The sequence below is a fragment of the Nyctereutes procyonoides genome, unplaced genomic scaffold (assembly GCF_905146905.1).
Source record: "Nyctereutes procyonoides isolate TBG_1078 unplaced genomic scaffold, NYPRO_anot_genome, whole genome shotgun sequence".
NCBI classification, from domain to species: Eukaryota; Metazoa; Chordata; class Mammalia; order Carnivora; family Canidae; genus Nyctereutes; species Nyctereutes procyonoides.
Window position 1 is genome coordinate 61619322 of NW_026575052.1, and position 558087 is coordinate 62177408.

The 558087-nt window shown below is 43.9% G+C and overlaps 1 protein-coding gene, 1 non-coding gene and 1 pseudogene across 4 annotated transcripts; 2 read left to right on the plus strand and 1 right to left on the minus strand.

The window, feature by feature from the left end:
* The first annotated feature begins 43795 nt into the window (after positions 1 to 43795).
* Positions 43796 to 477028, plus strand: CAMK1D (calcium/calmodulin dependent protein kinase ID). Of its 3 annotated transcripts, none has more exons than XM_055331921.1 (11): positions 43796 to 44106; positions 200975 to 201106; positions 304136 to 304210; positions 409579 to 409717; positions 416058 to 416184; positions 434672 to 434747; positions 456817 to 456929; positions 458300 to 458378; positions 468109 to 468196; positions 469715 to 469836; positions 471349 to 477028. In XM_055331921.1, exons 1-11 carry the CDS (start codon positions 44015 to 44017, stop codon positions 471371 to 471373), a joined length of 1068 nt encoding a protein of 355 aa, XP_055187896.1. In that variant the 5' UTR covers positions 43796 to 44014; the 3' UTR covers positions 471374 to 477028. The 3 variants fall into 3 exon arrangements, with proteins under 3 accessions (XP_055187896.1, XP_055187895.1, XP_055187897.1); XM_055331920.1 differs by having other exon boundaries at positions 43797 to 44106; positions 469715 to 469832; XM_055331922.1 differs by lacking the exons at positions 43796 to 44106; positions 200975 to 201106 and adding an exon at positions 233740 to 233935 and having other exon boundaries at positions 469715 to 469832.
* On the plus strand, positions 123564 to 123692 carry LOC129514334 (U6atac minor spliceosomal RNA). The gene has a single exon (XR_008665404.1). It is a non-coding gene; the product is annotated as a U6atac minor spliceosomal RNA (small nuclear RNA).
* A 27222-nt stretch (positions 477029 to 504250) lies between the features above and the next one.
* LOC129514124 (glyceraldehyde-3-phosphate dehydrogenase-like) lies at positions 504251 to 505285 on the minus strand (annotated as a pseudogene).
* Between the last annotated feature and the right edge of the window lie 52802 nt (positions 505286 to 558087).

Below are 558087 nucleotides of genomic sequence, written 5' to 3' on the forward strand. Positions count from 1 at the left end.
TTCTGTCCCCCATCAAGCCTCTCCACCCCTATTAACTTCTGCTTCTTGGGCAAAGCATTTCCTCATAACCAGAATGGGATAATAACTTTTGGTCAGAACTCCCTCTGAGAATGCATCCATCTCAAGAGGATTAAGCACTTATATTCAGGGTGAAAAGCCATTAATCTTCAGGGTTAGGAGCTACAAGTTGGGCCTTTTATGGAATTTGTGGCTCATCATTCAAGAGGCTAAAAGATTAATTTACTCCTGTTGGACTCCTAATTGCATTGGGCTGAATGCCAGCTATATGGTTAAAATCTAGCACCTAGACACCATTTTAACTAATCAGAGAACTACCTATTTCTGGCTGGGTGCCAGAGTACAGAATACCTGTTTGGTAATTGTCAACTTCCTGGTCTTAAAAACATCTGCAATGTTTGCTGAGTCACAGGGAGAGAGATAGTTAGGACACTTGGATGCCAGTATAAGGGACAGGAGTAACTGATGTTCTTAGGAAGAGGTGATAGCTGATTATAGTCCCTCAGCATAACTGATGATTGAGAAGTATAAGGTAACCCAAGGGAGAACTTAACTACCCTCTGAGCTGTCTATAAGTGAGCTGGACTACCTTGGGAATCTGTGAATCCCTCACCATAAGAATTAGTCTTAGTGGAGTTGTTATAAATCAGATCCAAGAACTTACTGGGTGGTTGGAACATGTGATCTTTAAGTTCTTTTCAACCATGAGAATTTATGTTTGTAGTACTTAGTGTGACTCCTGACACACAGTAGATGTTCAATATATGCTAAATAAAATGTTTGTGGACTTGATAACCAGGCAGCTGCCAAGTTGAATGGCATCACTGTTTTTGCTTGCTGTAATTCAAGTTTATACTAAGCAAGTTTTAGCTGCAACTACTATTAGCTACTTATATTGAAAAGTTAATAAAATAATCTTTTCCACAAACAGTAGCTGAGTTTGAATTGAGGACTAGAACTACTAAAAACTTGGTGTTGAATGGATATAACCCACACATAGGGGGCACGAAGCAGTTAAACAGCAAAGCCCTTCTTAATCATGTGGATTAGGCACAGACTGAAGGGTTTTTGAATAATAGGAAAGAAGCCAGGCAACACCAAACCTGGAAAATACAGCTTTTCTTGTCTGTGAAGGTTGAAGAAGGCAGAGTGTGGCCCATCTCCCACAGTTCCTTTGTCTACCTACTTGTGGAGTGAGATTAGGGACAGAATCTGTAAGGGTGGGGACAACAGAGATACAGTTGATGGTGCCCATTCATTCAGTTAGAAAGCTTGAAAAGATGGAGTCTGCCTCTCTCTCTCTCTCTCTCTCTCTCTCTCTCTCTCTCTCTTCCTGTAAAGGAAGGGATGCTCAGGGCTGGCCTGCCTTCCTTCCTTCCTTCCTTCCTTCCTTCCTTCCTTCCCTCCCTCCCTCCCTCCCTCCCTCCCTCCAAGATTTTTACTTATTTGAGAAAGAGAGAGCATGAGAGAAAGATCACAAGCAGGAGGGAGGGGTAGAAGGAGAAGCAGACTCTACTGAGAAGGGAGCCAGATGCAGGGCTCAATCCCAGGACCCCAGAATCATGATCTGAGCTGATGGCTCAACCAACTGAGCCACCCAAGATGCCCCAAGATGGAGCCTTGCAGATAGAATCCAGAGAAACTACACAAAAGAAGCACAAAAGTCAACACCAAGAAGTTCCTGCCCTGCTGGTCCAGGTGACAGGAAACAAGAAAAGAAGGGGTCTGGCGGTCCAGACAGCCCATCTTCACCTTGCTTTGTTTCTGAATCAAAAATCAGAATTTGTGGGCAGCCCCAGTGGCGCAGTGGTTTGGCGCCACCTGCAGCCTGGGGTGTGATCCTGGAGACCCAGGATCGAGTCCCACATCAGGCTCCCTGCATGGAGCCTGCTCCTCCCTGTGCCTGTGTCTCTGCCTCTCTCTGTGTCTATGAATAAATAAATAAAATCTTAAAAAAATCAATTTGTAATCTGATAGAGGGTGTATCCTGTTTTGTGAATTTATTTTCATATATGAAAATAATATTACAACGTTATAGGAAGATCCAAAAATACCTTCTGGGTTCAGATGTCATATATAGTTCATTAGAGATAGATGGGCTGTTACAATTGTTTTTTTTTTGGGGGGGGCTGTTACAATTGTAATGCCAATATAATGTTTGTAATTGGAATATTTTCCCCTGCTTAATATATGCATTTTGCTGGATACTTTCAACTCTTGTTCTCTGTTTCACACTTCTAGCTTCTTGTGGCTAAGTGGTATTTTCTTAAGGAGAAGAAATAATAACATCTAACATGTACTGTTTATATTATTGTCACCTTTCCGTGTTTATCTGATCTATTTCTTGCAGTTCTAGGATAGCAGCTCTTTTTTTTTTTTTTTTTTTCAGGCGAAGGACTGGTAACACAGCCCAGGAGTGGCAGAGCTGGTTGTGCCCAGGTCTGATTCCAGGCCCTGAGCATTTAAGCAGAGTGCTGATCATTTCCTTTCTAAGTGGACATTAAATTACTTTTTTTTTCCTTTTGTTATTATAACCAACCCTTCAAGGAATGTCTTTATCCATAGGCCATCTACTGTATAATGTTGTTGCTCTAAATAACAAAGTCAGACTGGGAATATTTTAATGACAGTTGATGTGTTGTGCCAAAATGACTTTTAAAATAATTATGCCCATTTGTAATATATAAATGACACATAAATATATATCACCTTCTTTGTCCATCCATCTATAAATTACATCCTGCTACCATTAGTTATGTTAGTTTAAAATTTCGAAACGAAAATGCAGTATTTTAGCATTTATAATTAGAACAATTAAACGATATGTTGTATATTTGTCCACTGGCTAGAGTTCTTTGTTTTTTTGTTTTTCTTTTCTTTTTTTTTTCTTTTTTGGCTAGCATTCTTTGAATTGTAGCTTTATGTCCTTTTCCCATTTATCCAGGAGACGTTTTAAAAAGTCGATTATAAGGACTTTCTCTTAGTAATAATGATATTAACCTTTTGTTAGAGTTGGTGCAAATCTCTCTCCTGGTCTGTTTGCATTTTAATTGTTTTTCTCATTTAATATATTTTCAAAAGTTCATGTAGTCAAATATAGCCATTTCAAACATTTTTTATTGAACATGCTGCTTCTAGACAAGATTATCTCTTCCAACTTCTCCAGATATTTCAAAAAGATCTTATTTTCCTGTAGTGTGTTTGGTTAAGCAATATTGCTTGGAATTTATATTGATTTTTGGTGTGACGTATATGCCTGACACGCTCAAGGCTGTTTCATAACAAACAAAAAAATCCTTAACCCCAACCTGCAACCACCCAGCTCCCTGCCCAGTGACTGCTCTTTCTTCACTTCCTCACCTCCCACTCACACTTCCACCCACTCCAGTTTGGATTCCATTTCAATCACACCAACAACATCTCTCTCTCTCTCAGCTCACAGTGACCTATGCTTTCATTTCTGTTGGGTAAATTGCTAGGAGTTGGCAGATCATATGGTAGTTATATGTTCAGTCTTATTAAAAAACTGCTAAGCTCTTATCCAAAGTAGTTGTACCATTTTAAAGTCCTACTAACACTAAGAAAATTCCAGTTGCTTCATTTCTTTGCCAGCATTTAATATTGTCAGTCTTTTAAGTTTTAGTTGATAATTGGGTGTTAAGTGGCATATCATGCTGGTTTTAATTTGCATTTCGATAATGACTACTGATTTTGAACACCTGCTCACTGGTGATTTTTGTATCATCTTTTGTGAAATGTCTGTTCAAGCCTTTTGTCCATTTAAGAATTGGGTTTGTTGGGGATCCCTGGGTGGCTCAGCAGTTTAGCACCTGCCTTTGGCCCAGGGTGTGATCCTGGAGTCCCGGGATCGAGTCCCACGTCAGGCTCCCTGCATGGAGCCTGCTTTTCCCTCTGCTCGTGTCTCTGCCTCTCTGTGTCTCTCAGGAATAAATAAATAAAATCTTAAAAAAAAATTGGATTTGTCTTTTGATTTTTGACTTGTAGAAATACCTTATATATTCTGGATGTAAGATCTCTGTCAGATATATGTATTATATATATATATTAGTGATATATATAATATATATTCATATATTATATATATATATATATATATATATATATATATATATATATATATATATATATATAATAGATTTCTCCCAGTCTGTGGCTTGCCTTTTCAATTTTCTTACTGGTGTTCTTTGAACAGAATTGTTTTAAATTTGATTATTTCCAGTTTATAAATCTTTTCTTTTATAGTTAGTACTGTCTGTGTTCTAGGAAATTGTTGCCCTCTCCAAGGTCATGAAGATACTCTCTTGTGTTTTCTTCTAGGAGCCTTACAGTTTTAGCTTTTACTTTTAGGCCTAACATCCATCCTAAATAAATATTTTGTGTGTGGTGTGAGGCAGGGGTCAAAAAACATAATTATTTCAGTATGGATATTCAATAGTTCCAGCATGATTTGGTGAAATGAATTTCTCCTCTGAAGTACCTTTGCATCTCTGTTGAAAATCAACTGATCACATTTTACACACACTCTCAAAATTTCTGGACTCCTTATTCTGTTCCATTGATCTCTTTGTCTTTGCACCAAATCCAGATTGATTTTATTTTTATAGTAAGCCTTGAAATCAGGTAATGTAAATCTTCCAATCTGGTACTCCTTTTTTCCAAGATTGTTTTGACTATTCTGTCTTCATATCTTAGAATCAGCCTGGTAATTTCTATAAAACCTGTTGGGACTTTGACTGGGATCATGTTGAATCTATAGTTCACTTTGAAGAGAACTAACATCTTAACAAATTGAGTCTTCCAACTCATGAATATGACATGTCTCTATTTGTTTAGGCATCTAAGAAGTTCTTCTCAACATTTTGCACCTTTTAGTGTAGAGATCTTACACATCTTTTATATATTCCCAAGTATGTCATAGTTTTGATGCTATTATAATAGTATAATAGCAAATAAAAATTTTTTATTTATTTTAATTCCAGTATAGTTAATACATGGTTATATTAGTTTCAGGTATATGATATAGCAATTTAAATTTGATTTATTGCTGGCATATAGAATTGATTTTTTGTATATTTACCTTATATTCTGTAATCTCTTACTAAAGTCATATATTAGTTCTTTTAGGGTTTTTGTTTTGTTTTGCTTTTCCAGATTCCTTGGCTTTTATATGGTATAGTAATGCCATCAGCAAATAATGACAGTTTTACTTCTTCATTTTCAAGCTCTATACCACTAATGAACTTATTGATGAATTAATTTTTGCCTTATGGCACAAGCAATGTTGAAGTAGTAAAAGCAGACATCCTCACCTCATTCTGTCTTAGAATACGTTCAATATTTCAACCTTAAGTATGATTTCTTTTACCGAATGGGTGTTGAAATTTGTCAGATGCTTTCTCTGCATCCAGAGAGATAGCCATGAGTTTTCTTATTTATTCTGTTAATGTGGTGAAATATATTCATTGATTTTCAAGTGATTCAAGTTGATTAAATCAACTTTGCATTCTTGGAATAAACCCCACTAGGTTATGATATATCATTGCATATATTGCTTTGCATTAGCAAGACATTAGTCTTGTTAACATTTGCATCTTTGTTCTTGAGGGATAGTGGTCTGTACCTTTCTTTTAATATCTAATACTCATTAGGCTATTTCACAGGATTTATTTTAGACTGTTGCAGTCCTACAGGTCACTGAGTCTCTGCTCATGTTTTCCAAGTTTCTTTTCTCTTTGTTGTTTAGCTTAGGATATTTCTGTTCATCTGTCTGGGTTTACTGATTCTTCTGCAGTGAACAATCTCCTATTAATCCCATGTGATGAATTTTATTTCAGATATTTTTTCTGTTGTGGGATTTCCATTTGACTTTTTAAGTTTCTAATTTGCTTTTAAATTCATCATTTCTTTCCCTCTTCATCTATCTTTTCCTTCATGATTTTTTTTTTACCTTATTACCATTCACTAATTCCAACAAACAGGTCATCTCTGGGTCTGCTTTTATTAGCTGTTTTTCACCTTTTGTCATTGGCTATATTTTTTCCTTGCATTTTTTACTGTCTGGTAACTTCTGAATTTATAATTGTTGTTGGCGTAAAGGTTGATAACAGCAAGTTACTGGTAGCAGAACTCTTCCTTCCCTTTCATTTGTACATTAAATAAGTCAAAGTGATTTTCAAAAGTTACAAAAGCTGGGTTCTAATCCCATTCTTGCTACTTGTCAGCTCTAAGATCTTGGATTACTTAACTTTTCTGAGCCTCATATTTCCTCATATTTAAAATAAGGGAATTTGAAGAGGTACCTAGTTCTAAGATTCTATGATTTTATAATTATGAGATGATGGTGCTAGGACTCAAGCACAGGTTTGGGAACCAAATTTTTAACTCATTCACCACAGAGAGTTCTGCTGACTGAATACCCTTTTTATTGCTGAACAGTTTTGCCTTGGTGATTTCTTTCAATAATATAGCCAGCCAACTACAAGTACCCCACTCAGAAAGCTTCACCTTTGAAGTCCTTTTTGCCCCTACATCTCTCTTCCAGGAGAAAGCTACCTTTGAACTGGAAAGAGCATCTGTGCACATAAGCATGGATGAAGAACATCAAATAGCAGAGAAATTTGCTGTTGCTAGAAATTCATCACCAGTGCAAAGTTTGGCTCCACCTTGAACATGTTGAATCAAAAACTCTGGGGGTGGAGCCCAGCACTGTGTGTTTAACAAACTCTCTAGATCTGGGTAATTATAAAGCACACTCCATATTGGTACAGGGGTCCTATGGGAAAACAGAGCAGGATCTTACAAAAGGGTCTTGGGGTGGAAGAAATGGATACAACAGTAAACCACATAAATATATATTTTGCTTTTATATATATATATATTTTGCTTTTGCTCTTAAAAATAGAATCCAGAGGGCATTTTGGTCTTTGGAAAGTGGTCACTCAAAAGAGTGGGTGGCATTTCTTTTGGTGATATTTAGGCTATTTCAAGAAGTAGAGGATTGAGGCAGAAACCCTATAACTTAGGAGACAGGGTAGGATTTTCCCAGGCTGTTTTACTTCAAACCAGGTAGCTGCTTTGGTCCTCTGAGGTCAGAAGCATCTCAGGAAGGTTTCCCAGCAATCACTCTAGCTCTTGTATGGTTGGAAGTTTGGTGTTGATTTTTCCCACGTAAGAGCTTAGGCTGTCCCCTTAGCCTCACATGGGGTTCCTGTGGTGACTTGGGCATGGTAACCTAGCCTCCAGGTGCATTCAGGTTAGTAGTCCTACAAGCAGTCTGGAGGACTTGGCTGACCTGGCTTGTGGCATACAGCTTGCTATCTTGGGAACACACCAGAGCCTATGATTTTGTTTCCAAACAGGGAAAGATGGACATATTTCTTTATCTGGAGGGACAAGGAAACCAAATTCTGTGAAGCAGTTGCAAATATGAGTTGATTCAAAAAACGAACAAGGGGCATTTATCTGGCTCAGTGGGTGGAACATGTGGCTCTTAATCTCGGGGTTATGGGTTCAAGCCCCACTTTTGGTGTAGAGATTACTTAAAAATAAAATATTAAAATATAACAAGAAGGAAACCTGGTTCATGATTGGGCTAAGAAAGAGTCTTTGTTTTAGATTATTTAAACCCACAGTAGATTTATTGAAACAAGTAATGTAGGTTTGTCCATGAGAGAGAACATACTCTCATATATTTGCTGGTTTTGTAGGATTACCATACTTAAAATCTTGTTAAGAAATTTCTGCTACCTGGCAGAGCATTACTTTCATCACATCACCCTCTTGCTCAAGACTTCACTCCTGCTGGCCATGTAAGGGCTGCCTTTGCTACAGGCTCAGCCTGAGGCTCTTTCCCAGACTTTTAACCTCCTTCATTAATTTGGTTCAATTCCACCTTTCTAATTTACCAATACCAACTGCTTCCTGCTCCCAGCAGTTTCTAGATGTCTCCTTCTTACATCACCTGCTTGCACACCACCTTTGCTCAGCCTGTTTGCCTTCCCCAAGCCAACTGACCATATTTCATGACCCAACACTCCCTCCTGATTATATCAACCCACATTAGACTCTATTTCCCTAACTCAACCACCAATCTAGTGCCTAAATATACACTGTCTTGCATTTTTAACTGATAGGCTCTCTAGCTGTCATTCTGTCATTCACAGAAGCAGGAAGCTTGAAGTCAACTTCCTTTGGATTCTCCATAAGGGCTAGGCACAGGGAAAATGAAAATACCTGGTCATTGGTAGAGTTCACTGTCCTGAGAGAGGTGTTGTGACAGGGTATTGCCCTGGAGATGTTGGTGTAAGATGTTGTAGAGCTGTGTGCAAATCAGTGTCTGATTTCTGTTTTTGTGCTCTGAAGACAAGCTTACTGGTAGGACAGGCTCTGGTCCTAATGAAGCTGTCTGCCATGTTTTGTGCACATCCCAGCCTCCCTCCTGGCAGCTATTTCACTTCCCTCTGGTCACTCTGCTCCTCACTTTCTTTATACTCAACACTTTACTGCTTTTGTATCCTTTGCCCCCTAATCAACCCTGCACTCAGGAAAGTGAAACCTGGTTCATGGTGTCAGTCATTCCCACCTGGATATGAATTTAAATCAATGAGCTCATTTCTTTTCTAGTTGTTTGCATTTAAAATTTATCCCCAATGGTACAAAAAAGCATAGTTCTTTTTTTTTTTTAAGTAGGCTCCATGCCCAATGTAGGACTTGAACTCATGACCCTGAGATCGAGTCACATGCTCCAATGACTGAGCCAGCCAGGTGCCCCTCCCCCAAAGCAAAGTTTTTAATGAAAGAAATGAATCAGCTAAAAGGTTTTTGTTGTTGTTTATTTGTCATAGCGACCCTTACAAGTCAACCACATGGAGCCTGTCTAAATAGAATTAAATGCACTTGACTACCTGGGGAATCACAACCTTCCACACAGACCATTACCTAAGTTGACACTGGGCTCGGGACAAAACAGAGTGTGTGGGGAGAAGAGGGAGTCTCTCTATCATGGGAATCAGGAAGGTGACTGCTCTCTGCGTTTGCGACTCATTCCTCTGTCAGCACTAGTGGTACACTGGTGAACCAGCTCTCTGAAGGGGGAAAATGAGCCTGATTTGTAGCATTTGCTGATTTCTGTGGGATAAATGCTCACATGTGGCAGACTTCAAGCTACCAACAGTTTAAACAGCTGGCTCACTATATTCCTGACTATTAAACAACACTCTCCATTGTCAAGCATACAAAAGAATCTTCTTTTGAGTCTGGTATTTAGGGACCACAGCTGTCTCTCACCTATTTGTTTTGATGGGCACATTGGAGGAATTGCTCATCACTATTCCATATATATTAGGTACCACAAGAAATCACTCTGTGATCATGGCAGCCGACTGCTAACACTTGTCTGAAATTTAGGGCTAAATGATCTCTTCTGTACATCATGGTGCCTGACACTGGGCTGTAACTAGATGCTCACGAGCACTTTTAGGTGGGCCCCTCATTCTTGGTTGAGAAAAACTTGGGTTCTGATGGCTGTGGGAACAGTGGCCTTTCTTTCAGAAAGAGAACATATGTCAGACCCCTTAATCTCCGTGACAGCCCATCCGTTTTTGCAGCTAGCCTCAGGTAGCTGAAGAACAGGAAATGCTTTCTATCCAGCAATGCAGACAACATGAAAGAAAATGCTTATGAGTCCACACACCAACATTCTTTTCTAGATCACAGTGTCTCAGAGCTTCATGGGCATCAGAATCACCCAGGAAGTTTTAAAACTAAGGACTTTCTAGCCCCCTCCTTCCAATATTCTGATTCAGTAGGTGGGGGTTGGTCTGAGAATCCACATTTTCTCAGCAGTTCAGCTGAAGGTGATGCAAATTCGGGGTGGGTTGTGATGGTGAGGAAGACACACTTGGAGAGGCCCTGCTCTTGCCTCTCCTGACTCTTCCCATTGTATTAAGGTTGGTCATCAGACATGATGGGCCTGTAGAATCCTCCTCCTTGCTTAGCTGTAAATCAGTATCTCATGTCCTTGGTTTTTAGCAAATGTCAATACAAGAGCCAGCCACACAGAGTAAAGGTACATTTTCATGCTTGTTTAGATTTAATAATAAATTCCTTTTAGAATTTAATTCAGGGGGAAAATGCTTTTTTATTATCTGAATAGGGATTCTATCTGAATAGGGATAGAAGATCACTTTTTTTTGCCCCCAAGATGCTCAGAATGAACTAAAATTTAGCGTTCAATAACAATACTTACCCGCTCCTGGTTCCTGGTAGAACGATGAGTGCCCTCTTCTCTGTAGTTCCTGATGCCTCAGTTTTTATTTTAAGGTGACGTAAATCCTTTTTGGAAGAATACACTGTGTCTGACTATACTTTCAATAGAGGCATCAACAATACTGTGAATTGAAAGTTCATGTCTGTCCTCTGCCCCCACCCCCAAATTCACATGTTGCAGCCCTAACTCCTAATGTGATGGTCCTTGGAGATAGGACCTTTGGGAGATAATAGATTAGGTCATGAAAGTGTGTTAGATTGGGTTAGATTAGGTCATGGAGGTGGGGCCCTCCTGAGAGGGAGAGGGGAGGACACCCCGAGTACACACGCTTAGGAAAGGTCATTGAGGTCACAGCAAGAAGGTGGCTGTCTCCCAACCAAGAACCTAAGTGGCCCACACCTTAACTTGGACTTCTGGCCTCCAGAACTGTGACTAAGAAGCTAAGCCATCCAGCCTGTGGTATTTTGTTATATGGCCACATGAGCTAGCTAAGGCAAACAGTATTTATGGGCAACCTGCTTTATACCCAGTATTCTGTTTTGGCTGCTTTTTCCCTGAAAAGGGGAAAGGTAAGACAGATTTCTAAAACTGGACAAGTCTAACCTTACATTTCCTTCCCCGAGGGACTGATCTCTGTGAATTTTTCTGATAAATACAACTCCCTGGATATTACAGCTGTCCCAGGAGGAAGTGCATTCCTACCTCTTGAGCTCTGCTCACCATCTGTGGAATCTCTCACGGTGCTGGGCCGGCACCTCTGGAGACCCCTAGCAGGCAATGTCCCTGAGCCAGGTGCTCTGTGGAGCGCTGCTCACCTCAGTGGCATGGCCAAGGATTGGAGCCATCACACAGGAAAGAGTCCTTTTCAACTTTGAGTCACCCAAGGTCCCTCCAGTGATTTGACCATAGGACCCATCCCTTTTAGTTTTTACTTTTTGAATAATGCCTACTAGAAATCAGCAAAGGGCTCTGCTTAAGAGCTGACTCCAGTGGGCACCAATTGCCCTCTCCTCTCTGGGATGGCTCAGTCTTATATGCAGATCTCCACATCAGCTCCCTTCAGGGTGCTCTGACAGAGAAAGCTTCACCGCTGAAGATATGTTTGTTGCTTTTAAAAAGTCAAACGGAGATGATTCTAGAACTTATAAGGCAATTTGAACAAGGCCAGCTACAATATCTAAAAAAAAAAAAAAAAAAAAAAAAGGCTAGAGTGGTCTACCAGTGGAAGATTCTGCGGAGGACAAAACGGTTGAAAGGAAATCACAAAGATCTAAAAGTCTGTGAAAGGGGAGAAGGGTGAGGGGGAGTTGTTTAATGGGTATAGATGAAAAAGTTCTGGAGATATGTTGTTCAGCAATTAGAACTCTACTGAGTTGTACAATTAAAATGGTTAAGATGGTAAATTTCATGTTATGTGTGTCTTTTTTTTTTTTTTTAACCACAATTACAAAAACACCATCTGAGAAAGGTAAGGGAGAAAGGGGGGTGGGGTAGAAGGACGCATATCTGGAGAGTGAATGCTTAAAATAAGTATTGTAATAGGTCCACCTAGATCCAGCATATAACTGGTAGCAAGAGCATAGCTCTCTCTCATTTGCAGAACCTGCTGGAGGACTAGACAAAACTAACATGGCCTGAGAGCAGAGAGGTCACAGGTCATTTTGGCCACCTCTTTCTCAGGAGACTGAAGACTGCTTGCTTTTCCCCCCTAGTCCTCAAGACATCTCAGATAGCTTAAGAATTCCTGATTCCTCCAGTGCTAAGTCACTGCTTCAGGCCCAAGGTTAATGGATGGGGGAAAGAATTAATTCATTGATTAATATGTGGGGTCAGAGCCAGGCCTTTGTTTATGCTGAATTGTGCTTTAGACTCAGAAGTTCTGCCAAAAAAAATAAATAAATAAAATAAACAGTCCTGTGACAGTGCTATCCAATGTGAGATTGGGACCATTAACTGGAAACGAGAAAAGCTTTTCTATAATGTTTCTGGATTCTAGCCATGAGCATGAGAATGGGCCCCTTCCTTCATAGGAAACTGAAAACACTGGGTGCTGATGAGATTAACCACAGGCAATAATGATTAATGGTCATAACTAACATTTCATATCATGTTTGACATTTTACAAGCCCTTCTACCTGAATCTTCTCGTGAGGTCCTGGCGAAAACCACTGGAGGTGGTCCTAGCTCCCCTTTGCGAAGTTCAGGAAGAGTAAGCAGTTCCCTAGAAGGCCATAGCTAGTAGACTGTCTAGAGTTACAGCAACAGGGATAGAGCTAGGATTTGAACACTGTGCCTTGCACAGCCCACCACCGGAGGTAGCTTGGTGGTCACAGATGCTGGGGCACATATTGGTAAAACCAAGGAAAATTTTACTTATGGAAGGGACCTACCTAGGAAACCCCTTTGAGTTCTGATTTCTTGTTCGACGTCACTGATCCATTATGCTCTACCCTTCTCAAGGCTCTAAGAAGCCATGTGGGCTACTGTATTCAACTCAGATGTGAGTATGGTTGAACTCCTAAGGACTTGAGGATGATTTCTGTAATTCTGATAAGCATTCGATCTTTTTCCCAGAATAAGAGCCAGCAGAGAGGGAGTGGCTCTCTTTGGTCCCAGCCTGCAAAGTCATGCAGACTGCACGCTGCCAGCTTTCCACCTAGATGGACTCCTGGGTCCCGAGGCAGAAGGCCAGTGATGTAGACAATGAGGATGGGCTTTAACCTGTGAAGTAGCTCAGCTACATGGGACCATTGCAAGAAGCAGCTGGGTTTCCAGGCCATTGTGTGTTGGAGCTGGGCTGGCTGTATGTGAATAAGAACCTCCCAAAGGCAGCTGTGTTCTTAGTCCCTAGTCCTTCTTAGAGCAAGGAGCAGGCTGCAGGGACAAGAGGCAACAAGGCAACTGATCACCAAAGACTTCAATCTCTTCCACCTCTGGGTATTTATTCTTTTCCTCTTCCTGCCCTAGCAGGAAGGAGAGAGGTAGATTGCTTCTTCAAGTCCTGTTCTTGTGAGAGCGACCTTGGGTGACAAGTATAATGACCATGAACCTCAGTTTCCCCATTTGTAACAGACATGTAATTCTTCCTTAGCATGACCTACGCAGTCTTTCGATCTGTCACCATGTTTGTTACTCTCCTCTCTTACAACATGCCCTGATGCACATTATACTGACTGAATGTGTTCCCCCAAGATTTGTATGTTGAAACCCTCAATGTGATGGTGTTAGGAGGGAGGGCCTTTGGGAGGTGACAAGGCACATCATGAGGGTGGAGCCCACATGAATGGGACTAGTACTCCCAGGAAGGAGACCCCAGAGAGCTCCCTCATGCCTTCCACCAGGTAATGACACAGGGAGAAGACAGCCACCTTTGAACCAGGAAGCGGGCCACCACTAGATCCCAGATTTGCTTGTTCCATGATCTTAGACTTCTAGCCTCCAGAACTATGAGAAGTTTCTCTGGTATTGTGTAAGAATAGCCTGAATGAACTAAGACACAGCAGATGTTGGGGTTTTCCCCCCCCAATATCACGTTCTTTCTCATTTTTGTTCTTTGCTCTTGATGTTCCCTGTGCCTAAAATATTGCAACCCCAACACCCACCGATAGAATTCTTACTTACCCTTTAAGATCTGTTCAGAAGGTAGCCACTCACTCCTTTGCACTCCCATGGAACTCGGCATGTAACTCACATCACAGAACCCATCAAAATATCACCTGATTATTTTCCCTTTTGTTCCCCCACTCCTTACTGGGGGCTCCATATCTGTCAACCCCCTAACACACTTCCTGCACATGGTAGCTCGTCAATACTATCAGCTTGTAGGGATGCCAGGTGGTTCAATGGTTTAACGCCTGCCTTCGGCCCAGGGCGTGATCCTGGGGTCCTAGAATCGAGTCCTGTGTCAGGCTCCCTGCATGGAGCCTGCTTCTGCCTCTCTCTCTCTCTCTTATCATGAATAAATAAATATATTTTATAAAAAATATATGAATAAATAAAATGAATAAATAAAAAAAATACTATCAGCTTGCAAGGAATTGGTTGATAGGCAGCTTAGAGCTTTGGATGAAAGCACCAATTGGAGAATGGTAGCAGAGAGGTCTCTTAAGGGAGGTGCTGTAATTTATCTGCACAGGCTCCAAACAGGAGCCATCTATTGCTGCTCTGCTCTTGAAGAATAGTAAGGAGTCACTTCACTTTTAGCAGAGGAATCTCATTAAGTTCAATGTGCTCTAGAATGTTCCTGTGCTAACAGATTGTAGTGACTAAGAAGACGACCACAGGGGTAGAAGGGCATCACTAGGTAGAAAGCACCAGACAAAACCAAGGCAGCCTACCATTTTCGTGGACTGCTTCTTCAGGATATTTCCATCCTCCCAAAGGAACAACATGAATTTCCTCTGTAGAAGGCTCCAGACAGCAAACTCAGTCTGCATCAAACTTCATCAAGTGGCATCTGGCCTTCAGAGAGGGATTTTGTTGAGCAGAAACATCAGGAGGGAACGTGCAGCTTTTAAAGGCAAAAGTAGGACCATCTCCTTTCAGTATGAAGAGGTTCAGTCAAAGAAACCTGGGGAAAACTGATAGAAAGAAAAAAGGCTCATACCTGTCTCATCTCAAACACCTTTCAGATTCACTGTTGACTCTAAGGTAGGGAGCAGAGAAACTATCCTAACATTGTTCTATTTACTCCTATTGTCACCCTCATTACAAAGAGGGCTGGCTGGCAAAGCCACCCATCAGAACAAGCCTTAAGATTAATTACTTGTTTACTGCTAAATTTTCCACACTTCGTGTGGTGCCTGACCCATAATAAACACTCAATAAATGTTGAGTAGATAAATGGATGAGTTATCTACTCAACAATTCAAACAAAATACCCGGTTTGGGCGATTGCTTGGAGGATCAAGTCAAATATAATTTTAAGCCAAGAAAGCCTCCTGTTTGTCTCATCAATATCAATGAGACTAATCCAAAAAGTATTTTTTTATTAAGGCACATATTATTTTACTGCATTCATTAGAATAGTTTGAGTTCCAATTATGGTATTTGGATCCTTGAGGGCAAGGATTACACCTTATTTTTGACTCCTCTTCACCAAAATGCTGACGGATGCTACTATAAGGTGATTTGATAGAGTAACCTTGACATGTCTAACATTTAAATACAGTTTTCTTTAACAAAAGATTTTCTCCACTGGGGCCCCTGGCTGGCTTAGTTGGTGGAGCATGCAACTCTGGATCTTGGGGTCATGAGTTCAAGCCTCACGTTTGGCAGGGAGATTACTTTTAAAAAGGGGAGGGGTAAGCATCAGAAAATATTTTCTCCATTAATTATATTACAATTATAATAGAATATTTTGTCAATAGAAATGATCTTAAATAAACTGAGTACCTATTTGATATGTTCTTTTTCCTAAACACCCCCCCTAAAACCCCCCCAAACTCAAAACTTTTGTTAGTATTATATAAAGGACTTCTGGTACACTTATGCTTGCAAACCAGTTGTATTTCTATAAAGTGTATCTAAGTATGAGAAATTCTTATTAAAGAAAAGAAACAGCCTGTAAGAGGTAGAGATTTCATTGTCCAACATATGGTAATCTGCCTCGAGAAAATTCTCCAGTTTATGAGGAGGAGTTTTGACTGAGTGCCAGGGCACTTTCCTGACAAATGTTCTTATAATATTAAGAGGAAAAAGTTTCCTGACTTGACTTTAATTTGATTCTCAAAGATTTAAAGATGTTTTCTTTGCAACCATGACAATGTACAAAACTGGAAACTATTAAAAGGCAAATTAAACCATGAGAAGAGTAATGATATATCTATTAGAAGCAAAATAACATATCCAGTTGTTAACATTTGAATCCCCTCTCCGTCTGTAGTTTTAAGACTTCAACCCCCACAGCAACATCGTCTTTGACTTTGGAGAAACTTTGACTAGAGAGGACAACCTCTTTGTCTCCAAGCAGAACTTGACTTTGAGATGAGTTGTTCTATCCAGTGAAGAAAATTCTGTCTCTCTCCCAGGGTGAAGACGTTTCAATGAATCACAATGTTTACAGCAAATGAACTCTTCCTAACACTCCGAGTACTGGGGTAGTAATAGGTGTTCAATAAATATTTGCTAACTCAGGTAAACCAGATGTCCGGAGTAACACCAAATCACTAGGAATTTTTCTTTCTTGAATTTTTAGATCCCAATGAGCTATTGATGCGTTTTAGCTACTGCTCTGTCCTTACCTTCCTTCTCTTCTTTGATCAGTGAGGTTCTTTCTAATACTAACCCCCCAAGGAGAGAAGAGAGACTTGTCCTTCTACTTCTCCTACAGATGAAGAGGTTTTTCTTCACATTCAGATGGTCTTGCCCATCTTATCACCCCAACTCCATTCAACTTTTCTTGGCTGCACTTTTGTTTTTAAAGATTTTATTTATTCATTTATTCATTTATTCATTTATTTTGAGCATGAGAGTAGGAGGAGAGGGAGAGGGAGAGGGAGAGAAAGAGAGAGAATTTCAAGCAGAATGCACTCTGCTTGGAGTCCAACATGGAGCTCCATCTCATGACTCCGAAATCAAGCCTTGGAAGCTTTACTGACTGAGCCACCCAGGCTCCCCTTGGCTGAACGTTCTAGTTTCTGATTGTTAAAAAAATCATGGTGAACACCCCTAGGAGCCTCTTTGCCCTTGTCTTCCTCCAGCATTTAGGAGGTTTATTCCTTATCTCTCTGTATAGTAATAATTGATGATCATTCCTCTGAAAACTCTCGTGAAATGAAAGCTTCTTCCTTCCTGAATTGTTGTCATAAGTAGAAGCAGACCCAATTTTCACAAACACTAGACATTTCAGTGCCAGTTTACCCTCTAACACTTACCTGTGCCCTTAGCATATTCCCACTGCATGTGGTACTGGAAATGGATCTAGGAACTAACAACACAGAGTAGGAGTATGCAAAGAAGGTTCTAGTGAAAAACAGGGCAAAATAGGCCTCTTCCCAGTATCTTTTGCCTAAATGCTCTAGGGAATAAACATTTCTTGGAGAGTGAGAGGGGATTATCACTGGGGGCTCATATTTACAGTTATTTTTTTTCCTTTGGTGGTGTGTGAAGGTTGTTGGTGGTTTTTTTTTTTTTTTTTTTTGGTGGTTTTTTTTTTTTTTCACATGGAAGTTACTGAGAAACATTCTGCTTACAAGGGCAGCTCTTATTTTCTGGGCAGGGACCTGAAGGCAGGCAGCTGAACATATGTCACTGGAGGAAAAAGACCAAAATCTGATGGTAAATGAGTCCATCTGCCATTTGGGGCTCTAGTTTTCTTGTGAACAAATGAGGTGATCGTGATCACTGTCATAAATCCGTTAAAGCTTTGTTTGGAGGAATAAGAGACGGTGCATGGGAAGCTCTCTGCACGCTGCCCAGGATGTACTAAGTGCTCAGTAAACAGCCACCTTGGGAGACTGGTTCCTCCAAACCCTTCCTCTTTGCCACAGGGTTCTTGTGCAATCCTCGCTCTCCTTGGAGGCTGAAACTCCCTGCTGTGGCCCTCCTGGAGACCCTAGTCTGTGACCTCATTGCCTTCACAAGAAACGACAGCTAATATTTATCATGTACCTGTGATGTGTCAGGCACTATCTAAATGCTTTATATGCATAGAAGTATTACTATTTCTAATTTATATGTGAGGAAACTGAGGCTCCAGAATGCTTTAATTTGCTGCCCAGCTGTTGCAGTTTAGAAAGCCACTAGCCCCAGGGATCAGGCTCAGGGCTACCCCTTCTGTGACACCTTTAACAGTGGAGTCTTTTGTGTACCTAACCAGAAAAAAAAAAATCTAACAACTATTTGTAACACCTTTGGGAGGAAAGTGTGTTATGAATTCTAAAAAACAGCATATTCATGAACTTCTGGAACTATGTTCCTTTGTCAAACCAGGGCTGATGGTAATGGGTGGGGAGTAGGGCTCCTGGTTGTAAGTTTGGGCTGAAACTGTGTTATAAAGTAGTCACCCCCACCCTCACACAGAACTGGGGCTTAAATTTTCATCTCCCACACGTCTGGGGTGTCATCCTTCTAAGTCAGTGGGTCTGGCAGGCTTCCAGCAATTACTTGGTGCTTTTGGATCCTCCACATGGACTGGCCTCATTTTCAATGGCTTCCTACACAAAACCCTCCAGAGACAGCTGTGCTGTTTCAAGTGTTGGCTCCCATGTGGGAGGTCTAATCTAGAGAATGGGTCTTGGGGTCATCGAATATTTTAACTATTAGTTGGTACTTGCGTGAAAGCATTTTCCATGCCTTTTTTTTTTTTTAACATATTAGCAGCAGGGAGATAGACCAGCCATGTTGTCTTTTCTGTCCCTTCTTGATGTAAGGGGGGTATTTGGTGACTGCTTCTAAGGAATTCTTTATCAGTGGTGGTTGAATAGCTATGATTTCATGAGTCTGGTCTGTGTCCTGGCCCAGCCCTTTATATGCATTCTCACCAATTTCACAGATGAGGAAATAGGGCTCCAAGGAGTTCAACCATAGGTAGAGCTTAAGCTGAAACCCAATTTGGTCCAGAGCCAAAGCCTGTTTTCCTAACCACCAGGCTGTCGTGCTCTGCCTGCCTTGTGGTCCTCTAGGGGGGAAGAGTGGGAACCTGTGGGGCTAATCCAAACAATAGGAAACTTAAAAATATTCCAATTTCCTTCTGGAATCCATTATTTATGGGATTTACTTGTTTTATTTAGGTTAATATTGAAATTAATTTGCATTTTGTGGGTTTACAGCAGCTTAGGGTATGGGAAGATATGAGACTGAAGTTGGGGAGCCTGGGAATCAAAGGCCCAAACCAGACTAAGGTTAAAAATTAGCCTAATAGAACCAACAATTGGTGGCTGTAGAAGTGGGTATCCAAAATTGGGCTATGTCTGCAAGTTTTGTGGTACATTATAAAATGACGAGTTTTATTTTATTTTATTTTATTATTTTTTATTTTTTTTAAATGACAAGTTTTAATCTGTAATGCGGTTTCATTAAGTTCAGACACTTTCTCTCTCTCTCTCTCTCTCTCTCTCTCTTTTTTAAAGATTTTATTTATTTATCTGACACACAGAGACCACAAGCAGGAGGAGGGGCAAGGGAGAGGGAAAAGCAGATTTCCCATGAGGGTCTCAGCCCGACACCCACCCCAGGATCATGACCTAAGCCGAAGGCAGATGCTTAACTGAGTCACCCAGGCACCCAAGTTCAGACACTTCTACTTTGGAATTCACGGCCACTGAACAGCAGCTGAGTTGAAATTTTCCTGTGTGTACTTAGCAAAACAATTTCTTTAAAGATTATACAAATGAATAAGGTAAACAAGGACTGGAACTGTTAAAGGTAAATAGTTTTTGGTGAGTTTTGATGCCTTAGATGGACTTCTTCCCAGATGACAGTAAATATTAGGTACATGTTCTATTCCCAGATTACCAAAGTGGCCCCCATAGCTACGTCTATGAAGGAACGTTATTCTCTTGATCAGACAGCCTTGTTAGCCAAGGATGTCCTACTTTTCTATAAAATTCTGGGATTAGTATTGTCTCAGCTTGTGAGCAGTCATTCCTTCTGATTTAATGAGCTGACTTGTCTCTTGAAATTTGCATTTCTGTACCCACAATACTTTAGCAATGGTCAGTGTCTGGTAGGCAGTGCTGTCATGTGCATACTCATCGTGCACACAGAGCAATGAGGAAATTGCTGTGCATGAAGGAAGACTCAGCTAATCCCAGGAAGAAGGGCATTGGTTCCACTGTGCAGACTCCATGTTTCCTCATGGCCATTTCTGCAAAAGGCAAGCTGTCCCAGATTCAAACAATTTCAGGGCTAGACAGGAGCTTAGACGTAACCAACTCCATCATTTTCAGACCTTCCTCAGGAACATCAATTTCCTTGAATCCAAAAGAAAATTTGAGGAAAATCAGATGCCTCATGGGTCTGTCTTCCTGAACCACAGTTTGTTTTTAATGGCGGCATCTGCATATTTGTTCGCATGCACAGGTCTCTCTTTCATCTGGTTATTACTCTCGTGAAAAAAAATGCAAGGCTGACTCTCAAGCTCCAAGAAGACTATACATTGTGATGCTGTTTATCACACATATCTTTTCTGATGTTCTTTTGGGGTTGTTCAAAATACAAAGATAAAAGGAATCACATACATATTCAGACCACGTAAAAATGTCCAAATTTGCTAAGATCGTGACAGTTTATTTAGTTCAATTCCCTAGTAACAGACTTTCTTTTGAATGTTGTAATTCATTCATTCATTCATTCATTCACGAATCATGTAGTGATTGTCAGATGCCTCTGTTTATAGAAGAACGGCAAATAAAGCACAGATCTCATCCTGCGAGAGCTCACAATCAGCATGTGAGGCAGACTGACTTTGCTCTGCCTAAGAGGGTGAACACCTTCATTATTTTCTAGTGATGGCAATAGGTTGTACTGACTTAGCTCACCCAGAATTTGCTTGTGAATCAAGGTACTGATTTCTGGAAGACCAGCTGAGTGAGAGGTACAGGGAAGACTCAGAGTAGGAAGGCTCAGTGACCACGGCCCCACGGGCACCATGTTCCCATCAAGTAAGCTGGCTGAACTCAGCTGTCACATGTCTTGCAATGATGGCAAAGGCTGCAGGTCAAAATGATTCACAATGTTTTATACCCAGATGAACCATGTATTCCCAAATCCTTGGCAGTTGATCCTATGTTGAGGGTGCTCTATAGGGTGTATGTACCCATCATTGCAGACCCTCTTTAGAGAAGAATCTGAGCCTTAGTAGACAAAGTTCAATGTAAAGCCGGTGATTCATGTGTCACTTCTAAAGAGCAGGACAGATGCACTCATTTTGGCTTCTACAGATTCTCTGCTCATCCCTAAAGGTTTCTATTTAGGAAAGGAAAGCTCAGAGGACTATAACTTTCCACCTCCAAGGCCTGGCTTCCTTTTTACAAGTTCAGGTTTCCCATTCTCAACTTAAAAAAAATATATCAAAGCAAGCATATTCAGATTTCACTCCTGTTTTGTTTTGATTTTTCCAACTCAGTAAGTGTTCCATTTTAATAACCAGACCATGCTTTTTATTTTATGGGTTTTTTTCCACCAAAGAAGAGACACAGAACTGCAAGACCCATTTTTAGGTTAAGTCCACACATCTGTAGCTCAAAACGTTTGTTTTCTACATGACTATTTGTCTTTTACATGAGTAATAGCAAAGAAATGAGAGGACTAGACAGTCTTTATTTTCAAGTAGAATTATTTATGAAAGCACATGCATAAAAGATCTATGAAACAGTAGAAGTATAGTGTATGTGTATTGAAGTAGACGTAGTAGAAGTAGAAGTAGTATATGTGTATTGAAGAAGACGGTAATTAAAGCAGTGTGCTAATGGCGTAATAGAACAGAGGAGATGGCCATGAAGCCAATCCCAGAGTATGGAATAGAGAGTATATGACAAAAGAACTTTACAAGTCATGTGCTAAAGGGATGAATTTATTTAATGAATTATTTAATGAATGTTGATGGGAAGACAGGCTATCTGGGAAGTATCAAGTTGTATTTACTTTTACCCTCAGAGGTAAAGACATGTCTAAATGAATTCCAGATGGTTAAGAGTGAAATGTGAAAATGAAACCATAAAAAAGCTGAGAGAAAATATAAGTGATCTCAGAGTAGAAAAGGACATTTTAATAAAAAAAGAAATCAGCGGAAGAAATATAAAAAGGAAAGATCCACAGATTGAACGATATCCAATGGAAAGCAGTTTTTGGTCAAGCAAAATTAAAACACACATAAAAAATGGCAATCAAATATTTAAGGGTTTTATTAGTTTTTTGGTAAGATTTTATTTATTTATTAGAGAGAGAGTGAGCACTTAAGTAGCTGGAGCAGCAGGCAGAGGAGAGGGAGAAGCAGGCTCCCCTCAGAGCAGAGAGCCCAATGCGGGGCTTCATCCCAGGACCCTGGGATCATGAGCTGAGCTCATGCTTAACCAACCATGCCACCTGGGCACCCCTATTAAGGGCTTTTAAAATGCAAAATGATAAACACTTTGTACCAATAAAAAATGAGTGGAAGCACAGATGATTTGCAGAAATACATATAGATGGAAAACATATGTAAAAAATGCAAACTCATGAGTAACAAAAATGATTATTTAGATGCGGTTTTGTAATTCCATTTCTCATTTATCAAATTAGCAAAGACTAGAAAAATAACACTTAATTCTAGGGTAGATCTGCATGAAACAAGCCCTTTCATGTACTCTGGTTAAATGTGTAAATTGGTAAAAATCTTTTCTTGAAAATAATTTAGCAATATCTATTAAGAGTTTTAAAAATATTTGTGCCCTTTGCTTTAATAATTGCATATCACCAGGCAATAAGAGAGGTGTGGACCAATATTTATATCCAGGGATATTCAGTATAGTATGATTTATAATAATGAAAAATAGGAAGCAACTTAAGCACTGATCAACACAGTGCAATTGATAGCATTAATGGTACCTCAAACAATGGAATATCAGTCAACCAGTAAACATCTTGTTTTCAAAGAATATTCAGTGACATGGGGAAAGTCTTACCCCTCCCCTACTTCCGTCCACCCCTACACCTGGGCGGCTGCGTCCCTCTCTCCATCCGTCCATCTTTTTTACTTTGGTACCTGAAAGGGAAATAAATTGAACTAAATTCAGGCGCGCTAACTGCTCACTGGGCGCAGTGAGGGTGGGGTGCACCCACCAATTGCCACTGTAGCCCCTAACCTGCCACCAGACCCAGCTTGTCCCTCTGCCCACTAACCCCTGCGCAGGACTCCCAGGACCCTTCATGTCACTGGGACCCGACTTGCTGGTGCTGCTCCTTATTCCCCACATACACTTCAAGAATTGACCCCCACAGAACCCCTGAGGGCCTGTTCACCCCTTTATCCCCATGTTTCTCCCCTCAGGAACCTTGCACCTTTACTTCCAGCTACATCCACCCTTCATTAACCGCATCGCCTCCAGCATGTGTGCCAATCTCTTAACTTTTTCCCTACTCTACTGACAACAAAAAATACTTGCTTCATCTACCCTCCTCTAACTGCCCAACCCACCCTACTCCACCCCAGCCACTGCTTCAGTGCTGCATCCTAGAGCTGTGGTCACTTCCAGTAACCATCCACACTATCCCAGCCTGTGCTAGCCTTTACTAGAAGCCCAGAAAGGCCTCCTAAGTTGCCTGAGCTGCTAGTGGCTTCCAGGAAGCATAACTGTTCTACCCCTATATATAAAAAAAAAAAAATTTAGTGAAAATAGATACACTCATCCTATTTTTGAAAAAAAAATTATCTTTGAAAATAAAACGAGAAGAAAATATGCCAAAATGTTAGTGGTTATTGCTGGTTGATAGAATTACAGTTTTCAATTTTTGCCATCTTCCACGTTTTCTACAAATACATGTATAATGCGGCATGTAAGAATCAAATGGGAATAAGTCACAATGCTTATTTTCAGGAAACTGAGAAGCACCACCTACATGCAGTTTTCTTATATTTATTTTATTTTTTTCTTAAAGATTTTATTTATTTATTTGACAGAGAGATAGGACCAGAGAGCACAAGTAAGGGGAGGGGCAGAATAATAGGGAAAGGAGAAGCAGACTCCTCACTGAGCAGGGACTCCGACGTGGGACTCCATCCCAGGACCCTGAGATCACCGCCTGATTTGAAGGCAGATGCTTAACCAACTGAACCACCTAGGCGCCCCCTTTATTATATTTCTTGTACTCCATCATGGAGTCACACAATTCAGACCTTTATCTTAAATTCACATCTCTTCCTGATAGGGTCCCTACCTACTTTTTATTTCTCTGTTCCCAGCCCATCCTCCAGCTCTCCAGACCCAGACCTCTTGGTCCCCCAAACCCTTCTCACCAGCTAGAATGTTCTCAGTGCTGCTCCTTGCATTTCCAAGGCCCCTGGGGTTCACCCCTGCTTCACGATCATCTTCCCAGTTAGGCCTCTGAATTCCTAAAACCTTTATTACATTTCCCTGTTATCTAACTTCTCTGGGGGTGTCCTTTTCTGAAACTAGATTGCAGGAATCCACAGGGAGCCACCATGCATGTGCTGTCTAGAACAATTCTTGGTGTATAAGAGGTAGAGTTAGTACACACTAGGCATTCAATAAATATTGCTGATTATCTCATTCCTGATGTAACTATGGCAGTACAGTCCACCGCCCATTGGGAAAACATTTTGTTGGCATGTTTCCCCTCCACCCGACCTCCAAAACAAAGTCATTTAGAGGCGATGGGCCATCTCAGTGAGCATCCCCAAGGGAACGGAAAATAGGCTGTAGACCGAGCCCCCGTTAGGACCCTCCCCTCCTTTTTGTTGCTGTTCTTAGATCTCTGTGCTGGTTAAGGAGTCACTTTCTGTATTAACTCTAGGCAGATACTTGGATGGTCCTCTCCTTCTAACCTTGCAAAGGTGAGGGAGTTGTAAAGCATAAAGACTTCTTTTTACTGCCTTTAAAAATAAATGAAGTCATCTTTCGTTTAATTACTGGAGTGTTAGGGATAGTGGGGCCTGCTTTACAGGGCTGTGTTTATACTGGAAACTGGGGCTGGAACCAGGAGTGGTGGCAGGAGCTGGTGACCACGATGTATATAGGCAAGAGGTCATGGACTCTGACACTTATGCAGGCCATGGGTGGGAGCCTGAGGGGGATTTACCTGGCAGCTCGTGGTATATAAGCTTCCTGACCCACCACTTACTCAGGCCCTGGGAGAGGCCCTAACAACTTTATAGTTATAATTTTGATTTATTTTTCTCAGAGAGGTAGCCCCAAATTACATAAGCTTCAGGCCCCACTGGCTCCAGTGTCTGGTGCAGCTCTGGTGACTGGGGTGCCCTGTCTAAACAAGTAGGACTATTCATCTCCAAGTGATGACAGCTAATCAAAAACACTGTTAGAGCTTCTGATTTTTCAAGAGCAGCAAGAAATACAGATTTTTGTATGAAATATCCTACACTTTAAATGTTGGCAACTTTTTTTTTTAATGCTGGCAACTTTTAAACAAAAACCAACAAAGCAAAACAAAAACCTCAAAACCCCAAACCCTCTTTGGCCCAAACGAGTCACATCTATAGGCTTGATTGAGCCCAGGGGCTGCCAGACAGTGATTTCTGGTATTTGAGCCCATAGCAGTGATAGAATTGTCAAATGCTAGGCATGCTCTATGGCAGGTACCCCTTGCCTTCCCTACCCTCCACCCATGAAGAACAGGTCTGGCCATATCTACATTAGGGAGCTTTGCTTTTCTCCAGAACTTCAGTCAGCGGCCAGACATTCTCCAAGTGTCTGCCACTGGCCACAAGGCAGGGAGCTGACAGAGGATGTGGATGGAAGAGATGGTGTAAATGTCCTCAAAACTAGCAAAGCCAACCGAAGCAGGTGGCCCATGGACAGTGATGTAACAACAAAGTTACCTGTGAACATCTGGGGACAGTGAAGGATGGCCATTACCCTTCCTGGGCACTCATCAGTCTTGAAGGTGGGGGAGTATGTGTTTTGTGCTCCCCCTTAGGTAGGGCTGCAATCAACAATTTCGGGAAAGATTTATATGACCGCTTCAATGGAAAGCAAGTCACTTCTCTGTAACCCCCCAGATCCTCCCCAGGCTATGCAGCCCAACATTTCATAACTGCAGGCTTGGCACAGTGTCGACACTCTTTAAAAGCCATAAAGGAACCCAAAAATTAAAGCAATTGCTTCTGGGTACCATTTCATGGGTAGAACATGAGGGCTTTTGTAAGGCTTCTGGTGTGACAGGGGACATCAGATGGAGAAACAGGCTGGAATTTGAGGCAGAACATGGCAGTAAGGGCTGTAGGAGAGAGTGGGTGATAGAACTGTTGGGAACAAGGGATGGCCAGTGACAACCCTGTGGGCGTCGCTCTGCTGTCAGCTCAGATTTGTGATAAAGCTGCTTCCAGTGGTTGCATTTTGATTGCTGATTAGCTTGTTGTGGGATCTGCTTTGCCACAGAATGGCTTTGGGGGCTGCAGCTTGGCTTCAAACTAATCCGTTGTGGTGACTAAGAGTGTCAAGTACAGGGCCAGAGCCAGAGGGGCCTGTTGTATGAACAACTGCTCCTGGTTCCGACGGAGGTGGAAGCAGGATACAGAGGGACTAGGGGACAATTGTAGAGCATTTATTCCTACTAGAGACGTTAGGGAACCATTTTCTTGTCTGGGAAAGGGCCTGTCAGAACTGCCTGGGGCTGTTTTTGAACCACACAGCTCATACTACCTAGAGATTTTGGCAGAACACACCCATCCCACTCACAGCTGCACCCCCCCCACCACCACTGCAAGCTCTTCTTGCCACTGAGATGCTGGGTCCCAGGCGAGCGAGTGACTTGCCTACAGGGCACAGGTATCCTCTTATCCTGGCTTCTGGCCTAGCGCTGTTTCAGCTATGTCATAGCCCTCCCTGAGCAGGATGGCAGGACTTGCACAGGTAGCTGGGGTCAAGAGCCAGAGACCCCAGGAAGGCGGTTTGGGTGTAAAATGGAATCTGCCAAAGCACTAGCACTATTTTAGGACCAGGGCCTTACGGTGCTGGTGCTTAGGGCTTTTAAAAGGACTCAATACACTGCCAAACCATATAAGTTCATTTTCACCCTAACTTCTAAAAATCTTCATATTTTTAGAAACTACAGCAGATAACGCGTGATAGGAGAAGATGACAGAAATGAGATGAGTTTTTCATTTCTCTAGGGAGTAGTCTGTGTGTCTGAAACCTTCCTGGTAATCAATATTCCTGATACGGGCTTGGTAGAGTTGCCTCACTCTGCCTACAAATTTGCTCACAAATTACTGTATGACTTCCTATTGTAATTCCAGGCCCCGATTCCGAGGCTGGGCCTATAGGATGGATGATAGACATCTTGCCCTGGTGATTAGAGCACCCATAAAGAATAGCATAAAAATGAAATCGTCCCCCTTCCCTCATCACCCACTGTCGACCCAGCCTTGAGTTCTTTATTTTAGTGACTGTGGGGTCATTGGATCACACAGGTGACTGGCCACTGAGAGAAGACTGGAATAGACTGGAATGTGCTCATCCCATTTCCATCTGATTCTTTTGCTTTTGTGTGAGCTAAAAATCCTTCTGGTTTGACAGGGGACATCAGATGGGGCCACAGGCTGGAGTTTGAGGCAGAACATGGCAGTAAGGGCCGTAGGGGAGAGACAGGCCAGTGGGAACAAGGGATGACCAGTGACAGCCTGCGGGTGTCCCTCTGCTGTCAGCTCAGATTCCTGATAAAGCCGCCTCCAGTGGTTGCATTTTGATCCCCTTTTTGTCCTGCTGGCTTTCAAGAGCATGTTTCATTCTTCTGATTACTACTAACTAGTTGTGGCAATTAGAAATGTTCTAGAAACCAGTGGCGTTTCTGCTTATGTGAAAAGAAGGCCATTTAGAAATTGATGCAGGTTGCCACTCACCCAGGGAGCATGGGGCCCACCCAAGTACAGTGAGGCTTCCATGGAAAAAGGCTTTGATGGGATGGGAAGAAAGCCAAACTCGGCCTCAGGTGATCTAGGTTCAAGATTGCTCTGGTTTGGGTTGCTTACAGTTTCTTTATGTTGTGTCTAGGTGTGGATCACAAAGAACAATTTCAGGTTGCTTGGGATTTGTTGGGGTCTTGAAACAGTTGAGGTCTGCTGTCAGTTCTGGAAAATCCTTGGTTATTATCTCTCCAAATATTCCCTTTGTTCCAATAGTTCCTTCTTTTCCACCTGCCAATTCAATGTATGTTCCATCTTTTGAATGTATCCTGGTTTTGTTTTTTTTTTTCATGTTTTCCCCTTTTTACCCCCCTTTTCAGATGAGTTCTGGGCAGTATCTCTGACCTATATTCTGGTTCACTAATCCTCACTTCAGCTGTGATAATCTGCTGTTAACCCAGCCATTGGTTTTATTTTATTTTATTTTTTTTGATTTTGGTAACTGCATTCCTCAGTTTGAGAGTTTCTATTTGGCTCTTTTAAAAATCTTGTACACTAATTTTCTAGTTTCCAGTTCCCTGTCAAAATTTTCAAGCATGGCATTCATGTTTCCGAATATAGTAAGTAGAGTTGTTTTGTGGTCTGTATTGAAGAATACCCATTTCTGAAGTCTTTGTGGGCCTGTTTGCTCTCTTGGCTGTTTCTACGGTTCTTACAATGTCCTGACATTGAAACAAGAATATATAAACAACAATATATAATTGTGGAATCTTCTACTGGAGAGGCTTTCCCTTGTGTCTGCCAGGCATTAGAGCACTTCCTGTCTGAAGCCACCTTAATCCAAGTGCAAAGCTTGAGATTCCCTTGACCCAATGAGTAAGGGACCCTGTCTGTGAGGCTGAGGGCTATATCCTTCCCTTTGTCCCTCACCCTGGCAATCCAGCTTAAAATGGTGAGGGTTCCTCTGAATCCCCAACTCTGGCAGTATCTGGGCTTCGGCCTTGTGAGGCTGTCAGAATGAGAGAGCTCCTTTTCAAAGGTGCTTTTTTTCCAGATTGACAAATGCCTTAGAATAAAAGCTTTGTGTGCTGGGCTAACCTCTCTGGGGTTTGTCCTCTCTAGTTTTTGGCAGGTGTTTCTTCACTACCTTATTATTGCTTTGATGCTTTTAAGAAAATTAAGCAAATATTTCATCCAGCTTTTTAAGTTGTCTTTGGGAGGAGGGTTGATCCGAATTACTTAGTCTGCAATTGCCAGAAGCGGAAGTACCAAATGACGTAGGGTTAAATCCGAGGTCTGACACTTATCAGCTAGCTTGATGTTGGCCAAGTTCCCACATTTATCACATGGGTTCATTAAACCCTAGCTACTTGACAGCATGGCCATAAAATGTGAACGTTTTTTGTCAGGTGGTATAACTAACATTTTTGCTTATCATCTGTGTCCCCCACTAGAATGGAAGTGCCATGAGGATGGCAAATTTATTTATTTTTTACTGCAGTTTCCTCAACAATACCTGACATATAGTAGATACTCGATAAACTTTGCATAGGAGAAAGGGTTACTGCATGTATTTTGAAATGAAAACGTATTGGAAAAGTGTACTTTTGGGAGTGCCAAGCTCAAATCTTCATAACAGCTTCTATTTATGAGATCCTATTATACTATATTAATAATCCTGGTTGTTAGAGCCATACAATCCCTCTTACTTTGTTTTAGTTTCTTCACTGGATATTATTTCGACTAGAATCTACACGTTAAGTGAAAGTATTATATTCCATTGCTTTGTGAAAACAGGGTCTCCACCTCTTGGACACTTGGACTGTTTGCAGTTCCCGCTATGATAGATAATGCTGGCTTCTTTGTTCTGATGACAGGGAAATGGATAAAATGTGTCCATTGTCAAATCTTGCTGAGGCTCATTTCAGAACCAGCATGTTTTTTAGTCCTTGAAGTCTGCCATCTTTTATAGTGTAAACAAAATTGACAAAAATTGATCTCTGACTCTCCCCAGAGTAAAGCTCAAGCTGCTTCCAAAGCAGATCAAGGAAGGAGGTCATGAAATATGGGATTCAGGTTCACCGTTGCATCCTGGTGATTAACTTGTGTATATCCTTGGACAAAAATTATTTTAATAAATGCTTTATCGTTTCCACAGGTGCCTTTTTTAAAAATTAAGATTTATTGATTTATTTTAGAGGGAGAGGGAGAGCAAGTGGTCATATGAGCAGGAGGAGGGGCTGAGGTAGAGGGAGAGGGAGAAAGAAGCAGACTCCAAGCTGAACTTGGAGCCTGATGTGGGGCTCGATCTCACAATCCTGAGATCATGACCTGAGCTGAAATCAAGAGCCAGAGACTTAACTGACTGAGTCACCCAGGCACTCCTACCTTTTTTTTTTTTTAAACCAGAGTGATTTAAAAACAATAATGATCTTTATCTTAAGCTATAGGAGTCCTTGACTCCCTCATTCCACACTCTCCTGCAGCTTTTTAGATAAACAATTAAAATAATTTAGTAATCAGAATGACTGAGTAACCCAACTATGCTTTTATTTAATGATCGAATGATTGGGTGACCAAGTCATGACAACAATAAGAACTACACTTTATTGACTGCCTTCGTGTGAGGTGCTTTATAGCTCCTCCTCAGTTAATTGGCTTGAAACCATTCAGCAAATTAGATACTACTGCTATGTCCATTGTCCAGATAAGGATGTCCAGATAAGGAAACAGATCGAGGTTATGGAACCCACCCAAGGCCACACAGCTACAGAGTGACTGAGGCAAATCAATGGTACCAGTGAAGAGCCACACTCTTTCCAATGCACTCCACTATCCTCTGACTTCTCATTTCTTCAGAAAGGAAACATGACATTTCCTACTGGGGAGAGCTGCAGAGAGCTCTTCATGCCACCCTGTTTGAGCATCCTCAGGCCCATGAGGTTTGGATGTTCATTAAATTCAGTAAGCATTTTTTTAGGACTAGCTGCATTTGCCCCAATGGGTGAGGTGACTTAAAAGGTGACAAGGGGTATAAGCCATGGCATCTGCCTTTGGGGGCTCAGTGAAGAGCTGAGGAATCTATGGCCACAGAAATAAGCAACTCCAGTGGCCAGTGGAGGTGATACCCTCAGTAATTATGACACGTTTCCAGATGTAGGCAGGGCGGGTGTGCTGGCCAAGGAGGGGAAGCTGGGACCAGCCGTCTCTCAGAAGATCAGGACACCAGGGTTTAACGGCTGTATTTCATAGACGTGAAAACTGAGATGAAAGGCTCTACTGTACATAAAGATATCAATTTGAATTATCATCCAAAGCTGACTGACGTATTTAGTTTTTTTCCGAGTACCCAGGAATAGTGTAAAGCTGGGATTTGAGGTTGAATAAAAAGGTATGAAGCTCTTGGCTAGCACCCATTTGCCCCCTTCTCCCTTGGCATTTTGGGGGAAGTTTGGGGGAGCAGTAGGATGAGGTGGTACATGGAGAAAGAGGCTCTGAAAGCCTCCTTCCTCCTCCTGGTTCACTTCTGAATTGAACTGGAGCTCAGGCCCTTCGTGAGCCTGTGAATATTCTGAATTTGGGGGGAACACGTAGCATGCAGAAGGTCAAATGAAAACTTCGGGCTTTCTGTAGGCACAGTGACAAAAAGTTCAAGTGTCTTGTCCAAGGATACACATCAAGCCAGAAATAGAAGTCGGATCCCTGGCCTGCCAGTCTGGGGCTGCCTCTAACGAAACGTTCCGCGTGAGTCAGATTCATCCAGTACACGATGGCAAGCCAGGGACTCAGCATCTTTTCATAACCCTCGGTAGCTGGGTTGAGGGAAAGAGAGAAGTTTTTGTTCGTGAGCTCATTCCAATCAGAATGTGTCCAGACGCCCAAATATTTGATTTGAGCCTGGTTGCTAAGAGACCTCCCACTGGGACCCAGCTGCCTGCGGGCAGGAGGGCGGTATTGGCATTGCTTCAGATTTCTGCCAATTTATTTTGAAACCAGAAAACCTGGAACCTCGGCCTCCTCGAGGCAGCACCAGGGAGAGGAGAGATCTGAGTCAGCCAAGCAACAGAGGAAAAACCCCCACTGACCTTCTGCCGGGGATCTGTAGGAGGGTTTAGGATGATAGAATTCTTACTTCGCGATTGTTTGCTTGCAGGGAAGCATGCTGGTATGGTAATGAAGAAGACCAAGCTTGTGCTTGGTCACGCAGCGGACAGCTCGAAGCAAATCCAGAGATCCAGAGCAAGGCTGGATTTCTGAGTTACAACTGGGCATTATGAAGGATTCAAAATCAGAGCCCCACACACCCAGCTTTATGGGTTCAAATTACTCAATGACTAAAAAAAAAAAAAAAAATAATAATGACTGACTCCCCACCCTCTTCCCTCTCCCCGCCAGGGAATGAATGTCCTGAGCAAATGTGTCATAGAGAAGTGTGAGGGGACACCGGGGAAATTCCACTTTCTCAACCCAAGGCAGACAGCTGAGCATAGCAGTACCAATCTCAGGGCCAGATAAAGATTGATAGAAGACCTTACATCTTTTCTAGGATATAGGTATCCCTGCTTTTTTGAAAGTTTTGGGGGGGGGGGGAGAAACAGTGGGAAACAAAAATGGCACTTAGCATTTGTTTGCAGCCAGGCATCACAGAGGCAGCATGCACCCTAGCAGTGAGTGGCCCCCACAAGCTCCTTTCTCAGGTGCTACACTCAGTGTCTCATCAACAAAGCGCTGTAGATTTAAACCACACCTGTGAGCACCGGTGCTTTATCCTGATTTATTTTGTGCATCTTTTAACAAGATATGTCCTAAGGTATCAAAAGCCTAATGGAGGTTGTTTTTTGGGTCTGGGAATGCTCAAAAAATTTCCATATAAATTAATGGTAATTGCTTCTTTGCTTTACATCATTTTGGCTTACAAAAGGTTTCATAGGAACACTCTGCTTTTGGATAGTGGAGGAGAACCTGTATTTTCTTTCTGAACTTGGCTTTCGTACTTATTGATAAATAAATGCACTGATGTGAGAAAACGTAGGATTTTCACTTGAGAGTTGGAATGTGAAATGTGAAGGTCATGGGTGGTTACTCCTCACTTTCCCCCGAAGCCTTCCTTCCATTAATTTTACACTCAGTGGCGATATAGACCCTAGTGGGTTTTCTTTCAGTTAGAACTTTGCTGTTGGTTCCATTTTCTTGTGTGTAGATGTGTGCCTTTGGGCAAGTTGGAAGACTCAGTTTCCTCATCTGTCAAAAGGCATCCTGAAAGAAATCTTTGCTGAGTTTGAGAAGAGTGGGTAGTAGTTTGGTGCTTGGAGAAGAACAACTGGGAATAGGAAAGAACTGGAAATGAGACATGGAAACAAGAGCAAAGGGACTGGGTCTGGGTTCAGCACAGTATTGGGCACCCGGTAACCCGGTTCTGTCATTCTGGATTTGCTCTGAGAGGCTCCAGTCAAATCTGCTTGACTAGAAAGGAAGGTGAGAAAGGAGATCTATGCCCAGTTCCATGAACGGAGGACTCTGAAAACCAAAAATAGTTTGAATGTAATGTAGAAGATAAAGGGGAGTCACAAGTGCATCCCACAACTGGGTCTCATGGTTTGAGAAGGCATCAAATCAGCAGCTAATATGATTTTCACCTTGCAGACCAGGGAAAAGGCTCCCTCCTGAAAGGAAATATACCCAAATCCAGAGGGAGGGCCCTTTTTTTAAAAATTTATTTTTTATTGGTGTTCAATTTGCCAACATATAGAATAACACCCAGTGCTCATCCCATCAAGTGCCCCCCTCAGTGCCCATCACCCAGCCACCCCCAACCCCCCACCCACCTCCCTTTCTACCACCCCTTGTTCGTTTGAGGGAGGGCCCTTTAATAAAGCAAGGTTTTGGCTGTTATGTCTGTGTGCTGAAGAAATCTGTGAGAGATTTCTCAATGTGCCTGCCCCTCCCCTTTGGTTAAAGACACCATGTCATCCAAGGTGCCAGTGATTTGTTGCCATGAAAGAAGCTACGATATCACAAGGGCTGCCTCACGATGTCATCACAGCATCCCTCAGGTGTCTGACCAAGAGAGAGGGCCTCTTGTTTCAAATACAAATATCCTTGCTAATGAGAAACTGGCAGGGAGGGGAAGGCCAATCCAAAAGGATAAGTGTGGCAGAGGGAGGGCCAACTCCCGCATGGAGATCTTGAATATTCCTCGGCATATTCAGCCAAAACCTGTCTCTTAGTTTTTCAGTAATGATAGATGACGAAGCCCAGGGTAAAAATAAACCCACTTCCAGTGTTGTTTCTGGCTAGTTCAGCGGGAAACAGCATTGTTAACCTTGAGAGGACAGAGGAGCTGTCTGAGACTTGGGAGGCCAGGCCTCTCTGGGGAGGCAGATGAGGGGGGAAGCTGGGTTGCTCCCCAGACTACTATCTGGGCCCAACTTCAAGCTTCCTCAGTTCCCATGTATGCTTCATTAGCAGAAAGACTCTTCTCAAGGCCCCTTGGCTGGTTAAACACTTTACCCAAGTGCATCCATTGAAGGACAGGGGTTGCATTTGGTAGAGCACCTACATTTTGTCACGGGTGTAGTTAACGCCCCGATAGTCCCACAGGCTGGCTTATGTCCGTTGGAGGTGTAAATTCCACGGACGCCTCCATCTGTGAACCCTGGAAAAAGCACTCGGACCAAGAATGCTGTGAAGCACTTAGCTGATTTTTTTTGCCCTGTCACTTTTGGCTGGATATTCCCCCTTTACCTTTCCTGTTTTCAGAAACACTTTGTCAGCTTGCAGGAGCATATCTTTTTTTTTTTTTTTTTAAATTAAGTTACAAGTCATTTGCTTTTATAAAAATATTCATCTCTGCTTGTAGGTTTAAATATAAAAACATACGTTTCTGATTACAGATTTTTTTAAAAAAGATTTTATTTATTCATGAGAGACACAGAGAGAGGCAGAGGCATAGGCAGAGGGAGAAGCAGGCCCCTCGTAGGGAGCCTGATGTGGGACTTGATCCTGGGACCCCGGGATCACGCCCTGGACTGAAGGCAGACGCTCAACCCTGAGTCACCCGGGTGTCCCTCCGGTTACAGATTTTTAAAGTCTTGGTTTTGAAGGATTAATGCCACAGTGCCCAAGACACTCTCAGGGAATAATGTATTGGCAGGATCTGGTGAATTGATAGGTTTCCTTCAGCTAGAAAATCCCTGAGGGAGATAAGAATCTTGTGACATGGCAAGATTATTTATGTCTAATATAAAATGCAACAATCTAGTGGAAGTCTTGTGGGTAGATGTGTTTTTGGTGGGGTATGTTTTCTTTTTAGCCATTCATTTAAAACCCAGGCCAAGGCAGCCCCGGTGGCGCAGCGGTTTGGTGCTGCCTGCAGCCTGGGGTGTGATCCTGGGGACCCAGGATTGAGTCCCTCGTCGGGCTCCCTGCATGGAGCCTGCTTCTGCCTCTGCCTGTGTTTCTCTGCCTCTTTCTCTCTGTGTCTATGAATAAATAAATAAAATCTTAAAAAAAAAAACCCAGGCCAAAAAACAAATTTAAAAGCCAGATGTGACAGTGATTAAGAGAAAAAGATGCATACTATGAATACCTTACGTTTATCTATTGCCTTTCTTCTGAGAAGTTCAAAGTGTTTTGCAGATGTTATCTCCTCCATCCCCATATGTCAGCCTCATTTGAAGAAAGGACTGGAAAGTGCCTGAAGTCAGGGAGTGTATTAGACATCAGACAAGACCCGCGTTCTTACATTTGGCACCACACCCCACACTGAATACTCTGTATTCAGTGCACCAATGCTGGAACATGAGCTAGATGCCTCTAACCCAAGTCTTGTTTTAGGAAACCCCTCATTGCCCCCACTGTGCTGCCTCCCTGTTGTCCTACACCAGAAAGACTGAACATGCAAACAGATCTCACCAGACCCACTGACCTACCCAGGTGCTTGTTGGCCTTGTTTCCTGCACTGGGCAGTTTGCAAAGTCACTTGCAAGGTGTATGCACGCAGTCACCAAGAACATAATTCTAGAGTCCCAGCTCTGTTGGAGTTAAGATTCAGTGAATTGCCCCTGACTAGCTCTGAGAATAACGCCTCCAGAGATGCCCCCAATAGGAGATTGCATTTTAGAATTCTGGCTAATTCGTCTATCTTTGGCATATCCTCAGCACTTTACCCAGACTTCAAGATTCCTTAATGACTAGAAATTGAAAGCTATTGCTAACATCAAAAGTAGGAATGTAGGAAGCAATACTGCAATTTTCTCTGGAGCTGTTGGTCCAAATTCCTTTGGAGGTGTGTGGGGTTCTCTTGTGGTTCAGGCTGTGCTTGTCCAGGATTAGAAAATCCACCACAAGCCCGTGTTCTTTCCGTGAGCGACAGAGCCATTACTGAAATGCAGGGTGGGATGTTGCTAGGTTTTCAACCCCGGTTGTCATACTTGTTGAAGCACTTAACATTTTTATTTTTGGGCTCAAAGGAAGAGCAAGTTAGGCCTTTCACGAATAGATCCTTTGATTTCCTCCAGCCTCATCTGTGTTCCCCTCTCTGCTTGCTGCACTGGAGCCCCAGAAGCACTTCACCAGTTCCTGAACGCAGAGCCTTCTGTGGTGCCTTCGTGGTGGCCATTAGTGCTTTTTGCCAAATCTTGTTTTGGCTTTCTGGGTTAAATAAGATTGTGCTTCCTGGCCCCCTTGTGGTCGGGAGAGACTGTGTCAATAGTTCTGGCCAATAACTTGAGTGGAAGCGATGTGCTGCTGGTGCAAGGTGCAAGATGTGGCTGGATGTCCTTCCATCCAAGGAACTAGGAACTTGCAACTAGCAAAGCTTAAGATGGCAGCTGCTCTGCAAATGGGTCCCCATCTGATTTATGACGGATGTGAGAAACAAACTTCTGTTTTTATGATTCTGGGATTGTCACCGGGCTATTCAGAGGGATACAACTTTCTTTGACTTTTGTACCTTTAAATATGCTTTTCCCTCTGCTTGAAATCTGCACCCTCCTTTCTCTGCTCGACAAATTCTTAACAGATCCTTCCAGGCCCAGTTCACAAGTTCCTTTCTGTGAAGACTCTTTTGACATCTTGGGGAAGGTAGACGCTCTCTCTTCTGAGCTTCCCCACCAGTCTCTGTGCAAACTTCCATGATGGCTTTAATCACATTTTATGCTTGCTGTCTGTTTACGTGTCTGTCTTTGTCGCTTAGATACTGAACACCTTGAGGGCAGGAACTGTGGTTTAGTTTATTTTTCTATCCAAGTTGTCCATTCCAAAGTACAGCTCAACAAATGTCTCACGGAGAAATTAAGACACTCTGAAGAGTTGATGGACATAATTAAAATCAACCAGTCACTGACTGGTGTTACAGTTCATCATCCCAATGCCCCCAGATATACCAGAACTGGTAATCTCTCAGATACTGGAAGACAATTTTAAAGGTTGATTTCTCTCCTTTTTCAATACTATTTAAGTGACTATCATATTTCAAAAATGCTTGTGGTTCAAATAGCTAAAAGGGAAGAAAACACTGTACAATCAGGCTCCCATCTTTTGACAATTACTCATGTTTACAGGAAATGGTTTTTAAAAGATGGGATTTTGGAGAAAATCAACCTTTTACGGGCAGTTATTTGAAGGCGTTGTAGTTATGTGTCTAGGTCTGGCTCTGCTTATATGAAACAGGTATTTATGGACTCAGTGCCCTCAATTTTGGTAAATGCATTTGTGTATATCATCAAACATACCTCCCTCAGTGGCTTGGAATGTACTATTAGTTCAAATATAAGCTGGGGAGATTCTATTTCAATGTCTGTTGTAGATTCCATTCCGGGTAGAAAATCAGGGGAGGTGCCATTCTTGTTTAGGCTGGTCCCCCATAGAAGAGGCAGCACATTTACTGTTTGCAGTATCCTTCACTTTATAAATTACCTGTGCGTATTGCCAAATGCACTTCAGTGAGTTAAGAATAGACTCTTAATTCTAACAGGAACTGACAAGATGGTGTCTCAATGTCACTTGTAGAAAAAGCAAAATTCAGGTCCAGGAGAATGTCAGGAAAAGTCTCACCCTTGTCCTGGGTCTAAGGTAGAAAGATAAAGGTTGTGTCCACTAGGTAAGATCCAGGGGGTGTGTTTGCTTAAGAGTCCCTTACGGTTTGAAAACAGTGAAACTAAACATGCAGGAAAAGATGCGTTTGTGGGTCTAGCAGCCATTTGATTATCCTATTTTGGTTTTGAACAACTATCAATTCTCTCTCTCTTTTTTTTTAATGAAAAAGAAGATTTTTTTAAAAAGATTATATTTATTCATGAGACAGAAAGAGAGGCAGAGACACAAGCAGAGGGAGAAGCAGACTTCATGCAGGGAGCCTGATGTGGGACTCGATCCCAGGACACCGGGATCACGCCCTGGGTGGAAGGCAGGTGCTAAACTGCTGAGCCACCCAGGAATCCCCCCAAAAAGAGTATTTTTACATGGTGGTGGACATCTCTCCTGTTTGCTTAACATCCATTCCTCCTTCTAGTAACAGCTTCTCAGTGTTCATCTGGGGCCTGTTATTTGAGAGTGCCATAGTTACTGGCAGGGCTCTGGAGCCAGGCTGTGTGTGTTTTATTTACTCATACTGTGTGATCTGGGGTATGTTATTCAACCTTTCTAATCCTGGTCCACTCCACTATGAAATGGGAAGACGGTTATTACCTACTTCTTAGAACTGACATGAGGACTCACAAATAAATATGGTAAAGCACTTAGAACAGGGCCGATGCATAATATGAATTATGCATTAACATTAATGTAGTAAATGTTAGCTATTATTAGGAAATTCTTACGCAACTTTTTCCTTAGGGACTTTGTAAACATGTCTTCTATCATTCCCCATGGCTATAGACGTAACAGGCTGATATATTTTTTTTTCTTCAACACATGTGACTTATTTGTCTTTGCAAATCAAAGAATTATTTCTTTAGAGATAAGTTTAACTAGGGTATGTCTTGATACTGATCATCCATATATTTTCTCGTATGTGATGTGCCCCTTTGGTCCATAGATTAAAGTCTTTCCTCATTTCTGAAAAGTTTTCTTGAGTAACATCTTTAAGTATTTTTTTGTTGCATTATTTCAGTTTCTTCAGAAGGGATGCCGTTTACGAATACATTGTACTTCCTTTGTTTCAAATAATTTTCTAGCTAATCATTGTTCCATTTTATTTTCTCACTATTCTTGATTTGTCCTCTAGATCACTTAAAAGGTTTTTAGCAATTTTCCTTGTGCCATTTCTGAGATAGTCTTTGTATCTATGGTGACTTCACTGTTTTCTGCTTCCTTCCTGTTGTCTTGCCCTGTCTTTCCTGACCAAATGCATCTTTGCTTGTTTTATAGTTTGTTGTTTTGTTTTTTTGTAAATTATGATGTATTTGAACACAAACTTTACTTCCTCTATAGCAATTTTTTTCTTGTGTTAAATCTCCTCTGCTCCTTGTTCTTCCTATCCCCCCAATTTTTTTTGTTTTTATTATTTTTTAATTTTTTAAAGACAGTTTTTTTTTTAAATTTAAGATTTTATTTATTTATGAGAGACACAGACAGAAAGAGAGAGAGAGAGGCAGAGACATAGGCAGAGGGAGAAGCAGGCTCCATGCAGGGAGCCAGATGTGGGACTCGATCCCAGGTCTCCAGGATCATGCCCCGGGCTGAAGGCACCACCCAGGGATCCCTTGTTTTGGTTTTAATTGAAGGAAATGTGTGAATATTTTGTGCTGGTTCCACCTTGACTTTTCATCACACGAACCAGATGAATTCCTCTATGAATGGCTATTAATATGTAAGAGGTTCATGTTAGGGAGTGGGCCTTAGACATTTTCCAGGCTAGCTAGAATTTTCCTTGGATCATGCTCAGTTTCTTTATGACCTAGGTTTGTGACTGAAGGTTCTTTTAGTCTCTACCTTTACCAGGAGAGATCTGAAATGACAATAGTAAGTCCCTCTTCTTGATTATGCCTCCCTGACAAGCTGCTTGGCACAGAGGTGGACCTTCTCTGTAACTCCTCATTTGGCTATGCTTTTCCTAGATGTTATTGTCCTGCAGACTGGCAACAACTTATGTTAATCATCAGTATATAAAAAATATGCTCTAGTAACTCTTTTACCTATTTCTAAGAATTAAGTACACAATTTAAGATGCTAAGAACTTTGTAGTATTTACAAGAGGCTCTAATATCAAAGTGGTGTCAAACAATCCTTTCGATGAAGAGGATAACACCCAACTTTTAAGAAGGAAATGCTTTTCTCTGCAATATTTCTTGTTGAGATTTAAGTTTTTCATGTAGACTGCATCTATAGGAGGTCACCTAATAAAATATTTTTGATCAATACATTTTTGGACCAAAGAGTTCTTAAGTTTTCAAAGATTAATGATATTCTTGATAAGCTTTTCATCAAATGAAAAAAAAAACATTGATTTGCAAGTCCTAAAAATTATCGAGTTTATGTATCATTCTTCCTTCTACAACCTGCATTTTATAGGTCCAAGGAGGTCAAGTGTTTAGTGACCTGGGCCCTAAATCTAGTTTTCTGGATTTCTAGTTCTTTCCACTGCCCTAGTTTGCCTTGCTGGCTTATCACTTTAGGTATGAACGACTGAATAGGGGTAATTTAGAATATTTCAGATTAAAAAATTTTTTTTTTGAAAATTTCAGATTTAATCTATTAATCTGCTCTAGACAGTATTTATTTCCCTTACACCATCTGCCCAGTTCTGAGCCAGGGCCACATAAGCCTAATCTATTGGCTGGAGGGTTGGTGGGAGAAAGGTTGATGAGCATAATATTAGTAGCTTCTTAATGATGCATTATTAAAAGTACCTCTGGGGTGGGTGCCTGGGTGGCTCAGTTGGTTAAGCATCTGGGTTTAGCTCAGGTCATGATCTCTAGGTCCTGGGATGGAGCCCCATATGGGTTTCCTGCTCAGTTGGAAGTCTCCTTCTCCCTCTGCCCCTCCTCCCTACTCAAGTTCTCTCTCTCAAATAAATAAATAAAATCCTTAAGAAAAAAAACCTCTTCTTTGGTCTCTTTAAGGAAAATTGTAAAAGTTTTAAGAAAATATAGGGGTGCTGGGGTGGCTTAGTCAGTTAACTGTCTGCCTTCGGCTCAAGTCACGATCCCAGGGTCCAAATCTAGGCCTGCATCAGGCTCCCTGCTGATGCAAGCCTCCCTGATTCTTTATCCATCTTCTCCCTCTCTCTCTGCCCCTTCTCCTCCTGCTTGTGCTTTTTCTCTTTCTCTGTCAAATAAATAAATATTTTTTTAAAAAAGAGCTTTAAAAAAATACCGATCTAACTTTAGTAACCCAAAATATGTGACAGAGCTTTCTAGAGTGGAATTGTTGGGGGGAACAGATAGCTTTTGATGGATACATAACAATTGATGGACAGGGGAGGTGGGATAGGATCGTGAGCCTGGCAACCACCACCCGTCCCTCTAGAAAAACATGGCAGGCTGGAGGAAATGGTCAGTTACTAGAAAACATAGTCCAAGTGCGGCCTTCAAGTGAACAGAATTAGGCAGCGTACAGTCTAAGGTGTAACCATTCTTAGGAAATGGTGGGTTCTGTTTTCCACTGCAATTTCTAGGATGAGGATATTTATTTTATTTACATGAAGTTCAGTAAGGGAGAAATGACCAAGTACAGCCACACAATTAGTTTTTGGCATTTCTACCTCCTGTGGGATGTGTTCTTTTGGGTCTGGCCTCTTCAGCTCTGCATTAAATGCTTGTGCCTTTTCTCTGGGACCTAGTCCAGCTGAGCATGACTTGATAATACTGAATGAACATCATTACAAAGTTTGGAAGAGAAAAAAAAGAGTCTCTATAGCCTCCCCATCAGTACAACAAATATCAAATAGTTGTCTTGATTCTATTTCATTTCTTTATCCTTCTTATGCCCATTCATCCATCAGTTACTCTGTGTGAGTTACCATGCTAGGTGCTGGGCATACAGTGGTGCAAAAGGCAATGTGTTCCTTGACCTCATGGACCTTACAGGCTGGTAAGAACCACAGGCCGCCCTTCCCTTCTCCCCCTTCCCTTTTGCTCCTTCTGGACAACTGTCTCTCTTTGATAGAGAGCAAAATCCTTTCCTTAGTTCTGGGGACAAAAGTTCAGACTGAGAGTTATTATCAGGAGCTCTGGAGCCTGATCCTTAGGCTGGAGCAAGGGTAAAATGGAGAGGAAAGAACTGAGTAAGAAGGAGAGTGGGAGGAACAGAAGGAGGGAAGAAGATGCTTAGAGTAGGGCGTGGAAGGGTGTCAACTAGCAACTTGGTTATGCCCAGTTCTAAGTCTTCATATCACTGAACCTTTGATTAAAAGATATTGTAGTTCCTCAAACCCAGTTCTTGTTGAAACTAGTGCTTGTTTGCCTCCCACTTTGGTGATGTGCCCCAACTTCTTGCCTCCCTAAAGTAATCTGTCCTGGAAGTTGCGCTTGTCCGGTTTAGTCTGCATTTCTAACAGCCAAATAATACCGAATTTGCTCTCCTTAGCCTGGAGAGCCTTAAGCTCACAATTCCTGAAAGACAGGAAACCAGTGCGAGGTGTGGAGGGATGGGCAGGCCAGGGTATCTTCTGACCTCCTGGGGGTCAGAGGAGGGGTGGAGGGCTGGCGGTGTTCTGTCAGACCCAGGAAGAAGATGCTGGATGAAGTTTCCTTTTCAGGGAGTAGATTTTTTTCCCCCTTTACAGTGAAATTGGAACAGTCCTGGGAAAATGGGGCAGGTGTCAACCAACAATCAAGAGACAAGGCTGTTTACCCAACTCAGCAGAGGGGCCAGGAGCCCTACGGAGCCGAGCTTTAATCTGGATACAAGAAAAACTATTTTTTTTTTTTTTTCCTGAATCAAGAGGTAGTCCCTTCAGGTCGGGGACGGGGATCTGCACGCGGGTCCCCCTCTGATAGGTGGACAAGGGGAGAAGGGTGGGCAAAGAGCATCTCCGAGATGGGAGGCCAGAGGGAACTCACTCTGGTTCCTTTCTCCAGCCAGTAGGGCAGGATGTTTTGAGGGGGTACCCCACTAAGTCCGCTGCGGGTAGGGCCACGGGGGGTGTGGGGGCAGATGCTCACTTTTCACCAAGTCTCTGGGTTCCTGCGGGAAGAGGGCGGGGGGGGGGAGGCCAGGGGGTGCCGCGCGGGAGCGAAGGCGGGGATCGGGGCAGCCCGAGGGGCGCGGTCCCCACATGCACCCGCTCCCAAAGGGAAGACGAGCACGTCCTGCGCGCCCCCGTCCCGAGGCCTCCAGGCGTCCTCCTCGCCACGAGGCCCCCTCCCCCGGCCAGAATTTGACGCGAGCGCCGATTTTGGTGCAATGCGAATTAGCTCCAGCCGCCCGGTCGGGAGGGACCGGCAGGCTCCGGGAGCTGCGGGAGCTCCGGCACCGCGGGGCCCGAGTCAACGCCCACCTCCGCCCGCATCCCCCCTCGCCGCCTCCCGTCGCCATAGCAACCGGCCCCCGCCCGCCCCGGGACGCCCCGGCCGCGGCCCCCGCCCCGCCCCCACCCTCGGAGGCCCGCGGCCTCGCGCCCCCGCCCCCACCGCGCGGCCGCCGAGCGCTACGCAGAGGCGCCCCCTCCCGCCGCCCGGGGGAAAGCCCTCGCGCCCCCGGGCCTCGAGCGCACAGCCAGCAAGGCTCCGCGGGGCTGGGGTCCTCCCGCCGCGCCCCGGGCGCCCCGCACCTGCCGGGCGCCCCGCACCTGCCCTCGCCTGGGCTCCGGGGCGCGCGCCGCGGCCGGTCCCCGCGGCCGGTCCCCGCGGCCGGTGCACGGCGCTCCCGGGGCGCAGGACATCCCCGAAGGCGGGAGGCGGCCGGGGCGCGCGGGGAGGGCGGGGAGCCCGCGGGAGGAGGGGGCGGAGGGGGCGGAGGCGGAGGAGGGGAGCGGGGCGGGCGGCGCGGAGGGAGGAGAAGGGAGGCAAGAAAGTAGCAGAAAGTGAGGCTGGCAGCCGGCGGCGGCGGAGCTGGGAGCGGCGGCGGCGGCGGCGGCAGGAAGTCTGTGCCCGAGACGAGCAGCCCCGAGCCGGGGAGGGACCGCGGCGGCGGCGGCGGCGGCGGCGGCGAGAGTGAAAGAGGAAACTGCAGAAGAGGAAGCCCCGGCCCCGGCCCCCGCCCGAGCATCCCCGCGCCCCGCGCCCCCGCCGCCCTCGTCGGCCATGGCCCGGGAGAACGGCGAGAGCAGCTCCTCCTGGAAAAAGCAAGCGGAAGACATCAAGAAGATCTTCGAGTTCAAGGAGACCCTCGGAACGTAAGTGGGCCCCGGGGGGGGCGGCCGTGCCCGCGGCCCCGCGGAGCCCCCCGCGCTCAGGGCTGCCTCGGACGCGGGTGGGCGCCGCTCCCGGCCGGGGCAGGGGAGCCGACTTCCCGCCCGCCCGGGCTCCGCCGCCCTCTGGACTCCTTCCCCCCCACGCGTGACTGTGGGCCGAGCACGGTGGATCCTCATGCCCCCGGCGGCGCGGTCTCGTCGCCGCGTGTCCGGGCGCACCGCGTGTGCGGGAGGGAGACGGCCGCGAGCAAGGGGGGCTCGGCCCCCCATCCCCGCCCTTCCATCGCGTAGGCTCAGCCCACACCTGCACGCGGGGCGCAGGCACGACGGTGGGTGCCAGCGACTCCTCGCAGTGTCGGGGGTCGCGTGCGGGCAGCTCCTTCCCGCCTGCCCTGAGCCGAGGCCGCGCGCTCCGGGGAGGGTCTGTGCCCCGAGCGGCCCCGCGCGGGCGGCTGCGGGCCGGCGGTCTCGGTCCAGCGCTGGCGGCAGCCTCCCTCCCGGGAAAGCTGGACGAGCGCACGGCCTGAGCTCCCAGCAGGTGCGGCGCGGCTCCCTCTCTGCCCCTGACTTGGTTTTGGTTTGTTTGTTGTTTCGATGCGCCCCCGATTAGGTAGGGAGGCTGACAGTGAGGGAGAGTCAGGTCTGCTGGGGGAGTCTGAAGTTCGAGTTATTATTACCCCCCCCCCCCCCCGTGATGGGCATCTGCTGGTGATCAGTATCTGTCGGTATATATATTCTCTGACACGCACACCTGTGCTCCATGAACTGAACGTTTTGCAGGGGTTCATGGAGGTGTTGATTAGGCTGGGAAGAGAAAGAGGAGGTGTTTGGTGAGATAAATCACTGTGTTTCTTCTTCTTCCCTTTCCTTTCCTTTTTTTTTTTTTTTTTTTTTGTGTGTGTGTGTGGTTGGTTTGCTTTCCCAGAACCACATTTTCAGATGGCAGGTTGGCTTCTGCCCCCAGGCTTGGGGTCCACCTGGCTCCTCAGTCTTTTATTTCCCCCTCAGCCCCACCCCCACATCTGCAGTGGATCCCCCAGAGCGAAGTTGTAGAGGCCACCTTTTCAGCCGCACTCCTGTTCCCAGCAAAACACCCATTGGCGAGGCTCAGAAGGGTCTCCCGGGTGTTGTGCGCTCCTCTTTGGGGGGGGGGGCACCTGTGGGTATAGACTTTCAGTCTTCGTTGGGATGAAAACAGAAAGGACTTAGCCTTTTTAATAAAGACGGGGTTGGGACGGCCTCTTTCAGCATGGCCAGTTAAGGGGTGAGTTTTGGTCAAAACTTTTGAGAATTACTACTGAGGTTTACTCGGATTTGGGGTTTTCATGCTGAGATGCTCTCAAGTTATGGAGAAACAAGAAGCATGCCCTTGCTTGTCATCCTGAGACCGGTTATGTGGCTGCAGATGAGGGCATGGGAGAGTGGAGCCTCAGCATGTGGGAGTTTGCATGGCGCTATCCCACCTGAGCCCTTCGCTCGGGTTCCCCTTGTCTGCGGCCTCCAGGTGGAAAGAAGCAGTCTCCCCCTCTTGCTTTTCAGGAGAGCCCTGCAGCGGTGCCTCTGCAGCAACCTGGCCCGCTGAAGCTCAGTGAGCTGTGGCTTTATTGAGTGGCTCCTGCTGTATGGCAGGCGCTGTTTGGGAGTGACTGCGGGGCAGCTTTCCCTTGGGGGACAGATGGGGATTTGCCTTCTGGTGCCAGAGAGACCGGTGGAGCTGTTGCAGAACAATCTCTTGGACTCTGGTCAGGTGCCCGGTGAACTTGGGCATGGGTCTCTGTTGGGGACCCAAAGCTTTGCCTTCCTCCTTGGAAATAATGCTTTGAAAAGAAGCTTCCCACTGAGGCCCTGTGGTGCTGGCATGGGTTCGAAAAGAGTCCAACACAAATAATTAAGTGATCAAAATGCTTTTACTCAATGACACAATCATAGTCATCATAGGTGACTTTCTTAAATGAATACCAAGTATCAGGCATTATTCTAAGTGCCTTACATGTATTTTATCTCCTAATAAGCTTAGGAGGTGGGTTTTACTATTATCCCCAATTGCAGATGGGAAAAGTAAGGCAGCAGAGAGACTAAGTGACTCTCTAAACGTGAGCTTGTTATTAAGTGGTAGAGCTGATACTCGAATCTAGGCAGAACAACTCATCAGGCTCTATCTGGGGTCGAGCCACTATGCTGTTACGTAACAGCAAATGTTTCTAATAATTTGATTTGACTTTAGTATTTGGAAAGCTAATTTTAATATTAGTGCAACGAAAACATAACTGTGGGGTGAGGGTGACCTGTTATCTAAATATGGCAACATTTCAAAGCTTTTGGATTATCAGCATTATTTGGTCTCCTTGGACTTTCTAGCAGTGGTCTGATGTTCAGGATGCCTGTTTTCACCCTGGGCCAACTCCAGTGACCTTGGCCTGAGTTCAAGTAGGGAGATCACTTCCAGTCCTGTCTGTGTAGACGTGGAGTCTGGACCCCTCTCCTGTTTGTAACAACCCCCCCCCCCCCCCCCCCCCCCCCCCGCGTAAGTCAAAGGCATCACTAATCGAGATTGGGATTCATTTCCAAGGTACTCAGCAGCTCCAAGTCATTTTGTTTGTCACACCTTCCCCATATGCCTTCAAGATCCGAAGGCAGGAAAGCCCTGCCAGGAGCCAGACTGTCATCTTACAGTGTTAAAATGCTTTTAAAATAAAGCATCGTAAGGGCCCGAGGAGCACACTTTGCCAAACTTTGTCATCCGATATCTGGCTGCCAATATCCCTGCAGGGCTAGAACACATACTGTTGAAGCCAAAGGGTCGAGTCCTATAGTTTGTGTGATCAGAGGGGCCTTGCTAGAGGGTGGGGGCCAAGTGGGCGAGAAGGCGGTCCCTGGAGGGTGGGAAGGAGATTAAGGAAGCCAGGGACAGCCTCCGAGCAAAGGATCTGGCTCTGGGCTTTGGGCCTGGGTTAGCTGATGTGCCTCTGAGTCAGGCCTCAGGGAAAACCTCCCAGCTGGGTGGGCTGCATGTAACTCCCTTTGAAAGAGAATTGCAGAACCTGACCACAGCTCTGAATTAGGTGGAAGGCCTAATTACTATTTATTAATTAACGACATGTTTTCAGATCCTTGGCATGTTGTGAGAGCACATAAACGTTGTGTAACAACAAATTAGGGGTAGTGAACGTTTCTGTCAGCGTATTTGCAGAGACACCTTCAGACCATCTCTTCCGGAGATACCTCTCAATGACTTCTGAAATTTAAAAAAAAAAAAGATAATATGCCATTCGGAGAAGAATAACAGATGGGAAGAGAGCTTGGGTGCGGCGTCCAGGGAGTCCCCCAGACTCCTGGAAATCACTTCTATAATTTCCATGCTACGAAAGCCATCTGAACAGAGAAGGTCTCAGTACCTGGCATGACACAGAATGATTGTCCCAATATACCTCCTTTCCTCTGGAGTATAGGAAATGGCATGTCCTAGAAAAGAGATCTTCATCTCTGCAGGGTGTGAATACATGCTTTTCTTATAGACGGAACATTTTACGGTGAAGTAATTGCTGTCTGTAGGGGGCTGAACTAGGCATCGTGGAGGATTTGGGCCTGGTTCTCAGGTCTGGCTCAGCCACTAATGGGTTGTGTGGCCTGTCTGGACAAATGACCACACCACTCTCTCCGGGTCACAGCTTCCTCATCAGGGGGGCAGGACAGACAAGATGGTTTTCAAGGACCCTTACAGCCCTGAGGTTTTATGGCTCACCTGAACAAGGAAGGTACCTGCTGTGGCTCTTTACGAGCGAGCCTTCTGTGTGTGGCGAGCAACATTTTAGGGCTCATGCTAGTAGCAAAGTGAAACAACTCAGGACAGGAAGTCTTATCCCACTTAATGTCAATAGCATAGTGGGTTCCCTTTTTCATTAAATGAGTGCCTGCTGGGTGCTGCTTTAGGAAGAGTATAAATAGAAATATCCGTGGGGCAAGTGCGGTCCTTTCCCACTAGTATCATACTTAAACTCCTTATTCTGAAATTGCTCAGTAAATACACCTGTTGAGGACACAGATGATTGATTTATCTGAAAGCCCTGGGGGAAAAAAATCAGTCCTTTTTTGGGGGGGGTATGTGTGTGTGGGGGGGGAGGAGGAGAACGCAAAGCTGCTTCAGGTGGTTGTATATTTGATCGGCTGATTTAATAGCATTTATTCTGGGATTGCTCAGAATTTTAGAGTCTGGGTGAAGCATTTGAAAGAATTTTACCAAGAGGAACTTAGGGGTGGAAGCCCCTAGATTTCTCCCTGAGGGTGTCCCAGCTGGGGTATTTGTCAGGAGTTTGTACTTCTCAGCTCTTTTTTTTTTTTTTTGGAAGGGGGCAGGATATAAATTCAGCCTCTCATACATTACAAGATAATCTATTGAACGTGTGATAGAGTCTAGGCACTGTGGGGGGTGGCGCACAGCTGCAAGCACACAACCAAAAATGCCTGCGCTCTTGGAGTTTACCTTCTGGAGGTAGGAGGACCAGGGGATGACAAAGGTAAGTAAATCGGATGGAGAGGATGGTGTTCCATATACACGTTAGGAGGAAAGCTAAGCAGGGCAGGGGGATTTTGTGGCGTGAGGTGGCGATGGCAGCCTGAGGCCAGGTGGTCATGGATGGCCTCCCTGGGAGGCTCATATCTGAATGCCATCGAAAGGAGCCATGGGATATCTGAAGGAACAGCAAGGGATGAGGGCTTGGTGGGAAGCTTGTCTGGCATTCAGAGAGGCTGGAAGTGGGCAGTCAGGGGAGGAAGGTAGGAGCCGAGAGAAGAGAGGCATGAGGGTCAGGAAGTGGGGGCAAGGCAGAGGGGACATCGGATTCATGGAGAACCTTTGGAGGCCGTAAACTTTGCCTTTGCTCTGACAGATGTGGGGGGCTGTTGGAGGGTTTTGGGCAGAGGAGGACCTTGATCTGACTTAAGTGTTCCCATCATCACCGTACTTGCTGTGTCGAGGATGGACTGGTGGGCTCCAGGGCAGACGTGGGGAGACCCTCTTGGAGGCTATTGTGATGATCCAGGTGTGGGGCAGGTGGCTCCGAAGTAGCCACAGAGGTAAGGAGGAGTGATTGGATTCTGGATATGTTTGGAAGGGACAGCAGAGAGGAACTGCTGTGGTTGGACGTGAGATTCTCCAAGGATTTGGGGTTGGAAGAAGGGTGCCATTGGATGGTCTGGGTCAGTTTTATTCAAGGATTTTCCAAGTGCCTGCTGCTTCTGCAGAGCAGGGCTGTCCACACTTGGGAAGGTTCTTGGAAACCGTTTTTTGGGTAAACTTACGCCCTTTGGGCTTTTAGGACCCCTCAGGAGGGGCGCCTGCTTTTCAAGGTGAATTTCCTTCCCTCTGAGTTTATTTCTGGGGTGGGGGTGGGGGGCTTTTGACGTGCCCCCTCCTCCTCGGTCACAGAGGGAAAGTGGTGATAGGCTGGACATTTCAGCAGCGGAAGAACTACTTAACTTTCTGTGAAAATGCTGGGTTTTGCCTTTAGAGTTCTCGACAGGAAGAGCTGGCTCCCCTTGACAGGTGGGCCTGTAACCTTTAATTCTCCCACTTAATTTGGTGACTTAAAGCCCAAACATATGCCATGACAAATAATAAACATGAACATTCTTACTGCTCCTTTCTTTGACAGGTTGTTCTCTATTTGAAGAAGAAAAGCCAAACATTTTTCTTGATTGGGAAAAAAGATAACGGACAACCAGTGTCCTTATTGATTAGTGCAGTGGGATTTGGGAGATTGCTCTTTTGGGTAGAGAGCTTGTTCCCAGAGGGGCTAATAAGGACGATGTTTCAAGCAGAAATTTCTGATTCAAACTTGGCCACTGCACGGACAGTAATTAGGCTTGGTAGGTAGGTAGACATTTGTGTCTCCTCAGGGGAGGATTTTAGGGGTTAATTTGTTGAGTTCTTCTTTGGCTGGGTCTCCATAAATCCCTTTAATCTTTCCTTTCCCCGAATAAATCTCCTTAAATCCCCTTCAATCTCTCTCCTTCTTCTCCTCTCTCCTCTGGGACAGCTTAGGCATTGGTCCAGTGGGGGACTGTCACATTACTGATCAACTTGCATCCACAGTGGTAGACCTTCAACCTCCTACTTCCCATCCTTACTAGATTTCCCAGGAATCATCAGGGAGTCCACAGCCCCCTGAGGACTCATATTTTTAATTGAAGAAGGAACTGCTTCTGGGTGGCCACCAGGAAGCCTGGTGTCCTAGGCAGTTGCCTTGAATTCCTTTTCTGGCATGGGCAATCCAATTCATACGTAGCTAAAAGCAGAAGGATATGTGGACTCTGGGGGAGATGCTGACCTAATCTTCTTTCTCAGTTCATGTTGGTTATGGCCTTGTCTTTCTTTGGGAAGGAAACCACTTTTCCCTTGGGCTGACTTTCATTAGGTCCTGCCTGACTTCTAAACAAAAATGTTTATTCAGTGTATGGATTATTTTGATTCTAGTCAGACCAAGGGTAACATCCAAATGGATGCCACAGGCCAGGGTCATTTGGTGACACACCGGATTCATTGCACATCTCCAGCAATCAGCTCTGTGTCTTGTGCTGTTTTTCCTAGTGATTTCAGAAGGATTAAGAAACCATCTATAGTTTAACTAACTATAGGATTCAGATTCTGTCTCTTGGGTAACACCACATCTTGAGGATAAGCCTTTGAAAATCCCCTATTTGCTGAGGCCAGATAGGAGAGGCATCAGGCGGCCATGACCCGTAATGGAAAGGTGGCTCCCATCCAACCACTCCAAGCTGTGTGCCTCTGGAGAGGTTCCTTAATCTTTCTGAGTTGAGATGGAGATGGAAGTTGTTGCCTTGTGGGATTCTTGTAAGGATCCAACGATGTCTATGAGGTGCCTGGCACATAATTGGGATTAAGTCAACAGTAGCTGTCATCAACTCCAGTTGCTTTCAAGCAGCTTTGGTTGAGGGGGACTGCCTATGGGAATTCAGGGCCAGTACCATGGAGAAGAACATGTCTGAATCTGTGGGAAATGGATTTTTGGAAGCTCTTGTTGCAAAAACGCAGAATGCTACATATTTCACCTCTCCTCACCTCCCACCCCACCCCCAAATTGATTTAAGAAACCATCAACAAGTCTTCAGTCAGCCAGGGAGGAACAATTGCTGGTTGTTTTACATAGCACAGTAGTGAGTGGCTCTGAGTAGTGAGTAGGCTCTGAGGTCACTAGGACACGAGTGCAAATCCTGGTCCGCTGCTTCTTAGAGTCTGGTTTTGGGCAAATTCTCTGGCCATGCAGCCTCATCTCCATAAAACAGGATAAGACTAGCACCTTATCTCAGGACTGTAGGGAGGATTAAATGAGAGCCCATGAAGACTACTTAGTACAATGCAGGGCCCATAAATATGTTCTCAGGAAATGCTCCTTCCCTCTCATTAGCCCCTGTGGTGCTGGAACACTGCTCCTCAGAGGCCATTTGCACGGATCTGGAGGGTCTGTGGAACCATTCAACATTTGCTCCCCACAGGAGGGTGATTAGTTCATAGAGTGCTAGCATTAACCAAGAGACTCAGCCTGAAACGTCCTCCGGGCCAGCTCGTGTGCTGGAGTGACCTAGTTTGCTGTGTTTCACAGGCTCATTCCTTCCTCTGGTTATCTCATCAGCTTTGTCTCTGCACCTCTCCCTGCACCCTGGGCTGGGTCTTTTGTTTTGTTTTGTTTTGTTTTAGCCTGTCCCTATCTGCGTCAGCTTGTGCAACAGTCTCTGCCTGTAGTTTCTATCTTCCCAGGCAGCAGCCAGGTCTCCCTACAGCTGTGGCCCTGCTTCAGGCTTACAGGTGCTTTTCTTTCTGAGAATTGCTACCGTGTGTCAGCTTTGTTTCTTATTGAATAGAAGGTTTTGATTTGAGCACTGAAGTAATTTATTTGCAGTATGACAAAACATCGTAGTTTAAGGTTGATATGTCCTGAATTGATTTTAGGGGGAGGGTATTTAAGAAGTGACAGCCTGTATGTGTGTTTACCACACGGACACACGTAACAGTTTCTTTAAAAATATCTTTATGGGGATTGTTGGAGGGGGTGTGGGACCAGATCTCAGAAGGGTCATTTCCCAGGTTTCAGGATATGACAGGTGTGACAGTTGGGGAGATGCCTGCGTTGGGCAGTATCCCTCGTCTGGGCCTCTCCATTTCAGCGCTTTTAATGGGCAAAGTCTGGGGGGAGGGTGCACAATTTATTGGGATCTCTAATGGGGTGAGCAGGGGAAGAAAAGTGCCTGACATTTCTACTTGATGGAGGACCTCTCTTTCTTTCATATCCACAACACACACCAGTGCAATTGCCTTTGTATGGAATTGGATTTGATGCTGTAACTGAAACCCTAAAGGTTTTCAGTACAACCTCCAAAGTCCCTGGTTTTCACATGGCCCCCCTGCCTTGCCTCCTCACACAACTGTGTCCTGTCTCATACTGAGGCCCACAGTATTGTGTGTGTGTGGGAAAACTGCAAAACAAAAAAACAAAGACCCCCAACCCCACAGCCCCAAATCCTTTGTAGCTTTAGAAAACTTGTGGGTGGAGGGAAGAGAATGGGTGCGGAGCGGGAGGTCTGGCGGAGGGGTGGAGGTGGCAGGCGTCCCCCAGGCCTGGTGCCCCCGGCCCCAGGTGTCCTTCCGTCTATAAGCTGCCACTTCTTTAACCTTTATAGGAATGGCCACTTGAAAGTTGCCTTGAAACATCAGAAGATAGGAACACCTTGAAATAGGTCGGGGCCCAGTCATTTATGATGTAAGCGATTTTAAAGGAAGTGCTTTTTCTCCAACACCTAAGAGAAGTCGTGTTTGAATGTAAGACAGGAGGGAGATAGGTAATTGTGGTCTTGGGACTTTGGGGGGACTGAGGAGGCTCAGATGGGTTGAAAACTGGGAAGTGGAGGACCCAGTGAGGCCTCCTGCAGAGCCATGACAAAGCTGGGTACTAGCTAGCTAGTGTGGGCTCCCGAAGACGGGGTGCCATGGGGTGGCCTCTGTGTCTCCCCTATCCCTCCTCCCAGGGCCAGGTGGGACTGTTAGCAATGTATCCAGCCATGTCAGTGCCCCCAGAGTTTTTTGAGGCTAGAGTACAGTCCTAGGTAGCCCTGAAAAATTTCATTTAAGGAAGTATGCCTTAAATAATAATAAAAAGCTTGTAGTGAACATTTAGAGCAAACCTTGCATAAAAGTTGGGGAAAACCTGTATCTGATAATATGTGCAAGAGTGATACTGCTTGTGGATTCTTTCTGCCTATATTAGCACGGTCAGCAAAGACGGGGTTTGTGGTCCTGGTAATGATAAAAAAGGAATGTGGGGGGGATCCCTGGGTGGCGCAGCGGTTTGGCGCCTGCCTTTGGCCCAGGGCGCGATCCTGGAGACCCGGGATCGAATCCCGCGTCGGGCTCCTGGTGCATGGAGCCTGCTTCTCCCTCTGCCTGTGTCTCTGCCTCTCTCTCTCTCTCTCTCTGTGACTATCATAAAAAAAAAGGAATGTGGGGTTTTGTGGCCCTTTTGGCTCCTTTCACAACTAGAATATAATAACAAGGCTTCATATTTGTGTGTGTGTGTGTGTGTATGTTTAATTTGGTAAAAAAATACCTAACAGAAAAGTTACCATCCTAAACCATTTTTATTTTTATTTTTTTAAAGATTTATTTATTTATTCATGGGGGGGGGCAGATACACAGGCAGAGGAAGAAGCAGGCTCCATGCAGGGAGCCCGATGCGGGACTCAATCCCAGATCCTGGGATCATGCCCTGAGCCAAGGGCAGACGTTCAACCACTGAGCCACCCAGGCATCCCTCTAAACCATTTTTAATTGTACAGGTCAGTGGCATTGAGTCCACTCGCAGTGCTGTGCAACTGTCACCACCGTCCATCTCCAGAACCCTTTCATCTTCTCAAACTGAGACTCCGTCCCCGTTATACTCCAACTCCCTAGTCCACCTTCTCTCCCAAACCCTTGATAATCACCATTCTGCTTCCTGTCTTTTGAATTTGACTGCTGTAGGTGCCTCACAGAAGTGAAATCACAAAACATTTGCTCTTTTGTGACTGGCTTGTTTTACTTAGGATAACGTCCTCAAGATTCATCCACATAGAAGCTTGTACTAGAACTTTCTTTTCTATGTCTCCCCCCCTTTTTAAAAAAGATTTTATTTATTTATTTGAGAGAGCACGCAAACAAGTAGGGCAAGTGGGAGAGGAAGAACCAGGCTCCCTGCTGAGCAGAGAGCCCAATGTGGGGCTCTATCCCAGGACCTCGGGGTCATGACCTGAGCCAAAGGCAGGCACTTAACTGACTGAACCATCTAGGTGCCCCTCCCTTGCTTTTTGAGGCATAATAATATTCCATGGTGTGTCTATAGCACATTGTGTTCATTCATGTTGGTACACACTTGGAGTTACTTCTGCCTTTTGGCTGTCATGAATAATGCTGCATGAACGTGGAGGTACACGTATGTCTTCAGGTTCCAGGTTTCAATTCACTTGAGTGTGTACACAGAAGTGTACCCAGTGTAACACGGCTGGATCATATGGTAATTCTCTGCTGACATTTCTGGAAGTGCCGCCATATTGTTTTTCACAGCCATGTGGTGTTGTGCAGTTTACAGAATGTTTTTACCTGCATGATTCAGTTATTAGCCCTCACTTTACAGATAAGGAAATGGAGGTTTAAAGAGGTCAAATGACTCATGGGAAAAGGTTGCTGAGTGGTAGATGGGGTAGATTTAAGTGTCTTCTGAGTCCCTACTTCAGTGCTCTTTCTCCTGGGTCACATGGCTTACAAGCTGGTTAGTGGGGTTGATGGAGATAGAGAATATTAAAGAATGAAGAAGAAACGCCTCCCCTTCTGTGGACGTATTATGGTATGGCAAGGAGATGGGCTCTGATCTGTAACAACTTCTGATTTCCATAGTGTAAATACCTCCACATGGAGCAAGTTTCAAGTGGCCTGTGGTTTAACAACCTACTGCAAAATTTTTGAATCAGGCTCTTCTGAGCAGGTGTGAGGTGACTCCAGCATACTTCTGAAGGACATAGAGGTCAGGAGATTGGAGTTGAGTCCTAGCTCTGTCACTTGAGAACTGTGGAATCATGATCTTATCCTCTCTACCTCTTGAATACCTTGTTTGTTAAATGGGATAATTACACCTGCTTACATTACAGATCTGTTGTAAGTCCCAAATGAGATAAGGCATGTGTAGTATGGCCTTATACAAATAGAAGGTATTATTATTTTATGGAAATTATAGCTTTAAAAATATTCTTTTCTTATGAGTGTTAGTATCATGTACACTCTCTGAAACCTAGCTATCATCTTATGGGCAGTGTTCCCATAGTAGTTGGGCTGTGGGTCAACCTTGACTCTGGAAGCATCAACAAAAACGAGTTTCATAGTATAGTTTAACTGGCTCTCTTCACATGCTTGTTGTTTTCATTCTTAGTGTTTATAAGTGATTGGTACCTTAGGAAAAACTTAAAAAAATCATAAAAGCCACATGTTATACTAGTAGAGAATTTGAAAAATCTAGAAGAGTGAAATAAGTAAGGCAATATGACTTGACTTGTTATCTGGATGGGTCCTGGGTAGTCAATCTCTCTAGAGGGTGGGGAGATCTCAGGAGAGGTCGCAGAGGTCAGCTGTTAGGGCTACGGTAAGGCTGTGGTTATCACTGATTGGTATGAAAATATTTCAGTATTTTACTAACTTGGCTGATGGAACCACTGTGCACAGATTGGTTATCTGCTCTGGAAATAGGGGTGGTGGTCTTCGCTGAGTGCTATGGGTTTCTGAGTACTTGTGTTAGGTTCATGGTGGTGGGGGTTGAGAGTGTTGTTGGAGTTATTGTCATGATCCCATCTTTACACTTATCAGCACCTCTAAAAATCTGCAGTGGGACAGACCTGGTGCCTACAGGAGACCCTGCTCAAGAGACCTCTGCTGGCTAGTTATACATGTGGGAAGAAAGAGGTAAAACTATATCCACATGTGGCTGACTCTACCTGGTTGGGGTGGGACACAAGACCCTGGCTTCAGGCACTTCACTTATAAAACAAATATTGTTGACTATAGACTGATTTTTTTGCCTCCACCACAATTCATAGTTGAAATCTAACCCCCCAGTGTGGTGTATTAGGAAGTGGTGCCATTGGGAGGTGATTAGGTCATGGAAGTGAAGCCCGATGATAGAATTAGTACCCTTTTGTAAAAGAGTGTACCCCATGGAGGTCTGGGGCCCTTCCATCATGTGAGGACACAGCAGGGAGGCGGTCCTCCAAGAACCAGGAAGTAGGCCCTCACCACACACCAAATCTGCCGGGCGGCCCTGTCTCGGACTTCTGGTCTCCAGGACTGTGAGAAGTAAGTTTCTATGGTTCATAAGCCACCCAGCCTATGGCATTCTGTTATGCTGGGAAGGGCTAGGCCTTTGCCGTCTGCCAAACCGTTCACACCCAAAACCTTCAAGCCAGCCCCTCTTTAGGACATAGTGTTCATAATCAACTCATTCTTGCAATTACAGGCTAAAGTCTTTCTAACTCAAATTGATACTGTCAGGCCAGCTCTCTCATCGCTAGGCTGCCTGAGGTCCCACAGGTAGCCTGGACCACATCCAGAGCGTGCGTGTCATGTTATCCCTGACGATGGTGACAGTGAACGTTCAGAGGCACCACCCATCACCATCAATGTCATGACAGCGACCAAGAAGAAGCCATCCATGTTAGAGATTTCTTATTTCAGCCATTGTTATGTTCCTGTATCCTCAGTAATTCATTTTGTAGGTGCAAAATGAGCTCCTGAGGATGCATTTGGCTCCAGAGAGAATTCAGAGCCATGAACAGAGAGTGAGTGCTGTTGCTACCTCTGCATGTTTCCCCCGGCCATGCTGTGGCTTCTAGGCCATGTGTCCCCAAGTCGGTGAGAAGGATCTGCATTCAGAAACCTGAGAGCAGAGAAGGGGCTTCCATGGTTCCTACAGGGTCTTGCTGCAGAGACCCATGTTAGGAGCCTGCGTGGAGGCTTTCCCACATGCTGACAGAACAGGCCTCCCAGGCAGCGACTGGCTCACATGGGACACCTACACGTTTCATCAATGTTGAGTAAATGAACGAGTAAGTGGAATAAAAGGAGCACTGGCTTTGATTAGATTAAGAAAGTTTAAGTCCTAACTGTGCCATTTATGAGTTATGAGACCTTGAGCAAATTAGATGATCTTTCTGAGCTTCTGTTTTCTCATATTTAAGTGTGGATAACAGTACCTACCTTTCCAACTTATTGTGGCATTTTGTTATTAAAAAAAAGGGTATAGACTTGAATTTTAAGCAAGTAGATGTTAGATCCTATCATGTGATTTAAACTTCATTGAGAAGGTCTCTACTTGATGCCTTCAGGAATGCCATTAGAGATTCATTCCTTTGGCTTAAAGCATTTTCTTAAGTATAAGAAATTAAATAATAATAATAACCACTTATAGGTCAGCGGAAGAGAGTTTATGTTTTGTTAGAATGAGTTTGGAGAAAGAGATAGGAAAGTGGTCTTGAAAACCACAGGGACTGAACTAGAATTAAGGGGTAGTAGTCATGTCAGTGATGCCAGAGATCAGAGGTGCTGAAGTCAGCCAGACTTATAGCATTCATTCAGCAAACAGTTGGTGAATGTTGGCCATGTGAGAAGTACTGTGACAGCCTGGTAGTTCTGTCTCTGTGGCCTGCGATGACCATATTCTTTGTGATCCTCATAGTCAGGTGGAAGCCCTGAGGAAGGGCAGTGTGGTTTGTTTTCTGGTTGGCGGCATCACCCTTGCAGCCACCTCTCTGTGGTTCACAGGGTGGGCAAGGGAGGGGCAATGCCTGTTGTTTGTGGAAGGCACAACCCTGGCTGGTTAGTCTCCCAGGCAGGGTCCTAACTGAGTGTGGATGTGACAGCCACTGAGTCTTAGGATCCAGTGACTTGTATCCCCCCCCGCCCCCAGGTGTTCCTGGTGGCCATCCTCTTATAGAATTTTTTGAATGTGTATCCCCCAGGTGTAACCTCATCCAGGGATTGTAGAAATGGTCCAGATAAAAAAATGCAGGGACCTCTAAAAATCCTGGTTAACCCTAAAGGTCCTAAGAGGTGGGTGTCCTTTGGAAGCTTTCCAGAAAGTTAGAGTTTGGGGTCTGCTCTGTAGCTCCCACCATGGCCTGTGGGGTATTGTCTAGACAGGTGCTAAACCTGCAGAAAACTGTGGGTTCATTGGATACTGGGTAAACGGCTTCTCTTTACAAACCCAGGAGTGAGGGATGCTGAAACTAATTCTGGTGTGCAAATTTGAATGGGTGTGTCTGGTCAAAGCCATCTGGAAGTGAGCCTTCATTTATTCCCCTTGGTCAGACTTCAGATAAAATTTTTGAGAATTGTAAGACTGATGCCACAGTTTTTTTTTTTTTTTTTTTTTTAAATTCATGGGATATTAGAGGTTGAGAGTCTAGTGCCAGGCACTGAGGAGGTGTTGGTAAACAAAATGTGGTTCTTGTCCCCAGGGAACGTTTTGGGAAGACAGACAAACATGTAATTGCAATTCAGTGTGATACTGCTTTTGCAGCAGGTATATGATATGGAAGTTGAGAAGAGGGGTATACCTTGCTGGCAATGGGGCTCAGAGACAGCTGGGATTCTAGAAAGTTCTAGAAGTCGGAAGGGAAAAAAAATCTAGCATTCCTCAGTAAGTATTTAGTGAGCTTCTGCTGTATGCCAAAGAGAAGACTGGCTTCTGCAAGACAAAGGGACATAGAGTTTTAATAATAATAATAATCGTATCAGACTTTACTGAGTACTCACTGCTGGACTCTGGGCCAGGTACAGTACTTTACATGAATTTTCACATTAAATCCACCCACCATGCAATAAAATAGATACTATTGTCACCATTTTGGAGGAAATTGAGGCCCAGAGAGGTTAAACAACTTGGCCAGAGTAACACAGATCTATCTGTATGGAAGAATTGAGATTTGAACCTAGGTTTACCTGTCTGGGGCCAAAGCCAGAGCTCTTAACCATCACCCCAAAGGGGCTCTCCTGTGCGGGTTGGTACATTTTGCTTCCCGAACTCTTAGAGAAAAAGGACATGCGCCCATATGCCCACAATGGAAAGCAGTGCATGGTGATATAAACAGGCTGCAAAGTGTTTTAAGAGTTCCAAGGGAAGGGAAGTAGTGGATAGGGACCAGTTGTAAGACCTGGTAATGGAATTGTTTTTCTTTTTTTTTAAAAAGAGCCCAGTGTGGGGTTCAATCCCAGGACCCTGAGATCAGGCCCTGAGCCAAAGGCAGATGCTAAACTGACTGAGCCACCCAGGGGCCCTGGGGATTGTTTTTCTAGTAGAGCTTCTCCAGTGACCCACTTCCCAGATGACTGTCATGTATTCATTTAACAAAAGACTGTTAAGCTCTGACACATGGAGACTCTTGCTGTACCAGTGGGAGGTGTGAGAGGTGGTCCGCCCGTGTCCTACAGGTACGCAGATGTATTCCAGTCTCCTTGCCCTGGCCCTGTGGTATTGTCTGCTTCCACCACCTGCCCCATCAGGTCTCCAGGGCTCTGCTTCAGTGTGATCCCTTCCATCAAGTGTCCACCTGAGGCTCCTCTCCCCGGTTCTTCAGTCTTAGACTCATACTGTTGAGGGTCAGTTGTTCCAAGTTTTTTCTCTTATGAGACTTTTCTCTGATGAAACAGGAAGCTCTTGAGAGCAAGGGCCACCTCTCACGCGGTGTCCCCTGAAGCACCCGCAGTACCTGGCACGCTGTGCAACAGATGGAGAGTTTTGTTTGGTTCAGTTTTAAAAATCCCGAGTCGTGAAGTTGTCTCCATAGCTGCTCAGGAAGCTTGCTTTTCTAAATGTTTTCATTACTGTTAAGCTCTTCAGAATGTTCTGTCCCTCTTTTCTTCTTCTGGATTTCGTCTCTCTAGATGGTCACCACATTTCCCCCCTGTGGATTACTCACTCGAGGGATTAGCTGGGGTGAACTTTTAATCTGTGGGGCTTTGCCTTGCTTCCTCCCTTAGCCTGTTGGTAGGCTCTTTCTGCTGGCTGCTATCAGGACTGCGCTCGGGGAAAGAAAACCTAGTTGTCAGGCTCCAAAAACAGAGTCTTCCTCAGTAGGACGGCCCCAAACTAAATATAAATGATGTTTGGATCATTATACCCTTCTGTCAGTTGGGTACCACAGTTGGCAGTGTCCTGCGGTGTCCCTCTAAATACTATTTTCTGTTACTTTCCTTCCTGAGATATCCCCCCTCAAACATGGCTTGTTGCGGTCTTGAGATTCCTCATGGAAGCAAGGCGTGCTTGGCCGTTTCATCATTTCCCCTGCAAATCTGGCCTTTAATAGCGTTGTGACTATTTTGTCTGCATGCCAGTGTGTGTCTGAAACCCAAGGATGATCCCTTGGCCACGGTTATCAGCTACATCATTTCTCTTCGAAGATGTGATGTCTGTAGAGCTGCAGATTGGATGAAAAATTTCTGGGCATGCGTAGTGGTGTTTCCTGGTGTTTTCTCCTCAGAATTTATCAAGCCCTCACCGTCCCAGATGTAGTCACTCTGAGGTAAAAGTTTTCCTTGTTCTTGGACCCTCAGCCAAACCTTCAGAGTGGAAAAAAAAAATATGCATTTTTTTCTTTCACCAACATCTATTTTCCGGATCTACTAGATTTTCTGAGAAGGTTGCCAAAACCGGTGTTAGTGCAAAGGTGTGGAGGTGGTTTGAAAAAGAATACTAATGGCTAATGTGTTTCAATATCTGCTAGTCATGGGGTACCTCACGAGACACTTGACTAGTTGATAGATCACTTAATTTGTCAATGACTTTGTGTGTTAAGTATCGCTTGACTGTTGAGGAGAGCTGACTGGCCCCAGGTGACGTGATTCGTAAGTCACAGTACAGGGATTGAACCCAGATCTGTCTGAAGAGGCTCTGGAAGGCTGTGCCTGGCTCACAACTGCCCTAGGGGTACTGACAGGGAGAACTTGTGTGCTTGTGTGTCATAACTGTTGTTGCTGGGTCTCCAGAGCTTCCCTCTCTCTTGCGGGTGCTTTGGAGGCCTTGCCTAAGTGCTTGATCTGGGAAGTTGTGTTATGCTCAGCGTGCAGGTGAGGTGCCTGGGACTTGGGTTCTACGCGTCAGAAACTTCTGTGCTGAGAGAGGATGGGGCCTAATGACTAGTTTACAGGTTAAGGATCCATTTGGTTATTGGGTTGCTATTTCTGTACCAGCAGAAATGAAGAAAATCATTTTTAGCACATCCAGAGAACCCCAAGATTTCAAATCAGACTATTGGCAAAAGAAAAGAGAGGGCTCGCCCTAGAGTTCTGGCAAACAGATTCTAGTGTTCCCTGGAACTATAAAATACATATCATTTATAGCTTAGGTATCTATTAACAAAAGGTCATGCACAGTTCAGGCAGATATCCAGGAATTCAGATCAAGCCTGGTTTATTCTCTGACATGGCTAGTCAAACGTGCACAGGAGTGTGACGTCTATCCTTATTCCTCCTGTTTGAGCCGGTATTGAGCTGGTTACTGAGTGGCTTGTCCAATGAGTAGGGGACAGATATTATTCCATTGTTGACTTCCAGCTCAGTGATCTTTTTTTCACTGAACTTTTAAAAAAATTGTCTTTGTTCCAATCACACGAAAATAAGTATTTTCCTTTTCTCGTAACAAAGTATTATAGGTGCTTTTCAAAAGTTTGTTAGCTCAGATTGACTTTTTCTTGGGGCTTGGCAATTAAACAAAAGCATTATTAGCTGTGCAATAAAGGCCCCATCATATATTATGGGCCTCATGCAGTTTCTCTGTATTTTTGCTCATTAGAAAATACCAGGAAAGAGCCAATAGAAACACAAAAAGTTCTGAACACCTGCTCTGTTAAGGAAGACATGCCAGCGTGATAGATGACGGTATTTATTGTTTCTCTTCAGGATGTGTTTCGAAATCTGTTTCTCTAATGATGTGTGTGCAGGATGACCTTTTCCCACTATTGCAGGCGACACCTTCGCATAAAGAAGCAGCTGAAGCCGTATGTGTGTTGAGTTCACATCCAGAGATATCTGGAGCCAAGCTGTTTCATGTTCCAGTTTGAGGTCCTGACTGCCTGGGTTTTATTCTGGAGAAAGCATCTGACACATGGAGCTGAGCTCACAGGCCATCAGGCCTCATTCTTTTGGACTCCAGAGTAACCACTAGGGTCCTGGACACAAGTGCCCTCTGAGGCCAGCTTCTGGGTGTGGGGGCTTTACAGTGACACAGGGCCTGGTGTTCCTCTAATGGATTTCTCCCTCTGTTTTGAAATTCTTAATATTTTTTGAACAAGGATTCCCTCCTCCCCCACCCCGCCCCCATTTTTCTCTGGGTCCTGTAAGTTATTACATAGCTGGTCTGATCCCTTTTAATTATAAAACCTTCCTCTCCACCCTTCCAGCCTGATGTCGAAGGGATTTTACTGATTGATTAAACTTTTCTTAGGGTTAGTGGTTAGAATTTGTTGAATACTGAAAGTATTGGATACTTGGGGAAGTCTTGTATTGTGATATCCTGTGTGGTAAACATTACCCAGGCATGGGCATACATTTTTGGGTATATTTAAAAAGAAATATCTGAGGTTCTAGTCTGCAAAAACTTGAGGTGTTCCCTGGATGCTGTGGCCTACAGGCTTTCTTGGTATTATAATGAATTAAAAAAAGATAACTTTATTTATAGTTGTAAACTTAAACACAGAGCATCTTGGGTTCTGAATCTATGAGACTTCCAAGGTCCCTTGATCAAAGAGGGCAGCAGCAGGCAGAGAAGCCAACACAAGGGCCAATCCAGATTATTTTACTCACGAGCCTCATCCAGAGCAAGGCAAGGCCTGATCACTTTTGGATCTGGATCTCCTCTCCCTACACTGAGAGATTGCTATTTCTCAAACGGGTGGTTTGGGCTTAATATTGGGGTCTCTGGGAGCATTCTCAATCTTTCGTATCACAAAAAATCTGTCAGTGATTATTTTTTTCCCCAAATGCTACGTGCTCCCCATCCAGCCAATCACATTTAGAGCAGGTGATGAAGAACTGCCTGCCATTTGTACTGGGCCCACTGAAGTAGGCCTGGAGCTGAGCTGAATGTCTAAGTTTAAAACTTTCACCTGCAAATGCCCCCCCCCCCCCCCAGTAAATACTGGCAACTCTAGTACCATCTCCATTAACAAAATCCCCACTCTGAATCATGAAGCCCATTATGACCCTGTGGCAGGTGCTCTGTAGCCTGTTGGAACCCTATCTTTCCTATAACTAAAAAGGAGACTTAGAATGATGACAGGTCGTCATAGGCCTTTCCGGCTAACTACACACTCGAGACAAGGGACTCTCCTGAATTCTCCAGTGTAGAACTGCCTACAATTCTTGGTCATCTTAGGCACAACGTCTGCAAAGAGCTTGATCTTCATGCGGCCAACTTCCTGGCTGCCAATGCTGACATCAAAGCACAGTGGCTCTTATAAGTAGGTCATGGTCTGTGCATGGGGGTACAGCCCTCTGTAGGCCTGACTCTTGGCTCTCCTACTCACCCGCCATATGTGTGTGGAGTGCTGAGCCTCTGTCATTCATAAAATGGGAATAACAATGACATACACTAAGATTGCTAAGAGGTTTTGGTGAGATAAAGTGTGCAAGGTTGTGCTTTTTCTGTTATTTTGTTTTTATTTTTACATAATGCCTGGCATATATTAAATGCTCAATAAATCTTAACTGAAATCACTTCATTTCGGGCCCGTTTTTGTCACACTGCTTCATGGTCAAATATGACACCTTTAACTCCCAGTTTGATAGCTTTCAAAAATGTGTCACAAAGTGAATGGATCAGCATAAATCCTTAGGAGAACTTTAAAAAAAGGAAAAAAAAAAAAGGAGGGGATGTGTTTTTGAGATGTTGTCCTTGCATACGAAGGGCAGGGATCGCTTAGTTTCCTGGTAATTGGTAAATCAAAGTGTAGCCAGAAATAATATTTGGAGTGTCAAACTGAAAAGAGGTAAGACTGCAGTTCATCACAGGAACATGCACATACACACACACCCACCTCTGGTATATTATAGGCCCTATGGTCACAAGAATGAAAAGGTCACAACCGCTCCTTTCCTCAAGGAGTTCTTAGGAGGTACCCTTTCATGATATTTGCTACATGGTCCCGCAGAGCTGGAAAAAGGGAGGCATTTGCTCATGTGGTTTCTTCTCTGATGTTGCGGGTCACGGGCCATGCACCTGCCGTGTCTTAGGGCTGGCATCGCAAGGAATGAAGGGGTGCAAAAGAGAACAAGTGAGCCTTTGGCCTGGGTGACCATGAGTGGGGGTGGGCTGGGAGCAGGGTAGAGAGGAGTCAGATCTGATTTCAGATCACATGAAACCCTTCTCTCCACAGCCCTGAAAGCAGCAGAGCCTTTATTGTAATACTGTTCCAGCTGCCAGTTGAGCGGATACATGGTTTCAAGAACGAGAGGAAGGTTTGTAAGGCTGCAAGGTTTCAATCACTTGTGGCCCATTCTATGTCATAATTATCCAGTTTGACAATAGAAAGGAGGCTGAATAGTCCTTCCTTTTATGAAGCAGATAACGTAATGGCACTTCTGCTTTTTGTGTGATTATGGCTTTTATAAAATGGATTGATTTCCATCATGGTGCCTGCCCCCAAATCAACCTATTTTTAAAGAGCGCTCCTGAACTCATGTAAGGTCTCACAAATTGAATAATGATATAATCGGCTGGCCGGTCATTTGCCCATCTCTTTTTGGCTTCACGTGAGTGGCTTGAGGTTGAGAGGAAAACGATGAAAAGTATATACCTGTGTGAAAGTAGCAGGTGCATTTTATGAATTTCTTCCATTTTGATTTAGGCGAAGGCCTTCGTCTTTTCTTTAGACTTAGGGAAATAAAAAGGGGGACGGAAGTGCAAAGAACTAGCTGTACCTTCAAAATAATTGTAGAAGGAGGTAACTTTTGTACATCGGGCACCAACAATGGGCCAGGCGCCCCGGAAAGCCACAGTATTAATGCTGCCCCCTTTCCCATGTGCTTGCAGCCAAAGACTTGGATGAAGGTGATAAAAAATCTAAGCGAAATCCTAGGTAGCACTTCTTTTTTAAAAATTTAATTAATTTATTTTTTAAGATTTTATTTATTTATTCATGAGAGACATGCAGAGAGAGAGGCAGAGACACAGGCAGAGGGAGAAGCAGGGTCCATGCAGGGAGCCCAGTGTGGGACTCGATCCAGGGACCTGGGGATCACACCCTGAGCTGAAGGCAGACGCTCAACTGCTGAGCCACCCAGGCATCCCATGGATAGCGCTTCTTAAATGGGAAGCAGGAAGAACGTGAAAAACACGCCGCTTTATTGTGAAACATGTCATCTCTCAGGTTCCTCTGGTAACCGGGCTCAGCCTGGGGTTTGTATCGCAGGGTCCTCACGTGGCTTTGAGCAGATGCAGGAACATCATGGATTTGGAAGCCTCGAGAAAGTGGACTCTGTAAAGGGTCTTGCCAACATCTTGTTCTTTGATTGGGTTGAGACAACAGAGGCCTGGGATGGTTGGGGGCCTTGCACAGGACCCCACAGCGGAAGGTGGCAGATTTGGTGTAAACAGTTGGAACTTTTGTGTGCAGGGCTCTTTCTGAGATGGCACTGGGATTAGAAATGCTGACTTTTTAGGGGACACAAAGGCATGTAGGTTCTCCTTCCAGATGAATAGACATGTTGAATGTGCCTTCTTCACCTGTTTGTGATTCCTTCTCCAATTCTCAGGGAGGTTGGGGGAGTGGTAATGGGGAGCCCCTGTCTCAGCTGTCTCGAGAATTCAGTGAACTGACAGAGGTAGAGCTCTTGTCACAGCCCTGCCTCGGAGTGAGCACTCAATCACCATGAGCCCTTGCTGTCAGGGGCTGTGCGCCCTGGGTGAGCGCAGGTGGCTGTGGAGCTGGCCTCGTTTTCTGTGCTTTATTACCGTGTGGCCTTCGTCCTTCAGTGCCAGCAGCTTGTCTCTCCTCCCTCCAGGAGGCCAAGTAGAGGAGGCCCCATCTGCTAAATTATTGTTGGATTTATTTCTGTCATTGTTTGATGATTTTTAGTTGTTGATGAATGGTTTTCTGTGGCTGACATTGCTAATTAGGAGACAGCCCTGTGCGTGTGTGCGAGTGTGCGTGTGCATGCTTTCTGCATATGATAGATATTTGATACTGCTTAATTAAGTTTTGTGTTGTTCGGGAAGGCCAGGGGCTCAGCTGAGCCAAGCCCCAGGGTCCTGGGAGGCATCCAGCCTTGACTCTGGAAGGAGTGTCCCCTGACCTTCCTGAGCCAGTCCCCCTCCCAGCAACTGCTCTGCTGCAGGCAGGTCTCCGCTCCCTTGGTTTCTTTCCCTGCTTGTCAGTGGGGTGCTGGCCTTCCTGAGATAGGAACTTGTGTCAGGTGCATACAGTTTTCATAGCTAGGAAAATGTATTGTTCTTAAGACTCGTTCTTAAGCTTTCAAGGAGGACAGAGACCTCTCAGGACTGATCAGAATCACAGACTGAGTTTGCGGAAGGCAGTGGTGTGGCACACATACAGAAGCGGCCCGGGTTCACCTTCACAGCACTGGGCAGTTCTCATCATCTTGTTAATTGGACGATTTCAGATGTGCCAATTAGCCTGTGTCAGGAGCATGCTAAAATGGGAGAGATGAGGAGTTTGGCCGTTGCTGATTAGTTTTCAGAGTGCAGACGTGGCTTTTCCGGGGAGATTGGGGATATAAGGTAAAGCTTTCCATTCATTGGCCTTTTTCCTGTGCTACCCTTTGGAGGAAAACAGCTAACACCCATTACATTGGCTCAGTTTTGGAATTTATTAGTGAGGGACGCTCGGGTTGCTCAGCGGTTGAGCATCTGCCTGCGGCCCAGGTCATGATCCTGGAGCCCTGGGATCAAGTCCTGTATTGGGCTCCCTGCGTGGAACCTGCTTCTCACTCTGCCTGTGTCTCTGCCTCCCTCCCTCCCTCCCTCCCTCCTCCCTCCCTCTCTCCCTCTCTGTGTGTGTGTGTCTCTCATGAATAAATAAATAAAATCTTTTTAAAAAAAAAAAGGAATTTATCAGTGAAAACCATGGTTGAGAATGTGTGCCGAGTCCCTGCTTGCATAGTTAGCTCAAACTCCTGCACTTGCTGTCCCTAAAATACTGTGTAATGGTAACTCACATAAAGTCCTACTGCACGTGTTGCACTTATTCTAGGTTATAAAGTACTTGTGGAAGAGCCGGACACACCTCTTGGTAACTTGCATGGGATCTTACACATGAACTACTTAGGAATGAGATGGAAGACGTAGCTGTCTACCATAAAACAGATGCAGAAACTAAGATTGTTTTGGAGGATTTTCAGCCACAGGAGTTTGAAAACTAGAAATTACAGTGGATCAAACTACTCCATTTCCTGAACACTTTAGCTAAGAATTATTTTTGCTGTTAGTAATAAAAGCACCTACTATGTTCCAGGCACTTTATGAATAGCATGTCATGTGATCTTCACAACATCCCTACAAGGCAAGAGTTTTTATTCTTTTTTTTATTCTTTTTTTTAAAAGATCTTATTTATTTATTCATGAGAGACAGAGAGAGAGAGAGGGGCAGAGACACAGGCAGAGGGAGAAGCAGGCTCCATGCAGGGAGCCTGACGTGGGACAAGTTCCCAGGACTCCAGGATCACGCCCTGGGCTGAAGGCAGGTGCTAAACCACTGGACCACCCAGGCTGCCCCAGGAGTTTTTATTCTTGAAAAATTTTTAACAGTTGACACAGAAAGGATGACGCCCAAAGACGTACAGCTATGAACAGAAGGACCTCGAATTTGAAGCCATGTCTTTTCAAGTCCAGATTTTTCCCCTTGTACCTCTAACTATATAACTCAGCTAACCAAGATGTTGCTCTAATATAATTTGTTTAGGGGTCAAACCAGATAATCCGTATTTCAGAGTATAGTTTTTGATCTGAGGTATTTGGGGTGATTAAATAATCAAATTAAGTAACTGTCAAATCCCTCTTTGTTCTAGGATTTGCATATTTAAATACAATTAGAATAGATTTTCTGAAAAAAAAATTTTTTTTGGTACTGGGAGCTGCTTTTTGTGGAAGAACTAATTTTGGTGGGAAGGAGAATGAGAACTCAGGGAACATTCTAGCAGGAAAACTGACACAGAATTTCAGAACAGGCTCAGAATGAAGTCTTCCTTTTAGCAGTGAATTGAGTGACAAGCTCAGGGAAATGTCAAATTGACTTTCACTTAATGCCCACTGCTTGGGCTTTATATTAGCAGGTGTTTATATCATCAGACACAGGCTTTGGATTTCAAAATTCCATCCATTTCAAGACTTCTTGAACTTTGCAACTACCTGAGATTTCCTTTTGATACGTCACTATCCCTTTCCAACCTATTATAAGTACAAAGGATGTTGAAATTGTGTTAGAGAAATAAATATTGAGGAAACTGTGCATTGGGAAATGGGCACATTTAGGACTTTCATGAATGGGTAAAACACTAAAATGACCTTTTTATCTTCCCACAAAAATTCCAACAGTTAAGAATTTGGGAGTAATCCCAGAGCTAACATCATACTTAATGGTGAAAGAATGAATGTTTTCTCCTCAGATCAAGGAGGTGGCAAGATATCTGCTCTTGCCACTTCTATTCAACATTGCATTGGAGGTCCTAGACTGGATAGTTGGGCAAAAAACAAAACAACAAAACAATGAAATAAAAGGCATCCAGATTATAAAATAATAAGTTTCTATTTGCTGTCTCTACTTACAGATGACATGGTCTTATAGAGAGAAAATGCTAAACTCCACTAAAATCTCCATTAAAAATCTATTTAGTCTTAATATGAGTTCATCAAAGTCTGTAGGATACAAAATCAATATATAATGTACAGTATACAAAATCAATTATATATATATTCTGGCAATAAACCATTTGAAAACAAAATTAATAAAACAATTTCATTTGTAATGGAATAAAAAAAGAATAAGTTTACCAAAGAAGTACAAGAGTTATACCCTGCAAACTAAATGGAAATGGACTTGTAACTGCAAACTAAATGCAAAATAAATGGAAAGACATCCTGTATTAGTGGATTAGAAGACTTAATAGGGTCAACATAGCAAAAGTCCCTAAATTTATCCACAGAGTCAACATAATATCTATGAAAACCCCAGCTGCCCTTTTTGCAAAAGTTGACAAGGTGATCCTGAAGTTCATATGGAAATGCAGAGGACCCCAAAACAGTCTTGAAAAAGAACAGAGTGGAGAAATGACATGCATTTTTTTTTAAAGACTTAATTTATTCATGAGAGACACAGTGAGAGAGGCAGAGACACAGGCAGAGGGAGGAGCAGGCTCCTGGCAGGGAGCCTGGCATGGGACTCGATTCCAGGACCCTGGGATCACGACCTGAGCTGAAGGCAGACGCTCAACCACTGAGCCACCCAGGCTTCCCAAAATGACATGTCTTGATTTCAAAACTTATTAAAAAGCTACAATAATCAAGATAGTGTGACACTGGCTTACAGACATATATAGATCAATAGACAGAATTGAGAGTCTTGAAATACAACTTTACGTTTATGATCTATTGATTTTTGACAAGAGTACTCGGATAATTTAATGGGGGAAAGAATAGTCTTTTCAACAAATAGTACTGGGACAACTGGATCTCCGTAAAAGAATGAACTCAGATCATTACCTCACACCATATACAAAAATTAACTCAGAATGGATCTGTGATCTATATCCCAGAGCTAAAACTATAAAACACGTAAAAGAAAACAGGTGTAAGTCTGCATGATTTGGAGTAAGCAGTGTTTCTTAGGTAGGACACCAAAAGCACAAATAACAAAAGAAAAAATAGATACTACTTCATCCAAACTGACAACTTCTGTACTTGGACACCTGGTCAAGACAGTAAAAAGATGACCCACATAATGGGAAAAATTTTTTTGCAAATCTGGTAAGGAGCTATTACCTAAAATATAAAACACAACTCAGTAATTAAAATACAACCCAATGGAAAATGGACAAGGAATCCAAGTACACATTTCTGCAAAGAAATATACACATGACCAGTAGGTCACATGGAAAGATGATCAACATTGTTAGCCAACATGGAAGTGCAAATCAAAACCACAGAGAGAGATCACTTCATACCCAGTGGGATGAATATAATAAAAAGATGGGGAATAATAAGTGTCGGTGAAGATGGAGAGAACTTGGAACCCTCACACACTACTGATGGCAATGTAAAATGGTGCAGCTGCTTTGAAAAACAGTCTGGCAGTTGCTTAAAAGGTTAAAATACGTTACTATATGAGCTGACAATTCTGCTCCTAGATATATCCCTAAGAGAACTGCTAGTATGTGTCCACACAAAAACTTGCATGTGGATGTTGAGGGCCTTATTCATACTAGCCCAAAAGAGGAAACAACCTAAATGTTCGTCAGCTGGTCAATGCATAAACAACATGTAGTATATCCATACAAAGTATAATATTTAGCCATAAGAAGACATGAGACACTGATACATGCTACAGTATGATTGAACCTTTGAAAACATTAGGTTACATGAAAGAAGCCAGTCACCAAAAAGCAATAATTGTGTTATTCCATTTATGAGAGATGTCCAGAATAGACAAATCTGTGGAGATGGAAAGCAGATTAGTTGGTTGCCTAGGACTAGGGGTGGAAGGGCTTTGAGGGAATGTGGAGGATGACTGCTAAAAATGTGCCAGGTTTTTTGGGCGGGATGATGAACATGTCCCAAAATTGATTATGGCAATCATTGCGCATACTATGAATATACTGAAACCACTAAATTGTCTACTTTAAATTGGTGAATTGCAAATTATATATCCATAAAGCTTTAAAAAATTTTTATTTATTCACGAGAGACGCAGAGAGGCAGAGACATAAGCAGAGGGAGAGGCAGGCTCCCCATGGGGAGCCCAATGTGGGACTTGATCCTGGGATCAAGGATTATGTCCTGAGCCGAAGGCAAGACACTCAACCACTGAGCCACCCAGCTGTCCCTCTCCATAAAGCTTTTATGGAAAAAAGGAAATCTGTTTATCTCTCTATCCATCCACTGGTATTTCCTATAGTAATTGACAGTTGGAAACAACTCATTTAATAATATTTATAAAATATTATAAAACATTAGCACCTCAGTAGAATGTGACACTCTGCAGGCTTTAATTCATGATGCAGAATATGATTTTAGGGCACAAGTAAGTGACACACCATTTAATGTGAAAAACATAAGTTATCAAATAACATGCTCCCAATTTTGTGGAAAAGCATAATTATATGCATAGGGAGAGGTCTGGAAGTATGTACATCAACTATAGTGATCGTAATCCCCTCTTGGGGTGTTGAAATAACAGAAAGCTTAAATTTTCTCCTTTTTGCCTTGCTGTATTTCCTAGAGTTTTAAAAAATTCTAATCATCCATTAGTTATCAGAAAAGACATTTTATGTACAATTTACACACAAGAGACTGGTTTTAATACTTCACTGAAATCATAAGGACCTAAAAGAAGATAACCTTCTCATCGCTTATTCTCTTTTACAATTATTACTGTTCTCAGTAATAGTGACATTTTTCCATGTTTTGACACGCACACACTATATGCAGCATATAAAACAGTTAACTTTCACTGAGAGCTTAAGAAGATGTAATATGTATATTAGACATTGTAAGCTCTTACTATAAATTGTAGGTGTGTATTTTAACCAGGTGATAATAATTGCAAAATCAATGTTCCGGAATGTTAGTTCTGAAATATAATATTCATCTCTAAAAATTGGGCGGTAGTAACACCTCTTTCACCTGCCTCCCGTCCCTTCCAGTAGCACGTTGCTTTCATGAGTGAACAGCGTGGAAATGGAGCCTCTAGGGGCAGGGAAGAACCTCAGATGTTTCTTTCCTGGGCTTCACGTCCTCTTCTGCAGGCACCTGCCACTTAGCATCTCTTATGCAGCTCATGTTTTGTGTGCGGCCCCAGGCGGTACCTGGAGCGGTGATTCTCAGGAGATGTCCACTCTCCAGTGATGTCTGTATCCTGTGGCTCCTTGAGCGATATTTTGGGAGACTGTTTTGGGGCACTGGGTTGTTTTCCCCTATGCTTTGGGAGGATACCTCTTTTTAAAAATTTTTTTATTTATTTGATGGAGAGAGAGAGAGCGCACAAGGAGGGGGAGCAGCAGAGGGAGAGGGAGAAGCAGACTCCCTGCTGAGCAGGGAGCCCAAGGTGGGCCTCAATCCCAGGACCCTGGGATCATGACCTGAGCCAGTGGCAGATGCCCAACTGACTGAGCCACCCAGGAACCCTGATGAGGAAGAGACTTCTAAGCCCTTGTTACTGTAGAATTTTACCTGAGTCAGCCCTGAACTTAATAGTTTTCTCATATTCAACTTTTTTTTTTTCACATTCAACTTTTTCCCTCAGACGTGGCTTCTAGGTCCTGTGTCTGCAGATAGACAGTGTCAGGTAAAAGCAGAGGAGAAGAAAGCCCTGGAATGTGCTGGTGTGCCTGCTTTTGCAGGAAATACTTTGGCGCTGTCAGTGTTTGTGTCTCTGTTGTGTGATGTTAAGAGGCTCAAGGAGAGCTTCAGATCCGATCGGCTAATTGCAGAGGTTAAAAGCAAAAGCAAGAGCACATCTCATCTAACGTGCCTCTTAAATTAATAAGTTGTGAAAGATGCACAGTGGCAAGCTCTCTGAGGTATCCTTAAGCAGCTCTGTGATCGCCTGGGGCTAGAGGCTCCGACAATGTTTTTGGATACACTGTGCCAACGTGGAGGTCTGTCTGCTGTGAAAAGAAAAACGTCACAGCCCGAGGAAGTCGTGAGATGTGGCACGAACGTGAGTGCATTACAAAGCTCCCCGAGTTGCATCATGTTCTCCTAAAAACTCTGCTGTTGGAGGAAATGCTTTATGAGCCTTGGAGAAAAGGTGAGGCTTGCGATTCCACTGGTGAAGATTTTCATCAAATCTGCATGATGATTTCCATCCCAGGGAGCTGCCCGAGATGCACCTGTGCTCATGGAAGATGCTTCCAGTCCATGTGGTGCAGGGCCTGGAAGGCGCAAGAGAAGGGGCTTGTCACCCAGGTTAATGACCAGCTCCTGAGTTAAAGGACTGTGTGTGGTTGTGGTGTGAGTTGAAGGGTTTGGGTGGACGGTTGCAGTGTGTCCCAGGTGTCTTTCATGCTGTCACGCTTTCACACAACCCTGGATGTGTGCTAGAGCACTGCTCGTGGAACAGGCTCTCTAGAATGTCATGTACTCTGGAAGCCTCCTGCCTCAGCTTCCCGTGGCGGGGCCTGTGTGGCCAGGGGCACCTTCCAGTGGCTTCCTGAGAGATGCTGAGCACAGAGCAGGAGTGGGACCCGCTCCTGCAGCAGGCAGGCCCGAGTGGGACCGTGACCTAGTTATGTGCCTCCCAGCACGTTGGCACAATAACCAGACCTTCCTCCTCTCCTCACAGCAAGAATAATTCTGCTGAGCCTTTCGGAGGCCGGAGGGCCAGTTTTAGTAACGTGCCCTTTCCTGGCTGGCTCTTGTCCATTTATTTTGGGTGAGTGTTAATGGCCGTGAGTTTGAAAGTTTTATTTATAAGGAAACTGTCTCTTCTTGACCCTGGTGTCCTTGTCAGACTGCTAAGCTGTCTGAAGCCCCTTCTTGGGGGAAAAGGCTGGGGACAGAGTGGTCACAAAATCTGTGCCATTGGATTGTCACCTGTGGTTTTCTCTTTTTTCCAATGTCTTCCATGTGGATTTAGGCAGGGTCGGGTGGGGGTGTTGAATTCACTGTACAGACCTGTAGTGGCTCTCCGGGAGCCCCAGTGAAAAGGTCACTTTCCCTGTAGGTCATTTTTGTGCTGCCATGGGATGTACCACCTCTCTCCCCCCCCCACCCTGGTCCCATGGTGCAGGGTGACTAACTTTGAGGGATGACTGGTGGTCTTGGATGGAATTTCCTTTTGAGTCATGGGTATGACCAATCGACTGCTCTGACTTCTCTGCAGGAACGAATACGTAATGTTTATCCTATACTTGACCTCTTATAATGCACTTGCTCGCAAGGTCTGTTCATTTTCAAAGCCGATGCAGAATTTTTGCATTCCTTTTGTCGGTGATGTGCACCAAGGGACTGAAAAACTATAAAGTGGTTCAGTCTCTGTTTTAGTCCCGAGTGGAAGGGATTTCTCTGACAGGTAGGATTCTAGAGCTAGAAGAGGCTGTGTATATATACAGCTTATCTTTGTGTTTTACAGAGGAAAAAAAAACAAACAAACACCACCACCAAAACCTGGCACAGAATGGTTCGGCATGTTCAGGCCCACACAACTAGTTAGGGACAGAATAGAATAGAATGTAAGAGCAAAACCCAAATAAGAGAGCAAGGCCAGGGCACAGAATGGCCCCTAGGGACGCTTCTGAAACTCTGTGTCCAGGCTCTCAGCCCCCATGCTCGTGTTGCATGAGAGCAGGAGCATCCAGTCACATGTGTAAATGACACAGGAAGAAGCAGAAGTCCAGAGGGGCGGAGGGCCTCACACCTAGTGAGCTGCTGATCCTGGTCTGAAATGCAGGTGCAGCTGTCCCCACCAGGTGGTCTTTCTGGCCCACCACATTCCAAATGGACCTAGTTAGTTAGGTTCAGTGTGCATGAAGTGGAATGCTGCTTGTACGTTATCCTGACTTGATGAGTCAGATGGATGGGATTCAGTTTGGGGTCGCTAATGGGCTCAAAGCCTGCCATTGAATGGGGGTGGGGGTGGGGGGGTTCGAGCCCTTTCCAGCTGGCTCTAGAGCTGACGTGTTGAGCCACCACCCTCTTCTGCCCAGGGTGAGGAAACCCTTTTCTTGGGTCATGGAATAGGTAGGGATTATATCCTAGTCCCTATACCTATTATTATCTATAGGGAGAAGATTTAACTTCCGTTTTAAGTCAGATTTCTGCCTGGATTCTTGTTATTCTCAATACAAAATCAAATGCTTTAAAGACTGTTGGGACCCTGGGGACAAGTTGTAGGTGTGCTTTCTTTGGATTAAGTGGGAATCATTATGTAAATGAGCTTTCCAGAGTACTGTTTTTGGGAATTCCTAAAGCAGTCTTAGGGTTGGTATCACATGTAATTATGACGGCAACTTCACCTCAGCTGGGATCACCGGGTGCCTTTTGCATTCTTAAATCTTTTGCCAATTTTCCAGATGCTTTTGGAAATTCATGCTGACCGTTTTTTTTTTTTTCATTCCATTTTGAGTACTGAATATTTTCCTGTCACTACTTAAACTGGCATGAATAAAATATTCCTTTTCAGGATGATGTTTTTCAAAAAATTTTTTTTTTTTTTTTTTTTTTTTTTTTTTTTTAAGAAAAACAAGGGACGCCTGTGTGGGTCAGTGGTTGAGCGTCTGCCTTGGGCTCAGGGTGTGATCCTAGGGTCCTGGGATCGAGTCCCGCATCAGGCTCCTGCAGGGAGCCTGCTTTTCCCTCTGCCTGTGTCTCTACCTCCCTCCATGTGTTTCTCATGAATAAATAAATAAAAGTTTTAAAAAGAAAGAAAGAAAAACAAAACATACCAGTTGGTTAAATTTGTGAGGCCTGTTAGAATGTCCTTACAATGCCAGTGGGTGAATTTGGGAATAGGCATTGTCTTTCTGTAGGCCACATAGCGTCAAGTACAGGGTTTCCTGGTAGTAGGATACATGAAGGAGCTAGGAGAAAATAGATAACTTTGAATGAATGGAATTGAATCATTCAAGACTTAGAATAGAGTTTTCCCCTCAGAACCATCTGGATATCTGTACTGTCATTAACAACAACTTGGGTGAAAATGAGGAATGATTAAAAATAATACAGAGTTCGGGAACCTGAGTGGCTCAGTCGATTAAGGGTTCACCTCTTGGTTTTGGCTCAGGTTGTGATCTCAGGGTCATGGAATGGAGCCCTGCATCGGGCTCTGCGCTGGTCATGGACCCTGGTTGGGATTTTTTTCTCCCCTTCCCCCTCTGCTCCTCCCCCACCCCCCTCTCTGAAAAAAAAATAGTAATAAAGAGTAAGTATAAAATATCCCATTGATCTCTTCCTTCATTTGATAAATTGTTTCGCTGTTACAAAGTGTAAGGCCTTGTGCTGGGTCCTTTGAGAAACACTGAAATACGCACTCAAGGAACTTCGAGTGTCAGTAGGAAGAAAACTTATAAGCCTAATAGCTATAATAAAATTTAGAGAAGTAATAAATTCCACAAGAGAGGGCAGGTGAAGAGAACTTAAACCAAGCATTTTGCATATATTATCCCCATTTCTCCTCTCAGCCACAGTGAGATGGGTTCAGAGATCTTAATTTTCTGACCCAGAGACATTCAGCTAGTAAGCGGCAGAGCTGGGACTCCCAACTCCCGACAAGACTCTCCTCTGCCTTCCCTAAGCAGGGATGAACGCCCTGCGAGCTGGAAGGGGAGGCAGTAATTCTGCTGGCTGGGAGATGTGATGGAAGCCAATCCTTGAAGCCTGGCAGGGGGGGTGTCCAGCTTTGGAGGCAGGAGCCACAGCCAGGTGAACAGGCCAGGTTGGAGGTATCACCATGGGGGACGGTGGGTGGGTGTGAAAGGTGGGGCTCAGGTCACTGGTCGAGAAGGAAATGAGTAGGACGTACAGTTATAAAGTAGGTACAGGGTCAAATCATGAGTTTTGAAGTTGAGGCAATATTGTGTTTAATTTTAGCTGATGATATAAGCTATTAGAATATAATATTCTTTTTTTTTTTTTTTTAGATTTTATTTATTTATTCATGAGAGGCAGAGAGGCAGAGACACAGGCAGAGGGAGAAGCAGACTCCATGCAGGGAGCTCGATGCAGGACTCGATCCCAGGACCCCCGAGATCATGACCTGAGCCGAAGGCAGACGCTCAACGGCTGAGCCACCCAGGCGTCCCAGAATATAATATTCTAAAGTTAGAATGTTAGAAACTGACCTTGGTGTTTGGGGTATGGGGACTGGGCTGGGAGGGCCTGCAGGCCCACAGGAGAGCTGGGGGTTGGCATGGTGGTTCCAGTGCGGGGGGGCGCTGATCTGGTGTGGTCCGGAGAGCAGAGGAGGGGAGCAGGAAGGAGAGCTACTGTACGGGGTTTGGGCCTTGTTGGGGTCTAGTGGCCATCTCACCTGGGAGCTGGGCTTCTTATTCACTGCAGCACGGTGTCCCTCCAGCCTGACTTGGGTGTAATTTGTAGTTGCTTCTTGATGGTAGATAAAATGGTTATATAGTTTTATTTGAACACATATTGCTTTATGTCGCATTTTGTTCCAAGTGCTTTATGACTCACTCATTTACCCTTCATGACTACTCCGCAAGGCAGGCTGTGATTGTTATTCCCATTTTACAGATGAGACAATGAAGGCTGGCTCCAGGGTCTGTACTCTTAACTATCACTGTGGTGTAAACAGTACATTTGACATTCACATTTTAGCATATTTCCTTGAATCCTGACTCTCTTCCCTTCCTAAAATAAAACGATCATAAGTATCCTTTGGATCCATAATCTATGCAGTAGAAGCCTCCCGAAATGAGATTTGTCATGAGGGTCATTACAGGATATTGGATGGGAATGGCCAAGCCAGGAGAACAAGAGCTTGTTGGAGTGAGGAGGACCACATAAGAGATGATCTACTCTCGAAATTTGGGCCCCGCCTCCTCAGCACCCAGGTAGGGAGAGAGATGCAGGGAGGGCAGGTGGTTGGTGGGGGCCATCAGGACAGGGCCTGGTGTCTGGGGCGGTCGGGAACGTTCTGTTGCCTTTGGGCAATGCTAGTTTTTCAGCACCAGGGAGCCCATGTCTTGGGCTTCTCAGACGGAGGCCCCAGTGGACTTTGGGGAGTGATGCAGGAGGCCACAGCCCAGTCCCAGGGGCTCCTCCTCACACTGCTGCTGTCCCCTCTTTTGTGTGTCTTCATTGTCTCCCTTTGCTCCTCTTGCCGATTTAAGAACTTTGGCAACTGTTGCACAAATTGTCATTTTTCTGGTGAGTGCTACAGAGAATTTTTCAATACTAAAGCTTACATCCAACAACAGCGTGTTCAAATTCCGGATCCCCAAACCAGAATTTCCATAACTTAACTCCTACGTAATCTCCTTCTTGCTGCCAGTGGCAGGGGGTGGGGAGATTAGAGCAGTTCTCCTTCGGAGAGAACTCCCTTTCCTAGCAGCTCCCTGTGGGGTCAGGGCTCTGTGGACAGTGTCACCCCATTGTTCTGGATTCTTTCCTCTTCCTTCCTTCCTTCCTTCCTTCCTTCCTTCCTTCCTTCCTTCCTTCCTTCCTTCGATTTTATTTATTTATTATGAGAGAGGCAGAGGGAGAAGCAGGCTCCCCATGGGGAGCCCGATGCGGGACTCGATCCCAGGACCCCAGGATCATGCCCTGAGCCAAAGGCAGATGCTCAACCACTGAGCCACCCGGTGCCCCACTCTTCTGGTTTCTTATCTCTGCCTCTCATCGAGGCCTTTCCTGGGCAGATCCTTGACATTGTTTTAAACAAGCACTTAAAATCTTGCTTGAGTTTAGAGTGACAGTTGTATTCTTTGCTCCCATAGCTGGTCCCTCTGGGCTGTGGCTGTCCTTCTGCAGCTGTTGCGGCTCAGAAGTTCAAGGCCCCAGAGGTCCCCTGCTGGCACTGCCCACAGGGCGGACTGCATGCCTGGCGCATTGGAGTCCTGCTGCATGCTGTTCCTGAGATTTGGGTTTTTGACTCAAGCGTCATCCCCAGGAATTGGAATTATAGGGCCTAGGAAGAAGCAGGTTTTATGCAACATCTTCGCGTTTGGCCTGCAGCTGTGTTTGTGTGATCTTAAAACAATTTCTCTCTCCATCTCCACTGTGCCCTATCGGCTGCCCCAGCTCATCTGCCACCATCGGTAATCTCAGTTTTAATTAATCTTTCAAAGAAACAGATTAAGTTGATTGCTTTACAGGCTGAGTTTTGGTGTACGTACCTTTCAGCTGCCTTCCAGAAGTGATTAAAGGAAGAATTTTTATATGAGCTTTTATGCCCAGTTAAGATTATTTTTGGATCTTGTCTCAATGGTTTATTTCCATCATGTGCCTGTTTTTAACAGAGGAACTGAAAATGAGGAGCGGGGCTGGGTTTTGTCTCACTGTGGGTGTTCTTTGCATTCAGATATCCTGCTATGTTCTTTGCTTCTGTCTGCCTGGTTGGCCATCTTCCAAGGAGCCTTCCCCAGGTAACGTTGCTTAGTCACCAGCGCTGAAGTCACATCTTGTGCTAGTTGTTCAGGATGCTTCTACTCCTGCCTTGTCTTCCCCCACTAAGCTTTCACAAATAAACCATTTATTCCTAAACCCACTCAAGCCAAGGTCCCATGGCCACTGTACCGGGATCTAACTGGCACTGACTTTAACAGCTGGTATTGCAAAAGGTTATCTATCTTCCTTGAGGGCACTTTTGTATTTCTGCTGTCCCTGGGTCCTGGAACACTAGGAGGTGTTCAGTGAGGGTTTTTTGAATGAGTGGCTCTCCTATCAGCATATGGAAAAGTTGACAGAAGATGGTAACTATTGCTCAGAGTCAAGGTAGAAAAAATGTTGGCCTCCAGACGTGTTTCATTTGGCCTGCACACTGTTTAAAAAATTTCTGAACCAACATATTACAAAAATAGGTAAACTGTACATAGAAAATCCAGATTTCCAGCTTCTCTTGCAAAATGTTAAGACCCATACTAGGCTGGAACTACCTTGGAGGGGCCAGTGTTCTGGCTTTTGCTCACGTAATCCCTAAAATAGTTTTTTTTTTTTTTTAAGATTTTATTTATTTATTCATGAGAGACACAGAGAAGGAGAAAGAGAGAGAGGTAGAGATACAGGCAGAGGGAGAAGCAGGCTCCATGCAGCGAGCCCGACGTGGGACTGATCCCGGGATTCCAGGATCACGACCTGGGCCGAAGGCAGCGCTAAACCTTTGAGCCACCCAGGGATCCCCCCCGCTAAAATAGTTTTGTAAAGAAAGCCATCTATCCCCTCACACACTTTGTGTTGATAGCTAACATTTTTCATCATAATTTAAGAGTTGCAAAGGATGTTATTTCTAGCTTATTGTAAATATGACATCTTTAAATAAAACTTTACATCATTCTTTTAAATATAACCAGTGGAAACTGAATACCACAGAGACTTGATACCGATCATCACCCATTTAAAAAGTACTTGAATTGAGCCTTCTGTAACCATTGGAATTTCTACCTCATTCTCCCTTTTCCTCTGAATTCATATTCTATTCCCACAGACTCTTGTCCTTGGGAATTATATTTATCCTTGCAAAAATCTGTACATACATTTAAATTTCCTATGACTGTAAGGGTCTAAGTATTAAAAAGCTCTGGTATTTACTTATTGTGGTTGATTATTGTTATGCATTTGGACAAAGCATAAATCTATTACAAATGTAGCTAAATATATTAACTGGAGAATACAAAATTTGCTTGGAAACACACCTCCTAATAAAATGCATAGAGCCCTCTGTGTTTTCGCAATTGTTTACTGTATCCATGGATGAATATCACTTATTGCTGAGTAAGAAAGTTCAACACCAGTTCATTCCTGTTTTTGTGGTTTAACACAGATGAAAGCACAAAGAAACCATATAAAACCAAATAAGTATATGGGACCAGGAGTTGTAATAGCAGTCCTGTAGTCCCTGGAACTGTGTCTGAGTTATATGCCGTGTTGTTACTGCATCCATGGTCAGTTGCTGCTCTTAGTTCCTTTTCAGAAGCTTGGGAGCATGGCCCTCAGGGCGGTGCATTGGCATCGGCATGGGGGTTGCGTAGGGTGCTGTTCAACTATGCATGTGTCTCTCCCAGACTCACTGGCACTGCATCCTCAGAACATTCTGGAGGATTAATGATGAGGGTCATCGCTAGACTGTAGCTCCATAAGAATGAGAACCACACCTGTTGAGCTCCCCCACAACACCCAACCTGGTCTGGGTTATGTCTGGGTTAGTCTTTCTTTCTTTTCTTTCTTTTGACTTTAAGAGAGAAAGAATGAGAAAGAGAGAACGAGTGGTGGGGAGGGGCAGAGGGAGAGGGAGAAGCAGACTCCCCACTGATCAGGGAGCCCGATGCGGGGCATCCCAGGACCCCAGGATCATGACCTGAGCCAAAGGTAGACACTTAACCCACTGAGCCATCCAGGTGTCCTGGGTCATGTTTCCAATGTAACATGAACTACAGTCAGTCCTCAGTATTCCCAGATTCTGTATTTTCAAATTCATCTACTCACTAAAATGTGTTTGCTACCCCAAAACAATGGTTGAGATGCTTTTTGTGGTCCTTCCTTGTGCCAAGAGCAGAGTGGTGAACAATCTGTCCCTGAGTGCACGTGTTCCCAGCTGAGGTTGACCAAGGCCATGTGCTGCCTTCTCTTTTCAGCTCTCGCACTGGAAACAAGTGTCCTTCCCATGGTCTGTTTAGTGCCATGTTTTTCACATTTTTGCGCTGTTAGTGATGTCACTGCTAAAAACGGCCCCGACGCAGATGCCGAAGTGCTGTGTGGTGGTCCTGATGAAAGAAGGCTGAGATGTGCAAACACATGTGCCAGACAAGCTTGTTCAGGCATGAGTTATGGTGCCGTTGGCCGTGTTTCATGTTAATGAACCAGAAATATATATTAAATAAGGTGTCTTTAAACAGAAACTCCCATAAAACAAGCTCTGTGTGGATCAGTTGACCAAAAATGCTGTGACCAGAGGCCCAAAGGAGACTGATGCTGTGTTTCCCCTAGGAGCAGTGGTTCAGTATTTGTAATTTCACTGTGCACCATGATTTTACAGGACACAACTACTGTGAATCATGAGAATCACCTGAATGTGGGGGATCCCTGGGTGGCTCAGCGGTTTAGCACCTGCCTTCAGCTCAGGGCATGATCCCAGAGTCCCGGGATCGAGTCCCACATCAGGCTTCCTGCATGGAGCCTGCTTCTCCCTCTGCCTGTGTTTCTCATGAAATAAATAAAATCTTTAAAAAAAAAAAAAAAGAAATCACCTGAATGTACAGATAGTCCTCAACTCATGATTTTTCAGCTTTATGATGGTGCAAAAATGATATTCAGTAGAAACCATACTTAGAATTTTGAAGTTGGATCTTGTCCTGGGTTAGTGGGGTCAGGCCTGTCTCAATGAGCCGCAGCTCCCAGGCCGCCAGCGATCACGAGCGTGACTACCCATCCCGACACCCATACTGCACCCATCCCGCCGCTCTGGTCTTTACTTTCAGGACAGTCCTCAATTCACGCCGTGTGACCGTCAACCCCTGATTATCAAATAGGCTCGTGTGAGGTGTTTTTGCCCACCTGTCGGCTGATGGGAGTGTTGCGGTCATGTTTAACATAGGCGAGGCTAAGCCATGATGCTCAATTGGTGAGGTGTATTAAATGCGTTTTCGACTTACCATATTTCCAGCTTAGAATGAGTTTATTGGGATGTAAGCCCATCTATAAGTCCGGGAAGATCTGTAATTTGCACATGGCTATTACAGCTTTAGAAATTTAAGTACCAGGGAACCCTGGGTGGTGCAGCAGTTTAGCGCCTTCCTTTGGCCAAGGGCGCGGTCCTGGAGACCCGGGATCGAGTCCCACGTCGGGCTCCCGGTGCATGGAGCCTGCTTCTCCCTCTGCCTATGTCTCTGCCTCTCTCTCTCTCTCTCTCTGTGTGACTATCATAAATAAATAAAAATATAAAAAAATTTAAAAAAAAAGAAATTTAAGTACCAAAAAAAAAAAAAAAAGAAAAATTTAAGTACCAATCTCAGGGTAATGTCTAGGTAGGCAGGCTTTTTACTCAGAAGATGAAGTGTTTTATTTTATTTTTTACAAGATAGTCTTTTAAAGCATTTCCCTAACAGGATGGCATTCGTTCGTGAGTCTTTAGGGTTCATCAAAAAGGGGTAATGTTCTAATGTTGGTGGATGCCTTTGCTACTTGGACTTGACTGTGAACTTGTGCTCATGGCACACTTGAAGTCTGAGAGTCAGACTGGGGGCTGAGTGAGAACAGCATCTGAGTTACTCTTTTATTATTCGACTGAAGCTTCTGTGCCTGGAAGATGAAAGAGCTCAGAGAAGCCCGGAGTTCGGAAGCCACATGGATCTCCTAGTTTACATTCAGAGCCATCATTTAGTCTCTGATTTCACATGACTTAAATGATTTTTTTTTTTTAAACAGCCGCTTGTCCCACAACCACTAATCCCAACTAAATAGTACATAAAGATGTAATTGTTGTGGTTTACAGAAATTTATATTCTGAGGAGCAGAGCGTATTTTAAGATGTGACTTCATCTTTCTGGAATCCCCGCCTGAGGGCTTTGCGTTTCAGTGGACGGGGACAACCTTCACCCAGGGTAGGACACCGGCATCCAGGAAGGATGTGCTCCTTATTGAATTCCCTTCTCCACTGGGACAAATCTCTGGTCCAAGAACACCTTTCCTCTCCTCACTTCTTCCCTTAAGGGGATGTTTTATAAGCTCAAATCAGATTCCAAGACTGGTTCTCACCTCAATAAATTATAAAGCCAGTGGTTTTCCTCCCTTCCCATGTATGTGGTTTTATTCATGTGTATTTAATAAGTAGATATTACAGAGCCCCTACTTTGTGTCTGGGTCTGTGCCAGGTGCTGGGGTGATAAAGAGAGCCAGCCCTCATCCCAGGGAAGAGGAGCCCCCTTTCTGTTGAGAAGAATCTGTGTTGTAGTGTGGAGAGGCTGGCAGGCGAGGGTCCTTGAGACGAACCTCAGAAGGGTATGGTTGGGGTGTCCCAGAGGGAGAGTCAAGGAAGGCTTCATAGATGAGGTGGTATAGGGTCTGAGGCTTGAGGGATGGGTTGGAGTTGATGTAAGCAGAGCAAGGGAGAGAGGACGTCCTAGTAGTAGACGGTCCCACTCTAGTACTGTACTCCAGAGCATGAAAGAGCACAGTCTGTTTGGGTGTTCAGGCCACAATAGGGGAGTGGTGAGAGAAGAAGCTGGAAATGGAGTTGTGGTTTCAATGACTTTTTATGCCACATTTAGTAATGTGGAATTTATCCTGAAGGTGAGGGAATTGAAGAGGAACCATGATGAGCCTGTCTGTGCATCTGGAAGCCCACCTTGGAGCTGTAGTTGGGAAGTTTCAGACAGTGTCAAGGGGATTGCTCTAGATTGCTCTTAGATTCATGGAAGGGTTCTGGGGTAGAGGTGAAGGGTACGGGGACCGGAAGATGGGACGGACAAACGGCATGCTGAAGTAGGTCAAGTTCAGTTCTTTGGGATCATTTTAGATTTGGGACCATCCCAGAAGGAAGGACTAAGAGGGTTCATGCTTAGGCAGCTGGGTAAAAGATGATGCCCTCTCCTGAGAGGACACGCAGGAGCGGGTCTAGGGGAGAAAGGTAAGGCGTTCTGAATGCAGAGAATTGCCTTGCAGCCTCAGAGTGGAGTTACCCAGTCACAGGTGAATAGATTCATCATTATGGCATAAAGACCCAGGGTTGCATCCCCGAGGCAGGGTTTGGTTTCGTTTTGTCTTATTTGTGTGTTTTGGCCTGCATTATCCATGTAATTTATGGTGATCTGTTTGTTGGCGGAAAAAGAGCGTGGAGCAAAATGTGTCAAAGTACCTGGGAAGAAAGAAAAATCTCTGACGATATGGTCTGCACACCAGTGTGGGCACACGAAACCAGATGCACTAAAAGGCTGTGGGCTGGTTTTCAGGTGACTTAGAACAATTTGTCCCCTTCTTGCCATCCTGTGTCCACACCCACCCTGTGGAATTGCCAGAGGCTAAGGACACCAACTCTGGGTGCAGGTGGACCTAGTTTATCCCGTCATGGGCGGATTCACATCCCCCTTGTGCAAATCCCTGCTCTGTGTCTAAATATCTTTCTTGCATAGTGATGATAATAGAATCCACTTTATTTGTGAGGATTAAACGAGATAATTGATGCTATTTCTTAGCCCAGTTCCTGGCATAGTGAGCTCTCAAAAAGATTACATCTCAAAATAATTACACGAACAGTTCTTATATAATGACTCTAAATTCACAACCAAACATAAAACTGAAACTCAGGTTTGGTTTTCTAAGAGATTCGTTTCTCGTTTTAAGCAGGGATGCACCGCAGAGTCCCTGTAGAAGATCTTCGTACATTTAAAACTATTTGACCTGCAATAGTTCTGTACGTTTTACCATCGTAGTCCATTATCAATAATAATAATAATAATAATAATAATAATAATAATAATAAGATGATTTATTACAAAATTCACTTACAAAATGAAAATCAACTATATTTTATAACGCATTGATCTCTGAAGTTTCTCCCCCCTACATCCTCTCACCTGCTTCTCTGGTAGAGGCTTCACAGTCAAGCTGGCCTCGCTGCCCTGATGTTACTGGTGATGATGCCAAGGCCAGGGAGCTTCAGGGACATCACCACCTAAAAGAACCTTTCCTGTGCTTTGGAAAGAAAAGAGAAAAGAGAGGAATATCTAGTTGCTTGAGCTTTTTTTTTTTTTTTTTTTAAGATTTTATTTATTTATTCGAGAGAGAGAGAGAGAGAGAGAGAGAGAGAGAGAGAGAGAGAGAGAGAGAAAGAGGCAGAGATACAGGCAGAGGGAGAAGCAGGCTCCACGCAGGGAGCCTGATGTGGGACTCGATCCCGGGTCTCCAGGATCACGCCCCAGACTGAAGGTGGTGCTAAACCGCTGAGCCACCCAGGGATCCCTTGAGCTTTTTGAAGAGGTAGAAATTGAGGAAGAACCTGCTAACTGAGCAAATCCAGGCCATCCATTCCTTACTATATCTTCAGAGAACATACAGTGGCAGCTAATTCTTTTTGGAAATCTGGCACCCCTTATAAATAAACTCTCCTTCAATTAGTTGAAAAGCTATCAACAAGTGTAGGGAAGCCAAGAGAGAAAGCTACTTGTTACTGTTAATTATGTATTAAGGTTACCCTAAGAATGGGTTATTCTTGGTATGAATAACTTCCTGTGAAAGAATCCTAGAACTTTAGAATACGAGGGATTTTAAAGATCACCTTTTAATCACAAGGAACAAGGAAAGTGTATTTTTGAAGTGCTAATCCATTTCCTTTATAGTTTTATTAATAAAGGACAGACCTCGCTGCTAGCGAGGGCTCCTCCTCCGTGAGCTGTCACCACGGCCACTGCCCGTTGAGTTGACATAATTCTAGGCCAAAGTAAATACACGTTAGCCTGTGCCATCGTATTGTGGGTGAATGTGTGGTTAGTGTTGGGCCTTTCAAAATACTGGAAGTAGCTGGTGCTCCCACTGCTCCCTCCGGGGACATCCACAGCCACCTGCAGTCCAGGCACCTCATTTTGTAGACTTCAGGAGTTGAAATCACTTGCCCAGGTCAGAATCATAGGGCCTTTGTAGGGTAATGCGTTATATGCAGGACAGAGCTTGAGGGAACTGTGGGGCCAACCCCTGATGTCTCTGTAAAAAATCGTGGCCAGAGAGCAATAATACTACATGCCATTTTCATGTTCAATAGAAAGGCCAGCAGAGAACTGGCTCTGCACCTCCACTGTCTGCTTCGAGCACCTCTGTATTGACTCGCATGCCCACTGCCCTGAGCAGCTCTCTGCAAAAATTAGTCAGTCTGTCAGATAGGAACATAGGACAATTAACACCTGCAGTTGTCTGGCCCTAGAACCCTGGCATGTTAGAACCCCCAGGGAAACCTCATTTATAGAGACCTCCCTACCTTTGGAGTGCCAAGCAAAACTCCACAGGGGTAGGCTGGAGTTTGTTCAAACCAGGATCTACGAAAAAGGAGTTTGCTAAGCAAATGAATTGTATTAACACGGACGCACTCATGTTGTTTAACCACTTAGCTTTAATATTTGCACGTGTAGTTAAGTGTTTGTTACAAGTAATTCTTATCAGGAGCAGTGAGACTCCTGCTTAGCAATGCTTGGCTGGTATTTAAAAGTTGTTATGAATTTCGAAGCATTTAGATTGCATTTCTCCATGCATGTTTTAAGATCAGTGGGGAAAGGGCATGCATTAGTGTCTCTCTTGTGTGCGTAGTGCCAGCAAGAGGACCTGTCTCGGAGGGGGCGCCCTGTGCTTCCTTGTCAAATGTATAACTGAAGGTGTGAATAAATACAATGACACTGGGATTGTGGTCTAACTAGTTAGAAAAAAGTAATATATTGTGTTTTCCAATGGCAGGTGCTATTGGTACTGTGGCCAAGGTGGTTCTTTCGGCTTAACGCTGCCTGGTGCATCTCCGGACACTCAGTATCCTTGACTTCCATCCACTAAAGGGCAGTAGTGCCCACCCCACTGAGATGGACCACCAAGCCCTATTTGCTTCCAGATACCCCCTGGGGGAGCAGTGCAGTCGCTAGTTGGGGACCACCACTTCCCCTGCAAATGCCAAAATAAATTACAGATATTAGAAAATTAAATGTAGAAAAGAGATAATAAAAAAACAAAAATAAAAAAATAGGGCAGCCCGGGTGGCTTGGCGGTTTAGTGCTGCCTTCAGCCCAGGGTGTGATCCTGGGGACCCGGGATCGAGTCCCACGTCGGGCTCCCTGCATGGAGCCTACTTCTTCCTCTGCCTGTGTCTCTGCCTCTCTCTCTCTCTCTCTCTGTGTCTCATGAATAAATAAATAAAATCTTTAAAAAAATAAAAAATAAAAAAAGCACACAAAAAATAAAAAAAGATAATAAAATAGAAGGAAATATAAGTTAGTCTCTGAGAAAAAGATTAGAAGAATTTAAATTGTTGGGTTCTCTGCAAAATCAGGCTTTCTAATTCTACCTGGGTCCTCTGCTGTTTTTAACCTCAAACTGCCTGTTAGATTTTCTCATGGGCTGTTCCAGCCCTTTCTCAGTGTTCTCTGCCTCTTTACAGGGGACTGAGGCCAACCAGAGTGACTTGTGGTGTCATCTCTCCAAACCTCAGAAGGCCTCAGATTGCTTCCTTCCTTCTCGCTGGAGCCTTGCTGCCCTGGCTTGCTGTTCTTAGGCTACGCCTCCCATCTCTAGCATTTTCCATTTTGTCTTCTCTCTTTCCACACTGCATGTAAACCTTCTCAGATATCCTGAAATTCTAAAATAAATCTTTAACGTCCACATTCCTGTACCATCATCTACTGGCCTACCTTGGTCCTCACGTTCATGTCTAAACCCCTGCATACATTCTCCTTCGCCTGGTGGAAAGGGCACAGGTCCTGCAATGGGCAGCCTCAGAGCAGATTCTGGCCTGCTTGGCCTCTCCCAGCCTGATGAGTTAAATGGGGATTGTAATGCCCACCATGGAAGGAAAGGTCACCATGAGTGCTGGATCTAAAATGCAGGTAGGGGGACACCCGGGTGGCTCAGTGGTTGAGCATCTGCCTTTGGCTCAGAGCATGATCCCGGGGTCCTGGGATTGAGTTCCGCATCAGGCTCCCCGCAGGGAGCCTGCTTCTCCCTCTGCCTCTTTCTCTGTGTCTCTCATAAATAAATAAAATCTTTAAAAATAATAAAATAGAGCGCAGTTAGGGTCATGTCACACCCCAGCTTAGAATCCTTCAAGAGCTTGCCATTGCCAGTGGGCGAGAATCTCAGCCAATCATACAAGGCCTTGCTTCTTTTGCATGTGTTCTTTTTCTCAGCATTCCCTCCTTCCAGCTTCAGATTTCAATCCCATTCAACTGTTGATGGCACCATCATCATCCCTGTCTGCTTTGCTATTGCCTGTCTGGGTCTTTTCTGATTGGCTGTCTGCATCCAGTTCCCTTCTTCCTCTGCCATGGTTGATTCCTGCTTGTTATTTTGCAGTAAGCCCTCCTTCGGAAGTTTCCTGGAGACCCCACCTCCCAATCTATCACTGTACCCCTACATTATATTACAGGGGTGGTATCAGGCTCCTCCTGCTACACTGTGAGTGGCCTTAATGGCAAGGAGGAAGCTGTCTCAGGAGATATCAAGGGGTTAGTGCAGGAATATTTGGTTGGATGAATATCCAGTCTGGGAGGAGATTTGACCCATCAGTTCCAGCTGTGTTAGAAGTTGACAAACATCATGCAAATAGGTGATTTTCTTGAGCACTTTACAGCAGTCATGGTCTAAGTGCTTTTCCCAGGGACACGGTTTGCCGACTGTCTCATTTTCTCATGCCCTATCTAAAACACCAGAGCCATGATTCCAGGTATGCGTGTGGCACAGTTGACTTCCTTTGCTTATGAAAAAGTTTGGACCACAGATAGGTACCCTGTCAGATGTTTTTCCTGAGAATTGTTCATATCCAGTGTAGACGGGGGCGGGGGGGTGGGCGCCGGCTTGCGGTGACCTGGGAAAGCTTGGGTGACTCAGGAGCTGAGACATGTGAGGGGCTCTCTTTCTTGACTCACATGTCACACGCAGTATGTGTTCCAGTGGTGTACTTGGCCACTGGTTTTCTCCTGTGTTCATTCTTTTTAGGAAATACAGGCGTTTTTCTCTTTTATAGTTTTTGTCCCTTTCTTGCCTTTTCCATTCCTTATTTACTCACTTTTTTTTTTAACTCATTTATAAATGAATATTCAACACCTTTCGTGGGCAGACTCAGGGAAGACAAATGTGTAAGACACCCTGGGCCCTGCCTCTGTGTATTGGGTCCTTACACTTAAGGGTAGGAGAGGAAATGAGATGTAGGCTAGGAATGTATGCACAAAGAAATAAAACAGTTCCACTCATGATGAATGCTGTGATAGGGAATGAGGGGAGATGACGGAATGTTATTTTATGTAGGGTGATAGGAAGCTCTCTTGCACCACTTGATTTTTTTTTTTTTTTTTAAAGCCAATCCTGGGACACATGGGTGGCTCAGTGATTGAGCATCTGCCTTCAGCTCAGGGTGTGATCTCAGGTCCGGGGATCCAGTCCCACGTTGGGCTCCCTGTGGGGAGCCTGCTTCTCTCTGTCTGTGCCTCTGCCTCTCTCTCTGTGTCTCTAATGTATGAATAAATTAAAAAAAATTTTTAAAAAAACCCAATCCTTTTGAGGTATAAATACAAATCAGAGGCCATAGAATTCATCCATTTAAAGGGTTTTTTTCAGTGTTTTTTAGTATATATATATATAAATATATATATTACTATATTATTTTCTGTAAATTGTGGATACATATATAGATCTCAAAGTTGGCCATTTTAACCAATTTTAAGTGTACAATTCAGTGGCATTAATTACATTCACAATGTCCTGCAACCATCACGGCTGTTTCCAAAACTTTTTCATCATCTCAAACAGAAACTCTAACTATAAAGCAGTAACTCCCCAAACCCCCTCCTCCCCACCAAGCTCTCATCTGCTTAATGCCTCAAGGAATTTGCCTATTCAGTGTACTTCCCGTTAGTGGACGCAGACAGCATTTGTCCTTTTGTGTCTGACTTATTTCACTCAGCATGATGTCATCGAGTTTCATCCATGTGGTAGCAGGTGTCAGAACTTTTCCTTCTTATGGCTTCATCATATTCTTTTGTAAGTATATACCACGTTTCTTTTTTTTTTTTTTCTACGTTTCATTTACCCGTGTCATTTGAAATCTTGATGCATGCTTTGTATTTTCTTAGGGCTTCCCCAGAATTCTCAACAGATTAATTTGCCTGCCATCTGGCTGGTAAATATTTCATGATTGCTTTGACTAACAATTTCCAACAAGGTGATGGTAGTGACAAGTCAGAAATGCCATTTCCTGGTGTGCATGTATGTAACTATGTGCTTTTTTTTTTTTAAACTATGGCATTTTCTTGAATGTGTGTATTTCTGGGACCCTCATAAGTGAGGTCATCCAGTTGATAAACCTGTCTGGGGAAGATAATATGAGGGGTCAGGGTGGCATTGCAAGGCCTTGGGATAATTCACCCTCCTCCTTGCTCCAGAGGTATTTAAAAGAAAAGCCAGTTCTTGTGATGCTTAATATCATCCCAATTTGCTCTTGCAGTCTGCTCCAAACAGATTTATATCTGTCTCCTTATAATAAATGTGTCTCATGGGGCTGAAGAAACACAGGGACAAAATGTACTTCTTTGGTGGGCTGCTCCCCAGGGAAAGTGAATTGATAAATCTTTTTTTGTCATTGGTTTCACAAATCAAAGGAGGACACATCCAGTACTGTAAGGCAGTGGGGCAAATATATAATGTGTTTGATGACAGACATTAGTTCTCTCGACTGGAGAGGCACACATTTAATGGGTGGCCTGAGGTAAAGTGATTCTAGACCTCGGGACCGCCTGGGGTCTAGGCCTTTGCTGAATCTCAGTTTCACCTTGGAAGATATTCCTCCCTCTGCCCTTTGGTATAGACTGTTTTTAACCCATTTTGCAGATCTCCTTCGTGCTTTTGCTCTTCTTGGGTTTGTACTCATTACCAAAGGTGTCAGGGCATAATGGCTTGCGATAGTGGCCAATGTCTGTGACATTTCTAGAATGCTCGTGGTGAACCGTTGCTCTTCCCTTCCTCATCTGTGAGATACATGCTAAAAAATCCAGTGTGTTCATTCATTACTAAGCTTTGAGCTTTCCTCATGGGGTCCCCTGACACCATCTCACTGAGCACTGACTCATAGAGTATTTATTTGGGCCAGTCTGGGTGCTGAGTAACCATCTCTGGGACAGGATAACCTCGGCTAGCCCTCTGTCTCTTGTTTTCTTATTCCCTGGGCATACCTAAGCCTTGACTTACACACTGCAGGCTCCTGAGTAGGGAAATATTGTAAATGCATTCTAATTTGTAGTGGTAGTCTAACTCGGCCTCTTATGCTCATTGTTGACAATAGCTACCAAGGCAGGAATCAACATAATGATTCCAAAACAAAGGCTGGAAGGTCTGCTGGTGTCTTTTGATCGGTCTTGTTTGAGGTTTGAGTCCATCAGAGTGGCTGGCATCTCCGGTGACATTTGTTGAGAGAAACAAAGTAGGAGACCGAGCCCAGGGTTCCTTCCCACCTGTTTACAACACAACATGTTGTAAATGATCCTCATCTCCTGTTATTTCCTGGGGCTTCACCTGTGGGATGAGCTTGTGGCACCAGTGGCTCTGGATGCGATGACCAGAGGGGAAGCAGGCTGCCCCCCCCCCCCCATTCCTGAGCTTACTTTGACACTCTGACACCTAACACATTCTCTGCTCCTTTTCACAGCCACTAAAGAAAGAAAAGTCAAATGGTGTCTATTAAAAATGAAACCAATCGTAAGCTATAGCAGATGCCTGGGTTGAGTGTAACAGAAACAGGCCAGGGTAAAGTGGGGGTGTTCAGTACTAAATTTTCCAGGCTTTTTTTTTTTTTAAATCTTTCCCTTAGATGAATCACTTGCTCATCTGTATTTGGCCCCCCTGGGTTCTTTCTGTCCCTGGAAAGCATTCATGAATGCACGAACATCTTCTCACTGTCCTTTTCTACTCGACTCACATCAGGTCCTTGTCCACTCTGGGTCGTGTTGCAGGGTGGTGGGTTCTGTCCACAGTGGAGTGACACACAGCCCCTGTACCCCCCTTGCAGCTTCTTTCGTGGGAGTTGGGCCGCTTCTCCTCTCTGAGGGACCTTGTGGTCTCGCTGCTCCAGAGCAATGCCCATATCTCTTGGCAGGTGAGAGGTTTGTTCAGAGCTTTGGGAGAAGTGGCCCACCTGTTTGGCAGAGGGGAGGGCTGGCCTTGCGGGGGTGCAAGGGGACCCAAAGAAAGGAAGGTCCCAGGGATCCATGACAGGTCACCCGGGTGTGCCCAGGTTGCGCTGGAGACCTTCTGGGGACGTGCCAGGGACTTCTGTGGTGTTCTGTGTGTGCCATATATCATGACAACACTCTCAGCCCACTTGGGAAGTGATGAATTTGGGGATTGTACTGTGGTAAGCAGTCTTCTCGTGCTGGCTTGCAAGGGAAAGAAGGGAAGTTCGCTACTTTAAAAACAACAAAAAACTGTCAAGAGCAATGATGATGAGATAGATGCTCAAGGCGGCTCACTTGCCCTTGGCCAAGCCTCTGGATTCATATCTGCCAAATGGGATGTTGGTATCTGTCACTACAACAGCTTCACAGGGTTGCTGGGTCGTTCAAAATAAAAGTGAAATCATGAATTTGAATGTTATCCTAACTTGTTATGTGGTGTAAGTGTCATATGAAGTTAGTCCTGGTGATGATGATGGTGACAATGATGAGTCAATCCGGAAGGCCACGGAGCCATGTGTTTGAGGAAGTTGCTGGTCATTTGCTGATTTTTTTTTTTTAAGATTTTATTTATTTTTTCATGAGACACAGAGAGAGAGAGAGAGGCAGAGACATAGGCAGAGGAAGAAGCAGGCTCTCTGCAGGGAGCCTGATGTAGAACTCAATCCCAGGACCCTGGGATCATGCCCTGAACCAAAGGCAGGTGCTCAACCACTGAGCCACCCAGGTGCCCCCATTTGCTGATGTTTTGGATCTCTGCATGTGGGGTAGATATTTCAGATATTCTGTTCAATTGTCATACCATGTATTTCAGATCAAAATTGTGCCATTGTTTGCTTGGAAAAAAAATACTGTTTTCAGAGTTTAGAGATGAGAAACCCAGGTCTGCCAGCCTTGAATCAGGTTCCTTGGACTTCCTTCCCAGTTCTGAAATGCATATGCTTTGGATTATATCATTGGTCTTTAAACTTTAGCAGGCACCAGGATCACCAGGAGGGCTTGTTAGGTACTAGGCTTTACCTTAGAGTTGCTTGGAGTTAGAGAATTTGCATTTCTGACAAGTTCCCAGATGATGCCACTGCTGCTGGTCCGAAGCCCACACTTAGAGAACCACTGCTCTGTACCACATGGACCACTTTGTCTCAACACGGGCAAAAATGCACCGGGTTTTCAGAAATCCAGAGGCATCAAGTGGAAAAGATAAGCCTCCTTTTCCTTGAAATCTTATTTTTCTGTTTTCTGATGTTCAGTATCCTGCCTTTCATGATATGATGGTACTATGTGGGTAGTTTGGATGTACGTACCTTAGTGGAAATTCACAGCTGGTGCTCTAATGCTGTTCCTTGATTTTTGGGCTCTCTGAAAGCCAAAAGTCTGAGGACCATTTGCTTCAACATGGATAGAACTGGAGGGTATTATGCTGAGTGAAGTAAGTCAATCGGAGAAGGACAAACATTATATGGTTTCATTCAGGGAATATAAAAAATAGTGAAAGGGATTAAAGGGGAAAGGAGAGAAAATGAGTGGGAAATATCAGAGAGGGTGACAGCACATGGGAGACTCCTGACTCTGGGAAACGAACAAGGGGTAGCGGAAGGGGAGGTGGGTGGGGGGATGGGGTGACTGGGTGACGGGCACTGAGGGGGGCAGTTGACAGGGTGAGCACTGGGTGTAATGCTCTATGTTGGCAAATTGAACTCCAATAAAAAATATGCAAAAAAAAAAATCAAAGGAGCAAATACCATATTACAGTTTTCAAGATTAGGCCCTATGCAGAGTATTGGATTCAGGTCTGGACAGCATATTTAAAATCTGTTTTTTTTTAAATAATAAATTTATTTTTTATTGGTGTTCAGTTTGCCAACATACAGAATAATACCCAGTGCTCATCCTGTCAAGTGTCCCCCTCAGTGCCCATCACCCATTCACCCCCACCCCCTGCCCTCTAAAATCTGTTTTATGCATCCTGATTGATGAAGTATCTGAAAACTTTGATATTAAGAAAAAGAAGAAGAAAAGAAAAAAAATAAGTAAAAAGAAGCAGGAAAAAGATTTGAAAGAACTGAAGACATTTACTGTGGGGGAAAAAAAGGACTTTAGAAGAAAATATTGCCTTCCTTCATTGCCTAGGGGATAGTGACGTTTTTGTGATATATGTGTGTGTGTGCCTGATTCCCTAGGAATGATAAATGAATGGTTGGAACTATAAGGGGCTGTTTTAGGTTAATTTGTGTAAATATTTTCAAAACAATAAGGTGTGAAAATGTACTCCCTAACACTAAAGGAAAATACTGTGTCCTGAGCATGGAGGAAACAGAATTATTTTGATATAAGTGATATTTTAGAACTTAAATCACTGATAATCTCTATTGTTAGCTTTAAAAACATTTATTTTTGTGTTTATGTAGACAGTGATCATTGTATTACATTTCTTCTTTTTTTTTTTTTTTTTTTACATTTTCTCATCCATAGAATTGGACCTGTATGCCCACTTTTCATTAAAATAGAACAGTGCTGAACTATTTATACATAGCCAAAATTACATTGTGAGTACTAGAAAGAAATTAACTCAAAAGATTCTAAAATGCACTCAGTTTTTTCTGTAAATCCAAAATTAAAAGTTGTTTACTAATCTAAAATTGGTTAAGAAATTGCTACATATACTTGTCATTATTAAGTAAAATGTGTTTATTTCCCAGCCTATTAAAATAATGTGGCAAAATAAAAACAACAACAACAACAACAACAAAAAACCCCAGAAGTCTGAGGACCATCATCTAATAAATGTGCGGTTTATTTCCTTAATTGGAAAATTATCTGCTTTTACACAGGAGGTAGGATAATGGAGCAGGTGAAGTAAGAGACACTGTTTCTTTGTTTGGCCAAGTCTTCAACTGTGTTATTTTCTGATGATAATAAATGTGGTAAACTTTATCCGTTTTGCAAAAACTCTGGAAGCAAGCTCACTGTACAAAGAAGACAGCAGCCTGGGTACAGTTGTGACATGTTTTATCTGAAATCATCTCTTTCCCTCTGTGGTTTCAGAAATGGCTGGAGAGAGTGACAGCTACACGGATCCTGGCTAGAGTTTTTTTTTTTTTTTTTCTTTTAATCTGGTATTTTATCTGTTGTGCCTCATTGTCTCATAGTTGGTGGGAGATGTTAAATTTTGTACAAACAGCTTGCATTAAAAAAAATGGATAGCTTTCTTAAGCCTCACTGTTTGAAAAAAATCTAACACTGATGCCCACTTGTAGACCTCTTTCTGGATGTGTTTTGATGAGCTCTCACCATTATTTTTGGAGTATTTTAGGCAAAGTGTGGAAGACAACTTAGCAACCTTCCCCCATTAATTTGAATTTGGTCACAGTATCCCAGCATTTTGTGTCAATTGGTTGGATGCTTGATTACCTTCATTCTCTACTTGGCTTTGCCTGTGTAGATATACACTTAGTTGAGGCTTATCAGATCTTGCTTGATGGCCAAATTCTGTTCTCATTCAGGAGGTAAATTAGGGAGAATCAGTATATTTTTTTGTGCTCAAAATATTTCCCTAAACATTCATTTTGGATTTCTATTGGAAAAAGAAATCTAGTTGACTCTCTTTGATTTTTCCCTTGTAAATCTGTCTTGTTTCCCTGTTGGATCATATTACCTTCCCAGTTTATCGATATTTCCTCTTTCATGCTCATCGGTCTCATGATAACCTGAGGACCTCCTTCCTTAGCTTATTAACTTCCCTTTTCTTGAAGAATCGTGCTGCATGCTGCTCAAGCTTATCTGGTCTGTTAATATCATTTGCAATATGTGTGATTTTTCCTTTCAAAAATAAAGTTACTTACTAAGTCAGCCAGTCACTTATTTTAGTATCCAGAGTGTATGTTAGTGATACACATTTATTCTGTATTGAGTTTTTCTAAAAATTATTTCTTCTGAGCATTACTGTGACTGCTTATCAAGGTCTGATGGACTTCTGCACATTTTGCTTCATTATTCTAAACTCAGTGCTGAGAAACAACTTCCTTGTTTGAACAGACTGAAGTCATGGTTATTTTGTCTTCTTTGAAAAAGATAGGCATTTGACTGTGGGACAAAAGCATTTATTAATATATGATTGTGGCTATTCTTGTGCCAAGAGTGGTGCTCTGTAGAGCAGAATAAAAGACAGTTTTACAATTCAGCTTTAAAATTATTTGTTGGTCTTTAGTGTCTTCATAGTTTTTTCCTTAGGAAATACAAAATAGTCCCTTTAAAAAAAGAAAGTCAGTATTAAACATATTAACGGAGAGGTCTCTGCAAATGTCATTTAAAATTGAAACATTTAGTTTGGATTTAACTTTTTATGGAATTATTCATGTAATGCCATTTACATTTGCTGAGATTTTGTATTATTAATAGAATAGACAAATCAGCAGTTTGCGGTGTATGTAAGACTTTGCTTGTTTTTCCTGTCTTGATTGCTGGTTGCACATAAAATTCAGAGAAGGAAAAATTATGTAGCACAGAGAGGAAGGGTGTTGGTAGAATGACTCAAGGCTGCCAAGTCCTGTTTCTCCTTCTGCTACAGCCCCCTGGCTGGAGGGCTTCGTTTTGGATGGGGTTTGATAATCCCAGCCCAGGACTCCCAGTGGCCCTGCCAATAATCCCAAAACTGCGCTGGGGAGATGGTAAAGGTGGGAATGCTTCACGTGCTGGCAGGAGTTGCTATGAGGCAGGGATTTCTCTGGGCACCCGAGGGGGAGGTTCTGACTAGAACTTGGTGGTGGAAAGAGCTAGAAACCATGGCCACAGTCAGTGTCACGGTTTTTCCGGGGTGAGTGGGATTCTCCCTGCCCGTGCGCTCTGCTGCCCTCGTGGTCCTGTTCCTTCCTTGCTCTTCCCTCCTTATTCCTCCAGGCTCCCAGCTTTCCAGCCATGTTCTACCAGAAATGGGCCTCATCGTGGGGGTGCCCATGTGGTCTGCCTGGCGGGCCCCCTAAGGGCCTTCCAGCATGGAGATGCTGAGCCCCTGGACTTCGGTGTGACTGTGACCTTGTTGGGGCTCCATAGCCACACTGCTGGGGTGTGGGTCCTAGTTCAGTTGCATGATGTTGGCTGGGTGCTTAAGCTCTTGAAGCTCTGTTTGCTCATCTGTGCAATGGGGGTAGTTAGGGCGCTTGTCTCGCAGGACAGCCCATGGAAAGAGCCTATGAGCCCAGAGCTGGCCTAGAATAAGTTTTCAAAAAAACGTAGTAGCTATTATTATCGCCCAAACAGGATGATGGACCATGACCTTGTGAATTTTTTCCCGTTCTGTGTGTATGTGTGTGTATGTGTGTATGGGAGGGAAAGACAAAGACAGGGACAATAGCATAGCCACTCTGTGGACTGTGGGGGATGTTTCAGTGTCATCCCTTTGAAAAGAGCCAGGAATTTGCGAGTGCCACCATGCCAGAGAAAACAGGTTCCAGAGAAGGAAAACAGAGGTGGGATCTCTCGCAGAGCAGGAGGTGGCCACAAGTTATTTAGGGTGGCATCCAGCCAGGGGGATTGCTCAGAAGGTGGCCCTGGGCCCCAGGCTGGGGCGGAGGAAGCATTGGCTGGGGTTTTGGGGAAGGGGTGTGGGGGCAGTTGGCCTGGGAACCCAGGTTAAGCCACAGTGAAGTGCAAACCTTCTGGGGTTTCCTGCCTCATGGGTCCTGCAGAAATGAGGCCTGGGCAGGCCCACCACGGGCTACTCCTGGTGAGCACGAGACAGAGTTGCCCAGAGATCTCTGACGTAGGGGCCTCACTCCAACACTAACCAAATGGTCACTGGGCTTCTGTGTTTTCTTTCAAAGAAACTTCTTCCAGCCAACCGAGCACTCCATGCTAACTGGCACATAGCAAGATGAACACAAATGACCGAGCATCCCCAGGGTGTCCAAAGCAATGTTTAAACCAGTCCCTGCCTGCAGAGAGCTGTTAGTGTAGTGGGTCAAGGGAGGTAGAGATAGGTCATCAAAAGAAGCCTGTGGTTACAATACTGGGGCACCATATGGAGGATAAAACATTGGCCAGCTGTTGACAGATTAGAGACGCAGATGAGCCCACTTTAGCAGTAGAGAAGGACTTGCTTTCTTACGGATTCCTCCTAAATTATTATTATTATTATGCTCATTAAATTGCATTTATCTAAGTTGCTATCACATTTACTATATAACTTTCAACCTGAATTTTTTTATTCCATTATTACATCTGGAAAAATGTATCTTGAATTATATGGTTGTTTGCAAATAGGCTTTTCAGTGACTTTTTAATATCTCCTTGTCTGGCTATGTCCTCTTTTATTTATCCAGTCTCCTGTTGTTCAACATTTGGCTTATTTCCTTTTTTTTTTTTTTTTACTGTTATAAATAACATGCAGGGAACATCCTGTCCATACATTTTTCTGCACAATCCTGATTATATTCTTTTTTTATCTCCTGGTTTTGATATAATTTTTTTTTCAGTGTTCACTTTGGCAGCACATATACTAACATCGATATTTTTTTTCGGCTTTATTGATGACAAAGTGGGAAGATATTTAAAATGCATATTGTGATGATTCAATGTGTGTGTACATTGTGAAAAGCTGCTGCCATCCAGTTAATTATCACATCTATCACGTTTATATTTTTTTGTGTGTGTGAGAACATTTAAGTTTTATTCTCTCAGAAAACTTCAGTGATACAATACAGAGTTATCTACTATAGTCACGATGTTATACATTAGATCTTCAGATCTTATCATTCTTGTACCTGAAGTCTGTACTCTTTTATGAATCACTCTCTTTCACTCATTCTCCAGCCCCTGGCAAACATCATTCTACTCTCTGTATCTACGAGTTTGACTTTTTTTTTTTTTTTTAAGATTCCACATACAAGTGATATCATGTAGTATTTGTCTTCCTCTGTCTCTCTTATTTCCCGTAGCATAATGCCCTGACGGTCCATCTGTGCTGTCATAAATGGCAGGATTTCCTTTTTTCTCATGGCTGAATAATATTCCATTGAATGTACATACCCCGCATCTTATTTATCTCTTCATCCATTGACAGACACATAGGTTGTTTCTCTATCTTGGCCATTGTGAATCCTGCTGCTATGAACATGGGTCTTGAAACAGATTATGAGAAAGGAATTAAATATCTTTATTTTAAGGGCTTATGTGATGTCATCAAAGCTCTTAGAAAGATCTTTACTAATTTATACTCCTACTACTATTACTAATGAGCATGTCCATCATACCACATCCTTGAGAGTGATTACCATTGATTTTTATTTTTTGCTAATTTGAAAGTCCAAAATGAAACCTTTTAGGAAACTAATCAAGGTATTATAAGAAAACACTTGATGTTCAGTAGAGTGAAGATCCCAATTACTGCATTTGCCAGGAGTTTCAGACCTGTGTTTGGGTAGAAGATGGGGGGGTGATAGTCTGTCTTTGCTGAGAGATATCCATAGGTTTACTATAGATGGAGGACGTGAACTGAGGTTGGGATGTGGTTAACGCATTGCTCATATGAGACTTTTTTTTTTTTAAGATTTTATTTATTTATTCATGAGACACAGAGAGAGAGGCAGAGACACAGGCACAGAGGGAGAAGCAGCCTCCATGCAGGGAGCCCAATGTGGAAATCAATCCTGGGACTCCAGGATCACGTCCTGGGCCAAAGGCAGGCACTAAACCGCTGAGCCACCCAGGGATCCCCATATGAGACTTTAGAACAGTTGCCTGATGCTTTTTTGCTTGGCTTTTGTGAGTAAATGAACTTGTGTCTCTTTTTTATGTAAAATCAAGAAAAGTCCCTGAGAAGTCATGCATCTCCATTTCAGACCTCATCTCAAATAAATGGAAATCCATCCTACTTTTTAAAACCCTGGGGATGGGAGATCTCATAAGCATTATGATTTTTCATATATTTTCTTCAAAGGTTGGCAGACATAATCTCATCAATCGCTACCCTTCCATATGCCCTCCACTTCAAAAACAAAAAATTAGGCAAAATTGAGAAAATTCAGCCAGCGAGGTGAGATTGCTAGCTTGGAACTGAAGGTTCCAAGAATAGAACCAGATTATTTCGATACCCACTGGCTTTGGGCAGGAACATTTTCCAAGTTACCATGAAAAATGGGAAAATCCACTAGATAACCAGAGCCAAGTCCTGTTTCTTGACTTTTCCACAGGCTTTATTAACAACACACAGGGCACACATTAGAAATGAGTCAGACCCATGGTTTTCCTAGGGCATAAAGCACTGAGCACAAATAACTAGCTCCCCATTGGGCCTCAGTGGATTCTGAATGAAGCCAGAAAGTGATTCAGCCTTAGATCAAAAGAAAAAACACACACACAGACAACCAAAAAGCAAAAGAGTTCCCATTATTTCGAAGTTGCAAAAAAAACTAATATTGGAAAAACTCATTTTACGGCTTCTTAGGATTTCATTTTGTATATTGGGTTTTTACGTAAGATTTCCATCACAGCTCATCAAAGCTATTCATCTGGAGCATGACTCTGGATGGAACCTACTTTCATAATGACTTCAATAACTAAATTGAAGTTTAAAAAGTTTTTAGTAAGTGATAAAGAATTGGATATAATAGTTTTGTCCAGGTTTTGTGAAAAGATCGAATCTGTGCAACTTTTAAAAACATGGCGCTTTTGTGATAAAGTGGATGCATGATATAATAGTGCTTTCATTATTTTACATTGATGGACCATTTCTAATGAATGAACATGTGTAATTATGATTATTATATTTTTAAGATTTTAATTTTTTTAAAGTAATTTCTGCACCCAGCATGGGGCTCGAACTAATGGGGACCCAGCAGGGTCAAGATTCACATGCTCTACTGACCAGCTAGGTACCCCTAATCATTTTTATTATTTTATAAATTATAATATTTGTTTTTATAATTCCAACAAGGCCTTATTGGTAATGGATTTTCTGGATTAAGAAGATTTTCAGGTAACTTAGGCTCGCTCATTTAACCCTTTTTGGTGGAAATCTTAGTCAAATATATTCCTTTTTGAGTCTGCCTAGAAGAATGCACTATTCCAGACTCCTTGCAGTTTCTGGTTATTCTAAGAGCCTCTCTCTTGCAAAGGGCCATTGTGTAATCTAGGAAGACTGAAGATTTCAGGAGAAAACCAAGTGCATTACAGCAGCACTATTACCACCAATGCCTGCCTGAGAGTAATCCGGCTTTTATAAAATAAAGTGTCAGATGTAATTTTTTCCATTCCCAGAGGGCCATCATCTTTCCTCTGGGCTCCTCTGGGCTCACGTTGGTATCTGGGGGCAACTGAGGAGTCCAGTGCTCTGGCCATCAGACAAGGAGGAGGGTGGAAGTGTGCAGACGGGCTCCTGCATCACTTATAGGGTCTGTTCCATCTAAAAGACATATGCATGTTGCTTTTCTTTATGCCTGAAGAAGCCCCGCTTGCCAGTTTGATCTGCCCACTGGGTCCTTGCAGAGTTTATAATACTCTGTCCAGTTTTCCACCTCTCAGGAGGCAGGAGGCCCTGAAAACGAGGTCATGGTTTCCAGTGAACCCAAGCCTGGCCACTGGCCTCTCTGGGTAAGGAATTCCAAGACCAGGCAAGTAGAGGCTCCAGGTGTTTGGGCCTGCTGTCTTTCCCACTTACACATCCAAGTGTAGGAAGAACCTTTGCTCAAGTGTGAATCGGCCTGGGCTTTGCTCTGTGAGCTTAGCAAGAGGAATGAAATTCTCTTAATAAAGCACCTTTGCTTATTTGACTCATCCTGAGGGTCAGAGCTTTGTGGGCAGAGCTTTTCATCAAGATCAGGGGAGCTTACAAACCCGTGTGTCCTCCAGCCAACAGAATCACCAAGTATAACCAGTACAAGCCATTGACTTGTGCCTTGTGTCACTGGCCATGGTTTGGGCAGAGCCAACTTTGCCTGGATTCTGTTTGAATGGTTCCAATTATGCCCTTGTGGGTTTTTTTTTTTTAATGCCTTTGAAGCCAGGCGTTCAGGAATGATTTTTCCCTTTATATTTGGTGGTTACACCAATATGAAAATTCTCTCCTTGGTTCAAGCACTCACAGACACTGAAGGGCGAGTAAATCTGTTGTTGATCAATCTTTCAGTAAGGATTTTAGTTGTGTTTAACAAGAGGGGCAGAGTGTTTCCTTTCTCTGGTTCCTCTTGATTTTCAGCGTCTGTTGGTAATGGGATAATTACACAATGATCAAAAAATAACTCACCAGCTCTGATGAGCAGGTGCTCATGTCCACGAGCATTACTGCATAATAACAGGTATTACGAGAGGACGCAGCTCCGTGGATGTGAATAGCTGTGTACTTCAAGCTCCAGCATGCCATTGGAACGCCCAACCAAAATGGAAGGGAAGCTAGGAAATTAAAAAAAAAAAAAAAAAAAGACTTAACAGGTACATGGAAAACAGGGTTATGTTGTTCCAGTCTGAACTCTCTTTAGGAAATGTGTATATATGTAAGGATTTTTGTTTGTAAAAATTTACGCAGTATTCTCTATTTCTTTTGAGGGAGTGTTCCTTATGTAATGGAGCTCGGGCTTAGATCCAGTAGGGAAGGATGATTTCGTGGAACAGAGCAATGGAGGAAAGAGTGATTTCTGTCCCTTCCCTGTACTTCTAGGCACTAGAGAGACAGTTTCGTCTTGTACTACCCATGCACTTCATCTAATATTATGAGTGACCACTTAATTGTATTAAAAATAAAGGCCCTGAAATTTTACCTGTGACAGATTCTGTTACCTCTGACCACTGAGGGAGAGAGGCTCTGGAATTCCCTCTGTTTGTCTGAAGGTGTCAGTGATGGAAATTTAGTCTTCCTCTCGCCAGATTGAAGCCAGCTTGAAACGATAGCTTGAATGTCCCAGATTTGGATCTAAGGGACATTTCCCTTCAGGTTTGTTCATATATCCATGAATGTTTTATCCTGACTAATTTGGTGGTTTTAGGGGTTGACTTCTGTGGAACTGAAATGAAGCAAAAGATTCTGAATGGTGTGTATTTGAATTTAGAGGGACCTTTTGCCGTGACATCGTATCTGTTATGACATTCGTGTCTCAGTAGTCAGTACTTCCTTTTTTCTTTTTTTTTAAGATATTTAATTTATTTATTCATGAGAGTTACAGGGAGAGAGGCAGAGACACAGGCAGAGGGAGAAGCAGGCTCCCTGTGGGGAGCCCAATGTGGGACTCGATTCCAGGACTCCGGGATCACGCCCTGAGCCGAAGGCAGACGCTCCATCCCTGAGCCACCCAGCTGCCCCTAGTCAGTGCTTCCTGTTCAAAATCTTGCTGTCTTATTAGTGCCAATCAGATGACACCCTCTAAGGCCAAATGTCTTGTCAGATTTACTTCTTCATCCCTTCACTTCTGCGCTCACTGCAGCCTGTATCCCCCAGTCTTCCATGAGGACTTCTCAAGGTCACTGGCACCTGCTCCAGGGCCATTTGCATTGTCATGCATATGCTGCTAACTAAGTCCGAGTCCTGGTCCCGTTCCCCCCCACCCCCACCCCAGTCTCCTTCCTGAGCCCCTGCCCCTCTATCCAGTGGCTCCCTGGATGTCCCTAAATGATGTGGTCTGGCATGGCTCAAGTGTACTCCCCCTCCATCCCACTGCTCTCTCCCATGGGCTCCTCCATCTCCCATTTCCCAAGGGCCGACGTCCTTCACCTGCCCCCTCCGCCAAGGCATCTGGTTCAGATTTGGGCTCCCTCCTCCACCTCTCATATGTCCTCCCAGCCCCCATTTCCAGCCACTGCCCTGCATCATCTATTTCATTGTCAACCTCTTTAATTTCTCTGTGAACCATGACCCTTCCACCCGCCCCCTTCCCAAATGCAGGGAGCCCTTGTCTCTTTCCTGAACTTCTCCAGTAACATCTTCACTGCTCACTCTCTTGTTCTTCAGTCTTGGCTCCTCTCCAGATTATTGTCCATGGAGGACCCAGAGTGACTTTCCGATGGTGTTACTCCTCTGCTCTGGCCCATCAGGGACTTCCCATTGCCCACGAAGTGATATAAGCATAGTGACCGTGGTCTGCTGTGTCTCTTTTCCTAGGGCAGGTATGTCTCTCTTCATGTCCCCAGTTTGGATGATAAACCGTAGGGGCTCCCGACTTATAACGACTTTCGAGGGGTGCCACGCATCACCTGCACCTCACCTCTGCCCTCTGGTCACATTCTGCATCAGCTGTATGGGATGTTTCCTCTCCTCCCTCCAGCCTGTACACACGTGGGGCCAGCTGCCTGGAGCCTGACCCTCTGCCTCCTCTCTCAGCTGGCCCCTGTACTTCTCCTGGGTTCTGCTTAGATTGTATTTTCCAGGAAACCTCCGTGTAATCTCCTCCTCACTAGACAGGATGTCCCCTCCCGTGGGCTCCCCAAGCTCCTGTACTTGGTTAGCTCTGGGCGCTGCCTCTGGCCTTGTGTTTAATTGCACATGCTTCCTCCTCTCCTCAGCTAGATGCTCATCTCCTTCAGGGGCAAGGGCTGTGTGATGGTCACTGCTCTCTAAGGTTTGCTCAGTGCCCACCAAGTAGCAAAAAGTAGTGATTGATATTGTTTAACTGGGGAATAAAAGGTTAAGATTAAAGTAGGATTCCTCCCAACTGAGAAACTGTATCAGTTATCCCAACTCTTAGGTGCCAAGAGGAACCCTTTAAACCCCAGCCCTGGGAACCATTTCGATTGTGTTGCTGGAAACACTGGGAAGAGAGATCCAAAGATTCTCACCCTGCTGTTGAATAATTCAGGCCCGCGGTGATGGTGTGGGAGAACAGAGCATGCCAGGTGTATGTCACCTCTTCAGCTACATTAGCTGATCCTGGTATTATTTTACAATTTCCTCTGTAGCGCACCGCTCGTGATAAGCTGTTATTTTGAGCACTACAGTGATTCCTCTTTAATGAGACATTTGTGAGCTTTGGAATAGTTGGGCCAGATATGGAGTCAACCCGCTGATACTAGGAAGACACCTCCCATTGCTTGCTGGGCTCCAGAGGGTTCTCAGGACCACTGGGCACCCCTGGTTTTTTAGATGGTGTCCCAGCAGGAAAGGGAGCTCATTCCAGATGGTTCTGGTGAAGAGAATTTACTAGAGGGGCTAATGGCAGAGGTATAGGCAGGGTGAAGGAAGTCAGTGATAGCTGTTTGGGTGCCCAGAGCTTGTGCTGCCCCTGGGCACCAACCCAGGGAGCCATGGAGAATGGTGCCAGAGTGAATGGCTTGGGGACACAGCCATTGCTGGAACCTTGGACCAAGGCCTGGAGGGGATAGAGAGGAAATACCCTGATCTCTCTCCTCTTGGCCTCTCTGTCCTTCTGATGGGTCCCCCCCTGGCCAACCCAAAGCCAGAGGGCCTGGGTGATGCCATCAGCAGGTTGGCCTCTGGGACACAGAGCAGGACACAGGGTGGACAATAGACCCAAGAGGGCAGGGAATAACCAGTGGTCCTGGAGGCTGAAGCTGTTGCCCTTCTTTTGGTTTCATCCATTTTACTCCATGGGGAATGTCACAGGGCTGGAAATACTCTTCTAGCTTTATGGAGCTTATCCTTCCTTGACAGACAAGTGCTGGATCAGGCGTGACCTGCTGCAGGTACATACCTATTAAAGACGCAAGCCTCCTAGTTCCCTCTCATCAGGGTTTCTTTCTTTATCCTATTTTCAAAATCCTGCCTGGTGTCATTCCTTAGGGTGTCTACTTCCCTCCATGTCTACCTTCGCCCTTGATGGAGGCACCATCTCCCTCTCCTGGCAGATGAAGTGGTTTCCAGTGGCTTCCTCCCTCTTGTTTTGTCCCTCCTCAGTTTGGCCCCTCTCTGGGAGCCAGAGCAATCCTGAGAAAGGGCAGGCAGATCCAGGCACCCTGTGCCAACGTCACCTTCCTGCCGCAGCCAAGTGCACCCCAGCCTCCTTACCTGGGCTGAGAGGCCAGACTGGGGGGCTCTGTGTGCCTCTCACTTCCCTGCAGGCACCCTGCATCACTGCCCCTTCAGCTGCACTGGCATCCCTGAGCTCCCCAGCTCTCCAGGCCTTTCTCACCTTGCCCTGTGCCCGTGCTCCCCCTTAGCTGCCTCTACCTCCCCACCTTCTTCCTCTGCCAGGCCGGCTTCTTCTCATGCTTCACCTACCAGTTTATATGTTACCCCTCAGGGCCTTCTCTCCCGACTCCTGAAGGTCAAAATGGTCCTTTCCTGCCCCCTCATCTCTCCTGTAACACCTGTGACCCCGCTCGCCCATCTCGATGTGCCTGCACTTGGGACAGGAGCTGGTACACGTTGGCACCAGTTCGGATCTGAGGAAGGTGCGTGTGGGAGATCTGGGCAGAGGATGCACCTGCAGCCACACTCCTCCTGAGGCTTCACTTCTGGGGAGTCCCTGGGCTGTGTAGGTACAAATGCTTCCATGAATTTAATTTGCTGGTTTAGGATCTTATGGGCCACAGGACAGGGAGAAGGGAGCCCGTAGAAGTACAGGCCACCCCCTTCATCCCCCAAGTGTGGGTGTCTTTTAGGTGGTGGCCCTGGGTCAACCTCCCATCTATTTTGTCTCCCACATTCTACCCGGCTGGCTTTCTCCTCCTGTTTTTTCAGCCTCTTTCTGACCTTCTGGCCTCATTTTCATTGCCATACCCACATTTGCGCCCCCCCCCCCCCCCCGCCCCGTCTCTCTCGCTGCTGCTCTCCGGGACAGAAGTCAGCAGCCAGGATAGTCATTGAAAACCCTTATCATTTCAGATCCGCTCTTTGGGAATTTGCGAGTGCTTGGATGGTTAAGCTGATGTTGACCTCTGTACCCGCCACAAAAGAGGCTTTGCTCAGCGGAGCAATAGCAGCAATAGAAGCACCTGCGGGGAGCCCTCCTCTGAGAGAAGAAAGCATCTTGGGACACTTACCCCATTGGTGGGTGATTAATACCAGGGCTGCAGCTCTGAGCTCTTGTTTCTCACAAGGGTGAAAGGGATCAAGGACCTTCAGCTCCCCCTAAATCAAATTAGCCATTACCCCAGGTCATTTGAATTAACTATGCAACCTTCCCTGTGTCCTATGTGTGGCATGTGGGCCACATGCTGTAGTCTGAGAATGAGGCAATATGTGGTTTATTTTGCAAATGAAGAAACTGAGACCAGACACCTGCCCAGACTCTGAAGATCACAGAGTTCCTTAGGGACAGAGCTGGAGCTAGAGTCTTGAGCACTGGATCTCTCTATTGTTTCTCTCTCGGAGCTTTTATGCATCGATGTGATTAGTATTTTTCAATTTTTGTTGCTGTGTTTTGAATAACAAATCAGGAGATTTGCCTCATTTTCTTATTTTTTAAAAATAGAAGCTTTCTCCACCTTGCTCTTATTGCCTGGTTATTGTCGTAGAGAAAGGACAAAGCAAAATTAAAACAATAAACCAAAATGTTAAAGGCAGTTTCGTGGCAAAGTTGATCAAACCCATATTTCACCCACATTTGCCACTTGGAGGCAGGAGCTATTGTTCACAGCAGCAGCATAATCCCTGCTTGGTGAGGGCGGGAGTGGAAACCGAGACCAGCTCTGAGCTCACCCACACCGAATGCTAGAAGGTTCAGTTGTTAGAGGGAACCAGGGCAGTGGTTGGTCTGGAAGTATCCAAGGCTCTGATCACTGGGTCAGGGAGGGGGAGCAGCGAGAGAAATGGGAGATGGAGAGATTGAGTGGGTGCAGGGCTGGTTCTTGGACACCCCCAGGAAACCCAAGTAATCACATACTACCAAGAGGTGATAAATGACCCTCTCACTTCCCCAAGGAGTGATTTGTTTAAAAGATACTCTAATCTTCAAGAAAAACCAGTGTGGCTGTCCGGAGCACCAGCCTGGCTAGCAAGAAGCAAACCAAGTGGCTGTGGGTGGAATGAGAGTGTCCTGTCTTACCCCAGGGGGGGTGAGGTGGGGAGCTGGCCATGCTCTCCAGGACTCTCATCTTGCCTGCATGACCACTTCTGCTGATTCCCTCCAGGGATTAGCAAGGAAAGTTTGAAGTCATGGCTTTTATCCATTTCCCTATATGACATTTGAAGATTGACAAACCTCCTTGCTTCAGTTGAGGATTTGGAGACCTTCTTTGCAACTTCTTATAGCCCCTGACTTCTTTTCTTTTTTTTCTTTTCTTTTCTTTTCTTTTCTTTTCTTTTCTTTTCTTTTCTTTTCTTTTCTTTTCTTTTCTTTTCTTTTCTTTTCTTTTTTTTTCTTGAGAGTCTTATACAAGGGCCACAGAATTAAAGTAGTAAATACAAATGGTTTCGCAGTGATCTAGCAATCTCTGAACTGTGTCACCGAAGAGCTGCAGAGAACCACAGACTGCCCAGGTGCATGCTGCGCAGGGGGCAGATAGAGCATGAGTTACATCATCCTGCCAGGGAACAACGGACAGACCACACACCAGGTGCTAGGGCAGATTTCATCTCAGCCAACCTCAGAATGACCCTATTTATACTGTTTTCTTAGAGATTAGACAGGGGCATGGAGATGCCCGCCCCCCACCCCCATGCCAGTCTCCCAGATGAAAACCCTTTCTCAGCTCAGCCACTTTAATGCCTAACACTTTCCTGGAGATTCTCATCACTACCAAGTGCCCTTCTGCAAACCAAAGGATTTAATTACTAACAATTTCTAGTTTTCTTTTTGCCCTCATTTCCCTCTCCAGGTGTGTAGCTTTTTTTTTTTCTTTTTTCAGACAGGAAGGTTTGATTATTTATTTATTTATTTATTTATTTATTTATTTATTTATTTATTTATATATTTTTCACTTCTTTTTCTTTTCTTTTTTCAAATTTTAATTCCAGCATCATTAACGGAGCGTCAGGTTGGTTTCAGGTGTACAGTGTGGTGAATCTACAATTCTGTACGTTACTCAGTGCTCATCACAAGTGTGTTCTTCATCCCTTTCACCTGTTTTACTTGTTCCCCACCCACCCACCTCCCCTCTGGTGACCATCTCTTTGTTTTGTATAGTTAAGAGTGTTTTTGGTTTGTCTCTTTTTTCCCCTTTGTCCATTTGTTTTGTTTCTTAAATTCCACATATGAGTGAAATCGTACAGTATTTGTCTTACTTCTTGTGACTTACTTCACTTAGCATGACACCCTTTAGTTCCATTCACGTCATTGCAAATGGCAAGATTTCATACTTTTTGATGGCTAATATTCCATTGTATATATACATCACACCTTTATCCATTCATCTGTTGGTGGACATCTGGGCTCTTTCCATAGTTTGGCTATTGTGGATATTGCTGCTATGAACATTGGGGTGCAGGTGCCCCTTTGGATCACTGTGTTTGTATTCTTTGTATAAACACCTAGTAGTGCAATTGTTGGGTTGTAGGGTAGCTCCGTTTTTAACTTTCTGAGGAACCTCCATACTACTTTCCAGAGTGAAAAGTCTGTTTTCTAAGCACCGATTATTCCATGAGGAGAGGTCCCTGGGCATGTCTGTTCCTTGTGGGCGCATTACTGTCTGTCATGACCCCTTTTCACTCATCTTAGAGTTAAACATTTTAATGAAATTTGCCTAAGGCTACTAACCTCTCAGGGTGCTGAGTCTACATTTTTGATGTTTGCTAGGGATTATTAACCCTGAGATTTAAAATTCTCACAATCCCTTCTGAAGTTTTGAGGGATTGTGGTAGAGATGTGTTAGATTTGTTCTCTGTAACATAGAACAACATTTGTTCTCTCCTTCCTGTCTGGTTCCATTCTACCAAGTAGTGAATAGTTAATAGTTTGACTTTAGTTTAACAATAAAGTGGTTTAGACACCGAATACAAACCACACCCTTGGATAGCACTATATCTTTTTTTTTTTTTTTTAGAAAGACATACTACTTCTAATTAATGTTGACTTTTCACAATATTTTCCCAAGATTTCAGCCTTCTGCTGCAGGATTCTTTCCCATTTTCTGCTCCCAATTATTATAACGGAGCCATACACTCTTGGTGCGTGGGAGACCGTAGTCTGGGCAGGCCAGATGTCAGGCACTCCTGTCTGTGTCTACCAGGATCTATTATCCAGGCCCAGTGCCTGGCTGTCTGAGGACTATTGTTCTATGTAGCACAGGGTAAAATTATTTTTCTTTTCCACAACTCATTTTTGAAGTTATTATGACAGGTGCTTTCTGGGGTAAAAACACTGCGTGTGTCTCCGAGACCAGAATGGTTGTCTGTTCTGTTTTACTATTTGTTGAAAGTATTTGTCTAGTGCATTTATTGACTGGAGACCAGCTAGCAAGAGCCACACGTTTTCAAAATTATTCTGTGAATGCGCATCCCTTTATGTTTGCATTAAGCTTTATCACCTTTTAGTTGAGCTGTGGAGATTGGATTGATAGGACAGAAATATTGTGTGTTTTATTATTTGCCTGCATTTTCGGGCTTCATTGTGGTAACGACTGTGGATATTTCGTCCTCCCCTTTTCCATTAGCATGGTCAGTGTGAACATCTGCTAGGTGAGGCTGCAAAGCTGCACCCCTGAGTGGTTTGTACTTGAATCTGATGGTCCCACATTCCTGAGAGGGGGCAAGAAGTCGCTTCGTTTTTCTGCTGTGTCTGTCACTAAAGAGGCTGAGGAGATTTTTTTCCAAAAAAAAAAAAGGGGGGGGGGAAGAAATTTGGTGGCCTGATTTGTGTTGCTTTCTAGCAGGAGCACCTCTTTGTATCTGGGGACAGGTGGAGCTGGGGCTGCCCTGGCCTGGGGTTCAATGTCTTGTAATTCTTTAGAAGAGTTGCTTTTGGGTCACCTGGTATTTATGAGCTAGTATATCTGTTGCTTGATCTTTTTTTTTCCCCCTCCTGCCATTCATGTTATAATTAGCCCTTTTGGATACATTTATAATGTTTGATTGTTGTTGTTTGTTTAATTTGTGTGACAAAAGCCAAACTTTTTTTTTGACCCTCAGTCTAAACTTTATACATTCCTCTCAAAGATGGGGACTAACCCCCCCATAACCTGGGAAGAACTTGGTAAGAGTTCATCTCAGTAAAGTTTCCAGAACATAGAATGGATTAGAAATTGTATAAAATGAATTTTCTTGCCCAAAAAGGTGAAAAAAAATGGAAGTTCACAAGCTATTATTTTTTAAAGATTTTATTATTTATTCACCAGAGACATAGGGAGAGGCAGAGACACAGGCAGAGGGAGAAGCATGCTCCATGCGGGGAGCCTGATGTGGGACTCGATCCCAGAACCTCAGGATCATGACCTGAGCCAAAGGCAGATGCTTAACCACTGAGCCACCCAGGCCTCCCTTACAAGCTATTTTTAAATTTATGAAAGAGAATCTCTGGTGGCATACAAATGCGGCCAGTAATAATTCTTCAGGTCTTATTAATGATTTAGAATGGACTAAGGCTCCATAAAATTTAAACCAAAGGCTCAAAGAGTTATTACAGGAGTCTTAACTAGTTGTTTGGTTCCTGGGGTGCCTGGCTGGCTCAGCTGGAAGAGCATCCAATTCTTGATCTCAGAGTCGTGAGTTAGAGCTCCACATTGAGTGTAGAGATTACTTAAAAAAAATAAACAAAAAACCAACTTTGGTTCCTCTTAAATGTTATACAAAAATGGAACTTTGTTCTGCTAATAGTTAAATTCAGATGGACCTGCAAAGCCCTGCCGAGATTTGTCACCCTTGTAGCTGCCACCCCAGACCTTGAATGTTCACCTTCAGAGTTTTCATATGTGTGAAGTCTAATTATTCCGCTCTTTTCATTCATTCATTCATTCATTCATTCATTCATTCATTCATTTTAAAGATTTTAAGTAATCTCTAAACCCAATATGAGCTTGAACTCACAACCCGGAGATGGAGATTTGGGTCCTACATCAACAGAGCAAGTCAGGCACTCCCATTCTGTTCTTTTAGATAGAGGAAGGTTATATGTGGCATCCTTTTCTCTTCCTTTTTTTTTTTTTTTTGTAACAAGGAGAAGATCAAAAGGGAATGATCCGCCACTGTTAAGCATTTTGGGGGAAATGAAAACCTGCTTCCTCCACTTCATTTGCAAGGAGAAGCACCTTAGAATCAAGTATACTTGGAAGCATCCACAATGCTGTGGGGAGGAGGCGGTGATCGCAGATTCCAGGCAAACCTCTGAGGAAGGAGGAGAATGTCTTTGCCTCCTTTCCCACCTTATCTTTCCTCTCAATTCTTTACTCTTTCTTTTTCTCCCCACTATTTCTCTCCTTTTTTACTTCCATTCAATTTTGAGCCAGTTTCTTTTACTCCTTTTATGTATTATCTCACAGTAGTAGAGAAAACAGGGGCACCCCTGTCACAGAGATCTGCTTTGTTGAGGACTCTGGACGACAGAGCCAAAGACATTAACCCTTAATAAGGAAACTTTGGCTTTAATGGGAGGGACATTTATGAGCAGAAGTTCTTCTCAGGAATTGTCTGTTTATAAGATCTGTTCACTATTTATGGGACAGAGATGATGGATGCCCACTGTGTGCCAGGTGCTGCTGTCAAACATACAGGTGGATAAATGATGTCCCTCACATTTTGAGGACCCTGCAATGGCAGGGGAAGGGACAGACAACATAGAAATTAGTAGTTACCATATAGTATTGTAACTGCCTTCCTGGAGGCATGAACCACGTGTTGTGTTCACATAGTTAGATGTGAGAACAACCATGGAAACATCCATTCTCCCGGTCTAAGAGACTTGGAAGAGAAAACTGTGAAATGAGGCAACGTGAGAGTTCTGGAATGAAACCATCCTAGAGGTTTGAGCTCTTGAGGACTAGAGTTGAGTTAGACCTAGCTCTGGTTCTGCCATCTTTGTTTTGGCTTCCTTCAGCTTCCCTCCTCTTGGGATTCGACTGTCTTCTGTGTCAGTGTTGCTGTCCTGAGTGTGAGATGCAGAGCTCAAGAAATATGGCCCAGAAGGGGATAGACATGAATGGCTGCAGAGTAGACACATTCTCCTTTGGGTATTCTTTTTTTTTTTAAGTAGAACTACTTTTTTTTTTTCTTTTTTATTTATGTGAGTCACAGAGAGAGAGAGAGAGGCAGAGACACAGGCAGAGGGAGAAGCAGGCTCCATGCACCGGGAGCCCGACATGGGATTCGATCCCGGGCCTCCAGGATCGCGCCCTGGGCCAAAGGCAGGCGCCAAACCGCTGCGCCACCCAGGGATCCCCATCCTTTGGGTATTCAAAGTAGCATCACCTTACAATGTTAACACACAGTTTTATTTTTTTATTTATATTCTTTGTTGAAAATGTGTTTAAAATTTTGTGAACACAGATTCAGGTCTATAGAATAAAATGATATCTATATCTTAATATTCATGTATACATTCATATTTTATGGACAGGTCAATGACCTCCAAGTGAATATATATATATATATATAGTTAAATACAACTATATATAGTTAAATACATGTATACATTCATATTTTATAGACAGGTCAATGACCTCCAAGTGAATATATATATATATATATATATATATATATATATATATATAGTTAAATACAACTATATATAGTTAAATACATGTATACATTCATATTTTATGGACAGGTCAATGACCTCCAAGTGAATATATATATATATATATATATATATATATATATATATATATAGTTAAATACATGTATACATTCATATTTTATAGACAGGTCAATGACCTCCAAGTGAATATATATATATAGTTAAATACAACTATATATAGTTAAATACATGTATACATTCATATTTTATAGACAGGTCAATGACCTCCAAGTGAATATATATATATATATATATATATATATATATATATATATATATATAGTTAAATACAACCTGGAAGGGCAGCCTGGGTGGCTCAGCGGTTTAGTGTGGCCTTCAGTCCAGGGTGTGATTCTGGAGTCTCGGGATCAGGTCCCATGTCAGGCTTCCTGGATGGAACCCGTTTCTCCCTCTGCCTCCCTCTCCCTGTCTTTCATGAACAAATAAATAAAATCTTAAAAAAAAAATACAACCCGGATTACTCCATTCATTAAGAGAAAAATGCACCATGGGAACCGTGGGCCATTTTCATTTAAGTACCGTGTGCTAACCGATTGTGCCACTGGAGCTCCTTGGGCCATTTTCAAAAGAATTGTTAGAAGAGCCTTATTATATATAGACTTTGCACTTATGTTAGTTGATTTTGGGGGTGGGTTAAAATAAGCAGAATTTTACTCAGGGTGATGTATATCAGTAATCAGGTATACTTTTATGATTGGTAATTTCATCTCTAGATAGGTAATCCCAGAACAAAACTATAGCTATAGTCAATAAAAAAGCAGCAGTTGTCATACTGGCTTGGAGAAGGGGGATAGTCAAAATTTTGTGACTTGAATGATGTCTTTTTTGTTGTCTCTGTTCACATCTGATTACAGAGTAACACACAGTTTTAGACAGGAGATTGCTCCAAGATCTTTTTTTGACTTGCCTTTAGCCATTTATAATCACCACATCTGCTGTATCTACAGTAGTCGCAACAAGAAAAAAGTTTCCCAGTCTTTTTAATGTGAAAGTCATAAACCATGCCTGGACAATGCAGAAAATTTTATCACTACTTTATTTTTATTGTTAGCATAACTCTTAATTGCCTTCCTTATCTTTGTGCCTGCCTGTTGTTTTCCGGGACAAAGTTAACCGTGTTTGGAAAGTCAGTTCAGAGGTGAACTAATGATGTAGTCATAAGAGCAGATATAGGCATGTTGTTGGCATTTGGTGAATGTCAAATACTAGTTTTAATGATAATAAATTCTGGGGAGGAACGAGAAGTTCCTCTGTGGGAGAGACGCTTGTCCTTCAGCAATAGCAGTGTTCATTTCTATTGCAACAGGAAATATGGCTTCTTGGCCTTGATTATTAACTTTGTCATTCAGCCTGCTTATATTTGAGGAAGCTCAGCTTTTTCCAGTAGGGACAGTAGCCACAATACGAATCCTTTCTCTTCTTGTAATCAGGACCCTTTGTGGCAACCTCCATGCCAGTAATCACCAAATTTGGAGATTTTGGCCAAACTTCAGAGTTAGGCCACTCAGTTGGTGCTGATCTGGTTTTTAGGCTCCCCTTCCGTCTGTGCCTTCACATGCTACCTTTGCCGTATCTTCATTTGACTTTACTTCTGTTGAGAATTCTGACTTCTATGATGACATGAGCCACCCTTCATTTATTCCTGTTGGGATAATTGGGCTAATGGAGGGAGGAGCTCTGGAATAGAGCTGAACACCATCCCAAGGTGTTAGTTTCTCCAGTTTATCCTAAGACACCTCCCCTTTTCTAGGATTTGAATCTGATTTTGGGGGGCTTTTGTCTTATTTTAGCTTTGATGGCACAGCGTTAAAGAAGGAATTGAATCATTCAAAGTTATTGTCAGTACTGAGAGATAGTGCAGGTACTAGAAGGTTGACTGCATTGTCTTTTATTTCGTGTGTGTGTGTGTGTGTGTGTGTGTGAAGACTTTTCTACAGAAAGTCATCCAGAACCCTTCAAGGGAATGACTGGCTTCTTTCTATCACATCATGATGAGAGGCTGAATGGGCAGCCTAAGGCCTCTGTTGTCCACTGGGCAGCCTCCAGATAGTTTTCTAGAGGAGAAATTGCAGAGCTGCCTGGACTTCTTACTCATGTTTGTTTGAGGAAGAAAGTTAAACAGCATGTGAATAATTTGAATTTTTTATAAGGAAAACACAGTGAAATATTTTTATGAAATCAGACTATTTTTTTTGGCCTATGGGGCAGATTTTATTTTTCTCTTTTGGTTTTTAATCTGTAGGTTTTTTTAAAAAATATTTATTTATTTTAGAAAGATTGAGGGGGGTGGTGGGGAGGAGCAGAGGGAGAGGGGCAAGCAGACTCTGCTGAGTGCAGAGCCTGATGCAGGGCTCAATTCCATGACCCATGAGGTCATGACCTGAGCCGAAACCAAGAGTCAGATCCCTGATTGAGCCATTCAGGCGCCCCAATTCTTCGGTAGTATTTTTAAACACAACAATGAGAAAGAATTATCCCTGGACCATTTCTCCCAGTGAAAACATTAGGTGTGACTATGAAGAAATGGCATGTGGCCATGAGGAGAATGTATGGTAGAGTCATCCAAAATGCTGCCTCTGTCCCTCAGGGCTCTGTGGGCTTGGCAAGTTTCTTAAACTCTGTGTCCCACTCACTGCATCTACAGGATGGAGACAATAACCTCTTGGATGTTGTGGCGATTAACCAGGATCATTTTTGTCAAATGCTTAGAATATTCCTTGGTACACAGTAAGCAGTTCATGGTTATTATGTACGATTATAAACTAATTCTGTTAGGTCATGTTATTACATTATGAAAGAATTGAGTTTCTTGGTATGCTGATGTGGTCTTAGAAACTTTCAACAAATGTCCACCCATGCCAATGTTTAATGACTGTGTGGCCATTACTTGGTTATTTGGATGAGAGGAGAAAGCCAATCTAGCAACTTTTTGTCATCGAAACTCAATTTACCATGCTGATTGGGAGCCTGCAGGACCCCTCCAGAGCTGAATGGGCAGAGTCCAAATGGCCCTCTACATATTTGCAGTCACCTTGAGTAGCTGCTCTGGTGTAGAGGATATAAAACATCACAAATGGTGGTCTTTTGTAAAACATTAGAGGAAGGACACTGGACTGTTAACCAGCCCCACCACTAACCAGCTGTGTGAACTCTGGGTCAGGCCAGCTATTCATTCATTCATGCCCTCCATTTGTAAAAAATGCTAAAATATTTTAAAGTAAATTAAGACATCTTATTGCACAATTTAACAATAGCCAAGACATGGAAACCACCTAAGTGTCAACATATGATTGGATATATAAGATGCGGTTCAATGGAATATTATTCAGCCATGAGAAAGAAGGAAATCCTGCCGTATGTGACCACATGGATGGACCTCTAGGGCATTATGGTAAGTGAGATAAGTCAGAGAAAGACAAATAATGCATGATACAACTTATATGTGGAATCTAAAAAAGCAGACCTTGTGGAAGCAGAGTATAGAGTCAGGGTATATATAGGTTACCAGGGCCAGCAGGTGGGGGAATTGGGGAGATATTATTGGTCAAAGGATGCAAGCTTACAGTTAGAAGCTGAGTAACTTCTGGGGAATCCAATGCACAGCACGGTGATTAGAGTTAACATACTGTATTACATACTTGAAAGTTGCTGAGAAACTAGGTCATAAATATTCTCAGCACACAAAAAAGTGGTAACACCAGTGGAGGTGTTCGCTGACACTGGGATGGTACCACATCAACACATTGTGCACCTTTAATGTTCATTGTATGTCAGTTATATCTAAATTAAAAAAAGATATCTTGACATGCCACCCCTAATATAATATGGCTTTCTGTCCTCCCCCAGCCCCCCAAGAAAGGAAGGAAAGGAGGAAGGAAGAAATGAAATTTCCCAATGTACCCCAAATACCATTAACATAACTAACACAGTTAATAATAGGTCTTTAATATCCTCTCATATCCAGTTCATGTTCAGGCTTCCCTAGGTACGATCAGGTCATACACTGAATGTGCTTTATGTTAGTGCAGTTGCTTCGAATGGGGGATGAGGGGGTAGTACCGAGTAAATGGTCTCTAAGGCTCAGTGTTCATGTTTTTGTTTTTTCTTTTCAGTGTTCATGTTTTAATACCTTCAAGCAAGTGCTGCTCTGATTCTGTTCATTTCTCTCTTGTTCTTGGAGAAGGAGGATACAAAACTTAGAGATATTGACCATGGCTCTATAGCATGATGAGATGGAATGTGAAAATTATTTTGACTCATGGGATCAGTCGAGACAGGTGTGCGGGTGTCACACTGGGTTGGGCAGACCTGTGTTAGGTAGGTGGTGCACATGCCAGAGAGAAAGAGTTTGAGGCCCAAGGGTGATTTGCATTTTGTGCTCCATAAGTGTTGAGTGCCATTTACAGTTACAAGGAGGACTTGGACAGGCCTTCTGTTTTCATTTTGTTATCTGAGACTCTGGTATTTTCTTCAGAGAGACTAAATGTTGGGTCTCTCTCTCTGGTTGCCTGTCTAGGGAAAGTCCCATTATTCCAGAACAAAAGAGTGAAAAAGTCATATAGTAACAGCCTAGGGGATGTTAGGTGCTTCAGCCCCAGGGATCACCAGCCTGTTGGCACATTCTCTGCATTGGGTGGATGTCCCTATGAAGCCACTTCCCAGCATCTTAGCCTTCTCCTGACAAACACCTGCCTGGGGCCACCCTGTTATGTGTGTGAGGTATGCGGGCCAATTAGGAACATGCTCTTCCCATCTGTGCTCTGAATCATATGAGAAGTATGGTTGAGGGGTCAGGCAGGTGGAGGTCAAGGTAATAACTATTTCTGATCAAAGTTAAATTGGAGGCTGTAGTATGTGACAGTAGAGAAGCTTCTTAATTCGGAACCTCCAAATCTGGGGCACTGCCCACTACAGGCACCCTCCCCAGGCAGATCCTTCTAGCAGGCTCCTAAGGGAAAGAGGGAGAAGGGGCTAAGCATCCAGCCCTCCCATTCCTCTGGCCAGCCAGGCAAGTCTCTGCTGCTCCATGGAGGAGAAGGGGAGGGGGAAACCTTCCCCCTTACAGTTAACCTTCCTCTTGGGACCTGGCATTCCTCAGTGTCATGGGTGCCTTGTGGGCTCCTTCCCACTGTCTCAGCTTCGTAGACTACATTATTTGAGGAGAGAGAGAGAGAAATGAGATAAGTTCTGATAATAGTACTATTCAATAGATATTGTCATTCGTGTGATACATACTCCCTGAATAGATAAGTCTTAAAAAAAATTCAACTTCAAAATTTCCCCCAAAGTCTGAATATTTATTGCGTGAATGAATATACCAGTCACCTATTTGGATTTGAGGGGCAGAGACTCAGGATGGATGTGTGTGTGTGTGTGTGTGTGTGTATGTGTGTGTGTTGGGGCAGGAGCAGAGAGGAAGTGGGAGGAAGAGCCAAGGCTTTCTGAAATTACCTGGAGGAATTTCAGGCTGCTCTGAAGGGGTGCCCATGCCCTGAGTGTCCTGGAAGTCAGCTCCCTTAACTGACGGACCTTTTGCCCCTGCTTGCCAGGAACCAGGGCAGAGACATTGGGGACTTGATGTGGCACTTCTTTTGGGAGCACCCTCCTTTCACAAGTGACCAGCAGTCCTGTCACAGAGGAAGATGATCCATTTGGGTCCCAAGAAGTTGGTGTGACAGGGGAGGAGGAACAGGGGCTGGTCGAGCAGGCAGATTGGGTAGGCAGCATTTACTGACCTTACAACGTATGGACACCATACTTTGTTTTCAGGCATATTCTGAGATTTAAGCATAGAGCAGGACAACAAACTTTGTTCAGATTGATGGAGCCAAAGATTGCATGACATTTAACTGGTAGAACAGGGATGTCTTGGTGGCTCAGTTGGTTAAGCATCCGACCCTTGATTTTGGCTCAGGTCATGATCTCAGAGTCACAAGATTGAGCCCCAAGTTGGTGTGTGTGGGGGGGTCTTTGCTCAGTGGGGAGTCTGCTTGAGATTCTCTCCCTCTGTTCCTCCCTGTGCGCGCACGCTCTCTAAATAAACAAACAAATAAATAAATACAATCTTTTTTAAAAAACTGTGGTAAAACATATATAACATCAAAATTTACTATTTTAACAACTTTCTCAGGGATCCCTGGGTGGCGCAGCGGTTTGGCGCCTGCCTTTGGCCCAGGGTGCGATCCTGGAGGCCCGGGATCGAATCCCAAGTTGGGCTCCCGGTGCATGGAGCCTGCTTCTCTCTCTGCCTCTCTCTGTGACTATCATAAAAAAAAAAAAAGTTGACTGATTTAAAAAAAAAAAACAACCAACTTTCTCAGTGGCATAAATTCATTCACAGTGTGCCTCCCCTGTCCATCTCCAGGACATTTTCATCTTCCCTAATTGAAAATCTACCCACTAACCACCACCAGTAACCAGCCCCTAATAATCACCATTCTATTTTCTGTCTATGAATTAGACTAAATCTAGGGACCTCAAATAAGTAGCATCATACAGCATTTGGCTTTTTGTGTCTGGATTATTTGACTTAGCATAATGTCCCCAAGGTTCACCCACATTGTAGCAGGTGCCAGAATTTCCTTCCTTTTTAGGACTGAACGATATTCCACTGTATGGGGACATGCCCCATTTTGTTTCTCCATCTGTCAAGGGGCCCTTGGATTGCTTCCCCCTTTTGGCTTTTGTGAATAATGCTGATATGGACATTGATGTACAAATATCTGCGTTATATCTTTTCAAAGTAAACTTTCTTTTTGAAATGTAATATATGCATTACATTTTTGGTGACCATAGCATATTTCCAATTCACACTGAGCCTGAGCTTCTTATCCAAAACCCCTAAAGTTTTAAATGTCACAATTATAATGGATTTTGTCATTGATCTTTGCCCCTTTTGTCTTGAGTTGTTAATTTTTGTACACCTAACTGTATATTTAATCTTGTTAAATCTAGTTCACCGAATTGCCTGACAAGACCTTTTAGAATTCTGAGTCTTTCATCTTGTTTAATTTTGGGTCGTTCACAAATATGATCGTATCCTGTGTATCTCTGTGCAAGCCTCCAAGAGTTGTGGGTACTGCTGGAAACCTACCTCCCTGGTTGGCTTCTTTCTCTGGGTGTCACTGTGCTGTCCTATGCCCATTTATCCTGCTTTTCTCACCTCTGGTTCCATTCTTCATTTTGTTCATAAGGAAACATGTTACCCTCCAGCATGCATGTCTGCACATTTTCATGCTCTAACAGTCTCCAGACTTGACAATGGAAATTAGCCAGACTGGTCATACATGCTCTTAAGTGTTTTGAGGTAGGGGATGGTAACCACCAGAAAGTTGTAGTTGAATGGGGATTAGCTGTTCTCTTACAGCCTCATGACCAGCTTATAATGAAAGCAAATTTCAGAACAAATTCAGCATCAGGACGCTTCTTAAATGGGTATTAGTCAGCAGAATGTAGTTCATACGTTCTGTGCTGTATCCTGAAATCCCAGCTCTGTGTCCTCTTAGGTACTCCGACCACCACTTAGGATGAAAGCTTCCCTTTAAGCAAAGCTGCCAATATTCCAAAAGCAGGATTACATTTCCGTTAGGATAGGCATCAGGCAGCTAGAAATCCCTCAAACCAATGGATAGACCATTTTGGGATCAAGTCGAAGGGTACAGGTCCTGAGCCTTTTCCCTGCCTATTCAAGGATAGAGATTATCTAAAATATTTTTCCTCATTCTTAATGCTCATCATGCTAATTAACCACTGATTTCATCAAGAAAAAAAAATCATTCCTCACATTCATTTTGCTAGTTAGCAGAGGGGCTAATATGACTCAAATATAGATAACAGAAGGGGTTCTAGTTGGCTGCTTCTGGGGTAAGGACTTCTTGGCTGAGGATGCTAGCTGACTAGCTCAGGATGCTGAGATATACTTTACATATAGTAAAGATAACAAATCTCAGAATTTTTTAACCCATGTAAGGACCACCTAGATCAAGATGAAGAACATTTCCAGCACCCTCGAAGTCCTTCTGGTACCATTTTCCCCGTGAGAACAATGCCCTTCCTTCCCAAAGGTAATTACTGTTCTGACCTCTGTCACCGTAAATTAGTTTTGCCTATTTGAATTCCGTATAATGGGATCATATTTAAGTTTTGTGACATTCATTCATGTTGTATAATTGCTCATTTTTTCCCATTGCTGTGTAGTATTCCATTGTATGAGATTTAGATATCCATTCTACACTTGGTAGACATTTGATTATTTCCAGTTTGGGGCTATTGTGAATAAAACAGCTAAAAACATTCTGGTGCATGTCTTTGGTGGATGGACTATGAGTTACTGATTAAGGTGACTGTAAAATTGGTTTATATTCATCAACACAGAACATCATGTTGGCCATGACACATGTTTTTTTTAAGTATATTGAACAGATCATACAAAACTGTATCAAAGAAAGGGATACAGTCTGGTATGTTGGTATTTACCAAAGTATATGCTGGAACAAAAGGAAATCATTGCTTTTGTGTTCCTTGACTTTAATAAATATTCTAAGCCAGAGGGTGCGTTTCCTGAGAGCTGAGATTCTCATGTGAAAGTATGTTGTTTCCTCATGCCTTCTCTAGAATGGGTGGGAAAAGGACCTTTTCATTGATTCTGCAAATAGGCATCATTTTCTAATTTTAGATAGTCACTCTGAAAAAAAGTCATGAATTACTGAAAAACTCTGAGAATATCAACTACTTTTGGGGGTCCCCTGCATTGGAATGAATAGGGTTTTTAAATATTCATTTATGTTTTTCTTTCCATGTCATTTTGGGTATTGTGATGAAAAGAAAGCATTTGCTGCTGATTTAGAATCCCTGAATACTCTTATAAAAATTTAATTCCACCCATATTAACTAGGCTTTCAAGGCTTTTTTAGAGGGCCTGTTTTCCTCTAATAGGTTTCTAGAGGAAAAATCTGTCAGCCTAGAAAATTGATGGTTGGAAGTAGAATAGGGGAGCTGAACTCTGGCTACCATTGGGGGATGCTGCATCAATTTAAAATTTCAAAGGGTCTGTGTTGTATGAAAGTGAGGAATTCAGTTAGCACTCCCCTTGACAAGAGTGGAAAAAATTCTAGTGCCCTGTAGCACACATGTACATGGATGCTATCACCCCCTCTTTATAGCACCTAACAATATTTCTTAGCAACCCTATGGTGTAAACCAACATTACAAATGTCCTGTTCCGGGAATCTTTTCCTACATGCACACCTGCACCCATACTGAGGGGACACCGGTACAAGCTTTGTGTGTAACACCAGAGCACCAGAAGCCACCAGATGCACGGTGGTCTATGAGGGAGTGGTTGAAGGATGGCGTCTGTGGGCAGTGGATGCTGTGTAGTTGTTGATGAGAGTGATGATGTGTGTCGTGACATGGAATGGTGTCCAGATACACGGCCAAGTGAAGGAAACAAGCTGGGGACGAGTGTATAGACTATATTACCTTTATGCAAGGAAGGTGAGGATCTGGAAATATGTAGGGAAGTTTGTTTATATTTGCATAGAGAAGCCCTGGAAAGATAACAAGAAACGAAGGTAGATGTGGATAGGTAGCAGGCAGCGGTGAGCATAGGGACTGGCAGTAGGGTGGGAATGGCTCCGTCCACCTGTTTATATTGTGTTGACTTTTGGAATCACACAGTAGACAACCAACCAACAAAAGTGATTCTGTGCCCCTTGACATTGAACTAGACCAAGAGCAGGTGGCAGAGAGCGAAGCCGGTTGAATGCATCATGAAAGGGTGAGGTCATCCACTCCATATCCATTCTCAGAAGCTCTCAAATTCAGACATTCAGTAGCAGGTGCTTACTCAACCGGTCTGCCAATCTGATGTGCCAGGCACTGGCTTAGGTGCTGTCATTGGGGGCCTTAGGTCCAGGCTTTCATGGAGCTGCTTGAAGGGACGGACCACGAGGAAATGATGAGCAAGCAGGAGGCTTATTCTGCCAGGCCCCAGGGAAGGAGGTGAGAGCAGTCCTTGCTGAGGTCCAAAGGGAGGTTAACTGCTGAACTATATTCTGCATGTCGAGCCGAGTTTGTGAGCAATAAATTGGGGGTAAATTCTCACTTTTATTCTTTTCACCACTGCGCTCAGAATGTCATTTTTTTAAACCATAATCTCATTATCCCTTCAGTTAAGTTTCAAATAAAGAAATAAACACAGAATAGAGGTCACTGTACTCCAGTCTACTACTGTGTTGCCCAGAAGACCATAATTTAGGTGAATAAGTCAAAGTTGAGTTGACCATTACAGTTTTTTTCACAACAGTGGGGCTGTATTGGGGATTATATTATCTCTATGATTTGTGTGACTATAACCATAGGTTATTAAACAGACAAGATATTAGTCTGACAATCTGTTACTCCACTCTGGAAGCGGTTAAATGTAAATTGTCCCTTTACTGTGACATATTAGCTATAGAAAATTCAAACACGCGCTCTTCTCCCTCCCACTCCCCCAACCCAGGGCTCACATTCCTCGTATCATCAAGACAATTATTTTCTGAAAATACTATGGAGATGTTCTCACGGTAGATGGTGTAGACATTTGCAACATTTCTCCTCTGTTTATTTTTTTCTCATTCTGATCTTTTACTGGCAGATTTCTCCTTCACCGTTTCTGAATCAGATGAAATATTAATATGGTTATTTTTAAAAGTTTCTACGATGACATGATTTTTTAAAAAGGAGAGATATTTTTTTTTCCTCTGTTTCTTTCGATTCCATTAAGCTTCGGTGAAACTTGAGAAACAGATCAAAGGCCATAGGAGATTGTGACGGTCAGCATGCTTTTTCGCATCTCCACTTCTCCAGCCACTTAAGTCTTGCTCAGATTTGACGGAATAAAAAACACAGACTGGCAGCCAGAGTTGGGAGTCTGGAATCTTCCTGGCAACCAAAGCCCAAAATACAGATCTCTCTGGAGCCAGCATATTCATAAACGATCGGAGGTTTGTGACTTAGTTAAGAAAGCACCAGAAGTCAGATTTAAGTTAAAAAAGAAAAAAAGCAGAGTAATGCAGATCCTTATTTTATAATCACAACAAAGTGCTTTCTATGGAATAGTAAGAACCGCTCAGGGTCCCAGGGATCCTCTGTCATCCTAGGGGATGCTCAGAAAGGTGATGGCCGTGGAAGCTGGCCAGCGTGCTTACCTGTTGCTTACTTCTTGAGAGACTTGGGCCTCACAGGAAGGTGTGACATCCCTGGGCCTGGCGGTGGGAGTCACCGGAGCTGCCCCCTGATGGGGTGACTGTTCACAATGTCCATCACTAGCACAGCAAGGCAGCCTTGCAGAGAGTGAGGTGCATTAAGCAGTTCCACACATGCGTGGTGCCAGGCATTTGGGCACAGTGAGGGTGTATGTCCGGTGCTCACACTAGGTTGTGTTTTCTTTCCGAATGTCATTTCCAGAGAGGACAGTAGAACAACAGGGATGCAAAGGTGAGAAAGGGCAATGGAGCGAGTTCCCTGATGCCTTTTGCTGTTTGGGGGGACGTTTGTAGAGTTAGCATATCCAAAAGGGGTGCCTTGGCCTGTGAAATCTCTCATCATTTGGGGGTGTTCTACTTCTCTGTGGTCCCTTCATGCTTCTAGTAGTGGACCAGTCACACTGAGTGGAGACTGCGTTGCTTCGCCACAGCAACTTTGGAGGAAGAAGTTTATTGCTTGTTACAGAAACCAAAGGATTGCTTTTCTTGGAAGCAACTCCCTGGTTTCTAAACCACACAGTAAACTGTTCTCCGGTGTCCACTTTGGCCGAATATTCTCAGCCAACGCTTCTTCTATCTTCTGCACACAGCATGATCCTTGGCTCCTTGGTGAGTCAGGGAAAGAAGATGAATGTATGTTTGCAGTAGTTGTAATGTTCCTCCAAAGCCCAAATTCTGTTAATTTCATTAAAAGTTTTTCATATTTTACCGAATTAACAATTTGTGTATCTGGCCTGTTAAGAGTTTTTTTTAACTGCTGCTAGGCATTTGACCATATCTGTGGGAGCCTCAAAGCAGTCCAGCAGGTGTAAAATATAGTCATAAGGACAAAAAAAAAATAACTGGCATTTGTACAGTGCATTGGAGTTCATGACATGCAATTTCTGTGTCGTGTGTGTTACTCAACAGGAGATGGATCAGAGGACAGAGCCAACAGGCTCAACAGGCCAATTTGAGTCAAGGAGCTTTTATTTCTAACCAGTGGTGGTAATGGGGTCCTTTCATGTTGGTGAGAACTCAGAGGGCAGCACTTAACAGCAGCAGGGACAAGGGAACATTCTGAGTGGGCTGGAGGGAAGGGGTGCACATTACGCCAGAGAAGGTGCATCTCTTGGCAAGGTTCTGTTGAGCAAACAATGGCTGAAATTGGTGTCAGTAACAACCTATTTCCTGCCTGATTGGGTTAGGAAAAGAAAATAAACTCTAAGAGTTTTTTTTTTTTTTTTTTAAGATTTTCTTTATTTTCTTTGAGAGAGATGAGAGTGAGTGAGCGCAAGTGGAGGGAGAGGGAGAGGCGGAGGAAGAGGGAGAGGGAGAAGCAGACATCCCCCCTGAGCGCAGAGCCTGGCATCTAGCACAGGGCTCCATCTCAGGACCCCAAGATCACAAGCTGAGCCAAAGTCAAATACTTAACGACTAAGCCACCCAGAAGCCCCTCTAAGAGGTTTTTAGCAAAGTATTACATGTATATACACGTGTCACATGTTGGTGCTTATTAGTATTTATTAGTCGATTCACTCATATGTTTATATTCAGAAGTTGCCCTTTTTAAGTAAACAAAATCCTTAACCCGCTAGCGTATGTGTGTTTTTTTTAAAAAGATTTTATTTATTTATTCATGAGAGAGAGAGAGAGAGAGAGAGAGAGAGAGAGGCAGAGGGACAAGCAGGCTCCATGCAGGGAGCCTGACGTGGGACTTGATCCCGGGACCCCAGGATCACGCCCTGGGCCAAAGGCAGGCGCTTAACCGCTGAGCCACCCAGGTGTCCCCTGCTAGTGTATTTGTGTTTCTATCAACCAGTTTTCTCATGTCTGATTTTGTTGCCAATGTTTTCACTACCAAGTTCCTTGTGCCCCCTTTTTTTTCTTTTCACTTAGAGCCAGTGACTTGAAGGATTTGATATTAATGTTGAGCTGGACTCTGAAAGCCTAGTTAAAATGTATCTCAAAACAATAATAAAAGTCACTGGCTGTTCCCTTTCTTCTTCCCATGATTATTGAATGAGTAAGTGAGGAATTTAGATGATTAATGTGCAAACACCGAGCACTGGCCTTGGCAGATGAGTGTTCAGTAAATTAGTATTTTGCCTCACCCTCAATAGTGCTTTTCTTTCTTTTTTTCTCCTTCCCCCCTCCTCCCTTCCTTCCTTCCTTCCTTCCTTCCTTCCTTCCTTCCTTCCTTCCTTCCTTCCATCCATCCATCCATCCATCCATCTCCACACCCAATGTGGGGCTTGAACTCACAACCCTGAGATCAAGAGTTGCATGCTTTACAACCTGAGCCAGCCAGGCGCCCCTCAATAGTGCTTTTCATCCTTCTTCTGAGTACTCTCAAGTGCAGAGAGTGGTAGACGCATGAGCTTAGGTATCTCTGGGTGTCTCACGGACTCCCATTGAGGAACACTGATGTTCTTGGAAGATGGGCCCTTGTAACCTCGTGGCTCTCCCTACCCCTTGGCACACATACTATAATTTGAGAAGTTTGGTGTTAGCAGCTAATGTTGGAAAGACAGAAGGGAGTGGTCAGTGTATTCACCACAAATGTTTTGTCACGTTTGATATCCTTTGAAATTTGGTCACATTTGTGTGGTTTATAAGGCCATTCTCTTGGGACACGCTGGGTGGCTCAGTGGTTGAGCAACTGCCTTCAGCTCAGGGCATGATCCTAGGATCCTGGGATTGAGTCCTACATCGGGCTCCCTGCATGGAGCCTGCTTCTCCTTCTGCCTGTGTCTCTGCCTCTCTCTCTCTCTCTCTCTCTGTTTCTCATGAATAAATAAAATCTTTAGAAAAAAAAAGGCCATTCTCTTATATTAGAACAGCCCACCTGTTCCCCAGTCATTCTGGACATTGGGCAGGGAATCATTTTTCCTCAAATTTCCATTTGCTTGTACGGCTAAAATGTGGAAATCTGCTGAGAATACACTTGCACTTAGTGTCCTGTGGATTTTAGTTACATGCAGAGTTTTAATGGTGGGTTTCTTATTGGAGGGTAAGATAATAGGACAATATTTTTTTACTAACTCAGATACATGAAAATAAGAAAGAAATCCTTCTGATCATTTGGGCATTTCTGTAGCAGCTGCTAATTACAGATGATCCTCAATTGCCCATGAATTCAGGGATTCTTATAGATAATATGCATTCTTTGATAGTCAAAAAAAAATTTCACTTTGGTTGTTAGTTCTTATTTCCATCTTTTTTAAAAGTTATTATTTATTTGAGAGAGAGAAAGTGAGTGAGAAAGCATGAGCAGGGGGAAGGGCAGAGGGAGATGTGGGGCTTCAGTCCCAGGACCATGACCTGAGCCAAAGGCAGATGCTTAACCAACTGAGCGACCCAGGCGCCCCTGTTAGTTCTTGTTTCTTGTTTTTTTTCTTTTCTTTTCTTTTTTTTTTTTTTTAAGATTTTATTTATTTATCCATGAGAGACACGGAGAGAGAAGGCAGAGACACAGGCAGAGGGAGAAGCAGGCTCCATGGAGGGAGCCCGATGTGGGGCTCGATCCCAGATCTCCAGGATCACACCCTGGGCCGAAGGCAGGCGCTCAACCACTGAGCCACCCAGGTGTTCCTAGTTCTTGTTTCTATGGAACCAGTCTTATTTTGAAACCAACTTTTGACAGAAGACGTAACATTGTGAGCAATCACCACTTGTTCTATCTAGGTGTCTCATTTATTCATTGCTTTAATCCTGCAATGTGGGTGTTACTCCCCCCAGTGATGGATGAAGAGACAGAGGTTCAGGGAAGCTAATGCAGGACCACCCACTGAGTCATGGAGCTGGGCCCTAACCTCACCTCTCTGACTCAAGACTCATTATCTCTCTCTCAAACTACTGCCTCTCCACTGGTAGAAATATGGTAAAATGTCCTGTAAGATTGGAGGAGGCCCAAAAAAGGCTAACATAATCATGATTCATCAATTCCTGCGTAACCAAGAATTGACGAATATTTGGGAGAGTTAGCTTGGGTTTCTTCATACCAAAGTATTGACAAGCATTATAAGGAGCAAATGAGATAATGGATTAGAAATGCACTGGTCAGTACAACCAGCCCTATGCATACTAAGGAGGATTGTCAGTCCCTTAAACCTCTGCCCTTTGAGAAGAATTGGTGCCTGGGACGGTGCCTTCGGCCCCTCTGAGTTACAGGTTGGTCACTGTGATAGCTCGGCACGGCTATTTACACTAGTTGAGACCTACATCTGGTCTAGACAAATGAGAGCTGCCAAACAAAGCAACGCGTTGAACGAGGATTGTCATGGCCAGGAGCCCATTTTCTTGTTTAAGATCTCTGGAACTTTCCTGCTAAAAGGCAGACAAGGTTTGGATAACTCATTTGAAAGCAAACCAAGTACTATGTTCTCCCTCAGCCACTTGAGAAACTTGCTCAAAAATATATGCGGAGCAGAAGGAATGGAAAGACGCTGCCATGTTTAAGCGTGTAGCAAGCAGTGAGTCGGTGGTTGGGAACCCACCGTCATGGTGCCTTGACGGGTGAAACTCTTGTCACAGATGAATTGTTGCTTGAGCAATAGTCTTCACCCAGACAGTGCAGTTGCCTACTGTGTACCTAAACCTCTCACCTCTGTTGAGAATAATGAAATGGCCAGTTACACAAGGGCTTCCTCAATGACTTTTCTCTCATCCCTGTTCATCTTCTAAGAACATCAGTTGAGACAGACGTTGTAGTGCCTGGTACAGTAACTGGCACGTTGAGGGATGACATACATACTTCTTGAATACGTGTACTGCAGAAGCATCTCCTGGAAGTCAGGCTCAGTTTGAGCATCCGTGAGTAGGGTGACCTCTTGATTGGTCTTTATTCACATGAAGCTTATAAAATACATTCTTTAGGTTTCTTTAATTGAAATTTGATTGAGGTCAAATTTGATTGTAGATTTACATGAAGCTGTAAGGAATAATATAGAGAGATCCTGTGTACCTTTTATATAGTTTTCCCCAATGGGGGAAATTTTTCTGACAAAAACACAACACAATATCAAAATCAGGATGTTGGCATTGAGACAGTCCACCCATGTCGCTCATATGATCTGATTTTGTTCAAATGTATTTTTTTTAAAGATTTATTTATTTTTAGAGAGAGAGAGAGAGAACAGAGGGAGGGGCACGGGGAGAGGGAGAGAGAGAATCTTTTTTTTTTTTTTTTTTAGAGATTTTATTTATTCATGAGAAGAAGAGACACAGGCAGAGGGAAAGCAGACTCAATGCAGGGAGCCCAACGTGGGACTCGATCCTTGGGACTCCAGGATCACGCCCTGGGTGAAAGGCAGGCGCTAAACTGCGGAGCCACTCAGGGATCCCCAGGAGAGAGAGAATCTTAAGCAGACTCCATGCTGAGTGTGGAGCCTGTCACAGGGCTCGATCCCACGATCCTGAGATCACAACCTGAGACAAAACCAAGAGTCGGAAGCTCAACCAACTGAGCCACCCAGACTCCCCTGTTCAAATATTTTTTTAGTGTGCTTTTAAAATGGTGAAGTATGGGATCCCTGGGTGGCGCAGCGGTTTGGCGCCTGCCTTTGGCCCAGGGCGCAATCCTGGAGACCCGGGATCGAGTCCCACGTCGGGCTCCCGGTGCATGGAGCCTGCTTCTCCCTCTGCCTGTGTCTCTGCCTCTCTCTCTCTCTGTGACTATCATAAATAAATAAAAATTTAAAAAAAAAATGGTGAAGTATGCTTGGGGAGGGAAAAAAGCCAGACTGTAGGCTCCTGTGGCAAAGCTGGAACTAGAACTTTGTGAACGTATGTTGGGGCGAGGCTGGTTTCCAGTCCAGAGGAGAGCTGAGTGTGGGATGACTCAGGGGGTCCCCTGTGGGGGAGCAGAGGCTTCTCAGGGCAGTGAGCCTTGGGGCTGAGAGCAGTAGGCGTCTGTTTGGCAGCCCAGAGGAAAGGAGGGATCCTTGTCCTGCATTTTCCAGGGCTGAGGCTGCCGCCAGTGGGTGCCCTTCCCACCAGTGACCTCCTTGCTCCAGCCACGCGGCGGGAACACGTGCCATGGTTTGGGCTTACAGGGGCCCGAAGTCTGGTCTACACCCAAATCCCAGACCACACCCGCCCCTTCTGAACCAGAATTTCCAGAAGCCTTGAGAATTAGCCCCAGTCTCTGTCATTCTTTCCTTTCCTGTGGTTGTTTTTCTCATTGGATTCAGGCGAGCAAATAATGAGGTATTGGAGGGCTGGTGGTGCCTCTTTTTATTCATTATTTAGCAGTCTCTTAACCAAATCTCATCTGCCCTGTGCAGCCCGCACAGCATTGTGCTGGAAAGGTGGGTCATTAATGCTGATGGAAATGAAGTCAGCTTCTCCCTAGGGAGACATTTCCAGGGAACGAGGACCTGCAACTCCCCTGATGTGGAGGAGGTGGGGTGAGCAGAGGGTAGTGGTGCAGAGGGCAGGAGCCCATTATGTTTCTGGGACCCTTGAAGCCCAGGGTCCCACAGAGCTGAAGGAGCTTCTCTGAAGTGGGAACGTGGCCTTGTTTCTATTTAGGGAGAGAAAAACCACCCAGTATTTTTTTATGCTCCCGAATTGAATCCAGCCTTCTAGGTTAGAAGATAGAGGTCCCCCCTACCATCCCCTTTTCTGACTTAAAAGTGTCTGGGTTTCAGCCTGTGTGAGTAACTAACTCACAGTTAACTCTTGCGTCTGAGCCAGGCCTTCCCTTAGGGGTGGGCAGGCTGCTTGCTGGCTTTACCACCACTGCTTTTCCTGGGGCAGAGCCAAGGAAGGCAACATTTGCATAATATTCCCTTATTTGGCTGGCCACCTTCTGCCATAGATTTGGAAAATAAAAGACACACCTTTCCCAGGAATTACTAGTTGTCCAACAAATAACTACATAACAACTGCTTACTATGTGGGAACCCTGAAAACTTTTTCCAGGAAAAGCTAATATAATAAAATACTTTGGCAAATGTGCTTATAGTATAATATTATTTAATAAGGTTTTAAGAATCCGGTTTTTAAATTTGCAGCTTCTGGAGGAAATCACGTTTTATTTTACTTGGAGAACAATTTAGTTGAAATGACCCTTGCAAGGGATTTGGAAAATGCATGTGTTCAGTTATTCTTCTAAGCCTTTTTATATAACCTGTTCTCACAGAACCTTGTTATTCCTGGCAGATTTTTCCCCCCCTCTGTTCCCACTTTTTTGGTTTACCAGGTTATTCTTCTTTTTAAGTATTGAACATTTTCTTCGGAGCATATTCTGATATTTCAGTAAATGGATGAATACCAGAAAGAAAGGATGGTGAATTTCTGCTTCATTGCTTTGGATGTTTCTTTGGATCCAAAGATATGTCTCAATGATTCCAAATGTTCACATCTCAGTAAGCAACCAGATAATGAGTTTCTTCGAATTATTGCAGAATGTCCATTATTATATAGATGCAGCTAGCCTTGAGGGCTACATTTGCCTCCCGGATTTTATGACAACTTTCTGGAATGCTTTTGAAAACTTTAACTATATAGTACACATAGGCTCGCTTTGTAAATTAAAGAAAGAGTGCATCTGCACCCCCATCCCTTATATGATAACGACTTGGAGAAAAATATGAAAATTGGCTCTCATCCTCAGCCATAACCACTGTTAAATTACAAAAATGTATTTTTCCAGGCTTTTTCTATGCATAGTTAACGATTACTTTCCTTGTTGTGTATTGTTTCTTCCATTTATCATTAAATGACATATCCTGGGCATTTTCTCACATTGTAAATCTTTTCCCCAAATACTGTATATGCCGTTTGAATCCCAGGAAACCCAGGCCTAGCTTGAAGTGTGCACCATGGCCCGCTGCACCCCCACTTCTGTATTGACCAGGGCCCCAGGGTGTGTGTAAGGGAGGAGGGGGTCCTCTTGCCTTCCCGAAGTCAGAGTGCCATAAGCATCCTCTCATTTCTCTCCATTCCTTCTCCTCTTTGTCCCCATGTGCATTTTCCTATGCGTATTTTTAGTTCCTTCTCACTCGCCAGTATCAATCAGAAGCTGGGGGCCGAGTGGCGGTCCCCTGGCCACGGCTTCTCTGCCCACGGGCGTGCCCGCTGCAGGCTTGCTCCTCCTGGGAAGTGGGAGTTAGCCCCGGCCTGCATCCGAATTGTTCACTACACACGGGGGTGGCTGCCTTTATGATATTTGGTCACGTTTTCCTTCTGAACCCATGATCATTCATTCTCCTTGTTGACTTCTAACTGGAGACAGGCCCTCACTAAACATGGTGAACCCGTATTTTAGTGGCTGGTGCGGGGCTGGCTTTGCGTATCAGGTGACCCTGTGATACGTGGCCTGGCTCTTTGACTAGAGCTTAGCAACCCAAAGCCTGAGGATGCACAGGTCAGGAGCCAACCTGATTGCCAGGGTACAGACCAAGGGCCCCTTAACCTGTAAGTTCCTGAGAATCAGGAAAGGCAGGGCTGGAGCACTCCTCCCCACAGGCTCTCCACTCCTCTCTCCACCTGCCGGATGGGTGTCTGATTTTTTCCTTTATTGCTAGTGTAGAACGAGGACAGATACGTTGGAAAGGCATGGTTTGGAGCTTGACTGCAATTCCCCATTTAACATGAGAGGTCTCTGCCTTTCTTAGTCTCCCCTTTGTCAGGATGCAGCCACTCTGGACGTGTCACGCCCTTTACTGAGGCGCGAAGGCGTGTTGAGATACAGACAACATGCTGTCCGTGGGGTTCCCCACCATTGCTCTCTTTGGGTCTAAGTCTGTCATGTGCATTGATGGTGCAGGCCCTGGCAGGAGCTGGGAACCTTGGGAGCCTGTACACAGCATCCCTGGTTGCTTGGTCTCCTCTCTTTCCTGTGATTAAAAACCTTGCTTCTCCTGCTCCTCTTTCCTAAGTGCACCCCTCTTCCTCCATGGAGGCCTCATGCAACTCTATTCCGGCTGCCCCACCTGTCTCCTTCCTTCCTCCCTTCATTCCTGGGCTTAGTCTCACACTTCTGTTGCACGGCATTCATTCATTCATTCATTCACTCATTCATCTGTGATTGTGCCAGCCTGTAGCTTGAGTCTTAGTGCGTAATGATACGCAACACAGTTCCTGCCTCCACCGGAGCCTGCTGCTCATTACCTGGGGAGTCAGGTAAGCTGATGACTGTGCAAGGTAGGGGTCACAGGGTCCAGCAGAAAAACAAGAAAGTGGGCCTAAGTCTGTGCTGGAGTCAGGAAAGCCATCAGTGGTGAAGTGACACTCCTCAAAGGGTTTGTGAGGCCAATGTGGGGCAAAAGGAAGAGGACAGGCCGGCAGAAGGAATAACACATGTGGAGGTTGGAGGCATCGACAGTGTGGCACGTTCATGAAAATGAGCCATGCGGAAAGCCAGATTAGAAGTGACACTGGGAGAAAGGTTGTGGCCACATCACAAAGGCCCTTGTATATCGGAATGGTAGCAACCCAGTTAACGCTTCCATGGTCCTTATTATGGACAAGACACTGAGCATTTTATAGACATGGGTTCATGTATTCCTCGTACCAACTCTAAGAGGTAGCAACTGTTACTGTCTCCATTTTACAGATGAAAAAACTAATAAGACCAGAGAGACTGGGATGGACAGAAGGTTCTCCGGACAGCAGGGGTGGATCTGGGCTTTGGGCCAGGGAGTCTGCTGTGGGACTGCATGGCCCAGAGCTGGCTGTCCTCGTGGCCCAGTGGCCACATCTCACACTCCAGAGCTGGACTTCATCACATGGGCCTCGGGGAGCAACGGGAAGGGGTTAACTCGTGGGGAAACAGATCTGAAATTTGTTCAGATAGTTCTTTAGAGACAGATGGAGATTTGATCCAGGAAGGCTGCTTAGAAGTCCCTGCCGTTGTTGTGTGGGAATCTGGTGGAACGTCTTTTAGAATGGCTTTCTCAGAATTCTATATCCTGAAAAGGCAGCTCTGCAGCCTATTTTTAAACCAGTGCTAGTTTATAACGAAACATGCCCTATATGCTGATAGAATTTAATGTGTGAATTTGATAATCAATATGTTTATGTGATTTTAAATATTTTGCTGTACAATAAAAGGAACAATTTTTTTTATTAGGCACTTTTCTTAAAGACCCTTTGGATCTTCCTTCCACTTCTCGGTCTGATGGGAGGCTGGCAGTTTCATTAACAGTACCCCTGGGGAAGCAGCTGGCTCCTCTGTGACGGTGTCCCTAACTGGTACCTCTTCCAGGAGGTTTTTTTTTTTTTTTTAAACAGTTATTTATATTGTAGTATGGGGTGCCTGGTTGGCTCAGTTGGTTAAGCATCCGACTCTTGGTCTCGGCTCAGGTTATGTTCTGGAGGTCATGAGATCAAGCCCCGCATCGGGCTCCACGCTTAGCAGGGAATCTGCTTGACATTTTCTCTCCCTCTCCCTTTTCTTCTACCCCTCCCTCTGATTGTGCGCTCTCTCTCTCTCTCTCTCTCAAATAAATACATAAATAAATAAAATCTTAAAGGAAATTGTAGTAAAATATACATACCACACACTTTACCATTTTAACCATTTTTAAATGTACAGTTCAGTGGGATTAAATACATGTACCATGTTGTGCAAATATCACCACCATCCATCCCTATTCCTTTTGTCATCCAGAACTGACCAATGAAGCAACAACTCCCATACAACCTCACCCTCCAGCCCTTGGAACCCACATTCTACATTCTGTCTCAATGGATTTGACTCCCATAGGTACCTCAGGTAATTGACCATTTGTGTCTGGCTTGTTTCACTTATAATAATATCCTTGAGGTTCATCCATGTTGTAGCAGGTGTCAGAGTTTCCTTCCTTTCTAAGGCTGAATAATACTCCACTGTATGGATAGGCCACATTTTGTTTATCCATTTAACCATCAATGGGTGCTTGGACTGCCTCCATGTTTTGGCTGTTGTGCTCAATACTGCTGTGAACATAGGTCAGTATCTTCTGTTTAGGTCCCTGCTTTTAGTTCTTTTGGGTATTTCATGAGGTTTTGTTCCCTCCTAGGCCTCACCTTGGGAACTGTAACATAGCTGTGCTAATGGGGATAGACATTGCCTTCTTCTCTCTACTTTTGCTACCATGTCAAATGAATCATACTTAATATAGTAGTAGAGGTAGAGTCCAGGAATAGTATGTTTTAGAGTGGGTCCTCTTTCCCACTTTTATGGAACAGGAAGCCTAGTAGGCATTAAACAGGAAGCATTCCCTGACAAACCTCAAGTAGGAGGTGACTGCTCTCTGAGCTGTAGAAGATCAAGGGAAGGTGTGGAGTGAGGGAGGGACAGGGCTGAGGGGCAGTGCTGATTGGGGGCCCAGTCTAGGAAGTAGAATTTAGGGCATTCATGAGTTTGCATTTCATTGTAGGGCATGAGGAAGAGAGAAGAGTCTGGGGTGAACCCCATATTTCTAGTTTGGGTGGCTAAATGGTCCCCAGAACTAGGATGACTGGCAAAGGCAGGGGAGTCCTGGGAGATCATAGAGCATACATCTATTTTGGACTGCTACAAAATAGGGGAAGAAGCTTCATGGGCCTGCAGATGATGTGCAGGGTAAGGATCATTACAATGGGACTATATAGTGAAACTGGAAAAATATAGTGAAGTTACTATATAGTAAATTATTGTGAAATTATTATTAAATTATAGTAAATTAGTGTGAACTTATTTTTTTCCAGTTACATTGAAGATAATTGTTATAACCAACTGTGTAAGTTTAGGGCATAAGGTTTGATTTACATATATTGTGAAGTGATGACCACAGTAGGTTCAGTTAACATCCGTCTTCTCATATAGACATGATAAGAATTAAAGAAAAAAAAAAGGAAAAAAATGTTTTCCTTGTGATGAGAACTCTTAGGATTTGCTCTCTGAACAATTTCTCCATATGCCGTTATCTGTGTTCACTATGGTCTCCAGGCTGTACATCCATCCCTAGGACTTAGGTATTTTGTAACTGGAAGTTTGTATCTTTTGACCACTTTCCTCCTGTTCCCCCTCCCCACCCTCTGCTTCTGATAGTCACAGGTCTAATCTTTTTTTTTTTTTTTTTTAAGATTCCACATAGAAGTGAGAACATACAGTACCTTATTAATGTCTCACTTATTTCAATTTGTGTAATGCCTTCAGGTTCTATCCATGTTATAGCAAATGATAGGACTTCCTGTTTTTTAGGGCTGAATATTTCATTGTGTACATATACACCACAACTTCTTATTCAAAGATGGTTACATTTCTTTACAGAAATTCTCTTGTCAGGTCAGGACTTTTTATTTTGGGTGTCTGTCATGAAGGTTAGTATTTTCTTAATAAAGTCCTCATTCCTAACAGACCTGGCTCTTCATTTCCTTTGCTCCACAACCTGTTACTTTAGAATCGGAAGGGACCATGCAGGAGGAGGAATGGACTTAGGGGAAGGCTAATGGGTTCACTTTCAGGTGTCTTGATCTTGAGATGCTGGTGGACCATTTGGCAGAAGTATGTAGGTGGGTGGTGTTGAAGATCTGGTGCTCAGGATTGACCAGAAGCTGACATAGCTATGGACACCATCCTAGAGCCCAGGGGGATGAGATTGCCCGAGTTCAGAAAGAAGGCAGAGAGGGGAAGACCATCCTCTTCTTTGTCTACTCCTGTTCCATTTTGAGGGACAGAGTGAACAATAGGCCAAGTTTCAGAGGTGGCCTCCAGCCTGGAGCCATGTCCCATTCCTCTGTCTTCATGGGCACAGACTCCAGAGGGGAAGAGTAGGGTTTCAGGAGAAACGCTGGAGAGACTGGCTGAGGTGTGGCAGCCACACGGGTGGCAGGAGAGGAGCCTACAGAAGAGGCTGGGGTGGGGTGGGCCTGGGGTCGGACTGGTGATCCTAGGCACGTGGTGCGCTGGAAGCCAGAGGGAGGAGGTTGAGGGAGGTGGGAGGGACCACATGCTTGACAAGTGTCCACTTGGCTGTTAGGAGGCCCTTGTCATCTCTTCTAGAATTGTTTCAGGTCATGGTGGTTTACAATCCAAGATGGGATCCTTCCAATGTGCTCTCCCCTTAGGTCTTGAAGTCCAGAAGCTCTGTCAGCACATGATGTTTCTTATCACCGTTCCTTACCAAAAAATACCCTACCCTTCAGCAATTTAGAACATGTTCTAAACACTTCCGTTACATGTTTTAAATACCACCATTTGAACTCAGACACATCTAGTCCTCTCTGGAGGCAATTCCTCAAAACTCATACTATCCTTATTTTAACAATATAGTGGGGTACACTTTTATTCTCTGAGACTCCCAACCTGCAAGATGCTCGAGGAGCCGGAGTTTGTAGGGTCACAGGTGGCATGAGATGGTGACCCCAAGGCCCCTGGGAACCTGAGATAATGCGCAGTATTATCTGCTGGTTTTCTCCCACTTCTCTTATCCCACTGTCCTTTAAACCACATCCCTGGGCATCAGATCTGTCATGGATTCACGCTCACTCTAGCTGTTTCTGAATCTGTTCCACTGACTGTTGGTAATAACAGGTGCAGTGTACGGAGTGCCGACTATATTTGGGGCACTGTTCCAAGTGCTTGATGTATATCATCTCATTTAATTCTTGCACTACAGCCTGATGGACTATAGTGTTGTTAACCCCTTTTACTGAATGAGAAAACTATGACTCTGGAAAATAGAAGTAAGTTTCTTGAAGCCGGTGGTCCTCAAATTTGAGTGGCCGTTAGAATCTCCTGGAAGGTTTGTTAAAACACTGGCTGCTGGGCCCCATCCCCAGCGCTTTGGATTCAGGAGCTCCGTACGTGATGGAGCCAGAGAAGTTGCTTTTCTCACGAGTTCCCAGGTGCTGCGGCTATGGGCGTTAAGGACCACACTTTGCTGGATGCAGGACTGGATATAGGACGGGGATTCACACCAGGGCCGGGCTGACTGCAGGTGTGCTCTCCACTTTATGGGAAGTGCACTCTGGGAACCTGCAAGGAGGGAAGCCCTCTCACTGCCCGGGATGGACTAAGGGCATCCTAGAAGATTCAAGGGGAGGAGTTATTTCTCTTTCAGTGGAGCTGCTGGCCCGTGTAGGCAGGTGTCCTGAGGCAAAGGAATATTTGGCGGCAGGAGCTAAGGGAAGGCCTTGTCTCCCCAGGACTTAGAACAGTAGAAACATCAACTAAAAGTCGGTCTGCTTTAGTATCACCCTGTCCTGGCAATTCTAAGCAGTGCCTGCGATAAATACTCTTCTCCCCACTGCCTTGTATCCATTGCCTGGCAGCTAAAGGTAAAAACACCCGAACACCCTTCATTGTTGGGGCTCTGGGACCTGTCTTCCTATCCCTGTCTTCCACAGGACTGAGTCCTCAGGCCACGTCTGATTGGTCAATCCTTCCTTCACCTCGATTTTAAGGCCATGGTCAATCCTTCTTCCTTCACCTCGATTTTAAGGCCAATAACCTACTTGAAAATACTCCAGGAAGACAGAAAAGACAGGCAGAGCCGTGCCTTTGGTAGGCATGTTTCACAGCAGCGCCTCTGTAGCAGCCACCCCCTATCAGACAGTGGCCTGACCCCCAGACAAAGGTGAACCCTTTGAATTCTCACAATGACCTTGTGAGGTGGGCTCTGTCCTCGTCCCTGTGTCACGGGCGAGGACACGGAGGTGCACAGAGGTTAGCAAAGGGACTTGCCAAGGCCAGACAACTAGTGAGCGTGCACAGCCAGGATTCCCGCCAGGCAGCCCTGCGCCAGTGCCCCGTGGGCTTCACCACTGTGCCCTGGGGCTCCTTGGGCAGACAGTCTGTGCTTCATAAGTGCACAAGGGAGGGCCGCACGGGAGCAGGTGTGTTAGATGCCCATTGGGGTGGGGTGCTGCGAGGACCACTCACTCTCTAAGGTGGTTGATTCCTCTGGGTCCACTCAGGCTGGTGGAAAATCCTTCCACGGGGCATCACGTCGTTCTCACGGGCTCTGCAGTGCTCACCTCCACTGTAATGAAATGTGTTTTCCCTGGAGGGGGTGGTTACGGGTATTTATAGAGCGTCTTATAGCTGAAGAGCTCCAGAAGCAACAATTACCTCTGTAATCCTCTTAGCATCTCTGAAGGGAGGGAAGTGAACTGGCACAGCCTGCCCCAGGCTCCAGAAAGCTCTGCAGCGAGGTGGGAAGGGGAGGGGCCTTGGGAGGGAGGGAGTCATTTCTTGGAGTTCCCGGGGCCGAGCTGGGGAAAGCGGGGGGCCTCCTGGAGGAGGGCTCAGGGCAGCTCACCTGCATCCCACTTCCTTTGTACTGCCTGGTAGCTAAATGGAGAAATAACCTTCTTCCTGCTAAAGAAAGCTCACCAGCCCCTTTCACTATTCGCCTTCCGCTCAGGGAAAGAAAGTTTGAATAATAGAATTTTTTTTTTTTTCTTCTTCTCAAGCAGTGAATTCTTGTGTCTTGGCAGCTACAGTGTTCAAGACAAGCTATTCAGAGGAATAGCCGAGAAAATGAAAGGGGATGAGGTTCTGGGAAACTTCTTTTCAGTGTGAGTGGGTTTTTTCCATATGCGCATATATATTACACACAAGTATTTGCATCCTTGCCTGCTTGGAGCGGCAGCTTACTGGGCGTGCATGATAAACAGCCCGAGGTTGTGACTGTCTTTTGTTATGGGAATGTAATCGAATTGAGTGGCAGCACCTGAGGATATACTGTGAGGCCATCAGGCTTATTTTGATCACCTGACCTCATTGATGAGCTGCCCTGATGGTGATGGATGTGGAGGGGTCCCCCATTATACCAATATTTTCTGTTACTAAGGGTCGAATCAAGCGTGGATGAATAAGATCTGTTCTTGCTTGGTATTTGGGAGATTTTCAGACAGTATGATCTCCTGTTTCAGGGTTGTCAATAATCATTTCCCTGGCCAGATCACGGGGCTAGCTAAGTGTGCAAAAGAGGTAATGTAGTTAGAGAAATGTGTGCTCTTAGCTCTCTGTTCCTTTTACCTTGTGATCCTTCACGATCACATCTGGCTGGATCAGCTTCTCCTACGTGCCCTTAAGCATCTCTGCCCTGCCACTTCACGCGGCCTGGAGCTCCCAGATCCTGCACTTTGGGAGACTCCCATCTATCTTATTTGAGGGGACTCCCTAGGCTCCTGCTTTGTTGTAAAATTGTTTTTGTATTTTTAACAAGGTGGTTTCATACCTGGGGAACGTGTTGGCACCCAGCCAACAACCTGAAGCCAGAAGGAGGCAGGGCAGAGTTAGCATCCTGAATGCTTCCTTCTGTGCTCATCCATGTGCCTGTCACCCACGAGCTTGGCCATGGGAAAGACAACTGTCGCACCAGCTGTGTTCCGAGCTCTGGCTTACACACCCCCCCCCCCGCCCCGCCCCAAGACTCTGGCCTCCTCCCTGGTTTGGCCCCATTCCAGCCATCCCTTCACCTGTCCCCTCCTTGCCTGCCTTCTTTGCAGCCCGCAGTACCCACTGTGTCCCTTCGTGATACATCTCCAGGTGGAAGAACATGTGTAAAATGTGGGTTAGGAGAAAGGAAGGCCAATAAAGGGGATCCCAGGACAAAACAGGAAGAGGGATGCATGAATTAAGGCCTCTGAAATTGGTCCCACAGTCCTTCCACCTCCTTCCCTCCAGGAAGGCAAAGATCAGAGCCGGAGAGCTGTCATTATCCTCCACATAATTACAGGGGCCAGCCCAAGTTCTTGGAAACGCCAGGGAAGTCAGGGGGCTCTTCAAAGGCGGCCCAGGGAAGCCGGCGGGGACCTGAGCTTGGGGAGGATGATCTCCTGCGAGGGACCACTGTGCGGTGCCAACAGTCACCTCCCCAGGCCGCCACCGCACAAAACCGCTTCCAGGGCCTGGCTTGGGCTGTGCGGCTTCAGTGAGAGGCCACTCCGCAGCTGCTCTGGGCCCGTGCGTGTGCCCACGGCCGGCGGGTGTGCCAAGGCGCGGGCGGCTCCACCGTGTGTGCCCAGCCCAGTCCCTTGGTGGCTCCTTCCCTCCTTCCCCCTCCGATGCAGCCTTTTTTCTTTTGCATCACTCATTCCCACCCAGTGAGGAAATCACTAATTCCCCTTTGGATTTGCGTGCGGAGCAGAGCAGAGGCGCCGGGAACCTTCCCGAAGGAAAACCTACAGCGCCCTGCGTGTTTTCGCCGCCACCCATGCGAGTATTTCTAAGTAAGAATGCAAACAGGCCGGAAATAGAACGTATTAGTAAGCGTAACAGGGAGACAAAGTGTATTTTTAGCAAATACGGCTGAAGCTGAGGGGTGCGGTGAGAGATGGGTGCAAGGGAAGGGTGGGAGCTGGGCCCTATGCTCGGCTGCCTGGGGGTGGCCCCCTGCACTGGAAGACCAGTGGAGCCTGAGGATGTCGGGGCTCCTGGGGGGGGCGAGGCTTCTTGGGGGCACTGTGCTGGTTCTGGAGCCCCTCATGCTCCTGCTTCTGCCCATGGTGGCGGTGTGATCGTGGTGATCTCAGGGGAGGGGACCCGGGGGGACCAGCTTGGCAAGCCCACCAGGTGGGGGGAGGCTCGCCCACCCAGACTTGGCTGCCGCCAGCTGCCTCTCTTGGGGGAGGCCTGTGAAGGCCTGTGAGAGGAAGGCCAGAGAGCTGGAGGACGCCAAGTCTCTGGTTGGTGGGCTGTGAGCGCCGCAGGAATCCTAGGGGCTCAGGTTGTGAGGGCCACACCTCCCCAGACTCTAATTCAGTGGACAGGATGTTAATACATTCTCAGGGAGTCAGGAGTCCAAACAAGGTCACAGAGAAGGGAAGGTTAGAACTTTGAGCAGAAAATTGTTCGAAATGCCAAGATGTGACATAACTTGTTTCCCTGCAGATTAGCTAGGGTGTAACACCTGATAGCGACAGGAGTCTTACAAGGGCACTAATCACGGTAGAACAAAGTTAAACCCCAGGCGAGTCCTCCTGGAGTCCATCTGAAGTTCTGGGTACCGGATTGCCCCGACCGCCTGGTGCTAACGCAGTTGCCCACCCAGGGTTCCCATGGCTGGGCTCCATCTCTGTAGTCTGGTCTCTCTCTGTTGGCCGACTTCACTGGGATCCTCAGATTCATGGGGGTTCGGTTCACCTACTCCTGTGTTTCTCTTCAGAAGGTGGCCATCACCGTTGTCATGGTTAATTTTATGTGTCGGCTTGACTAGGCTGTTGGGTGCCCAGGCATTTGGTCAAACATTATTCTGGGTGTTTCTGTGAGGGTGTTTTTTGGATCAGGTTCACCTTTAAAAATCAGCGGACTGAGTAAAGCAGATTGCCCTGCCTCATGTGAGTACCAATCAGTTGGAGCCCAAGTAGATCAAAAGGCAGACCCTCCCCCAGCTTTCAAAGGGAAGTCCTCCTGCCTCTTGGCCTTTTAACTGGGACATTGGCCTTTTCCTGCTTTTGGATTCCAGTTGAAACATTGGCTCTTCTGGGGACTTGAACCTGCCAACCTTCAGACTGAACTACACCACCGGTTCTCGGGTCTTCAGCTTGCCGACTCACGCTGTAGATCTTGGGACTTGTCTGCCTCCATAATCATGTGCAGCAATTATAACTATAATAAACCTCTTTATTGGTTCTGTTTCTGGTTCTGTTGCTTTGGTTTCTCTGTAGAACCCCAACTAATACAACCATCTGCCAAATAAAAGCATGCTTTGTGGCCCATCCAAAACGCCCTCTTCTCAATGACAGGATTTCATGAAAAGGCAGGGAGTGAGCAGAAGAGTCAAACTTGAGTTCTTTCAGCATTTAGTCTTTGTGTAGCAGGCAGTGGGTCAAAGACTTAGAGCCATAGGGACCCTACTTTTTTAAAGTAATTTTAAAATTTAAATTCAGCTTAGTTAACATGTAGCGTATTACTAGTTTCAGGGGTAGAATTTAGTGATCCATCAGTTGCATACAACACCCAGTGCTCATTCTGTCACGTGCCCTCCTCCTTCATGCCCGTCACCCAGTTACCCCATCCCCCCCATCCATCTCCCCTCCAGCGACCCTCAGTTTGTTTCCTATAGTTAAGAGTCTCTTATGGTTTGTCTCCTTCCCTGTTTTTATCTTATTTTAGTTTCCTTCCCTTCCCCCTATGTTCATCTGTTTTGTTTCTTAAATTCCACATGAGTGAAATCGTATAGTATTTGTCTTTTTCCGACTGACTTCACTTAGCATAATACCCTCTAGTTCCATCCACGTTGTTGCACATAGCAAGATATCATTCTTTTTGATGGCTGAGTAATATTCCATTGTGCATAGACCACATCTTCTTTATCCATTCATCTGTCGATGGACATCTGGTTTCTTTCCATAGTTCGGCTATTGTGGACACTGCTGCTGTAAACATTGGGGTGCAGGTGCCCATTTGGATCACTATGCTTATATCCTTTGGATAAATACCTAGTAGTGCAATTGCTGGGTCATAGGGAAGTTCTATTTCTGACTTTTTGAGGAACCTCTAGACTGTTTTCCAGATTGGCTGCACCGGCTTGTGTTCCCACCGACAGTGCAAGAGGGTTCCCCTTTCTCCACATCCTCGCCAACATCTGTTGTTTCCGGTCTTGTTAATTTTAGCCATTCTGACCCATGTGAGGTGGTATCTCATTGTGGTTTTGATTTATATTTCCCTGGTACCAAGTGATGTGGAGCATTTTTTCATGTGTCTGTCAGCCATTTGTATGTCTTCTTTGGTGAAATGTCCATGTCTTCTGCCCATTTCTTGAGTGGATTTTTTGTTTTTTGGGGGTGTTGAGTTTGCTACGTTTTTTATAGATTTTGGATACTAGCCCTTTATCTGGATATGTCATTTGCAAATATCTTCTCCCATTCTGTAGGTTGCCTTTTAGTTTTGTTGATTGCTTCCTTTGCTGTGCAAAAAGCTTTTAATCTTGATGATGTCCCAGTAGTTCATTTTTGCTTTTGTTTCTCTTGCCTCTGGAGATGTGACTGGTGAGAAGTTGCTGCAGCCGAGGTCAGAGAGGTTTCTGCCTGTTCTCCTCTGGGATTTTGATGGATTCCTGTCTCATATTTAGCTCTTTCATCCATTTTGAGTTTATTTTTGTGTATAGTGTCAGAAAGTGATCTAGTTTCATTCTTCTGCATGTGGCTGTCACACGGGCCCCGCTTTCAAGAAACTCAATGCACAAAATTTAAACCTGTGCAAAAGGAGAAATTAGAGGCTAACTTTTCACATTGAAATAGGATTCTTCTGAGGTCCCTTTGATGAACAAGTTCTCTGTTTTATTTGGAAAATTCTGATTTGTGCATAGATTACCTCAAATGAACTACCCCTCTACTATCAGCATCTACTGCATAATATTGAGCAATCTTGTTGATCGATTCACAAGGTTTACATTTGATTTATCTCAGAGGCTGTTCTCCAGTGACTGGTGTGGCCTTGGGAGTGACCCTGTGACACAGCGAGCATTGGTTGATTTGTACTTCTTTTGTTTATTTGGGTTTGATTTCATTGGATTGACTTTAAGTCAATCCTTGAGTCCTTTGTAAACCTTCAATGCCTGCAGCAAGCCTCAGCTCAGCCCCATAATGACACAGATCCCAGAAGAAAGGCATCAGGTAACTGCAATCATTTCTGATAGGTCTTACTTACAAGGGACTCCTGTCATCAGAAAGATGGTATCAGGCTCTGAAGAATCATTGGGACTGAGATTTTTCTGTTCCTACAGCAGAACACTGTGTTCTACACAGACCCTCAGTGGTGTTTGGCAAATACTGAGATCTGAAATGGAGAATGTGAATTTGGGACAGTGTATTACCCATACTGTAAAAGTATTTATTAATGTGTGTAGAGCTTGTGGGTTCATGGCCCGTCCATTCTTGTTTTAACAATTTGGGGCATTGGGATGCCTGGGTGGCTCAGTGGTTGAGCATCTGCCTTCAGCTCAGGTTGTGATCCTGGGGTCCTGGGATCGAGTCCCGCATCGGGTTCCCCGCAGGGAGCCTGCTTCTCCCTCTGCCTCTCTCTCTGTGTCTCTCATGAATAAATAAATAAAATCTTTAAAAAACAAAACAAAAAACCAATCTGGGCATTTCGGGATCTCATCAGGGTGACTTCTGATGAGCACAAGCATGAGAAATACCCCCTTCTCTTTGCTAAGTCCCCTGCCTTCCCAGATGTGGTCTGCTCCCATTCTCACCCCATCATTCACTCTAAGGTAGGAGTATCAGGAGCCTAGTATCATGCTTTGTAGAGGAGCAGGTCTGAGGTGAGGTTTCCAAGGTTAAGCCTTTGAAGGGTGCTGATTGTTTTCTGAGGATGGAAAACTTCCAAGCTCCCTGAAACTACAGAAGTGGGTGCTCAAATCATGTAAGTGATGGTGGTGAGATACACCCGGTGATGCTTCCTGTGCCCTGGATCTGTATCCTACGGGGAAATGCCTTTACCTTCAGTGTCCCCTACCAAGCCCCACCCAAATGTAGGGTTGATGTATCAGGCCACATCAGTGAGCAATAGTGACCATATGATGCAGGTGCCAGAGTCCACTTTTAACTTGAGGAGGCCATCTACATGACCTAAATGAATGGATTGCTTTCCCACCATCCCCTCCCAGAGTACTTACTATAGGGGGGAGCTGTCTGCCTTCCTTGTATCCATTCGTGTTCCATTCTGTGCTTTTCCCTTGGGTTGCCTTGGCTTGACCACGTGCACCAGCGGCTGTTTACAGGCAAGGCCAGCCCGGGCAGAGAGCCATGTGTGGCCAGGACCTCGGCGCCCTTAGCACGAGGGGAACGTGTTGCTGGACACCACGATCCCTGCCCCAGATAGCAGGGGGCCGGTGTGAGGGGGCCGCCACCCTTGTAGGCGCCTCCCTCCAGGCACTAAAGGTGTTAGTGTCACGTGGCCAGGCCAGGGGAGGGGACAGGCTGGTGCCACTCTGGTGTGTCTCTAAGTTTGTCTGGGTGCAATCTCTTGTAGCCTCCTGCATGACAGCAGCACTCCTTGCACCACAGCCATTGCTGTGAAACCTTAATTGGCTCGGGAAACCACTTGAGGGGTTGTCCCCTCCCGCCTGGTGCACCAAAGCACAAGACTCGAGGGACATTGTTTTGAAATTAATTACAGTGTGATAAGTGTCGGGAAACAGCAATACTGCCCTTGGAACTGTCATCAAAGCCAGCTGCTTGCAGGGCGCTGGGACACACTTGACTTGCTAGATTCTTCTACCACCCGTGGCTGTTAGGTTCCTGTGGTATGGAAAGGGCCCCAGGGACCTGGCTCAGCTTAATCAGAAGACAGGGAAGTGGTGGTGGTGGTGGGGTAGCAGGGGCGGGGTAGAGGCTTTACAAATGGAGGGAAGAGACAGGATGGTGATGAAGAAGAATGTCAGGCTGCCAGCCCCACTGCCCCTCAGTTGGCGTGCTTAGGACGGAGGCAGGCCGGGCTCACCGGCTTCACTGGCCAGGTAATGAAAAGGAAAATGAGGCTGTGTGGCCCCTGGAGATTTGATGCATGTGCATTGGTTTGGGCACATCACATGTCCATGGCCCATTCCCTGGCCTTTACCAGAATCCTCCTGCCCCGTGCACATTTGGTTGTAACTGCGGGTCACTGGAGGTTGTGAGCGTGCGTGTCCCCCCAAGCATTGAAGGTTGAACCTAACCCCCAGTGTGATGGTGTCTGTAGATGGGGCTCTTAGGTCACAGGTGGAACCCTCATGATGGGGTTAGTGCCCTTCGGGAGGAGACCTCAGAGGCCTACTCTGAACCAGGAAGGGGGCTCTCAGCAGCCCTTGATCTTGGGTTTCGCACCTTCAGACTCCTGAGAAATGAGTACCTGTTGTTTAGAAGCCTGCCGGCTGGTATCTCCTTACTACAACACCCTGAACGGACCAAAGACCCAGTGCCAGGTGTCTCAAGCTTTGAAAGAAAATGTCTGGGAATGTCTGGGCTGCTCTGTGCTGCTGCGTAAGTGATGGTGGCTAATCACTCATTAGGCTGGACAAAGTAGTTGCCAGAGTTGGGGTGATGCTGCTTTTGTCAGGAATACTTCTATTTATCTTATTAACTTGTTTTCTGCTATAACATTCATCCACCCCCTTGGGCAAAGGTCATGTTAAATTTACTTTTTGAGCGGATGCAAGGATAAGGAGATTACATATATATATATATATTATATTATTTTTTTCTTTTTCTGTGTGAGGGTCAGGAGAAGAAATTCCTGTGTCTAAAAGAAAATCCTGCCAGAATAAAAGATCCCCAGATCCACCACGGGAGACTGGGTAGCAGGTGACGTCTGACTGCAAAGTGAGGCAGTCCTGGCTGGATCCTCTCTCTGTCGCTTACCAGCTCTGAGAACCAGGCAGGTCTTCATCCTCACCTGTGAAGCATGTCACAGGGTTAGCTGAGATAAAATAGTGGGAATTTTGTGACTGCAACCCCAGGGCCTGTGCTCCCTGCTCCAAGGCTCTTCTCCAAGGTTGGAGGTTCACAGCAGAGAGCCTAGAACACCTTGACCATGGATCTGATTCACTAGAGTGACAGGAATACACACACACAGGGGTGCCTGGGTGGCTCAGTTGGTTAAACAGCCGACTCTCGATTTCTGCTCAGTTCACTGACTGCCAGAAATGTACTTATGGACCATAGCTAAGGGACAGTCGAGCCAGATACTCTGGTTCACCCCCCATTCCTTGATTCACTGGTGAAAAGATTATGTCTAGACTTATTTCCCACCGCCTATCCGATTAGCGGCAAACCAGGCCCAAGAGCTCACAGAATGTGTCTAGACTCTTGATCCAGTGCTTTTTATAACCTATGATGCTTTCACCTTAACCTCTCTCCTTGACTGCTCTCAGTTACGTTCACACGAAAACGACTCATCTTCTTGCATCTCAGTGTAGACTGTTTATTTCAGTTGTTTTCCCAACCCAGCTAAGTAGAGGGGAGCCCTGTGTGTCTTGACTGTCTGCTTCCCCCTCCTCCCCACCACCCAACCTGAGAATTTACAGCTAGTTCTGGGAAGGAGAGTCTGTGACATCACTGCTGGCCATGGGGGCTTCTATCTCCCTTTACCCTATGCCCTCTTATTAAGCAGTAGTTTGGAATAGCGAATAGGATCATTTTAGATCAAAAGGTGTGCTAGTTTCTGGGATGGTTCAACCGGGGAACTTAACAGAAATGGATTATGTCAAAGTTCTGGGGGCTGCAAGGCTGACAGCGTGATTCTTTCGGGGCTGTGAGTGAGGGATCTCTTCCAGGCCTCTGTCTTTGGCTTCAGGTGGCCTTGTTTTCCCTGTGTCTCTTGATATCATCTCCCCTCTGTGTGTTGTCTGTCTGTCCAAGTTTTTCTTTTTTGAAAGGATGTGAGTCATGTAGAAAATTAGGGCCTACCCTACCTTGATCACCTCTATAAAGACCTTGTTTCCAAATAAGGTTGCATTTCTAAAACACTGAGGATTAAGACTTTAGCATATGAATTTTGAGGGGGCACAATTCACCTCATAATGGAAGGCATTTCCTGATTGGCAGGTCTTGGTAAGACACCTCAGTGGCCCAAGCTTGACCTCGTCCAACATGCTTTCCATTTCGCAATATATAGCGTCTGATTTATTGAGACTCCATTTACATACTTTTCCTGTAGAAAGTGACAAGACAGATCTTGGAAATGTTGGAGAAAACTCTTGATTTTACTGGCCCACTTGGCAAGTATGCTGACCACCTATCCTGCGTCAATAACACATTTGCTTGGAAGTCAGGGTGGAGGGAAATAAACACATTCATTGGGTGGTTATGATTTTCCTGCTGGAGCCAATGAGGTTGGGTTTGAATCTTGTATCTTGGTTTTCAAGAGTCTCACTGCTCAGACCTAATCCCCGTTGTGCGACGGTCATTGAGAATGAACTTACCATCGGAATGGTATTTTTATAAATGGTGTCGGTTGCATTTCTTTTCTTTTTTTTTTTTTTTTTGGTCGGTTGCATTTCTTTGGTAGTGGGGAAATCATACTCCCAGAGAATGAATGCAGAACCAGATTAAAGAAACCACCACCAACGTAAATCGATGAGGAGTTTATAAGTACATTCTAATCCACATGGAGGAAATATTAATTATGTGCTGTAGTCCAGAATAGTGTCCATGACCCCGACCTGTTTGTGTACCTGATTTAAGTTACTCAGTTTATATGGGATGGGTTCAAGTGGATTGAGGTTACACTTGTGTTTTTGGTAGAAACCCCTCTCTTCTTCTGAGCTGTTGAAGGAAAGTAGAAAATGCATGTTGTTTTAAAATGTGGGAGTTGCAATTTGGAGACAGTGAGGGGAAATGTGGTGAGGATAATTGAAGGGATATTATAGGGGATTTAGCCTTGGACCTGAGACCTGGGTTAAGGTAATAGACATCTCTTCAGCACAGAGCTTGTGGAGGGGGTAATACAGGCTTGCTGGTGGTCTCCAGGGGGAGCTAGGAAGTGCCCAGCAAGATGGGGGTATCTCAGGACTGGCAGGTGTCAAGTCAGTCCTGACAAGACAAATCTCAGCCATTTATAGTACAGTACATCAGATGTAGGTAAATACTAGAAGCAGCTTGCAGCTTAAATTCTGTTATAGAACCAGATTATCTAGGGTGGATTATCTATGGGGAATGTTGCATCCTGGGCTAGCTTCACTCTGTATATTTTTGGCATGCAGCTTATTTTTGAGCCATTTTTTTCTTCTTAGCTGGTTTGTGTTAGGGAATACATGCTAATTTCTAACATTAGAGCTTCTCTCTTTCACATATATTATATTCCAAAGTCATAGACAGGAAGGGAGATTTGCTGCCTCCTTGCCCTCCTCCCTTCCCCACCACTGTCACCTAGTATGTCACAAAGCCAGATATTTTTGCGTTCACTTTCGTATTCACCGTTGTCTTGAATTTTCCTGTCACTCTTCACCTTCACTGGTTTGGTTGGTGAAGAGCTGACAATCTCACTGTTCTCAGTTTGAGATCCAGCAATAAAACTGATTGTAAACATAAACTGGAAATCTGTCAGGTAAGAGTCACTCAGAGGTGGAATTTCTATTTCAGGGGAAAATCTTCTTATTTAGAATTAAAAGCACCACTGTCAAAATCCTTTAGAAGAAAAAAGTCAACTGTGAACTTTTGTGGATTGAAAAATTCAGATTCTGGTTACTTCCAAAGCAAGCACATTTTTTTCACTTTTGTGAATTTTGTGGCGCAAAATTCACTGGCCCAGTTACACCCATGACATTTATGAAAAAGGAAGATGCCTTTGACTTGTTTGTGGCCATAAAGTTCCCAGATGAGAACCAATAGTTGTTTCTTCTGCAACCTGTACGTAAGACCTTCTAATGATGCAGGACATCACAATGATGTCAATTTTAGTGACTGTGTAGAATGAGCTAAATGTTATCAAGGAATATTTCCAGTTGTTATTAAGGAATGTTCCAATTGGTTCAAACAATAATATTCCTTTTTCAATTTCCAAGGTACTTTTTTTAAGATTTATTTATTTATTTCAGAGGGGAGGGTGAGCAGGGAGGGGGCAAAGAGAGGGGGAGACAAGCAGACTCCCCACTGAGTGCAGAGTCCAGCTTGGGTCTCCATCCCATAACCCTGAGATCATGACCTGAGCTGAAATCAAGAGTCAGACACTCAACTGACTGAGCCACCCCCATGATGCCCAAGGTTCTCTCTTTTAATGGGTCCATTCTTCCCAATTAAAAAAAAAATTATCTTAATTTTAAGACTCAAAGACTTTTTTTTTTTGCCAGTTAAGGCAGCAAAAGATTTAGCTCTCTAAGAAATGCAGAATGCCAAAATGGTTCATCTGGGTATATTGCTCATTCAAGGTTTTATGTTCTTGGGAAAGTTGAGGAATAAACATTTACACAAAATTTACAGGAATTTTAAAAGGATGAAAACATTCCAATGTGTTAGGCTAGTAGAATGTTGGAAGAATGCACAAGGGGATTTATTGTATTATCTGTCAAGGATTTGATGATGTGAAATGTCGAAAAAATTGGAAATATATACATCTACTGTAGGAAAAACTTTTCTTTTTCTTCCTAAAACATTCTTTTAAACATATGTTTTATCAAATATCCCTTTGTTCTCTAAGGGATGTGGACAAGTGTCTTTGTAAATTATTTTGGTTGTTAATGTCTTTATGAAGTTCACGTCCAGTTTTACAACTTTCAATTCTTACTCTTTAATGATTGTATCAGTTGTGATTAGATTGGCTGCAAGTCATAGAAAGCTATAGATAACTGTAAGTCAAACAGAATAAGGGCTGTTTCTCTAGCACGAGTGTTGGTGGGTGGTGTAGGGCTGGCATGATTTTCTTGGTGTGAGAGACCCAGGCTCCTTCTGGCTTGTTGCTCTGCCTTGTGTGGCCTTAATCTCCAGATGTGAATTGGGGACAGCCTTGCTTCAGGCAGCAGAATGGAAGAAAGGACAGAGAGATAGTAGGGGCAAAGGGAACATGTGAACTATCCAGAGCTTAGACAGCTGGGCATGCCTGACTGCAAGGGAGGATGGGAAATAAATTGTCCATTTTGGGGTGTGTGGGTCAAGCTGGAAATCAGGGGCCTCCTCCCCATAGAAGAAAGAGAGCATAGCTAGTAGGGGATGGCTAGCCATCTCTGCTGCAGTAACAGACTTTAGCTGCATTACAGTGGAAACAATCTATTCATGACATTTGAAAACAAGTTGAATTTCTTTTTATGGTTGTTATGGGCTTACATTCTATTAGTTTTAAGATTTGGTTTGCCCTTGTGTATAAAGACCTGTGGTAAACATTATTTGTTTAAAATGGCAAAATGCACTTGTTCACACGTTAATACATTTTATTTAAATTTTTTATTACCTGTACCCCAAATGACTGGGGCTGAAAAGTACACAATAATTCACAAAAGCCTGGTTTGTGAAAATTGACTAAACTTAGGCCTACAAATTGGCTAGAGAGTATGAACTGCGTGATTAGAATGGAAAGTACTGAGGCCAGAAGCAAGCAATGAAGGATGTGGCAGGAACCTGTTTGTTTGAATGAGGGTGGGGAGGAACCGGAGGCAAGAGAGAAGTTGGGGTAAGAGGAGGCTGTGATAGAGGAAAGCCAGACAGATGTGATGATGGGGAACCTAGGCCTGAGTGCTGAGATAGCCCGAACCAGGCTGGAGGAACTGATGTGTCCCATGGCCAGATCTTAGAGTCTTGGCATTTGGTGCCAACAAGACAAACAAACAAACAAAAAAGAAAAAAAAAGACTTCCGAGTTATCCAGGTAGGGAAGACCTTATGTAGGCCAAAGTAGATGGGTTTGGGTAACAGAGTTCTCCAGGAGCTCCTTGGCTGAGATATGGCTAAACTCCAGAATCATTGATGTGCCCAACTTCCAACTGGTATAAAACCTGGATTCTGAAGCAAGGGACCATTTCCGGAAGCATTGAGTTAATTCCCATGTTTGGATGTCACCAAGAGAGGTTTGGTAACAGAAAAGAGACTCTGGCTTCTAGATTCGAGATGGTGAGGAACGAAGGGGGAAAGTGACCTTCGAGGTGGATGGGGATGATGGGAAACTGGCTGATCTTAAGACCCCACGCTGATCTTGGGTTTTAGAAAACATCAAAGTCGTTGTTGCCTGAACATACTTTCTCATGCTACTACCTGGTAGTGTGCCTTCAGTCCTGGGAAGTCCCACTTCAGGAAGTCTTGAAGAGGAACAATGCCGGTGTTGCCTGGACTTCTATGCTGTAGCTTTTCTTTCACAGAATGTCATCTAAGTTTTTTTTTTTTTTTTTTTTTTTTTTTAGATTTTATTTATTCATGAGAGACACAGATTGAGAGAGAGGCAGAGACACAGGCAGAGGAAAAGCAGGCTCCATGCAGGGAGCCCGATGTGGGACTCGATCCCAGGTCTCCAGGATCACACCCTGGGCTGAAGGCAGGCACCAAACCGCTAAGCCACCCAGGGATTCCCAAATGTCATCTAAGTTAAGAATTTCTGTCAGTTTTCTCAGTAGAATTTAGGTGGCAGATATTCACGCACACTTCTAGCAGTGGCTACGTTAAGACATCGATTGTGCATGACTTGCCTTGGGTCATACCTGAAATCTACTTTCTTGGCCTCTAGACTAGTGGGTTTTTTTGTTTTGTTTTGTTTGTTGCTTTTTTTTTTTTTTTACATCCATATCAAACTTAGTACTTTAATACCATTTATCTTATTGATTAAAGAGCCACAAGGGATAGAAAGGGTGTGGGGTAAGTAAAAGCTTCCTGGGTGGTTTTTCCTTATATTTTCTTTTTGATCAATCTCAGTCCTTAGAGCTGCCCTGATGAGGCCACTTAGGGTGACCAGTAACCTTGGGTAAGATGCGGATGGATGATTCTGGGTCTTGTTTCACTGCCAGGAGACTATATCTTTTTTCTCATTCTGATAAGAACTGTTCTGCTTTATCTTTGCTGCCCACAATCCATATCTGCATGCATATTTCATGATTTTCTTACCTTCCAGTTGCTTCTGAAGAAAAAAAATGAAAAAAGGACATGGGAGAGCAAAGGCAAAAATAAACACTTTCATGTAGCTGGCCCTGGGGCATTAGGATCAATTTTCCCCCCAAATCTGAATCTCTCACCAGGAGACTCTATCTAGGGGGTGGCACACATGGGGCTTTATGATAGGATTTGCCTAGAACAAAGCAAAGAAGGGCTATTTTTCTCCTGTTTTCAACAGATGGGCTTGAAATGGGGAGATTTTCACCTTAATGCAGACCAAGAAGAGCAGAGCATAGAATCACTGGGGGATTGTCTGCCACTTAGCTGTGAGGTTTTGAGAAGGCTCTTTTACAGGATGTTGATGGGAGTTAGCAGCCCCATTACTTAACGGGGCGTCTCTGTCATAGCCTGTGTAGAGTTCCAGAACCCCTAATAGATGCAATGGGACAGACTGACATTGTCCATGGTCCATTGGAGAGAAGGAATCCTAGGAAGAAGAACCCTCTGTCGGTCATTGGATGGGGCCGTGGCAGAGCCGGATGCCCAGAGAGGGTGTGATTTTGACTGTGCAGATGATTAGGAAGGAGAGGAAAGCTTTCCTCCTTCCTTGCCCTCCTGGGGCAGAATCATTCAGTGCCTGCACCTGTCCTGGGCTGGACTTTAGACCTCATGGAGGACAAAGGCATCATCCAGTGTGAATCTGCTCTGGAGGGGGTATAGGTAACCAGCAGCGGGAGCCTTTTTCTTGTAGGACTAGAGAAGCCTTTGCTGTCACTGCTATTGTTAGCGTGACCTGCCTTGCCTAGTGATCAAGAATATACCTAGGATAGAGGAGAAAAGACTGGATTTTGAAGCCTGATACTACTGTTTGCCTTGTGACTTTAGGCAAGTTATTTTACCTTTCTGGACCTCCATGCAGAGACAATTAGCTGTCAAAAGTGGCTTCGATATTCCACCACTTTGTCATCTAATCCATATTTCTTTTTCTTTTTTAAAGATTCTATTTATTTATTCATGAGAGAGACAGAGGCAGAGACATGGGCAGAGGGAGAAGCAGGTGCCCTGCAGGGAGCCCGATGTGGGACCCGATCCCAGGACCCTGGGATCACGACCTGAGCCAAAGGCAGATGCTTAACCACTGAGCCACCCAGGTGCCCTTTTAAGATTTATTTATGTATTTTATGGGGAAAGAGAGAATCTCCAAGCAGATGCCCCACAGAGTACGATGTCTGATGCAGGACTCAATCCCAGGACCCCAAGATCATGACCTGAGCCAGAGCCGAGAGTCAGATGCTCAACCGACTGAGCCACCCTCCTGGGTGGCCCACAATACACTTATTTCTCTAAATAAACCATGAGCCCTTGGAGAACAGGGTCCATGATATTTATTGATTTTTATTTCCTCCCCAGCACCAAGCACAGGGCTGTCCAATTCCTACTGGAATAAACAGACAAATGAATGACTATGTGAGTAGCCACAGAGCAGGGCAGTGGCTCGGGAAAGCATTTAGCACAGAGGAACCTATATCTCCAGGTAAACCAACGCCTGAACATACATGAGGCCCCCCATGCCCTTTACTATATCATAAACAAGAATGAGATTTTCTGAATCACTGCACCCTGTAGTCAATTCCAGCCAGGAGATAGTGCTTCGAATATAGCAGGACTCAATAAAAGTTTGAAGAATGAGTAACCTCCCCCCCACCTTCCCAGAGCACTATTTATAACAAAACTTATGAACTAAAATTAACAGGAAATTCTACTACCCAGGTAGAGTGGGACAAGCTTTTCCCATTTTCCCTATTTCCCTTCCTTGCTGTAGAAGCAGAATGGCTGTGAGCTGAGAAACCATGGCAGCATGTAGAGAAGGGCTTGGCAGGCAGGTGGGCACAGATCTGGACGCCAGATACATCCATTAGAAGCTCAGACGTTGCTGGCGAGCTGCCTCTGGGAGCTCCACTTTCCTCATCTGTAAAAGGAGAAATAGAACGCCAACCACAGAGGGTTACGTGAGGCTTAACGGAGGCAAGTGTGGGAAAGTCTTTCCATAGTAGGCTTTCCATAACAGTACAAATTCCTCTTCTTTGGGCCATCCAGAGAATTCGACAGTGTGATTTCTAATCAACCAGATGTTAGGTGCAGAGCACAGTGCTGTGCTTCATGATAAGCCCCTTCAGACCATGATTCTTCTAAAAGAAACATCCCATCGGGCGCCTTCTTCTCCCTCTGCCTGTATCTCTGCCTCTCTCTCTGTGTCTCTCATGAATAAACAAAATCTTAAAAAAAATAAATTAAAAAAAAAGAAGAGTCATTCTCAACTGGGAGAGATTTTGCACATCCCCCAGTGGGACATTTAGCACTGTCTGGAGACATTTGGGGGTTGCCCATGCTTCTCCTGGAATCTAGTGGGTAGAAACCAGGGACGCTGCTTAGCAGCCTACAGTGCACAGAAGGGCCCCCACAATGAGGAATGGTCCCACCAAATTGTCAGTGATGCTGAGATCAAGAAACCCTGGTGTCCTGAGGGTGCCTTCCCAGAGCCGTGTGGTGCTCTGGGGGCGGCCTGTGATGGTTGCTGAGGAGAGCGGTCCCTATCCGAGCCTGTGGCAGAGAGCCCCACTGCCCGGGAGCTGGGGTCGCATTTAGGCAGCTGGCAGAGGCTTAGTGCTAGGAGCGGGGTGCAGGTGGAGCGCGGGCCGGGCTGCCGCCCTGGTGGACAAGGGAGGCTTTTGGGGCGGTGGTAGGAGTGCCTTGTCTGAAGGAAGGAGTCTCCAGAAGGGAGAAAGGGGTGCCTGGCAGCAGATGGAGAAACAGATGGCACTATGCTCTGCAAGCCGGAGGGAACATGGGCCATAACCCAGCTGGTCCTCAGTTTCCCCTAAGAGAACCCGGGGCAGACAGATTCATGTCCTGGGTCCTCGGCTTAGCGAGGGCAAGGCAGGGGCTGCACCCCAGGAGGTGTGTGCTCCGGACCCCTCGGGAGCCGCACGCCCAGGGCACGGGGTGTACACAAGCGTGCAGCAGTAGTGCAGGGGGGGCCTTCGCAGCCTAGGCCTGGCTCTGCGCTGGCAGCCGGGCTTGGGGGGCCATGCACCTGGCCCTGGGGGGGCTAGAGGGGGGCGAGCATGCGGCCGGGCCTGCCTGGTACTTGCATGTCTGTGTGCGCCCCAGGTCCCCTGCCACCGTCGGCTTCCTCCCTTCCTCCTTGGAGCCCGTCTTTGGTGTGGGCCGGAGCAGCCTTGGCGGCCCTTCTAGCTTTCTCATGCGAGCGCCTCTGCCTTCGTGCCTGTGGCACAGGCTTCGTCAGTCCTGCACTGATGCTCATCCCATGTAGTAATGTGTGTGTGTGCGCGTGCCTGTTTGCATGTGAATGTGCACGTGTGGGTGTGCATGCATGTATGCATGTGTGTCTGCATACGTATGTGTGTGAGTGCACCTGTGCCTGTGCGAGTACGCATGTGTTATGTGTGCACATACATGTCCGCACACACACATGCCCATGCGTGTCTCTGTGTGTGCTGCACGTGTGTGCGTGCATGTGCTGCTGGGATCGCGGGAGGAGCTCTTGCTTCCTTGCCTGCCTGTGTAGCCAGGTGGCTGCATATAATATATTCAAATACATTCAATGAGATGCGTGAACCAAAAACAACTCCTGGGAGCCCGCTTACAGCAGAGTAGCAGGTCCCTCCCGGCGTGTGTCACCGCCGTCTGGCAGCCTGGGCTACTTTTAACAACGGAGGAGAGGGCGGGCCGGGGAGGGCGGTGGCTGGGCAGAAGGAGAAGAGAGAGGGGGAGTCAGTGGCGGGGGGTGGGGAGAGGGGACATTGGCAGCAGCGGGCTGATGGGGGGACGGGTGTGCGTGCATGTGCTCCGGTGTGTATGCGTGTGTGCATGTGTGTGTACCCATGTGTGTGCACATGCACGTGCATGGGCCTGCTTGTGAGTGGAGATCTTATTGTGAGATGGGAAGCTCAGGCGAGGCACCCCCTTCACCAGGCTGGCTCCACCTTTTGTGAGTAGATACGTTTGAGGGAGAATTAACTGAGAGAGATGACTTGCTCTGACATATGTATACATATTTTAAGCTTTTATTTAATTTTTCATGAGAGACACAGAGAGAGAGAGGCAGAGACACAGGCAGAGGGAGAAGCAGTTCCCCGATGTGGGACTCGATCCCAGGACCCCGAGATCACGACCTGAGCTGAAGGCAGGTGCTGAGCCACCCAGGTGCCATTTGCTCTGATATTTTTGTTTTGTGCTTCCTAATGGGTCCTATCTCCTTCCCCATGTTGTTAGGCCAGCCTTTGAGAGTTGGGTCTGCAGACTTCTGCAGGGTCATCTGCTGGGATGGAAGACCATATTAGAGTATCTTCTCTTAGGGTCCTGCTTTGTGGTGATGTTAAAGTCACCAGGTTTAAAAGCCCTGGTTCGTAGGCGGGCATGATACTGGCCTGTGGATAGTCATTGTTTCTCAAGGAGACTTGGACTTGCCGTCCGAGGGCATCTGGCTGGCACGGATATGGAAAAATATCCCACAAGTGTCCCTGGTTTCCTGTGTTAGCTGAAGCCTGTCTCCCTGGCAGAGACCTGGAGTGTGTCAGCCAGAGTCAGAAAGGCTGGCTTTGCAGTCCTCTGGGAACCAGTCCTGTCAAAGGCCCTGGTGGCCCCTGTGGCCCCTTCTTGGTTCCTCCCAGGAGGTGGCTGCTCTCCCAGCGTTGCCTCTGGGACCTTCTGTGCACAGCCTTGGGTTAGTGCGGACCCCGTCCTGAGGTATGGGCCCTGTTTCTTGGAGGCAGGGGAGCAGCTGCCCCAGGCAGGACCTTTCTGTCGAAGGCAGCAAGGCAGGGGTACGTGTGAGCCCAGGGTTTCACCTCCTTCTGCTTCTGACGGGCACCAGGGCAGCCACGGCCCCTTAGTCTCTGGGGTGTTGTTGTTACTGTGGACAGAAGTTTATTTTTGAGCTGTTTTACGATCATGCTTGCCTCTATCATGTCCAGATTGGTGCAGAAGCAGTGCTAGTGCAGCAAGTCCCAGTGGAAAGAGGTGTATGGTGGCAGTGGCGCTACAGGGAAACTTGACGGCAGTGCTGGCCACTTGCTGGGTGTCCCTCTGAGCCCGAGAGCAGGTGGCCTCCTGAGAGTCTTCAAGAACTGAACATGTTTGTGAGGAGAGAGCTTCTGAACCTCTTTTCTCTCACGGGTGCCAGGGAAACCCACATTCTTCTGCAAAACCCAGTGTGGCTCAGGCCTGCAGAGACCCTGAGGCCTGCTCTGGAATTTTAAAGGCAATAAAAGTGGGATGTAGAAAGCTTCTCAAAGGTGGATCAAAAGCTTCCAAATGTCATTACAATCCCAGTGAAGACTGGCCTCTGCTTTCTGGAGGGGACATTCCTGATGGAGTGGTCCTCCTGGCCGCTTCCCTTACATGGATGGCGTTTACGCTACCTTCTTCACAAGCCCTGTCTGTCCTTTATTGCTTATTCAGCACGATTGCACAACCAGGAATAAATAACAGTGAAAGCAAATGGGCCAGCATCAGTGTCTGGTTTACAAGAATTTAATTACGCCTCTCTTGGCAAAGTTGGATCTCTTCTTTGCCTTGTGGCTTTATCACTGTTTGGTCTTCATTAAGGCCAGCATTACATGCTCTGGCGTGTACCACATACTAACAGCACGGGCCCAAGAAGAGCTACTCGGATGGAACAAGTGATTTCAGACAGGTGCCTTTCTCCTCCCTGCTCCTCCTCCTCCTCCCCTGCTCCAGCCCCCATCCCTTTCCATGTATTTGAAAATCTGTCATTTCCTCCCAAAGCAGGGGCACCCCAGAATTCATTCTTTTGTATGAGAGTCATAAGTTAGAGGAATGGGGAACCTAGGAGGGCTCCAGGCTCTGTCACATACTAAATGTGCGAGGACTGACAAGTCACTCAACTCCCCAGATCTTTATTTTCTTATCTGTATAATGGGTGTAGTATGTCTGTCTGGCTTGTTTTTGGGGGCTCCTGTGAGCATCAGAAGAGATAATGTGTGAGTCAGTGTTGGGAAGCTTACGATTCTCTACGTACTGTGAAGGAGTAACTGGAGGGACTCAGGCTCTTTCTTTCTCTCATGTTCGCCCAGTGCTTGGTACCACTGAACCACTAGGGTGGGGACCCTCTGTCCTTGGGTCCCATTATATCCTTGGTTCCTAGCACAGTGCTCAAGAAATGTTTTGGGGGCAAGATAACGGTCTTTAATATTCCTTTTACAAAGGCAGAGCTGGGAACATTTTTCCAATGAACTGTTCTAATTACTAGAGGAGTTGATTTATTAGGTTGTTTGTTACAATGCCGAGCACCTCATTAAAAATTTTAAGGGTAGCAAAAGAATTGAAACTGGGATCTCAAAGAGCTAGCTGCACCCCATGTTCATGGCAGCGATAGTCATAATAGCCAAGATGTGGAAACAGTCCAGATGTCCATCAGCAGATGAACGGGTAAAGAAAATGTGGGATACGCACACAATGGAATATGGTTCAGCCTTACTGAAGAAGGAAATCCTGCCATTTGTGACAACATGGGTGAACCTAGAGGACATTGTGCTAAGCCAGCCCCAGACAGACAAAAACGGCATGAAATCCACTTTACATGCTGTATTCACAATAGTCAAACTCATGGAATTGGAGAATAAGATGGTGGCTGCGAGGGGCCTGGGGGGGAGGGGGAGGAGGGGATTGTTTTTCAGTGGGCATAGAGGTTGTGTTAGATGAAGAAGTGCTAGAGACCCACAGTACGCCTGAGTTCCTATAGTTAACCATATGGTATTGAATGTTTTCATTATATTAAGGGGATGGATCTCATGGGGAGTGTGCTTCCCAAACCAAACCAAAAAAACTCCACCCCAAAACACAAGGGGAGGAAAAGTCTTTCTCCATCATCAGACCAGTCTGACCCGAAAATGTGACAGTAAATATCCTGCTTGCATTACTTGTAGAGGATAAAAAAAATTGTTTAAAAGGAAAAACTGTTCTTGAGGATGGGTGAAGATGAATTTCTGAAGGATTTTGAAAACTTTACAGCTCCTGTTTGAATACACCTTGCTGTCTACAGGAAGGCTGCAACCTGGGTTTTCTCATTTCCCCATGACTCTTCCTTCCACTGGGTACTGTGTGTAATCCATCCCCAAAGCTGGCAAGCATAGTACTGGAAACAAAGAGGCTAAGAGAGCCCTGGAAGCCCTGGACCTACGGAAATAGAGTCTCCTGGATCAGCTTAGCGTGCATCTCTCTGCTACCGGTGATAGCTTTGAGGGTTCTGGCCTTAGAGACGGGGGACACCCAGCATCGGTGGGGTGTCTCTCTCTTCTCCTCTGAATTTCTGTTAAGTAGGTGGGGAGCACTTGAGCTGAGAGAAGAAGTATCTCCACTTCTGGGTTCCGTGGATAGAGTGACTTCCCACTGACGTCAGGACATCGTGTTCCATTTCTAGGAGTAATGGGGGAGCAGGGACAGTAGCCCCTCAGCTGCTTTGATTTCTGTAGCTTGCTGGCTGAGGGGTGCCTAGAGGAAAGGAAGCTTTTTCAAATTTGCACAGAGGTACTCCGTGCAGGTTAGTGACACCCCGAGAATCCACTTCCTAGGAGATGGCTGACCAGCTCCCCCTGACTCACATTGTTTACCCTCAGCTGGGCCCTTGTTGCCATTCCTGATTCTTTTTATACATCTCTTATTGATTCCCTACTGCATCGCCACATGACTAATTCATCTTTCCTGTCTCCGGTCATGGCTCATTTTGATCCTTCCTTCCTGTGAATGTAGATGCTTCTCAAGATTGTGTTCTAGAAGTGCACCACCCCTCTTTTTTTAAAAATTTTATTTATTTATTCATGAGAGACACACAGAGAGAGAGAGAGGCAGAGACATAGACAGAGGGAAAAGCAGGCTCCCTGTGGGGAGCCCGATGCTGGACTTGATTCCAGGACCCCTGGATCACACCCTAGCCAAAGGCAGATGCTCAACCATTAAAACCACCCAGGCGTCCTTGCACCGTCCCTCTTTATACAGTCTGGCTCTTCACCTCTTCTTCCCCCAGGGCTCAGCCATCATGTTTAGGCCAAATTGTTCTCAGACCTCAGTATCTCCTAGACAGCTTACAAAATGCAGAGTCCTGAGTCCTGTGTCTAGCCCATCTGATCCAGGAGGCCTGGGGTAGAATTGAGCCATTCGCACATTTAATGTGCATCCCAAGACACTGAGAAATAGCCCTCGGATGATGATTCTGAGACTCCGGTCTCTGGTTTTCTGCCTGCTGTCAGCGAGAAATCCTCATTTCCTGCTCTGTGCTGGCTATTTCCCTCTAAATTTCTTTGATAACTCAGACTAATCCTTCCAAAAAGTAAACACATCATTATTTGCGATAGCCATAAGGTGGAAACAACCCAGATGTCCCCCAACAGATGAATGGATGAGCAAAAAGGTGGTAATCCATACAGTGGGCTATTACTCAGTCTTAAAAAGGAAGGGAATTCTGATCCATGGTAGGGCATGGATGAACTTTGAGGACATAATGCTGAATGAAAGAAATCAGCCAGACATGGAAGGACAAATACTGTGTGATTCCGCTTATATAAGTATCTGGAGCCGTCAAATTCTCAGAGACAGGAAGTAGACTGGTGGGTGCCAGGGATGCAGGGAGGAGGGAAATAGGGACAGAGTGTCCCCATTAGTGTGTAATGCAGTTTGGGAGGATGAGAAAATCCTAGAGATGGATGGTAGTGACGGTTGCATAGCACTGTGGGTGGACCCAATGCCACTGACCTGTACACTTAAAAATGAATATGATGATAACTTTTATGTTATATGTATTTTATCACAGTGAAAAGAAAAAACAAATACATCAGTCCCTTCCTTCTACCTTCCCTACTAACGTCTCATCTTGAGGTCCATCTTGAGTTGATAGAACTTTAATAAAGCTTGGAGAACCCTCTGGAGTTAGTTTCTGCATTTAAGCCAAAGCAATAAAAAAGGAGTGTCCTCTGTCCTTAGATTCTCTTTAAGATTGTAAAGGAAATTTTTTTTAAATTTTACTCATTTATCCATGAGAGACACACACAGAGAGGGAGAGACACAGGCAGAGAGAAAAGCAGGCTCTATGCAGGGAGCCTGATATGGGACTCGATCCCGGGACTCCAGGATAATGCCCTGGGCCGAAGGCAGGTAGGTATCCAACCGCTGAGCCACCCAGGCATCCCGAAAATGGGTTTATATAGGCAAATCAAGACCTCTGGAAAATTACCTCCCTGACCTGGATGATGGGGCTGGCAAGTTCTGAGGATGTATGAAGTCATCTGCGAGAGAGGGATGTGGGGACACAGGCTGCTGTGACCATCACATCTTATTAAATTTTCTGAGATGCAGGAAGGCATCTCAGAAGAGGAAGCGGCACGTGCCAAAATTCAGTGGCTGGAGAGAGCCATCATTTGGATAATTGCATGTCTTTCCTTTTAGCAGCTGCTCGTGGGAAGGGCCGCAGGCCAGAGGCATCACTTGCCTTTCGTGGGTGTGTCCTGGCGACCCTGAGCTTGGGCACACCACAGCCGTTTCCTGCCCTGGAATCCTGCTCCAGGAGGAAAACTGAGTAGAGACCAGTATTTGACCAAACCAGTGTGAGTTCTCATCACATGCGTGAGCACGAATCCTCAGCTTCCCTTGGATGTGAATTTGCACATTTCGACGTGGGTGGGGCGATGGGTCTTTGAGAAAGTTGAGGTTTTAGAAGGTGAAGTCTCAGTGATCCTTGTTTGGAAACAGCTCTAGCAAAGGGCCTGCCATTGTGCTCAACACACAGTAGTTTTTCCTGTGTTCGCGTGGAGCGTTGGCAATGACTATGGTGCAGAAGTAGCCACGTGGCAGCAGGTGAATTCCGTCACGGCCTGGGTGTCGCAGCCAATTTCTAGGCTCCCCGGCTGGATGAGTATTTCCATTTTACGCGCTGGGATTGCAGATAATAACATTCTTTGCTGTTGCCTGCTTTCATTATTGTAGCTCTTAGATTTTCAAATGGATACCAGGATGTGGGCAAGTAAAAACCTGAATGTAAGGGTGCCTGCGTGGCTCAGTGGGTTAAGCGTCTGCCTTCAGCTCAGGTCATGATCTCAGGATCCTGGGATCAAGCTCTGCTATTGGGCTCCCTGCTCAGTGGGGAGCCTGCTTCTGCTTCTCTCTCTGCCATTTCCCCTGCTTATTATACTTGCTCTCTCTCTCTCTCTCTCTCTCTGTCAAATAAATAAATACAACCTCTAAAAAAATAAAAATAAAAAATACAAATCCAAATGTAAATTCAGACACTAGTCCTCAGCATCGGTGTGCCGTGGGGGGGGGGCTTTGCTCAAAGAGCTGTGCTACTCAGTTCTAGGTGGGTTGGAGAGCTGTGTTGGCTTTTTGAAACCTTTTCCCAAACTGTCTTAAGATCTCATGTAATCATTTCCTTTTTTTCCACCCCAAAATGTTCCTTCATTGACAAGCATGTCTGAGAATGGAATATTCTAAGGTGGCCACACACACGAGTACAGCAGAATTGGACCATTTTGCTGAGGGCAGTGTGGTCCTGGTCCTCATGCCAGCTCCCAGTCAGCCTCCCGGGCCACGCAGTAATTCAGCCCTTGCCCAGAGTCACCAAATGAAATTTCATTCTGGCCTGGCAGAAATTTCATTCTGGCCTCCCCTGAATGAATCCTAGGAGTGCCTTCTGCAGGATGCGGCGAGGACACAAATGTACAAGCGTGGCACTTTCTGGATTTCTATGCATCCATTCTGCAGGGAAGACAGTGGAAATGAATGCAAATGAATGCAGAGCGGCGGCCCCGAGGAGCGGAGAGAAGCCTTAATTCAGCAGCGTGTACATCATTGATTTCTCATTCTCGAAGGCGGTCCCTGCGCTCTGCTAAGAAATGGGGTGCGAAGGAGAGAAGGGCCCTGGCAGCTAGGCTTTGCAAAAGAGCTGGCTTCTGCTCCCCAAGCAGGATGGTTTGACCTTCACTTTTCATTTTTTTCCAGCACTTCTAGTGTGTGTGATTTTAGCGTGCAGTCGGTGGTCTGCTCTGTCACAAAGGGGCTCATGGTTTTCTTCACAGGTACCTGCCTTGTCTCCCGACTTCAGTGCCGGAGAGATTTTTGATTTTGGAATTGAACCTTGGTTCCGTTGGGTTTTAGGGATCATCGCTGCAATGCTGGAGGCAGCTCAGATATTTATTACTTAGTAGGACCTCAAGACTAGTGGTTTCCATCTGTAGATGAAAAGTAGATGCTCTGGGAGGAACTTTTTTAAAAAATTTTTTTAATTTATGATAGTCACACACACACACACACACAGAGAGAGAGAGAGAGAGAGAGAGAGAGAGAGAGAGGCAGAGACATAGGCAGAGGGAGAAGCAGGCTCCATGCACCGGGAGCCTGATGTGGGATTCGATCCTGGGTCTCCAGGATCGCGCCCTGGGCCAAAGGCAGGCGCTAAACCGCTGCGCCACCCAGGGATCCCTGGGAGGAACTTTAAAAGAAAGAAAATACACCTACCTGGGCCCTGTCCCAGTTCAGTTGGATCAGGATCTCTGGGTGGTGCCTAGGCATTGGTATTTTTAAAAAGCAACTTTTTGGCTGATGTGAATGTGTGACAGGATCCAGAACCCCAGGGCCCTACAGAAGGATGGACAACAAAGACTTGATCCAACACACAGATCATAAGAATGGACTGTCCATAGTTTCTCACCAGGCCAGCAGCATCTCTGAGCAGTCGGGGCAGCACGTGCAACCTACGGCCCTGGAGATTCTAGAGCCTGTGCTGTTAACAAGCTGCACGAGTTCACTCCCCGTGTATGTGTTTGTCTCAGTTTCCTCATCTGTGAGATGGGGATAATGATCCCTACTCTGGGATGTTAGAAAGAAGCTGATGAAATCGTTCAGGTATGGGAAAGCACACCCATGGAGGAATCTAGCAAAGCACTTTGCTAAAGGAAGCCTTCATTATTCCCTGGCATATTTCAGTGTAATGAAAAGCTCAATGCCCTGTAACCTTGTCTAAAGCCTTAGCATGTGGCTTGAGTGCAGAGAAGTATCAGTATGTGTCCCCTCATCAAAATGTTCATAACACTCTTTCTAACAGAGGCCCAGGGATGGGTGGAGCCAGACATCTCTGTGGTTCAGTTGGCGTCGGTCCAGACTCAAGAAGGCAATGCCTTAACCTGCTCTGTTTGCAGACCACCTGCTTCACCAAAAGCCCACTGTCTTGGCACCTGCCCATAGGGAGATCTGGGGCTGTGATGAAATAGAGCATGCCTTTATTTTCATAGCTACGCCTTCATTTTGGCTTTCAGGATTTAGACCCCTTGGTTGCCACTGGGGTATTGTCTTCGTCATTTCCAGTAGCCCCTTAGTCGATGTCTTGGAGTCTGGAAGTGGGTGTGATGCGGTGGACTGACTCTCGCTGTGTTTTGTTAAACCCAGGAGAAAGGTTGTGTTTATGAAAGCTCGCTAAAGCTCTTTTGGGCCTTTGCTTATTTCCGAAGGAAAGATTTTCGTGGTTCAGGTGAGTTCATTGTGTTCAAAGAGCGCAAGGGAAAAACAAGCAAACCATATGTGGCTGATGTTGACAATTCCCATAATAGAAGGACCAAGGCGAACACACTTGGTTTAACTGCTTCGGCTCTTTTCTTCTCCTGAACGGGATCGACAGCCCTGACCTCAGAGCATGCAGTCAGGATTGTGTTAACCCATCACGAATAGCAAAGGTTTGGATTTACTGCCCAGTCCAGCCCCAATGAGGAAATTCTGATGGGGACTCATGATCATCTGTTCCCCAGCTGAGTGTTTCTGGCTGCAGCTGTCTAGCTGGGGCTTTTGCTGGCTTCATTGACTGGCCTTTACTTTTTTTTTTTTTTTTTTTGCCTCTCCAAGGGTCTTTTTCCTGGCCTTTCTACAAGAGGTGTTAGGACAGCCAGTGGAATAATTGGACTCGGGCAGCCTCAGGGAAGTCATTATGTCAGGCTTTTGAGTTCTTGGGGTGGGACATACATAAATCATGTGAGCCTCTGCACATATTATAAATACGTGGGCTTTCTGGATTTCAGCACTAACCTGCTAGCTAATCGAGTCATTATAATGTGTAGCAGGCCCACTAAGGAAGGCCTGTTAGGGATATGTGAGCTTCTTAAAGGCAGGGCCTGGGACTTCTTCATAGAAAGTGCCTAATCGATATTTGGTGAGCTGATAATGCCTTATTCTCTATTTAAAGTGAAGTCTCAAAGTAGTGAAAGCCTAAGTGATGGATGGGGTCGTATCTCCACGTTTGTCTCTGTGTTTAAATCAAACATTTGTTCCCCTCTTAGTGTACGCGACTGCAGAGCTGGGCAGTGCTTGATTCTAATAGCGTTATAAATTACACCTTCCCCATGTAGGCGTTTGTCACTGTGCTGTGCTGGAAAGAACAGAGCTTCCCTGGCTTGCTGCAGTGGGGTAAGGACATTAATGGATCCCAGTGTGCTTTTTAGCTGGAGAGTGGTACAGAAATATTAAGATTTCATTAATGCTCATACTCATTAGTTGTTTGATCAGATTGGTCCCATTAGGAGACAAGAGGAGGATATGACACATTGTGGGTTATTAGCACGGGGTAACCCCCTCCCACACATATGTTGTTTATATTCAGCACCTTAATTCATGGTTAGGCAAATTTTGCAATAATTTAGGTCCACCTTGGACCACCGCTGCAGCATTTGCATCAGTAAACAAAAACTTACGAGAAAAAGAATAACCTCCCTTCGACTCTAGTCTGCCGTACGCTAGGTGCTGCACTGCAGGCTTCCACTATCTCATTTAATTCCCACACTGACACAGTAAGGTCAGGGTGCTGTTTCCTTTTTGCAGTTAAGAAAAATGAACCGACTTATCTCAAGTCATATAGGAAGCATGAGGGGCAGGCAGGATTTCAAGTCACAGGCCTGCCTTCCTTCCAGGTCTGTACTGTTTGTAATTAGGTTTTAATAATAATTTTGTTCAGTTGGCTCCCTAGCGTGGAATTAACAAAGAATACTGGTCCAAGCTGGGCTTTGGTCAAAGCAGGGCTGCCACTCGAGGGACGAAGCTTCATTATTTATTTTCCCCACCCAATAGGAGGAATAGGAGGTGCCTAAGACAGGGCCTGGGACACAGCCAGTGCCGTGTATTTATCGGTGTATATTTATATACCCTTTAAAAAAATGCTTTTTAATTTTATACTGTAAAAATTGCTGTTTTGGTGTAGCGTGCCATGAGTTCTGATACATGCAGAGAATCAGATCATTAGCATCACAATCAAGATACAGAACATTTCCATCACTCCCCCAGACTCCCTCATGTTGCCCCTTTGTAGTCGGATGTACCCCCTCTGGCCCTAATCCTTGGCAACCTAGTTCTCTATTTCTCTAATTGTTCTTTGCCAGAATGTAATATAAATGGGAGCCTACAGTGTGTAACCTTCTGCATCGGGCTTCTGTCAGCACAATTCATTTGAGAATCATCCACATTGTTGCATGTATCAGTAATTTGCTACTTTTTATTTCTGAGTATCAGGCTGTTGTACAGATATCCAACAGACCATTTGCACCATCCTCCAGTGGAAGGACTTTGGATTGTTTCCCGTTTCCACAATTATGAATATAGCTGTTATAAGCATTTGCATATAGGTTTTTGTGTCAATAGATTTTCATTTATCTTGTAAGTACTTGAGAGTGGATTACTGGGTGATAAGGTAAGTATATGTTCAACTTTGTCAGAAACTGCTAAGGTCTTCTCCAAAGTGTCTGTACCATTTTACAGTTCCCTTCGCAGCAGATGATGGTCCTAAAGTCCTCTGTGTTCTCGGTGTCTCTTGGTATTGTCAGGTTTTTAAGAAAATTAGCCATATTAATAGTTACATAGAGATATCTCACTGTAGTCTATAGTTCCCTAATAACTCATGATTTTGAGCATCATTTTGATGTGCTCGTTTACAATCTGTAGTGTTTAAATCTGGTTTTTCAAAAATTAGATTGTTTTTCTTATCAAGCTTTTAAGAGTTCTTTATACATTTTGGATACAATTTCTTTGTCGGTTTTATTTTCCAGTATTTTCTCTTGGTCTCTGGGTTTTCTTTTCACCCTCTTGAGAGCACAAATTTTTAATTCTGATGAAGTCCAATATTCCAGTTTTTTCTTTTCTGGGATTGTACTTCTGATGTCATAGTTAGGAACTCTTGGATTAAAACAACAATTTAATAGTTTTGTAGTTTACTTCAACGTGGACGATCCATTTTGGATTAATTTTTGTTTAAGGTAGGAGTTGTGTGTTGCCATTCTTCTTTCTACATAAGGATTGTCCTGTTAATATTTGTTCAAAAGACTATTCTTTCTGCCATGCACCTTTGTCAAAATTTGACCGTATTCGTGTGGGTCTATTGATAGACTAAGTACTCTGTGTCTCACTGACTTATGTGTTACTACCTCTGCCAGTACCACACTGTTTTGATTATTGTGGTTTCATACTAAATCTTGAAATCAGTTAGTGTGAGGCCTCCAATATTTTGCTTATTGTTCAGAAAGTTTATAGCTATTGTATTTCTTTTGCCTTTCTGTAAAGATTTTAGAATTATTTTGTCAATTTCCACAAAAACACAAAACTGGCATTTGAATTGGGATTGCATTGAATCTGTATATCAATTTGGGAAAAACTAATATCTGAACAATGTTAATCTTCCAATCCATGAACGTGATCTGCCTTTCTATTTAGATTTTCCTGATTTCTTTCTTCAGTGTTTTATATTTTTTGGTACATAGATCCTGTACATATTTTGTTGTCCTTATAGCCAAGTGTTTCATTTTGGGGGGCAGCTATTGTAAATGGCATTATTTTTAAAATCTTTATTGTCAATTTTTCATTGTTAAGATTTAGAAATATAGTTGGTTTTTAAATATTGATCTTGAATCCTTTAGATCTTCTAAATTCATTTAGTAGTTCTAGATGCTTTTTTGGTAATAGATTCTTTGGGATTTTCTACCTAAACAATTATGTCATCTACAAATGGAGGTAGATTACTTCTACTTTTTCAATCTGTGCCCCTTTGATTTCTTTGTGTTGCCTTATTGCACTTGCTTGAGTGTTCAGTATGATGTATAATGAGAGATAGGAGTGGTGAGATCTGACATCCTTGATTTGTTTCTGACCTGAGAGGAAAAACATTCAGACTTCTTTCCTTAAATGTGATTTTCTTGATTTCTTTTTTCAGTGTTTTATAGTCAAAGTTAAAATCCTTCCAAAAAAAAAGGAACTCAAGGTCCAGACAGTTTCACTGATGAATTCTACCAAATATCTAAGGAAGAAATAATACCAATCCTAAACAATCCTTTCCAGAAAAATGAAGGGAAGGAAACATTTTCCAACTCATTTTATGAGTCAAGGATTTCTCTGGTATCAAAGCCAGTTATACAGTGTTGGTGGGAATATAAAATGGTAAAAATAAATTTCATGAACATAGACACAAAAATCCTTAACAAACTATTAGCAAATTGAATCTAGCAATATATACTAAGCATAAGGTACCACCACCAATTTTCTTAATAGATATGGGTCTATGTTCGGGTTATCTGTTTTTCCTTGAGTGATAGTTTTTGTTTAAAGGAATTGGTCAATTCCATCTAAGCCAGTCATCAATAAGATAGGGCCCACAGGCCAGCCATTTATTCCTATAAATAAAGTTCTATTAGAGCACAGCCTATTTATTTACCTAATGTCCATGGCTACTTTGCACTGTAATAGCAGAGTAAAGTAATTGTGACAGAGACCATATGGCCAAGAAGCTTTAAATATTTACTGACTGTCCATTTACAAAAATGTTTGCTCACACTACTCTGAGTTGTCAAATACACAAGCTGACTTGTTTATAATATTTTTTATAGCCTTTTAATGTTTATAGGGTCTGTAGTGTTATTTCCTCATTCATTTTTGATATTAATAATTTGTATTCTCTCTTTTTTCCCTTTGGCCAGCCTGGCTAGAGGTTTATCAATTCTATAGATCTTTTTAAAGAACAAGCTTTGGTTCTATTGACTTTTCTCTTTTGTTTTTCTGTTTTCAATTTCATCAATTCTTGCTCTTATCCTTTTATGTTCCTTCCTTAATGCCAAATTTGGGTTTAATTTGCTCTTCTTTTTCCAGTTTCTTGAAGTGAAATCTTTGATTATTGACTTGAAATCTTTCTTATTTCTTTTTTAAAAATTTTAAAAAGATTTATTTATTTGCTTCAGAGAGAGAGCATGTGATCAGGGGGAGGGACAGGGGAAGAGGGAGCAAAAAGCCAGATGCAGGGCTTGATCCCAGGACCCTGAGACTGTGACCTGAGCAGAAACCACGAGTCAGACATCTAACTGACTGAGCCATTCAGGCGCCCTGAGATCTTTCTTTTTTCTACTACAAGTGTTTAATACTACATATTACTAATTTGTCACAAATTTTTGATTTGTTGCAGTTTTGTTTCAATCAATTTAGGACATTTTCTAATTTGTCTCTTTTGCCTCCTGGGTTATTTAGAAGCATGTTGTTTACTTTCCAAATATTTGGGAAATTTTCTAGATAATCTGATATTGGTTTCTGATTGAATTCCATTATAGTTAGTTAATATACTTTGTATGATTTCAGTTCTTTAAAAACTTTAAGGTTTGTTTCATGATTCACAATGTAGTCTATTTTGGTGAATAGTCCATATGCACTTGAGGTCACTAGCACATGCTTCTCTTGGTCACCCATGAGGCCCGAGCTCAGCTGTGTTTCACCATGTGCACTTGAAAAGACTGTGTGTTCTGTTGGTGGTGGGTACAGTGTTCTATAAATGTCAGGTCAAATTATTTGATAGTATTATTTAGGACTTCTAGATCCTTGCTGATTTTTTGTCTACTTGTTCTGTTGATTACTTAGGATTGTTGATGTACCTATCCTGGTATAACATCGATTTTGCTCTATTTTTCCTTTTAGTTTTATAAATTTTTGCTTCATATATTTTGAAGCCCTATTTTTAGATACATACACATTTAATATTGTTATTTATTCTTGGTAAGTTTATTCTTTTACCCTAATGTAACAATCCTATTTGTTCCTTATTGTCCTTGTTCTGGAGTTTATTTTGTCTAATGTTAATAAACAACTGTCTTTTGGTGTTTCCATAGTATATCTTTCTCAATCCCTTTAATTTTACTCCATCTATATCTTTATATTTTTAGATGTTTCTTGTAGACAGCCTATACTTAGGTTCTGGTTTTTTATACAATCTTACCATCTCTGTCTTTTAATTGGTTTGCTTGGATCATTTACATTTAATGTAAGTATTCATATAGTTGTATATAGGTCTACCACTTTATGATTTGCTCTCTGTCTTCTTTTGGTACCTCTCATTACCACTTCTTCCCCTTTGGGGGATTATTTGATATTTTGAAGAGTCCATTAAAATCTCTCACTTGGACTTTTGGTCATATATATACATATTGTGTGTGTGTGTGTGTGTTTGCTCTGGGGATTACAATATACATGTCTACTTTTTCATAATCTATTTTGAGGTGGTATTTTATTAATTGAATAAAGTTTAAAAGCTCTACAACCAAATAGATTTCTTTACTGTATCTTTGTTATAGTACAGTTGTCTACATACATTAAAAACTCAATTTTTGCTTTCAGCAATCATCCTAATTATAAAGAACTTAAGCAGAGACAAATAATCTATCATAATTACAGAGATCTTTACAATTTCTTTAGCTTTTCCTTTATTCTTAAAGTTTGAAGTTATTTTAGTATTATTTTCCTTCAGTTTGAAGAGCTTACTGTAGCACTTATTTTAGTCCACGTCTTTGGGTGATGGTTTTTCTCTTTTTTTTTTTTTAACTTCACTGAGAATGTCTTTGTTTTACTTTTATTCCTAAATGGTATTTTATTGGCTATTGACTTTCACTGGATATAGAATTTTAAAATCTTTAAAGATTTTTTCCATTGTCTTCTACCTTTTGTTATTTCTGATGAGATTACTGTTTTCTCTCTATATGATGATTTTCTTTCTTTTTTTTTATATGATGATTTTCTTTGATTGCTGTCAAGATTTTTTATTTTTGGGTTTTTTAGCAATTTGATTATTGAATGTGTATTCTTTTATTTGAATTTATTTTGTTTACAGTTTGACAGACTTTCTGAATCTGTAAATTTATGTCCTTTACCATATTTAATAAAGAATAATATTATTCTTTCTTCAAACATCCTTTTCTACACTAATCACTTTCTTTTCTCATTTTGGGATAGCAGTGACATCAATATTAGATCTTTTGATATTGCTCCACAAATCCCTAAGGCTCTGATAATTTTTTTTCTCAATTTGTTTTTTCCCCACCCTTAATTCAATAATTTTGATTGTTCTGTTTTCAAATTTGTTGACCCTTTCTTGCATCTATTATTTCATGCATCTAGTGAATTTTCAAAAGAATTCAATTATTGTACTTTTAAAGCCTAAAATTTCCATTCAGTTCTTTTCAATATTTGGGAACTGAAGGCTTCTATCTTTCCATTAGTTTCAACAGTATTCACACTTACTCCTAGAGCATAAGTATACTAAGTGCTTTAAAGTTTTTGTCTGATAACTCCAATATCTGGATCATCTTAGGGTTGGCATCTCTTGATTGTATTTTTCCTTTTTTTGGCATGTTGAATAATTTTAGATTGTATCCTGGATATTTTGAATATTGTGTTGTGAGACTCTGGGTCCTAATTAAAATCTGCTAGAAAATGGTTTTGTTTCTTTCTTTCGTTTTCTTCATCTTCATCTTCTTCTTTTTTTTTTTTTTTTCTTTTGTTTTAAGAGAGCCAACCAGATTAGGCTCAGATGACAAGTCTGTCTTACCTTTCATGGGTCGTGGCAACAATGTCCGTTTAGTTTGCTATGTTGTTTGCATGTGCTGTTCTGGATTAGTTTGGAATTTATGTAGTGCTTTATATCATAATTTACTTCTTGAGGCCATTGCTTCTTTGGGTGTGTTTCACACGTGCACAGCTCATTAGGAACTTGTTTTGATTCATATACAGTTTTTCAAGATTTCTTTCTCTGACTCTCCCCTCTCTGGGATTTTCTTCACACTCTCAGGGGCCCCTTTTCCCAGTTCTTATCAGACAGGTGGATATGTCTCAGAGTTTTATCCTTACACCACAAACACTTTTGTGTAGCTTTATGGACTGCTGATGCCCAGAGGGCAAAGCAGTGAGAGGAGAAAGAGAACAAAAATAACCAGCATCTCTTTCCACTCTTCAGACCACACAGGATTCCTCCTTTCCAGTCCTTTGGCCAGAGGCATGGGTTATTTCCTGGGGTCCTAGCTGCTCATGTTGGCCAGGACTGGCCTCAGATCAGGGCAGAGAGAAGAGGAAAAAATGCCAGGGATATCTCATCACACTCTTTGGTTTTCAAGGGCTCCTTTTCCCAGTTCTTTGGGCAGAAAGGGGAGATTTTTCTTGGAGTTCTCATGTTCTTCCTCCTGTACAGTTCCTTGATTTGACCCATTTTTGGATCAAAGTCAAGAATTAAAAGAGGGAAATTTAATACAGGAAATTTACCAATGTATATTTCTTCAAGTTTCAACTTCTCTCTCAATTTGTCTGGTATTATTTACTTTTTGGAGTCATCAGGAAGTTGATATTTGATTCTGTATAGACAATTCACTTGTAATCAGTGGGAGATGTAGGCTTTTATGGGGCTTGCTCCAGGTGGACCAGTCCTGTAAGTGTTACATCCTCCTTTTTTTTTTTTTTTTTTTTTTAATTTTTTAATTTTTTAATTTTTATTTATTTATGATAGTCACAGAGAGAGAGAGAGAGGCAGAGACACAGGCAGAGGGAGAAGCAGGCTCCATGCACCGGGAGCCCGATGTGGGACTCGATCCCGGGTCTCCAGGATCGCACCCTGGGCCAAAGGCAGGCGCCAAACCGCTGCGCCACCCAGGGATCCCTACATCCTCCTTTTAAAAAATAAACAGTGGCACAGTATTTGGTATACCATTTAACATATTGTTTAGTGCTTGCTTCTTTTTCTTTTACTTAATAATATATTTTGGAGATTTTGATAATGCTATTAACAGTGACAATAAAACAACAATTTTCAAATGCTTTAAGTTCTAGGCACTGTTCTAAGCACTATATGTATATTAACTCATGAGATCCTCGCAGCAATCCTATTAGTTAGATAGATAGTATTATTCCCATTTTACAGATAATGATACCTCATGAGAGAAATTAAGAAACTTGTCTAAGGTTGCATAGCTAGTCAGTGGAGGAGCTACCTAGGCAGTCTGGTTCCAGAGTCCATACATATAACAAAAATTATGTAATAATAATGGCAGTGATAATATCTAACATGTAACTAGCACATATTAGTATATGCTAGCCAGAGAATTACTATAGAAATGAGTGTACAAATAGTCTTTAGAATGAAGTGTATTTGTTAGCCCATCACGTGTATCATTCTCAGGGAGCAAGTATATTCATTCATTCTACATGTAGGAAATTTGAGAAAAGTCAGGTGACTAGCTGGAGAGAGGTCAGTAGGATTCTCTAGTGCAGATGAGAGGTCTTTTCAATGACTATTGCTGCCCCTCTGGACAGTACAGTACATTTCTAGCCAGTGTATTTTGGAGTAATAGTATCATAGGCGGTTAGAGTTGGAAGTGACACACAGGGTCTAAGTTTACCCCCAAATTTTATAAATCACATACCATGATGTATCGGAAAGTGCCTTGTAAAAGGTAAAGTGATATGTGACCATTAGTTATAGATAAGGAGACAGTTCTAAAAGAGCTAAAGTGATGAAATTCTCATCTTCATTACCATCTTCGTAGCTGCATTTATAGAACACAAATGTTCCAGGCACTCTGCAGGACACAGCTCTGATGTTTAAAATAACCGTCAAAATAGCTGTTATAATCCCCATGCCTTTCATAGGAGAAAATGGATGCTTGGAGATGATAGGTAGTAACTTGAAGGTAACTTACTCAAGCACAGTAGCATACTTGGGTCAAGAGTCATTCACACTTCTTTCCTGAGTACTTCCTACCTATGAGTATTTGCCATATACTCATCATCCTTGTACTTACCGTGTAATGTTTGGTTCCAGTTAGGGTCCTTTTTCTGGGGGGGAGGGTGAGTACTAGTAGTAATTATACTGGGACTGTCCTGGGCAAACTGAGACAGAGGGTCACCTTAGCTATGTACCTTTGTTTCTTGATTGCATCATTTCTATTTGCCTTAGTTTGTTTGATTTAGATGATATAAAATGTTCTAGGGGGCCAGTGTCCATAAGTATTTATTTTAATGGATCTGCCAGTCTGTTTTCCAGGTTTGTCAGAGATGAACCACACAGAGCTAGGTATTCCTTAATGTGTGGACAGAGGTCACTTAGAAATATTGCTCGTTGTTGCTGAGTGAGAAAGGACATCCTTTTAGCAAGTGCAGTTTTAAAATATGACTGCTGTGCAAAGTCATGAAGAAAGCCCTTAAACCAATATATATTTTATAGATTTTTTTTCTCTAGGGCTGAGTACTCATGAACCTTTCAGGATGAGTATAATTAAATATGAGTGAGAATAGATATGTTTCCCCCTCTATTAACACTGAGATGAAGGAAAATCCATTGTCTTGTGCTTCATGGAGGTAGGGCTTTGGAAATATGAATGACTTAAATATGAATTTTTTCTTACATACTTGTGAAAAAGATAGCTAACCAACTATCTGGTCATGATTTGTCAAGCTTGGTAATACCTCAGTATACATAAGCATATAATACTGATTGTAATTCCAAAGAAAGGAATGATCTCCCTATTTTGTATGGGGTAGGCAGTCGTTATCATGTGCATTTTGCCAAGGACTGTTTTGGGTATTACTTTCGGAGATCCTTTCCATCTTTCCATGTTGCCATTCCAAGCCTCCTTCCTTCTCTTGCATCGTTAGTCTGGAGGCCAATGTGATCTGAAGTCTAATTGTCCAGGATAAGCCAATTGGAGCACAGGCTTTCAAGGACTCTAAATGTGAGGCTTCCCCTGTGGCAAGTAAAATGGGTGGAAACTACATGAAGTTTACATTCAACGTCAGCATTCTTGCTTTTTGGACATTACTGGTGAGACCATCACGTTTCGATGATGAACTGCTGGTACTTGCTTGTGTTTCAGTTTCCAGAAGTATGTAGTATACTTAGGAACCCGGTCAGGCACAAAGCAAGTCTCTACCCAGAAACCTGCCCAGGGTGCCTTCATTCTCCCTTCTGCCTTGTGCTGAAATGAGATAATGGTTGCCAGGGACTCATGGAAATTACCAACATCAGAAGATTTCTCGTGCCCTGGCCCTTCCTAATCTGTATGCATCACATTTGCTTAAACATATTGTCTGCGGGCAAAGTCCAATTATTTGGAACCAAGTTACTAATGATAAACATAATGACTACAGTGTCTGTCATTGTACACTGCCATGGAGTGGGGTGGTGGCGGGGGCTACCAGGAATCGTCAGAATTGAAAAAAAACAAAACAAAACACGTCTGGCACAGAATAGCATGGTGGGGGGGCACTCGTTCAAGATTCATCTTCCATGCTGAAGTGATAAATTAGAGAATGCAGAGTAATTATAAATAAGAAACAAGACTCAAAATTGCTGTCACCTGACATTACATTCCCTTTCTTTGTTTCCTAGCAATAATTTTCTCATAATGTTCTATCTGGGTCTGTCACAAACTGAAAAATGACTTTTTACTGTTTTCCTCATGGGGTGGTTGATGCAGCAAATAACTGTTAAATGATGAATCTGGGTATTGTTACAGAGGCCGGGGAATTGCTAATAAAGGTGAAGATTTTCTGTCTCTAGTTACAAAGATTTATAATCTAGGAATCCGAGAACTCTCTCAGTTCAGTTCTAAAAGGGACCTAATCCAGCTCTTCCCAGTAAGGGATATTCCGAACACTACCCAGTGGAGACCTTTGGCCGGGCTAGCTGACCACTTACTTGACCACCCTCTCCCTGGGAAGGTTATTGAGCAATTAAATCATCCCTAGAATGGGAAAAAAAAATCTTCATGTTTTCCATTCGTAATTGGGTTTCCTTTTTTAATCTGATAGGGCACCTTGCCCTTTTTCTTCTTTGTTTTTTTTTAGGCTTTGAAAAAAAATACGTGTTGTCTCCATTCATTCATTCATTCTACAGCTGAAAATTGATCACTTGGTCCAAAGAGTCATGTTTAACTCTTCTCATTTTCATGACTGGTCTTTGAGAATGCATCACGTTCTGAACCATCTCCCTCTTGCATTGTTTGTCTGGTTGTGAGATAATTTGAATGGAAGGAAGTGTCTCATGCACTGCTCCATGTGCCATCTCCCGGTCATCATTCCATAATGGCATGCCATACTCCTTCATGGACTGACTAGTCATGGGTTTATCTTTTTAAAGCCTCATTTTCATGCCATAAACCACCAATTGTGCTTACACTGTGACCACCATGTACTTTTTTGTACTGTGCTTTCTGGATATGGTTTTCCATGCTTCTTCAGTCTGCGTTGTCATTATTTTAATGGCTCTGTATTATCACCACTATCGATCTTTCCTGCCGCTAACTCTTTGGTGTGACACAGAACCTCCACTCTAACTGGATAGATTTTATGGCCATTTTACTAGTAAGGAGGTGAGTTTGGCTGATAGTAAATGGAGTTCATATTAATATGGCATGAACAGGTTATGCATTTTTTATCTCAGGTAAAAGAATTTAAAAAATCAGGGATCCAGGGCTAACGTGGTTCTTGGAAGACACAAGGAACCTGGGTTCTTTCTGTTTTTCTATTCCATAACCACAAGTGAGGAACTTCTATCCTCATGGTCACAGCCTGACCACCGGAGACTCAGCCATCATGTCCTTGTTCTAGAAGAAAAGAAAAAGCAAGGGACAAATCAGTTCTCCTTTGAAAGAGTTCCTGCATAAGCCTCACATGGTGACTTTGGCCTCAATCTCATCGGCCACCTCTAGCTGAAAGGGCAGTTTGGAAATGTAACTTGGCAGATTGGCATAGGAGAGTGAGGTTAGCGATGGTAACAAATAGACCTCTGAATGTAGTGGCTTCACATGATAGGCCTTTATTTTTCTCTCATTGGAGAAAAAGTTGTCCATTGTTGCCAGTAGGCCTCCCACATGGGGGCTCCCTCTCAGGCTCCCTGCACCTGTGGCTATACCCTTCTCTAGGACCTGAATTTTTTCATTGAGTGGACACATGGTGAGCAAGAATGGAGAGTCATGAGTGGGAGGTGTTTCTGGGCCAACCTGCAAGGGCCCATATCATTGGCTTATGTTCCATTGGCCAGAGCTCAGTGACATGGCAGGCCACATATCCCTGAAAGGCTGATACTCAGCATCTAGCTCTGTGCCTCTGATGAGATGGAAATGGGCTTGCGGAATGGCCAGCCACCGGGCAAAGTGCTGCCCCAGTACTGCCAGGATTCTGTTCCTGGAAAAGACGTTCAGCACATTGAGACATGTGAAGTGAGGAACAGTCTCAGCTGCAGCTTCTGCTCATTTTTCCCATGGATCCTCCTTCTGTTCCTGGTTCCCCCAGGTCGGGCCTTATCCCTCCTGGGTCTATGTGGTGACACCAGCCCTCACTGTGTTCTCCATTCTCCAACTTCTTGTCCATACTGCCAACTTCAGCTCCTGATTCCATAGTGACTTATTTCTATTTGTTCAATGTTTCCTGGGTCTTGGGTTTTGCACCCTAGCCAGGTGAAAGCAGGGATTTTATTCTCTTCTTCCATTATCATTAACAGTTAACTATGCCCTAGTCAGCCATGTGTCCTTTTCATGAGAATGGCCAAGAAGTCCTCGATGAAATCTGTTCAAAGAGATAACGAGGCCAGGAGTTAAATAGTGACTGACACTGTTGGGCAACATCCAGAGGCCATTCGAAGGACCACCAGGCTTCTGTGGTTGCGTGCTAACTGTCCATTGTGTGACCTGAACCTGGACAGGGCCCTCTCTTTCCTAGGTTGAAGTTTACTATAGAAAATTCCTCCTCCTAAAAGGCTACTCATCTGCCTTTGCTTTGTGAAGGTTCAGTGCTCAGTTTTGGCCAGGCAGGTTTTGTTCTTTTTTCTGAGTTCTTACAATGTTTTGTGAATATCTCTGTTGTAGGGCCTATTTCCTCATCAAAATGATTAGTGTTTCCTGATCATACTATGGAGTGAGTATAATCTTTCTACTTAATCCTTACAACAGCCCCATGAAGTATATGGTCTCACTTACCCCCATGTACTAAAGAGGAAAAGAGGTTCAGCAAATGTGCCTTGTGAGCGAAAATCAGGTCTGTGATTTACCATGGTGTGTTGGCACGGGTAAAAACTGGCACTGTTCTAAGGAAAGCAGGATCCGGGGCCTCTCTCCTTACATGCCCCTAGCTCTGCAGTTTCCTGAAGGCACTGCTGGCTGTTCTGCCTTGGGTTAAATTAAAAAAAAATCATGAAATATTCAAATTTACCAAGAAGTACAGAAAAATAAATGAACAGATTACTATGTAACCACCACCCAGATTGAGCAAATGTTGAATAACATTTTGCCATATTTGCTTCAGATTCCTCTCTCAAAAATGTTATAGGATCCAGTTATGGATACACATCCCATTCTCTTCCTCCCCAGAGGCAATTTGTATCTGAAACTCCTGTGCATTCTTGTTATGTGTCTTTAGGCTTTTACCACATATGTCTGTACCGTATGTCCTAGCAATGTAGGGCCTTAGGATTATCGGTGCAAATGTGTGTGCATTTTATAGAGGGACCTAAGCGGAGTCAATCCTGTAGGTATCTCTTAGTAACCCGCTTTTGCTCACCTATTATGTTTTGGAGACTTATCCCTGTTGATTAATGATACATCTCATCATTTAACTGCTAAAGTATTCCACCGAATGGCTATAGCATAGCTTAGTTTTCTCATTTGGGGTATTTGCATCCCTCTAGATTAATTGGGATGTTACATCCCTTTAGATAAATACATGTAGCTCTAACTCTTTTCATTAGCCATATAGTATTCCATGATAGGGACTCACTATTCCACCATTCCTGGCCATTCATAGTGTTTTCATTATATTCCATTTCTTAGAGCTCTGCAATAAGCATTTTCACACATCCATCATTCTATCGTGTGTTTACTTCTATAGGTTAGATTTCCTAAGATGAAAGTTAACAGGAACAGCCAGATTAGTTTCCAAAAATGTTATAGCAGTTTCCAGGCAGTAACTTTCCCATGTAAATTGACCTTTTCCCAACCTGGTGGGAAGGAAGGCATCCTGTTGAGGTTTTGTTTGGCATTTCCTGGACCACTAGTAAGGTTGGGCATCAGTTAATATGTTCATTGGCCATCCTGTGAACTGTGTGATTGTATCCTTGCCCACATCGAATTGCCGGACTGGAGCATCTCTGCTGGGCATAGTATCTGTGAGCAGTGCCCTCCTGCAGGTGTGTGTGGCAGCCTCAGTGGGAAGCCCTTTTTGTCCCTGGGATATTAACTCTTGGTCCTACGGCTTGCAATTATTTCTCCACCCCTATCTGAGCCTGTTATTTTTTATACTTTGCTTACAGTATCTTTTACTATGCCCCAATTTCTTACTTGAAGGACTTGACTACTTTCTCTCTTCCAACATGATTCTTGGATTTTGTGTCTTTAACTTATGACATTTGTGTCTTTCACTTGTGACATTAACTTTTGCAGACCTTTTCATTCTTTCCTCCTAAAATGTTTCCAGCATTTTTGCTGTAGCTTTACTTGGAAACTTAAGTAACATCTTCAGAGAACCCAGGTTTTCTAGGTATTGTTATTACAGTGCAGCGAAGGCATCAGAACCCATTTACTAAATATCATTTGCCTGGGTGCTGTATCAAATGCTCTGCCAGGGAACAATGATGTGACATGTGTTCTCATCTTTTCCATTTAAAAATTTCCACTATGATCTTTCCTGTTCGAGTACTGTGGAGCTCACACAGGGAGAGGGTGGCCAGCTGGTGGCTCCGCGCACTTGGAAGGAAGACCTGGACTGGTATTTTTGTTTAAAAACCAAATAAAGAAACAAGGCCATTGTAATTGTCCCTGATATTTACCCTCAGGAAAGATGCCAGGACTGAAGCATCCTGGAAACTGGCAGATGATGTCTTCAGCTCCTGCCATTTACCAGGGTTGAGACAGTGATTTTTTTTTTCCCCCGTAGAGGAGAAGGCAGGCCACAGTGAGAAAGGGGTTCATTTTACTGCTGCTGCTGGTGAGGTAGATCTAATTTAATGGTGAAAACAATTTGTGGCTCCAGTTTCTATTTTTAAGCGTACTCTTCAGAAGCATTAAAGTGTGTGGCAAATGAAAAAAAAAAAGTTAAATCGTTTTAGTGTTATATTTGTGTGTGTGTGTGTGTGTGTGTGTGGTTTAGATAAATTTCCGTTGCCTCCTTTTGTCGGTAGGTATATGAAGCGCCTTTGGCCATGATGAGGATGAAGTGCCAGTTCCAGGAAGGTCCTGAGGAGGTGCAGACCAGTTGCAAGGCATCCAGCAGAATTATTATCCTCCATGCAGCCAGTGTGGAGCAGAAGACCCAGACTGAGGGTGGGAGGCGAACCCCTGGGGTTCAGGCCTCTGTTCACGGTGGGTGGGAAGGCGGGCCTGGCCTGCGCCTCTGCAGCTCTCCCTGGAGTGGAAGGCAGAGCACGGTCTCCCTTTTGCAGGTGGCAAAACAGAGGCCTAAAGAGGGCGAGTTTCAGCACCTACATGAGACCACTCAGGCTAGAACTGAGGGCCTTCCCAGCTTCTCAAGGAACTGGGGCTAAATCAGTATCAATTCCACTTTTTTAGGGAGCTTAAGAGTATTAGTTAATTTAGCTAAAATGATGGCATTTGTAAAGCCAGTGTGTGGCTTGAGTCTTTGTGCTTTCTATTTTTTATTTATTTATGTTAAGATTTTATTTGTTCATGAGACAGAGAGAGAGAGAGAGAGGCAGAGACACAGGCAGAGGGAGAAGCAGGCTCCCTGCAGGAAGCCCGACTCAGGACTCAATCCCGGTACTCCAGGATCACGCCCTGGGCCGAAGGCGGCGCCAAATCCCTCAGCCACCCGGGCTGCCCCTCTTTGTGTTTTTTTAAAAAGAGCTCACACAGGAGGCACCTGGGTGGCTCAGTGGTTGGGCATCTGCCTTTGGCTCAGGGCATGATCCCAGGGTCCTGGGATCGAGTCCCGCATCAGGCTCTCTGCATGGAGCCTGCATCTCCCTCTGCCTGTGTCTCTGCCTCTCTCTCTCTCTGTGCCTCTCATGAATAAATAAGTAAAACCTTAAAAAAAAATAAAGCTCTCACGCAGAAGAAAAATGTGTCCCATGACCGATGGATTGACATCTTTCAGGAAAAATACTCCACACCCCACCAAACCCTTGTCATGGTCCACAGGCGCTAACGCTGTTTCTGGATCTCATGATCCTGTCTCCTTCCTCCTTTTTGCAGCTGTGGCAGCCTGCTTGCTTTTTCTGCAACCTGGCGGGGCCCTTCATGTGTGCTTTGCCATCCTGGAAGTCTTCTAGATACGCTGTGATCTCCTCCTTGTGCTGTTCAGTTCTCAGCAAAGAGGCCTGTCCCAGGCACCCCATCCATCAAGGCCTACTCTTTCCCCTGCCTGCTTTGTCTTTGTTTCCAGCTCTAACCAACACCTGGCACGGATATGTTTACAGTCTCCCTCTCTCTCGCTGGCATGGGAGCTTCCTGGGGCAGAATGTGCTTTTCATTCCCCTCCATCTCCCCAGGGCCTGCCATGCGAGAGTGCTCACCACTTCTCTGGGGACGAGGTGGCCTGTGCTCTTTACTCCCTGCCCGCTCACGGATGTGTGACCTGCTCCCCGAGGCAGCCAGCAGGGTCAGGGGACATTGCCACTATGCCTCACCACCTGCAGAAAGCAGTGCAAGGCGACTGTGCCACATACGGTGGTTGGCACCAGCTTGTAATTCAGGTTTCTGTGAAAGTGGAGTCTGTCTTCCCAGGGCTGGAGCTAACTAAGTTTAAACTGTGGATTGTTAACTACTGCCAGTAGGGCTTGTTGCGAATGGGTGCTTGTGTGGCTCCCAGGAAACACACTTGGGCTTCAGGGGAGATGTCCATAGCTATGTCCCTTGACCCAGAGAATTGGCTCAAGCTCCTCAATGGGCCAATTTGGGGAGATATCTCTGAGCAAGCAAGCCTTTTGGAACCCCTCAAATTCACCTCCCTGGGGAATCTCATAAATCTCAGAGCAACCTGACCATCAGCTAGTGCACCATCAAGAAAGGAGAGCCAGGGAGTTTCTAATGGATGCCTTCTGCCTTACATGGTGAGAGAGATAGGTGTGCTGCTGGGCCATCATGTTTCTCTGTCCTAACGGAAGAAGCCAAGCAGCCTGTGCCTGGGGCTGGTGGCCTCTGCAGGGGTCAGAGCATTCTGGGCACCATTCTTACCATTTGAGAATTGCCAGGGCCAGTAGAGGTGGAGCAGCCTGTACATTATTTCCATCATCTCTGATGTGTTATAATTTCCATGACCCGGTCATGAGAAAAGCCCAAAGAACAATATCCCCATGTGTCTGCCTCCATTTTGTGTGCAGTGGTATCTCAGGGAGTGATCTTTTGTTTTTGTGGGTAGCCACTAGGCAGGCTTATTCTTACTTTCACCCAGAAGTAATGTAATCAGCACCTCACAACAAATTGATTGGTGGTTTGTGTTGTGCATGATTGAGTGGTGAATAAAGCTTTGCACCAAGTCACAAATGCCCATGGACATGCGAACTTTTCTTTCAGCTGGGACAATGTTCATGTGATCATATTTTGGGAAATGGGAGAACTTGTCCATTGTGCTTGGAGATTAAGTTCACTCTGGTAATCGAGACATGAATATCGAGATGCGTGGGCAGTTGAGAAAGAGAAATTAGCAGGTGGGTAAGTATAGGGGTCCATCTTGAGTCTACTGAATTTTTGTCTTTTTGAAAAGAATAAAAATTATTATGTAGAATTTTAAGACATAAAGGCAATAAGGAGGGGGCCTAATTTTAAAACAGCGAGGAGTAGATTAGGAACACAAACATAAAATTTCAAACTGAAAATTCTTCCACTCTCCTTTAATGGAGAGCGTGGGTACCTGGAAATCCGAGGCAAGAGAACCTTCTGTCTTCAGTCCTTGGGATTGACATGGGCAAACACTGTCAGAAACTTAGAAAGAAGCCAAAATTATTAGCCAGAGGGTTCTCTGGTTAAGAAAATTTCAGTGATTTTTACTCCTCAGAGCCCAGGTTGCTGTTGATGTAGCGTGGGTGAGAATTTCAACTTTCTTTTTTGGAGCAAAGTATAGCAAAAACCCCCTCTGCATCCTATGCACTCTTGTTAACTTTTTTTTTTTTAACTTTTTCTTAATTATGAAATTAACTCTACCTGAAGAGGTGGCATGGTTTAAAAATGAAGTAGCATGATTCTTGCAACAAGTCAGAGTTAGAAATCTGTTTTTTTTTTATCTCATTTGTAAAAATTTTAACCTTGTTGAACTTAGATTTCCTCAGGTGTTAAGTGGGGCCTAATGTTGGCATGCAAGGTTATTGGTGGAATTAGAAGATTATTGGCATATAGTTTTCAAAATAAGCTTCTAATATGGCTTAAATAAGCAGGATAGATGGTGGTGGTGGTGATGGTGGTAATGGTGGAGGTGATGGTGGTGGTAGTGGTGGTGGTGGTCATGGTGGTGGTGGTCATGGTAGTGGTGGTGATGGTGATGGCGGTAATGGTGGTGGTGATGATGGTGATGGTGGTGGTGATGATGGTGATGGTGGTAGTGGTGGTGATTCCCTAGATTTGGGAAGTTTCATTGTTTGCACAATAACCTATCTACCTGGCAAAGGGAATTGTTCCTCACAGTGAAACTCTACACACACAAGGAAAGCACAGAATAACTTACATCTTGACCAAGTTCAGACTACAGCCTTGTTTATGGAACGGCCCACAGTACAGCTCAGTTATGAAAAGATGAGCAGAGCATTTCATTGGTTAGTGTAGGGAGATTCAGCCAAATGTGGAGTAATCACTTACCAAAGCAAGAATAAAGAGAATAGAATTTTCAAGTTGAAAGTAAAGAAAGCATCTTTTATATTTTACTCAGTAGCATCACTGGGGAAAATGTTTGCCATAAATAAATTTCTCAGATGGCAAAACCATATCACCTTGCCAAGGAAGACACTTACCTGTTTCTGTTCAAATGATGTAAAAGAACACAATTGCCTACAACAAGTTTGGTCATATTGAGAATACCTTATATGAATCAGCTCTGTTCATTTCCTTCATTTGTCCAAAACCTCATGTCTTGTTACTGCCTGCTGCACCGAGTGATATTATCCATCTGATCTTTACAATGTCCATGGCGTCTCTCAAGCTACTTCTCCAGTGGCAGCATTCCATCAACCCCTCTCAACTGGGTTTGAGTTCTGGTACCGCCAGGCACTGGCTTCGAGATTTGGACAAGTCCTTGCACCTTGATGAGGTCAGTTTCCTCATCTATAAGATAGGGATACATGCCAGTCATACGGATGTAGATATAGCTTCTTATTGCTGCTGTGACAATTTGCCGCAGACTTTGTGGACTAAGACCACACACATTTATCTTACAGTTCCAGTCAGAAACCCAGAAGTGGGTCTTACAGGCTAAAATAAACATGTTGGCATGACTGTGTCCCTTCTAGGAGGTCTTGGGAGAACTTGTGCTTAGCCTTTTTAAGGTTCTAGAAATTTCCAGCATTCCTTAACTCACGTCGTCCTGCAACAGCGTCACTCTGAACCCTGCTTCCAGCATTCCGTCTCCTCTGATTCTGGTCTTCCTGCCTCCCTCTTATAAGGACTCTTGTGATTAAAATGGGCCACCTGGGTTATCCAGTGTAATAGCCCCATTTTAAGGCCCTTAATCTAATCACAGCTGCAGAGTCCCTTTTGCCATGTCAACTGCCATTCTTAGATCCCAGGGGTTAGAACATAGATATCTTTAAGGGGCCATTAGTCTGTCCGAGGGCTGTGTACATCAATGATATGTTTTATAGTTTTACACACTCATGCATACAGTTTGTTCTTAGCTATATGCTCTGCACAAAAAACCATGCTGTCTTCCCACAGTCCCCTCATGTGTTTATGATCTGCCCTATTGAGGGCGCTGGCTCTGGATTATGTTCTCCTTCTGTCAACCTGCCTTTCTTGACTTCCTTCCTTCTACCTTGATGTTTTTGTTGAAACAAACTCATCCTTCAGAGCCCATGTGAAGTTACATTTCCCCACGAATAAGTTCCCCGATGTCTTATATGAATGATCTCTATGAAGAAAAGTTCCTTGACCCCCTCTTAAAAAAATAGCTTCATTGGTGAAGGTGTCAAGGCTAAATGTGAACCAGGTATACAAGGCTGATTCATACCGGTGAATACCAGCCACATTTAGATATCCAGGTATCATAAAGGGTAAACTTCACTGTATAATGGGGCTGTTACTGACATTTCATATCAGTAGGGTATAGCAGTTGGACCTAGTAAGAGGCTTTAGTGAGCTAGATAGTCATTTTGTATAGATGATTATCAATTGCTTCCACTGCCTTTTCCTAAAATTTTCTGTACTTCATTAAATAACTTTTCATGAAAAAATAGTGCACATATGTGTACATAGTAAAATGGATAAAAAGTAACTCCTATCATTCTTAGGCCTCTTCCCAGAGGCAACAGTGTTCTTGTCTCTTTCCAGAGATTGTATGCGTGCGTGTGTGTGTGTGTGTGTGTGTGTGTGATGTGTGCACGTGTGTTATGCAAATAGGAACATAATGGACACTTTGCACCTTCACTTTCTGCACTTGACAGTATATCTTGGGGATAATTCTATATCAGCACACATAAATCTACTTGATTATTTTAAATGGCTGCCTAGTACTTCATTGTATTTTTAGATCCTAATTTACTTAACCAGTCCTCTATTATAGATATTTTGAATATTTACAGTGATTTGCTATTTTAAACTTTTGAATTTTTTTTTTTAAGTAACTTGTGCACCCAGCATGGAGCTGGATCTCATGACCCTGAGATCAAGAGTCTCACATTCCACCCAACTGAGCCAGGCAGGTGGCACTTAAGCTTTTGATTTTTTTTTTTACCAGATTATTGATAGATTTCCTGTTTTTTTTTTTAATGTAGATATAGCCAATGTCCCTTTAATGTAGTAATTGCTATTATTATTATTATTATTATTATTATTATTATTTTTTATGTAGGCTCCATGCCCAGGGTGGAGTCCAATGTGGGGCTTGAATTCATGACCCTGAGATCAAGACCTGAGCTGAAATCAGGAGTCAGACACTTAAGCAACAGAGCCACCCAGATGCCCCTAATGTAGTAATTATTATACTAATAAGGACTCTTTTTTTTTAATGTGAGGCCTTGAAAAACTAATTAGAAAGGATATTGATGTGTGAGTTTGGCTGGCATGGAACTTGAAAGATTTTTCCTACAAGTTACCTTTTGATCCATCTGCCCTTAACCAAAATTAAAATAGATTTTAAAAAGTGCTTAAAATCAGAGCTTTCCAGCAGGTCCCAAGGAGTAGGAAGCCTTGTGAGGGTGGGCCAGCTGGGATTATCTTAAAACAGCCACGCCAGCTTTGCTGTGAAGATGTTGCCCATCATTTATGATGATGTCCACCAGCCTCTATAAAGGAATATGCATTTGGCATTAGGAGGACCTTGAATCTTTGTAGCTGTCACAGGAGAAGGAGGACATGAGAGCCTTCTAGTTCTGGTCCCTTACCATAATGGAGAGTGAAAAAGAGGGCCACTCTGAAGAGCAACTTCTGTGGGGAGAATCTTTGTCAAACAGGAGATCTGTGTAGCCCACAACAAGATGTACCACCTGAGAAGTCTAGACAGTCAACAAAGAAAGATGGAATATATACTGGATGTTCCAGTTTCATCTGAGTCATTGCCTTGTCGAGGAGCAAGATTTCCTGTCCCCCCAGAAGTCCTTCTAGCTGGACAAAGAATCAGATTGACATGTGATAGATTAACAGGAGAGAATATTTTTTTTTCCACTGAGAAAATAAAATGTATTAGGCATACATACAGGGAATCCACATAGACATGGGAATTCCAAAGAGGCAAAATGAGGTGTGTATGTCATTCTGAACAAAGGAGAAGGGGGTAGGAGTCTGGGACTTCAGAGGAAAAGAATGAACTTCACAGGGTGATGAGAGGAACAGATATTTGGTAAGTCAATGGTTGCCCTGCCATATAGATGGGTCACTCAGATAAAATTTATCTCTTTTAGTAACCCTTATTTTGGGAAAGACCCCCAATTTAGATTTGTCCATGTGATTAAGGGAGGGACAGAAGTTTCTCTTGAGACTGCAGGGTGTCAAATGCCTTCAGCTCAAAATAATCCACATGTCAAAGTGGCCCATTTGGGGGGGGTGTAGGGCAGCTGTCCTGAACCCCTTCAACCTGTGTCATCCAAGTGAAATATGCCCTTGCAACAAATACCCATGTGGCCCACACAGACACTTTATGTGCCTTTCAGTGTTACGAGCCTTTTAGCTGTGGCTATAGGAGACTTTGTAGTCTCAGAAGAACCAAATCTTTTGTCTTGTCACTGCCTCTGTGAACCAGGCTTCCATTAATGCTCCCTGTTGGTGAGCTAAGGAAAAATGACTGACGTAGTCGGGCTCCATATCAACCTTTCACAAGTGACTGGAAAAATGGCAGAGATAAAATGTGAGGCCCTGTCAGAGAAGTGAGGGGGAAAAAGTTGTGGTATTAAATGAAGCTAGTGCCTTCAAATATGGCGGTGTGCATTCATTTGGAATTATTTGTCTTCTGCATTTGGATCAGTGAAGCAATTAACAGCAAAGATGTAGTGCCACAGAAAAACCTTAAGAACCCAGAGATGTCACATGCAATGACTATGCCGGCATTTTGATGCCTTCCCCTGTGACAGGCATTGTCACCACCCAAACTGCTCCAGTGGTTTTAGACACAGGGACATATTCAGAATAAGAATTGATCTGGGCAAAAATCAGGCTAATGGTATGAATATTTAAGAACATTCCGTCATGGTTCTTGAAGCTATTAGGGAAACTTGCTAGTCATTGTGGGATTTACCAAGTCGAAGAGGAAAATGGGATTTCGGAGTGAAAAAAAACTAGCTATTTTCAGTAGGAGCCTCCCTATTTGTATGCATAACTTACTAAGGTCAAGGATATGTCTCTAATTTGAACTGGTTGGTGAGGTGCGGGTACAAATTAATAAGGGTCTGACTTATAGATTATTTTTTTAAGAAATGGAATTTTGATACATTTAGCTCAAGCATTAACATAAACTCACATATGGCTTTCTATGTAATTGCCAAGCAGAGGTTTTAGAGGACACACTCTAATGAATAGATGTTCTGTCTAAATGGGATGCCAATTTTCGTGGGTGCATATTTATTCTTGAAGCATGTGATGGCAAAACTTTTCCTTTTGCTTTGTTTTCTTTGTCCGCCTGGGCATGGCTTTCTTTAGTTCAGTGGGCTGAATTAGCACGACACAATGTCATCAGGGGTGTGTGGATTAGTGGGGATTTTAGACCGAAGATCTGACCAGCAAGAGTTAATGCCACTTCTGAAAATTGTCTAATTTCTCTAATGTCTGCCTGGAGAGTTGCTTAGACCATCTGACTCCACTACTGTTTTTTATCTGTTTGGATCCTTTGGGGTCAGTAAGATTATTGTTAGAGTTAGCAGATAGGTGTTCTTATTTTAAGAATTGATTCTGGTCTGGAACAATAGGTCTAAAAAGCCACCTGTCTGTTTTTTTCGATGTTCTAAAGTGAAAGATCACCAACTTCATTTTTCCTGTGCAGTTTTCCCCCCACTTCTCCTCCCTTCAGCCGTTAATATTGTCCTGGTCTGACACTGAGGAAAATCGTATGCTTAGTGGAAAATACTATGCTTAGTGGAAAAGAACATTTTAATTTATAGCCTGAGGGCTGAGGGTAACGTCTGACAGCCCAGTCACATGGCACAGTGATGGTCATAGGCCAGAGATGATGGTGTTAATACAGTTAATAACACAATCAATCTGATTTGTATGTAGAATGATTAAAAAGAATGAGAAGGCAATGATCCAATAATAGCTGACTCTAAGCTAATAGGGCAGATCATTTCAGCACCATCTGATTATTTCTTGGTCTAATTTGGGATGGATATAATTTTACCGAGTGATTGGTTTAGTGAACTGTCGTGAATCAAAGAGGCAACTCTGGAATTCTGATTCTTGTTGAAAATCAGAGGCATCTTTTTCTAAGATGTCACCAGTTCAATTGGATGGACATTGGTGGAACATCTAAAATGTGCAAGTCACTATAGGTTGTTGGAGGCTACATGTGTGTTTTGTGATTAAATTGCTATTGTATGAGAAAAGAATTTGTTTTTAAACTATATGCACTTAAAGTAGCCAGCATATGCACTATCCTTTTTTTTATTATTAAAATCTTTTATTTATTTATTCATGAGAGACACACACAGAGAGAGAGAGGCAGAGACACAGGCAGAGGGAGAAGCAGATCCCATGCAGGGATCCCAATGTGGGACTCGATTCCAGGACTCCAGGACCAGGCCAAACCGCTGAGCCACCTAGGGATCCCTACTATCCTTTTTAAATACTATCTCATGTATGTTCTTAACAACCTCAGGTTAAAGATCATTAGAAATTGGGAAAGCAGAATTCATAGATTCTTGTTTTTGCTTTTTATGGCAATAATTGGTAGTGAGTAGGTGGGTTAGCCAGCATAGCTCTGGGCGTGGCTTAGCTCTGAGTTCTGGTCCCCTTTATCATGGGGGGCCCCCCAGTGCTGCCTGAAATCGCAGATAATACCAAATGCTGCACAACAATGTTTTTGCCTATATATGCATGCCTATGATAAAGTGTAATTTATAAGTTAGGCACAGTTAGAGATGAGTCAACAGTAACCATAAAATAGAACAATTGAAACAATAGACTGTAATGAAAGTTACAAGAGTATAGTCTTTCTCAAAATACCTTGTTGTGCTGTACTCATCCTTCTTGTGATGATGTGAGATGATAAAATGCATATGTGATGAGATGGAGTAGGTGAATGATGTAGGCATTGTGACAGAGCGTGAGGCTTAGAAGAGAACCATCTGCTTCCAGGGCTTGGTTGGCTGTGGGTCAATGAAACTGGGAGTGAACCCAGGGTTAGAGGGTCTACTGTCTACAGAAGCAGTTATGGAGGTGAGGTGACTTTTTTTGAATGTCTCTGTGACTTTTTTTTTTTTTTTTAAACAAAGGGCAGGTAAAGTCTATCTGTAGTTCACAAAACCATAACTGTTGCATTTTTAGGAAACTCAGGAATGTAAGGAATTCCCAGAGCCCAGCCTTATTTTCTGTGTCCTTCCATTGGTCCATTGGAAGGGAATCTTTTTCCCTCAGGGAGGACTGGGTACCTCCAGTAAAGTACTCAGGGGAGTACTTTATAGCATGCAGAGTCTAAGGCATGGATGGTCCATTAGGACAGTAGGATTCCATTCTCACAGCTGACTGGATAAAGCAAAAAGAAACAACCTTTTTCAGAGCCATAGTTTACGAAGTTAAAAGCAAAAGTAGGGATCCCTGGGTGGCGCAGCGGTTTGGCGCCTGCCTTTGGCCCAGGGCGGGATCCTGGAGACCCGGGATCGAATCCCACGTCGGGCTCCCGGTGCATGGAGCCTGCTTCTCCCTCTGCCTGTGTCTCTGCCTCTCTCTCTCTCTCTCTGTGACTATCATAAATAAATAAAATTAAAAAAAATAAAAATAATAAAAATAAAAAAAAAAGCAAAAGTAGCTGTTTAGAATTCTTTAGTCAGCGTAGAAAATGTGACATTTTCCCGAATCTTGGAAATTCAGCTAGGAAAACATCGTTTATTTCCTCCCCGGTGCCTGGCTTACAATCAGGGTAAGCTGCCTCTAGGTGATGAGATTTGATTTTCTTTGAAATGTGAAAGAGAAGGAGGAAGGATTCAACTCTTGTAATTTGTACAGTTTTATCTTCAGGAGCTGGAAATATGTAGCATTTCAAGAATAACTTTTTGTTTGACCTTTCAGTAATTTGTCACAGAGATTTAATTTAGATGGAAAATTGGTGTTTTGGTTTTGTAAATTTTAAATGGAAAGTTAGTGTTCTTTAAAAATCAAATAAATATGTTTTTACAAGTCAAAGAAATGCAATCTTTGAAACACCAAGATTTTTATTTCTCCTAGGCATATGCTTTTCCAAAGTCCTTCCAACCATCTAAAAATCTGCCCTCTCCTCTTTCCTACCAAATTTGACTTATTTAACCAGGATGAAGGTTTATGGGGGAGAGATCATCATATTACAATGTCACAAATTTAATATTTTCCCCAGGCAGGTCAAACAGTGATCTTGGGGTTCTTCAGCTGGAGAATATCTCTCAAGTGTTCAGGCATACAAATGCATGGTCTAAAATCTATCCAGAAAGCCTCAAAGAATTTTTATGCTTCAAGGGAAACCTTTGAGGTTCTTTCTGCACACACTTGCATAGAAATGTGGAGGAAAATGTTGTGAAGGAGGACCAGATTATTTTCCTCAACACGCAATGGAAGGTCATTAGCGGATGTCATTTATTTTGTGGGTCTACCACACAGGGAAGCTGTAGAAAGCCAGAGGGAAGTGATGAGGATCATCAGCACTGCCTTGGGCACCAGTTGGTGCCAGTATTGTTAGACCTGGAGACACAGAGAGTGGCTTAGGACGCCTGCTGTCACGGAGACAAGCACATCAAGGCCCACGGTGGAACGTGTAAGTGGGTAATGCAGGGATTGCCAGCCATAGGAGTCCCAGAAAGAGGTCCTCATTCTGTTTGGGTGGGAAGGCAATTGAGAAAACCTTCAAAGAGAGGCGAAGTAGACCAACTGGGTCCTTTAAAATACAAATGGAATTTTGCCAAGCAGAAAGAAAAAGGAATGGCGTTCAAAGGAAGTGGGGAGGTGGGCAGGACTCAAGCAAGGCCAGGGGTATGAAAGGGCGTGGGCGTGTTTGGGAAGCAGCCAGGTGACTGATGTGGTGGGTGGAGGCCCTGTGTGTATGGCGGGGGTGTGTTTGCACTGGGGAAGGTTGGCTCCAGAGCGGATGAGCCTGCAAAGCTGGGGTCAGCTTGAGGAGCACTTTGAGCGCCACAGATGCCTTGCAAAGGAGTTTCAACTTGATGTCGTAGACACGAAACCTCAGGGTTTTTTTTTTTTGGGGGGGGGTTGGGGGGCAGCAACATAACCAGATCTTGGCTTTAGAAAAGTATCACCGGTAGCAGGTAGGAACAAGCAGGTGGGAGGTGGGCTGGGGGGGCCAAGGGGCCAAGGGCGTCCTGAAAGAAGTGCAGGGTGAGATAACCAGACCCGGAGCCAGCGCAGTAGGGCTGGACAGAGGGCATCTGAGAGCTTTGGTGGGAGCCCGAGCATACTTGGTGATGGAGATGAGCCAGGGAGGAGCGAAGTAGACGGGTTCTGGGCTGCGCTATCGAATTGGTAGAAATTAGAGAACAGAGAAGGAACTTTGGGGATAAAGATACTTTCTTACTTTGTTTCTGGTGCTCTTCAGAGGCGGTCGGGACATTCAGCCAGGAGGCCCTTGAAAGCAGCTGGAGAGATGAGGTTGCACGTGAGTCAGGTTAAAATTCAAGTGAAGGTGAGGGGGCCACGAGGGGACAGGGGGCTGAAACTGGAAAGAAGAGATTTTCTAGGGGGCAGGTGTGTGGAGTGGGATGGAGGGAGAGCCAAGGATGCAGCCTGGAGGGGGGGCATTGCCGCTTTAGGGGAGGAAGAGGAACAGGTGGAGGTGGAGACACAATGGGACACAAGGGAGAAGGTGAAAACTGTGTGGTAGATCCAAGAAGAAGTGAGTTTTAGGAAGGGGCCCACACGAGAACCCAGGGGGATGAGCAGCAAGAAGCCATTGGATCTGAGCTGTTGGGAGGCCGCCCCTCCCCTGGGGCCCAGATCACCTGGTTCCAGGCAAGTGGTAGTGGGGGTGGGGGGTGGGGGGAGACTGCAGACAGCAGGGGGTCCTGGGGGCCCTGGGCCCCGCAGAAGCCGACTGCCATTTCAAGACACAGGTGCACTCAATCTGGCTGCAAGTCTCTTCTGTTTTGAAGGTGCAGCTGATGGAAGAACCTCCTATGATCTCTCCTTATTTTTATTTTATTTTATTTTATTTTATTTTTTTGATCTCTCCTTATTTTTATTATTATTTTAATTTTTATTTATTTTATGATAGTCACAGAGGGAGAGAGAGAGAGAGAGGCGCAGAGACATAGGCAGAGGGAGAAGCAGGCTCCATGCACCGGGAGCCCGATGTGGGATTTGATCCTGGGTCTCCAGGATCGCGCCCTGGGCCAAAGGCAGGCGCCAAACCGCTGCGCCACCCAGGGATCCCTCTCTCCTTATTTTTAAAGCTCCGTTACTCTCTGTCCCCTGCTTGTGTTCCTAGGAATTTGTTTCATTGGGTTGTCTGAAACCTTTAAGGACTTTCGGATCACTTTTCCTGCCGGCTTCCTTCCTGCCACCAGCTCCCTCCCCACCCGCCTCCCCTCCCTCCAACACCCCCACCCCCAGCCCAGACACACACATCACTTTGTTGTGCAATTACCTTGAAAGTGCCCAAACTCTTCATTCATGTGTTTCTGCTTCTGATGGTTTTAATTAGCTTTCCTGCAACGGGGGGGGGGGGGGGGGGGGGGGGGGGGGAAGAAGTGTCTTCAAGTGATTTCTATTTATTGCAGGAACAATAACAATTTATGCTAATCTTACATCCCCTAAAAGACCAGAGAGCTTTGTCTTTGAGAAGCTTGAAGAAAGTAAATGCACACTGCTTGCTTAAATGAGGAGACCGTGAGGTGGATTCGCACGCTTGGGGAGGGTTGGCAGGTCACGCAAAGAGGGGCAGGGTGACCCTCCATGGCTGTCACCCTCCGTGCTTGAGAGGCAGGCTTCTTGCCAGCAGTGCGCATCAGCCCAGCATAGTGTATGGAAAAGGACATCGGACGGGTTGGGAAACCTAAATTTTCTTTTCTGAACTTCCTGCCTGTGCGACTGGGGCCTCAGTTTTTTTCATCTGCAGAGTGGAGGTGGCAGTCACGCCCTGTACACTTCTTTTTTCTTTTTTTTAAAGATTTTATTTATTCATGAGAGACACAAGGAGAGAGGCAGAGACACAGGCAGAGGGAGAAGCAGGCTCCATGCAGGGGAGCCCGATGTGGCACTCGATCCCGGGACCCCAGGATCACATCCTGAGCCAAAGGCAGATGCTCAACCGCTGAGCCACCCAGACGTCCCACCCTGTACACTTCTTGAGGTTGCTGTGAGCATGGGACTCGTTGACATGTGCCAGGCGCTCTGGGAGTGTCAAGGGGGACACAGCCCCTGCTGTTATTTGTTTCTTTCTCCTTTAGGAAGGTAGTGAGAGAAAAGGGTTGTTGAATTTTTTCCGCACGTCCATCCCCAGGTGATTGCCTTGGATAGAACCAGGATGACTTTTAATTCTTTCTTACAGTAAAACATACATAAAATAAAATGTGTCACTCTAACCATTTTTTAAGAGTGAAGCGTAGTGGTGTTAAGTCAATTTGCACTGTTATATACCATCACCACCATCCATCTCAGATGTTTTTTATCTTCCCAAAGGGAAACCCTGTCTCCCTTAAACACGGACTCTCCATTCTCTGCTCCCCCAAATCTGGCAGCCGCTGTCTCTCTTTCTGCGTATGAATTTGACTACTCAGGGTCCTTTGTATAAGTGAGATCCTACAGTATTTGTCCTTTTGATTCTGGCCTAAACAGTATCATGTCTTCAGGGTTCATCCATGTTGCAGCAGGTACTAGAATTCCATCCTTTTTTATGGCTGAATAAGAGTCCATTGTGTGGGTAGACCGCATCTTGTTTATCCGTCCATCCACTAATGCATATCTGGGCTGTTTCCACCCCTTGGCTGCTGTTGTATAACGCGGCCACGAGCATGCGTGCACAGATATCTGTTTCCATCCCTGCTGTCGATTCTTTTGGTAGCTTGCCCAGGAATGGGATTGCAGACTGAGTTTCAGCCTGAGAGGATGGGACTGTGTAGCCTTGGCTGGGTGACTTTGCTGGGGAACTGTGGATGGAGACTCCTCGAGGCATGGCGGGCGTGCTTGGCCATTGGGGGCCTGCCTTGTGTCCTTTCATAGGTAACTTGGGGTCAAGCCCCAGCCTCTTCTGAAGCCCCTTAATGTATTTATGTCCCACCACCCTGTCCTCACCCAGGGTCGCAGATAGTCCATCCCTCCTGAAATCAGGGACAAAGGCAGAGAGCCCTTGATCCAGCAGCACTACTCACCTTGACCTCTGCTCCCTGCAGCAGCCCACCAGCCCTGGCTCCCATGGAGAACCAAGTCCCCTGCTTCTTCTGTTGTGGGTCCAGGGGTCAATTCACACAGAAGCTTCACTTCCCACTCTATTTTCCAGGCAGGGAATGATCCACAGGATAAAGGGGCATTTTCTCCCATAAGCTCTTGATAGCTACCACTAAGCAGAGTACCTCTTCTGCATTGACCATAGTCTGTTACTCTCCATGCAGATTCTGGAGAGGAAGGAGCATGGTGGGTGTGGAGGGGGCAGGGGGCAGCTGAGAGGTCTAGCAGGTCCCAGCCCAAACTCTGGCAGCTTGGTTACTGCTGCTAAAGAGCTTCTCTCCCTTCTGGAAAATGGGGATAGTAAACCCAACAGACTTAGAAACCACTGTGGTGTCATTAGCGTCAGGGACTCAGGTGGCAAATAGGGATGCTGGAAACAAATGCATGGAATCCCTGGCATAAAATCACCCATGGGGCTAGAATCCTGGTCTTGCCTCCCTGATTTTTCTTATCTCTTATTCTTATACTCTTCTTCTACCTCCTGGAGGGGAGCGAAAGGGAGCATATGCACAGGTGTCCCTGATTTTGTCCATCTCAGACCCCTTCCCGTGAAGTGATTCCATGTCAATCCATCCCAGAGATAGAGGTGAGGAGGAGAGAGAGCTGGGTTTGGGGGGATTCCTTCAAGTTGTCAAGAATTGGTTTCCTTGGGCGAAATCTGTTGGTGGTGATCAAGTGTCCCTGGGAATGTCTGAGTCTATTTATCCCTCTGTGATAAATCTATTGTGGGTTTTCTTTTTGTATTTATAGTTCATAATCATCATTCTGGTTGGTTCTAGAATATTACTGTCTATGTGAGGCATGTGATACTGTGAGGGAAAATCCTGCTCGACCCGTGATTTGTGGACTTGGGCAGAAGATCTTTGTTCCAGTAGTTTCCATTTGGTTCTTTGGTGGAATGCCTGTTTTCTGCCCCTCGGGTTTTATATAATTAGATACAGACATGGAGGTAGCTGAACTTCTTCTCTCGAGTTTATGTTCCAGAAGGAACGCTGTCTGAAGATTCATGGTTAATTCTACTAAGTAGAGTGAACTCCTCTCACTGGAAGAGATTTTGAAGAATATATGTATATTTATATGTTATTTGGTCTGTGATGGATACCTACCCTTGTCAGATGGGTAAGGAGAGGGAGACAAAAGTACATTTTCCTTGCTTAAGCATCTTTTTGATGTTGAAGAAAAGAGCCCGGAGGCTCTGGGATTGGAACGACCTTGGTCCTTCTAGTGGTTTCTTTTGATGCAGGAGGGTTTGTCTCTAATTATAACTGGGTAGAAGTCACGTGTGGTGTCTCTCTGAGGAAAGAATTGCTGCTCCTTGAAGTCTAGAGACAGGGAATGACTCAGTGGACCGTGGCTTTTCCTTGGCCTGCATACACAGAGCTCAAGTTACTGGGGCCCCGAGTGGGCAATGGAGAAGCCTACTTCCTTAGGGGAGTTCTGCACCCCCAGCCCGAGTGTGGCACCCAGGCACTGCCTGCTGGCAGAGAGAGGAGGTGACAGGACTGGGGGACATGGAGGTCCCTGAGGTGCTGGCTCTGGGGCTCACTGACCACAGTGGTCTTCTCTGGAGAAATGAACTCTCTGACCCCAAATGTCCTGGTCATATTTTCAGTTTGTGGCTCTGCCTTTGCAGAGTTCAGTTTACATTTTCAGGCAGAAAAGTCTCCCCAAATGAAGGCATCCTGATTTTGTTTGTTTGAAAAGACAACTTATTGAAAACTTGTGTGTCCCTACCAATTAATTAACCCCGTGTCAATACCAGGTGTCGCACCAACTCACACTTCAATCACATTCTTACGTATCTGTGAGAATTAATTAATGTTTGCTGCATGCTCCGAAATTTTCTTGGAGTGGAGGCGCCTGTGAGGAATCTAGAAATTTTAGCATCACTTTCTCATTTACTTGGGGTGGGGTACTGGCAACGGAGATGGACAGGTGCTTTCTTTTTAGGAACCATTCTGTTTGCTCCAAAATAATTGCCACTGCATTGGTCTGTAGGGTGGCAGGTGGCACTGGGAGCTGGCCTAACCCAGGGCGATATCCATGTGTCCCCTTGCATGAGGGCATCCTTGTGTGTGTGTACTTGTTTGCATAAAGAAGTCCAATGGGGAGTGATGTTGGCTAAAAACCTAATAGTAATGCTGGCGATTATTGTTATTTTTCCTTAAACCTTGGTAATGGGATTGGAGGAGCTACTGGGGAACCCCTAATTCCTGAATCTAAGCCGCCTCTTTTTCTCCCTCTTTGTTCACAGCGGGGCGTTTTCTGAAGTGGTCTTAGCCGAAGAGAAGGCAAGTGGAAGACTCTTTGCCGTCAAGTGCATCCCGAAGAAGGCGCTGAAGGGCAAGGAGAGCAGCATAGAGAACGAGATAGCGGTTCTGAGAAAGTAAGTGCCCCCGGGGGATGGCCCTCCCCGCCCCCCCCCCACCTGTCCCACCACCTTCCGATGTTTGGGTCTCCATCCAGGGGAAGGAGAGATTGCCAGGAGCTGGGCGCCTGGAGGTCAAAGAGGCCAATCCGAATGCTGGAGGGGGTGGGTGCTGTTACCTAATTGATGTTCTTCGGATGCATTCAGAGCATTTTGCATATATACGTATTTGTATATTTAAAATCTCACAACTTTGGTGGCAGTCATTGGAGTTACAATTTCCAAAGAACACAGCGGTCAGGGAGACTTGGCTTTGAACTCATTGTAGCTCGGTGACCTTGGGCTGGTCACTCAACTCAGGGCCTTCTCCATGAGCTGGAGTTAATAACTCTCCCTCACAGGGGTCCTCGGGAGTAAGGGAGGTGGTGCTTAACAAGTGTTTCTAGAGCGTTTTCAACAGGGTAGCTGGTGCCGTCCGGCCCTGCTGTTAGTACTATTTCTGTTTCCTTGTTGTTGTGACTTTATTTTACAAGAAGCGGATGAAGCTCAGAATAAAGTCACTTGTCCAATGCCTCGTGGCTCACGTGTGGCAGAGCCTGGAGTGCCAACACCACCGGAGTCACACTCTTTAATGGCTCTTCTACTTCCTGCCACACGCATGGCACCTGGCACCCAGCAAGTTCCACTGAGTTCCACTGTTCATGTGCTTCCCTTCTTCGTTGGGTCTTAATTTTGTTCCCCAGACCAAAATCTGGCCTCTAGCATAGTGGCACACACACAACCATTCTGATGCGGCTGGATCCACCCAAAAGATGATGTCTTATTGGTGTGCTGTCCAGCCTGTTCCCCACATCATCATGATCAAGCCATTTCTCCACGTCTCACAGATTTGGAGGAAGAAACCCTTATGCGGTACCTGCTTTTGCATGTTGGGAGAGCGTATCTGAGCCTTATGCTATGAGATTTTTAAGAGCTTCTATTAGTAAAGGATGTTAGAAATATCCTTGAAGTTTTGGGGGTTTGGAGTCAGCACACAGCAGGAATCTGTGTACAGATAAGCAAAGCAGAGTGGAAACAGGCCTTCTAGGGGCTCAAAACAAAATGTTACATGCTCACATTCTTTCTGAATAATCAGCATCTCCCTCTTGTCTCTCTGGGACCAGCGGTGGCTGCTGAACGATGCTGTGTTGCCATTGGTACAAACCCAAGGTCACCAAAGTGGTCAGGATGGTCTGTCCTGTTCTGCATTATATGTGATTGGTGTTCTGGAACAAATAGGTCTCGACAGCTTTTTAGCGGAAGGCTTTTCACTTATTTGTTTGGTTGTTCGGTTGGTTTCTAGGTTCTCTGGATTGTGTACTAGGGACCCAAAGAGTTTCAGATTGTCCTGGGGAGGATCGTATGAAATGATCCTACGGAAGAGAAATTGGGCAAACAAATTACTCTTAAGTACATTAGCATCAAGCAGGAAAACACTAGGTTAATGAAACATTTCTTTAAATTGCTCATTTTCCAATATGAAGTCAGCCCTTGGGGAAGAGGGTGTTTGCAGGGTATGGCAGCCACGTTGCAGGTACTTGACATTTCAGTTGGAATTTTGGGTGCGCCTAGAACCTTCCAAAGCTTTTACCTTGTTTGGGCACAGGGGCTGCCCACTGCTGAATTGGGAACGGCACCTTTATTTTTAGGTGACTCCCTCGTAGGCTTAGAAGAAGCCACAAAGCCAGGGAAGTCTGTTTTTATTCTCAGAGTTATTCTGTATCTGCATGGGCAGGGGTCACAGATAGAGATTTCCTAAGCCAGTCTCGCTTTAGGCCGTGCTCATTCTGCTTTAATTAGTGTCTCAACCCTGTGCCTGAGTCAATAATCACTTCCAGGGAGAGGGCTTTGAACTGGAGGGAGGGCCGGAATTTGGAATAACTCATTTGGTCATTCTCACCATCTGCTGTTGAAGGGCCTTGATGTGTGACCCTTATTTCAGGAATAAAGAACAAAGAAATAATTTCTCAAGGGATAAGAAGGTGATAAATCTCCTGTGCTGATTTATTTATTTATTTTTGGTCCCCCGCAAATGACTTCCAAGGGGGAATAAGAGACGGGCCCACGTCATAAGCAGCTGAAAGCAAAGTGTGTGAGTGGTAAAGAAAGCAGTTTTGGAACTGTTGGAATGCCACCATCGCAACATTCCAGCGATAAACATTCAGTGTAATAACCAATATTTATGAAACTCCTGTGTGTCAGGTGGCTGCTAGGCACCGAGGTTGGAAAGATAAGATGCAGTTCTTGCCTTCTGGGAGCTTACTGTTGTGTTAAAAATAAGGGTGATAATGATGTAGATGCCATGACAGGAGACTGACCAGGGGCTCAAGGTGTGGACTGCCCAGCTCTTCTTTTGGGGAGCGGTGTGAGCAAAGGTTTCATGGAGGAGGTGGGTCCATACAAGGAGTGTATTTTGCTTGGGAGGGGGGCAGAAAGAGGGATATTCCAACCAGAAGGGAGCCGCCCCCACAGAGGTAAGAGGATGGAAGGCAGGTTGGTGTGCTGGGAACTGCACGTAGTTCATGTGACTGAGGCAGAGGGTTCGAGGTGACACACGGAGGCCTGAGTTTGGAGAGGTTGGATTGGAGATTGGATCACATACCCCGCTTTGGACTTTGAACATCATTCCATAGACAGTGGGTGTAGCCACTGAAGGATTTTAATGGAAGAACGACGTGATCAGGATTGTTTCGTTAAGATTATTATGGTGGGGGGATCCCTGGGTGGCACAGCGATTTAGCGCCTGCCCTTGGCCCAGGGCCTGATTCTGGAGACCCAGGATCGAGTCCCGTGTCGGGTTCCCTGCACGGAGCCTGCTTCTCCCTCTGCCTGTGTCTTTGCCTCTCTCTGTCTCTCATGAATAAATAAATAAAATCTTAAAAAAAAAAGATTATTATGGTGGAGCATAGGATGGACTAGAGGTAGCAAGACTCCATGAAGGGGAGCAGTTGGGGGACGGTCGGAGGAGTCTGGAAAGCAACACATTGAAACAGGAGCTATGAGCCTGGAATGTCCAGGACTTAGGGATTTGGGAGGGGTGGGGAGAAGGTGGAGAGGAGATAGGGTTCTAGGGTAACTATCAGGTTTCTGACTGGCTGACTGGGGTGGATAGCACTTCCCTTAACTGAGATCAGAAATGCAAGCCCTGGAGGGCAGGTGGTGAATTCTGATTTAGGCACACTGAGTTTGAGGGTCTTGGGATGGCCAGGTAGGGATGGCCAGTTGACCAGCTAGGTCTGGAACATAGTCATGATCTGGGCTTGCTGGATGTTCAAGCTTTCTGAAACAACATAGAACAAAACACCTCTTGGCACTTTCCATAGCTAAATCATTGTAGACGGGGTCCCAAAGAGACCTGCTTTGTTCCAGATTGTGCCATATACTAGTCATTTGTGTATTTCGGTGTCATTTTTCATCCAAGCAGACCCATCAGAGGATGGCTTGTCCTCCCATGTGCAGAGCTTATTGTGGGGTGAGAGATTTATGTCTTTCATTGAACTGAAGGAATGTAGCTAATTTATCCTTAAGACTGTCTTCATACTTGCTCTGAAAATAGATCTAAAGTGAATTTTCTACTTGATAAGTAGATATTAAGCCAGGCTCAGAGGGAATAACAAGCGACAAGCATCAGAGTGGACAGTTACCATGTCGCAGAGAGCTGCTGGTCTGACTTTGGCGTTCAGGGGGCAGGACCTCTATGGTTCCATGTGAGTCTCTGCAGCAGAATGGAGTGTTTCGTGCCTTATGGAATATCATGTCATCAGTGTTACATCCCCTGATCGCATTATAGAGCTTCTAGATTTCGTGCTGTTATTTACTTAGAGGGCAGGCACTACCCAAATCTAATTTCAAGGCAACACATAAAGCATTTTTGGAGAAGCAGAAAGGCAAGCATTTAACCAGGCTGCATTTAAATGAGAGATGCAGAAAGAAGGAGAAGGAAAACAAATGTATCTAGAGGATCCCTTTTCCTAAGAGGGGGGAGACTGAGGCTCAGCTGGGATGCAGAGGCACCATCTGGATGAAGCAAGGTCCCAGGGTTCAAGATGTTGTTCCAATGCATGCTTTGTAGGCTACAGTGATTATCTTGCAGTGGATGTGGGGGTGGGGGTGGGCAGAGGGCAGGGATCTCAGTAGGAAAGGCCTTTAAAGTGGATGTCCTCCATCTGGGTACACTGGAGAGTCTCGGCTGACCGTCTGTCATTTTCTCCCTGAATCAGTGGTGCTCCACCCACATTAAAATCACCAGGGATGCTTTTTGGAACATCAGATGCACAGACTCCATCCTAGTCCCACTGTGTTGGAGATTATGATGGGCACTTCCCCTGCTCCCCACCTAGGGATGCAGACATGCAGCCAACTCAGTGTTGAGAAGAGCAGCTTAGGGCCCTTGCCTTCAAGTCTCACCGCCCAGGGGATGAAAGTGCTCTTCTGTGGCCAGCAGCATGGAAAGATGTGTCCACGCACAAACATGCCAGATGATGCTTCCTTTAGGTGAGCTGTTTCACTTAGAGGAGGGAACTCAAATATGGTCCATATTTGAGTTGGATTTCATTGTAAGCAAGGGGAATTGACAGGAGCCCATCATCCCATTAGTGGGGAGCAGGCCTCAGCTGCTGGCTGAGTTTGAGATGGGTAGTAACGACCAAGTAGGGGTAGTAGTGGTCATTGGTGGTCGGAAGAGCCTGGGGTCCAGGTTGGTCAAGTTAGCACGACTTGGTGACAGGTATGCTGTCAGAAGGGGATCAGGGCTGTGAAAGGTGGCAAATATCAAAGCCCAGGATTCCCTGTGGCCAGGGTCAGGATGGGCTGCAGGAAGCGTGGTGAGGCTGGGCCTTCCAGAGAGAAAGGGAATTGACACTTCACGAGGTACCAGCAGGACTCTAAGGGCCTGGGTGCTCCTTGCAGTAGCTTGGTTCTCTGGTTTTTTTAGGCCAGACCCATTTCTCTCAGTGCAGATTAACTAGAGGGAAGGCATCTTGAGCACCCAAAGGCAAGGACAGCTGGCTGGTTTTGTATTAAGCAATAGCCTTCAGAGAAAGGTTTCCCCATAGATTAACTCATTTAGATCTGGCTCGCTTCTGTTCCTGCAGCTTTGTTCTCATGGCAGGCTGGCCCTGTTCACTTGTTTAAATCACTGCCAAATGCCAGTTTATTGTGTGTGTTAGAGAAACATACGCTTCAATAGAAATTCATCGATTTGGGGTGAACAAAATCACTTTTCTAGCTACTGAAAATGGCTAAGCTAGTAAAGCTGATACTTGCGTTTCTCAGGTACCAGGATAGCTTTTTAAGGATCTAACTGATCTGTTTAGAAGATTATATTCTAACACAGAGACCTTTTCTTTGGAAGCGTAATTTTGGAATTAAGGACACAGGCAGGAAGTGTGGGAAGTAATGGCAAAGGCCATGTGATGAGCCCGTAGAGAAGGAGGTATATCTTTTAGGATCCTAGAACCCTTGAGGACTCTGGAAAACCCTTAGTGAAATTTCCTTGAGGTAGGAAAAAAACATGTCATTCAATGAAAACCAAGGCTGAGGGAGGTGGCTTGTGGTTTGGTCGCTGTTGTTGTTGTGTGATTGAAGACACCATTGTGCCAAGCTTGGAGCACACTTGTGTGGGTGTGTCTGCTGAATCACCCCATGCCTGCTGGGATGTGGATACAACCCAGTGGGGGATCCGGTCAAACCAGGCTCTGTGAAAGAGCAGACTCTCTTCCTTATGGCCTTGCCAGAGACCTGACCTCAGTCTTGCCTGATTCCGTGTGCTTCCCCTTCTTTTGCTCTAGGCCCAGGCTTCTCTATTTCTGAGAGTCCTGTGGGTCTGCCTCCTGAGTGAGGTGTCCGTCCCTGCCAGGCAGACAGCACACTCAGCTTTGGTCAGACCACCCTTTGGTAGTCATTGTTTCATTTCATCTTAGCATCATGTGTGTACGTAAGAAATAAAAATGGTCTGATGCCAACACAACTGTACAGCCAGAGAAGCTACATTTTGTACTTCCTAGTGGCCTTCCTCTGGTACTTTGTCCATAACAGATAATCCAGGAACATTTTGTATTTGATTTGAGATCCAGAATCACTGTATTCTTATTGTTATAGTGGTTTTATTATCAGTATATTTTATTGTATTATCAATTTCTTGGTGATTGCTTACAGAACTCAAAGGATGGATGCAGATAGGATTGGTGGGATCCCTTACTAGAAAACAGGGATGTTCAAACCAGCCTGAGCAGGCGTGTTGGTCTATCTGTCCAGTGACCATGAACCTCTGGAGCCTCTCCCTGCCTATGGTTTCTGCTTCCCAAATACTACCTTTAGTGTGGGTTACATGGACTAACTGGTCTTCTTTCCTCAGTGCTTGCTCCCATTGCACCGTGAAATGAGAGCTTAAATGCATGTCTGATGTTAATTCCACAAAGTCACCTGCATGATGGAATCCAAACTCCTTTGTGAACAAGCCCTTTGCTTTGTGATCTTGCTGCCTAGTGTGTACCTCCCTGCCCCAACACCCCATATCATAGTTTAGGCCCCCCAAAAGGAACAGATGATTCCTGAACAGACGATTCAGCCTCTACCTCTCCCTGCCTCTCTCCCTTGAAGATCACCCCTTGATTGTTCTTTCTCTCTGAGACGCTATGGCATCAATATTGACCCTCTGTCCCTCCTGCCTCTGCCTGTGAGGTCTGCTTCCTGAACCAAAGGCATGACTGTAAGGATGGAGGCCAGGGCTGGGTGGGAGATTCAAGAGATAGAAGGAGGTTAGAAGCCCTGAGCTTGGGTACTGAAGGGAAGAGGGACCAGGGTAAGCAAAGAATCTGTGCTGATTTACAGCCCTCTTTGGCTCTGTGACCCAAAGCATGACAGGTGCATCAGCCCACACAGGGATTCTAGAAGAGGAGGCAGGTTTGAGGGGAAGGTGATTTTCCTATGGCAACAGAGCAGACTTAAATCCAGTCTGGCTGTTCTTACCACCTTTTATACTATATATATGACTCCACAGATATTTAGAGTAGTTGAAGAAACAATGTGTTTTATCACACTTTAGAGGCAGTGTCAATTACTGGCAGGCTCGTTTCCATGCACTGCTTCCCTGCCACCTAATCTGGTGCTGGGGGAGTCAACCTTGCGTGGGCTGCTTGGTGGTTTAAATTCCTCTAATAATATATCTTGGCAAATGTTTTCCCCCCTTCTTTTGTGAATTGACTTAGCTAATGATTTATACAAATTTCACTTATATGGTTCCAAGAGAAACATATATAGATTTTGCAACCTAATATTCCTAAAAAGTCAGAATAGCTTAATAGTGGAGGATCACACAGCAGGAACAATTAGGTATGGGAGTCCTGAGATAGAGGAGGATGGCAAAGACAGAAAAAGAAATAAATATACACCTATGGTTTGCTGTTACTTTTCTGTTACACTTTATGCTTTGTAAATTCTGTTCTCTGCATGGTTTTGGCATATTTATATGGACAGAGAAATGATTTTAGTGAAGTTTTATTTATGATTGATCATCTAGTTAAACTATGCATGACTTGGTGAGTAAATTTTACTTTACATACCTGAAGTGCAAGGTTGAGTGGCTTAAACCGTCACCATTTTAAAGTTGCTGGACTGACTTCTTGAAGTCAAGCTTGAAACTGAGGTCTTAGGTGACTGGTCTGAAGTCTTTAGGAAGTATGTAACTAAAGAAATCATGTCTAAAACAGTAGTTGCATGGGATTTGATAAATGGGATTCAGTATCCCATTTTTGGCCATGTGCATTTTCTTTTAGAAATATTTTAAAAATAGTGTTGACTATAGGATTCAGACATGTGGTAGGTATCAGTGGGGAATCCAGAACATGTGCAAGGGTAATTGTGAACAAGTACTGTGGTATGATAGATGGGCTGTCTTCGTTGTTCCTGAAGGCTGCAGAACTAATGTGCTAAATGCGTGCATGAGTACGTGTCTCTTTGTGCATATATATACATATATAATATATATATATTCATACATGTGCATATACACATATACTCACACTTTAAATACATTTCAGTATTTTTATTTCTTTCTACTGAAGAGCAGAAAATTATTTTTGCTGAATTTAGCAAATACTTAATAAATAATAGTAAATTTAGTAAAATACCGAGACTGTTAAACATCTGCTGTCTAGGTACCTAAGTAAGGTAATAAGACATAGGAAAAGCATTTTGAAACTTTGAAATGTTTGGGTGTTAGGAATTACTACTCTCATCGTAATATGATAAGAGTTGGGAATATCTCTGTGGGAGAGGTGAGAGTGGAAACTATTGCATCCATTTCACGGAAGGAGAACCTGAGGTGCCCAGTATATAATTTGAGCAGGTGATGGAGCTGGGGAGGCGCCAGAGAGCTTCTCACTTGTGGGGCTGCCTTCCATGTTTTAAGGTAGCCAGTGTTAGGAAACTACCATTGGTGCTTTGGATGAAACAACTAGAAACAACTGGTAGGAATCTTAGTGCTTGTACTAAGATATAAATATCGATAGATTTCAATTGATGATAATGTAGTCAATAGATTAATTGAAATAGATGTGAATTAATTAAATTAAGAGACTGAGAACTCTAAAACCAGAATTCAGATTTTGTCTCATCCTAGTCCGCTGAAGTCTAGAGCAGTTTAGGGACACCTGGGTGGCTCAGGGGTTGAGCATCTGCCTTTGGCTTGGGGCATGATCCTGGGATCTGAGATTGAGTCTTACATCAGGCTCCTTGCAGGAAGCCTGTTTCTCCCTCTGCCTGTGTCTCTGCCTCTCTCTCTCTCTAGGTCTCTCATGAATAAATAAATAAAATATTTAAGGAAAAAAAAGTCTGGGGCAGCCCAGGTGGCTCAGTGGTTTAGCCCAGGACATGATCCTGGAGACCCAGCATTGAGTCCCATGTCGGGCTCCCTGCATGGAGCCTGCTTCTCCCTCTGCCTTCTCTCTCTCTGTCTCTCATGAATAAATAAATGAAATCTTTAAGAAAAAAAAGTCTGGAGAAATTTATACCTATCTTTTGAGTTTTTTTTTCTTTAGATTTTACTTAATTTATTTGAGAGAGAGAGAGAGAGTGTGAGTTGGAGAGAGAGAGAGAGATGAGCAGAGGGAGGGGCAGAGTGAGAGGGAGAAGCAGACTCCCCACTGAGCAGGGAGCCCAACATGGGGCTCCATCGCAGGACCCTGGGATCATGACCAGAACCAAAGGCAGATGCTTAACCAACTGAACCACCCAGGTGCCCCCCCTTTGAGATTTTAAATACAGATATTCTCAGGGTGCCTGGGTGGCTCAGTTGGTTAAGCGACTGACTCTTGATTTCAGCTCAGGTCATGATCTCAGGTCGTGAGATGGAGCGCTGTGTCTGGCTCTGTGTTCAGTGGGGAGTCTGCTTGAGACTCTCTCCCTCTGCTCCTCCTCCCACTTTCCCTGTCTCTCTCTAAAGTAAATAAAAATTTTAAATATGGATATTCTCAGTTTGTCATAACTTAGAAACTAGCCGGGACTTCTACGAGAACTATTTTAATGTAATCCTATAAGGTACATATTATTATCCACATCTTACAGATGAGGAATGGGTTCCTTATGAGAAATTTCCAGAGGCTATGTAAGTAGTAACAGGTAGAGCAGGAAATCAGACCCAAATCTGTCCTTCTTTCCCATTATGATTTGATCCATCTGGTGTCTCCATGTTGTCTCTTTAAGATAGGGCCATGTATTGTTTGTTGCTTTTTTAAGAGACAGACAGTGTAAGTGGGGATAGGGATAGAAGGAGAAGGAAAGAGAGAATCTCAAGCAGACTCCCCACCAAGTGCAGAGTCTGATGTGGGATTTGATGCAGGGCTCGATCCCACGACCCTAAGATCATGACCTGAGCCAGTCAAGAGTCAAATGACCAACTGACTGAGCCACCCAGGTGCCCCAAAACAAGGCCATATATTCTTGATGTAGGCAACACTGCATGTGGGGGTGCTCATCAATGGTGAAAGAATAAATCTCTAATTGTCTATTTTGTACTGTCATCAGAGGGGCAGTGCAAAATATTGGTGAAAGCCTGAGAACAAGCCTATCTAAGTTTTCACACAACTACAACTTAGAAGCTCTGTGACCTCAGGCAGATTATTTCAGCTCTGTGCCTCCATTGTTGGGAAAAGGAGAATAACATTAGTGTTTTCCTCACATAGTTGTTGTAGAGATTGAAGAATCAATGCACATAAGGCGCTTAGAACAGTGCCTGGCACATGGTATGGGCTCTCCAAATGCTTTCTGTGTATATTCTTATCACAGGTACAGGGGCCATCTTGCTAGACATTGGGAATAGTGGTGATAGGATGGTGGGAGTAGATGCCTTTCCAGAAGTTACATCACACAGGTCTGTAAGGTGCCCTGATGGAGCCCAAGGAAGCCCTGCTGGCAGAGGAAACAGCGCCAACGGCAGGAGGTGCCTGGATACCTGGTGTAGCTGCAGTGTTGCTGAGGCTCTGTCAGCTTTGCTGTTTTTTCTTGCAGAAAACAGGCATGAAAACTGCTGTTCTCCTTGTCTGTGTTCTGGTCTACTTCTGCTAACGTTAGTCAGAGGGCATTAGAACCAGAAAAGGAGCCTAGAGATCTGGGTCCAGTTCTGTTGACGTCCAAGTAAGGAGACAGGCCCAGTGAGGTTAAGTGACTGGGCCAAGGTCACCGAGCTAACTCGAGCAGGTGTGTGTTCAGAATGGTGGTTTCTGGCCTCCCAATTCAGAACCCTCTCCACATAACCCTGCTGGCTCCCTTGGAGAGCGTCCCTTAGGAGAATGAAAGAAGTAGCTCGCTTATTTATTAATTAATTATCTATCTATCTATCTATCTATCTATCTATCTATCTATCTATCTATCTATCTATCTTTCCTCATCTTTAAAAGCCCCTTGGTGGGGACACCTGGGTGGCTCTGCGGTTTAGCGCCGCCTTCAGCCCAGGGGATGACTCTGGAGACCTGGGATTGAGTCCCACATCGAGTTTCCTGCTTGGGGCCTGCTTCTCCCTCTGCCTGTGCCTCTGCCTCTCTGTGTGTGTGTGTGTGTGTGTGTGTCTCTCATGGATAAATAAGTAAAATCTTTAAAAAAAAAAAAAAAAGCCCCTTGGTGTATTTGGCACAGACTGAGGCCTCTGTCCAACCAGCCTGGCCTGATGCTAGTATGGGATATTGAATCTGGTTTCAGAAAGTCTCCTGGTGATTTCAATTCGATACGGCGTTCATTCCGCTTCCCCCTCTGTGGTGACGCAGCAGTGCTGTGGGCTGCTGTGATTGCTGTTGTGTCCTGCCCCACACTACCTCTGCTTCTCTGGAATTCACCATAAATGGGCTCAGGGCCCATGTGAAAGATGAAACATTGGACTGCTTTGCCCTTACTTCAGGTATATTTGATGACGTTGGGCCTCTGTGCCAGTTTCTTGTCCACAGAATGAAGATAGTACCTCTCAGAAGTGCAGTACGAGGAAGCCAGCTGCAGGATGGGGAAGAATTCAGAAATTGTGGGACAGTGCTACTGTGGGGGTGCAGTTGTAATCCAGAAAACCTTCTCCACTGTCCCCATCTGGCCACAGGCCAGGGAGGTGTGCTGAACACCTGAGCCCAGCTCCTATTCCTTCTTTGCTCTGTTTGATCCTTTCCAGCATGTTCTAGAAACAGAGAGAGGGAGCTGCCTTCTCACACAGTGTCCTGGACACCAGAGTGGGTGTGAGGGACACTGGGTCAGCTGAGGGCAGCCCAGTGTAGGTGGAGCAGGGCAGGGGAAGCTACTGAGCAGATCTGAGTCAAAAGGTACTCTTTGGGGGGTAAGTGTACCTGTTCCAGAAGCTGCAAAATTTTTCATTAGTGGTAAGTTTTTATACAACAGTATGTAACCTTTTCTAGGTCTAAAGGCAAACCTACAGGAAGAAGTTTTCACTTAAGCATGAGATGTTCTTTCTTGTGAGTCTCCTAGCTGGAGAGCAAAGGGATAATGCAGTTATTTCTTTGAAATGAAGGTTTCCCTGGGTTAAGTTGGTGGATCTGGACTGTATTTGCCCAATTCCAAACCCCGTTCCCTAGCTGGGAATGCCTGGTGTTGTTCTTGCCTTCATGCTTTGTTTAATCCCGATAGGGTGCCTCCAGGACAAAGGCACTGATCCGCCCCTGGAGACTCCTACACCTGCTACTACTCAGGTTTTCTTGAATGATGTCAATACAGTGGTTGAAATTTTGATGAATTTGTTCTTACGACCAGAGTTCATTCCTTCCTTCCTTGTTTGCCTTCCTCTGTCTTCCTCTCTCTCTCTCTCTTTCTTCCTTTCTTTCTTGAGTGCTTCATTTTTAAATACCTCATAGAGGATTGTAGGGATAGGAGAGTAAGCTAATACGCCTTGATCTGACCTACCAAAAGTATTCAGGAGTAAGTTGCTGATTGTCACTTATTCCATAGTAAAGCTGAAAAAAATAAAACCCGAAGTTGCTTATTGATATAATTTCCTGGGGGAATATAGCAAATGGTTTTTACTTTCCAAAACATAGTCATTTAATGAAGTGACAACAGTATTTTATTATGCAGGCTTCGGTGCTTTAGCTCATCTAGGCACTTTGGAGGCAATTGTTAGTAAGTTATTATGAAGTCCATTATTATTAACATTCAGTCAATATAACTTTTCCAAAAAGATAACATTCCTGCTTAAAAAACCAATTTAGAATGAATGTTTTTTCCTTTATAAATACAATAATGTCAAGCAGCACAGCACAAGCTTCTGAATGGAATTCTGTTCTGAAGAAACTACTTAAGCAAGAAATATGCCTGATATTTCCACACTGTTGTTGCTGAGTCAGATGACCAGATGGCAGTGAGACTTTGCAGAGAACGTATTTCAGACTCCCGGATTCTCTGTACTGAAGAGTTTTCTTAGTGTGGACAGTTTTTCATCTCCTTTTGCAATACTGACCTGCATTCACTTGTGTGCTTAAACCATAATTTTTTGGATGCCCTCACCCATACTATCAATATATCATATAGAATGTTTTTCATTGTGTCTCTTTCTGGATGGTGCTAGATGCTACATTTAGTATATAAAATCTTGTTATTTTGAATTTAGTTTATCAGGATACAGATCCGGTTGAAATTTGTCTTTTCTATTATAAAGGAAACCTACCTAGAGAAATAAATAGTTGTGTGTTCTTGAAACCAGTGTGCTAAACGTTGGTAATTACCTTTTCACTTAAAGTGATATGGCAGTGACCCTGGGTGGCCATAGGTTCAAGAGCCTACAAGTACTTGAAATAACTCTGTTCCCTTTAGCAATTTTTTATAGCTCAGACTTTTAAATTATTTAGATGTGTCTTCTAATTACTCTAGAGCTCTCAGATCTACTTAAGAAGGCCGGATCACCCTTCCAAGATTGCAGATAGTTTCCTACTTTCCAAATTCTTGTCTCCCTTCATTTACCTCTTTAATTAAGATAGAGAGAAAAGGGGTGGTTTGCTCTGGGGTCTCTCCTCCAGCTGGGCTGTTTTCACATCCCCTCTTCTGCTGGAATGCACTTCCTCCTCAGCACTGGGCTGGTCTGGTGCTTTGCTCCTCAAGAGTGTGGTCCAGGACCACCATCTGCAGCCCGGAGCTTCTTAGAGACGCAGACTCTTGGGCCCCCACCCTGGGCAGCATCTCTGAATCAGAATGTGCTTAGAATGTGTGGTGTAACCAGAAGCCCAAGTGATTTGTTTGCACATTTGTCTTTGAGATGCTCTGACAGAGGAAACTTCCCTGCAGAAAGCAAGATGACTTAGCTGCCCATTCTGTGAGATCCAGTCATGTCTGGATTCTTCTCCCTTGTACCCACTCACTACAATATAGAGTAATTAACCGTGTCCTTGTCTTTCTTTCCCCCTGCATTGAAAGCTCCTTGAAGACAGGGGTGATCTCTGAGATCCAAACATACTTCTAGTACCTTCCAGAGCTCCTGCGACATAGTAGGTGCTTTGTACGTTTTGTTGAATAAAATGATACCAGCTTTACATGAGGGAGGATTGAGGAAGATGATAACGTATTCCCTTCTCTCTAAAAAAAAAAATTCAAAGTGCTTTATTTCTTTGAGTGAATAGAATCTTCAGGCGCTTTGAAAAACGTAACCATGCGTATCTCAACAAAATGTTTGAGAGTGACAAATTTGTATTCTTTTCAAAGATGGAAACTGACACTAAAAAAAAAAAACAACAAAAAAAGCCCTGTTTCAATATAATACGTGAATCCCCATCAGAATTGGCATAGAATTTCTACTTTTGTTGTCAGTTCTTTTCAGATGGGACACATAATACTCTCTTTTAAAATGCAGGCTGAGGGAAATGTGTGAATGGCACACCAATGACATACCCCTACTGTTTAAAACAGTTCTGGTTGAGATTTGCCTCTCATGTTTGCAACTTTGTCCAGCATTTTAAATATGAAAGAAAACAAACTATATTCATGGCTCTAAAGTTCCAATGAGAAAATCACCTTCTGGAAAGAAATTGGCATTAATTTGTGCTGAATTCCTAGATTTCATTTCTTGAACCTTATTGATCCCTGGACACACTTTTTCACAAACAAGTGAAATGCAGTCAACATCTCAAGGAGCTGATGTGTTGAGACAGGCAGCCTTCCTGGAACAGCTGACAGGTGTGCATCGGGTGGCCCGAGCACACTGCAGAAGGGGCACAGGTGCTTGGCAGAGAGGTGCTGAAGAGGCATCTGGTTAGTATTGTAGTGACCTTGAAGGAGGGTAGGCTTTTCTGGGGTGGAGGCAGGGGGAAGGGAGATCTCAGTGGATGGAACAGCTGGGACGCTTACATAGGCAGAGACATATGCAATGTGTGGGCTGAGTCTGGAAGAGGCGCTGAAATGATGGAGAAGGTGCATGGGAGCAAGTGTGGGGAAGCCAGGTCAGAGCATGGAGATGCTCAAGGGTGAGGCTAGAGGGTTTGTACTTCCTCCATGGGCAGTGAGGTAGCCTCTGCAGTGTTTTTCATGGAAGGAGGTGACTGGGAGGGCATGCTGGGGAAATGAAGATGGCTCCTGAGGTGGTGGGAGGGATGAAGGCTGATCAGAGCCATGCAGCGGTTGGGTAGAGGCTGGAGATGACCTGGCATAGGATTGGGGGAAGTCCTGGCCAAGGCATGGGGCCACACAGACTTCACCTGGGACGTGAGATAGAAGGATCAATGGAGCTCTGCAAGCATAGGGAGGTAAGACATGAGGGAAGCGGGTCCTTAAGTCTGAGTGTTTGGGAATGTGCTGGGGCATGCACAGGAATAGAGGAGCCAAGCCAATGGCAGTACACAGCATGGGGCATTTTTCTCTCCTTCCAATAGGATGTCTGATGACAGAATTAATTACCATGACCCCATAGGCCTGAGAGAAATGAGGCCAGCACAGAAATCCATCAGGCTACAACCCTGCAGCCTACATAAGAACACAGTGCTTCAGGTGCTCCTGGGTGGCTCAGTTGGTTTAGAATCTGACTTTGGTTCAGGTCATGATCTCAAGGTCCTGGGATTGAGTCCTGTGTTGGGCTCCACACTCACTGTGAAGTCTGCTTGTTCTTCTTCCTCTGCTCCCCACCCCTACTCATTCTCTCTCTCTCTCTCAAATAAATACATAAAACCTTAAAAAAAAAACCACAGTGCTTGTTATAGTTGGCGACAGTTGGTAGAGGTGTGCTGTGATAGGCACGTCACGCAGTGTAGGAGAGAGGGGGCATGCTGGAAATGGAGCAGTCTCCCCCATATTCAGGACTGGTGTGCACAGACACAGATGAAGAAGAGGTTGTGTATCATGGTGGTGTATTACAGTTAGCACTGCCGAGATGCGTTATATTCATTAGGATGAACATTTAGGCCCATGAGGTAGGTCATGATTATAGCTTGGATTTTTAAGATGGACCAAATGGACCAAACACTTATTATTATTGGTAGTATAGAGTGGGAGGATTCATCTTCTGAAGTTCTGACTTACAGGTTAGTGGTTTTCATCACTGAAGATTTCAGAATCTTGTTTTCCCTTCCCTTCCCTTCCCTTCCCTTCCCTTCCCTTCCCTTCCCTTCCCTTCCCTTCCCTTCCCTTCCCTTCCCTTCCCTTCCCTTCCCTTCCCTTCCCTTCCCTTCCCTTCCCTTCCCTTCCCTTCCCTTCCCTTCCCTTCCCTTCCCTTCCCTTCCCTTCCCTTCCCTTCCCTTCCCTTCCCTTCCCTTCCCTTCCCTTCCCTTCCCTTCCCTTCCCTTCCCTTCCCTTCCTTCCTCTGGCCTTCATTCACTACCAAACTTCTTTAATATTTCTGCATCTACTGCTGTACGTCCTCACTCACCAGCTCAGTCACTAACCTCTTAAGACCTAGTTTCTGCCCAACCATGGCACTGCGATTGTTTCCTCAAAGATCACCAATAATTTTGAGTTGCCGAGCATCACAGCCCAAGTATAGATTCCTTTCAATTTTTCTGAAATGGTAGACCCTGTTGACCTATATTTGACCAGTGCTCTGTTCTTTAAACTCTAGATTGCTTAATTATGACATTGTTTAAGTACTCCTGCTTCCTATATTAGTATTTGGGCTTTGCTGTAACAGAAAAACAGAGGTTGGATACCTTATAAACAACAGAAACTTCTTTCTCATAGTTCCGGAAGCTGGGAAATCCAAGAACAAGGTACCACTTCCTGGTTCATGGATGACATGCTTTTGCAGTGTCCTCATGTGGCAGGAGTCTGGCTAGGGGACTCAGAGGTGGGGGGAGGGTCTCCTTTATAAGGGCACTAATCCCACATTCATGAAGGTTCTACCTTTGGGGGGTAAGCACCCTCCAAAGACCCCACCACCTAATACCTTGATACTGGGCGGTAGGACTTCCTGCCCTTCTCACTCGTGGCTGGCTCCAACACTTGGTTCTGCACATGGTGAGAGCGAGCCTTTGTAGATGACTCATGAGCAAGTGCAGAAAGGAAACCTGAGGGTTTGAAAGCACTGCCCTAGGGAAGATAAGTGGGAGGTTCTCAGCACCTAGCATGGCTCTGTGGGGTGGAGAGAACGCATACCATCATAGGAATTACCACCACACCCCCCAAGAGGAACAAGAAGTGTGGTGCCTCCATAGAAAAAATCTGAGAAAATCCCAGAATCTCTAGCCAGAATGACAGATGATGAAGGTATCTCTCTTATGGAGCCAGTCAGTAAGAACCAGAAAAAATGACTCTCTCTTCTAATGGGAAGACACACAGCAATGCAAGGCTTTGAAGGATGTGAAAAATCAAGGAAACCTGGTACCACCAAAGAAACATAATAATTTTCCAATAACCAACCCCAAAGAAATGGAGATCTAAGAATTACTGATCAAGGAATTTTGAATAATTGTTTTAGGACACTCAGAGAGGTATAAGAGCACACAGATGGAAAACTCAATGAAATCACAGAAATAATACATGAACAAAATGAGACGTTCAATAGATATCATAAAGAAGGGCAACCCGGGTGGTTTAGTTGTTCCCCGCCGCCTGGGGTGTGATCCTGGAGTCCTGGGATCGAGTCCCTCGTCAGGCTCCCTGCGTGGAGCCTGCTTCTCCCTCTGCCTGTGTCTCTGCTCCCCTCAACACCCATGAATAAATAAATAAAATCTTAAAAAAAAAAGAAATCATGAAGAAGAAACTAATTCTAGAGTTGTTGAAGGCAGTGAAGGAGATGACAGATGAAAGATGCAGCAGCGGACGCACATGTTCATGGACATCCTCCCCTTGGAAGAGGGAAGAAACAGCCAGAGTGATGGGACGAGCATGAACAGGGAACAGCCCTGGGGAAGCATGATGAGATGGAGACCTGCTCTCCTGTTTCCACCCCTGGGCTTGTGCTGATAAGCCCACTCTGATGTCTTTCTCTTCCTTTCTTTTCCTTCTTCTGCCTTCCTGTGCTGGGCTCCTGTTGCCTTAAACCGGGATGGTCGTGACAGCCTTTACTCTCTACCTCTTCTGATCTGTTGTGTGTCACGAAAGCCAACCAGTCTTACAGCACTGTTTCGTTATCTCACTCTCTCTCTCAATTAAAGAATGGCTCTTCAGTGGCCAAAGCATTTAATCTGGCATTCAGATACCCTCCATATTTGGGTGTCTGTCTGTTTCCTGCTGTGTCTTGCATGACTTGTCCCTCTCTTGCCACTGGGCAAACAAGAAGAATTCTTGTCTGCTCTCTCGATAGACTGTGCCCGATTGCCTATCTCCATGCCCTTGTCTTGGCAGTTCCATAATCCCCTTACCCTTTCTCTCTCTGCCCCTGACAAATCTTAGCCATCTTGAAGGCCATCTCCCAGGTTCAAATATAACGCCTGTCCTGACCATCTGGCCAGAATCCTCTCTCCCCTGTCAAAGGTGCTGTTGCCATCACCTTGGGCCGCCTCTTCTCTTGTCCTTGTTTACAATCTTTAAGGCAGCGTCTGGGTTCTGTTTTCCATATCCATCCACATCCTTCCCATCAAGGAAACCCAGAAATTCAGGGAGTGACTTTCAGTTTCAAAGGTGCCTGAAAACCTCCTTACTTAGGTGGAATCATTTAAAAAGGTGTGCACTCTAAGCTTTCTTTCTTGTGTGTCTCCTTGGGCATTTTCCCTTGAGCAGAGAACTCAGTGACCTGATGTCTTCTTTGGAGGGAAAGATTGCCTTGTGAGGCCTCATCGGGTCTTTGGACAGAGCCAGAATTCCCCAGTGACCAATATCCCAAAGATTTAGTTATCCAAACCTGGCTGTATGAGCTAGACCTCCCCCATCTCTAGATATTCCTGAAGGCTACAGTTTGCTTGTCAACATGATCTGTAAGCAATTTGATTAACAGATGCCTTTGAACTGGAAATCTAGGCTGTACCAACGTAGTCAGACTAAAATATATGCTTAAATATATAGATATATAATCTTTCTCTCTCTGTCTCTCTCTCTCTCTGAATCTGTATCTCTTCAATGGGAGATTGGAGCCTGCTGGGGCTGGCGGCTTGTCTCCTGGGCCATAGGACTTTGTGTTAAAGCTAGTGACTCTGAGAGTATTGAGTTAGCTACAGATTAACTCCTCTGAGACTCTGTTTCAGATGACAGTGAGAAATACACTTTGTATGCGCAACGTTACTGTTCAAACAGGGTTTGTTAACTCACTGAAATTCCACTTTGTATTTGAAAAATAGTACATAAATCCTAACTAAGTGATGTATCATTGAAGTCGCATTAGAGAGAAAAAAAGCAAGAGTCATGGGATACTGCATCCCGCTGTTCTGGAACCAGCCTAAGAATAGGAGAGCACTTTGAGAAGTTTCCATGAGGAGCCACAAGAATGGCCAAAGGTTGGAAATTACGTTCTGGGAGGAGAGCCAGAAGCAACTGGCATTTGTTAACCTGGAGAAGTATGGCAACTGGCATCATTTCACATATATTTATGATTGTATTTAAGTGGCCAGCATTCGGGGTGGGGGGTGGGGGGCACTATACTTTTTAAAAAAAAAATCCTTGAAGATTTAGAATCATAACATGTGGACATAATAATCCATCTCTTACTTCATTTTTTAAAAAGTTTGTAGATTTTATTTATTTTAGAGAGAGAGTGTGTACACATGAGTGAAAGAACACATTCTCACAAGAGCTGGGGGGAGAAATGGGGAGGGAGGGAGAATCTGAAGACTCTACATTGAGCATGGAGCCTGATGCAGGGCTCGATCCCATGACCCCAAGACCATGACCTGAGCCAAAACCAAGAGTCACACTCCTAACCGACTGAGCTCTCACAGTTGCCCACCCCCACCCACCCCCCGCCCAGCTCTTATTTTAGAGTAAGGATTATCCCAGAGAAATTAAACCACCACAGTTCACCATTTGTCATGGGCTGGGGGAGGGGCAGGATGTGGGACTTGAGGACACAAGTGTATGGGGCAGACTTCTTTACCCTTCTAGGGGACCTTTTAGGCTGGCCCTTGAATTGAATTGATATAAGATGGATCAATGGGAAAAAAGCATACCGATGCACTGATCACCAGTTTTGTGTGGTACAGAAACCTTTGTGATGAAGAGAGACTCAAAGACATGGGGAAACCAACTTGCTTTTGCCCTGGCTGCCACAAAGACAGGCTTGTGGATAAATGACTCAACTCCATGAGGGAGTTAAAGGTAAATAGGAATAATTTTAACAAGGTCCACTTGTTCAGAATTCTCCTGGTCTCAACTTGTTGTCCTTGCTGATAAGAGTGTTCCTTTTCTTTTGGTAGAGGAAGGAGATCTTTCACATGGGAATTTCCTCTTCTGCCTTTGAGAAAAAGAAGGAAAGTTAGCATGTTTTGCTCATTTTTGCCATTTTAAACTCAAAATACTCAATATGTCAGAATGGCAGATTTGGCGGGGGGCATGTTTTGAACTCCAGAAGTCCTAGATGAAATTGAGATTGCATAAAAACAATCTTCTGGGGATGCCTGGGTGGCTCAGTGGTTGAGTGTCTGCCTTTGGCTCAGGTCATGATCCCAGGATCCTGGGATCGAGTTCCGCATCAGGCACCCCGCAGGGAGCCTGCTTCTCCCCCTGCCTACTTCTCTGTGTCTCTCATGAATAAACAGCTAAAATCTTCAAACAAAACAAAAAGACCAGTCTTCTGTTGGAGAAGCTTATCTAATATTGAAATGGAGGAGACTATAGTATTTTATCTGGAGAATTTAAAAAGTGCAGTTTCTACAGGGACAGTTACAGTTCTGCCCAGAGGAGGAAAGAGGGAGCTGATTTCTCAGTGACTCTGTAGTATGAGGGCTCCAATTATAGGAGTTGGTTATTCTTTGGCACATATGTAAGAGAAATTATCCTGGCAAACATGTAGTTTGATACCTGACATTGTTAAAATAGCATTTTAAAAATGCTAATTCCAAGAGAGTTAACATACAGTGTTACCTTAGTTTCAGGTGTACAGTATAGTGATTCAGCAATTCTGTAGGTTACTCAGGGCTCATCGTGGCAAGTGTGCTCTTCATCCCCAGCGCCTATGTCATTCAAGCCCTGCCCCCTGCCCTCTCCTCTCTGGTGACCATCTGTTTGTTCTCTAGAGTTAAGAATCTATTGAAGAGTCTGGTTTTTGTTTGTTTGTCTATTTTTATGTTTGTTAAAGTGACATTTTTAATCTCCTATTTTCAGCCAGGTTTGCTTTAAGACAAACAACAGGATGACACTGTTTTCCATCAGGGTCCTTAGTTTTTATCTGATGTTGCCAATAGCTGAATCCGTTTGTGTATTCATGATGTATTCCAGGATTTAGGCTTTCTCATTTAGGTGGTGTTTCCACTTTGAGTTCTTATCTTTTCAAGGACTGCCCGAGTGTGATTGTACTAAGCAGATTTAGAGTAATCAGAACATTATGATGGCAAAGTGGCTGTCAGCACTCTGGCGCTGTTTTCAGTGGAAGCAATTTCTGCGCTCCTGGGGACATCTATTTTTCCTTTTGTCTTTGCATGCTTGGAGAGCAGAAAGCTGGACCTGAATCTCTCAGGTTTTGGTTAATGTGAGTATTGATTCGTGAAATGATGCCTGAACCCTAAGATTTATATAAGTAAGTAAATAAAATCTAACAAGGCTAAGGGGCTTGTACAGGTATATTACACTTATTTGGAAGAATGGCAATAAAATTTAAGTGTTAACTAAGGACGAGTAATGTGATTCTCCAGGGGGGAAAAAAGTAGACTTCCTTCTGCAAAACCAAGGAGGCCACTGTCCCAAGAAGTAAGACATAAATATGATTTGGTGGGAGAGAGATGATGATGATGAAGGTGAGGGTGCTGGCGCTGGTGCTGGTGGTGGTACTGGTGGTGGTGATAGCATCTCTGGTGTCGAGCACACGCATTATCGCGGGACCGTGTAACACCACCATAAGGCAGGTGTTGAAGCTCCATGTTACGGAGGAGGAAGCTCAGGGAGGTCAGTTGCTTGCCAAAACTGAGATGAAACTCTGTTTCTTAAATCTAAGCCTTGTGTGTGTGTGTGTGTGTGTGTGTGTGTGTGTGTGTGTGTGTAAGCCAACCAATTGGAATAAGGGAAATCACACAGAGCTCAGAAGGCTACCGGTAAAGTTTGTGGACCACCAGGTAGTGAGCTGGGAGCCATATTCAGACCACATGGGCTGCCCTTCCCTCCAAAGAAGTAAAGTTGAGGAGATACCTTGCTGAGGTATTTTTTACAACTTGGCCAGTCTTTAGTGGGATTAATTAGAGATTTAGGCTGGTGATTCTCCCAATTCAAGAGGTATGGGAATCACCTGAAGGGATGGTAACTATACCGATTGCGGGGCTCAGCCCGAGATTCTGGCCCGCGGTGCTGCATTTCTGCTACCCAGGGATGCTGATCCTGCTGGTGTGGAGACCACACTTTGAAAAGCACTCACTTGGCTGTCTCAGCCCAAGGTCTGCACTCTGATCCTGCAGTTGTTTCTCCAATGTGATGACCAAGCACAAGAGCCTGTGAGGGCCTTGGGGCTCAGCCTGGACAGCCAACGCTGGTCTTCAGTGACTTGCCAGCTGGCTCAATCTAGGGCCTGCTGGAGGCTTCAGGACAGCAACATCTGCCCTGTTCAAGAGAGCATCTCCCCCTTAGTACATGGAGCAATCTGAAGTATGCCTGGTACGAGTTATAACAGAGTCCGCTGTGGCAGGTAAGCCACTAATGCCATTGGCTTCTTCCAGCCTTTTGAAACAAGAGGCTTGCTAGAGACACTGCTCTGACAGGTGGTCTCTTGGATATGGCACCTCAGAACCTGAGTATTCATGAGTATTCGTAGCTTCTGGCACTTTGGAGGGCCCGCCGTGGATAACTAACACAATGGCTTTCTCCCACCAAACCTACATAAAGTCTTTCACAAGATTTTGAAAAAAGATTTTCAACGTATTTAATTGTTTCTGTTGTGTTTTTCAATACTAGCTGCCTAACATAGACCTATAGCATTTTTGTATTAGAGAAAACTGCTTCTGGTTAGCTCAAGTAAAAGCTGTTTATTAGCAGAATACTGGTTTATCTTAGCTAATTGAAGAGAAAAATGAACAACCAAGACCCTCCTGGAGGGCAATCAGGTCTGTTTCTGGAATGTCATTTTAGGAATTCACAGTCCTCTTCATAGGATATAACCACTGGTAAAACTCAACCTAATAATTCTCATCCTCCTCCCCTCCCCTCCCCTCCCCTCCCCTCCCCTCCCCTCCCCTCCCCTCCCCTCCCCTCCTCTTCTCTCCTCTCCTCTCCTCTCTTTTCTCCTCCTCCTCCTTCTTCTCCCTCTCCCTCTCTCCCCTTTCCCAAACCTCAGAATCCTGGGACAGCATAGACCTGTCTTGGTTTAAGAGTTATCCTTGGATCAGGCAGCTAAAGTGAGACTCATGTGGCATAACCGTGGCCCTTGGTGACTCCTCTTGGTATATTAGGAGCTATGGCCAGAAAAGAGTGGCATCTTGTCAACCCAGCACCCCACCCAGAGTTGTCCAAGGTGTTCGAACTTAAATGGCAGTCAGGGAATTAAAGAAGCTTAGTTGTATTCCTCTGAAGAGGAGCATCTCTAGGGCCATAAGAGAGGTGTGTGGAACTTGCCCCGCCTGCAATAAAATTCTGTCCTCACTGCTACTCTTACAGGGTGCCTTGTAAGGAGAGACTCAGCCTCCAGAGAGCTTCAGAGCATTCTGATAGTTGACTTTTAGCAAGAAAGATTTGCCTTCATTTCTGTTTTTAATGCTATGAAAGCTCAGATAGTTTTGAATCCAACTGAGTAAAATACACACATAAACATGTGACAGTCTCAAGGCCTGAACACTCTGGCACCGATGTTTCCTCCTGAAGCCTGCTGCTACCAGAGCTGTCTGGTGCCGTGGGTTGCAGGGGCTGAGCAAGGAGTTGGGGCTCCAGATGGCTCCCTTTCCGCCCTCCCGCAGAGCACTCACTTTCTAACCGGCTCCTAATTCCTCAAGAGCTAAGGACCTCCTTGAGCCCGGAGGCTGTGCTCAATTTGAGAAAGCCATTGTCTAGGTCTCTATGTTCCAAGGGAAGGAAACAGTGAGTCAGGGTCAGGGGAAGCTGGGAGTGCCCCTGACCATGTGCCATCTTCTGGGACTCCATGCGGTGGAGGGGAGAGCTCGAGATGATCCTAAAACAAGACCAACTATGCGTCTGAAAAGTCAGCATGTTTTGTACAGTAGCAATTGGAACGTACTAAAAAGGAAGGCAGCCAAGGTTCAGTTCAGTGGTTGGGTAGTCTGACTTCCTTTATGAAAAACAACACCTGTTCTTCGAAGCTGGTTCTGAGGGAAGACCCCACTAGAGAGAGAGCATGACCCGCAGCCTCCCCTGAGCCCAAGGTAATCTCAGTTTGGTGTTTCATGCCTGGGAGCGTGGCCACCCACTGCTGTCCCTTGACACGCGGGCTCAGACACAGGCAGACAGGCTTTCTCCAGTGTCTCTTCCTCTGGTTCCCGGTGGCACTTTGAATCATCACAGAGGCAAAATGAAACATGGCAAGTTCCATAAATCAAGGCACGGGGTAGATTTTGCTGTCTATTGCCCAGGGGTTCTCTCCATACATGTGGGTTTTGGAACATGTGGGTTCCATACATGTAGGTCAGGAATCTGCTTTCCTGGTTCCCAGGTTGTTTCTACAATCTCTCACCTGCCATCTGGAAGGAAAATGCTGGATTTACGGATCCCTTAACAACTCTGGGCCAAGAGAGAAGGTCCGGGTTCCCCTTCTGCTCTCGTTCCCTTTTATAACCTCACTTTCCTGTCTCTGGAGGGCCCCCTCGCATGCCCTGGGTGAGGGGCACCCATAATAACCCCACTTTTCTGGCGAGACCTTGCTGCCCATCTCCCCTAGACAGGCCCATATCAGAATGTAAAAGGAGAGCTAGGGCATTCAAACAAGAGGTAGTCCCCGAGAGTTTTGGAAGATGTGCCCTTCCCCTCAACCCCCCTTCACGACCACCCTGCCTGGTCCATTGATCCCATATAACCAACTGCAGCGCATCGTGGATGAAGCGAAGGCATCTGTCCTTCTCGAGACACCAATCAGTTGCTGGTTGCCAAAGAGCAACCTGTGCCCTTGTGGCTAAAATAAAAATGCACCCTGTGCCTCACCCGGGGCACAGTTACTTAGGGTGTACACGAGCTTTCTACTCCTCCCTTCGGTTGTTCAGGAGACATTTCTGGGGCTGCTACTTTGTATACACGCATCCACACCAACTGAATCTGCCCTGAGAGTCATTTCACAGAAGAACTTAAGGGTATTAAAAAAATACAGGAACGATGGACCCTCAGAACAAAGAACAATCTAATCTCTTAATGAAAAAATGAGAAAAATACCCCCAAACCGTCCTCTTGCTAAACCGGCTTTTCTGAGGCCATGACTGACAGGTAAGGGCTTGCCTGGCCCCGGCCCTGGGAGCAGCTTCGGAGAACTGTGCTGCTAAGGAACGTGAGCCACAGAGAGGCTGCTAGCTACCTACCTAGTGCGCAGAGCCCTACTCTTAAGCCTCATCTGCTGCAAGAAAATTTGGACCACCATCTACTTTACTTGGCTTCCTCTCACTTGGGGCAACTTCCCTTTAGCAGTTTTCATTTTATTTCTTCTTGGCTTCAGTTTCCTGCTTTGCAAATTGTCTAGGTACACATGATCTCGGAGTACCGTGCTCTGATTTTATAGTTTCCTTTCCTTTTAAAGGAAAATAGACTTCCCTACAGCATCGAGAGAGGTTCTCTGTGGTATAGTATCTAAAATTACTGAGTGATCACTCAAGAGGAGCCATCCCCCTCTCCGGTCCTAAAATGCACTTTGACCTCCAGCATAAGTGGGCACAGACAACAGTGTGTAGCCCCCCTAATGATATCCTGGATACAAAATTCGGAGAGATCCGGAGCTAGCAGCGTATTGACTTTCTAGTTGTCTACATTTGTTCAGGGTTAGGTGGTGGATTGCAGTGATTTATTGGCTTTGATTACAGCCTGTGGTTCTGGACTCTGGCTGCATGTTAAAATCACCCATTTCAGATCAATTAAATCAGAATCTCCGGGATTAGGGTCAGGACATGAGTATTTAAGAAAACAACAACAACAACAACAACAAAAAACCCCGGATGATTCTAATGTGGAATCAGGGTTGAGAACCCTTGGACCTGACTAATGCGGCCTGAAGGACCAGAGCAGAGAGGGTCCCCCAGGAATGTGCAGGTGGGATGATCCGGGGAGGCTGCCAAGGAATTTATTTTCTTCTTGTAAGAAAACAATTCATCTTTCCATATTTTGGGAAACTATTTCTCACCCCTACTCTTCTTTTTCAGGGCTTAAGAGAGAATATTTGGGTTTGCTTTTGCATCTCTCTGGATTGTTCTGTAGATGCATGAGCCTGTCATCAATAAACCCAAGAGAGAAATGAGGAATGGCTGGCTGGCTGGCTGTAAAAGGATGTACTGTTATCAAAGATTTTTGCCTTCAAGCTTTTGACAACAGTGACTTTCTTAATTGCTTTTTTATTTTGTATTTTTTAGGATATATTTACTTGGAGCTTTGCAGGAGAATATTAAGTAAAGGAATTAAAAAAAAAAAAGGAATTCACACCTATCTACTGATGAAATGAGTTAGTTTATTGCAAGTCAGTATAACATAAGTGAATATTCCAAAGAGGGCAAAACCAAGCAGCCAAACAAATACAAATCTGGGTAGTTCAGTACTTATAATTGGCAGGGCATTTGGGGATCTCCTTTTGTCTCTTTGCATGGGTTAGCCACCTGCAAGGCCCAGAGCTCGCCAGATGTATACACTAGTGACTGGGTGGGGAGAGTCCCCTAGCTGGTTTGGCCACAAGTAGCTGGTGAACTTGTTAAGAATAATGATTAGGCACTCTACAGATTTAGCATCATCCCCAAGGGCTTTTAGTCACAGAATTTAAATAGGCACACCCATGAGAGTTTGCAGGAAAACAAAGAGAAACCCTACTCTCAAAAAGCCACCCGCTAATTGTTTGGGGGGAATTTGTGAAGATATGCAAAACATCAGCAGGGACCTCCGAATCCCTTGCCAGATTTAGTAAATATTGAGTCAGTATTGGGGCGCTTGTTTTTACTAATTGACAAACCAGGAGCCCTTGGTCTCTGAGAACTTCCTGTTTCTTTCATGCGGGTCTCTCTCCTGGCCACAGTGCACCTGCTCAGCCTCCCTGTCACCCCGAAAAGGAAGTAATAGAGAAAGCAAGCCTCTCCACTGCTCTGGGCATCCCTGCCTCCCACCCCACACAGGACAATCAATTTGCCATTTGCCAAGGCTGCTCAAGAAGTAACTAATGCTCCGCATTAAAGGAGAGACGGTGCTATCGATTTAAGGTGCCTCTCGTGTGTCATTTTTGTCACAGGGAAGGGGGTGTGTTAAATGTGACCCAGAGCTGTTGTTTAAGAGACTTGTGCACTGTGACTGGAGGCCGGCTGAAGAGCATCCCTGCAGGGAGTGGCTGTGCCTCCTGGGCAGAGGGCACTTTGTATTTTGTGATTTGCATGTTTCTCTTAAATGGGAGAAAACTGAAGCATTTGGGGGCAGCAACAGGAGAGCTGCTGACATTAAAGTCTGGCTTGCCCAGGCAGGAAGGGGCAAGTGAAAAATCTCCCCTAACCCTCTCCTGCCAGTGGAAAAGAAATGAAAGGCATCCTGAGTGTTAGAGAGGTACTTTTTTTTTTTTAAACCCACCCCTCCCAACTGCAAGTAGCTTCAGATGGGGGTGGAGGGAAGCAGGAAATGGCAATTTTCAGCATTTACTGCTTCCGAGGAGGAACCAGAGACTTTAAGGAAAATCAGGCTCGTGGGAACATTTGTGCCCCTTCTTTGCAATTACTTAGTAATTTCTGAGACTGGGTTTTCTCTGGCCAGAACATCCTGTAAAATGTAGAGTTGCCAACCAATATTCTGGCATAAACCTTCTTTTAAAATGCCCTTTGCATAAATAAATAAATAAATAAATAAATAATAAATAAATAAATAAATAAATAAATAAATAAATAAATAAACAACAAAAGTAAGGTAAAATGCCCTTTTGCAATAGAGATCTGCTGTAGTACTCTGATGTGCCAAATCCCATAGCCAGGGGTGAGGGGAAGGCGGGGGGGGGGGGGGAGGGGAGGGGATGAGAAGCAATGGGAGCAAATGAAAATTCTTTGCAAATTATAATAGGCTAAAAAAATGCAATTACTCGCTGATTCTTTTTTTACCACCTTTAGTGAAGCCTCTCAGCTTGTACAGAGTATTTGTCATTTTCTGCAGCACTTTTTGTATCATATTAGGGCACTGAATACTTTGTTTCTTGCTTAGAGTTAATTATGTGCATACTTAACTTCTCAGCTACAGTCCTTTGGTGCTGGATCTTTTCTCTTTGTTTCTCCCATGGCACCAAGGAGAGTGCTTTATTCATAGTTATTGTTCCATTATTATTGTTGAATGAATGCACTTTTACAAAACATGGGTATGATTTGTTTTGTTTTTTTTCAAATTCAGCTCCTAATGAATTAATATATCTAGCTGGGCAGACATAAAGCTGCCATTTGTAGAATAAAAGAACTCTCCAAGTGACGAGAATCGCAGGACCGGAATATTTTGCAACCATAAAGGACCTGAGTGATTTTAATTCAGCCTATTTATCTTACAGTTGAGCAGCTATGGCTGATGGAGACCAAGTGCCTTGCCCAAGGTTGCAGAGCCAAGTAGTAGGCGAGTCAGCCCCTTGATCTACTTGGACGTTGATGGGTCTCCTATAAACTGACTTTGCTGGCGATTGTTTTAGCTACTCCTCTGGTGCACTTACATTTCTTTATGGCCCTGATTTCCTCGGGGAAGATATTTAATTGATTTTTAATTTTATCTCCTGTGAATTTGGGGCTAATGAATTGCATGTTTTCTTTGTCTACTTGGTCAACAGTCTTCATGCCACCTTCAAGGAAATCCCCCCCCACCCCACGGCAGTCTATTATTCTCCCCATATGAGACGCAGAAGGGTGGTGGATTAGGGACGTTATGCAGGTAGACAGTGGCCAGACCATAAGTGACTCTAGGACTCTGACCTCTAATCTGCAGCATCAGGCCAGGGAGCAAATCAAAAACCCCTGTGGCAGTTGGCCCTGAGTGGTCAAGACTTGATTAGTTATTAGCACTTCCCTAACTTTTGTCTTTGTACCCAGGGTAGGGCCAGCCTGAGACCTCAGCCTAATGTGCTCCCTAAACCAGCCACAGAGGATGCCCTGCTTCTAGTTAGGCCGACTACAGCCTCAACATGCCGGCAGCCTCCAACCCAGAGTGGAGCCTTCCACTCCTCTGCCTGCCTTTGAGTCTCTGCCAAACTCAACCGATGGTGGCTGAGTCTCTTGCTCTGGCAAGCTCTGAAAAAGTAGCCTCTGCTTTCCTCATTTGGGAGGGCTTCCCTCACCTGGAGAAAGATAGAGAAAGAACACCAGCCCTGCCAACTCCTCAGTGTTCTCTCTGGTTATGATTGGGGAACCAGTAATACATCTGCATAATAGGTTCTTTTTGTTTGTTTTGTTTTGTTTTTAAAGCCCATTTGTTTCTTTCTTTGCCCAAGGAATGGGTGTAAAAGCCTTGGTCGATCACGCTGTGTGGCATTCCTCTGACCTGTCAATGTGGTGACCCTGCCAAGATAGGAAAGGAGGTTGATGTGGCTCAGAGTCATTACCTCAAGGTTTTCTGGATGCTCCTAAAACTTCCATTTAATAATCTCTCTAGAATTTTCAAGGAGGATGATAACAGGCATCATTGATCCTTTTCTGGAATCCATCCTTTTCTCTTATTTTGGGAATCAGGACTTTTCTTATTCTCCATATTTCCCAGTATAGATTTAAAAGTCTGAAATCACAAATCAGGTTGACAGTTTACCAGCCAGGGGTCTCCTTCTTTTGAATGTCAATAATTAAAGAGAGAAAATTATCTTATTTTTCAGGACCATCTTGCGTGTCAGTTCCCTGTAAGTAGTGACATCGCGAAGGGGGTACTTGGCCAGGGTTGGGGGGACAGGAATCGGGCCTCCCAGGTGTCTGTCAGCCTAGTCCTACCCCCCCAGTCCTCTGCAGTGACCACTTGGCATTTTGTCAATGTTGCACGAAGTGTGCATGCGGTTGTCAGGCCCTCAGTTGTAAACATGTTGATGCCATGAGCCCCTGTAACAGGGATAGAGAGTTACCATGTGTAAGGTGCTTAGTGCATGGCCTGGTCCGTAGCCGTGGCTCAAGGTTTGCAGCTGCTACTGCTGTTATCAGTCGATGTCGGGGGGCTGGTACCGTCTCTAAGTCCAGTTTGCTTCGCCCCTTCCCTTCCTTGAACACACGGAGCTCTTTCCTGCCTCTGGCCTCCACTCACACAGTTCCCTCTGCTTGAGACCTCACTCTCTTCTTTCTGGCCGACTCATTCTCCTCTGTGTCTCAGATCTCTCTGAAATGCCACTTTCTGCAGGAAGCCTTCCTAAACCCCCGTCTAAGTTAGAGCCTCATTTTATTCCCTTAGACTGGGGGTCAGTAACTGTTTTCTGGAAAAAAAAAAAAAAAACCAGTAGTCAGTGTTCAGCCTTGCAGGCCATGCAGGCATCTGCTCAACTCTTCAGTTGTAAGGCAAGGGCTGCCATAGATAATATGTAAATGAGGAGGTGGGCTGAGTTCCAGTAAAACTTCATTTATAGAAACAAGTAGTAGATAGCTGGCCATCGTTTACCAACGCGTTTAAGAGCACTGTGTAATTTCTCTGCACAATAGGATCATGTGATTATTTGCTTATTATCTCTCTCCTCCCTGTGGACTGGAGCTTGTTAGATCCAAGTGCTGACTGATGTCCATTCTGCGCCTGTAGGACAAGCATAGTGCTGGGCACCCAGCAGGCACTTAATAAGCATTTGCTGAATGACTGATGCAGTAGACGTGCAGCAGGCGTTGAGGTGCGCCTTCTGCTTCCTATCTGTCAGCAATACACTACACTGTCCTGGGTCTGTCTGCCAACCCTTTCCTGTATCTCCCAGCTCTGAATATTTCTTCTGAATAAAATCCTCTGTGGTCTTTGGGCTTGATTCGCCTCCCCTCCAAGCCTAGATCCTTCCGGACTTATCTGTCTTCCCAAGCTCAAGCCACTCAATTGGTAATTACCTTTGGTCAGGCAGTTGTGGTGCCAGATGGGGGTTTGTGATCCCTTCTCTAATTAAAACCTGAGTGAAGTTATGTGTATGCCATCATGAGAGATGAGCTCATCTTAAGAGTCTTATGGCATCCACATACGGGGAGGAACGCTTGGCCGTGTCAGACTGTCATTAGTGTGATTTGGGGGGAGGGAGAAAGAAAAACAGCCACCAAGCATTTCGGGTCTACGCCAAGCATTCCAAGATGCAGCTATTTCTTTTCTACCAAACGAGTTTGTTTTGTTCAACCATGCGTAAGTCTATAGGTGTGATCCTTATTTTTATAGGCGACTAATTGCAAAGTGACATTTTTAGATGTGCTGATCTCAGTTGTATTTTTCTTGCTTTAAAAATGCCTTCAGTTGAGGCTGTCAATGCTTCTGAGTCTCCATAGAACCAAAAGTTGGAGGAACGTGGAACCACCCACCAGCAGAGCCAGTGAGGATGGACTTTCCCGATGGTAAATTTGCAGGGAGGCAGTGAACTCAGGCATTTCTCAATGTCTGAGATGTAGAAATGTTTCCTATGATCAGGAGGTCAAAGGCTACTTTTAGGTTATTAGCAGTTTGGGAAATGCATAGTTTTTCAGACACTCACTTTCCTGCTAAAAACAATTTCCAGGAGGTTGATCCTGTGATCCTCATCTGCACCAGCCTGCTCAGTGTTCATGGGGTTCCAGGAAGTGGCTGACTTAGGTGCCTAGGCAGCCTGATGTAGCCACGCCCAGGGGCCCGGGGCCCCAGGACTCTGGGAGGAGATTCTACTGGTTTCCACTGCAGAAAGCAGAAACTCCTGAATATGCACAGAGTGAGCACCACAGGGTGTCTTAGCTGGGGCTGCTGTCACAAAATACCACAGTCTGGGGGGGGGGGGGCTTAAGTAACAGACATTTATTTCTCATAGTTCTAGAGGCTGGAGGTCCAAGATCAAGGTTATCAGATTTGGTGTCTGGTGTCTAGGAGAGCTCTCTGGCTTGCAGACCTTCTTGCTGTGTCCTCACATGGCTGAGAGAGAGAGTGGAGGAGAGAGAGGAGAGAGAGAGAGAGAGAGGAGAGAAGGCAATCATACAAGAGAACATGTCTCTTCCTCTTCTTATAAGGGCCCTAGTCCCGTCATGAGGACCCTACCCTGATGCCCCCACCTATACCTACTTGCCTCTAAGCGGCGCCACCTCCAGTACCATCACATGGGGGGGGGGTCAGGGCTTCCGGATGTGAATGTGGGGGGCACAGCCAGCCTATACCAGAGAGGTTCAGGTACTGGCACAGTTGGAAGTGTTAGGGAAGCAGAACTGCCAGGAATGATTCTCGGAATGATTCCAGGGAGAGTCCCTGTTTGCCAAGGCCAGGAGGCGGGGAAGGATCAGGAACACAGAGAATGATCCAAATCTGGGGATTTCCTACGATGCTGAGGCTGTGGCATCAGCCCTGCTCCTTGCCTCATGAACTAGGGCCTGCTCCCCAGGACCTGCAGCTATGGTGGCCAGTACATCAAGGACCATTTTGAAATTTTTAAATCGCTTTCTGTTTGCGTTTGTGTTTTGTGAATCAAGTCCAGCCAGCATATGCCAGGGGCTTGGAGCCTCAGCTCACAGGGGTTCCCCTCTACCATCCGGCTGCCTCTCCAGGGTGAGTTCTGCTCTCTCCCATCACCCTCTGCAGCTCCCATCCCCACCCCACACCCTCGCCCCCCACACCCCTATGCTGGCTCAGGCATGGCTATGGGGAGGGGAGGGAGAATCAGGGCCTACAGTGGAGGTGGAAGGGGGTCACTGGCCTAGGATATTTATGACAATAAGAAGCAGATGACAAACACCATGGATGGCAGATTGAGAAAGAGACTGTGGAAACAAGGGGAAACTTTCCTCCCTGCTTTTTGCACAAGGGTCCCTGCTTTTTATTTTACACTGGTCTCTGCAAATTTCATGGCTGGCCCTGGATGAATGTCATACCTCGGTGACTGTGAGTAGTAGCCTCCACCTCACTTCATCCACCTTCCTTGTCCTCTAGGGTTCAGTACCTGTTGGGCAGAACCAGCCACGGGGGAGTCTGGGAAATGTAGTCTGGGTAGGGCTCCTCCTTGGCAGGCCTAAGACCACCTGTGCAGGATGGGGACGAGGGAGCCAGCAGTCCTAAAAAGGGAGATGACCCAGTAAGACCCCAGAAAGGGGGAGCAGGGAGCGGGGAGAGTGTGGAGAAATTTGGGGGCAGGGTTGAATTTATCCCCAAAACTTCCCTCTGTAGCCTGTAGATTAGTGTTGCTCAAACTTAAGAAGCAGTAGGGGAGAGTATCTAAAAATGAAGCTGTGTGGATCCTTACTCCTAAAAAGTGTGATGTTGAAATCCTGTGGTGCAGTTCAGAATTTAATTGGGGGTGGGGGGTGGAGGTGGGGGTTGTTTGGAAACCCTGTCTAAGGCATGATTCACGCCTATCACTAGTTCCCTGGACTCTGGGCCTCCAGGCCTCCTGTCCCACTCACCACTTGCATTTTTTTTTTTTTTTTGGTCCAGACCTGACTTTCTTTTTTCTTTTCTACATTTTTTTCTCGTGGCTATTGTCTTTGTCTTCATGAACTTCCTCCATGGTCAAGGAAAGCAGAGTATTTTCTTTCCTGGGAGTATTACAGCAAACTTAGCATGTTGAAAGATAAATGTTGAGAGGAGGCTGCGAAGCTATCCGTTGGGGTCGGGGGTTGAATGCATTCAACATTTATTGGGCCCCTACAATGTCCCAGTTAGTGGGGATGTTGAATTCTAAATACACACCTCGTGCTTTGCAACTTCGGGGGCGGTGGGGGGGAACCTTAGCACTGATCCCCTTGCTTGGTTCCAACAGTGGGGAGAACAGTATCTATTTGTACAAAAACAAACACTTCTGCAGATCACACTTGGGCTCTGTGGTGACTGCTCTTAATTTCCTGAATACAAGGGGTTGAGCTGAATCTGTAATAACGTCCATGGTTGGGGGAACATCTGTCACGCCCCTGCTCCCCTTGAGAACAGAATTCAGCTGTGATGTGATGTTCCAGCTGTTCCAGCTCAGGAGACTTCACTTTGAACTTCCAGGAATTGAGGCCAGGCCATTCTCCTGGTGGCATCCTGCAGTTCACAGCTCTGCTAACTCAAGGTCGTTGGCCTGTGGGGTTGAAAGTCTCCTCCCACAGAAGCATTTACCATCTGGAGGGAACAGGATTTCCCTTTCTGGGAGATACTTCAGTAAATGAGGGGGGTGGTTCAGAGTAACAGCCATAGAAGGGGGCAGCTGTGACCTACACTCTGAGCACAGACAGGTGTCCTTCTGGTGACAGAGAGGCATGTCTGTGACCCAGGTGTTCGCTAATTCACGGTGTGTGGAGAGAGCCAGCTGCTTGTAAATTGTAGCTATGCCAACTTTAGATCCTTGATTCCTTCATATCCTTGGCCAGTTCTGTACCAATTTGCCAGTTCTCCTGGGCTGCCATCGGTGGGTATTCACCATCTACTATCAGCTGTTCTCTCTCTCTCCAAAGAGAAAGGAAGCTTGCTATTTGCCGATATCTGTGCCCTAACCAGATCTCTGGGAGGTGTACAGGCAGACTGGAGACATTGCAGGTTCAGTTCCAGAGCACGACAATGAAGTGAATATTCCAGTAGAGTGAGACAAATGAATGTTTTGGTTTCCTAGTGCATAGAGAAGTGGAATTTATACTGTACTGTAGTCTATTAAATGTGCAATAGCATTATGTCTAAAAAAACAATATACAGGGGTGCCAGGGTGGCACAGTTCGACCAAGTGTCTGACTCTTGGTATTTTGGCTCAGGTCATGATGTCAGGGTCGTGAGATCAAGCCCCACATCAGGCTCTGCACTCAGCGAGGAGTCTGCTTAAGACTCTCTCTCTCTCTCTCTCTCTTCTGCCCCACCCACCCATGCTGTCTCTCTCTCTCAAATAAATAAATCTTAAAAAAACAATATACATACCTTAATTAAAAAGACTTTATTGCTGAAAAAGGCTAACCAACATCTGAGCATTCAATGAGCTGTAATCACAGATTGCAGATTCCCGTAACAGAATAACAGTGAAAAAGTGAAGTACTGTGAGAATTATTAAAATGTAACACAGAGACATGAAGTGAGCAAAAGCTTTTGGAAAAATGATGCCAGTGGACCTGCTTGCTCCGACGTTGCCACAAACCTTTAATTCATAAAATATGTGATATCTGCAAAGCATAATAAAGAGATGTGCAGTAAAATGAGGTATGCCTATATTCTATCAAAACACCTGGGGCAGTTACCTGGACATAAAATTGGTGCTGCCATCATTATTGAACAATAGCAACGGACATTTGCCAGCACCAAGTGCGTATGTTGCCATGCTAGACTCTGTAGAAGAGAAGCACGGGCACAGTCCAGTCTCTCAGGAGCTCACATCAACACTATAGACCACATGGATTGCAAGTTACACAAAGTCTTGCTATGCGAGCACTGCAGTCCCATTTCTTTGGTGAAGGATAATCGCTTATTAGCTCCAGAAGGACCTCATTCATGCTTGATTTTCAGTGTTGCCACATGAAAGCAATAGCTAAACCTGGGTCCCTGCTGTGAAAATGAAAATACTCGAGGATATTCGATTGCTTTTCCATTATTCATGTGCATCCGTGGTAGACCATCATGGTAGCGCATCTGCTCAAAGCATGTGATTATGTGTGGGCTCCCACTTCAGCTGAGATTGTTTCATTTCCTACAGCTGTTCTCCAGCATGATAAAATTTGAATGATGCAGACATTTTGCCCATAAAGAGCTCCCAAGATGCATCAATTTGTGCTTCATCCAAAGAGGGAACCGAAGGAAACAGATGACCTAGAGAACCTGAGGAATCTTAGCTAATATTTCTTGAGTACCTGCTATGTGCTGGGCACCCTTCTGTGTATCTCAGGAAGCAAACTTGTTTTCAGAAGAAAATGGAGTGTGTTTCAGGCTAGTCTACTTCCTGCAGATTTAGAACACCCCACTGAGAAGCCAAATCCCTGGATACTCTTTTTTGAGTTTGGCATAGTCTGATAAATGCTTATGTCATAGAGTAACACTGAAAGCAAATGATCTTTGGAATACTGTCTGGGTTGTAGGGATGAAGGCTAGATGGAAGGACTGACGGAGGAGAAAGATACTATAGTGTCAGGTTCCTGAAACTTTTCTTTGTCAACTGAACTTCTTGCTTTTGTCCAGGGGCAGAAGCAAGATTAGGCCAAGGCAGATTAATCTTTGAACGAGGGGCTTGTAAATGACAGACATACTATCTGCTCTATGTGCAGTAACTGGATATAGCAAATCCCTTTTCAGTAGGTCTACAAAGACCAAAATATCTCAATATATGTGATGTGATGTAATCTCTGTATTTGGGGTGGGAGGTGAGTAAGCAGAGTATAGGGAAGACAGCTACCTTGGGATCAGCAAAAGAATGTACCAGTATTCATAGGATTGAAAAAGGGGATGCAACCTCCCCGTAAATTAAAGAAGGCGATAGATGTGTCTGAGGATTCTCTGGGTCCACATGGTCCCATGGCTAATGATAAATGTTTATCATCATCATTTATTGAGAAATAGTGGTGACTTAGTATCTTTTTTGGATTAGTTGGGCAAATCATTCTGTTTTCTTGAGTTGTAAGATTATGGGTCAGGTTTTGGGTTAAAGTGTTGGAAATAGAAGGGCCTCCCTATCCTTTGCCCTATTTTAAGAGTTGATTAGGGAAGCTTCAGTCAGTTCAGGTAAGATGCTGCTGTTCCCTAGATCCTTGTTTAACAGTTGTGGTCTTGGGGCCCCTGGGTGGCTCAGTCAGTTGAGCATCTGCCTTCTGCTCAGGTCATGATCCCTGGGGTCCTGGGATTGAGCCCCACATTGGGCTCCCCGCTCAGCGGGGAATCTACTTGTCCCTCTGCCTCTGCCTGTTGCTCCACCTAGTCTCTCTCTCTGTCTCCCTCTGTCAAATAAATATATAAAATCTTAAAAAAACCAAAACAAAACAGTTGTGGTCTCCTAGAGCCCAGATGGGGTGGCATGGGGCTGCAGAGAAGACACAAGCATCTGGCTCACTGGATCCTGGGAGGTTGCATGACTTCATTGTACCCAACTGGCATCACAGGAGTAGGAGAAATCCTCTGACCAAGACATATACAAAGTAAGAAGAAAAGCCCCAACCTTTCACTCTGCAACTCTTCAGTGTTTCCTCCTTGTGGAGTCCCTTTCCCAACAAGCCCTTCCATGGTAAAGACAGGAACGGGATCAGGAGAGGTCGGGCAATGCCGCCACTTTGGCTTTGTCTCTCCAATTAGAGATGCTCACATTTGATGAGCACTTGTGAGCTCTTGCCTTTAATGATATAGCTCTCTGGGATCCCTGGGTGGCGCAGCGGTTTGGCGCCTGCCTTTGGCCCAGGGCGCGATCCTGGAGACCCAGGATCGAATCCCACATCGGGCTTCCGGTGCATGGAGCCTGCTTCTCCCTCTGCCTGTGTCTCTGCCTCTCTCTCTCTGTGACTATAATAAATAAATAAAAATTAAAAAAAAAGAAAAAAAATGATATAGCTCTCTGCCCAGAAATATTAACACAGTTTCCACATGGGCTCCAGGGAGAGGGCTGCAGTCCCTCCAGTAAGATCCCCCATGTCAGCCTCTGGAGAGGAGAAGAATGTCAAAATTGTATAAATTCCTTATTATCCACCAGAAGATGCTTGAATGCATGCATAAAGGCAAATGAGTGGCCTGATTTTGTAAGAAAATAGAGAACAATAGAAGGCTGTAAAAGCATTAGGTCTAGGGGAAAAAAAAAAAAAGGAGAATTACTAAAGTAGATTTGATTGTAGTTCCCACCTGCCGAATAAGCAGGAAGCTAGGAAGGTGCCCCCAAGTGAGTAAATGTTCCCTTTGTGATGAATTCAACTCAAAAAGAGACTTTCAAAACAATGGATCCTACATTTTCACTCAGATGCTTTATGTAACTCAAGGAAAACTTAGAAAGAGTCTCTGCAATGCATTCATATTCTGTTTTTAATTTAGTTTTTTTTTTTTTTTTAACAAAATATAGAGGGGTTGATGAACCTGTGTTTTGATTTGGAGGAAATTCCAAGCTCCTGTGTTTAGCAAATGCTGATCTAGTGAAATGTGGTAGCCTCTCCCTTTTAGCAACCACAGTGTCTGATAATGAAAGAATTTTCCCCGATTCCCTGAGCCATACAAGCTGTTTGCTCCAAAATCTTCAATTCCTTTATTAGTCTTTTCCGGCATGAACTTCTACCCACAAACATTCTATGTCCTGTAAATAGTAAATAGTGTGAACAAGTTTTTCTTTTATGACCCATCTTGTTCCATTTTGTTCTGGCTGATTCTTATCTGACAACACATGGGAATGCACAGGCTCTGGCGCTCCCTTGAGTCTCACGTGGTCCCTGACCTGGCAGGTATGTGGAGTGATGGGGCCTCTTCCATGGGGGTCTCCATTCAGTCCTTGAAGATACAGGTTGAAGTCTTGAAGTCTTAGAAGGGCTTTCTTCCCACAACCTCCTTAGGTCATTTCAGCCCAGCTGGTGTGCATCAGGCGCCTGTGGCCTGGGAACACAGCTCTTAGGAGAGAATAAGAAGTCCCCCTGCCCCTGGGCCCTGCCAGAGGAATGGGACTGCTCACAGGAGGTAGGACTTCAGAATCTTCCAGAACTAGGGAAATGCCTACCTATGATTTGAAGGACCTCTCCCAGGATCCTGTCTGCCTTTCCATACTTTTGTGAAACTCCTCTTTCATGTGACCAGTTCTTTATCTGAGCAAAGTCTGATAATAATAAAATAACTGGAAAGCTCATTATGAGCTCCCTTGTTATCATCATTCACAATCTCTTGTTTACTTCACTAGCAAAAGCAATCCAAGGTAACGGGAATCTCTTCAGCCAACTATTTTCCGAAGCCAGAAAAGGTGTGAAAACAACCCCAGTGACAGGAAGATCCCTGCATGACAGAAATTCTTTATGTTGTACAAGAGAGAGTGGCCTTCCGAACACAGGGTGGGTTCGTGGGGGACCCTTGGAGTTAGAGCTTCATCCTCCTGGATAGCAGGTCCATCTTATGTTGTGAATTCCTGGAACCCCAGAAACACCTCTATGTGAATGGAAGTCGGAATCAAAAGTTTGCCTATTTTTTGAGCACTTAGTAGACATTTCTTTGTGGGGCACCTGCATCATCTGTGTCCAGCTTGCTGATGGCTGGGTGGGTGCTGGGCCTGCACGGACGTGTGGAGGCTGTCCACTGCACACCCTCTGCCGTGCAGAGATTTGGAAGTTCAGGATGTCTGAATACAGACTCGTGCTGCAGCTCCAGCCCTGATTCTGCCTGTGAACTGTACCCATGCATTTCTCTCACTGCTGGCTTGGTATCCCCCAATATATGTCCTGCGATTACCTCAAGCTCAGCATGCCCAAATGCCTTATCCCCCACCCAGCCTTGGCTTTTCCTGCTGTGTGCAAGTCTCAGTTGTGGTGGTGGTGGGGTGATGCCACTTGCACAGTTGTCAAGGCCAGGAAAACCTGGGAATCACGTTTGGTGCTTCCAAGAGAAAAAGTCACAACTCTGCCCCTGCCCACTGGTGCAGCCATGGACATGATCCTTAGGGCACCTGGCTTCAGCCTTCGAAGTGTCTTAGGTTTGTCAGCTTTCTTTCCCCACCCAGCACCATCATCATCCCTGATGTGAACAATTGAAACAGGTCCCCTAGCTGCCTTGCCTTCCTTCTCCAACTCCTCCTTCACGTTTTCACCCATGTAGGACTTTCCCTGAGAGCCCAGCCAATGCGTGGGCTCCACCTCTCTGAACTCATTCTCCCGTCTTTTCTGTGTGAATATTCTCACACTCAGACCTGATTACGCCACCCCCTTCTGGACACAGTCTTCACGTGTTCCTCCTCCGTCTCTGGAATAAAGGCTGAACTCCTTACTTTTGCACGTCAAACCAGTCATAAAGTGGCCCCAAACTGCCTTTCTAGTCCTGTTGTTTAGCCCTGCCTGCCTTGGAATACACATTCTTGCTGTGGCTTACCGGCTGCACTTTCCATTCCCAAAATACCCTGTGCCTGGAGTCCCCCTGGGGCTTTGCATTACCTTGGTGCCTAGAGTGCTCCCACCTGCCCTCAGAGTCACTTTCTGCTTCACAACTCTCCTTACATGGCCTTTGGGACAGCTGGCCAAGTCTGCAGGCAGCACCGGTGAGACCTTCCCCTGTGCCCCTGGGAGTGTCCGTAAGTGCCTCTCATGGTGGCCTTTGCTCCAGTCACTTTCCATCATAAGGCATCACGAATCCCTTATCTACCCACCTGCCTGCCTTCTCAGGTGGGAGGTGTACCACGTGGGCTTGGGATCATTTCTCACGTTATGTTCAAATTCTTAGCACCCAACCAACCAAGCCAGTGTCTGGCGCAGGATCATTTCTCAGGGTGAACACATGCAGCAAGAGAGACAACACAAGGAGATGGGTGTGCGCAAACAAGTCAGGCAAAAATCCCGAGGCTGGTAGAAACTGGGCACGGGAAGCAGTACAAGTGCCAGCGTCTTTGAAGATGATGGATGGTAATAAATAATGAAATGAAACATATATGGTAAATCTTTGATGCATTAGCAAAAGTGCTTGTGTGGCAGCAGCACAAGGGAAACTGAATTTCTGTCTCCTCCAAGGTGTAATCAGTGTGCTTGGCTTCTCTGGGGAACTTTCTGGAAACTCTTATTTGATGCTATTCAAAGGATTTCAGGAATTTGAGGGTCAGTCTTAATTATCTCGAGTTGATTCATTCCTGAGAATAGAAATAATTTACCACCTGTTGCTTGCGAGTAGTACTTTGAGCATTCCTAGGGATTGCTTCAAACGTTTCCGGTTCCAGTGAAGTGTCAGGAGGCGCGTTGTTGATCTGTTGTGTATCTAGGGGTGCTGAAAATGTGCAGGGGGTGAGTCCTAGTTGCAATGGAAATATTTAAGAATGGGAGAGGGGTGTGCCTATGCTGCTAGTGCCAGGTGTTTCCAGACTTGGTTGATCCCAGAATCCTCTTCCCTGGACACTAGTGCACCACAAAACCACACTTTGGGAAACCCTGACCCAATGTGATATTTTCATTTTGCAGAGAAAACAGGTGGGGCCCAGACAGATGAAGGCCGTGAGACTAAGAAGTGATAGTGCTGGGACCTGAGCCCAGGTCTCCTGGCTCCTAGGTCTGGGTACCTCCCTGTGAACCGCACGGCTTCCCATGTAGGGTGAGAAGGTGGAGAGAAGTGTGTGTGTGTGTGTGTGTGTGTGTGTGTGTGTGTGTGTGTAAGAGAGAGGAGGGCAAAGACACACACACACTTTGGCCAGAGCTGGCCCTGGGCAGGAACTTACTCTGCCCACTTATCAATGGCATTTCACCCCCGGCTACCCATGCTTCCCAGCACCCGGTGATTTCAGGCCATCAGGGGTCCACTGTGACCCCCGTGGCTCTTCTCTCTCTCTTATTCTGTGACCCAAGCGGAGCTTCTACAGTCAAATTCCTGTTCACTGCCTTCCAAGGAATGATCCAAAAGAGAGATGCTGTCAGGAGTCAGCTGGTGAAGGTGGGCACAAGGGAGCGGCCGCCACTGGGGCAGATGTACCATGACCACGGTCCTCAGAGCCCACAGCCCGTGTGGCCTGTGCTTCTGCCTCAGGCCTTGGCTGCCCCTGGACATGGCTGTTTGTGGCCAACTCCCTCCCTCTCCAGTTGGCAGGGAGCTCTTGGAAACAGGAGTTATTGGGAAACCAGAGTAAACAGGCCGGCCTCTCCCCGAGGCCCTGGGCCTGGAGGGGCTGTGCGTGGATGCAGGTGCTGGGAGCCACAGGGCAGGATTGGGCCTTGCCTGGTAACCCCTGTCCTGACTGCCAGGGACCAACTGAGGTCAGAGAGAGAGACCCTCTGCTGGTTTCTCAGCCGTGTACCTCAAGGTGCGAAGCCACCAGACTAGCTCTTCCTCCAAGTGAAAGCAGCAGCTCCGTCCTCATTTCCACCTGAGCCTAGAGGGTGTGACTGACCAGTGTCCCGCAGGAGAGGGACCACTAGACCTCAGACCCCGGGCCCTCTGACCCACGTGTTGCCTTCTCTCTGCCCCAACCCCCCTACCCCCCAGAGCCCCATGGAGAGGCGGAGAATCCATGTCTCCGAGAGGCTGGGACCCCGGATGACTATGAACAGGCCAAGCTCTCCTCTGCATTTAGGCTCAGCTCAGCTTGCCCTGAGGTTCTCCAGACAGCAACCTCAGTAGATTTGGGCTTCACTCCCAGATCTGCTGGACAGTGGTGGGAACCCTGGGCTGTCCTCACAGGGCGGAGTTGCTAGTGGAAGGCAGGGTTTTTTCTTTTTCTTCCAGATTTTAATTTAAATTCTAGCTAGTTAACGTAGAGTACGATGTTGGTTTCAAGAGTAGAATTTAGTGATTCATCACTTCCATGCAACACCCAGTGCTCATCCTAATGAGGAAGGCAGGGATTTTAACTCTTGGCTCCCTGATAATTTTGAGTGCGGAAAACATCCTTTCCTGCCAGGTCTTCGTGCTACTCCTCGATTCAGGCCGGCTCAGAGGACTCACATTGTTCTATTTCATGACTGTGGTGTGCATGACCATGGCTTCCATTTACTGATTCCCTATGGGGTGTCAAGCACCACGCCAAGCACCTTGTGGATAAGAGCTTTTTAAACCACTGCAAGGATGCTGGGGGTTAGATGTTATCATACTCATTTCATGGAAGAAGAACCTGAGGCTCATCTTGCCAGTGGTCTGGCAAGGAAGGAATTAAAGAAATGGCAAATACTCAAGCCCAGTTGAGTTCCTGTAGCCCAGACTCATACCTACCTCCCCATAGAGCCAATACCCCTTAGAATGGACCAGTTCTTTTTTTTTTTTAAGATGTTATTTATTTATTCATGAGAGACAGAGAGAGAGAGGGGCAGAGACACAGGCAGAGGGAGAAGCAGGCTCCATGTAGGGAGCCCGATGTGGGACTCAATCCTGGGTCTCCAGGATCACAACCTGGGCTGAAGGTGGCGCTAAACTGCTGAGCCACTCGGGCTGGTCAGAATGAACCAGTTCTTTGTTCCTCCTAGCTTTATGGAAATATAAGTGACATGTAACAAGTTGAAGGTGTATGACATGATGGTTTAATACACGTATATATTGTGAAATGATCACCACAGTAAGACCAATACCTCTCTCACCTCCTATAATTACCATGTTGTGGCGGTGGTGGTCAGAACACTCAAGAATTAACTAACCCTCTAAGCAACTTTCAAGGATACGGTATTGTAAACGGTAGTCATCACGCTGTATGTTACATCCCCAGGACTTAGTCATCTTACGACCAGCAGCGTGTGTGCTCTGACCAGCATCTTTCCATTTCTCCCACCCTCCAGTCCCTGGCAATCACCACTCTACACTCTGTTTCTCTGGCTCTTTTAGATGCTTCATGTCAGTGAGATCATCCAGTATTTTGTTTTTCTCTGACTGACTTGTGTCACTTAGCATAATGACCTTGGGTTTCATCCATGTTGTTGCAATGGCAGCATTTCTTTATCTTTTTTTGGTGGCTGAATAATATTCCACTATACACATATACCACCATTTCTTTTACCCATTCATCCATGGATGGACACTTAGGTTGTTTCCATGTCTTGGCTATTGTGAATAATGCTGCAGTGAACACAAGACTACAGGTACTTTCTCAGGCTCCTGAGTTCATTTTCTCTTGTTATATATTTGGGAGTAGGATCACTGGATCATATGGTAGTTCTAGTTTAAATTTTTTGAGGAACCTCCATACTGTTTTCCATAATGGCCATCCAATTTACATTCCCATCAACAGTGCATGAGGGTTCCCTTTTTTCCACATCCTCACCAATGCTTGTTATCTCTTATCTTTTTTTATACTTACTAGCCATTCTTTCAGATGTGAGGCAATATCTCACTGTGGTTTTGATTTGCATTTCCCTGATGACCTGTGATGTCAAGCAGCATGTCATGTACCTGTTGGCTGGGCCAGTTCCTCCTTATCCATCTGACCACTGATGAAGGGGAGAAGAAATACCTGAAACTCAGCAATAACAGAGAGCCTTGCTGTCCACTGCTTGACTAGGAGAAATGAATTCACTTGTTTTCCTTTCCGTAAAGCAAAAGGGAGGGATGGTTGAGGGGGGACGTCGTCTTCCCCCTTGAAAGGCTGATGCAGTGCCCATTTTGCGGGGTCAGGCGATATGACATGGTGGTCAAAGAGAGGGTCTCAATCTGCCTGGATACATAAACTGAGGGATCAGTTTAGTTCTTCTCTCTGTGCTTCAGTTTCTCCATCTGTACAAGGAAACTAGTGCTTCTCTTGATGACTAGTGTGAGATTAAATGGATTGATACTCATGAAACACCAACAACAGTGCTTGCCTTGTGCATGCTCAATTAATGTTATCTACTTGCATTAGTTGGCATTTTCTACATATTATCCTTTGTTTTTTTTTTCTCCCATGTTTCTGTGCTCCAATACTTCTTTAAATAGTTCTAGAAAATCACTAGTTCTTCTGCTAATATCCTGTACCACTGGAACCAGCAAATGTGAAATCTTATGAGCTGATGATTTTTGGAGAGAGGGAGTTTATTTATTTTTTTTAGAAAGAAAGAGAAAGAGAGTGAGAATGCAAGTGGGGGAAGGGACAGAGAGAGAGTGAGAGAGAGAATTTTAAGCAGGCTCCATGCTCAGCAAGGAGTCCAGGACAGGGCTTGACCCTGAGATCATGACCTGAGCTGAAATCAAGAGTTTGGACACTTAACCAACTGAGCCACTCAGGCGCTCTATTCAGGGAGAGGGAGTTTAAAATGAGGAATCAAAAGCTCTGTGCTGTGATTGGACATGTGGGAGCTCTTGCACTATTTTGCATCCTTGACAACTCTAACCTCTGACCTCCGCAGCAGAGGATGTACCCAGAGGTCATAGCTATTTGCAATGGTTCCTAAGGTCAACAGAATCATTTTGCAAATGAAATCTTCCAAGACATCATCAGGGTTTGTATCTATCTTTGGAAGATGTGTGTTAAAGACATTATTGTAGTGACGAGGTCTGTGGGATTGATGAGAAAATAGTGCCCTGTTTAGTCTCTCCTGTCCATCCCTATGTGCAGTGCTTGGCCAAATCACTTGCCAACCAGGATGCCAATTGTGTGCTGACAGCACAAGCTGGCAGGGTTGGTGCTAATCCTGCTGTCCTTCCTCCCTGGGTGACCTTGGGCCCTGGTCCCCACCTTGCTGAGCCTCACTTTCTTGTCAGTAGTAATGTGGAGATCTGGGAGTCAGAGATGCAATCAAACTGACATGAGAACATCACTCAGAATAAAAATTGCATTCTCTTGGCCTCAGACTTCCAGGAGCTCATTCAGCAGAAGCTCCTCATTGGCCTCTCTCCACACTACTGCACAGTAGGGGGAGCAGCCATGCAGCAACAGAGGACCTGGGAGATGGATCTGAGCACACAGCTTAGCCCCAGATGGGGCTCTTGTTTCCTTGGCAAGTGCATTCTGATCCATCTGCAGCCAAGACCCGCAGCTGTCCTTCAGGGTTAGAGGTTGCAGATTGGGCTACAGAATTCAGGGATCAACCAAAAACTACTAGAACTGATAAATTAATTTAGTAAGATCGCAGGATTCAGAAGCCAATGTACAGAAATTTGTTGGATTTCTATACAGTGATAATGAAGGAGCAGAAAGAGAAATTAAGATAATAATCTCATTTACAATTGCACCGAAACGAATAAAATACCTAGGAGTAAACTTAACCAAGAGGGGAAAGACCTGTACTCTTAAAACTATAAAATACTGATGAGAGAAATTGAAGGGGACACAGAGAACTGGAAAGACATTCCATGCCCATGGATTAGAAGATCAAATATTTTTAAAATGTCTATCCTACGCAAAGTAATCTACACATTTAATGCAATCTCTGTCAAAATACTGACAGCATTTTTTATAGAGCTAGAACAAACAATCCTAAAATTTGTATGGAACCACAAAAGACCCTGAAGAGTCAAAGAAATCTTGAAAAAGAAAAAAGAAATCTTGAAAAAGAAAAACAAAGCTGGAGCTATCACAATTCTGATTTCAAGTTATACTACAAAGCTGTATAACCAAAACAGTATGATATTGCACAAAACAGATACACAGGTCAACAGAACAAAGAACCCAGAAATAAACCCCCAATTATATGATCAATTAATCTTCAGCAAAGGAGGCAAGAATATGCAATGGGAAAAGACAGTCTCCTCGACATATGATGCTGGGAAAACTGGACAACTACATACAAAAGAATGAAAGTGGACCACTTTCTTACACCATACACAAAAATAAACTTAAAATGGATTAAGGACCTAAATGTGATGGGACGCCTGGGTGGCTCAGGGGTTTAGCGCCTGCCTTCGGCCCAAGGCATGATCCCAGAGTCCGAAGATCGAGTCCCACATCGGGCTCCCTGCATGGAGCCTACTTCTCCCTCTGCCTGTGTCTCTGCCTGCCTCTCTCTCTCTCTTTCTCTGTCTCTCATGAATAAATAAATAAAATCTTAAAAAAGGACCTAAAAAAGGACCTAAATGTGAGACCTGAGGCCATAAAAATCCTAGAAGAGAACACAGGGCAAGTAACAACTTCTGTGGCATCAACCATAGCAACTTATTTTGAGATACGTCTCCTGAGGCAAGGGAAACAAAAGCAAAAATAAACTTGAGACTATATAAAAATAAAAAGCTTCTGCACAGCGAAGGAAACAATCAACAAAACTAACACACAACCTACTGAATGGGAGAAAATACTTGCAAATGATATATCTGATAAAGGGTCAGTATCCAAAATATATAAAGAACCTTATAGAACTTGACACCCCAAACCCAAATCGTCCAGTTATAAAATGGAGCAGACATTTCTCCAAAGCAGACATCCAGATGGCTAACAGAAACATGCTCCTCATCACTCAGCATCAGGGAAATGCAAATCAAAACCACAATGAGGTATCACTTCACACCTGTCAGAATGGCTAAAATCAGCAACACAGGAAACAACAGCTGTTGGCAAGGACATGGAGAAAAAGGAATCCTCTTGCGCTGTTGGTGGGAGTGTAAACTGGTGCAGCCACTGTGGGAAACAGTATGGACTTTCTCTCAAAAATTAAAAATAAAAAAAAATTACTACAATCCAGTAATTGCACTACTGGGTATTTACCCAAAGAATGTGCAAACACTGATTTGGGGATCCCTGGGTGGCGCAGCAGTTTGGCACCTGCCTTTGGTCCAGGGCGCGATCCTGGAGACCCGGGATCGAATCCCGCGTTGGGCTCCCGGTGCATGGAGCCTGCTTCTCCCTCTGCCTGTGTCTCTGCCTCTCTCTCTCTCTCTGTGTGTGTGACTATCATAAATAAATAAAAATTTAAAAAAAGAAAACACTGATTTGAAAGGATATATGCACCTCTGTATTTATTGCAGCGTTATTTATAAAAGCAGCCTGTGTCCATCAATAGACGAATAGATGAAGAAGAAGTGGTATATATACATAATGGAATATTACCATAAAAAAGAATTAAATCTTGGGGAACCTGGGTAGCACAATTGGTTAAGTGGCCAACTCTTGATTTCAGTTTAGGTCATGATCTCAGGGTCGCGAGATTGAGCCCTGCATTAGGCTCCACACTAAACATGGAGTCTGCATGAGACTCCCTCTCCCTTTGCCTCCGCCCATCCTCTCTCTTTCCCTCTCATTAAATAAATAAATAAATAAATAAATAAATAAATAAATAAATAAATAAATAAATCTTTAAAAGAATTAAATCTTGCTTTTTACAACAGCATGGATGGATTTAGAGAGCATAATGCTAAGTGAAATAACTCAGTTCAGAGAAAGACAAATGCCATATGATTTCACTTAGGGGGATTTTAAGAAACAAAACAAATGGACAGAGGGTAAAAAACGGAGAGTGAGAAACCAAGAAACAGACATTTAACTTTAGAGAACAAATTGATGATCACCAGAGGGCAGGTGGGGTGGGGGTGAAACAGGTGATGAGGATGAAGAGTATACTTACCTTGGTGAGCAATGAGTAATGTATGGAAGTGTTGAATCACTGTATTGTACACCTGAACCTAATATAACGCTGTATGTTAATTATACTGGAATTAAAACAAAAAACCAAAAATAAAAACAAAAGGAATATAGGGGTCCGTGTAACCCACTCAAAGGTGTAAAGCCAAGTTCCCTGGTTGACTTCTCAGGAACGAAGCTCACATTTTCATCTCCGTCCTCTGTGTGTAGCTTCTCTGACTCAATTTTCTATTGTTTCTAAACTCAGCAGGAGAGGAAAGGGACGTTTGTATGGGTGCCCCCAAGCCCAGGAACACTTAGGCAGCACTTGGCATACAGTGGTTGACATCCAAGATAGCAGTGGTGGCAGAGGACCGGACTTGGAATCATGGTGATGGTGCTTACAGCTGCCATCCGTACCAGGTGCATCCTCCCTCATATTTGTGACATGACACCCGAGGCCCAGTATTTCTCATCTGCTTTTGTCATTATCCCCAAGAGCTGGATCTTCCCAAATAGATGAGGGAACAAACTCTTAGTGATCATGCAGCCAAAGAATTGGCTCCACCCAGTGAGTGGTAGTGAGGGAGAAAATGTGTATGCAGTCATTCTACCCTTAAAAGAAGGGAATGGAGTCAAATCTCTGGTGAATTATACTTTGGGGGTCATATCAGGGCTCCCCATTCCTGGGCCCCCAACACCTGTTTGGCGTAGGAATGTCTTCAGACGGGGAAGAACAGGTTTCTAATGAACATTTCTTTTCTTGCATTTCTCTTTCTTTCCTTCTTTCCTCCCTCCCTGCCTCCCTCTTTTCCTTCTATCTTTCCTACTTCTCTTCCTTCCTTCTTTCCTTTCTTCCTTCCTTCTTCCTTTCTCCTTCTCTCCCTTCCTTTCTTCCCTGTCTCCTAGTCTCCTTCCTTCCTTCCTTCCTTCCTTCCTTCCTTCCTTCCTTCCTTCCTTCCTTCCTTCCTTCCTTCTTCCCTTCTCCTTCTTTCCCTTCCTTTCTTGCCTATCTCTGAGGCTTTCTCTCTTCCTTCCTTCTTTTCTTCCCACCCTCCCTCTCTCCCTTTCTTTCCTACTGGGCTTTAAAGCCAAGCACACATTTATCCCCCACATGTCCCATTCCCTCATCAGTGAGGATACCCCAAGGCTGACGGTACAAGAACCTTCTAATAAACTACCCAACACACTGTAAAGGGTAAGCTGCTCTTGAGAATTATGGGTTTTGCAATGAGAGGAATTCAGAAAACCTCCTAGGCCATTTAGTGATGTGTTAATTTTCCAGGAATATCTCCCCTGCACTGTTCACGTTCACTGAGCATCCCTGAGCATGTGCTGCCTCCACCACAGACACAAAAGCATAAACCTTCCAGCAAATGCCTGGCATGCTCTAATTACTCTGAGGATCCGGAGCAAGTCACAGCTTTGCAGATTGCTCAGATGTATCATGGCACTTTCCTACCCAAACACAAGGATACTTCTGCTTTTACAACTGACGGGAATGCAAACCCAGAGGACGCTTTGTATTTTATTTTTTGGGTAGGGGGGAACCTGAGATTTCATAGCAAAATGGAACAGATCTATGAGAGGTAATATACAGACACCGATAAATCCATGGAACCCATGGAACTAATAGCAGATTTACATAGTTTACAGCGTTTTGCTATTTGTGTGGAGAGATTTAAGATCATCAGGTTTTAAATAGTATTTTTTTCTTCTTCCATGCCTCATTAATATTTTCACTAAACTGGTAAGTTGTGTTTTACAACAAAAATCCAGCCCCTGGGCCTGAATGGCAGCTGTCAAGAACCAAGTAAATCAGAGTTAGGAATTATTCCATTTATTTAACAATGTCATAGACAAGATCTTGTGTTAAGATTGCAGAACATTTACTTATTCAAGATGTCCCTGCCTCTCCATTCCTTTCTTTTCCTCTTCAAACATAGGATAAATCAAGTTTTTGGGCTACGCCAACTGGAAAAGGCATCATGGAGCAATGATTACATCTGTTGGCTTCAGTGCCTGCCCTCTGGAGTTCATATCAGTGTGTAATCTTGGGCAAGTTATTTCAGCTCTGCTAGTGTCAAGTGTCTCATGGGAGAAATCACAGGGGTGGTGTAAAGAGTAAAATGCAATAATCTCTGCAAGGCGCTTGGGACAATGCCTGGAGTGCGTAAGTGCCAGTAGCAGCTGTTTATCATTATTGTTTTTATTATTGTTGCTTTACTTCCAAGTCCTGGTGTTCCAGGCCCTTGCCCTCTAGCCAAGGGAGCTCACCAGTAGACAGACATTTATTTGTGATGGAGATAAGGTCAGAAGTGTTCTAGAAATGGGCATGTCAGGGAAGACCAGACCAGAGGTATCTTAAAGGTTCAAGAGGGAGGAAATGATCGCCCGTCAGACGCTCTGGAGAGTTTGAGAAAAATTAAAACTAGACAGTGCCAGTTGAATTTAGGGACAGCAAAATCATCTGGTCCCCATATGAGCCATTTTAGTGAACGGGTGGGGACACAGCCCAGTGGTGTGCTGGTGAATGCCCAACAAGGGGCTCTCTTCTAGTATCTACCGACATCAAGGTGTAGACTCCCAGCATGGCTGATTGAAAGCTTGAGGTCGCTGGATCCAGACTGGAAAGAGATGTTCACAATCCTGACCTCAAGGTGGAGATGGGCAGCAGATGGCTTTCATTTTCAAGTTCATACGCTTTGTGTAGAATGGATATAAACGAGGCGGTGGTACGTATGCTGTGTCAGTGCTGCTGCCTTCACTGAGTCTGGGTACTGACATGTGGCCTTGATCCCTTCTCTCTGGGCACACCCCGGATTCTAGGAGGCTTCCCGTGTTCTCAGCAGACCTCCTTCTGTCATCCGCCGCTCAGAAAAACCTGCTGCCTCTCCCAAATCCTAAACATATCATTGCAAATGGAAGAGTTTGGGGATAAGAGCCGGTCCGTCTGTCTCTAACACATTTCAAGGCAGAGTGTGTCCCGATCCACCGACACCAGTCTTCGGGTCCACTTGGCAGGGATGATCGGCAGTGGAAAAATGACTCAGTCTTGCTTTGTGTGGCAGCCCGGAAGGATGATCCGACTTTGGACTCAGAAAGCAATCTTTTGATCTTAATGTGGCTTCTCAAGTACACTTCTGTTATGTGAATGAAAATATACTGTCCAACTGACCCCACTTTTTCTGTCTACGTGGTGGTTATAAGTCTCAATTCAAAATTATGCATAGACTTTCTGACTGATACATCAGTTTCCTGTCAGTTTGGTTAACAGGATTCAAGACCCGAAAACCCCAGGGGGAAATGAAAATAACAGCAAGTACTTACAAAGCACTTATAACATACAAGGCACTCCTATAAGTACTTTACGTGTCAATCTAAACAAGAACCCTCTAGGTCTCCATTTTATTGAACTGAGGCACAGAGATATTTAGTAATTTGTCCAGGGTCACGCAAGGATCAGAACCAGGATTTGAATATAGACCTTTGGTTCCCAGTGGTCTAACCACTACCATAGGCTGGTTCCTAACTGGTGAGTTCCAGAACTTAGAATGAGACCCTGAATTGTTGCAGAGAACCTGGAAGATTCCATTTATGCTGCAAAACACAAGATCTCTGCCTGTCCTGGAAAGGATGCAACAGAGGCCATCCCAGGACCATAAGAGCCTCCTTCCAACAGGAAGCTCTACTGCCTCTGCTTCTGCAGCTGTACTGCCTACATCTGGTTCTTTTGGTTTCTGGAGACTTACTCTGTGATCATTCTTGCCCCAGACCTCTGCTTCCTGGTGAGAAGGCTCAACCCTGGCCCTGGGATCACACGTCTGACTACCTGCCCAACTAATGGACCCTACCCTTCCTGTATCCCTAATTCCCTGGATACTTCAGGAGGATGCCGCCTGAGTTTCTCTTTGCCCCCACGTATCCTGATAATGCCTCATTGCCCCGCTTGGCTGGGCACTTTGTGTCTGAGGCTAGACCACTAAGAAGCTAATTAAAAGGGAACTGGGATGCAGTAGCTAAAAAGTTATTCCTCCTAAGACTCTCCTTGGCTCTTTAGTACCTTCTGAGAAGATGAGAGGCCTCTGCCTTCCCCATTCCCTCCTCCTTGGGCCTCCAGCAGATGCCCCTGCGAGCCGCTCTTTGAGAGCTTCAACACTCTGAGCTGGAGAAGAAATGACAAGTCACCTTCAAGGTTTACAAAGAGGCCTCACTGAAAAACAAAGTCTCAAGGCAGAGGGATGGAATGATGTCCCTTGGCATTTCCCTCTGTCTGTGGTCTGAGGTCTGGTTTTTATAATGTGGCTTTAAGGGTACCCTGGCTGTATCAGGAAGTTCTCTGGATCCGGGGAAAAGACAGCTGATTTTCCCCCAGTCGTCCTAAGTGGAGGAGGAGGACCTTTGCAGAGAGAGAAGGGGAGGTAGTGTGTCTCTCCTGGTACAGCTCCGGCAGGTCAGCGTCATTCTTTGAGCATTTGGTGTCGTTGCCTAGACAATGAAAGGCTGAAGCTCTGTGCTTCCAGGACACCAGTACACTTAGAATTTTCATGATTTTGTTGACAGTGGAAAGTTCTCATAGAGACTCTTATTGTGAGCATTGTTGTACTTAAAAAAAAAAATCTGATCAATGTAGTCATGGAACGTGACTCCTCCAAGGCAGATGTATGACAGCAGTTCATTTGGGAGATGGTATCTGTAGGGCCTCTGATTCCCTAATAGAATGCATGTCCCCACTTCCATCTCAAGAACTGACTAGATGGTGTGGCGTGGTGCCTCCATCCTTGGTGGCAGGAATCATGGTAGGTAAAGCTGGTGGTTGAACACCCACGTCCTCTCCTCCCGTTTATGCATAATTCATCCCAGCCTTCTCCAAGGACTCAGTTTTCAGCATCCTTAAGCCCTGCCTCTTGCAACCCCAAGGCTTTGGGAAACTAGCTAAAAGCTCTTTCCGCAGACAAGAGTTTGGGAATCTGTGTGCAGAAACGTGTCCCTTCCAAACTGGTCTCTGAGTGTAGCAGGTGGCTCCTGGACCTGGGCGGCTGGTGCTCCTGACAGCAGCCCACTTGGTGGGAATATCACAGCCATGGCCATCATACGAGATGATGGAAAGCCGTAAAGAACCCAGGACAGTGTTGATCGGAATCCTGATCTGCATTTCCATCATCTGTAATGTGTGAAGTGGCCGTGGAAACTATAAACTTTTTCTATTTTGAAACCTTAGAATCCCCTTCAGCACTTTAAACTGAATGGTTGTGGAGGGTCAAAGGCAATTTTTCCTTAATTTTTTTTATGATTTATTTTTTTATGAAAGAGAGAGAGTGCATGAGCAGGGGGTAGGGGCAGAGGGAGAGGGAGAGAGAAACTTAAGCAGGCTCCCTGCTAAATGGGGAGCCCAATGTGGGGCTTGATCCCAGGACCCTGAGATCATGAGCTGAGCCAAAACCAAGAGTCGGATGCTTAACTAATGTATCATCCAGGCATGATGACCACTTAGCTTTGTTAACTGTCTTTCTTATAAATCCACTGGCTATTCTTTTTTTTTTTTTTTAAGGGATACAAAGTCAAGTGAAAAGCCATTAGAAGCATGGTAAGATTTAAGGGCATTTACCTAAACTGAACTGAAGCTAAAGGCATAAACTTATTTTATTCCTCTGTTATTTCTGTTCTCGGTCTGGATATGTGACTCTACTTGTGATGTTGTGGAATCATTGGTTCATAAAAATGTCAGATGAGAAGTTCCTAGACCACCATCTGAGTAACACCCTCCAATGTTGGGATATTATCTGTTAAGTCACAGACAGGATAGCCCATAGTACAGAGGTTACTACCTTATAAGGCAGTGCCCTTTATTTTGGGACAATTTAACTATTAGGAAATGGATTCTTATGTTTGAATCTCTGGCTTTGTAGACTCCCCCTGTTGTTATTATGTAATAACGCTGACAGTGATGGATAATTTTATTGAGTCCTAACTATGGGTTGAGTACTCCACGTAGGACTTAATGTACCAGCTCATTTAATCTTTGTAAGGATTTTTCAAGGTAAGCCATAATATTCCTATTTTGCAGGGAAGAAGACCAACAGGTGAAAGGAAAATGTGACTCGCCCAGTAAGCACGGGAGGCTGAGTCCAGAATCTGTGCTGGAACTCTGGGTTCTTCTGCCCTCCTTTGGTTTCTCTCCCATCTTTCGCCCCCACTCCCTTCGTCCCTTCATTCCCCCATCAAATATATTATTCCACACCCCTGCCTGTCTCTTAAAGCTTTTGGTTTAGAAATATCACAGGAGTTGGCTCCCAGTAATTCAGATGCGAGCTGATCTTTCTAACAAACGTGCAGTGGGACCTCTCCTGGCCGTTTCTGGAGCAAGTGTTGACGTGGTCCAGGAATCACACTTTTGGGCGCAGCCACATCACATTTTTGCCTTACCTGAGTTTGTTTTCGACTGAAATCCACGGGATTTCCCCCGCCACCACCACACGTACAGTCTTTGCCAATGTACAGCTGCTAAGGGGGGCAGTCAGAGTAGGGCATGGTTAGGTGGCCGGACTGCTTTGGTCCTCAGACCACTTGGTAGCCCTGTCACCTTGAGCTGTGACTTGGCCTCTCTATGTCTCAGCTCCCTCATCTGTAAAGTGGCATCATAATAGTGCTTATTAGCTCACTGGGTTGTGAAAATTGAATTAATAACTTGTAGGCACTTAGCCCAGAGCATGGCAGGTAGCAAGTGTTCGGTAAATGTCATTGTTGTTATGCCCAAACTGTTGCTGTTGCTCTCAGATCAGTGATGAAAAAAAATTGAACTGTGGATTTATATTACATATACATTAAATTCGAGCAAATTCCATCAGCTGCATCTCTCTTTCATGTGATTAAAAATACTGTAAAGTGGGGTGCCTGGGTGGCTCAGTCAGTTAAGCGTCTGCCTTCGGCTCAAGTTACAATCCTCAGGGTCTTGGGATCGAGTCCCCACATTGGGCTCCCTGCTCAGCAGGTCAGTGGGGAGTCTGCTTCTCCCTCTCCCTTGGTGCCCCTGGACCCTACTCATTCTTTCTGTCTCAAATAAATAAAATCTTTAAAAAAATACTATAAAGTTATTTTTTGCACATAGTGAGTGCTCTATACTACACAATATCTAGAGTTTTTATATATTACTAAGCTCTAAATATGTAGTAGGTTATTAGGCTAAATGTTTAAAAATGTGTGCACCATACTTTCTGGGCAATGGAAGGAATTTCTAAGGGAAATTTTGATTACCATGTACATAATTTTTGCCTTTCTGGCTGATTTAGACTGCGTTTGAACTCAGCCTGCATAGGGAAGTCTGTGATAAACCACTGGAACCCCCATCCAGCCTTCCCGAAGTTAACTAGTTACCTACTAGTGTGCTCCTCCTGCCCCGTACAGCCCGTTCACCATGCAGAAACCAACAGAGAAGTGTTGCAGGGCTACAGGCTGTTAAAAATACAGAAAGATGGCTGTGTCTCATGTCCTCTGATTGTTTGAGTTCCAGCCAGACCACCATGTGTTAGAAACTGCTGACCAGCAGAGAGTCTCCAATCTTAAAGCCACGTGCCCTAATAATTACAACACAGTGTGGTGAGGGAAACGCATTCCTGACTAATCTTCCATGCCATGGGCACCCAAACCTGGGGATCCCCAGGGGAGGCAGCATTTGAGGTGAGTTTTTTTTTTTTTTTGAGGTGAGTTTTAAGGGTTGGTAGAAGCAGCTGAGAGGGAGGATGGAGAAAGAGTGGCCTATAGGAAGCCCAAGAGCGTGGAGGGGTATTTGGGGGTGAGCCAGGAGCCAGTGACTGGAGGGTGCAAGGGAGGAGGCCAAATGGGACCAGGCAAGATGTCCTCAGGTCACTGAGAGCCATTGATAGAAGAAGCTCAACTCCCTGCTTTTGACTCTTGATGGGGTTCTCAGATTCCATTTCAATCTAAATATGGAAATATATTTGAGTAATTCCATTAAGTATAGTTTCTAAAAGAGAATTGTTTCAGTTCTTTGCCCCTCTTTGGAAATGGAACTGAGGAAATGAATGTGTGTGTGTGTGTGTGTGTGTGTGTGTGTCTTTAATGTATAGTTAAAATTGATAAGGAAATACAAAGAAATTAGTTTCCATGTTGGGGAAGTAGGATTATGGGCAAACAGATACATTTCTTATATGATGTTTTAAAACTGAATGAATAACAGAACTTAATTATCTTGACAAGTAATTACAGAAGTTAACATTTAGTGATGCTTCTGGTTCTCTGAACTATTCTACATCTTTTCTACGCATAAGCTCCTTTAATTCTCATATGAGCCCCTCACATAGGTATTGTTTTTACCCACCCATCACAGAAAAACCTAAAAGACAGAGCAAATATCTTTGTCTTTTTTGTCAAGACTGAAGCTTGACAGTGAGGAAGTAGAGGAGCCAGTGTGGGGGACCCAGGCAAATATGCCTCCTGAGTTCACATTCTTAGCTGCTAAGTCCTAGGACACCCACTTCATGGTATTTTTAAAGTAAATTGACTGTGTGTTTTGGGGGTAAAGTAGGAAGAAGTGGTAGCAGGAGATTTAGCTGTGGGATTGCTTTCTCAGTGTTTGGCCATGTCCAGTCGCAGGAGCTCAAGACATCCTATGATAATCCAACACACTGTGATCATCTCATAAACAAGGTGAGTGGTAGGTTTTTTCCCTCAAGGACACACATGGCCAGTGGGTTTCAGAATAATCAGTCGTTGAAAATGCATTTATGCTTTGCAATACAGTTACCAGTGCACCAAAGGAAAATGATTTTTAAGCCTTCTAACTGATTAACTGGTGCTATTATTCCATTTTGAATTTTTTTTTTCTCACAGCGACCAAAGCAATGTGTGCTCATGGAAGATAAATTAGGAAAAGTGTCTAAGGAGAAAGATGAAAAACATTCAGAATCCCACATTCCAGAAATCCCCGCTGTTCACATCACATATACATTAGGGACTGCCAGTCACCCTAACCTCTCTCCACCCCAATATTTGAATCCGCATCAGCCTTTCCTTGGAGTGAGAGAAGGAGCCACTGTGTGTGTGGTAGGCAGGTAGGGCCAGAAAAGGAGGTGGCCCAGGGCATGGTGATTTGTATTTCCTGCTCGTGAGAGAGCGGTTCATTAAACTTCAAGGAAAAAAAGTAATTTTCTGTCCCACATGCATCTGGATTCTGACCTTGGGGACCAAACGCAAAGGACCGCGAGTGGTGCACACACCGTTCTTCAGCTTTTCCAGATGCTGAGATTCTTGCCGCATTATTTTCACTCCTCTGGGTTGTGTGTCTCTGATTCACTAGCGATAAAAATATTGAATGTTCAGGAGAGACAGAAATGAGAAGCTCATACCAGGGCGCTGAAATGCTGTTTCCACCAGCGACATTCTTGAAATCCTCACAGTGACTTTTCCAAAGAGAAGAAGAAGCAATAGGCGTTTTCAAAGCATTGATTTTGTTGCATAACATCCATAATTGGAATAGAGAAGTTTATATTTCTTTGAAATGACAATTCACAGTTGTCTCTTTAGCTCCTGCCTCTCTCCCACAAGGTCTGGGGTCCCACTGTCACCATTTACGTAATTACTTATTTTGTATGAATTCATATTTGTTTTGGATTCAGGTATATGATTGGAGTATGTCATCCAGTCTAGTTTGTCAGCAGCAGTGGATTCCAGGCTCTTCTGGATATTTTGCCTTTTTTTTTTTTTTTGATCTTTATCATCTTTGACCTCTGTCTTTCCTGTCACCTGGTATCTACCACAACGGATTCCATATATCTCCTGAAGACATGAGCATCCTCCTCAAATTGTCAATGACAAATTGTCATTTTGTGGTGTATGTGTGTGTGTGTGTGTGTGTGTGAGTGAATTTGTGTTTTTATTGTTTTATCTTTTTAAGTTTATTTTATATTCATTTTTTAGTCATCTCAACACCCAACATGGGGCTCGAACTCACGACCCCAAGATCAAAAGTCGCACGCTCTTCCGCCTGAGCCAGCCGGGTGTGCCGAGTTTGTGTTTTTATTTTCATGAGTGCTATTCTTAAATAAACTCCATTCTGTGGCTTACTATTTTTAATTCACACTGTTTCTAACATCTGGCCTTACAACTGTATTTCCCTCCAGTCTGTTGATTTTAGCTGCTTTTGCTCCATCCATTCTACTCTCCGTCTCCCCAGAGATAGATATGTGGGTTGCCAGGCTTTCCTGCCTCCATGAAGAGTATCATAATGCACGCCCTTGTGCAAGCCCCGTCTTAGGCTTATAGGGGAATTTTCTCAGGCCTTATAATCAGGAGAAGGCATACATGATTTCGTTAGGGATTGCCAGATTATTCTATTTTTTTAGTAAGTATTTGTGGAGTCCTTTATGTGTTTATTACATTATCTTTGGTGTCAAGATGGATTCCTGAGAAAAAAGCAGAGGACTATGTTCTCAAGAAGCTTAAAACTCAAGTGGGAAGAAGGTAACAATAAAGAGAGTACATAAGTAATCATAATAGTTATCCTTCCTTTTTTTTTAAGTAAGCTTCATGCCCAAGGTGGAGCCTAACACAGGGCTTGAACTCACAACCCTGAGATCAAGACCTGAGCTGAGATCAAGAGTCAGATGTTCAACTACCGAGCCACCCCGGCGCCTTACAGATAGTTACCATTTATTGATGATTTGCCACGTGGCAGGCATTTATATGCATCATTTCAGTCCTCCTAACCTTATGGGATGTGTGTGTATTATTCACTCCATTTTGCTGTTTAAGAGAAAGCAGTTCAGAGTGGTTAAGTTAGTTGTCCAAGGATGCACAGCAAGAATGGTGGTAGTGCTGGGGTTCTGAATCCAGGTCTCTTGCTTATCCCAAAATGAGATGCTTATTTTTATTTTTTAAAAAAGATTTTATTTATTTATTTATGAGAGATACAGAGTGAGGCAGAGACCTAAGCAGAGGGAAAAGCAGGCTCCCTGCGGGGAGCCCGATGTGGGACTCAATCCCAGGACCCAAGGATCACGACCTGAGCCGAAGGCAGATGCTCAACCACTGAGCCACCAGGCATCCTGAGATGCTGATTTTTAAAGAAATTACTGAGTCTTGGCCTATAGCAGGTGCTCAATAAATACTTCTGAATTACTGCTTGAAATAAGAGTGGCTAGTATTTTTTGAGTAATACCTGCTAAGCTCTGTTTAAATATTTAATGTGTAGTAAACCCTCCAATATCACAATAATTTTATGAGGTTGGTGTTATTACTATTATCTCTGTTTTACTCCCGAGGAGACTAAGGCACAGAGAGGCATAGAATAATTGACCAAATCTACACAGAGCTGAATTTCTTAAAAACTCCCAACATTTTATTTGAGAGGATTATAGATTAAATGCAATTGCAGGAAATAATACAGAGCAATCCCATAAACCTCTACCTGGTTTCTGCCATTGGTAACATCTTGCAAAACTGAAGTACAGTGTCATAACCAGGATATTGGCAAGGATACAGTCAAGATACAGAAGGTCCCAGCATCCCTCATGATGTCCTTTTGTAACACACCCAGTTTTCTCTGCTCCCACCCCCCTCCTTCACTCCTAGCAACCTGTAATCTGTTTTCCTGCTCCTTCCTTCCTTCCTTCCTTCCTTCCTTCCTTCCTTCCTTCCTTCCTTCCTTCCTTCCTTCCTTCCTTTTTTCTCTTCTCTTCTCTTCTCTTCTCTTCTCTTCTCTTCTCTTCTCTTCTCTTCTCTTCTCTTCTCTTCTTTTCTTTCTTTTCATTTTATTTATATCAGACACAGAGAGCACAAGCAGGGAAGATCATGACCTGAGCCAGAGGCAGACTATTAACCGACAGAGCCACCAGGCACCCCTGCTCTCTGTTTCTAGAGTTTTATTTTTAAAAATAATGTCATGAAAAAAAAATCATGAAATTATACATGTACTTAACATGTACTGTAAATTAACGTTATGATGTTATACATACAGATGTAAACCTGGGATTGTCTTTGTCACTCAGCCATCTCTGGAGGTTCTTCTAGGTTGTCACATCTATCAGTAGTTCATTCCATTTTATTGCTGAGAAGTATAATGTGGAGTTGGGTGGATCACAGTTTGTGTAACTACTCACCAGTTGAAGGACATCTGGCTTGTTTCCATTTTTTAAGCCATTAAAAATAAAACTATAAACTTCTGTGTACAGGTTTTTGAGTGAGCATAAATTTTTATTTCTCTGGGATAAATGCCCAGAAGTTCAATTGCTGGGTTATATAGTGGTCGCATGTTTGGTTTTTTAAGAAATTGCCAAACTGTTTCCCAGAGTTGGTGGACCCTTTTACATTCCCACCAGCAAAGTATGAGTGATCCGGTGCTGTCACTATTTTTTATTTTAGCCATGCTGATAGGCATGTAATGACATCTTTTTGTGGTTTTAATTTGTATTTCTCGAATGACCAACAGGGCCATCTGTTTACCTTCTCCGGTGAAATGTTGCTTTGTGCCCAGGTTCTATTTGGTTGCTTTTTTAGTGTTGAGTTTTGAAAATTATTTATATAGACCAAGTATATAGTATACAGTCTGAGTAGAGTCATCCTTTGTTGGATATGTGGTTTGCAAATAGTTTCTCCACTCTGTAGCTTGTCTTTCCATCCCCAAGCAGGATTTTTTTTTTAAGATTTTATTTATTTATCATGAGAGACACAGAGAGAGAGGCAGAGACACAGGCAGAGGGAGAAGCAGGCTCCATGCAGGAAGCCCAACACAGGACTCGATCCTGTGACTCCAGGATCACGCCCTGGGCTGAAGGCAGTACTAAATTGTTGAGTCACCGGGGCTGCCCCCCAAGCAGGATTTTTTTAAAGAAGCAAAAGTTTTTAATTTTTCCCTCTCTTTTATATTTTTTAAACATTTTATTTATTCATTTGAGAGAGAGAGAGAGTGAGAATGAGAGCATAAGCAGGGGAAGGAGCAGAGGAAGAGGGAGAAGTAGACTCCCTACTGATCAGGCAGCCTGATACAGGGCTTGATTCCAGGACCCTAAGACCATGACCTGAGCTGAAGGCAGCTGCTTCACTGACTGAGCCCCTCAGGCTTTCCCTTCCTTCCTTTTATACAGGAAGGAGGGCCCTTCTCATTTAGAAAAACAAATGCCTTGTTCCAGGTAAGACTATTCAGCTGGTAGTGATTTCTGCTGAAAGGTCAGAGTGACAGATACTTCCCATTTATCTGGAACCCTCTAAGCCTTAATTTCTTCATCATACTCTTTTTATCGTTGTTGTAAGAATTAAAGGACATAGCAGGCAAAGTATCCAGAACTATGCTACATGGGCACATGACTCTGGATGGAACCATCCTTCCCTTCCCCGGTACTCCCTGCATGCTGGCATATGCTCTGCTTCAGCTGTCTCTCACCTCCTGGAAATCTGTGAAGGGCTAGATTTCTGATTGCTTGGAGTCAGTATGTCAAATTATAGTAGACTCCATAGATGTCTTTGCTTGGTTTTAAACAATTTGCCAAGATTACATGTGGGCATATCTGGGATAAAATTTACGTTTCAGTAAGTCTGGACTTTTGGTAGAGTTTAGGCAGGGGTCCCATATTTTTATGATATTAGATCTGTAGGAATCTTAGAGATCATCCAGCTTAATCCTTTTTAGTCAATTTTTGCTGTTGTTGAGTTTGTTTTTTAAGATTTCATTTATTCATTCATGAGAGAGAGAGAGAGAGACAGAGAGAGAGGCAGAGACACAGGCAGAGGGAGAAGCAGGCTCCATGCAGGGAGCCCGACGCAGGACTTGATCACGGGTCTCCAGGATCATGCCCTGGGCCGAAGGCAGGCACCAAACCGCTGAGCCACCCAGGGATCCCCTGTTGTTGAGTATGTATGTATGTATGTATGTATGTATGTATTTATTTATTTATTTATTTATTTATTTTGTTGAGTTTTTAATAGCAAAACTAATATACACTTATTATAACACATAAATGACTCAGAAATGTATGTGGAAAAAGTCAATAATCTACTACACCACCTCTGTAATCTTTAATTCCTCCCCTCTGAGGTGGCTAATGGTAACTTTTTGTTGTTCACCATTCTTTACTTTATATTCAAAAATTCCTTTACCTCTATCGTTAGTTTTTGTTTTTAAGTGAAAGCTATATCATACTCATACCAAAATCATGTTTCTGCACTTAACAGTATGTCATGAATATTCTTGTAGGTCTTTACGTAATTTAAATTTTTTTTAAAGATTTATTTATTTATTCATAAGAGACACAGAGAGAGAGTCAGAGACATAGGCAGAGGGCGAAGCAGGCTCCTCACTCGAAGCCTGATGTGGGAATCGATCCCAGGACCCGGCGATCATGACCTGAGTCAACGGCAGATGTTCAACCACCGAGCCGCCCAGACGGCCCTACATTCTTTTAAAATTTAACTTTACTTTTGTCAAAGCAAGACCCTTGTATATTGTTTTAAAAGTCAATAGTAGCACTAGACGTCAACTGAATAATTGCGGCCACTTACCCCAGTCCTCCCTACTCTTGGATTCTCTCTTCCCAAAGAGACACGCTGTGAACTCCTTAAACTCTTTCTTTGGGTATTTACCTCCAAATTTCTAAACAATATGTTTCTACTATGGTTCCTCGATTCATCTGTTTTAGAACATCATCTGTTGATGTCATACCAACAAGGGGATTTAGCTTTTTTATCTAACCACACAAAACAGATATGTTCACACACACACACACACGTTTGTCTTAAACGATCAGTGCTTATGTCAAAGATCAGCGCTTATATTATGTGGCTATGTAAATAATATTCACAGCAAAATCATAAAAGTGTATTAGGATTACATTTCCTTTCTTATACTTATTTTGTTTCCCTTGGATTTACTAATTACCCTAATTACCTTGTTTATGTTTTTCATTTTAATGACCTCTATTGGAGTTTAATTTATATACAATAAAAAACATCCATTTAAAACACACAGTTCTATGAGTTTTTGGCTAGTGTATACATACATGCAGGTAATCGATCACCAGCCCGATCAATATAGAGAATATTTCCATAGCCTCAAGAAAATGCCCTGTGTCCCTTCCCTGTTAATCCCCTTCACCTTCTGTCTCAGGCAACCACTGATCTAAGATTATTTTTTCTATTTTTAATTTTTTTCACTATATACATTTATTTTTTAAGGTAGGCTCTATGCTCTTGGGGCGCCTGGGTAGCCCAGTCAGTTAAGCATCTGCCTTCATCAAGGTCATGATCCCGGGTCCTGGGATCGAGCACAGCATGGGGCTCCCTGCCCCATGGGGAATCTGCTTCTCTCTCTCTCTCTCTCTGCCCCTCCCCACTTGTGCTCTCTCTCGAATAAGTAAATAAAATCTTAAAAAAATAAAGTTGGCTCTACGCTCAACATGAGGCTTGTACTCACGAGCCTGAGATTAAGAGTCACAGGCTCTACCGACAGAGCCAGCCAGGCGCCCCTGCTATAAATTATTTTGCCTGTTCTAAAACTTCATGTAAATGAAATCATACATCATGTACGCCTTTGGTTTGGTCTCTTCCCCTCAGCATAATGTTATTGGGCTTCATTCATGCTACTGTATTTGTTCTTTACTGCTGGCTAGTATTCCACTGTATAAACATATCACACAGTGTTTACCCATTCACTTGTTGGTGAATACTTGGGTTCCTTCCAGTTTGGGGATCTTATACTAAAGCCGTAATAAACATTTGCATTCAAGTCTTTGTGTAGATGTGTTTTCACTTCTCTGGGGTAAATCTTGAGGAGGAGCACCACTGGGTAACTTGGTAGGTGGTGTGCTTGTTTTCCAAAGTGGTTGCACCATTTTCATTCCCTCTAGTAACGAAGAGAATTCTGATTGTGCATTAATAGTTGGTGCTGTCAGTATTTTTAATTTTAGCCATTTTAGTGCATATGTAGTTATGACTCATTGTGGGTTTTTTTAAATCAGTAGATTTTATTTGTTTGTTTAAGCAGTTTCCAGAAAAATTGAGTGCAAAATACAAAGAGCTTCTATAAACTGTCACCTCCAGTTTTCCCTATTTTTTAAAAAAATTTTGTTTGAGTACAGGTGACACACAATGTTACATTAGTTTCAGGTGACAGTGTCTCCTGTTATTAATAGGATTGTAGGATCAGAGGTGTGTATGTTTTACATTTTAATAGCTATCGTCTCACACTAGTGTGATACATTTATTACAATTGATTGTTAGCTAGACTCTAAAGTTTACATTAGGGTTAAATCTTCTTATTGTATTTTGTGGATTTTAACAAATGTGTGATGACATGTGTCTGCTGATACAATATCACATAGAATAGTTTCGCTGCCTTAAAATCCCCTGTCCTGCGCCTGTTCATTGTTCTCTTCCCCTTCTTCTCCTTCCCTCCCCCTCCCCTCAGTCCCTGACCTCTTTATTGCCTGCATAGTTTTGCCTCTTCCAGAAAGTCCTCTAGTTGGAATCACCCAGTATATAGCCTTTCCAGATGGGCTTCCCTCACTTAGCCTCCTCCATGTCTTTTTTGTGGCTTGATAGCTCGTTTCTTGTTAGTACTGAATAATGTTATATTGTCTGGAGGGACCACAGCTGGTTTTTCCATTTGCCTACTGAAGAACACCTTCGTTGCTTTCTGGGTTTGACAGTTACGAATGAAGCTGCTAGAAACATCCACTGGTCTTTTTTTTTTTTTTTCATCCACTGGTCTTTGGTGGACATGGAGGTCGGATGCCAGCATCTGGGAGCTGAGTGGGACAGGGACAGGACTCTTGTCCTCCTGGAGTGCTTCTGTCTCCCCCTCGGCCACTGAGCCTGTCTGAGTCAGCTTCCCTGGAGAGCGAGCCTCCTCCAGCTTTCTCCCTTGGCTTGCTTGAGGGTAAGAGAGACAATCTGGAATCGGAGAGGGTCTGTATGGTCCTTCTGAGGACCAATCCATCCCATTGTTTTTAAACCAACCTTCTGAGGTATCTGGTACCTTCAGCTCCTGAGTCTGCCAGGGCTCAGTGATGCAAACCGACCCTGGTTTGGTTTACTTCCCACGCTGCCCTCTCCGGCCCACCCTTGGCCTTCGATTTGGGTCTGCTGGTCCATCAAGTCAGTTGCAACTTGTCCATCTGCTTCTACTGCCATAATTTTGTTGACCAACCTTGATAAGACATTTCTTCCCCTCCTCTACCTTTTCTGTTGTGCTTAATGAAAACCCCCAACTCATTCTTCTTACAAAGATCCTTTTTGGATACTATAATATGAACATACCATCATTTATTCAGCCATATTGCTGTTGATGGGCTTTCAGTTTGGTTTCTGTATTTTTATTATTATTATTCTTGGCTCTACCCATAATGCTTGGATAAACATCCTCCCGCCCATATCCTTTCTCGCTGGGTTCTTTTAATTCTGTAGAAAGTCTCCTCTGCGTGGGATTATAGGATCAGAGGTGTGTATGTTTTACATTTTAATAGATATTGTCAGATTAATTTTCCAGAAGTTGGTTGCAATTTACACTCCCATCAGCACTGGATTCCGTTTCACTTTCCAAGTGAGAAAATTAGGGTCCCAAGAGGGCTGAGCATGCAGCAGCATTTTAAGCAGTGGACTTGAGATTAGCTGATTGCTTTTTTTTTCAATAGTAAGTTTTGATAAATGCTGCCAAATTATTTTTAAAGTGAAGGGGGTTAATGGGAATATAAGCGAAGGCTTCTCAGGTTGGCAAAGGAACATTCCCTGTGTGATATTCCACGTGGCGATGATGGCTTCAGTTGGACCTTGAATTGACAACCTCTATACTCCTCCTTGAGGAGGTCATTGTTTCCTTGGTGGCGGGCTGTGGCCATCCATGCACACCCTGCAGGAGTCCCAGCAGGGACACTGTTCACCGCATTGAAAAGGAGGGTGCGTGGTGTCTGGGTGGCTCAGTGGTTGAGCGTCTGCCTTTGGCTCAGGTCGTGATCCCAGGGTCCTGGGATCAAGTCCCGCATCAGGCTTCCTGCAGGGAGCCTGCTTCTCCCTCTGCCTATGTCTCTGCCTCTCTGTGTCTCTCATGAATAAATAAATAAATCTTAAAAAAAAAAAAAGGAGGAGGGCTGCGGGTGTTGCTCACCTGACTGATCTCAGATGTTTTTTTCTTTTAAGAACAAAGCATTCTGTTCTTGTGGCCCTTAGAGGCCCAAAGCATTTCTTCCTTCTCTGGGTCATGAAGAAAGGACCCAAACTGGTCTTTTTAGGCATTGTGACCCTTCCCATTGGCTTTTTCACGGTTCTGATTTTAACCTCCCTACAACTAATGAGTCTATGTATGTGGACAGTGGAAGCAGATGCCACACAATCCCAGGCCCCCTGCACAGGGTGTGCATGGGGACTGCTCCCAGGGACGGTGTGTCTCCCAGAGTTGGAAGCTCCAGGGAGGCATTGGAGGGGGACAGAGCATGGCAGCCTCATTAGCCTGCCAGGGGCAGAGCAGTAGCTCTGAGCTGAGCATTGGAAGGACCGGGTTCTAGGTGCAATGCAGAGTTTTCTGCATTGGCCCAGGGCATCCCAGCTTCTCAAGCATCAGATGGGTCATCCTTAGAGCAGTGATGACATCTCACCTGTCTTCTCCACCAGGCGGGAGGGAGGATGCCAGATGATGTCTGTAACAGTAAACCCACACACTGGCTTAGGGCCCTGTGCCAATCTCCCTGTGACTTTCCTCCCCGGCCCCTCCCCAGGTGTTACCTTTCTCACGGTGGTCAGTGGAGCGCCACTCGTGTCTCCACAGGCCAAAGGCTGCCCTTTGCTTACCACTGGCTCACTAGCACCTACACAGCATTGCCCAAGTGAATGAGTGAGTAAATAAAAACACAAGTAGCTAGCTCCCTGTCACCCTCTGTGACTTTTGAAAAACCACAGGAACACCTGACTTTCACCATCATCACAATGACCTCAGTGTTACAGACCCGTTCGCTCCCTGCCAGAAACCCTTCTAAGCACCTGACATTGCTATGTTACAGCCAACAATATATATATTGTGTTATTATTATATAATTTTATTATGCTACATAAATAATTAGGATTATTTATATATCATTTATGTGACCCTCATAGCAGCTCTGCAAGGCGTGTCCTAAAAGTGCCCCCATTTGACAAAGAACAGAAAGGGGTTAAGAACAGCCTGGCGCCCCTCAGCTGGGATTCAGACCCAGAGCCGAGCTCCTCACCTTCACGTCCGATGGCAACTTGCTCTCTTGGCAATGCTGCCCTCACATCCTTTCCCTCAGTGTCCCCTCATGAGGGCATCACAGTCTCCTGAGAGGCTTCTCCTGGGTCATGTATTAGGACAATGCCAGTTGATGTATGAATCCATTTAACAAACCAAATGCAGTTAAACAGACTCAGATTCCGCTGTATTACTGTGTCCCAGATGCTTCATCTGCACAAATCCCACTGGGCATCAGAGCAGCCCCGTGAGGTGGGCACTATGATCATCCCCATCTTATAGGTGAGAAGTCCAGGCACAGAGAGGGCAAGCCACCTGCCCGAGAGCCCACAGCTGGAATGTGGGGAGCTGCGATTCACATCCAGGCGGCCTGGCTCCAGAGTCCATCTCCTCATTCTTGTAGCAGCTTCTGCACCAGCAAAAGTCTTTGGTAGCGACATGCTTGTTAATTGAGAGGTGTTTGGATCCTTTGCCCTGGCCTACGGAACCCTTCAAAATCCTTCAGAATTGTTCTCCAGTTTACTTGCTCCTGCCTCATCTCCAGGAAACAGCTTCAGTCGCTGCCCCTTTAGCTCCTCGTCTATCTCGTCTACCTTACTACAGAGTCTGGGCTCCGGCACCTTGAAGTTCCTCCTGCGTGTTTGATTTAGGGCATGTGCAGTGGATTTTCCAGGACATACTGAGGACTGTCCTCACCACCTGCTATGGGAGAACTAGATTGAGGCACAGCCCTGTGCCACTTTAGTTGGAGGAAATGAACACATTGCAGCAAGGGTGGACTCATCTAGATCCTTATGGAAAGCCACTTACTGTACCAATCTCCTGTCTTCTTTCTCAGAGTCTGGGACCTTTCTGCCCTTTGGAGTAAACTGATAGAGATCTTCTGTTCAGAGAGGAGAGCTTCATGTACAGAAACCTATGCTGGTTTCTTTCCAGGAATACTAGAATGTTTTCCATATTTTGCATTTTCTTCATAGAGCTTATTAAAGGCTAAAATTCACAGTTAGAAAATAACTTCTTTGTCTTGAGGAATACTTTTTTTTTTTTTGATGAGGAATACTTCTTAACCGTAGGTGTAACTGAGGAAAACCTGTGGGCTCCCCTCCAGAGATTGACTCACGAAGCCTGGGGTGGAGTTCTGGAATTTGTCATTAGAAAAGCTCTCTCTGCTTGGTTCTGATGCATTCCCCCATCTGAGCATCCTGGTGTTAGGATACTGAAATGCACTTAGCCTTGGAAGAGGTGAAATGTTAAGCATCAGCTATTTGGGAATCCAACGTGCTTCCTTGGTCTCACGGTAATTCAGTTCCCCTAAAAGGTGTTAGGGAACAAGGATAAGGTAACAGGGCAAATAATGGTCTGTACTTGAAAGGGGATAGTTTTATTAGATGCTGAGTTCTTATTTGTTAACAAAAAGCCTACAGCATGTATTACCTTTCCATTTGATTTTACCAAGGGGTTGATTTCATTGTGATTTCAAAAGCTGTGACTTTATGCAATAAACTTTGCACTCCACCTGATGCCATGGAAACATCTTGTTCCAAGGCACTGAAAGCCCAGGATGATAACAAACAAACCAGCAAGGAAACAGAGCTAAAAGCTTGTCCTTTCTTCCCGAGCTCTTGTGTGTTGTTCCCACGTCGAGATTGTCAGAACATCACACGGAGCAAAGTTAGAGGCCTTCTGTGTGGCTCTCAAGTGAAGAGCTCATTGTGTGGGAAGATCTTGATTATAGTCATTACAGATGGGGACATGTTCTCTACCTCTGGTTTTGTTTCAACCTCCACACTAACTTGCAGAAAAGTGCCAAATGGTAACTCTTACAATATCCAAACAGTTGTTTTTGAAAATATTAGAGCTCTTGATTTTCTTGTGATGTTCCATTTCTCTGGGCTCGAACAAATGTTGCTGGGTAGCATCGTGCAAGTGAGGGGCTCCAGGTACTGAAGGAAGAGGACACTGAGATTGTTAGGAGCTCCATGGCATGGACCTAGAAGGAAGGTCACAGAGGCAGGGCTGATGACCTGGCCCTTGGTGAGCTCTGATGGACCTCAGGGCAGCTCCCAAAGTGGGCTTTTCTCTTCCTTCTGGGTATAGTTTGGACAAATGACCTCCAAAATCCTTTCTAACCCTGAAGATATAGGATTTGAACAATGAAGGCCAAATTCCTCACCTTGCTACTTGAAGCCATTTGTCACCTGGTGATCTGTTACAGAACTGTCATACTTCTTCCCCACATCTTTTCCTCGCTGGCAGGCTCACTTCTGCCTCTGGAACTTCCATCTTGCTTTTCCTTGTGAACCCTGCACCACTCCCTGCCCCCCCCCATCATGACCACAGGTAGGACCCCGCTTCTCTTCTTTCCTTATCAATGTTCTGCCCAGTGAGATTTCCTTTTTTCATCTTGCCAGTGAGCTTTCCCTCATGACTGAAGCATCCCTCCAAATTTCCCTTCTTTGAGACCTAATTGTAGCTACTTCCTGCGCAGCACGATCTCAAGCACATTATAAATGATGTTTTTAGGGCGAGAGTCGGTAGAGCCTTCAGGACTTAAGTGTAAAGATGGGTAGATGAGGAAGCAGGGTCCCCTCCACCCCATGTCTCCATGAACATTCCTTAGGAGAAGAAACTACACCTTATAATCTTCCGTCTTAGTACTTGATGATTCATTATTTTACAACACAAACAAAAAGGTAGAGGAGCTGTTTTGAGGTTGCAGTGAAGACTTTATCTCTTTTTAAAGATTTTATTTATTTATTTGAGAGACAGTGTACATGCACAAGGAGGGGGTAAAGGCAGAGGGAATCTCAAGTGGAATCCACGCTGAGCTCCCAGCTCAACATAGGAAAGGGTGGGTGGGGCAGGCTTGATCTCATGACCCTGAGACCGTAATCTGAGCTGAAATTGTGAGTCAAGTAACCAACTGAGCCACCCAGGCACCCCAAAACTTTATTTTGAAAGCGAGGAGCAATTTAAATCTCCAGAGGTCAGCACAGACCCTCTGAAGCTCTGTATTGCTGTTTTCACGGCAATTTTTGCAGGTGCAAAATTTTTGTTGGTAAAGGGTGGGTAGGTGCTTTAAGGGCAGTGGTGAATCTTAGTCAGAAGGGCTTCAATACATTGAACATGGACACAAAAAGTCAAGACATTGGCCATCATTGTTCAGGGGCCTTTGTTCAGAATAATAAATGATTCAGATCATGTGCTATGAAGAAAATACAAGCACGTGAAGGCAGAGAGTGGCTGGAGGATATGCATTTGCCCCTCTGGGAAAGCTTATCTAGTAGGATACAAATACCATGAGAGCAGAAACTCTGTCTCTATCCTGACCCTGGCATGCAGGAGGTGCCTATCATATATTTGTAAATATCGGTAAATATTTGTTGAATGAATGAGTAAATGAATAAAAACTCTAAAGCACTATGCCAAGGTTGGTTGTTGCCAATCCAGCAGAACTGATCTGTCTCTGGCTGGCTGATGATGATGGCCCTACCCCCTGGCTGATGGATGAGGTCTCTATTTGATTAAGGCCACACTGAACTCTATTTCAGGCTTCTCTGTGATTTACAGACTGTAGCTAAGATTCACCTCCCTCCTGAAAGAACCTGCCCCTGACCCCTTCCCCACTTCACATGTGACTATTTTGGATAGGGGATCAGAGAATGTCACGTTTTTGTGCAAAAACAGTAAGTGTGAGGAGCCAGCCATGGAGAATCTGAGGATGAGAATTCCGAGTGGGGAAATAAGAATGTGAAAGCCCGGAAGAGGGAGGGTGATCTTGGAGTGTTGACAGACAGCAGGAAGATCCACATGACTGGTGACAGTGCACTGAGTGGTCAGAAGGGCTTGTGGGCCATCCTGGGGAGACTGGATTGTATCCTAATTGCATGGGGAGGCTACCCTGGGCTAGTGCCTGACATAAGTGTCTCTATATGTATTTGAACCTCACAGCAGCCTGGAGTAAATCCATTAGATGCAGTTATTCCCATTGTAGAGATGAAGGAAATGGGACTCTGAGAAGTTCACAGGCTGGAACTCAGACCTTCGATGCCCCATAGGACTTCTCACTGTTTGCTGCCTCCTGCCTGGCCTGAAAGGTGCAGTGTCCCCCAGACTGTGAGCCTCCCCTTGGGAGGCCCCAAGAGGCTGAGCCACAGCAAGTCCATCGTGCCCCTGCTCTGATAGGGAAAAAGGCTGTGATGTATGTGTTGGTTGCTGAGCAGGAGCCGAGAGAAGCCACCCCTTTTTCTTGGTCCTATCCTTGCAGTGGCAGATTCAGTTTTGGCTGCCCCACTTTGGGAGAAGGTGGGGGAATGGGAGAGATGCCAGGAGGCAAAACTGAGATGCGGCAACAGTGGTCTCCAAGTGACTGAGGTTTCTGTCCAGTTATTTCCATCTGCACAGGAGATTAAACTAGAGAAGGTCAACTTCAAGTGTAGCCATACAGAGCGATGCGGCATAGTGAGCTTCCTAGCAATAAGCAACGTTGGATACCTACGCAGCCCACACAGGGCACTTCTAGAAACTTGGTTCCAAGGAAATCGCAGAGCTGTTCTTCTAGAAAGGTTAGCATGGGCTTTCGTCAGGGACGCTCTGACCTTTTACAATCACTTGACTCTTGGAGGCTGTGATCCCAGTAAGTGTGACATTCACACTGAAAGAAGAGTTTCCAGGTCTGGCACAACCTGCCCCTGGACAGAAGATCCCCTCCGGCCTCGCAGGGGCGCTGTGGGTGACGGGCAGTGAGGCTGAGGCCTACTGGGGAGAGTCTCCGTCACCACTCAGAGGAGCTGTTTTTTTGTTTGTTTGTTTTTGTTTTAAAGCTTTTATTTTTTTATTCATGAGAGACACAGAGAAAGAGGCAGAGACACAGGCAGAGGGAGAAGCAGGCTCCATGCAGGGAGCCCGATGGGGGACTCGATCCCGGGTCCCCAGGATCACACCCTGGGCTGAAGGCAGCGCTAAACCACTGAGCCACCCGGGCTGCCCAGCTGTTTGTTTTTTAAAGGCTGACTTTCAGCCTTGTCCTGGTTAAAAACAAGTGTTTTCCACGAGGCTGGAGCAATCCTTTGGCAGGTTCTTGTGTGGGAGCACCCACCCTCTTATCTGCACCTTCCTCTTCTCATGCTGTGCAGCATAGAATGTGCAATGATTCATTTGGAAAAGAAAGAATAAAACATAATAACGAAACCCCCCATCTGCTGTCAGGAGTCACCTCCAAACAGATGCCTTCTTGGACCCTTTTGGCAGGTGTTTTCAGCCATAAGTCAGCCCCCCAAGTGACCATCACGTTGTTCCACCAACTGTCCTCCAGGCCCTGATTCTATAGGGACAGATGGGGGAGAGGAATTTTGAGGCTCATCACATAACTGAGCGGCATGGGGGCCCAAGGAACTCTTGTTCCCTGTCCAGCTGGTGTAGCCAGCACAACCTTTTTTTCTTCTGTGTGCATTCTGTTCAACACTGTGCCCAGGCCTCGGGAGCTGCCTAATACCTTCCCTGCTGAGTCTCAGCATGATTCCTGACTTTTTTTGCGGTGCCGGTGTGCCATGTCCTTGCAGCTAGAGTCTGGTTCAACTGTTCTTCCTACCAGCCCATTCCCGGTCACTGTCATTGTCCCTTGCCATGGAGATGCAGCGTCCCAGGGTTCCCAGGGGAGGGAGGGAGCCTCATCATAAAACAAGCCGGGCATTGTGAGGTCGTGGTGGTGACCATGTTCAGTGGGGCTGGGGTGACAGCATAAGGAGAGGATTGGGATTTGTTTTGTTCAATCTTCTATTCGTTCATTCATTTGTTCCCTCATTCATTCAGCATGCGCCAGTACCAGGCTAGGAGATGGGATACAATAGTGATCAAGACAAAGTCTTAATTTTGATGGAGTTAATAGGGCAGGGGTAGGGATGGGGGAGGTAGACAGTAAACCAGATGATTTCAGAAGTTGACGTGCACAGGTGAGGGCATGAGCTAGGATGCTGTGGGGGTCAGTGGTGGAGAATGAGGGCTTGGGGGCCGGGAGGGCCCTGTGTGGAGCGTGCACGGGGAGCCCCACATCCCGACACCAGGCCTGTGCAGGCGGGGTCCGATCTGCTTGTGGCCACAGCAGTACAGAGAACTGCCCGCCCCTGTGACTCCCAGCCCAGCTGAAGTGTCTGCTTCCTCCCTTCCCTAGCAGCTCACCGACCCTCGCAGCTGTTGGTTTGTTCTAATGAATATAATCATGGAAACATCTGAACGAGTGCAAAACTGTCCAGACTTCACCATTTGGAGTAAGTTTAACGTTGTATTCACTCACTGGTTGCTTACCAAGTGCCCCGGAGCCCATGGCATCCTGCAGGAGCATGCAGGGGGTCCTGCCCACAGGAGCTCCAGTCTGGAGCTGGGTGGAGGGACAGACCACTGCTGAGAGACAGGAGGACCCAGGGGGCCTGCCCAGGGATGGAAGAGGCTGCCTACAATTCAGGGCTACACATTCACAGTCCTGCAAAGGTCCACAGTCAGGAGGAGTGAGGCCTACATATTTTAATGCAGCAAAACCGGTTTTATTTATAAATGTTAAACCCAAATTCAGAGCAGGGGCAATGATCTGGAGAACTAGCACTCTTTGTCTTCATTCTAATGACAATGGATTCTTTTCCTCCTCTCCTAAGATAGGTGATTCCTGATGAAAGCCAGCGTTTTCATTTTATAGTTCAGCGATGCTCCATTGAACATTTTATTAGTACCAATTCACTATTTAAAATGCATATTTCAGTAATGAGAAACAATCCATTAGGCTGGAAAGAAAACTAGCCTATTTAAAGTGGAAGAAATCTCCTGTGAGTTTCTCCATCCACACATTTTAAATACTTTCCAAATTGTCCTTGGTGGGGTTTTTTTTTTTTTAAAAGATTTTATTTATTTATTTGAGAGAGGGGGAGATAGTGAGAGAGAGCATGAGCCAGAGGGGAGAGGGAGAAGCAGGCTCCCCACTGAGCAGGGATTCCCAGGACCCTGAGCTCCATGACCTGAGCCAAAGACAGCCACTTAACTGACTGAGCCACCCAGGTGCACCCTTGGCATTTTTTTTTTAAATGTAGTACAATATACATAAAATTTACCATCTTCACTGTGCCTCAGTACAGTTCAGTGGCATGAAGTACATCGCGTTGCTGTGCACCCACCACCACCATCCATCCATAGACTCTTCGTCTTGTTCAAAGGCCTTGGAGTTTGTACAGCTTCCCTTGCTTATAGACATGTTTTATTTAGCCAAATCGCCAGGTTTTTACACATATTATCTGATGTAATTGTCACCGTAATCCCATACGGGGACATTCTACACCTATTTTCACCGTTGAGAAGCCAGGCCTAGGGGGTTAACCTGCCAGGAGACATGGGGATGGGAATTTGGACTCAGTTGCCTCCGAAGCCCTGTTTTTTTTTTTTTTTTTTTTTTTTTTTTCCCGGTGATTTTCAGCTTGAAATTTTGATTCTGGCATCTTGCCTTCTTTCCATCACTGTCTCCAGCGCAGACCAGAGCACGGTTTGCATCTTCTCAGAATGCTAGGCATCTTTCCTTTGTGTTCAGATTTTCCTGATCAATAAATGTGAGTGCCAACACAACAGGCATCTGCAAAAGCAGCTAAAAATTAAAACCATATTTTCTTGTTGAAGACGACGTGGAAACATACTCCTGCAGTGTGACGACCGGGTACCTCTGTTGAGAATATTCCCCCTCTAAAAACCCACGCCATTGGTGTTTCTTTCTTTCTTTCTTTCTTTCTTTCTTTCTTTCTTTCTTTCTTTCTTTCTTTCTTTCTTTCTTTCTTTCTTTCTAATGCAAGGCCATGAATGTTGTCACTGTTATATGTAATTTTCTACCCATTGACGGTGGCATCTGTGTCTTTCTTTTGTGAAAACACGTGGACCTACGACATAAATGTCCTTAATCTCATTACTGGCCAGGATGCCTGCAGAGATAGGTGGTGGAAATGTTAGTACCATAGAAGGTCCAGGGCACATCCCGGTGTTGGTGTTCCTGGACCTGCGAATGTATAGGTGCCCTCATTTTGATGTGGGGGAGGGGGCACGTGCAAGTCAGTTGCATAAAATCGTGCAAATGTTAGCAATCTTTTTTATTCTTGGAAGAAACAGTCTGTTAGAGAACATGGCTAGGAATTAGCAGTAAAGCATCCTTGGCTCCTTCCCCTTTATGAGGCTGCGGTGCTATATTAAGGCATATCACTCAGATGGTAACATCAAACATATGGTAAAAGAAGGAAAGAAACATGTTCTTTCTCTAGTTTGACATGCAAATAAGAGGGAAAACACTGCAAAGGCAGAAGCTGGCTTCTAATATTAGAGAGTAGGGGATGGCCACCCAACGCCCCAACCCGGGAACCCTATGACACCCCCTCCCCAAACCTCCCCACGGCGGCCCCTCCCACAGGCCGGTGCCTCCAGTGGCCACAGGCAGCAGAATGATGGGGGGAAGCTGGCAGGGCTCCTGAGATCCTTCTGGCAAGAAGGTCCTCAGGGAAAGGAAGGCAGTGGCACCTGCCATGTGTGTAGGAGCCCCCCACCCCCTGTCTCCCCACCCCTCATCTCTGCCTCCCTCCGCCCCCTCCTCTGACACACACTGCAGTGCCTCCCTCATTGAATGACCCAAAGGTCAATGTGAAGGGCTAGGGATTGACAGAGGCCAAACTCCCAGCTAATTTTTCAGTTTTTTTTTTCATTTGCAGATCTATAGTTTTTGTCATATGACCCTCCTCGGGTCGACTTTTAATGGCTCTGCATTGCCATCTGGATGAAATCCAAGCTCCTGGCCTGGCTGCTGTCCATGATCTAGCCCTTGTTCTTGGCTTCATCCTTGTGCCTCCACCAGCCTCCCCCCTCCCCACCCCCAGCCCTTTATAATCCAATCACTGCATGCTGTTGGCCATGAACTGTGCTCTCTCGCTGCCCCTGCCCCTTGCAAAGGCTCTTCTCTGCCTGGAGGCCTCTGTCTCCCTTACTCCCACCCTACCCCACTTTGCTGGAGTAAAGTCTACTGGTCTTTGATCTGTGCCCTTTATTCCCATCAGAAAGTCTGTTCCAAGCCCCTATAACTGGCTAGGCTCCCCTCCTGCATGATCCCACAAGCCCCAGTTGACGTGTTGACCCACAGCCACAGAGTAGGCTCCCCACTAGGGTCTCCTCAAGTCCCATCAGACAACCTGGCGGCGGGGTTGGGGTCAGCTCTGTCCTCAGATGCCTGAACGTCTGCGGAAGGAACAGGTGCATTTCCTCGGGCCCTGCCCATGCCTCATTTTGGATCATCAGATCTGTAAATGTGGAAGAGGACGGGAGGGGGAAGGTGAAATCCTCCCTTCCCGCCACCATGCTGGGGAAGCCTCTCAGAGACACATTGTGTGGCCACCCTCGTCTCCATGACTGTCCCTCTCGCCGCCACTTCCTTCCCAGTGCTTAGGTCCATGAGGAGCCATCTCAGCTGTCCGTTGTTCTCCTCCCGGGGTGGGAGCCTCATCCCTCAGCATCCTCCTGCAGCACACGAGCTGTTCAGTATCTTTGTGCTGAATTCATTAATTCAGATGGCAGCGAAGGAAGAAGGCCTCTTTCCCTTTATTTGCCTTCAAATATCGAAGAAAAATTTTTCAAGAGACGGGGTCAGAACCAGAAAGGGCTTTGGGGGTTAGTCCATCCAGCTCATCCTCCGCTCCCAGGAGCCCCCAGGAGAGTGTTCCTCTCCATTTGCTCCAGGACACGCTCATGTGAAACCTGTTTTAAAGGAGATGTAATGTTTATTTACTTTTTCATTAACATTTTGTTTTTCACTGTCCATCTGTTTATTATGTGTTTAGTTATATTGATTTGCATATTACTGCATTCATTACCGGATCATTTAAGCCCTTAGGTGTTTCTCATCCCAGGGCTCTGTGGGAAAGGGTTATATAACAATCTGATGACTTGTGGATATGCATTCCTTAATTGGAGATTCTCTCTGCAACCCTGGTGTTCAACTGGAGACTTCGATGCACCTGAAATTTTTATATGAAAACTCCCTCGGTAGATCTGCTGAAATCATTGATGATTTCTAATAGCACTAGTCCCTCAAACTCTGTGTGACTTTAATGAGAGGGAGGAAAAAAACTGTATTGGATGATAGAAACCGACAGATGTCCTTATTATTATTCCACAGAACAGCTCCTTTCTCTCACCGAGGAGAATCTGTGTTCCTAGACTCAACGGTTTCTGCTCCTCGAAAACTCTTTCCGTTCACTCTGCTCGTGAGAATGTTTCTCCTGCTTTGGGATTTTTGTTTGCTGTCAGCTTGCCTTCGTCCCATTCAATTAGGCCAGGCTTTGTGGAAGTTACAGGTTTTGCCAGTGGGGTGGGGGAAAGTAAAAGGATTTCAGATTCCGAAAACCTGGCACCCTGGCATTCAGCAGCCAGCCAGCCTCCCTGTTCCCAGGCCCCCTGGCTGTAGACATGGGGATCCTGCTGGCTGTCCTGCAGGTGGGGCCTGCACCTGCTAGCACACAGCTTTCCATGTCACTTCTCCGTGAACGAATGTCGTATCAGTGGCATTGAGCTTCATTTGGGGAGTTTATTAGGTGCAAACCAGTTGGACACATCAGCTACAAAATCCTAGCAGCAAAGGGTACTTTATTTTCTCTGTGGAAACCATGAGAATGTTAGAAATGGACCCCTAAAAATGTTTTTTGTTGTTGTTTCATGAGAGAAAAATCAGGCTATTTGCATCTCTCTGTAATTAGTAAAAAGAAGATTAAGCATGCTTTTTACATTCTCAGAGAATATTCCTGACCAAAACTCTCCTGTGTACTGGTCAGTGTGTCCTGCGACAACTGACTTTGCTGGGCGAGGTCTAGCTCTGTTTTTACTGCAGTGCTCTACAAATAAGGTCTCTTTTCAGCCTGGGGAAAAGAGGTGAAGAAGACGGGGAACCTCTTCCTAAACCACATTTTCTAGATAAATTCTTTCTTTTGAGTTGATTTTAAAGAATGCTTTATCAGGGGCACCTGGCTGACTCAGTTACTAGAGCATGTGACTCTTGATCTTGGGCGTGAGTTTGAGCCCCATGTAGAGAAGACTTCAAAATACAGTAAAAAAATAAATAAAATATTCTTTTAAAAAAAATTATCAGGGATCCCTAGGTGGCTTGGCAGTTTAGCGCCTGCCTTTGGCCCAGGGCGCAATCCTGGAGTCCCGGGATCGAGTCCCACATCAGGCTCCCTGCATGGAGCCTGCTTCTCCCTCTGCCTGTGTCTCTGCCTCTCTCTCTGTGTCTATCATGAATAAATAAAAAATAAAATAAAAAAATTATCAGTCATCATAGATATCCTTTGTCTTAAAATACAATTCTCATAAGCTACCTTGATGTAAAAATAAGTAAATATTTAAATAATAGAAACATTTAAATCTAGGACTCTAAGAAGTAAGTTGCTTCTGCATAGACTATAAAACACCTTATGGAAGAGATAGGTCGTGAGCACCATAAGAAAAAGAAGCTGAGATAGCTTTGAGCCAGCATTGAATCTTCCGTAAAATTTTGACCTAGATGAAATTTCATGTGCCAGAGATGTCATACCTGTCACCGTGTGTTGTAATTACTAACTGGCCCATCAACAGACAAGACTGTGATTTCTTGGAGGCCAGGGCTGAGAATCACTGAATGCAGCCCTTGTAGGGCCTGGAGCATTCTATGTTTCAATAAATGATTGTGAATGAATTAATGAATATCCTTCTAGGTGAGATAGAAAAAGCGTGAGCTACATAATATCACACTTAAATGGAGGGATGACTGGTTGAACTGTCATGTCCCAAAGCTGTTGATCACTGGGCAGTAGAACCTGAAAGGAAATTTCTAGGGATTTTCCTCAGGGCTGGCTCAGAACATATTTTTTTTCCAATACTGCAAAAAGGAAATAATTTAGAAGAAGGCATGGAAAGCATACTTATTAAATTTACATATGGCCAGAAGCTAGATTCAAAAATAATTCTACCAATAATAGATGACACAATAAATTACATTTACCCTTTTTTGAATGCTTTTTTATGCTTTTAATTTAATTTTCCACCCACTCTCTTTAGTTTATTTTAGGGTTTCTAGTGATGATTGGATTTTGACAATATGGAAGAAGATAGATGAATGCTCTGTAGTCATTTCCAGGGAGTGTAGGGGTATATTCTGTGAAGAAAACTTCGGAGTTTTTCCTAGTATATACGAGGTTTAGAAAAAAAAAAAAAAAACAAAAACCAACACGATGAGTCAAAAGTAGTCTTAGAAGAGTGAGTTACATAACTTTTCCTTTTCCAAATGACTATAAAAGCTCGGGATAACTTATTCTCCTTGGCAAATGACATGTTCGTTTCATGTGGTTGGTACGAGCCAGGCTTCTTGGGGGTGTAAGAGCCCCCTACCCAGGCCTCTCACCCACTTGCCTCTTGCGCTAGAGCTGCCTGAGTAAAACAGGACGGAGTTACCTCTTGGAATGTCTCAACAAAAATAAATGTCTCCTTTTCCATTAGTGTGAGTCAACAAAATAAAGACAAGCCAAACCCAAGGATTGTGCCAAGTGACTAAACATTTAACACCAAAATTCAATCCCTTTCATGTTTGTGACAAATCAGATAAGTCAACATCTTAATACACCATCAAATTTAATATTTCCTTACCTAAAGCTTTTGCCTCGTCACTGGAAGCCTCCATGACCCTTCTCAGAAGCTGGCTTGTCTTCTTTCCCTTCTTTCGAGATGTTGTTGCTCTCGCCTCAGTGCTTGGCTTACCTTCACTTTTCCCTGAGTTCCTGGCTCTTCTCAGCCACCTGGGCTTTGGAGCTTCCCCTGGAATTTCAGTAACCTCAAATGTAGAGCCTTTCTTCTGATTCTGAGCCCTTTCTGATTCCGAAAGGGCTCTAGGCCTTTCATACTAAATTATACATTTTCCTTACCGGCAGTGCAAGCTCTGATTCGTATCTTGTGTAACTTTCTCCATTATTTTTTCATAAGCCATTACAAGTTAATATTAATCTCCTGTTAACATTCCAAAAGGCTGTACTCAGTGGATCTTTTCCTTATCGCTGAAGAAAGCAGAAATATGTGTCAGATTGCTCACACAGAAGTTTTGCGTGTTAGGATTAGATTTCTGATATGCAGAAACCCAAGTGGGATTGTTTGAAGGTTAGACAATCTCCACAAATGGTTTAAATGCGCTTCTTTCTTCTGCAGAGCTGACTTTTCTTAGCATCTGACCTTTACCATGTGTCTCAGGTCTCTCAGAAATCATTCCAAAGTTCATATCCTCTTCTGTCTTGTTCTTTTCATGTGTTTAAGTGCCTGAACATTTTCTTGAAGTGTATGAGGAGCAGTTAAGAGCTTCCCACACTTTCTGTTTGACAGGGGCAACCATTTACTCCCCACTGTTTATGGCCAGGATCAATGGTAATGACATATTCATTATTGCACTAACACTATGGTTTCCAACTGGATTTCTTTCTTTTTTTTTTTTTTAAGATTTGTTTATTTGAGAGAGAGAGAGAGAAAGAGAGAGGAGAGAGACAGAGCATGAGTAGGATGAGGGGCAGAGGGAGAGAGAGAATCTCAAGCAGATTCCCTGCTGAGCATGGAGCCCAACATAGGGCTCTGTCTCAGAACCCTGAGTTCATGACTTAAGCCAAAATCAAGAGTCAGACACTTAACCAACTGGGCCACGCAGGTGCCCCTCAACTGGATTTCTAAACCTAGATATGAAATATACCTCTATTTTAGTTTGCATTTCTAGAACAACTTAGAAATATACAAACTCCTTTAGTTGTTGGTCTATCTGTATCAATTGGGATGCATTTGATTGTTAGCAACAGAAAACAAAGCTCAAGTTGGCATCTACCAACCATTGGTTGATGTGTCTGGTCCTTCAAAGACAGGATGGGTTGCATTTGGTTTGATTCAGTAAAACAATACTGAGATCAAGACCTTGGCTTCCACCCATTTCTTTGTTCTATTGTCCATAGCTCCATTCTAGAGTTTCTTCTTTGCTCACAAAGATGACTGCCAGCATCTTCTAGAACAATGGTGTCCTTGCTCCAGGCCTGAGCCAGATGCCCTGGATCTTACTGCCAGGAGTAGTAGAGGTCATTTTCCCCAAAGTACAAGTTGTGAGTCAGCAATGAGGACCCACTGAAAAATCAAGAACTTAACAAAGGAAAGGGTACGCGGCTAATGAGAGGCAACCTAGTATCCATATCCACCACAGCATCTGTGGGCAGTTCATCTAAAAATACTGCCTATTTGCCTGTGTTGCAAATAGGACTAAAGAAATGTTACAGTTAATCTGTCCATTTTCATTATGAGGCTATCTGACTTCATTTTGATTATTTTCATATTATTGGGAGAATTTCTGTAAATTCTCACACATGCTTAGTTTTTATTTTTAAGAACTTGAAACATCATAAATAGCTTCTGTTTAGAATCTTCCACTAAACAGAAAATAAATTTCTATGAAAAGAATTACTTACTCTTCTTTTTTATCCCGTTAAGTATTTTTATCCAGAAACTGGATAAAACCTTAAATCTTAGTATGAGAGGTGATTTCTGAAGTAAAGCATTCCTGTAATCGATTTTAAAATAGTTTTTTCAAGGATAGTAATTTCCTGAAATGTCAGTGAGGCTTTTTAATATTCTTTCATTTTAATAGTTCATAGCTGCTTCTTGTCTGGCTTGCGTAGCTTTCAAGAACCCTCTCTGACTACAGTTACAGATAGAGTAGAAACGTGAAAAAAATCTTGTTATGTAACTAATATAACTAATATTGTTATGCTGTTACAAAAATAGTAAAACGTGTTTCTCTGGAAAAAATTTTTTCCCCTTCTGGAAAAATGGACTTTTCTTAAAGAGACATGAAGAAATGCATCCACACATTCTTTGCAAAGGCAATTCCTGTAGTAGAAAGAAGTAAAACAGTCATGGTTTGGAATTCAGAATAAGCCACATAAGTGATCTCAGGCCGATTACTAACTGGAATCTCAGTTTTCTTCCTTGTAATATAGGGAATAATAGACCCCTCCCCAGGCTTTTTAATTGTTCCAATAAGATATTGAAATGAAGGGTGATTAACCCAGTGTCCTGCATGGGGAGAACTCTAAGCACATGATGGTGATTTCGAAAAATATGAGACTGAACAAGAAAACAAATGCCAGCCTCCGACTGAGTTGTAGAAAATTATTCTATAACCTAGAAACTTTAGAAATTCTCTATTCTTTGTCATATTGGATTCTTTTTCTTTAGAAACATAACAATTTCCTTCAAAACGTTCTGTATGCCAACACTTAGTAGAAAAGCTATTGACATAGAAACCTATATGCATAGCTGCATATGTGAGCGGGAAAGAGGCTGGCTTTCATCAGGGCAGGTTCTGTCTCCACAAGAGGCTCTGTCCTGGTCCCAGGCAAGAAGAAGAGCCCTGGTTCGTGGTCCCATCCAGCCCCATGCCAGCCATGCCCTTCTCCTGAGTGAGGTGTCTGCAGCATCAAGGACAGAGGGCCAAGGGCATGCTCCCGCCCAGTGTACGTACCCTCCACCTTGACCCCAGAGATCCTACCCATGCCACCAGCTTGAGAGGAATCTGAAAATCCAAAATTCAAACCTGGTAGGAGGTAGAACATGTTCCACTTAATACTTTGTTGTCTTGATTTATCACTTTATACAAAAAAAAATATATTCCTCCGTAGGATATAAAGAAATCATACACTGGGACATATTGTCATTATAACTGGGTCAGAGTTTATTGGATAGTCCCCTAATTTCTCCATCTGTAAATGGAGGGCTGGCTAGAACATGGGTTCCCAAAGTTGGGTAATCAGCACAATCACCGAGGACTTTAAAAAATATCCATAGTTCCCAGGTTCCACCGGCCTAGCAGTGGTATTTTAGTAGAGTTGAGTAAGTCCTGGAAATGTATGTATTTATATATTTCATGCAGGAGCTTGCTGATCAGTTGGCTCTCCCTGCCACTCTACTAGACAGACGTTAGGGTTATTCCGTTTACTTTATTTATTCTCCACTTCGAAGCTTCTTTTCCACCATATGTGGAGATCAGGGGCATGTGTTCATGGGGAGACACTGTCTTTTTGATATCTCTTAAGATCTGTGCGTTGCTTTGCCTGTTAGAACACACACCAATACAGAGAGGCAGCCGTGAGGTCCACGGCCTTGACTTGCAGTCTGTGTTTTTAGTAGGAACCAAGTTGGAGTGACAATTAAGAAGAAAAAAAGAAGATAGTCATACCTCTGAAAGGAGAGAGAGGCCAGACCAATAAATGGCCAGAGGCTGTGTGCTAGAAGCCCAAGGAACATTAGGTGGGTTTCTGGATTATCAGAAATTCCGTGTAGTAATTGGCATTTTCTCTATTCAAAGTGTTTGTGGTTGCCAAAAATAAAAAAAAAAAAGTCTTTCCAATATGTACAGTGTGTTTTCTGGGGACAATGAGTCAATGGCATTCCAGTTTTGGAGATGTAGGAAAACTCTGGAGAACGAGACCCAGATAATGACAGTTATGTTTTCTTTCTCACAGTCCCCTTTTCCTTTCGAGGGAAAAAAGAAACCAGTGCAAAGAGTCATGAACTTGACATTTTGCAAGATTCTAGTCTTTCCATCACTACATACTAAGAACTCCCGAATTAGCCTCCATCCCCAAAGAAATCGAGGCATTTACACTATGGTCCACTTGACTCCTTATACTTGTTTGTGACGAAAGAGAAACACGTATATGAACTTTCCACTTGGGAAATTAAAAGCAGAGTGGAGCAAAGTGAATTTCATGTTTAAAGTTACACCATTTGTAGGAGAGTTGGCGTAGGTCATCAAGCACGATTTCTTTTTTTTTTTTTTATGATAGTCACACAGAGAGAGAGAGAGAGAGAGAGAGAGAGGCAGAGACACAGGCAGAGGGAGAAGCAGGCTCCACGCACCGGGAGCCCGACGTGGGATTCGATCCCGGGTCTCCAGGATCGCGCCCTGGGCCAAAGGCAGGCGCCAAACCGCTGTGCCACCCAGGGATCCCTCAAGCACGATTTCTAAGGGACTCTAGCACGTTGCTCACGTTAAACATCCCTGCAAAAAAAACCACTCTATTTCCTTTTTCTCAGAACGGGTCTCAACACTTGCAAATTGCTTCTTAGTTCTCTTAGCATAAAACCCACACTGTTGAACTCGGCTCCAAAGCCCCTCATGATGTTCCCCGGTGCACACTCATCGACTCATCTCCCCTGACCCCCACCCACCTGAGGACTCTTATGTCCCAACACAGCACACCTCACCTCACTTTTCTGTGCCTTTGCACATGCTGTTCCTTCCCTCTGGTATGCTCTCTTCCTTGTCTTCCTTTACCCTACAAACTTGCCAACACTCAGAGTGCGTGTGGCCTGCCCAGAGTGCTCAGGCCCAGTAAGACAGGGCACAGGCCGTGTTTCCCCAGCTCATGGCCAGCTTCCTGGCAGGACATGGGGCGTCCTGTATCATAATGTTTATAAGTACATCTGTCTTCCCACACTGGCCTGGGAACTACTGGGTTTCAGGGACTGGGTTTTGTCTTTATGTCCCCACTGCTTAGCCTCATGTCTGGCTCTTGTAGGTACTCTCTTGATGTTTGATGAAGTCTAGTAGGTCTGTGAGTTTTCTGCAAGTTTTCTGCAAATCATGTGCCATGATGCTTCACCAAGGGATGCTGTGAGCATGGGAAAGGACCATGGCAATAGTGAGAGGTCGTGCCTCTCCCCTTCCTTGCCCTTCTCCCTGCACACACTTCAGCCCTCGTGCGATAGTGTTCATCGTGTGCAATGTGTCCCATCATGACACCGGATGGACCATCTTATCAAGCAGAACTTCTCCGTGTTTATTCACTATCAAACCATGTTAGGCCTCTAAATGCTACATCCACCACCAGCCCCGTTCCTCACCCCCCAAGAAAAAAGAAAAAACAAGAGAAAAGAGGAAAAGCCACCAGATGGTCCTTCTGACTCCACCTCCTTACTGCAAGATCCTAGAACTGCCAGTCTTCATTCCCTCAAGGAGAGCTTGCCTCCCCTAAAGGTCCTGGGATCTAGCAGCACGCATCCACGCCAGGCCTGCGGCTGCCTTCTGCTTTTACATCAGGAGACTGGGAAATAATCCTGACTCAGGCTTGTGTGTGCTTTTCAGAAGGCACACACTTTGCTCCTTCCTCCACACACACCCTCCTTTCTGTTTCTTTGCCCCTCAAATGTTCTTGGCACCCTTTCCCTGAGATAAATCAGTCTGCCAGGTTCTCTGCCTGCAGAGTGGATTACACAGTCCTGGTTGTTCCCCAGCCTCGGGTGAGGAACTCTAGTGCTGTGGACACAACACTGTGACTTGAGACTGGGCTTACAGACAGTGGCTTCCAAACTGTGTGCATGTATGTGTGTGTGCACGTGTGCCTGTATGTGAGTGTGCATGTATGTGAGTGTGCATGTACATGCACACATGTATGCATGTATGTGTGTGTGCACGTATGTGTATGTATTTCTTTCTTTACCACCCTGCCTGTCTCTACTGTGGCATTGTTAGTTTCTAACTAATTAAAAAAAAATGTAGGGACGCCTGGGTGGCTCAGTGGTTGAGCATCTGCCTTTGGCTTAGGTTGTGATCCTGGGGTCCTGGAATCCAGTCCCGCATCCGGCTCCCTGCAGGGAGCCTGCTTCTCCCTCTGCCTGTGTCTCTGCCTCTCTCTATCTCTGTCTCTCATAAATAAATTTTAAAAATCTTAAAAAAAAATTAAATTGTACTTATCTGCTCTTCACTGGTGAAGTACATGGTATGTAATTCATAGGGCACAAAAGAACAGACAGTTTCTTCCTGATTGTAGCCTAATTAAAAAAAAAAAGAGATCTAAAGAGGCCAAAGTTTGCAGAAAAAGAAATACATTAGCATCTCTGGGGATGCCTTTCTGAGCAGCAAGACTTCTCTTTGTATCTGAAGATAGATTAATATTGTCTTCTTCTAGGGAGGAAACTTTTTCCTTCACTTCTTCACTATTTACTGCACTGGTTTTGTGTCTCCTTCCCTTCCCCCCACCCCCATTTTATTGTTTTCTTTCCTTTATCATTGCTGAGTAGCAGAACCCTTTTTAAAAAGTAAATTTTGGGCAGCCTGGGTGGCTCAGCGGTTTAGCACCGCCTTCGGCCCGGGCCGTAATCCCAGGGTCCTGGGATCGGGTCCCACGTCAGGCTCCCTGCATGGAGCCTGCTTCTCCCTCTGCCTGTGTCTCTGCCTCCCTCTCTCTCTCTCTCTCTGTGTCTCAAATAAAATCTTAAAAAAAAAAAGTAAATTCTTACATAGAACCCCCAAACATACACAGGTCAGTATTTTATCAGTGTGAACTTTTACGTTTACTTTTATGATGTTATGATGAATCCTGTCAACAAGGACACCCGCGAACTTGCTGGCACTCTCTGCGGTGTGTTCACATCTGGTATCTGTTGCACTTGGGGCTGTGCAGTTGTATTTCATTGCACTTTCTAAAATATTTATTGAGAACCTGGAGTCTCTGGAGGAAACCAGATTGAAAAGCAGCGGCCAAAAGTGACCTCAGTGAAGTCTAGCCATTGGCCTAAAATGCTCTGATGCTTAGAGGAAAAATATCCCTATGCCTTGTTCGGAAAAAACAGCAGAATCACCTAAAATGCCCCTGATGGCCTGTGTATGACCTCAGCCTGGCCCAGCTGGCCCTGCTCTGTGGCTTTCGGACTGTGGCCACCACCTGGACATACCAGATGCTCTGCTTGGGCAGAGGAGGGCAGCCACTACTACCACCCACCCCCCTGTCTGGCTACCTTTGTGTGATCAGCAGGGCCAATCCACAAGGCTGAGTTTCTCCCATCCCTCATCCCTCAAGGTTGCAATTGCTGTCCTTAATTCCCTTGCAAACTTGGAAATGGAGAATTTGGGTGATCTGGCAACTGTTTATTCACGATTCTCAATTAGTACTAGCATTCTTGAGAATTTGCATGTAGCCCTGGAGCTCACCCTGGCAAGTTTCTTAAGAACCAACATCCCTTGGGTTATCATCATGTTTTATGAGCAGGACATAATAAAACTGTAAATCCTGAACTGCCTCATCATTTAACACCCATCTCCCATAAAACTGTGCATTGGAAAGGCAATGTGTGTATCACACACCTCAAAAAATCATCAACAAAGCAAAACATGCTGTTCTTTCTAATCAGGTCTCCAATCTCAGTTATGAAGAGACCGCCCTTGCTTTTCCGTGAGAAGAATACAGAGTTGCACTTAACTACACACATTCACAGAAATGATCTCTTGTGTTATTAAAATGCGTATATTGGGGCACTCGGCTGGCTCAGTCGGTTAAGCCTCTGACTCTTGGTATTGGCTCAGGTCATGACCTCACAGGTTGTGGGATCAAGCCCCACGTGGGGCTCTGCACTCAGCGGGGGGTCTGCTTGAAAATTCTCTCCCTTTGCCCCTTCCCATACTTGCGTGCACATACTCTCTCTCAAATAAAATAAATCTTTAAAAAAATAAAAAATAAAACAAGATGTATATATTATACACAACCAACCACAAACACCCTTTTGAATTCCCAACATGTGAGTCCTTGAAAAAAGTGGTGTTTTCTATTTGAATGCATCTGACTTGGTGAAGCCAGGGTCTGCCCTGAACACGTTATGTGACAGCATTAATTACTGATGTGTAAAAACTAAAGAACACTCAGTTCTGCACCATTATCTCTGAACCTGGGTACTTTCCTAGAACAGCAAGGAATGCTTTATGGTGTGTGGTCAACCCTCTGCAGCCTGAAAATGGATTGATATTAGATAGTTGTCCCAAACCACCTTCCTTCCTTTTCTGTTTTGCTGCTTACTCCTTTCCACCCCATCTTATTCTTTTACAATTTGCTTCTCACCGTATAAACAAATGGCATGCTATTCCAGCAGACTTAGTGAGATGCTCACCTGGCCTTTAATGCTTCATTATCAAAAAAAAAAAAAAAAAAAAAGCTTCATTATCCAGAGCAGACACAGGCCACAGCCCTTAGCCGCATCCCTGGGTCTCTGTGTCAGCGAGAAGGCTGTGTCTGAGCCTGCCAGTCAGGATACCTATTACCTCAGCATGGTTCTGGGTTCAAGTTGTGAAACCCAGCCTCACGGTCTGGGGATCAGCATGGGGAAAGCATGGGGCTTTCACGGGAGGAAAGAAAAAGGAAATGATGCCTTTCACCAAGATTCTAACACATTGTTTTGATCCCCTTTCCTTTTTGCTCACATAAATCCAAGTGTTCAGAGCTGGAAGCATCTAAGATGCTTCTTGAATTCCAGCCCAGAGTCTTCTGTCTGGGGCGCAGACTGTGTGTGATGAAGCTGCCGGGTGCAATCCAGGCGGTCAGAGCCTGCTTATGTATGTCAGCAGTATTTCATGTGGGCATGGCTTCTAAATTCGCATTATCATTCTCTGCAGTGACCCTGGAACACCTTTGCATGCTGTATTTGCATATCAGCAGAGCTAATAAATCAGAGTTACAAGGCCTCATCTCTGTTCTGAGACAGGCGAGCCCCTTGACAGCTTTAAGGCTCCAGACAGCTATTCTCATGTGGAAACATCCAGAAAATGTATATTACCCTTTGGCAAAAGGTTACCAAAAAATTAGGAGAAAGAAATGATAACATTCCCTTAAACGTCTTAGTGTTGTAAGGCCTGATTGAGAAATAATAGAAGCTAATGTGACCAGGTGACATTTCTTCATTTTTCATACCCTTTTCCAGAGAAAACTAAGGTATTGGACAAGTAGACTTGAAGCTTTGTCCTCAGGACACCTTACCTTTAAATCTGACCTACTGTGAAGTAAATGTACTCAGGTATCCGGCTTTTGAGTATCTTTGGCATGTAAGACTTTGGTAAGGCCAGAATTAGCTGTTCATTCATTTATTTGTTCTTCAGAACATTCACTGAATGCTGGTATGTGCCAAGCACTGGGCTTCGCCCACTGATTGGACCTAACTTATTTCTCTTTTGGACTAAAGACCACTAGGCCTTGGCTGGAGCTATTCTGGACATAAGCAAATTAGTTGGCCATTTCTTTGTCCGTCCATAGCATTGTCAAGGCTGGCTGCAAGAGAAGTAAAAGGAGGTTTTTTTCCGTGTAAATGGCTTCCTGTCTTAAGGAATTCTATTCCACGTCTAACTTGACAAAGTTACTGATGCAGAAGAGCCTGTTGACGCATGTGTTGTCATCCATGCTTCCATGCAGCAAGCTCTATCCTAGGGACCCCTGAATACTGGTTTAGGGTCAAGCTTTGGGGACCCATGTATACTTTAGTACACTCTGCCTCATTATAATTTTAAATTCATTGATTATTAGAGAGGGCCTCAGCGAGGATCCTGTTTGACAAGTTCATTTCTAGATGAGAAAACTGAGACCCTGGGAAGGGACATGACCAGCGAACCATCCCATAGAGACAGAGCCAGCCAAGTTGGTGCCCCTCCCAGGGTACCCTTACAGACCCCAGCCCTGCCTCCCTAGGGCCATCAGGGAATGCTGGCCAGGCGCCCCCTTGCCCCCCACCCTGTGCGTTCTACAGTGTGCTAAGGATGCCTGAGATGCTTTTTTTAAAAACAAAAACAAAAACATCATCAGCTGCGCACAAGGGTTTTAATTGTTATTTGTTTGTTTTTAAGAATTCAAAGCAAAACTTATTTCACAATGAGAGACTATCACATGTGGTACTTACTCCTTAACAACAACACTGCCTTGCATTTTTAAGATGTAGTTTATTTACTTACCAGTCTTTGCTCCTTAGTCTCCCATTGATTACAGCTCCATCTGCTGGCAGCAAACAGAGGTGATTGAAGATTTGGATTTTGAATTCTCGTCTTTCCCAAGGCGGCCTATATATTTTTATATTTTTTTTTCTCTCTTTCTTTCTTTCTTTCTTTCTTTCTTTCTTTCTTTCTTTCTTTCTTTCTTTCTTTCTTTCTTTCTTTCCTTCCTTCCTTCCTTCCTTCCTTCCTTCCTTCCTTCCTTTCTTGTCTTCCTTCCTTCCTTCCTTCCTTCCTTCCTTCCTTCCTTCCTTCCTTCCTTCCTTCCTCGTCTGCCTTCCTTCATTTCTTTCTCTCTTGTCTGTCTGCCTGCCTGCCTTTCCTTCCTTCCCCTCTTTCCCTCTTTCTTCTCCCTCTCGCTTTCCTTCCTTCTTTCTTTTTAAGATTTTGTTTATTTTATTTGAGAGAGAGAGAGAGAGAGCACACACAAGCGGGGGCAGGGGTGGAGGGAGAGAATCCCAAGCCGACTCCATGCTGAGCACAAAGCCCTATGCTGGGCTTGATCACACAACACCAGGATCATGGTTGGAGTCAAAATTAAGAGTGCCATTCAGCCGACTGAGCCATCCAGGTACCCCAGCCTATATTCTTATTAGACACGATCTCTCTATATATGTAATATGGTACATACATGTGTACACAAAGCATATTTTACCTCTACATGTGTGTATTTCTATTGATAGATGATGAGACCACATATTTTAATGTTCATTTAACAGATGAGGAATTCAGGTCAGAAAGTATTTAATGACCCATCTAAAATCCTGCAGCTAGATGTGTGAGAACTGAGACTCAACCTCATCTTTTGATGTCTTGAGCAGTTAGACTAATTAGTATGAATTTCTTTAGTCCAGCATTATGTATTTTGGTGAACCAAGCTTTAATGATTTTGATCAAGAACTTTTAAAAAAGCACTTCTTTGTAAAAATCTGGCAGTACAACAGTCTGACAACCTTTCTCTACTTGGGTTCAGTGAGAGAATGGAGCCCTAATGCCCTAAGGTGTTTGTTGTATGTTCTGAATTAACTTTCTCTCCTATGTAACTAGAAGGGTACTTTCCTTGGGAAAACTGAGAAAATAGTCACTCAAATAATTTTTCTTCTGTTTTTTGGCTCAGAGGAAGAATCTCAGTTCAGTAAAACTGCGAGATGAAAATCCTCTAGCACATGTTCTGAGGTATTTGTAACTGGTTTGATATGTATCCTTCTAGACTTTTTTCTCTGCATATAAAACCATCTAAATATGTACACACATATCCATGCAGACAGTGGATACAATGCAGTACAACAGCAAAGTGATAAAAGAATTGGGCTGGCCCAGAAGAGAGGATCCATCCTACAGGAGTTGAGGAATAGCAAAGGGTTCTCAGTGGATGATGTAGAATGAGTCTTGTATCATGTGTAGTTTGGTGAGAAGATACGAGAGGGATGAGCACACCTATGTGGCCGGAGAAGAAGGTGTGCACAGGTGTACGGGAGCTGCCCTGGGCCTAGGAAAGTTTCGGTGTGGGGCAATGGTGGAAGGTGGGAGGGGTAGGTAAGGACCAAGCGACAGGGTCCTTGTAAGTCATGTCAAGTCTTTTGGATCTTATCTTGGACTATGAGGAGCTATGGAAGGATTTCAAGCTAAGAAGTTTAGATACTTCTCTTTTGTGGAATGATGGCTCAGGAGACAGCATGGAGAGTAGTGAGACAGCAAGAGCGAGGGAGGGAGAACAATTACGTGATTATAAACTGGGGCTGATCATCTATAAAATAGGAATAATAATACCTACTTCATGGAACTGTTGTGAGAATGAAATGAAGAAACATCTGTGAATGTGCCTGTTAAGTTAAAAAAAGGAAAGGTATTATTTTTTAATACCATCTGGCAAATATTTCAACTCTACCACTTTCCCTTGTGACTGATGGTATCCTGATTTTTCTCAGCATTATTTCCTGTACTGCTTCTAATGGGAGGAGGGGTGGCGATAATCTGACCCAGGAAAGGAGGAAATGGTTTGCTTTATTTCCAAAAAGCATAGTGTTTACTTAGACAAAGAGTGTTTGCCAAGACATGAGAATATTCTTCGAATGTTTTTGAGGCAATTTGCCCGTGCCAGGGAACCATAGCATCTTTTTTGTGAATAACATTTAAATTTTCCAGACCATTTAGAAAAACGTCATGGTGGATAGTGAAAGGCCTAGTCCTTTACAATCTTTGTCTGAAAGAGGTGCTTGCTTTTCTCCTGAGAGGGGCGTTTTCCTGACTGGACAATTAATGCAAAAGTGTTGAGAGAGAAGGACAGGAAATCAGTCACAGCTCATTGTCATAACTTCTGTGTTGAGCCCCTGCTGGGGGATCTGGTCCTCCCATCCTCCCATCTCTCATCATTAATAATCACCTTGTCTCCTGTCCATCTCTTGCCCTCCAGCGACTCCTTTAATCTGAGTAGATAAGCGACCATTTCCAGTGACCACACAAGAGAAAGGTGTTTTGTTGCCTTTTCTTTCTTCTGATAATTTTCATTATACTCGTTATTGCTGCCACAATCTACACCCATCCAGCTCAATGAGCCATGATAGGATGAGAGAAACAATATGCTGAACTTTCCTTTCTCTCCTCTTCTGTGTTTTTCTAACATTCCTTGTTTTACATGAAGTTCAAAATTTGGGGATTCTTGAACTGTGAAGAATTAACTGGAGGGAGAAATGGTGTGGCTGTTTCAAAGAGGCATGTGTGTTCAATAGAGAGCCTGTTCTCTGGGTCTTGATGTTCCCTCCAGCTTGGGGGCTTTGGAACAGGGCCTGCTTGTGCATTTGGTACGATTTGTTGCATGAATTAACTTTTAAATGTTTTCCTGGCTCTTTCTGGGGATTTCTTGCTTGGCTGTCAGTTAAATGCACGCAGGCGTCTGCATCAATGTCCATATATGCTGTGATCCCATTCAGCTTCCCTCTCTCTCTCAGCCTGAGCCACTTCCCTCTATCCAGCTCATCTGTCTTTTATTGGGGATTATGGAGACTTTAGCATAGATTGCCATATAAACCATCTACATTCTGTACGTGGATGTACCAGCTAATGTTTAATTGGGGCCTGGTAAATACTAAGTGATTAAAATTAAGTGAGGTTATTTTCATACCTACAGTTGTTTTTCATGACATTGCTTCTTTGAAATATGAGCATTTTAGAAAGGTTTGTTGTTTGGGGATGAACATTCCTTATGCATGAAGGTCCTCTTGGTTGTATTTTAGAAAGACTGAGTGCTGATCTATAGGATTTAGCAACATAAGCTCTGCAAGGTTAATGGTACCTTGATTTTCCATTTGCTTATAGCTGACATCCCCGCCTCTTCTCTCTACTTTATTCTTATTTTCGATGACACTAGCCGATCTGGACTGATGAAAGGCCCTTTCTTTTTTTAAAAAGTATTTATTTATTTATGAGAGAGAGAAAGAGCACACGCGAGCTGGGGGAGGGGCAGAGGGGAGAATCCTCAAGCAGACTCCCCACTGAGTGCAGAGGCTGACACGGGGCTCAGTCCCACGACCCATGAGATCATGACCTGAACCAAAACTAAGAGTCCGTCACTCAATGACTGAGCCATCCAGGCGCCCCTAGGCCTTTTCTAATTATAATTATTTCTGGACTCCTAACTATTCCTTCTGCCTCTGAATATCTCTTCCTCTAGTTCACTTTGACCCCCTGGGATTTCATATGTGAGGATATTTATAACCAAATATCTTGAGAGCTTCCAGTAGTGTTCAGAATAGTTCCAATCTCCATACCTCCAGAAGTTGGATATTATATCCTTAGTAATGAAATTTAGGTGTTAGGATTTCATACAAATAACTGAATTTATATGAGCTCTTCCATATTCTCAGTATAACATAGTTACTGGAAAGTTATAAGTGCTTTAACATGGGCTCGGGAGTTAGACTCTTAGTGATTTCTATCCCCAGTTGTGTGACCTTGAAATATGTACTTAATATCTTGGAATCCTAGTGTTCCTCTTTTACAAATGAGGGGGATTAATAGACTAAATTAAGTTTTTCCATTTTACTCTCTCCTGTGTAGGGAAAACCCCAGGTCTTCCCCATTTTGTGATTCTTCTCTCTGTATCTTCCTTTATTACTTACACGGAACACTGCAAAGGTCTGCTTCTCGTTACTAAATGTGTGTGGGTTTCCCCCACATCAAGCAATTCTTGGACACCATCTGGGTGTCCTACAATTTAACTCCATTCTAACTGTGTCTTCCCAGAGGTTAGAGTCAGATCCCATAGGTCAAGGCGCAGTCCCACAGGAATGCCCCCAGCACACAAACACACACTGGTGCAAGCCCAGGTTGTTATTTTGTGTTTCTGACCAACCAGCTCTGGAGGACCAACCTCCAGAGTGGAGGTTCCAACAACCCCTTACTTGTATTCCATTAGTTTGCTAGAGTGGCTCACAGAGCTCAGGTCTATTTTTACCAGTTCATTAAAGGATATGGTAAAGGATACAGATGAACAGTCAGATGACGAGAGACACAGGGTGAGGTCTGGGAGAGTCCCAAGCATAGAACCTTCTGTCTCTATGGATTTGGGGTGTGTCATCCTCCCAGAATGCATGTGTTTGCCCACTTGGAAACTCTCTGAGGCCTATACTTTTGGGATATCATGGAAGTTTCATCATGTAGGTATGATGGATCATTAACTGTTTTCAGCCCTTCTCTCCTCTCCAGAGAAGAGGAGGATAGGGCTGAGTATTCCAGTCATGACCCTGGTTTTTCCAGTGACCAGCTCTGACCAAGGAGCCATCCAGGACCCCAGTTAGGTAGTTTCATTAGAGCAAAAGACACTCCTGTTACCCAGAAATTTACAAATTTTAGAATCCCTGTGTCGGGGTGCAGTGAAAGACCAAATATTAGAACAAAGCAATGCTCCTAATATTCTTATCACTTAGGAAATTACAAGGAGTTCAGGAGCTCTGTGCCAGCAACCAGGGGTAGAGACCAGTATTGTCTCACAGCTACCTGATAGGATTGGTATATTAAACACAATAATGAAAAATACTTAGTTATGGTCTTAATACCTATAGGCATACTTCATTTTTGTTTTTTTTAAATTAGGCTCCATATCCAGACTGGAGCCCAACATAGGCCTTGAACTCACAACATCAAGAGTGAGATGCTCAACCGACTGAGCTACTAAGTGCCCCAGGGCATAACTCATTTTATTACAGTTTGCATTTATTGTGTTTTCTGTTTGTTTTTTACTAACAAAACTGAAGACGTGTGGCAACCACGTGTGGAGAAAGTCTAACAGTACCATTTTTCCAACAGCATTTGCTTGCTTTGTGTCTCTGGGTCACTTTTTTGTAATTCCTGCAGTATTTCAATCTTTTCCATTATTGTTATATTTGTTACGGTGATCTGTGATCAGTGATCTTTGCTGTTACTATTGTAATTGTTTTGGGAGCACCACAAATCACGCCATACAAGACGGCAAGCTTGATCCTTAACGTCATGTGTGTCCTGACTGCTCCATCCTTGACTTGCCCTTCCCCCACCTCTCTGCTCCTCAGGCTGTCCTGTTCCATGAAACACAACAGTCCTGAAGTTAGGTCAATTAATAATCATGGAATGGCCTCTCAGTCTTCAAGTGAAAGGAAGAATTGCAGCTCTCTCACTGTAAATCACAAGCTAGAAATGATTAAACTTAGGGAGGCAGGCCGGAAGCTGAGAGAGTCTGAAAACGAGATCCCTCAGGCCAAACAATTAGCCAAGTTATAAATACAAAGGAAAAGTTCTTGAAGGTAATTAAAGGTGCTACTCCAGTGAACACACAAATGCTAAGAAAGCAAAAGAGCCTGATTTGCTGATGGGGAGAAAGTTTTAGTGGTTTGGAGAGAAGAATAAACCAGACACAACATTCCCTCAAGCCACAGCCTCACCCGGAGCCAGTTCCTTATGCTCTTCAATTCTGAAGGCTGAGAGGGATGAGGAACCTGCAGAATAAAAGTTTGAAGCTAGTAGAGATTGCATCATGGCATTTAAGGAAAGAAGCCATCTCCATGATAGCAAAGCATGAGGTGAGGCAGCAAGTGCTGATGTAGAAGCTGCAGCAAGTTATCCAGAAGATCCAACTGAGATAATGGATGAAGGTGGATGCATTAAACAAGAGTTTCAGTGTAGATGAAACAGGCTTCTATTGGAAGAATATGCCACCCAGGACTGTCATAGTTGGAGAGGAGAAATCAGTGCCTGGCTTCAAAGCTTCAAAGAATAGGCTGACTCCTTTGTTAGGGTATCATGCAGCTGGTGACTTTTACATGAAGCCCTTATCATTTCAAAAATCTGAGGCCTTTAAGAATTATCCTAAATATTCTCTGTGTCCTTCCTTCCTTCCTTTTTTTTTTTAAGTTTTATTTATTTATTCGTGAGAGGCACAGAGAGAGAGGCAGAGACACAGGCAGAGGGAGAAACAGGCTCCATGCAGGGAGCCCGATGCGGAACTCTATCCCAGGACCCCAGGATCCCGACCTGAGCCGAAGGCAGACGCTCAACCACTGAGCCACCTGGGCACCCCACCCTGTGTTCTTTCAATGGAACAACAAAGCCTGAATGACAGCACATTTGTTTACAACATAGTTATTGACTATATTAATCCTGCTGTTGAGACCTGACAAAAGGATTCCTTTCAAAATATGACTGCTCATTGGCAATGCACCTGGTCTCCCAAAAGCTCTGATGGAGATGTGCACTGTGAGATTAATGGTGTTTTCATGCCTGTTAATACAACATCGTTCTGTAGCCCATGGATCAAGGAGTCATTTTGACTTTCAAGTCTTATTATTTAAGAAAAACATTTTTATGTGAGGGTATAGCTCCCATAAACAGTGATTCCTCTCATGGATTTGGGCAAAGTAAATTGAAAACCTTCTGGAAAAAGGATTCACCATTCTAAATGCCATGAAGAACATTTCTGATTCTGGAAAGAAGTCAGAGTATAAACAAAAACAGGAGTTTGGAAGAAGTGATTTTAACTATCTTGAGTAACTTTGAGGGCCTTAACACAACAGTGGAGGAAGTTACTGCAGATATGGTGGAAATAGCAAGAAAATCAGAATTTGAATTGAAGCCTGAAGACATGACTGACTTATGTCAATTTTATGATAAAATTTTCATGGATGAGGCATTGCTTCTTATGGACAAGCAAAGAAAATATTTCCTTGAGATGGAATCTACTCCTAAGGAACATACTGTGAGGGTTGTTGAAATGACAGCAGAGGATTTAGATATTATATGAATCTAGTTGGTAAAGCAGCAGTAGGGTTTGAGAGAACTGACTCCTCTTTTGAAAGACGTTCTACTGTGGGTAAAAATGCTATCCAACAGCATCACATACTACAGAGAAATCATTCATGAAAAGAAGAGTCAATCACAACAAATTTCTTTGTTGTTTTATTTTAAGAAATTACCATAGCCAACCCAGCCTTCAGCAACCACCACCCTGATCAGTCAGCCACCTTTAACATTGAGGTGAGACCCTCGACCAGCAACAAAATTATGACTTGTTGAAAGCTCAGGTGATGGCTAACATATTTTTTAAACAATCACGTATTTTTGTAAGTAAACTCTAGGCCCAACATGGGGCTTGAACTCACGACCCCAAGATCATGAGTTGCATGCTCTACCGACTGAGCCAGCTATCACCTAGCAATAGGTATTTTTTAAACTAATGTATGTACATTATTTTTTGGACATAATGCTATTTCACACTTACTGGACTGCAATATAGTATAAACTTAACTTTTATATGTACTGAGAAACCAAAAAATTCATTTGATTCTCTTTGTTGTACTATTCACTATATTGTGGTGATCTGGAACCAAACCAGCAATATCTCCAAGGTGTGCCTGTAGTTAACACTCAGGAAATGGCTCATATAAAACAGCTATGTAAGTAGGGCCTAAAGAAAGTGATAATATTAGTTCGTCCCTAGATTTAGATGTCTCACATTCCAAGAGACTGAGGAAATTGTACTTATCACAAAAGAGTCACGGGTGAAATGTTTGAGAAAAGAATATAAAAGATGGCAAAATTTCCAAACATAAAACAGGTAAGCTATGAGATGTATAGATTGGGAAGTTTGACTTCAGTGCTCAGCACAAGTCTGGAACAGTAAATTAAGCAGATGGTTTGTGATCATTTAGTAAAGACTGTAGTGGTTGCTAGGAGCCACCATGGGTTTACTAAGAACAAATCTTCCCAAACGTTCCATTTCCCTTTTAAATAGTATTACGTGGTGTGTAAATCTGAGGAATGCCATTTCAGCAAGGAGTCTAATTGTCTCCTTATGGGTAAGATGGTGAAATATAGGCTAGATGATAGTTCTGCTGGGTTTACGGCTTGGTAGCAGTCGAAGCCAGCTGATTCATGTCATGGTTATCTTGATGGGGGTCTCTAGTGTGATACCAGAGGCCAGCTCTGACCTGTAACCTTCCCATTTAAGACTTTAGGAATTTGGATCAAGACATATGGGATGAAGGGCACCTGAGTAGCTCAGTTGGTTAAGTCTCTGACTCTTAATTTTGGCTAATGTCGGGATCTTAGGGTTGTGAGATCAAGCTCTGTGCTGGACATGGAGCCTGCTTAAAATTCTCTCTCTCCCCCTCCCCACCTGTGCACATGCACACGCATGCGCATATGCTCTGTCTCCAAAAAAAAAAAAAAAAAGAGATGGATGTGTACCAACCAACCCGATATGTAGATGGCCCAAAGTTGAGAGGGATAGTAAATATAATAGACAGGAGGATAAATTCTCAGAATAGTCTTGATGATCTGAAACACTGCATGGGAACCTAAGAGATTGAATTTAATGAATCTGAAGGTGAAGACTTGAAGCTCAAAAGCTCGACTGGATAGGAAAAGAGATCTTGTTTAGTAGAAGTTTAGGTAAAACTGATCTGGTCATTTTATTGACCCAACACTTAATATTCATTCATTCATTCATTCATTCATTCATTCAACAAGTATGTATGAAAGTATCAGCTGCCGTGCACTTCTCTTGGCAGTAGGGAGATGGTAGTGAACAAAATAGTTAAAAAGCCCTACCTCCGGGGAGCTTATGTTCTTCATATGCCCACAGTTTGTGCAACTGCTTTAAATAAGATGAACCTAATATTAGGCCTTATTTATAAAAGTGTAACATCCACTCATGATGGTTAAGAGTTCACCTCTCTTATATAATACCTCATTCTTGGTGGTCTCATTTATACTGAGATCACTGCTCTCAGTTCTGGACAAAGGAGAGTGATAATAGCAAGGTGAGAGGAATGCAAACCATGTTGGAGGAGGATTGGTTGGCCCCAGGGAGAAACACTAAGTCAAATACTTGTAGGAGTATGACAAGAAGGTGTTAAGCTTGTTCTGTGTCATGCTCAGGAGTCACTAATAAGTACAAGGAGGCTGATTCCTGGTGATAAAGAGAGGCTGATTGTGGAGTATCCTTGCTGCACCTGGAAACCCACCTGTGGGAGCTCCGTGAGGGCTGCCCTGGTACTTTGGGGACTCCTTGTGCGGTGCCTGGTATGTGGTGGGTGCCCAGACATATGTAGGTGGATGTTCCTATGACGTTTGTGAAGGTAACCTAGGTACCCATTGTTAAAACTTCAAGCTCGATTTCTGTATGTCTTAAGAGTCTGAGGGTGGAATAAAGTACCTATGAACAGCTGTTGGGGGCCAGAATGTTTTCTTCTTCTATCACGTTCCAACATCTATAAGTTAGTTAAAGCCACTTAAGAGACATTTAAGAGGCCATTTGAGGATTTCTTTGAAATTTCTGAAGTATACTCTTCAAACATCACTCATCCAGCACGATGCTCATCACTTTTTGAGGCCTTCACTGTACTTCCGGCTCTGTAGCCTTGCTTTTTCTGAACTTAACAGCAATGCTACAGAGTTTAGCATTTAATTTTTTCCTAACTGCTCCATGGGTCTCTCCAGCTAGATGCTAGGTTTTTTGAGGGCAAAATTTTATTTTATTTTTTTCTTATATTCTTTCAGAGACATAGCAAAACTCAGGAAATGACGATCGGGTTGACTGCTTGATTTATTTTTATTAGTTGAGGGGGGGAGATTTATTAGTTGAGTGGGAGAGTCAGGAGCGGTATCATTCCAGCCACTGCAAGAAGTCATGTAAGACATGGCAGGTTAAGTAGACTTTAATTTCTCTATCCCTTGCATCCAAAGAAGGGATTATATTCTTAATTTATTGGAGTCTCCAATGTTGGCTGGGCAAGTGCTTTGCACATAGTTGAGTCTTTGTGTGTAGTGGAATCTGTATTAATGGCTGTATTCCAGAGCTCAAACAGCCTTCCTGGCTCAACCTCTGAGGGGAGGTGGGACAGCAGGTACAAATCTCGAAGCTCAGTTGAGAGACCCATTGACAAGGATTCATGTACTAGGGTGGCCAGATTTAGCACGTGAAAATGCAGGGTGCCCAGTCACTTTTGAATTTCAGATAAACAACAATGCAATATATTCAGGACATACTTACACCAAAAAAAAGTGTTGTTTATCTAGAATGAAACATAACCCAGGGGTCTGCATTTTATCGGCAACGCTTCATGTAAACCCTACTATTTCATATCCCCATGAGCCTATGCTCTTAGCGCACCCCCAAATTCTTTCTTCACTGAAAGAAAATGCTTGCGCCCCTGGGTTGGGGGGGATTCTAATTGTGAATCTTTAAAAATTAAACCAGGAGCATCCATATGCTGTATACTTTTTGTGGTCATCATTCTTTCAGGATATCCAGTAATGATCATTCCATAAACATCCAGGACCTTGGCAGTTCTAACTTAATTCGTCATGGTTTCCTTGGTAGCATATTTAGTTGGTTCCTATAATATACTATTATTTATATATTATTATATATAATATGTTTATATTACTATTTCTATAATAATACTATGTTATAAAAGTAATTTCTATAATGTGGGTATTGTTTTGCTCAGGTATCAGAGTAACCACTGCTAACAAATAAATATTGGGCTGTCGCTCTGTGCACGGGAGTCAGATGAATGTGAATCGCATACACTCTTTCCTCTCTGCTCCTCCAGACAACCGCACTGACTACTCAGAGCTGTAGAAATCAGAGCAAGCCATAGCCACCCTCAACGAAGTGTTTTGTTCTCTTCTCTCATCTGCTCAGAGGAAAGATGATATTCTGATTTGTTGCACTTTATAAGCTTCCGTTTGAGGGAAAGACAGCTCACACTTGGGAAAATTGCCTCCATTTCCCCTGAATAATGGTTCTTGCTGTTCAGTAGGGACAGCTTTGAGTATCATTCATTCACCCAGGAGATATTTATTAAGCAAGTGGATGCTGGGTAGGAGGGGAAACGAAATAAGTGAGACGCGGTCCCTGCTTTCAGGTGTTCAGGGGAATCTGCACATGACACACTTGCTTTTCTGGGATTCAGTAGTCATTTCAGTGAAAGTCTTCTGGAAAGAGTTCATTAGCTCGTAGAGTAATGAAATGATTCTTCTTGCAAATGCTTTAAATAACTAGCAAGCCTTATATTCTGAGCGAAAGCTACTCTAATGGGTAGTGCCAGGGGCCGGCGTGAGGCTGTGTCCTTCTATCTTGGTTCTGTAGTGAGGACTTTGCTACTCTTAGAAATGCAGATGCTCCAGGGCCTGGGTGGCTCAGTTGGTTAAGCGTCTGCCTTCAGCTCAGGTCATGATCTCAGGGTCCTGGGATTGAGTCCTGCATCGGGCTCTCTGCTCGGTGGGGAGCCTGCTTCTCCCTCTGCCTCTGTCGCTCCCCCTGCTGTGCTCTTTCTGTCAAATAAATAAATAAATAAATAAATAAATAAATAAATAAATAAATAAATAAATAAATAAAATCTTTAAAAAAAAAAGAAATGCAGATGCTCAGGCCTGCCCTGGCTCCACTGAATCAAAATGGGCAGTGCAACCAGGATCCCTGGTGACTCACATGTACACTGAAGCTTGAAAAGCATGGATTGGGGCGCCTGGGTGGCTCAGTGGTTGAGCGTCTGCTTTTGGCTCAAGGTGTTATCCGGGGTCCTGGGATCAAGTCCCACATTGGACTCCCTGCAGGGAGCCTGCTTCTCCCTCTGCCTGTGTCTCTGCCTCTCTCTGTGTGTCTCTCATGAATAAATAAATAAATACAATCTTAAAAAAAAAAAAAGAAAAGCATGAGTCTACTATAGAATTTCTGCTTTGTGCATACGGATTATCTGAGGAACTTACAAAACCAGTTCCTGGGCTCTGCCCCTCAGGGATTCAGAATCTGTTTGACCAGGGTAGGGCCTGAGAATTTGCATTTCTAACAGGCTCCCGGGAGATGCTGTCACCATGTTCGGAAACCACATTTTGATTAGAAGCAGTCCAGTTTGCTGGGGTCCTTGAGGTTGGCCTTTGGTGGTGGTGGTGACTAGGCCCCCAGTGAGGGGTCAGTGGGGGTTTCCTCTGCCTGCACCGGAGTCCCGCACATGACAGGGGTCTGGAAGGGAGTCTGGGGCCAAGACTGAGCGGAGTCTCCAGTGTCACCTTAGGAAGTTTGGATCCTGTCTTAGAACTTTTTTTTTTTGCTATAACAACATCTGTTTTTAAAAAGCCTTCGTGTCTGATCATACTCACTCTTTTTTGTGGTTTTTTTTTTCCCCCTTTCAGGATCAAGCATGAAAACATTGTTGCCCTGGAAGATATTTACGAAAGCCCCAATCACTTGTACTTGGTCATGCAGCTGTGAGTACCTCGAGTGCCTGATGGGTGAGGAAGAGGGTGAGGGGAGTGGGGATCGCAGGCTAACATGAAGGTCCGCCTGTGGTCTAGGAAGCGGGGGTGGTGGTGGGCCAGGTGAGCCATGGGGTGGGACTGGGGACTTGGGCAGCCACGGCACCAGACTGAGCATCTCCATCCTCACAGTGGAACCCGATGCTGCCATTGCAGGGCGCCTGTATTCGGGGTGCATTTTGCTTTTTCATGCACGAGGTCCAAATGGTGCTTCCTGAAAACTCTCCAGTGGGCCCACCGAGAAGTACACTCTGCTCCCGTCTCTAGGAGAAACTCCCACCTTGTCTTCATTTCGAGGGATGCTGGGGGAGGGCAGCAGATGGTCCCTGTGGGCTCTGTCCTGCCATCGACTCTGCCGGCAGATAAATGCACATGTGAGTGAACTGGAACTTGTGCCAGGCCTAAGACAAGTATAGTTGGGTCACACCATGACACTGTCACCACCGGCGGATTATTTCTGCTTGCCAGTGAGGCTGGAGATTATCAGAAGAGGGGAGAAATAAAAAAAGCTGAATATTCAGGTCGAAACTTGACTTGAATCTGTAAGGCACACGTAAATGTAACACGTCCACTGTTCAATGAAATTAGTCTCTGCATTAGTAGGGTTGTTGGTTTTTTTTTTTTTTTTTGCCTGAACATTTTTATAGGACACTGTAGGCCTTTTTTGTACCAACATTTTTAAAAGCATCCAGTCTGGAAGCACATGGACAATTTTTCTCTGTCCTAGCTGGCGATGGATGTAGGAAAATGTTGGGGTTCAGAGCTGACGGCCAAGAAAGATTTCTTGAGATGTCAGTGCAAAAAGGTGGTTCTATTAAAGCACTGGGACAGAACCTGTGGGCAGAAAGAGCTGTACTGGGGTTGTGATGGGCGGTTGATTATATACTTTCAAGTTGGGAGGAGGTTACAGACAGCACAAGCCTCCAAGGTATTTTGGAAACAAGAGTTCCAGAATCCTGAGGGGGCTAGCTGTTGTTAGGAAAAGGTTATTTATGGGACGCCTGGGTGGCTCAGTGGTTGAGCGTCTGTCTTGCTCAGGTCGTGATCCTAAGATCCTGGGATCGAGTCCTGCATCGGGCTCCCTTAGGGAGCCTGCTTCTCTCTCTGCCTGTGTCTCTGTCTCACTCTCTCTCTGTCTCTCATGAATATATAACTAAAAATCTTTTTTTTTTTTTTAGAAAAAAAGGTTATTTATTACTGTATGGAAAAAAACTCTGTCATGAGACTCTTCAGATGTGTATCAGTGGGCCATATGCTTGGAGAGTGATTGCCAGCATGGATCTTAGAGGGGTAGAGCAAAAGGAAGCTTCCAAAGGAATTTTTATATGTTAAAGTAGACTTATAGGATCCTGAGGGCTGGGCTAAGATTGCCTCTTGCCCTTAGCAAAGTATTAACATCCAGGCAGCTGAGTTCCTCGGGGAATGTCACTGCCTGTTTTAAGGATGTGTCAATGGGCAGTAAGTAGTATGAAAATATAACTTTTTCTTTTGCCTTTGCTTCCCACATCAGTGACCAGAAGTTTTACACCTTTGGCTGTTACTGTCTGCCATGAGACTGGTGGCTTAAGCAGTTTCGACTGCTGGCTCCTCATTTATTCCCGATTACCTAAATGTAATCTTTCCTAGTTCCTTGCTATACTGTTTGTTTCGTAATTCGCCACATTCTGGTTCTTCCTTGAGAGCAGTAGCTCTCCCCAGATTTGGGATACTCCCTAGAAGCTCATGTGACTTTGTTTTATATCGTGTTAAAAAAAAAACCAGAATTCAGCCGAGTAAATGTGAAGATCTAGTTGGCTTTATTAAATGATTCATGAGTTGGGCAGCATCCCATCTAGCAAGTAGAGATGAGCTAAACAAAAGAAAGGTTTTTTAAGGCAAAAAGAGAGCACTTGAAAAGAAAAAGAAAGGAACTTATTAGCAGGAATGCATTGTTGAGGCAAGCTTGCCATCCTAAAGGGGATAGAAAGGGTCTATCAGTAAATTTCCTAGTATTGACCAGGAGATGCTATACTGACTGATTAAAAATTACACTCCTGGAAAATTGAAACTGCAGTTAGGTTAGGTATTAAGTCTTGATTTATTGACTTGGGGCCTTAACCTAAATGGTGCCATTTTGGGCCTGTGGCTTTCTTTTGAACAATAGAGACTACTTTTTTTTTTTTTTTTTAATAGAGGCTACTCTTACGCAGGTGAACCACTTTCTCCCCAAACATTAACTTCCCAGTAGGAAGAATATGGCATTTTAATGACAGGAAAAAGCCCCACAAAAATGTCGGTAGTATATTTAAATGTGTGCTTTTTTATTGGTGATGTGAAAAAAAAAAGCATTAATATTTGGATCTATTGCTCTATGTATTCCCTTGCTTTAAGATCTCTGTTTATGGATCTGTCACTAAATAAATCAGTCAAAAGCATCCCCTTATGTAAATCTCAGCTTTGCCTCTTATTAGCTAGGTAAATACGGGCAAATAACTGGGTCTCTCTGAGTATCAGTTTCCTTAATGGAAAGAAATAATAATATTGACATCTTCATCATCATAATATTTATATTAGAAGGTCTTAGTGAGTCCTGAATGAGAAAAATGTATAAAAATGTATTAAATATAAATAATGCCATAAATAGAAGGTCCCCAATACGGACTGTCTCTTTATGGACATCTGTATTGTTTCATTAGTATCTCTGCAGATGGTCTTTTCATTTTATGAGATGAAGTTCAAGTGGATTTGAATTCTAACTTTCTAAGCAACTTGATTGTCTACTTACCAGCAGGAGTTTATGTAAAGATGGGTCGGCATTGAGAGCATAAAAGTGTCTGGAATGGAACAAACCTGGGAACAGACTTTGGAAATCTTCTTGGGGCCCAGCTGTCCCCACTCGTTCACCGAGCTTTTCTATCAGGGCTTTATCCCCTTTCACAATCATTCTAAAACCTCCTCAATATGGATCACATTCGTTCAGGATTTGTAATAACACAGAGGAGTCAGGCTAGAATGAACTTTTGGGGATCCCAGATGAGGTTTGTCAGGCAAGTTGGTGATAGAATCCAGATCTAGAGGCAAGGAATGTTTGAAGTGCTTAAGGAGGACACGATTTATGTGCACCGTTGAGGAGTTTAGAGGCGCTATTTACACAAATGTTGGATTTGCTAATTGCAAGCTGTTAACTTGTATATAAATTCTTTTTCCATTGGTTCTCATTACTTTATTTTTTATTTTTTTGTTTCTCATTACTTTTTTATTTTATTTTATTTTATTTATTTTTTTATTTATGATAGAGAGAGAGAGAGAGAGAGGCAGAGACACAGGCAGAGGGATAAGCAGGCTCCATGCACCGGGAGCCCGATGTGGGATTCGATCCCGGGTCTCCAGGATCACGCCCTGGGCCAAAGGCAGGTGCCAAACCACTGCGCCACCCAGGGATCCCCTCTCATTACTTTTTTAAAATTCAACTTTGTTGAGGTATAATTTACATCCAATTAACTGCACCCATTTAAACTGAACAATTCAGGGGATCCCTGGGTGGCTCAGCAGTTTGGCACCTGCCTTTGGCCCAGGGTGTGATCCTGGAGTCCCGGAATCGAGTCCCACATCGGGCTCCCTGCATGGAGCCTGCATCTCCCTCTGCCTGTGTCTCTGCCTCTCTCTCTCTCTATGTCTATCATTAATAAATAAATAAAATCTTTAAAAAAATAAATAAACTGAACAATTCAGTGATGAATGTGGAAGCGAATCATACTGGTGAAACCACCACCATAATCAAGAACAGAAAATTTTCATCACTCCAAAGATGCCTTTGGCCCCTTTGACATGCTCGCTTCCTTACCCCTGACCTTGGAGGCAACTATTTTCAATCATTAGAGTTGATTTTGAATTTTCTAAAATATTATGTACATGGAATTATATAGAAGTCCATTTTTTTTTGTCTGGCTTATTTTACTCATCATATTTACTGACATTGGTTCGTGTGGTAGCATGTTCTTTTTCATTGCTGATTAGTATTCTATAGTTACAGATGAGTCCACATTTTAGCCATTTGCTGTTGCTGAAATATTTGGATTATTTCCAGTTTGGATGTTAGAAACCAAGCTTCTGGGAACATTCAGGTACAGCATTGGTGTGGTTATATGTTTGGGTGAAGAGCTAGGACCAGAATGAGTGGGCCATATAATGGGGGTTAGGTTGAACTTTTTAAGAAACTGTCAGTTTTCCAAAGTGGTTTTTACCATTATACATTTTTGTCAACAGCATATGTAAGTTCTTGTTAATACACATTCCCATCAGTGCTTCATACTTTATCTTTTCAATTTTAGCCATTTTAATGGGTTTGTAGTCGTATCCCACAGTAGTTTTAATTTGCATTTTCCTGCTGATAAATGATGGTGATCACCTTTTTATGTCCTGATGGGCCATTTGCATATCTCCTTTGGTAAAATGTCTCTTCAAATCTTTTGCTCACTTTTTATTGGATGGTTTATCATATTATTGGGTTGTGAGTGTTCTTTATCTATTTTATCTTCTGTCAAATATACGTAATATGAATTTTTCTCCCATTCCATAGCTTTTTATTGTTTTCTTAATGAAGCCATTTTAAAAACTCGCCTTTTTGAGCTATAATTCCATACAATATACATACAATATAATTCCATGCCATACAATTTATGCATTTAGAGTGTACAATTCACTGGTTTTTGTTCTAGTCACAGAATCGTACAGCCATCACACAATCTAATTTTAGAACATTTTATATTCTAGAGGTGAACAAATAAAAGAGATTCATACCCATTATCACTCTCAGTTCTTCCTTCCCCAACCTCTTACTTTCTATTCCCAAGGATTTGCCTATTCTAGATCATATGATATGTGGCCTTTGGTGATTGTCTTCTTTCATGTGGCTTAATCTTTTCAGGATTTATCCATGATGTAGCATGTGTCAATACTTCATTCCCTTTTATGGCCAAATAATATTCCATTATAAGGCTATCTTACATTTTATTTATCCATTCATCGGTTGATGGACATTTACATTGTTTATACTTTTCAGCTATTAATGATAAAGATGCTAGACATTTCCATGTACAGATTTTTGTGTGACCCTATGTTTTTATTTCCCTTGGGTGTATACCTAGGAGTGGAATGGCTGGGTCAAATGTAACTCTATGTCTAACATTTTAAGGAACTTTTGAACTGTGTTCCAAAGTGGCTGCAGCATTTTACAATCTCACGAGCACTATATCAGGATTCCATTGTCTCCACACCCTCTCCAGGACTTGTTAATTATTTGTCTTTTTGGTGATAGCCATTTTTGTGGGTGTGAAGTGATATCTCATTGCAGTTTTGATTTACATTTCCGTGATGACCAGTGATGTTGATCATCTTTTCCTGTGCTTATTGGACACCTGTATATCTCCTATAGAGCAGTATCTATTCAAATACCTTATGCATTTTTAAATTGGGTTTTTGCCTTTTGTTTTTGAGCTTAAGACTTCTTTATGTATTCTAGTAGAAGTCCCTTATTAGACATGCATTAGAATGTTTTCTCCTATCCTGTGGGTTGTCCTTTTACTTTTTCAGTGGTATCACTTGTAGCACCAAATTTTTTGTCTTGGTGTAGTTCAGCTTATTCGTTCTTTTGTCACTTATGCTTTTGGTGTCATACCCAAGAAACCAACACCTAATGCTTAATGGTACCTTTGGAACAGGAGAAGTTTTAATGATGATAAAATTCAACTCATCAATTTGTTTCCTTTTATGATTTGTGCTTTTTGTGTCTTTGCCTACTGTAAGTTTGCAAATGTTCTTTTCTTCTAGAAGTTGTATAGTTTTAGTTTTCCACTTAGGTCTATTGTAAGACCAACTTCAAATTAATTTTAATACATGGTGTGAAGTAAGGAGGATACTTTTTAATTTTTCCATTGGGGTATCCAATTTTCAGCACCATTCATTAAAACGTCTTTTCTTTTCTAAGTTAATTGCCTTGGTACCTTAGACCATATAAGGCTGACTTAATTTCTGGACTCATTCTATTCCATTACTCTATATTCTGTCTTTTGTCAATACGATACCAGCTCATTTACTGTAGCTTTCTTGTAAGTCTTGAAATCACGAATCAGAGTCCTCTAACTTTGTTATTATTTTCTTAAAATTCTTTTTTTTAAAGATTTTATTTATTTATTCATAGAATGCAGAGAGAGAGAGAGAGGAGAGGCAGAGACACAGGCAGAGGGAGAAGCAGGCTCCATGCAGAGAGCCTGACGTGGGACTCGATCCAGGGTCTCCAGAACACGCCCTGGGTTACAGGTGGCGCTAAACCACTGTGCCACCGGGGCTGTCCTATTTTCTTAAAATCCTTATAATTCTTAAAATTCTAGAGAGGTGCCTGGGTAGCTCAGGTGGTTAAGCTCAGGTCATGATCTCAGGGTCCTGAGATTGAGCCCCGTGTCAGGTTCAGCACTCAGCAGGGAGCCTGCTTCTCTCTGTGTATATGTCTCTCTCTCAAATAAGTAAGTAAATCTTTTTAAAAATTGCTTTGGGGGGAATCCCTGGGTGGCTCAGCGGTTTGGCGCCTGCCTTTGGCCCAGGGCCTGTTCCTGGAGTCCCTGGGATCGAGTCCTGCTTCGGGTTCCCGGCATGGAGCCTGCTTATCCCTCTGCCTGTGTCTCTGCCTCTCTCTCTCTCTCTCTCTCTGTCTGTCCTGTCATAATTAATTTTTAAAAAATCTTAAAAATTGCTTTGGCTATTGTAGATTGTTTGCATTTTCACATGAATATCAGAAACAGTTTATCTATCTATCTATCTATTTATTTATTTATTTATTTATTTTGCAGAAGGGCTTGTGGGAATTTGGGATTGCATTGAGTCTTGTATATTAGTTTGGAAACAACCAGTAGCTTAAAAAAATCAAGTGTTTCAGTCCACAAACATGGTCAGTTAATCCCTCATTTATTTAGATCTTTCATTTCTCTTAATGTTATATAGTTTTCAATGTGTGACCCTTCTATATTTTTGTTAAATTTGTTCTGAAATATCTTCTTTTTTTGACTGATTTGATTTGATTTTGTTTCTAAATACTTGGGGAGTGTCTAGAGCGCAACATTTGGGGGGACTTATTTCACAATATTTGTGCCTGGGAGGTTTTTGGTTTCCTAGGAAACATCATCTTGGGCACTGATGCTCAAATATAACAGGGGCTGCTCAGCACCCTAATTTTATTACTTAGCTAATTGCTATTTCGATTCTGAGTACTGTAGCATATTTGTCCCTTTGCAAGCTACAGCAGAGACTTGATTGTTTATAGTGGTCTATATTTACAGTTTTATTTGGGTTTTGAGAGAATTATCTTTTTTTTTCCAGAATGCTAATTTTTGAACCATTCTTCTTTAGATAGTATAAGGTCAATATGACATTGAGATAAGATGCAGTTGAGAAGTCAGTTTATTTAGAGTTTATTCCTCATCTGCTTTGGTTGTGGCGTATCAGCCCATATATTTGGTGATAATAAAGGCCCCCCCTCAACTCCTCCCCTTTGATGTCTATACCAGCATGGGATGTAACATATACTTCAGGCTGGTATAATTCAAAGGACATACCGGGATGACTATTTTTTTCTTATAAAAGTATTTTATTTCCTATTGAATTATATCTTGTTTTCAGTAAGACTTAAATTTCTATATATGGGTCACTCTCAAATTTCTATCATCAGCCTGGACTCCTCCCCTGAAACCGTGCGTGTATATCCAACTTTCTGCTCGAGAGTTCCACTTGGCTGTGTAATAAGCATCGCTCACTTACCAGATCCAAAATAAACTCCTGAATTTTACACAAAATCTGCTTCTCCTGCTGTCTATCTCATCTCCGCAAATGGCAACTTTGTTCTTCTGGTTGCTCAGGCCAAAAGCCACAGTCATCCTTGACTCATCTTCTGCTCTTCCGCCCCACCATCCTATCCATTGGCAAATCCCATGGTCCCAGTTTGGGACTATTGGTAATCCAACCCCTTCGCCATCATCTCTGCAGCTACCACTCTGATTCAAGCCACCATCATCTATGAAACGTATCTTTGTCCCCACAACCTTCCCCTCTGCACTGTTCTTTCTTAGCAGATCGGCCAGGCTTTACTGTTCCTCTGTTGAGAGCTCCCATTTGCTTCCCATCTCGGTAAAAGACCAAGTCCTTAGAGCGACCTCCAGGGCACTGTGTGTCCTGGGTCCCTGGTAACCTCTCTGACCTCAGCTTCCCCTTCTCTCTCTCATGATTTCATTCATCTGCAGCCACACTGGCCTTGCTGTTCCTCAAAAGGCCACGCCTGCATGACTGTGGGCCTGTGGGCCTTTGTTCCTGTTATTCTTTCTGCTTGGAGCACTTTCCCTTAGAGATCTTAATGCTATCGTGGAATGAAGGAAATATTCAAAATTTTGCCAGATAACACTTTCTCATTGAGATATTCCCTAGATCCCCTATGTGAGATAGCTACTCCCCCACCACCTCCTGCCACACTCGTCTTCATTCCCTGTCCCCTTCCCCAACTTGGTTTTTCTCTATAGCATTTGTCACCCTCAGAAAATTTTTCTCACTTCTGTTCTCTGCTAGAGCAGTGCTTGAATGATATGGTAGGCATTTAATACGTATTTGTTCAGTTAATAGAATTACATATAAGAAGGATAATGGTTAACACTTAGTCACTTAACCCTGACAAAAAACTTAGGAGCCACTTTTTTTTTTTTAAGATTTTATTTATTTGAGAGAAGGTGAGCAAGAGAGTGTGAGCAAGAGAGCGAGGCAGAGGTAGAGGGAGAAGCAGATTCCCTTCTGAGCAGAGAGCCAGATGCAGATGTGGGGCTCCATCCCAGAACCGCGGGTTCATGACCTGAGCCAAAAGCAGATGCTTAACCGACTGAGCTACCCAGGGGCCCCAGGAGCCACTTTTATCCCAATTTTACAAGGAGAACCTGAGCAGAGGGGTTGGATTGTTTCCCCAAGCCAGCAAGTGGCCCAGTGAATGCCCTTAACCAGCATAATAAAATACACTGCTGATATTTTCTAGGAATAAATCTAGTAGGTAACACTAATGTGAATAGTTTACTTGGAAAAAAATATATTATTTGTGATTAAATAAGTATTTTAAAAGCAGAGCTAACTAGAAAATGCCCTGTATTTTGTCATGGTTTGTGCGGGGGGAAAAGTTTACTAAATAATATCACAGGAAATCACTAAACTAATCTCCACATACATAGCAATGATCATGTTTCTTTCTTAGATAATTTTGTCAATTAATGAAGGAATAGATGAGCATGTTTTACCAATATTATGATAGGTTGCATTACGTATATTCCACATAAGATACAAATATGTCTAATATTTCTTTAATTTTGTGATAGTATTAAGATATGTAGAAGTTACCTGCTGAACTAGAAACGCTAATAATTGAATGCACTTTCTCTAAAGAATTTTAGATTCCTGAGTAGTCTAAGACATGAAAATATATGCAGCCTTCAAGAGAAAAGTGTGGTTTATCTACCCCATTGGCTTCTGCATGAACCTGTTTGTGGGGGTTGCCAGTGGTAGTTTCATGTGCATATTGTATTCATAATTCATGCAGTGTTTTCCCAGAAACAGTTTTAATTAGAACACAAATTATTACTCCCAAGAGAAAGTCTTTTCAAACAGCCAAGAGTAATAATGAAGACAAAAGTGTTTCTGCCTATGATACCTTAATATATTTACATATAAATTTCCAAAGTCTTATCTTTGTTCACAACAGACTGTAATTGAGAATCTAGGGTCTGATGACTTTTGTTTAGTACTAGGTGAATGGGAACAGGTTGGGGCCACAGCTGGTCTCTCCAGTGGTTTTCTTTGTGGAGGAGCCATCATGATGCACAACCACTGTACCCCTTGGGGTTTGTGTGGGGACTGTGGGTCACAGGGAAAGCTGTGTGGAGGAGATGCACTTGGATAGAGGGTGATTGGGACAAGCCAGATGAATGTGCTTGGGATAGGTGGGGTGGGGCCTGTTCCTTCAGCCCTTCAGCCTGATACAAGGAGAAATATTAAGGAGCCTGGGTGGGACATGGAGGGTTTAATGTGTGAGGGGGTCCAGTCTGTGAGGGGTCTAGTCTGGGGGGGGTTTAGTCTGTGAGGGGGTCCAATCTGTGAGGCGGTTTAGTCCGTGAGGGGGTCCAGTCTGTGAGCAGGTTTGAACTGTCTTCTCTTTTAATGTAAGCAGTTATAACTATAAATTTTCCTCTTAGCACTGCTTTTGCTGCATCCCATGAGTTTTGGGATGCTGTGCTTTCATTTTCACTTGTCTTAAGATATTTCCTCATTTCTCTGTGATTTCTTCTTTGACCCTGGGGCTGTTTAAGAATGCATTGTTTAATTTCTACATTTCTGTGAATTTTCCAGTTTTCTTTCCATGGTTGATCTTCTAGTTTCCTTCTGCTATGCTTAGAAAAGATACTTTGTATGATTTCAGCTTTTTAAAATTTATTAAGCTTTAGTGTTTTTTTTTATTTTGTTTTGTTTTGTCTTATATGGTGGAGAATGTTCTGTGCGAACTCGGGAAAAATATGTGTTTTGCTGTTGTTGGATGGCATTCTATGTGTGTGTGTTAGGTCCAACTGGTCTTTGGTGTTGTTCATGTCCTCAGTTTCCTAACTTAACGTTCCGTCTGGTGGTTCTATCTGCTATGAAAGGTAGGGTATGGAAGTCTCCTACTATTTTTATAGAACTGTCTTTTCCTCCCTGCAATCCTGTCAAAGATTGCTTCGTGTATTTTGGAACTCTGCTATTCTGCGCTTGTTTGATGCTTGTATCTTCTTGGTAGTTGACCCTCTTATCATTGTATAATGTTCTCCTTCGTCTCTTGTAATAGTTTTTCCTTCTGTTTGGAGAGAGAGAGAGGAGAGAGAGAGGGAGAGAATCTTAAGCAGACTCTACGCTAAGCACGGAGCCCTATGAGGGGCTCAGTGTCATGACCCTGAGATCATGATTTGAGCAGAAACCAAGATTCAGATGCTTAACCCATGGAGCCACCCAGGTGTCCCCAGTTTTTACTTTTTATGACCACATTCTTATTACAATCATTTTTGACTTAAAGATTTTCATAGTACTTTTCTAAACATCATCTTTTCCATTCTTTCCCATTCAAATGAAACAACATATTTCATTAAATTTCTAATGAGTTCTTTAAAGTTCTTTAATGGGATTTAAATATCCCATACATTATAGAACAATTGTAAAAAAACTTTTGTGTTTTTTTAACAGTTTATTTTAATTTCAGTAGAGTTGCCATACAGTGTTATATTAGTTTCAGGTGCACAATTTAGTGATTCAGTAATTCTATGTATTACCCAGTGCTCATCACGATAAGTGTATCCTTAATCCCCTTTACCTGTTTCACCCATCCCTCCTACAATTGTAAAAATTTTCATAGGTAACAATTGGTTATTAATACTCAAATTTGAGAATCCATAAAAGTTCATAAAGAGTAAAGTCATGTTTAGAATATACAGCATCAATTTCAGAAATTATCCATTTATTAACTTATATGTTGTGCAAATATTTATTTGATTTGAGGAAATATGTAATGCTCTAAAAGCCAGCAAGCCGAGGCTTGTAAAATTAAAAATCCAAACGGTATCACCATGAACTTCTTTGCTTCTAATTTCCTAAGTAGATAAAAACAGGGCTTGTACAAAACCTGCCTATGCAGTAATCCATTTCTGAATATATCAGATTATACCTTTTGGTTTGAGATGCTCCTGAACTGCAGTTCTATCTGATAACTTACTAAAAGAAACAGGCTCTCTGCTTCAGCTAAACCAGTTTCCTCACGCCCTGCAAATGGGATGTGTACATTCCAACCTCCAGGTTTGCTCTCATGTTTTTCCAATCTCGATAATGCTCTTTTTACTCTTGTCAGGCATCTAGATCCTTTCTTTCTTTTCAGAGCATCAGGGTAAACCCCCTCACCATCCCACCCAGGCTCCTTACAATGCTGGTCTTTGTACCAGCCCTTCATCCTGGAGCACAGTCATCCCCCACCCCACCCCCAGGTCCCCAGCTTCTTCTGTCACCTTCCCTGGATAGGTTCTTGGCCGCCCACTCCCCTAGTCCCAGCCCGGTGGGGACCTGGGCACCAATGTGGGGGGTGGAATGAGATGCATGAACACAGCTCACCAACGTGGGCTGGAACCCCAGGAGCCACAGGGGTCTGCACGCAGCCTGCAGACGAGTATCTGCATGACCAAGGAAGCATGACATTAAATAACAGATAAAAAAAACACCATGACAGGTAGAATGAGAGTACAAGAAAGGAAGCAATTTTTTTTCCTATTTTTTTGTATAAAGAATATACATTTTTACTCTGCACTGGACCTAGTGGATTATGTGGCCAGCCCTGCATGTGATTGTCAGAAAAAGCACATCCTGCCAGTGGAACAGTAGGATGGGTATGAGCCCCCACGCCCCTGTGCTAAAGGAAGCTCAGTGCCCCAAGGGAGTCGGGGAGTGGGTGCAGCAGTGGGACTCTCAGAGCAGAGAAGGGCCCCATGAATGGGCCATGGGTTCAGGAGGAGAAATAGCAGTTGTTTCTTAAATTCCACCTATAAATAAAGTCATGTGGTATCTCTGCCTTGTGTCACTTAGCATTATACTCTCTAGCTCCATCCATGTCATTGCAAATGGCAAGATTTCATTCTTTTTATGGCTGAGTCATGTTCCATCGTGTATGTATGCCACTACTTCTTTATCTGTTCATCAATCCATGGACATGTAGGCTGCTTCATATCTTGCTACTTCAAATACTGCTGCAAAAACTTAGAGGCACAGGTATCTCTTTGAATTAGTGTTTTTGTATTCTTTGGGTAAATACCCAGTAGGGCAATTGCTGGATCATAAGGTAGTTCTATTTTAAATTTTGAGGAACCTCCATTGTGTTTTCCACAGTGGCTGCACTAGTTTGCATTCCCACCAGCAGTGAACAAGGGTTCCCCTTTCTCCAGATTCTCCAGATTCTCCAGATTCTCACCAACACCTGTTGTTTCTTGTGTGGTTGATTTTAGCCATTCTGACATTCTCATTGTAGTTATGATTTGCATTTCCCTAATGATGGGTGATGTTGAGCATCTTTTCATATGTCTTTTGGCCATCTGTATATCTGCTCTGGCGAAATGTTGTTCATGTTTTCTGCCCATTTTTAATTCGATTATTTGTGTGTGTGTGTGTTGAGTTGTGTAAGTTCTTTATATATTTTGGATACTAATCCTTTATCTGATATATCATTTGCAAATATCTTCTCCCATTCTGTAGGTTGCCTTTTAGTTTTGTTGATTGTTTCCTTCACTGTGCAGAAGCTTTTTATTTTGATGAATCTCATGTTTGAATTTTGCTTTTGTTTTCCATATTTCAGGAGACATATCTAGAGAGACGTTGCAAAGGCTGATTTCAAAGAGGTTACTACCTATGTTCTCTCCTAGGATTTTTATGATTTCAGGTCTCATATTGAGGTCTTTAACCCATTCTGGACTTATTTTTGTCTATGGTATCAGAAAGTGGTCTGGTTTCATTTTCTTTTGCATGTGCCTGTCCAATTTTCCCAACACCATCTGTTGAAGAAAACACCATTTGTCTTTTTCCCATTGGATATTGGAATATTGGACATCTCCAATGATGTCTTTCCTGCTTTGTCAAAGATTAATTGACCATATAATTATGGGTTCATTTCTGGGTTTTCTATTCTGATCTCTTGATCTGTATGTCTGTTTTTGTGCCAGTACCATACTGTTTTGATTACTTCCACTTTGTACATAACTTGAAATCCAGTATTCTGATATCTCCAGATTTTTGCTTTTCTTTTTCAAGATTGTTTTGTCCTCAGGGTCTTTTTTGGTTCCATATGAATTTTAGGATTGTTTGTTCCATTTCTGTGAAAAATGCTGTTGGTATTTTGACAGGGACGGCATTAAATGTGTAGATTGCTTTGGGTAGTATAGACATTTTAACAATATTTGTTTTTCTGGTCCTTCTGAGGAAATAACTGCCCCTTCATTAGTATCATGGAAATTCAAATGGTTTTCAGATTGTTTCATGAGGAAAGGTGGGATTATTAGGTGCAAATCCCCTCATGTTCCTATTTGGGACATGATGTCAGGCATCTGGAAGGAGATTGGAGGGAGATCTCAAAGGAATTATTTGAGAAATTTATTTAGAAATGCTGTGCAGTGGGAAGATCACTGGACTGGACACACAAGCTGTGGATTCCAGGCTCCCTTCTGCCCTTGGTCTATATGATAGCGCTGTGCCTGGTCTCCCTGGGTCTATCTGTAACGTGAAGAGTCCTTCTTGTTGTTTGTTCATTTGTTTAAGACAAGCCTATGGCCTCTGGTCCTAAAATCCCATCCCTTTTTGGTACTCTCCATTTTCTCATTGTAAATCCCCATGGAACAAGCACAGATGTTAGAAATCTGTTGGATTTTTCAGCATTTACTAGCTAAGTCTCTCCATTTCCCAAGATGTTGTTTCCAAAACCATGTCTTACCTATTTGACTCCGTGGCTTTATAAATAAGGCATGTAGTGCTGAAGCTGGCTTGGCAGCCTGATGAATGTATGCAATTTGATATTTGACATGGTGAGAGAGGGAGGCTGGCGCGGGAATGGCTGGGTTATAGAGAGGGTCTCTGTTTCCTGTTTGGAAGCAGGCATTTAGAATCCTGCTGGATCCCCCTATGCTGCATCCAGATGATTAATTTTACATCTGGAAATAAAAAATTCTTGTTTCCTTCATAGCTTAGGCTCTCACGCTCTATTCCAGCCAGCCTTCCTTGCTCTTCTCCTGCTCACGGCCTCTCTCTAGAATGATGGTCCCCAGAGCTGCTGTGGCTCTGTCAGCTTAGTCTCCACCACCCCCTGTCTGCCTTCAGCCCAGTTGACAACTACCCCTAATGCTGTCCTTCTTGCCAATTCTTTGACATTGCTGGAAACCCCCAATGCCTCCCTCCCTCTGGGCTTCCCTACCCAGCCTCACCCCTTGGAGGGCTACTGGCATTCCCCCGGCCAGTGTGCCTGCTGCATCCACCCAGCAGATGCAAAACTGGATATCAGTGCACCTGTCTGCATCCTCTGCTCCAACACAGGGCTGCTGGGTACTCCTGGGGGGTAGCACACAGCCTGGTGGCTTGGAACTGCTGCAAATTAGATGGTGCTCACTTCAGAAGCAGCATCACCTCTGTGATAACCACTTCTCAGTCCTCAGCACCACTCAACTCCCCTGTCACATGCTTCTGGTTAGATTCTTCATTCTCTTATATTCCATTTATTCCAGACTTCTGTTATTCTTCCAAACTACCTACTCCACCAGTTGCCTATTAGAATGGTCTGAGCCTTTGAGGGCGGTACTTTGTACTTCAATTTAAGTATACTAAATAGTACCAAACTTCTCTGTATATAAATTCCCCCCCCCAAAAAAATAAATTCCCCATATTTTGATGGCATTGGTGAAAAGACAGTTGGAAATCTTTAATCAAAGTGTTCAATGGGTGAAGTGTGAAAAACAGCAACTTTTGAAGCTTCTAGCAAATTGCAATTATTGAAAACAAAACTTGAAAGACATCCCTATGAAGGAAAGAAAGAAGCTGAACAAATTAGGTGATGAGAGCTTGATAGTGTATCAGAGTTAGTTTTGAAATTCTAGAATTGTGCTTTGGAATAACTCAATCTGTGGGAAGTGTCTTGGTTGGAGCTCCTATTTTTAATTGGATAATTTTATATCTGTGCTGCAATGGAATGAGATTGAGAAGCCTGATTATTTTGCAGCATCCAAGTTTGGAGAAGCACTTAAAAAACCATTAATAGAGACAGTTTGACGAAGTTTATCTTTTAAAAATATTTATCCAAGGAAGGTATGATTTGTTGAAGGAGGGTAGCAAAATGACAGTAGTAAAAAAAAATTGGGCCTGAAATATTTATACATTTTGATTAAGAATCTGTCCATTTAGCAGGATTGCAGGCATCAGAGCCCTTGCAGTGTTTTCCAAGTTAAAACATTATAGTCATTAGAGACGAATTCACCGAAGGTGTTGACAGGTTCAAACTTAGTGATCATAAAATACGACTGTGAGGGTGATTGTAAGACAGTTGTAAGCAATCTTATGAAAAAATACAAAGTGATAAATCCACCTTGGAACAAAGTGAATTCTTCAGATAAATGCATTTAGATACGGATATGAATAAAAATTGACTAAAATATGTGAATATGTGCCAAGAGTAATTATTATGTTGAGATTATTTTCTGATTTTCAGACAATGAACAGAAAGAAGTTAAAAGGGTTTTTTTTTTAATTATACATGGATATGTTATTTTAATTTTTTGGTAATAATTTTGCTTTAAAAATAGTTGTCAAACAATTCCTTTTATGGGCCTTACTAATGTGGTAAATCAGTTTGTCAGTCCATAAGTAAAAATTTCAGACATTATAGGGTTTTATTAGTCTGAAAATGGACTGATTCGATACTAAATTATATAGCAGTTCTCTCTGTGATGCTCTTTTTTTCTTTTTTAAAGATATTTATTTATTTGACAGAGAGAGAGAGAAGAGAGAATGACCAGGGGTAACAGGAGAAGGAGAAACAGACTCCCCACTGAGCAGGGAGCCCAATGTGGGGCTCGATCCCTGGACCCCGGGATCAAGACCTGAGCCAAAGGCAGGCGCTTAACCAACTGAGCGACCCAGGCGCCCTGCGATGCTCTTTCTAAGCTGCCTTCTCCCTGAGAATGAAGCCTGCCCTTCATGGCTGTTGCACCTGTGCTCACACATAATTTTATGATTTTTTTTCCCTGTTCTTATTTGCTCATATGTGTCTCATCTAACTAAGCTCCTTGAGAACAGGATCTCATCTTACTATTTTTGCACCTTTAAGGTCTACCCCAATGCCTGGAACATAATAGGTCTGTCATAATGATTATTAAGTAAATGAATTTAGGGATTGAGGGTTTTTCTTTTTGTTTTTTTCAGTAGAACTCCCTAATAAATGAATCCATCGGTAAACATTTGTATTCAACACTACGCCTTTCTTTTCATTACCCCTGTGATAACCATTTATTCAGACCCCTAGTGACTAAGCAAATGAGACAGAGATATTACAGGGCAACTAAACCTGATATTTCACTCATAATGGATGTACAAGTGTGCTCTCATAGGTGTGAGGGTGCATTGCATACAGATGTGGCATCTGATGCTTTTTTTAAGGCAAGCAAATTAAGCCATAAGGAAGACAGGACATTAAGGTAGGGCAATTTCTTGTCTGTGAAGAGAGTGATGTGCACAGATGCCCTTAGTACACACACCACAGAGCCCAGAAGCCCTTTGGGGTGGCTTACAGCAAGTCAGAGAGCTCCTGTGCGGGGACTCAGCCCCAGCAGGAAATTTGTAACATCTTGGTATTTTAAGAAGCTGTTGTTCCTCCTGGGAGAGTGGAGTACTTTGAGTTAGGAAGGGCTGTGGATGGATCAGTGACCTCCCACTGCCTCTCTGGAGGGTCAGATGGGATGGGGGGAAGTGGAGAAACTGTCTTGGGTCAGACATGGGGTCAGTGCATTAGAGAAGTGAGTATCTCAGAAGCAGTCCCAGCCAGGGTAGTTCCCACTGATTGAAGCCAAGTTCTTTGGAAGAAAGGACTCGAGACATTTTAAGTTATGAGTCCTTGATAAGGATCCCAGAGGGAGGTAACTGAGTTTTTTAAAGACATCTCTAAGTATAGTAGAAGATTATTGATTCCCATGTCTAAATAAATGCAAATAATGGGATTGTTCTAAAATGTTTTTTTTAAAGATTTTATTTATTTATTTATTAGAGAGAGAGAGCACCAGTGGGGTGGGGGGAGGAGCTGAGGGAAAGGGAGGAGCAGACTTCCCGTTGAGCAGGGAGCCCAATGCGGGGGCTCCATCCCAGAACCCTGGGATCAGGACTTGAGCCACCCAAGTGCCCCTAAAATATTTTTTAAAAAATCACATCACTGTATAGATCAAACAACTTCTTGAAGCCATGAAATGTAAAGATGATGTGGTCTGTCAGCTTCTTGTGTAATTATATTACACATCCCATGATAATCCCTATAATGAAAAAAACAACTAAGAGATTACGTCTGGAAGATGTTGGGAGTTGAGCAAAATCCCTTTCCACCATTGTGCTTCGTATTTATTTTTTGGCGTTGAGATCTCTAAACTGAGGAGTAGAATTAGCCTGGAACAGGTTCCCTTTCACTGTAGAAAACAAACAGTGGCTCATAGGAAATCCTCCAGATAGAAATGGGAACAAGAGTAGCTGCCCCCTGAGATCCCAGCAAGGTCTGGAACTGAGGGATGTTTTCCAAGGGCTTCTAAAGGGTGAAACCTTGTCTTCCAAAGGTTATCTAAAAATTGTCATTCCTGATTCCACACCACCAGGACTGTGACCTTGAGCGGAGACACGTTAGAACAAAGAGACATGCCTGAGTTTTAGCATGTTTTACAAGGACTCAGGGCTGAGGGACTGTGCCTCCCACCCTGGAGGAGCCACCAGAAGCCAGTCACAGGTACAGTATTCACTTTGCTCGAAGGGCAGCTTGTTGCAGTGATGGCAGCTTGACCAGGTCCCCTTATGAAAGGACTGCGTTGTTCATCATCCCCAGGAATAGTTCTTCAGTCACTGAATTCTGCCTATTTTTATTCAGGAAAGTCACCCGAGGCCCCTCTGGGCAGTGATTCACTCTCTCCCTGTTCTCAATCATCTGGGCTTGAGAGGGAGAGAGAAGGGGTGGCAGTTTTGAGTGGTGGAAAGTCATGGAGGATTGATGACTGGTGCGTGCCTGGGGATGGACAGCCTGGCACCTGGGAACAGGTGAGTGGGCAGTGGTGGGAACTCTAGACTTTTCCAGTTTTGCAGGAGATGATGAGGCTTAGGTTGGACTCTGCCTTGCGTGTTTCTGCCCGACAGGTGTATCTCAGGCCATCCTATCAACCCCTAACTCTACCTTGCCCAGAGAGCTGGGAACAGACCCTATTTCCCCGATCGCAGTAACAGTGGGAGCCACGAGTCCCATCAAGTGGCAACTGCGACTTTGAGCAGTAGTAGCTCCACGGGGGTGGTTTGTTTCTCAGATTCTTTGGTTCTCAGTTCAGCTTATTGGGAAGTTAACACTATTTATTCTTAGAAAAGTTCCATCATTTGTGCTACATGCATCCATGGAAATATTAGATCCTGGATGGGGTTACTTCGTAATATACTGATCTGGGATGGTTGTGAAGATGTGTTCACGCATGACCGCTCTACTAACACTGAGGGCTGTACACTCTTATTTATGTTTTAAAAATAAGGTTCCATAGACACATAGATGCTTATATGCATAGGAAGTATCCAGAGGCATGTTTAGGAAATTGCTAGGGGTTGATTCATAGAGGAAGGATTGGGTGTTTGGAGTGGGAAGTAAACTGTTTTTACTCTGTGCCCTTTTGTACAAATAAAATTTCTTATGTGGCCATATCTTTTAAAAATGCCTTTAAAGAGCCTCCTTCTGCACTTATTCCCAGAGCTCTAAGACCCTATTGTGAAAACTGTTTACTGGATCTTTAAGAACTGCGGTTACTTAAGCAAGACTGGACTTTTCACTGCCAACTTTGAATACTAATGATTTCGCTGCCACCAAGAATTGTCACAATGAGAATCAGTGTTCAGTATGACAAACAACTTCATTTTGCTGGCGTAATCAGAGCCCGAGTCCTCCTGTGTAAGGATGTGATGGAGAGAGCGACGGAGGGGGATTGATGGGTTATGTCAGGCTCGAAATGGGAAAAAGTCTGATGTGGTGTGTTTCCAGAACAGATTCATTTTTAATATCAGCCTTTGTACTTGAGCCCTTAATGATTTGGGTCGTTAATTATCTCACTGAGCAATTCATGTCGATTCAAGATCAGCCATTCTCTCTGATTTATTGATTCTGTGCTCAGGAAAAAAAAATATTTTACAGTATGTTTTGACAAAGAGCCTTTTAACACAAGCCTCCTGTGCTGTGGCCCGACGACTGTGCGCCAGAAATCTTTACATCTGTTCTCTCCCTACTGGGTTTTACACTTGTAATAGATTAAAGTTGCTGTTTCATTTTTATGAGGACTCTAATATAGGATTGTGCAATCTTTGTGAGTTTATGAGCTTCTCGTTTTGTTGTGATGTGAGCTGGTTGATGGATGATCTTGAACGGTGGCTAAATTCTAACAAAATTGTACTTTCTCATGACCGAATCACTAAACTAAACCAAAGGCCCCCTGTGTGCCCGGCATAGGAGTGTCTGAACCAAAGGGCACACGCACCAGCCTGGGACGGGAGGCAGTGTTTGCCGCAGTGCAAGCAAGAGAGCCATTGGCTGGAATAAAGGCCACTTCTAATTCCAGAGAGGAATAAAAAAGAGGGGAGCACTGAGGTGAACAGCTGCCAAGGGCTGCAGGGGAAGCTTGGCTGCCCCATCGAGGGAGCCTTATGACTATAACGAGTTGTGCATCCCACCAATTATCCCATGTTCTTCCCTCACAGTTTCTCAGGAACATTAAGGCTCATAAGCTCCAGAACAGTGTGTTTCAGTTTTTGTCATCGAGGACTTTGAGAGTGACCATAAATACAGTTGATGAATGATCTATATGCATGTGGGTCTTTCCTCTGACTGTAAAAATCTGTTGAAAACAAAGAATCCCCACTCACCAGAGATGGGCACGATGAAAGGCAGCAGGGGAAGAAGGTAAAAATGACAGATCGTTTTCATCCAGGCTCTGCTCAGAAAGTCTTCCTAAGTTCTCGTTTTGTTTTCCAAGGTTAGAAAATACCCTCGTGGTCTGAGTCCTGTCATTTGCCACGATAGTTCTTCAGGGCTGTTTGGTTCCTTCCAAGGTCTGACATCTCTCCCGGCCACCAGGCGAACAAGTGGCTTTTGGCGATGGCCATGTGGGTCAGTTGGCAAAGCTCCATCTGGCATGAATGACTGCATCATAGTGTCATGGCATCAGGCAACCCTGGGCCTCTTTCATCCTAAAAAATAATAATAATAATAATTTATTGAAATAAGAACAGGTACAACCCAATCACTAATAAATAACCTCTGTTCTCAAAGATGAATAACAAAGAGAAAGACATAACGAAATACAAACAGCTCAATAGGACTTGGTGCCTTCATATTGCAGTTTTACTATAATATTGGCACTTTCCCCCTGCCAAGTTTGGGTAGAGCACTCATCCAGGATCCTAGAGATCCGCAGGTCAGTGAAGTGGTATAGATCCTTCAAGAAAGAGCCTAAAATTCCTTTAATTTCCAAAATGCTCACAGCTTCAGTGTATCCTCAGGTATCTCTATAATGAGTCTCTTCTTTCAGGGTTTTGGGAAGGCTGTTCATGCTTCTGAGAAAGGGAGATCAGAGTTCCCTTCTCAGTGGTCCCACAGAGGCTCCAGAAGGGAGAGAGGGATGTGCTCCTTTGCCTTCTCCTTCCTACAATTTGGAATAAGCTGCAAGAAAGAGGTTATGACCACCCTACGTGGTGACTGCATTTTTTTCACCTAGAAGGCTTCCCTAGCAGCTAGTTGAATAACTTACTCGTTTCTCTCCTCCTACCACCTCCTCCCCCTTTCAAACACCACTTAATCCTATTAACTGGTTAAGTATACTCATTAACCAGACCAAGTATACTCTCTAGTACCCTATTTCTCATTTTGGCAGCTTGATAGCCTGCTTCATAAAGAGATTTTTTTTTTAAGATTTTATTTATTCACTTGAGAAAGAGAGAGAGAGAGAACGCGACCTGGGGGGTGGGGTGTGTAGGCAGAGGGAAAGGGAGAAGCAGACTCCTCCCTGATTGGGGAGCCCAATTTGGGGCTCGAGCCTGAGATCATGACCTGAGTGGAAGTTGGATACTTAACCAACTAGGCCACCCAGGTGCTCCTTATAAGGAGACTGTCTCTCACCCCTCATCCAAAATTTAAAATCCACTTGAACAGAAAATCCACTTAAACACATAGGTAAAGTGGTTTTCTCACAAAAGTGTAGCTATTAGGAATTGGTTTAAACTGAGCTGAGTGTACTATTTATAACTTAAGTTCTATTCCATGTCTATTTATATTCAGCTTATCATTAAGTGGAAAACAAAATAAGGTTGACATTTGGTCATTTCATTTTTATAGTTCACTCTGATTCACAATTGTGTTGAAAAGTATACAAAGTGAGCAAGACGTCAGCATACAGAGATGTCTCCAATGTGCCGAGATCGTGGATGTGATAAATATTTATAGTGTTTTGTGATTTGGTCTTGACAGGACCCCCACCCTTTAATCAGAGCACCGTCCTGTATGCTGAGGACTGGCCGGTCCTCTGATGTCCACATGGACCCATGAGCTTCTCCCAAACTTTGCAATGACCACATGTGCCATGTGACCGCAGACTTGCTGAGTGGGAGGGGGGACTGGCAAAAAATCAGAAGAGCTACCACGGCCCATGCACTCTTTGTGCCTTGACTCTTAATATTTCAGTGCCCACTGATGTCAACTCCAATCATATTTTCTACTGACAAGAGGTTGACCCCATTGTTTCATAATATAGATGATCACACACATGTGGCTGAACCACTGGTCCCTGAAATAACAAAGAGGGTCTCTAGAGACTTTTTCTTCCTCTTCCCCAAATTCTTGAAGACCATCCCTGAGGTGATGCTTGAAGTAGAAGAAATGCCAAGGGAGGTAGGGCTTCCCAGAAGTTGGACTGACGCACGATTAGCAGAGTGTTGGAAGCAGAGCAGCTGAACAGATAGGAAGGCGGTCTAGTAACAGTATGAGCTGGCACTGAGTATGGGCATTCGAGGACTCTGGGCAAAAGAGGTAGGAGACCTGGCATGGCCCCAGTTCCTCTGTACTGTGATATGCAGCATATGTAGTGTGTCTATTCTGTGAATAAAATGAAGAGGAGAGGGAGGCCTTGCATAACCAGACCAACTCTCACATCCTGGGGCTGTAGATGTTGAGATTGCCAGTGACAACAAGTGAAAGTGACTCTGGCTCCTCTCTGTAGCCGGGGGACCACCTCTGGCCTTCCTGCCCAGTTCACTTTGGCTCCTACAACTGGCATAGTTTAGTAGTGTCACCTTTGATTCCAAAGAGAGAGGATACAGACCTGGCAATTTCTATTTTGCTCATTTTGCTTTAAAAGGCCAAGTTATGTAAACCACATGGTTGAACTATTTTTCCTGTCACAAAGGGCTGTTTTAACAGAGCACCTGTTTTGCTTCACGCATCGTGAATGTTATTTCTCCTTCATAGGTATTTCTGTATTTTGATACAGCTTTTCAATTTAGCAGCAAAACTAGCCCATTCAGTAATCTGATAATAGAGCGTGGCCTATTTCTTACCGATAGAGGAGAGGTCGTTGGTACAGAGTGATTTATGTAATATGTGATGTTGGTGCAAGACAGATAAAAGGATGGAGGAGAGAGTTCAGAAAATAGACACACACACACAATTTAGTATATGTTAAAATATTTCAGACCAGTGGGGAAAGTAGATTGTTTAATAAATCACGCTAGTAATTTAGGGAAAAAGTGGATCTCTACCTTACTAACTCATTTTTTTAATAATTTTAAGATTTTATTTGCCCCGCACTCTGAGCTCAACAAACCTAAGGAAACGCCACATCACTCTTTGTTTTGTTATTTTTAAAAAGATTTTATTTACTTATTTGAGAGAGAGAGAGACAACTGTTTGTGAGATGGGACGTTTATACAGTCTTTATGGAGGACAGTGTGGCTGTATAGCTCAGGATTTTATTTATTTTTTATTTTATTTTATTTATTTATTTATTCATGAAAGACAGAGAGAGGCAGAGACACAGGCAGAGGGAGAAGCAGGCTCCATGCAGGGAGCCCGACATGGGACTTGATCCGGTGTCTCCAGGATCATGCCCTGGGCTGAAGGCAGGTGCTAAACCATTGAGTCACCCGGGCTGCCCTCGCTCAGGATTTTAAATGCACATGCTCTTCTTAAAAATCTCAAGTTTAGCTGGCACACAGTGGTACATTAGTTTCTGGTGTACAACATAGTGATTCGCCACCTCTTACACCGTGCTCACAAGTGTAGCTGCCATCCGTCACCTTACAAGGCTATCACAACACCATTGACCATATTCCCTGTGCTGTACCTTCATCCCGGCGACTTACTCATCCCATAGCTGGAAGCCTGTATCTCCCAATCCCCTTCATCTGTTTTGCCCATCCCCCCAGCCCCTTCCCTCTGGCAACCATCAGTTTGTTCTCTGTATTTTTAGGTCTTCGATTCTGCTTTTTGTTTGTGTATTCATTTGTTTTGCTTTTTAGATTCCACATAGGAGTGAAAGCATATAATATTTGTCTTTGTCAGTCTTTACTTACCCATAATACCATGTAGGTTAACCCATATTGTTGCAAATGGCAAGATCCCATCCTTTTTTATGGCTGCTTAATATTTAATATTTATATATACACAATATAGCCAGCACACAATGTTATATTAGCTTTACATATATATAAAATAAGTTGTAGTATATATAGATATATATATATTTGTGAGACAATATGATATATATATATATATACACATACATAAATATATATATATGTCACATCTTCTTTATCCATTCATCTATTGATGGACACTTAGGTCACTTCCATATCTTGGTTATCGTAAATAATACTGTAATAAACACATCTTTTCAAATTAGTGTTTTGGGGAGTTAATTATTGGGTCATATGGTATTTTTTGAGGAACCTCCTTATAGTTTTCCACAGTGGCTGCACCAGTTGCATTCCTGCCAGCAGTGCACAAGGGTTCTTTTTTCTCCACATCCTCACCAACACTGGTTATTTCTTGTCTTTGATACTTCTCATTCTGACTGGTGTAAGGTGAAACCCATGGTAAAAAAAAAAAAAAAAAAAGAAAAGAAAAGAAACCTATGGTAGTTATGATTTGCATTTCTCTGATGATGAGTGATATTGAGCATCTCTTCATGTGCCTGCTGGCCATCTGTGTGTCTTCTTTGGAGAAATATCTGTTCAGGTCCTCTGCCCATTTTTTATTTTTATTTTTATTTATTTATTTTTTTTAATTGGAGTTCAGTTTGCCAACATATAGCATAACACCCAGTGCTCATCCCGCCAAGTGCCCCCCTCAGTACCCATCACCCAGTCACCCCCAACTCCCCACCCACCTAACTGCTGCCCATTTTTTAAATTGGATTGTTTGGCTTTTGGTGTTGAGTTGTATCAGTTCTTCATATATAAATGTGCATATTCTTAAACCCGGCAATTCCAAGTCTGGAAATTTGTCCAACAAATCAATTTATTGCTTCATTTGTGATCACAAAACAAAACAAACAGAAGTGGAAACAAGCTATTGATAAGAAACTAGTTAAATAAATTATGGAACACTAACATAGCACAGCAGTGTACACAGATGGATGTGTGCTGATATGAAAAATTGCCTACCTTTATTATTCATATGTAATATTTGTTTAAATATGTATTTATTGGTCATATGCTACACAAAGACTCACACATACATATACCCCTTTTAGGGGAAAGAGGGCATATTATGTATATTTTGTATTTCACAATCAATTGTGTAGGATGGATGTGTAGTAAATTTTAAAACAGACACAAGGGGTGCCTGGGTGGCTCGTTTGGGTAAGCATCTGACTCTTGGTTTCAGCTCAGGTCATGATCTCAGGGTTGTGGGATTGGGCCCCACATTGGCCTTGTGCAGAATCTGCTTAGGATTCTCTCCACCTCTTTCTTTCTCCCTCTTCCACCCGCATGCCCCCCCCCACTCTCTCTCTCTCTGTCTCAAATAAATAAAGTCTTGAAGAAAAAACATAACACAGAAACGCCTTTGGCTAATGATAAAGAGTGGGATGGAGATGGGAGCAACCTCTCTGAACTGTTTGCGGATATTAATATTAGCGGAAATTGGTTGTGAGATTTTTGGGAGTTTGCTGTACTGTCTTCGCAGTTTTTCTGGGTTAAGCGTCCAACTCTTGATTTCGGCCCTGGCCATGATCTCAGGGTCGTGGGATGGAGCTCTGTGTTGAGTTCTGTGCCCAGCAGGGAGTCTACTTAAGACTCCCTCTCTCCTTCTCCTTATCTCCCTCACCCCACTTTCTCAAATAAATAAATGTTTTAAATAAAAATGTATTTAAAAAATACACCTCCCCCAAAGTTTGAAAGTATATAAATTAAAGCATCCACAGAAATTGTCTTAGGATATTGGCATAATAGGTGGTTTATTTTCTTCTCTCTATATAGTTTCATACAATTATCATGTATGATTTGTTTAATTTTTAAAAAATACTGAAGAGAGTTTTTAAAGCGTAGCGCTGGCTGAACTAAAGATGTGGCTAGTAGGTTCTGGGCTTTATTCTCTTCTTTCCCCCATGCCCCCAAATTTCTTTGTCGTCTTTAAAGTGTAGAGAATGAGTATTTTTATTTGAAGAAGAAAGAGAAGTTTTGTAATGAGTGTATAGAATTCAGGGCTCATTCAGGATTAGCAACCCAGTTCACCCTGGCTTGAGCAAAAAAATATTGCTGCAAAATTGAAAGTCAGTGGGGGCTAAAACTTGCTTCTGACACAGTTGGATTCCAGTCCAAATCTGTTTTCATCTTTTAGTTCTGCATCCTCTTGGGTTCTTTATTTTTAGGTGTTTTTTCTGCAGACAGCCCCTTCACCCTGCAGAAAGAACTCTCCTTTTGTCCCTAGAAGTTCCAGCAGAAAGCAGGCCAGGCAGTGGCTGCCTGTGGCCCCTTAGCAGCCCTCCTGAATGTCCAGGCCCTGGGATGGAGCACTTGCCGTGGTTTCCACTGGGACCATGGCCCCACAGTGGAGGCACTGTGTGTCCATGCCCGGCTCTAAAATTGAAGGGGTTTAGGATGTAATCCGTGTAACAATGTAGTCGACTAAAAAACAGAGGAATATTTTATCTCTTTGGAAATCCTGCCATACCTTTGACTTAGAAAAGAGACAAGTGGAGCTTGAACGTTTTCCAGATTTTTTTTTTTTTTTCAATAATTGTCCTGGGGTGAAAAAGCTTGAAAATTACTGCTTTAAGATGATCCCTGGAGTCTGAATGCCTGCAGAAATATCCATCTACCTAAGTTAAACATTCATATTCATGTTCAACAGTAATTGTCTCAACAGATGAAAATGTCAGTCTCTAAAAGCTGTCATTTACTGACTAAATTCTACTTATAATTCTTGATGTTCTTCTTCATTATGTTCAGAAACATTAAGAATTTTCCACTCAGTAGGACAAGTGGTTCTAGAAATAAATTTCAAAATCTTGCTTTCATAGGAAAACAGGTCTTTTGAAGAAAACAGTTTATGAAGCTGTGTTAGTTTTATGTAAATACCAGTTTGGGGTTCAGAATGGCTTCGTTTTGGCTGTCTTGTTTGATGTTCTAGGATATTTATCTAGCTGGATCCTTTCGAAGTAGATCAGAGTTCCCAGCTAAGCAGTTTGTTTGCTGTCACACTCGTGGGTACTTTTCACTGATCTGAAGAAAAAGAAATGATACTGAATTCAATATAGTTGATGGTTAAAGAGCAGCCTACCTTAGGGGCAGTGTGAAGTAAAGCCCAAGGGCAGGCTGTACGAATAATCCCCGAATTCACCCAGAATTTAGAGGAAACGGTGGATTGAGATTTGGGTTAAATTCTCCTAAAAACTCTCAAAATCCTACTTGCCTTTCCTATGTCTGAGAACCAGAACTAGAGCTTGGTCTTCTGTAGGCACCAGAAGAGATTTCTTTGTGATGACCTCCTGGCTTGCTGCTCCATTGCTAAATGTAAAGCAGGGAAAATTAAGAATCTGCCTTAGGCCTTTGCAGTGTTGCCAGGTTTTTGTGTGTGTGTGTGTGGTTTTTTTTGTTTTGTTTTGTTTTTTGTTGTTTTTTTTTTTGAAAGTACAATGATGGTTTTAAAAATCCAAGGATAAGGGAAAGACCCTTGACACGGACGCACTTCCTGTGTTTCCACTGATGGTACCGAGCCTGCGGCTCTGGTCTGGATTTGGGCCAGGCATTGCTCAGGGTTTGGAATAGGGGTGGTGGGGTGTGTTCCTCTTAGCAGCCATGCAGCGTGAAAGGTCAGTGGGCTTTGTAGGCAATCCTCAGGAAGTGGCTCTGGTCGTCTCCAAAGCTACTAAATCTCACAAAGGCTGTTCAGTTTATTGGCAAGGGTTGTCTGTTGGACAGGAAAGCTTGCATGGCCTTGGAAAGACTGCTATTTATTGAAATTGTGTTTTCTCAAGGTATTTACTCTGTAAATATGGCTCTATTGTCAGGACCGATGGGGTTTTTAAGTATGCTTAAGTTGCAAAAACATGTTTGTGAAAATGTTTAGCGCGATGTGTAATGCATAGGAAATGCCTCTGCAGCTCACCTACTGCAATTCTCAGGTGTAAAAAGTCACCACGAACACCGAACTAGCAAATCCTGAGCGGTCGCTCCCAGGGGAAAACAGGATGAGGGGCCCTGTGAGCCTCTGGTCCCAACTTTTTCATCAGCCCATCAGTACATAACCTCATTTATTTGCATTTCTGTTTAATACGTACTATTGATTCATTGCCATTGAACGCACAGCCTCCATCAGCTCGGGCCTGAACAAAGCTTATCTAGCACATGTGCTTTTGCCGGAAGGCACATCCCAGCCTTCTCAAAATCACAATCGGGGAAACCAGGCAGCATTTCAGTCCTGTGACTAGGAGCCGTTTTAAACAACAAAATCACCAACAAAAAGCATGTGCATTAAATAGACTTCAAAAAGACACTTATTTACAGCATGAGAGCTGAAACAAGAAGGCAAAGCTGTCGCCTCGTTTGACCCAAGCTGGAGTGAGTTGGGGTTCACATTTTCTCCCCCCCCCCCGCTCATGTCCACGCATGACCCCAGAAGTGCCACAAGTACTGATTTTGGTGTCACAAAAAGATGTTTGCAAGTAGAGCATTTGCAAATCTGCAATCCACAATGAGGACTGGATGTACTCGTATTTTAATTTAGCTTACTATATACATATCTTTCTCTACAAATTTATAAAGCATAAAAATTAGGCATTTCCCCCTTTTGATACCAGCCAAAATCCAGACCAGAGCCATAGACTAGGTCAAGGGCAGTGGAAACACAGGAAGTACATCTGTGTCAAGGATCTTTCCCTTGTCTTTGACATTCCCCAAAAGCTTGGCAACACTGCAGAAGTTGAACTCAGATTCATATTCTTCATTTTCCCTGCTTTCCATTTAGCAACAGAGTGGCAAGCTAGTGGGTAAAAGCCTGGAGACTCCTAAATTCTAGTTCTGTTTCCAGTTCTAGGTCTGATTCTTGAACATATGAAAGTAACAACCATTTTGAGAGTTTTTAGGACAATTTAGCCCAAATCTGATTTCAATCTGTTTTTCTAAAATCCGGGTGAATCTGTGTTTTATTCCTGTAAACTGCTTTGGGCTTTACCTTACACTGCCCCTAGATTAGCCATTTTTTTTAAAAAAAACAAGAAATTATATTGGATTCAGTATTGTTACCCTCCCTTGGGTATGATTGAAAATGTACTGTTATTCAAAAGCTGACATTTCTACTCTGTAGTGGCTGTAGCTGATTCTTCAGTGTGCATAGAATTTTCACTTCTGATAGCTTATTCACTAGAATTCTAAACTACAGTGACTTGCAAAAACAAAAACCAAACAAAACTCCACCAAAATTAAACACCTGAACAGTGTTTTTAACTAATAAATGAATGGCAATTAACTGTCCTCATTTCTGTTTTTAAATACATAGTTAGCAGGCTTCAGTAGGAGCTGGGCCGGGGATCAGGAGAGGAACAGAAGGCTGCTGATCTTTCTGGCTGGCTACATGGCCTCTTCAATTTTGTTTAAGTTAGTGTGGCTTCTTAAGTGACATCTCTGTGATAAACCATCCTGTGCTTTGCACTGTAAGATGTTTCTTAAATGTCCATCTTCCCGTGAACCTCTGGTCATTCCCCTGCATTTACTGTGGGAGCCTTGTTTAAATAAAGGCAGTTTTCTTTTTCTCCAGACACACAGTGCATGCTCACTTGCTCCTCCTAGAAAGGAAATCTAGAGTTCTTTTCCTGCTAGAGCAGATAAATCCCAGATCTTAGGGGCTAAATATGATAAGAAGCACATTTCTCATTCATGTGATATCCAGTTGGAAGCCTGGCTGGGGGCCAGGGGTTCTCCTCCAGCTTTCATTAATATTCCCAGGCAGGCAGAGACTCATAGGTACAAAATATGCAGCCAGTAGCAGGGAAAAGAAAATGAACAGACAGCCAGGCAGGAGGTTTTTATGAGGCCCTAGAAGCAGTGTGCATCGCTTCTCCCCACATTCCTTGCTCGGACTCGTGTGTGTGTGTGTGTGGCCTCCCCCTTGGGTATAATAGGGTGGGGGCTGGAATCGTGCACCCTGGCGGGGCAGCCACCTCCCAGGGGCAGGGCTGTGAGCCGTGGAAGGGGAGCATGAAGTGTTCACGGGCAGCTAGCCGTCCCTGGTCCGCAGCAGAAGGCCGTGTGGGGCGCTGCTATTGGGGCACTGTAGTGAAACAATAGGGCAGCTGATGCCAACATTGAGGAGATGAGCTTGTTGGCAATGTTTCCATCAAAATGTCCCCATGTTCAAGCTGAGCTCTATTAGTGTCGTACCTTCAAGGTACAGAAGCCTTGTTTTCTCCATTTAGATTCCAGGCAAATCCAGGATAAGGCATGGAATCTGGTATTTTGTTTTTGCTTTTGCTTTTTTTGAAAATGTCTTATTTATTTATTTATTCATTCATTCATTCATTCATTCATTCGAGACACAGAGAGAGAGGGGCATAGACACAGGCAGAGGGAGAAGCAGGCTCCTTGTGGGGAGCCTGATGTGGGACTCAATCCCAGGACCCCAGGATCACGCCCTGAGCCAACCTGAGCTGAAGGCAGACCCTCAACCCCTGAGCCCCCCAGGCGTCCCAGGAATCTGGTTTCGACACTCACTGGAGCTACTGGCAGACAGGCTCCATCTGAGCCTCCTACAAAGAAGGCACTCAGTACGTGCGAGTTGAACACACATGACACGAGCTAATGTGTACTGTGGCCGGGGCTTGTGCTGAGCACTTAACATCTCTTATCTCATTTAATCTCTAAATCCCCATTACGACGCAGCCTCTATTAGTGTGACCCCGATTATACAGCAGAGGAAGTCGTGTGCACAAGGCACGTAGCTTGCTCACAGCACACAGCCTGGAAATAGCGGAGCTAGGATTTGAGCCCAGACCACCCATGGAGGGTAGGGGAGGATGGATGAAGAAAATGAATGGTGCTGGGAATGAATGAGACTGACATGTTCTCCCTTTTGGTACATTCTGAGGGTTTCACATAGCGTGCTCCACGATGACTGAAGGTCATTGAACTGCATTTTTTTTTTTTAAGATTTTATTTATCTGATAGAGACAAAGAGCACAATCAAGGCTAACAGCAGAGGTGGCAGGGGAGAAGCAGGCTCTCTGCTGAGCAGGGAACCTGACTAGGGGCTCGATCCCAGGACCCCAGGATCATGACCTGAGCCAAAGGCAGATGCTTAACTGACTAAGCCACCCAGGTGCCCCGGAACTGCATTATTTTAGATCCCTACCAGGGAGGCGCTGTTGTTCCTTTCAGATCATGAGGCCAGAGACTAGGACTAATGGGAATGTTACAATTATATCCCTATTTTACGGACAGAGAAACTGAGGCTTGGTAAGTAAATGCCTGGCCCATGGCTACATAGTAGATCAGAATTGTCTCCCAAAAAGTTAATTCAGTTTTGGGGGTTCCTTCTGAGCATAGCTTACCACCATCAAGAAGATAACCAGTTGTGAAATAAACCTGAGATTTTTCCTGAAGTTCAGCCATTTTTATTTTATTTTAAGTTTTCAGAGAGAGTGCACATGCTCATGAGGCAGGGAGGTACAGGAGAGAGACAGAGAGAGAGAAACTATTAAGCAGGCTCCATGCTCAGCACAGAGCTGGAAGTGGGGCTCGATCTCACGACCCTGAAACCATGACCTGAATTGAAATCAAAAGTCCGGTGCTTAACAAAGAGCCATTCAGGTGCCCCTAGCCATTTCTTTCTTTCTTTCTTTCTTTCTTTCTTTCTTTCTTTCTTTCTTTCTTTCTTTCTTTCTTTCTTTCTCTTCTCTTTCTTTTTTTTAAGATTTTATTTATTTATTCATGAGAGACACAGAGAGAGAGAGGCAGAGACACAGGCAGAGGGAGAAGCAGGCTCTCTGCAGGGAGCCAGATGGGGGACTGGATTCCAGGACCCCGGGATCATGATCTGAGCCAAAGGCAGACACTCAACCCCTGCCCCTAGCCATTTTTAATTCAAAAAATTTCTTAACATATAGAGTAATATTAGTTTGAGGTGTACAATATAGTGATTGAATAATTCCATGCATCACCCAGTGCCCATCATGACAATTGCACTCCTTCCACAAGTTTCACCATTTTTTAAAAATAAAGCTTTCGGGAACCCTGGGTGGCGCAGTGGTTCAGCGCCCGCCTTTGGCCCAGGGCGCGAACCTGGAGACTCGGGATCGAATCCCACGTCAGGCTCTCTGCATGGAGCCTGCTTCTCCCTCTGCCTGTGTCTCTGCCTCTCTCTCTCTCTCTCTCTCTGTGTGACTATCATAAATAAATAAAAAAATTAAAAATAAATAAATAAATAAATAAATAAATAAATAAATAAATAAATAAATAAATAAATATAAAGCTTTCATTTGGCAGATTGCTGTCTGTCTCATAAGCAATTTTAGTCACTATCAATACATTGATCTTTCCCGAGCTGGGACACAAATATGGTGCTAACCCTCTTGGACTTAGGGGCTCAGCCCCAGAATCAGTGGCAGGTGAGGGATGTGGTGGCCTGGAGTTGACGTTCTATACATTGCAAGTGGCAGAGGCTCAAAGGGTTCCCCTGGCGGGGCTGGGGACAGCAAGTGTGGAAGACTCTGGACCCGCGGGGTGGTGGGCATTGGAGTCCCCAGGTTGTCTCATCTCCTGGTGACTTAAATGAACCGATAACGCTGCAGGAAAGGCACTTCCGTGCCACCGACCTGGAAATGATACATATTTAGCTGCTTTGTCAAACAGCAGCCTTTTATACATCGCCCAGATCCGTTTGAAGCTGATTTTGAGTTCAAGACAGTGAATCGCTATCACAAAGTGAGCTCTCATGTTTATCCAAAGGTGCACATTCCACATCCATCCATAGATGGTATGTGATTCACTTTTCTTGATGAGCCAAAAATAAACCAATATTGTTCTCTGAATTATTTCCCAGCATTTTTGAACCGTGTGTGTGTGTGTGTGTGTGTGTGTGTGTGTGTGTGTGTGTGTGTAGATGTGTGCGGGATAGGTACTGACCCTACAACTTATGGTATTAATGAGCCCCTCCTGTAGGTGTGCTCACAGCTATCCTGTGTTCATCCCTTTTCAGTCTTTTAAATATAAGTTTAAGTAGAAGTAGACTCATTAGGCAAGGCTAAAAAAATAGAACATTATTTATGTAAAACCCCTTGCTGGTGTCAGGGTTTCTTAGAAATGTGGCTGATTACACTCAGCAGTCCCCCACCATGGCTGGAATACAAACACGAGCTCATTCTCATAATTACATTATTATCATCTCAGTCTTGTGTGAAACGCTGAATGACAATGGCTAGGGACAGATGAAAATGTAGGCAGGGTGCCATCCACCCACAGACCCTACATTCGGCCATTGGGGTTTTGAGTTAAGACCTTGGTCTGCATAGACAGTCCTCCCAGAAGATGTCACATTTTCAAGAGTCTCTCATTTTCTGTATCTAAGGTGTTAACACTCAAAAAAGAAGAGAGACTTCCCCAACAAAGAGTCGTCAAGTATCAAAACTCAGGTGAAGTGCATTTTCTGGATGATTAACGAGCTATAAAATGACACCTGGGAATAACATGGCTTTTGTCAGACTTTGTGTGTTGGGGGTGGGATGGGACATAGTGATCGTTAGATTTAAGTGTTGCTTGTGTCATTCCTTTATGTTTAACGACATCCCTTTATGTTTGTGTCATTCCTTTACATTCGATGGCATTCATTCTATGCATCTCCCATGGAAAGTCTACTTTTTGGTGTATATTTATAACATGAAGTTAAATATCACTTCTTTCTCTTCTTGCTCTAGTAAATTACTCCCTTGCAGTGGTGGTGTTGGTAGTAATTTTGGTTTCAGAAGCGTGAGGTAAGACCTGGTAAAGGTTGTTAGAATTAAAATATAGAGGTAATGGCTATGCTGTCTCTCAGAGCTGTTTTTCTTGACCAGTGGGGATCAGGGATAAGTTAAGGCAGCTGACTTGTGTGCTGTTTAATTGGTGGTTTTGGGATACAGTGGAGATTTCTTTATACCCAGGTCTTGACACACCCATTGGATATAGAAACCACTTCAGTGGATTGCAACTGGCTTTGAAAAAACAAAACAGAACAGAATGGGCAATAATAGTATACTATACACAGTAAAGATAAGACTGTTTTTTGCAACTTTTGTTTCACTTACGTGAACATGGGTGTGTGTATGATATACTCTGGTTTAGGAAGACTAGCCTGGTCTTTGGTTGTGAGGATGGCGGTCCATTTCCAGTTGGACCACTACCTCTCTTCAGCTCTCGTGCCGAGAGTGGAGACTTACTTTCTGCCAGTCTCACCGAAGTGTGAGATATGGTGTGTGCTGCTCTAAGAGCAGCCATCTCTCCCTTAGCTGGACTGCCCAGAGGATAGGAATGCTTTTATGAATGAGACAGTGGGATTAATTAAAAGTGATGTTAACTAGAAACTCATGCTTTCATGATTCCTGCAGTAGTTGAGCATCTCTATGAGATGCATTGGCATGCTTCGGCATCCTTATTTAGCACTTAGTTAAACTAAAGTCATTTCATCTTTATCGATTTAGGAAATTGCAGCATAATCGTTCTGAAATCAGGAACTAACCGTGCAGCAATGTAGATGCAAAGATAGAAAGTGGGAAAGATCTCTTTTTCATTCATGCCCTCATTTTTCTTTAAAGCAAGCATTTCTGGGGAACAGTTTTTATGTGCTATGCTCTGGGAACCCACAGATGATCACCTTGGCCCTTGGTCCAGACTCAGAAACATGCATGTAGATCCACAGTGGCAATTCAGGATGCTAAGTGCTAGAATTAGAGAGAGAAAGAGAGAGAGAGAGAGAGAGAGAGAGAGGTGTAAAGTTATCTGGGATTTTAAAGGAAGCAGAACTGTTGAGTTTGGGAAGACATTGCCCATCAAAGAATCATCAAAATAAAACCCGATAGGCGAATAAGAGTTTTCCAGCTGGAGAAAGATAGGAGTCAGGGGTGGGAGACGTAACCTGACTCTAGAAACAGTGCAGGATCTGTTCGGCTTAGCACGTGATGAGCTTTGAGTATCGATGATCTTTCTCTTAAAATTGATTTCAGAATAAAAGTATTTCTAGTTTTTCGGAGTACCAGTTAGGGAAGGTCTGGCTGGTTAAGGTTTCACTGTAACTTCAGTGTACCAGAAAGCAGGCTTATCATAATGCCTTTTTTTTTTTGTTTTAATTGGATCTATCTAGAGTTTTTCACTGGTTTTTTGTTTGTCTTGCCTGGGGTGGAAGTCCATGTGTGAAATTTCGATTCCGAGTCCTCCCTTACAAATCCAATTTGTCATCTGACATTTTCTTCCCAACAAGAATTTAGTGTTTCTTGACAAGGGAAGAGAGATAAAAGGCCAAATAAAGCATAGCTAGCAGGGAAGGTGGCCAAAGCCGGGGAGGAAGCAGGACGTGTCTGCTGGGCGTGGTCAAAAGACAGATGAGGTGAGGACAGCTGTCAGGGGAATTCCAGAACACGCAGGGCAAAGGTCGATGCGGTTGATTCAACATTGCTTCCTGCCTCTGACCTCTCCCGGACTCTGTTCTGTGAGTGTGATGAGGACAGTGGGGAGGTTCAGAGGGGTGTAGCAGAGCCCAAAGAGCCTGGGTTCTAGATCTGCTTTCAAAGTCCAGGCCTAGAATCTCTTTGAGCCTATGTCCTTAGCTGCAAAACCAGCCCCCAAAACGACTCCCTTCAAGCCAGTGTTTGGTGGAGATTCTGTGCATCTGCTTCAGCACAAAGCCCGGGGCATTGGAGGTGCTCCTTCGGTGGTTTACCTCCGCCGCCCCTCACCTCCCGTGCAATCCTGTGTCAGCCTGTCTAGGAGTCATCCAGGTGACTGTCACTGCAACGACCAGGGCACACGTTGTATTTAGTTTAAAATGCAGAATGTATCTCTACAACAGAGCCAATGTCAGAGTAGCACAGAGTACAGTCCTTTTAGCTTCAGCCTCCGCAAGCCACCCCACAGTCGCATGTGTGCACTGTCTGCCTTCTGCACTGGGACTCAGGCTCGTGGCCCAGCCGATGATGCACCCCCCACCCCCCACCCCCGGGGAAGCCTGGGGGCTCAGTGCCAGGGGGTTTGCGTGTGCTTACGCCCTCTGTTGTTGCAACATACGGACTTGGGGGTGGTAGGGAGGTAAGGTGTAAGAAGAAGCAATTTAACTCCATTTGGAGATTGAAAAAGCGTAGGAAGGGTGACCAGCGTGGCCTCTATCTTTACTTCCCTTCTCTTTGCCTCATTGCTGATCCCAATCAGATCTCTCAACTCAGCGTAGCGATGATCAAGGTAGCATTGATGCAAATTGGTTTTTTGTTAAACCCAGTGGCATGCTTTCATTATTCGTTTCTATAAAATCTTTGGATGACCTCAGCAAAAGAACTGGGCATCTTTTCCTTTGCCCATAATTTAAAAATATCTTGCATGTGTCTGTGCTCTTTAACAGCACGGGTTTCCTTGGATCATTTTATACATATTAACTCCCAAGACAGTTCAGTCATTATAGCCTTGCAGACAGGTAGGCTGTTAACTTCTTTTCCTTTTTTGTTATATAGTGAGTCTGTGTGTCATTTTACTGATCGAGGGGGTCATCGGAGATTAAATAAATACAGGCCACTCGCCTGATGTACTGGAGCATATTTTAAATGACCCCACTTGGATGTGAGGGTCCTGAAGTTCTCAGGTACACAGTAAGAAGCTGAGCTGGAATCCACACTCCAGTGTGAGTTTTCTCCTGCCTCTCTCCATTCTTGTGGGAGTTTCTTAGGTGGCATTAGCCCCCAGATATTTGATATTTGGAAATACGTGACACAGACAACTATATACCATATACAGCTGCGTACAGGTCCACATTCTTTCAAAACCCTGCTTTGTAAAATTAGAGTTGGGCCTTCATGTCCCAGTTAAGGTGCTGAGTTGGGGGAAGGCTTATTAATTGCAGGGTGGGGGGGAAGGGCAATCAATGTTCATGGCTCTAGGGTTCCCTGAAATCCTTAAAGTGAATTCCTTCTTCCTTTAAGTCCTGAAGGAAATGGAACTCTCCAGGCAGAGGGTGAGTGACAACTTGTATCACATAATTAATCCAAAATATTATGGTCAAAAAAAAAAAAATCTCCCAAGGCCAGAGCTGGCTGGGCCTCTCCCCATGGCCTCAGTGGGGCCACGCAAGTGCCTGCACAAACTGCAGGCTGTGGATGACTTCTCTGGCTAATTGGGGGCATTTCTTTTGTTTATTCATGAGCCTGGGGAGCTGCTAAGAAAACCTTGGGGATGATTCGTTTGGACACTTCTTTGCAATTTTGAAGCCCTCGTCAGAAACCCTTGACATGCAGAATTTGGGGAGTTAAAAAACAAAACAGACTTCCTCACTGTGGCCCCTTGAGCAGGTAACTTGGCTCCCAGGCAGAGATTTCCCACCCTATAAGATTGTCAGGACCTGCCTTGCCTTGCTCGAGCGTTGTAAGAAGCAAAAGAAATAACTAAAGCTCCCCCGGCCTCACCATGTAAAATGGAATATCTGAGAGTTCAAGTCCGTGAGCCCTGACTGCCTCCTGCATGCCAGGCATGAGAAAACTATGGGATTGCAGGATTGGATAGGGGTGGAGGCACTGAAGTGAAGTTCATTGTCAGAAGTACCTAAGAGCAGTCCATGAGGTGTGATGCTTAAGACCTGGGTGCTGGAGATTTGAACTGAACCCGGATTCAAATCCAGATCTAATAGTCATTGGGAGATTTGGAGGCCGGGAGCCTTAGAGGCTGAAGGGATCTGTGAGAGAGTGGGGCTGCACTGGTGGCTGCTGGCCTGACCTTAACCGCGTAGCTGTGAGCTGGAGGTAGGAGCCTGGCAGAGGCAGAGGTAGTGTCCCAGCCTCCCTGGTGCCTGCATTGCCAAGGGAGTGGCCCTGACTCTCCCGGGGCTTGCATTGTGGCGGGGGAGGAGATCCTGGTGACAGCCCTGCACATTGTTAGGCCTTCCTCCTGGGTGAGTCACCCTGTCTAGGGGGGCGGCTGAGAACCTGATTGGGGAGGCTCGGGGAAAGCCCACGTGAAGCCTGGAGCCTCCACAGTGATATAAATGGAAAGTAAAAAGAAAAAAGACAGCGAGGGTTTGTAAAGATGGGATGCATTGTATCTGAGAACATTCTTGGCTGAGAAAATGTGGGGTGAGCACCCAGGCCCCTGTTGGAGGGTTTCTGCTGTTGCTGGCTCAAAAGGGGGTGAGCCGGCCCCCTTCCCTTTGCCATTGTGGAAACAGACAAAGGGTGGGGGGAGACTTTGCAATGCAATTAAGAGTCTGGGGAGGCAAAGTGAAAGAATGAGGAATATAAAGAATTGAATGCAGGCTAAGTCTTAGGGAGATAAAAATATCTAGAATGGAGGCTAAGAGTCTGCTAAGTCAGAAACAGCAAGAAGCATTTGCTTCAGGAACTGCAGGATTGGGTCATTCTGTGTCCTGCCTGGAGCGGCATCCAAGAGAATATCTGTGTCACCCACTGCCTGGGGAAGACATTAGAAGAACTTATGATTCAGGCAGTTTCAAGGTATTTTGGTAGAGTTTTGTCACTAATTTAATTTTTTAGTAGCTTGTGGACTTTAGGCCGATTTAGCAGGTGGGATGTTTCGAAGGAGAGGTTACTTTCGATAGGAAGCCAACAGGAAAGGAATTCAAGGCAGTGGACTAGTTGCCTGGAGTTCCTTGCTTTAAATACTGTTGCCCATAATTACTCTCTCTCTCTCTCTTTTTTTTTTTTTTTGGTGGGAGGGATTTGTCTTTGTTTTTAAGCTTGTCACACTCACATAGAGACCACTTAGGGCACTTCTGAAAAATAAAACAAAAATGAATAAATAAAAAAAAATAAAAGCCTGTGGAGTAGAATTAAGGGAAGCACCTCAAAGTGACTCAGGTGCCAGGTAGCAGCTGGTTGACCCCTGCATCTGGGAAACCATATAAGGTCATCACTGGTTTTGAGGCAGGCAGCTGGGGTTTAAGGACCCAGAGGGGATCCCATAGGACCAGCCAAGAAGGTCCTTGGCTCTGCACAGGATAGAAATCAAATAGGAGCCCGCAGACAATGAAAGCAGAGTTTACTAAAGGTATAGATTGTGGTCTGGTGTCTGTGTCCCCTCAGGCATCCAGAAGGGGTTGGAACAAAGGCTAGCCCCCAGGTGTTATTCCTTGGAACCAGGGAGCCTTGGCATTAAGATGTCTAGCACAGGTGGTCTGGAATACGCATATGATGGCTTCCTCTGGTCATTCTCACCTGGTGCTTCCTGAGATGTCACCTGTTCTAGAGAAATCCTTCACTCCTGGTACCTTACAGGAAAGATAGACACTATCTGCATTCTGAGGCATGTGTGGAGTGGGGTGGGAGTGCAGGTCCTAGCAAGAATAGAAGCATGGAAAGGAGTGAAAAGCAGATTTTTGCAGAGTCCTTCAGTTTCCTTGTCTCAGTGTTGGCTATTTCTGAGGTCTTGTGCCAGATGCAAAAGTAGACACCCTTATTATTTTTTTTTATAGAATTTTTCCTGAAATTTTTTTTAATTTTTATTTATTTATTTATGATAGTCACAGAGAGAGAGAGAGAGAGAGGCAGAGACAGGCAGAGGGAGAAGCAGGCTCCATGCACCAGGAGCCCGACGTGGGATTCGTTCCTGGGTCTCCAGGATCACGCCCTGGGCCAAAGGCAGGCGCCAAACTGCTGCGCCACCCAGGGATCCTATTATTTGTTTTAATAAAACTTGGAACATGCAGGAGAATCCATTTTGAAAATTGCAGATGCCTGTGGAACAGGTACTGTCTTCTAAATTCCCAACATCAACCACACTTTACATCTGTGGAATCCTTGTACCTTCCCCCGTAGTTTACCACTCGGTTATCCCACAGCCTGTTGGCAGCCCCTCCCCTGCCGGCCTGACCCACTCTCCCTGAGAAAAACCGAGAAGTATTCTCATTTTAAAATGTTTAAAATGAAAAAAAAAAAAAGAAAAAAAAAAAAAAAAAATAAAATGTTTAAAATGAGGCCGGGAAGAGATGTAAATTATCCCATCCAAATTGTAACTCCTTGGCTATTTAGCACAGAAGACAATTCCAGATCTCTTGGTTCTTAATCAGGGATTTAGGCCATTAAACCAGGCCCAGGGAACCTACTGTCTGCGGAGCTTGGTCTTTCTTTCTTCTTTTCTTTCTTTTCCTTCCTTCCTTCCTTCCTTCCTTCCTTCCTTCCTTCCTTCCTTCCTTCCTTCCTTCCTTTCTTTTTTTTTAAAAGATTTTATTTATTCATGAGAGACACAGAAAGAAAGGCAGAGGGAGGAGAAGCAGGCTCCATGCAAGAAGCCCAATGTGGGACTCGATCCGGGGAATCCAGGATCATGCCCTGAGCCAAAGGCAGATGCTCAACCACAAGGCCACCCAAGAAAGCCACCCTATTGCTTTCATTTTATCAATAGGTTAAGGGCAAAGGGATATCTCCTTATCCGATTGCAGTATCTTCTTAGGAAAATCTAACAGGGCTTTAAGAGTATTTCAGATTAAAAAAAAAAAAGAATATTTCAGATTATATCACAATGGCTTCCTCTCCCCCTCCCTTTGTAAATTCATTCATTAGTTTCTTCCTTCCACAGCTATTCTTAAATACCTCTGTGACCACTGTGAAAGGTGCTGAAGACCAGAATACATATATATGCACACATACACATAGATATAACCATGATAGCACCATTGTCCACCATTGTCCTTCTTATAATATGAAAGAGGGGAAAACCAAATTAGTGCAATGGCATTCTATCTCCTGGAATTAGAATATATGTATCCTCTAAAAGATAAATCCTTTAAGGTAGCTAGCTCATTATAAAGGCTTATGAATGATTAAAATTCCCTAGTCAAATTTCTTTGCTCCCGTATATTACCAATCACTCTATATTCAGTTTTAGACAGAAGCTGATTTGGGATCCTACTTTAATAAGTTGATTTGGCCAGTTGAAAAGGGATAGGGCCAGGGGATGGAGGGGGGTGGGGTGGGACTATAATCCTAATCTCAGGATTCTGCTAGAGGTGGTGTGACATTCTCCATTTTCTGTGATAGAAAGTGGTGCTTCAATTGGCACCCGGTGGTTGGTCCCAGGCTTTGAGCTTCTCTGAGCATAAGCCCCGGAAAGACTCCAGTAATGCAGGAAGAGGTGATCTGATTACAGGAACAGACGGGAACCCATCCATCATCTTTCACTCAGTAAGCATTTAGCCTTAGAAAAGGAGCCCCTGAGCATCATATATTTGCTATTAATTAGAAAAGCATGGGATGCCTGGGTGGCTCAGTGGTTGAGCGTCTGCCTTCGGCTCAGGGCATGATCCTGGGGTCCTGGGATCGAGTCCTGCATGGGGCTTCCTGTGAGGAGTCTGCTTCTCCCTCTGTCTATGTCTCTGCCTCTCTCTCTGTGTCTCTCATGAATAAATAAATAAAATCTTTAAAAAAATAAGAAGAAAAGAAAAGCAGAGCTGTGGTTGTAGAAATACTCCCAGGATAATAGCACAGAGTTATTTATCAGTCTGTCCACAGCTCTTTACAGCAGCTGATAGGGCTTCTGAACAGAAGTTTTCAAACTTGTGCCCAGGAGCCCTAAGGTATGCTGGGATCCCGGGGTAGAGAGAGGGAATGGAGCCCAGTGGGTAGCACCAGTCCCCCAATCCTCCTTCCCCTAGAATAGGTTCACCTTTTTGTGATTGCTGTGGGCACCACCAGCCGTTTTGCCTCTGCCATCTGTCGCTTGCAGTGGCACTCTCATCAGAGGATGGTGTGAGATGCTGGTTATGTGCACTATAATGACAATGCAGAAACAGAAGTCAGTGACTGCTGGGTGCAGCCTCCTCGTGCCAGCGCAGCCCTGATGGACGAGCAAATGGAAGGGGATTAGCAGTGGTCTCCTTATGCAGAAGAAAACATCTTAGCCATTGAGAAGCTCCAGATTCTTCCTTTGTCTCATTTTGTATAAACCCCCCATGGAATAGCCAATCCTGTTTGGAGAGGGTGATGAAAGCCAACATTGAATTATTTCTGTAAAATGAAGAACCTGAAAGTTCCAATGTCATGGTTCTCTCCCTTTCCCAAAAAATACAAATACAAATAAAAATAAAAATACTGGATGTACTATAATAATGTAGGGGTTTGAAATTATTTTATTGATTGCATCTCCTGTTAATTCTAAGATTAGCCTGTGTGGCAGAGGCTGGCTAGCTATTTATCAGACCCATTTCTTTCTCTTCCTGGGCACAGAGCTGCGTTGTACTTTTCCAGTCAGTGGTGCAGCTACATTCAGCCCCACAGGGGTGCTCTGCCCAAACGTATGTAAGTGGAAGTACTGTGTGCCGCTTCTGGGCCTGGCCCACCGTAACCACCCGTTCAAAATTCTTCGTACTGTTTCTCCTTCCACTGAATTGATGAAGCTACACACCCTTCGTGTTGAAGATGAAAGAACCCAGGGGAAGGATCTGGGGTCCTGGAGTCACTCCGGACCAGTTTGTTTGTCCCAACTGAGCTTCGTTAGATTATTTCATTCATCCTGATTAGACAATAGGATCTCCAAGAAGCACTTGTAAGTTCCAAGAACAACGGAAATTCTGAACCGAAGTGCTAGAAAACTTCCCTTGGTGGATGATGGATGTATGTGTAGGAGCAATTATGGATGATCAGCTACTGATAAGGTTGAGTAAGGTCAGATTTGCAAAAGCCTGTCCTCCCCCATCCCTTCTACCTCCCAGCAAGAAGTTACTGGTATTAGTGTGGGTGCTGCTTAAGACTTTCCATTAATGGAATTGGAGACACCCACACAGTACAGGGAGGCAGAACATGTAGTGATTCAGAGAAACAGCTCTCAAGTCAGACCGCATGGGTTTGTACCCTGACTCTGCAACTTACTGTGTGACCTCAGGCAGATCACTCAACTTCTCCATTCCTTGGTTTCCTCTCTTTAAGATGTGGTAACCAGACCTTACTTTACAGATCATTGTGAACATTGAATGACATATTATATCAGTGCTTAAAAGGGTCTGTCACATAATTTTTCAAAGAAATATTGACTATTATCACATGCAGCTCACTGAGTCAAAGACACTTAGATTCTTAGTTTTCTCATCTAGAACCCAAGGTGTATTTCTACAAATAGGTGTAGTAGCTGGGTCCAGATGGAATGGAATTGGCTTATAGGTAAGTGCTATGCCACCTCCACCAGGACACTTTGGACAATCTGTTGACAGCTTCATGTAGTTGGGCTTTCCCTGAAATTCCTTCTGTACCTGCATGGGGATCACCTATCCAGGACTATGGACAGCACCAGCTGTGGCAGATACCCAGGTGAAAAATAAAGAGTTTGCAGATTAGTGACAGAGACAAAAAAAAAAAAAAAAGTACTTCTGCTGCAGTGTAATAGCTCTTCTTCTTCTTCTTTTTTTTTTTTTTTAAAGATTTTATTTATTTATTCATGAGAGACACACAGAGAGAAGCAGGCTCCCTGCAGGGAATCTGATGCAGGACTCGATCCCAGGACACCAGGATCACGACCTGAGCCAAAGGCAGACATTCAACCACCGAACCACCCAGGTGTCCCAGTGTAACAGCTCTTGATTTTTGTACATGATAGTTATTAGCACTCTGGACAATGACTGGGGAGATCAGGGCCATAGACTTGTATGGGGCTCAGGTCCTGCGAATTGTAGGGTGGAGGATGGAATAATGTGGGGCCAGCAATGCTTGGATGCATCCACCTGCTGCAGCCCAGAACACTTTCCAACCTTAGCCAGTGAATATGCAGTACTTCAAGAGACAGGACCCAGGCGGAGGGAGATTTGGTAAAGAACAAACTCTATCCCACTAAGAGCAGATAACAACCACACATCCTACTTCCAGTTCAACCAAGAAACCTGGGGTGAACAGAACCCTATCATGGACATGGCCCATGACCAAGTGTAAACTGAGGAATCCATGGGCACCACCAGTGTGCAAAAAGTTACTGTAGTGTTTGACATTTGCTCAGTCAGAGTTGGAATTTTCATCGTGTTCAGGCCGTAACGTGGGTTTTTGTTTGACAGAATGTGTTTTTGTGTGTTTTGCTGGTCTGATTCATCATGAAGTCAAAATCCACCCCCCACGTAAAACAGTTGCCTTGAGCTCCCAGTCATGGATGCCTGTTCTTTTTCTTCTCTGCCTCTTTATATTAATTTCAGCTTAATAAGGTGTAATGGCCCCGTGCTTCCCAGAACAGTTGGTTTCTGGCTAAAAGCAAAACAGAAAACTGCCCCTTTTAGTTACATAAGGTGATGTGGTGAGTACTTGATTCTGAGGAATCAAGGTCTATTAATATCGGGGGAGTCTGACCAGGCTGGACCAGAGGCGCCACCTGCAGGGCCAAGAGAGAAAAACCCAGTAAATAAGGAAAGGCAGGAAAAGCAGACGGAAAGGCAAAGAAGCCCAAGAAAGCAAAGAACTCAGAAGGATCACTTGCAGATAAATATATATGGCAACACATCCTTGCAAGACTTCTGACAAATGCCCTTCGTTCCTGTATTTTCTATTTTTTTCCTTCCCAGATTGGGAAGACATTAATTTTCCTTCAGAGAACTTGCTGCTTAATGCTGCTGCTGGGGAACCCTGGGTGGCGCAGCGGTTTAGCGCCTGCCTTTGGCCCAGGGCGCAATCCTGGAGACCCGGGATCGAATCCCACGTCGGGCTCCCGGTGCATGGAGCCTGCTTCTCCCTCTGCCTATGTCTCGGCTCTCTCTCTCTTCCTGTGTGTGATATATAAATAATTTATTTGTTATTTTGTGGTTAACATATACATTTTTTAATTAGTAGGACAAGTAAACAGAGTTTCTCACAGAATTGGAGGAAATTATATATTATTGTTACTGGAAAAATTTATGATATATTAATATTAAAGTCTAAGTCTTCCAGATTTGTCTGTACATATGATTTTCATCTTTTTTTTTTTTTTTTAATTTTTTTTTTTTTATAATTTAATTTTTATTGGTGTTCAATTTACCAACATACAGGAATAACACAGTGTATCCGTCACGTGTCCCCCTCCGTGCCGTCTCCCATTCACCACCACCCCCCGCCCTCCTCCCTTCCACCACCCCTTGTTCATTGCCCAGATGCAATGAAACGCCGGGGCACCTGCACCCCGATGTTTCTAGCAAGCCATGTCCACAATAGCCAAACTGTGGAAGGAGGCATCGGTGTCATCCGAAAGATGAATGGATAAAGAAGATGTGTTATATATACAATGGAATATTACTCAGCCATTAGAAAACAACAAATAACCACCATTTGCTTCACGTGGATGGAACTGGAGGGGGTTTTTTAAATTTATGCTGAGTGAGTAAGTCACTCGGAGAAGGACAAACAGGTATGTTCTAACTTATTGGGGAATATGAATAATAGTGAAGGGGAATATAGAGAAGGGAGGAATATAATGTGTGGAGATATCAGAAAGGGACACAGAAAATAAATAAATTTAAAAAAATTTTTTAAATGCTGCTGCTGGCTGATGTTTTAATAAAAAGCAACACCATGCAAAGCATTCTTTGTTTTCATAAGACAAAGGGGATGTTATTGCAGACTCGGTTTATATGTGTCAGGGAAGGGTGTTCGGCCTCAACCCACTGTCCCCAAACTGGGTGTCGGCCCTTTCCAGCAGCTCTAAATATCCAGTCCCCCTGCGCCCACCCACCTATTCCGCAGAAATGGTGCTAGTCTAGAATTAAGGGAACATTGGTAATGGAGACTATCAAACATTCGCTTTTCTGCATGCCATGAAAAATCAGTCCAAAATAAATTTCCACCAGAATTCTTCTGTTTAAATGTATACTTTCATAAAGGGAACACATTTTTCTTGGACAGACCTAATTTCAAATATTCTGCGTGCCGTGTGATCTGATCATGTTTCCCATATGCTCAGCCACATATCAGCTGTTCTTCTTTTAGTTTTGTTTATTGCTGCTTTCAAGGGGGCAGAGTAGGGTTTATTCGCAGATTTATAGATCTTGTCAGTATCTATCTGTGGAGCATCTGCTGTTGTGCCAAGAGCAGGGGACACAGCAGATACAAAAGGGACTTTTAAGAGTGTCGCCAAGAAGCTCGAGTCAGAGTTTCGATGCCTCCCATGGAACACCCACTCTTCTTTACCTGAAACTCCTCAGAAAAACACTCAATAGGAACTGACTCTTTTTTTTTTTTTTGGTTTTGTTTTAAAAGATTATTTATTTGAGAGAGAATGAGAGAGAGAGAGAGAGAGAGAGCGCATGAGTGAGCAGGAGGGGCAGAGGGAGAGAGAAACTCAAGCAGACTCTGCACTGAGCACGGAGCTCAACTCAGGGCTCGATCTCACAACCCTGAGATCACGACCTGAGCTGAAACCAAGAGTCAGATGCTCAACCAACTTTGCCACCCAGGTGCCCCAGAACTGACGTTTTTTGAAGTATCAAGTGTAGTGGTCATTGTGGACAATTTAGGGATGTTAAGATGTAGCCCTTGTTTCTAGAATGGAGGGTAGGAGTTTGGATAATCACGTACCTAAATATCATTCAAAGCCAACCTCATGAAGTGCCATGGATAGAGTACACAGGGCAAAGGAGGAGTAGGTTCAGTTTCGGGTTATATGAATCTAATATCCTTCACTGTCCCCCAGTGCACACATTCACACCTTTACTGACAAGAAGGCTAAAGTACAAAGGGCACAGAGCTTAGCAACAGCAGGCTACATTGTCGATCTGACACTTTGAGGAGCTTCAAAGACCACTGTCTATGAAAGGAGCGAAGCCTCGTCATGTGGAAAAATACATTTCTGTGCAGAAAAGATCCTTTTGAGATTCCTGGAGGCACTGAACCTATTTCAGATCTTTTTAGGGCTTCTGCTAAGTGGGTGCCTCCTTTAAGAAATCAAAACACAGGAGACATGTGGGAGCCGCCTCAGGTTTGTTGTAGGTCTTGTTCTGGCCTTGGGGGTCTCCATGAATTGCCCTTTGCCCAGATGTTGGTGGAAGGGTGGCTCTCAAGACTTCCTGGGGTGCTCAGTGCTAATGGGTTTTTTGCAGCAGTGACATGAATGCCTGGTGCACCTTGTTGGTGTAGTAGATCCTCACTTGCTGCTTGTTTGGGAAAAAACAAAACCAAGGAGAGAATGTGGTCGTGTTTGTAGAATCCAGAGTAGAGAGAGAGAGAGAAAGAGAGAGAGAGGGAGAGAGGAATAGAGGCTAGGCCACCCCCAAGCTTGAAATTCATTGAGCTGCAGATGATGATTAGGATTGAGGAAGACCTGAGAACGTCAGCTGCACACATAAGCAGCCCCCAATGAGTGGCATTTACCTGGATCCATGAATTCCCTAAAGTCCAAGGTCTAGACCTCAGCTGATGGGTCAGCACACCAAGATCAGGTCTTCTGGTCAGAGCAGAGTCCCAGTAATCAACAGTGGGAGAATGAGAGTTTTAGTAAATTCTCATGAAATATATAATTAGCCAGCAGGCTTGTGTTTGCTAAGCAGCATATTCTTTCCCTTTATGCAAAAATACCTGGAAAGGCAAAGTACGGTCAGAAGACTGCCGGGATGTATAGAATCAGTGTGAGAGGTAGGAGGGGGTTTATTTTAATGGCTGCTGCCATTGGACTGGCATAGTGTGAAGTCTTCCCTCCCCTGCAGGCAAATCCGGCCACAGTCCACGGGCAGTGGGCCAAGACTGCCTCTGCCAACAGTGTGGGGAGGCGCTGCTGCCCTGGGGATGGCCGACCTCTCCGACCTTCTTCAGTAGGCTGCCCTTGAGGGGTGACCCCTCCCGCCTTTACCAGAGCCCCAGAGGCATGTCCTCACTCTAGAAGATTAATACAGACAACCCTCTTACTTGCATGTACCGTGTATTTCCCCAAACGTGCATGTGCTAATGTGCAAAACTCTGACACTGAGCTGACATGTTTCTATGCCAGGAAGATTAAAAAATACATTAATATTTATACGAATGAGCATATAAAAATACAGGAGGTCCCTCATTACCCCTAATCCCTTAGCCACAGTTCCTGATTATATATTTCCAGATTCCCGTATAGTTCTTTGATTTTTGTGTTTTCATAACTAAATGCAAACAGTGGGCAAGCTAGAGTCCAACAAGCTCCCTATTGGCCACTTTCTCTCCATTTAGGGAGTTCCTGCTTTGTCTTCTCTCAACTGCATTACTGTTGTAAATTCTCCATTTCTTGCTTCTAGTGGTTTCAGTTAACATTTTATCATTTTCAATTTATCTATTTATTTATTTGTTTCTAAAATTTTATTGATTCACAGAGAGAGGCAGAGACCTAGGTAGAGGGAGAAGCAGGCTCCCTGCGGGGAGCCCGATGCAGGGACTCGATCCCAGGACTCCAGGATCACACCCTGAGCCAAAGGCAGACCCTCAACCACTGAGCCACCCAGGTGCCCTTTGAAGTAGTTCATATCTCTTTAGAGCAGAGATTCTCAACCTCAGCCTCAGCACTAGAGACATTTGGGGCTAGATAATTCTTTGTTGTAGGAGGCTGTCCTGTGCATTAGAGGATGTTTAGTAGCATACCTAGCTTCTACCCACTAGATGCCAGTGGCACTCCCCAATCATGAAATAAAAAATATCCTCAGATATTGGCATATATTCCCTGGGGGACAAAGTTGCCCCCAGTTGAGAAGCACTGCATTAGACTGTCCAACTTTGTTGACCCTTCCAGGAAAATTTGCATTGGGCCTCCCTACTGCTCCAGCAAAGTGTTCTACTTCTTGAGTCCGTTTGCTCACAAAGCTTTCAGGGCTGTAGACGGGAGGCAGGAGGGGTATAGGGAGGCCTCACATTCATCCTGTGCCAGTGAACACGTGTCACTTAGTGAAAACTTGTATCACACACACTCACATCTGTGCACCCAGCACCCCACCTCCTTGGCCTGCTCCCCACCACACAAGATGAGGCCTGTGCCTATGCAGTGCAATTTGGACAACTCCGCCACACTCACACTATGGTATTATGCAGACAGTGCGCCTGAAAAACTAGTGAGATATTTCATGAACTCCGTTTCTGGAATTAAACTCAAGTCTTGGCCTCTGGTACACTGGAACATAAGGAATGACAACAGTGAGGGGCTAGTCAAGACTGATTAGAGGGCAGGCCACCTCCATCATCCTCAGCCCAGCTGTTGGGACTCTCTTACTGGAGCAACAAAGAGAGCAGAGGACAAAGGAGAGCAGAAGGACAGTGATCTGCAGTCTCTTCCATATACCAGGTGCCATAAACAGTGCTGCTGGCCACAGAAGTAGTCAGAGAATATATTCACTGGGACTACACTGATAATTTCTCATTTTAAGTGTATTGGTTAACATTTAAAGAAAATGCCAATCATAAAAATAGATCAATGGAGCAGAATAAAGAGCCCAGATATAAACCCACAATTATATGGTCAATTAATTTATGATGAAGGAGGCAAGAACATACGATGGGAGAAATACAGTTCTCCAAATGGTGCTGGGAAAACTGGACAGCCACATGCAAAAGAATGAAACTAGACCACTTCTTACACCACACACAAAAAGAAACTGAAAACAGATGAAAGATCTAAATGTTTGACCTGAAACCATAAAAGTCCTAGAAAAAAACATAGGCAGTAATTTCTTTGACATCAGCTGTAGAAACATTTTTCTGGGTATGTCTCCTAAATCAAAGGAAACCAAAGCAAAATTAAACTGTTGGGATGATACTAAAATAAAAAGGAACAGGAAAGAGACCCATCAACAAAACAACAAGACCAACCAACTGAATGGGCGAAGATATTAGCAAATGATATGTTCCATAAGGGGTTAATATCTCAAATATATAAAGAACACATATGACTCAACACCAAAAAAATTGATAATCCAATGGGCAGAGGACCTGAATAGGCATTTTCCCAAAGAAGACATACAAATGCCCAGCAGACACAGGAAAAGATGCTCAACATCACTGATCATCAAGGAAATGCAAATCAAAATCACAATGAGGTATCACCTCCCACCTGTTAGGTTGTCTAATATCAAAAAGACAAGAGATGACAAATGTTGGCAAGAATGTGGAGAAAGAGGAACCCTCATGCACTGTTGGTGGGAATGCAAACTGGAGCAGGCACTGTGGAAAACAGTGTGGAGGTTCCTTTCAAAAATTAAAAATAGGGCAGCCCGGGTGGCTCAGCGGTTTAGCGCCGCCTTCAGCCCAGGGTGTGGTCCTGGAGACCTGGGATCGAGTCCCATGTCAGGCTCCCTGTATGGAGCCTGCTTCTCCCTCTGCCTGTGTCTGTACCTCTCTCTCTCTCTCTCTGATGTTCATGAATAAATAAATCTTTTTAAAAAAATTAAAAATTAAAAATAGAACTATCATATAATCCAGTAATTCCGCTTCTGGGTATTTATGCAAAGAAAATGAAAACACTTATTTGAAAAGATATATGCACCCCTATGTCTATTGCAGTGTTATTTGTAATAATAGCGAAGATATGGAGACAACCCAAGTGTCCATCCATAGAGGACTGAATAAAACACACACACACACTCAGGAATATTACTCAGCCATAACAAAGAATGAGATCTTGCCATTTGCAAGCACACCGGTAGACCTAGGGGGTATAATGCTAAGTGAAGTAAGTCAGTCAGTGAAAAACAAACAATTTCACTCACATGGAATTTAAGAAATAAAACAAATGAACAAAGAAAAAAAGAGACAAACCAACAAAACAAAGCCCCCAGATTCTTAAAAACAGAGAATAAACTGACAGTTGCCAGAGGGGAGTTGGGGGGGATGGATGAAATAAAGGGGATTAAGAGTATGCTTATCATTGTGCGCACTGAATATTGTATAGAATTATTGGGTTATTATATTGTACACCTCAGATTAACCTAACATACTGTATGTTAGTCATACTTCCATTTTTTTTTTAAGAAAAGAAAATACACATTACAAATAAAAGAATGCCCCTGGGGTTTGGGCAGTTGGGTTTGATCTGAGGGTCTGGGCAGCAGAAGGCAGGGAAGGCGCTGCAGAGCCACTGGGGCAGGGCCAGGACTGGGGGTACGCAGCTGCAAGCCAGGGAACCCCAAGGATCGACAATCACCACCAGCAGCCAAGCGAACGCCATGGAACAGATCCTCCCCGCCAGCCTTCAGAGGGAGCATGGCTCTGTCAACATCTTGACTTCAGACTCTGGCCACCAAAACTGGCAGATAACACATTTTTATTGTTTTAAGCCTCCCAGTTAGGGGCCCTTTGTTACAGCAGCCCTAGGAAACTAATATACAGGCCAAAAAAGGTGTTGGGACAATTGACTTTTCCATTTGGGAAAAAACCCATGAAGGTAGATCACTACTGTCTACTATCAAAAAGCCATATTCTTGCTAAATTAAAAATCCAACTATGAAAAGCAAACCTTCAGCCTTCTGGAATAAAATGTAGAAAATCTTTGTAGCTTCAATGTAGAAAAGAATTTCTTAAAATGCAAGAAGTGAAATGACCTAAGAGAAGATTTATCTATTTGCATCAAAATTGAAAACTCCTGGGATGCCTGGGTGGCTCAGTTGGTTGAGCGTCAGACTATTAACCTCAGCCCAGGTCTTGATCTCAAAGAGGCTCAGGCCTCCCATTGTGTTCCATCCTGGGCATGGAGTTTACTTAAAAAATATTGAAATTGAAATTAAAAATTTTTTGAAAATTGAAAACCCCTGTACACTATAAGACACCACAAATAAAATTAAAAGGTAAACCACAGACTAGGAGAAAGTATCCGTAATCTAATGTAGTCCATAAATAATCAATTTACATGTTATATAAAGAAATCCTAGAAATGAAAGGACAAGTGACCCAATAAAACCACAGGAGGATATGAACAAGCACTTCACAGAACTGAAAACAAACGGTCAGTGTATAAAAATGGATTAAAGACTGATCTGTTGGGAAAAGGGAATGCTATACAAAATTAAAATGAATCAGTTCTGTATATATCAAGGTATACAGATCTGAAGATGTTAAATGAAAACTGCAAGCTGCGGTGTAAGAAAGCACTTGTCCATAAAAGACGAAGCAATACCACATAGTATGGGTGGATACCTACATAGACTAGAAAATTAAAAACATGAACTGAAAAGTTACTACATTCATCGTGTTTGTTTCTAGGGAAGAAAGAGAATGAGACTGAACATAAGAACAGGATTGAAGATGGAAACAGGGGGAACTTGAGTTTCCTCTGTCATGTTCTATTGATTTCATTAGGAGGAAATCTGAAGAAAAATGTTAAATTTGTTCAATTCGGTGGTGAATCCTAGGGTGCCTGTTACGGTGTTCTCCGTAAGATTTTGGATCTCTTGAACTCCTGAAAATGCACGTAATAAACAATTAAAGGCTTTCCGGGCATTTCTTGAAAACATTTTAAGAGTAAGGAATTTAATCAGAGAAGAGGTGTTTTTAACAGAGGAACAAAACCATGCATTTGGTTCTGCGATAATACATCATGTGTGTTGCTAAGACTCACAGCGTGATGCAAAATCATGCATCAAACCCACAGAACTTATGGGGAAAATGGTATTAGGTACACCATACTCAGTCTATTCATCAGTGATGTGTTAAGATGGGAAGATAAGAACCTAATGAAAATAGCCCAGTTTTATGCATGTTAAGTGATTAAGAAATGAACAATTCCCTTAAAAACTGCCTGAAATTTGTGGAAGTGGGCGTAAGAAGGGATAGACTAGCTTGTGAGTTATTGTGAAGCAATGGAAGGAAGGTTACCTGAAATCTAGTAATTTGTGACAGCAGGTGTGGCTAGGCAAGGCTCCCAACATGGGGTAATCCAAGGTGGCTGGTAGGTGCTGGAAGGGTAGGTGTGTGTGCGTTGCAGATTCCTGCTCAGCTTCATTCCCTGTGTCCACCCAGGGCAACCTTTTGCACCCTTTTCACTCCTGACATTTTGTACTGCATAGTTTTGTGTTGTGCAAGCTGTCTTGCACATTGTAGGATGTTCATCATCTACCCCAGTAGATGCTGGTAGCAGATCCCTCAGTCATGGCATGAATATCTCTAGACATTACCAGATGTCCTCTGAAGGGGCAAAACCACCCCGATTTGGAACTGATCTAGTGTTTCTGACAGACAGAATTGCATAGAAGTAAATATGAAATGTTGTGATATATTATTCCCTAATATATGAATCATGGTAGATGAAACAAGTTCCTATTTTCAAAGCACGTATTATAGCAAAAATGGCTGGATTTCATTAAAGTACTGAATTTGTGCTTTATATATGAAGGAATCATTGTGTTTTAAAAACTGGACTCTAGGGACACGTGGGTGACTCAGTGGTTGAGCATCTGCCTTTGGCTCGGGTCATGATCCCAGGGTACAGGGATTGAGTTCTGCATCGGGCTTCTTGCAGGGATCCTGCTTCTCCCTCTGCCTGTGTCTCTGCCTCTCTCTATGTGTCTCTCATGAATAAATAAATAAAATCTTTAAAAAAAACAGACTCTAGGTTTCATATTGAATATAACAAAAAGATGAATATAAGCTAACAATAAAAGTCAAAACAACTTATACTTTAATACCTAAATAAATATACATGGCAATAACAATTGGAGGTAAGCTGACTTAAAGAAAACAGTTCAATAAAAAGTGGAACACACAATTAATGTAAGTAGAGTGTTTTGAACTAACAGATAAAGAATTTCCATACTTCTAGTTATGAACCTCAGAAAATGTTTAGTAGATGCAAGACAACCACGATAATAACTAAACAAAAATGTTAGGCTTCAGTTGAAAAAGGACCCAGAATGCCATCAATTTAGGAATAGTCCAGTGAAAAGGTGTATTTCATAGTACACTTCACAGTTTTAATATTATATTTGGTTTAAACTATAGAAGACATATCTCTTTTAAAAGTAGTCCTTGTATTGGTTTTGTAAGTAATTTGGAAAATTGCATTTTGGTTTTTAACATTTACGCCAACTTTCTAGTACATTTTTACAGCCAATTTATACTTTAATAATGGGGTATAAAGGCAATTATGAGGAACTCTTCACTGCTTGTTCTTAATGGTTGCCAGTAAAATCGGTATAATTAGGCTTTCATGTAAGGAACTGGGTTTTGCTCATGCAAGAAGAAAATCATTTCTGGTAACTTATTTGGGACTGGGCAAATTGGAATGATAGAAGCTTTAGAAGAAAACTTTATGAAGTGTACTGGTACAGAAGAGCCATCTCTTACTCAACGCAATCATCTGAAATTTTGAAGTGATCTTTCCTTCATAGAGTGATACATATACATTTTTCAACATGGAAAAAATGTAGAGAAAGAGTATTTGAAGAAATAGACACTGCAATGAAATCATTAGCAATTTTAGTGTGACATTGTAGTCCTGAAAGGAAGTACGCATTAAATACTAATAAAAAATAATGTTACTTTTGTTTTTAATTTTTTATTATTTTTAAATATTTTATCTATTTATTTGAGAGAGAGAGAGCACGAGAGGAGGGCAAAGGGAGAAGCAGGCTCCCACACCCAGGGCTCCATGCCAGGACCCTGAAATCATGACCTGAGCCAAAGGCAGAGACTGAGCCACCCGGGCACCCATAAGGTATTTTTAATTACATTGCTCAGTCTGAACTTTTTTATTTTTCTGAGCAGGAGCGGCATCTTCCCACCCTACTCTACTGCTTCTTTTACAAAGTGGGAGCAAGATAATAGAGCTAAGTAAACCTATGCATCATTTCAGTGAGCCATTGATTCATGGTTTTTGGTTAGATTTCAAGTTTTGTAATTATTGAATTAATTGTCTCCGTATTCTATGTAATAAATGCAATCTTGAAATGGAGTACAAAACACAACTTTTTGTTACTCATAGCCATTTTGGTTTCTTTTTCAGAGCAGGTAGGGAAGATAAGATCAGATTACTCTTAATCGTATCCAACTTTAATTTTGGTTTGATTGTGTCTAAATTGCACTGTTCGGTTTTCATACAACATCAGAATGCTTTCTGTCAGTCCTGGTTTGTCTTGGGCCATTTGCTCCAGTGACAGTGCTCATAGGACATCAATCCTGTGCCCAAGAGAAGAATGTTAGTTAGTAGGCACACAAGCCACCAGATGGCTCCCTTAGTTTTTTGAATTTCCACTTAGATAAATAAGTTGGCTTTCTCTGAAAACATTACTTGAGTAAATTTTGCATAATGCCCTAATGTGGTAATGTGAGCAGATCTTCATGATTTCAAAGTGAATTTACAGGTTTAGAGCTGGCAGGAGGTTATTATACAAGATCATCAGGATGGTTTTACTACATGCATCATGACTTACCATCTTCGCTGGCTTTTCTTTTTAATTTTTTTTTTTTTTTTTTTACTCAAAGTTGAAATGCCTCATCTTGTTTCTTATTCTTTACACTGTGCCTTAGAAGTCTGCTTACTGGGCATGAGCTTCCCAAAGACAGGGTTGGAAGTTCACACCTAGAGCAGAATGTAAAAATTGTGTGTTGCTCATCTGACATAAATATTCTCTGCTAATCTTGTGTACTCGCTTCTCATAGTTCTCACTACTGGGCACCTTCCCATCTGTAAAGTTCTCCAAAACCCAATGGGAGCATCTTTAACTAAAAGGAAACAAAAGCAAGGGATTATGGGAGTGTTTGCTGATTGTAGTAAGAATACAACATGAGATATACCATCTTAAATTTTTAAGTGCACAGCATAGTTATCACTAGCTGTAGGTACAATGTTGTGCAGCAGATCTTCAGCTGAAGAAGTTCTAGTGTTTTTGGTAATAGCCATTCTAACAGGTATGAGGTAATATCTCACTGTGGTTTTGCTTTGCATTTCCCTGGGCATTAGTGACACTAAGCACCATTTCGTATACTTGCTGGTCATTTGTCTTCTTGAAGACATGTTTATTCAAGACCCTTGCCACCTTTCAAAATCTGCTTCTTTGATGTTTTTACTGTTGAGTTGTAAGAGTTCCTTATAGACTTTGGATATTGACTCCTTATCAGACATATGGTTTGCAAATATTTTCACCCATTCCTTAGGAGGTTGCCTTTATGTTCTGTTGATTGTTTCCTTTTCTGTGTAGAAACTTTTTAGTTTGATGTCATCTCATTTGTCCATTTTTGCTTTTGTTTCCTGTGCTTTACCTGTTCTTTTATCTGAGAAACCATCGCTAAGACCCATGTCAAGGAGCTTTCCCTCTGAGTTCTAGGAGTTTTACGGTTTCAAGTCTTATATGTAAGCTTTATCCATTTCATGCTGATTTTTGTGTATGGTATAAGAGAGTGGTCCAGTTTTATTTTTGTGTGTGTGGATGTCCAGTTTTCCCAGCACTGTTTGTTAAAGAGATTATTCTTTCCCCATTTGTATTCTTAGCAACCTTGTGATTGACCAGTTGACCATATGTGTGTGCATTTATTTCTGGGGTCTTAATTCTGTTCCATTGGCTTATATTTCTACCCTTATGCCAATACCACACAGCTTTAATTATAGTCATTTTGAAATATATTTTAAAATCAGGAAGGGTGATGCCTCCAGCTTTATTTGTCTTCCTCAAGATTATTTTTGCTATTTGGTATTGACTGTGGTTCCTTATAAATTTTGGGATTGTTTTGTTTCTGTTTTAAAAATGTCATTGTGATATTGATGGCTTTGGGTAGGTAATATTGACATTTTAATAATATTATGTCTTCTAATCCATGAACACAGGGTGTTCTATTTACTTGTATCTTCTTTATTTCATCAATGTTTTGTAGTTTTCAGTGTACAAGTCTTTTTTTTAAAGATTTTATTTATTTATGCATGAGAGACACACACAGAGAGAGAGAGAGAGAGAGAGAGAGAGAGGCAGAGACACAGGCAGAGGGAGAAGCAGGCTCCTCGCACGGAGCCCGATATGGGACTTGATCCTGGACCCTGGGATCATGACCTGAGCTGAAGGCAGATGCTCAACTGCTGAGACACCCAGGCGTCCCAGTGTACAAGTCTTTAACCTCCTTAGTTAAGTTTACTCTTAAGTATTTTTTTATTCTATTGAAATGGGGTTGTTTTCCTAATTTCCTTTTTGGATAGTTCACTGTAAGTGTACAGAAATGCAACTGATTCTTGTAAGTTGATTGTCCTGCAACCTTATTGATTACTAATAGTTTTCTGGAGTCTTTGAGTTCTTTACATAAAAGATTGTGTCATCTGTTAGATATGGCCTTTACAATATTGAGAAATTCCTTCCAGACCTACTTTCTTGTGGGTTTTTATCATGAAGGGGTGTGAATTTTGTTGAATAATTTTTTTCATCTATTAAGAGGATCATGTGATTTTTTTTATCTTCCATTCTGTTAATGTGGTGTATCATATTAATCATTTTAGATCTGTTGAACCATTCTTGCGTCTCACGATTCAACTGCACTTGGCCATGGTATATGACCTTTAATGTGTGGTTGAATTAGGTTTGCTGGTAGTTGGTTGAGGTTTTTTGCTTCTCTGTTCATCAGGCATATTGGCCTATAGATCTCTTTTCTTGTAGAGTCTTTGGGTGGCTTTGGTATCAATGTAGTGCTAGCTTTATAGAATGAATGTGGAAGTGTTCCCTTGTCTTCAGCTTTTTGGCATAGCTTCAGAAGGATTGGCACAAATTCTTCCTTAACTGGTTAGTAACATTCACATGGGAGAGCATCTGGTCCTGGGCTTTTCTTTGTTGGGAGCTTTTTGATTGCTAATTCAATCTCCTTACTTGTTCATGGTCTGTTCAGATTTTCTATTTCTTCATGATTCAGTCCTGGTAGGTTGTATGTTTCTAGGAACTTATCCAATTCTTTTGGTTATTCAGTTTGTTGGTGTGTCATTGTTCATAGTAGTCTCTTACAATCTTTTGTATTTCTGTGGCATCAATTGTAATTTCTCTTGCAAAGTTTCTCATTAAAGATTCACCACAGGAACTGTTGAGTGTCACTCATTTCCTAAATGCACCACTCTAGGTCTCGTGGTGCAGGTTATCATAATGATGAAAGAAATCCGTGAAGAGAAATTCACCCAATATTCTTGTGACCACCAGATATTAGGTGACGAGGAGGAGGCTGGCTGCACTGAGCAGACCTTCATCAATAATCCTCTTTTCTTTTTAGGGTTAGAATCACTTTGTATTGGCCTCACTGAAAACCACTCACCAGAAAGCTCTAGGAACTCAGAAAGTACTAACTCCTGCTGGTGAACCTGTGTCTCCCTGCCAACCTTACTCCTCCTTCAGTCACTTTTTACGTAGCAAGCTTCTTTTGCAGTTATCCGAGGGCAAAACCTGTGTATAACTTTGTTAGCAGCTGTAGGGGCCCCAGGAAGGATGGCTGAGAAATCTACATGGGAAAAGTTTTAAAGCAGTAGATCTCAGATTTTAGCACACATTAAGAATCACCTAGAGATTTTGTTAAAACAAAGATTACTGGGCCCCACATTCAGAGATTGGGGTAGGAAAAGAGGTATAAATTTGCATTTCAAATGAGCTCCCTGGTGATTCTGGTGATGCTGATGCTGGTGGTCCAGGGACTAGCCTTCATGCAGAAAGACTTTTGAAAACATGCTTTTAATACTCAGTTTTTGTTACCTGTCGGGAGGGATGCCTTTGTAGGTAAACAACAGGCCGCAGCCACATCAAACCATTTGCAAGTCCAAACCAAACAGGGTTTTATGAGACTTGGAACTCCTAACTTTCATTAGGGCGCAAAGAAACCTAATTTGGCCCATCTCCAGAATTCCTATCAAAGAGAACTTTTGGGGTATCAATGTGAGAAGAGGAAGAATGTTGGAACATCACCTAGAGAATGTTCCTACTTGGTTTTATGTCTTCAGTTATATCTAGAAGCGATGATTGAGATATATCTCAAGACATCATCCCATTAATAACACAGAGGGATTGATGCCAGTTGTTGAACCTGAGGAGACATGATGAGTGATGAGAAATGTGGCAAGTCTGTGACCAGCCTCCTCCAACAAGTCACTGCAAGGCATTCTTACCAGTCTTTCAACCCAACCATTACTTCCGGGCAATGAGACCCAAAGGTGACATCTTAGATAAGATGACTGCTGATGGATCCTCTAATCTCAACTAAAGTAAACAGAGATCCATTGTCCCAAACCAGTGACTGGCACAAAGCCCTGATTCTCTTGACAGAGAGTATACATGAAATAAGAGCCTTTCAAGCCTTTGTTGAGAATGATAGTGCTACTCTGGAGAAAAAAATTCATTTTTTGAATGGCCCTGCTGAATCAATAAGGATTCATATCTAGGCTTTTCTCATCCATGGAAAGGTGGCTACTCTTGGCAGATGATGCTGAGGACCTATTGTGTGTGCCATCATCCTTTAGCCTTTTCCGCCTTAGAATTAATTGCAACCCAAGGACATATATCAAACCATGTGTTTGAGTAGTTCTCAGAAGCCAACAATAGGGCACCTATCTTCTGGAATTTATTAATTCACTCAACAGAGACCTTTGGTAAGACTCTGTGAGATGATAGAACACAGGCCCTGACTCTTGGACTTGCTGCCTTTGGGTGAGGTGTAGATGTATACACACAAATAATGACAGACTTGTTAATTTACATTACATGAGTAGCAGACATTCAGCCACCCCCAGTGTGCTTGGGCAGCATCAGGGATGGAAGGACTGGCCTGGAGTGGTGCAGATGGTACAACCTTAAGGAAGGAGGATTTGCGAGGCAGAACCAAGATTTCAAGACCAAATGGCCAGAGTCTGGAAGAACATAGACATATGGACATGAAGAAATGTCCATGTTGTAACTTGTGTAGTCTCATTGCCTACGCCTAGTTCTGGGACATTTCAGTCACTCCATAAGTATTTTGAGACTGATTGCAATATATTTTTGTTTTACAGGGTGGGCAGCCTTGATGAGAGCTAACAGTTTCTCTGCATCTGCCTCCCTCCACATTCAGCTTAATAGAAGACCTTGTAGAACTCCATGTAAGAAAGAATGGAATTTCTTTAGAAGAGATGTATTAAGGAGATTATTTATCACTCAATGCTGCACTGTTGATGGCAGGTCAAATCTGGGATTCTGGTGTGAGAGAGCTTAGAGCTTCAACATTCCACGTTGCTTTCTCTGACCACTATTCATTCATATATTTGTTCATTCATCCAAAAAATATTTACTGAGCACATCCTTGGTGACAGGCCCTTTCTAGGCATCATTAATACAGCAGAGAACAAAATAGTCAAGGGCCCTGAACTCACAGAGCTCATTACCTAGGAGAGGGAGACCTGTAGTAACAGGTATACACATAAATGATCACAGATATTTCCAAATAAGGTAGTGCTGTGAAAACCTGATGAAGAATCACTGGTGGGAAACAGTAGGTTTTGGTTTTGGAAGTTAAGTGGTGGGAGACAGGTTTGGCTGGTTTCCGGCCTGCAGGCAGGTACCGGTTATGGACACAGTGCTAGTCTCTAGAAGTCAGATTACTGGTAACATTTGATAACATTTGCTAACGGAAGTTTTTGTAGGAGTTATTTAAACCTCTTGCTGGTTTCTAAGAGAGGCAGGGTCTGTAACTGGAGGGTCCCCGTTTTACTGATCACAGAGGCGCATTAGGGGGTGTGAGTGGAGAAGCAGCTGCAGGGCAGAGCAAATTGATCTGTACATGGAAAGAGTGAGAAATAGGAGAGATCCAGGAGAGGGAAACCTGGATCTGGACATGCCAAGGGGGAGCTGGGGGAAACTAGAGCCTCTGATGAGAGCTTGGGCAAGGAAGGATTTTAGAGCAAGAACAGAGCTGGCTCATCATGACGTGTGTCCCTGTTGTTGTCTGGGCAGAGTGAGAGGCCACCTCTGTCCTTCGTGCTGCCTGCAAAGCTCGGCAGGGCCTTCGTTGCTCGTTGATGCTATTCTGTGGCTGGATCCTTTTTGGTGAATTCAAAGCAGGGTTGAGTTGGGTGTCCAGGCAGGCGTGGCGCATCACGAAGTCCCATCACGGCCGGGGGAAGTAGGAGATCGGCAAGAGGAGTCAACACCTGGGCTGCACTCTAAAATAATTCCAGAGAGGTCTGAAATTAGCACAGAGTGTAAAGTCATCCCTTGGAAGTCATAGAAATGTGTCCTTCAGGATCCTCATGTGGAAAAGAGAGAAAATCATTCTTTATGGAGCTATTGTGAAGATTATGTAGCCAAGTGCTTGCCACCCTGTAGCTGTTATGGACTGACTGTGCGCCCCCAAATTCATGTTGAAATCCTAACCTCTAAGGCGATGGTATTAGAAGGTGGACCCTTTGGGAGATCGTTAGGTCATGAGGGTGGAACCTTGTGATGGGGTTAGTGCCCTTGGAAGAAGAGGCAACAACAAGCTCTCCCTCTCTGCTCTCCACCATAGGAGAGCATGGCACCATTTGTAAACCAGGAAACCAGAGGGGTCAGCACTGGGAGCTTGGACTTCAAGAACTGTGAGAAATAAGGGTTTGTTAAAGCCACCAGATCTATGGTAATCTGTTAAGGCAGCCTGAACTAAGACAATAGCCATTCCATTCAATAAACGTGGATCTCCTCTCTCATTGCCTACGGGGGCATTTGGACCAGGTGACCTCTAAGGGCCTTACCATTTAAATTTGATGAAAGAGGGGCACCTGGGTGGCTCAGTCGGTTCAGCATCTGCCTTCAGCTCAGGTCCTGGAATCGAGCCCCACATCGGGCTCCCTACTCAGCGGGGAGTCTGCTTCTCCCTTTGCCCACTTGTGCGCTTGCTCACTCGCTCTCTCTGCCAAGTAAATCAATAAAATCTGTAAAAAAATAAATTTGATGAAAGATAAAAATCTCCATTCTTACTGAGTTTCTGATATTATCGCAGGAACAAAAGAAACATAATCATTGAGATGAATGCAGTGTCATTGAGACCACTTGAAACGAGTAAAAAATGAGAAAACAAGGTACACAGTTCACAAGATACTATTTAATAAACAAGTGACAGGATCCTGAAAGTGCTAATCGGCCCATCTCTAATGGCAGTACATTGGAAAGCTGTGTGGACTGGACTTGGAGTAGAGTGTAGATGGGGGGCGAAGGGAGAAGAAGGATAGTTTAGAGTCCCTGGCGGAAGGAAGACAATATACACACAGGCTTGGAGACAAGAATCCACGTGTTTCTGAAGAGACTGAAGCCTCCGGGGCGTCGGGCTGTGGGTGTGCACGCTTGTGGGCCCACACATCTTAATCAAGCAATCTCACTGAGTCACATGTAACTAATTTAGAACTTAACAATTATTTGGAAAGAGTCTGCAGTTGGGGAGGACGAAGATTTGTTCACTTTTTGAACACTCCAAGCAGGAGAATTGGAGAATTATAGCTCAAAAAAGGAAAAGGTGAGGTACCTACAGCTCAGAGAGGTTGAGGAACTTTCTTAACCTAATGCAGCTAATGAGTAACAGAATTAAAACAGGCCTGCCTTTCCTGGCATCACTTTCAGGGCATCTCACCTCAGAAAGAAGTGGTTATCTACTTAAGGAAACAAATCATGAAAAAGACCATAGAATTTATGTGAAAGCATGCCAAATTGCAGCCTGGCACAGGTGAATGTGAGTCTTCTACTAGTCGTCTCACCAATCAGCCTGTAGATTAAATGAAACCAAGGCCTCCTCCATGAGGCAGCAGTTTCTTTGTAAGCCAAAAATCATTATTTTCCAATTAAAATACACCCTAAATGATCATGCTCAAGTTTCTGCAGTAGTTTTAATATACATGAGCAGGTTTTAAAAATGTACTTCTGGATTTATATCTCTTTATCTTTGGTTGTATCTTCAAAGGGTAAGGAAAATGGCACTGGCCGAAATGGAGAAGGTTCCATGTTTATACTCTGGGGCTTTTATTTCCCTGAGAGTGTCCTGTAGTTAACCAAGGGAAGGAGTCCCCTCACTGCTGAGGCTTGTCACTTCCTCAGATTTCTTACAGCTATAACTCTGGGTCTTCTGATGTAAGAATGGAATGCCATTGTTGGACAAAACCAAAATTTTGTAAATCTGCTTTAAAGAACGCAGTTGCATACATTCCTATTGTTGTGAATGCGGAGAAGCCCCGGCATTTAGAAGGCTATTTGTGGAAGTGTTCGTATTTTAGAGCTTGATGGCAGGCAGCCTGTTGCCTGGGATCTAAATGGAAGAAGATGCTCCTTCTGTGGTCAAATAAAGCCCTGCTCAGCTTTCCTTTTCTAAATCTTCCTTTGGGTCTCACCAGGTAACATAATATGCTCCATCTGTGTCCAGATTTCTGCCTCCAGAGGTATTTGGTGTAACTGTGGAAGTATTAAGGGCACATTTCCTTCCACCCAACTTTTTCAAAAATATAAATGTCTCAGATAATAACTAAGCATGTTTGTCTAGCAATCCGCAGAAGAAGAGAGTCCCTGACGTGTCTCTCTTTAGCCATGTGATGAGGGGGAGCACCCCCAGATCCATGATCCTCTGTCGCTGAAATCATCTTGCAGACTCCTGTCCTTGCTCCCCCCTCTCCAGATCACCAAAGGCCTGAATAAGAACATGCATGTGAAAGCACTTGGTGGTCACAACTTTGGAAACCCTCACCAATGTCAGGCATTGGTATGTTTTTCTATGTGTGAATGGATTTCGAAGCTCCTTTATACCTAAACTCAGAAATAGGCTGTTTTATTCCTAAACAAAAAAGACATGAAAATAGCCCTTTTAAAGAGAAAGTAGAATGTAACCTCAACTCAGAAATATTAATCCAAACGGGATTTTTAAAAATCCTTTCAGAGAATGACTATTCAGCCAGAATTGTTACTAATCATACAACCTGTAACGGCTCCCTTAAAAAGTTCCAAGTACATGCTGGCAAAGTCAAGTGATGCTTTATTTTCTCAATGTTCGTCTCTCATCTTGGAATCTGGCAGGTGAGATTAGTATCATGAGGCATGCCTGCACCTGTTCCCGAGAAGGAAGGAATGTAAAGGATTCCAAAGCAGGTCATGTTTTCCTGGGAGATTAGACACTGTGGAATAGTCTGGTGTTGGCTTGATAGATTGTTGCTCTTTTTAGGGAATATTCCTAGTTCATACATGTTGAAGGTCAGAACGAGTTTTTTTCTGTTTTATTTATTTAAGGCCAAAACCATTTTAATGTGCATCTGAGTACTTTTAGTAACAGACATATCCCCAACATAACATTTGCTGTGGACAATTTCCAATTTCGTTCTACATCAAAGAACACTGCAGAATGAAATTTTGATATCGGATATTGCGCATATTTAAAATTGATGTCTCCTGCCCCACAGGGAACATTTTATCACCTATTTTCCTTTAAATCCGGTTGTTTCCATAATGGATTTACAGGCAGCACTTACATTTTTCAAAATAAAATAAATGCTAATTTCTCTCTCTTTCTCCACACATTACAAACACATTGGAAAAGGATTCTGTGGCACAACTTTCCAGTGTTTCATCACTATGCACACACCAAATGCTTTTTCTAGCTAATGCATACTTTATCAGGATTCTTACTTAGCTTACAAAATAGGATTGATGACATTTAATATTACGAAGAGAAGACTGAAGTCAAATACAAAACAGACTTGCATCTTGTTGACTTTAATTAGATGCTTTTCTGCTACAGAACTAAGAAAGCCATGTCCCAGAAAATAGTTTTCTGGAAGCTACAATCAGAGCATGTTACTGTTAGTAATTTTAGAATTAGAGCAAACCATTTAGTTCATAGAGCAAACCATGCTGAGCACTGGTTATTTATTAAGTCCTCACACCCACTCTGTGCTGGTTGAGGAGCAGAGAGCTGGACAAAGAAGTGACTTGCCAAAGTGATATAACTTAGGTTTGTGGTCCTGTCTCCCAGTTCCCAAACTGTACCTGTGACAACTGTGATTTTCAAACACAGGGCAGGGCTTTGAGTTCCCACTTTTGTTTCCACCAGAATAGCCCTGCTTCCTCGCTTGTGGGCAGTGTCTCTCCTCTCTCTCTCTCTCTCTCTCTCTCTCTCTCTCTCTCTCTCTCTAGTTCAGATGTTCCATGGAGCCAGATTTCCTCTGAGCTGTGCACCCAGGCCCATCACATTAAACCCATGCCTCTAGCAGCTGAGACCGTGACCACAGGCAGAGCCACCCTTGCCATCCGCCAGCTGCTCTGCCCAGGCGCCTGGCAGCATGCGTGGGGCTTGTGGGTGGTGGGACTGAAGAACTGGCAGCTAAGGCTTTGCTGCCTTGTGAAAACTCATTACCTAAGTGAGGGAAGCAAAAATCAGGCTCATTTTGATTACAGTAGGCTACAACTTAAAGCCTTCCACAGACTTTAAACAATCCTTTTCAATTCCAGAAAGAATAGAGAGGTCATGTCTCAAAAACATCAAACCAGGATGTATTTGTGATCCGGGGTTAAGTAATCATGGGTCTGCGTCTATTCACAATATTTCTTAACGTCTTGCTTCAAGTAGCATTTTTACTGACAGCATATGAATTCCTAAGCAATTTGCCTTTTGACGTTTGTACTGTGCTTGTATACACTGTGTCCAGATGATAAATAATTTAGGGGTCTGTGTTACAGACAGAGAGTGTCTTTGGGTGCTCTTCTATACAGGTGGTGACCCCTGGAAACTACCAACATTAAAGAAATTAGGCCTTTCATTTTTATTTATTTTTTTTCAAAGATTTTATTTACTTGACAGAGAGAGAGAGAGAGAGAGAGAGAGAGAGAGAGAGAGCATGAGCAAGGGGAGGGGCAGAAGGAGAGGGAGAAGCAGACTCCCTGTGGAGCAGAGAGCCCGATGTGGGGCTCCATCCCAGAACCCTGGGATCATGACCTGAGCTGAAGGCAGATGCTCACCCGACTGAGCCACCCAGGTGCCCCAAGAAATTAGACTTTAAAAAAAATCTTCAATTATACTCAAGGTCAGATTCCAGTGCATTGCTCTATATATATCATAAGATAAATCTATGAGCCACAGACTTTTTCAAATGTAGCATATTTCTAAGTAGATCGTGGTGGCCGTTTAGCCTGGAAAATGTGCTCAAATGCCTCCCTGTGAGTGATGCAGAGATGCTGCCTCCATAGGACTGAACTACATTTCCAGACTTGCATCGCGCATTGGAGGGCTGATAGGGTCACGGCATTGCATTTCTTAATAAATGTGGTGGCAGTTTTTAAAATTAAAGACCTAAGGAAATACTGCATGTTTTTCTAGCAACCATTTTGTGCTAACATCTTGCAGGGACAGCCCTTCTGCTTTGTGATTCCAGTTGGCTGCTTGTAGAGATCCTGGGGCAGCACTGGCTATGACGGTGCAAGCATTTGAAATGCATTACAATTTTAGTCCATTAGCAGGGCTCCTGTCTGACGGTAATGGCCTCTGCAGGGCTGAGATAGTGTGTGATTGTGAATTGGCATCAGAGCAGTGATAAGTGGCTTGACATGGCTCACATTTTAAGAACTGTAGGCTAAGAGTTACAGTCTCTTGGAAGAAGTGCTCCAGCACTGCATTGTTGGTATGGTAACGAGACCAAGCCGGAGACTTTGCTTGCACAGTCCCTTTAAAGGAGATGCTATCTTTGTGCTCTTGATGGCTGCCCGAGATGAGGCAGCCTGGTTCCTCTACCTGCCTTTTTAACCTCACCTCATTCCCCTCAGTGACCCATGCCACAGAGCTGCCTTGGTTGCCAAAGTCAATGATTCCATAGAGGTCGCCACTGTTGTTTGGCTTTTGGTATATGTGTCCATATGTGTCCATATGTGTCTCTCCAGAGAGAGACAAAGACATAGGCAGAGGGAAAAGCAGGCTCCCTGCAGGGGGCCTGATGTAGGACTCGATCCCAGGACCCCGGGATCACAACCTGAGCCAAAGGCAGATGCTTAACCACCCAGCTGCCCCTAAAGTTCAGTATTTTGATTGATTCCATCCTTTATGCTTTCATGTCCGTGTGGTTGGGATAGTAGGATTCCCAGCATAATGGGGCTTTGGAACATGGGACAGGGCAGTTCTGTGTGTGTTTTTCATTGAATAAATCTTTTTTTTAAAGATTTATTTTGAGAGAGAGAGAGTGGAGGAAGGTGCAGAGGGAGAGAGAAAGAGAGCATCTCCAGCAGACTCCCCTGCTAAGCACAGAGCCCGATGCAAGACTCCACCTCACGACCCTGAGATCATGACCTGAGCCAAAACTGAGAGCCTGACACTCAACCAGCTTTGCCACTCAAGTGCCCTTCATTCAACAAATCTTGTGTATTGTGTATGCAGTGAGTGCCAGGGATGGTTATAGTTTCAAAACAGACAAAGTCTCTGCCTCTGTAGATGGATAGAACCAATAAATAAGTATAGTCTTTAGTATGGGGGAAGGTATTCTAGAGAAAATTAATCGGGGTTCCAGGAGGATATGGTAATCAGGTATAAACCTCATTGAGCAGGTGACACCTGAGCAAAGACTTCAGGAGCTGAGGGGTAAACATAGTGGGTATTGGGGGAAAGAGCATTGCAGGCAGAGGGAACAGTAGAGGAAGACCTGAGGCAGGAATATGCCTAGTATGGCCAGGGAACTGCAGAGAGGCTAATGTGGCTGGGACAGGGCAAGGTGAGGGGATGAGAGACAGACACAAGGCTCCAGCTGCAATAGGAGGCTTACTACTATAGGACTGTGTAGCCTTATGTGGACTTTAGGACTTTGGGTTGACTCTGAGGAGAATGCAGGGCTACTGGAAGATTTTTAGCAGAGGTAAATTGTGATGTGTTTCTTTTTACTTTTTTTTTAAAAAGATTTTATTTATTTATTCATGAGAGGCACAGAGAGAGAGAGAGAGAGAGAGGCAGAGAGACACAGGCAGAGGGAGAAGCAGGCTCCATGCTGGGAACTGGACATGGGACTTGATCCTGGGACTCCAGGATTATATCCTGGGCTAAAGGTGACGCTAAACCGCTGAGCCACCCGGGCTGCCCGTTTTTCCTTTTAAAAGAATCACTCCAGGGGCACCTGGGTGACACAGTTCGTTAAGCATTAGACTCTTGGTTTCAGCTCACATCGTGATCTCAGAGTCTTGGGATCAAGCGCCCTGTCAAGCCCTGCATTGGGCTCCACAATCAGCGTGGAGGTTGCTTGGAATTCTTTCTCCCCTCTCCCTCTGCCCTTCTCTCTCTCTCTCTCTCTCTCTCTCTCTCTCTCTCTCTCTCTCTCAGTGAAATCTTAAAAAAAAAATCACTCTGGTTGCTCTGCTATGTTGAGAATGGACTGTAGGGGCAGTGGTGGACACAGACCATCACAGAGCTGCTACAGTGATCTATGGTTGCAAGGGAGATAAGCAGATATGGTAGGTTCTGGATGTTTTGAGGGTCAATATTCTCTGGCAGGTTGGATGTGGACCAGTATGGAAAATAAGGGACTCAAGAGTGACATCAGGATTTCTGTCCTGAGACATTGGAAGGATGGACTTGCCATCAACTGAGATGGGGTAGATGAGAGTTAGAGCAGATCTGAGGGAAAGGTCAAGAGTTCACTCTTAGACATGCTGAGTCTGAAATGCCTGAGACCTATCCAAGTGGACAGTTTGAATAGGCAATTCTGTGCATTTATGCTTGAGGTCTGGGCTGTAGATAAAAAGTAGGGAGTCATTGGCATTGCCATTTGAATTTTCATCTGTGACCCAGGATGAGTTCACCAAGGTATGAGGATACATAGAGAGGAAGACAAAGACTGGGGCTCCCCAACATGAAGAGGCTGGGAGAAGACGAAGAGTCAGAAAGTAAAGTGGAAAGGAATGACTGGTGAGGTGGGCAGGAAATGAGAGCCATCCCTTGGAAGGTGAGTCACGAAGTGTTTCCAAAGGATAGCCATGGCCACTGATGTCCGGTGCTGCTGGGGGTCAAGTAAGTTAGGACTGAGCCTTGACCACTGCTTTGGAAACCCTGATGAGAGTCTTTTCAGTGAAGTGTTAGAACAAAAGCCTGATTGGAGGTGAAGAGAGAATTGTAGGGAGAAGATTTAAATGTGAGCATAGAACGTGTGTTTGATCTGCTTCACTGCCAAGGAGAATAGAGAAATAGGGGAGTAGCAGGGGTGGGGGAAGTGAGATCAAGTTAGGAGGTTTGTGTGTGTGTGTGTGTGTGTGTGTGTGTGTGTGTTTTAATGGGGAAAACTACAGTATGTTTGTGTTCTGATGACAGTGATCCAGCAGAGAGAGGAGAAGGTTGGTACCATGGAGGGAAGTAAGAATCGTTCAGATGGGTCCTTGCATGTGGAGAGGGGATGAGGTCTGGTGCAGGAGCAGAAGGACTGGTGTTAGGACAGATGTAGTTGCCTGTGAAAGAGGAAGAAGACAGAGTAACTCAGATGCTTTATTTAGGTGGTGAGAGTCTGTGGAATTTCTCTGATTTTCCTAGGGAAGGAGGAAACCAGGTTTTCTGCTGAGAGTCTTGAGCAAGAGAGATTGGAGAAGGGGGAAAGTTGCAAAATGGTCATCTGTGGGGAGGAGTCAGACAGTAAATGGCCTGGGGAAATAGACTATGACTGCCAGGCATCGTCTAAGGTCAGCATGGTCAGGAATCTAAAGTGGACCAGCTGGCAGGCTTGTGTGTCTTTCTGCCTCTGTGTTCAGCTGCACAGGTGCAGGCACGGAGTAGGCAAAGGGTTAGCTACAACCAGGGTCATGGCTTTGCCAAGTAAATAAGCTAGAGAGAGGACCAAGGGCATATGGGAGGGGTGATTTTAATGACTGGCTGTGAAATTTAATCTGGTTAAGGGAGCAAGAGAGAACGTGGATTTGGCTAAGGACAGTGAAAAGATGGTGGGTGAGAGGCCCCAGTGGGTTGAAGGATTATAGGAGTCCTGGTATGAGATGGAATGGGCTGGAAAGATTGAAGGTAGAGTTCAGAAAGGAGGAGACATGCCTGATATTAAGATTATGGAAGGGTTGCAGTTATTGGTGATGACAAGCAAGGTCTCAGTTATGACTTCGAGCATGAATGGATGATGAGGTTGGGTGGAGGACTAAATCCTTGGATGATCTGAGAGGACCTCCTTTCAAGACCTGAGGGTCCCATGCATGGGCAGTGTGATCTCCATGCATATTGAAATGACTAAGTAGTAATGGTCTTGAAGAGTGTGACCATGAGCAGGGAGCTCAAACCATTGATACACGAGGGGAAGCGATCTGGGGTCAAGAGTCACCAACAACAATGAGGAGCAATGGTGCAAGCTAGTGGTGGTGGCAGGATCATCTGTGTCATGTGATTTGACAGGCATTGGCATTGGTGCCACAGTGGACCTCATTTCCAATCTCCACTCCATCACTGCTGCCTGGCAAATACTGACCCCTCTCAGTCTCCTTTTCCTCATCTGCTCAACAGAGACAACAAAAGTACGTACCCCAAAGATGAAGCATTTTGTGATGGTTAAATAGATGGTGCATATAAAATGTTAAGCACAGTGCCTGGTAGATAGTAGTTACCTAAAATATCACTATGATGTCCCTCTCCTGCTTTGAATCTTCATGTGAGACCCTGTGCCTCTAGTTTGGAGCATTGTGGCAGTTTATCTTTCTATTTTTATGTACCAGCAACAAGTTGCTAAATAGGGTTCATTTGCCTCCATTTCTTAGCTTTTGCTACATAAATGTATGGAGGGCAACTTTGAGAAGGATTGCCCAGAAAGAGGGAGTGCAGCTCGAATATTATTCTAAGAGCTGAGGGAGGAGAAGAAGCCACCTTCCTTAGTAGGAGAGGAGATGAAGATGAGAGGAGAGATGAGAAATATGTCAAGAGCATAAATAGGCAAAAATTGAAACCTGAATTAATGATGGGTGGAGAGTCATGGAAGGTCTCCCGGGTTTCTGCCTCCGGTGACCACACAGATGGAAAGAAAGGCTTGGAACACTTCATGGCAAACAGCTGCTTCATTGATTGAGTGGGTTTCCATCAGATTTGGCAATAATCAGGACATGGACCCATTTCCAAAATCCTCAGTGTGTTGGGAACCCTTGAAACAGCCACAGAAGAATTATTACACAAGGTAGTGTCTTAGAAACATCACAATTACAACGCCAACCAGTGTCTCTTTACTCCGTACATTTCCCTATGTTCTGCACACACCCCCTGTCCAATTTGTTTGTAATGATCATATATGGTAGTATTTCTTGAGCCATATATGGCTCAAATGGTTTCATGGTTCCTGAATTGTACTTGTTTCTCTAGCCAATAAATTCAAAACAGACATTCATTTTATTGTGACTTTCAAAACCATATGTATCTCTTATAAATGCACTCATTGTACATGTGCTCAATTTCTAAATTATTTTATAATTTTTTTTTTGAGAGAGAGAGAGAGTGAGCTCACATGCGCATGGGGGAGGGACAGAAGGAGAGGGAGAGGGAGAGAATCTTAGGCAGGCTCCATGTTCAGCACAGAGTCCAACACGGGGCTGGATCTCATGACCCTGAGATCATGACCTGAGCTAAAATCAAGAGTTGGACGCTTAACTGGCTGAGCCACCCGGGTGCCCCAGCTTCCGAATTATTTTAAAGTTTTTGAAAGGCAAGACGTTCAAAGGCGAGAAGATGAAATCTTGAGCCTTGCCAAGACTGTGTGTGATTAAGCTTTCTGCAGTGGCCTCCATTCAGATCCTCATCCCTTGTGCTTCCTACACACAATTGATTTGTGTGAAATTATGGACACAAGCCTCTTGCACTTAGCTGTAGGAAAATCTTAGAGCCACATTGTGACCTGGTTCCACCAAGTACGGAGAATGTCATGGCTTTGCATGCTCACTTCTCCCCCACCCCACCTTAGCTTCATTCTGTTCCTTAATTTTATTTCTTTTTTTTACAGTACATATGCTTTCTCTTTCTTTCTTTCCTGCATCCTTCCCAACCTGCTCTCTGGAATAGGGTTGGGCATAAAAAGTAGTTCCTTTCGATGGATTGGAGTGTTTGGGCAGGTTCCTCCCCACTCCTAAGAGAATGGCTGTCACAAAACATGCATCCAGTAAACATTTGCTAAATCAGTGCAAGTTTACTAGACCCCCATCTGTGTGATGGAGGTACGATCTCAACCATTTGCCTAGCTTGAAGCATCTTAAAATAAAAAAAAATAATAATAATAAAAATAAAATAATGGCAAGTATGTATAGAGGGCTTACTCTGTGTCTAATTGTTTTTCATACAGTATCTTCATCCTAATGGTCCTGTGAGATAAGTGCAGGGTTTTTTTATAAATTTATTTTTTATTGGTGTTCAATTTGCCAACATAGAGAATAATACCCAGTGCTCATTCCATCAAGTGCCCCCCTCAGTGCCCGCCACCCAGTCACCCCCACCCCCCGCCCACCTCCCCTTCCACCACCCCTAGTTCGTTTCCCAGAGTTAGGAGTCTCTCATGTTCTGTCTCCCTTTCTGATATTTCCCACTCATTTTTTTCTCCTTATAAGTACAGTTTTTATGCCCATTTTACCTCTGTGAGTGCTGGAGTGGAATGTATCTTATCCAAATTCAGGGAACTAGAAGTAGAGGAGTGAGGATTGAAACTCCAGCACCCGGAATCATAGCACTACCCTGCAATGCAGCATCCACGTGATAAACTGGCAGTAGCGTGTCTTCCTAGAAGGAACTTATAATACTATAATTTATCACAGGAGACAGCAAATAGACATTTGGTTTTTGTCCTGGTCCTGGCACAGAGCTCCTAAAACCATTGGAATTTTCTAAGTGACAAGAGCAGCCACAAAGTTGTCTTTGTTATGTTAATGAGGCAACTTCTGGAAAGCTCTGGGGGAACCAACCAGGTGATTAGAGCTTTGTAACTTGGTGGGTTATACCTGCCAGACCTTCTGGGAAGGGAGGAGGGCTGGAGACTTTCAGTCACCCATGGCCAAGGATTTAATCAATCATGCCTGTGTAGCGAAGCTTCCAAAAAACCCCACAAGGATGAGGCTCAGGGAGCTTCCAGATTGGCGAACACAGGGAGATTTAGGGAGAGTGGCATGCTCCAAGAGCACAGAAGTTCTGCACCCTTTCCCCTACACTTTGTCCTACACATCTCTTCCATCTGGCCATTTCTGAGTCCTATCCTTTTATAATAAACCAGTGATTTAGTAAGGAAAATGTTTCTCTGACTTCTGTGAGCCACTCTAGCAAATTAATCAAACCAGAGGAGGAGGTCGTGGAACTCTCTGCCTTATAGCCAGTGGGTCAGAAGCACAGTGACAATTTGGACTTGGGATTGGCATCTGAAGTAGGGAGGGGACAGTCTTATAGGATGGAGGCCTTAACCTGCGGGATCTGACGGTATCTCCAGGTAGACAGCGTCAGAATTGAGTTAAATTGTAGTCCTGCAATTAGGACTCTCAGGGAGCCCTTTGATTCAGGTCACCAAAGTCCATGTCGGTTGACCTGCTCTGACCTGGGAACCAGGAGCAGCAGTCTAAGATGTGGGGCCCACAGCCTAGCAAGTTCTAATCCCAGTAGAGTTACAGGGTAGCAGAGTCAACCAGTGTTTTTTATTTTTATTTATTTATTTTTAAAGAAACAGAAAAACATGAGAAAACTGTACTTACATGCAAAGACATGGACGAAAGTTAACTGCATATTAGTAAAGTGGAAGAAGCCAATCTGAAAAGGCTGCATACTGTATGATTCCAACTATATGACATTCTGGAAAAAAGCAAAACTATAAGGATAATAAAAGAAACAGTGGTTGCCAGGGGTTACTGAGAAGGGAGGGATGAATCCGTGGAGCGCGGGGAGGATTTTTAGGGCAGTGAAACTACTCTGTATGCTACTAAAATGGTAGATCCATGTCATTAGACATTTATCCAAACCCATAGGCTGTACAACCCCAAGAGTGACCATAATGGAAACTGTGGACTGTGAATGATAATAATGTGTCAGTGTAGGTTCATCAGGTGTGACAAACGTAGCACTCTGGTGTGGGAGGTTGACAATGAAGATGCTCTCCATGTGTGGGGGCAAGGGATATATGGAAATCTCCGTACTGTTCTCTCAATTTTGCTGTGACCCTAAAACTGCTCTAAAAAATCTGTTTAGGGATCCCTGGGTGGCGCAGCGGTTTGGCGCCTGCCTTTGGCCCAGGGCGCGATCCTGGAGACCTGGGATCGAATCCCACATCGGGCTCCCGGTGCATGGAGCCTGCTTCTCTCTCTGCTTGTGTCTCTGCCTCTCTCTCTCTCTCTCTCTCTCTCTCTCTCTCTCTCTTTGACTATCATAAATAAATAAAAATTAAAAATTTTTTTTTTAAAATAAAAAATCTGTTTAAAAAAAAGCTGCACCCCTTGTACCCTTGACCAGCAGACTCCACTGCTATAGGGTTGATAGATGGATGGCAGTTGCTCAGATTGCAAGGGGAAAAGAAGGATAAGCTGATTTTGATTGAAATTCCACTGTAAGCATCTTGAGGAATTTTAAAGAATCTCTGAGCCAGTGAATGCTGTGGGATCCTTTTGTTTAGATTTGGCACTGGCTGGAAGGCTGTGCTACCAGGGGGAGCTACTGTGGAGGACAGCCAGGTCTGCAGCAAGTCCTGAAATGTTGCCCCTTTTTCATCCAGAGATTTCGATCATGGTGCCAGAAGCCAAAACTTCTGTGGAGTCTGCTTTGCCTCAAGCACCCCACAAGTGTCTTCCTCGATGACAGAAGACAAGCCATGCTTTCTCTTTTCTCCTCTCCCCCACTCCCTCACCTTCTCTTCTGAGAGCCCCAGCCCCACCCTTCACTCTTTCACACACACCCCCACTGCCCTCCCCTCTGTGTCTCCAGGGAGTGTGCAAGAAGTGCATGTGCTGAGAGTGGCCTCAACCCACAAGACCCAGGTCTCTCACCATTGAAGGGATAAACCTTGCGCTAGACTGGAGAGTTTTATTCATTTAACTGCCAAACTCTTGTCAAAGTAATACTGACAATTTTTTGAAAATTTCTTTAAACAATTCAATTTTAGAAACAAAGCAACTTCTATCATTTAAAGTTTTCTGGGAGTTCTTAAATAAGGATTTGTAGTTTATAATTTTGAAAAAAACACTTCAATGCAAAACTCAAAGACTCTGTGACAAATGAATAACAAGAAAGCCAAGGCTATATGCTTATGTATAAGCACAGGCTGTATGCATCTACTTGGATATATCCACATGCTCTAATTTCAAACTTTCTGTTCCCTTCTAGTACATTTCCTTCCACCTGGATTGCTTCGCTAGATGAATGCCCCCATCGTCTACCTGGTTGCCCAGGCCAGAAGCCAGCATGACATTTGTTTTTAGTTAAGATTCCTTTGGTTGGGGCGCCTGAGTGGCTCAGTAGGTTGAGCATATGACTCTTGATTTCAGCTGACATCATGATCTCAGGGGCTCAGCATGGAGTCTGCTTGGGAGTCTCTCTCTCCCTCTCCATCTGCCCCTTCCCCTTTTCACTCTCTAAATGAATGAATGAATGAATAATCAGTCTTACAAAAAAGACTCCTTTGGTTGCAAGCGAGAAGCAACCCCAAGCAGAAGCAAGCCCCAGAATGGAGCTCCTTTAGCCCGTGCTGATTCTCTCATGTTCGTTCATTCTCTCTCCTGGCCACTCTCAGTGTCTCTTCTTTCATATTCTCTCTGTATGTTGAGTTCATTTTTGCTGCCATGGATCAGCTTTGCCCCTGCAGTGGGAACCGTGGCCGAAGGTTTGACTCATTCTGGCTTACCACCCCAAGAGAGGAGCGAACATCCCTGAACATGTTCAGGAGATGCAGCTTCGAGGAGGACATGCACTGGCCTAGCCTAATCACAGAAGGACCCTCACAAAGCTTAAACCTGTGTTTTCTCAATTGTGTGTTTGAGCATTTTAAATGTTTATTAGCCTTATCTAAGTCATCCATGTGACTCTTTGTATCTCCTGCTAATTACACGAGCTTACAGTGTCCTCTTATTGGTACAAAGGCTGCTAGACACACACCCCACTCGCTCTCAAAACTTCTCCCCACCCCGTCCTTCCGTCCTGCCAACAGCCAATTAACCATTGAGTTCTGACAATCCTTTTCCCTGACAATCTTAAATTCTTTCCTCCCTTCCCATCACTGTTGCTCCTTTTTTTTGTAAATTTATTTTTTATTGGTGTTCAATTTGCCAACATATAGAATAACACCCAGTGCTCATCCCATCAAGTGCCCCCCTCAGTGCCCATCACCCAGTCACCCCCACCCCCCGCCCCCCTCCCCTTCCCCCACCCCTAGTACTGTTGCTCCTTTTGGGCAACTTCACTCATCTTTCTGGCCTGTTGCTGTAGCCATTTGACAACTCCTGCACCTTGGTTATTTTTTTCCCTCAGCTCATCTCAGCTCTGGAATGCTCATTCTAGAGCATAACCCTATACATGAGATTTCTGTGCTTAGAACACTGTCTTTCCTGCCAGCAGAATAAAGTCCCAAGGCCTTCTCTCCATGATTTGGCCACTCCACTAATGTCTATGATGATAGATAATACTGCTACCATCAGCACTTTATCTTGTGAATGTTGATTTATATAGGTACTGAGTATTGAGTATAGTATATTCAAAATTTTCCATAATTGTCACTTATTACCACATCCTAGATTCTATAGCTTTCTACTCACTTTTAGGGAACATGAGCTGCAAGATGAGCACAAATTAATAAGAAATACTCTAAGAATGAGTGTTATAGTATCCAAAATCAACAAAAAATACCAGCACTTGAGATTTATTGACTTCATGTGCCAGTTATATTACACAAGACTAAACACCAAAACAAACTCTAGGTGGATTAAATAACATAAAATATCAAATCAAATCACAAAATCTCTGGGAAGAAGGAGTTATAAGATTTTTGAAAGAGAGAAGACCTTTCTTCAATGAAAGAAATGAAGAATAGGGGTGCCTGGGGGGCTCAGTTGGTTAACTGTCTGCCTTCAGTTCAGGTCATGATCCCAGGGTCCTGGGATCAAGTCCTGCATCAGGCTTCTTGCTCAATGGATAATCTGCTTCTCCCTCTCCCTCTGTCCCTCCTCCTGTTCATGTTTTCTCATGCTCTCTCTCTCTCAAATAAATAAAATCTTTAAAAAAGAAATAAAGAATATGTGGACAGATTTAATGTCCTAATAAAATTGACAGCAACTGTAAGTGACAAAGCATGGAGGAGGGATAACATTAAAAGTAAAATACTAAACTGTGAAAAATATTTCAAAAGTTGATAGACTCTAGGATTCATATCCTTATCATACTATGAGCCCATACTAATTTCTACCTTAAGATGCCTGACCCAGTGTCTCTCATGAATAAATAAATAAAAACTTAAAAAAAAAAGATGCTTGACCTGGTGAAATGAGTAAATAAAGGATATAGTCATATAGATGCATAAGGTGTGGTGAATAAACATGTAAAATGTTGCAACTCACCAGTAATTAAAGACATGCAAATTACAGCAGCGTATGTGTGTGACCTACAGAATGGGAAAAAATTTTAACCTCTTTTGGCAAGGCACCAGACATTCTATAAGAGACTGTTGATATGAGTGAAAATGAGCACTTTCTTTCCTCCTAGTGTCTTGTCAGTGGGATATAGTTCTTCCTAGCAGTGGACCCCAAAGGCATCATCCAAAATATAAACAAAGGCGCTTAGACCAAGTTGTTCTCATTATTTTTAATAACCAAAATATCCCCAAGGACTATATTGTTCAATTATTTTTAATCACATTTTGTGAAAACCTCAAAAAGTATTTTGTGAAGTATCTTTATTAAGGTCAAGAAACATTTGTTATATCATATTACTTGAAAAGCTCAATACAAAATTATATATTGATGTAATTTGGTCTCCATATAACTTAGATAACAGATTGAGAGGTTAAAGGCAAAGTGTTAATTATGGCTGCCCCTGCGGGTAGTTTTGGGTGATATTTTAAAGTTTTGTATGCTTTGTGTGCCTTCCATATTGTTAATAACAATCATCTATTATTCACAATCAGAAATTTGGAAGCCCTCCAAATTTGTGGTACTCTCTGACTTTGTGTTCATTTCAGCTCAGCTACTAACCAGCCGAATCATTTATCTTTTCCATAACCTGCTACTTTATCCTTAAAACAACACCAGGAATAGCTTGCCTTGTGAGAAGCAACTAAAATTTGTACATTTGCACAAATGCCTTTCCCCCAGTGTTATTGCCATATAATGGATATATGATATTGTATAAATTTAAGGTGTACGGTGTAACTTGATACCTGAATAAATTGTGAAGTGATTATAATAGCATTAGTTAACACATCCCTCAGCTCACATAATTATTTCTTCTTGTGTGTAGTGAGAACATTTAAGATTTACTCTCCTAGACACTTTCAAGTGTATAATACAATATTATTAATTGTAATTACCACACTGTACATTACATCCCCCTTATTCATCTTTCCACTGGAAATTTGCCCCCTTTGACCAACATTTGTCTGTTTCCCTCACACCTCAGCACCTGAAAACCACCATTTCTTTTTTTTTTTTTTTTAATTTTTTTTTTAATTTTTTATTTATTTCTGATAGTCACAGAGAGAGAGAGAGAGGCAGAGACATAGGCAGAGGGAGAAGCAGGCTCCATGCACCGGGAGCCCGACGTGGGATTCGATCCTGGGTCTCCAGGATCGCGCCCTGGGCCAAAGGCAGGCGCCAAACCGCTGTGCCACCCAGAGATCCCCCAAAACCACCATTTCACTCTCATTTCTGCGAGTTTGGCTTTTTTAGATTACACGTGTGAGAACATACAGTACTTGACTTGCCTTTCTCTGTCTTATTTCACTTAGCATTATGCCTTCAAGCAGGATTCACTATGTCACAAATGGTAGGATTTCCTTCTTCTTTGTAACTGAATAGTATCCCATTATATATATAATATTATAAATATATAATATCCCATTATATGTGTATATATATTATGAATATATAATATCCCATTATATCTATCTATCGATCTATCTATCTATCTATATCTATTTCACATTTTCTTCATCCACCTATCTCTCCATGGACACTTAGGTTGTTTCCATGTCTTGGCTATTGTGAATAATGCTGCAATGGACACGGGGGTGCCGTTATCACTTGGAGAAAGCAATTTCATTTCCTTCAGATATATGTCCCGAAATGGAATTCCTGGATCACAGGGTATTTTTACTTTTAATTTTTTGAGGAATCCTCCATACTATTTTTGGTAGTGACTGTGCCAATTTAATTTCCAACAGCAGTATTCCAGGGTTCCCTTCCCTCATGACCTCACCAATACTTGTTATCTCTTATTGTTTTGATGACAGCCATTCTAAAAGATATTGAGTGATACCTAGTGTGGTTTTGACTTCCATTTCCTTGATGATTAGTGATGTTGAACATCTTTTAATGTACTTATTAGCCATTTGTGTGTCTACTTTGGAAAAAACGTTTGTTCAGGTGCCCTGACCACATATTGATTGGATTATTTGCAGTTTTTTTGCTGTTGAGTTGTATGAGCTCCTTACATATTTTGGATATTGCAGATACACAGTTTGCAGATTTCTTCCCCTTTGTAGGATGCCTTTTCATCGTATTATTTCCATTGCTGTGAAGAAGCATTTTAGTCTGATGTTCCCCTTGTTTATTTTTGCTTTTGTCACCTGTACTTTTGATGTCCTATCCAAAAATTCATTGCTGGAACCAGTGTCTCAAAGTTTTTCCCCTGATTTTCTTCTAGAGTTTTGTGATTTCAGGTCTTTTAATTTAAGTCTTTAATCCATATCCAGTGAAGTTTTGTGAGTGGTGTAAGGTAAAGGTCCAGTTTCATTCTTTTGTTTTGAATATCCAGTTTTCCCAGCACCACTTATTCGAAAGACTATCATTTTCCCATTGAGCATTCTTGGCTCTCTTGTCAAATATCACTTGACCATATATATTCATAGGCTTATTTCTGGTCTCTCAAGGCTGTTCCACTGCATTGGTCAATGTGTCCTTTTTTATGCTGGTACCATACCATTTGGATTACTGTAACTTTGCAGAATGGTTCAAAGTCAGGAATTGTGATGCCTCCAACTTTTTTTTTTTCCTTCCCAGGATTACTTTGGTTATATGGAGTCTTTTGTGGTTTCATAAGAGTTTTAAGATTTTTTTTCTATTTCTATGAAAAACTCAGTTGGAATTTTGATGGGAATTGTATTGAATCTATTCAATTATTTTAGGTGGCATAGACATTTTAAAAACATTAATTCTTATGATTCATGAGCATGGGATATCTTTCCAGTTATTTGTGTCATCTTCAATTTCTTTTATCAGTGTCTTATAGTTTAGTGCACAGATCTTTGCCTCCCTCGTTAAGTATATTTCTAAGTATTTTATTTCATTTTTGGATATTATTTTAAATGATAATATTTTCTTAATTTCCTTTTAGATAGCTCATTGTTAGTGTAAGAAATACAACAGACTTTTGTATGTTGATTTTTGTATCCTGTGACTCAACTGCATTCTTTTATTAGTTGTAATAGGTTTTTTGTGAAGTCTTTAGGGTTTTCTTTACATAAGATCGTATTATCAAGCAAACAGAGACAATTTTACTTCTTCCTTACCTATTCAAATGCCTTTTATTTCTTTTTCTTGCCTAATTGCTCTTGCTAGGACTGCCAGTACTAGGTTGAATGCTAGTGGTGGGAGTGGGCACCTTTGTCTCGATCCTCATCTTATAGGAGAAGCTTCCAATATTTCACTATTAAGTATATGATTTCTGTAGGCTTGTCAAATATGACTTTTATTATGTTCAGGTGTATTCCTCCTATTCACAATTTGTTGCAAGGTGAAATTTGTTTCCATGAAAAGATGCTGAAATTGCCAAGTGATTTTTCTCCAACAAGAAGATAGTATGATTTTTATCTACCGTTGTGTTAATATGGTGTGTTACATTGATTGGTGTATGTTGGACTATCCTCATGTACCATGGATAAGTTCAACTGATCATGGCATGTGTTCTTTTTAATATGCTGTTGAATTCATTTTGCTAGTATTTTGTTGAGGATTTTTGCTTCTGTGTTCATCAGGTGGGCCTGTAGTTTTCTTGTTGTGTTCTTTTCTGGTTTTGGTATCAAAGTAAGGCTGACCACTTAAACTGAGCTTGGTAGTGTCCTATCCTCATCATTTATTTTGGAAGAGTTTGAGAAGGTTGACACTAATTCTTCTTTAAATGTTTGGTAGAATTCACCAGGGAAATCATCTGCTGTGAGCTTCTCTTTACTGGGATGTTTTTAATCACAATTTACTCTCCTTGTTGTCTGTTCAGATTTTCTATTTCTTCTTCTTCTTTTTTTTTTGGGGGGGGATTTTCTATTTCTTCTTAAACTAGTCTTGGTAGGTTGTATGTTTCAAAGAATTTATCTGTTTCTTTTAAGTCATCCAATTTGTTGGTATATAACCACTCATAGTAGTCTCTTATGATCCTGTGGTAACAGTGGTAATGTCTCTTTTTTTTTTTATTTATGGCTTTATTTGATTTTTTCATTTTTTATAGTTAGTGAGTTAAAGGCTTATCAATTTTGGTTATCTTTTCAAAAAATATCTCATGTTTTCATTAATCTTTTGTTTTCCTGATCTCTATTTCAGTTATTTCTGTTACCATCATTTTCCTTCCTTCTCTTAATTTGGCAGTTTTTTTCCCTTGTTCCTTGAAGTGTAAAATTATTGTTTATTTAAGATCTTTCTTTTTTTCTTTTTTTTCCCACTTTTATTTTATTTTTATTTTTATTCATGAGAGACAGGCAGAGGGAGAAGCAGGCTCCATGCAGGGAGCCTGACGTGGGACTCAATCCCGGGTCTCCAGGATCAGGCTCTGGGCTGAAGGTGGTGCTAAACTTCTGAGCCACTTGGGCTGCCCTATTTTTTAAGTTTTTATTTAAATTCCATTTAGTTAACATATAGTAATATTAGTTTCGATAATGGAATTTTGTGATCCATCACTTACATAAAACATCCAGTGCTCTTTGCAAGTGCCCTTCTTCATGCCCATCACCCATCTAGACCATTCCCCACCCTCCAGCCCGACCCAGCAATCCTCAGTTTGTTCTCTGTAGTTAAGAGTCTGTATTATGGTTTGCCTGTCTTTTTTCCCCCATTTTCATCTGTTTTGTTGCTTAAATTCTACATATTAGTGAAATCACATGGTATTTGTCTTTCTCTGACTTATTTTGCTTACCATTATACTCTCTAGCTCTATCCACATCTTTGAAAATGGTGAAAATTAACAAGACAGGAAATTACAAATGCTGGGTGAGGATGTAGAGAAAGGGGAAGGCTCTTGTACTGTTGGTGGGAATGTGAACTAGTGCAGCCACTCTGAAAAACTATGTGGAGGTTCCTCAGAGTTAAAAATAGAGCTACCCTATGACCCAGCAATTGCACTGCTGGGGATTTACCCCAAAGCTACAGATGCAGTGAAAAGCTGAGACACCTGCACCCCAATGTTTATAGCAGCAATGTCCACAATAGCCAAACTGTGAAAGAAGCCTTGGTGTCCATCGAAAGATGAATGGATAAAGAAGATGTGGTATATATACAATGGAATATTACTCTGCCATCAGAAATGACGAATACCTACCATTTGCTTCAACGTGGATGGAACTGGGGAGTATGATGCTGAGTGAAGTAAGTCAGAGAAGAACAATCATTATATGGTTTCACTTATACGGGGAATATAAAAAATAGTGAAAGGGATTCAAGGGGAAAGGAGAGAAAATGAGTGGGAAAAATTAGAGAGGGTGACAAAACATGAAAGACTCCTAACTCTGGAAAACGAACAAGGAGTAGTGGAAGGGGAGGTGGGTGGGGGGATCGGATGACTGGGTAACAGGCACTGAGGGGGGACACTTGACGGGATGAGCACTGGGTGTTTCTTTTTTTAAGATTTTATTTATTTATTCATGAGAACAGAGAGAGAGAATGAGAGAGCCAGAGACACAGACAGAGAGAGAAGCAGGCTCCATGCAGGGAGCCCGACGTGGGCTCGATCCTGGGACTAGGATCACGCCCTAAGCCAAAGGCAGACGCTCAACCACTGAGCCACCCAGGCATCCCAGTATTTTTGTGTCCTTTTGATGCACTACCTAGTAGTGCAATTGCTGGATCACAGGATAGTTCTATTTTTAACTTTTTGAGGAACCCCATGCTGTTTTCCAGAGTGGCTGCACCAGTTAGCATTCCCAGCAACAGAGTAAGAGGGTTCCTCTTTCTCCACATCCTCGCCAACACCTGTTGTTTTCTGTGTTGTTCTTTCTTTTTCTTAATATAACCATTTATCTCCATATTTCTAAAACTTCCCTTTAGAACTGCTTTTACTGTGTTCCATAATTTTTGGTATATATTTCCATTTCCACTTGTTTCAAAATTTTTTAAATTTCTGTTTTGGCTTTTATTTTGACCTATTAGTTGTTCAGGAGTGCTTCATTTAATATCTAGTAATTTGTGAGTGTTCTAGTTTTCCTTCTGTTTTTCTAATTTTACACCATTGTAATTGGAAAAGACACTTGGAATGGTTTAAGTCTGCTAATACTTGTGAATACCTAATATGTGATCTATCCTGGAGACTATTACATGTGTACTTGAGAAAAATACGTATTCTGCTACTGTTGGATGGAATGTCTGTATATGTCTGTTAGGTCCATTTGGTCTAAAGTATAGTTTAAGTTTAATATTTCTGTATTGATTTTCTGATGATCAATCCTTATTAAAAGTGGAATATTAAAGTCCTCTACTATTAGTGTATTATTGTTTATTTCTCCCTTCAAATAAGTTAATGTTCCAATGTAGGGTGCATATATGTTTACAAGTGTTGTATTTTCATGATGATTTGACCCACTTATTAATATATTATAACTTTTTATGTCTCTTGTTACAGTTTTTTACTTAAAATCAGTTTTGTCAGGATCCCTGAGTGGCGCAGCAGTTTGGCGCCTGCCTTTGGCCCAGGGCGCGATCCTGGAGACCCGGGATCGAATCCCACGTCGGGCTCCCAGTGCATGGAGCCTGCTGCTCCCTCTGCCTGTGTCTCTGCCTCTCTCTCTCTCTCTGTGACTATCATAAATAAATAAATTTAAAAAAATTTAAAAAAAATCAGTTTTGTCTGAAAGTGTGGTTACCCCTGCTCTCTTTTGTTTTCCATTTGTATGGAATATCTTATTCCATTCTTTTATTCTGAGCCTATATATGTCCTTTAAACTGAGGTGGGCCTTTTGTAGGCAGCATATAGTTGGGTCTTGTTTCTTATACATTTAATTACTCCATGCCTTTTGATTGAAGAATTTAATTAATTTATATTTAAAGTAATTATTGATAGGTAAGGACTTACTAATGCCATTGTATTATTTTCTCGCTAGCAGTTCCTGTATTCCCGGCTTCCTCTCTTACAGCCTTCCTTTATGAATTGATTTTTCATAGTGATATAGTTTGATTCCTTTCTTTTTATATTTTGTGTCTCAACTGTAGTTTTTTTGCTTTGTGGTTACCATGAAGCTTACAGAAAACATCTTAAAAGAGATAATGATCTATTTTGAGCTAATAATTACTTAATTCCAATTGCACACAAAAACTCTACCCTTTAGTCCCCTCCCTAAAAAGTCATGTTTTTTGATGTCACAATTTACTTCTTTTCTATATTGTATATCCACTGACAAATTATCATATCTATATTTTTTAAATACTTTTGTCCTTTAAGTTTATACTATAAGTTTATACTAGAGTTGCTTAACATCCTAGCACATTACAGTATTAGAGTACTCTGAATTTGACTATATATTTGCCTTTGTCACGGTGTTTTATATTTTCATGGTAAAATTAGCATCCTTTCATATCAGCTTGAAATCTACCTTTAAGCATTTCTTGCAAGGTAACTCTAAATGGTAATTAACTTCCTCAATTTTTGTTTGTTTGGGAAAGTGTTTATCTCACATTCATTTAAGAAGGAGGACTTTGCCAGGTAAAGTGTTCTTGGTTGGCTGTTTTTTCTTTCACCACTTTGAATCTATCATTCCATTCTCTCCTGGCCTGTGAGGTCTCTGCTGAGAAATGCCCTGATAGTCATATAGGAGTTTGCTTCTACGAGAAGAATTTTCTCCTCTTTAGTTTGCTGCTTTTAAAATTCTGGTTTTAGTTTTAGATAGTTTTATTATAATGTGTCTTGGAGGATATCATTTTGGGTTGAAATTTTTGGAAAACTCATAAGCTTCATGAACTTGAATGTCCAAATGTCTCTCTAGATCTGGGAAGGTCTCTACCATCGTTTCTTCAGATAAACTTTCTGCCCCTTTCTCCCTCTCTTCTTTTTGTGGCACTCTGATAATACATATATGTTGTTTCTCATAATGATGTTTAGTAGTTCACAGAGGCTTTCTTCACTTTTTTTCATTCCTTTTTTTCGCTTTGTTCTACTCTGACTGGATCATTTTAAATGACCTGTCATCTACTTCCCAGATTCTTTCTTCTGCTTGATCCAGTCTGCTGTTGATACTTTGTATTGCATTGTAAAATTTCATTCATTGTATTCCTTGTCTCCAGTACAAATTTGTTTCTTTTTTATGATTTCTGTCTCTCTGTTAAACTTTTCATTTTGTTTGTGTATTGTTCTTCTAATTTGCTGAATCATCCTTCTATGTTTTCTTATGAGTTCACTGAGCTTCCTTAAAACAACTATTTTGAATTCTTCATTAGGCAAATCATAGATCTTCGTTTCTTTGGGGTAAGTTGTTGGAAAATTATTGTGTTCTTGTGGTGGTGTCATGTTTCCTTGATATTTCATATTCCTTGAAGTCTTGCTATGCAGTCTTTAAAATGAAGTCACCTTGCCCAGTCTTTACTAACTAGCTTCAAGAGAGAAATACCTTCCATTAGCTCTGCTAGAGATTCTGAGGTTTTCTTAGACCTTTTCTGTGGATAGTCTTTCTCCACACTTTATGCTCTTTCTTGGGAAGAAATTCTTAATATTATATGTATTCTACCATTTCCGCAAAGTCATACCAGGTGCTGACAGCCTCTCTTTTTCTTGTTTTCCCACAGGCAGTGGTGAAAATGCTCAAGTCTGTGTCCTCTATCCCAGTCTCATGGAGCTGGCCCATTTTTTTTTTTTTGCATGTGCTTATTAGCCATCTGCAAAGGCTCACTCTTGCTACCATTTCGGAATATGCATAAGGGAGCTGGCCTCAGGGTGGGAGGTTCAGGTGTAAAGAGCATTAGGGTTGCTTTTGGGCTAGTTGGGAGGATCTGCAGGTAGGACATCTGAAGGCTCATGGTAGGCTTCCTGATAGAGTCAGTGAAGCAGTTAGTGGGATCCATGTCCATTGGAGGCCATCAAAGAGACCTGACTACTGGTCTGCCATTATCTGCTTGTCTTTCAGCTATACAGTATACCACAGTTTTCTGGTAGGGTGAGAAAGAAGTGGGTCTCTTTGGTGGTGTCCTGCAGATCTGGGGAAGCCAAATGCTCACTCATATGTTCTCACTTCCCCAAATGGGAGAAATCGTGGACCAAGAAGGTCTCCCTTGGCCCTGATCTATGCCACATTGGGAGAAGGATGACACAGGTAAAGCTAAACAGTTCCTCTTACCCTCTTCAATGACTCCAATCTCAGATTTTTTTTTAGGCTCCATTGGTACACTGAAACATCTTCTCTGGAGCTCCATTGGTACACTGAAACATCTTCTCTGGACTGTTAGGCTTTCACAAGGCATCCTCATTGTGGGTGATTATCAAAATATGTGCTCTTTGAAAGAAGATAATAGAAAACTTCTATTTTGCCATTTTGATCTCACTGATATTTTCAAAAAGTAAAAGATTGGCAACAGTTATGAGTTGAAATGTATACTATTTGTGTCAAATGTTTCCTAATTTGTAAAAATATAATAGCATGATCAGAGAAAGACAAATACCATAGATCTCTCTTATATATAGAATCTAAAAATAATTAATTTAAAAAACCAAGCTCATAGATGTAGAGAATAGATTGGTGGTTGCCAGAGACAGGGGGTGGGAGATGGAGAAATGAGTGAAGGACGTCAAAAGGTAAAAATAAAATAAAAATAAGATAAATATAAATAATTTTTCAAAATAGCATGGTAAAGGAGTAGTGCTGTTTGCTATTTCATCCCACCATTTGGGGTTTCATTTTCCTGATTTCTCACTGTGTGCTTCTCTGCCTGTGCCCAAGAAATCCCCTGGTCTCTCCTCTATTCTCCACTTGGGCAGTATTCCCTGAAACTGGTTTGGGGTTTTAGAAAGGTATGTGCAAAGAACAGCCTATTGGGGAAATTTACAAATGGGAGAGGGTTTTGTGTTATAAGTAAGAGATTCATTCGTGGAAGTACCACGTCAAGGTAGAAAGACAAAATCAGAGGCAGGAGATGGAATCAGAAAGGTGGGCAGGACAAATGGATGAACATGGATGGTGGATGGGCTTACAACTGGAGGAGCTAAGACCGAACCAGGTAGAAATAGGTAAACTAAGGCAGTTCTGTAGCAATTTGTAAGAATTTGGAAGGCAGTGCCTCCCCTGGAGAGAAATGTTTTCACATAGGACAACACATTCCATCATGCTGGGTACTGAATTGGACCTAGCACAACCAAAGCAGTAATTTATATCTCTTTGGTTGAGGACAGTTAGTATAGTACTAAATGGGCCAATGGGAGTTAATGATGGTTAGATAACCAGAGATGTCTAATAAGATTTGGGATTTTTTTTAAGCCAGGCAATTTCAGACAATTGGTTCCTGGGCTCCCTAAGGAAAGGGGATTTTCCAGATCATCCTTTTGATGTAACGGAAAGAATATGTGGAATGTTCCCTAAAATGTTATAGTATCAGTGACTTTAAATAATTTAATCGCCAAAATCTTATTATCCTTCTGCCTGTGGGCTTTCTAGCAGAAAGTGCAATTATATTAAATGTAGAAAACAAATGGACTCTAAATTCAAGTGTGGGTACAGACTTACTTGGCATCTCATTGCCTTTCTGAAAGTCTCATTACTCTTAGATTCCTTGTTTTTCTTTCTTCATGCTTGGCAGGGACCGCATACTCTTAAAATGATTGCAGACAGTCAGGGCAAAAGGAGGCCTGAGTTCAACAACCCCATCTACACAGATGAGTAAATACATCTCAGTACTTAACAAAGACCGAGGAAGTGACGATAAAGATGAGCCTGGGTTTTGATGTAGAATTTATTGAATGACTAATTTAGTATTGGCTACACAGTCTGGGAAACTTCAGATATATTGTTCCTAGAGTTTGTGGTATTTTAGTTTGGGTTGTTTTTTGTTTGTTTGTTTTTTGGGGTGTTTTTTTTTGTTGTTGTTTTCTCCTTATTATGAAAAATTTTAAACGCTTGCAAACACAGAAAGAATATATAATGAGCCTCAGTCTTAAATCAGGTTCACTGGAGACCGACTCGGACTGACGCAGGGGTTTGGGTGCAGGTGGTTTTCTGGGGAGAGCAGTCGTGATCAGCTTCTGCAGGAAGTAAAGGAAGCAGGCCAGGCCAGAGGGAGATGCTGAGCTGAAAGTCTCAACAAAAGCCGCAGCCAACTCTGGGACATCTGGATGAGCATGGCCCTTAAAGGATCTCTCCTTCCTTGAAACACATGTCTCCTCTTTGTATGTGGGCTATGCCCAAAGAGGGAGGCACAGCCTCAGACGAGCAGTGCTCTTCCACTAAGGGAAATACCTTTGGAGGGACCCAGCCAAGAACCTTCCTCAGCCACCAGTCCCTCATCTGGAGTGGCCTGAAAGAGAGTACTAGGCACTGCCCAACAGTATCCACTCCATTTATCCACCACTCATCTTCCACGATTGTCCACCTTGAATCCATTGTGTCCACCTCCACCTGCTTCTGACCCTTCCAGCCCCGTGGTTTGTTTATTTTTTGGTGTGGGTTTTTTTTTTGATAATTTATTGAGATATAATTTATATACCATAAAATCCACTCATCTTAAGTGTACAACTCAATGACTTTTCAGTACATTTCACCAAGTTATGTAAACCTACCCCTCATCTGGCTTTAGAATCTCTTTATCACTCTAACAGCACACTCCCTTTTTTTAAAAAAAATTATTCCTGGTATATTTTGAATCAAGTCACTTCAGTGAAGTTTTAATGCAATTAAGTTCTTAACTGAAGGGATCTGTTGATAGGAAAAAGACAAGACTTACATTTATATGAGTGAGGTGCCATTTACAAGTTATTTAAGGTCACATCATGTAAGACTTTGGGAGATGTAAAGAAGGCTCTTTCCAGAGAGAATGACTGTCCCTCCCTTTAAGTGAGTTATTCCCAGAGGTCATCTAAGAATAACATATCTGACAGACCGCTCTGTGCATTAAAGTTCTAGGGCATTCCTCAAGAGAACTCTTCTATCAGAGACAGGGAACTGTTCAAGTATTAGTGTGTGCAAGACAGCAGGCAGTCAAAGACAGCTTTCTAAAATAGGAAACAGTAGCTCCAGTGAGAAACCACCTTTAGATGGAATCATGAAGAGGAGAAGGAATAGATGTGGAAAAGATGGGAATAAAGTGGTAAAAAGACAAAGGAAGAAAATTCCATTTGTCAAGGGGCCAAGGCAGAAAACAAGGCATTCTCTAGGATTTGTATAAAGCCTTTGTATATGTGTCATCCTGTTGATAAAAGAAAAGTTCTGGAAACCCAAAAGAGAGGATTTTTAAGCTAAAATATAATTCACTACCATAAATTCACCCTTTTAAGGTATAAAATTCAGTGGTTTTTAGTATATTCACTAGATTATGGAAACATCACCACTATATAATTCCAGAAACTTTTTATCACCCCCAAAATAAACTCTGTACCCATTAATGGTTACCCAGCCTTCCATCCGTACTCCCTCCCCTCGCTTCAGCCTTCAACCACTGATCTTTTTTCCATCTCTATGGATTTGCCTATTCTGGACTTTTCATATAAATGGAATCACACAATGTGTACTCATGTCTCATTTCTTTCCCTTAGCATAATATTTTCAATATGTTTGCAGTATTATATAGTATGTACCAGTACTGAATTCCTTTTTATGGCTGAATAATATTCTTATATGAATTATATGGATATACCACATATTGTTAATCCATTCATCAACTGATGGCCATTGGGTTATCTCCACTTTTTGGCTGTTATGAGTAATTTTGCTGTGAACTTCATGTACAAGTTTTTATAGGCATCTGTATGTTTACTGCACCCAACCAATGAAATTGCTGGGTCCTATTGTAAGTCTCTGTTTAAATTTTGAGGAACTGCCATACTGTTTTCCCCAGAGGGGTTGCACCATTTTACACTCCCACTAGCAATATGGGAGGATTCCAGTTTAACTACATTCCCACAGACATTTGTCATTTCTGCTTTTTCGTTTTGCTTTGTTTTTAAATTATAGCCATCCAAGGATGCATAAAGTGGAAGGGCACACTTTAAAAGACTCTGACAGTGAAGAAAGGTGAATGCTAGAAACATGAGTTCTGTGTTTGGGGCCCTCAGTTCTGTGTTTGGTGAGGGGGTTTGGTGGCCGCTGGTGTGGAGAACCCTGTCGCTTGCAGGACCATGAGGATGCCTGTTCTGGTCTCACTCATTAAACAGAGCCTGCTCTATTTTATAACAGCCAGAGTGTCAAAGCTCATGGCTAATTTCAAATAAATGTCCATGTAAACACACGTCCTGAACTGAAACACTAGAAACAGAATGTGCTAAAGAGAATGGGAAAGGTAAATCATTGTGGTCGGTCTCACTGAAGAAAGTGTCCCTGCCCCAGGTGGTTTTTGTAAGTTTTTTAAGTATTGCCATATATGGGGGGGGGGGGGTGAGGTTTGTGTGTTTTTTTTCCAGATATAAGAAAGGGTGGTATAAGAACTTTCTTCTAGAAAACTGTGAATTAAGGATAGTGACTTTGTTGAAAGTATGTCCCAGGGCCCCTTTGGCACTTGGACAGCATGTTAGGCTGTAGTTGGCCTTGGAGGGTTTTTGTCATCAAAGGGACATTTAGTATTTGGCTGGGTGCCTACAATTACCTGTAAAAGTAAAAACACAATTTACTGAGTCTTAGATCTGTCTGCTTGAGGCTGAAGTACCTTAGAAGAGCTTGCCAGAAATCGTGGGAGGATTTGGAGTAGTAGATGAATTATTTATAAATATGAATTTCCCATGTTGTACACTCCCATTTCATTACAGAGAAAGTTTTTTGGGGAGGGGGGTCTGTGTTGGGGGGGGGCGACACAATGGTTTCTGAATAGACAGCTCCTGAAACGACTTCCTCTTTTTGTGTTCTTTGCTGCCTCTTCTGTTCCAGTCTTCTTCATCTCCTCTTCTTCTGCTACATTGTTGTTTCTACTCTCTGGTTTCTTTTCTATTTTTTTTTATTTATTTATGATAGTCAGAGAGAGAGAGAGAGAGAGAGAGGCAGAGACATAGGCAGAGGGAGAAGCAGGCTCCATGCACCGGGAGCCCGACGTGGGATTCGATCCGGGGTCTCCAGGATCGCGCCCTGGGCCAAAGGCAGGTGCCACACCACTGCGCCACCCAGGGATCCCTCTGGTTTCTTTTCTAGAGTAGTGACTAGGGTTGCAGAGAAAAGTGGCCTTTCACAGGAGGCAACACCAGGCAAAGCCAGGAGGCCCTGCCATTGAGAACTGTGTGACCGTGGGTGAATCACACTGTAGCCAGGGCCCCCTTTACTCATCAGCAGAACAAAGGGCCTAACCAGATGGCCTCAAAGGAACCCACGTCTTGGAGGCCAGATATTTTCCTGAATACCATAGATGATGCCATTAATTGGGGTTGGGGTTGAACCAAGGAGTTCTAGAAGCTTCAGAAACTTGGAAGCTGAAAGTCCCTGTACTTGTCATGCATTAGTTAAGGCTCCCTAGACAAACAGAGCCAATAGGGTGTGTGTACACATGTTTTATATATTTTATATGAATATAAATATATTTGATGAATACACACACACACACACACACACACATACACCTCTATATAAAATACATATAAAGAGTTTATTGTAAGAAACTGGCTTACAATTTTAGAGAGGCTGACAAGTCCCAAGATCTGCCAGGTGAGTCAGCAAGCTGGAGATGCAGGACTGCTGATGATGTGGTTCTCATCCAAAGACCAATAAGCTCAAGACTCAGAAAGACCTGATGTTTTGGCTCAAGTGCAAAGGCAAGGAAAAACAGATGTCTCAGCTTTAAAGCCCTCAGGCAGAAGGAGTTCCCTCCTCCTCAGCCCTTGTGTTCTATCCAGGCCTTCAACTGATTGGATAGGGCCCACCCATATTGGGGAGAGCAATCTGCTTTACCCAGTCTACCTATTCATATGTTAGTCTTGCCCCCAAGCCCCCACCCTCACAGACACACACAGAATAGGGCATCCTGTGTTCCCATAGAGTTGAAACACAAGTGAACCGTATCAGCCCCAGTCAGAGATACAAAGAAGAGAAGCTAAGGAACTATCCTGGTGTCTAGTTTGGCCGGCACTACTCCACTCTTCACCCCTCACAGCTCATTATATTTAAACTTTTCCAGTTGTTATTTGTTAAAAACATATATATATTTTTAAATGGTTCAAAAGCAAGCATACATAGTGTGTCTTTCAGAAAAATCTTGAATAAGAAATATTTCTGTCAAAGTCCTTTTGTCAAACTGAAGTATGAAGACCCATTCTGTGCTTAGAATATCAGGAAGAAAGAAGGGGAATTATGCATGAAACTCCTGTGAGGCTCAGGCCTTGGGTGCTAGAGACATGCTTGGTGTTGGAAGAGGGACCAGGCAGGCAGGGCTCAGAGTTCTCCTTTGGCTCAGGTCATGATCCCAGAGTCCTGGGCTCAAGCCCCACATCGGGTTCCCTGCTCAGCAGGCCCACGGGGAGTCTGCTTTTCCCTCTCTCTTGTCTATTCCCCAACTTGTGCATGCTGATTCACACTCTCTCAAATAAATAAATAAAATCTTTTAAAAAACAAACAAAAAACTCAAGGAGGGAAGAAAAGCATTTTTGGCAAGAGCTTCCTTTTTGGAATCTGAAAAGCCACTGAGAGTTGCTCCAGGCCTCTGGTTTGGGGATCATTGGCAGACCAGAGTGACTCTTTCATCAGTAGGATAGCAGCTACTTACACAGCCCGTCAGGAGGGGCTCTTCACTGTGCCATGTCCCCAAACTCCTGTTGCCAATGGACATGGTTGGGCAAGGCCTGATGTTCCTTAATGGTGATTGATAAAAAACAAAGTTTGGGCTATAGGGATTCAGATTATTTCCATGACTTCTTTTTCTCTATTGATTGTCACTCAAGGGGTTTTTTACACTCTTATTTAATAATCTGTGTTTACAGAGAGACAGTTTCATTGTAAAAGTATGAACTAGGGGTCTTATCGGTGACTCATACCATGACCAACAGACTTTGCCCAACAGCCGCTCCTAAGTTTTGTGCACAGCTTCCAGGAGACAGTAATTCTAAATTATCACTCAAATTTCAGGATGGTAATTTTCACAAGGTTGCCGTTCACTCTTTGAGGTTAGTGGCATGCATTCTTTTTTTTTTTAAAGATTTTATTTATTTATTCATGAGAGACACACAGGGAGAGGCAGAGACATAGGCAGAGGGAGAAGCAGGCTCCTTGCAGAGACTCGATCCCAACGCCTTGGGATCGTGACCTGAGCCAAAGGCAGATGCTCAGCCACTGAGCCACCCACAGTGGTGTGCATTCTTAAGGGCCTTGTCAACTTGGAAGAAACCTTTGCCAATTTTTTATATGAAGGCTCATGTTAGACACAAACATAATATGGTTTTAGAGGTTGTTACCTGTTGTCTCTGAACATGTAAGGATCACATTCAATGTCATGTTGCATCTTATTTCCCCTCTATGCTAAGTGGGGAAGGTCAATGTGTGGGTGCTAGAAAGAAAAAAAGAAGAAATGCACCAGCAAGCATTACTTAGCCCAATATGGGGACTAGGACACCTAGGAAATATGTTCTAGGAGCTGCTGGCAACATAGCCCTGAGTGGAGGTTTTGTTACATCCTCAACTCGTCGCAGTTTGAGCAGAGTGAAAGAGCAAGTATAGCGGCTGGTTTACCTGGAATGTCTGGCACTTGCTTTGTTTTATTACCTTCCTCCTAAAAGAGCACATTAATTGAAGAAAACATTTCAGTGGACATATAATGTGTATTCGTACAGTTACAAGGGGGTGCTTTAAAATACTTAGCCGTCAAGATGTACAAATGACAACAATCTCCATGGCTTACCTGCTTTTGTTTTGCAGCCTGTTTGGGTCTCTTTTGTTTGGTGCTCTGTGGCACATTCTTTGGCAGTGTGCATGATTGCTAAACGATGCCATGCCCAGCAAGACCCAGACCACACTCACTATGCATTTCTTGTGCAACATCTTTCTTTATTCAGCAAATAGTTTGTTAGCTTTTTGTCTGTGCAGGTACCATGCTAGGCCCTGGGTAAAAGCAGCAAAAAGGCTGACCTTGCCTCTGCCTACATGGAGTTCACAGTCTGGGATAGGTCGGGGCAGGGTAGGAGGACAGTGCATTACACAGATGAATATACCAATAATTAACTCTAACAGGTGAGTGTTGTGTAGAAATGGAGGCATTAAGAGAATGTATTGACTGGCGGTGGGGGGGCAACTAATTTAGTCTGGGGAACAGAAGAGGCTTTACTGAAGTAGTGACGTTCAAGCTACAACCCCAACAATGAGCAGGAATCAGATTCAGAAATTATCTGAGGGTTCAACAGGTACAGAGGTGGCTTGGAGCCAGGGAACCCTGCAGTGGGCAGCTGTGACCATGCCCTTGGTCAGGGCTATTGATAGGAAGTAAACTTGGGAGGTCCACGGACTTAATCAGCAAAAGCATTGAGCATTTTGCAAGCCTAAACAGTAGGCAGGCCATTTTTATTTTGTTTTTGCTCTTTTGAGAGCAGTGTTAGATCTTTCTCCAGTTCCCTAAATACATACGCTCTCCCACACATCTACTGGAAGATTTTTCGGAAGAGACCCCCTTTAGCCAAGAAACACTAGAACTAATATAAATACATATAGCGAACTTAATTAAAACTGGACAGAGAAGAATTTAAAATGAGCACTGGGTGTTATTCTATATGTTGGCAAATTGAACACCAATAAAAAATTTATAGATATATTTCAACCAAAAAAATAAAAAATAAAAAATGCAGTTTTTAAGCTTATTGTAAAAGTAGAGCCTTAGCCAGTTGCCTTCAGAGTCTGAATCTCTGAGCACGCATGAAAGTATGCGGTTGCTCTCTATCAGTTTTGAACACAGCCCATTACCCAAGATAGACAAAGATGTGCTTACAGCCCAGTGGCAACTCCCTACATGGGAGTTATAATTTATGGACTATCTGTAACCAAGCCATATTCCTAGACCTATTCCAGAGCCGTTTCATGCCTCTTCCAGTTGTTATCTGCTCAAGGAATGCAAAGCTGCTCTAATATTAGAAAAATCATAACAGTACAATGTGTTGCCAAGTAAAATCTTTCTAATTGAGACTAATTCTGGAAAGCCAGTGTGTAATGGTTCTTTGCAGAACTTTTCTCAAAATTGTATTTAAAACGTTCAAGATTGTTTGTTCATACAAAGCGCTTGCTGTGCATGTTCTTTCAGAGGGTCACTATGTGGGGCAGTGGCATGTTTAACGTAGAACATTTCAGGAAATAGGCCATACTAGGTTGATAGCATTCTGACCACCACCACCCCCCTTAAATCCTCATTATTAAGGTCATAGAAAGAAAAATTAAAAAAAAAAGATAACTAATTAATGCAGACGAAGTCACAATACAAAACTGTGAGATTATGTAATAAGGCTGAAATTTTCACAAATCTCCATCCTAATAAAGGGCATGGATATTTTCCAAAATCCCCCTTGTGTCTGTGGGGAGCAGAGAAATTCAGGGGCTCTCCTGTCTAGAGAACCAAAGGCTCTGTGCCACCGTCCTCTGGGGGCAGTTCTGTTCCTAGCAGCCCTCTCGCAGATGCCTTGTCAGTGGTTTGCACCTGCCCAAGGTCCTCAGTGGGAGGAGAGAAGGCATGGACTTTCACAGAACAGTGAGGAATGCCGGGAGTCTACCTAGGGACTTCCCTTGCCTTCATTTGCTTTAATTCTTAAAGCAAATATAATTACCCCTTTTACAGAGGAGAAGAATGAAACTCAGAGAGCTCAGTCCTGGGTACCCATCTCTTCTCTGTGTCCTCAGACATCTCCAGCCCCACAGTCTAGATGCAGTCTCATATGTCAGTGACTCCCAGCTCTCTGCCTCCTGTTCTGGGCTTCGTCTTGCCCAGTACAATGGATGTTTCTCTGTCCTCATGATGCTTGACCTCTCAGACCCTCCTTGATTTCCATGGTACCGCACTCTCCTCCTTTGCTTCCTACCTCTGGTCCTTTGCTGGCTCTTCTTTATCTGTGTATTGGCATTCCCAGGAGTCAGGCATCTTTTTTTTTTAAGACTTTATTTATTTATTCATGAGAGACCCAGAGAGAGAGAGAGGCAGAGACACAGGCAGAGGGAGAAGCAGGCTCCATGCAGGGAGCCTGATGTGGGACTCGATCCCCGGTCTCCAGGATTACACCCTGGGCTAAAGGCAGGTGCTAAACCACTGAGCCACCCGAGCTACCCCCAGACGTCTTTCTCTTATCCAGCTGCACTCTCTCAGTGGTCAGTCACGTCTAGCTTCTTGGCTCTGGGGACCATCCCCATATGGATGACTTGCTAATTCTAAACATTAGCCCTGATCTTGTCCTTGAACTTCAGACTTATACCCACGGCTGTTGCTTGATATCTTCATCCAAAAGGCACCTCAGATTTCACATATCCTACCCAAGGCTCTAGGTCTGAGCTATCCAATGTGGTAGGGCCATGTGGCTGCTTACATTAATTAAAGTGCTAACATATTTCAAATGCACAACAGCCTCCTGTAGCTCGTGGCTGCCAGGTTGGACATTGTAGGTAGAGAACATTCCATTGTTATAGGAAGTTCAGTGCTGCCTCAGCTGTTTTTACCCTTCCAAATCTGTTCTTTCACCAAGATCCCCTTTTCAAATAATGGCACTACCCCCGGGTGTTTTTCAAGTAAAAAATCAGGAGGCATCCTTGATTCTTCTCCTTCCTACATGCCCATGTCAACCTCATCAGTGAATCTTACCTACTGTGTCTCCAAAACATACCCCACGTGTGTCCACCTCGATTTCCAGTGTTCCCCAGGCTGAGCCACTCTCCTCTCTCACCTGGAAGGCTGCAGTAACTCCTCGGTGATCTGCCTGCTTCCACTCTTGCCTCTACAACCCATTCTCCACAGAGCAGCCAGCGTGATCATTAAAAACAAAAAAATAATTTCACCTGTCCCTCAACTGAAATCCTTCTAATGATTTCTTACCAAACAGAATAAACACACCACAGTTGGAACATTAGTTTGCATGGTGCCCTAGTCCATTTGGGCTGCCAGTACAAAGTGCCATAGACAGGTGGCTCGTAAACAACAGAAATTTATGTCTCAAAGTCTCTGGAGCCTGGAAGTCCCAGATCAGAGTGCCAGCACAGCCGGGTGCTAGTGAAAGCCCCATTCTAGGTTGTAGATTGCCAACTTCTTGTTGGATCCTCATCTGGCAAAAATAGGGCAAGCTAGCCCTCTGGGGTGTCTCATAAGGGCACTAATCCCATTGGTGTGGGCTCTGCCCTCATGGCCTATTACCTCCCACAAACCCCACCCCCAAGTACCATCCCATTGGTGATTAGGTTTCAACATTTGAATCAATGGGCAGGAGAGCTCAAAACATTCAATCTGTAACAAGCAGCTCCATGTGATCTGGGCCTTCCATTCTACCCATTGCCCAGCAGATTCCATTCACTCTGACATTCTTTCTGGTCCCCAAATTCTGTAAGACCTTTGCTGTCCTGAGGATCTTAGGATTGTCTCACCCCTTTACCCAGACACTCTTCCCCTCCATGGACACTTGGCCGGCTCTTTCCTGTCGTCTAGAGGGGCCATCCTGGAGCCCACTCAAAAGTGGTGACACCATGCAGCTTGTTTCAGTTCTCTGCACAGCATTTTGGACTCTGAGTGGTTTACATTTCTTCATTTGTTGATTTATGTCTTTTCTTTTTCTGCATTTCCCACTGGAATACAACAGTTATAGATACTGAGGATTCAATAAGAATGAGATATGCTTTGCCCCCTTGGAATACCAAAAACTAAAAATGATTTGTAATTATCTTTTTTTTTTTTTTTGAAACGTGAGCAGGTGCTTGGACTTAGAACAGATGAGTTATTTTCTCTTGAAAACTTGAACATGCTAATAATTTCTCAACAAATCCTTTGACCCTTTTCTCATGAGTAATACAAAAGTAGAATTTCTTTATGAGGGTCTCAGCAAGCAAGTTTCCCATACAAAATTAAAATGCCTTAGTTGTTTCTTATCCATGGTTTTGGCTATTACCACACTTTCCCTGGCCCTCCTTGAGGGGCAGCCAGCTGGGAACCGAAGGGGTGTAGTTGGAAACCGGGAGAGAAGACAATTCCAAGGAATCCCTGAGGCCCCACGGAATGCAATGGAAGTTGCTGCCTGGGTGGGTGGAAAATTAGTGCGCACTGCAGAGCTGGCCAGCGTGGATTTGGAGGAATGGGTTTGCTCTTGTGAGCACTTCTGAGGGTGGCAGGAAGGCTACAGGACCGGGAATCTGAAATCAGTAGGCCTCCAGGATGGCAATGGCAGACCTTCATTAGAAGACGCGTGACCCCTGCCTTCAGGAATCGTCTTTCTGTTAGCATTGTGCTGGACTCTGGAGGCAAAAGGGAAGTTAGGAACTGTCCTGCAGGCAGTGTCCTCTCCTCACTGATGTCTCCCCTCTGCGATGTCCTGTGGTACTGAGCTGGGGTCATGGCTTGGCAAGTCCTTGCTTGCTAGTAGTCTGAATTGTCAACTTGGGCTTCTTTACAGGCTAGCACTGCCTGCGGAATGTTGGGCTTATAAAAGGCATGCCGTCAACACTTCTTTCACTGACTATACTTCCCTAAGGATATTCAGTTCACCAAAAGACTCCTTTCATGACAATTCAAATTACTGGTGTCGGCCTACCCCCTGCACTTTTTGTCCACTTGACTAAATATCAGTCCCCCTTTAAGACAGCTCAGACTCATCTTCTCCTGCCCTGCCCCTGGGACCCTCCTCGGTGTCTTTCTGGGATTTTCCAAAGCACCTTCATCAGCCTCACCCCCACCCCCCAACACCAGAATGCCAGAAATTAAACTGGTCTATCTGGTCCATGAGGTGGAGAGGCATGCCTTTGCGTTTTGGAATCTTCTGAACAGCTTGAGCCAGGAAGATATTGTGAAACTGAATTCTAAGAAAAAAAGATATTTTTATTATTAAAGTAGGATTTGTCAAGGGAGGAAACTTGGAGGCTAGAGGTTGCATGAAATAAACCCTTAATCCTTCCCGAGCGGGCAAGACAGTCCCCTCGGGAGCAGGGGGTGTGGGTGCCAAAGCCAAGGGAAGCCGTGAGGATTAAGAGCACAGGCCCGGGGGCTGGGGAGCTGGGCGACTGCCCTGCATGGGAGGAGGGAAATCCCGGGGACCGCCAAGTTGGGACTTCATTGAGGAAAGGACTGAGAGGATGGGCCCTTTCTTTCTCCAGGCTGGCTGAAAAAATACAGACCTCTGCCATCTGGGCCTTGGGGTCTCATGGATGAAAGATGCCTCACTTGTAGCCTCTCTGATTCACATCCTGCACATTTCAAGAGGACCCTCCTCTTAGGATGAAATGTGAATGGGGGGAGATGGTTCTGAGAAAACACATGTGTAACCAGCCTTGCTCTGGGGCACAGAGAGGCGACCTTGCTCCATAGCCAGGTCTCCGGCTCTTTTCCATTATCACCCCCTAGTTAGGTGAAGGTCTTTGTGAGTTTCAAGGCATATTTGCTATAGCACTGCTTTTTTTTGTTTTTATTATCTCAGCATGACTGTTTATATTTCTCAGAGTGCTCTCTAAAATTAACAGCACAGCCCTATACTGCTTGGCTTTTTAGGGAGATACAAAGTCTTCCTTGACCTCTGTCTGTGGGTCCCTGGCTGGTTCTTAGGGTCAAACTGACAAAGACCCATTAAACGGGAAGAAACTAGACACATGTTAATGAAGTTTGGCAGTTACTTGGGATCCTTGCTCAGAGAATGAAGACCTGGGGGAGTGATCAGAGCTGGAAGCTTTTATACCTTTTACACAAACAATAAATTTGTGAAGAATTGACAACACAGAGGGATTTGGGCTGGGGATAGTAAATGGTGAGGAGACTAGAGAGATAAAAAGATTAGTTGAAGGAGGTTTGTTTGCACATTCTTCTGGTGCAGTCTGTGGGTTGATAGAGTCTGTCTCCAAGAAAAGGAGAACTCATTTCTTGCCTTTAGACAAAAGAGGGAGACTTTTTTTCTTGCATTCACTGCTTCTTAATTGCTTGGAACTCAAAATAAATTTTATGTCAAGGAGGCATATTCTGGTTTCCTGCCACCTTCTTCATATTTTATTATACCTAACTCCTAGAGGAACAGGTTTTTGGAGCCCACTTTTCAGCATTAGCCACAAGTACTGTCTCTCTTTTTTTTTTTTTAAGATTTTATTTATTTATTCATGAAAGACAGAGAGAGAGAGAGAAAGAGAGAGACAGAGACATAGGCCGAGGCAGAAGCAGGCTCCATGCGGGGAGCCTGATGCCTGACTCTATCCCAGGACCCCAGGATCATGACCTGAGCCAAAGGCAGATGCTCAACCACTGAGCCACCAGGTACAGCCACCCAAGTGCTGTCTTTTAACGAATGTGTAGATATTGTTATAAGATTTTAAAAAACATTTTAAGTTATAATTAACAGTGACTTTTAAAACAATGGTATAATACCTATGGAAACCGCATGGAGAAGTTCAAGTGCGTGTAAAGAATGGCTCCGTGTACCCAGTACTAACAGTGGGTGCATGGTACACTGACTAGGGTATGTTGCAGTGTGCCGTGATGGAATCAGAACTTGATCCAACAACTTTAACATTATGTTTCTTGACAATGATTTTTTTCATTTGAAGAGATTTGCACTACTTAAAATTTTACAAATAAACTGAAATTTGGTTGAGATTGTGACATCGAACCATTTCATATTTGCAGATATAAAATTCACGTGCAGTGATAGCAGTAAAATGTAATAGACACAGGAGATAAGAAACTGAGCAAACCCAAGGTCGATGCAAAGACAGGTTGTTCTAAATGAATGTCAAATGAGAAGAGTAGAGAATTTTTGCACGATCTCTGTCCTCTCCCTTAATCTTTAATAGCCAGTTTCTTTCTTTTTTTAAGATTTTATTTTTAAAAATTTATTTGAGGTGGGGGGAGGGACAGAGGAAGAGAAAATCTGAAGTGGACTCTGTGCTGAGCACTGAGTCCTGAGCCCATGACTGCGAAATCACAACCTGAACTGAAGCCAAGAGTCGGATGTGTAACCAACTGAGCCACCAGGAGTCCCAATAGCCAGTTTCTTTCTATGTCCACATTCCCCTAATGAACCTCTCTCCCATAGCCACCATTAGTTACTTTTATTTGTTGATCTGTCATGATGGTTCTACTCCTTTTCCCCAATCACCTGACCCCTGGCCCTTCTAACTTCCTTCTGATGCTTGACGTGCTCCCATTGGGGAACTCCATTTCTAACGTAGAGCTATAAACCATGCACTTGGGAAATTTGCTGTAGAAAGGGTATTGATTGAAGAAAGCAGCCAGTCAGTCAGCTCAACAGCCAACCAACCGACCTAACTCCTGATCTGTGGGCCTGAAAATGAGATATACCCTCACCACAATTCTAAACTTATTTCCCCATTAGTGATTCTAGGATTCTGGTTGTTCACAAATGGTTTTCAAAAGAAGTAGGTGTCTTAGCTCAGGTTGCCACAACAGAATACCAGAAACGGGGCAGCTTAAATGACAGACATTTATTTCTCACCGTTCGGGAATCTGGCTTATCCAAAACCAAGGCGCCAACTGATGTGATTCCTTTTAAGGCCTCTTCCTGACTTACAGATGACTTCTCCTCAACGTGTCCTCACATGGCATGGAGGAGATGGGCAGGGAGAGGAGAGAACTGGACTGGACTCAATGGTTTCTCTTTGTATAAGGACACTAATCCCGCCAGAGGGCCCCACTTTCACGAACTCATCTCAACCTAAATACCAAAGGTTGAGGCCAAAGGCCCCATCTCCCCTGGGGGTTCGGGCTTCAACATGAGTATGGGAGGGGGCACAAACATGTAGTACGTAACAGTAGCCATTTGGAATGTATGCTTAAGGAGATTTTTGAAAAATATATGGTGATTTGCAAATTTTAAGGCATTTTTATGAGTATTGTTATGGGTTTTTTTTTTTTTTTTGTGAGTTTTTAGACTTCTCCCCTGTGCCTTGGTTTCTAAGGAAACCATATACTTTCTGAACACTGTTCGGAAGAATAAAGCCTTGGTGTGATTTGAAATTTCAGAAGTGAAATAAATGTGCAGAGCATTGGGACTGTGACAGAACATGGTGCAGCAGTGTCTTACACTTCGACTCTGTTGCTTCAATTCTTTTTTTTTTTTAAGATTTTATTTATTTATTTATTTGACTGAGAAAGAGAGAGGGCACAAGCAGAGGGAGTGGCAGACAGAGCAAAAGGGAGAAGCAGGCTCCCCATCAAGCAGGGACCTCACGTAGAGCTTGATCCTAGGACCATGGGGGTCATGACCTGAGCCAAGGGCAGATGTTTAACTGAGCCACCCAGGAGCCCCTGATGCTTCAGTTCTTACTGCACTGATGCCCAGAGTGCAGATGTTCTATTAATACCTAATATATTACATGGGAGAAAGGAGGACTTGGAGAGAATGGGAAGCAGGAAAGATCAGTTGTGAAGGAGGGAGAGAATCTGGCAAAGGTGGGTCACTTCAGTTGAAGTGAGCGCCCGCAGGGTCACCCTAGCCTTGGCAGCAGGGCATGCTCCATAGTACACCCTCAAGGTCTGCAGAGCTCTTCCACTGAAACTCATTGCAAGAAGGGTCTAGAAACATGAAGACTGGTGAGAGCTTGATGTTGAGCTGCTGAGAGGGGATGTCTTGGGATTTTGGTTTACATAAGGATGGGCCATTTTGGGATCCCTGGGTGGCGCAGCGGTTTGGCGCCTGCCTTTGGCCCAGGGCGCGATTCTGGAGACCCGGGATCGAATCCCACGTCGGGCTCCCAGTGCATGGAACCTGCTTCTCCCTCTGCCTGTGTCTCTGCCTCTCTCTCTCTCTCTCTCTCTCTCTCTCTCTGTGACTATCATAAAATAAATAAAAATTAAAAAAAAAAAGGATGGGCCATTTAGACAACCTGGTCATCAAAAGGTGTAGTTTCTCCTTGATGTTTCCATTTCTTTTCACTCTCTGAATTACTTCTTATTTCTTCAGAGCGTCTTTCCTTTTCTTGTCTTGATTGTTCAGTTTGCTTGGGAAACAAGACATTATCCAAGCACAACATCGCTTAGAATGATGCTCGGTAATGGGAGAAACTCAAACACCTTGGCGTTTTATAGCCACAATTGGTTTTCTTTATTGGTTTTTTTAAAAGGAGGGTTTTGATGGATCAGATATTGCACATTAATTGCTGTGACTTGCAGAAAATGAATCAGAGCTCTGAGTGTGTTTGTGTGTGTGTGTGTTACTGCCAGGGCATGTCTTTTACTATATCTATTACAGCTGTAAAAGTTGTTTGTGAAACTGCTTTAAGATTTTAGTGTCTCAAATAAATCGTCTTCATTTTGGTCTTGGAAATCGTTTCTTTTTATGCAAGAGAATAATGTTAATATATCCCTCGAAGCTAATTTCCAAGATGGCTTAATTATCTGAACGAAGCACTGTTTTTCTTTGAGAAGTATAAATTCTACAAATTTGAAGGCTAAGGGTTGAATTGTTCCTAGGCAGAATTGTACAGCTCTGTTACTTTGTTCAACTCAGAGCAGCACCAAATATCGGAGCTGAAAGGGGCTAGAGGGCCTGTCCACCAGGGCTTTTTGAACTTTGCCAACCAAGGCAATAAATATAATAAATACCAAGAAAATATCTAGTGCAGTATGAAATTCAAAGCAAATTAAAATTTAACTTAACATTGTCACCAAAAACAGTATAAAACAGTATAATGGGGTGTCATTCTTTCTTTTTTTGTAAATTGCAATTGGCTTTCAGGTTCTCATGCCTCAGAGATCCCCTTATTTTACAGATAAAAAACTGGGGTCCAGAGATTCAAGGAATGCCCGTGCCCCCACCATGTTAGGAGCAGAATTTGGTCAAGAACCCAAACATCATGTTGGCTATTCTTTGCCCACAGCGCTGCTCCTCCCATGCTCTCTACCCCTCCAGACCTTGAAGACCTTGAAGACCTTGCAGACCTCGCTTATGCAGAAGAAGCATCCTATCCATCATCTCCTTATATCTTATGATGCCAATATTCTGGAAAGTTGTTCTGACTTTACATTGTCATAGTGGGATGGAAGCAAAGGCCAGAGGAGACTTCTCAAGCCTGGCTAGTCCATGAGTCCTGGTTTATTTTTATTCCCTTCATTTCATTCCAGATAATTATACCATCATGACAGAAACACTTCCCTGGCATAGTGTCTGTGGAAAAGATGGGGCAAAACTTAAATCTGAAAATGAATTTATTTTGGAGATAAAATTTGGTTTTTTGTCAGACTGAAATCTCTTATTGATGGCTTCCCCTGAACAATTCCACAGGTCCTCTCAAATTTCTTATTTGTTCTTTTTTTTTTTTTTAAATAGTGTATCTGGTGGAGAACTATTTGATCGGATAGTGGAGAAAGGATTTTACACAGAGAAAGATGCCAGCACTCTGATCCGCCAGGTCTTGGATGCTGTCTACTATCTCCACAGAATGGGCATTGTCCACAGGGACCTCAAGGTAAGGCCGTCACTTAGCAACGTCCTCCTACCACTCTCCCACCCACAATGCACCTGTCCTAGAGGATCAACCTCAGAAGACGGATGAGGTTGCCTGGATGGATATATGGCTGGCATGAATGGGGGCATTTGTGTACTGTTAGTTGTCAGGACCTTTGGGACCCAAAGAAAGATAAAGATCAGTGGGGCCAGCCATCATTTGGGAGATTTTATAATCACGTGCAGCCAAAGGGCCACAGGGAGGTAGGTTGTGTATTGCTTTCAGCCTACCTGAAAGGTAGTTTTGTTCAGGATATATTGGCCACGAAAAGCCTTCTCCCAGTGCAATTCTACACAGCCTTCCCACAGGTCCAACCCCATTTTAGCACCACACTGCATGAAAGAAATGGAACAAGTCTATAGAAGGCATGACAGAAGAGGAAAAATGGAAGGTTATGCAGAAAGAAAGAAATGCCCTACAATCGCAGCCTTCCCCCAGTGTCCTGTTGGTTATAATCTGATCTTTTCTTGATGAAGAGTTGGCATACTGACCCTTCACCCAATAGCACTAATGGATCGGAGCCTTCATTACGCAGCTTGGCATTACATCCCTTCCTGGTCAGTATAGATACCGAAGGGTAGATATCAATCATATGCTACCAAGTGCAGGTGGTGAACATATTGGTTGGAGGAACAGTAACAAGCAACATTGTTAACTCAAGGCTGTAATGTGGCTTCATGCTACAGTGGCCACAGGTATAGACCCCAGAGCTCACTGCACCAGTCAGGACAGAAGCTTCACCCCAGCCCACATACATGCGACTCACATCATAAACACAGGGATTATATCGTACTGGAGCCATGCTCTGCATGACTATGTGAAGTCTAAACCGATGTAAAGAACAAACCATAAGCATTTTTTTTTAAAGATTTTGTCTATTCATGAGAGACACACGGAGAGAGAGGCAGAGACCCAGGCAGAGGGAGAAGCAGGCTTCATGCAGGGAGCCCGATGTGGGACTCGATCCCCGGTCCCAGGACCACACCCTGAGCTGAAGGCAGCACTAAACCACTGAGCCACCCAGGCTGCCCACCATAAGCATTTTTTAAAACAGAATTTCAGCATCTGCCCATTTTTAAATACTGGGTGTGAATAAACAATATAGCTTTTCTTTTCATAAGGTCTCACTCGAAGTTCTCTCCTCTTCTTCCCAGTGGCATTTTCCAGGAGCTGGGGTAGTAGCTTCCAAATGTTAGCCTACATGGAATTGTCTGGAGCACTTGTTCAATCAGGCTGGCCCTAGCCCAGAGGTTCGGAATCTGTAGGTCTGCAGCAGGGCCCAGGAACTCACATTTCTAAGGGGTTTACAGGTGATGCTGGTGTTACCCTGGGAATATTCTTGTAAAACTGCTGGACAAGGGTATTTGGAAATGTTGATGGAGTCCTTACAGCCTTTGCCCCTGGCAGGCTTCTTGACAGCTAAAATGGGCTGTGAGCATTAATCTTCAGAACCTCGAGGCCCTTTCAAGTGCTAAGCCCACTTAGCCTCTCTCTGCCAGGCAGCAGTGCCCTCACCAAAGGCCGATTCCTTGCTTCCAGAACAGAGGAGGCAGGCAGCTCTCTGAACAAGTTAGTGTGGGAACTGACCATGGGGGTGTGACGGGATAGGCTGGGTTGTTTGTACTTCATAGAAATCATTCCTACGCAGATACCATTTCTAGAGGGGCACTGTTTATTCCCCTTTCGAAAGGCAAATGGGCTGCACAGGAGAGACTGCTTTTTACGCCCACATAGCACTTTCAGAGAAGCACTTGCAGCTCCCAGCCTCTGCAACTGTGAGACTACCAGGCTTATCGCTGTGGAAAGAACAGTGCCACGTTGGGACCTCTTGTCACTGCTTTTCAGAGTCACAGAGGAATTTGATCTACATGGCAGCAGTTGGGATTGAGTTATTAAATTTTCATAAACATCTTAGAAAATGAAAACAAACTAGATGATCCAGGTCAGAGCAATAGAGAACATGATCAGGTTCATTGAAGATTAGGGCACCATCTGGGATACTGTGGCACCCTCACATGCGAATATACCCCCTCCGTCCTCCAGAAAGGTGGTCTTGTGTCTTCTTGCCCCAGGGGCCTACTGGAGACAATCAGTTGCCCTTTTATCTTTCTCTGTGTTTCTCTCTCTCTTTAAAAGATTTTATATATTTATTTGAGAGAGAGAGCACAAGTGCAGAGAGGGGCAGGAAGGCAGAGAGAAGCAGACTCCCCGCTGAGCAGGAGCCCTACATGGGGCTTGATCCCGGGACCTTGGGATCATGACCCGAGCCAAAGTCAGATGCTTCACTGAGCCACCCAGGCATCCCAGTTGTCCTTTTTTCAAAATGTGGGAAATGTCCAGTACTGCCCCCTCACATCAGGATAGGGCTTCTCAGTCCTATGTTCTTTGTGGGGGGTGGGGGGCTGTCCTGTGCATTGTAGGATGTTGAGCAACATCTCTGACCTCTACCCACTAGATGCCGGTACCACTCCTGCAGTTTCGACACAGCCAAAGACATTGCTAAGTGCCTTCCTGGGGTGCCAAATTGCCCCAGTTGAGAATCACTGGATTAGGAGTGTGTTTATGTATAACATTAACTTAATAGGAAGTGTTGATTCAGACGTTTTAAAAGCTTGTTATATAAACTATTAAAGGGTTGGCATTGACCTTCCAACTCCCCAGTTAGCCATCCGTTTTCTTGCAAAGATGTCATCAAAGGAACAAGGTTTTTTCAGGTGAATCCTGGGCCTCTTGTGACCCCAGGCAGATTTGCTGGATCCCCCCACCCGCGCCAGGCTGTCTGCCTGATTGAGCCCTCCTATTGCCAACTGGGAGCCTCCCTCCAGACTACTCTGGAACCTGTCTTCTCTCCCACTTTCCTGTTCCCCCCCACTCCCCTCAAGGAAAAGCTATATCTTCACTAAGTCAGAAGATGCTTGCGGACAAGTAATGATCTAAGTTGTGAATGACCAGTGGCTTTAACCCTCCTTGGTAATCATCCCGCAAAAAGAGGGCTTTATGACCCAAATGTATCCCCTGGAGGAAGAATGTGTAAGGGGGATATTTGTCTCCATGGCAATCTCTTGCCTAGATGCAGCCTTGTTGAGGAGCATGAGGCCACTGGCTTCGCAATCCTTGCTTGGGATAGAAAAATTAAAAATCAGAAACTTAAAAGTCCTCTCCACCCCCAAGGTCAGATCCTTCCTGTTTATCATGAACCACATATGCACCTACGAGCGCGCGTGCACACACACACACACACCACCACACACACACCACACACCTTTTGATTAGATTATTTCATCCCCACTCTAAGCATTGTTCTTATTTTGATTATTGACTGGCCCATTTTCTTCTCTCTTCAAACTCCTTGAAAGCACCCTCAAGCATACATTTGATTTTCTTCTACCCTCATGCTTCATCCATGGAATTCATGTCACTGTGAATGTTAAGTGTTATTCCTTCTCAGGGTATGATTTGGGGTGAAGGATAGTATTTTTTTTTTCTTTTGAGCTCTGTAAAAAAAAAGAAATTATTCTGATACTTGTTAAAATAAAGGAGACTTTATTTAAGGTTATTGCAGGAAGGGTATGACAATGGAGGAGAGAATTGGGTTCAACGCCAAATTCTTCAAGGACCTGTGGGGGGTTTATAGCCATTAAGCAGAATGAGGGGCATGGATGGAAAATTGCCAAAAGAGAATATCAAGGATGGGGGGATTCTTGATAAAAGCCTGGCCAAGAACTTAGACATTGGCAGACTCTCTCCCTTGACCAAACTTGAGTTTGGCCCCTCCTGAGTCTTCTTTCTGACTAAGCTCCATGGGCTCTGTCCTTAGTCAGTTGGCTCTGGCCATGTGGTCCAGGCTGAGCAAGAATCCCGCTGAGTCACGTTGGTGAACATCACCCATGCTTGAGTGTCTGAACAGATTCCTTATCTTCCACCCTCCGTATCCGCCCACCCTGGCCTGCCCTCAAAAGGATCCTCTGAGATCGGTGTAGCCCCAATCCTCCCACTCATGATATTCTCTCTTAGTGATTTCCCATCCACTGACCCTCCTCCTGCTCCTGGGTATAGGTCTCCACTTGTCTTTGTTGCATTAGGACATGAGCCCACTCTTCCTCTCCTACTGTAGAACCCCACTGCAGTGCCCCCCCCCCCCGAATTAAGTCTGCCGACTGTCTTTACCAAGTGTCTGAATAAATGTTTTTGAACAATATCCAAGGTGAGAGGTGACCAGCTTGGCCAGATATCAAGGGTGAGGGATTCTCTCTACCTGACTTAGCAGTACTCTTGCTAAGACTGGACTGTGCAAGCCCAGCAAGACAGGAAGGACACAGAAGGCCAGGATGGAGGCCCCGTTAAGAAGAGGGCTTAGTGAAAGGGAATAAAGGGGAAGGAGAGAAAATGAGTGAAGATATCAGTGAGGGTGACAAAACATGAGAGACACCTAACTCTGGGAGATGAACAAGGAATAGTGGAAGGGGAGGTGGGCAGGGGGTTGTGGTGATTGGGTGACGGGCACTGAGGGGGGCACTGGGCGGGATGAGCACTGGGTGTTGTGCTATATGTTGGCAAATTGAACTCCTATAAAAAAAAAATAAAAAAAAAAAAGAGGGCTCAGAGTGGCCTGACTACGGTTTCTTCACAAAGGGTGTCTTGAGCAGTTCCCAGGATTTCCTCACAGCAGTGGTTGCACCTCAGAATCCCACCCCCACCCCTTCCATGGATTTTAACACCCAAAGGCCCTGGGCCCTTCTGAAATCTCCTGAAAAAGACATGCAGACATTTGCTGCTGTCGGAGGGGATTCTGCTGCACAGCCAGGCCCAGAACCACTTCTTGACACAGGCCTAGTCACTCGATGAGAGAATAGTTCCTCAAATTCAATACTCGGGAACCAAAGACTCACCACAAAGCGCTGACCAGAGATGCTCTCGCTTCACTCTCAGGGATGGGAGAAGAGCCAGACAGGAAATGGCGTGGGGAAGGGGCCTGCTGAGCTCCTGTCCTTCCTGTGTCTGCTTCCTCTAAGGTTAAATGCGAATGAGAGAAGCGATTGCTTATTCACTGGGTCAATCTTCAGAATTTTCCCAGTGGGGGGAGAGGGGAGGTGTCATTCCTCAACATTATCTCTTCAGGGACAACATCATTAATTGAGGCAGCCCATCTGTGTTCAGGCTCTGCCTGGGGAAGGACTGGCCCAGTCCCGAGGCTGAGACATCTCCCTCTGTCTCCTTGAGCTTCTCTTTCTCTCTCTCTCCCCCTTTTGGCGAAGAGTGACACCCCAATTTTTCCTAGAACACTATGCAATTAACGCTTCGTTGTCTCCCGCTCCACCCCTGGATTGCGTTCCCTCGGCCCCCCCTTTGGAGCTGCCATGCAGGTGCCCCTGACTGCAGGGCTCTGGGGAGACAGGACCTCTGCCATGTGTCAAGCATTCCTACCCTCTGAGCTCCATCATGTACTGTTCTGGGAAGCAAATGAAGAACCACTGCAACCCATGTTTTCCAGGAAGGCAAACAGAGCTCAGAATCTTTAAGGACACGTGCCTACACGGTGCTGGATCTTTGGATTTGATTCAACCATGATGAGATCCCTCTATTTCCCAGGAGGTGGGGGAGCAGGGGTCAGCTGGCTCAGTAGAGGGGAACGAGGGACACATCTGCCAGAACGGCAGGACATGGGACGTTACCAAGGGCTGGGAGAGGGAGCCTGGGATTACAGAGAGGTTGCTGACAAGGGTCAGAGAAAGGGAACAAGAAATTCCACCTGCGGAAGGAATTTCATTTCTGTGAGTCCCCCCTGCTCCAACCCAAGAAATACACTGACAGATCTGAGAGGATTTCGAGGTCACCCTAATAATAGAGGGTTCACTTTTTTAAAGCAGAGAACATACTGATAAGTGAAAGGGAGTCACATTTCTTGAGACCTGAGTGCCCAGTGCTGCGTAGGGTCCTCTACATTGCTCTTACCGAACACTGCTTTCCTTGGTGCATTTACTCTGTCTGAAGTTTAAGCATGTGCTTAAACTGTGACCAGATTAGGGGATCCCTGGGTGGCTCAGTGGTTTAGCGCCTGCCTTTGGCCTGGGGTGTGATCCTGGAGTCCCAGGATTGAGTCCCGCGTTGGGCTCCCAGCGTGGAGCCTGCTTCTCCCTCTGCCTGCCTCTCTCTCTCTCTCTCTCTCTCTCTCTCTATCATGAATAAATAAATAAAAATTAAAAAAAAGCTGTGACCAGATTACGTGGCTTGGTGTGTCTCCCACAATTAACCCCACTTTAAACATCCTTTGTTGATTTTTTGCTTCTTATTTTCTCTCCAGCCTGAAAATCTCTTGTACTACAGTCAAGATGAGGAATCCAAAATAATGATCAGTGACTTCGGATTGTCAAAAATGGAAGGCAAAGGAGACGTGATGTCCACAGCCTGTGGGACCCCGGGCTACGTTGGTAAGCACAGTGTGCGTGTGTCCGTGTCTGCTTCGTCTGTCTTAAGCGCTCAAGCCTGGCATGGGATCACAGCTGCCTTCGTTCCCCTCGAGGGGAGAATAAAAAGGCTGAGAGACATTGGAACAAAATAGAAGGGAAGCATTTTCCCCTGAAACCTTTGAATAGTTGGGGAGAAATCCTGTCTAGTTCAAGTGTGGGCCTGGGCGCGGAGGCCTGAAGTTGATTTGGATGAGCTCCCGGGTTCTGATGCCAGAAATATTGCATACATACCTGTGTTTTCAAATGATTTACAGCGAGACAGTGAGACACTGACATAGCAGTGAGGTGCAGACACACAGAACATGTAAAATATGGAGATAGAAGCTGCTAGAAAGAGAACATCCGTAGGAGGAAGCTGCTTTGTACCTTGACGAAGTCACTCTTGAAGTAGCCGGTCCGGATCTGTCCTGGAGAAGCCAAGAATGAAAGTCCTTCCTAAAATCAGAGCCCCAGATCCTTTGTACCAAGCATTTGGAATGCAGAAAGGGCAAGAGCACTTGCACGCTCAGAGTCATCGTCTGCCTTTTGGGGACCCGGAGAAAGGCCATGGGCACCGTTGGCAAGGGGTCCATGACCCTGGTTTACACGAACGTGTTCACTCCTGCAGCCAATGTATACACGAAGGTTTCCACCACGTGCCAGCCGCGGTGCTGGGCACCGGGGTGAAGGCAAGGCACGAGACGCAGGGTGCCTGCCCTCGAGGAGCTTACATGTTACTTGGGAGTGGCAGACCACAGCCAAAGAGGTGAAGAGCAGGGTCGTTTCAGGCCATGGCGAGGGCTATGAGGAACAGAAGTGGGAGCTGGCAGCAGAGTGGCAGGGCACCGGGGAGATGGGGCTGAGGACGCAGCAGGGCAAGCAGCCTATTCGCCTGCTTGTGGAGAAGCAGGCGGCCCTGGGACGTGAGGGCACGGAGCGTTGGCTGGTGCCAGAGCCCCAAGTGGGAAAAGTCTGGGGAGTCGGTCCGAGCTGGGAATATCCGAGGATGCAGATGCAGAACAAGAGACCAGGCCTGGATTCGTGTACAAACCATGATGGCTTTTCCTAATGAGAACAGGACGCCCACCCTGAAAGTGAAGAGGGAATGTTCTCTGACGGGCATCACTCCTGTCTGATTTTAGGTCCAAGCACATGGCCTTCCCAGGCCAGGCTGCGGGAAGCGGGCCTCCCACCTGAGGAGCCAGGGGCCTGGTGCATAGTGGGAAACTCCACTAAGCCCTTCTTGGTCCTTCCACCGCGGGCAGGGGTGTCAGGGCGTTAGGTCGCAGCCGTCCCATCTTTGAAGGTACCCACAGGACAGGAGAGAGGAGCCAGCTGGGGGCTCCTGGGGGGGGGGGGTAAGGTGAAGGGAAGCCACAGACTCAGGAGGAGGTAATGCCAGTGTGGCCAAGGCGGGTGTGGTGTCCCGCTGGTGTTCTGACCACGGAGAGGCCACGCAGGCCAGGCCCCGATGAGATTGACAGTGCCCCAAGCAATCCCTGTCCTGGGCTCGGGAAGTGATGCAACAGGACCCATCTGGGCCCCATGGGGTGGCGGGGACTTGGCATCACGGCTGTGGTGCAAGATGCACACGGGAGCACACGCGTGTGCCTGGGAGTGGGGGGGTGTGCGGTGCGCACGTGGGATTTCTCCAGTTCATTCCAGGCCAGGCGAGCAGCAAATAAAAATGAAAGAGGTGCGCTTCTCAGTTCTCGTCAAAGGCCCAGAGGAGAGAAACCTGTTCCACCAGGCGAATCAGAAAATGTAAAGTGGCACTTTCTCTGGGTTTCTAAGCGGCTGTCATCCGGGGGGTCTGGTTCTGTGCAGGCGCTGACGAGTCCGGGAACCGAGAACACCATGTAGATGTGGCCCTTGCTGTGACCACCCTAAATGGTGGCAAGTGGAGCCATCAAGTAATTCCATTGTCAGATTGGAATTTTCTTTGGATGAGGAGGGAGAAGAGGAGCTCTGTGGGAATGTAGCAGCTCCGTACTCATATTTGTGAGCACTGAGATGCCTGGGGAGTCCTCTGAGAGCAAGGAAGGGGCCACGCTGGGGAGCTCATGACTTGTAGACCTACATCTTGAGCAGGGAGCAGCAGAGCTTGGCCTGTTTCCTCCCCACTCCCCAGGCTGCATGCAAACTACTATTCAGCCCTCAAAGCCCACCTCACAGGTTGCCCCCCCCTTTGGCCACTTTCCCAACACCCATTCTTGCTCTCTCTCTTGTTAAAGATTTTATTTATTTATTTATTTATTTATTTATTTACTTACTTACTTACTTACTTACTTACTTACTTATGAGAGACACACAGAGAGAGGCAGAGACATATGCAGAGGGAGAAGCAGGCTCCCCGTGGGAACCCAATGTGGGACTCGATCCCAGGATCCCGGGATCACGACCTGAGCTGAAGGCAGACACTCAACTACTGAGTCACCCAGGTGCCCCTCATTCTCTCTCTTGTCATCCTACTCATTTTCCTAACCATTTCTTCATCATGGCTCTGATTACATTGCACCAGGGTCCCTATGTATTGGTGTCTCTTTCCCACTGCACTGCGGGTTTTTCCTACATTCATCTTTAGGAATTTTCTCACTCATCCCTGTGGAGATGCTTGTTAAATTGATAAAAATCCAAGGTTGGTGAAAATTAGCATTTTTCTCTCTCTCTCCCATTCAGCATGTATTTATTAGATCCCTGTTACGTGCTGAGCTCGGTGGCTTGGTGTTAGGAATATAAATATATAGTGACAGGGTTTCTGACTTCAAAACGCTCACAGTATTGTGAGAGACAGAGGACAAACAGGCAAATTGAATAATATCTGGTAAGTGCTACATTATTCATCACCTAAGGATTATTTATTTAGTGCCTACCTGCTGTTCTAGGTACTGGGGACACATCAGTAGAAAGGAAAAAAAAGGCAGATAAAAATCCCTGCCCTCAATCAAGGGGCTTACATTTGAGCGAGAGGGAGACGGACTGTATGCAAACAGCTAAGTCTATTCTTTAGTATCTTAGATTGATGAGTGCTATGAAGAAAAATAAAGCAGGTAAGAGAGGAGTGTGTGTGTTTGTGTGTGTGTGTGTGTGTGTGTGTGTGTGTGTGTGTGTGTAGGAGGTTGTGATTTTAAACATAGTAGTCAAGGCAGCCCTCACTATGAGGGTGACAGTGAGGTCAAGATTTGATAGAAGTGAAGATGCTGGCCATGTTGTTACTTGGAGGAATAGCATTCCAAGGATAGTGCAAAGGCCCCGAGGCAGGGGTATTTGGGGGAGAAACGGGAGCCATGTGAGCAAAGAGGAAAGCAGTGGAGGATAAGGGCAGAGAAGTAACAGGCAGGGCACGTGTAGCTAGGACTTTAGAAGTCATTGTCAAGACGGTGGCTCTTACTCAGGGTGGTAGGGGAGCCATGGGAACGTTCTGACACAAGGCATGGCATGATCTGACTTTTACCAGGATTCCTCTAGGAGACAGGCCGGGGATTAGGAGAGATGCCAGGGTGCAGGGCCGGGGTGGAAGGAGGGGAGAAATGGTGGGGTCTGGGCTGGGTTGACAGAGTAGAAGTGGTGAGAAGTTGTCAGATAAAATTTGAAAGTAGTGTCATGGAGGTTTTCTGGAAAACTAAAAGTAGGGATTCAGAGAGAAATCCGTGATGATTCTAAGGGGTTTTTTTGGCCTAAGCCCCAGAAAGGGTGCAGTTTCCTTTAATTTTATTTGAGATGTAAAAGTCAGTGGAAAGAGCAGGTTGCAAAAATATTATCAGGGGTTCAGATTTTGATGGGTTCGAATTTGCAAGGTCGAGGAGGCAGTTCCTCCTGGAGTTCTGGGGAAAGAGCCGGTCTGATTCTCATTATGCACAGGAATTATGTCCTGTAACATCACTGTCGACGCTGAGCTAGTAAAGACTGACCTGTCGTTCCCAGGGGAGGTACAGGGTCAGGTTCCTTGTGAACCTCTGGGCACCACATTTGCACCTCCTGATCGATAAATGACCTTGTTTTATGTGTATTTCTGTTCCATGGCACCTTATTTTATGGACAGTCTTGATTCATGAACGTTGAACTCATGGCCAGCAGCCCCATAACTTAGCCCTAAAGGAGGCTTATCTAGCTGCATATTTTCTCTATAAGCACATCTCTGCTCTCTGGTGCCAGGAACACCAGAAGGCACTTCATCATGGCACTTGGGGGCCGTTTTAAACCATGAATCTACAAAAATGCACAGAAATGGGAAAAACATGACCCTAACTAGATCATGAAAATGACAGTTGTTTATAGTGTGAGCGTCGAAACAGGAGGGCAGAGCGTGGCCTTGTTTGACCTCAGCTGGGAACGTGTGCCTCGGAAACAGTTTGAGCCTCTCTGCTCATGTCCACAAGTGACCTAAAAGCATGGCAAGTATTGATTTGGGAACTACAAATTTAGCAAGTAGGCAAATTAAAAAGGACAGAATCCGTGTGTGGACTTGAGGATGGACTAGACCGGGGGTCTTGACAGCTTCTGGATGTATTTTGAAGCCGTGAACCCAGATGAAATGGCTATGGGGGTTGGACAGGGAGAGATGGAGGCAAAGAAGGACTGAGGCTGGAGGCCGAGGAACAGTGAGTGGGGAGCATGTGAGGCAGAAAGAGAACCAGGGTGCTGTGGTTACCTCGGAAGTACCTTGGGTTGGAGAGAGTACCTGTGTCCATTGTGGCTATTAAGTCAAGGAAGATGAAGACTGGGTGTTGGCCATAGGCTTTGGGGGCCTTGAATTATGGATCTGTCCCAGCCAGTGGGATCCCGACAGCCAGTGGGCAGAAGATGAAGTGGGTCTCTGTAAGGGGACCCCAACATGCTGTCAACCCTAGCTCTGGACACCCCCACCTCCACCTGCTCCCCACTCCTGGCTTATCTCTCAGCAAGACTGGGACACTATTTGGGATCTTGGACAAAGAAGCCACAGCCCCATCCCTACTGGGCAGTTTGAGTTTAAACACAGCAGAGCCCAGCTGCAGTCAGCCCTCCCGATTCTGGAGGCCATGCTGTCCAGGAGCCCAAGCCAGGCACAGAGCACCACTGTCTGCTTTCAGCTTTGGTCCAGACTCCTTCTAGGTCCTTCTAGGAGTATTGATTTCAGTTTGTAAAGGCCATCGCGTTCTTGTTCTCTCTATTCTTGTCTACATGACTATTTGGCTAAATAGTGAAGTTTGGCAGCATCAAGATACCTTCAATTTCAATGAGCTCTCTAATGATGAAATAGTGAGGAAGAAAGGGCTGTTTATCCCAAATATCCCGGTGCACCCAGTGCTTGAGAAGGTGAAAGGATCCGAGCATCTTGAGCTTCACCCTTCACCCTTCGCAGCTGTTAGATATTACATGTCCTCTATAAGGAACCAGGGTGCTTGCAGAGCATCACGTCAGTGGTGGCAGGAGACCATGAGCATCCCCCATCGCTGCCGGCAGCTCCTAGAGCTCGCTCTCACACCTAGGGCCCCTCCAACGGACTCCGGCCAGGGGGCGATGCAGACCCATAGAAGGTGGCGCGTTTGCAGTATGCCATCACTGGACAGGTGTCACAAGCAGCCTCACAAATGCAGGTGAGAGAGGAATCAACAAGGGCTGGAACGAACAGGGGAAAGCTCATGGAGGAGGAGTGATTGGAAGGAAGAGTAGAATTCTGGGCCAAGATGAAGAGAGAGCCAGATGTGGGCAAGCAGAAGAACAAAGTTCCAGAGTCTCAAACTGCTTCTTGTCAGGTGTGGAAGAAGTGAACAGACTCATTTGGCTTAGAGAGGGGACTTGCATACACAAGTTCTTGGAGATAATTTAAAAGAAATGATGGGGCTATCCGGTGGTCATCAGCTCCTCGAGGTAATGTGGTGGCCATCAGTATGGTATTTACCTGGACTTGGAATCCACTTGATTGAGCCAGGTGAAACGTTCCCCTTGGTGTCGCCAATAAGGCAAAAGTCCAAGCTTAGAAAGTTAGTAAAGTTACTTGTGTCACTTGTTCTGCTACGTAAATTAAGATATCTAAGTGGGCTCTCTTTTGAATCACTGAATGGAAACAATAAATCCCAAGGATGCCTGGGTGGCTCAGTGGTTGAGCATCTGCCTTCGGCTCAGGGTGTGATCCTGGGGTCCTGGGATCGAGTCCCTCATCAGGCTCCCCCGCAGGGAGCTGCTTCTCCCCCTGCCTATGTCTCTGCCTCTCTCTGTGTGTCTCTCATGAATAAATAAATAAAATCTTGAAAAAGACAACAGTAAGTCATGGAAAGCACCCATTTTAGTCAAACTAAAGATGACAAATCTCCTCCGACTGGTAGAGGACAGCGTGTTGTTTTATTTCTTGATGTCGCTCTTTGTGCACTAATGCGATTTCCCCAGTTCTGTGGGTCTGGTTCTCCTGATTCCAAAAAGAAAAGTAAACAGTTTCAAAGAACTTCAAACCACCATCTGTAGATTGAGTGACAGGGGTGCCTCGTCAGAGGAAGGCGACTTCTCTTGCTAGCAGGGTGACTCGAGAGTCCCAGACTTCACCTTAGAAAGGACAAGAAGGGTGGTAGAGTCTTTAATTGCTTTGTGATGTTTCTGAGCTAAACAAGACTTTCTTTTCTCATCGAGCCCTACCGAGTGATGATCCACCGCTGTGCAGTGCTTCCTCTGGAGTGCACACCAGCAGCCACACTGTTTCATGGTGGGATGTTGCTCAAAAATAGGAAGGCGCACTTACCTCCAGTCCACCACTGCGTTTAGGAGCAGAAGCACACCATGGTTCTGTACGTGGTGGCTGATTGTCATATTCCTAACTCGGTGGGAAAGGAGTCCTTCTGGTTTCCTTCCCTAACTTACTTGTAGTACTGCCTGCACAAATCTCTGGTCTAGCTCTGGCTTAACTTCCCTAAAATAGTTGAAACAAGTTTCATCGTGTTCTCTTGTAAATGGAATGAAGAAAGGCTGGTTGATATTCTTGGCATATTTTTTTTTTTGATAGAGGAATGCCCTGAATTCATGAGACCACAGCATCTTTAGAGCTTGATCTGGGCCCTGTGGCTCCTATGAGATCTTGGAAAACGGTGGTTGCAGCCAGCATGGTGTTGGGACAAGGACCCAACTTGTTCTCCAAGCCACCCAGCCTCTAGTTGGTGGCAGTCACAGCACTGAGACTTGCATGCGAGTCGCCTGCATGTCTCTGCCATTGGTTAGAGATGTGGGAGGCCAGAGCCCTTCATTAAACTCTTGGGTTGTCAGTTTCTTGGATATAAAATAACTGTGCTGGACTAACCGAGCTCCATGATTTTTTCTGGGTCTGCCCTCTTGTATTTCTAGAGACATGTGACTCACGGTCCTCTAAGTATACAAATATCCATGTGTGGAGGATCTTGACTGCCACTTTTCCCACCTTCACTCAGAATGGATAAGAAAAGACTAGAATAAGTTGCTATCAACCATTTTTGTCCTGGTCAACAACCTTTCATGGTGATTCCTCTCATCTTTTCCCCGTGGGCCCTTGCTCTTAGCCATTCATCCCTACTCTTCTGTGTGGCTGTTTCTCCCACAGAGCTTGATTTTTTAGTTTGCTCCCTTATTTATTTTATTTTATGTATTTATTTGACACAGAGAGAATGAGCATAAGCAGGGGGAGGAAGAAGGGGAGAAGCAGCCCCCTCCCCCACCCCATTGAGCAGGGAGCCTGACATGGGGCTCGATCCCAGGACCCTGGGATCATGACCTGAGCCGAAGGCAGATGCTTCACCAACTGAGCCACCCAGGAGCCTCTATTTGCTACTTGAAATTTCACATTTTAGTGTTTGGCTAAAAATACCACATCATTCTCATGCTCTTAGGCTGTTGGTGTTGAAACAGGGTTTCTAGAACTCGTAAATGGCCATGCAGGGTGCAGATGAGTAAGCGGAGGACCCAGAGAAGAATTTTCCCTTTCTTCCTTTCCCTGCAGCTAGCTGGTGACAACCAGCAGTGAGCGTTTCGCCACACGGGGTGCTGCAGCCAGACCCCATTCGTCAGAGAGAACAGGGCCCCCCTCAGTGGAGACGCTAGCCTTGAGGGGGCAGGAGCTCCCTGTCAGCACATGGGCAGAGAGTAAACCCTTGGAGGAGCACCCCCCCACGTGCCCAGGCACCCTAACTCACTCTTCACACTCTTCACCCTTCTGCGATTGCTGAATGGCAGAAGGACAGACTAGCAGGTGCCCTTCGAGACAGGAAACTGAGGCACAGAAAGGTAACCAATTCTCTGAGATATGCTGGCCCCGGGCCCAGCCTGTAATTCTGTCCTCTGATTCCCTGCCGGACCTCAGGAGGCAGAGAGGATATTGGGATGGAGTGTCAAAGTTTCTAAACTGGTTCCACTGGGTGGAAGTGGGCTGGGGTGGCGAGGAAGAGAAGGAAGCCTTGTGGCACTTTGGAATTTATTCTTCTCCCCCCCACCTCTCTTAATGATTAAAACCCCAAACACCAGAATGGCCAGAATGGCTCCGAACGTTTCACTTCTTCCCTTCCACTGAATTCCAGGTCTCTCCCACATTTTATTTTATTTATTTATTTATTTTAAATTGGAGTTCAATTTGCCAACATAGAGCATAACACCCAGTGCTCATCCCATCAAGTGCCCTCCTCAGTGCCCATCACCCAGTCACCCTGTCCCCCTGCCCACCTCCCCTTCCACCACCCCTTGTTCATTTCCCAGAGTTAGGAGTCTCCCATGTGCTGTCACCCTCTCTGATATTTCCCACTCATTTTCTCTCCTTTCCCCTTTATTCCCTTTCACTATTTTTTATATTCCCTAAATGAATGAGACCATACACTGTTTGTCCTTCTCCGATTGACTTATTTTACTCAGCATCATACCTTCCAGTCCATCCACGTTGAAACAAATGGTGTGTATTCGTCATTTCTAATGGCTGAGGAATATTCCATTGTATACATAGACCACATCTTTATCCATTCATCTGTCGATGGACACCGAGGCTCCTTCCACAGTTTGGCTATTGTGGACATTGCTGCTATAAACATTGGGGTGCAGGTGTCTCAGTCTTTCACTGCATCTGTATCTTTGGGGTAAATCCCTAGCAGTGCAATTGCTGGGCTGTAGGTGCCTCACTAGCACAGTAGGTAGCGCTTCAGATTCATAATTCCCCACATTTTAAACCACCGGCTGCCCCCCGATTTTTCCACTGCCTTCCCGTTCCCCGGCTTCGCCCCTCCAGGCACCGGCCGCACTGTGGCTTGGGTGGCACCGGCCTGGTAAGCAGCCCCCATCAGCCCGGGTTAGACAGCAGCACGGCACTTTCCGTGGGGACATAGCCTGCCTGCGGTGGAGTTCAAGGGGCTCCAGGAAAGCCAGGGTGAGCTGCAGTTTTGTGATGCGTTTTTAGTAACTGGCAATTCTAAGGGCAGCGTGAGAAAGTGCAAGGGAACCCATATGGGCAGGACAGGGCTGTCCCAAGAACATGCTACTCCTCAGAGCTCCCATGACATTGGGCTCAAGGCAGAGCACAGGCGAAGCATCAATCTGTGTTGCAGCTGTATCCTTTGCCAGCAATCCCGGTGGCGGTCCTCTAACCCTCGGGGAAGCTGCACCGCTTGTGAGGACGCTCATTGGAAAGCCCCTCGTTATCTGGGCTTTTACCCATGTAATCCCCCTGCTGCTGCTGGAACTTCCACCGACAGAGTTCTGACTCCTGCGGTCAGTCCTACTCCTTGTCATCAGTTCTTCCTGAAGCCGCATCTCCCCCCTGAAAGGGATGCCTGAAATTTATTTTCCTTATCTGTAGAATTTTATTTATCATCCCTGAACAGGTAGCTACTGTGTTGATATGTCCTTTTTCTCCCCCAGTGTTTTTTTTTTAAGATTTTATTTATTTATTCATATATATATATAGAGAGAAGCAGAGACACAGGCAGAGGGAGAAGCAGGCTCCATACAGGGAGCCCGACATGGGACTCGATCCCAGGACCCCAGGACCGCGCCCCAGATCAAAGGCAGGCGCCAAACCGCTGAGCCACCCAGGGATCCCCTCTCTCCCAGTGTTTAAAAGAAATCCCTCTTGTCACTTCTCCAACCTACGCCGTCACTTAACTCTTTGGGGCCGGATTCCAGTTTCATTGAAGGCCTCGTTTACTCATCCACCAGCAAGGAAGCTGCTCCTTCTCACCACCTGTGGAAATCCTCAAAAACAGGAAGACTGGGATCCAAGTGGCTAGCCCTGGACACAAATCCCTAAGCGTATTCCTTCCCATGAAGTGTCACGGACAACTCTTCACTTGAGCTCAGATTCTTTACCACAAAGGCATAACTTCAGGACAGAGTAGCAGGTGCCCTTGGAGACAGGAAACTGAGGCACAGAAATTTAATGAATTCTCTGAGATTTGCTGGTCCTGGGCCCAGCCTGTAATTCTGTTCTCTGATTCCCTGCCAGATCTCAGGGGGTGGAGGTGAGAGTGCCACTCTCTGTGTGCACAGTCTCATCAATTTTTTAAAAGATTTATTTATTCATGAGAGACACAGAGAGAGAGAAAGAGAGAGAGAGAAGCAGAGATATAGGTAGAGGGAGAAGCAGGCTCCTCGCAGGGAGCCCGATGCGGGACTCGATCCCAGATCCTGGGATCACGCCCTGGGCCAAGGGCAGGTGCCTGACCGCTGAGCCACCCAGGTGTCCCAATCTCATCATTTTTTTTTTAAAGATGTTATTTATTTATCCATGAGAGACACACAGAGAGGCAGAGACATAGGCAGAGGGAGAAGCAGGCTCCCTGCTTAAAATCTTTAAAAAAAAATTTTTTTTTTAAAGCCATTTTCAAAAACAGAAGCTCATTCAAGGAAATGTAGAGTGCTGTTAATCTTGGGGTCTGGTCATCTCTGTTCTGCAGGTAAGGGAAATGGCAGGACTTTTGCAAACTCCAAAGAATTAGAAAAAAAATAGGATAGATTCATATTTACTTCTGAAGCAAATTTTTCTAATCTCCCTTTAAGAAAGAATTATAATTGAGGCCAGTGAAAAGAAGAATTGGGCTGTAGCTGGGCATTGCTCCCTTGCTGCTAGTTACACGACTGAAGAGAGCTCAGGGTGATGGCAAAGGCAATCTTGATACCCCTGGCCTGGAGGTAGGAGAGGGTGGGATGGGGTGAGGGAGGGCCGAGGGCCAGGGAGAGAGAACGTAGGAGGAGTACAGTCTCTCTCTTCCCTCCATAAATACAAAGCCATGAAGGGGTCACAGTGAGCCAGTGTCCCTTGGCCATGGTGGGCATCGTTAATATTATGACAGACAGTTCTCATGCCCATGGCGCTGTCAGCAGTGATGACAACCCAGTTCTTGGGTTGCAGTGTCTAGAACCGTGCCTGGACTGAGAGAGGCCTGTAGAAGTGTGTTGGCGAATAAGTGAACAAAAGATCAGTAACTCAATGGACAGAGGGACCAACAAGGCAGGAGGTTGGTATGGGGGGTTTGAGGTTTGCCCTCGAACTCAAAGATTCAGATCCTCAGCTGTGCCTTTCCATTGCTTGTAGTCCCCGTTCTGTTCTGATTTCAGAAGGTTCTAATGCAAAGGAAGGAAATCTCCCATTTATGAATCATTTCCATTAGGTAAAGCTAGAATGAAGGCAGGGTACCGAATGAAATCAAGGATCTGTCCATCCTTTATTCTAAATTCTAAATTCTACAAAATAATAGAACCTCCATTCTCTCTCTCTGTGGTTCTCTCAACCTTTTGTCCTTACATAATACACTATTGGCTCTATCTGTAACTTTATTATGGTTATTATTTTCACTAAGCTTCATTACAGTCCTGAAGGTCGGGCTCTGTGAAGGTGCCCATTTTACAGATGAACAAACTAGAGGCTCAAAAAGATCAAATGACTCACCCGAGTCCACAGGTGGAGTAAGTGGCAGATCCCAGATTTCTTTTACTGAAGAGTCAGTGGGCCTATTTAAAACTTCTTAAATACAGACAGCTAAAGTTGTTTGAAGTTAAAACCACCTACATCCGAGCAACCATTTCACATCCTTACCCCCTGTGTAATGAGAAAACAAGCCCCCGTACCTCTCCTACTCCTCATCTCTAAACCAATTACTTTATTCTTAGAGCACAACTCAAGGGCATATTCTCACAACAGACTAGCGACAGCCTTTCTTCCCCGCTGTTTGACTGTTGGAGGTAATATATCCCTTCCTAGATATTTTTGAGTTTTATTTAGAGCAAGTGCAGTATTTTCAGAGTTTTATTCAGAGTTTTAAAAATCTTGCCACGATCTTGTCTGGCTTGGTCTGACCGTCTCCCCTAGGAGGGCAGCTGTGGCTGGCATGACTTCTGTGGCTCGTGTCCACACTCAGCACCCAGGAGGAGGGGGCCGGGTCTGCTTCCTTCACACCGTACGCCCAGTGCCTGGAACAGAATCCAAGCTGGTAAACAATTGAAGAATGCAAGAAACACAGCCTAGGCCCCGTGGTTCTGGGCTGTGGGGTTCCGTTTCTGGCACTGAGGGCTGCTCCTTCCCGTCCCAGGCCACCCTCTTCCTAAAGTGACCCTGTCCTTCACGCACTGGAGGTGGTCAACTGAGGTGCTGAGTGCAGTGGTACTCAGACTTCCACAGAGGAGGACAAACGGCCTTGAAGTTGCACTTGGTGACCCGGTGAGATCTTCTCAATCTCCTCCTCTCTCTCCAGTAGACAGCGGCTCTTCCTGCTTCCAGTTAGACTTGGTTACACCTTTTTCTTCATTTTCAGTAAGGAAAATGGGCAATTTAATTGTTTTTAAAAACAAGACAAAAGGTTTGTGAAAAATTTTTTTCCTTTTTTTTGAAACCTCTGGAGTTTACCAGGAACCCTAGCTCTCAACCAATATAAAACAGCTCAGGTTGTAGGATGTGTCCCACCAAGTGGTATTTATCACGGTGGGTCAGTGAGTCTCACAGCAGTAAATTCAGTTATTTTAAATCTTGAACCACTGTTTCACTGAAGAGCATGAGAAAAGCCTCAGAAGGAGGACCACATCTGTCTGTCCGCAGATATCTCCAGTAGCTTGGGGATGCTCTGCTGAAGCTGCATCCTTTACGTATTAACTCCCATTTGCTGGAATAAACTAAACTGGCCAGAGGGATGCTGTTCCCATCAGGGGTGGCTAAGAAAACTGAGTTGTTAACCCCAACCTTGGACCAGGGAGGAAGTTCTGAGAGATCACTTAACAGAATATCTTTTCTGCCCATTAGACCTAAAAGTAGTAATCCTGAAATCTCTTTGCAAACAAGGTTTTAAAAGGAGAATGGTATGAATGACAGCCACACGCAGAGAATTGGAGCTAATTCAGCCTGTTTTATCCCTAAAATTCATGTTAGGAATAGCCACTTGTTAACCAAATGGAATGTGCTAAGCCCTAAAAATATAGACCTGAGATATGTCCCTGGTGTCCGGTGGCACGAAGCCTGGTATTTGACGGTGTGATTCACGCAGCAGGGAAAAGATGCAGAGGTGTGGTGGGAGGTTCAGGAGGCTGATGTGTTACAGGATTTTTTTTGTTTTTTTGTTTTTTTTTTTGTTTTTTTTGCTGAGTGGACCCAGGAACCCAACACGTGTCACCTAAGTAGAGCTGCTCCCACTCAACCACTGCCTATCTTGCGTATGTCCCTTTCAGCATCACTAGATGGGTCTCTTGCCACTGATGGTCCCCAGGGACTGTGCCTGGAGATGCAGCGGAGGAACATATGTGTCCTCTTGCCTCGAGTCCTTTCCTTCTGTCTAGGCTGACCTGGAGACTAAGCCCTTTCCTGCTCTGCCCGGGGGCTGATAGCATCACCAACAAGCTACGGTGCCTTTTAATGACAGCTCTCTTTTCCGAGTGCCAGTAGTTCCAATTATTTCAGTTCAAAGCCTCCCTCTATTAGGAGGTGTGGGGGTGGCGAGAGTCATTGTCACCCTCCCACTACACATGCATTGAGCTGAATACAGTCAGAAGGGAAAATTGTTTCTCCTTGATGAAGAAGTTCTTCAGCATCTGACAGCATTGGGGGAGCGGTGGATGTGTGGTGGGCACGGCTCAGAGAACCCTTCCCACTTTGCAAGGCTCCTGGCTGACTGTGCCCTGGGCCTCCTCTGCCTGGAAGCTTATTCACTGTCTGAGAGTTTGTAAACTGGATGCTGTGACTTTTTAGGATTACAGCTGAATTCTTGCCAAGAATTACATGGTATAAGATTGATATAATCCAAGGGAGCGTGGCTGGTTCTCAAAGTGATCAGAGCCAGAGGCGGATTCTCACAGAGCACAGTCTACAGGCTGAAAGGATTAAGGAAAGGGTAGGAGGGAGGCCAAAAGCCAGGAAGAATTCAACAGGTTGGCCAAACAAGAGGTGCCAACTGCAGGACCCAGAGGAGAGCAAGAGAAAAAGACATCCCAGATCCCAGGGATTCAGCATGATTTGGTTGCCGTATCACATTGTCAGGAAGGTTTTGATTATTGCCTGAGAATTGACGCTTTCCAAGAATCACTATGAGATGAAAAGTAGCTAAAGGGATATAGGTAGGCTTGTTCAAACAACGTCCCAGAGAAACATTTGGATTTTTTTAATTAAATATTTTATCTATTTATTTATTTAGAGAGTGTGAGCCAGGGGGAGGGCCAGCAGGAGAGGAAGAAAATCTCAAGCAGACTCTGCACTGAGCACCGAGCCCAACACAGAGTTCAGTCTCATGATCCCAAGATCATGACCTGAGCCAAAACCAAGAGTTGGTCACTCAACCGACTGAGCCATCCAGGCACCCTGAGAACATTTGGTTTCAAGAATCAAATCAAAAGTGGAATTGGAAGTAAGGCCATTAGTGCGTGTTGCCATTGTATAGTTTTTTAAATATTTTAGTTTGGTGAGACTCTCCAGATCAGTCTGCTTTCCCTTTTTTATTGTTATGTTACACATCCAAGGACTTCACGCTCTCCATTTGTTTCAAGTGCTGTGAAGAACCTCACCAGCAGGCAAGTGGTTCACCTGCCAACAACTGGTTAAAAAATGTTTACTGTGCTGTTGTTGATAGAACCTAGATAAGACACAACACCAGAAAATTAACAAGAAATGTTTGGCACAGGTACATAGACTTCCACCCCCGGATTGCTACCTTGATGTTTGCCTGTTAATCATTTAGAACTTTCCCCTCTAAAACCCATGCTTCTGATCCTGGCACCTTTCCATCAGTGTCTCCCTTTTGTCAGTTGTGAGACCAGAAGCATCTAAGAAAGAACCAAATACCTTTTTTATTTTTTTTTAATTTTTATTTATTTATGATAGTCACACAGAGAGAGAGAGAGAGGCAGAGACACAGGCAGAGGGAGAAGCAGGCTCCATGCACCGGGAGCCCGACGTGGGATTCGATCCCGGGTCTCCAGGATCGCGCCCTGGGCCAAAGGCAGGCACCAAACCACTGCGCCACCCAGGGATCCCTCAAATACCTTTTTTAAAAACATACTTGCTGTGATAAACTTCGCTATTTACACAAAATCGCATATTTTAAAAATTATATGTGGTATCTGTGGCTTCAAGAATCTAAACGTCTCAAGTAACATCCCAGTTCCACGCTGCATAAAAATCAGCCACTCGCTGCTCAAGTGCACGTAGGCCCCGGCACAGTTCTCCCAAATGGGGGTGGCCCTGACAGCCTGAAGGTGAGTTGCCAAGTGTGCGTGTCCCCGTGGGTATACAGACTTCCATAGGGACACCATATTCTTTATTCTTTTGTTTTCTGAATAATGGATGGTGGCCAGAACATCCCTCCTTCTAAAAGGCAGGGAAGGGGGAAGAGGAGAAGGAGGACAAGGATGTTCTGTTAAGGAGCCCTCCCTCCGCACGCCCACAGTGCCAGAGAGCATGAGGATGGAGAGTTCCAGAGAACACAGTTTCAGCTCCTCCTAGGGGTGAGATCTGCTTGCAGGCTAACCCTCTACTAATCACGGCTCAGGGGATCAGCTCAATCTTTGCTTATAAACTATGGAAACAGCCATTGGGGACGCCAATATTTTCCTTCTCGGGGCTCCTTCCCCACATCTGTCACCATGTCCCACCTGGTATGTGACGTGAGCTTGTGCCCCGAATCCTGTGCTGCACTCTAGCTGCCCCCGCACCACTGTTTGACATCTGGTGCCATGCAGCGGCTGGGCCTGGCTGGCTTGCCATCTCCCCAGAGAGCCCAGCAGATCCCATGACATGGAAGCCAGGGCACCTGCCCGCCATCCTGCCTCTGTGCTCAGGATTTCTGCCATCTGTTCTGCTGGAAAGCAACACTGGGTCAGAAGTCACCGGTGAGCCTTATCCTGCCTCCTGAACTTTCCATCAAGCTACATGGATGGCTCTGGAGACTCAGAAATAAGCTCCTTGCAGATGCAATCACCTCCACCATCTGTGCCCTTGCAGCCACTCAGGCCAGAAGAACATCAGCTCTGAGAGAGCTTACTTCCTAAATCAGCAAGACATTTACTGTGGGAAACGGCTCCCTTTTGTCAGTTGCCATAATAGAAGTGTCTGAGAAATATGCTCTGAGCAGTTACAGGGAAAAGGACGTATTGATGCAGCCAGCTCCCAATTATCCAAGGGCCTCTTCTCTGATACGTGAGTCTCCTAACTTTATAGTCCTGTTTCTCCTCGTGCCATTGCATTGAGGGTGAACACAGTCAAGAAAGGACACGCAAGCGAATTTATTTTGCTCTGGATAAAAAAGCAAAGTAAAGCTTGATTTGAAGTGTGGAGGAATAGGGGCTAAAATTGAAAAGTAGACTTGGGTGTTATCTGTGGATTGTATTTCTTACCATCACAACCAGAAACATTCAGCAAATGATGTGTCCCTCATCCTGCTTAGGAACTTTTACCTTAATGAATATAAGAGAGGATTTCCCTGTCGGTTTTTCTGCAAAAGGACTTTTCTTATAAGCTAAAGAAGCACTCACCTTCACAGTAAATATATTCCAATGATTGGAACTGGAACAAGGAAGAGACTGACCCGGTTCAAATCCCAACTGGTCCATGTCTACTGTGTGGTGTCAGAAAAAGAACTTCTCTGAGGCTCATTTTCCTTAGATCAGGTGCAGAGTGTGATAAGTGTGCGGGTTGCCAAAAGGGTTATAGTAGAAAACATCTATGAATGCCTGGCACAAGACCCAGGCCACGGCAGGCACTTCTTTTAGGTTAAACTTCAGAGAGGAAGTTGGTATAGAGACCACTTGCTAGCTGGATCACTTTGTGCAAGTTACTGGATCTGTCAATCCCTCTGTGTCCTCACCTGTGACTAGGGAGTCCTCATAATAATGTTAATTAAACTCTTCCCCCCAAAGCCAGGTGAGTAAGTGAGTTAAGGCATCCCAAACCCATAGAACACACAATCCAGCAGACAGCCCATGCCTGGTAGTTTTACTTTGTGTACTCTCAAGTTTTCTGGAAAGTCTATGCTAAAGACATGCTAGTCAAGTGTATTTGGGTAAAAGGGGGATTTTGCTTGTAAAGATGCACTGTTTTCTCTTGTATTTACTTACTCTTTGCACAAAATGTATGGCAGCCACTGTTGGTTGCCAGATACTTGGGTGGATATCCAGCCCAGGGCTGGAGCCACAAGGCCAGGATTAAAAAGCACGAGAAGACAAAATAAGCTGAGACACACACACCCCTTCCTGGGATGGAGCATTCTTGGGTTAGAACCAAGGAATCAGGATCAAAGAGCATTTTTGCTGTTTCACGGATGAGAAAATGAAATGATAGTATTGACAGGTCACTTGCCCAATGCCTTAAGAGTGAGCTGAGAGCAGGCCTAAGGCAGGCTTCCCAGGGACCAGGTCTCAGGTCTCACCTCCACTGGATCATGAGCTCCATGAAGGCATTAGGAGGAGGCTTCACGCTCACACCCCCACAGCACCCAGGCGGGCCCTACCCTGGGGCCAAAAATTCTTCCCTGAATTAATTTTAGGTGAGGTCACCCCCCCCCCCCAGGCTCCAAGTGGAATATCCTTTTCTCTGACTCAGCCTCATCTGAGCTGCAATACCTAGCATAGCACTAATATAAAATAGCCACCTATTCCGATTGATAGATTGATTTTTTTTGTTAATCTCATTACACACACACACACAGATTTTTTTTCTAGTTAAATAAACCAAAATATAAAATAAGTCCTATATCTCTTTTTTTTTTTATGATAGTCACAGAGAGAGAGAGAGAGAGAGAGAGAGAGGCAGAGACACAGGCAGAGGGAGAAGCAGGCTCCATGCACCGGGAGCCTGACGTGGGATTCGATCCCGGGTCTCCAGGATCGCGCCCTGGGCCAAAGGCAGGTGCCAAACCGCTGCGCCACCCAGGGATCCCAAGTCCTATATCTCTACTCAGTTTTTAGTCACAGAAAGTTCAGGCTGAGGGGCAGACAGATAAAGAAAAGAAAAAATTTTTAAAGATGTTTTATGTTGTAGGCGTTTAAATTGTCAGGCTTGTGTCTCTCCTTTATCTTTTCACAGCTCCTGAGGTCCTGGCCCAGAAACCATACAGCAAAGCTGTTGACTGCTGGTCCATCGGGGTGATTGCCTACATCTTGTAAGTATTGCTTGCCACCTTGGCTCCTTTTTTCTTTCTTCCTTTTTTTTTTTTTGTTTTATTGTGGCAAAATATACATGACACAAAATTTACCATTTTAACTATTTTTAAATGTACAGTTTGGTGGCATCAAGTACAGGCACCGTATTGTGCAATCGTCACCACCATCCGTCTCCAGAAATTCCTCATCTTCCCAAACAGAAACTCTGTCCCCATTACACACTAAAGTTCCTATCCCGCCCCCCTCCCTGAAGACCCTGGCACCCACTGTCCTACATTCTGTCTCTGGGAACTCAACGACTCTATGTTCCTCACATCAGTGGAATCCTACAGTATTTGTCCTTTTGTGACTGGCTCTTTCACTTATCATAATGTCCTCAAGATTCATCCACGTTGCAGTAGGTACAGAATTTCCTTCTTTTTAAGGCTGAATAAGTGTCCATGATATGCATATAAGACACTGTATTTTTCCACCCATCCATCAGTGGACACTGGGTATTTCTGCCCCGTGGCTATTGTGCGTAATGCCATTATGAGCATAGGTGTACAAATGTCTGCCTTTGAATGCACACCAGAAGTAGGGTTGCTGGCTCATATGGTAATTCTGTTCAGCTTTTTTGAGGACTCTCCATACTGTTTTGCAAAGCAGCGCCCTCACTTTTGCATTCCCAACAGCAATGTGTAAGTGTTCCAGTTTCTCTGCATCCTTCCCAACACTTACTTCCAATGTTCTATAATAGCCGTCCTGATTGGCCTGAAGTGCTTCCGTTTTGGATTTGATTTGTGTTTCTCTTTTTAAAAATTTATTGGTAATGTGTTTCTTTGAATATAGTTGACACACAGTGCTAACATTAGTTTCAGGTGTACAGCGCAGTGATCCGACAACTCTATGGGTTATGCTGTGCTCACCACGAGTGTAGCTGCCATTGGTCACCTGACAAGGCTATCTCAATACCATTGGCCATGTTCCTCATGACTTACCCACTCCCCTTCACCTATTTTGCCCATCCCCCAACCCCTTCTCTCTGGCAACCATCAGTTTGTTCTCTGTATTTATAGGTCTGATTCTGTTTTTTATTTGTTTTGGTAGTCATTTGCTTCATTTTTAAGATTCCACATATGATGAAATGATATGATACTTGTCTTTCTCGCTCTGACTTATTTCACTTAGCTTAATACCCTCTAGGTCCATCCATGTTGTGAATGACAAGATCTCATCCTTTTTATGGCTGAGTAATATTCCTGTGTGTGTATGTGTGTGTGTATCAATGGACACTTGGGTTGCTTCCATATGTTGACTGTTATAAATAATGCTGCAGTGCATTTCTCTTATGGTTAATGATGTTTAACATCTTTTCTTGTGCTACCTTGGATTTCCTGGGGATACAAACCAGTATTATGAAAGTATTAGGACATCTCCAAAAGAAATCAAAATGAGAAAAAAAAATGTGATGAAAATGGGAAGGTAGCCTTTAGATTCTCATTTCCTTTCAGGTGCCTCGTCTCCCCAACCCAGGAAAGGCCATCTGGACATAAGGTTTTTGCATTTCTTTCAGGGTGATCAATATTGGGTTTTGTTGTTATTTTTCATTTTGCATAAGTCCACTGTAAAGCTATTTTTTAATTATAATTTCTTTTTGCAATGATACTTTCAAATGCTTACTACAGAGCACATTCCTAGGGTGGGTTTGGGCCAACTGGTGTCTGTAATTGATAGGAAATGAATTTCTCCCCGGGGAAGGGAAGGCTTTCTAGCAGATAGAGCGCACTACACACAATGAAAGACTGTGGAGGATTGTGATCAGAGAAAGGTCTGACAGCATGTGGCATCCTCAGGGACTACTGGAAACATCCCCCCTGTGTTGGCTTTGTCTCATTATCTGGAAAGCAAGCGGTCTTTCTACAGCCTACATTCAACTGGGCAGCTCTTGTAGTTTAGTGTGGATTTAGTTGACAGCTCCTGTAGATTCCTGCCATTATCACAGGATTTTTCCATTATAATATCCTTGGCCCCTACAGCCCCCACTTATGGAAATGGATAAAGGCCAGATTCATCTGAGCTATAAAACTAGCATATTGCACTTACATACTGCTTTCACTTTCAAAGCACATTGACTGTCTTCTATGGTAGTTTCATTCTTTTTTTGTGGGGGTGGGGAGGGTTATAGACCCCTTGAGAATCTAGTAAAAGCAATGGATCCTCTCCCCTAATAAATAAATTCACACACACACACACACACACACACACACACACACACACTTCTGCATACCTCATTAGAGAGCTTCCTGGGTAAGCAGAAAGCAGACATGGACTGTGTGTCATTTACTCTGGCTCCTTAAAACCCCAGCTGAAACTCTTATCAGAGGTCCGACCTTGCCAGACTTGACAAGGAAGATTTAAAGAAATGAATGATGGGCCACTGTCCTTCCTGCCGAGGACCAAAGCTGGTGTCATCTAGGGAAATCTGGGGCCAGGCAAAAAATGCCGCCCGCCCCCATCTGGGCTTCTACTTGTTTGTTCCTTCACATCTGGCTGAATCTTGAACCACTACTCTGGTCTACATTATAGTGTCTATAGATTCCCTTCATATATACAGCTGTGTATATAATTGTCTCCCTAAAGTCTTGGCATTTGACATACCACAGCTATGAGGAGGTACAGATGGCTTTACTGGGATAAGCAGTGGTGTCTTAGACACCTCTGGCTGCTAGAACAAAAAACATCATAGACTGGGTGACTTAATCAGCAGGTTTGTTTCTCACAGTTCAGAAGGCTGGGGGGTCCAAGATCTGGGAGGTCCTGCTGATTCAGTTCCTAGGGAGGACCTTCTTTCCACCTTGCAGACCACCACTTTCTTGGTATGTCCTTAAGAGGCAGAAGGAGAGCATGCAAGCTCTCTGGTGCCTCTTCTTATAAAGAAGTCCCCCATTATGGGGGCCCTATCCCCATGACCTCATCTATACCTAATTACCTCTCAAAGTTCCCATTTCCAAACACCATCACATTGGGGGTTAGGGCTTCAATATATGAATTTGAGGGGGACACTATTCAGTCCATAGTAAGTAGTTTGGTTGTGCTATCCTTAATAAAATTATTACAATGGAATCCCTTTAAGATATGAACATTTCAGGATGGACATAGCACCTACTTTATAATAATGCTGACGTCAAACATCTGTATAACACTACAAGAATATAAATACGGTCACAAGTTTTATCTCCCTTCACCCTCTTTCAAATCCTACAAGATAGGGGTAGTTGTTTTAAACCCACTGAGAAGATAACTTCAGGGAAACTAAATAATATCACTTGGTAGCAGAATCAACATTTGAACCCAAGCCCAGCTCTGACTTCCAGTCCAGCTCTTTGTACTATACCGTATACCCCTCCCATGGGGATGTGGCCATGTCATTGAGGGTAGAGAAGATACTTTACTCCATGTTCTATCCAGCTTGTATTTGTTTATCTCTTTCCACAAATGTTTACTGAATCTGTCCCATGCACCTGCCACTATGCAAGATACTGAGAATGAGCGCTCACCAAGACATATGCAGCCCCTGTTTGTAAACAGGCTCACAGTCTCGTGGAGGAGACAGGCATTCAAAGAAATCTCATAAATGAACGTGGAATTTTAAAATGTGCAAATTGCTTTTAAGAGAAGAGCACAAGGTACCATGGCAAAGTAGAACAGAGATTACCTATTTCCAGTGGGTGGCTGGGGAAGTCTTCCTTGAGCAGAGGGCCTAAAATGAAACCTAAATGATGAGTAGGGAGACAAGGAGTGAGGAGGAAATATTCCAGGCAGAATGAATAGCATGAACAAAGGATGCTTTCAGCTTCAAGTAACAGAAAAACCTGGCCCAACTAGCGTAGGCATTTTTAAGAAGTCATACCTCATGTAATAACAAGTGCATAGGTAGGAAAGCACTAAGATCACCTAAGTCAGAACCTCAGTCCCAGATTATATCCATCCTTGCTCTCCACCATCCTCAATGCATTGGTTTTTCCTTGTGCCCTCTCCAACCAAACAAGATGGCTGCCACAGCTTCTGGCCTCATGGACAGATGCTGCACCAATTGGTGGAAGAAGAGGTGATATTTATCCCCATGTGGCAGTTAGAGCTAGACTATCTTCCCCAGAAGTCCCTCAGCCAACTTTTCCTCATGTCTCATTGGCCAGAAATGCCTCCCGTGCTCATTTCTAAAGTAGTCCCTAGAAAAGAAAATGGGATTTCACAGCTGGCCAAGTGAAGCAGGTGACCATGTGCAGGAGGGGCAAATCACAGGTGTGCAGGTGAAGAAGAAAGTAGGAAATGGATTTGCAGTAGGTAAAGAGCATGTCTGCCACGATCCGTAGGCATGATAGCAAGACAGGATATCAGAAAGTTAGATTCCAAGAGGTACGCAAGGGCCTGGGGAACAAGAGACTTAGAAAGGTTTGGTTTAACACAAGTGATAGGAAGGCAAAGAAGAATTTGGGTCAGAGGTGTGAACTGACCTGATTTTCACTCGAGGAATATTCCAGCTACTCTGGAATGAACAGGGCAGCAGTGGGGGGTGGAGACTGTTGGGAGGCTCGTTCAGGTGAGCAGTGAGAGTTGTGTCTACCGGGGAAGCAGTGAGGGGGGTCAAGTGGTAGGTGTACTTTGGATGTGGGAGATAAAGGAGAGGGAAGTTTCGAGTATAATCCCAAGTCTTTGGCTTACGCAATCATGTAAATGGCTAAGAAAAAAGAATAGGGGGTGATGGAGGAGCAAGTTTAGGGGGATCAGCGAGATCAAGAATTTTCTTCTGGGCATGTTAAACTTGAGACCCCTTTGAGATATCCATGGAATGGTTATGGAATCACGTGGAGGACAGAAGTCTGGGGGAGAGATAATACCATATACATCATTGGGTATATAGTTTGAACATACTACATCCAAATCATCATAATTATAGTATATGATACAATACTTGACTGGGCTAAAATATTGTATTAAATTAAGTTAAATAAAGCAGTACTATCTTTATTTCTATTTTAAGTTTAAACTTGATATGCTTCAACCTGGTGGTTACCTGGTCACCACCAGTTTTGCTCCAGGAATTGGTCTCAGGTTGATTTAATGACTATGTCAGACTTCAAAATGGCAGCCAGGGTCCTGGTTTCCTTGATGCCTTCCAGAGCTCTGAGAGTCTCAGGCAGAGAATGAATGGACGTTGAACATCTCACTTATACCTCCCAAGATGTTCAGATCCTTTTGAGTGATAGGCCAAAGTCTAGATGTAATTTTTCTACACAGTGTGGCTCTATGTTTTGAGAACCTCTAGCTTTGAATTTATCATTATCAGTGTCAACAACTAGCATTTCTTCTAAAAAAATATATTTATTTATTCATGAGAGACAACAGAGAGAGGCAGAGACATAGGCAGAGGGAGAGGCAGGCTGCCTGCAGGGAGCCCGATGAGAGGTTCGATACCCCAGAATCACAACCTGAACCGAAGGCAGACGCTCAACTGCTGAGCCACCCAGGCGGCCCAACAGCTAACATTTCTTGAGCACCTTCTCTATTCCAGGCACTGCATTAGGTGCTAAAGATATCAAGATGGCAAAGACATGTTGCCTCTCGTGAGAAAATTAACAATGTATATGGCGGGACAGGAAAATTCATTATTAGATGACGTGACATGCAGGGAGGCTTGTGAACAGCCGTAGGAATTCCTGGGATGAAGCCACCACTGAGGACAGGGTATTCAGGAAGAGGGAGGCACCATTCCAGGTATGTCTAGAAGGCTGGATAAGGAGAGGAGAGGAATGCGGGCACAGGAACGAGGTCGCCTGAGGCACATTGTAGGGCTGATGACAATGTTCTGTGAGAGGCCTGTGGCCTCGGCCTAGCAGAAGGCTGGCTCGGTGTTGAGATGAGGATTAGAAGTTAGAGCTTACAGATCTCCCTCTCAGACTTCCACTCCTTCCCACTGACGCACTGCGCCCAGACACCCCACCCTTCAGCTGGAGACCGACGAGCCAGGCTGCTGCACAACGTGTGACCCACAGGCAGCACGCAGGGGAAGCCAGCTCTGCTGCGGGGGGCCGCGTGCAACTACAGTCTTCGTGTCACCTGTGATGGAAAAGGGGTTAGCCTCTGCGGCTTTTTGGGGTGCAGCATTATTTTCATCTGATAACCCTGTCACACTGAGATATCCGATCACAGCAAAAGCGGTTGTGACAGGCCAGGTACCAGACGTCTTCCTCTCTGCACACCAGGCAAACATTCTGCATTTTGTCAGCACGAATACTTGAGCAATTGCTTCTCTTGACCTCTGCACACATGCATTTCTATGTTACCCATCATTCAGAAAGAGAAATACATTTTTCTATCAGGGATTCTCAGTGTTAAAAATACATCCAATGGGTCCTTGTCCGGAATCTCTCTTTGGGGATCAGGATTTACGGAAGAACATCTTTGCCTGCATCACGTAAGCTACCGAGAAGGATGGAGGACACAGTGTGCTGGGCACCCTGACGAGCATGTTGGTGTCCAGGCTGGAGGTGTGGCTCAGCCAAGGTAGCACAAGTTCTGAGGACATAGAATCACCATGTCACTGACCAGATGGAATTTTGTGATCACACATATGTTGCCTTTCTTCTCGAAAGTTTAAAGACATGAGTTCATGATGGCTTGCCTAGATTACACTCGGGGATACAGCATGCCATGGAGAAGCACAGCGGATGTTTGCCCCTATAAGAAATGGGCTGAGGTCTTAAGGAGTTTAGGCATTAGAGCCTTAGGGTGGGCTGGATGGTGAGGGAGGGTCTGCCATGGGTGGGGAGGGCCCCTACCCATGCCACGACCTCTGACTTCTCTGCCTACCAGAAACTCCAGGCCGCATATTGATGGTAACCCGCTTGCTTTTCGACTGTCCTCCGGCATCGTTCAGCCTTTAAAACGAGGTGACATAAATATCAATTGGCCAACATACACAGCGTAATTGGCTTCGTAAGAGTGGCTCTGAATGCCTAATCCTCATGGTAGGTCCATTTTCTGAGACAAAGAATGCTCCTCGCCAAAAGAGTCATCATGATTTTAAACCATTGACAGCTGCCTCTTTCTGGCTACACATGTGCCAGGGAGAGAGCATGAACCCCAGCTCCAGTAGGAGAGAATGTAGTGTAATTAGCCCCAGGGAAAGAACCAAGCATGGGGCATCATGATGGTGGTTACTTCCATCAGCATGAGGAGCGTTAACACTAATAGAAATAATTAATTGGCGTTGCCAGCAGACAGCCATCATCTTGTTATATTCATAAGCTTTGTGGGATGGGACACATTGCCTTGTTTAGGCTGCCTTCAGGCCATGGTCTGGACTTTGGCTTTAGAAGCTCAGAAACTAGATTAATCTGTTTATTCGTCTTGCTCAGATGATCCCAGTGAATTGATTCACACTAGCCAGACTCGAGAGATTTAAAACAAAAAACCTGGAGTGTCAGTTTACTAAATGATGGGATCTGTGCCTCACGGGGTAATTGGATATGCCTGTCCTCAAACTAGCATATTCTCTCCCCAATAGGAAATGCTCCATGAGAAAGCAAATTAAAAGCAGAAGTATGAAGTTTCCTTTACGAACAAGGAATCAGAGCCCTAGAGCTCGATGGCCAGACGGGTTTTCACAAAACCTATAGTCGTCTCCAGACTTTCTGTGTTCCGCCCGCTGTGGCAGGGCCGTTCCTGGTGGCTGGTCAGAGTGGCCACTTGCTGGCCCATGCTCACGCCTCCCTCTCCTGCCTCCTGCTCCCTCTCTCTTTCCTTTCAGGAATCATCACTTGTATTTCAAGCAGGCTCTGGTGGTGGTAATTCTCAGGCTCACTGATTGTATTCCACCGATTGCATTTCAGTGTGGCGCTTTCCAGAAAGGTGCCTCATCTCCCCTCCTCCGTCTACACTGAGTGGATCCTGTGTGTGGCTCAATGCCTTTTGATTACCTTTAATCTCAGAAGCAGGTACTGCTTGACCACATGTCTGCTTTGTTTGTGAGCCTGTGGCCCTCTCTCTGCTGCTCCTGGAGAGAGACTTTATTGGTTGTCTCTTGCAAAGGCCCTGGGGTAGAAAGGACCCCTGAAGGGAGAAGCAGGAAGGGGATGTCTCACCTGTATCACCTTTACACTCAATGGTGTGGTTTCAGGCTGGATGGAAAAACATTTCACTGCTTTCTCGTGTTCATGTCAGCGTCGGCTCCTGGAAACCTTCACTTCAGCAGCAGCTAAATGCTTCAGGATATTTAGCCTGGAGAATGGAAGGCAGGGGATTGACATTCTCTCACTTAACTCTCATTTATTGAGCCTAATACATGTCAGGCAGTGGGGTTTTAGAGATGGATTCATTACCAACCCGGCCTTGGAGATGCTTGCTGTCTGCTGGAGGCGACAGACCGTAAACAGATCAGTTAAAACCCAGTCTTGCTGGGTGTCACCGAGATGAGAGCCAAGAGCTCCCAGGGCAGAGCCGTGAACACTGGCCTGGCCTTGAGGAAGTCTCCACGACAGAGGTGGTGATCTGGCTCTGGACAGACTATCTTCAAATATTGGCCATCATGCGGGGAGATGGATGGCTTATCCTTCAAGACCAGTTATCTGAAAAGATGATGCACTTACTGTGTTTGAGACAAGATGTACCATTCAATCTGAAACATAATTTTTCAAATAGAGCTTGAAAGATTTGATCCGGCTTTGACCTTCTGATGTCTAAAACTTGGTGATGGGAAAAATATAGTCTTTGAACGAGCAGGATTTTTAACTCACCAATCACCATAGTGAGCAAACGGAAGTCTGGAAAGAGACCTTAAGGATGTTTTACCATATTAACCATCTGATACGGAGCACAGCAGCCCGGAGGCGGGAGGGAGGTGGCCCGCAGATGTGGGAAGAAGCAGAAAGCACATCGGAGGTGCAGTAGCAAGGCATGATTTTGGACCACTTACTCCATGCTGGGTTTGTGACCAGGAGGCACAGATGATGGAGACAGGAAGGGAAGTGGCTCCGATTTCCAAGAGCAAGCCAGTAACTGCTCGTGGAGGTAATGGGAAGACCCACGGAAGAATGGACTAGAAGCTGAGCAGCACGGTGTGCACTTGGCCAGACCATGCCAAGGACTGCCTTCGGGCCTTCTGGTCCCCTGCCCTGCTCTGAGGATGCTCTGTAAGACAGTAAGCAGAGGCCAGTGGCCAAGTGACCAAACCAGGGGCCAAAGGCCAAACCCCACGGTGTGGCCACCCAGGGAAATTTCCCAAATGCAGTCCACACAGAATCATAATCACTTACCAATCGGCAGGTGAGAGAGAGAGGGCAAGAGAGAGAGGAAAGGTAAGGGCGGGGGAGGGGGTAGGAAGCAAGAGCCCTGAACCAAGAGAAGAAAAAAAAAAAAAAAAAACCTCTAGATGCAAAAGTCGAATTGGAAGTCCGCCCGGGCTTCAGAATCATCAGTTAGCGCTGGTGTTAATCACCTCCAGAATGGATGTCTACACCCCGCAGTGCTTCGGGATGAAATCCATTACTCGTGAGAACTAATTTTAGCTGCTGGAAGTTGCACTGGGTTTTTCCTAACACAACAGTCCTGGCTGTTAGAAGCTGTCCCTGCTCATCCTCTTCCCCACCTGCCCTCCCTTCCACTGTCCATGCCCTCCGAGTGCAAAGGAGCACAGTCTGGGCTTCCTCTGGCTGTGTCTGACCTGCAGGAGGAGGCCCAGAGCCTCTGCCCCTGGGGTCCCCAGACCCCTCAAGGCGCTGTCCATCTGGCTCACGCAACAAGCAAAAAGTAATACGCTTGGAAGTGGGACCGTGGATCACAACACAACAGCATTGTCCAGCCCACTCCTTTAAGATGGTTTTACTTCACATGGAATATGCTACTCCCTTCGCTCGCTTGGGGAAGTGCTGGGTCTCCCCCCCCCTCCCCACTCCCAATCTTCAGGTCCAGTTGTGTATAAATGTTCCAAGAAATGTGTTTCCTTTCTCCCCTACATCTTTCCCTGATCTGCTTACTCATTCTCAACTTTCAAGGCATGATCCAAATCTCCGGGGCGGTGGGGGAGGCATGGGGCATGTATCCCCTGAATTTTCATCTATCCCGCTTTGCTGAAGTCAGCCTGCACATGGTTTTAATATGTAAACCATTCCTAGTTTCTCCAGCCTAATCTCTTCCAAGTTTGCTAGAAAAAAGTTCTGGAACGTGCATAATCAAACATATGGTTGTTGAAATAATTGGATTACATCTTTGTGATGATTCGGGTCTCGTTGGTCATTCTGTTTTATAAATCCAAATAATATGCCGAAACCTGTTTTGTTCTCTAAGTGGGCATTGCAGCTAAGTACAAGAGGTTTATCAGCTTAAAAAGCTTTGCTTTATTTTATTAAAGTCTGTCATATTATCCAGAGTAAGATGAATAACACTTGGATTCTTTAGCCCAGGCCCCAGACATTCGTAAATACCCACTGGGTGCCAAAACAAAAAGGCAAATAGGGGCTTCCCGGAGTTATGGCATATCAGACAGACGCCCGTCTCCAACGGAGAGACACCCAGATTTGACTGGCTTTGTTGGTGTTTTTCAGAGACTCTTTGGGCCTGCGTTGGCTTTCTGTGGCTTCCTTAGTTTGTAATAATATACATAGAGTTTGGTTGTTTTGGTCATTTCCATGGCACCCCCAGTCGAATTGCACAAAAATATTCTCTCTTCACAAATACACCTTTGAGCAAATGTCCACGGGGATCCTTGAGCTCTTCCTGGAAGTGAGGGGCTCCCGAGCTAAATGCTTGGAAATAGTGGTAGACAAAGAGCAGAGTGACGAGCTGGTCTCTGGTACGCCCTGTCCTTATTTTCACGACACAGTGCACAAAGTTAGGTCCATAATTCAGTCACGGCTCTTCCTCCTTTTCGTAGCAAGCTTAGAAGGCCTGAGTGGATGATTTGTAGACTTTGCACAAAGTGTAAAAACATATTGCTTCGTTTTCATGTTGAGGCCGTTGGACTGAGTCCCTCAGGATTCATCTGCCCTCTGTCCCCTTTCTATTGTTCTTGCTGGTGCATGAGCAGCGTCCCACTTGCGTGCTTCAACTGAGGGACCTGAAAGGGAATACACAGTGTATGACAGCATTTTCCTATTTTCTACCTGTTACCTGTAGGTTTCTGTGTCCCTCTATCCATCTATGCATGTGTCTCATAAATAGCACCTATTGTTATATAGTTATGTGTTATACATGTCATGTCTGTCTCTACGGTGGTCACTATTATCCTCATTTCCAGAAGAAGCTAAGCCGTAAAGACGATATGTCATTTCCCCAAGGTCACTCAACCTGTACTTGTCAGAGCCGAGATTCGAATCTGTGTCTTTATTTCTCTAAATCTCAGGCTGAGGAAACCACACCATGAAACCTCTGAGCACAGAGTGACAGAGTCAGCCCTCAGAGGACAACAGCAAACCTTCCCTTGAAAAGCCACGTATCCGTTCTCCTTCAGAGCTCTTTTATCCAATTAGACTACATGGCAAATTCTGGGTTGCCTTTTCCTAGTGATTATTTCATTGTCATTGTGGACTGTCACACCCAAATGCTTTCTGGATAAAATATTGAAAATAATTGGGGCAACTGGGTGGCTCAGTCGGCTGAGCATCCAACTCTTGATTTCCACTCAGGTCATGATCTCAGGGTCATAAGACTGAGCTCTGCACTGGGCTCCGCACTGGGCGTAGAGGCTGCTTAAGATTCTTTCTTTCTCCATCTGCCCCCCACCCCTGCTCACACATGCTCCCCCTCTCAAAAAAAAAAAAAACCACAACTCTAGAATATTGCAAATAAGTTTTGGCACTTAAGCCCATTTCAGGTGCTTAGAAAATTCACCTATGTATGTTATTTGATTTCCCAACTACTCTGGGTTGGTGAGGCATGCCTGAACTTCTGCCCGTCCTGCAGAGTTCCACAAGATCTTGACAGAAGGATTTCTATCTTTTACATCCCCTTGAGGCTCCCCATGGGAGCTCAGCGAGGCTGCTGGATGTGATCATATTGGAATTTGGTTCAGTATAGACTCAATCCCTGTCTCCCACAGCTAGGCCCTAGTAGTCATCCCTAGGGAGCCATCCTCCTCTGCTCTTTCCAGAAGGCAGGCTGGGTTGATTTTCTGAGTGCAAAGACTCAGCTGGTCTTCATTTCTTTGGCATGTCTTACAGCCTTGTTTCTGGCCCTGCTTCATATATCACATAAAAAACGCACAGCACCCTGACTTCAGAGGCAGGTCTAGGAAGACAGCGTGTATGCATTTCCTCATCTTTGCCATGACCTATCTGGCAACAGAGCCCACATGAAAGGTTAATACAATTTGGCTCTGGAATTGGATGAGAAAAGTTAAAGTTCTGTTCTTCTCATATATTCCCTCACCTGGAAATGGAAGACAGACATGCTTAGGTCACAAGTACACACGTCTCATAAATGGGAAAGGCGTGTAAGCTGCATTACCCAGTACCTGGCACACAGTAAATACTCCACACGTGGTGGCTATTGTTATTAAGTTTACAGGACACACACAACATAGTGTGTCCTTTATAGAAAAGTCAGTATCCCGCTTGTGCTATTCACATATGGCTGGATGCTAAACCCTGGGAATCAAGAGCAGGGCCTGTCTTCTTCACTACTATATGATCAGCGTTTGGCACAGGCATTGGTGCTCCATAAATCTCTGTAGAACTGGGCTGAAGTGGCTTTTGTTTTTGAAGCCTGAGCCCTGGGCAGATAGATGCTCAGGCCTGCCACTTGCTCTGGTGGAGGTCACTTCTTCATCTCCCTGGGGCCTACTTTCCCAGTCTCCTAAGAGAGGGTGGCTAGGGCCAGATGAGGACTATTGAACTCCAGAATAAATTTCTGTGATTCTGTGCAAATCCCTCTACTATGCAAAGTTGTTTTTCAGCTTCTGGCTTAAGGATTCGGGCTGGGAACAGAGGGTAGGATCTATGGGTTGTGTCATCTCATGGGCATACCCTGGATGGAAGGAAAAGAGGTCAGGGAGATTGATGCATGGTGGAAGCCCTCAGGGTACGGGGCAAATGTGAGCACAGAGAATAGTTGTTGACGAGTGGTGTGCTCATTCCCATCCACTTCGAAGGACTTACAACGGACATTATTGGGCATTAGCAGGTTTCACTGCAAAGCTAACTGAAAAATTGTAACTCATGAGAAACTGTAGTTAAATTATTTCCCCAGAGGAAACATCCATTTCAGAGTGTTCAACACTACTTCATAAGTCAACTCGAGTGTGTGCTGTTGTGCATGCAAACATACACAAGCAATTTTCATGTAAATGTTTCCCATTTAGGAAAGAATAGTTGACAAATATTGATTATTGTTGAATGCAGAAGTGTTCTATAGTTTTTAGGGTATAGATCCTTTACCTCTTTGGTTAGGTTTATTCCTAGGTATCTTATGCTTTTGGGTGCAATTGTAAATGGGATTGACTCCTTAATTTCTCTTTCTTCAGTCTCATTGTTAGTGTATAGGAATGCCATTGATTTCTGGGCATTGATTTTGTATCCTGCCACGCTACCAAATTGCTGTATGAGTTCTAGCAATCTTGGGGTGGAGGCTTTTGGGTTTTCTATGTAGAGTATCATGTCATCGGCGAAGAGGGAGAGTTTGACTTCTTCTTTGCCAGTTTGAATGCCTTTAATGTCTTTTTGTTGTCTGATTGCTGAGGCTAGGACTTCCAATACTATGTTGAATAGCAGTGGTGAGAGTGGACATCCCTGTCTGGTTCCTGATCTTAGGGGAAAGGCTCCCAGTGCTTCCCCACTGAGAATGATATTTGCTGTGGGCTTTTCGTAGATGGCTTTTAAGATATCGAGGAAAGTTCCCTCTATCCCTACACTCTGAAGAGTTTTGATCAGGAATGGATGCTGTATTTTGTCAAATGCTTTCTCTGCATCTAATGAGAGGATCATATGGTTCTTGGTTTTTCTCTTGCTGATATGATGAATCACATTGATTGTTTTACGAGTGTTGAACCAGCCTTGCATCCCGGGGATAAATCCTACTTGGTCATGGTGAATAATTTTCTTAATGTGTTGTTGGATCCTATTGGCTAGTATCTTGTTGAGAATTTTTGCATCCATGTTCATCAGGGATATTGGTCTGTAATTCTCCTTTTTGGTGGGGTCTTTGTCTGGTTTTGGAATTAAGGTGATGCTGGCCTCATAGAATGAGTTTGGAAGTACTCCATCTCTTTCTATCTTTCCAAACAGCTTTATTAGAATAGGTATGATTTCTGAAAGCAAATGAAAGATCCAAAGAAAAGCAATATATGACATCGTCTTTCTCCTGTAGGAACTCATGATTGAGGTGGGGAGACACATGTAATAACCACAAAATAATCCTTTCTAAATGTTTTGAAAAGACCCAAGAGATGGAATTGAGGTAGAGTGTAAAGAATGGGAGGTGTTCAGAGAGGGGTTGAGTGCAGTGGGGGTGGCAGTCCCTGAAACACTGAGGTGTTGACAGGCTCATTCATCCAGCAGGGTTTTTTTTTCAACTAGTCTTTATTTTCCGTTCTTTTTTTTTAATAATAAATTTATTTTTTTTGGTGTTCAATTAGTCAACATACAGAATAACACCCAGTGCTCATCCCGTGAAGTGCCCACCTCAGTGCCAGCCACCCAGCCACCCCCAGCCCCCGCCCTCCTCCCCTTCTACCACCCCTAGTTCGTTTCCCAGAATTAGGAGTCTTCCATGTTCTGTCTCCCTTTCTGATATTTCCCACTTATTTTTTTTCCTTTCCCCTTTATTCCCTTTCACTATTATTTATATTCCCCAAATGAGACCATATAATGTTTGTCCTTCTCCGATTGACTTACTTCACTCAGCATAATACCCTCCAGTTGCATCCATGTTGAAGCAAATGGTTTTTGCTGAGCACATCCTGGGCTGGTCCTGGGGTTGGCGAAGATGAATGAGGCACTGTCACCACCCTCAGGGGGCTCAGAATCTAACAGAGGAGATGACATGTGTGCATGATGGCTGTGCCAAAAAGGCTGGGAGCTCAGAGGAAGGGTTGGGACAGGTTAGGGGTGAGACATGTGGTGCCCTAGGAGCAGGGAGGAGCCACAACAGTGGACACAAGAGGAAGAGCATTCCAGGCGCAGGGAACAGCGTATGAGAAGGAATACTCTCAAATCAGAATGAAATGCTGTGGCTTCCTGTGATCACCTTCCCATTACCTTTCCTGTCTACTTTTCTATTTCCTGTGTATTTTGAAACTTAATGTTGAGTGTCTCTCCCCTTGCCCCCCAAATAGAATGTAAAAGCCATGAGAGTAGGACTCATGGTCTCTCCCTATCCCTAAGCCTGGGACATAGCCAATGTCAATCAGCATCTGGGGCCTGCCAGAGGACTACCTAATGGGTAGTTGTTCATACTCTGTCCTTAGTGGGGACCTGGGGAGAACACTTAGGGAAGGTACATGTGGTTTGGGGAGGGTGAGGAACAGCTGCCGCAGGCCTGTGCTCACATCCAGGGCAGAAGGCCGGAAAGCCAGCCAGCTAATATTTGACAGAAACCTACCAGGGAAAAATCAGGCGTATTCCCCATGAAGAGGGATCACTTGGGTTCATGCTGAGTGCTCGCTGGCCTGCACAAAAAAACAAACCAGCTGTCCTTACATAGCCATCCAGTCTATGCTGTACATCAGGTAGTCTGAATTCTGGGACCCCATACACATACTCCCTTGCTTTTTTCATGTGTATATCTTCTTTGGAGAACTCAAAAAGAAAAAAAAAAGAAAAGAAAAAGTGTTGGTAGGAATATGGGCAAAGGGGAACCCTTGCATACTGCTGGGGGAATGCAAAATGGCACAGCCACTGGGGAAAACAGAATGGAGGTTCCTCAGAAAATTCGAAATCAGGGTGCTTGGGTTACAGAGTTGGTTAAGCAACCTGCTCTTAATTTTGGCTTGGGTCATGATCTCAGGGTCATGGGATTGAGCCCTACATCGAACTCTCAGCGAGGAGATTCCATCCCTCTCCCTCTTTCCCTTCCTTCCCCTCCTCAAATAAATAAATAAAATCTTCTTTAAAAATTAGAAATAGAGCATATTATATGATCCAGCAATCCCAGTTCCGGGTATATATCCAAAAGAATTGAAATTAGGACCTCAAAGAGCTAATAGCACGCCCATGTTCGTTGCAGCATTATTCACGATAGCAAAGACACGGTGACAATGTAAATGTCCATCGACAGATGGACAATGTGTTCTATACATACAATGGAATATTGGATAAATCTTTAAGACATTACACTAAGTGAAGTGATTCAGTCACAGGCAGATGAATAATACTGCATGATTCTACTCATATGAAGTATCTAAAATAGTCAAATTTATAGAATAAAGAGTGAAATGGTAGTTGACAGGGGCTGGAGGAAGGAGGAAATGGGGAAGCAACAGGCATAACATTTCAGTGACCCGACATGAGTAAGCTCTAGAGAGATCTGCTGTACGACATTGTGCCTGTAGTCAACAGTACTGTGCAAGACACTTAAAATTTGTTAAAACAGGAGATATCATGTTTTTTTTTTTACTGTAATGACATCTTTTTAAAGATTTTATTTATTTATTTGAGAGAGAGAGAGCATGGGGAGGGGGAAAAGAGGGAGAGGGAGAGGGAGAGGGAGAGGGACGGGAAAACTCCCTGCTGAGCACAGAGCCAAAGCTGGTTCAGTCCCAGGACCCTGGGACGTGACCTGAGCCAAAGTCAGATGCCTGAGCCACCCAGATGCCCCCGTAATAACACTTGTTAAAAAGTCACTGCCTAATGTTAAACATAGCTGGTACTTTCTCTACCATGACCTTTTTTTTCAATAAAAATTGTATATATTTAAGGTTATAATGCGATGATTTAACATACATAGTGCAGTGATTATTACAGTCAAGCTAATTAACATATATTCTGACATTGTTACTCCATTTTCTTATGATGAGAGCACCTGAGATCTACTCTCTTAGCCAATGTCCAGGATTCAGTATAGTGTTATTAACTGTAGATCTCACACGGTACCCTAAATCTCTAGACTTATTCACCCTATGTATATGTGACTTTGACCTTTAACCACCATCTCCCCATTTCCCTCACCACCCCCTACCCCGTCCCTGGTAACCACTGTTCTATGCTTCTATGTATTTGACTTTTTTTAGATTCCATGTATAGGTGAGATCATGCAGTATTTTTCTTTCTATGTCTGGCTTATTTCACTTAGCATAATACCCTCCAGTTTCAACCGTGTTGTTGCAAATGACAGGATTGTCTTCCTTTTATGTCTGAATACTATTCGATTTTCTATATATGCCATAGTTTATTTTATTTTAAGGCTTATTTATTTATTTTAGAGAGGGAGGAAGGGGCAGAGGGAGAATTCCCAAGCAGACTCCCCACTGAGCACGGAGCCCAATGCAGGGCTCCATCCCAGGACCCTGAGTTCAAGACCTGAGCCGAAATTAAGAATCAGATGCTTAACCAACTGAGCCACCCAAGTGCTCCATATGCTGTAATTTCTCTATCCATTATCTGTCAATGGACACTTGTGTTGTTTCCATTGTCTTGATTATTGTGAGTAACCCCGCAGTGAACATGGGAATGCATATCTTTCTTCAAGGTACTGATTTCATTTCCTTTGGGAATATATCCAGAAGAGAGATTACTGGATAATATGGTTGTCCTTCTTAAAATTTTTAATTAAAACCTCCATACTGTTTTCCCCCAGTGGGTTGAGGTGAATTGTGGAAATAAAGTTACATAAAAGAGTAAAGTGGTAATGACTTATTGTTTCTTGGGAATACTGTTAGCCTGTCCATTTTCAGTGGGACCCAGATACGTGGCCAAGGGCAAGTGAGCAAGAAGAACATATGCAGCCTAATTACCCCGGTAAACTAGCAGGGCCTCTCAGGAGCTCTTAAGCTAATACAGCATTTTAGTTTCCAAGAAAAATTGTGCATTGCCGAATCAGCCACGGTTGGCCATTGCTGATTTTTACATTCGTTTATGTGAAAAGCCCTCTCCTTCATGGAAAATCTCCTTTATGACATGCATCCACACCCAACAGGGACATTTAAGGTCATCCAAACCGCATTGCCTTCTCTACAAAGATAGGCCAGATTGCTCCCAACACTGGGCCTTGCCCATTGAATTCTTCTGGAATGCCTCTTAAAGATGCAGAGTATACTGCCTCCTGGTAGGGGTACTGTATGGGAAGGAGTCAGGGTCGGTGGGATCTTTGAGGGCTCCCTGGGCTGGGGCAGAGGTAGGTTCACCTACATCATAGATCCTTGTCTCTGTTGCAGAGCCCAACCAGGGGGCTCAGCAGCCAAGATGAAGCCTCTTCTTCGAGAATGCGTTTGTTCATCCAAGCATTTACTCAGCATCTGCTATGGCAGACCCAGGGCTGGCCACTGAAAAATCAAAGATGAGAGTAAGACCTAAGACGTGGTCCTGCCTTAAGGAGCTTGAGGATAGGTCAGGGCAGCAGGGCAGCATGCAGTGTAGGAAGTGTCACTAGGAAGGGCCATCCACTGCCCCGGCGGCACAGAGCAGAGCACCTACCACCTGGCAGAAGGGGGCTAGGTCTTCAAGGGTATTCCAGAGGCAAGTGAAGGGGGAAGGGTAGCCCAAGTCAAGCACATACCTTTACCTTGGTCCAGAAATAAAAAGTGCCCAGTGGGGAACACACTCTGAGCATCTTAGCATTTAAGACCCAGAGTGTGGGAAATGGGGTTGGAAAGGTAGGATCCAGTCACCAGGTTCTAATTCCAGGTGAAGGAGCAGGTGGGCAAACTAAATAATGACCTACAGAGAGCATTCAAAGTCAAGATTGAAACATAAGGTTCATTTCTCAAGCCTCCTTCCCTTGAGTGAATAAACAAAATAGTTAAGAACACAAAGCTGGAATCAGATGGAGAGGCCTGGACTCCTGACTTTGCTCTGTATTTCAGCCTTCGAAATAGGAGTTATACAAGGGACTGTGACCCTAAGCTTCTTAGCTGCTGAGCCATAAACGCCGCTAGACCCAAGGTGGTAAAGGGAGGCTGGGAGAAGTTACCAGAATCTGAAGAGGAGTGCGTGGTAGGGTGTGCTCCTTAAGAGGAACAGTGGCCCTCACCCATCTCTACGATGGTCTGAATGCTGGATGAGAGGGGTCAGGCCAGTACATACCCTTGTCCGGTATCTCCCCCTTCTTTCACCATCTCCACTTGGGGCCCCATTGGCCAACTCATACCAGATGTTACGGAGTTCACCCCTCACTCAGGGATACAGGTCTGCCTCCCAGGGCACAGAGTGAGTGGAAGGTGGCTCTAAAGTACAAACAGAAGGTGTCAAGGATGCCCACCTCCCGGGGAAGAGGAGCTTGAGTGAGATAATACTTTAAAGCTCTTAGTGGTGTTTTTTACTCAAAACAAGTGCCTGGTCAAGGTTAAACTAGAATCTAGCAGTACATTTGCACCAATGTGCCACAGGTAGACAAGATGGCAAAGTAGGAAAGACTGAAGGGATCAGGGTTCTCCCTGGATGACCATCCCGAGGCTGGGAGGGATACAAACGATGAGCCCCAGGAACATGTGTTGCCCATAATTGGGCATGACCATCAGTCATCGGGGTTGGAAGTTTAGATGTTATTCTGAACCACAGACTTTTTAGGTCTAGAACAGTTGAGAATGGCTTTATGGTCTTTGGGTACGCATGGTGAGATAATTTGTACGTTACTTAAATGGTTTGATATGTAAAGTAAGAACATAGAGATTCCACTTACAAAGAGGTCCAGACCACGGAAGTCCATGTTCTGTATATGGAGAGAAATAGGTCAAAGTTGTTTGTTCTCCTATTTGGACCCTGAACACAGACCTACTAATGCAATAGCCTGGCCAGGGAGCTCTGTGAAATTTCTAGATCTGGGGAAGATGGTACGACTTCTATTTGTCCTTCTTTTCATTTCCCCATCCTTATTTTTAAAATCCTCTTTCTTAACATTAACTCAGTCTTCAGGTTAGATCCACATCCTTTTCTTCTGTCCTCCATATAGCCGCATAAACAGTATTCTATCCCCCACTCCAAAAACCAGAAGAAATTGGGATATACATTAAGAAAATTGGCACAAGAAGAATAAATTTCTTAGAATTTTCTTAAAGATTTTTCCCTGTTGAAAAGAGTGCCAAACTGTAAAGTAAAACACACTCAGTTGTTAATAAACAAAAACCTCGCATATCTAAAATTTAGTTATTTTCCAAGTCGAACTAACATTTTGCTCTGTCTGCTTTTCCTAATATGCACATTTCATTTAAGCCCAAATCCTCATTATGGGAAACATTTACATATCCATCTCCAGGCTCCAGGGTTTCCTGGGCAGTAAAATATGCGCTTGGTGGTTTCAGAAGCACTGGCTCTAATTCATTTTGCCAAAAGCAGCAAATCTTTAAAAAATGAAATTTTCCAGGCACTTAGCCCCTAAATCAACCTTGTGGGGATAGATGATTTTGAATCTCATCGGCCCGCAAAATGTCTCACAGCCTTTAAAAATGTCATCGGCCTTCCCCCTGGGCAGCAGGACCGGTGACACCATGTGTCACAGCAGGAGCAGCTGAAGAATGAGTGTACCAAGTCTGCATCTTGAACCTTATTGGGATTCCTTATTTGCCCACAGCCTAATCCCTCACAGGCCTGTTGATTCCTTTTCATTTGTTCTCATTAAACAGGTCTCTAAGCTGGAGTTGGGTCTTGAACAAAGTTTGGCTAGCTGGGGGAGATTCAGGGCTCGTTTGGGGGGAGAACTCCCCCACCACGTGGGTGCCCCCCAATGGGCTGCCACAGGCCCAGAACCAGGGTCTACACCATGCTGCTTTGCACCTGGCCTTCTAGAATCCAGCCTTGCCTCTTCTCTGCCCGTCCCTGAGAGCTATGAGCTAAATCTTACCCCTTCCCAGGATGCCCTGCCCCATGTGGGCCTCAAGCATGTACTAGATCCCTCCCTAGGTCTCCCTGCTGTGCAAGCCAATTGAAAGAGGGAGTCATAGAGCCATAGTGTCTTCACGCCACAAAGAATATTAGGAATTTCCTGGTGTGGCCTCCTCATCCAAATGAGGAGATCTTGGTCCAGAACATACACCAGTGGCACCTGTACTGATGGTACAGGTCACATCAGAGCAGAAAACAGAAGTGGAGTGAGAGCCCGTAGTAGTCTCAGGCGATGAATTGTATTGGGAGTGTGTAATGAAAATTTCTACTCGTGTTATGCCGGTCAGATAACTGTCGGTATCTCTAGAACTACATGTTACTTGCACCAACATCCTAATATTATCTTTTAAAAAATCAATTTTGAGGGTCGCCTGGGTGGCTCAGTGGTTGAGAATCAGCCTCTGGCTCATGGTGTGATCCTAGAGTCCCAGGATCGAGTCCCACCTCAGCCTCCCCTAGAGGAGCCTGCTTCTCCCTCTGCCCGTGTCTCTGCCTCTCTTTCCATGTCTCTCACGAATAAATAAATAAAATTAAAATAAAGCAATTTTGAAAGGGTTCAGGGGGAAAGTGGTGATAGCATTATGAATTGTGCCGACTTCTGCTTTTATATTTAGTGTGTATTAATGGCCCAAACTGGAACCTTCCAAATTACCCAATTTGGGCCTGGTAGGTTGATAATGTGCATGTGAGGGCAACTTACAGCAAGTTGGTTACCAACCCACTGACCGTTGGGGATAACGTTACAGACAGTACGATCAATAGCACTTACACACAGAGGGTTTAGGGGTTGATCTGGGAATATTACAAGGCTCTGGTTAATAACGTGGAAAAAAAAGCTGGGCTTCCGTATGTGTTCACCTTTTTGCCATCCATCAAATCGCAGCTTTAATTCTGTTCCACCTCTGCCCACAGAATGTGTGATTTCTCTGCTCAGGTTGTATATGCAACACACAGTGCAGGTTTACTCCCCTTGAGTACAAATGGCTCTTCCTCCGAGGCGGAATGGCCAGTGACCACGGTGGACATAGAGCCACACGGGTCCTGACTCTGTCTTCTCTTCCAGGCTCTGTGGCTACCCTCCCTTTTATGATGAAAATGACTCCAAGCTCTTTGAACAGATCCTCAAGGCAGAATATGAATTTGACTCCCCCTACTGGGATGACATCTCCGACTCTGGTAGGTGTCCAGGTGCCCCAGGGCTGGCCCCCAGGATCCCTACACTTGACCCGGACAGGCCTGAGGGTTTCGGGGTGGTCCTGAGGCTCCCAGGGAAGCTCCGTGAGCTGCGTACTTGACTTGGCAAAGCAGAAGACAGGCTGGAGACCTCTGCCTGGAGCCACACTGAGGGTCGGGGCCGACTCCCCTACCCCCCCGCCAAGCCATGCCCTGACCTGGGCACTCCAGGACTGCCGCAGTATAGGCTAGTGTTCATTGAGTGCTTGCTGTGTGCCCCCAGCGCTGTGAGCTCCGCACACGCACTAATGCACTCAGTCCTCTGGGATGTTCCCCATTCCCTCTTCAGGGATAAAGATCAAAACCAAGGCTCTGGTGGACTGACGAGCCTCTCGAGCCTCAGTGTCCTCCTGACAAGGTCGGGATGGTAACAACAGGCCTCCCTACCACAGAGGGTGGCACAAGGCCCAAATAAAATAATAAATGGGGCAGAGCCATTCCCATCCTGCTGAGCTGTTCAAATATCACATGTATTATTTGTGTTATTTCCTTCTCACTGGAGACACTGCTTTATTCCTCAGTCTTCTAAAAGCTGGTGCCCGAGTACAGTTCTCCAAGGCCTGCAGGGAAAAGTGGCATGAGGAATGTTTGATTTCTGAGCTCAGAGGGCACAGTCCTCCCCCCAGGAGCCCCAGTCCTGTGGGCAGAGAGCTGCCAGGCCCTGCGATGCCACAGGTCTCTGGCCTGGCACACAGGTGTCATCCTCAGGTTCTGTGACCCAGTCCCTTGTGTTCTCAGGGTCCCACTTCTGGGTCCTTCCTCACCCCGGGTCTCCTAGCACTCTGCCCTTCCCCACCAGGGCACATTTTCCTGCATCGCAATTTCCTGCTCATCGTAGCTGCCTAAGTGGGCTGCGTATCTGCAGTGCCTGCACAGCTCGGCGGCCCGAGCAGGGGCTGCAGGGACCTTCTGGAGTCAGTAATGTCTAAAACACAGAGAGGACGTCAAGAAAGCAGCTTCCCAAAGCAGTGAGCTCAGTGAGAGGCACGTGATGACAAAGATGTTTGATTTCTGAACCAAAGATGTCCCTGGCTGCCAAAAGGAAGGGCTTTGGGTTGTGAAGGCAGGGTCCCAGGCCTGGCTTGGCTGCCTCCCCATTCACCGTGTTCCCTCTCAGACTGCCAAGTCGTGGCTTCCTTTTCTCCCAACTGCGGAATCCTGTGGGCCTTTTGTGCTAAAGCTGCCACAGGGTCAGCAGCAGGGCTGGCCTGTTTTTCATGCTCCACACAATATTCTCAAAAACCCAGTGGCATCAAACTGTCGCATCCCAAGTCACAAACTGATCCCGCCCCTTGTGCTTTCTTTTTCAACAGCAAAAGACTTCATCCGGAATCTGATGGAGAAAGATCCAAATAAAAGATACACCTGTGAGCAAGCAGCTCGGCACCCATGGTAAGAGAGATCACCCACGGGGAAGACCGCACTATCTGATGCCTTCCCAGAGCAAACCTCCTCGGCCGTTCTCGGTTCTGGAATGATTGCATCTCATTCTGACCACTGGCTCTCATCCCATCCCCACAGCAACACTGGAACTCTTCTGTTCCCTCGGCACACAGGCCTTTGAATGCACGGGTGACAAGTTCAGTGAGCAAAAACTAGCTGAAGGTTTTTCATTTTACATGAAGTATTTTAGGATCGTTTTTACTGCAGGTGGTTCTCTAGGGAGGCATCAAGACTGGAGTTTTATTCCTTGAGCTTACTGTTCTATAAGTAAGTAAATTGATGTTATATATGTTTTTCTTTTTAAAATGCTTTTCAGGGTATCTGGGTGGCTCAGTCGGTTAAGTGTCCAACTCCGAATCTCAGCTCAGGTCATGATCTCAAGCCCCCCAGTCTGGACGTGGAGCCTACTCAAAAAAAAAAAAAAGAAAGAAAGAAAATACTTTTCAAGTTAATGTGTCTTCAACCCCAGCAGCATTTATTAATGCTTGTGATGTTCCATGCCACGCTTTCAGCGGTGCTCTTGAGGCCACCTTTTTTTCTGTGACTTACTGGGTTTGAAACCAGCTTCATTATCAACTAGCTGTTACATTAGGTTTATACTTAACTTCTCTAAGCTTCAGTTTTCTTATCTTTATTTAAAATTTTTTTTAATATTTATTTATTTTAGAGGGAGCGTGTGTGTACAGGGGAGAGGAGAAAGAGAAACCCAAGCAGATTCCACACTGAGCACGGAGCCCGGTGAGGGGCTTGATCTCATGACCCTGAGATCACAGCCTCAGCCAAAAATAAGACTCAGATGCTTAAATGACTGCACCACCCAGGCGCCCCCAATTTTCTTATCTTTAAAATGAGAACATCTGTAAGCTAGATGATACCTAGCTTACAGAGTTGATGTAAGAAATAATTGAGATCATGCCTATCGGGTTTAGCGCAACGTCTGGAACATAGCAAACGTTTCGTTGGTTATTGTCATTAAACCACTAGGAGCATCCATTTAGAAACAGAGACTGGGGATGGTAAAATGTATCGTATGATGACAACAAACACTTAGACTTCAGGAGAAATTCCCCTAAGAAGCAGTCTAGGAAACTGCCGCTTGTGTGTTCTGTTGTCCCCTGTGGCATTTCCTCCATAGGGTCACATGCTGGTTTGTCTTCCAAAGGGGAGCTGCTCAGGGGAGTGTCACGACCTGGTTTCATAGTACAGATGGCCACTGATTTAACGATGTTTTTTACTAGATGATGCCAATGTGGTGCCGATTCAGTAGGAACCCTTCCAGTTTTGAATTTTGATCTTTTCTCAGGCTGGCTGTATTAGGGAAGATCTCCTCATGTGATGCCGGGCTCTGGCAGCCACAATGCCCTGTCAGCCATATGATCATTATGGTCCATAACCAATACCCTGACAACTGTTCTATCTCTTGTACAACCATTCTGTTCTTCACCTTCAGTGCAGTATTCAATAAATTTCATGAGCTGCTCAACACCTTAGCATAAAATAAGCTTTGTGTTAGGTGATTTTGCCCAACTGGAGGCTACCGTGAGTGTTCTGAGCACGTTTAGGGTAGATGAGCTAAGTTATGTTTGGCAGGTTTGGTGCATTAAGTGCATTTTCGCTGTATGATATTTTCAATTTATGATAGGTTTATTGGGACATAACCCCTATTGTAAGTTAAGAAAGTTCTGTATTTTCATTTATGACAATATTTGTCACTTCTTTTATTTTTAAAGGTTTTATTTATTCATGAGAGACACAGAGAGAGAGAGGCAGAGACACATGCAGAGGGAGAAGCAGGCTCCACACAGGGAGCCCGACATGGGACTCGATCCCAGGTCTCCAGGATCACACCCTGGGCTGAAGGCAGCACTAAAACTCTGAGTCACCGGGGCTGCCCAACATCTGTCACTTCTTGAGCACCAATTCTATTTCAGATCCTATTCTAATTGTGTTAAAATATCATCTTATGGTTTCTTTTTTTTATGATGACCCAATAAGGTAGGCTTTATCTCTCCATTTCAGAAATAATAAAATTGATTTAGAAATAAAAGGTAACTTAGCCTTAGCCAAGACTGCATAGCCTCTACCTAACGGTAAAGCCACAATCGTTTCCAGCCAGAACGGATTCCAAAATAAATGCTCTTGACCACCACCCTGTAAGGAGAAGTAAAAGAAGGACAGGAATAGTTGAAGGGGAGGGAAAGATACTTCCAAATATGGAGACAGGTTTGGTCGTTTATATTTTTAGTAAGTTTAAAATAAATGGTATTTTATTTTGTAATCAGTTACATTGGGCAATAGGTCAAAGTGTGTGATGATAAAGTTAGTAAAGCTTTTCTTACTTTATCAACAATTGGCCCTCAGAGCTATATGAGAACTTTGTCTTCTTCCAGTTTTATGGAAGTATGTAGTTGTCATACACTGTGTAAGTTTAAGGTATAGAGCATAATGACTTCACATATGAATATATTGCAAAATGATTACCGTACTAAGTGTAATGAACACCCATCCCACCCATCCCACCCATCCCCTTATGTAGGTCCCCAAAACAATTTTTTCCCTGGGTTGAGACCTTTGAGGGATTTACTCTTTAGTAGTTTTCCAATAGATGCTGCAGTCGGCCTAACCATAGCCATCACATTGTACATTACGTCCCAGCCCATATTTATCTTGTACGAAAGAGACTTTTGGGATGATCTGATGGAGGAGGAAAGTGATTTCTAAAGAGGCGAAGTGATTTGCTTCTTTGGACCAGTTCACTAATCCAGCCTCACTCTGTGGAAGACAGGAAGGATGCCAGCCAAAACTTCGTCTCTCCTTCACCAGACATTTTTGAGAAACCAAAGAAGGGAGAGGTCGGTTTTGCTGAGGGGCCTGGCAGGGGACTTCCCAGAGGGCCTGCCACAGGCTATCCAGGGAGGGGAAGGGAGAGGAAGGGAGAGGGATGGGGTTCCGGGCAGGGCCAGCGGCCTGGGCCTTGATCAGGGCCTAAACTGCGCCTCTATCCCAGAGCCACGGTGCTCGGTATTCTTTTTTTTTATAAATTTATTTTTTATTGGTGTTCAATTTGCCAACATATAGAATAACACCCAGTGCTCATCCTGTCAGGTGCCCCCCTCTGTGCCCATCACCCAGTCACCCCCACCCCCCGCCCTCCTCCCCTTCCACCACCCCTAGTTCGTTTCCCAGAGTTAGGAGTCTCTCATGTTCTGTCTCCCTTTCTGATATTTCCCACTCATTTTTTCTCCTTTCCCCTTTATTCCCTTTCACTTTTTTATATTCCCCATATGAATGAGACCATATAATGTTTGTCCTTCTCCGATTGACTTACTTCACTCAGCATAATACCCTCCAGTTCCATCCACGTCGAAGCAACTGGTGGGTATTTGTCGTTTCTAATGGCTGAGTAATATTCCATTGTATACATAGGCCACATCTTCTTTATCCGTTCATCTTTCGATGGGCACCGAGGCTCCTTCCACAGTTTGGCTATTGTGGACATTGCTGCTATAAACATCGGGGTGCAGGTGCAATGAAACGCCGGGACACCTGCACTCAGTATTCCTGGAGGAGGAGTGGACAAAGGAGTGAGGCAGCAGAGAACTCGAAGGGAAGGCCCGACCAGCAGGGTTCTGGCACCTGCTCCAGCGTAGCCTCTAGGGCAGCGTGAGCTTTGAGTCCAGGTCCCAGATTCCCTTTGTTACTGCATGGACGAGCTCCTGAGCCCTGGGCTTCCTTGTGTCGAATGAACCAAGATCATAAATAACAGTCCATATCCCATGGGGCTTTTCAAGGGATTAAGTGAGACATTATATACAAATAAGAAGAAGACCTAGTACCGAACAAATCTCCAATCTATATGAGTTGCTGCTAATTTATTATCATACTAAAGTAATCTGTACTTTCCCCATCGGGCATTGGAGGCCCCTGAGAGGTTTTGAGCAGATGATCAGATTTGCATTTCTGAGAGCTCAACTGGCTGCAGGATGGAGGTTGGAGGAATTGCTGGCGCTGGGCCTAGGGAGGCTGACAGGGCAGTGCAGACTGGAGGCCGGGCTGCGGCTGGCCCAGAGAAGGGTGGAGGGGGCCTGCCCGGAGCCACAGGGATGGAGCAGGATGGAGAGCAGGAAGGACATGCCAGGGCTGGGGAGCCACAGTTTGGGACAAGCAGGGTCTGAGCTTATTCCCAGGGTTCCAGTTGGCGGGACTGGGCAGGTGAGATGCCTCTACTGGGAGGTGCCGTAGCCTGTGCTAGAGCAGGAGGGAGGGCCCAGGACCGTCCACATGGAGAGCTTCGGGGACCCTTTGCTGAGTCCGGAGCCCAGGAAAGATGTCGAGCTAGAGACGGATTTCAAGGTCATCGGCCCGGGTCACATCAGGATTTAGTAGCACGTGAGCTGCACAAATGGAGGCCTTTTTACTTCAGAGCTGGGTTTTTGCCAGCGCTTTATTATTTCTACCATGCATTTCAAAAGGCCCTGGAAGCCAAACATTAGAAAATGGTGAAAACGAATGCATTTGACTCAAATATCATTGAAATGCTCCACTGCCTGCATTTGTGATATCCTTGTTTCTCTTATGTCAAACTGCCTGGGCCAAGAGCACGGGTTCGACAGAGATCTAGCAGAAAGGGGAGTGATTACTCTGGTGAAGCTCAGCTTCTCAGCAGCACTGTTCTAGAAGCTGTGCTCTGGGCACATCGATTATATCCAGAGGACATGATCTCTTACTCTGAACTTGCTCCTCCAACTCAATCAAGGCTACCTGGAGCCTGGACGGCCTCAGGAAGCCACAGACCCCTTACCTCGGCCTCAAAACAGACTACTCCAGACAGGACAGGGCTCCTTTCAAAGCTGTCCATGTGTGGGGAGCGCCTGGGTGGCTCGGTGGATTGAGGGTCTGTCTTCAGCTCAGATCATGATCTCAGAGTCTGCTTCTCCCTGTACTTCTGTACTCTTGCTCTCTTGCTCTCACTCTCAAATAAATAAATATTTAAAAAAAAAACTGTCCATATAGAGGACCATCAGTCCATCTTGCCAGATGTTTCCTGTGCCTCTCTCACTTGAGGCTTTGCCTTCTCATGGTGGTGCATGATAAGGAGCCAACAGCCTGCCCTCTGCCAGCCAAAGAGTAGGGTCCGGTAAGTGGCAGGCTGGGAGCCCATCCCTCTTACAGGGAAGCACCCTGATGAGGTTTGTTTGTCTGGTTCAGATTGCTCTGAACCTCAGTCTCTAGTTACCCTGACAAGGAAACCAACGTGATGATTCCCAGGTTTCCATGCTCCAGGCGACGATACTTGGCAGTGTGCCCGCCTGGGGAGACATGGTGTATTGGCCAGGCTGGATGGCATCTGCAGCCCCCTCCTCAGTGTTCACTGAGACCCCTCCCCTCTCCTGGGCTCCAGCCAGCCGAGCCACAGTTGACCACAGGAATGGGGAAGCAGCCCACTAGGAGTCTGGGAGATCCCATCCTGGGGGTCACCCAGGCATCACCAAGCCTGTCTTGAGCAGGTGGCTAGGTAAATGCAAACTCAGAGCTGTGGAGATACAGCAGACTAAGTACAAAACAGCAGAAGGCAAGGAGAGAGGAGTTTGATGACTTGCGCGTGGAAAAGGAGGCAAGACCTCACAAAGTGCAGTCTCTGTGAATGCCATCTGTGTTGTTAGCAAGGGGTTAAGACAGGAAAGCGGATGGGCACCTGGCTGGCTCAGTTGGTAGAGTGTGCAACTCGATCTTGGGGTTGTGAGTTCAAGCCCCATGTTGGGTGTAAAGATTACTTAAAAAGGAAAAAAAAAAGGGAAAGCAAAGGACACAAGAATAGAACATGGGTGTCCATAGCTATTTGCATGTGTGTATATACGGATTTATAAGGAAATTCTGCCGTATCAGAGGCATTGCTCAATTCCTAGGACCATCGAGGCAAAACCAGAGTCCCTTCCAATCCTAACATCCCGCGCCACCAGTGTTGTTGATGAATAAGCTGAAGCTAGTAGCACCAAGCATCGCGAGTGTCCTACGTTGTCATTGTAAACTCTCTGGCTCGTGAGCAGCAGCAGGCATTCCCAGGACAGTGCCCATTTGAGGAAGATGGTGTGCTGTCATGGGCCAAGGGGGCCACATCTCCCCAAGGAGAGGGCCTCACGGGAGCCTCTGGGCCATGTCTGCCCTGCTGGGTCCTCCTCAGCCACAGCACTCCCCAGCACGGTGGGAAGTGAGCACGGAACATTCCTAAAATAATTGGAAGTTTGCATTTTCCTTGCATCTTAGCCCATGCTAACCCACAGAGAAGGGAGTCTCCCTGCCCCCCTCGCTGGACTGTTTGCTTTGGAGCACGGCTCTGCCCTGCGGTGCTGCTCAGCCCGAGGAACCCCAGACTTCTACCACTTGTGCCTGCTTGTTTCCAAGAAGGCACTGGCCACCGATGAGTTGGAATTGGCCTTCTATTCTGAGGCTGTAGCTTTTTCAAACGGTGTACGAGGAAACACTCAGATGAATTATCTAGAAGGAAAAGCCCAATGAAGATGACTGCAGTCCCCTAACCTCATCCCCCTTGTTTCAAATAGATTTGCCCAGTATTCTATTTCATTAGTGTGTGTGTCTGGGGAAAGGGGGCGACTGACAGTTGTTGGAATGGAAACCTGGTTCCCTTGAGTTAGTTTCTGAGTGTCCTCTTGACTAAGTATTTCCAGCCCTGCTGAAGGAAAGACCAGAGTCTATGGTGGGAGGGGCAGGGGTTGCTTTTAGCTGGGAATATCAGACTGCATTCCAAACGTAGGGCCAGCCTGGCACAGACTAAAGGTCCAGGTCATCAACCGTGCTTTCAGTTCTCAAGTGAAGGGCTGGGTAAGTGGGGACATACTTTTTGCTCAGGGATGATTTCTTGTCTGAATAAGCCCTAAGCTTGCTCCCTTCGTGTCCTGAAATGCTTGTGCATTGTAGTGTGAGGCGTCCAGGCTGTTTTGGGTCTACCTTCCAGCCAGAAAGGATGGTCAGTGTTCCTGACATCTATCTGTCCCTTAACTTTCCAAGATGCAAAAAATTATTTTGGTATCAGGTACCGACCTAGAATCTAATAGTTGTTAAAAGAAAGGGAAGACATGGAAGGTTCTAAGTGCAGAAGAGAATGAGAGCAAACACAGCTTCCTCTGAAACTGGGGGGATGGAGGCGGGAAGGCCAGGTGGCTCAATGTAGCGGAGGGATGGTGTTGACGTTGAAAGGGATGTGTGGGAGAAGAATGAGCCACGAAGGACCTCCAGGTGACCAATGGGACTGGAAATTGTGAGCCGAGAGAGAGGAGGGGAGTGTGAGATGGGCGTAGGGGGTATCTACCTATGATAAAGCTGAAGGAGGTAGGAAAATTGGACATCCACATGCAGAAGAATGAAACTAGACCATTCTCTTACACCATACACAAAGATAAACTCAAAATGGATGAAAGATCTAAATGTGAGACAAGATTCCATCAAAATCCTAGAGGAGAACACAGGCAATACCCTTTGAACTTGGTCACAGCAACTTTTTGCAATATACATCCACGAAGGCAAGAGAAACAAAAGCAAAAATGAACTATTGGGACTTCATCAAGATAAGAAGCTTCTGCACAGCAAAAGAAACAGTCCACACAACTCAAAGACAACCTACAGAATGGGAGAAGATATTTGCAAATGACCTATCAGATAAAAGGCTAGTTTCCAAGACCTATAAAGAACTTATTAAACTCAACACCAAAGAAACAAACAATCCAATCATGAAATGGGCAAAAGACATGAAGAGAAATCTCACAGAGGAAGACATAGACATGGCCAACATGCACATAAGAAAATGCTCTGCATCACTTGCCATCAGGGAAATACAAATCAAAACCACAATGAGATCCCACCTCACACCAGTGATAATGGGGAAAATTAACAAGGCAGGAAACAAATGCTGGAGAGGATGTGGAGAAAGGGGAACCCTCTTGCACTGTTGGTGGGAATGTGAACTGGTGCAGCCACTCTGGAAAATTGTGTGGAAGTTCCTCAAAGAGTTAAAAATAGACCTGCCTTACGACCCAGCAATTGCACTGCTGGGGATTTACCCCAAAGATACAGATGCAGTGAAACGCCAGGACACTGCACCCCGATGTTTCTAGCAACAATGTCCACAATAGCCAAACTGTGGAAGGAGCCTCGGTGTCCATCGAAAGATGACTGGATAAAGAAGCTGTGGTCTATGTATACAGTGGAATATTCCTCAGCCATCAGAAACAATGAATACCCACCATTTGCTTCGACGTGGATGGAACTGGAGGGTATGATGCTGAGTGAAATAAGTCAATCAGAAAAGGACAAACATTATGTGGTCTCATTCATTTGGGAATATAAAAATTAGTGAAAGGGAATAAAGGGAAAGGAGAGAAGATGAGTGAAAATATCAGTGAGGGAGACAAAACATGAGAGACCCCCTAACTCTGGGAAATGAACAAGGGGTGGTGGAAGGGGAGGTGGGCGGGGGGTTGGAGTGACTGGGTGATGGGCACTGAGGGGGGCACTTGGCGGGATGAGCACTGGGTGTTACGCTAAATGTTGGCAAATTGAACTCTAATAAAAAAAATTTTTAAATATGTATCTGTGAAAAAAATGAAGGAGGAAACAATAGGACGAGGAGGGTAATTTGTAAGTAGTTTCTAAGGACAGAGGTGAAGAGCAAACCCACTTCTCCCCTTCCAACAGAAGGCTATAGAACATACAGTAACTAATGCCCTGTGATACCAGGGACCCAGCAGAGTGCAGAGTGGATTTGGTCCTGGCAGTTCTGAGAATTTTCCAAGGAAATGCAAGGGAAGATTTGCCAAGCAGGGGTGAGCTGAGGCTGGGCGCCTTCTCACTGAGCATAGAGGAGGTGAGGGGGCGCCAGGTGTGGGCGAGGAGAGCGCCGCAGAGCTTAGTTCTCCTAGATGGAGCCAGAAGGATGCTCTGGGCCCCATGGTGTGAGCAGGGCCATGGAGCAATGGGCAGAGAGGGCAGAGAGGAGGAGCCTAGAGCAGGAGGAAGCTGGGAAGGTGGCCCCGGGTAGGGATTTGGTGGTCAAACCAGGCAGGAAACACATGTGGGACCTCGGAGGGGAAGCACTACTGGTAGAGAGCAGGTGGGGAGGGAGAGGGAAGGGAAACTGGGTTCAGGTGACCTTGTGGCTTCTGAGGTTGTAGGAATTGCAGGCAAAAGGAAAGAAGTGGGAACCAAGCAGAGAGGTCAACAAATTCCTGGGAGGGTGGCGAGTATAGAAGGGGACAGGAGGGCAGCCCGGTGGCTCAGTGGCTTAGTGCCGCCTTCAGCCCAGGGCTTGATCCTGGAGACTCGGGATTGAGTCCTGCATCGGGCTCCCTGCCTGGAGCCTGCTTCTCCCTCTGCCTGTCTGTGTGTGTGTGTGTGTGTGTTGTGTGTGTGTGTGTCTCTCATGAATAAATAAAATCTTTAAAAAAAGGGGGGGGGGACAGGAATTTGAGCATGGTGGTGGCCGGTTATGTGTGTTCAGACAAGAGCCACGCAGCCTAGAAGGGCAAGGGCAAGCCACCCTCTCGGTAAACCTCCGATGGGCACATGATGGAGGCTTTCCTGGGAAGGCAGTAGGGGACCCAGGGTCTGGGCACCCCACCTCCACCCCAGAAACTCTTTAAAAGAAGCATCTCTGCCTCTGTTTCAGGATCGCTGGTGACACCGCCCTCAACAAAAACATCCACGAGTCGGTCAGTGCCCAGATCCGCAAGAACTTCGCCAAGAGCAAGTGGAGAGTAAGTCTTGAGTCTTTATTCTTGAGATTTAATTAATCCGAGGTGAACTGAAAACCCCTCCCATGACACTTGCCTGTGGTTGGAGCGTTATTATTTCTAACAGTCACTGTCCCCCAGGTCTGATGACAGTCCCCAGAACCTCACCCAGAAAATCTTGCTAATTTTAAAACCGATAATGATGAAGCCTCAGAGGGGGTGTCGTGGTGTGGGAGGGGTAAAGTCCGCGATTTAACATTCCCCCTCTGCGATTCAAAATAGCAATGGTTCATGCCTTTTGCCCATTTCATGATTGGATTGTTTGTTTCTTTGCTGTTGAGTTTAATAAGTTCTTTATAGATCTTGGAAACTAGCCCTTTATCTGATACGTCATTTGCAAATATCTTCTCCCATTCTGTAGGTTGTCTTTGAGTTTTGCGGACTGTTTCTTTTGCTGTGCAGAAGCTTCTTACCTTGATGAAGTCCCAACAATTCATTTTGCTTTTGTTTCTCTTGCCTTCGTGGATGTATCTTGCAAGAAGTTACTGTGGCCAAGTTCAAAAAGGGTGGTGCCTGTGTTCTCCTCTAGGATTTTGATGGAATCTTGTCTCACATTTAGATCTTTCATCCATTTTGAGTTTATCTTTGTGTATGGTGCAAGAGAGTGGTCTAGTTTCATTCTTCTGCATGTGGATGTCCAATTTTCCCAGCACCATTGATTGAAGAGACTGTCCTATTTCCAGTGGATCGTCTTTCCTCCTTTGTCGAATATTAGTTGACCATAAAGTTGAGGGTCCACTTCTGGAGTCTCTGTTCTGTTCCATTGATCTATGTGTCAGTTTTTGTGCCAGTACCACACTGTCTTGAAAAAAAAAATAGCAATAGTGGCGGCTCTTACTCAGAGGCTGTTTCTTAGGAACATAATTCCTGTTGTCTGCCTTTCTTTTGCTAGAACTTTGATTAGTTGACTTCTGTTAAAGCGATATGAAAGGGGTGGCAGGGGGCACCCAGGGAAACCCTGTTTAGGAGAGTCTAAACCCTAGGTTCTAATCAGTTTGCATAAGTTGAGAGCTGGCTGTGTTGCCAGGAGACACTGTACAGAAACAAAATTAATTCCACGGACCTACAATCAGCACACTCGCACCAATAGCAGGAAAATAAAAACTACTGAAAACATCATCAAAAAGTACCACTTAGGATACGGTCTTTTTACAATATGCCTTTGATTCTAAAAGGCACTTCTCTTAAGTGACGGAGAAAATTGGTTTACATTTATTCTAGATGTTTACTAGGTCAGAAGAGAAGAGTATCTGTTTAAATCTCCAAAATACATCTCCTTGGGGGGAGGGGGCGCCTGGACACAAAATCCCTGTCATTTTGGGAGAAGGGGCAAGATGAGCATCCGCTCTAAGGGATTGTGTGAGAAGGCTCTGAGAAGTCTGAAATGCTCCGGGTAACGGGAGAAATGACAGGACACGACTCTGAGTCTTTTCTAAATTGGCCAGACTGTGTTGTCTGATTCTCCCCTTTCTTAAATTTCAGCAAGCATTTAATGCCACGGCCGTCGTGAGGCATATGAGGAAGCTCCATCTCGGCAGCAGCCTGGACAGTTCAAATGCAAGTGTTTCCAGCAGCCTCAGCTTGGCCAGCCAAAAAGATTGTGCGTATGTAGCAAGGACTGAACTTTTCGACTGGCATTTCAGGCCCCGCTAGGGTGGGGAGGCGGGAACCCACGTCTGCGAGCACCCCGTGTTTGGTACTTCATGTCGTGTAACGTCCCTGCCAACCCTGGGACATTGTTTAATTTGAAAGAATCTCTGCTAGACGTTTAATTATTGGATATTCACACAATAGTGGGCCTCATTATTCCCATTTTTAGATGAGAAATCTGTGGCTCCCGGCCCGGCCTGGCCATGTCTGTCTGGACAAAAGCCCAGACACTTTCCGATCTGTCTCCTTCCCCTGAGGTTTGCTCCTCGCCATGCGTCCTTCTTAGGGGTTGAGGAAGCGATGGCGGAGGCTCATGACAGCCTGATCTCAATGGGTTTTAATATCTGGCTTTTTTGATGAGGATGGTGATCACTGGGCCTGAAGCAGATGACGTGCATTGGCTTTGGAGTCCGAGTAATAGTAAGAATATTAGACAGTCCCTCATCTTTGCGTGGACTGTTAGGTCTTTGAGGGCACGCTCACACTCACACTTACTTTTCCCTCCCCCACTCCCCACCACCCCCTAGTATATTTATCTTAATCCCACATTAGGCCGCCCCAGTGGCTCTTGTCCACTTCAGAGCAGTTGCTTTGATGGTCCCATTGGCCCTCATCTCCTTGATCATTGAGGCGTTTGGTCTCACACTGGTCATCACATTTCATCCCATTACCCTCGGAAAAGGTAACCAATAGTCCCTGTCTAAATAGTCTTCCTGTCTCATCCAGGAATGTGAGCCCTTAAATTTTCCCAATAAATCTCCATGAGCATCCCCTGGCCTAGCTGTGCCCTGTGGTACACCCACGTATATTGGATCTCCCTATGTGGGGGCCTCCCAAGGTCACAGGCAAATGCACTACCAGGCCGAGCTGTAGGGGCTTCATCCCACATCAGGATTTTCTGATGCCAACACATGCCCTTGGGGAGCATGGCAGTGCAGCCTATGAGGGCTTTTTCTAGGCCAGGGCTGCTGGAACAGGAGGAACAGGGGATTTCCCACTGCAGTCGCTCTGTGTCACAGACGCTTCTTAGCCAGGAGTACAGAACACACACCACACGGGGGTCAGCAGGGGGATCATATTCTTTCTTTATTCTTCACATCTCTATTCATGGAGCTGTTGTGACAGCAGTTCTTATAACGACAGTATGTATTCAACACCGAGCCTGAAGCCTAGTACGTAGTAAGTGGCACCTGGTTCTGTTAGGGTGGCTAAACCATGTCATCTTTGGGTACAAAGCAGTTATGATCATATTATGAGAATGGGAGGGAAGAGTTGAGTCTAAGAGGAAAGCATTTTAAGGACCCATTGCAAACATTTTCCCAGGTAGGAAAAAATTTACAGTCAAGTGTATAAAAGTTTACCACCACCACCCCGACCCTGCTCCAAACCCAAAAGGGGAAAGGGGAAGCAAACGTTATCTTCTGAAGCCTTGACCCTGCACCCCTGTATCTGCTGTCCCCCTGCAGGTCTGGCACCCTCGACGCTCTGTAGTCTTGTTTCTTCTTCCTCGGGGGTCTCTGGAGTGGGGTCGGAGCGGAGACCGAGGCCCACCACTGTGACCACAGTGCACTCTGGAAGCAAGTGACTGGCTCTGGAGGCAGGGCCAGGGCAGGGGGCCCCCAGCGCCACCTGCCCCTCCAGAGTGATCCCACCTTGCATGGTGCGCCTTCCTGCACAGGACTGGAAGACAGAAGTTTTTTATGGCCATATTTTATACTGCAATTCTGAAGTGTTCATTTCTCACAAACTGTACTGACTCAAGGGAGCTGACGCGTAATAGGATCTGGTGCTGTACATACGAATCTTGCAAAAGCTCTGCAGGAACGGACCTCCCTCGTCCTCTCCCCCAAGCCCTGTCACTTCCGCTCTTCTCGGTATGGGTAACCGTCTATGTTGTATTTTTTCATTAATGACAAAAAAAAAAAAAAACAACCAAGGTTTCAACTGGATTATTTAAGTATTGGTAAATATTGCGCATTAGGGTTTTATTTTTTACCTTTTGAGAAATAACGCCCTTCTGATCTAGACTTAGTCACATGATCTGTATCTTTGGCTTGTCAGTAGTAGAGTTTTATGTTAACCTTTAAGAGATGTTTTGTTTTTCTTTCTTCTCTCCCCCCACCAAGGGGAATGTAAAGGTATTTTTTAAAATTCTAATAAGAGGATCGAGAATCTGTCTCCAAGGCGAAGAGTGCACTTTACTTCTATTTGTCCTCCTTCTCTCTCCTTCCCTGGAGGAGCAGCCCTCTAAGAAAACAACTCCCCGGTTCCTCGGGGCTGTCTCATGTCCAGGGCCCGCCTTGGAAAGGAACCTGCAGAAAACCTTTGCCGGCACCCACCCCCTCCAGCAGCCCCCTGGCCACCTGGAGACCCCAGGGGCCTTCTCCCACCAGTGGTCAGAAATAAAGGAGCCTGCTGCCCCGAGACGAAGGCTCACCTAAGGAGGCTTTACCTGCTGTGAAGGAGATGCCCAGCAAAGATTTAAGAGCCTGCCTTCCAGAAGGAACCAGCCACCGGTGTGTCAGAAGGGAATGCCCCGCACAGCTCCTGTTTCTCACGAGGGTGACACAGAAAGCTCGGCTCTCAGCTATGCAGTTTTGAAGTTAACCTCTCTGTTTTTTAAAAATGCATTTCTAATCTTAACACTTAAAATGGCCTCCACCTCACAGAAGTCGTTTCTGCAGATTTTTACCCTGTTCCTCTATGAGTGTTACTACCAAGGCGAGGCGAGGGAGAGAGTCCGTTGACCTGGGGTGGGAGGGAGAGGTGGCCTGCCGAGCACGCGGGACAACTGGCCCCCATGGTGAGGGCCAGAGCCAGCCTCCGCCAGGCCCCGCCAGCCCTGGGAGCCCTCCTTCTGACCAGGGCAATCTGAAAACCAAAGACCTGTGAGGGTGGTGTCACAAAAGGGCCCGGTTTGCCTGGGACTGAAGAATTTCTTGGGGTGTAGGACTCTCGTTGCTAAAACTGGCACTGTCCTGGGCGAACTGGCCACATTGTGCGTCCATGTGGTGTGTAGATGTGTGGGTGGGAAACCCAAGGCAAACCACCTCTGGGGGGTAGGAGGCTTCAGGGATGCTCCCTTGCAGAGGCATGCAGGTGGCTCCAAATGCTAGCTTTGCAAAAGCCCTCCCTCAGCCCTCCTGTCCACGCAACACCAGGAGTCTGCATTTTGCACCATCAGCCTCAGGCTGGCCACCTGTCCCTGTGGCCCAACAACTTTACAGGCAGAAGAAAATGGCATGGAGATTCTAAAGAGCATCTGAGAAAGCTGACGTCTCTCTCCGGGGGCTTTGTTAGGGTGTTGCAAAGGTGCACCTTTGTTCTGTAGTATCAGAAAACAAGCCATCAGCTGTTACAGGGGCTGGTAATTTGCCCAAATGTGGTCCCTATCACGTGTGCGTGAATAGTTGTCAAAGTAGTTGTTTGCCCCGTGAGCTAGATGCAGCCAGGTGCATTGGGAGAGCACCTTAGAAGCCAGAGTCACTGACGGGTGACTACATTATTCCCTAGAGCTGATATTTGGGGTCCATGTTCCCATCCATTAGTTTGAAAGTATGTCTCACGGGACAAGTGCAGAACAGGTCAAAGATGAGCCATGTTGCAAGCGTCCCCTCTGGGGTCTGGTCAGCCCTTGGCCATGCTAGGCCTGTAACGCTCCGGGTCTCGACAACAGCGTGCAAGGAAATGGTGACTGCTTTCAGGCCAAACGTCGACTGTGTTGAACTTGACATCAGGCAAATCCATACCGTTTCAAAGTCACCAGACTTCAGTCATTTCCTATTGTTTTAGGAAGAGGAGAAAGAACTCTTGCTCTTTGAGAGAGCCTCTGTGGCAAAAGGATCGAGGTTCTCTTTCAACCACATTTGGTATAATTTATGCTTTATTATCACATCACATGGCAAGAGAACCCAGAATGTGCCTTCTGTTGAGACCTGCCGAGGGGGACGGCCAGGCCCCAGGACCCTCGCCAATGTCAGATCCCACCAGTAGTAGCTGAGCATCTCCTATGTGCCCCCGGCCTCCACTCCCTGTGGAAGCCAGTGTGTGGCCGAGGCTCAGGGACGGCCACCGGCCCCCTCGTGGGCTTCCTTTCGACCCCAAGCTCCTCACTGGTCTCCTAAGCCTCTCAAAGCAAGTAGATGATTTTTTTCACTTGAACATGACCTGTTGAAATTGTGTTCTCGAATGGTCTCTCCCTCAGCTGCCTATCCCTCATTTCCCACTTTGCACCTCCTCGGTGAGGCTGTGGGCGAAGCGAGCAGTGAAGCAAGCAGAGCGTGAGCCGACACGCGGGCCCCCCCAGAGCAGTAGCTGATCGCTCCTAACCAGGGTACCCCAGAGTCTGGAGCGCTCACTGCTCTCCCTCGGCGAGCACTCTGGGGCCTGGGGTATTGCACTGGGATGGGGTGTAGGCAGCCGGAGCCGAGAGGGGCAGGGAGTCCTGATGGGAAGTACACATGAGCACAGAAAACTCTTAAAAAAGGAGAAGATGCCCAGATAGATTGACCGCAGCTCCAGGGCAGCGTGTGGCCCCTGGAGCGGGCAGGTGTCCCCATCTCCCACTGCCTCCGACCCCATGAGAGAACAGCAAGGATAACATCCCCCTTCATGTCTACTTTTTAAAGAAAAGAGCTATGCAGAAAGCATGCCAGAAAAAATTAAGCTGCCAGGGCTTAGCGCTCTTGACTATGGCAATGGTTCCGGTCACTTCTGAAATCCCAGCTGGGGAGCGAGGAGCAGCTTCACCTCCCTGCATGGGAGCCTGTGGCCTTCGAGAGGGTCCCTTTCTCCAACCAGCTGCTAGCGTCATGTTCAGGGAACTCAGCAGGCTGGGGCTGAACAGGCAAGGCTCCAGCACTTAGGAAGCAAGGGCCATCTGATGACAGGGATCATCATGTCGTGACCCCCAGACTCAGTTTACCTGCCCGGCACTCACCTCATCCTGTTCGTTTATCTACCTTGGCATCCAACACATCCCAGATGGGCTGTGGGTGGGAGAGAGGAACTCCCCTTCAGGATGAAGGTCAGGAACACGAGGGACCACCCCCCCACCCCTGAAAGGGGGTTGAGCCTCTCTCTCTCTCGAGGAGTGACAGCTTCATCTGATGACCCCACGGGATGTGACATTTTAAGAGCAATCTTAAACAGCAAAGACCGTATCCAGCGGAGATAACTCAGTACTTGAGCCTCGGCCTGCACTGATTCTCGCCCTGGAGCAGCCACACGGGAACCGGGGCACCGGGGCTGAGGACAGAGAGCTGGGGTGACTGCTGTGCTTCCCCCAGCAACGCTCCCCAACCCTGCGTGGCTCCCAAGGTCTCCTTCTGATGCGTGAAAGGAAAGCAAGGGCTGGCAGAGGGCAGCTCCTCCCATTTTGCAAACGAAATAAGATGTACTGCTTCCCAGGTTCACGCGCTCGCTTCTGGCGAATGAAACGAAGGGCCTCTGTTTCAACCAGCGCCCGAGCCCGTTGCATGTTCTCCTGAGACCGTCAACTACGTCCACGTTCTCTCTGCCCAGACTCGGCAATGTTTGCCTTTTCCTTAAAACACATTCCAGACCAAACACTGTTCGGTTTGTTCCAAACAGCCACAACGACAACGAAAGATGTGTATACCTGTATGTGACCCACCACTCTTTTGGGGTGCAGGGGGCACCTGGCCCTAGATTGGGGCTGCAAGTGTCCCTGACATTTGCAAACCAGCGTTCCAGCCCTTTGGTTTTCGGAATGGAAAGTGTTGAGATAGAAAAGGTGAACTGGACAGAGTCCTACACTTGGGGTGGGGGGCGGTGGGGGGGTATTTCCTGAAGACACCGAGGAACCCAGTCTGCAGCTGAGCCGGCTGCGGAGGCCAGCAGGTGGGGAGGAGAAAGGAAGGCCGTCCCCCTTCCCCCCCTGCACCCTCCTCGTGGCCCAGCGTGTCAGGCTCTGCAGCCCGGCCCCACTGTGAAGTCGCCCCCCTGCCACCTACTGCCTGAGCCGCCATCCGCTTCTGGCTCTGGGGGGCCGGGGGCTCCGCTTCTGCAAACCCGAAGGCCGTGCGTTTGGCAGCCAACCCCGCAGCATGCGGCTGCCAGGTCTGGTTTCGTGGACAAAGCAAAGTGTGGAATGGCTTCTCAGTGTCCGTATCTCTACACCAAAGGGACGAGCTGTCGCGTTCACCCCGTGTCCTGTGGCCGCTTCTGCATTTGCCGTATCTATTTTTAACCTTTTGGTCCCCGGGGGAACTTCTCATACAGTGATTTTTGTCTTCTGATTACTTACTGAATTATTTTACTTAGAGGTGATTTTATTTTCTTATGGACAGGAAAAAAACAAAAACAACACAAAGAAAACGAGAGGAGTGTTTGAGGCTTCAGTCGTAGAGATAAGTCATCACCGGGGACTCCAAAGCCCCAAACACTCGATAAATTACTCCTCAAAGGAAAACCTTAATCTGGACAGAGCGAGATTGCCAGGCGCTCGAGCCAGCCTTGCATTTCGGGGCCTGGGGGCTGGGGCTGGGCTGGCAGCCGGGCTTTCCAGGGAGAAAAAGAAGGAACAGGAGCATCGCTCGCTGGGACATGGGTCATACACACAGAAGCCTGCCACCCCCATTCCCAGGCCCTCGCATTGGAGTGTGTGACATGCCGGCCAATGACAGCAGAGAGGCCGCAGAGCATCTTTGTTTCCAAAGATGGGCGGCATGTTTTAGAGAACACTTAGTGCCACTTTCGGGTTGGACGGCATGAAAAGGCACGTTCTGTCCAGAAAAAAAAAATTGGAACAATTTCTCAATTGGCCTTAGTCACTTCTCAGAGCCCTCCCAGCAGCGAGTGAGCATGTTTTCCAAAAGCTTACAACCGGCGAATCCAGGTATGTCCCTGCGTCTATTATTATGAGGCTTGTGATTGGTTCAATTGTCCCATAAAAACACGTTTGTCCCAAAGAAGGGAAACTGTGCATTTATTCCATGCATGTAACAAACTCTGCAAGAAGTTTAACCCACATAGGTTTGCGGCACTGCAAAATTGTTCATGGGCCTATGTAGCAAATGATTCTCTGCCTTGACAATCATGTACACATATCAAGATTTCTATCATAATGATAACGAGACTGATGACTTCTTGTTTTCCTCCAATAAAGACAATTAATCACCTTCAGGGGTATGCGGTTTGTTTCCTCCATCAAGAGCGGGACTGGGGGCGGGAGGTGGTTCCAACAACTCTCTCCTCCTCTTTCCAAAGTTTGGATTTGAAGTCAGGGAGTTTGAACCGATTCCCTGGAAATTCATGAGGTTCCCTAAAATATTTCCTGTCACCTGCCCGATGAGCCCAAAGTGCCAGGAGAGGGAGGGGTGGGCGCATCTTGGCTTTGGGGCAGGTGCGAGGTGCCCCCAGTCTACCACCCTGCCCAACAGGAGAGCTCCCTTCATGAATTGCTCATTTCGAGGACCCCTCTCTAAGTAGGGTGAGCAGGCTCCCGCCCACACCTATCGGTTTGCACCCCACAGCTATGGAGTTCTCCAGGCCCAAAAGAAGATTGGTTCTGCACAGAAGGCTGCCTGCTATCTTTCCTTCTCTTGGGGGGGGGTGGGAGACAAGCATTTCACAGGTCATCAAATATATTGTGGGGAGTAGGTCTGATGACCAGACGACTCCCCCAATCCAAACAGTAAGTGGCCGTTTGCAGAGGGAAGTAAACCGCAAGTGTGTTAGAAAAACCACAGAATCGACGCTGTCCCGTGCAGCCAGTATCAGATGAAACCTGCACAGGCCTTTGTGGGAATAAAGGGCGCCCCGGAAAAATCTGGTGCACGCCGACTGACTTCTAGCCTTTTCGGAGTTCCTTACGGCTTCTCTTAGCCCAGACCCTAATTATGACATACAGCAAGCAAACATCATTGGGTGGGTTCACAGGTGACACTGTTAATGGAAATTTTATGGAACAAAAGAACTTTGGTAACCTAACCTCTTTTGAGAACCCTTTACAAGGATCTAGTAAAGACAGGACCCACCAAGCGTGATGGAAAATGTAGCCAAAGCAGATGCACTGAAGCATAAAACACGCCCTGGTGGAAAGCTGGTGTTTATTGATGCCTTGGCGTCGAAGTGTTTAAGGTCAGCTTGTGCCTGGCTTCTGGCACACTGACCAGCCCAGCCCCCTGCCCTTCCTACATTTACCCAGCCTCCCTGTGGCTCTGGGGCACTGAAATTCACCCCAAGTATCCTGTATTTTCCAGATATCACCTGGTCTGACACATTCTCTTGTATCTATCATCCGTCATGATGTACTTAGGGGCTGACAGTCTAAGAAGTAAAGACTTTTTCTGGATTGTCCATCCAGAAAAGAGCCGTGCCTGATAACAGCAGGCACAGAGCTTGACGGCAAAAGGGGATACAAACTGTGTCCAGCCAAAATCCTCCTGGCCCTACCCCCCTCACCCCCATAGCAGGACGACTACAGCAAAACTATTCCATGGAGAGAGTTTCTGAAAACAGAATGTTCACACACCTGCCGAGCCATCGGGCTGGGCTAGCCGTGGTCTCGGGGTGTGCACGTACTTGGCTATGCCAGAGAAAGATGGAGGGAGGGACGCTGTCAACCTGTGCTGAGCCCCCAGAGCATAGCCTTTCCAAAGAGCACCCCTGTTCCATGAGCTCTTCATAACGAGAGAGTGTCGCGTACGCACACACACGTGCTCTTGGACCCCTTGCAGGGGGGCTTCTGGTTGAGGGAGTGTGTAGTGGGGGCCGATCCCAGTCTGCATTCTCCAGGCCAGGCCTTGCACCCTGGCTCGGGGGGAAAGGGTCCTGGTCTCTCCACTTGATCCACACAAAGGTGCCACCCAGGGGCCAGCGGGCTTGCACATGCCCGGCGGACCGTGGAGCATCAGACTGAGCGGTGGGACAACCAGAACTTGGAGCAGGCTTTTGAGGCTGGAGAGGGCAGCCAGCGGAGAGCACAGGCTCCGGGGGAGCTCACCCAGGGGGGGGAGAGGAGGGGAGGAGCATGAGCCTTCGAGGCCATCCCTGAGGGTGGGTACACATGACAGCACTTTACAGACACCAAGTTGGCCTCAGGGCTGTAGGAAACTGTGGGAGCCTGCTTGGCCGCACACCAGGGACCCAGGGAGAGTTTATCTTTCCTTCAGGTCCTTTGGCAGCAGAGAAATTAGATCCCAGGGCCTGTGGAACCCACAAACCCTCCTTCACCCATCCCCCCACCGAGTCCCACCCTGGCCCTTCACGTGGACCCTGTGATAAGCTTTCATTCATTCATTCAACATCTTCTGGGCACCTACTATAATCGAGAGTTTTCATGCATCCTGCAAAAACAACAACGACAACGAGGTAAATCTGCCACGGACATGCCCCTCTGAGGCTGCAGGAGAAAGGGACTTGCAGGAGGGGCCTGGAAGCAAGGGTAGAGTTGGAGGGCAAGAAGCAAGTAGGGGCAGTGCGAGCAAGGACGTGGGTGCAGACGCAACAGCACGAATCTCCCAGGGCAAGAGGGGGGTAGGCAGGCCAGGGGAGCCTTGGCGTTAGCAGCACCCACAAGAATAGTGATGATGACATCATGTGCGGACCAGTCACTGACTTCTAGATACTGTGTAAGGGCCCCCCCCACCCCGTCCAGCATCTTGTTTACCCATCAGCCTGATGGGAAGGTGGCTTCAGCTGGGACTGATACCAAGGCCACTGTGCCACCCGGCCTCGCGTGATTTTGTCCAGGTCACTGGAGTCAGAAGCATGAAATCTGGACTTTATGTAGTCAGTGCGCAGGGACCACTGATGATTCCTGAATTCAGGGTTGTCGCAATCAAATCAGTTAACTCTTCAGAACCACTGTTCCCGGGGTCCAGTCCACATCTCCAAGGGACATTCATCTTCCTTAGTAGCTCAGCCCGGGCTTAGGTGTGACCCAAGAATGAGGGCCCACGGGGAGGGCAGAGGCGTCCCTCTGCTATGCTGTTCTGTTGTCCCATTTCTCAAGGAGAAATGCCACAGAAGCTGGATTTGATCTAGAATCAGAGATGCAGACAATAATCATAACACGGCTGGATTTATTTTTTTATTTTTATTTTTTATTTTTTTTTTGCAATCAGTCTCTTCTCTTGCTTGGATTCGTATCTCCGGAAAGTTCCATCCGTGCACACAGTTTCACATCTCACATGCAGACTTCCTTGTCATCTGCTATTCTCCTGCAGATCATCTTCAAAGCCGCTGATTTATTTTCAAGAAAGTGTCTCAGATGTCTTGTTTTCTTCCAGCCTCCCCTGAGAGGAACTGGATTTAGCATGAGCTCATCCACCTAATATGTTTCCATCAGTGAGGGGACTCTTTCCAGAATGACAGTGGGCCAGGAAAATGCAGCTCATGGCCAATTTATTAACCCTTTCCCTCTTGCCCACCTCTCGGCCCCTTCCTCCCCCCCCCGCCAACATTTCGCTTCCACACTGTCTTCTTCCTTGAGTGTGTCCAGATGGATTCACGTGGGCCTTGCTATGTGTGTCATCAGCTGGCGGAGAAGTTCACTCGGGACGCTGAGCCACCAGCCACACCTGGCTCTGACGGTGAAGAGCACCGCCTCCCCCCCCCCCCCCCCGCCGCCCATCCAGGGCCAGGTGGGCCCCAGCTCCTAGCTGGAGAACAGCTGACTTACGCACTCACCTGGCCCAACGTGCTCACCACATGGCGCCCCTGAGGGAGAGAAGAAGGCTTACTCAGGTGGAAGTCTCTAAAGTCATCGTCTTGTACGGGGACAGCAGTCCCCACCGTGAAGAACTGCCTCGAGGGCACAGCGAGTGGGGAACACCTGGTCTCCCTCAGGCTCAGGTGAGTCCAGCTGCTCGGAAAGCTGCACCCCAGTGCTTCACACCCATTCTCCGGGGGAGGCGTGCTGGGGTGCAGACCCTGGTTCAGCAGGTGGAAGCTGGGGCCAGGCCTTCGGCCTTTCTGACAAGCTCCCGGGCGCTGCCACCGGCCCTGGGAACCCACTTTGAGAAACGAGGGACTCGCAGGAGCCTCTTCCTCCGCATCTCACGCCTGCCTGCATGTTTGAATCACCCTGGGCACTGTTTGAAAATGTCAATGCCCCTCCAGCTGAATTGGATCTCTGGGGAGGAGAGGTGGCCTCGGGGACTCGCAGGTGCACAACCAGGGCAGCCTCGTCATCAAGCCACCTGAGCTAAGGAACCCCAGAGCTTGCAGGGGGCACCTCAGGACCATCAGCAGCCGCCTGCCTTCCCCTGAGCACCCACGACCCCAGCCCAGGCCTTCCAGCACCTGCTTCAACAAGCTCGGGCCATCTCCTCTGGTCCGAACTAACCTCTTCTCCCCACCGTGCTTTCTGGAACCCACCGTCTCTCATCAGCAAAACCCCCTACATCCTACCTGTACATGGAGAGGGCCCAGGATCTGCTTCTCCAGGCAGCAGGGATGGACCCACAGACCGGGTCACTGGGACACAAGAGACTGATTACCTCGTATGACAAACATGAGTAGTGTGCAAGCGGCCACTCGAGACTTGGGCCACGCGTATCACAGCCCTGTTATGACCCGGCTACTGCTATGGGCTCAGTTTTCTAGATGAGGACACTGAGGCACGGAGGGGTTGGGGGCTTCTCCCAACCACACCGCTAGCGAGGGGCTGTCATGGATTGAACATTGCCCCCCTAAAAATTCATATATTGAAGTAGTGACCCCCAATACTTCGGGAATGTGCCCTGATTTGGAAACCGGGTCTTTGGGGTGGATTCGAATCCAATCTGACTGGTGTCCCTATCTTTTTAAAAAGGAAATTTTTAAAGACACACAGGAGGAACAGCAGTGAAGATGAAGACAGAGTTCTGCAAGTGAGGATGCCAGAGATCCCCAGAAATTAGGGGAGAGGCCTGAAGAGATTGCTGACCCCACAGCCCTCGGAGGGACCCAACGCCTCCAACATCCCCCTCTCAGAGGTGTCACCTCCGAGAAGGTGTGAGACAACTGATCTCCGTGGTTGAAGCCACCCAGTATGGGGGACTTTGTTGTGGCGGCCCAAGGACCCCATCCAGTGACAGAGCCAAGGTTTATTTTTTTTAAGATTATATTTATTTACTCATGAGACACACAGAGAGAGGCAGAGACACAGGCAGAGGGAGAAGCAGGCTCCATGCAGGAAGCCCGACGTGGGACTCGATCCTGGGACTCCAGGATCACACCCTGGGCCAAAGGCGGCGCTAAACTGCTGAGCCACCCAGGCTGCCCTAGAGCCAGGGTTTAAATGCAGGTGCCTGATGCCAGAAGCCAGGCCCTTAGCCACCACCTGGTGGCTCCGTGGGTCACCCCACGGAGGGGGTGGCTGGGGGCACTCAGTCCGGCAGAGATGTATCCAGACTTCGTGTCTTTTCCTTTACCCTCTTCTCTCTCCCTCTTCCCTTTATTTTCTCCAGTTCTGTCGTTTCTGCTTATAGTTCTTTCCATGCATATTCATTAGCTACTGGCTGTGCGACCAAATAGCGCCAACGAAGACTCCTCCAACAGCAAATGCTGGCTCTCTCGCGGTGTCTGTGCATTGGGAGTTGCGTGCGGCCTCGCTGGGTGCCCTGGCGTCAGGTGGCTCACGACATGTGGTCCAGCTGCTGCCGGCTGGAGCTGGGACCCCTCAGGATCCGCTCGCGTGGTTGGGGCCCCTCGCTCCCACCCCCACCTCTTCGTAGGGCCTCTTTGTAGGACCGGCCAAGGAGGACGAGAGAGAACAAGTACCCAGGATGGAAACCAGTCTTTTTATGGCCTACCCTTGGACGTGATGCCATGCTGCTTGTGCCATGTGCATTAGAGCCAGGATTACCCAAGGGTGTGAGTGCCAGGACCAGGGGATCACTGGGGGGCTCTAGAAGGCTGCCCGCCAACCATCCTCCCTCCTTGGGTTTCCTCCCAACTGCTCGGTTACCCTGGCTGCCCGGGAGATGGGGTGGGGCCTGGGCTCTGATTTGGGTGCTAATATGAGCGGAGGGGCAGTGTGGGGACCAAACCACTCATTGGGTGCTGGAAAGAGCCCCGTTGCCTCCCAACTATATACCTACAATTAAGTCTTTAAAGTCTTGTATTTATTATAAACACACAGGACAAGGTACCAAAGTATTAGCAAACTGCCCTAAGGAAGCTTCAAGAAGACAGCAGGGCCTGTGTGTGCTAAGGGGCTTTTCGCTCCTCAAAGGAGGAGTGAGCTTTGGGCAAATGCCTCGAACCCACAGGTGCACCCTATGTGCCAGATGAAGTCAATGAGTCCCTTTGGAAAGAACTCATGAGTTCCAGGGCGCCTGGGTGGCTCTGTGGGCTAAGCGTCTGCCTCTTGGGGTCAGTTCAGGTCATGATCTCAGGGTTGTGAGATCGAGCCCCTCAATGGGCCCTGTGCTGGATGTGGAGCCTCCTTAAGATTCTCTCTGTCCACAACTCTTTCTCTTTAAAAACAAAAAAATCCCTCCTGCATTTTCTGCTGCACGTGGAGCCAGGAGGGCATTAAGTTGTGCCCCGGGGCAGCTGGTCCTCCGGGCTGTTAAACCCAATCACAGACTGGCTGGAAAGAGGTTTTCTTCCCAACGGCTTAAAGCGGATCCCCGTGCCTGCCCATGAGTAGGAACAAGCCCCCAGGCAAAAATCTGCTCTGGGATCAAGCAGCCGGGACCCCAAATCCGCCCTGGGCTCAAGCAGCCCGGACCCCTTCCAGGGGGACCAGCGCACCTGCAGAGGGGTTGCCCATGTCTGTAGCTCTTGCTCGAGGATTCTCCACTCCTCACACAGCCGGTGAGGTGAGCGGGAATGGCATACATCTTATTGCCTTTTTAAAAGATTTATTAATTCTGAGAGAGAGAGAGAGAGAGAGAGAGAGAGAGAGAGAGAGCCCGGGCAGGGAGGGGCAGAGGGAGAGAGTCTGAAGCAGAGCACTGAGCAAGGAGCCTGAGGCGGTGCTCAATCTCCCAAACCTGACCTGAGCCAAAACCAAGAGTCAGAGGCTTAACCACCTGACACCCCCGACTCCGGACATTATTATTCCTCTGCTTTGTGCAGGAGGAAGCGGAGTGTCAGACGCAGGAAGTGACGGGCACAAGGGCTGGAGGTGGGCCTGGGGCTCGAACCCGCTCCCCGCACATCCCAGAGGATCTCTCCCTCCCCCGACTGAGCAAACTAGGAAAGGCAGCGGCTAAGTTGAGGGTGGATCTCGCTGAGGCCTCCTGGGTCCGCAGCAGACCTCCACAGCCTCGGGTGGCCCACAGCCCCAGAGGAGGGCCCCCCGGCCCCGGCCCTTCCTGACCCACCTCCTGCTTGGATGCCCCCCACAGGCCCAGCATGATCTGGCCCAGAGCCGGGTCCTCTGCACTTGTCCCCCCTCCCTGGGTGAAGCCTTCCCCACTCCTCAGCAATTTGCTGAGCGCCTCCTGCTCCAGGCAGCGAGGTGATGCAGTGAGCAGCACACCCGCCTGCCTCTGCCCACCTGGAGCGCCGTGCCCCCCCCCCACTTTCATCCCGGGCCTAGTCGGCCCTCGGGTGTGTGCGGGAGCTGCAGGCCTGATCAGAGAGCTGGAGTGTGTCTACCACCAGGGTCGAAGAAGCAGCGAGAAAGCTTCCTACTCTCCCAGGGGTCATGCCAAGCAACCTTCCATCCCTCGTATTGGGCCTCCCACCACTGCCTGGAGCCAGTGTGCATGGGAGGTTCCAGCTAAAACGCTCACCAGGATCACTGAGCTCCAGACATCATTTGGCATCATAAGCCAAGAACTCCCCAAGTTCCTCATGATGCCCCTGCCCCACATCAGCCCTCAGGGGACATCAGAAGGTTCGAGAGCTCTAGTGGAGACCAAAGACTGGGTCATGGTCTCAGACGTGCCAACTAACAAGCTGTCAATCTTGGGTGAGTTGCTTCAGTTTGGGCCTTCTGTGTCCTCATTTATACAGCGATGGATCCCAAAGGCAGCTTCAAGTTCTAGAACTCTCTGGCCCTCAGACCCCTCTGAATGCCCATGTCATGATTGCACTGGATTCTAGTGCCTCTCTTTGCATTTTTCTCCTTGCCCGGAGAAAGGTGTTGGGTGTCAAGGAGACCCCATCTGCTCCCTGAGGACCGTGGAGATGGGTCTCAGGTGAACCTGTGAATTGCAGGTTTCGGACTTGGATCCCAGCCCCGAGGCAAGGGAGAGCATGAGGTAGAATTGTTCTAGTACTTAGGAAACCCACATTTCCTGTCGTTTCTTTCCAAGCCTGGTGTTAACAAGCTCAAACGAGTGTTAACAAGGATGACTCAGGTGTAGAGAATGCAGTAGCCTGACACTGGCTTTAAATAATGACAGCAATGGAAACTTGTCTGATCCATTTGTTGACAAGATAGCGAGAGATCGTTAATCTAGTTCAGTGATCTCTAAAGAGTTTCATTGTCCACCCTGATGATAAAATGTTTTTGAGCATGCAGGCGCTCCGAACATATGAATATTTACATATTTGGAAATTATAGGCATGGAGTATTATACCTCCCTATGAATCCATAAAACACACACAGAAAAATCACGAAGGCAAGATCAAAACAAAAGAAACATTTTTTTATCTTTGTTAGATTAGTGTGACTTAGGCAGCTATTTTTGTAATAGAGTTTGAAAATCTGATTTTTAAGTCTAGTTTATCTTAATTTTTGGATTCTAAGTATTGTTGTAATGGAAAAGTTGCATTGCAAAAATTTGTAGATCTAAACAGAAGAAACCTACCGATAGGGGGCTTGTAATTGGGGATGTGATCAAATCCAAACCAGAAACTTCTATGACTGCAGGTAGTGACAGTACAGCCAATCTCTTTCTACTCTTCCTGCCAAGGACCCTTGGGCCCCTCTAAGTCATGTGACACAAACGTCACTATAATCCAGGTGCAAAAAGTTCCCCCTAAGACCCTATTTCTCTGCAAATTGACAGGTCAATGTTTATATGTTAGTTTTTGATGAACACTCAAATCTTCTGAAAACTCACAACTGAATAAAAATATGTATTAATGCATCTCTCTTGATTAAGGCCGTCCAGGGAGCTTGGAGCTTCAGAGCACTCAGAGCCGTGGTCCCCCAAATCTTGAAGAATGTGGCCTCTTTTCGGAGTACTCAGCACACTAGCAAATAGAACTGGCTAGGAAAAGACGCAGGGCCAAAAGTTTACAAATGTGAATTTGTAGAGAAAGGGAGGTATATACCTCCGATGACATAGTAGCCAGCCTTAAAAAAGAAGGAACTCCTGCCATTTGTGACAACATGGAGGACATTTTCAAGTGAAATAAGCCAGGGACAGATACCACATGATTCCACCCATTTGAGGTATCTAAAATAGTCACATTCATAGAAGTGGAAAATATAGCAGTGGTTGTGAGGGGGGAAATGGAGATTTAGTTACTCAATGGGTATAAACCTTAAGTCAAGTAAGATGAATATATCCTAGAGATCCGTTGTACAGTGTGCTGTTGACAGTGAGGTCTTGGACATTTCAAAATTTGTGACGAGAGTAGATCTCATGTTAAGTGTTTTTACCAAAACAAAACTAAAATAGCAACAACACAAAGAACCCCAAAGAGACACAAGAAAACTCTGGGCGGTGTTGAACATCTGTTACTTTGCAGTGATCATGTCACGGGGGTTTACAGAAGTCCAGACTCATCACATCGTGCACACTAAATATGTGCCATCCTTGGGGGCGCCTGCGGGGTGCAGTCGGTTGAGCATCCAACTTGTGGTTTCACCTTGGGTAGTGATCTAGGGTCATGAGTTCGAGCCTCACATCAGGCTCCGCGCTCAGTCGTAAGTGGTAAGTCCGGATCAGGAGGGAGGCTGCCCACCCGAGTAACTCCTGGGTGTTTCCTACGGCCAAGTCAGATGGCACCTTTGGGATAAACCTCTTTAAATTCTGATTCCATTCCCTCCAAAGAGCAGATGTAGCAGTGAAGCCAAGGAGGAGCCCTGCAGGCTGGAGGGGACATTGACCGGAGGCCAGCCTCGCGTTAGGGAAGAGGCAGAGGCTGAATGGCTGAAGGTGAAGGTGAAGGCTACAGGCAGATGAAGCCCTTGGGTGATGGCACGGAAGCCTTCCACCTGACACTCTTCATAGAAAGTCCCCTGTCATCTGAGTCACCAGGGCCACAGCCCCAGGAGGAATAAGCTGGCTCTGGAGTGCGGGACGGGACTGAGTTTCCAGCACCCACACCTTGAAGGTAAGACTCAGGGACCCCAGAGGCTGTGGGGGTGCGGGAGGGACAGCTACTTCTCTCTCTCAGGACCATGTAGCTTTTCCCATCATCTCCTTTCCCGAGGAAAGCGACCCTCTGTGACTCCAGGGTGACATCCTGGCCCCCGCACTACTGTGAAGTGACTGGAAACTTCTATCGTCTTTAAAAAGAGAGAAGATGAAAGATTAATCGGTGCTTGGGCAGCATCTCCCCTCCCAGCGGCGATAAAAGCTTTTAGACTTGATTAAAGGGAATCAGAGCACCCTCACCGCTCCCCAGGGGAATGTGTGCAATCCTCTTTTTCTCAGGGGAAGTGAGATGGTTTTGAAAAGCTTCCTAAGGCGACTGTGAATTAGCTCTTAAAAACATCCACCCCAGATTCACACTTTGAGCAGACCTGCTAGTGGATCATTTTAAGAAGCTTCTAGGTGAATCTCCCCACTTGGGGGATGTGAGTGAACCCTGAGGGCAGGGACCGTGACTGCTCACCTCCTTGTCCTCAGTACACACTGGGCACCACGACACAAGTGTTTGCTGGATGACTTAATGAATCACCCAACTGCTGAGCCAGTGAATGGACTGGCTTCCTTGTCTCCTGGGGGGGGGCAGCCTCTATTACACGTGCTGCGTGAATGCACAGATCCCGGGGTGCTGCTGCCCTCAGGGTGCTCCTTCCTGGAGCACACATACTAGGGCACTGTCAGTCTCTGCTTTTGTGGTTCCTTTTCCCCTTGTCCACACCATGTTCTCCCTCTGGCCGTTCGTTAGCCTGCTAGATTTGGGGCCCTCTTAGGGGCCTCCCCTCGCTCTGCCTCCCTGCATACTGAGGATGGGTAGGACGAGCCTTGTCGCAGGTCCCTCCCCGAGCATGTATCACCAGCCCATGCCTCTGTTAACCTGCTTGTGGGAGCTGTGAGAGACAGGGTTCCTGGAAGGTGGGGTTTGGCCACATTGCCCTTGAGGCCCAACTGGGGTAAGCAGAGCTCAAAACCCTCCTTCTACTGCCTTGATCAGAACTGAGCATCCCAGGCTGGCATGTAAGGGCAGTAATGGCTTTCTGGAGGTGGCCAGAGCCCACGTGGAGCCACTAGAGACCGGAGTCCAGCAGCCTGCCCTGGACTTTGCCCAGTGTCAGCCGAGGGTCATCTTCGAGTCAACATAGTGTCATCCTACCACTAGGATGGCTGTTGACGCAATATTCGGTTTTAACCACACCTGGCCCACTAGTGATAGTCCTAGCAGCTAGAAGGGACCATGTTCCAAGATCTTTTAATCAGAGACAGTTCCAGCTGTTTCCTTCCAGTTGGCCAACTGTGTGTGTCTGATGCGTTCAGGATGCCTCGGAGACTGCCAGGAGCTTCAAGCACCTGATCAAGAACAGACACGGTCAGGCGGCAATTGCCAAGGGTAGGCCAGGAGGGAAGGATGAACAGGTGGAGCAGAGAGGATTTCTTCAGGGCAATGAACACACTCTGTGTGACACTGTAACGAGGGATCTGTGTCATTATATATTGTCCAAACCCACAGAGTGCGTAACACCAAGGGTGACCCTAACATGCACCATGGACTTGGGGTGATGACGATGGCTACATGTGGGTTCGTCCCTTGTAACAGACATTCCTGTCTGGTGGGGATGCCGCTAAGGGGGGGGGGGCTGTGTGTCTGTTGGGGCAGCAGGCATATGGGAAATCTCTGTACTTTGACAGCAAAATGGAGAGGAACCTAAAACTGCTCTAGAAAATGAAATCTTAGAGAATGAACACGATTTCCTCCTTCGAGCAGGGCAGGGAGTGTGTTGGCAGGCCGAAGAATGAGTGAGCCAGGGTTGGGGCAGGGAGGGGTTGAGAAGCCCCCTCCTCAGGTGCCTTGTGGGGGATTCTGAGGCTCTGAGGAAGATCTGCTCCTCTGAGATGAGGTGGCAGGGATAGAAAGCCACGGATTAGAACTTGGAGCCGCAGGGCTGCGCTCAGGCCCATAGCTCTGAGGGGTGGGTTGAGAGCGGGGAAAGAGCAGGAAAGAAACGTTGTCCTTGTTTCTGTTGCACAGAAACTCATCGAGGGCACCTTGCCCCCACCCTGCCTCCCTCCCCTCGATCACTGGCTTCTCGTTCTTTGCCTGGAGAACAAGCACTCAACTGTGGGGGTAGGCATGAAACTCGTGTTCTCTGCCAGACGCTTTGTTTGTTCTGGAGCAGGCTGGAGTCAAGGATGGGCCTCCCTAACTGCTTCCCTGTAGCCCAAACACCTGCTGGTGTGGCCACTTTGGGGGAAGCCTGAAATGAGGGCCCCATGCCCTGTGGCAGGGGTGCCCACGGTGTCCGAGCAGGGAGGCCGCATATCAGCAAACTCCCATCTGGCGGTGATGCGCTTACTCCCGGTAGCTCCTCGGATGGAGGGTGCACAGCCTGAGGATGACTCTTGTCACTTGTTGGCATGTTTGCAATTCGCCCAAATCTTCTTAGGGGCCTCACTCAGTGATTCTCAGCCTGGCTCCATGTGAAGTCACCCGTGCAAGTCTTCGCTGGTTCTGATGTCATTGGTCGGGGCTGTGACCTGTGCCGTGGGAATTTTTAAAGCTGCCTCAGATGATGCTAATGTAAGGGAAAGTGGGACTCACTGGGCCAGCTGAAGCTTTTCTGTATCTGATGAAGATAAGAGAGCCTGACCTTGAAACTCCTTACCGCCCTTGTCTGGTTTATACAAAGCAGGGGGTGACTTGGAGAACAAAGATTCAATTAGGCTGCTTCTGTCTGTGGCTTCTGTAGAAACACTTCTGGTCTTCTCTCCACGTTCTTTAAGGGCAAATCCAGCAGGTGCTTGATCTCTGTCCTTTTGAGCAAAGGATTTAAAACAGTTTTGACACAAATTTTATATCCCAAGTAACAACAGTTAAAATATGGAACACTCGGTTAAATTTGAGTTTTGGGAAACAATGAGTTCTTTTTTTACTATAAATGTATCCTAGGCAACATATAGGACCTACTTAAACTAAGAAATGGTTCAGTTTCAACTGGGCATCTTGTATTTTTACTTGATAAATCTGGCAACTGTAATAGATTAATCAGACCTTTTTGGTACAGGTAACAAAACCCAACTCTAAGAAATAATAAAATAAAACAAAATAAAATAAAATAAAATAAAATAAAATAAAATAAAATAAAATAGTAATGGGTTGATATCATTAAGAAATCTATGTATTGGGGCTGTATTCAGATGTATCCAGGGACCTCTCTTCATATTCCTTAGCTCTTCTTTTCTTCATCCGGTTTTTTTAAACAGAAGGAAAGAAGGCCCCCTAATGGCTTACGATCCTACTGGAAGGAAGTCTCCGTGAGAGCTTCAGAAACAGGGAAGGCTGATGATTCTAGCTCGAGACACAGTCTCTCACTGAGTCACTGTGGCCAAGGAAGTTGAGTATTCGATTTGCCCTGGTGTTGGTCATCCATACCTAGGGCCAGAGGGGCAGTTACTCCCCATCCAAATCACAGGAGATGATCAGCTTTAGGATATACCATGTATGGGTGGTTTTCCAAGGAAAAGGATTTTGAACAAACACATGTGTGCTCCATCCAAAGAGGAAATGCATTTCTTACTCATCCCAAACATATGAGCATTACTGCCTAGGGAAGGGAGGACCCAAATTAGGATAGCTATGAGGTCACTGAGTAGGTAATTCCCTACTAAGGGTCTCTAATGAGCTGTGTAGATGCTCAGTAGGTCTAGCAGGAATGCACACCACACCTTGCCTCCCGCTCTGCCATCCAGCAAGAACCTCTGCCTGGAGAAGAGATGGTGGTCATTAGTGTAGAATTTAATGGGCTAGAGGGCCAATGCTGTGCTCAAAGGAAGCAGCTTTCTTCCAGCCCTATTCAGCTATTATGGAAGAAGGGAGAAACCTCTCAATCTGTTGTGGTTGAAGACACTCGCTTCTGATGCTTGAGGGACTCATCCATATGCTCTTGACCCTCACCAAGGTGACACCTGAAAATCCACTAACTCCACAGGCCAGTGGGTAATTAGGCTCCTCAGGGAGCAGGAGATCTGATCTACAGAAGCAGCACCATTCTGCTCTGTGAACTTTCTTTTTTTTTTTTCTAAGATTTTATTTATTCATCACACATACACACACACACACACACACACGCAGAGACAAAGGCAGAGGGAGAAGCAGGCTCCAGGGAGGGAGCCTGATGTGGGACTTGATCCCAGATCTCTGGGATCAGGCCCTGGGTTGAAGGCAGTGCTAAACCTCTGAGCCACCTGGGCTGCCCTGCTGTGAACTTTCTATTCAAGTATCTCAACTATTCTACTGGAGTGTAAGCTTCTGGGAGTTAGAGATTCTTTATTCTTTCATAGAATCCACACCGGGACTTTATTGAAGTTACTAGAAGGATGGAGAGGAGTCTCCTTTACCCTCTTGTCCCCAGTTCTTGTTAATCAGCATTCCTGTCTAACTTATCTCTCCATCAAGAGGTGCATATCAGAATCAACTTTTAGAGACAAAGTCACCTATCGCATATTTCATGGAATTCTGACTGAGAAGATTGAGATGTAGGGTTGGATTGGAATGTATATTTTGGTTTTCCACCAGTAAGTCTGATAAACTCTCTTCTTCCCACAAACCAACTTTGATTGAAAATAGTTTGAAATTAATTCTCTTCAATTGCCTGGAATATCAGAACTAAGTCTAGAGCAACAATGCCTGTGGTTTGACTTCAACACCTCCTCACACTCTGGTCTACCACAATTGCGATGGAAATAATTTAACAGAAATGTGAGCCAACTTAAAGTTGCATACTGCTAACCAACTCTAGCTTTATTTACTTATTATTTATTTTTATATTTAGAACTACTTTCATGAAAGCACACAAAAAAAAGATTTCTAGAAAAAAAAACCACATTTCTTAATTAGGGGAGGTGGTTCCTCTTCTCTTAATGGCTTAGGTGTAGTTCTGACACAGCTTGGTAGTAGAATTCCCATGTCTTTCTCTCCTAACTCTTGGAAAACATGTTGTGACAGTAATCCCCATGATTATCTTGGGGTGGAACTGCCATTGGCAACACAGATATTAAATGTGATGAATGAATGCTCATTGTATTATCTCCTGTTACAATGAATAAGAATTAGATCCTGCCCAATGAAGCCAAAAGGAATGGGGAGCTGAGAAGTCTAAGTAATAGCACAGTGGGATTGCTAGGCTGGTAAAATCAGAAAGTGTGGATGAGAGCTTGGAAACCCTCCCACAACCAGAGGCTTTGGCCCACCTGTGATGTAGACACCACCTATTAAACTCCATTATCCCAATGACCAGCCACCAATAGAAGAGCTCTCCTATACACAGGTGTCTTACATGTCCATCCCACTAAACTCCAGGTAAACTACTCTTATCAAGAACCAGGGGAAAAACAACCAAACTCTATGGCTATCTTTTTTTTTTAAATTAATTTTTATTGGTGTTCAGTTTACCAACATACAGAATAACACCCAGTGCTCATCCCATCAAGTGTCCCCCTCAGTGCCCGTCACACATTCACCCCCACCCCCCGCCCTCCTCCTCCTCCACCACCCCTAGTTCGTTTCCCAGAGTTAGGAGTCTTTATGCTCTGTCTCGCTTTCTGATATTTCCCACACATTTCTTCTCCCTTCCCTTATATTCCCTTTCACTATTATTCATATTCCCCAAATGAATGAGAACATACACTGTTTGTCCTTCTCTGACTGACTTACTTCACTCAGCATAATACCCTCCAGTTCCATCCACGTTGAAGCAAATGGTGGATATTTGTCGTTTCTAATGGCTGAGGAATATTCCATTGTATACATAAACCACATCTTCTTTATCCATTCATCTTTCGATGGGCACCGAGGCTCCTTCCACAGTTTGGCTATTGTGGACATTGCTGCTGGAAACATCGGGGTGCAGGTGTCCCGGCGTTTCACTGCATCTGAATCTTTGGGGTAAATCCCCAACAGTGCAATTGCTGGGTCATAGGGCAGGTCTATTTTTAATTCTTTGAGGAACCTCCACACAGTTTTCTAGAGTGGCTGCACCAGTTCACATTCCCACCAACAGTGTAAGAGGGTTCCCTTTTCTCCGCATCCTCTCCAACATCTGTTGTTTCCTGCCTTGTTAATTTTCCCCATTCTCACTGGTGTGAGGTGGGATCTCATTGTGGTTTTGATTTGTATTTCCCTGATGGCAAGTGATGCAGAGCATTTTCTCATGTGCATGTTGGCCATGTCTATGTCTTCCTCTGTGAGATTTCTCTTCATGTCTTTTGCCCATTTCATGATTGGATTGTTTGTTTCTTTGCTGTTGAGTTTAATAAGTTCTTTATAGATCTTGGAAACTAGCCCTTTACCTGATACGTCATTTGCAAATATCTTCTCCCATACTGTAGGTTGTCTTTTAGTTTTGTTGACTGTATCCTTTGCTGTGCAAAAGCTTCTTATCTTGACGAAGTCCCAATAGTTCATTTTTGCTTTTGTTTCTTTTGCTTTCGTGGATGTATCTTGCAAGAAGTTACTGTGGCTGAGTTCAAAAAGGGTGTTGCCTGTGTTCTCCTCTAGGATTTTGATGGAATCTTGTCTCACATTTAGATCTTTCATCCATTTTGAGTTTATCTTTGTGTATGGTGCAAGAGAGTGGTCTAGTTTCATTCTTCTGCATGTGGATGACCAATTTTCTCAGCACCATTTATTGAAGAGACTGTCTTTCTTCCAGTGGATAGTCTTTCCTCCTTTATCGAATATTAGTTGACCATAAAGTTCAGGGTCCTCTATGGCTATCTTGTATAGATCCTTTGATGTCCCAGTCCTCAGGTCTTAAATGAGAACAAGTCAAAACCATTCACAAAGGGACCTCTCCTTCCCCAACTCTTCACACCCCCTCCCCCAAACCAAAGCACTATTTTCCAGTCAAGCAAAGTCTCTACAGTGCAGGTTTCTATAGGAGCATATTAACATCCAACCAAATATATTTTCAGATTCCTATTTTAACTGAAATGATGAGACTTTATAATTGAAGAAGAAAATTCCCATAGAGTTCCTTCTCTAGCAGTGGACAATATTCCACTGAAATATGGCAATATGCCTTCCTACCCCCTTCAATGGGATCTCAACTCACCATCTAAAGAAGCTGTCTGCAGGCCTAAAACTTATCTGAAGTCTTAAGATATATCTTGAAAACCACTGAATTTTGTTTCTTATTCTACATCATGTGGGATTATTTTAATGTAAAATAATACTTTATTTATTGGGAACGCTGAATTAAACATAGGTGATACCATATAGTCCTATGTTAGGGTTATAAAATTGTAAGAACATAGATTCACAAAAATATATAAATGGTTTTTTCACTGTCTTACAAGTTAAGACAACTGATTATTAAGAAAGCTTCCCAGAATATTGCCAAAGAGCTGGTATGGTATGTTTGGGGCCATTTTTGTTGTAGATTTCCTGAGACAGTGAGGTTGAATGGTAGAGTGAAAAAGTTCCTGATCCACTATATCTCTTACTATCTTGCAAAGTCTTTTACTTACTTACTTACTTATTTATTTTATTAATTATGTGGACTCTGCGCCCAGCATGGAGCTTAATACTTGAGCTCATGATCCAGTCTTCAGATCAAGACCTGAGCTGAAATCAAGAGTTGGATGCTTAACTGACTAAGCTTTGTGAGGAGCCACCCAGGCACCTCACAAAGCCTTCATCAAGGACATCTTCTACCATTTGGTGGATTGAGTCCCCTCCTATGCCTCCTCCAGAAGCCCCCCATTCCTCAGGCCTGGGCCAATAAACAATTCAATCCCTAAAAAATAAAATAAAATAAAAATATGTGAGGAAAGATGATGGGTCCTTAGATAGGGTCATTAGTTTTACCATCAATGCAATGGTTTTTGTTATACATCAAGTAATTAAGAGTCCCAATCAATGTAGAAAAATAGTTCTTTCAACCCATTCTCTTCACCTAACTCCCAAGCATTTTTTCTCTCTTCACTGAAGAGATCTTGTCATATTTAGTTGTTCTTAAATGTGGCTTTGCCTTGAAATTGTTGAATGTATTCAGACTTGGGAACCCTCTTACACTGTTGGTGGGAATGTGAACTGGTGCAGCCACTCTGGAAAACTGTGTGGAGGTTCCTCAAAGAATTAAAAATAGACCTGCCCTACGACCCAGCAATTGCACTGTTAGGGATTTACCCCGAAGATTCAGATGCAATGAAACGCCGGGGCACCTGCACCCCGATGTTTCTAGCAGCCATGTCCACAATAGCCAAACTGTGGAAGGAGCCTCGGTGCCCATCGAAAGATGAATGGATAAAGAAGATGTGGTTTATGTATACAATGGAATATTACTCAGCCATTAGAAACAACAAATACCCACCATTTGCTTCAACGTGGATGGAACTGGAGGGTATTATGCTGAGTGAAGTAAGTCAATCGGAGAAGGACAAACAGTGTATGTTCTCACTTATTTGGGGAATATGAATAATAGTGAAGGGGAATATAAGGGAAGGGAGAAGAAATGTGTGGGAGATATCAGAAAGGGACACAGAACATAAAGACTTCTAACTCTGGGAAATGAACTAGGGGTGGTGGAAGGGGAGGAGGGCGGGGGGTGGGGGTGAATGGGTGACGGGCACGGAGGGGGACACTTGATGGGATGAGCACTGGGTGTTATTCTGTATGTTGGTAAATTGAACACCAATAAAAATTAATTTATAAAAAATATATATATATGTTGGCAAATTGAATTTAAATTAAAAAAAGAATTTATGCAAAAAAAAAAAAAAGAAAATATATCTGCCTAAATAAGCCAATTTTGAGACCATATTTTTAAAAATTTATTGTTACTTTTAAGCAGTGGTGTGCTGTTAAACCAGTTTGCTGAGACAGGAAAATATCCTGGATTGTTGTATTGGCCAGTTACTGTGGTGTAAGTACCCCTTCCAAGGCTGGTTTCAAGCTACCAACGTGCATCACTGAGTGCAGAGGTGGGCAGAGCCACACCACAGGTTCTTACAAGTTGGCTCCAGCACACCATTGGTGTTAATCTATGCACATAAAGATGTACACCACCTGTACACATAATTTAACAAATACCTGTGAAGAAAATACCTACGTAACCCCACCAAGGTCAGGAAATAGAACATGGCCAGTACCCCAAAAGTCCACCACATGATCTTACCCATCTATGATCCCCTTCCTCCCCGTTAGAGTTAACAATACCCTCATTTCCATGGTGATCTCTCCCGTGCTATTCTTGATGCTTTGACCACTTATGTGTGTATCCCTAGACATCCTGATTTAATTTGGCCTATTTTGAACTTTGCGTAAGTTAAATCATAATATGTGTTTTTTTTTGTGGTTTATTTTGCTCGACATTACATTTGTGAGACTTATCCATGTTAGTACAGGTAGCTATAGTTCGTTGATTTTTATTGCTGAACAGTATTCCAGAGTATGAATCTACTCAGTGACAGTGACAAACTGGGATGTATGTCTGTTAGATCATAAGGAATTTCGCAAGTTAATTGATACCATTTTGGTAGCCTGAAATTTGCTATAGTAAGAATACTTAAATCCTGAAAATTGGCAAATGCTACAAATCGGGGGTTTTCTCCTCTTGTTGTTAAATACCTGCCAGCATGCTACTGCATACTATAATGTATTTATCCATTCTACAGTAAATGGGCATTTGGTTTGTTTCTAGTTTTTGCCCATGAACATTCTCTGACGTGTGCTGGTAGATACGTTGCTGAAGGTTAGGATATCCCCTCACCCCCAGCGGGAAAATTAAGCCACAGGATACACACATGTTCAATTTTAGTTCATAATGTCAAAAAAGTTTCCAGAATGTTGTACCAATTTACACAGAATCCCAGCAGCTTTGTTGAGATATTACTCAATATCCTTGCCATCCCCTGGTATTGCCAAGACTTCAAACTTTTGTCAAATTGTTGCTCTATATTTATACATTATCATGGTTTTCAGTTGCATTTTCTGATTTCTGATAAGCTGGAACACCTTTCCTAAAGTTATTTGGCCCATTTGAGTGTTTTCCTTTGAAAAGCACTTTTTAAAGTCTTGCCACTTTAAAAAATCTTCTGTCACCAATTTTCACATTTCTTTTTATTTTCTGGATATTCTAATAGAAGTATCTAATTCTATACATGTCCCTTTCTTCTTGATCTCTTCCTGAAGTTTGCCAGCATAGTTGCTATGCCATTAACAAAAATACCTTGTTTATGGTTAATAAGGGCATGTTAATACATATTTTCTACTTACTGTGATGTGTGCATGAATTTTGTGTGACACACTTCAACTCTGGAATCACTTCGTTTCTTCTGATCCTGAGCTATAATCCAAAGATAAGTATAAATATTCTATTTCTCTGAGGCTCAAAGAGGCAGCGAGAAGGTAGGGAAAATTCTGCTTGGGTTGTGCATGGGATCCTGTGCTCTACTCTCCTACCTCAAATATTTTTGAATATCTTGGGTCCAGTCTGTCTAGCCAGTGTATTTTATTCTCTTAGATTCTAGAAATGTCTGTAACTCAGCACAGTATACTGGAAGATAGCATATCCCCAATATCCTGCCTACATCTGCTAAGGTTCCATTAAAACCTAACAAAAGAGAAAAAAGGAAGCAAAGATTACCATGCAATCAAAAGACAAATGTCTTAGTCTGCTAAGGCTGCTATAACAAACTGCCATAGACTAAGTGGCTGAATTTTTTTTTTTTTTTTTTTTTTTTTTTTTTGCAGTTCCGGAGGCTGGAAAGTCTAAGATCAGGGCACCAGCAGATGGTGGCCAGTGAGAGCCCACTTCATAGATGGCTGTTCCTAGCAGACTGAGTAGACTCATACTTTGGAATATTTCTCAGCAATAAAAATCAACAAACTATAGCTATATGTACCAACATGGATAATCTCACAAATGTAATGTAACTATGTATTATATTGCAAAAAGAGCAAGAGAGCTCTCTGGTGTTTATGAGAGCACTAATCCTATTCTTTTGCTCCACATCCCACTAATGTTCTCCCTACCTGCATGGTCAGGGAAATCTCAATACCTCTACCTGCCCCAGCCCGTGAGAAGAGAGAAGGAAGGATGAACAAGTGCTCCCATTTCAGTGTCCAATGGGAATTGTATGGATCACTTCCACTCACTTAACTGGACAGAACTTAAACATATGGTCATACCTACTTGCAGGGAAGGCTGGGATTTGTAGTCTTTAGCTGAGGAGCCAACACTTGAGGAGTTCTAGTAATAAAAGAAAGAAGAGAAAAAGGTCTGGGGGCGGGTGGTCAAGTGTCTTCCATGGGTCCTCAGTTAAGCTGCCTGGTGACAACATTCTGAGATCACCAGGGAAGTGACCTACTCCAGCCTCTATCTCTGCTCTCACTTTCCTGATAAGTATTTTCCTCCCTTTGTGTTTCTGCCCTTATTCCCTTCTTTTGTTCTTCACCACCTTTGAGATATCTGGCCTTCATAAGTAGTTCAGATAAATTCTTTCAGAGCCCACAAGACTCTATAAAGTAGGAACTCTGGAAAACCCAAGGAGTATCTCAAAGAAGATTGTACCTATAGTGTTCTGCGACCTTAGTCCTCTGGTTTGGTGATGATAAAAATGCTCATTTTCATTTTCCTAGTATTTGGGGTTTGGCCAAGGAAAATATAGCTGCTTGGGGGAAGGAAAGGAGACTCGAGAGTGGGGTTGGCTCATCTATAAGAGAAGGTGTTGATCACCAGTTCTTAGGGTGATGGTCACCCAGGGAGCTTCAAGTTACCACCAAGGCTAAGAACCACTGGCCTAAGTTATATATAGAGAGAATAGATCTCCATTTTGGAAATTTGACTGCAAAGCTGGTAGTAGTCACTTATGGGTTATGGGGCCCTTGCCATCCTTATGTCACAACTCTGGTTGCTCAGAACAATATTACCTTGCCCTGGATGCCCCTCCATAAATGTTTGTACACCCTAAAAGACCATTTAGAGTAGGAGATAGAAACCAGAGTCCTGTAATAATCCAGTTATCTAGGAGTGAAAAGTGAATCTGATTCTTATTTCACTTGCTACATCTGTCAGCTTTCCTTCTACTCTCTTCTGAGCAGCTTCTCTTGTCCCCAGGGCCATATTTAATGCCCTGATATTGTTGCCAATAATAGGGGAAAGAGAACAGATGGAGAATTAAGGGATGGTTTTCAGAAGGACTTGAATACCCTGGAGTAGTTCCCATTTCTAAATCTTCTCTTTTGTGTGTTTCCCTTTATAAAGTGAATAATCACACATGAGGGCAATCCTCTCTGGAAGGAGATGGACATATTGAAAAGAGGGGGGATCCTTCACAGACCCTACCTCCACTGAACACCCATACCCCCAACATCTAGCTTTTTTCTCCTCAACATTTTGGGTTTTTCCCTTTGTTCTTTCCATGCCAACTCCGTATCTCTTGACCACTAAAAATCATCTTAATGTTGGCTTCTGAGACTTTGTTTTTCTATCATTCTGAAAACAATATATATCTGCCGCGCTTCTGCTAAAGAGACCAGTGTTCAGCCCTCCTCTTGTGGCTCTTCTCCCAGTTATAATCTCCACAAAGAAGAGATTTCACCTCTCTTTACATAAGAAGGACTCTCAAATACACTACATGCAGAACTCAAAGTGTGGTCTGTGATGAAAGAAAATACAGAAAGTGAGTGTCAGCATCTAGAAAGGTTTCAGGAAGTTTCTATTGCTACAACATCTAAGTGGGTTATTTTGAGCTTTGTATGCTATTTCCCATTACCAGCCCCCTTCCAGTTGTTAAAGCGGACTCTAGAGTCGCTAAGGCAGTATGGGGAGAATGATTACTCACGTGGCAAGCAAGTTCTTACAGCATTATAGTTGTAACACTTAGGATGTAGGAGGACCTGTGTCTTGGTTTGTCTGGGACAATCCCAGTTTAAAACTACTGTCTTGGCAGAAGTATGTTAGAGTGCTCCTTCCACACTCAGCATCAAAGTTTGGACAATTACATGGTCACTCTACTTGATCCCCATCCGTAAGACATACCCACTCCTCACCCCATATCTTGTAATAAGCAGCCACAGTGATTTCAGGAGAGGTTGGAGAAACCTTTCATCCAAGTCAAATAGATTTATACCCCAGGAATCTAATCCAGTGTTGTTGCTGTTTTGGTAAGCTTTTTGTGCCTTGTGAATTACATACCAGTCATCACTGAGAAATCCCCTCAATGAGCTTAAAGAGCCTTATTCAATAAGCAACTTCCTACCATGAGACTTCACAGGATGCAAGGAGACAGAAAAGGGTGATGCTTTCTTTTCACTCTGAGTTGACTGGTGTTTTCTGTAAATGACAAATGGGTTTATCCCAACCTGTAGTTACTGCCTACATGGTCTCACTGGGAAAGCTCTGGAAATCCAACTTGCCTACAAACATATTTGCCCCTTAACCTGTTACTATACCTAAAATGCTTACCTTCAGAGTGGTTCTTTCTGTTACATTTGGGAGCAGACCTCTGTTAAAAGGCAAATACCATAGTGTAGAGAGCTAAACCCTAAGAACACTTTCGTGCCAAGACTAAGGGCCCTGGAAGAATGGAACATGGACATTTAAAAGGGATGCAAGTCAAAGAACAGAGCAATAGAACACTTATTGAGATAGGTAGGACCGGGGCATCCACTAATGTGGGTGATGTGGTAGGAGGCCATCGGGCACCAAGAGAGAAAGTGAGGATGCATCATCTCTACTCCATAATTTGGCCAGTCATTGGACTGAGGTCACTGTGTGTAGGAGAATGCCAGGTGCAGCTTTGCTGTTCTCTGAGAAGTTCAGCTGAGGCCCAAAGTTAAAAGGTTCTAAATAAGTACCCCTACCTTCCACAGTGCGGTGCCAAGGAAAGTCTCCAATGCTTGAGGCTTTGACACAAAATACCACTCCACCCCCTTTACCTCTGTCTTGTCATCATCAAAAGAGGAATGAAAGGGGGGGAAATGGAGATTGTCGTTACTTTGGTGGGCCATGCGTGTTCACAGTGGTGAACTGTCTGTAGGGGGAAGAGGTGTGTCTTGTGCCAAATGGAAAAGATTAGGTCCCAAGCAAGAAAGAGACCAGCATTTCTATTTTCCAGTTGAGCTTCAGTTTGGGTACCTGCCACTTGGGCTTCTCTTCCCAGGGAAGGACACATTTTACTTAACCATGCCATGCCAAAGAATGGCTAATCGCAATCCATGCTGCCTAACCATGGATGGCTCACTTTAGGTATGAGGGGTACCTAGCATAGCTTTTTGGGGTTTTTTTCCTCCCAGGTTTGGCCTTTAACTGAAATCCTGGGGCAAGAAAAGTCTCCATCAACACTTCTTGACACTGATCCTTGGTCTCTCCAATCCCCCTCAATTGTCATTATTTCTAGCAGCTGAACTGAGAAATCAAGGCTCTCCCCACTTGAGCAACCTGTAGGAATCAGGGCCTGAAATGAGCCATGAGGACATTCAGAAAGCTGACACTAATGATGCCCTGGCTCCCGACAGGGCAGGCAGGTGCAAATGGACATAGAGCTTATAGCAGGGATGATGGTGGACCAACAAGCCCAGGAGCATGGCAGGAATGGCTGAGTTCCTGGTAGACTTTGGGGAGTAGAAAGATTTTATGACCAGCTTGGAGCAGAGAACATGAAGAAGAGCCCCAAGCTCTTAATGTCTGCCAAACCTGGCTAGCACTCAATGATGCTGGCAGGCTCAGCTAGAAATCTGTTTACCCAAAGGAACGAAGCATCAGATAAGCTTTGTGGTGGAACAGAGCCATGAGTCTTCATGCAAATTTTGCAATTAGAGGGAGACACAAAGCTTATTTAATGGAACATGAGGTTGTGGTGAAGCTCTGGTGAATCTCAGGCAGAAATGTGGGTCTGGGGTGAAGCCTTGTTTAGTTTATGGAGACATGATCCTATGCGGAAGCACTTTGTGGCCAGAGTTTTAAAGAACTCTGGGTTGTCTCAGAATTAGACCACAGATTTAGGAGTTTGGTGTTCTTTGCTTTTTTTTTTTTCTCCTGATTTATTTTCTTTGGGATTTTATCTAAGTTATGTTTGGTAGAAAAAGACTTATCAATTGGCAAATTATTACTTTTCTTTTCTTAGCAATATGGGTTCCACTAGGGAATGAGGATGATTAAGAAGTGGGCATTGTGGCTTTTATGATAGTAATACTCAGAGTTCTCCAGAAAAATGGAACCAGTAGGATGGATGGATGGATGGATGGATGGTGGATGGATAGATCAATCAGCCAATATAAAAGGAGATTTACTCTAAAATATAGGCTATATGTATATACATATATTTAGAAAGAGAGTTATTATAAGATATTGGCTCATGCTATTAAGGAAGCAGAAAAGTCCATGCTCTGTCACGTGTGAGCTGGCACCCCAGGAAAGCCAGCAGTGGAGTTCCAAAAATAGAGAGCTACTAGTATAGATACCAGTCCAAACCTGCAGGTCTGGCAACCAGGAATATTGAAGGCAGGAGAAAAAGATCAATGAGCTCATTTAGTCAGGCAGAGAGCAAATTCAATGTTCCTCTGCAATTTTTTCCTACTCTGGCCCTCAGTGGATTGAGTGATGCCCACCCACATTGGGAAGGGTCATCTGCTTTACTCAGTACACCAGTTCAAATGCTAATCCCTTCCAGAAACACAGACACACCTATAAATAATGTTTAACCAGCCATCTGCTCCCCCATGTCCCAGTCAAATTGACACACAAAGCTAACCATCACAACGAATGATGTATTGGCAGCCATCATGTGCTGGTAAAGCAGATCTCCATGGGGAGAAATAAGCCCTAATTTGTATCCTTTGCTAATGTCTGTGATGTAAATAGTCCTCCCATTACCAATTTTGAGCTACCAATGAGAAATCACTGAGCACTGAGCTGGGAAGGTATGCACACATTTGGCTCTCACAAATGTCTCTACGATCTGGCTCCAACACAGGATGAGTTAGGAACCAACATTTGAGACCAAAGTCTTTTAGGCTGACCACATTCACTACTCTACTAGAGAGGTGTGGAAGGCCTAATTTGGGGCATTGATATCTTTGTGGTAGATGTTTTGGAATGGTTTTGAAAATTAAGCCACCTTCTCTGATTGTCTGTGGGATTGAGGAAATTTGATCCCACCTCTCCTGTGAAAATTTACATCAAATCACTTTCCTCAAGCTGGAGAAAGTGTTAGGGATCTTCTGTCCTAACCCATTCATTTCGAGATGAGGAGATGAAGGCTCAAGGTGATAAAGTGACTTATCCACGATCTCAGGGAATGTTCTTAAAGAAGCTAAAAGTAGAGTCTAGTTCTGCTCTCTAGCCAAGCATTGTGTGTGTGTGTGTGTTGTTTCTAACTACAGTTTGCTGCTCCTCAAAGATGGAGGGCCCACCTCTGAATGACACAGGAAGGGAGAGCTCAGAATGGATTGTTCTGGATGGCCTAGGAGTAGACATCAGCCCACCAGGATAGAAGACATCACCATGCCTCTATATTCTCGCTGTGATAGAAGGCCAAGAAGTAGCATCATGGGAAGAAGAAAATTTAGGTTCTGATCACAAAATTGCAGCATTTCCCTCAAAATCAGATTGAACATACACTGACAGAACCTAACACCAGATCCCAGAGTATTAGATCCATGGATCAAAGGAAAACCATGTCTGATGCTAAGCTCTGTTAGAGGCAGAATTGCACAACACTTGGTAAAACTGTAGGGGTGTCTTGTGGTTGTTGGGAGATGGAGTGGGTAGCAGAATCAGTGGCAACAGTGGTGGAGAAAAAGAGCAAGAAAGTGGAAAGAAGAGAGGAAGCTACACACTTTCTCCTCAGATAGAGGACGTCATAGCCAAGAAGCCACCAGGAAGAGAGGACCCTGCCCTCCTATCTCTGGTAGCTGGTTTTTTTTTTTTTTTGGCTGGGTACAGTATACTTTATTGATGGTACATGACAAGGTAGGGCTCCCCAAACCCCTCCCCTTCCTCAGGGTCTAGGATGTAAATTGGAGGTCAGGAGATTCTCAGTGTGTTGGGGGATTAAGTCGGGGCAGAGACTCCCCAGCAGCTGAGGGCCTTGCTCTTCCTCTTGTTCTTGCTGGGGCTGGTGGTCCAGGAGGCTCTTACTCCCTGGAGGTCATGTGGACCATGAGGTCCACCACCCAGTTGCTGTAGCCAAATCCATTGTCATACCAGGAAATGAGCTTGACGAAGTGGTCATTGAGGGCAATGCCAGCCCTGGCATCGAAGGCGGAAGAGTGGGTATCACTGTTGAAGTCACAGGAGACAACCTGGTCCTCAGTATAGCCCAGGATGCCCTTGAAGGGGCCCTCCAATGCCTGCTTCACCACCTTCTTGATGTCATCATATTTGGCAGCTTTCTCCAGGAGGCAGGTCAGATCCACAACTGATACGTTGGGAGTGGGGACACGGAAGGCCATGCCAGTGAGCTTCCCATTCAGCTCAGGGATGACCTTGTCCACAGCCTTGGAGGTGCCGGTGGAAGCAGGGATGATGTTCTGAGCAGCCCCTCAGCCATCACACCACAGCTTCCCAGAGGGGCCATCCACAGTCTTCTGGGTGGCAGTGATGGCATGGATGGTGATCATGGGGCCCTCCACAATGCTAAAGTGGTCATAGATATCTTTGGCTACAGGAGCCAAGCAGTTGGTGGTGCAGGAGGCATTGCTGACAATCTTGAGGGAGTTGTCATACTTCTTGTAGTTCATGCCCATCAAAAATATGGGGGCATCAGCAGAAGGAGCAGAGATGATGACCCTCTTGGCCCTGCCCTTCAAGTGAGCCCCAGCCTTCTCCATGGTTGTGAAGACCCCAATGGACTCCACAACATACTCAGCACCAGTATCACCCCATTTGATGTTGGCGGGATCTTGCTCCTGGAGGATGGAGATGGACTTCCCATTGATGACAAGTTGCCCGTTCTCAGCCTTGACCATGCCGTGGGTAGAATCCTACTGGAATATGTACACCATGTAGTTGAGGTCAATGAAGGAGTCATTGATGGTGACAGTATCCACTTTGCCAGAGTCAAAAGCAGCCCTGGTGACCAGGCACCCAATATGGCCAAATCCGTTCACTCCATCTTCACCATCGTGTCTCGGGGCCATGGCTGGCACTGCACCAGCAGATGTGGCCATCTGTCAACAGGGAGGAGCAGAGAGCCTGGTAGCTGGCTTTGAGCTAAAATGCAAAAGAACTTTAAGATGAGAGATTAAGTGGCTATTATTTAAGAGCGTGGCCATACAAATAAAGCCTTTGCTCCTCTGCCTTGTCATCTGATGCTAAGAAAGGTCTTGGTGGACCTTGAATGGTGAGGGTCGTCAAAGAGGGAAACCAGAGTATTATAATCAGGGGAGCCTCCCTACTGCCCTCCCACTCGCCCTTCTGCTTCTATTTTTAAAGCACCAACAGCACTCTTGCCCTCGGGGAGATGGTCCCCCTGAGAAGCAGCTGTTTCCTGTCCACAGGCACTGAACTCACTGCAGCTCCCACCCTCCCCAAGGAACGGTGTTCATATTTGTAGACCTTCCTGAGAACTGTGTGGGAATCTCGATGGGCGGGGTGGGGCTCCTATGAAGTGATGATGGCATCTCCCAAGCAGATGCCTTTTATTGTTGGACACTCCTGAGTGGAGACTAGAGCTAAGGTAGAACTAACTCTTAGTTCCCTGTGGAGCTCAAGCATCAGCCTCCCTCCATTTCCAGGCCGCCCTCTTCCCAGTACACATGGTGAAGGTGTCCGTGTTCGTCTTAGTTCCTCCTGAGAGACCATTAGGCCAAACTCCTGGAGTCCGAAAGCTTTCCTATCCTTCCAGGATCCTACTTTCCTGCTGCCTGTAATAGGATGCCACTCCCAGCTCCTGGGTACCGGCAGAAGGAGGGATGTGGGACCTGTCACAGTGCCCTCCCTGTCCCTCACATTGGGGCCCATACTGGCACCATATGAAGCTGAAGTCCCTACACAACACCTCATGAGGTTTGACAGACTAGATGGGAGAGAAACCACCAGGCAAGACTTCCCTCATAGTTGACAGAAAACTTGCCCCAGAATTTAGCCCTCCATGGACGATACATTACCTACTTCAAAAGTGTGGTATTTCTTCATGTACTGATATGCAGCAATCTCCAATATACATTTTTTTCTTTTAAAGATTTATTTATTTATTCATGAGAGACACAGAGAGAGAGGCAGAGACGCAGGCAGAGGGAGAAGCAGGCTCCAAGCACAGAGCCCAATGTGGGACTTGATCCCGGGTCTCCAGAATCACACCCTGGGCCAAAGGCAGATGCTCAACCACTGAGCCACCCAGCTGCCCCTCCAATATAGATTTTTAAGTGAAAAGTTAAAGCGCAGGATAATACATTGTGTGAGTGTGTGTGTGTGTGTGTGTGTGAAGGAGTACACAAGGGTGTGATAATCTGGGCTGTTGTGAAGAGGAAACCCAGCCATTGCTGGGAGACTCAGGTAGGACATCTCCGTGTACATCCCTTGCTACCTTTTGAATTTGGAATCATGTGAATGTATTGCCAACTTAAAAATTAAAAGTGAAGTTCTCCATTTTATTTAAAAGAGTTTGAGTTAGGTTTTCTACCATTTGCAACCGAAGAATCCTGACTGAGATATCATATATATATATATTGTTTCCATCATGAGGCAAATGTCCATTTCTCACATATGAAATTCGCAATGTCAACTTATTTCCCTTTGCCTCCTTAATGAATTCTGGATGGATTTCTCCATGTTTCCACCCACTCCCTGGTGCCCTCTACTGAAGAGTTTGTCGGGTTAAATGGAGTTTCATCATAGGGGTAAGGAGACCTCATAATTGCATGTTAAATATGACTTGCCTCCAACGCCGAAAAGAAAGTAGTTAAAATTGAAGCCTTTCCAGGGGATCCCCTTGATAGCATATTCCAGTTCCTGCCCATTTCCCAAAGTGCTTTGCCTCTGTAATCATCCACCTTGTGGGAATCTTTGCTTACCTTGAGTGTGTTTTACAATAACTTAACATCTAGCAAAGGTTCCCAACATAGAAGCACTCACTAGCATTGCTTCTCTGCAATTAGCTTTTTGGCTAAGAGAGTCCTTGGGGGTGAGATAGCTCAAGGTTCACCATCCCAGTTCCACCACCCACTAGCCTAGTCAGTGGGAGGAAGTTAGCCTTTCTGAGTTTTATGTTTTTCCCCTGAAAATGAGGCTCCAGGATGGTTGTGTGGACTCAGTGAAATAACATGGTTTGAAAGGCACTTAACCCAGAACCAGGTGCAGAGTCAACAACAGCCCAGTCCTCAAGTGGTGAGGACTCTTCATGGGGACCATGAGCCATTAGCCATCATTGTATATTCAAGGACAGTTGTCTGCCAATCAGAGGGCAGCTCTTCAATGGTGCTGAACATCTTGTAACATCTTGCCCTTACTCTAGCCTTCACCACTTTCTCCATCTCACAATACCTGTTTTAGGAAAGAACTTCTTGATGATATCAAACAAGGCCACCTGCCCAAAATTAAGTTTTTAAGTGTTTAATGTGGCTCTACTTTGAAAAGGACTGAATGTCTCCCAGGAGATCTGAGAAGTATTTTCCTTTGGGAAATATACCATTTTATTCTCTCAGCACCCTTAGATTGGCTATTCAGGAAGCATTATATTTTTGGATTCAGTAATTAAAAATTAGGCTCTGTCTCAATGATAAAATAGGGGGGACTTCCTATACCATCTCTCTTACTCTTGCTCTCTTTCCTGAGATATAATTGACATTATAGCATTGTCTTAGTTTTAGGTGTATGTATGTATATATTGCACAATGTCTGCCACAGTCAATTTAGTTAACATCCAAACCACACATATGTATAATTTTTCATATTATAAAACTTTTAAGTTCTACTCTACTAGTAACTTTCAAATGTGCAATACAGCATTGTTGACGATAGTCATTATGCTGGATGTTACATTCCCAGGGCTTATCTATCATAGAACTGAAAGATTGTACCTTTTGACTATCTTTACCCATTTTTGCCCACCCTCCATACCCAGCCTCTGGCTGCCGTGGTTTGTTCTGTGTAACTTAAGTTTGGGATTTCATAATAGAAGTATAGTTGGTATAATGTTACATTAGCCTCAGGTGTAAAGTACAGTATTCAACAGGTATATATTATGATATACTCACAAGTGTAGCTACCATCTGTCACCATACAATACTATTATAGTATCATTGACTTTATTTTCTCTGCTATATTTTTACCCCTGGGATTATTTATTCCATGACCAAAATCCTGTATCTTCTACTCTCATCACCTATTTTGCTCATCCCCCCAACCCCCTCCCCTCTGGCAACCATCAGATTGTTCTCCATATTTATGTATCTATATTTTCTTTTTGTATGTTTATTCATTTGTTTTCTGGATTGTACACTTAAGTGAAATTATATACATGATATTTGTCTTTCTCAATCTGACTTATTTCACCTAGCATAATACCTAGAGGTCCATCCGTGTTGTTGCAAATGGCAAGATCTCATCCTTTTTTAAGGGTAACACTCCATTGTATATATGTACCACATCTTCTTTTTTTCAATAATAAATTTATTTTTTATTGATGTTCAATTTGCCAACATACAGAATAACACCCAGTGCTCATCCCATCAAGTGTCCCCCTCAGTGGGTGGGCCCGTCACACATTCACCCCCACCCTCCGCCCTCCTCCCCCTCCACCACCCCTAGTTCGTTTCCCAGAGTTAGGAGTCTTTATGTTCTGTCTCCCTTTCTGATATTTCCCACACATTTCTTCTCCCTTCCCTTATATTCCCTTTCACTATTATTTATATTCCCCAAATGAATGAGAACATACACTGTTTGTCCTTCTCTGATTGACTTACTTCACTCAGCATAATACCCTCCAGTTCCATCCACGTTGAAGCAAATGGTGGGTATTTGTCATTTCTAATGGCTGAGGAATATTCCATTGTATACATAAACCACATCTTCTTTATCCGTTCATCTTTCGATGGACACCGAGGCTCCTTCCACAGTTTGGCTATTGTGGACATGGCTACTAGAAACATCGGGGTGCAGGTGTCCCGGCGTTTCATTGCATCTGAATCTTTGGGGTAAATCCCCAACAGTGCAATTACTAGGTCATAGGACAGGTCTATTTTTAACTCTTTGAGGAACCTCCACACAGTTTTCCAGAGTGGCTGCACCAGTTCACATTCCCACCAACAGTGCAGGAGGGTTCCCTTTTCTCTGCATCCTCTCCAACATCTGTTGTTTCCTGCCTTGTTAATTTTCCCCATTCTCACTGGTGTGAGGTGGGATCTCATTGTGGTTTTGATTTGTATTTCCCTGATGGCAAGTGATGCAGAGCATTTTCTCATGTGCATGTTGGCCATGTCTATGTCTTCCTCTGTGAGATTTCTCTTCATGTCTTTTGCCCATTTCATGATTGGATTGTTTGTTTCTTTGCTGTTGAGCTTAATAAGTTCTTTATAGATCTTGGAAACTAGCCCTTTATCTGATACGTCATTTGCAAATATCTTCTCCCATTCTGTAGGTTGTCTTTTAGTTTTGTGGACTGTATCCTTTGCTGTGCAAAAGCTTCTTATCTTGATGAAGTCCCAATAGTTCATTTTTGCTTTTGTTTCTTTTGCTTTCGTGGATGTATCTTGCAAGAAGTTACTGTGGCTGAGTTCAAAAAGGGTGTTGCCTGTGTTCTCCTCTAGGATTTTGATGGAGTCTTGTCTCACATTTAGATCTTTCATCCATTTTGAGTTTATCTTTGTGTATGGTGCAAGAGAGTGGTCTAGTTTCATTCTTCTGCATGTGGATGTCCAATTTTCCCAGCACCATTTATTGAAGAGACTGTCTTTCTTCCAGTGGATCGTCTTTCCTCCTTTATCGAATATTAGTTGACCATAAAGTTGAGGGTCCACTTCTGGGTTCTCTATTCTGTTCCATTGATCTATGTGTCTGTTTTTGTGCCAGTACCACACTGTCTTGATGACCACAGCTTTGTAGTACAACCTGAAATCTGGCATTGTGATGCCCCCAGCTATGGTTTTCTTTTTTAAAATTCCCCTGGTTATTCGGGGTCTTTTCTGATTCCATACAAATCTTAAAATAATTTGTTCTAACTCTCTGAAGAAAGTCCATGGTATTTTGATAGGGATTGCATTAAACATGTAAATTGCCCTGTGTAACACTGACATTTTCACAATATTAACTCTGCCAGTCCATGAGCATGGAATATTTTTCCATCTCTTTGTGTCTTCCTCAATTTCTTTCAGAATGTTCTATAGTTTTTAGGGTATAGATCCTTTACTTCTTTGGTTAGGTTTATTCCTAGGTATCTTATGCTTTTGGGTGCAATTGTAAATGGGATTGACTCCTTAATTTCTCTTTCTTCAGTCTCATTGTTAGTGTATAGAAATGCCATTGATTTCTGGGCATTGATTTTGTATCCTGCCACGCTACCAAATTGCTGTATGAGTTCTAGCAATATTGGGGTGGAGGCTTTTGGGTTTTCTATGTAGAGTATCATGTCATCGGCGAAGAGGGAGAGTTTGACTTCTTTGCCAGTTTGAATGCCTTTAATGTCTTTTTGTTGTCTGATTGCTGAGGCTAGGACTTCCAATACTATGTTGAATAGCAGTGGTGAGAGTGGACATCCCTGTCTTGTTCCTGATCTTAGGGGAAAGGCTCCCAGTGCTTCCCCATCGAGAATGATATTTGCTGTGGGCTTTTCATAGATGGCTTTTAAGATGTTGAGGAATGTTCCCTCTATCCCTACACTCTGAAGAGTTTGATCAGGAATGGATGCTGTATTTTGTCAAATGCTTTCTCTGCATCTAATGAGAGGATCATATGGTTCTTGGTTTTTCTCTTGCTGATATGATGAATCACATTGATTGTTTAACGAGTGTTGAACCAGCCTTGTGTCCTGGGAATAAATCCTACTTGGTCATGGTGAATAATTTTATTAATGTGTTGTTGGATCCTATTGGCTAGTATCTTGTTGAGAATTTTTGCATCCATGTTCATCAGGGATATTGGTCTGTAATTCTCCTTTTTGGTGGGGTCTTTGTCTGGTTTTGGAATTAAGGTAATGCTGGCCTCATAGAATGAATTTTGAAGTACTCCATCTCCTTCTATCTTTCCAAACAGCTTTAGTAGAATAGGTATGATTTCTTCTTTAAATGTTTGATAGAATTCCCCTGGGAAGCCATCTGGCCCTGCACTCTTGTGTCTTGGGAGGTTTTTGATGACTGCTTCAATTTCCTCCCTGGTTATTGGCTGTTCAGGTTTTCTATTTCTTCCTGTTCCAGTTTTGGTAGTTTGTGGCTTTCCAGGAATGCGTCCATTTCTTCTAAATTGCCTAATTTATTGGCATATAGCTGTTCATAATATGTTTTTAAAATTGTTTGTATTTCCTTAGTGTTGGTAGTGATCTCTCCTTTCTCATTCATGATTTTATTAATTTGAGTCTTCTCTCTCTTCTTTTTAATAAGGCTGGCTAATGGTTTATCTATCTTATTAATTCTTTCAAAGAACCAACTCCTGGTTTTGTTGATCTGTTCCACAGTTCTTCTGGTCTCGATTTCGTTGAGTTCTGCTTGAATATTTATTAACTTTCTTCTTCTGCTGGGTGTAGGATCTATCTGCTGTTTTTCCTCTAGCTCCTTTAGGTGTAAGGTTAGCTTTTGTATTTGAGTTCTTTCCAGTTTTTGGATGGATGCTTGTGTTGCTATGTATTTCCCCCTCAGGACCGCTTTTGCTGTATCCCAAAGATTTTGAACGGTTGTATCTTCATTCTCATTAGTTTCCATTAATCTTTTTAATTCTTCCTTAATTTCCTGGTTGACCCTTTCATCTTTTAGCAGGATGGTCCTTAACCTCCACGTGTTTGAAGTCCTTCCAAACTTCTTGTTGTGATTTAGTTCTAATTTCAAGGCATTATGGTCTGAGAATATGCAGGGGACGATCCCAACCTTTTGGTATCCGTTCAGACCCGATTTGTGACCCAGTATGTGGTCTATTCTGGAGAAAGTTCCATGTGCACTTGAGAAGAATGTGTATTCAGTTGAGTTTGGATGTAAAGTTCTGTAGATAACCGTGAAATCCATCTGGTCCAGTGTATAATTTAAAGCTCTCGTTTCTTTGGAGATGTTGTGTTTAGAAGACCTATTGAGTGTAGAAAGTGCTAGATTGAAGTAACCAAGTATAAGTGTATTATTATCTAAGTATGTCTTAATTTTGGTTATTAATTGATTGATATATTTGGCAGCTCCCACATTCGGGACATATATATTGAGGATTGTTAAGCCCTCTTGTTGGATAGATCCTTTAAGTATGATATAGTGACCCTCTTCATCTCTCATTACAGTCTTCGGGGTAAATTTTAGTTTATCTGATATAAGGATGGCTACCCCTGCTTTCTTTTGAGGACCATTTGAATGGTAAATGGTTCTCCAACCTTTTATTTTCAGGCTGTAGGTGTCCTTATGTCTAAAATGAGTCTCTTGCGACAGCAAATAGATGGGTCCTGCTTTTTTATCCAGTCTGAGACCCTGCACCTTTTGATGGGGTCATTAAGCCCATTCACGTTCAGAGTTACTATTGAAAGATATGAGTTTAGTGTCATCATGATATCTATTCTGTACCACATCTTCTTTATCCATTCATCTATTGATAGACACTTGGGTTGCTCCATATCCTGGCTTCTAAATAATGCTGTAACAACCACGGGAGTGCATATATTTTCAAATTAGTCTTTGTTTTCTTTGAGCAGATACCCAGTAGTGGAATTACTTGCTCATATGGTATTTCTGTTTTTAATTTTTTGAGGAAATTTTTCCCATAATGACTGCCCTCATTTATACTCACACCAGCAGTGCATAAGGGTTCCCTTTTTTCCATATCCTTGCCAATATTTGTTATTCTCTTTTTGGTAATAGCATTCTAACCGGTATAAGGTGATATTTCCTGTGGTTTTGATTTGCATTTCCCTGGTGATTAATGATGTTGAGCATTTTCTTCATATGTCTGTTGGCCATCTATGTTATCTTTGAAGAAATGTCTATTCAAGTCTTCTGCCCATTTTTAAATTGGATTATTTTTTATTTTTGGTGTTGAGTTGTATGTGTTCTTTATATGTTTTAGATATTGACTGCTTGTGAGATATATCATTTGCCAATGTCCTTTCCCATTCAGCTGGTTGCCCTTTCATTTTATTGATGGGTGATTTTTTTTTCATTGTGCAAAAGCTTTTTATTTTAATGTAGTCCCAGTAGTCTATTTTTGCTTTTGTTTCTCATGTCTGAGGAGACCTAGCTATGGCTGATGTTAAAGAAATTAATACCTATGTTTTCTTTTAGAAGTTTTATAGTATTGGGTCTTACATTTAGGTCTTTTATCAATTTTGAGCTGATTTTTGTGTATGGTGTGAGAAAATAGGCCAGTTTCATTCTTTTACATATAGCTGTCCAGTTTGCCTAACACCATTTATTGAAGAGATTGTCTTGCCCCTGTTGTATATTTTTGTCTCCTATGTCATAAATGAATTGACCACATAAGCATGGATTTATCTATGGGCTCTCAATTCTGTTCCATTGATTTATATGTCTATTTTTGTGTTGTGTACCATACTGTTTGATTACTACAGCTTTGTAATATGTCTTAAAATATGAGATTGTGATACCTCCAGCTTTGTTCTTTTTTCTCAAGATGTTTTGCCTATTCCCAGTCTTGTGTGGTTCCATACAAATTTTAGGATTTTTTGTTACAATTTTGTGAAAAATGCTGTTGGTGTTTTGATAGAGATTGCATTGAATCTGTAATTTTCTTTGGGTAGTATGAACATTTTAACAATGTTAATTTCTCCAATTCATGAATATGGAATATCTTTTCCTTTGCATGTGTCCTATTTTATTTCTTTCATCAGTGTTGTATAGTTTTCAAAATATAGGTTGTTCACCTCCTTGGTTAGGTTTATCCTTGGGTCTTTTATTCTTTTTGGTGCTGTTGCAAATGAAATTGTTTACTTAATTTCTTTTTCTGCCATTTTATTATTAGCGTTTAGAAATGCAAGCAATTTCTATATATTAATTTTGTATCCTACAACTTTACTGAATTCTTTAATTACTTCTAATGTGGTTTTTTTTTGTGGGGTCTTTAGGATTTTTTTAATGTATGGTATCATGTCATCTGCAAATAGTGACCACTTTGAATGCTTTTTATTTCTTTCTCTTATCTGATTGCAAAGCTGAGACTTTCCAGTGCTATGTTAAATAAAATTGATGAGAGTGGACATCCGTGTCTTATTTTTGATCTTAGAGAAAAAGCTCTCAGTTTTTTACCATTATGATGTAATCTGTGGGGTCTTCATATATGGCCTTTATTATGTTATATTCCCTCTAAACACGCTCTGTTACAAGTTTTTTTTAAATCATAAATAGATGCTGAATCTTGTCTAATGCTTTTAATGCATCTATCAAAATGATCATGTGATTTTTATCCCTTGTTTTGTTGATATGATGTGTCATAATAACTTGTGAATATTGAACCATCCTTGTATCCCTGGAAGAAATCCCACTTGATCATGATGAATGATCCTCTTAACATATTATACAGTTGACTAATATTTTGTTGAAAACTTTTACTTTTAAGTTCTTCAGGGGAATTGTCCTATTTTTGTTTTTGTAATGTCTTTGTCTAGTTTTGGCATCAGAGTATTGCTGGCTTCATACAATGTATTTGGAAACTTTCCTTCATCTTCTATTTTTTGGGAATAATTTAAGGAAAATAGGCATTAACCATCCTTTAAATTTTTGGTGGAGCACACTTATGGTTTGCCTCCCTCTCTGTTTTTATCTTCTTTTATTTTTCCTTTCTTTCACCTATGCTATCTTTTTTGTTTCTTATTCCATATATGCATGAAATCATATGGTATTTGTCTTTTTCTAATTGACTTCTTTAGCTTAGCATAATACCCTCCAGTTCCATTCACATCATTGCAAATGGAAAGATTTCATTATTTTTGGTGGCTGAGTAATATTCCATTGTGTGTATACCACATATCTGTCAATGAACATCTGGGCTCTTTCCATCTTTTGGCTATTGTGGACATTGCTGCTATAAACATTGGGATGCATGTGCCCCTTCAAATCACTATGTTTGTATCTGTTGGATAAATACCTAGTAGTGCAATTGCTGGGTCATAAGGTAGCTCTATTTTTAACTTTTTGTGGAACTTCCACACTATTTTCCAGAGTGGCTGCATCAGTTTGCATTCCCAGCAACAGTGTCAGAGGGTTCCCCTCTCTCCTCATCCTAGCCAACATCTGTTATTTCCTGGGTTGTTGATTTTAGCCATTCTGACTGGTATGAGGTGGTATCTTATGGTGGTTTTTATTTGTATTTCCCTGATGCCAAGTAATGTTGAGCATTTTTTCATGTGTATGTTGGCCATTTGTATGTCTTCGTTGGAGAAATGTCTCTTTATGCCTTCTCCCCATTTCTTGACTAGATTTTTTTGTTATTTAGGTGTTAAGTTTGATAAGTTCTTTGTAGATTTTGGATACTAGCCCTTTAACTGATAAGACATTTGCTAATATCTTCTCCTATTCCACAGATTGATTTTTAGTGGTTTTTTGTATATTTTTATTGTAGTTTGATTTGTCAACATATAGTTTAACACCCAGTGCTCATCCCATCAAGTGCCCCCCTCAGTGCCCATCACCCAGTCACTCCATCCCCTCCCCCACCTCCCCTTCCACTACCCCCTTGTTCATTTCCCAGAGTGAGGAGTCTCTCCTGTTCTGTCACCCTCTCTGATATTTCCCACTCATTTTCTCTCCTTTCCCCTATAATCCCTTTCACTAATTTTTATATCCCCCGTATGAGTGAGACCATATGATGATTGTCCTTCTCTGATTGGCTTACTTCACTCAGCATCATACTCTCCAGTTCCATCCATGTTGAAGCAAATGATGGGTATTCATTCTTTCTGATGGCTGAGTAATATTCCATGGTGTATATAGGACCACATCTTCTTTATCCATTCATCTTTCGATGGACACCAAGGCTCCTTCCACAGTTTGGCTATTATGGACATTGCTGCTATAAACATTGGGGTGCAGGTATCTCAGTCTTCCACTGCATCTGTATCTTTGAGGTAAATCCCCAGTAGTTCAATTTCTGGGTTAGGATAGCTCTATTTTTTAACTCTTTGAGGAATTTCCACACAGTTTTCCAAAGTGGCTGCACCAGTTCACATTCCCACCAACAATGCAAGAGAGTTCCCCTTTCTCCACATCCTCTCCAAAATTTGTTGTTTCCAGTCTTGTTAATTTTCACTGTTCTCACTGGTGTGAGGTGGTATCTCATTGTGGTTTTGATTTGTATTTCCCTGATGGCAAGTGATGTGGAGCATTTTCTCATGTGCTTGGCCACAGCAACTTCTTGCAAGATACATCTATGAAGGCAAGGAAAACAAAAGCAAAAATGAACTATTGGGACTTAAGATAAAAAGCTTCTGCACAGCAAAAGTAACAGTCAACAAAACTAAAAGACAACCTACATAATGGGGGAGGCTATTTGCAAATGACATATCAGATAAAGGGCAAGTATCCAAGATCTATAAAGAAGTCATTAAACTCAACAGCAAAGAAACAAACAACCCAATTATAAAATGGGCAAAAGACATGAACAGACATTTCACCAAAGAAGACATACACGTGCTTTTTAGTTTTGTTGACTGTTTACTGTGCAAGAGCATTTTACCTTGATGAATTCCCAATAGTTATTTTTGCTCTGTTTCCCTTACCTTTGGAGACATGCCTAGCAAGACGTTGCTGAGGCCAAGGTCAAAGAGTTTGCTACTTGTGTTCTCCTCTAGGATTTTGGTGGATCCCTGCTCACATTTAGGTCTTTCATCTATTTTGACTTTATTTTTGTGTATAGTGTAAGAAAGTGGTCCTGCTTCATTTTTCTGTATGTGACTGTCCCAATTTTCCCAACACCATTTGTTGAAGAGACTTTTTTCCATTGGATATTCTTTCCTGCTCTGTTGAAGACTAGCTGACCATAGAGTTGAGGGCCCATTTCTGGGTTCTCTATTCTGTTCCATTGATCTATGTGTCTGTTTTGTGTCAGTACTATACTGTCTTTATTACTACAGCTTTTTAATACAGCTTGAAGTCCAGAATTGTGATGCCTTGAGCTTTTTTTTCTCCAGCATTCCTTTGTCTAATCAGGGTTTTTTCTGGCTCTATACACATTTTAAGATTTTTTTTTCAGCTCCTTGAAAAATGCGGATGGCATTTTGATAGGGATTGCATGGAATGTGTAGATTGCTTTGGGTTAAGTAGACATTTTAACAAATCTTTATTCTTCCAGTCCATGGGCATGGAATGTCTTTCCATTTTTGTGTCTCTCAATTTCTTTCATAAGTGTTCTATAGTTTTCAGAGTACAGCTCCTTTACCTCTTTGGTTAGGTTTATTCCCAGATATCTTATGGTTTTTCATGCAATTGTAAATGGGATTGATTCCTTGATGTTTCTTGCTTTTACCTCATTGTTAACATATAGAAATGCAACTGATTTTTGTGCATTGTTTTTATATCCTGCAACTGTGCTGAATTTCTGTATCAGTTCTAGCAATCTTTGGGTGAAGTCTTTGGATTTTCTACATAAAGTATCATGTCATCTGCAAAGAGTGAAAGTTTGACTTCTTCTTTGCTGATTTGGATCCTTTTATTTTTGTTGTTGTCTGATTACTGTGGCTAGGAAGCACTATGTTGAATAACAGTGGTAAGATAGACATCCCTGTCATGTTCCTGACCTTAGGGGAAAAGCTCTCAGTTTTTCCCTTTAATGATGATATTTACTGTGGGTTTTCATATATGGCTTATTTTCCTTCTATCCCTACACTGCAGAGAGTTTTTATAAAGAAAGGATGCTACATTTTGTCAAATGCTTTTCTTGCATTTATTGAGAAGATCATATGGTTCTTGTGTTTTCTTTTGTTAATTAGTGATTGATTTGTGGATGTTGAACCACCCTTGCAGCCCAGGAGTAAATTCCACTTGGTCATGGTAAATAATCCTTTTGATGTGTTGTTGCATTCTATTAGCTAGTATCTAGGTGAGAATGTTTGCATCCATGTTCATCAGGGATATTGGTTTATAATTCTCCTTTTTGTGGGGTCTTTGGTTCTGGGATCAAATTAATACTGGCCTCATAGGATGAGTTTAGATGTTTTCCTTCCATTTTTATTTTTTGAAACAGTTTCAGAAGAATAGGTATTAATTCTTCTTTAAATATTTGGTAAAATTCTTCTGGAAGACCATCTGGCTCTGGACTCATGTTTGTTGGGAGATTTTTTTATTACTGCTTAAATTTCTTTGCTGGTTATGGGTCTGTTCAGGTTTCCTATTTCTTCTTGTTTCAGTTTTAGTAGTTTATATGTTTCTAGGAATGCATCAATTTCTTCCAGATTGCCTAATTTGTTGGCACATAATTACTCATAATGTTTTTATAATTGTTTGTATTTCTTCAGTGGTAGTTGTGATCTCTTTCATTCATGATTTTATTTATTTGGGTCCTTTCTCTTTGCTTTTTGATAAGTCTGGCTAGGAGTTTATTAATTTTATTAATTCATTCAAAGAACCAGCTCCTAGTTTCATTGATCTGGTTTTTTTGTGTGTGTGTGGGGGGTTAGTTTGTTTATTAGAGAGAGTGAGCAAGAGAGAACACAAGTCAGAGAAGGGGCAGAGGGAAAGGAAGAAGCAGACTCCCTGCTGAGCAGGGAGCCCAGTGTGGGACTTGATCCCAGGATCTTGGGATCATGATCTGAGCTTAAGGTGGATGCTTGACTGACTGAGTCACCCAGGCACCCTGTTCTACTGTTGTTGTTGTTTTTAATTTCTATATCATTGATTTCTGCTCTAATCTTTATCATTTTTCTTCTCCTACTGGATTTAGGCTTTATTTGCTATTAATCCAGCTCCTTAGGTGTAAGTTTAGGTTGTGTATTTGAGACCTTTCTTGTTTCTTGAGAAAGGCCTGTATTGCTATATACCTCACTCTTAGGATCACCTTTGCTGCATCCTAAAGGTTCTTAACTGTCATGTTTTCATTTTCATTTGCTTCCATGTATTTTTAAAAATTCTTCATTAACTTCCTGGTTGACCCATTCATTCTTTAGTAGGATTCTCTTTAACCTTCATGTATTTGTGTTCCTTCCAAATGTCCTCTGTGGTTGAGTTCAAGTGTTAAAGAATTGTGGTCTGAAAATATGCATGGTATAATCTCAATCTTTTTGTACCAGTTGAGACCTGGTTTATAATCCAGTATGTGATCTATTCTGGAAAATATTCCATGTGCACTCAAGAAGAATGTGTATTCTGTTGCCTTAGGATGAAATGTTCTGAATATATCTTTTAAGTCTATCTGGTCCAATGTGTCATTCAAAGTCCTTGTTTCCTTGTTGATCTGCTTAGATGATCTGTCTGTGCACGGGGTGCTAAAGTCCCCTAGTGTTACGGTACTATTATCAATGTGTTTAATTTTGTTATTAATTGGTTTATAGTTGGCTGCTCCCAAGTTAGGGCATAAATATTTATAATTGTTAGATCTTCTTGTTGGATAGAGCCTTTTATTATACTATAGTATCCTTCTTTATCTCTTGTCACAGTATTTGATTTAAAATCTAGTTAGTCTTCTATAAGGATTGCCACCCCAGCTTCCTTTTAATAATCATTAGGATGATAAATGGTTCTCCACCCTCTCACTTCAATATGGAGTTGTCTTTGAGTATAAAATTAGTCTCCTGTAGACAGCATATTGATGGGTCTTGTTTTTTTTAATCCAATCTGATAACCTATGTCTTTTGATTAAAGCATTTAGTCCATTTACATTCAGAGTAATCATTGAAAGATATGAATTTAGTGCCATTTTATTACCTCTAAAGTCATCACTTTTGCTGATTATCTCGGTTCCTTTCTGGTCTTTGTTATTTTGGGGCTCTCTCTTCTCTCAAAGCATCTCCTTTAATATTTCTTGCAGGGCTGGCTGAGCGTTTACATATTTCTTTCATTTTTGTTTGTCCTGGAAACTCTTTATCTCTCTTTCTATTCTGAATGACAGCCTTGCTGGATAAAGTCTTCTTGGCTGCATATTTTTCTCATTTAGCACATTGAATATATCATGCCAATGCTTTCTGTCCTGCCAGGTCTCTGTGGACAGGTTTGCTGCCAGCCTTATGTTTCTACCCTTGTAGGGTAAGGACCTCTTGTCCTTATCTGCTTTCAGGATTTTCTCTTTATCTCTCAAATTTGCAAGCTTCACTATTATATGTTGTAGTGTTTACCTATTTGTATTGATTTTGAGGGGGGTTCTCTGTGCCTCTTGGACTTGAATGCCTGTTTCCTTCCCTAGATTATGGAAGTTATCAGCTATAATTTGTTCAAATAAATCTCCTGCCCTCACCTCTGTTTTCATTTTATGGGATCCCTATTATCAAGACTTTCTTTCACTTGAAGATCTCGCTGGTTTCTTGAAGTCTCCATGATCTAGTCTTCATGATCTAGTAGTTGTTTTTCTCTCTTTTTCTCAGCTTCCTTATTTACCATCATTTTGTCTTCTTTATCACTGACTCTGTCTTCTGCCTCATTTATCCTCATTGTTAGAACCTCCATCTGTGACTGCATCTTAGCATTTTTAATTTCAGCCTGATTAAATTTTAGTGCTTTTATTTCTCCAGTAAGGGATTCTCTAGTGTCTTCTATGCTTTTTTCAAGCCCAGCTAGTATTTTTATAACTGTTATTTTGAATTCTAATTCCAACATTTTGCTTATATTCATATTGATTAAATCCCTGGCAGTGAGTACTATTTCTTGTACTTTTTTTAAAAAAAGATTTTATTTATTTACTTGACAGAGAGAGCTAGCGAGCAAGCGAGAGTATAAGCAGGGGGAGTAGCAGGCAGAAGGAAGGGGAAAAGCAGGCTCCCTGGTCTGCAGGGAACCCAATGCAGGGCTTTTCATCCCAGGACCCTGAGACCATGACCTGAGCCAAAGTCAGACACTTAACTGACTGAATCACCCAGGTGCTCCCATTCTGTTCTTTCTTTTGGGGTGAGTTTCTCCATCTCTCATTGTCCAGAAAAGAAGAAAGAGAGGGAAAAGACAAAGTAAACAACAACAATGCTAGAAAAAAGCCAGAAGAAAAACAAAACAAAACAAAAATCAAGCAAAAAGTAAAATGGAACAAAACACTAAACTAGATCCTAGGTGTGTGTTTTGGTCTGCTTGTTAAAAGAAACTAGATCTCAAAATAGAAAAGAAAGAAAAACTTTGTATACACATATATATGTGTCTATATGTGTGTGTATGTATATATAGAAAATATATGGGGGGGAGGGGCAAGATGGCGGAAGAGCAGGGTCCCCAGGTCACCTGTCCCCACCAAATTACCTAGATAACCTTCAAACCATCCTGAAAATCTACGAATTCGGCCTGAGATGTAAAGAGAGACCAGCTGGAACGCTACAGTGAGAAGAGTCCGCGCTTCTATCAAGGTAGGAAGACGGGGAAAAGAAATAAAGGAACAAAAGGCCTCCGAGGGGGAGGGGCCCGCGAGGAGCCGGGCTGAGGCCGGGGCGAGTGTCCCCAGGACAGGAGAGCCCCGTCCCGGAGGAGCAGGAGCTGCACCATCTTCCCGGGCGGGCGGAAAGGGGCTCGCAGGGAGGTGGAGCAGGACCCAGGAGGGCGGGGATGCCCTCGGGCTCCCGGGGACACTAACAGACACCTGCGCGCCGGGGAGTGCTCCGAGCTCCCTAAGGGCTGCAGCGCGCACGGCGGGACCGACCGGAGCAGCTCGGAGGGGCTCGGGCGGCGGCTCCGCGGAGGGGGCTGCGGGGCGGGAGCGCGAATCCCACAGCGCAGGCCCCGGAGCACAGGGCGCCGGGACACAGCCCAGGATCCGGCCTCCCCCGGGACAGGCAGAGGCCGGGAGGGCCCAGGACAGCGAGGACGCTCCTGCCCCGAGCTGAGCACATCAGTGGCCCCGCCCCGGAGCCTCCAGGCCCTGCGGACCGAGAGCCGAGAGCCCCGAGCCCCGTAGTTCCTGCGGAGGCTGAATCCAGGCTTCCAGAGTTGACATAGCAACTGCGACTGTTCCTCCTGGGGCCCCACGGGGTAAACAACCCCCGCTGAGCCCGGCAGCAGGCAGGGGCAGAGCAGCTCCCCCAAGTGCTAACACCTGAAAATCAGCGCAACAGGCCCCTCCCCCAGAAGACCAGCTGGAGGGACCAGTGATACTCCCCCGTGTTCCAATACAACTTGTTTTTGGCCACTCTGCACTGAGCAAAATGACTAGAAGGAAAACCTCACTTCAAAAGAAAGAATCAGAAACAGCCCTCTCTCCCACAGAGTTACAAAAACTGGATTACAATTCAATGTCAGAAAGCCAATTCAGAAGCACTATTCTACAGCTACTGGTGGCTCTAGAAAAAAGCATTAAGGCCTCACGAGACTTCATGACTGCAGAATTTAGATCCAATCAGGCAGAAATTAAAAATCAATTGAATGAGATGCAATCCAAACTAGAAGTCCTAACGACGAGGGTTAACGAGGTGGAAGAACGAGTGAGTGACATAGAAGACAAGTTAATGGCAAAGAGGGAAACTGAGGAAAAAAGAGACAATCAATTAAGGGCCCATGAAGACAGATTAAGGCAAATAAATGACACTCTAAGGAAGAAAAACCTACGTTTAATTGGGGTTCCCGAGGGCGCCGAAAGGGACAGAGGGCCAGAATATGTATTTGAACAAATCCTAGCTGAAAACTTTCCCAATCTGGGAAGGGAAACAGGCATTCAGATCCAGGAAATAGAGAGATCCCCCCCTAAAATCAATAAAAACCGTTCAACACCTCGACATCTAATAGTGAAGCTTGCAAATTCCAAAGATAAAGAGAAGATCCTTAAAGCAGCAAGAGACAAGAAGTCCCTGACTTTCATGGGGAGGAATATTAGGGTAACAGCAGACCTCTCCACAGAGACCTGGCAGGCCAGAAAGGGCTGGCAGGATATATTCAGGGTCCTAAATGAGAAGAACATGCAACCAAGAATACTTTATCCAGCAAGGCTCTCATTCAAAATGGAAGGAGAGATAAAGAGCTTCCAAGACAGGCAGGAACTGAAAGAATATGTGACCTCCAAACCAGCTCTGCAAGAAATTTTAAGGGGGACTCTTAAAACTCCCCTTTAAGAAGAAGTTCAAGTAACTCTGAACGTGAATGGGCTTAATGACCCCATCAAAAGGCGCAGAGTTTCAGACTGGATAAAAAAACAGGACCCATCTATTTGCTGTCTACAAGAGACTCATTTTAGACAGAAGGACACCTACAACCTGAAAATAAAAGGTTGGAGAACCATTTACCATTCAAATGGTTCTCAAAATATACCCTAAAAACTACAGAACACTTCTGAAAGAAATTGAGGAAGACACAAAGAGATGGAAAAATATTCCATGCTCATGGATTGGCAGAATTAATATTGTGAAAATGTCAATGTTACCCGGGGCAATTTACACGTATAATGCAATCCCTATCAAAATACCATAGACTTTCTTCAGAGACTTAGAACAAATTATTTTAAGATTTGTGTGGAATCAGAAAAGACCCCAAACAGCCAGGGGAATTTTAAAAAAAGAAAACCATATCTGGGGGCATCACAATGCCAGATTTCAGGTTGTACTACAAAGCTGTGTTCATCAAGACAGTGTGGTACTGGCACAAAAACAGACATATAGATCAATGGAACAGAACAGAGAACCCAGAAGTGGACCCTGAACTTTATGCTCAACTAATATACGATAAAGGAGGAAAGACGATCCACTGGAAGAAAGACAGTCTCTTCAATAAATGGTGCTGGGAAAATTGGACATCCACATGCAGAAGAATGAAACTGGACCACTCTCTTGCACCATACACAAAGATAAACTCAAAATAGATGAAAGATCTAAATGTGAGACAAGATTCCATCAAAATCCCAGAGGAGAACTCAGGCAACACCCTTTTTGAACTTGGCCACAGTAACCGGAGAAGGACAAACAGTGTATGTTCTCATTCATTTGGGGAATATGAATAATAGCGAAAGGGAATATAAGGGAAGGGAGAAGAAATGTGTGAGAAATATCAGAAAGGGAGACAGAACATAAAGACTTCTAACTCTGGGAAATGAACTAGGGGTGGTGGAGGGGGAGGAGGGTGGGGGGTGGGGGTGAATGGGTGACGGGCACTGAGGGGTACACTTGACGGGATGAGCACTGGGTGTTATTCTGTATGTTGGTAAATTGAACACCAATAAAAATTAATTTATAAAAAAAAAGAAAGAAAGAAAAAAAAATAAAGAAACAAAATGCAACAGGAAGAGAAGATTCATAGACTTAGCAAATAGGTCTTAATAGTGTTTGTTTAGTTTTCAGTAATAGTCTCAAGTGGGGCTCTTCTCAATATCCAGTGTAAGAGGTTGGCAGGAACACTATACCCCAGGCACAGCCTTAAATTCAAAAAAATTGAAGGGAAACTCATCCAAATGAAGAGCACAATTATAAAGTAAAATTAAAACTTATTTCAATAAATTTCTTTACAGCTGCAAAAAAAAAAAAGAAAATATATAATAAAATACAGTGAAAGGGAACAAAAAATTAAAAATACACATATATAACATACATATAAAAATAAATTTAAAAGGAATTTTTTTAAAGAATTCAAAAAATAAAATAGCTTTTAAAAAAAAAACCCTTAAAGACTAAAGAATAAGAAGAAAATACAAATGCTTATACTGTTTTCCCCAAGAGCTGAAGTTTTGCAGTTTTCTATGGTTAGTAAGCTTGGTGCTAGCTGACTGTTCCTGCCAGTCCTCTGGGAGAGGGGCCTATTGCCCTGACTTCCAGGTGTCTTTGCTCTGGAGGAATTGCACCTGCCCTTGCCAGGGGGCGGGGCTCAGTATCAGGGGCTCCAGATTCCACTATGTGGCCCTGTTTTACTCCCTGAAGGCTTTCAGCACCAATGGGGGAGGTGGAAATGGCCTGTAAGCAGGCTCTCTCCCCTTCTCCATATCCACTAACATATCACCCCGATTCCGGTCTCTACCTCCTATATTCCAAAAAGTCAGTGCTTTTCTATTTGAAGAATTGCAACAATTCTTTTCTCAAATTATGGATTGATTTCACAGGAGTTCCGAATGGTTTGATAACTAGCTGAATTCCAGGGACCAGATGAACTTAGGGTCCCCTACTCCTCCACTGTCTTAACTCAGGTTTTCTCTTTTTCTTGATATATCTTACTAAAGGCTTATTAATTTTATCTTTTCAAAGAACCAGCTCTTGGTTTCATTGGTCCTTTACATGTTTTTGGTCTCTATTTGCTTTATTTCTGCTCTGATCTTTATGTCCTTCTTCTAATCTTGGGCTTGGTTTACTCTTCTATCTCCTTTAGAGGTTAGATTGAGATTTTTCATGTTTCTTGAGTTAGACCTGTATTGCTAGAAATTTCCCACTTAGAACTGCTTTTGCTGTGTCCCAAAGGTTTTATTTTATTTATTTATTTATTTTTGTCCCAAAGATTTTAGACCATTGTGTTTTTATTTTCATTTGTCTCATTTCTTTTGTATTTTTTTGTATATTTTTTATTGGTGTTCAATTTGTCAACATATAGTATAACACCCAGTGCTCAACCTATCAAGTGCCTCCCTCAGTGCCTGTCACTCAGTCACCCCATCCCCCTGCCCACCTCCCCTTCCACTTCATTTGTATTTTTTTTTATTTCTTCGTTGATCCCCAGGTTGTTTAGTAGCACATTGCTTAGCTACTACATATTTGTGTGGTTTTTGTTATCTTCTTGTGATGACTTTGTAGTTTCATCCTATCATGGTCACAGAAGATGCATGATGTGATTTCAATCTTAAATGTATTGGGATTTATTTTGTGTGGCCTAACATCTGATCTATCCTGGAGAATGTTCCACATGCACTTGAAAAGAATGTGTCTTCTGCCTTTGGATGGAATGTTCTGTATATACCTATTAAGTCCGTCTGGTCTAATGTGTCATTCAAAGACACATCTTATTGGTCTTCTGCTTAAATTATCTATCTAAAACTTTAAGAAAGGTGTTAGAGTCCTCTACTATTATGGTGTTACTGTCAATTTCCCTTTATATCTGTTATTATTTGCTTAATGTATTTACGTGCACCAGAATTGAGTGCATAGATATTTATAATTGTTCTATCTTCTTGTTGAATTGACCCTTTATCATTATATAATGTCTTTTGTTTCTTATTACAGTCTTTTTTAAGCCCAGTTTTGTCTGGTGTGAATATTGGTACCTCAGCTCTTTTTTCACTTGCGTTTGCATGGAATATCTTTTTCTATCCTTTTACTTTCAGTCTATATGTGTGTTTAGGTCAGAGGTGAGTGTCTTGTAGGCAGCATATAGATGGGCCTTGTTTTTTTTATCCACTTCACCACCCTATAAGTTTAGGATTTTTTTTTTAAGATTCTGCATATAAGTTGAATCTTACAGTATTTGTCTTTCTTTGTCTTATTTCACTTGGCATAATCCAAAGTCCATCCTTATTGTCACAAATGGCAGGATTACTTTTTCATGGCTGAATAATATTCCATGTGTTCATATAGCACGTTTCTTTTATTCATTTGACCACAAATGAGCACATATCTTAGCTACCCTAAATAATGCTGGGACAGTCATGGGGGGGTACAAATAACTTATTGAGATAGTGATTTCTCTTCCTTTGGATAAATATCCAAAAGTAGATTTGCTGGTTCATATCCTAGCTTTGTTTTTAGTTTTTGGTGAGTCTCCATTCACCGAAAGTTTTTCATAGTGGCTATACCAATTTACATTCTCACAGGTCACAATTTATAAAGATTTTTCTCCCTTTCAGTAGGTTGCCTTTTTGTTTTGTTATGATAACCTTTGCTGTACAGAAGCTTTTTAGTTTGATGTAATGGTATACTTGCTGTTGCTGTGTTTGTTTTTGGTGTCAAAAACAAAACAAAAATCATTGCCAAGACTGGTGTCAAGGAGCTTACTCCCTACATTTTCTTCTAGAAGTTTTATGATTTCAGGTTTTACATTGACATCTTTAATTTTATTCTGAGTTGATTTTTATCTATGGTATAAAATAGTAATCCACTTTCATTCTTTTGCATTTGGCTATCCAGTTTCCTAGCACCATTTATTGAAGGAGCTATCTTTTACCTATTGTATATTTTTGCCTCTTTTGTTGTAAATTAATTGAGTGTGTGTGTGTGTGTGTGTTGTATGGTTATTCCCGAACTCTTTATTGATCTACATGCCTGTTTTATGTTAGTACCAAACTGTTTTGATGATTGTAGCTTTGTAATATGGTTTGAAATCAGGAAGTTTGATGCTTCCAGCTTTGTTCTTTCATAAGATTGTTTTATAGTTTGGGGTTTTTTTGTATATCCATACAGATTTTATGTTTTTTTTTATTACTGTGAGAAATGCCATTGAATTTTTTAAAAGATTATTTATTTATTTATTTATTTGAGAGCGAGAGAGAGCGCACAAGTAGGGGAAAGGGGGAGGGGCAGAGGGAGAAGCAGACCCCCTACTGATCAGGGAGCCTGATGTAGGACTTGGTCCCAGGACCCCAGTATTACGACCTCATCTGAAAGCAGATGCTTAAATGACTTAGCCACCCACGTCCCCCCACCATTGAATTTTTGATAGGGATTGCATTGAATCTGGAGGTCACTGTAGGTAGAATGAACATTTTAACAATATTAATTTTTCCAATCCATAAATGCACAGATTATCATTCCATGTATTTGAGTCTTCAATTTCTTTCATCAGTGTTTTCTAGTTTTCAGCATACAAGTCTTTTACCTCCTTGATTAAATGTATTCCTAAATATTTAATTGGTTTTGATGCTATTGTAAATGGAGTTTTTTTTAAAACACTCCCTCTAGATAGTTTGTTGCTACTGTATAGAAATGCAACTGATTTTTAATGTTGGTTATTTATCTTGCAACTTGATTGAATTTATTTAGCAGTTCTTTGTGGAGTCTTTAGGGTTTTATATATAAGATTATGTCATCTGCCAATGGAGAATAATTTACTTCATCTTTTCCTTTTTGAATGCCTTTTATCTTTTCCTGCCTAATTGCTCTTGCAAGGATTTCCAGTACCATTGTTGAATAAAGATAGCAAGAGTTTTCTTGATCCTGATCTTGTAGGAAACTTTCAGCTTTTTACCTTTGACTTGATGTTAGCTGGGGACTTGGCATATACAGCTTTTATTATGTGGGGTAAATTCTCTATCCACTTTGTTGAGAGTTTTTATCATGACTGGATGTTGAATTTTGTCAGATGCTATTTCTGCATCTCTTGAGATGATCTTATGGTTTTTTATGCTTTATTTTGTTAATGTAGTATATGACTCATTTATGGATGTTAAACCATACTTATATCCCTGGAATTAATCCCACTTCATCACAAAATAGGATTCTTTAAATGAATTATTGAATACATTAAAACCATGGGAAGAGCACCTATTTAAAGTCAGGCATGTGGAAGTTTCTTTACCTATATAATCTTGTGAGTACTTGATTCAATTCAATGGGTTTCTGTCATCTTCATTTCACAGATTCAATTCCAGAGCTAACTGACCCAATAGCCTTGCCTTTCTACTACTGTCAATTTTCTCCTCTCTGTAATTGAGATCAGACAACCACCATGTAGGGTTACTAGTCAAATCACCAATTCTACAAGGAAATATGGTACATATTTCCACTATCATTATTAATATCATTTCAATGGCTTTAATAAAGGGGGAGGAAGACTAGAGCAATGGAATAAGCATGTCTGCAAGGGCCCTGGGTGAAGTCTCAACTCTGAAGTTTACTAATTGAATGACTCTATGATAATAATAGCTTCTATGGGTCAAACTGTGACTCTCCCAAATTATATGTTGAATACCTAATTCCCAATATGATGGTATTTATAGATGGGTCCTTTAGGAAACAATAGAGACAAATGAAGTCACAAGGGCAGGACCCTAATCTGATGGGCCTGGTGTCCTTAAAAGAGAAAGTGAAGACACCAAGGAGCTTGCTCATTTGCTTTATCTCTGTACCTGCACAAAGGAAAGTCCATAAGAGGACACAGAAACAAAGTAGCCATCTACCAGCCAGGGGGAGAGCTCTCATTGGGAGCTAAATATCATCTAGAAACTCAGCTAGCACCTTGATCCAGGACTTCCAGCCTCCAGAACTGTGATATAATCATTTTTTAAGCTGCCTAGCTTGTGCTACTTTGTTATGATAGCTAAAGCAGACTAATACATATTTTGATACTGAAAAGTGGGATGCTGCTATAACAAATACCTAAAAATGTGAAAGTGGCTTTGGAATTGGGTAATGGGTAGAGACTGCATTGCTTTGAGGAGACCATGGATAGAAAAATGAACATTAAGGTAATTTTGGTGATCTCTCAAATGGAAGTGAGGAATATGGTTTTAGAAACTGGAGAAAAGGCTATTCTTGTCATAAGGTAGCAAAGAATTTGGCTGAATTGTGTTCTAGTGTTCTGTGGAAGATAGAACTTGTGAGTTATAAAATTGGATATTACCTGAGGAGATTTTAAAATTTAATGTTTATTGAGGTATATTGGACATAGCTGAGGAGGTTTTAAAGCAAAGTGTTAAAGGAGTGGCTTAGCTTTTCCTTATCACTTACAGGAAAATGTGAGAGGAGAGAGAGAAACTGAGGGAATTATTAAGCAAAAAGGAACCAGAACTTGAAGATTTGGAAAATTCTCAGGCTTATCTTTATTGCAAAAAAATGAGAACATATACTCTGAAGAGAACACTCAGGATGTGGTTGGACAGAAATGTGATTATCCCAACAGAGACTGCCAGCTTAGACCAAAGGGAACAATTTGGCTGTAAACATTTTCTTTATGCTACACAAAAAGAGAAAAATGACCCCAAAGGTGATCCAGAGATCATCCTGGATGTCACTCCCACCCCAGGCACAGAGTGTGAGGAGGTTTCCTTCTTGGTTTCAAAGATTTCAGAAGATACGGTTCCCCTCCTCAGTTTCTCCATGTCAGGTGGCCCACCAAGGACCTCAAGAGTGGGGCCACTGCAGAGAGCTGGGGGCAGGGCTGCCGCCTAAAGCCATGAGAATGTTGTGGACACTCCAGTGGGCACAGCATTCAGCAAAAGAAGATTATTCCCTATCCTTAAGGTTCAGTGGAATTTGTCTTGCTAGATTTTGGAAAAGTTTGCAGCATGTCTCCTCTTCTTTCTTTTTTTTTAATTTTTATTTATTTATGATAGTCACACAGAGAGAGAGAGAGGCAGAGACACAGGCAGAGGGAGAAGCAGGCTCCATGCACCGGAAGCCCGACGTGGGATTCAATCCCGGGTCTCCAGGATCATGCCCTGGGCCAAAGGCAGGCCCTAAACCAATGCACCACCCAGGGATCCCCTCTTCTTTCTTTCCAATCTCTCCCTTTTAGAATAGGAATGTCCCCATGCCTATCCCACTGTTGTATTTTAGAAAGCATATCACTTGTTTGGTTTCATAGGTTCATAACTGGAGAAGAATTTTGCTCCAGGATGAATCCTACCTCAGGTCTCCCCTATAACCATGATTCAGATGATACATAGGTGAAACTCTGAACTCAGTGAATGCTGGAATGAGTTAAGACTTTTGGGGCTGTCGGGATGGAATAAATGCATTTTACATGTGATAAAGATATGAATTATAGGGGCCCAGGAGGCAGAAGATTATGAACCAAATTATATTATCTTCCAAAGTTATATTTTGAAACCCTAACCCCCAACATGATTATATCTGTAGATGGGGTCTTTGGGGGGTAATTAGGATCAAATGAGGCCAAACGGATGGGCCTTGATCCAATGGGATTTGTGTCCTTAGAAGTGGAGGAGGAGACACTAGAAAGTTCACTCTCTTCTCCATGTTTTCCCAAAGGAAAAGTCTGTGAGGACACAGTGTGAAAGTCATCTTTTACAATCCAAGAAGAGAGCCCTCACTAGAAAATGAATCATTTGGTTCCTTAATTTGAGCTTTTTAGCATCCAGAACTGTGAGAAAAAAAAATTACTGTGGTTTAAGCCACCCAGTCTGTGGTATTTTGTTATGTCAGCCCAAGCAGTCTAATGCAGTGGCTGACACCATTAGAAGCATTTTACGTACGTAACTATTCTGATGATGGATAGGCTGACCCTGAAATGATGTAGGGGTTGGGGGTGGCAACACAATCCTCACACAATCGGAAGTCCATGTATAACTTTGAATTCCCTGAGAACTTAACTACCAATAGCCTACCATTGACTGAAGCCTCACCAATAGCATAAACTTTATTAACACATATTTCATGCGACATATGTATTATATGCTGTGTTCTTATCATAAGCTAAAGAAGAGAACATTTTGTTAAGAAAATCATAAACTATATTGATAATTCTCTATGTATAGTTATTGAAAAAAACAATCTGTGTATAGGCCAGCCAGGCTGGTGGGACAAGGGTGACAGCAGTGGCAGGGATCTGGCTGTGAGATGGTGACGTCCCACACTCTGGTGGCCTCAGCTAAGCCATGGCAGCTGCTGGGTGGGTCTACCAACCTTCACAGCAGCCTAGAGGCACAATATAGCTGCTCCACCTGCCTGAAGGCATACTCCTGGGCTGTGACCATTGACAATTGTGGCCACATGTGTGTGTGCTGCCCTCTGGGAGGCCACAGGGTGGGGGTGGGGGTGGGGGTGGTGTGTAGTGGGGAAGAGTCTGTATCTGGCCCAGTAGAGGCCTGAGGCAGTTGGCTGGCCCTGTGCAGCCAACTGCACAATTGAGCAGCACAATTGCTGTGTTCTGAGCTCAGCACACAGAATTGTGGGTGTAAGGGAGCAGAATTTGCTGTACAGCACTGTTCCTGCTCTCTGGACACATCTGTCCACTCCAGCTAGCCACCTGCCTGCCAGCTGCAGGCCCTCTACCCAATCACCTTGTCAGCACCTAGGGCAACCTCCAGTCCTGCTGGTCCTGGGACCTCCAGGGGCTTCTGACTGCTATGCTGGCCTTCCTCAGGTACTCAGCAGGGAGCAGATGTGTCCTCTGTGATAGTCACCTTCAATTTGGTCCTGTGAAACTGGAGCTAACAATTGTAAATAAATGCCATGTGTCTTTTGCTTTCAACTCAAAAATCTCTATAATTCAAGCCTATGTTATTCAAGGATCAACTTTATACAATAAGGAAAATAATGTAACTATCTACTTAATACAAATGAGAAACCTGAAGCTTAGAAAGGTCATATCCTTTAATGCTGAAAATAGTTCAGGCATGTACACACACACACACACACACACACACAATAAAGTACAGGCACTGATGAAAAGATTAGTAGTTGCCTAATGAAAGTCAGTGGGGATTGGCTGCCAAGGGACACAGGGAAACTTTATGGGATGACAGAAATATTCTATATCCTGTTTTATATCACGGTATTGGTTTCATGGGTGAATATATTTGTTGAAACTCCTCTGACTAATATGCTTACGATGGGTATACTTTATTATAGGTAATCCATAACTCAATAAAAATGATTAAAATTTTTAAAAGAAAACTCAGATTCTTGCTATTAAAAAAAGATAACTAGAATTAGACTGCTTGGGTCTCAATTCCTGCTTCATTACAAATTGTGTGATTTTGACTAAGTTACTTAGTCTCCCTGGTTCTCTCTGTCTCCAGTTCCTCATCTGTAAAATGAGGATAAGAATTTCTACATATACATTTTATTTTTTATATTTTTAACTTGTATTCTTAATATATATTTTAAGACTGTCATAAAAATATTTTATAATATATTTTATTGTTTATGCATTTATCCCACATATATAAATGAGTATGCAATGTGTCAGGCTCCATTCTAGGTAGGAAGAAGGACCCCACTGTTCTGGGAAGTGTAGCAATAAATAAAACAATATTTCTATGTCCATGGTGCTAATTTTCTAATGGGGGTAGAAGGAGACAGTAGACTAAAAAAAAAAATGCAAGTAGAGATAAAGGCTATGAATGAGATTAAACAAAGTAATGCTATTAGCTAGGGAATGTATTAGCACACTGAAGGAAAAGTCTCCTGATGGGTGACCATCTTAAGGAGGAGGAGGAGAATTTGCAAAGATCTGAAGGATGAGGGCTCCAGGCAGCAGGAATAGTGTGTGCAAAGACCCTGGGTTGGAACAAGCATGGACAGTCAAGGAATGAAAATCCCAGTATGCCTGGAGTGGAGGGAGCAAAATTGTGAGTCAGGAACAAGGGGAATGGTCTGAAATAGGTCCAAAGTGGGCATGGATTAATGGCTTTTCAGGAATTATGAAGGCCATGAGAAGCGCTTGGAAGGTTTACAAAGGAAATTAAGAAGATCTAATGTAACATTGAAAGAAATTAGTTATAGAAGCTAGAAAGTTTGTAGGAAGCTGTGGCAGTGGTACAGGCACCAGGCCTTGGGCCATGGTGGTGGCCTTGGAGAAGGAAAGATGTGGATGGATTCTAGATAAATTTTGGTGAAAGACTCAACAAGTCTTGCTTATATATTACATAAAGGGGATGGGAAAAAGCAAAGAATCAAGAATGACTCTTGGGTATTTTTAGCTTGGGCAACTAGATAGATGTTGGTGCCATTTGCTGGAGGTAACAGAGTCTTAGGCAGAAAATCAAGGATTCTGTTTAAACCTGCTAAATGTGAAATTCATAGACAACCATATGGAAGTGCCAAGCACGCAACTTAATATGAGAGTCTGGAGCTCAGGGGCAAGATGGATGCTACAGACGTGAGGAAATGTCCCTAGCAATATAAAGTGTATTGTTATCACCTCTTGGAATTGCAGGGGCCATCATTTCTCCTGTCTCCTCCTAAGGTACAGTTCCGTCTCCCCGGATGCCTACTGGGAGCCGAAATGTGGGGCAGGAAGGGGAGGTAAGCACAGAAATGGTTCTCAGTGAGCACTGACAACCAGTTACCACAGGCCAATGAATATTTCTCTTTCCTGTGGGATCATATATATACTGGCAAACTCCTAACTTCTCCTAGTCTCATGTTCAAGGTCACTTCTCAGAAAGACCTTTTCTAACCATCCTATGTAAAAGATGTCTCTTTTCTTGGTTTCTACCCCCCACTGCAACATTTCCTCATTCAGCATATGACATCATTCATATCATTCATTTACAATGATCAGTTTATTATAGTTTTTTGTTCCTAGTCTCCATTGGAGAGAGAATTAAACTGCATGATGGAAGGTAGTCTGCCAGTTTTGGTCACCATTATCAGCCAGAACTAGCACAGTGCCTGACACATGGTAGGTACTCAGTAAATATTGTTGATGAAATGAATGAACTCCTCCTGACTGAGATATGAGTGAGTTAATTAGACCTCAAAGCATGTACTAGAGTAGCATTATTCTAAATCACCGAGCCCTCAGCCCAAGATAAGGAATGGATTTTGTTTTGTTTATTGTGGTAACATTTAACATGTGATTTATCCCCTTAACAAAATAGTGAAACTCATAGAAGCAGAGAGTAGAATGGTAGTTGCCAGGGCTGGAATAAGTGGGGAAGGAGGAGATGGTATTCAGTAGATGCAAACTTTGAGTTACATAAGATGAATACAGTCTAACAAACTGTTTTTTTAAGGATGGCACAGGGAATAATAATGAGGGAATATAGAGGCAAACAAGATGCTAGATTTCCAAGACGCTTGAGTGCTGGGCACCATTTACATCAATTACTAAGTATCATGGTATATGCATCCTTTTTAGGAGGATCATGGTCTGGATATAGATGGATCTACTCCAACTCCCTGCTAAACTTCTCAAACAAAAGACTTTTAAATGTTCGTTGTGTTGTTCTCATGAAATGTCAGGGCCAGCAAGCTGAAAAACCATGTGGCTATTTGCCAACTGCTTGATTTAAAATCTAGTCCCTTCTATGGAAAAGGAAATTGAGAAAATATTTCAAGATTTCTAATCAGGATCTAGCCCCTGCAGGGGAGAAGGCTATTTTTATGTTCCAAGCCAACACACTAGAGAGTTCTGGGAATGCAGTATGTATCCAACTTCTTTGAGAAAGACTGGAATGAGAAGCTAAAGGCTAGCTCTCCTTCCAAAGAAGAAGCTGAAAATATCACAGAGGTCTCTGTTTCTCAGCAAGGTCTGTTTTCCAGATCTATTGCAAGATAACAAGAAGGGACACAGTCCAGTTAAAGTAGACCACGAAGTGGCAGAAAAATTATAAAAGGATGTTGAAATGGTGAAGACTTTTGTTAATCTGAACAAAGGGCCTCATACCATTCTGAAGAGTATTTATTTATGAATGTCAATTAGCCGATAGGGAGGCATAAAGGCAGAGCAAACCTGGCAAAACTTCCATCATTCTAGAGAGATCAGAGTTCACGGTCTGAGAGAAATCATGATGCGTGCGGGAAATTGTTAGCATTTGTTTTTCTTTTGAAATGTTGTTTATGCTCCTCTTTGATGAAAAGCTGTCTCTTTCTCACTAAATAGTTAGTATGATAAAGTGCTGAAACATCTGTATGTATATATTACAGTATTTTGCAAGGAGAAGGAAAAGGGAGGGCTCAAATCTTTGCAGCCTGAGTTTCCAGGAAGAAGGAACTGGTAACTCTACAGGCCAAAACTTTGCAATAGTGGATTGAGAGTCAGAAAATGGAAAGTGCTTGATTTGTACAGCCTGCTGGCTTTTTGTGCTTGAGACCAAAATGGTGAGACAAGTTGAAAGTGGAGACTTTTCTTCAGAGGTGTAAGAATAGTCTTTGTGACATGCTTTGTAGATTTACCTTTTGGGTCCTCTGCTTTGTGTGTGTGTGTGTGTCTTTTTAAAATTAAGATTCATTTGTTTATTTTAGAGAGTATGACCAGGGGGAGGAGCAGAGAAGAGGCAGAGAATCTCGAGCAGACTCTTCACCAAGTTCAATCACAGGGCTCAATCCCAGGACCCTGAGATCATGACCTGAGCCAAAGTCAAGGGCCATCCAGGTGCCCCTGATTTGTGGATTTTAATGTTCCTTTTTATCACTACTGCCCTCCAAAATGCAAAGGACAAAAATCCAATTTTTGAAATGAAAGTCTGAGTGCAAAAGTAAAATTAAAACATAACCCAACAGCATGGGTGAAAACATGTATAACCGTGACCACCATATGATTTTTAAGCAGAAATGTGTTCTATGTGATGGGAAATAGGACTGTGGGAGATTCCTCCCATTGATTTCTGCTCTTCCTGAGCTGAAAGCCAGTTTAGCTTCCCCAACCCCAATGGCTTCCACCCCCTATCATTCCACCCCACTGCGTGTCACTAATGGGCCATTGGTCATGGTATGCACATGAAGGAGGGCTGCTGGAGGCTCAGCCTCATACTGCTTGCAGGGGTGGAAGGTGGATGGGATGAGAATGCTGTAGTAATGGCAGGACAGATAGTCTTCCATCATCGCTGATGCTCATGACCAAAATAAGAAAAAAAAATAGGGAAATTTTTTTTAAATCATGTCTTTTAAACTGATGTGTTGACTTGCTCTCAGAATTCTCCATGGTGTGTAATTCTTGGCAATCATGCAAACTGGGTGGATGTGAAAGGCTTATGCCTCTGGGACATTGACAGGGGTTACCTGGAGGAGAGCCATAGAAGGGCTCAGTTAGCTTTTTCCCTCCAGTTGGTGCTTAGAAAAACTTTCCACTTGGCCTTGGATTAGGTAATCTAGAGATTGGCTACAGCCTCCATCTTATAATAATTCAGGGTCTGAGTTATTAACTCCAAGTAAAAAACTGCCTTGGGGAATCCAAAGCAAAATCAAACACAGAGAAAGCCAGCTTTAAACACTGCCTATAAACAACAAGGTGCAGGCAGAGCTGCTCTTTGGGAGAGATCCATGTATTTGAACAAGTGTAAAAAATTCAGACCTCTTTATATAGATACAGAGCTGATATATAGATGATATATAGATACAGAAATGATAAATTGATTTTTTAAAATTTATTGATAGGGAAATAGTACAGAGAAGCTAAATCACCTCCACAACATCACAGAGAAAACATCTCTAAGGAATGTGAATAAAACTCAACACTGTTGGTTTGTCTTTCATAATGATGGCATTCTGCTTGGAAAGCATTCTCATTGAAAGTTCCCCCAAGGACCCTGAACAGTCAACAGAGAGTGCTATAGTCTGAATGTGATGCCGGCCTCAAAACTCATATGTTAAAATTCTAATCCCCAATATGATGGTATTTGAAGATGGGGCCTTGGAGAAGTGATTAGGTCATGAGGGTGGAACCCTCATGATGCAATTAGTGCCCTAATAAGAAGTTACACAGAGAGCTTGCTTCCTCTCTGTTTTCTACCATGTGTGGATAGAAGAAGACATCCAGCTGAAAAATTAGGAAAAAATGTCCTCACCAAATACCTAATCTGCAGGCAACTTGATCTTGGACCTCTTAACTTATAGTAATGGTTTTTTTTTAAAGTTTGCTGTTAAAGCCACCCAATCTATGGTATTCTGTTCTAATAGACAAAACTAAGTTAGAGGGCTAAAGAAGGGATTCAAATATAAAGCTGGTCTGCAGTCTTTAGTTCCTTTTCACCCTGGATCTCTATGACCTTTTGATTGACTCTCATGGTCATTTTTCCCCTGGATGTTGAACTACATCAAGGAGACAATAGGTAATTTATTAGTGCTTCTGATAAACCTGACAACCTCCAAGGTTGCCAGTCATCCTTCATAAAAATATCTAGCCATGAAAATGGCGAAGACAGTGATCAAAAATGTGTTTATAGGAATCCTCAGTCAACATTATTCTCAATGGTGAAAAGCTGTGAGTTTTTCCTCTGACACCAGGAATAAGACTTCTCACTACATCTATCCAACTTTGTATTAGAAGTTCTAGCCAGAGCACTTAGGTGGGAAAAAGAAATAAAAGGTATACAAATAGGAAAAGAGGAAAAATCTTATCTTTTGCAGATGATATGATCCTATATAGAGAAAACCCTAATGACTCCACCAAAAAAACTGTTAGAATTAATAAATGAATTCAGTAAAGTTGCAGAACACAAGATCAACATACAAAAATTAGTTGTATTTCTATATACTAAAAACTATCAAAAAATAAAGTAAAAAATTCTTTTAAAATAGCATCAAAAACAATTAAATAGTTAAGAATAAATTTAAGGAGGTAAAAGATTAGAGGTACAAGAATTGTAAAACTTTGAAAAAATTGATGAAGGCACAAGTAAATGGAAAGATGCCTCATGTTTGTGGATTAGAAGAAATAATATTGTTAAAATAGCCATATTACCCAAGCCCATTTACACAATCTGAGCAGTCTCTTTATCAAAATTTCAATGTCATTTTCCACATAAATAGAAAATAATCATGAAATTTTTATGGATCTACAAGGTACCCCAAATAGCCAAAGTAATCTTGAATAAGAACAAAGCTGGAAACATTACACCACCTGATCTCAAAATAACAACAAAGGCTACAGTAATCCAAACAGTATGGCACTGGCATAAAAACAGACATTTAGGCCAATGGAAGAGAATCAAGAGCCTAGAAATATATCCACACATTTATGGTTAGCTGATCTTTGACAAGGATGCCAAGAACACGCAAATGGGGGAAAGGATGGTCTTTTTAATAAATGGTGTTATATAAGCTAGATTAATATGCAGAAGAAAGATGATAGACATCGTATTCAGGAATTAACTCGAGGAGCACCTGGGTAGCTCAGTCATTTGAGCATCTAACTTTGGGGTTCACCTCAGGTCATGACCTTAGGGTCATGAGATCAAGCCCTGTGTCAAGCTCCACACTTTGTGTGGGGTCTGCTTATGCCTCTTCCTCCTCCCACTCACTTGTGTGCTCACACTCTCTCTCTAAAACAAATAAAATATTTTTTAAAGAAACTAACTGAAAATAGATTAAAGACTTAAATGTAGGACCTGAAATTATAAAACTAATAGAAAACAAGGCAAAATATTCTTGACATTGGTCTGGGCAATAAGTTTTTGGATATTCCCCCAAAAGCACAGGCAACAGAAGCAAAATGGGCAGTGGGGTTGCAGTGTGGTTGCATCAAAATAAAAGGCTTTGGCACAGTAAAAGAAACAATGAATAAAGGGAAGAATCAATATATGTAATGGGAAAAATATTTGAAAACCTTATGTCTATAAGGAGCTAATATGAAAAATATATAAGGAACTCAACTCAAAAACAAGAGAACAACCCAATTTAAAAATAAGCAAAGGATCTGAATTAGACATTTCTCAAAAGAAGTCAAATGACTAACAGGCATATGGATAGGCATTCAACATCACCAATCATCAGGAAATGTAAGTAAAAACCACAATGAGATATCACCTCACACCTATTAGAATGACTATTACCAAACAGATAAAAGATAACAGGTGTTGGCAAGGATGTGGATAAAAAGGGAACCCTTAACACTGTTGGTGGGAATGTAAATTCATATGACCACTATGGAAAAACTCTGTGGCAAATCCTCAAAAAATTAAAAATAGGAGTTGGGATCAAAATGGTGGCATAGCATGATCCTGGAGTCACCTCTTTAAACAGACAAACCAAATCTATGAGCACATATGTAATAATAATAATAATAGCCTCTGAAATGGACCTGTAAATGGAATAACAGAGCATCCGCCCAAAGGATTAAAAAAAAAGCAGCATCACAAAGGGAAAGAGAAGCAGATGCGCAGCACCATCCATGAATGCATTGCAGCAGTAACAGCCACATCCCACATCAGACCAAGGACCAACCCCAATCCAACAACGTGCCACAGTTGTGTTCTTGAAACAACAGGAAGGCTACACAACCCACATACAGCAGACCTTTCAGGTGCCTGGATCTGGTGACCAAGAGAGGTTGTGATCCTGGGCCTCATAGGACATCTCCTACATAAGGCCACTCCTTCAAGATTAGAATAGGTGTCTCACCTACCTAATACACAGAGAGTAAACCAAAATAAGCAGAGAGAAGAGTATATTCCAAACAAAAGAGCAAGACAAAACCTCAGAAAAAAAAGAACAAAATGATGATAATAAGCAATCAACTTTATAAATAATTCACAGAAATGGTCATAAAGATGCTTACTTAACTGGGGAGAAGAATGGATGAACACAGTGAAAACTTCAATAAAGTTATAGAAGATATAATACTGAAGAGACATTATAACTGAACTGAAAAACATATTTCAGGGTTGAACAGCAGACTAGATGAAGTAGAAGAACAGATTAGTGAACTGGAAGACAAAAATGGAACTTATCCAGAGAGCAGCAAAATAAAAACATTAAGTGAGGATAAGGGGCATTTGGGACAACATCAAGCAGAATAACATTTGAATTATAGAAGTCACAGAGATGAAAAGAGAAAGGGCCAGAAAATTTATTTCAAGAAATAATTGCTGAAAACTTTTCTAATCTGGGGAAGAAATCAAACAGCACATCCAAGAAGCCTAGAATGATCCAAATAAGATAAACCCAGAGAGATCCACACCAAGACACATTATAATTACAACAATAATAGCTCAGGATAAAGAGAATCCTAAAAGCAGCAAGAGAGAAACAACTTGCTACATATAAGAAAAACCTCATGAGGCTATCAGATTTTTCAGCAGCAATTTTACAAGCCAGAAGAGAGTGGCTTGACAAAGATCTGGAAGGAAAAATTCTCCAACCAAGAACTCTGCTCAGCAAGGTTAATAAACAGAATCGAAGGAGAGATTGAGCTTTCCAGATAAGCCAAAGATAAAGGAGTTCATCACCACTAAAACTGTATAAGAAATGCTAAAAGAACTCCCTCAGGCCACAAAAGAAATGGCACCTACAAGAAGAAAACATACAAAAGTAAAAATCTACTGGAAAAGGTAAATATGTAATGAAGATAATTGATGAATCACATGGAAATCAAGCATAAAGGTTAAATGACAAAGGAGTAAAATTAACTGAAGTTACAATACTTAGACAAAGGAACATAACATAAAAACAGGTAAAATGTGTTCATCAAAAATATAAAATGTTGGATGAGAGTCAAAAGGTAAAACTCCAAAATGTGTTTAAAATTAAATTGCTATCAACTTGAGACAAATTGCTATTTACATAAGGATATTGTATACAATGTCAACCTCATGGTAACCACAAGGAAAAAATTTATAGTGAGATCACAAATTAGAAAGAAGTGTAAACTTAACACTAAAGGAAGTCATCAAACCGCAGAGAGAGAAAAAAGAACAGAGAGGAACTAGAAAAACAGCCAAAAAATTTTAACAGCATGGCATAAGTATGTGTCATCAATAATTACTTTAAATGTAAATGGATTGAATTTACCAATGCAAAGACATTGAGTGGCTAAATGAATAAACAAGACCCATCTGTAGGCTGCCTATAAGACACTCCCTTCAGAAAACAGGACACGCAGACTGAAAGTGAAGAGATGGAAAAACATATTCCATATAAATGGAAATGGAAAGAAAGCTGGAGTGGCTATACTCTTATCAGACAAAATACACTTTAAAACACAGAATGCAATAAAAGACAAAGAAGGGCATTGCATAATGATAAAAGGATCAATCCAGCAAGAAGATATAACATTTACAAATATGTGACATGGGAGCACCAAAATATGTACAGCAAATATTAACAGACCATAGGGGAGAAATTGATAGGAATACAATAAGAGTAGGACACTTCTGATACCCTACTTCCATCAATGGAGAGATCATCTAGACAAAAAAAAAAATCAATAAGGAACATTGGCTTTAAACCACACATTAAACCAGATGGACTTAACAGACATATATAGAAAATTTCTTCCAAAGACAGCAGAATACACATTCTTTTCAAGTGCACATGGAACATTTTCTGGGATAGATCACATGTTGGGCCACAAAATGAGTCTCAGTAAATTTAAGAAGATTGAAATCCTATCAAGCATCTTTTCTGACCACCATGTCTGAAACTAGAAATTAATTACAAGAAGAAAAATGGGAGAAAACAACAAAAAGGTGAAGATAAAACAGCAGAATACGGAACAATTTATGGATCATCAAAGGAATCAAAGGAGAAATAAATACAGAGAGAGAGATGAAAATATATACTAAAATAAATGGAATGCAATGAAAGTGAGTTTAAGAGGGAAGTTCACAGCAATACAGGCCTATTTTGATAAAGGGCTTACCTCAAGGAAACCATCATCAAAATGATACGGTAGGGCAGCCCCAGTGGCCCGGTGGTTTAGTGCCGCCTTCAGACCGGGGTGTGATCCTGGAGACCCCAGATCGAGTCGCACGGTGGGCTCCCTGCATGGAGCCTGCTTCTCCCTCTGCCTGTGTCTCTGCCTCTCTCTCAATCTCTCTCTCAATCTCTCTCTCTCTCATAAATAAATAAATACATACATACATACATACATACATACTTTTAAAAAATGAAAGGCAGCCTACTGAATGGAATATTGCAAACCATGTATCCAATAAGGTATTAATACCCAAAAAATATAAGGAACTCCTATAATTCAACAACAAATAAAGCAAACAATCTAACTTAAAAATGGGGAGGGAATCTGAAGAGACAGTTCTTCAAAGAAGACATACAGATGGCCAATGGGATGCAAAAAAATGCTAGACATCACTAAGTATTAGGGAAATGTAAATCAAAACCATAATGAGATATCTATCACCTAACACCTATTAGAATGGCAATTATCAAAAAGACAAGAAATAAGTACTGGAGAGGGTGTGGGAAAAGGGGATTTTTTTTTTTTTTTTGGAAAAAGGGATTTTAAGTTGGTGCAGCCCCTGTGGAAAACAGTATGGGGTTTCCTCAAAAAATTACAAATTAAAACTACCATATGACACAGCTTTTCCTCTTCTGGGTGCTGATCTGATGAATATAAAACACTAATTCAAAAAGATACATGTGCCTCTTATGTTGGTTGCAGCATTATTTATAATAGCAAAGACATGGAAACAACCTAAAAGTCCACCAGCAGAGGAATGGATAAGGATGTGGCCTATTTATACAATGCACTATTACTCAGCCATAAAAAATGAAACTATAGCATTTGCAACAACATGGATGCACTTTGAGGATATTATGGTAAGCAAAATATGTCAGACCGTGAAAGACAAATACCATATGATTTCACTCATATGTGAAATCAAATAAATAAATAAGTTAATTTTTTAAAAACCCCTAGATATAGAGAGCAGACTCTCTTAGAGAGAGAGTCTTAGAGATATAGAGAGCAGTAGTTACCAGAGGGCAAGGGAGCTGATGGGTGTGGGAAATAAGTGAATGAGATTGAAAGAATGGTAATGGATGGTAACTAGTCTTGTGATGATTATCTCTTTGTAGTGTATACAGATGTTAAATTATAAAGCCGTACACCTGAAACTCACATCATAAAAAAATTACAAATAGAACTACCATATGACCCACTAGTGCCACTCCTGGGCATATATCCAAAGGAAATGAAATCTCAAAAAGAGATTTTTGAGGGGTGTCTCAAAAAGATACCCGCATTCCCACATTCATTGCAACATTTACAATAGCCAAGATATGGAAACAACCTAACTGTCCACCGATGGATGAATGAAGAAAGATGTAGTACATACGCACACTGGAATATTATTAAGCCTTAAAGAAAAGGAAATCTTGTTATTTGTGACAACATGGTTCAACCTGGAGGTGAGATGAGCCAGAAACAGAAAGTCAAATAGTGTGTGGTAACACTTACACATAGAATCTAAAAACGTCAGTCTCCGAGAAGTGGACAGTAGAATGGTGGTTACCATGGCTGGAGGGTTGGGGGAAGGGGGAAATGTTAATCAATGTGTACAAAGTTTAATATATGCAGGATGAGTGAGTTCTGGATATCTAGTGCACAGGAGGTTGAGTCCAGTTAACAGTACGGTACTGTATACATACAGTATATGAATCTTTTTTGAGATTTCCTAAGAGGGTGGATATTGTTATTAACACACAAACAAAAAAGGTAACTATGTGAGGTGATGAATATGTCAATTAGCTTGATTGTGGTAAACATTTCTCACTAACCATATATCAAAACATCGGGTTGTACATTTTAAATATATATAATTTTTGTCATTTATACCCCCAATAAAACTGGGAAAAAATATCAGTAGAGATAGATCCTACTCACCAAAGGACAGATTTTTATACCACCAAATTGAATTATTCAAGCCAAATTGTGGCAGGCAAACTCTCAGATGGCTCTCACAGATCCCCTACTCCTGATATTCATGTGCTGTGTTTTATCCTCCCTTTGAGTGGATGTGGGATCTGTGACTGGCCTCTAACCAATAGGATATTACCAAGATGATTGGATGTTATTTCTTGATGAAGTTATAAGAACTAATTTACATCTTGCTGGAAGGCTTTCTATGTTGCCCTCTTGGCTTGTACACTTTGATGAAGCAATATATACCAGTCTAAAGTATTTGCTTTTGGATCAGTTTACCAATATTCAGAGGTGTTCCGAGCACCTGAACTTTTATCTTCTTATCAAGGATCCTCCCCAAAATAATTTGTCCAAAATAAGGTGTTTAGAGGTAAATAACCTATTTTACCCTCAGAGTGACTTCTCAATCTCCACTGCATTACCATCATCATATGAAAGGTATTTTATTTTGTTTTTTTGATTTGATTGGTTTTGTATTTAAATGCCATGATGCTAGAACCCCATTCAGGTACAACAGAGGGTGGGTTGGGGATGGCATCCTTTTATTTACATTGTTTCCAAGGACTGCGGGGGTCGAGAGTCACCAGTTTAGAGTCACATTATATAACTGGCACTTTTAGAATGGCAGTTTTTTCTGTTTCCAGCATTCAAAGAGTTAGAAATGTTGAGGTTCACTTTCAAAGTACCCAAACTACCCAATTAAGAAATGTTTTTAATAAAAGAAAAGAACATTTCAGTGTCTGGTTTGAATTTTCTCATTTTACTGGGCAGGAAGAAATGAAATGCCAGGCCATCCAGTTCATGCCCAGCCATCTGGCAAGTGGGGATTCATCTCAGAGGGACATAGTGATGCAGCCAACTCATGATCCTTTAATGGGGAGCAGGATTAATTGAAAAAATCCAGATCATCAAAGTTTCATTTTAGTTCTTTTGTAAGCCTTCAGCAAAAGCTGAAGAAAAGCAGCAAAATTATAGTTTTACCCCTTCCCTCTGTACAGCTCTTAGTGTCAAAGACAACAAGCTCTGTAGACACCAAGGGGGTGGCAGCCAGGAATGAAGAGGGAGGAGAGGAGCAAGGGGCTTTTTAATTTCCTCCCTGGAGAGATCATGTCTAAATAACCAGAGTGATTTTGCCACATGGTTATTTTCTTGCATGTTGGTCGTATAAGATGACAAGCAGCTGGGACCACTCGAGGAGGCTTCCTATGGTCCTATAGTCCAGAGAGATGAAAACTAGAAAGGGGATAAATATTTATACACCCAACAGCTTTGGATAATGGCAGTTCACCTGCTCTAGGACATTAGCCATGGAAGAAATTGCTTCAGAGGCAGGATTTTCCTTGAGGCTAGCCGCTGACAGGATGCTGGAACCCATGGAGTAATCCCCATGGTCCCTGTGGTTGGCCAAGGCTGAGGCAAGACATCAGGCCTAGACAGAGCAAGAGGAGGAAGCCTCAATGGTAAAGTCATTTTTGCTTCTCTCCCTTCATGTCCCCAGTTGTCAGACTTCTGGGAAGCTCAGTTTCTGAGGGAAGGCATCCTTCACCCCTTTATTTTTAGTTCGATGGGCATTTGGTTAGTGTTGCTCAGTTGTGCTCTCCTCTGATAATTCAGAGCAGAATTTGCCACAAGCCCTGCCCTGAAGAAGCCCACAAATTAGAGAAACAGAAACACAGTGAGCCAGAAAGAATCTAGTCAAGACTAGAATGGAAATATGCCCCCAAATGCTATGGGATCACAGAGGAGGGAGTAATTGATTCCAATTAGGGGGATGGGAAAAGCTTCACAAATCAGGGTTTAAATGGGTCTCAGTTGTTGTGCAATGTAATGTCACAAACACTACTGAACTAGACTCTTAAAAATGGCTAAGACAAGAAATTTTACATTAGGTTTTTTTATTGAATTAAAAAGAATAATCTTTAGTAAAACTTCACAACATACATTAGCTAATCACCCAAGGCTTCTCAGTAGATACCCGCTTGTGAACTTTAAAGTGTTAAAGAACTAAACGTGTTGCTGTGGGGAATGAGAATCATGGTAGACTTGGAGCAGATTTGACTTGAATAAGCTTTTCTGAGATGGGACAAAGAGCAAGACAAAAGGCAGGGCAATGGTATAAACAGAGACATTGGGGGCAGATTGAGTTTCATACAGTGTGACTTAGGTTGAGGGCAGGAAGAACTGAAACCATGCCCTTTTTACTGAGATAAAGTTTGTATAACAAAAAATCATAAGGTGTATAATTAAGCAATATATTTACAACATTGCTCAAACATCATTAATTCCAGATCATTTTTGTCATTCCAGAAGAAACCCTGTACCGACTCTCCATTCACCTCAGTGCCTGGCAACCACTAATCTATTTTCTGCTTCCCTTTTTCTTCCCCTCTTTTCTTGCTAGGATTCCCATTATTGCATGTTGGCAAGCTTGGTGCTATCCTACAGGCTCCTTAGTCCCTGCTCATTTTTCTTCATTCTTTTTTATTTCTGTTCATCCGACTGGATAATCTCAACCTACCCTTAAGTTCACTGATTATATATTCTGTTTGTCCAAATCGGCTGTCGAGTCCCTCTAGTGAACTTTTTATTTTAGCTATTGTGCTTTTCCAATTCCAGGATTTCTATTTCATTTCTTTTTATAATTTCTATCTCTTACGGATAGTTCCTATTTTGTAAGATGGTGTTCTCACTGACTCTGTTTTGTTCACTATTATATACTGTAACCTTGCTGAAGAGGAGATGCTTCAGGGTTTTCCCTTGACCTTCCCTGCCATAATAGCCTTAACCCCATAGTTCAGGGATCCAATATGGACATCTACTAGACACTAGGAATATCTATTCTAATCACATACTCAGAAGCTGGGGTAAATAACCACAGTATGGATTCACAAACCCATAAGATTTACTGTAAGATGGACTTGGGCTAAGACACCATTTACTATATGACCCTCTTAAACATCCCCTCTGACGGTTGGCCCAGGAATAGCTCAGCACCATTATCTAGTCCCATAAAGGTTTTAGGATTTCCTTTTCTCTGGTGCATGTTTATTCTGGTGAGCATCTGCAGGTCCTTGGTAGACAACTAGGAAGGTGTGTGGCATCCTGTAATGTTACTACAGGGTCTTCAAGGGTTTCTGATCTTCCATTTTATCAAAAGACTCTATGAACTATCTCAGGTCTTGGAATTCATTGAAGACCTATGACTAACCCATAAGTAGAGACTCAAGGTGAGCTCCTTTTTGAGATATATATCAAATATAAATATTTTATATATCAAATATAAATATCAAATATAAATGAAAATCATGATCAATCCTTTGGATGGCCTCCTTGGTCATGCTTTCCGTTAACTAAACACCCACTCTGTCTCTGGAGGGCAAGCATGGCTGCAGGGTTTCTGTATGCTAGGATCCCATTCTACGTTGAAATTAGGGACCCATTTCAAAGACAGCATCCCCCACATTCATCTCTGATCCTCAAGACAGCCACCTCCACTTTCAAGTATCCTTGAGTAACACTCAATACTTTTATTTTTCATCATTTTTTACTTTGCTGAGATTGTAATGCTATATGTTGGCAAATTGAACTCCAATAAAAAATTTTTAAAAAGATATAATTGACATACATTAATTTGAAGGAGTACAATGTGTTGACTTGATCATTTATATATTGCAAAAATGATTACCACCATAGTGTTACTTAACAGCTCCATCATCTCACATATATACCGTTACTTTTTTTGTGGTGAAAGCATGTAAGATTTACTCTGCTAGGATATGATGCTGAGTGAAATAAGTCGAACAGAGAATAGCATATAGCATATGATTTCACTTAGTGTAGAATCTAAAAACAGACACAAAAAAGCAGAATCAGACCTATAAATAGAACAAACTGATGGTTGCCAGAGAAAAGGGGGATGGGGAATGAGCTAAATGAGGGAATTGGGGTTGGAGATTCAGGTTTCCAGTTATAGAATGAATAAGTCACAGGGATGAAGGGTACAGTACAGGCAATATAGTAAGTGGTATCATATTAGTGTCATATGGTGACAAATGGTAGCTACACTTAGGGTGAACATAGCATAGAGTTGTCAAATCAATATGCTGTACACCTGAAACTTATGTAACCTTGTATGTGAACTACACTTCAATTAAAAAAGGAAAATGTGGTAAATGTTATATTGATAAGTCTAGATAAAGGGTTTATGGATGCTCATTGTAAAAAAACGTACTCTTAGCAACTCTAATGTATATAATACAATAATATTATCTGTAATCACTGTGCCAAATATCAGAACGCCAAGTTAGTCATTTTATAACTGTAAGTTTGTGATCTTTGACAAACATTTCCCCATTTTCACCTTCTTTTTATGTCTGAATAACCATCCATTGTATATATACATATATATATACACCATATTTTCTTCATTCGTTCATTGACAGACACTTAGGTGTTTCCATATCTTGGCTATTTGTGAATATTGCTACAACAAACATGGGAGTGCAGATATCTCTCTCTATTTACTTTTTTCCTTTAAATATATACCCAGAAATGGGATTGCTGGATCATATGGTAGTTCTATTTTTAATTTTTTGAGGAACCTTCATACTGTTTTCCATAGTGCCTTGCACCAATTTACCTTTCTGTCAACAAATATACAAAGGTAGCCTTCTCTTCACTTCTTTGCCAAGCCTTTTTATGTCTTGTTTTTTGTTTTTGTTTTTGATGATGGCCATTCTAACAGGTGTAAGGTAATATCTTGTAGTTTTGGTTTGTATTTCCTGATGGTTGCTGATGTTCAGCATCTTTTCATATATCTGTTGGTCATTTGTGCGTCTTCATTGGAGAAATTTCTATTCAGATCCTTTGCCCATTTTTAAATCATATTTTTAAACTATTGAATTGTGTGAGTTACTTACATTTTTGAACATTAGCTCCTTATCAGAGGTATGATTTGCAAATGTTTTCTCCCAACTAGTAGATTGTCCCCTCATTCTATTGATTGTAATTTATTTTGAAATCAGACAGTGTGATCCTTCTATGCTTTGTGTTCTTGCTCTAGATTGCTTTGGCTGCTTGGGTCTCTGTGAGTCCATATAAATTCTAGTATTGTTTGTTCTATTTCTGTTGGGTAAAAAAGGCTATTGGAATTTTTATGGGAATTGCATTGAATCTGTAGATCACTTTGGGTAGTGCAGACATTTAAATAATATTCTTCCAGTACAAGAGCATGGAATATCATCTCATTTATTTGTTTGTTCTTCATTTCCTTTTATCAGTGTCATAGTTTTCAGCATACAGATCTTTCACCTCTTTGGTTAAACCTATTCCAAGTATTTCACTGTTTTGACACAAATGTAAATGTGATTGTTTTCTTAATCTCTTTTTGACAGTTCATTTTTAGTGTGTAGAAAGGCAACTTATTTTTAGGAGATATACTTGACATATAGCACTGTATTAGGTTTCGGTTACAACATAAAAATAATTTGATAGGTGTATTTATTGCAAAATGATTACCACAGTAAGTTTAGTTAACACCCAACATAGCTAAAATTCTTGCGTGTATAAAGACTTTTAAGAACTACTCTCTTAGCAACTTAAAAAAGAAAAAAAAACAATACAGTATTGTTAACCATACAGTACAGTCACCGTGCTGTACATTACATCCCCAGGATTTATTTATCTTAGTAACTGGAAGCTTGAGTCTTTTTATGACCTTCACTCACTTAACCAACCTCCCACCTCTGCTAGCCACCAATCTTCTCTGTGTGAGTTTGTTTGTTGTTAGATTCTGCATATAAGTGATATCATATGGTAGTTGTCTTTTTTCTGTCTGACTTATTTCATTTAGCATTATGCCTACAAGGTACATCTATGTTGTCCCAGATGGCAAGATTTCCTTCTTTTTTTATGGCTGAAAAATATTCCATTGTACATATATACACAGTATATTTCCTTTCTCTTTCTCTCTTTGAATGAACTTTGGTTGTTTCCATGTCTTTGCTATTATCAATAATGCCAAAATGAACATGGAGATGTAGATATCTTTTTGAGATAGTGATTTTGTTTTTGGATAAATAGCCAGTGGTGAAATGGCTGAATTATGTGGTAGTTCTATTTTTAATTTTTTGAGGAACCTCCATACTGTTTTCTACAGTGGCTGTATCAATTTACATTCCAACCAACAGTGTATAAGAGTTCCTCTTTCTCCACATCCTTGCAGCACTTATTTCTTGTCTTTTTGTTTCTAGTCACTCTGACATGAATAGAGTGATATCTCATCATGGTTTTGATTTGCGTTTCCCTGATGATTAGTGATGCTGGATATCTTTTCATGTGTCTATTGGCCATCTGTATGTCTTCTTTGGGAAAATGTATATTCAAGTTCTCTGTACAGTTTTAATCAGATTGTTTGGGGGGATTCTTTTAGAGCATTGAGTTGTATAAGTTCTTTATATATTTTAGATATTAACCCTAATTGGATATATCAGTTGCCAATATCTTCTCCCATTCACAAAATTTCATTTTGTTTTAGTTTTTCTTTGCTGTGCAAAAGCTTTTCATTCTGATATGATCCCAATAGCTTATCATTTGCTTTTGTTACCCTTGCCTGAGGAGGCATTGCTAGAAAAACATTGGTACAGCCAAATATGAATGCTGCCTATGTTTTCTGTTTAGAGTTCTATGATTTCAGATCTTACATTAGGTCTTTAATCCACTTTGAGTTTATTTTTGTGTATGGTGTGAGAAAGTGGTCCAGTTTCATTCTTTTGTATGTAGCTATCCAGTTTTCCCAGCACCATTTATTGAGGAGACTATCTTTTCTCCCATTGTATATTTTCCCCTCCTATGTCATAGACTGACTATTTAAGTGTGGGTTTATTTCTGGGCTCTCTATTCTGTTTCACTGATAAGTGTCTATTTTTGTGCCAGAAGATACTGTTTAGATTACTGCAACTTTGTGGTATATCTTGAAATCTGGAATTGCAATGCCTCAGCTTTGTTCTTTCTCAAAATTGCTTTGGCTATTCAAGGTTGCATGTGCTTATATACAAATTTTAGTTTTATTTATTACAGATTTGTGAAAAATGCTGTTGGCGTTTTGATAGGGATTGCACTGAGGGTAGATTGCTTTGGGTATTATGGACATTTGCAATATAAATTATTTCAATCCATGAGCATGAAATATCTTTCTATCTGTGTCATTTTCAAGTTCTTTCATCAAAGTTTTTTTTTTCATCAATGTTTTATAGTTTTTAGAGTACAAGTCTTTCACCTCCTTGGTTAAGTTTATTCCTAGGTATTTTATTCTTTTTGATGCCATCATAAATGGTGGGTTTTTAAAAATTTATTTTGCTGTGTCTTTGTTGTTAGCGCTGAGAAACTCTACCAATTTCTGGGTATTAATTTTGTATCCTGTGACTTTGCTAAATTCATTTATTATTTCTAATAGTTTTCTTTGTGGAATCTTCAGGATTTTCTGTGTATAATAATATCCCATCTGCAAATACAGACAGTTTAACTTCTTTACCAATATGGATGCCTCATTTTTTTTTTCTTGTCTGAATCTTGCGGCTAGAATTTCCAGTCTTATGTTGAATGAAAGTAGTAAGACTGGACATCCTTGTTTTATTCCTGACCTTAGAGGGAAAGTTACCCATTTTCACTATTGAGTGTGCTGTTAGCTATAAGTTTGTCACATGTGACCTATATTATGTTGACGTATGTTCCCTCTAATCCCATTTTCTTGAGAATTTTTATCAAGAATGGATGATGAATTTTGCCAAATGCTTTTTCTGCATCTATTGAAATCTATGATTTTTAAAATTTTGTTGATGTGGTGTATGAAGTTTATTGACTTATCAATATTTGGCCATTCTTTCATCCCAGGAGTAAATAAATAAATTACACAGCCATTTAATTTTTCATAGTATTCTCTTATAATCCTTTATATTTGTGTGGTGTCAGGTGTTATTTTTCTCTTGTTTCTGATTTTATTTATTTGGATCCTTTCTTTTTTTTCTTAATGAGTCTGGATAAGAGTTTGTTGATTTTGTTTACTTTTTCAAAGAACCAGATCTTGTTTTAATTTTTTTCCTATTATTTCTGTAGTTTCTATGTCATTTATTTCTGCTCTGATATTTATTACTTCCTTTCTTCTACTCACCTTGGGCTTTGTTTGTTCTTCTTTTTCTAGTTCCTTTTGGTATAAAGTTAAATTGTTTGAGGTTTTTCTTGCCTCTTGAGGTAAGCCTGAGTTGCTATATGTTTTCCTTTTAGAACTGCTTTCACTGTGTCCCAAACATTTTGGACCATTGTGTTTTCATTTTAATTTGTGTACTCCTTGATTTATTTCTTGATTGTTTCATTGACCCATTGGTCATTTTGTATCATGTTGTTTAGTCTCCATATGTTTATGCTTTTTTCAGTTTGTGTGTGTGTGTGTGTGTGTGACTTATTTCTAGTTTCATACTATTGATATCAGAAAAGATGCATGGTATGATTTCAATCTTCTTAAATAAATTTATTGAGGTTTATTTTATGGCCTGATATATGATCTATTCTGGAGAATGTGGCATGTGACACTTGAAAATGTATGTATTCAGTTGATTTCAGATAGTATGTTCCATACATATCTCTTGTGTCTATTTGGTCCAATGTGTCATTCAAAGACATTGTTTCCTTGTTGATTTTCTGTCTGGATAATTGATCCATTGATGTGATTGGAGGGTTAAAGTCCCCTACTCTTATTGTATTACCATCAACCTCTCTCTTTTTTATATTTGCTTTATGTATTTAGGTGCATGTGTTGGGTGGGTAGATGTTTACAAGTGTAACATCTTCTTGTTGGACTGATCTCTTTATCATTATGTAATGCTTTTCTTTGTCTCTTGCTACAGTCTGTTTCTGAGTCTGTTTTGTCTGATATAAGTGCCGGTACCTGGCTTTTTTTTTTCCACTTGCATTTGCATGAAGAATCTTTCTCCATCTCTTCACTTTCAGTTCAATCTGTATTTGTCACCGTAGGTCTAAGGTGAGTCCCTTGAATGCAGTATACTGGTCCAGGGAGCTAGGGTCCATCTGCTTCTCTTCTATTTTTAGAAGAGTTTCAGAAAGATTGGTATTCTTCTTAAATTCTTTGAAAAAATAAATCAGCAAAACTGTCTAATCCTGGGTTTTTTTTTAAATAATGAACTCAGTTTATTGCTCTGGGTTAAACCAGTTGAGGCAGGACCTAACAAGCATGAGGGGAATGCAGGGAGTTGGTGAACATTTCCTCCCCCAGTGAAGCTCTCAGCATCTTAGAAAGCTGGCTAGCATACTCCAGATAAACCCAGACATTTTGGGAAGGTTTTTGATTACTGATGGAATCTCCTTACTATTACTTGGCCTCTTCAGATTTTCTATTTATTCATAATTCAGTCCTCATAGGTGTTATGTTTCTAGCATTTTCATAATTTATTTTACCTTATCCAATTTGTTGAAATATAATGTGCATAGTAGTCTCTTATGACCCTTTATATTTCTGTGGTATCAGTTGTAATGTCCCATCTTTCATTTCTGATTTGTGACTTTTTTCTTGATAACTCAAGCTAAAGGATTGTCTATTTTGTTTATCTTTAAAAAAAAACAGCTCTTAGTTTCATTGACCTTTTGTATTGTCACTTTGGACTCTATTTCATTTATTTCTGCTCTGACCTTTATCATCTCCTTCCTTCTACAGACTTTTGTGATTAGCTTTGTCCTCTTTTTCTAGTCCCTTGAGGCAGAAAGATAGGTTGTTTATTTGAGATATTTCTTGTTTTTCAATGTGGGCATTTGCCATTTGAACTTCCCTTTAGAATAAGTCAATCAGAGAAGGACAAACGTTATATGGTCTCATTCATTTTGGGGAATATAAAAAAATAGTGAAAGGGAATAAAGGGGAAAGGAGAAAAAATGAGTGGGAAATATCAGAAAGGAGACAGAACATGAGAGACTCCTAACTCTGGGAAACGAACTAGGGGTGGTAGAAAGGGAGGTGGGCAGGGGGTGGGGGTGACTGGGTGGCGGGCACTGAGGGGGGCACTTGACAGGATGAGCACTGGGTGTTATTCTGTATGTTGGCAAATTGAACACCAATAAAAAATAAATTTATAAAACAAAAACAAAAACAAAAAAAACCCACAAAAATTATGAGATGTAGCAAAAGTACTTTTATTTTTTTAAATAAATTTATTTTTTGCTGATAATGCTGCTATAAACACTGGGGTGCATGTATTCCTTAAAATTACTATTTTTGTATCCTTTAGGTAAATACCTCATATTGCAATTTCTGGATTATAGAGTAGTTCTAGTTTTAATTTTTTGAGAAATCTCCATACTGTTTTCCAAAGTGTCTGCACCAGTTTGCATTTCCATGATTGGTAACTTTTTATATTTTCTCTTTGTTGAAGCTTTCATTGTGTTCATCCATTCTTCTCCTAAATACAGTAAGTATCTTTAGGACCATTATTTTGAAGTCTTTATTAAGTAGGTTGCTTATCACTGTTTTATTTAGTTCTTTTCTGGGTTTTTTATTGTTTTATCATTTGGAACATTTTCCTATTTCCTCATTTTGCCCAGCTCTCTATTTCCATTTATTAGGTAGTTTAGTTATGTATCCCCATGGTAAAAATAGCTTGGTACAGGAGATGTCTTAACAGGACTCAGAAGTGCAATCACCCTTGGCCACTAGATCCAGGCATTGAAGGGGTGTTTCCTGCATGTGCTACCTGTACTCTCCTGGTGGGTGGGAGGTGGCCTCAGGCCTAGCTGGTTGCCATGCCTGATTGAATCTTTGGGGGCACACTTGTGGGTGGGAGGGGGGTGGCTCCCAGTTATAGCTACTTTTGGGACTTTGATGGGCAAAGCTGTCAACCTGTTGACTTTGAGGCCCAGACAAGGTGTAGGGGTATGTAGAACTCTCAGTAGAGCATGCTTCTAGCATTAACAGTCTAGAGGGAGAACTAAAAATGGTGACCACCAGCGCTGGGATCAGCATGGTAGTATTAGATAGCAAAAACTGTTGCTATCAACACCTCAGTCCCTGGTGTTAGGTCCAGGCTCCTCTTGGGTCTCTGGCAGGCATTTGAAGATTAATGACTCTCCTTAACCTATGCTCTACACACTCTCTGATCTGGTGTTTTTGCCCTGGCTTCTGGGTTGAGTATGTGCACAGGCTTTTTAAGAGTGGGTTTTCCTTTCCTTACAGTTCTGTAGTTTGCCAAGACCAACCCGCCATTCATTTTCAAAGCCTGTGTTTTAGGGGCTCATCTCTCCTATACAGGACCTAAGGGCTATGGTACCTAATGTGGAGCATGAATTTTTGCTCCTCAGGGAAAAGTTCTGTACCTTTGAGATTCTTCCCAACCATGTAACTCCAAGCCTGGGGTATTTTGTGCTGTTGTTTTTTAAACTTGGTGAAACCATCTCTCCCTTTTATTTGTCTTTTTTTAATTTAAATTCAATCTGCCAACATATAGTATAACATCTCTCCCTCTTCTACCTGTGTTATCCTTTGTTGTGGAGGTTCTGTTCATCCAATTTCCAGGTCACCTTCAGAGGGAGTTTTTCCACATTTAAGTGTGGACCTAATGGGTCAATGGGATGATGTGAGATCAGGATCTCCCTACACCACCATCTTGAGCCCCCTCCTCTGGGCAATTTTTAAAGTATCAAAATGGACCCCATTCTGGGAAATACTAGATGTTCATTTTCTCTGCTGATCCTGAAGTGACAGCTGGATTAAGTAGGTCTGTGCTCATTAGCAATTGCCTTTTTGTTTGTTACAGTCTTGTAGGACTTGCAAACACAAATCCCACTGACTTTCAGAGTTAGGTGTTTTGAGGGCTAGTCCTGAAGTAGAAGTCTTAAAAGTTGGGGCTGTAGATGTCACATCCCAAGCCTTCTCTCAAGGAAAAGCCAGTATTTGGAGATTTCCTTCTGATTGTATAGCGCTGTACAGTGGGTGGGCACCATTTATGGCAAGAGCATGTCTAAGCCTTTTCTACTCATTTTGAGGTCCTTTTAGTTGTCTCAGCATGGAAGATTTGCGTGGCTAATTTCAGGGTTTTTTTCAGAGGGAATTATTCCATGTGTCACTGTGTCTATGGGAACGGGGGTTTAGGAGCCTTCTATGTTACCATTTTTTTAAAGATTTTATTTATTCATGATAGAGAGAGAGAGAGAGAGGCAGAAGCAGGCTCCATGCAGAGAGCCTGACGTGTGACCCGATCCCAGGTCTCCAGGGTCACACCCTTGGGGCTGAAGGCAGCACTAAACTGCTGAGCCACCTGGGCTGCCCTATGTTACCATCTTTAAAGCTGCCTCAATACTTTCTTTTTCTAAACTTTTTTTAAATAATTTATTTATTTATTCATGAGAGACACAGAGAGGCAGAGACCTAGGCAGAGGCAGAAGCAGGCTCCATGCAGGAAGCCTGATGTGGGACTTGATCTCGGAACTCCAGGATCACACCCTGGGCCGAAGGCAGGCGCTAAACCACCGAGCCACCCAGGGATCCCAATACTTTCTAAACTATGTGTGTTTGAGGGTTTTTTTCCCCCTTATGATGGGGAGAGTGGAGCATGGCCGGATTATGGGAGCAGGAGTCCTGAGGAAAATATTTATGATAAAAAGAAAATATTGTGGGGAGCTAGGTTTTAAGAGGTGCAATATGAACTCAAGATAACAGGAACAGGCTTGACCCTGGATGTGGTCAATAGGGATGTGCCTGCCTTGAAGGTGGAAGAGAGGAGAGGATGACAGAACCACACAGCGTCAGGGATATTCAAGGAAGTTGAGAAAACATTTCTGAGTGCACTGTGTTTTCTTGGTAAATTTGGAGGAACAACTACTAATTTTGAGAAAAAGGGAGGTGGCTCAGTGTTAAGGAACATAAAGAACTGGAGATGCGGTGACTGGAAAGAGGGATAGAATTTAAGATAAAGATTGGTAGGAAAATTATATGGAATCCCACCAATACACTCTCATTTCTGACATGCATTGGGCCTTTGTGGTGAGTATTAGAAACAAAAATTATTCTTGTAATAGCTATTGAGGACAGAGGGTCAGGAACCAAGCTAAGCATTTAAATGAACTATTTTATTCAATCTTCTGGACAGCCTTTGAGGTAGAAGTATTTATTATCCTCCTTGTACAGGAGCCAGTATAAAGAGAGGAATCAAGATGGCGCTGAATCCTTGATTGGCCACCTATACTACTTGTATACTACTTGTGTCCACTGGGCAATTTATTTAATCTCTTGAAATTCCAGATTCCTCAAGCATGGGGAACAGGGTCACTATTAGAAATAGTAAATGAGACTATGGATAAAAGAGCTTAATACATGCTGGGTACTTGATTCTTTAAAACCATTTTAGAATATGGACTGTTACTGAACTAACAATTTGATTCAAGTCACTGATTTGAGTTTATGTTTTCTCTCCCCTAAGAGAGATGGAGTGTTGCACCACAGATGTGAGAATACCTGTTAACTTCTGTTATCAGGCAGGTACCAGGAAAAGTGTGACATAGGCTGGCCTCAAAAAATATTCTTGCAACAGTGGTCTGGAGTC

What these genes read in the sequence shown, in the direction of transcription:
- CAMK1D (XM_055331920.1), top strand. Translation starts at nt 44,015, where the DNA reads ATGGCCCGGGAGAACGGCGAGAGCAGCTCCTCCTGGAAAAAGCAAGCG. An exon ending in TTCAAGGAGACCCTCGGAAC is followed by an intron (nt 44,107 to 200,974) that starts GTAAGTGGGCCC and finishes CTTTGTTCACAG; the next exon opens with CGGGGCGTTTTCTGAAGTGG. An exon ending in CTTGGCCAGCCAAAAAGATT is followed by an intron (nt 469,833 to 471,348) that starts GTGCGTATGTAG and finishes GTCCCCCTGCAG; the next exon opens with GTCTGGCACCCTCGACGCTC.